This window comes from Homo sapiens, chromosome 15 (genome assembly GCF_000001405.40).
Source record: "Homo sapiens chromosome 15, GRCh38.p14 Primary Assembly".
NCBI classification, from domain to species: Eukaryota; Metazoa; Chordata; class Mammalia; order Primates; family Hominidae; genus Homo; species Homo sapiens.
In genome coordinates this window covers 32018861-32585785 of record NC_000015.10, presented here as the reverse complement: position 1 = coordinate 32585785, position 566925 = coordinate 32018861, and the positions used below count along the sequence as shown (strand labels likewise).

The 566925-nt window shown below is 42.6% G+C and overlaps 5 protein-coding genes, 8 long non-coding RNA genes, 1 other non-coding gene and 10 pseudogenes across 38 annotated transcripts, besides 13 other annotated features; 15 read left to right on the top strand and 9 right to left on the bottom strand.

Annotated features, from left to right (window-relative positions):
* Positions 1-5176: 5176 nt before the first annotated feature.
* Positions 5177-49027, bottom strand: LINC02256 (long intergenic non-protein coding RNA 2256). Its single transcript, NR_102756.1, has 3 exons — positions 48780-49027; positions 9786-9869; positions 5177-6078 (listed from the first exon to the last, which is right to left on the bottom strand). It is a non-coding gene; the product is annotated as a long intergenic non-protein coding RNA 2256 (long non-coding RNA).
* Positions 49028-52044: 3017 nt separating this feature from the next.
* Positions 52045-65938, top strand: WHAMMP1 (WHAMM pseudogene 1; annotated as a pseudogene). The gene is made up of 7 exons (NR_036650.1): positions 52045-52574; positions 55848-56003; positions 57085-57254; positions 58808-58973; positions 62573-62757; positions 63219-63244; positions 65605-65938. The product of NR_036650.1 is annotated as a WHAMM pseudogene 1 (transcript).
* Positions 65939-80697: 14759 nt separating this feature from the next.
* On the top strand, positions 80698-86612 carry MPHOSPH10P2 (MPHOSPH10 pseudogene 2; annotated as a pseudogene).
* Positions 86613-90840: 4228 nt separating this feature from the next.
* On the top strand, positions 90841-96586 carry LOC100653133 (golgin subfamily A member 6-like protein 1; the record flags this gene model as incomplete). Its single annotated transcript, XM_035861124.1, has 6 exons — positions 90841-90857; positions 91702-91768; positions 94201-94259; positions 94590-94731; positions 95057-95938; positions 96322-96586. Coding segments are annotated over 6 exons (1362 nt in total), but the record flags the coding sequence as incomplete, so codon positions are not given.
* A 15755-nt stretch (positions 96587-112341) lies between these two features.
* LOC105376710 (uncharacterized) lies at positions 112342-121021 on the top strand. The gene is made up of 3 exons (XR_932073.3): positions 112342-112384; positions 112633-112716; positions 116421-121021. It is a non-coding gene; the product is annotated as an uncharacterized LOC105376710 (long non-coding RNA).
* LOC124903456 (uncharacterized) lies at positions 117338-129262 on the bottom strand. Its single transcript, XR_007064570.1, has 2 exons — positions 125262-129262; positions 117338-118449 (listed from the first exon to the last, which is right to left on the bottom strand). It is a non-coding gene; the product is annotated as an uncharacterized LOC124903456 (long non-coding RNA).
* On the top strand, positions 123802-143872 carry GOLGA8O (golgin A8 family member O). Of its 5 annotated transcripts, none has more exons than XM_024450042.2 (19): positions 123802-124131; positions 131964-132083; positions 132974-133033; positions 133215-133295; positions 134147-134185; positions 134448-134495; positions 134584-134668; positions 134764-134873; positions 135928-136014; positions 136121-136228; positions 136424-136511; positions 136888-137144; positions 137400-137468; positions 138714-138789; positions 139221-139312; positions 139888-139988; positions 140071-140168; positions 140264-140419; positions 140505-143872. In XM_024450042.2, exons 7-19 carry the CDS (start codon positions 134641-134643, stop codon positions 140678-140680), a joined length of 1446 nt encoding a protein of 481 aa, XP_024305810.1. In that variant the 5' UTR covers positions 123802-124131; positions 131964-132083; positions 132974-133033; positions 133215-133295; positions 134147-134185; positions 134448-134495; positions 134584-134640; the 3' UTR covers positions 140681-143872. The 5 variants fall into 5 exon arrangements, with proteins under 5 accessions (XP_024305810.1, NP_001264237.1, XP_011520290.1 ...); NM_001277308.1 differs by lacking the exon at positions 123802-124131 and adding an exon at positions 130152-130297; XM_047433006.1 differs by lacking the exon at positions 123802-124131 and adding an exon at positions 130883-131052.
* LOC100289543 (uncharacterized) lies at positions 130349-130872 on the top strand (annotated as a pseudogene).
* Positions 138629-139130: an enhancer, noted in NCBI's record as "H3K4me1 hESC enhancer chr15:32738857-32739358 (GRCh37/hg19 assembly coordinates)". NCBI's record gives its function as "activates a minimal SCP1, AML or CMV promoter by ChIP-STARR-seq in naive H9 embryonic stem cells {active_cell/tissue: H9 hESC(naive)}" and the evidence as "EXISTENCE:reporter gene assay evidence [ECO:0000049][PMID:30033119]".
* On the top strand, positions 138822-139112 carry RN7SL539P (RNA, 7SL, cytoplasmic 539, pseudogene; annotated as a pseudogene).
* Positions 143994-175756: a non allelic homologous recombination region, noted in NCBI's record as "15q13.2-13.3 gamma inversion distal recombination region, recombines with the 15q13.2-13.3 gamma inversion proximal recombination region". NCBI's record gives the evidence for it as "EXISTENCE:nucleotide sequencing assay evidence [ECO:0000219][PMID:25326701]".
* On the bottom strand, positions 145843-149290 carry DNM1P32 (dynamin 1 pseudogene 32; annotated as a pseudogene).
* Positions 150737-179175, top strand: ULK4P1 (ULK4 pseudogene 1; annotated as a pseudogene). The gene is made up of 5 exons (NR_026858.1): positions 150737-150753; positions 151151-151198; positions 157471-157595; positions 175126-175204; positions 178569-179175. The product of NR_026858.1 is annotated as a ULK4 pseudogene 1 (transcript).
* LOC124900356 (U8 small nucleolar RNA) lies at positions 159366-159498 on the top strand. Its single transcript, XR_007064808.1, has one exon. It is a non-coding gene; the product is annotated as a U8 small nucleolar RNA (small nucleolar RNA).
* Positions 179176-182493: 3318 nt separating the features above from the next.
* On the top strand, positions 182494-196187 carry GOLGA8K (golgin A8 family member K). Its single transcript, NM_001282493.2, has 19 exons — positions 182494-182639; positions 184311-184430; positions 185325-185384; positions 185566-185646; positions 186500-186538; positions 186801-186848; positions 186937-187021; positions 187117-187226; positions 188283-188369; positions 188476-188583; positions 188779-188866; positions 189243-189499; positions 189755-189823; positions 191046-191121; positions 191553-191641; positions 192216-192313; positions 192396-192493; positions 192589-192744; positions 192829-196187. The coding sequence occupies exons 1-19, from the start codon at positions 182592-182594 to the stop codon at positions 193002-193004; spliced, it is 1893 nt and encodes a 630-aa protein (NP_001269422.1). The 5' UTR covers positions 182494-182591; the 3' UTR covers positions 193005-196187.
* LOC124903457 (uncharacterized) lies at positions 184826-189756 on the bottom strand. Its single transcript, XR_007064571.1, has 2 exons — positions 189660-189756; positions 184826-186794 (listed from the first exon to the last, which is right to left on the bottom strand). It is a non-coding gene; the product is annotated as an uncharacterized LOC124903457 (long non-coding RNA).
* On the bottom strand, positions 190358-192936 carry LOC107987221 (uncharacterized). Its single transcript, XR_001751471.2, has 3 exons — positions 192851-192936; positions 192137-192233; positions 190358-190386 (listed from the first exon to the last, which is right to left on the bottom strand). It is a non-coding gene; the product is annotated as an uncharacterized LOC107987221 (long non-coding RNA).
* RN7SL185P (RNA, 7SL, cytoplasmic 185, pseudogene) lies at positions 191173-191421 on the top strand (annotated as a pseudogene).
* DNM1P31 (dynamin 1 pseudogene 31) lies at positions 197754-198368 on the bottom strand (annotated as a pseudogene).
* Positions 198009-198508: an enhancer, noted in NCBI's record as "H3K4me1 hESC enhancer chr15:32679479-32679978 (GRCh37/hg19 assembly coordinates)". NCBI's record gives its function as "activates a minimal SCP1, AML or CMV promoter by ChIP-STARR-seq in primed H9 embryonic stem cells {active_cell/tissue: H9 hESC(primed)}" and the evidence as "EXISTENCE:reporter gene assay evidence [ECO:0000049][PMID:30033119]".
* LOC112268159 (uncharacterized) lies at positions 217418-227063 on the bottom strand. Its single transcript, XR_002957746.2, has 3 exons — positions 226128-227063; positions 218148-218211; positions 217418-218067 (listed from the first exon to the last, which is right to left on the bottom strand). It is a non-coding gene; the product is annotated as an uncharacterized LOC112268159 (long non-coding RNA).
* A 91-nt stretch (positions 227064-227154) lies between these two features.
* Positions 227155-229435, top strand: LOC105376709 (uncharacterized). 2 transcript variants are annotated; one of them, XR_007064572.1, is made up of 4 exons: positions 227155-227234; positions 227511-227588; positions 227708-228170; positions 229399-229435. It is a non-coding gene; the product is annotated as an uncharacterized LOC105376709 (long non-coding RNA). The 2 variants fall into 2 exon arrangements; XR_932069.4 differs by having other exon boundaries at positions 227708-229415.
* Positions 232204-232749: an enhancer, noted in NCBI's record as "H3K4me1 hESC enhancer chr15:32645238-32645783 (GRCh37/hg19 assembly coordinates)". NCBI's record gives its function as "activates a minimal SCP1, AML or CMV promoter by ChIP-STARR-seq in naive H9 embryonic stem cells {active_cell/tissue: H9 hESC(naive)}" and the evidence as "EXISTENCE:reporter gene assay evidence [ECO:0000049][PMID:30033119]".
* Positions 232750-233296: an enhancer, noted in NCBI's record as "H3K4me1 hESC enhancer chr15:32644691-32645237 (GRCh37/hg19 assembly coordinates)". NCBI's record gives its function as "activates a minimal SCP1, AML or CMV promoter by ChIP-STARR-seq in naive H9 embryonic stem cells {active_cell/tissue: H9 hESC(naive)}" and the evidence as "EXISTENCE:reporter gene assay evidence [ECO:0000049][PMID:30033119]".
* Positions 242719-429821, top strand: LOC102724078 (uncharacterized). 11 transcript variants are annotated; one of them, XR_007064568.1, is made up of 12 exons: positions 242719-243187; positions 246369-246425; positions 333756-333810; positions 377588-377794; positions 378448-379522; positions 403094-403179; positions 403738-405118; positions 418926-419029; positions 420540-420693; positions 420875-421026; positions 423961-424062; positions 428072-429821. It is a non-coding gene; the product is annotated as an uncharacterized LOC102724078 (long non-coding RNA). The 11 variants fall into 11 exon arrangements; XR_007064564.1 differs by lacking the exon at positions 333756-333810 and having other exon boundaries at positions 242798-243187; positions 378448-378533; positions 379380-379522; XR_007064565.1 differs by lacking the exon at positions 333756-333810 and having other exon boundaries at positions 242798-243187; positions 378448-378533; positions 379380-379522; positions 404991-405118; positions 418926-420693.
* On the top strand, positions 270166-273341 carry LOC644110 (hyperpolarization activated cyclic nucleotide gated potassium and sodium channel 2 pseudogene; annotated as a pseudogene).
* Positions 292517-293016: an enhancer, noted in NCBI's record as "H3K4me1 hESC enhancer chr15:32584971-32585470 (GRCh37/hg19 assembly coordinates)". NCBI's record gives its function as "activates a minimal SCP1, AML or CMV promoter by ChIP-STARR-seq in naive H9 embryonic stem cells {active_cell/tissue: H9 hESC(naive)}" and the evidence as "EXISTENCE:reporter gene assay evidence [ECO:0000049][PMID:30033119]".
* On the bottom strand, positions 301529-301634 carry RNU6-18P (RNA, U6 small nuclear 18, pseudogene; annotated as a pseudogene).
* Positions 308645-309145: an enhancer, noted in NCBI's record as "H3K4me1 hESC enhancer chr15:32568842-32569342 (GRCh37/hg19 assembly coordinates)". NCBI's record gives its function as "activates a minimal SCP1, AML or CMV promoter by ChIP-STARR-seq in naive H9 embryonic stem cells {active_cell/tissue: H9 hESC(naive)}" and the evidence as "EXISTENCE:reporter gene assay evidence [ECO:0000049][PMID:30033119]".
* Positions 319590-320129: an enhancer, noted in NCBI's record as "NANOG hESC enhancer chr15:32557858-32558397 (GRCh37/hg19 assembly coordinates)". NCBI's record gives its function as "activates a minimal SCP1, AML or CMV promoter by ChIP-STARR-seq in naive H9 embryonic stem cells {active_cell/tissue: H9 hESC(naive)}" and the evidence as "EXISTENCE:reporter gene assay evidence [ECO:0000049][PMID:30033119]".
* Positions 401915-402416: an enhancer, noted in NCBI's record as "H3K4me1 hESC enhancer chr15:32475571-32476072 (GRCh37/hg19 assembly coordinates)". NCBI's record gives its function as "activates a minimal SCP1, AML or CMV promoter by ChIP-STARR-seq in naive H9 embryonic stem cells {active_cell/tissue: H9 hESC(naive)}" and the evidence as "EXISTENCE:reporter gene assay evidence [ECO:0000049][PMID:30033119]".
* Positions 412768-555303, bottom strand: CHRNA7 (cholinergic receptor nicotinic alpha 7 subunit). 8 transcript variants are annotated; one of them, NM_001190455.3, is made up of 10 exons: positions 555050-555271; positions 554749-554888; positions 484439-484483; positions 473887-473996; positions 431800-431879; positions 428011-428178; positions 427180-427374; positions 426131-426217; positions 422451-422560; positions 412768-417846 (listed from the first exon to the last, which is right to left on the bottom strand). In NM_001190455.3, the coding sequence occupies exons 1-10, from the start codon at positions 555189-555191 to the stop codon at positions 417328-417330; spliced, it is 1596 nt and encodes a 531-aa protein (NP_001177384.1). In that variant the 5' UTR covers positions 555192-555271; the 3' UTR covers positions 412768-417327. The 8 variants fall into 8 exon arrangements, 7 of the variants coding, with proteins under 7 accessions (NP_001177384.1, NP_000737.1, XP_011519480.1 ...); NM_000746.6 differs by having other exon boundaries at positions 555137-555271; XM_011521178.4 differs by lacking the exon at positions 422451-422560 and having other exon boundaries at positions 555137-555271.
* Positions 432797-433296: an enhancer, noted in NCBI's record as "NANOG-H3K4me1 hESC enhancer chr15:32444691-32445190 (GRCh37/hg19 assembly coordinates)". NCBI's record gives its function as "activates a minimal SCP1, AML or CMV promoter by ChIP-STARR-seq in primed H9 embryonic stem cells {active_cell/tissue: H9 hESC(primed)}" and the evidence as "EXISTENCE:reporter gene assay evidence [ECO:0000049][PMID:30033119]".
* Positions 433297-433798: an enhancer, noted in NCBI's record as "NANOG-H3K4me1 hESC enhancer chr15:32444189-32444690 (GRCh37/hg19 assembly coordinates)". NCBI's record gives its function as "activates a minimal SCP1, AML or CMV promoter by ChIP-STARR-seq in primed H9 embryonic stem cells {active_cell/tissue: H9 hESC(primed)}" and the evidence as "EXISTENCE:reporter gene assay evidence [ECO:0000049][PMID:30033119]".
* Positions 453507-453707: a silencer, noted in NCBI's record as "peak2289 fragment used in MPRA reporter construct". NCBI's record gives its function as "represses an SCP1 promoter by STARR-seq MPRAs in K562 erythroleukemia cells {active_cell/tissue: K562}" and the evidence as "EXISTENCE:reporter gene assay evidence [ECO:0000049][PMID:32103011]".
* Positions 554647-555212: an enhancer, noted in NCBI's record as "H3K4me1 hESC enhancer chr15:32322777-32323342 (GRCh37/hg19 assembly coordinates)". NCBI's record gives its function as "activates a minimal SCP1, AML or CMV promoter by ChIP-STARR-seq in primed H9 embryonic stem cells {active_cell/tissue: H9 hESC(primed)}" and the evidence as "EXISTENCE:reporter gene assay evidence [ECO:0000049][PMID:30033119]".
* LOC124903441 (uncharacterized) lies at positions 555190-557252 on the top strand. The gene is made up of 3 exons (XM_047433397.1): positions 555190-555229; positions 555398-555929; positions 557179-557252. The coding sequence occupies exons 1-3, from the start codon at positions 555190-555192 to the stop codon at positions 557249-557251; spliced, it is 645 nt and encodes a 214-aa protein (XP_047289353.1). The 3' UTR covers position 557252.

Here is a 566925-nt window from a genome sequence, read left to right as displayed (position 1 = left end):
TCCCAGCATAGATGCAGCACCAAGTACAGTGTCATTTTACTGGTTTACCTTTTTCATTCTTGAAAGTAGGAGCTATGAAAAAAAACACTAAAATTTCTCTAAGAGAACCTTCTACTTTCTGTCTAACTTACATAATCAAAACACTGTATTGAGGGTGAAAATTGAATATTATAAGAAAATAATCACGTGTTTTGCGAGAAGTTGCAAATATAATGCTCCTCCACCCAATACCTACCTTAAAAAGAAAAAAGGAAACATACAAAATTATCTCGAGAATTATTCCTGCTTAAACAATGTCTACGTGCCATTACTAAGTATGCACACAGTAAAGATGAGAAGAGGACATGCAAGCGTGAACATACTTGTTAGGGATATAGGACTATGGGTAATTTAAACATTTTAATGGTATTACTCTCATGTAATTGCTCTGAAATTCTAGTCAGTTGTTTGAAATGGCTCTTAGAACAGAATACTTTGACATTTTTATGATGTCAAAAACTAAGAACTTAGCCCTAAATATTCCAAAGAATAGGTGCAGAAGAACCCGTTTCCTTAAACGGCATTTGAGTATTCTTCACAACTCAAACTTTCTCTCCCATCCTGTGATGGCCGAGAGTTTTTCCTCTGACGATGGCACTGACCTTACCCTATCCAAAATATGAACATCTGCATGGTTTCCTGGTTCAAATTGCTTTTATCCATTCTGTCGTGAGAATCAAATGGTTCAGACCATGCAGCACCTCTCTGGGACTTCTCAAGTCCTTTCTAGATCTGAAGACTATTCTCTGAACCAAAGACAACTTCTGGGGGTGTACCAAATCTCCCATTAGAAAATTATTAAGATCAAGATGTTTTAACCTTTTAACTCTTTCTCAAACAAAATAAATTCGTTTCTCCTTTACCGTTATTTTAAATTTCAAAATACACAGATAGTATGTCTAAAATAAAATCAAGAGAATGACAGTTTTAGAACACAAACTGTGGTAATTTTGAAAACACAAAAGCTGAGACCACTAATTAGGTCTATGTGGACACCAAGTCCACCACAACCTGTTCTGTCCTCCGGGGCTCTGCCCACGCCTTTCCCTTGCCTGAGATTCCTTCTGCTTCCTACCCTTCCAAATGCTGTATTTCCCCCTGGAAGACTTGCCAAGACCACTCTAACATGCACATCTCCCATTCCAGCTAACCAAAGGCATCCTTGGGTTGACTAAACCAAATTATTTTGCAGACAAGGCATCTAAACACTTCCACTGTAGACTATTCACCTTAATAATTGATATTGTGACATTATTCAATAATAAAATGAGGGAAAGAAGTCCTCTTCAATCCCTTATCCTGGAGAACCCAAGCAAGTGTCTTTCCCACTTGCTTTGCCCAAACCCTGGGACCTTTCTAAGTAAAAGTTTAATGGAAGGGAAAGAAAATCTAAAAGAAAAACTCTCCAAGAAATTAAACTCGGGCAAAGATTCATGGGATTAAAAATTTTTATTCTTTGTGTATCTGATTTCCGAAACACAGAAATCTCTCTCCCACTCCTTAAACCTACCACTGGGCTAAGAGAGTATTGTACAGAATATGCACTCACTGACTTAACAGAATTAGAACATCCAGGCACTCACTGAGATTTTGCTTCCACAACCGCTCAAAGTCTAGTCATTAGTTCATGAGTTAACACCACACTTGACCTTCAAATTTTGGAAATGCTGACGGTAGACAGGGACTTGTTTTGGGAAAGGAAGTACACAGTAGACATTGTTACCCATGACCCAACCACCACCACCTTTCCTTTAAAGAACCCCACTCTTCCTTTAAGGTTGCAGAGTCTCAGAAAGTGGGAAGAAAGGAAGTTTTTGCATTTTCAGGTCAAAACGAAGTACATTTGTGCAACCACATAATGCCCATGCAAAGGTTTCTTGAAATCTAAACACAAGACAGAAGTAGTTCTAGCACCTCCACAAAAAGTAAGGTAAGTAAACTTTTCCTTAATATACACTTTCAGCAGCATCAACACCTAAAAGTGGTTGACTTTACTACTGTACTAAATTAAATTACATTCATTTTGTCAATAGGTGTTCCAAATTCGTACTGATCTTTGTCTCCAAGGGGTTCCTGCTGAATATTGAGACAGTTGAAGATTACTAGGGGAAAAAATTCTTAATAATCGAAGTAAGGATCATCTAAGGATAATATGCCACATATACAGACACAGTCACATTTTCAGCTTTACAAAAGTTCAGTTATCAAAGTTGTACAGCAAACACTATCCTAAGCTTAGCGTCTTCAGGCATTTGATTTATAATCACTGTAAAGAAAAATCAGTCACAAAATGCCACTGTTGTATGATTCTATTTATATGAAATGCCCAGGATAGGCAAATCTACAGAGATAGAAGTTAGATCAGAGGTTGCCAGGATCAATGGTGGGGGAGAGAGGTACAGGGAGTGACTGCTAGTGGGTACGGGGTTCTTTTTGGGGAGATGAAAATGTTCTGAAATTAGGGAGTGGTAATGGCTGCATAACTCTGAATATACTAAAAACCACTGAACTGTACACTTGAAGGGTGAGGCTTATCATACAAAAACTGTATCACAATAAAGCTCTTAGTTTAAAAAATGTTTGTCTATGTCAAGAAACAAAGAAATAGGGTCATAGCTAGAAGATATGGGATATAAAATACTGGAACAAAACTGCTTAATAATATATCTAGAATCACACAATGCTTAGTCTTTACGCTGACTAAAATCACGAGATTTGTGTTTTATCGGTATTTCACGTTTTTTACTTCTTCTAAGTCAGCCAGTAATTCCTCCTTCTCACTTAATCGTTGACTACAAAGACCAAGCCATTTTGACTCTGCCACCGATGAGCTTTCACATTTCTTTCCTCCTTCCATTCCCATGACTACCAAACCAGTGCAGGTTCTCCTCACTTCACTCTAAGACAACAGCGTGGCCCTCAAATACTGTCACACTCTTCAAGGCTCTGTGAGCACAATCTGTCTCATATTCTCTTCTGCTGTCACCAGATTTATTCTAAGACCGTTTCTTCACTGTTACTCCCCTGTTTCTCAACCAGTTACACAGAAAGACGAATATCCAGGCATGGTGTCATGTGCCTGTAGTCCCAGCTACTCAGGAGGCTGAGGCGGCAGGATCGCTTGAGAATGTGAGATTCAGACTGCAGTGAGCCATGATCATGCCACCGCACTCCAGCCTGGGCAACAGAGTGAGATTGTCTCAATAAATAAATAAATAAATAAATAAATAAATAAATAAATAAATAAATGAATAAATGTGGTCTATCCATGCAACGGAATACTATAAAATTATCAGCCTTAAAAAAGAAAGAAGCCCTGTCACATGCTGCAATATAGATGAACCTTGAAAACATTACACTAATTGAAATCAGCCCATCACACAAAGACAAATGCTGTACAATTTCTCTTACATTAGGTTCGAAATTAGTCAAACTCATAGAAACAGAAAATAGAGCGGTTGTTTCCATAAGCCAGGGGATAGAGAAATGGGGAGTTGTTGTATAGTGGCTATAGTTTCAGTTCTCCAAGAGAAGCAAGTTCTAGAAACTTGTTACTCAACATGTATATTTTTAACACTACTGCACTGTATACTTACAAGTGGCTAATATGGTAAATTTTATGTTGTGCCTTATCACCATAATGTTTTTAAAAGAAGGGGTTTGTGTTTCCCTTCGTTGTGATCACCCATTTTTCACTTCAGCATTTTGAACTTGAGATTTCCTGTAGCGGTTTTACTGAGCCCTGCAGTTACCGGCTCAGAATGTCTCCACCGCCTTGTAACCTTGTAGGCAGACACTTTTCAGCATCTTATTGGGCTCCGTGTGCTTGATGCTTAAAGTGACATGGAGACATGCCACTTGCTGAGAAGCAAAGAAAGGCAAAAGGTGACTGACTGCTTTCCTGGCATCGATGAAGGCAGAGAGAAGGGATCTTGGAGGCACAGATATTAAGCCATAAGCAATAACATGGGTTGCCAAAAAGAGAACTAACCCCTCTCCTGGTAACATTTCCAGGTGTTTTTCACAGGGCCAGTGGATTTCACAATGTGAGTGCTGTCCAGCACCAAAGGGAATGGCCAACAGGCATGGAGCAGCCTACAGCGTCCAGCACCCAGTAGGATGGCCAGGAGGCACGGAGCAGCCTGCCTGTCCCAGGAAAGCAGGAGTCACAGGACACAACTGGACCCAGGTAGGCATGTATGTTACTTTCCTGTGGCTGTTAGAGCAAATTACCAAAAATGTGGTGACTTAAAACAACAGAAATTTATTTTCTCACAGTTTTGGATATCAGAAGTCCAAAATCAGTATCACTGGGCTGAAATCTAGGTCTCAGCAGAGCCAGTGCTCTCAGAGGCTGAGGGGAAAATCCATCCTTTGACTTGCGCAGCTTCTGATGGCTGCTGGCATTCATTGGCTTGCAGCTCCACCACTCCAGGCTCTGCCTTCTTGGTCACAGGGCCTCCTTCTCTTCTGTCTGAAGTTAAATCTCCTTTATCTCCCTCTTATAAGGATATATGTGCCAGGATTTAATGCCCACGGAGACAATCCAGGATAATCTCTCTTCAAGATCCTTAACTTAATCATACCTGAAAATCTGCTTTTTCCAAATGAGGTAACATCTACATGTTCTAGGAGTTCCAGACCAGCCTGGACGACATGGTGAAACACGGTCTTTTTTTTTTTTTTTTTTTTTTTTTTTTGAGTGGAGTTTCGCTCGTTTTCCAGGCTAGAGTGTTTTCCGGTCTCGACTCACCGCGGCCTCCACCTCCCGGTTAGGTGGTTCTCCTGCCTAAGCCTCCTGAGTGGCTGGGATTGCAGGCATGAGCCACCATGCCAGCTAATTTTGGTGTTTTTTTTTTGTACAGACGGGGTTTCTCCGTGTTGGTCGGGCTGATCTCAAGCTCCTGACCTCGGGTGATCCACCCGCCTCCGCCTCCCTGGGTGCTGGGATTGCAGGCGTGAGCCACCGTGCCCCCGGTCCAATTTAGTAACCAGAAAGGAATAGATCGGCCTGGCGTGGTAGCTCATGCTTGTGATCCCAGTACTGTGGACGGCCGAGCGCGGCGATCGATTGAGCCTAGGACTTCCAGACCGGCCTGGGCAACGTGGTGAAACACTGTCTTTTTTTTTTTTTTTTTTGAGTGGAGTTTCGCTCGTTTTGCAGGCTGGAGTGCAGTGGCGTGGTCTCGACTCACCGCGGCCTCCACCTCCCGGGTTTAGGTGGTTCTCCTGCCTCAGCCTCCTGAGTGTCTGGGATTGCAGGCATGAGCCACCATGCCAGCTAATTTTGGTTTTATTTTTTTGGTACAGACGGGGTTTCTCCGTGTTGGTCAGGCTGATCTCGAGCTCCTGACCTCGAGTGATACGCCCGCCTCCGCCTCCCTGGGTGCTGGGATTGCAGGCGTGAGCCACCGCGCCCCCGGTCCAATTTAGTAACCAGAAAGGAATAGATCTGCCTGGCGTGGTGCCTCCCCCTTGTGATCCCAGGACTTTGGAAGGCCGAGTGTGGCAGATCGCTTGAGCCTAGGAGTTCCAGACCGCCTGGGCAACATGGTGAAACCCGGTCTCTGTTTTGAGACGGAGTTTCACCCTTGTTGTCCAGGCTGGAGTGCAATGGTGTGATCTTTGCCCACCGCAACCTCGGCCTCCCGGATTTAGGTGATTCTCCTGCCTGGGCCTCCCTAGTAGCTGGGATTACAGGCATGAGCCACCATATCCGGCTAATTTTGTAGTTTTTTTCTTTTTTTTAGTAGAGACGGGATTTCTTCATGTTGGTCAGGCTGGTCTCCGACCTCGGGTGATCCGCCCACCTCTGCCTTCCAAAGTGCTGGGATTGCAGGCCTGAGCCACTGCGCCCGACGGAAACCCAGAACGGAAAACAAAAGAAAAACCACAAAGATTAGCCGGCTGTGGTGGGCCGCGCAGGTAGTCCCAGCTACTCTGAAGGCTGATGGAGGAGGATTGCTTCACCCCGGCTTCTAGGTGGCAGTGAGCTATGATGGCGCTGCTGCACTCCAGACTGGGCGACAGAGCGGGACTCTGTGGCAGGAAAAGGGAAAGGAAAAAAAAAAGAAAAAGAATGTAAATAAAATTGCTAACTCAAGGAACAGCTTGACAGTATATTATTGCGACAAATAGAGGCAAAGGTTAGCAGACACCAGTGTTCACTTAGTGGGACCTGCGGGTGTTCCCCCCATAGGAGGCTGCTACTTTCCCACAAGAAATCCATTACTGACTACCGATAAAAGAACACATCGTAGGTTTCTTACAATATACAAATAGCTAAACTTTATATAGCCACGACCATATTCTAGCACTGCTCTAAGCCATTTCCTACTCTGAAATAGCTACTATTGTTACCTCCATTGTAGAGAAAACAGGTGCCGGAGGCTGTTGTGGAAGGCCCAGGGAAACTGACTATGAAATTGACTTGTTGTAAGTTTCAGACTTAAAAGTTCTTCCTGCTCTGCGCCTTACATTGCTACATTTTAGTTAAGGTACCTCTTACAATACTGGTCCTTTCTGTATTTGGAGGGACTTCTCTTGCAAATTGAAGTTTTTTCTTGCGCTAAGCATTTGGTCATGAGATTATCTGCGTTTTACATCAGTTTAAATACCTCTTTAGACATTGTTCAGTTAGGAATGTAAATAGGAGCTAACATTGTGTGTAAAAGGAAAGAACATCTGATTACAACCACTTTTGTTTCATAATACAAATATAAATCAATATGTTATTGGAAATGCAGGCTGGGAGGGGAGGGAAAATATGCATAGAGAAAAGCCCCATCTCTGCTTGGAGTTCAGCACTGGGTCTCTTTTTCCTTTCCACCTTCCTTGTCAAGGCTGCCACAGTGACAAGCACACAGGGGTGCCTTTAGTGACACCTGCTGCGACAGACCTGGCAGAACGGATTGCAGATTTGCATGTTTCCTGGCTGCCTCTGCTAGCCTGAGTCAGCAGCCCACTCCAATTCATGCTGAGCTTAGACAGCTCAGGTTTGCAAAATTATCCCTTCCCTTGGAGCAACCGCTTTCCAGTCTCCTCATCATTCCTAAAGGAGAATGACACACATGCCAGCATGACAGAGGTCCAGAAATTTATAGAAGCTTCATTGTGAGCCTATATCCTTAACAGGGGTTCAAACTACCAACACCGAATGAAGAGAGAGGTTTTGCAGTAAAGCAGGAAGTCATTAAAATAATGAATCACCCAGCTAGGTTTTGAGCTCCTTTCCCACCAATTTAATGGAAAGTTTTATTGTCTTTACAATGTACACTTTCATAAATTTTGCATAAATTTATTATTCACATCTTAACATAGGTAACTCCTTAGTGTTTGATCACTGAGCAAATTATATACAGCAAAACAATCCGATATTTTGGTGAACTCATAGCTTAGAAAATACTAAAGACTCATTGTAAACTGAGGGCAGCATTAAGCAAATTATATTTACCTTTGTGACTGCAAAACTTAATGATTCAATGCTTTTCCCATGAAATTTATCTTCCAATACTGATAGTTTTTTAAACAAAAAATATGAATTAAATATCAATTAAAATTTTATCATTGTTTTCAGAAACTGTGACTTCACTAGTTATGAACAGACTTGAAATGTATAGTTTTTAAGTTTGGAAATTCTTTGTAGTCTCATTTACTTTTCCAGGAAGGAAGTGAGATATTTTTTGCCACTGTTGCCTGGTTTTTGTTTGTTTTTTGATCATAAACAAAACTTAATGGAGCCTCAAATCTACTAACTCGGTCCTCCTCTGGCAATATGCCTTTTTCTGATTTCTAGATATCACTTGATATTTTTTAACACACTAATTTTATTATTTAAAAATTTATAAAAGTACTCAGAAGTAAGAGGCAAATTAAATTTGAAACCTTAGTGGTAATACCATCATCCAAAGTCATCATCAATAATATTTTGGCATATTTTATTTTAAAATACATTTCAGCACAGTTTAGTTATATTTGTTATATCTGTATCAATAAACTGTTTTCATATGTCATTACTTTTATGGATATAATTTTTGACGTGCGACTAATACGAAATCTTATATACTTGCTATAATTGACCTTGTGAGACATTTAGATTTTCAACTGTTTAGTACTTTAATAACCAGTTTTTATTCTAATATCATTATTAGAATAATATTACTATAGTATTATTATTATTGTAGCAATAACTTGTTTTTAGAATAAATATCCTATTTCTCATTTAACTTGATTGGATCCGTGCATGGACAATTATGTTGGGAACATAGAATGTAACTGGCCCTGTTTCAACCCCTTAGATGTGGCCCTCAGTTCAGGGAAGGGAGGAGTTCTCTACTGGGCTGATAAAGCAGAATTCAGAAACATTGTTTTCTTCTCTACCTGGTGTCTTACAAAACCAGAAGATGTGAGTGTGACTCTTAAAGGCAAGAGCATGTATATTATGCAAAAGCAGCCTGAAATATTTTATTCACAGACAGACAGACAATGCTTGACTCCCTGCTAATCTGAAATACTTCGTGGGGAGGGCCAGGGAAATCAAAACAAAATTTCAGAAGTAGAATGAGCTATTTGGTGTATGTCTCCAAGGCCAATAAATAACAAGAAGGAAAAATAAATTTCTTTGCTAACAACAAGAAGGAGAAATAAACTTTTTTGCTCTAAAATATTTTCCAATTATCTCCACGACACTGGAGGGAAGGACTAACAAAAAAAAAAAAAAAAGAAAGAAAGAAAGAAAAAAAAAAAGAAAAGGAAAAAAAGGTGGGGCATGGTGGCTCATGCCTGTAATCCCAGCACTTTGGGAGGCCAAGGCGGGTGGATCACAAGGTCAGGAGATCGAGACCATCCTGGCCAACATGGTGAAACCTGGCTCTACTAAAAATACACAAAATTAGCCGCAGGCACCTGTACTCCCAGCTACTTGGGAGGCTGAGGCAGGAGAATGGCATGAACCCGGGAGGCAGAGCTTGCAGTGAGCCGAGATGGCGCCACTGCACTCCAGCCTGGGGGACAGAGCGAGACTCCATCTCAAAAAAAAAAAAAAAAAAAAAATTAACCATCACAGAGGAGCAGAGAAAAACCTTCTCAAAGACAGAAGTCATTGATTTATTTCCATCCCGGCACAAGCCCCTTAATTCTGTAACTTGTCCAGAATGGTTTCCTGTCACTGTAGATTCTGCATCAGAACATCCTCTTATGCAAAGCTAAAAAACTCCAAACCACCTCTGTTAACTGTGCAGTGCTCCATGGTTTCACACAGTCCAGAGCTGCTTGTGTTTATCAAAAATGAAGCAGAAAACAAAATTCTTCCTTCACACAACCACTACATTCCATTGCACATTTACCAAAGACATTTACCACGTTGGCATTATTTGTGCATCCATCAAGAAGTGCTGAAAAGCATTCCCCTCACACACTGCATGTGTCCTGTGAGTGGATCTTCCATTTTACTTGCCAGTTCTGGAAAACTTTGAATTTGTGTGTCGATGGAAAATTAAAGTTTAGTAGCATCTTTGCCCCACATTCACCCAACTTTTCTAGGAACTATTTCAATGCTACTTTTCACTAGTGTCACTTTTCAGTCTTAGCCTCCTGGAGTACAACTTTATTAGAAGCCCGCAAAGCACTAGTGTTAAAATGAGAAATAGTAAACATCTGATTCTGTTGTGTTTTAACTCCATGCTTTTCTCTAATGTTTCATTGTTTTGAATTTAATTCTTTGTGCTTCCCACGTGAATGCAACTTACAGTTTGAATGTCTTCTTTCTTCACTAGCCGATGCATCTGTGCCAGTAACACACGGTGATTCTGTCCTTTCACCTTCAGTTATGCCTGTAAAACCAAATTCAAGACAGATGATCCTCAACTCACAAAGGAGTTATAGCTCATCATCAGTTGAAAATATAAGCCGAAAATGCATTTAAGGCCGGGTGCAGTGGCTCAGCCTGTAATCCCAACTCTTTGGGAGGCTGAGGCGGGTGGATCACCTGAGGTCAGGAGTTAGAGACCAGCCTGGCCAACATGGTGAAACGCTGTCTCTACTAAAAATACAAAAATTAGCCAGGCATGTTGGTGCGCACCTGTAATCCCAGCTACTGCGAAGGCTGAGGCAAGAAAATCGCTTGAACCCAAGAGGCAGAGGTCGCAGTGAGCCGAGATCATGCCATTGCACTCCAGCCTGGGTGACAAGAACAAAACACACTGTCTCAAAACATAAAATTAAATTAAATTAAATTAAAATGCATTTAATACACCTAAGCTAACATCATAGCTTAGCCTAGCTTACCTTAAACATTCTCAGAAAATTTACATTCACCTTCCATTGGGCAAAAATTCTCTCTCACAAACCCACTTTAAAGTGTTGAATATCTCATGTAATTTATTGAATACTGAAGTATGGTTTCTGCTGAATGCGTATCACTTTCACACCATCATAAAGTCAAAAAATTATAAGTCAAACCATTGTATGTCAGGGATCATCTGTCCATTAGAAATAGTACTTCTGAGTAAAACGAGGACAAACTCCTTTGGTCTTCATGTCCTCAGAATCACTTTCATAATCATCTCTTGGTTTACAAGGTGCATCTTTTATTGGTTAAAAAAATTAATACAATTTATTTCACTCTCAAATTAGGTTTAATAATAAATAATACAACTTTCTTTTGTTTTCACTAATAATGCTAACATTGGCTTGATTTAAAATTAATATTGCAAAAATAAGACTTTATAGAATAGATGTTCCCATTTTTCAGATGTGTGAGATTATACTATAGTTGACAAACTAACCTTAAAGAACGCAGCTTGCAATGTGGTCCTTGTGTATGTGACTCGTTTGCAGCTCACAGCCTCTGCATCTTTCCATCGAGTCTGACAAAACCTGAGTTGGTCTGTAACTGCTCATTGAGACAAGTCCCCTGATGTCACATGCTGGGAGAATGTCAAGTTTCTATAGAAATTTCTAAACATTTACCCTGAATTTCTATGTTTCTATCATTACATAGAGATGACAGAGTGTTGACAGACTTTGAGTGGTCTTTAGTAACCAATTGTTGAAAGTCTGGTTTAGCTAAACTAGTTTGTAAGTACCTCGGCAGGTGCCTTTGCTGTAGGAATTCTCAGAGTCTCTATAAACTAATGAGCATTGGAAATCTGCAGGGGGGAAACAGAGTATGCAGTATCCCCCATGATGATTCAACCCCAGATTTTATTTTTCACTGAGCATCTCACACTTAGTAGTGTATCTTTTCTATGCATTGGGCACTGGGAGACGACGTGTTGTCATCTCAACAGAGACCTGGCCTTCAGACGCCACCACTCACTGCCGCTCTGTCCAGGCGAGCATCAACTTGCACTGTTTCAGAAGCAAAAGGAAAATGAACCGCAGCCACTGAAGTCCCTCAGAACTGAGGAAAAGTTACTGACTTTCCTGATTTGTGTTCAGTCTGGCTGGCCATGGGTACAGACACAGCTGGTTTCCCCATTTGTGAGCTGGACGGATTTAATTCCTGGCTGTTTGAATGATGTATCCCCTCATCAGTGAAACCAACAGAGTAGCTCAACTTAATTTTCTCTTTCTATGGCATGCCATTTATACCCATTCAATTATGCCTGTGTCAATTAAGTCAAACATTCTTACTGTCTCTATTTCTAATAAAAAGTGGTAAACACTCGAAAACCCCTTTCATAAATAGGCATGTATAAAAGCAATGTTCTTAATAAAAATGTTGGACTTAATAAAAGTATTTTAAAAAACAGTAGGAACCATAGTATAATAAAGGCCTTAGCCGGGCGTGGTGGCTCACACCTGTAATCCTAGGACTTTGGGAGGCTGAGGCGGGCAGATCACGAGATCAGGAGATCGAGACCATCCTGGCTAACACGGTGAAACCCCATCTCTACTAAAAACACAAAAAATTAGCTGGGCGTGGTGGCAGGTGCCTGTGGTCCCAGCTACTCGGGAGGCTGAGGCAGGAGAATGGTGTGAACCCAGGAGAGGGAGTTTGCAGTGAACAGAGATTGTACCACTGAACTTCAGCCTGGGTGACAGAGCGAGACTCCGTCTCAAAAAAAAAAAAAAAAAAAATATATATATATATATATATATAAAGGCCTCATTTTGCAGGTGAGGACACTGAAGATTATAGAAGAAAGAAGGGCTTCATGCAAAACCACGTTCCTGATTGTTGGCGGAACCAAGCCCACAACCTGGAACTCAAGTTTCTCTACTTATAGTAGACGCTCAAAGAATTATAATACTTTATAACAACGTCATAATCATTTGACATTTCTAAGCTGGTCATGTTTTCTTTCATGTGTACTTCTCCCCTCTCAACAATTACCGTGCCCTTGGCAATTTAATAAAGCAGGATAATATTCAACTCAGTGACCTACAGCTTGACAAGCATCTCCTGCTCCCAGAAAACAGAAGGTGTTGCTGTCAAACTAATACTAAATAATAATTTTCTGTAGTCCTAGAGCCTCTGGACTTCCCAATTACACGGCCAATAAACCCCCTCATTGTCTGAGCCAGTCTGAGCTGGGCAGCCTGACTGAAGTCTGGAACATCCTAACTGGCACAAAGGCCCTTAAGATGACCCCAAGCCACCTGTCTGGCTTTCTCTCTTGTCACTTCCTTCTACATCCTCTCTGCAACAACCAAATTAGATTACTCACCATTCCCCACACTGCCTTGTGATTTTCTTTCTTTCTTTTTTTTTTTTTTTGATGAAGTTTTATTCTTGTTGCCCAGGCTGGAGTGCAGTGGTGTGATCTCAGCTCACTGCAATCTCTGCCTCCTGGGTTCAAGTGATTCTCCTGCCTCAGCCTCCCGAGTAGCTGGAATTACAGGTGCCCAGCATCATGCCCAGCTAATTTCTGTATTTTTAGGAGAGACAGGGTTTCACCATGTGGGCCAGGCTAGTCTCCAACTCCTGACTTCCGGCGATCCACCTGCCTCGGCCTCCCAAAGTGGATTTTCTTTTTTTACCCATGCACTTGCCCAAGCTGACTTTCTGGCTCAAACCTTTCCCCTGGCCTTGCATCCTCTCTATCCATCTGCCCAAACCTCCCTCACTCTCCAAAGTCTCATTTCAAATGTTGCCTTTCCCTGAAGCTTCTCCCGGAATGACCCATCTCTCCCTCCTCATTCTGATCATTTCCTCTTTGAATTCCCGTAGTGTTAGGTATGCCCTCCTCTTCCAGCACTGAATCCAGCCTTGCCTCGCATTAGAGTCATTTGTACACCTGACCTTAATCCCCCTGAGGGCAGGGATAGTTTGTGTTTATCCCAAAGTCCTGAAACAACTAGTACAGAACCTGAGACACAGGAAGGCCCCAGAATTGCCTGCCGAATAGAACAGTGATAGTGCTGAATTTGGTTCCTCCTTTAACCTGTGTGACCCCAGACGTTTGTTTTCTATGAAGCCTCAAAACATGGTTATGTTTCCTAATTTACAACGAACACATGGAAACCCATGTTTTGAAAACGGGGGTGGGGAGGATGAACTGAAGGCAGCCTCTTCAGCCAAGTTCCAAAGGCCAGGTGGCCCACTGTGAACCTTGTTTAACCACACAGAACATATGAATAGCTACAACAAGGGATCTAACAGTTACCAGAATGTTTTCAGAAAGGTGACTTCAGAAGTGCCAAGCTTCAGGAAGACCTGGACTGAGAAGGGATCAGACAACTTTAGGAAAGCAGGTACCAAACAGCCCTTTTACAGTTTACACACAGGCCTTGGTGTCAGAAAAATACTGGTTTGAGTACTGGTTATGCATCAGAGATGCCACTCTGGACAAGCTCCTTATGCTCTCTGGGACTCTGCTTTCTCATCTAAAAAATGGGGATCACCTGAGGTCAGGAGTTTGAGACCAGCCTGGCCAACATGGCAAAACCCCATGCCTGCTAAAAATACAAAAATTAGATGGGTGTGGTGGCTCGCACCTGTACTTGCAGCTACTTGGGAAGCGGAGGCAGGAGAATTGCTTGAACCTGGGAGGCAGAGGTTGCAGTGAGCTGAGATCGCACCACTGCACTCCAGCCTGGGCAACAGAGTGAGACTCTGTCTCAAAAAACGGGGCGGGTGGTGGTGGATAATAATAGTGCCTACCTCAAGAGGTTGCTGTGAACACCAGAAGAAGCAATACACACCAAGTGCCTACAGATAGTAAGCACTTGGTAAAAATGTAACTGCCATTAACAATAAATATGATGCTCACAGGGTCAGTGGAAAAAGTAGTGGAAAGTAGGAGTGGTGGGAACAGAACAGGAAGGAACAAAGCACCTCTGAGTAGACCTTTCTGTATAGCTCCGACTCTCCGACTCTTATTATGTTTCACCCTAATAATTCATTAAAACTAGGATAGGAAGGCTGAGGGTGTTTTTGGAATACAAACACTAATGAACCAAACTGCATTATAAATAGTGGCCACACTGAAAGGGATGAAGAAGAAAGTAACTACTTTTTTTTTTTTTTTTTAGACAGAGTCTCCCTTTGTTGCCCAGGCTGGAGTGCAGCGGGGCTATCTCAGCTCACTGCAATCTCTGCCTCCTGGGTTCACGCCATTCTCCTGCCTCAGCCTCCCGCAGTAACTGGGACTACAGGCGCCCGCCACCACACCCAGCTAATTTTTTGTATTTTTAGTAGAGACGGGGTTTCACCATGTTAGCCAGGATGGTCTCGATTTCCTGACTTCGTGATCTGCCTGCTTCGGCCTCCCAAAGTGCTGGGATTACAGGCTTGAGCCACCGCGCCCGGCCCCCCCGCTCCATTTTTTTTTTTTTTTTTTTGAGACGGAGTCCCGCTCTGTTCCCCAGGCTGGAGTGCAGTGGCACAATCTCAGCTCACTGCAAGCTCCGCCTCCCTGGTTCAAGCCATTCTCCTGCCTCAGCCTCCCAAGTTGCTGGGACTACAGGCACCCGCCACCACGCCCTGCTAATATTTTTTGTATTTTTAGTAGAAACGGGGTTTCACCGTGTAAGCCAAGATGGTCTCGGTCTCCTGACCTTGTGATCCACCCACTTTGGCCTCCCAAAGTGCTGGGATTACAGGCGTGAGCCACCACGCCTGGCCTCCCCCTGCTTTACTTGTATTAACCAAATATTTATGAGTCTATCTATCAAGCGTTCAAATTATTTTACATGTAATCGCCAATCTCCAGAAAATAAATGGGACCACAACAAATTTACCCTAATTTCTGCAGCGAGCATAAATAATTGCTTTCAAGGGATGCTTGAATGAAATTACTATCCTGACTGTAGGGGCAGGGGCTTGGTGAAGATTTGTCCTTTGTGAGTAATGAGAAGAGTATACTTGGATATAAAAATAGTGAAGAGATAAGTAGTTTTAAAAAAAACGCTAAATTCCATGTTTAGCAAAGTTAATGAGCCCTAAATTCCTAAAGCTGAGTATTAGTGTGTAAATGAGTACTCCAAACCAACAGAGAATAACCTTGTAATTCATGGATATTTAGCTAAAACTTCATATGTTCTCATCATTCTGTGTCTCCTAGTTTTAGTTCAAACAGATGTTTTCACTCCTAAAAGACTCAAAATTTCTGACAATGCCCTTTATTAATGTTACTTTTTGAGAAATCACTTATTAAGTAAAAATTAAATTTACATTTTTCAAAATTGCATGTTGGGTTAATTTACCAAATCTTTTATCTGTTTTGTGTTTCCAGTTAGCCATTTTTGTTTCTGATTTGTAAATATTCAAAAATATTTGTTGAAATTACAAATTTTATTAATTGATTTTTGAGGGGAGTAGGGTGCGTTAGTTACTTTTCATTTAAATTCTGTGGTGTTTTTGCATATTCAAATTATTGTATTGTGAATAACCTGAAAGACAGTAGCTATATGATCGTTTGAGGTAATGGTAACAATACTCAAGGGTTGAAAAGATATGATTTTAAGTATGAGCTAAGGAGACTGCCCTTTATGTAACTACGGGATGATGTGAAAATCTGTTTTAACAGCATGATTAAATTTGGAATTCTTTTTTTTGAAGTTTTGTAAAAGGGAGGCAGAAGTTTAAGGGAAAAAGTTGGCCAGGTAAACTTGGATAGTTTTAGATCTATTAGTGACAGAATACTCAAGCTCTTGAAAATAGGAAAAGTTGTTCTTGCCATGTCAAAGGACAAGGGCTGCCATATGCTAATCACTGTATCTTTACTCAGATCCTATAAAATGATTTGTACAGAGAAGGGATTTAGTAAATCTTTACTAAATTAATGTTAGATGATGGAATGGATCATTGCGGCTGAAGGAGAGAGTAGTGAAAATGAGGATATTAGGAAAGGAAGTGGATGATTTGCTCAGATGTTGTTAAATTAGGTTTTGATAGAAAAAACCTGGAAAAAAAAAAAAAACGACAACAGCCTGCATGACTTCTTAAAGCCCCCACCTCTCAATACTGTTTCAATGGCAATTACATTTCACATGAGTTTGAAGGGGAACTTAAAACCATAGCAAAGAGCACATTATATTCGTTGTTTCTGTGTAGTGCTGCTCTTTACCAGGCTAATAAATCCTGGTAGACATGCAAGAGCTTGCTCTTAATCCAAAATAAACAAAATGTGTTTTACTGAGAAAATTGCAGACATATCAAAGGGTAGTTTGACAGCACGGGTACAGAATACTATCAAGACATTTTCTTCTGTTTTACATACATGGGTAATTCTTGCTTGAATGCAAGAGGGCTGAATACCAGCTTTATTTAATATATTTTGTGTCAACTTCTGTATACAGATTTTTTTTTCTTGAGGTGAGAGAAGAGGAAAGAGGAGAACGTTAATTCCAGATAGCTTTAAGCAAATGTTAGAAAGGCGAACATTTATAGGTTTCCAAATATCTTTTGGCTAGCTGACATTTACAAACACGGAGCTAGGTAAGCTTTTCCCCCTAGCAATATTAAGGCTCTGGCAGCAAGTAAAGGATATGTGAAGTGAAATATGCCATTCAAACATAGTAAAGAAGAAGACTGTTTGTAACCACCGTTGGTGAAAATCACGAGAACCAAGTCTTTCTTGTTATTTTAAACATCCTATAAAAGCATTGCAAAAGTTTATATTGCTGGTTAAAATATTTGGGACTATTTTGTCCATTTCCACACCTTACTTTAAGGTCCAGGCATTTGTTGAGAGGGAAATTGCCTATTTAACTGAAGGAACAATATGTTTTAAATTACTGAGAGTACTCTGTTGAAACTTAATGAGAACAGAAAGCAGCATTAATAAGAAAAATAGTATTTACAAAGATTGCTTAAGGATGCAAGCTGGGTACCAACTAATTGTAATTCTTTAATTTCGGTATGCGTGCAACATCCCATGTGTATGAAAACAAAATGTGTATTTCCAAGCAGTATGTTTTAGGATCAGAGAATTTCAACCAAATATTAAATTCTCAAATCGTATGCAAACAAGTGTCAATCATGGCTTTAACATGACAGCTGGAGGAAAAAATTCAAGCAACATGTGTAGATAATTGTGGTTAATGTTTATCTGTACATAGGAAGATACTTCAGATGTGTAAGTATGCAAATAACTCTCGGATTTCTAATTACTGTATTTATCAAGTTCTATATGCTGTCTAAATTCAGAAATGAAAGCAATTTTAAAATAGCATGCATATTATAATTACAATATTAAATTGAGCTCAACTTTCCTAGCTATTCTCTGCCTTTCTGTCTGCCTCTGCCTATGTCTCTATCTCACACATGTATGTGTGTATGTGTATATATACCCTCACTTGTGAACATATATTCATAACCACATGTATAAACACACAGTATAAAAGGATATTAGAAAAGGAAGTGGATGATTTGCTCAGATTTTGTTAAATTAGGTTTTGATAGAACAAACCTGAAAAAATACGTTAAAACATATGAGGACATATACCAAAATATTATCAGTAGTTAATTTTAAGACAAGCCTGATGGGTCATTTTAATTTTCTACTTTTTACCTGTCTGTTTTGATTGCAACTTTAAAAATAAGCCTGTGTTACTTTTTAAAGAGAAAGAGAGAGAGAGCAAGATTTGCCTGTTTTGGAAAATTGTTTTAAAGGAACACCACAGGAAATGAAGTCATTCTTAAGTGCCTGCCATTTATATCTAAAAATGGTTTTCAGTAATGGGATAGTTCTAGTATCAGTAGGGAGATCCATTATCACATGCAGATTTAACCTTGTTGTTGCAGGCCAGAAATATTTAAAACCATTTAACTGACTTGAAGAATTCTTCAATTTTTGAAAATATATTTCAAAAGAAAAACTTTCCAGTTAATTTATGAAGTTAACAAAATATTGATTCTAAATGGTATATTTATAAAATTTTATTCTGTAATTGGTTATTGGTAGTGTAAGGAAATAAAATAGACTTTTATGTGCTCATATTGTAACCAGTGATCCTGATAGCTATATTTAGTTATTCGTTCTAATATTTTATTTTAGATATTCTACATATACAATAATGTCCTTAGCAAATAATGACCTGTGTATTTCTTTCTTGCTAATTCTTACTTTTTTTTTCTTATTGAACTGAATAGGGAATTTTGTTTCTGATCCCATAAGGAAAGCTTTCCATATTTCCTTATTAATTATAATATTTTTGTAAGATTTTATGATTATCTTTCACCAGATTAAATACATTTCATTGTTGTTTGCATATTAAAAAATATATTCTGCATCTGTTGAGATGAGATTTTCTTCCATATTGTTAATATAGTGAATTACAATAATTGATTTTGTGATATTAAAATAATATTTTATTATTGAAACACAATTTGTTTTTAATTTACTGTACTTTTTAAAATTAAGATATAATTCATACACCATAATATTTGTCCTTAACAAGGATGCAACTCAGTGATTAGTATATTCAGAAGGTTATGGTATAATCACTGCAAATTCCAGAATAATTTCATCACTGAACAACAACAAAAAAATCCTGTGTCTCTTATTAGCCAGTCCTTGTTTGCTCTTCTCTCTAGCCCCTGGCAATCACTGATCTACCTTCTGTCTCTATAGATTTGCTTTTTCTGGGCATTTCATATAAGTAGAATTATAGAATATGTGACATTTTGTGTCTGGCATTTTTCACTTAATGTTTTCATGATTCATACATGTATCATGTATCAGTAGTTCATTCCTTTTATGGCTAAATTATATTCCATTGTATGGATATACCACTTTTTGATTATCCATTCATCAATTGATGGACATTTGCACTGTCTTTATGGCCATTACAAATAATGTTGCTATAAACATTTGTGTCCAGGTTCTTTGTAGACATGTTTTTCATTCTTTGGGAGATATTCCTAAGGAGTAGAATTGTCCAGTCATTTGATAACACTGTTTAACTTTTTTTTCTTTTCTTTCTTTCTTTTTCTTTTTTTTTCTGAGACAGAGTCTCACTCTGTCGCCCAGGCTGGAGTGCAGTGGCGTGGTCTCAGCTCACTGCAACCTCCGCCTCCTAGGTTCGAGCAATTCTCCTGCCTCAGCCTCATAAGTAGCTGGAATTACAGGTGCCTGCCACCACGCCCGGGTAATTTTTGTATTTTTAGTAGAGATGGGTTTTCACTGTGTTGGCCAGGCTGGACTCAAACTCCTGACCTCAGGTGATCCTCCCGCCTTGGCCTCCCAAAGTGCAACTGCAAAATTGTTCCTACCATGGCTGCATCGTTTTGCGTTCCCACCAGCGATTTATGTGGGATTGTTTCCACATTCTCAAACATACTTGTTATTTTCTTTTTGATCATAGTATGAAATGGTATCTCCTGGTGGTTTTGATTTGCATTTCTCAAATGACCAATAATGTTGAGTATCTTTTCATGTGCTTCTTGCCTATTGTGTATCTTTTTTGGAGAATTTTCTACTCAAATCATTTCTCCATTTTAAAAATAGGTTATATGTTTTTTTATTATTGAGTTGTAAGATACATATTCTGAATACAAGTCTTTTAGAAGATGTATGATTTGCAAAATTGTTCTCCCATTCTGTAGGTTGTCTTTTCCCTTCCTTGGCTTTTTCTTTTAAAGAAAAAATTTAGTTTTAATTAAGCATAATATAGCCCCCTTTTTTTTCTTTTGTTGCTTGTAATTTGGTGCTATATCTAAGAAACTATTGTTTAATCTAAGGTCATGAAGATTTTGCTTATGTTTTCTTCTATGAGTTTTTTACTTCTAGGTCTTACATTTAGGTTTTGATCAACTTTGTGTGTAAGGTAAGGTCAGAATCCAACTTCGTTTGTTTGCATGCATATGTACAGTTGTCCCAACACTATTTGTTGACAAGACTACTATTTCCCCTTTGAATTTTCTTGGCATCCTTTTAAAAATCAATTTCTCATAAATATAAGGTTTATTGATTAATGCTCAATATTATTTCATTAAATTTATATGTCTATCTTTATGCTAATGCAACACCGAATTAATATAGTTTGGTAGAAAATTTTCTGTTTCAAGACTGTTTAGACTGTTCTGGGTGCTTTGCTATAGTAGTTTCCTGTTCCTGATGTAACATCTTACTACAAAGTTATGCCTAAAAAATCACAGCTTTATCATCTTAATGTGTGCATGTGTGCGTGCGTGTGTGGATTCCTTAGGATTTCCTGTATGCATAAATATTTCTCCATATATATCTATATACAAATTCTTTATACCTCATGGCATCTCCATATAGAGATAGTTATATTTCTTTCTTTTTAATCTTCACCCCAGGCTACTATCCAATTGAATAAAAGGTGGTGCTACTATTGAACATGCGATAGAATATTAACTTTGTAAACTGACTTGAAGTCTCCCTGGGTGAATGCTAACCCTCTCATATATAATAATGGCTTCATTTACAAAATGTATAACATGATGACTACCAAATTATTTCTTCAGCCTTCACTTTTATCCAGAACTGCCAAATCTGAATCTAATTCCCATTTAGGATTGCCACAGGTATGTTCAAAATAGTACTTTCTTTTTCTCATAAGATTCTGCCTTATGTCTTGAATTTATACTCTAGGTAAATGTTGTAAGCAGAATAAAAACCCCCAAAGATGCTCACACTTTAATCCTTGAGACCTGAATATGCTGTATTACCTGACAAAAGAGACTTTGCAGTTAGAATTATGAATATTAAAATGAGGACCGTATATGAGTCCAATCTAATCACTATGAGCCCTTAAAAGCTGAGACCATGTGCAGTTGATTTCTGAGAGACGGGGCAGGAGGGAAAGGCAGAGATATTTGAAATGTTCGTGCTGCTGGAAAGGCCCATGAAAAAAGCATAAGGAACAGGGACAGTCTAGGAGGAAAGGCTGGTCCCAGCTGACGGCCAGCAAGGAAATGGGGACTGCAATAATACCTACTCAAGGAACTAAGTGTGGCTAACAATCTGAACAAACGTGGAAGCAGACCTTTCCTCAGAGCCTCCAATAAAAAATGCAAGAGTGTGGCTGGGCGCGGGGGCTCACACCTGTAATCCCAGCACTTTGGAAGGCCGAGGCGGGCAGATCACGAAGTCAGGAGATCAAGACCATCCTGGCTAACACGGTGAAACCCCGTCTCTACTAAGAAAAATACAAAAAAATTAGCCAGGCATGGTGGCGGGCGCCCGTAGTCCCAGCTACTCTGGAGGCTGAGGCAGGAGAATGGCGTGAACCCGGAAGGCGGAGCTTGCAGTGAGCCGAGATCGCGCCACTGCCCTCCAGCCTGGGCGACAGGGCGAGACTCCGCCTCAAAACAAACAAACAAAATGCAAGAGTGATGGAGTCAGTGCATTACTACCTGAATACAACACACTTTTCAAGCTACATAAACTTCATGCTTTCCTCGTTTTATAAAAGTCATCTCCTCTGCCTTGAAAACTCTCCCCATTGTTATTAATCTGCCTGAAAATTTATCTTCATCCTCAAGTGTCTACTCAAATGGTCTATTAAATGAGTTCTTCCCAGATGATCCCAGATAATGAGTACCACTTTTTAAAATTAGATTTCTAGATACTTTCATTATTGTAATCCACTTTTATAGGAAATTTTTGTTGTTGTGTATCTCCTTACTAAACGAACATTTTTTTGTTTTTGAATCTGCATCAATTGTTGAACACATATAGAATATATTAAATACATACAAGCTAATGAAGTAACACATGAATGCATCTCATACCACTTATCCTAAAACAACCATTTTTTTCTTTCATTCTGTCAAATACTTTTTCTCTAATATCCTATACTTTTGTTACTATTCATGGATTTTATCTATTTATAGTTATTTTCTTACTGATATGCAATTATTTTCTATGTATAGTGTATCACATATCTTGCAAAATTTTGTTTGGTTTGCATAATATCTTTTTATTTTATTGTGAATGATATTATAGAACTTTACAGATGAAATAAAATCTGTCGGCCGGCTGCGGTGGCTCGTGCCTGTAATCCCAGCACTTTGAGAGGCAGAGGCGGGCAGATGACGAAGTCAGATCAAGACCATCCTAGGCCAACATGGTGAAACCCTGTCTCTATTAAAAATACAAAAATTAGACGGGCGTAGTGGTGCGTGCCTGTAGTCCCAGCTACTTAGGAGGCTGAGGCAGGAGAATTGCTTGAACCCGGGAGGCGGAGGCTGCAGTGAGCCGAGATCGCGCCACTACACTCCAGCTTGGGCTACAGAGGCAGCCTCTGGAAAAAAAAAAAAAAATCTGGCTAGGCGCGGTGGCTCACGCCTGTAATCCCAGCAATTTTGGAGGCCGACGCGGGCGGATCACGAGGTCAGGAAATTGAGACCATCCTGGGTAACACTGTGAAATCCCATCTCTACTAAAAAAATACAAAAAATCAGCCGGTGGGCACCTGTAGTACCAGCCAGTCCGGAGGCTGAGGCAGAAGAATGAGGTGAACCCGGGAGGCGGAGCTTACAGTGAGCATAGATAGCACCTCTGCACCCCAGCCTGGGCGACAGAGCGAAGACTCCGTCTCAAAAAAAAAAAAAAAGGCATTTATATGTCCATTCTTCCACTTATGCAGCCCTACTTAATTATTGTCATTACAAAATGATGCTTATCCTTCTGCTAAATTTCTCTGAGTATTTCTAATATTTATGCTTACAGATAAAATTGAATTATTTTTAATCAAAGTCCAAAAATACATCATTAAATTTATTTTTTCAAAAGAAAAGACAAAAATTTTTTTAATTTATCCAATGCTCCTTTTAAATCCCTAATGGAAAAATACATTTTATTCATTCATTATATATAATGAATTCATTTTATTGAATTAATAAAATGATTTTATTAATGAATAAAATGTATATATAATGAATGAATAAAATGTATATATAAATATATTTATATTTATTTTTAATGAATTTTTGGCTAATTTTTTGCTAATTTTATTTTTATTATTATTATTTTTTTTGAGACGGGCTCTCTCTCTGTGCCCAGGCTAGAGTGCAGTGGTGCGATCTCGGCTCACTGCAACCTCCGTCTCCTGGGTTCGAGCGAGTCTTCTGCCTCAGTTTCCCAAGTAGCTGGGACTACAGGCATTTGCCACCATGCCCAGCTAATTTTTGTATTTTTAGTAGTGAGGGGGTTTCACCATATTGGCCAGGCTGGTCTTGAACTCCTGACCTTGTGATCCACCCATTTCAGCCTCCCAAAGTGCTGAGATTACAGGCGTGAGCCACCATGCCCGGCCACTAATTTTTTTTTTTTTTTTTGAGACAGAGTCTCCCCCTGTTGCCCAGACTGTGGTGATGTCATTGCAACCCCCACCTCCCACGCTCAAGTGATTCTTGTGCCTCAGCCTCCCGAGTAGTTGGGATTACAGGCATGTGCCACCACAGCCGACTAATTTTTTTTATTTTGCAGTAGACAGGGTTTCTCTATGTTGGCCAGGCTGGTCTTGAATTCCTGGCCTCAAGCGATCTGCCCACCTCGGCCTCCCAAAGTGCTGGGATTACAGGCATGAACCACCATGCCCAACCAAGAGTTAATGTTTCTTTTAAAATAAATCAAAAGAGCAAAACTTATCTGACAGCAATTGACAAAAGAAAACAGCAGTCTACTATTAAACATAATAAAATTTAAGGCAAAATTATTTTATTTGGGATTTTGGATTTCCTTGTGTTTTCTCATCTTACTTAAACCTGCTTCCTTTCTATGCCTGCACTTCTCACCATCACTTTTCCCACTACAAGCTTACTGCTCCAGTTTTTTAAAAAGTCATGGCTCTTCTGTCTTTTTTAGTGTAAAAAGGGGAAATTTTCTAATTTTCAGTTTCTTGTGTTACATTCTTTTCATAAGTACATTCTTTTTGAATCCTAAATATTTCGTTGTTAGATGATTGTTCAAAATCAGTTTGCTCATTCATGACTATAGAAAGATGTAGATTTAAGCCCTGGTTTTTGCAACAGAAAAGCCAGATGGCCCACAGCTTATCCCAGTTTCTACTTGAACACAATAAGCTTTCTTTTTCTCTCAACTTTATCCAGGAAGAACCATTTTATATACAGATTTCTGATCCAGTCTCCAGGGTTTCCAAGGCATTAATCAAGCATGGCTTTACTGGACAAATGTAGGGCCTTCTGTGTCTTTAATACTGGACTTTCTATGCCAGACAGTATCTTTGTTCTAGTTCTTCTTTGCACTGTTCATATCTCACTGGTTTAGATATAATTGCCTGCTGCAGCGTGATGACTTCCCTCCGTGAATCTTCCTCAGTTTCATTATTGATGGTATACCATGTACATGAGACAAAGATTTCTTTACTCTTCTTGAGGTCTCTCTATGCTGTTTGGTTCAGATAATATGGAGTTACCCATTGTAAACTCATTTACAGTGAAGTCAGTTGTAGCACTGATCTAGTTTGGCTGTGTCCCCACCCTAATCGCATCTTGAATTGTAGTTACCATAATCCCCATGTGTCGTGGGAGGGACCCAGTGGGAGGTAACTGAATCATGGGGGCTGTTACCCCCATGCTGCTGCTCTCGTGATAGTGAGTTCTCGTGAGATCTGATGGTTTTATATGGGTCTTTTCTCTCTTTGCTCTGTATTTCTCCTTCTGCCATCATGTGAAGAAGGATGTTGTTTGCTTCCCCTTCTGTTCCCCTTTTTTCCTTTATTTATTGATTCGAGTGTCATTCAGTTCAACATAAATTTTGTGAACAGCTGGTGTATGGTCAGCCCAAGGCTAAAACATTGTAAATGAATACATGGAGGACAGAAGTTTTGTGAACAGTGGGAGCAGAAGGCAAATCGCTGTAGACAGAGGAGAGAGCAAGAATGGACAACTTGCAAGAAGTTGAGCTATGTAGACAATGGGGTAAGAAAGCCAGGGGTGTTAGAGGAAGAGAAGTGCAAGTTGGATACCATAGCTTATAATGAGAATAGGAATTGGTAAAAATGTCAAGACAGGAGAAATCATATATGTTTAGAGGTTTAGTAGAGGAGCCATTTGACTTCTCTGTTCTTTTTGAGAAAGACGTGAATTGACAGAGATATAGGGAAAGTGTATTTGAAGTACAAGCAACAGCATGTATCTGGAAAACCAAAACACGGAGGGCATAAGTATGGGGGAACTGTGAATATTCCAACTTTGGCCACAACATTGGGTAGATACCATAGTTGCCCAGTAATGAAAACTTGTCTGAAAATGTATGTTTATGTCACACTGAGATAAAGAAGTATGTAATTAATTGGTTTATTTTAATCCCAATTATTGATTTTCCTGAATTATTGAGTATCATGAGACAATGGCCCATCTTAAGAAGTTCTAAGGAAGGTAGACTAATATGCAGGAAGGTATTTGTAACCCTCGAAACCCATTGGAGACACCTCACTAATGTATGGTAACCAGAATAATAGGAGGGTAGGAACTACGCCAATAATCAAAGTGATCCCTCCGCACGCCACTACCTAACTTCTTCAGCTTTGCTTAAACTTTGTCATCTGCTTGTGTGGCAGCAACTTCCTCCTAATAGTGTATGTTTACACTGAGTATTGGCACATAGTTTCTGCATCGTATAGAATTAAATTTCCTGTTTATTTTTAATTTTTGCTTTGTATTGTATTGTACTTTGGTTCACTTGTTTGTGTTTAGTCCAGATCATGATTCTAACCGGTTATAAAAATTTTGTGCATATGCTTCTTTTGAAATTTGTTTCTTGTTTGTATATCCACAGAATCCTTGAAAGATTCCTTTACCCAATGCCAAAAGAAATCCACTTAATACATTCCGCTGAGGCCTTTATATTAGTACACGTTAACTTTAAGTTGGAATATGCCACCGTGTGACATACTTTATGTGACAAGAAAAATGTTCTTAGAAAAGATTCTCATCTCAAGCAAGCTTTATACTGGAGACATTGTTTGCAATATCAGACTTCACTATTTTCAGCTCACAGTTTACTAAAGAGGATAATTGGAGAGGCATTCTAACATTAGTGGAGAAAAAGGCACTTGATGTTCATGACACTTGATAACAGAACCTCTGTATTTCTTAGTCTCTAGCACCATTTCATAGAATGAACTAAGTTATCAGAGGAGAGGAGATACACATTCGACCCAATTCTAAAAATTTAATATAATCAATATTTACTTATAAGGTACATTAATTATATTAATACATGGCAAGTCTCAAGATAAATTCTGAATAAAAATTTTTCAGTTAAATGTTGCAAATAATTTTTATCATTAAATTTTAAATACACAGATTATCTGTGTAACATATTAAAATGTATGTCATATAATGACAAAGGATTTCTCTATTGGAACATCTTTTATTTCACTGGCTTATTATTATTTCTGGTTGGTAAGTTTAAAAGACTACAATCTTTAATTTTATTTAGTTAAATGATTTGTTGTATTTTAAAATCAGTAGATAGTATATGTATCATCTTAGTCTTAATTTATAAATATATGACATTTCAATAAAATTCTTGAAGCCAATCAATAAAATTGATTAAGCTTTAAATTCTAGGCTGAGTCTAATTGATTATATTTCTTTATGATTCTTTAAGGGGAAAGCAGACACTTTCTTTTGTTTCAAGATGCCAATTTTCTTTTCCTCTTTTTTTTTTTTTTTTGAGACAGAATCTCGCTCTGTTGCCCAGGCTGAAGTGCAGTAGCACGATCTCCGCTCACTGCAAGCTCCGCCTCCTGGGTTCACGCCATTCTCCTGCCTCAGCCTCCCTAGTAGCTGGGACTACAGGCACCCACCGCCACGCCTGGCTCATTTTTTGTATTTTTAGTAGAGACGGGGTTTCAACGTGTTAGCCAGGAATGGTCTTGATCTCCTGATCTCGTGATCCGCCTGCCTCGGCCTCCCAGAGTGCTGGGATTACAGGCATGAGCCACTGTGCCCGGCCTCAAGATGCCAGTTTTCTAAAGTGAGAAAAATTAATTTTAAAAATTAAATTGTATGTTCAATATCTGTGTGAGATCAGGTAAACCATGTGTCTTAGAGAGGGAAAGGTTTGAAAGTATAACTTTTATAGTTTCTTATTTATCTATATTTTCCTATATGATTGTTGTTGAAATATCTTAAATTTATTTCACATTAAAATTGTCAAATATCTGAATTCATGAGCCACCTGTTGAAGACCACTGAAAGAATATAAATAAATAAAATTGGTAGCTCATTGTTTTTCAATAACTTGTGAAGACTAAGCTCTGATTTTTTTATTTTGCCCAAATTCTTATCTAAGGGGTCTGGGGAGTCATCCCCTACTAACCATAAATTCTCATCAGATGGATTTTATTTAACCCTATATATCATGGCTTACTTTGCAATCTGACTCTGGCATAACATTATGTGACAAAGAAGAAAGTAAAAAAAATTTTACCCCAAAAGCAAGTTTCTTTGTCATATTTTGAAATGGTCCTGCAAAGCTGCCCTTTGTTGGGGGACATATGCATCTGTAAAGAATCTCTATTGACATAACTAGATCTTTTTCTTCCAAGCCCTCCCAATCCTGAAGAAATTAGTAGAAGTCTAGCACCTTTTAAGGTCTGAATAGGAAATATTTGTCATCTATTATCTCTAAGGGCAGCCACTATAAGACTTCAGAAGAACCTTGGTATCCACAATCTTTTAGCTTAACCTGGACATATCCTTTCCTTTGATCCCAGGTTTTTAGACAAACTCAACCAATTATCAATTGGAAAATGTTTAAATTTACCTATAGCCTGAAAGCACCCCCCCACCCCTGCTTTGAATTGTCCCGCCTTTCTGAACCAAACCAATGTGTTTCTTAAATGTATTTGATTGATGTCTCATGTCTCCCTAAAATGTATAAAACTGACCTGCACCCTGACCACCTTGGGCACGTGTTCTCAGGATCTCCTTAGGGCTGTGTCATGTGCCATGGTCACTCATATTTGGCTCAGAATAAGTCTCTTAAAATATTTTACCGAGTTTGACTCTTCATCGACACTTGTTTTATTGAATGAACTGGATTTCCATTGTTAATATTACCCTAATGTAAAGAGCAGTGAAGTAACAGACTTTTTGTCAGCCTTTTACTTACAGAATAGATGACCCCATGATCTGAGCCCTAATTCCTAACAGGGGATGCTTTGGAATGAACAAATCAAGAGGTACCTTGAACTGGAGATTGGTCCTGCTTCATGGTAGCATTTTCCCAGAAAACATGTCTCCATAATAAAAAAGAGTGACTGAATAGCAGATGAAGATATCCAGTTATAAAGCCAAGAGATAAGCCACCCATTCCAGAATTGCTACTTCCTCCTTTATCTGCAATGATCAAGTGGCAACTGTGACAGTGTCAACAGGTTGTACAGTGCACAAAAGGGAGGTTCTGGCTGAGAACGGAAAGTCTGCAAATGATAAGAGAGCAAAAGGAAGAAGTCCTAAACTGAGGAGAAACTGTCCTTTAGGGACAGGAAAAGGAAAATGAGCAAGAAGAATAAAAGATTTTAAAAAGAAATGAAGCTGGAAATCTATCATCATAGCCTAATCCCTAAATACCCCGCAGATGTTAGAAGAATGCCAAGCATTCCTGAAGTTGATAGACACAGATATAGATAGGTAGGTAGATACATAGAGATAGATTAATAGATAGGCAGATACATACATACATACATGCATACATAGGTAGCTACATAGACACATAGATGTATTGAATTGTACACATACACATGTGTATATAACATATATACCTATGTATGAGAGAGACAAGTGAGATATTAAATTATAATTAGCTAAAGACCATTTACAATACCCTATACAAAGAGAAATATCTAAAGTGTTTTTGGATAATTAATTCCACATTCTTTAGCAACTCATCCAATTTCCCACTGGCAGAGATTCAGGGCAAAGACATTTCAAGCCATTTTACAATGAGTCTCAAAAAGCAGTAAAATACCTTTATTCTGAGCACCATTTTAAACTTTTTAGCAAGTTGATGCTACTGCGACTCTTATTCCTGTCACCAGAGAAGCAATTCAGAAGAATTGTTAATATTTCAGAAGTTGCTTAAACTTCCTGTAAAGTGATAGGCCTGACCTCCTGGGGTTAATGTGAGCATCATAACAGTTAATACACGTAAATGCTTGACATACGATAAATGCTATGTAAGTGTTAGCCATGATTAGTATTTTCATCACTCAAAAATGCCTCTTTTCTGTCTCACACCATATTTCCCTAAAGTGCTCTGCCATTTCTTTATCTTTAACCATACTTCCCACTCTTGCTCCAATATTTCTCTCTTTTATATTTTTATTCCTTCATATACTGCTTCCAATACCTTCCTACTCAAACAGAAAGCTGCCTCTGTCCTTTAAGAATACCTACTAGTAGTACCTGGAAAGATTATTTTTCAGACACTTACCGTAAGGTGGGGTGGGGTTAGCATTCACCTTTTTTCATGCTGCCATTTTTAAAACTACACTATCTCAGTCTCCTTATGTTCAGGATAACACCATTCATAATCTACCCCTTCTTCACTGGGCCTCATGCCATCATGTCCACATTTTTGAAATACACAAACACCTGTCATTTTCCTTGAGACCTCAGAGCCCTGTGCAGGTGTCATCCAGTTACCCAGCCTCACTCTTTCGTAACTGGTGCGTCAATGACTACCATCATCATTTATGTATTTCTCACCTTAATTAATGGGGAGGGGCCGGGTGCGGTGACTCATGCCTGTAATCCCAGCACTCTGGGAGGCCAAGGCGGGCGGATCACGAGGTCAGGAGATCGAGACCATCCTGGCTTACACGGTGAAACCCTGTCTCTACTAAAAATACAAAAAATTAGCCGGGCGTGGTGGCAGGAGCCTGTAGTCCCAGCTACTCAGGAGACTGAGGCAGGACAAAGGCGTGAACCCAGGTGGTGGAGCTTGCAGTGAGCCAGGGTGGTGCCACTGCACTCCAGCCTGGGCAACAGAGCAAGACTCTGTCTCAAAAAAAAAAAAAAAAAATTAAGGGGGAGCTTGCCTGAAGGAAATCATTTCCTAGTACTGAATTATGACATAAGTGCCTTTGCTGAGACATTTTATATATATGGGCCATTGAATTATGATACTCTTCAACAATATTTTTGTATTAGGCAACAAAATGGATTTCATATGACTATTTGTTGTATTGTTCTTTTATTAAAAGGAGTAGGTCATGGCCCCAAAACTTAATTCAAGGAAAGAAACTCTGTTGGAAACTAAGGCAATATAGTTCAACTTTGTAGCCTCCTGGTGATCTGATTTGACCGAGGCTAAAATTTATAATACCCAGAGGAGTGACAGCCTTCAAATGATTTTCTGTAAGTATTAAAGTTGAGGTGTTTATTAAATGTCCACTTCTGTTTGGTAACACTTTAAGATTTTCTAGTTATTTTGAAGACTCATAAAATTCTAAAAAAAAAAAAATCCTTAGTAAAAAATAGTTTCCTCAAAATAAATACATTGCTCACAATTTTAATGACTCAGCATTAAAGCTAACAAGGAAAGGGGTATTATCTGTCTTAAACTATTTGTAACTGATAAATAAGAGGTTAAATTTTTCCCTACAGAGTTTTACTATTGAGCCATTATTCAATTATGAGAAAGAGTAAACTGAAATATTTGCCAAGTACTTATGATATGACAGATATAGTGCCAGGTTGTTTTACATATTGTATATCACTAAATGTCAGAATTAAACTTCTGAAAATCAAAGCTGGCTAAAAGTGGGTATTTAACTTCTGTGGACTTGTTGAAACCCAATACAGAGATGTGTCTACTTGGGATCATGAAATCAAATATTCAGAAGAAATGTATTTTTCATGCATATTCTGAAATCAGTGGCTGAAACCACAAGAAATAAGTGAACAGAGCTTATAAATATTGATTTATTGAGTTTATTCCCTTAGGTTCATATCATGGAGATGCTTAAAATACTTAAGCTAGAGTTATATTTAAAGTACTGCTATGTACGGATGTAATACAACTTATTTTACAGAGCTTCCCTTTGGGGGGCAAGAATTATTAACGTATGTGGTTATCCTGAGCTCCCTCTTTCTGTTTGCTAATGGGGATTCTGGCTTTGTCTGCTCAATTTCTTCCCCATTGCTCTTCTCTGAAAAGGCACTGCTGGTGGCTGACAGTGATATTCTCTTTCGTTATCTCCACATCAGTACAATGATAAGAGGAAACTGGAACAAAAAGGCAGGAGGGGTGGTAGGTAAAGATTGAGAACATGCATTTGAGTAAGGCCTAGGTGAGCTTTCTTCCAGAAAAGAAAAAATAAATACATAGTCAGGAGGCAATGACAAATTTTAACCAGAAGGATTTAAAGAAAGAGAGATATGGATAAAACGATATAAAGATGTGTGCGTTATATTTTATGTCTTATTCAGATATTACCAAAATACAAATACACTCGAGGTATTTTTACATTATGTTTCATTATAATAGAATGATTTATATTCCTATGAGTATATACCCAGGAATGAGATTGCTGGGTGAAATGGCAATTCTGGTTCTAGGTCTTTTAGGAATTGCCACACTGTCTTCCACAATGGTTGAACTAATTTACATTCCCACCAACAGTGTAAAAGCATTCCTATCGCGTCTGTTTTTTGCTTCACTATTCACAATAGCACAGACAGGGAATCAACCCAAATGCCCATCAATGATAGACTAGAAAAAGAAAATGTGGTACCTATACACCATGGAATACTATGCGGTCATAGAAAGGAACAAGATCATGTCCTTTGCAGGGACATAGATGGAGCTGGAAGCCACTGTCCTTAGCAAACTAACACAGGAACAGAAAACCAAACACCGCATGTTCTCACTTCTAAGTGGAAGCTGAATAATGAGAACACAAGCACACAGGGAGGGGAACAAAACACACTGGGACCTACTGGGGGGTTGGGGGGAAGGAGAGCATCAGGATAAATAGCTAGTGCATGGGGGCCTTAAAACCTAGGTGATAGGTTGATAGGGGTAGCAAACCACCATGACACACGTTTACCTATGTAACAAACCTGCACGTCCTGCACATGTATCCCAGAACTTAAAATTTAAAAAAAAAAAAATTACATTTCACCTTTTTTAAAACAGAGTGTTGTCATGCTATATCATGTGGATCCCATCATTATAGGCATTATGTACTCTAATAAGATGGCAAGAGAAAAAATGTTTAAGCTGTTCAGGCTGGAGGTAAAATGGAAGAGTTGAGGCTGGCCTTGGCTGACAGTCAGTTGAGTCTGGACTCTGGCCCTACCTGGCCATGTCTATGGATAAGTTTCTGAACTTCTTTTCTTCAAAATATAACCAGGCTAAGAGCAGCCTGATGGGAGTCCGACTGAGCAGGGTTTGAATCCCAGCTTTGCCATTTAGCATGATGAGATGTGAGTTAAGTTACTTAATTCAAGCCCCACGTCCTCATCTTTAAATGCAGACAACAGTATCTACCTTCAGGTTGTTGTCAGGATTAATATAATTTATGTAAAGTATTTTACCCAACATTTGGCATATATTTGTATACAGTAATTGGCGTATCTTTGGTATAAAATAAATGTTACAAAACATGAGTATTTTCCTTGTTATTGGTGTGGTACCTTGCATTTTCAAGTTGTCTTAGTCCATTCACATTACTATAAAAAAACACCTTAGACAGGATAATTTAGACAACTATAAAACAGAAATTTATTGCTCATAGTTCTGGAGGGTGGGAGTTTAAGACTGAAGTGTCAGCAGATTTGGTGTCTGGCGAGAGCTTGCTCTCTACTTCATAGATGGTGACTTCTGTGCTTCCTTACTTGGTGGAAGGGGCTAGGGAGATTTTGGAGGCCTCTTTTATAAAGGCACCAATCCCATTCATGAGGGCTCTGCCAGTCACATTCTAAAGCCTTCATCTCTTAATACTATTGCATTGGAGATTAAGTTTCAACACATGAATTTTAGAGACACAAACATTTAGACCATAGCACAAGTCGACATGTTTCTCTTTTGTTTAGATTTGCTGAGAGAGAGAAATGGAGAGACAGATTGAGATTCAGTAAAGGGTAAAGTTACTGAAGTTGTAAAAGTATATTCAAGAGCATTATATGGGAAATGTATAGGGCATTGCAGCAAATAAAATATAATATGGATACTGTGAATGATTTCTAAAAATTCAAGTTTACAAAATACATATTTTGAAGACTTGAACTGTTTGAAACATTTAATCCTTGTAGATCATGAGTGGAAGAACAGATTCTCTAAGTAGTGAAGAGAAATAGAGCAGTGGTCCCCAACCTTTTTGGCATCAAGGACTGGTTTTGTGGAAGACAATTTTTTTCACAGACATGGTGGTGGTGGGGATGGTTTCAGAATGATTCAAGCCCATTACATTTATTGTGCACTTTATTTCTATTATTATTACTTTGTAACATATAATGAAATAGTTATACGACTGACCATAATGTAGAATCCCTGGGAGCCCTGAGCTTGTTTTCCTGCAACTAGATGTTCCCACCTGGGGGCAATGGGAGACAGTGACAGATCATCGGTCATTAGATTCTCATAAGGAGCACACAACCTAGATCCCTTGCATGCTTAGTTCACAATAGGGTTCATGCTCCTATGAGAATCTAATGCTGCTGCTGATCTGACAGGAGGAGGAGCTCAGGGGGTAACACGAGCCATGAGGAGCAGCTGTAAATACAGATGAAGCTTCGCTCACTCAGCCGCCACTCACCTCCTGCTGTGGAGCCCAGTTCCTAACAGCTATGGACTAGTATGGGTTTGGAGAGCCCTGAAATAGAGGATATCCAGCAAGCCTTTTAAAAGAGTGAATTATTCCATTCCAACCTCTGGAATATAAAAGATAAATAGTCTCTCAGGAATTCACACTGTGTGGCCTTTTGCATTAAAGCAATCACCTAAGTTATCTGGAGCTTCATGTACATGGGTCAGATGTTGCTGGCATTGTCCTAACTCTGCATGGCTGCTCTCAAATCAGTCCTTCATCACCTCCATGAGATTCATGCCGTGAGACCCTAATTTCCTTCATTTTTTCAAAGATGTCTATCTTCCAGGAGGACACATCTGCATTTTTAAGGAAAACTCTGGCTACAGGCCATCAGATGATTTTCCCCTTGCCAACACTCTGGGTAACGTTAGCGCATTTGTGCAAAATACATTCAACACCCTGGCCTTACACCTTTTGATCTCCTTATCTTCAATAACATGTATTTCTACTCTAATTTAGGCACCCACATTCATTGCCTCATCAGGAATGATGATATCTTCTGTAGTTATTCACATTGTATTTTTGAATTCCAGTGGCCCTCTCACCTTTGACTTCAATACCTGATTCTTTTAGTTCTTTAAAATTTTTATTTTCTCTTCACACATTATTTGATCTCCTGCAGAACACTATTTTCTTCCACCTTTGCCTCAGTTATTTACCAAATATCTCTCCTTCTTTTTTTATTTTTTTCTTTTGAGATAGAGTCTTGTTCTGTTCCCTAGGCTGGAATGCAGTGGTGCAATCTTGGCTCACTGCAACCTCTGCCTCCCAGGTTCAAGCAATTATCCCGCCTCAGCCTCCCGAGTAGCTGGGATTACAGGCACCTGCCAACACGCCCAGCTAAGTTGTGTATTTTTAGTAGAGACGGGGTTTCACCATGTTGGCCAGGCTGGTCTCGAACTCCTGACCTCAGGTGATCCAACCACCTTGGCCTTCTAAAGTGCTGGTATTACAGGTGTGAGCCACTGCACCCCGCCAACCAAATATCTCTTAAGCACCTCAAGTGCTTTACAACATGGAATGCCAGAATACACCAATTCCAAGCCAAATCTACACAGGAGTGAAAAATTCTGTTTAGATAAATGCAACTATTCAAACACATGCTTTCAAATAACACTTCCTCCTTAGTGCTGAGGGCCATCTTGATACTTTGTTAAAATGATTCAATCAAGAGACAGAATAGAGAGATTGAGGGAGAGTGTGATGCTTTCTTTAATGCCCTGATCCTGAGTTAGATGTATCAGCAGTGTGTCCTGGAGCTTTTTCTAAACCTCCTGTTTCCACATCTACCACCTTCTATCACACTGGATTCTTTACATAGTTTCCACCACGACACTGTAAATGTTAAGGATGTCAAATCAAGATTGAATCTTGGTTTTTCCATTGCCTTTATATTATAGCAAAGTACCTGGTACATAGTTTATAGTTAATAACTATCATCTAAGTGGATTAGTTACCCTACATTATCTTCCCAAATAAATGCCAATTTCAAATAAATACCAAATTTTGCCAACTCTCTATTCAAACCCACATCTTTCATTTTCAGGAAATGACATATTCTCTTTAATGAAAATAAGGACATAAAGTATCACCTACCATTATGTAGCCAGTCCCACCCTCCTATAAACTTACCTATAATTGGGTGATGAGTGATCCTTCCTCTTAATTAATGTAATTTTTCACTTGTAGAATTGATCTAGCTCATGCCTTCCATTATATCTTGTATCTTTCCCCATTTGTTATTGTGTCTCATATCTCTGCCTTCAGCCCTTCCCACTTCTCTATCTCTTATTTTGCCTGTAAACATGATTGAGGCAAAATGATTGAGGTAGAATGACATAACCAAAAAGAGGGTAATTTCAGAATTTCATTCCAATGTGAGAGAGCTCCAGTGGGCCCTTTTATCTTCTAAAATCACCCTCTTTTTTGTTATGCTATTCTCTAGCTTCCAACTACATTTTTTTTTTAAAGAGGTGGGGTCTCGCTACATTGACCAGGCTGGTCTTGAAATCCTGACCTCAAGTGATCCTCCCATCTTAGCCTCCCCAAGTGCTGGGATTACAGGCGTGATCCATCACAGCCAGGCCCCAACTACTATCTTGCTGACCCTTTTCTAATTCTCTTCTTTTGAAAGGAGTTTTCAATTTGCTACTTTACTTCCTAATATCCCATTCATGCATCAACCCAATGTAGAGTAGCTTCTATTCTAATTACTCTACCAAAGCTGTTCTTCCATACCGTTCACTCCTTTCACTCAAAGTACCCCATATTTTTGAAGAATGGTATCATTCATGATACAATGTTCTCTAGTAAGCAGATTTGGACATGGAGATATATACTAGGGAGTGCCCTTGGATTACTACCTGTGAAAAGGAGAAGAAGGAAGCTGGATTGAGGGAAAGGGAAAAAGCTGGGCTGAAAAGAAGTCCTGGACCACAGCTTTGGCTCATCTCACAGGGGACTTTGAAGTTAAAATGGCCCACTGGCATCCTTTCACATTGCAATGACATGACTGAGTCTTTATAGGCCCCAAGTCCCCTCCCCACCTCTTTCACCTGCCTCCTTGCCTCACCTCAATCAGTCGTTGCATATGCGCCACAACTGGGAACCTCAGGACCTTAGGCAGGGGGAAGCTCTGCAGCTGAGGTGACGTCTGAAGGGGCTCACAGCTGAGTCCTGTCTACTGACACAGCTCTCAGGGAGGACCTAGGTGATGCATCTCTGTGTGTATCATATATATGAGTAATGATATTAGAGGTTTTATAATTTAACCTTTTTTCTCCTTTTTATCTTTAATCTTCACTGTATTTCAGTCATGGTCTTCAGGTTTCAAAGTGACCTTTAAGATTCAGCAAAGAATATACAGCTTTTTAAACATGGGGAATAAAACAAGAACAATGTGATAGCATAGTGTAATGGTGCCATAGAAATAAACAATAAAAAAGAATTTAAAGAGAGAACCAGGAGTCAATTTCATAAATGCCACCATTACATTACTTAGGTTAAGCTTTTGAATTTATCTAGAGAAATGTCATTGGCCAAAACATTAACATTTATAGAGGAATGCAAAAGTGCAAAATTAAAGTTCCTAAGAATCAAGTCCAGAAAAATAGAAAATGTGTAAAGGCTATTGTTCTCAGTTTGGCAAATAAAATTAAAAAAATAAGCAAATCCAGAACTGGCTAATTTCAAATAACGTTTCTAGTATTTCCCACACATTTTTTTTACATATTTTAAAATCACTAATACAGCATTACATTTTTAAAAGGCATATTTCAATACCTTACCTTGAAATCATAAGATGCATTTGTTCAATGAAATCTTACAGTAAAGCAGCATAAAAAATATAAATTGTACAGTGTGATATAAATGCAAACTATTTGATGTTCAATTTAATCATTTTTTTCAGGAACCTAAATGTTAGTTATTTATTATTACTTTAACGACTTAATATTAATTACAATGAAAAGAATATTGCCTTTGAGATCTTCCATTAATGATTCAGTTCCCAGGCCCTGATTTCTTTATAAACTTCTAAATTCTTAAGAGAGAAATGTACTTGGCTCAAATTTAATCATGTTAGAATACAGGTTCTGTATCAACTTAGTTTTTGTAGACACTATATGATATAAGAAGACAATGTTTAATTTTATGTCAATTTCTTGCATAAACTTGTTCAATTAATTCATTCAATAAATAGTCATTGAGTTCATATCATGTCCCAGGTACTTTTTTTTTTTTTTTTTTTGAGATGGAGTCTCACTCTGTCGCCCTGGCTGGAGTGCAGTGGCACGATGTCCGCTCACTGCAAGCTCCGCCTCCCGGGTTCACGCCTTTCTCCGGCCTCAGCCTCCAGAGTAGCTGGGACTACAGGCGCCCGCCACAACGCCCGGCTAATTTTTTTGTTATTTTTAGTAGAGACGGAGTTTCACCGTATTAGCCAGGATGTTTTCGATCTCCTGACCTCAGGATCCTCCCTCCTCGGCCTTCCAAAGTGCTAGGATTACGGCGTAAGCCACTGCACCCAGCCATCCCAGGTACTATTAAAAGCACTGTTATTATATGGTGAAAAAGACGGACGGGGTCCCAGTACATACTTTATATGGAACATACTGATGTCTTTTCTAAAACCTCTAGTCTCTGATTTGCCTATATAAAGAGTGACAAGTTTTATTTTTACTTTCTGCAAAAATTCAGTTTCTTGTTGTTTTATCATCATACATACAACTTTTATTCAAATATTCATCTAAGGGCCAGGTGCGGTGATCTCTACTAAAAATACAAAAAATTTTAGCCGGGCGTAGTGGCGGGCGCCAGTAGTCCCAGCTACCCGGGAGGCTGAGGCAGGAGAATGGCGTGAACCCGGGAGGCAGAGCTTGCAGTGAGCGGACATCGTACCACTGCACTCCAGCCTGGGCGAGAAAGCGAGACTCTGTCTCAAAACAAAACAAAACAAAAATTAAAAAGAAAACTCGATATTAGGGATTTCACAGTGCTGTAGACTGAATGATAGTGCCCCCCAAAATTCAGCTGTTGAAATGTAACACCCATATGATGATATTTGCAGGTGGGACCTTAGAGGGAGGGGATTAGATCATGACGGTAGAGCCCTCATGAATGGGATTAGTGCACTTATAAAAGAGTCCCCGGAGAGACTCTTGCCCCTTTCACCAAGTGAGGATGCAGGGAAGAGATGGCAATTCATGAATCAAGAAGCAGGTCCTCACCAACTCTTACGGCACTTTGATCTAGGACTTCCTGCCCTCTAGAACTGTGAACAACAAATTTCTATTGCCTATAATCCACCAATTTATGGTATTTTGTTATAGCTGTTTAAATAGATTAAGACACCTAGGATGGGAAACCCATTAATACTGTAATAGAGAGATGAGCTTTCTCTTCCTCTAACTACTTTTAAAGTCTAAGATAATTAGGAAATGATGTTTTGTGTAGCTATATTTTGATTTAAAATTATCTGCCTCAATTAGTGATGAACTAACTTGATTTTGTGCCTGAGTTTTAATAACTGTGATATTTTGAATCAATGTGAGTTATTTGATCAGTTCAAAATATCCAAAAAAAATTTGTCTGGTTAAGATCATGTGCATCTCCATGATGGGATTAGTGTTCTTATAGGAAGAGAAAGTGAGACCATAGCTCTCTGTCTTTCTCTATTTTGTGCCATGTGAAGACATTGTCAGAAGGCAGGAGCCTGTAGTCTAGGAAGGGGGCTTTCACCAGGGACTGAATCTGCCCGAACCTTGTGGAGGATTTCCCAGCCTCCAAAACTGTGAGAAACAAATGTGTGTTGAAGACACCAGTCTCTGGTATTCTGTTATGGCAGCTTGAGCTGCCTAAGATACAATGATAATATAAAAATATTAACAAGATTAGCCTGGGCACCATAAGAAGACCCCAGCTTTAAAAGTAATACAAATAATAATAATAACAACAAACTAAAACATTTTGAAATTTTAAGTGATAATTTTTCATTAGATACAGAATCACCTACTTAGAAAAATACAGATCCCAGGGCAGGGCGCAGTGGCTCAGCCTGTAATCCCAGCACTCTGGGAGGCCGAGGCGGGCGGAACACGAGGTCAGGAGATCAAGACCATCCTGGCTAACACGGTGAAACCCCGTGTCTACTAAAAATACGAAAAATCAGCAGGGCGTGGTGGCGGGCGCCTGTAGTCCCAGCTACCCGGGAGGCTGAGGCAGGAGAATGGCATGAACCTGAGAGGCGAAGCGTGCAGTTGAGCTGACATCGTGCCACTGCACTCCAGCCTGGGCGACAGAGCGAGACTCCGTCTCAAAAAAAAAGAAAAAGAAAGAAAGAAAGATACAGATCCCAAACTCTATTATACTTAATATTTCTTCTAAAATGTTCATCATTTTGAGGATTAAGATTTCTTAATGCATCTGTACAAACACACATGCATATATTCACACAAATAACTATAGTCATTTTATCAACGTTTTGTTTTGACTTATTTATTTAAAAATATTAAATGTATTTTATAAATGAAGAATGCGTGTATTTATTTATTTATTTATTTATTTTTATTTTTATTTTGAGACGGAGTCTTGCTCTTTCGCCCAGGATGGAGTGCAGTGGCGTGATCTCCGCTCACTGCAGGCTCCGCTTCCGGGGTTCATGCCATTATCTGGCCTCCAAAAGTGCTGGGATTACAGGCGTGAGCCACTGCTCTGGGCCTCATTCAAGTATATTTATATAGGAATGTCTGAAATACTGCCACCTAATGTTTAGCAATTATTTTCATTTCTGAGCAGTAGAATTTGAGTGATTTTTATTACTTTTGATTCTGCAATGTGATGTATTCTTTTTTTCATAATGTCTTTCGTATTTATTAAAAGGTTAATTAAATCATCCTAAGAATATTTTATGCATATTTTTGTTAAAATAGGATGTTTAACAGTCAAAATTCTCCATTTACTAAATCTTTCTCAGTCAATGCTTCAGACTTACCTTTTCTACATTTACTAATAAAAAATTTAATTTCAATGTTATATAATAGAAGAACACAGAGTATCTATTTTAAATTTTACCTCCACAAACATCTTTAACCAGAAAATGAAATAAGCACTTAAAATATCAAATAAAATACTAGTTTTCAGGTCTGTTGCTTTGAAAATATGCTTCCTCGTTGAGCAATATCTGAATTTTTATTACTATACCAGGGTATAGATGAAATATCTAACTAGTATACTTTTAAATTAAAACTGCAAAAAATATAGAGAGAATTCAGTAGTGCTTATTCAGCATGTAAAACATTTTGCCTATTACATTCTTCATGTTGATGGTAGCTATGGCTAAAGTTTGTAGATACTTGGTTTCGTTAGCTTTTAGAGTTGCTTAGGTTAAATATGCTATAATATACCAGTCCCTGCTGGCTTTGAACTACTTCGAATTCTTAGAAGTGAAGTAACATAGTACAAACCTATAGAAAATATGATAAATGTACCACGAATGACACAAAATATTTTCTGCAGGTCACATAAGGAGTCATTCTCTATTTTGTCAATTTCCTTAGTTAATTCAAAAGCTCCCGGCCAGGCGCAGTGGCTCAGGCGGGTGCACACCTGCAATCCCAGCACTTTGGAAGGCCAAGGCAGGTGAATCACAGGGTCAGGAGGTCGAGACCATCCTGCCCATCCTGGCTAACACAGTGAAACCCCGTCTCTACTAAAAATACAAAAAATTTGCCAGGCGTGGTGGTGCCCGCCTGTAGTCCCAGCTACTTGGGAGGCTGAGGCAGGAGGATGGTGTGAACCCAGAAGGTGGAGTTTGCAGTGAGCCGAGATCCTGACACTGCACTCCAGCCTGGGCTACAGAGCGAGACTCCGTCTCAAAAAAAAAAAAAAAAAGTTCCCAATGCATGAATCAATCAAGAATTTCACCCCCAACAGTGAAAAAAAAATGTGAAAGCAGTCAGGTTTTAGTCACTGTAAATCACAATTTCAATTCCACCCCATCCAAAGAAAGCTATGTATGTCCTTCTCATTCCAAATACATACAGGCCATGAGTTAATAATCTTTCATTCTTCTAAAATACCAACAGATTTGCTTTTTTACTTTCATTTGTAGTTTATAGTACTCACAATTAAATTGACCCAAATGTTTTTGAGGTATGTATCTAAATATATATATATACATGGATCAAAGGTCAATGCTATTGTCTATGCATTAGCCACTCCCATTTATGAGAATTTTCTAAACTTGTTGCTTTATATCTCTTAAATGGTGTCAGTTGGCCACATTTATTTCCTGAGAAACAACTGAGCAGCTGACAATGAAAATGAAGCTCTCTGCATTCCTCTTAGGCATACTGCATACATCTTAGGCTCTCTGCATTCCTCTTAGGCATACTGCATACATCTTAGGCTCTCTGGATGCCTCTTAGGCACTTAACGCTTACATGTATTTGTATCTCATTACATAGTGATACAGTCCTAAAATAAAGTAAATAATGAGTTATTTTCTAGACTAATTTGATGAGGCTTTTATTTGATAACAAATTAAAATTATGCCACCAGATGCCTATACTTTGACTTATAAAATGTGTTGTGTTCTGCATGGGCAAACAGAAAGTGCAGAAATTGAACGGCTGCCTGGTAAAATTACCTAAATCCACAATGCCACTGGACAACATTGAACTAGATATTTAAATAAGTGAAAGTAATCAAGTAGTTGAGTTCACTGATAAAATTATACTTGGAATCTTACATCATTCCCAGATTAATATATACAATGTATATCAAATGTCATTGCTATGGGAATGGAAACTGTTACACATGAGGCTAAATTTTTATAAAGAATTTTTTTTTCCTCTAGAACTGACCTTGAGAAACTTGATATCCTCTGTTTATGGCAAGTCTTAAGAAAATGTCAACCCAATGTCAAAGGATAATTAATTTTTTTAAAGAAAAGAAAATTAATGGTTCTCATACAAATGTAAAATGAATATATGTTCATGATTTTATTTAACTGATTAATAAATAAGAGTACCACAGGATGTTCTGACTGGTTCAAAGGAGAATACAAAGAGCAGAGAATATACAGGCAGACATTCATGCTGAAATGAATTTGCTTAATAAAGGCAAAATTAGCCAATATCTATAGGGTGACAGTGAAATATATCTACACTGGATAATTTGTATTTTCATGGACAGGAATTATTTGCAATTTACACAGTTGTGAAATAGGTAAAACAAACAAAAAGTGAAAGGTTCAGAAACCCCATACAATCAGTTAAACTAACATTTAGTTTTCCACTGAAAATAGTAATTTTTTGAGACCATTTCAAAGTTTTTCTTAATTTTTCTCTGCTCTAAAAAAGTCTATAAATTATTTCCAATGAACATTAGAGCTTTTTCTTTGTTGAATTAGTATTTTTAAAAATTTATGGAAGGAGACAGAGCATAAAAGCAGTCGCCAAGTTTATCAATTAAGTCGGTACGATTACAAATCCCAATTGAGAAATATTTTTAAGTATATTTTTCTTTCCAAGACAAATAGACATTAAACAGTCCTAATGTTAATATCCTTTATGTTACATATATATGTATAGATGTATAAGTATATGTATATCCTCATGTATATAAAAAGTTACAAACACATAGTTATTTCAGAGAATTATTTATGCAAATGTGTTGGGTTTTCTTTTTGTGAAGCTATGTTATCAAGAAGTTATTCTTAGTTTTACAGAAAATAAAACAGCTCTAGCTCTTTGTATCATAAGATAAATATCTGTTTATAAATATCAGTATTTTCTAATACTTCTAATGTACTCTTTTGGAGGTAATGGTATATGAAACCCTATAAGAGCAATTCTACTTCATTAATTAATTCGGAAGAAACACAAGTTTTTAAGGCCCAGTGTATACCAACAATTGACAAAGTCATTAAGGTAGACAAAGATGGGCAGAGCCTGGGCTTTGGCTATGAATGTTAGAAAATGAATCACTGAAAGTAAAACATGTTTAAAAGATTAAAATAACAGAAAATGGTTTGAAATTAAATTCAGTTATTGGCCATCAATTGGTCAGAAAGAGTAATTAAGAATTAGTCAAAGCTTTTTTCTCTTCATTTAGGTCAAATATGTCATAAAAATAGTCAATTTTAGCTTATTATAAGTCGATTATGTCAAAATGGTTGAACGACATGTCATTGAAATTAATCTTTAGCTTGTAATGCTATCATTTCAGTTTTAATTAATATTGGGGCCAAAATGTTCATTAGATACTGTTTTTAATGATCAGTTTTTATGCAAATGATTTATATAAGTCAGAACTTCAATTCAATGTTTGGTAGCTGTTTGATTTTTAGGACATTATATATTGAAATGTACACTGATTATCCTAAAGTTGTAAATATTTAAGAAACTTTTCAGCAAAAAGTCTAAAATAAAGATATATTTATATTATTTCCAAAACAGAAAATTTAAATTGATTCCCTAGTCAAAGAAACTGTTTGTAAATAAAATGTAACAAGCTATATATTGCTTGGCCCCCAGACATTTTAAAGTCACTTTTCCTTTTTATATACATGTTCTAATATTATAAACAGTGAGCTCAGAAATATCCTAGTTTGTCTTTTGTGTATTTTCAGCAGATTGTGCTGTTTCAAATTCTATTATTTTACTCCAATTCTTTTGTTCACATATTGCTGTTTTGCTAGCGTTTTTCATATTTTAAAATACATTACTATATTGTATATAGTAATATTGTGTTTCTATTTCTCTTTCTTCATGTTTTATTTTGTTCCATAACCTTTGGCTTGTCCTTTTTATTCCATATTCCCATTTGTAGGTGTAGTTTTCAAAGGTGCTTTTCTTATTTACACAAACATAAGACTTTTGTGCCGGGCGTGGTGGCTCACGCCTGTAATCCCAGCACTGTGGGAGGCCGAGACGGGCGGATCACGAGATCAGGAGATTGAGACCATCCTAGCTAACACGGTGAAACCCCGTCTCTACTAAAAATACAAAAAAAAAAAAATTAGCCAGGCGTGGTGGCAGGGGCCTGTAGTCCCAGCTACTAGGGAGGCTGATGCAGGAGAATGGCGTGAACCCGGGAGGCGGAGCTTGCAGTGAGCCGAGATCGCGCCATTGCACTCCAACCTGGGCGACAAAGCGAGACTCCGTCTCAAAAAAAACAAAAAAAACAAAAAACTTTTGAACCAGAATATTCTGAATGAGATCAAAGTCAAAGCTCAAACATTTCTTAAAAATGAGGTTTTTCTGAGTTGGGAACCAGAGTCATCTTCTATTGCCTGATGCAATAGGCATTGAGAATAGAACTTGTGACAACTCTCTATGCATTAACAATAGAAAAAATGGGATAAGATAGAGGCAAGGAACATACATTCAGGGAGCAAGAAGAAACACTGAGGAACTAATAGAAATTGTGCTTATCAAAATAAACTTACCAAGGTATGGTACCAATTCTCCTTTTTTTGTTCAGTCCATAATAGAGTTCTTAATGCTTTCAATTTTTTTCTTATTAATAATTTTCCTAAATATATTTTATTTGTTTGTTTGTTTGTTTTTTACATGGTGTCTCGCTTCATCACCGAGGCTGGAGTGCAGTGGCGCGATCTCGGCTTACTGCACCCTCCGCCTTGTGGGTTCAAGCAATTCTCCTGTCTCACCCACCTGAGTAGCTGGGACTACAGGTGCCCGCCACCACACCTGGCTCATTTTCGTATTTTTAGTAGAGACAGTATTTCACCTTGTTGGTCAGGCTGGTCTGAACTCCTGACCTCAGGTGATCCACCCGCTTCGGCCTCCTAAAGTGATGGTATTACTTCTGTGAGCTACTGCGCCTGGCCCTAAATCTATTATTTAAAAATCCACCTGTACAATTGGTATTCACAGAAATCTCCCATATATGTTATTATTTTATTCTCATAACTCTCTATGCCAAGTATAGATACATTATTGATGTGGAAAATTAGATCACAGAGATAAAGTGACTTTCCCAAGGTCAGTGCAGAAAGGGAAAAGTGAAAATTTGAAATTGTACCTGAAGAGTAAGAGCAAAGGGGTTAAGGAGTTATTCATAGATCTTTGTGCCTCAGAGGTCCTTACTGAGAGTTTTAATCCAAATGGTTTGGTAAATTTGGGGCGACAGGTATAACATGGCTTATGTGATGCTTAGAGTGTTTTGGAACCATCAAGATCTTTGCAATGGCATCACAGATAACAACCCCATCATCTTGTAAAACATGGACATGTTGGGAAACAATGTTTTAGTTCAGTCATTGAACTGACCCAAACTTCTGTGTTCATATTGTTATAGACCTCATAATTGTTAAGGTATAAAGAAGCATCAGAAGTTTTGTTTTTGTTTTTAATTACAAAGGAGTTAGGATATTCCTAACATCCAAAGTGAATTAAAATAATTCACTTTGATGTGAGAAAGAGCTTCTTGTCTTAGGGACACTGGTGAGGTGAATTCACAACTATGGGTTGTTTTAATTGAATTACATCCTCAGAGCTTTAGTTTTGAGCTCTGAATCTACAATCTGCATTTTGCAAGTAATCAATGGTATTTATTTAAGTGCTCTTGGTAAAGATAATGTGAATAGAGAAATCTGCTTATTTCTAGCATAAAATTGCTTATTAAGCAAAATAATAGAGCACTGCAAATTAACTAGTAAAAAATTGAAATCTTTAACTTTCACACCTTCATTTGATATTTACTGAATACTTTGGGGACTAGATTATATGTAATTTAGTTCAACTTTTGTTTAAAATAGGAAAATGAACTTTGAAAATAAGTACTTTTAAAAATATTTTAGAATGCAAGATAGTTTTCATGGAAACTTTCATGGAATCATATTCTTTATATTTTAGAATCAAGGTATGTTCCTACTTGGTACTTGATCAAGGAAATACCTAAATCAAGAACCATTCCAAATGGCTGTTTATTAAGTGTGATGGTTTACTAATGTCAACAAAAGTGAAAAAAATTATATTGAAGTATAAACTATAAATAATCTTGTTTAACATATTTATAAATACATTTTTGCCCATATTTGTATTTTGTACCTATTTATATAAAAAAACAAATATTATCTTTTGTACAAATATTTTAAGATCTGGCACTTTTTTAGCACCCCAGAAAAATATTTTTCAGGCTCTTAGCTGATGCTGAGAAAAGTCAGTCAGTCTCACATGTTACCATAGATTAATATTGCCTATCTTTGTCTTCATATAAATGGAAGCATACGGTATTTATTTTTTTCTGGCTTATTTCACTCAAAATTGCATTTGTGAAATCTATTTATGTTATGGACCAGTGTTTCATTCCTTTTTGTTTTGTGTAGCACCCTGTTGAATGAATATGGAGCTTTCCAATCCATTCTATCCTGATGAACATCCAGGTGTCTCTGTTGAAACTGCTGGTCATAAATTATGTGTTTAAATTTAGTAGATAATGATAATTATTTTTCCAAAATAGTTGTATCAACTTAATAACTCATTCAAATATGTGAAGACCTCCTAACAATCTAAAAAGATGGACTTCCAATTTCAAATAATAAATACAAAGATTAAGTACTTGAACAGGCAGTATATGCACATTTTTAAACATAAAAGATTGAGTTAAATTTTGAAAAATGTAGGCCGGGCGTGGTGGCTCACGCCTGTAATCCTGGCACTTTGGGAGGCCCAGACGAGCGGATCACGAGGTCAGGAGATAGAGACCATCCTGGCTAACACTGTGAAACCCCGTCTCTACTAAAAATACAAAAAATTAGCCGGGCGTGGTGGCGGGCACCTGTAATCCCAGCTACTTGGGAGGCTGAGGCAGGAGAATGGCATGAACCCGGGAGGCAGAGCTTGCAGTAAGCCGAGATTGCGCCACTGCACTCCAGCCTAGGCAACAGAGCGAGACTACGTCTCAAAAAAAAAAAAAAGAAAAGAAAAGAAAAGAAAAAAAAGAAACATGTAACTAAGAATCTCATTTGAGCTACATGTGTGAAAATATTTCTTTTACATTATCATATAACACAGATTTTGGATATGACGAGTGCTGAACTGAGGCTTTTCACTTGATATGCATTACAAATTAGAATTTTTCACTCACAAAACATGCTTATGACAGTTTTATATATGAATAGAATTGTAAAAATTGCCTTAAGAGTTATTGAATAAAATGTTTAAAGTACCTCATAGGATGAGGAAAAAATGGAAGAGTTAACAAGGATACAGAGCATAAAAGAGAAGAATAAGAGTTCAAATAAAATCGAATGAAAAGACACCATCTTGTGTAACTCTGTAGTTAATTGTGCATGTGTGCTATTTTTCATGACTTGGAGCACGTTATTTTTGGCCAAGAGTTTCCATTCTATCTATGGATATGCCAGAAATTTCCTATTTTAGATCTTCTAGTCTCCAACTCTCAAGATAAAAAACAAAAATCATTAAAACCTCTGACTCTGATATTGAATGCCTGCATAAAAATCTCCTCCCATCACCTTGCAACAGATGACTTGCTCATACACCTTTTTGACTACCACTCCCCATCAAGGGTTCTCTCCTTCGAGACTACAGTAATTCTCTTTGTATTTCATATTATGTGCAAACTTTACTTTCAAAGAGTTGTTACCTATATTAATGTACTTACATCATTCACCGAATATATTTTCTCTATCAGCAAAATTGGTTTAGATATCTTGGATTAGGATAGAACACGTCACAACTTCTCCCCCCTTTATGATCAGTTTTTTTTTTTTTTTTAGTCGGACCGTTTTTCAGTTGGTGACTGTCAGAAATGAATTAAAGTTTTAAGAGAAGAATAGGTAAGGGTAAAGAGAAGGGTGTCCTTATGTATCAACTTTGCTTATTTAGTTTTTTCAAGTTCAACAAGACCCTCCTCTCCCTTCAAGGAAGATGATTCCTAGGCACGTTTGTTACTTCTATCAAAACAGCTGAGTTTTTTTTTTTTTTTTCATTCATGTTGTTAAAATACCAATAGTGGAGCGAAAAATGCTTCACCTGGGACTGTCCCCTGACAGGCAGTGCGACGAGGTCAGGCCCGCGCCCGCCGAGTCCTAGGGCCGCTGCCGCCGACGGCCATGGAGGACGAGCAGCTCGACAGCCTGGAGGGCTGGGCGCCGGTCCGGCAAGGCCTCTTCGCCGATGCCGAGAGGCACCGGCTGCGCTTCCTGGTGGCGTGGAATGGCGCGGAGGGCAAGTTAGCTGTGACTTGTCACGACCTCACCGCGCAGCAGCCGCAGCGGCGCGAGGGGGCCCGGCTGGGGCTGGAGCCCAAACCCAAGGCCGCTGTGTCCCCGCCCAGCTGCCGTGTCCCCGCCCAGCTGCCGTGTTCCCGCCCAACTGGGCCGGCCGGTTCTCGGCCGCGGGGTTCCGCGGCGCGCGCTGGCAGCTAGCGGCGCTGTGGCCGCCTCTGGAACGCTGCTCCCCGCAGCTGGACGTGGGCGGCGGCGGGGCCTGGAGTCTGGGGCTCGGGCTGTGGGCGCTGCTCTGGCAGGCGCGCGCGGGCCCCGGCGAGGTGGCGCTGCAGGAGCTATGCGGGCAGCTGGAGCGCTACCTGGGCGCGGCGGCCCACGGCTGCGGCGGCGCCACCGTGCGCCACGCTGTTTTCGCGGCTAAAGGCCGCGCGGCTGACTGCGAGAGCCCGCGCGAGTTTCGAGAGCGGGCCCTGCGCGCCTGATGGGTCGAGGCGGACGCGCGGCTGCGTCAGGTAAGCGAGGCCGGGCCGCCGGCGTTTGACCGCGCTTGGGTGGCCTGGGACCCTGTGGGAGGCTTCCCCGGCGCCGAGAGCCCTGGCTGACGGCTGATGGGGAGGAGCCGGCGGGCGGAGAAGGCCACGGGCTCCCCAGTACCCTCACCTGCGCGGGATCGCTGCGGGAAACCAGGGGGAGCTTCGGCAGGGCCTGCAGAGAGGACAAGCGAAGTTAAGAGCCTAGTGTACTTGCCGCTGGGAGCTGGGCTAGGCCCCCAACCTTTGCCCTGAAGATGCTGGCAGAGCAGGATGTTGTAACGGGAAATGTCAGAAATACTGCAAGCAAACTGAAAACAACCCATCCATGTAGGAAAGAATAACACGGACTACACGTAAGCAATTCCAAGTCTGTGTCTGCGGGGACGTCGCAAGTGGGATAAAATGGTTTAAAGGAAGAAATGGCTTTTAGGAGTTAGGGTGTTTTGTTTTAAGTAATACAGACTTGGTCAAATGGAAAGCCGGTAGAAAGTGAGCTTTATTCATCAGTTTAACCGCATTAGTGCTCTTTTAAGCTTGAAAGAGGTAGTTTGAGAGAGTAATTGAGTGGTAAACTTACTGAACTTAGGGGACGGGGAAGTACATGTTCATAGAAGGGTTTAGGAGAAAGTATGCCTTCTAAATCCACACCCACGGTTTACTAAGCAGAGCCAGGCTGGAGTCTCAGCTCACTGCTCTTATTAACCTGAATGATTTTTTTCTGTGCATTCTTTTGAGGAAGGGGAGGTGAAAAGAAGAATTCAGCCTAAGCTAAATATAGAATAAGCTTTCTAAATTAAAATGGTTTTATAAAAGGAGCTTGTTAGTGGGGTCATTTTTGTACTGTGAGCTTTATGTGTAAATGTCTACACACCCACTTAACATGTGTTGATTTCACTTTAGACTATGAGGAAACCACAGGGGAGTTTCAGGCCAGTCAGCTTTTGATCTTCAACTTTATAACTTTCACCTTAGGATATGACGAGCCCACCGGAGTTTCAAAAATGGTATCATTTTGTATCAGACTTGTTTTTTACACTCTTGGTTTCTCACAGAGATAGGTGGTTTCTCCTTAAAATCGAACATTTATATGATGCATTTTACTGTAGTTACTATCAGAAAAGTTAGTTTTCCCAAATTTAAGTTCACTCTGGGGTACTATAGCGTGAATGTAGTTCATTCTGTTGAGCTAGTTGTTCATGTTAGTGTAGTTCACATATTTATCTGGAACTCAAAAATGAGGGGTTGAGAGGGGAAGCTAAAATTCAAAACATGTCCAAATATATAATTTTAATATTTTACTTTATATTTAAAATAGAAAAGCAATTGATTCTAGAATTAGACTAATTGCTAGCATTGCTAGCATATATAAAATGAAGCTGAATGTTTTAACTCTGGAATTTTTCTGAATAGTCTAAGAAATAAGGCTGAAGTGTATCACTTGCCTTAAGTTTACTTTTGCGTGTGTGTTTTAATTTTGTTCAGTGGGGCTTTCACTTAAAAAAAAAACCATAATATTATTACCTGGATAAAAAATACAGCTGAAAGTAGATCACTTTATCTTTAAGCAGAAGGATGGAAATAGAAGAATTTTAAGAATGTATTGGTTGAAAAACATCTATATTATTTTATTTTTATTTCTCTTCTTGTGGGAGTAAAATAATTTCCAACCAAATCAGTCCACCTAGATTATACACTGTTCAGTTTGTTTTCTGCCCTGCAGCACAAGCAATAACCAGCAGAGACTGGAACCACAGCTGAGGCTCTGTAAATGAGTTGACTGCTAAGGACTTCATGGGGATATTAACCTGGGGCATTAAGAGAATCAACATGCTAAAGTACTTGGAGACAGCTCTGTAATGTTTTATGAGGTTTTTTGTTTTTTTTTTTTTGAGACAGAGTCTTGCACTGTCGCCCAGGCTGGAGTGCAGTGGCGCCATCTCGGCTCACTGCAAGCTCTGCCCCTCAGGTTCACCCCATTTTCCTGCCTCAGCCTCCCCAGTAGCTGGGACTGCAGGTGCCCTCCACCACGCCCAGCAAATTTTTTGTATTGTTAGTATACACAGGGTTTCACCGTGTTAGCCAGGATGGTCTCAATCTCCTGACCTCGTGATCTGCCTGCCGTGGCCTCCCAAAGTGCTGGGGTTACAGGTGTGAGCCACCATGCCTGGCCCTTAGGAGCTTTTAAAAAGGAATACAGCCTCACAAAACCTTCACAGTCAGAAAAGTCAAATGAAAAAATATCCACACCTCAAACCTTCTTTTGGGTCCTTTTCGCTGCATACTTAGTGCATAGTTGAGATTAAATTTTGTACTCTGCCTCTCCATTTAATTATAAAAGTCTCCTTTTTTTTTTTTTTGAAACAGAGTTTCGTTCTTGTTGCCCAGGCTGGAATGCAATGGCACTGTCTCGGCTCACCGCAACCTCCGCCTCCCGGGTTCAAGCTATTCTCCTGCCTCAGCCTCCCCAGTAGCTGGGATTACAGGCATGCGCCACCACGCCCAACAAATTTTGTATTTTTAGTACAGACAGGGTTTCTCCATGTTGGTCAGGCTGGTGTCGAAGTCCTGACCTCAAGTGATCCACCCGCCTCGGCCTCCCAAAGTGCTGGAATTACAGGCGTGAGCCACGGTGCCTGGCCAAAAGTCTCCATATTATTAAACAATCTTCAGAAGCACAGTGCTGAATGACTACAGTAATAATATTCTGCCATGGATATATCATAATTTACTTAACAATTCTTGTTTTATTGGGCATTTTTGATGGAGGATGATGACATTTTCATATTTAATCAATATTTTAAATTGATGTATTGAAAGTTGAGAACATGAAGGTTTCTTTTGTTTAGTTTTGTTTGTTGGGTATGTATTACACTGTCTGACTTGAGCTTTATTCACATTTGCTCTCTAGGTTATCCAAGGACATGGAAAAGCCAACACCATGGTAGCATTAATGAAAGTTTACCAAGAGGAAGATGAAGCCTACCAGGAATTAGTTACCATGGCAACCATGTTTTTCCAGTACTTACTGCAGCCATTTAGGGCTATGCGAGAAGTTGCAACTTTATGTAAGCTTGATATTTTGGTATTTTTTTTAATTTTTATTTTATCACATTTACTATTTGTCATATATTATTTCTTTATTTACACTTAATGTTCAATCTCTGCACTTTGTTTGGGTTTACTTTTATGTTTCTTTACTTATTTATTGATAGAGATGAGGTTTTGCCATGTTGCTCAAGCTGGTTTCTAACTCCTGAGCTCAAGCAGTCTGCCCACCTCGGCCTCCCAAAGCGTAGCATTACAGGCGTCAGCCACTATGCCTAGTTCACCCTCATGTTTAAATATTGAATTTATATTTAAAATTGATAGAAAATGAAGACATTTATGTTGGTCATCTTACTAGCTTAAGATTCCTGCAGATTTTAAAGAGTTAAGAGTTTTTTTGTATCGATGCCTTTTTTTTTTTTTTTTTTTTTTGAGATAGGGTCTCTCTTTGTCAGCCAGGCTAGAGTGCAGTGGCACAATCTTGACTCACTGCAACCTCCTCCAGGTTCAAGTGACTCTTCTGCCTCAGCCTCCTGAGTAGCTGGGATTACAGGTGTGCACTACCATGCCCAGCTAACTTTTTTTGTATTTTTAGTAGAGACGGGGTTTCACCATGTTGGCCAGGCTGGTCTCAAAACTCCTGACCTCAAGTGAGCCACGCGTCTCAGCCTCCCAAAGTGCTGGGATTACAAGCGTGAGCCACTGCGCCCAGCCTGATGAATTGTTTTTGATGTGATATTTATTTGCTTCAGTTTGTTTTCCTCTAAGGACTCATCCAAATTTCTTAAAATAGGATGAAAATTTAAATAGCAGGACCCTAGATTGTAATTCAGTAACTTAAATTTTAGTAAATGCTGTTATCGCTCTTGTTTCATTGAGCCATCAAACAACCGTGTGACCCCATTCAGAAAAGGCATTCTTATTCCAGTGTTACAAATGAATCTGGAGTCCAGAGTTGTTAAATATCTTACCTTGGGTCTCAACAACGGGAATCAGAAGACACCTAAGAGATCTCTTGATTTCTGCCCCCTGCACTGGGCCATCTTTCCACATATAATCTCATGCCCCCTGCCAGATGATTGTACTATAAAAATAGTATCACATTTAGATGAAACTCATGCCACTCTAACCTGTGGATAAAGTTGTTCTGTTCATTATTTTGAAAGTCTATTATTTGGAGAGTCTACTTCTTGCATATATTTTGCTTTCTTCTTCTGTTTTTTTTTTTTTTTTGAGATGGAGTTTCGCTCTTGTTGCCCAGGCTGGAGTGCAATGGCGTGATCTCAGCTCACTGCAACCTCCACCTCCTGGATTCAAGCGATTCTCCTGCCTCAGCCTTCCGAGTAGCTGGGATTACAGGCATGTGCCACCATGCCCGGCCTGGCTAATTTTGTATTTTTTTAGTAGAGATGGGGTTTCTTCACGTTGGTCAGGCTGGTCTTGAACTCCTGACCTCAGGTGATCTGCCCACCTCAGGCTCCGAAAGTGCTGGGATTACAGGCATGAGCCACCGCACCCGGTCTATATTTTTCCTTTCTTTAAGTAACAGCTGTTTTAAGATACCATTCACAGATTATATATATATATATATATGTATATATATATGAATATATGTATGTATATATATGTGTATATATGTGTATATATGTGTGTATATGTGTATATATGTGTATATGTATGTGTATGTGTATGTGTATGTGTATGTATATGTATGTGTATATATGTATATATAAAAGATGTACAATTCAGTGATTTTTAGTATATTGAAAGTTGCACAATGGTCATTACTATGTAATTTCAGGACATTTTCACCTCCAAAAGAAACCCTGTACCCATTAGTCACTCCCAACCCTGGGCAACCACCAATCTACTTTCTGTCTCTGTGGATTTCCCTACTCTGGACATAGCAACAGCATTATTGAATATGTGGTCCTTTCACTCAGCACAGTGTTTGCAAGACTAATCCATGTTGTAGCAAATACCAGGATTTCATTTCTTTTTATTGCTCAGTAATATTCATTGTATGGATATATTGCATTTTATTCATCAGTTGATGGACATTTGGGTTGTTTCCACTTTTTGGCTATCATGAATAATTCTGCTATGAATGTTTGTGTGTGAGTTTCTGTGTAGACATATCTTTTCATTGCTCTTGTGTACGTACTGAGGAGTAGGATTGCTGGGTCCTGTGATTACTCAGTGTTTAACCTTTTGAAAGACGCCAGATGGTTTTCCAAAGTGGGTGCCTCATTTATATTCCCAAAAGCAGTAAATGAGGGTTCCAATTTGTCCACATTATCACCAACACTTGTAATTGTGTGTCTCTTTGGTTACAGCCATCCTAGTGGGTGTGAAGTGGTATCTCGTTATGGTTTTGATTTGTAATTCCTTGTCGGCTAACTTGTACATATTTCTTATGCTTTGTAGAAGAAAAATTGCATATTGGATGACATAGCTGTACATGTCTTAGTTCAGGCTGTTATAACAAAGTACCGTAGATTAGTGGCTTATAAACAACAAAACTTTTTTTCTCACAGTTCTGGAGGCTGGGTAGTCTAAGATCAAGGTGCTGGCAGATCCAGTGTCTTGTGAGGGCCAGTTTCTTAATTTGTAGATGACTGTCTTGCTGTGTCTTCACATGGTGAAGAGCAGAGAGAGAGATCCTGTGTCTCCTCTTCTTTTTATAAGGGCATTAATCCCATTCTTGAGGGCTGCACCCTCATGACCTAATTACCTCCCAAAGGCCCCATCTTCAAATACCATCACACTGGGGATTTAGGCTTCAACATATGCATTTTGGGGGGACCCAAACATTCAGTCCAATACCAGTGCATGTTATAAGCATGAATATACAGATACTGTCTTTTAGGTGATTATATTACATATCCCTAAAAGAAACGATAACAACAGCTAACACTTAAGTGCTGTGTTCCAGGCCCTATGCTGAGTGCTTGACAACACAGATCACTCATTTAAACAATTGTGTATTATTATTAATAGAGAGAAGCATAAGTTGACAACATTCCTCTCTAGAAAAAGTTATTCTAGGCATGTGAAGTGAAAGTAGGTTTTTTTTTTCCCCTTTATGCCCCAGAGTGTCCTTTTGTCTTCCAGGTGGTGCTCAGCTTAGAGCCTTATTCATATGCAGTAAGGGACTGCTGAATGAATGAAAATTTAACTGACTGAGTAGTACTGTAGTTAAATTAATCCATGTGACCAATTTCCTTTCAATTTCCTAATGGGTCAACATAACTATTAGCTCTTAGTAAGATAATTTTCTCTTCTGTCTGTAGAATTCCTTGGATGAGGATGACGTAGGTCCTACGTCTCCAGGATAGTTGCCCTGGAGAAAGAAGCTGAAGAATGGACCAGACGGGCTGAAGAAGCTGTTGTCTCTATTCAAGATATCACAGTGAATTATTTTAATTAGACAGTAAAAGCATTAGCAGGTGATAATCTAAAAAATGCTTTACGCAGATACGTGTAATTGATTGTCATTTTATTCATATACCATTTGAGTCCCTCTTACGCACTAGGCACTGTGTTTTCTGGGTGGCAAGAATTCAGTGTCAAGCATCAAGAGACATTGTACAGTCTGGTGAAGGGAGAGAAATCTTAATTATCTATTCACTGAAGCACATGGAAAATGGCAGTGACAATAAATGGCACAAAGAAGAGAGACATCGGGCTCTCAGGGTCTGTGAGAGAGAAATTGGGCTTGATCAGGGTGGTCGCTGAAGGCCTCTGAGAAGTGGTGCTTGCCCCAATAGCTGAAGGGTAAACGGAAGTTGAGAGAATAGAAAAAGTGAGGAGTGTTCCGGGCAGAAGGAATAGCACTGGTAAAGGTCCCCTGGCTTGAGGGAAGTTGGCAAATAGGAGCTTACAGAAAACCTGCAGGGCTGGATCACACAGAATGCAGGACAGTGTGGCACGAGGGAGAATGCTGGCAAGACAGGCAGGGATCAGACCGTGCAGGGGCTTGCGGGCTGGGTGAAGGACTTTTTTTCAGTCTTAAATAATTGTTAATAAAAACACCAAATAGGAAACAACTTAATGTCTGTCAGTTTGTTAAGTTATGGTACATTCATAAAAGAGAAAACTACATAGCTATTAAGCATGATTCTTGATTTTTTTTATAAATGGCAAGAGTGTCTGATATATTGTGCAGAATCAACAAGATATAAAGCAGAATGGTAATCCTGGTTTTTTGGTCAAACTATCCATATGAGCCTGTCTGTCTAGCTAGACATAGAAACAATATGGAAGCAAGTGTGCCAAAATATAAGAAGCAGTTGCCTCAACTAGGTGAGATCATGACTTATTATTGTCCTTTTAAAAATTGAATACCTAAAATTGTATATTAATGACCATGTATTATTTTTATAATAATAAAAAAGTTAATAAAACAAAATTTCTTTTAAAAAAGATGTTCTGCAGGTAGTATGGAAGCAATAAAAAAAGAATTAGCTCATGATCAATGTTTCCCTTTTTAATGAGGTGTAATTATATTTTATTTTCATAATCCAACAGGAATGCAAAAAGAAATGGAACAGGATGTGAAGAGATTTGGCCAGGCTGCCTGGGCCACAGCAATTCCCAGGTTGGAAAAACTTAAGCTAATGCTAGCTCAAGAGACTCTGCAACTCATGAGAGCGAAAGAATTGTATTTAAATCGCAAAAGAGCTGAAATTCAGGGAAAGGTAAGACAAAGATAAACGTAACTTTGTTTTAAAACTACACTTTTATTTTATTTTATTTATTTTTTTATTTTTTTTGAGACGGAGTCTCGCTCCTTTGCCCAGGCTGTACCGCAGTGGTGCAGTCTCGGCTCACTGCAAGCTCCACCTCCCGGGTTCACACCATTCTCCTGCCTCAGCCTCCTGAATAGCTGGGACTACAGGCGCCCACCACCACGCCCAGCTAATTTTTTGTATTTTTAGTAGAGACGGGGTTACACTGTGTTAGCCAGGCTGGTCTCGATCTCCTGACCTCGTGATCCGCCCGCCTCGGCCTCCCAAAGTGCTGGGATTACAGGCGTGAGCCACCATGCCTGGCCCCACTTTTATTTTTTAAAAAGTTTGTGTAAATAAGGGATACAAGTACTGTTTTGTTCCATGGATATATTGTGTAGTGGTGAAGTTTGGGCTTTTAGTGTAATCTTCACCTGTATAATGTAATTGTACCCATTAAATATTTCTCATCCTCCCTCCCACCCTCTTACTCTTCTGAGTCTCCAGTGTCTATTATTCCACACTGTGTGTGTATACACACTACTTAGCTCCCACTTATAAGTGAGACCATGTGGTAAAGCACACTTTTATTTTTAGATAGCACTTTTCTTTCCAGGCATCGTTAAAGAGCTTCTTTTCTTCACTTATTCTAACACTATCTTCTATGGAAGGTTAGACATAAAGTTTTCCTTTAGTTAAGATGTTTCAAAATACCATATTATAGGATTTACTTTATAGTAACACCAAGCCCAGTATTGAAGTGGGTACTGTACTTGAATATCAATCCAGCAATGTTTTCAGTACAGCTTTAAAATAATCAAAGAGATACTTCACTGAAGGATCATAGACACTTAAGTTTTTTCCTATAATCTTATGACCTTAAAGCAGAAAACACTGTAACCACCTGTCTTAGTTGGCTAAGGCTGCTATAACAAGATTAAATATCACAGATTGGGTGGCTTCAACAACGGACATGTATTTCTCACAGTTCTGGAGGCTGGGAAGTCCAAGATGCCTGCAGATTCACTGTCCGGTGAGGATCCTCTTCCTGTCTGGTAGACAGCTGCCTTCTTAACTGAGTGCTCATATAGCCTTTCTTCTGTGTGTAAGTTTAGAGAGAAAGAAAGTGATCCCTGTCTTTCTCTTCTAATGGCACTAATCCCATGATGGGGGTGCTATCCTTTTGACATAATCTGAACCTAATTACTTCCAAAGGACCCACCTCCAAATAACATCACATTGGGAGTTAGAGTGTCAACATATGAATTTTGTGGGGACACCAATATGCAATACATAATAATACCTCATTGCCATTTATGTTTCTCAAAACCTAAATGTTTTTCTGTTTCAAGGATGAGATAAAATATTAGCATCACTAGATGAAATGAAAAAGTGTTTCTTTCCTATTTGCTTTTTTATATTTAGTATTGAACAAGGAATAGAAAATAGCTAGAATGCTTCTGAAGTTTGTTTTTAATATACTATTTATTTTAACTTATTTTTCTTTTTTCTATGAAAATAAGATGGAAGATCTTCCAGAACAAGAAAAAAATATAAATGTTGTAGATGAATTAGAAATGCAATTTTATGAAATTCAGTTAGAACTATATGAAGTTAAATTTGAGATATTAAAAAACGAAGAAATACTGCTTACTACACAGTTGGACTCTCTTAAAAGACTTATAAAAGGTAAAGTTTATATTTAAGTATATAGATAACAATGTTTATAAATTTAAGGAAATACAGACCATATTATCAATTACTTTTTGTAAACTGTAACATCTGAAAATTTCCTAAAGTTTTCCTTCAGTAGTTTATTATTCAAATAATATATTCATTGTTAGCACATAGCAAAACAAAGAAAGAAAAATGATTATTACTTCAATCCCATCATCTAGAGATGCTTAGTGTTTGGCTGGGCACAGTGGCTCACGCCTATAATCCCAGCACTTTGGGAGGCTGAGGCGGGCGGATCACTTGAGGTCAGGAGTTCCAGACCAGTCTGACCAACATGGTGAAACCCCATCTCTACTAAAAATACAAAAATACTAAACCCTGTCTCTACTAAAAATACAAAGTCCGATGTGGTGGCACGTGCCTGTAATCCCAGCTACTTGGGAGGCTGAGGCAGGAGAATGGCTTGAACCCGTGAGGTGGAAGTTTCAGTGAGCCAAGATCGTGCCACTGCACTCCAGCCTGGAAGACAGAGCGAGACTCCGTCTAAAAAAGAAAAAAAAAAAAAGAGATACTTAGTGGTAACAATTTGCTGTATAACTTTGTAGATTTTAAAATATGCTGATATATAAAAATATAAATTTTTAACCAAAACTACATAACCAGTTCAGTAACATCTTTTTAAAAATTTTTTAATTTTTATGGGTGCATAGTAGATATATATATTTATGGGTTACATAAGATATTTTGACACAGGCATACAATGCATAATAGTCTCTTTTTCATTTAATACATACTAATTGTCTATTTCAGAAATAATAAAAGTATCAAAATTTTAATGGCTGCATAGTATTCCATTATATGGATATACCGTGATTTCCAAATTTCCGCTGTTTTGAACAGTAGTGTAGTGAACTTTCCTTTACACATGTCTTTTTGAGTATAGGACAGATTATCTCCTTAGAATAAATATCTAAGGATGGAATTATTGGGTCAAGGACAATGTATATTTTACATTTTGCTACGTAATAATACAACAATCATCTGAGATACATTTTTCCTCACCTCCGTATTATTTTCTGATTTCTAAATTTCATACTATGTAGTGGCCCTCTAGATAGGTTGTACATTTAAAATGACGCTCCCAGGCTGGGCGTGGTGGCTCAACGCCTGTAATCTCAGCACTTTGGGAGGCTGAGGGGAGCAGATTACTTGAGGTCAGGAGTTCAAGACCAGCTTGGCCAACGTGGTGAAACTCTGTCTCTACTAAAAATACAAAAATTAGCTGGGCGTGGTGGTGGGTGCCTGTAATCCCAGCTACCTGGGAGGCTGAGGCAGGAGAATCGCTTGAACCTGGGAGGTCGAGATTGCAGTGAGCTGAGATGGCGCCACTGCACTCCAGCCTGGGCGACAGAGTAAGACTCTGTCTCAAAAAAAAAAAAAAAAAAAGACGCTCCCATCAGCAGAATATGAGTGTGTATGTTTCCCAGACTCATGCCATTTTTTTGCATTTTTGCTTGCTTGACAGAGAAAATGGCAGTCTTCCAATTTTCATTTATTTAATTATGAATGAATATTGAACAAAATTTTGTATGTTTACAAGCCATTTGTACTTATTTTATGAAATGCCTAGTCATAGTCTTTGTCCATTTTTCTTTGGAATATTTCCTTTCGACATTAAGAATAATATTCTCTATTGTCTGTCATATGTTGCAAATAATCTCTCCTTGTCATTTGCGTTTTCTTGCCTTTCAGAAATATTTAATTTTTATGAAGTCGTGTTTATTGATTTTTTCCCCTATGGCTTCTGCTTTTAGTATTATGTCTGGCAATAGGCTCCTATCCCAAAATTATGTCAATATATACTTATGTTTTCTTTCAGTATGTTTATGATGTTACTTTTTAAAACATTTAATTCTTTAGTCCAGGTGGAATTTATTTTGAATGTGGTAGGAATTGAACCTTTCCCTCAAATTGTTAAGCAGTCCCAATCACTGATTTTAAAAACATTTTCCCTAAATGTTTAACATTTCTCCAGTTAAGCATTAGATTGACTTTGGTCTGTTTCTGAGTTGTTCTCCTCCATTGGTTCGTGAGTGGCTTCTGCTGCTGGCTCCATACTGTTCCCACGACTGTCTTGGAGGCACATTTTAGGGTCTGGTAAGGCAAGTACCCCCCACATTACTTCACAAGTTTTCTGACTATTTTCACTCCTTTATTCTTCCAGATGAAATTTAGAATCAAGTTCAAAACAAAAAACTCTTTGGAATTTTGATTGTGATTTTGCTTAAAATTAGAGATTACTTTGGGGAGAATAGTGGTCTTTGCAATTTTGAATCTTCCTACCCAAGAACATGGTATGTCTCTCTCCATTTATTTAAATCTTTTTTCCTAAAGTTCCTCCAAGTTTAATAAATTTCTTCACATAGATCCTGAACTTTTAGTTTAATCCTGAGTATTCAGAATTTTTTTCAGTAGTTTCAGGTTATAAGCAGTTTACATATTTAGGAAAAAAATTACATTAAAAAAAGAAGTTAATCTGGAAGGATGCATGCCAAATTGTTCATAATGTTTTTCCTCTGAGAATGACTCAGAAGGTTTGGGGAATGAGCAATAGAATTTCACTGTTTATTTGATGTACTTCTGGAGGGTTTGAATTTGTTACAGTAAGCATGACTTTTAAAAAATCAATATGTAATCAAGATTAAATATCACTAAGGCATCTTAATAATATATTGCTGGTAGAATATAAGTTGCCTTTCTGGAGGGCAGTGTGGCAATGGGTATCAAGATCCTTAAACACTTATCTGCTAAGGAAGTGATAAAAAGTGTACACAAAGATTTATACAGAGATGTTTATCACAGTGAAATGAATAATAATGGAACATTGGAACAGCCTAACAACATGGATTGCTTAAATTAGAGAATACTATGCTGCCATTAAAATTTATCTTTTTAAATTTTTTTTTATTTTTGGAGATGGAGTCTTGCTCTGTTGCCCAGGCTGGAGTGCAGTGGCACGATCTCGGCTCACTGCAACTTCTGCCTCCCAGGTTCATGCTGTTCTCCTGCCTCAGCCTCCTGAGTAGCTGGGATTACAGGCACACGCCACTGTGCCCAACTAGTTTTGTATTTTTAGTAGAGATGGGGTTTTGCCATGTTGGCCAGGCTGGTCTTGAACTCCTGACCTCAGGTGTGCCGCCTGTCTTGGCCTCCCAAAGTGCTGGGATTACAGGCGTGAGCCACCGCACCTGGCCTAAAAATTTATTTCCATCCCATGGAAAATGTTCTTTTAGAACTCCATTGATAAGTGTAGCTATGTAAGTAGTATGTGTATGTGCGTGTGTATATATACGTATGTCTGTACAGGTATATATACGTGCATATACTACTTACATGTATATACACACATGCTACTTAATACATGTGTATAGTCATGTATATATACATGTGTATATGTATATTACATTTATACACATACATTTTTTATATGTTAATAGTGATTCTCAGTGGTGGGATTACAAGTGATCTTTATTTTCCTTACATTTAAAAAAATTGAGTGCATTTTTACAAATAATAAAATATGTTTTAAACAATCATTAATACCTTTTTAGAAAAACAGGATGAAGTTGTCTATTACGATCCATGTGAAAGTCCAGAGGAACTTAGTCATTGACTGTGGTGGGGCTGCAGGACGATAAGAATTCGGAAGTGAAAGAACTCAGAAGGCAGTGCCAGCAGCTGGAGTCTGTTAAACGGGGCAGTCTGTGTCAAAAGAGCTTCTCTCCAGAGTAGAAAGGTAGGTACGCTCAGAGCGGCTTTCTTTTCTTTTCTCTTCCAGAGATTTATTCTTGTATGAAGGATAAAGAGGTATTGAAATAAGGTTTTTACCAACACAGTGATTAATTTTTTGTGTGCTTATGTACTTATCCATGGCTATAGTTAAAATGATTTTTAATATTTTTCTTAAAAATATTATTTTTTTCTTTTGGGTTTTAAGCATTTAGCAAATCTCAAGGTTTTAATTTATTCATTTAACAACTATTTGTTGAATGCCCACTGCATACACAGGCACTTTTATTTTTATTTTTTTGAGACAGAGTCTTGCTCTGTCACCCAGGCTGGAGTGTGGAGGCAAGATCTTGGCTCACTACAACTTCCGCCTCCTAGGTTGAAGCAATTCTAGTGCCTTAGCCTGCCAAGTAGCTCGGTTTACAGGTACGCGCCACCACGCCCAGCTAATTTTTGTATATTTTGTAGAGACGGGGTTTCGCCATGTTGGCTAGGCTGGTCTTGAACTCCCGACCTCAAGTGATCCGCCCACCTTGGCCTCCCAAAGTCCTGGGATTACAGGTGTGAGCCACTGCCCCTGGACCACAGGTACTTTAAAAACCACAATAGGTAGAAACTCTATTTCTAATAACCAACTATAACAATTCTAAATATATTTTACTGTAAATTATTGAGTACACAAAACAATAACAGGTAACTATTCAGCTCACCTCAGATTTAATACTTAAACATTAAAGAATATCAACCTACTTGCAAGAAACTTAACAAAACCTAAGGAACATAATACAAATAAAACTTTACCTATGCAGATTATAAGCTGGATATTATAATATCCAGGAAAATATCCAGGATGTTAGAATGGCTTGAAACAGAATTGAAAATTTTTGAGCTATAAGACACATAGGAGAAATTTTAAGTTCATTTTTTTTGGGTGAGACATTTATTAGTCTCAACAAGACTGAATGATTTTCTTTTAAGGTCACACATTTAAATAGTTAACAGGAGAAATACCAACCAGAATCATAGTCAAATACCCACCTACTCCCTTTCCAAGACAACTAAGGTCTCAAATTGCGCCCATTTTTCTCAAATTATTTCTAGAATATTTAGCAAAAGAGGCTTTTAATTTGGCATGTCTTTGTCTACAATTTTGTAGTTTATGTAAAGAAAGGTAGACTAAGGGAATTTCATTTTAAAGGTGAGAATCAGAATGACATTTGTGAAGCTATGATGCCTGTGCCATCTGGCATACACGAGGGTGTTGTACTAAATGGGATCAGAATGAGCTCCTTTTGGAAGGAAACCTTTAATAGACTGGGAAACATTAAGGGAATCTTCCCTTTTTTATTTATTTTATTTTATTTTATTTTTTTTTAGATGGAGTCTCACTCTGTCGCCCAGGCTGGAGTGCAGTGGCGCAGTCTCGGCTCACTGCAAGCTCCGCCTCCTGGGTTCACGCCATTCTCCTGCCTCAGCCTCCTGAGTAGCTGGGACTACAGGTGCCCGCCACCACACCCGGCTAATTTTTTGTATTTTTAGTAGAGACGGGGTTTCACCGTGTTAGCCAGGATGGTCTCCATCTCCTGACCTTGTGATCCACCCGCCTCAGCCTCCCAAAGTGCTGGGATTACAGGCGTGAGCCACCGTGCCCAGCCTCTTATTTTTAATAGAGCATTGGAAAATGAATTCTGTATACCTGGCTAATGAAGGAAATCCAGATTCGTTGCCAAAACCAAGTTTTAAAGGAATTTGCAATCCTTCACAGTTCATTCAAGGAGGCAATGGAAATTTTGATGAAGAAATTTTTTAAAATCTTTCTTAAAAGGAGTCCTTACATTGGCATTGTATCATGACTAAAGTCTTCCTCCCTCTCTCCCTTCTATGCTTTTTGTTTCTGTTTTCTATCTTTCAATGACATCAGTTTCATGGATATAAATGGTTAAAAGACAATGATTACAACACACAGTTGAGTGACACAAATCTTGTTGTAGTGTTAGAAATACATCAATACATTGGGATCATAAAGAGAAATGGCAAGAAAAAAAATCTTAAGTTAATAACAGAAAATGCTGATTCCCACAGTCCGTGTAGAAAATAACACGTTTTTTTTTCTGTCAGTGGAGATAACTGAGACTAGTTAATATTGTCAATTCTGTTCCTTCTGACTGAGCCAGGTGAGGCAAAATTTAGCATATGAGTTGAGGGACAAAACTATTACCTTGGCAACATAAAAATTAATACTGTCTACATTGTTTACTAGGAAATGCATGCAAAATTAATACACTCTTGGTAGTACAGGTTCGTTTCACTTCTATAGTGTGTGGTTAATAGAAAGCTGATTCAACAGACGATAGATTCAACAGACGATGTAGAATTGTCTAAAATCCAGCCAGGCGCGGTGGTTCACGCCTGTACTCCCAGCACTTTGGGAGGCTGAGGCGGCAGATCACAATGTCAGGAGATCGAGACCATCCTGGCTAACATTGTGAAACCTCGTCTCTACTAAAAATACAAAAAAATTAGCCGGGAGTGGTGGTGGGCGCCTGTAGTCCCAGCTACTCGGGAGGCTGAGGCAGGAGAATAGCGTGAACCCAGGAGGCGGAGCTTGCAGTGAGCCGACATCGCGCCACTGCATTCCAGCCTGGGCGACAGAGCGAGACTCCATCTCAAAAAAAAAAAAAGAATTGTCTAAAATTCATCGTCGGTGAGTCCATGGCATGTTTTGGAATTTATTCACTTGTTTGCCTCAGGAACAGTAGCTGTTCAGATTTGTTCTGTCTTTGATTTTGGAAATGAGGTTACCGTGCTCTGTAGTGTGAGGAAGATGACATGGCATAATTAGGCAAACGGCTAGGCATTTTCTCAGCAGTAAATTACCAGTGCCCTTACTTGCCATGATACCCACAACAGGCAGAGGCAGTTTCCTGAGGCAATCCAGGCCACAAAGAACTGTACATTTGGGGAAAACATATCTTCAAATATATATGTTAAACTCTAAAAAATTGGTTAGTATGTATTACTTTTGTGGATACTTAAACATTCCCTATGCATAAAGACCTAGTTAAAGAGATGCAGGCTTTTGGCATGTTAAATAACTCCTTGATGAGAAATCACACTATGAATAATAAATATGACTTAATAAAAATGAAAAATAATGAGATTAGTTACTATTGAACTATTCTTGCTTAGAATGCCCCTGAATTTCAGTCATTGAAATTCACTTGTACCTGGGTAAGTTACAAGTTCTTATTTGTGCTGGTTTCTGTTCCATTGGCAATTAAAATTTTGGTAAGTTGAATAAAAGATCTTTCTAAAAAGGGAGTTTTTTTTTTTTTTTTCTTTTTTGAGGGGGACGGAGTCTCGCTCTGTCGCCCAGGCTGGAGTGCAGTGGCACGATCTCGGCTCACCGCAAGCTCCACCTCCGGGGTCCATGCCATTCTCCTGCCTCAGCCTCCTGAGTAGCTGGGACTACGGGCGCCCGCCACCACGCCCGGCTAATTTTTTTTGTGTTTTTAGTAGAGACGGGGTTTCACCGTGTTAGCCAGGATGGTCTCCATCTCCTGACCTCGTGATCCGCCCTCCTCAGCCTCCCAACGTGCTGGGATTACAGGTGTGAGCCATCGCGCCTGGCCAAAAGGGAGTTCTTATATTGGCAGTGTATCATGATTAAAGTTATCCTCCCTCTTTCTCTCCCTCCCACATATATATTTTCGTGTCAGTATATGTATATGTGATTTGTGCTATTTGTGTGTGTGTAGGTAAATGAAAGTGGCATCAAGAGAATCTCACATTAAAAAAAATTTGAGATAGTACAATTCTTATGCATCATATGTTGCATAACGTTTGACTATTAAGAAATTTGCATCACACGTCTACTTATTTCATTAAACATGTTACAGTCAATTAATTCACTTACACCCTCCATTTCCTTCTTCCCCCTCTCTCGTTCTCCTGCTGCAGGGTCATTATACGTTCCTACTCACAAAATGTCCTTGTTTTTTCCCTTACTCCTGTCATTGATCTTCTGAATCTTTCCGGCGAACTTAACATGGATGTTTTGATAGAAAGCTCTGGCATTAACTCTGGAGTTGTTTTGCAAGGAAGGTTGTTCGCTTTTTCACCATTTTTTTTTTTTCAGGTCCTTGAAGTGTTTTCACATAGATATTTCACAAGAGCCATTTCAGAATTGAGAACATTTGGCGTGCACTCTTCCTCTTTTGGTCCCACAGTTTTTATGTGTCCTACTTGAAATTATGTTTGCTCCCGTTTCAATTGTAATATTGCACTTACTCATTAGTTTTTAGTTTGAACTCTCCTGCGAGGTCTAATGTAGAGTTTGGACAAGAACACAGATTCATAATAAACCTACCCAGTCAATTTGGTATAAAGGCTTAGAAGGTGGAACTGGCCACATTTTGAATTGGAGGTAAGGATCAGGAATGCTAATGGAGAGACATAGGATTTTCTTATGGAAACAAGAAACAAATAACCTCTGGGCAGTATTAGAGCCCAGAGAGTGATAAGCCTCTTCTAACTTCAATATTCTATGTACAAATTCACAAGACTTTTTTTTTCTTTCTTTTTTTTGAGACGGAGTCTCACTCTGTAGCCCAGGCTGGAGTGCAATGGCGCGATCTTGGCTCACCGCAAGCTCCCCCTCCCGGGTTCACGCCATTCTCCTGCCTCTGCCTCGCGAGTAGCTGGAACTACTGGCGCCCACCACCACATCCAGCTAATTTTTTTGTATTTTTAGTGCAGACTGGGTTTCACCGTGTTAGCCAGGATGGTCTGGATCTCCTGACCTTGGGATCCGCCCGCCTCGGCCTCCGAAAGTGCTGGGATTACAGGCGTGAGCCACCGTGCCCGGCCGAGACTTTTAATTATGCAATGCCAGACTGCATTGCATAAACCAAAGGCCAACAGAGAGGTGACCTTTCAAATTACTGGCACAAGAAGAGCCGAGATCAGAAAGCTCCAACTTAATGCAAACATCGACAAGAAATCCGACAGAAATGACTTCTGTGTCTGGTCAACTTAACATAACATGACATATTGTCAAGCACATTTGGCTTTTTAGGTAGAATTGTCTATAAAGGTTTAACTGCTTTAGAAAATATAAATGTGAAGATTTGTGGTATTTGGGTTTATATATAAGATATTTCTACATTGAAAAGAGACAGTGGAAAAGCTTGGTATAAGATTTGTAAAATATGTTTGTAATAATGCTAATGGAAGAGGTGAGATTTGGGTGGGGTGGGGTGTAGATGGGAACATGGTTTGGGGATTGGGGAAAGGGAAGTCATGCTGTTAATAAAATAGTGAGGCATGTTGTATAAAGTGTGTTTTATGTCTCAATTGAAATGTTATAGAGATAAATTTAAAATAGATCATGATGGGTTTTGAATCTGATTTCTAATTTTAAAATGTTATGAGCTTTTGTTGCTTTCCTATTTCATACACATTTCTTTATGGGTTTCACTTAGACTGCATGAAATTGCAGATGCCAATTACCTTTTAACAAAATTAAATTCACATATATGTATAATTTACATGTATATATTCATGGAATTTTTTATTCTACACGATATATTATTTTAAAATGGTTTTTCAATGACAAAATAAAAAGTATTTTTCTATACTTTCAGTTTTCTGGTTTGAATTTTTTCTGGCAACACTAATTTTCACCTACCTATACTCATTGATAGTATAAAATTGTACAAGTGCATATTTTACCATGTTTACATTTGAATGGATGACTGGAGGTACATCTATGATGACTAATACTTTCTAAACACATATTTACCTCTCATATATCTGTGTAAATGATTGTAAGAGGAAGGGGAAAATAGAGATGTATCATTAGGTATACTGTCTTAAAGCACATTCAGCTGCTCTCATGTTTGGAGAATTTTGAATGTGATGAATGTTTCTCTTTCACCGCTAACAGGTTGTATGTGTGAGCCACATTTTATTGCAAGTGTTTGAAAGGCCATTGCAAATATGGGATATTGCCAGACAGTAAAAAGCAAATTGAGTCTATTGAGAAATTAATTCACCAGCTGAAGGAAGTACATTTGCCTTAGAGTCATCAGATATTCTACCCACCAGACTCATCTCCGAGATAGCATCCTAATGAGCTTCCTAAACCAACTAAACATGAGCAGGAAGCATCAGTCGTCAAAACTGACTCTTTTCAGCCAATCAGCTGACTGCACAAACTGTATGGCATTGAGGAAAGGAAGAACATTCTGAAAGTTTTTTTCTTTTTTCATTCTGTCCTCATTCTGTTGGTTTCTCAGTTTTACGGATGCAGGATCATGCACAGAACCCTGTAAATGAGCATAGTTCGTTTAAGTATATAAAGTGCTTTCGGTGGATAAAATGAATTTTAACAGGCTTAAGTGATGTGCCTAAATGCACACAATTAATGCATGGCTGGAATTCAAAATCATGTCTTTTCCTCTGTTCTGATTGTTTTATAAATATGGGTTGTTTTAATGTGTGGCTGGAATTCAAAATTGTGTCTTTTCCTCTGTTCTGATTGTTTTATAAATACAGGTGTAGTGATTGATTTTCTACCCACCATGACAGGGAATAGGTTCAAAACTTAAAACCCTGTTTGTTTTATAATTAGGTAGACTCAAATGACAGGTCAAGGCAGGGAGGGGAGCCAGTCATTTTTACTCCCATATGGGTTTGCTCCTTCAAAGACAGGATTGGGGTAGCAGTGTCAGTTCCTACAGGTTATAACGATCTTAATGATAAACTTAAATAACCGTAACTGAATACTTATAATGTGCTAGCACTTTTCATAATGTATCCCAATAATACTCACAAAACTTTCCAAATATTACCTTTTTGTTGTCTTTGTTTTATTTTGTTTTGTTTTGAGACAGGGTCTCACTCTGCTGCCCAGGCTTTAGTGCAGTGATGCAATCATGGTTCACTGCAGCGTCAAACTCCTGGGCTTAAGCAATCCTCCCACCTCAGCCTCCCAAGAAGCTGAGACTACAGGCATGCACCACCACTCCCAGCTCCAAATAAATATTCTTATCCCATTTTACTGATGCAGAAAAATGTATGGCCCAGAGAAGTAATGTTAAGTTTATTGGGGGATTTAAGTTGTAAAAAATTATTTTATCGAACCCTAATGTAAACTGTGGACTCTGGGTGATAGTGATGTGTCAGTGTAGGTTCATCGATTATAGCAAATGCATCATTCTGGTGCAGGATGTTGACAGTGGGGGAAGCTGTGTGTGTATGGGAGTAGGGAGTCTATGGGAACTCTTCTACTTTCCACTCAATTTTGCTGTGAGCCTAAAACTACTCTAAAAAATGAAGTTTATTAATCAAGAAAAAAATTCTTATGTTTTATGAATATATGGGACAGCTATTCATGTATGTGGTAAAAATGAAGAGATTTGTTACAGTACTCGGCAGGAGTGTGTCTAATCGACTGATATTCATGTGTCACTTATAAAAACTGGCTTCATTATCAATCTATAGATTCATTTCATTTGTGTATGTTCGCTTAAGGGCACACACATGGAAACCCTTTGGTGTTATTAGAGGTCTGTTGGGAGGGCTCCTCTTTGGTGGAAGCTATGTCTGTTTCTCAGAAGTGATTTAAGAGTAAGATGTGAAATAGCACTTGTCCCCGAGGATGGAGCCAACAGAGCACAGAGCATAGGGGAGTTATGTGATGCTGTCTCTGAGGGACTGGAGAGAGGAATATAAAGAGCTTATCCCTTAAGAAAGAATAGGGGAGGACTTCCTTGCCTGATATCTCAGATCATGAAGCTACAGTTCTCTCCCTGCTTTAGAGAAAAAAAAAAACAGACTTTTTGCAAAAATCAATTATTGAACATATTCCTATATTCTAGATTTATAATGAAGCATTTTTGTACATATTCATTAAAAAGAGCAATTAGAACATTTTTCTCTGGTTTATAGTAACTAGGATGGCAACACATATATATCTTGGAAGTATTTTGTGGTATGATTCTTCAACATAAAATTATTTTTCAAAACTTCTTAGAAGTCTCCAGGTACTCAGGAATAAGGTCATTTTAAATTATTCCTTATTGACTATAAGAAAAATAATTAGGCAAGATCACAAAATAAATGTTTAGACTGTTTCTCCTGTTTCCTGATTTTCAGGTTATTTTTTATCCCAATTTTATTTTGCTGTATAGTCATAAATTTCATCTTTGAAATAAAGCATATAATCACTTTTTTTGTTTGTTTTTTTGAGATGGAGTCTCGCTCTGTAGCCCAGGCTGGAGTGCAGTGGCGCAATCTCGGCTCACTGCAAGCTCTGCCTCCCGCGTTCACGCCATTCTCCTGCCTCAGCCTCCTGAGTAGCTGGGACTACAGGTGCCTGCCACCACGATCGGCTAATTTTTTTGTATTTTTTGTAGAAACGAGGTTTCACCATGTTAGCCAGGATGGTCTGGATCTCCTGACCTTGTGATCTGCCCACCTCGGCCTCCCAAAGTGCTGGGATTACAGGCGTGAGCCACAGCGCCTGGCCATGCTTTCTATTTTATATGCTGTTTTTGTTTCTTTTTCATCCCTGATCTTCAGTTAGCTGCTGGCATTTTACTTGTTCCCAACTAATTTTTCTTCTAATGACTTGAAAAGTATATGTTTAGTTCCTATATCTTTATATTTTTATACACATAGCTACACATATGATTGACATCCAGAGCTAATCGTATAGATAAAATGAGACTCCTAGCATGCTTTTACTTCTCTCTCCTTCCTCCTTTCCAGACTTCATAACTTTCCATCCCGAGTTATTTCAGATTTTAGTTTTTTATTATAGGTTTATTTTTATAATTTAGACTTAAAAGTAAACTTCACTGATTATCTTGCTCACCTGTGCTTCTTATATCCCTTTTTTTCTTCCCAGATTTATTTTCTTTTTGAATATATTTTCTACACCATGGTTTCTCAACCAGAGGTGATACAGCACTGTCTCCAAATGTGGGGCTGTTGTGTATTGTCACGGGGAGGAGAAATGCTACTGGCATTTAGTGGATGATGGTCAAGGACACTAAGCAACCTGCAATGTGTGGATCAATCTTACACAACGAAGGACTGTTCCACCCCAAATGCCAATGGTACCCTGTTGAGAAAGGTTAGTCTATGTGGACAGTGAATTATAAACTTTTTGAATCTGTTTTTGTGTCTTAAAATGTCTTTATGATGCCCTCACATTCACTTGCACTTTGGCTGGTTAAACAATATTAAAAGAAAACTTCAAATTAAATGGAATTTAATTGAGCAAGAAAAAAAAAACAATTCACAAGTTGGGCAGCCTCCAGAACCACAGCAGATTCAGAGAGACTTCAGGGATGCCTCATGGTCAGAACAAATGTATAGACAAGAAAAGGAAAGTGACACACAGAAATTGAAAGTGAGGTAAAGAAACAGCTGGATTGGTTACAGGTTGGCATTTGCCTTATTTGAACACAGTTTGAACCCTCAGCAGTGTATGAGTGATTGAAGTATAGTTGCTGGGATTGGCCAAGACTCAGCTGCTGTTACAGATGCATACTCCTAAGCTAGGTTTTCAATCTTGTCTATTAAGTTAGGTTATGGTTAGTCCACAAGGACTCAAATACAGAAGTACAGAGTCCTCAGGCCATATTTAGTTCGCTTTAACAAGAATCATAAGTTCACAAGTATTTTCACCAGAAAACTGTAAAGACATTATTCTGTTTTCTTACTTACCATGTTGCCAATGTGAAGTCTGGTATCGATCTTATTCCATCCCACACAATTGTTTTCACGCTGAAAACATTCAGTTTCCTCCTTATCCTTAGTATCCTGAAATTTTATCATGATTTACTTACATGTCAGTCTTTTTACATTCTTCCTGTAAATATTCACTGGTTCCTCTCAATATGAGTATTTCCAATTTCTAAGAAATTGTCTTAAATTTTTGCCTTGTTTTAGGCACTCTCCTTCCTTAATTTTCTTCTCTCCTGTAATTCATATTAAGCAGATAGTGGAACTTTTACAGCTGTCATTCATGTCTCATAACATTTTGTTCATTCTTTCCATCTATTGTTTTGCACTGCATTCTGGGAGAATTACTTAGCATGATATTCTGGTTCACTGATTTACTCTTCAATCCATTTTGCTATTCAACCCATCTATTGAGATTTTTATTTCAAGAATAAAATTTTTTAATTTCTAAAACCTTGATGCATTTTTAATTTTTTTTAAAAATGAAAGCAGTAAGCTCTGCCATTTGTCCAAGGTATATAATGATACTTATTCCATAGTCTGTTTCTTTTTTTTTTTTTTTTTTGCTCTGTCGCCCAGGCTGGAGTGCAGTGGTGCGATCTCGGCTCACTGCAAGCTCCACCTCCCGGGTTCACGCCATTCTCCTGCCTCAGCCTCCCAAGTAGCTGAGACTACAGGCGCCTGCCACCACACCTGGCTAATTTTGTTGTAGTTTTAGTAGAGACGGGTATTCACCATGTTAGCCAGGATGGTCTCAATCTCTTTACCTTGTGATCCACCCGCCTCGGCCTCCCAAAGTGCTGGGATTACAGGCGTGAGCCACCGTGCGCGGCCGCAAACTCGTTTCTTAACTGTACGTGGATTCTCCTTCATCATACAACATCTAGATCTGTGGAACTGAACCAAACCTAGAAAATGGGCAATAGGCTACCACTGTCAGATACGTATTTGCCAGATTCAGAGATTCTGTTTTTACTTCTAAAAATTTAAATAGACAAGACTTTGAGAGTTGACAGAATCACCTTGACTTGTCATTCTCTGCCCCTCCCTACTAAGTACAATTATAAACACTGAGAATAGTAAAAGGAACAGCTACAGGAGAATTCTGAAAGGTGGTAAGAGGAAGGTGAATTGGTCGGGGCCTCGATTCTGGAGGCACAAAATACAACCCCCATCCAACAAGAGAGGTGATCCAGGCTTGACAATTCCCACCTCCCAATGTAGTAACAGAAGGTAGCTCAAGTAGGCTCATTCTTCTGCAACAAATGAGAGTTCTGCCAGAAATAGCAGGCAAGCAGAGGAGAACCAACAATGGAGACGGGTTGATTAGAAGCCCTGTTAACGGTAAGCTGCCAGAAAACTCTACTTTTTCACCAAGTGTGAGACACCATTTTCTCTATGTCTCTACTCCTCTCCTTCCACCCCTGTTCCCAAGCCCTTGGTTGAGGGCACTAGCAACTGGAATTGCCAAAATCCAACTTTCCAATTCTTTCCCACAAAGGACGCAACTCACCTCCTTCACCAGAGACACTGCACAACCAAGGGCACAGGGAAGGGAATTCACACTGCAATGTGCACTTGGCCAGGGAAGCACTCTGCCCCTGTAGGACGGAGTCTCCATTCATTCACTTAGAGATACAGACAACTGATCCTGGGGAAGCTCCATCAGAAACCAGTAGGAGCCCCAGTGGAATGATATTTTTTTAAAAAGCAAACTAAAATAGCTCTGCAAAGACTGAAAATTAAATTGTCGTAGGAGTCAAATCCTTCAAATTAGGTCCAGACCGGCATGCTGAATCCAAAAAGGTGAATGCTTACTAAAATTAAACAAAATGTAAATAGAACCCAGATTTCCTAACATAATATAAAAAATGCGCAAGGCACAGGGAAATGGGAATTGAAATGACAAAAGGCAATCAATTGATGTTAACAGTGAAATAAACCACATGTTGGAATTATCTGACAACAATTTCAAAGCAACCAGCATAAAAATGGTTCAAGTAATAAAAAAATTATCTTAAATGAAAAAATGGAATATTCTAGCAAAGAAATAGGAGTTATAAAAAAGAAACAAGACATTCATGAAACAGATAAATGCAGTAACAGAAATTAAAAGCTTTCTAGGTGGGCTCAATAGTAGAGGGTGGAGGGCAGGAGATATGATCAGTGAACTTGAAAATGTGTAGAATTTCCCTAATCTGAACAATAGAGGAAATAGACTGAAAATAATGAACAGAACTTCACAGACCAATAACAAAAGATCCAACATTAATATTATCGGAGTTGGGGAAGAAGAGGAGAAAGTCAGTGGGGCTGAAAGAGTATTTGAAGACATAATGGGTAAACATTTCCCAAATTTGTTAAACGAAATACACTCAGATTCAAGAAGTTTAATATATCCCAAATAGTATGAACCCAAAGAAATATATACCAGGACACATCATACTAAACTTCTGAAAAGACAGAAAATATTGAAAGCAGGCACAGAAACATGACTTGTTATCCTTAGGGGCACATGAATTGGAATGACAGTGAATTTCTTATCTAAAGCCATGGGGGCAAGTAGGAAGTGGCACAATATTTTTCAAGTGCCAAAAGAAAAGAACTGTAACTGTTGATCTACACAAATGTTGATGAATTTAAAAGATGTTATGCTAGATTAAAGGATGTAATGTTTAAAGTTAAACATTAAGTTGACTTGGTAGATAGCTGGTAAAACATTTCTAAGTGTGTGAGGGTGTTTTTGGAAAATAGTATTTGTTTATATTTTTTGTTTTTGGAAGTGTGCAATTACTTTAGTTTTTTTCAGCTTTATTGAGGTATAGACAAAAGATTAGTATTTGATTCAATAGACAAACAAGATCTGCCCTCACAAATGTGGGCAGGCATCACCTAGTTCATTGAAGGCCTAGATAGAACAAGAAGGGCAGAGGAAGTGCAAATTATCTTTCTCCTTGAGCTGGGACATACTTTTCCTGCCCTTAGACATCATATCTCCTGGTACTCAGGTCTTTGGACTCAGACTGGTAGTTTCACCATTCACTCTGTTGGTTCTCAGGCCTTTGGACTCAGACTGAATTGTGCCACCAGTTTTCATAGGTCTGCAGGTTATAGGTGGCATATTGTGGGATTTCTTGGCCTTCATAATTATGTAAGCCAATTCTGATTATAGATCTCCTCTTATCTCTGCACCTATCCACAGAGATAGAGAATCTATTATCTATCTACAGGGATAAGAGTGATATGCACAGGCGACAGGGAAATACTGGGTAGAAGAGGCGGTTCCCTGTCAAAGGCCCCACCCTGAAGCCAGGAAACCTGCAGCCCTAAATGGGAACAGTCATTCCTGTTTTTGCACCCAGCTGTTGCCTTTTGGCCCACCATGCCCCCCTCTCCTGAACCCTTATAAACCCCAAGTCCCAGGCTTCACAAGCAGAAGAGCAGAGGGTTGGAAGAGCAGGGTGGCAGAGAAGGAGAGAAGAGAAGGAACGTCTGAACATCGAGAGGTGGTTGGCTGGGGATGGTTGGAGAACAGATTGGCCACGGGATGGCCAAACTCCAGAGGAAGATCATCTTCCTACTGCAACTCCTCTCCAGCTCCCCATCCACCCCGCTGAGAGCCACTTCCGTCTGGCAATAAAATCCCCCACATTTGTCATCCTTCAATTTTTCCATGTCACCTGATTCTTCCTGGATGCCAGGCAAGGACCTTGGTACCAAGAGGGCACTGAGCTGGTTAACACTTAAGTGGTCTGCAGATGGCAGAGCTAAAGAGTACTGTAATATGCCCACTGGAGCTTTGGGAGTTGCAGGCACCCACCCATATATGGTAACGTGGGGCCAGAGTCCAAAAGTGCTTGCCCCAGCTCCTACACCTCCCTGTCTGCGTGCTTCCCCTCCCATGAGGGGTTTGAGCAGGAGGCAGCAGAACAGATGAGCCACACCCACCAATCATCCTGTGTAGGGGATCAGGGAACTCTCCTGTTTCAAGAGGAGATATGAGATACAGATAGGTAGCTAGCTAGCTGTGTACCTATCTACCTATCTACCTATCTATATCAGATTGGTTCTATTTTTCTGGAGAAACCTGAATAATACAGATTTTTGCCCCAAGAGTGGATCTAGAGGAACAGAATTTTAAGGATAAATTCTGTGAATTGGTTTTGAGGTTTCTGGAATTGTTTCTCTAATATGATTAAACTTGAAAATACTAATGACTTTACTTTCAGTGGTAAGATATTACTGATAGTCCATGACGTGAATTTTTTATTGAGATACCCAAAATATCTGCATTGGATAGTCCTAGTCAACTAAAGTAATGCGATATATAATACTTTCAAAAGATTTTGGAAAACTAAGGAAAATAATGACAATAATTCCCAGCTCAAGCACCACACAAATGACCTAAGACCTTCTAGGTGCACCCTGAGGGAGAGTGTTAGGTCTTGTAGCTTCAGGGCTGAAATTGCTGAAAATCAAATGCAAGACTTTATCCTGTGATTGGCTGAATTACAAGGCAAATATAACTCCCAGCCTCACAGGGTGCCCACTGATAAAGTGAGGGCATTGACTGGGAAAAAAATGGGATCCTGTAAATTGGGATGGAAAGCCTTGGTAAAGCTGGGAACATTGAGCCCCTCTGATGAGCCTTTGTTGCCCATGTCAACTTAAGGAAAGAAAATGAGGCAAAATTAATATAAGTAGAGAGTTTATATGGGCCAAGATTAAGGACTGCAGCCTAGGAGTAATAGATTCAAGTTGCCCTACATATATACCCAGATTAGCAGCAGTTACAAGTGGGTGTTTAAGAGAAAAAATAAGCTGGGGGCAGTTTCTAAGTTGCTTATCAATAATCTACATAGGTTCATTAAAATAACACAACACAAACTATTTGTTGGCTATGCATTGTTTTTGTATCACAGATTCCAGGAACATGAAGATATTGGGTGAGGGCCACATTGTGCAACTTATGGTAATGTTTTAGGAAATTTATCCGCTAGTCTGGAAACTGCAGGAAAGGAAAGAAAGCCAAAGTGCCTTTAAACAATTATGCCCAGGCACGGGTGCCGGGACATGAGTGAAGCCTCGTGCTCATCTCTCAGGGCCCGATAAATTTTGCAGACCTCACATTTCTAAGACGACTCGGAGCCACTTTTCTTTCTCACCAGTGGAACAGGTCTCCCTACCACCAGCAGAAGTAGCCACCCCACCCCTGGCAAAAGTGAATTCCCCAACCCCAGAGGAAGTGCCTCCCCATCCCCAGTGGCATCAACCTTTCCACCTCTGTCTGAGGGGATAACCCTGCACTGCCTGAGGAAATGGGAATGGCCTCCCGTAAGGCAGCTGTGGAGCAAGACAATGCTGATTCTCCTTAGGAGCCACCCCACCACCCCTCTTTGCTTTTAGGCCAAGTTCATCCAACCTGTGGCCTGCAGGCCACATGTGGCCCAAGACAGCTTTGAATGCAGTCCCATACAAATTCGTTAACTTTCTTAAAACTATGAAATTTTTTGGCCAGGCGCGGTGGCTCACGCCTGTAATCCCAGCACTTTAGGAGGCCAAGGCAGGCAGATCACGAGGTCAGGAGATCGAGACCATCCTGGCTAACATGGTAAAACCCCATCTCTACTAAAAACACAAAAAATTAGCCGAGTGTGGTCTCCGGAGCCTGTAGTCCCAGCTACTTGGGAGGCTGAGGCAGGAGAATGGCGTGAGCCCAGGGGGAAGAGCTTGCAGTGAGCCGAGATTGCGCCACTGCACTCCAGCCTGGGCGACAGCGAGACTCTGTCTCAAAAAAAAAAAAATTATGAAATTTTTTTGCTATTTTCTTTTTTTAGCCCATCAGCTATCATTAGTGTTACTGTAGTTTATGTGTGGCCCAAGACAATTCTTCTTCTAATGTGGCCCAGGGAAGCCAAAAGATTGGACACCCATATTCTAGACCTATAAGTAGACTCCAGTCCCGCAATCCCCTAAGGTGAGTTACAGAGTATGATCTCTGAGGAGGCTGACTACATCCAGGAACAGGTAGGAAACTGGGGAACATGTGTGGGAATGGATATTAGGGGTGTGAAAGGAAAATAAATATTGGGATGCCAAACTCATTAAGCCGAAGGGAAAAGTTAAGCTGGTAACTGGGTCATGCAAACCTGCCTCCCCTTTTGCTTCCTAACTAAGATGGCTACAAGATGAAAATCTTCATGCCTCCCCCACATTTTGTCCATGAGGAAATTCCTAGTGAGCTCCAAGATCTTTACCCTAAGGTGTGTCTGTTAAAATTTCACCATGATAATGTCAATTGTCTTTACAGTGCAGTCACCCCCCTGCCCTCCAGACACAAATGCATATCTGATCGGTCCCCTGCCCCATTTTGTCTGTTATCTTATGTAAAAATGCAGATTCCAGCATTTTTCCTCTGCCCCATTTGTCTATGTCATCTTATGTAAAACAATGCAAATTCACTGAGCCAGACACATAAATGAATATTTTTCCCTACCCCACTCTCACATGAAAATTGTGTACCTCTCAATATCCTGCCCTTTCCTCTTTAAATTTGGAGCCCTCAAAATCATCTTTGAAGAAAGGCATAGACCTGTCTCCTGGGCATGCATCCTTAACTTTGGCAAATAAACCTCCTAAAATGATTGAGATTTGTCTCATCATTTTTCTCGATTGACAGGGGTATGAGACAATGGTGGAAGGAACATAAAGTTCCCCGTTTGTTGATACGGTCCCACAGAGCAGAGATTCTGCATTTAATGTTGTAGTTCAGGGAGTTACAAAAGGCTCTACCAGTTTGGTTTGTTGGCTGCAATCTGGATCAAAAGATGTCCCACTGTGAGTGAATTGGAAATGCCAGATATCCCTTGATTTAATGTAGAGGAAGGGATTCAAAGACTAAGGAAAATTAGAATGATGGAGTTAACTTATCATTTAGGAATTACTCATTCACACAGGGAAAGCCCAGAATACATACCTTTCGCCAATACTTAATGAAATGAATTTGTGACAAGAGACCTAGCTATTTTATGCTATGTTATGTTATGTTATGTTATGTTATGTTATGTTATGTTATGTTATGTTATGATGTAGCAGGATGAGCCGCAGACAAAACCTCTCAGACACCGAGTTGTAGAAGGAAGGGCTTTATTCAACTGGGAGCATCAGCAAGCTACTGCCTTAAAATCCGAGCTTCTTCGAGTGCACAATTTCCATCCCTTTTAAGGGCTCACAACACTAAAGATTTCATGTGAAAGGGTCGTGATTGATTGAGCAATCGAGGGGATACATGACAGGGGTTTCATGCACTGGTGGTCAGAGTGAAACAGAACAGAGCAGGGAGTTTCATAATATTCTTTTATACAATGCCTGAAATCTATGGGTAACATCGGGTTCTAAGTCATGAGTTGATTTTTAACTACTAGGTTTAGGCCGGGCAGGCCCAGGCCTGGTTTTGGGCCTGGTGCCAGGCTGCCTGTCTTTGATTTCACTTCCTTGTTTTTTTTCTTTTTTCTTTAAACAGGTACTGAGTATGAAACAATATAAAACAATATGAGAGGGTCTTTGTCTTCCCTCAATGAGATGGAGTCTCACTCTGTTGCCCAGGCTGGAGTGCAATGGCACAATCTCAGCTCACTGCAACCTCCACCTCTTGGGTTCAAGCGATTCTCTCACCTCAGCCTCCGGAGTAGCTGGGATTACAGATGCGTGCCAACATGCCCAGCTAATTTTTGTATTTTCTGTAGAAATGGGGTTTCACCCTGTTGGCCAGGCTGTTCTCAAACTCCTGACCTCAAGTGATCCACCCGCCTCGGCCTCCCAAAGTGCTGGGATTACAGGTGTGAGCTACCGCCCCCGGCCAAGCCTCTTTAATAATATATAATCCTTCTTTTCTTGGGAAGCCTGCGTACTACATAATGAAGTAGAAAGAAGTTGGGAGAATAGTAAGGAGGCATTTGTAAGAGTCCATGTGAGAAATCACAATAATTTGAATTACATAGAATAAGAAGAACTTTGGAAAGATGCTCTGAAAACAAGCAATAAGAAGATATTTCTGTAGAGAGGACCTGTGTGGCTTGAAGTCAATTGTGAGAGACAAGATGTTCACTGTACATAAGACGAACAGAGCGGTAAAGAGAGAGACTGGGCCCCTTCCAGCCTATGACTTAAGAGAGCTTCCATAAAGGTCTGCATGGTCTATGCTCATGACTTAAAACTAAGGGCCAGGAAAAGAGAGGAGAGGTAAAGACTCAAACTGAAGCAAAGGGCTCCTTGTTACAGTTTTGTGGGTGCAGTGACTCCCGAGGCAAAGTCCATATATAAGGATACAATGTGTTTGGGGGCATAGCCATTGGACCCTTTAAGTCATATTCTAGGCTACATAGCTTTTATGTCCAAAATGATCTGAGCTCCAGGACAGCTCTCTTATAGGAAACAATGCCAGATGAGGTCACTAGTGAAGGACTTGCTTTACCACAGGGAAATGGTACCATTTCTCTCAGGTCAATTAGGAGCTTTCAAAGAGAAATATAGATAGAGCTCCAATGTTTCAGGGCAGACAAAGTACAGTCAGGTGACATCTGCCATGCTGTGATGTAATACTGGCACTGTTGGTAAGATTATAATATTGACATCGAGAGCCAAATGTATTGTGAAATTCAGTTAAAAGTTTTCTGGCTCCCCCAGATATTAGTCATATAACAAGAATCGCAGTCAAAGAACAAGGGGTGGCTTGTTGCATAGTAATTAATTTGGCTGATCTTTTTCTCTGGGTCCTGAGAGGAGCCCTCTAAACCCTTGAAGTTTCCTATGATACAATTATATTTTGTTACTGATGGCGGGCCTGACAATATCTGAGCTTATGCTGTGGAGATGACACAGGATGGGGCCCATCACACCAGAAAGAACAACTGTGTGATTCAAGGGTTGGGCTTCGAAGCATGTGCTATCAGCCCAGCCTTCTGGGAGGAGAGAGAGGCTAGAGGCTGAGCTCAATAATGTGGCCAAAGATTCAATCCGTCATGTGTCCATAATGAAACCCTGATAAAAACTTTGGCCACGGAAGCTCAGGTGTGCTTTCCTGGGTAGTGATACACATCGATGCGCCAGGAGGGTGACTTGTCCTGAGGAAGCGGAAGTCATGTGTCTCAGGTCCTCCTAAACCTTACCCTAACGGTTTCTTTCTTTGGCTGGTCCTGATTTACATCCTTTATTATATAACTGTAATTATAACTACAGCTTTTTCCTGAGTAATGTGTTATTCTAGCAAAGTTGTGTATCCAATTTGAGTGGGTAGTGGGAATCTCCAGCTTTGTAGCCAGTTGGTCAGAAGTGTGTGTGTCCTGGAAGCCCCCTCCCCTGCTTGTAGCTGATGTCTGAAATGAGGGAGGCCCTTTTAAGGCCCTGTGCCCTTGACCTGTGAGGTTTGACCTAATTCTGTGTAGATAGCATGACAATTGCACTGCACAGGACAGATAACCACCCCAAAATCTAAAAAGAGAGGTACAAACAGACACTGCAACTGATAAAGCCTAGAGATGTGCTTCAGACAGCAGGAGCCTCTAGAGCTATTGGTCCAAACAATGAAATGACAATTTTAACAAACTGCTGGAGGAAGAGTTTCTTAGGAGGCTCCCTCCAGTAACCTCGCCATATTTTTATGGTAAGAATCCCCAAAAGATCCCTTCATGCCTTTGCAGAAGAAGGAAAGAGTGACCATTGTGAAATGTAACCAGAGCCTTCTCCAGGGGAAGGACTTTACCAGAGCTCCATTCTGATACTGTATCCAAGCTTGGGGAAAGGAATCCCCCCTCACTTCAGCTCTCTTTAGCCTTCTTTCATCACGTAGTGGCAGAAATAATCATCAACGGATAGAGTGCTTCATGGAGATATACTGGGAGCTCGGCAGCCAGGGAAAGGAGCTAGAAGGTGAACATGCTACTGGAGGAAAGGCAGACACAGCTGGGATAGCCACAGCCATGAGCTACTGGCTTAGGAAATGACCCACACTTCATTAGAAGGTTGGAGAATGCTTACTGTCTTCTATATCCTATCATCACTGTTATAAAGCTTGAGTTTAAAAGCAGTGACTACAGCTGTTTTCAGTGGAATGAACTGAAAGACACAGACTCACTATGAGGAGCAGTGCAGAGACAAGCTGTGAAGCCAGGCGAAGAGCCAAAACAAAGACACTAAAGGAATTTGGAACTTCTGATACTTATGGCTGCAACAAACATTAAACATAGCTTAACTCTTAACCAAATTAACATACATTCTCACATAAAGGCCTATGTACCTCAGTTGTTATTACCTAATGCAATATCTGTCTTTTAACAAAAAAATTACACAAGACACGTCAAAGGCAGGAAAAAACAGTCTGAAGAGAAAGCAATCATCAGAATCAAACTCAGATACGACACAGATGTTGGAGTACCAGAGACGGAATGTAAAAATAACTGTGATAAATATGTTAAGGGCTCTCATGAAAAAAGTAGACAATGTGCAAGAACAAATGGATAATATCAGCACTAAGATGGTAGCTTCTAAAAGCCCATGAGCCAAAGAAGAAATCTCAAAAAGTGTTTCAGAATAAATGAAAAGGAAAATATAACTCATCAAAACTTATGGGTTGTAGCTAAAGCAGTGCTTAGAAAATAATTTATAGCACTCAGTTTCTGTATGCATATATTACAAAGTAAGAATTAATAATATAAATAAATTACGCTTGCACCTTAGGAGCTTGAGAAAGAACAGCAATTTAAACCTGAAGAGAACACAGAAAAGAAATCCATGCAAATTAGAATATACATCAATAAAATTTTAAACAGGAAAACAATAGAAAAATTCAACAAAACCAAAAGCTAGGCTTTCACAAACGTAAATAAAATTGATAAACCTCTTCCCAGGCATGAGCGTACAAGATGAGAGAAAGAGAGAATACAAATTACCAATATCAGCAATGAAAGAAGAATCATTACTACTGATTATTGATACCGTGCACTTTTAAAAGATTCTAAGATTCTACAAGCAACTTTATCCTTGTAAATTTGATACCTTAAATAAAGTGGACCAATTCCTTAAAAGACACAAACTAATAAATTCATGCAAGGAAAAACAGACTAGCCCTATACATATTTTCTTTTTTTTTTTTTTTCTGAGATGGAGTCTTGCTCTTTCGCCCAGGCCAGAGTGCAGTGGCGCTACCTCGGCTCACTGCAAGCGTCACCTCCTGGGGTTCACGCCATTCTCCTGCCTCAGCCTCCCAAGTAGCTGGGACTACAGGCGCCTGCCACCGCGCCCGGCTAATTTTTTATATTTTTAGTAGAGACGGGGTTTCACCGTGTTAACCAGGATTGTCTTGATCTCCTGACCTTGTGATCCACCCACCTCGGCCTCCCAAAGTGCTGGGATTACAGGCATGAGCCACCGCGCCCGGCCGCCCTATACATATTTTCTAAAAATTAAATTAATAATAAAAACCTTCCAAAAAAGCAACAGGCTCAAGCTCAGATGATTACACTGGTGAATTATACCAGTGAAAAAATTATTCTCCATATTTTTTTTCCAGAAAAGAGAAGCAGAGGAAAAACCTCCCAACTCATTTTATGATATCATCATTACTCTAATCCCAAAACCAGATAAAGACATTACAACATTGAAAAGAAACTATAGATCAGTATCTCTTATGAACCTAGACACAAAAGCTTCCACCAAACATTAGCAAGTCAAATCCAGTAATGTAGAAAAAGGATAATACATCACAACAAAATGGAGTCCGTTTCTGAATATAAGGATTCAATATTTTAAAATACATCATTGTACTTTATCATATTAATATTAATAGACTAAGAAAAACAACACAATTGTATCAGTAGAAGCAGAAGAAGCATTAAACAGAATTCAAGACCTGTTCATGATAGAAACTCCACAAAGTAATGTGAACTATGGATTTTGAGTGATAATAATGTGTCAGTGTATGTTTATAGTTTATAACAAATGTACCACTCTGGTGTGGGGGGTTGACAGTGGACGGGACTGTGTGTGAGTAGGGTGTATAGGGGGACTTTGTGTGGGTAGGGTGTATATGGGGACTGTGTGTGGGTAGGGTGTATATGGGAACTGCGTGTACTTTCTGCTCAATTTTGCTGTGAACCTAAAACTGCTTTAAAAAAAAAAATAAAGCCAGCCAGCTGCGATGGCTTATGCCTGTAATCTCAGCACTTTGGGAGGCCGAGGTGAGCAGATCGTGAGGTTGGGAGATCGAGACCATCCTGGTTAACATGGTGAAACCCCATCTCTACTAAAAATACAAAAAATTAGCCAGGCGTGGTGGCACTCACCTGTAGTCCCAGCTACTTGGGAGGCTGAGGCAGGAAAATCATTTGAACCGGGGAGGCAGAGGTTGCAGTGAGCTCAGATCACGCCACTGCACTCCAGCCTGGGTGACAGAGCGAGACTCTATCTCAAAATAAATAAATAAACAAATAAATAAATAAAGCCTATTTTATAAAAAAGAAAAATTCAGCCGGGCACGGTGGCTCACGCCTGTAATCCCAGCACTTTTTTGGGAGGCCGAGGTGGGTGGATCATGAGGTCAGGAGATCCAGACCATCCTGACTAACATGAGTGAAAGAATGGAGTGGTATATAATGTAGCAGAGTTGATAATTTAAGGCTAATTCACTATATATCTCCAAGCAAATAGATTTGTAATGCTTTTCCTGCCTAAAATCTGTACAGCTGATTCACAAATACTTGGTTGACAGGTTTTATATATCAGTGTGGCTCATCAGCTTGTATGTTGTTGGGGCCAGAATCTATACTTACACTTCATTCAAATTTGATTTTACAGAAGAGTTGTGGTTTTTATTTTTCTTTTAATTAAGAGGGCTGTGAAATTATCAACTATAACTCTAAATCTCATTTAATTCCTCCCATTAGGATTCAAGATGGATTGGCATCAAAGTTCACTTCTTTAACAAAAGTGCTTTATGACCTTAATAAAATATTAGAGAATGGTAGGATCCATGGAAGCCCTTTACAAAAACTTGTGATAGAAAGTTTTGATGATAAGCAGACTTTGCAACAACTGGAATTGCAAAATGACCCAATTTTACAAAGCTTCCAGAATGCAGTTAGTGAAACAAAGATGAAGATATCAGTATCCCAGAGAGTGAAGAACAGGAGCATGAAGAGGATGGTTCAGAGACAGAGGCTGATGGCCAGGAGGACCTAGAAGATTTAGAGGAGGAGGAGGAAGTGTCAGATATGGGTGGTGACAATCCTGAAGTGAGTGAGAGAGCAAACTCAAGCAAATTCGATCCGACGAAAAGCCCAGTTCTCAGTGATGAGGATTCTGACCTTGACTTTCATATCAACAAATTGGAACAGCAGAGCAAGGTGCGAAACAAAGGACACGGGAAACCAAGAGAAAAGTCCATAGCAGACGAGAAATTCTTCCAACTCTCTGAAATGGAGGCCTATTTAGAAAACAGAAAAAGAAGAGGAACGAAAAGATGGTAATGATGATGACGTAGAAGATACTGATTTTTTTAAGATATTGATTCTGATGAAGATGAAGGGGCACTGTTTAGAAGTAAAAAAACTTAAGGTAAAATTTTGAGAGAGGAGAGAGCACTTTCCTCCTCCTCAAATTACCTTTTGTTCTGTTTTTCTAGGACAGATGTAATTGTAGTTAGAAGATTTGGATCTAAGAAATATTGTGCTCTATCTTATCAGTTATAAATGAATCTGTACTTCCATTCAGTTTCTGTTCCAGTTGTTCTTATAATAGTTTTATGGTAATGTTTTTAGTTGCTGATTTCACCTAATAACTATTTTTGGCTTGTAGTGTTATTAAGTTAGAAAGTAACGTAGACATACAGTATACACACAAATATATATGTGTGTGCTAACGATGTATTTTTCTCTTCCTAATTAATAGTTTTAAAAATCTTTTTATTTTAGTCAGGTAAAAGTTCCAGAAATGTGAAGGACAAAGACTTTTTTTGATCCAGTTGAAAGTGATGAAGACATAGCAAGTGATGATGATGATGATCTGGGTTCAAACAAGCTGATGAAATTGCTGAAGAAGCAGCAGAAGAACTAAGCATTTCTGAAATGTAAGTATTTGAACCATCCTTTATATTGTGAGCTGGAACTGTCCAATCATGTATTGGTACTTGTGGTTTTCACATATGTTTGTTTTAAGAAGTTAGATTCTCTCCTATCAGATATTCTCAAGATAGCCACAGGAAAGTCTGTGTATTTAAAGGGACATTAGAGATCATTTAATGAAGAAAAATATTACTGGCAATGGCAATCAAACCTTTCTGACCAGGAACTTTGATTTGGTTTTGTGCCCCAAAAATCCTGTTATTTCTGTGAGATTGAACAATTTATTTTCTATATATTGGACACTTTTTGTTCTGTTTCTTACATAGCATTTCACTTAAATGATACCTTCTGTTCCTTAATACCTGAATGATTTTGGAACTTCTGAGTATTTGGTTGCATTAGGCATATAAAAGAAGAACTTTATTAAGGGAAATATGTTTCCTTTTGTTTTTCTAATGGAAAGCAGTATATTTCTTTTTATAAGAATTTTGTAGTGTAGGGATGAAGATGATGACCTGGAAGAAAGTGAAGACAGTAAACAATGTAAAGAAAGCTTGAAAAGAGTGACCTTCACTTTGCCAGATGATGAGGCAATTGAAGATGCAGGTGTTTCACATGTAAAGAAAAATTCTGATGAAGTTAAATCCTCTTTTAAAAAAAGACAGGAAAAGGTAATTAGGAATTTAAGGAATTTTTAATATGCTTGACATGATTGTGGAACTCACAGACTACTAACAAATCTTCCCTATTTTTCTTTTTTTTTTCTTGAGATAGAGTCTTGCTCTGTCACCCAGGCTGGAGTGCAATGGCATGATCTCAGCTCACTGCAGCCTCCACCTCCCGGGTTCAAGTGATTCTGCCTCAGCCTCCTGAGTAGCTGAGATTAGAGGTGCATGACACCATGCCTGGCTAATTTTTGTATTTTTAGAAGACATGGGGTTTCACCGTGTTGGGCAGGCTGGTCTCGAACTCCTGACCTCAGGTGATCCTCCTGCCTCAGCCTCCCAAAGTGCTGAGGTTACAGGCATGAGCCACTGTGCCCCAGCCTTCCTATTTTTCTTGTTGTAACTATTAACCATCCTTTGCAAACAAATATCTTGGCCAGGTGCAGTGGCTTATGCCTGTAATCCTAAAACTTTGGTTGTCTGATGCAGGAGGATCGCTTGAGCTCAGGAGTTCAAGATCAGCCTGGGTGACATAGTGAGATCTTGTCTCTTCAAAAAATACAAAAATTAGTGGGGGCATAGTGGTGTATGCCTGTAGTCCAGCTACTCAGGTGGCTGAGGCAGGAGGATCACTTGAGCCCAGGAGGTTGATGTTGCAGTGAGCTATGATCACATCACTGCTCTCCAGCTTGGGCGGTGGAGCAAGATCCTGTCTTCAAACAAACAAACAAAACCAAAAATCTTGCTGCCACTCTCTAAAGCAAAAGCACACTATATGGAGATGCCATATGGAAAACATCTGATTTGCAAAAATCAGTGCCTGCATTACCCAGCCTATAGCTTTCAATTTGGGGCCTGTGTGTAAAATGGTTGTTTCTTTTCTGTCTCCCTTATGTCTTTATATGCATAGCATGTCTCTTCTGACAAAGCTGTCCCGACAGCCTCTTCTTGTAACTGTTTTGACTGCTCCGGAGGATGCCGCCTATGTCTTTAAGGTGCTCCACAGATTTTGGTGAGTGCCAAATAGCCGTAATTTTAATTAATACCATGACAAAGATATCTTCCAAAGTATGTCATGATTTCAGACAAGTGAAATTTCATTTAATTTTTGTAGATGTAGTCTGGCTCCAATAATTGGGCTATATTATTTATCCAATCTTAAAATTTTATTATAAAAATGAGAATAGTGCCAGGTACAGTAGCTCACACTTGTAATCCCAGCACTTTGGGAGGCTCAGAAGGGAGGATTGCTTGAGCCCAGGAGTTCGAGACCAGCCTGGGCAACATGTTGAAACCCCATCTCCACTAAAAATATAAAAAATTAGCTGGGTGTGGTAGCGTGAGCCTATAGTCTCTGCTACTCAAGAGGCTGATCGGGTATGATCGCTTGAGTCCAGGAGTTCAAGGCTGCAGTGAGCTATGATTGGACTATGGCACTCCAGCCTGGGCAACAGAGCTGCAGAATAGGTAAATAAATGATACCAAGAATATCAAAAGAATTATTTTTAAAATCTGTGAATCTAAATTAAATTCATCATTGTCAGATTGTCCCCAGAAGATAAATTCTAAAGGGAAAAAACAAAACATAAAATATCAACGAGTTAATGTCCTCCTGTCCCGCTCCTCCCACCCTCCCCCAACAAGAAAGAAAAAAAGGTTTGGTTTTGCTTTGAAATTATATCAGACCTTCAAGTAAAATTTTCAATAAATCACAAATAATTTATTGAAATTTCCACATATAAAGAATAAAGTAGAACTTTCAAACTTTTTTCTTTTGAAACTGTTCGAACATGAAAACCCAAACCTGACAAAGGTACCTGACAAAGGTAACATTAAAACACACACACTCTCTCATTCATGGCTAGTGATGCAAACATAGCACAGTGGGAAAATTATGCCGCACAATCACATGAAGCTCATTCCCTTGAATCACTACTAGAAGATCTGGTATGATTCCTGGTTGCAAGACATTAAGAAGAAAATACATGGTTCCCTCCATATATGTTAGAAAGACATTTGATAAAATTCAATATTTATTTCTAATTTTTTTTACTCCTAGTGGATTATAAATACATCTAGCCAAAAGCTGCCATCATGCATGATGAGTGAAACTGTAGAAACATCCCTTTAAGATCAGGAATAAGACAAAATGTCCAGTATTGCAGTTATCCCTGTTAATTAACACTAACAGTTAATAACCACATAAGCCAGTGCAACTACAAAAGATAAAGAGAAGGGATTAGGAAAACTGCCAGGAGCAGTGGTTCTCACCTGCAATCCCAGCACTTTGGGAGCTCAGGAGCTCTCAGCACTTGAGCTCAGGAGTTTGAGACCAGCCTGGGCAACGTAGTGAGACCTCATCTCTGCAAAAAATACAAAATTAGCTGGGTGTGGTTACATGCACCTGTGGTCCCAGCTACTTGGGAGACTGAGGTAAAAGGACTGCTTGAGCCTGGGAGTCGGAGGTTGCAATGAGCTGAGATCATGCAACTGTACTCCAGAGCAAGACTCTGTCTCAAAAGAAAAAAAAAAAAAAAAAAAGATTAGGGATACTAAAACGAAAACATTAGTGTTTGGAGAGAAAACCGAATGGATAAATGGAATCGATATTAGGAAAATAAGAGAATTCTGTAAGGTAGCTGAAAAAGCTGACATTTTATACATTGAAGTCATAATTGTTCATAACTTTTAGAAGTTAGAGATAATAAGAATTTGAGTTTAGAGTCAAAAGGGTCAGGCTCCATCAAATACTAATATCCTAATCAAAGAATTACTTGGCCAGGTGCGGCGGCTCATGCCTGTAATCCCAGCACTTTGGGAGGCCGAGGTGGACACATGACGAGGTCAGGAGATCGAGACCATCCTGGCTAACACAGTGAAACCCCGTCTCTTCTGAAAATAGAAAAAATTAGCCGGGCGAGGTGGCGGGTGCCTGTAGTCCCAGCTACTCGGGAGGCTGAGGCAGGAGAATGGTGTGAACCCAGGAGGTGGAGCTTTCAGTGAGCCGAAATCACGCCACTGCACTCCAGCCTGGGCAACAGAGCGAGAGACTTTGTCTCGAAAAGAAAAAAAAGAATTATTTAACTTAACTTTAGGGTGCTCTAATAATCAAAATTGATAGTGGCTTGTGAACAGATAGATCACTTGAATAGAATAGAGCCCAGAAATAAACCCAAATGCTTCTGGGGGAGTTTAGTATATTATAAACATGGCATTTCAAATCAATGAGGAAAAGAAATCATTTGCAGCTCACCCCACCATAGGCAGCAGGAATAGGAAGTCATTGGCAGAATAAAAAGATGGTAAGGACAGAATTGTAGAACAGTACATTTCTTGCTTCCCCACTTTTCAAAGTATTTTTTGCTTTTACACAAGTATAAGTGTAATTTTATTTTCTCAATGTATACTAATTCTTTTGTCTCTTTCTTAGATGAATGAAAAAAATTACACCTTTAGAAAAAGAGTTGTTATAAAAAAGCCTTGGTTGCGTCTGGGGGAAGTGACAGCACAGAAGAGACCAGAGAATAGCCTGCTGGAGGAGACCCTGCACTTTGACCATGCTGTCCGGATGGGTACGGTGCCCTCTTCTGCAAAGTTTTTCTATGGTTCCATTTTGTAGGAAGATTTGGGGTGATGTTTCTTTTCCCTCAACTTTTTATTTTAAAAACTTGCAAACACAGAAAAGTTGATAAAATAATACAGTGAACATCAGTATGCTATTCAACTGGATTCACCAATTAACATTTTATCATATTTGTTTTGTCTCCCCTGCATATGGAAGATTGTATATGTGCCCTTTTCCCCCCTGAATCATTTCAAAGTAAGTTGCCAGTATCAGCATTTCAGTGTTAAGTACTTTCGCAGATATCTTCTAGGAACCAGGACGTTCTCCTATATAATCACAATACCATTAATCCCACCCCAAAAATTTAACATCAATACACTAATGATACCTACTGTATAGATTATAATCAGCTTTCTTGCAGTAATCTGTTTAGAAGGCTTGCACCCTGTCACCATCCACTGATTAAATTTTGAACTCTAACTTGAAACCCTGCTCATCTCATTGCCTTCTTTCTTATACCCATTAAGTCAAAAAGAGCTCTCATTTTATTTCAACGGAAAAGAGAATGGAAAAGAGGGGAAGGTACCTGGGATAAAGTATGAGCACTTACTGCCATATGTATTCTAGTTCTGTAGTTTTCAAACTTCAGGGAGCATCTCAAGGCTTATTAAAGGACAGACAGCTGTCCCTCTTCCCCACTTTCTGATTCAGGAGGTGTGGGGCTGGCCCAGGAATTTGCATGTCTAACAAGTTCCCACGTGTTGCTGATGCTGAGGGTCTAAGGACTACAATGGGAGAATCCGTGGTTTAGTGGATATCCACCTAAAGAATACTTGTTGTATTTCCTTTAGTGCCTGTGATTACAGAGGAAATACCTTTCAACTGGAAGATATCATTAAACACAGGAAAAGAGATCAGGTCAGTAAGAATTAAATTTAACTTAATTGAAATGTCACTGAAATTTTTAGAAATAATATGACAGGCCAGGCACAGTGGCTCATGCCTGTAATCCCAGCACTTTGGGAGGCCAAGGCGGACAGATCTCTTGAGGTCAAGAGTTTGAGACCAGGCTGTCCAAGATGGTAAACCCCGCTCTCTACTAAAAATACAAAAATTAGCTGGGCATGGTAGTGCATGCCTGTAGTCCCAGCTACTTGGGAGGCTGAGGCAGGGGAATTGCTTGAACTCGGGAGATGGAGGTTGCAGTGAGCTGAGATGCGCCACTGCACTCTGAGACTCTATCTCAAAATAAATAAATAAATAAATAAATAAATAAATAAATAAATAAATAAATAAAAATAAAAAATAAAGGGAAGATGGGGCAGCTTTGTGTAGTGCACTTCCCGAAAATGGGCTGATTTCCCTCAAGAGGCAGGGATTGAAGCTCTCTAGCCTACATGGGATACATACAGGAGAAAAAAGAAGAAAAAGAAAAGAAATGTAAACATAAATAAATGAAAATAACACTTCTCCCTGATTATAAAGGAAATCACATTCTTTTTGTAATAATTTGGATGACAAAATATAAAGAAAAATCTTTAATTTTGCCACTCAAAACATTCTGGTTTGTTGCTTTTTACACTTTTTATGCATATAAACATATTTAAAAGTAGAATCTGCCATGTTGAGACTGTGAGGTTGAAGCCTTCGGGAAAGAACATCAAGATGAATGGAGTCTGAGTTCCTGACAACATGGAGCATCATGCCAGCCATGAACCACTTCTGAGACATCCCTATGAGACAAAAATAAACTTCCATGTTCTTTAATTTATCATTTTGGAGGGTTTTCTGTTATTGCCGCAAAACCTAATCTTAACTAATACAGACATTGTATCTGAAATTCCCAGGAAAATCCCTGTAAACGTGTTGCTTGCCACGAATAACTGGCCTCTACCAGTATCACATTCCAGATGAGCAGAACAGGGAAAGGATTGGAAGACAAGAGAGGGGAGGAACACACCTCGCTCTCTCCTGCTATTGGCTGTGCCTGGCTGCAAGCTAGAAATGCTGGGTCCATTGCAAATGGCCACACATCTAAGGCCCTACCACCATGGGAACAGCCACTGGGAGATAACTAGCAGCTTTTACCATTTGTCATTTAATTATTTTAAAGTTAGAAACTTTTTCTTTTTGAATGTCTGAAAGAGAATGGCCTGAGAAATATTTTGGAAAAGTTAAATAAAGCTGATTTGTGACTGTTAAAAAAAATAAAAGTACAATCATAGTAAATGGGCTTTTGTCACTTATTATATTTTAAACATGTTTCTAGGGCAGAAGTATATCCTGGCATCATCATTTTTAATAGCTGGATTATGTTAAGTGAATCATTGCCACCCCAGAGGTGAATTTCCTCTATATACATTTTAATGGACTCCAGTAAGGATTTTTGCACTGAATTCATAGAAGTAGAATTTCTAGAGGAAAATAATGTAAAACTGTTTTAGGATTTTTAAAAGAAATGTTCAAATTATCCTGTAGGAAAATTGGTTCAGTTTATGCTCCCACCAACAGGGACAGAGCTCCAGGTTCCCCCTTCCATTTGTCATCTTTGCTGGTCTTTAAGCAGAAAATCTCATTGTTTTCATTACATTTCTTTGATTTCTAGTGCTTTTGAATCTTTTTCGTTTGCTCATTGGCCATTTTTATTCTTGTGGGAAGTGCCGGTTTCTCCATTGCCCATTTTCTGCTGGAAATCATTCATTTTTTTAATGAGTAATTTTAAATTTTTCTTTTTAGGCTAAGGATAAGTCAGGATCAGTCAGTTCAAGACTAGACTGATCAACATGGAGAAACCCCGTCTCTACTAAAAAGACAAAATTAGCTGGGTGTGGTGGCACATGCCTATAATCCCAGCTACTCAGGACTCTGAGGCAGGAGAATTGCTTGAATCCAGGAGGTGGAGGTTGTGGTGAGCCGAGATTGCACCATTGCACTCCAGCCAGGGCAACAAGAGCCAAACTCTGCAAGAAAGAAAAAGCAAGAAAGCAAGAAAAGCAAGAAAGCAAGAAAGCAAGAAAGCATGAAAGCAAGAAAGCAAGGGAAGCACGGGAAGCAAGGGAGAAAGGAAATAAAGGGAAGAAAGAAAGGAAGAAGGAAGGAAGGAAGGAAGGAAGGACAGAAAGAAAGAAAGAAAGAAAGAAAGAAAGAAAGAAAGAAAGAAAGAAGAAAGAAAGAAAGAGAAAACAAAGAAAAAACAAATGAGACCATGGGCTTGGAAATGCCTTGAGAACATGTCAGGTGTGATTGAGAGTGAGGGAGTGTTACTGTGGAGTATCAGTGTAGCTGTTGTTCTGGTCGTCCAGCTACTCCTCTGCCTGCTCTATCCTGACTTAACCTTTCTCTATTTGCAGTACATCGAGAAATTAACAAAGGAGAGGGACGCTCCGAGTCTGGAACTGTACAGGAACACGTAGGATGGGGGAAGGTGGAATGGGAGGTCTGGGGGCCCTTAGAGTGGGTGGTGTGCTGGGAGGTGGGGGGTACAGGTGAGCATGGTGAGAGGCTTCTACAGGTTTTCATGTGTGCACAGGGAAGCTCTAGTGCCGGCGGTGCCACTGACTCATGGGGAAGCCTCAGGCAACTCATGTCTTCTCTCTGGCCTGCCACCTGTGACTTTTAATTCCTGGGGTCCTTTCCAATGCCACCGTTCTGTGGTTGTGTGGTGAAAGTAGAGGGTTGATCACCAAAGCGGTCCTTTCTATTCTTTGTTCATTCCTTTCTCTACTGCCTCTGGCCACAGCATAACCGATGAGGAGTTGAAGGAGAAAAATGCCGAACTACAAGAAAAACTTCGACTTGTAGAATCTGAAAAGTCTGAGATCCAGCTCAACGTAAAGGACCTTAAAAGGAAGCTGGAAAGGGCCCAGCTCCTGCTGCCACAGGCGAGCAGCTGCAGCCCCGGGGGTTGTGGGAGCCCCATCCGGCTGGGGCCATGGTCTAGGGATCATGTAGGGTGTGGGGAGGCTCCAGCCAAGAGCTGGAAAATTTGGGTCCTTGTTCTGGTCCCACCATAGAATCCTCTGGAGTGTGCTAAAAATATACAAATTGGGGCCCTGCCTGGGGAATCAGAATCTCAGAGTTTGGGCTTAAAAAAATATTTTTCAAAGGATCATAGATGAAAACCATTATTTTATAGATTACATTTATATGGCTAGCTCATGAGTCTGTTTCCTTCTGAGGTTTGAACCAACACTTTCACTATTCCAGCAGCAGCTGCAGGTGGAGGCTGACCGCCTGGGTAAGGAGCTACAGAGTGTGTCAGCAAAGCTCCAAGCCCAGGTGGAAGAGAACGAGTTGTGGAACCTCCTGAACCAGCAACAAGAGGAGAAGATGTGGAGGCAGGAGGAGAAGATACAGGAGCAGGAAGAGAAGATGTGTGAGCAGGAGCTGAAGATAAGGGAGCAGGAGGAGAAGATGTGGAGGCAGGAGGAGAAGATGCATGAGCAGGAAGAGAAGATACGGGAGCAGGAGGACAAGATGTGGAGGCAGGAGGAGAAGATACGGGAGCAGGAAGAGAAGATACGGGAGCAGGAGGAGAAGATGTGGAGGCAGGAGGAGAAGATACGGGAGCAGGATGAGAAGATACAGGAGCAGGAGGAGGAGATGTGGAGGCAGGAGGAGAAGATACGGGAGCAGGAGGAGAAGAGGCAGGAGAAGATGTGGAGGCAGGAGAAGAAGATGCGCGAGCAGGATGAGAAGATACGGGAGCAGGAGGAGGAGATGTGGAGGCAGGAGGAGAAGATACGGGAGCTGGAGGAGATGATGCAAGATCAGGAGGAGAAGCTGCGGGAGGTGGAGGAGAAAATGCAGGAGGAGGAGGAAAAGATGCAGGAGCAGGAGGAGAAGATACAGAGGCAGGAGGAGAAGATCCAGGAGCAGGAGGAGAAGACGTGGAGGCAGGAGAAGCTGCTCAAGCAGGAAGAGAAGATATGGGAGCAGGAGGAGAAGATGTGGAGGCAGGAGGAGAAGATGTGGGAACAGGAGGAGAAGATGCAGGAACAGGAGGAGAAGATGCAGAGGCAGGAGGAGAAGATGCGGGAGCAGGAAGTGAGGCTGTGGCAGCAGGAGGAGAAGATGCAGGAACAGGAGGTGAGGCTGCAGGAGCTGGAGGAGAGGCTGGGGAAGCTGGGGCAGAAGGCGGAGCTCTTGGGGGGAGCAGGCAGAGGTGTGTGCAAACCCTGGAGATCATACAGAACGACCTCACCACAACTTAGCAGATGGTGGTTGGCTCCCTCTGCTTTTCCACCAGTCTGCGGCCTACAGTTTAAGTGGTGGGAAGAAGGGTGTGAGATTTGAGGCTGGGGAGGGAGGCATGGGCCTCTAGGCAAGGGAGGCAGTCACTTAGGCCTGGAGGAAGGGGCCAGGGCCAGGGGCCTGAGCAGGCGACAGAGCCCCGCAGTGCCCTTGCCACCCTGTTTATGGGCCCAGAATCTGGAAGCCAGCGACTACCTACCCTGACGCCTATCCTGCAGGTGGAGCTGAAGAGCCAAGAGGCTCAGAGTCTGCAGCAGCAGCAAGACCACTACCGGGGTCACCTGCAGCAGTACGTGGCCGCCTATCAGCAGCTGGCCTCTGGGAAGGAGGCACTGCCCAGCTGCAGCAGCAGGAAGCTCAGGGCGAAGCGGTGGCTGAGATGGCCCACCAATAGTTGCAGGAGACCCAGCTGAGGGAGTTGATGAGGGTGGGGCCCTGAGGGGGACGACCTGGCAAACTCGGTGCCTTCTCACTCTCTTTCCTGGCCCCTTAGGAGCACCTGGAAGCTGCCATCTACCAAGCAGATGACAAGAACACAAATATAATAAACATGTAAAAGCCGGCAGCAAGGCCTGGAGAAGAGTAAGCTGCCATGTGACTGTTTAGAATAGAGTCTGAGCACAAACCTGAAAAAAAAAAAAAGAAAATTTATTTATTTTAAATTTTGGCAAAATACTGGCCAGGCACGGTGGCTCATGCCTGTAATCCCAGCAATTTGGGAGGCTGAGGTGAATGGATGACCTGAGGTCAGGAGTTCAAGGCCAGCCTGGCCAATACAAAAATTAGCCGGGCATGGTGGCACATGCCTGTAATCCCAACTACTTGGGAGGCTGAGGCAGGAGAATCGCTTGAACCTGGGAGGCAGAGGTTGCAGTGAGCTGAGATCGTGCCACTGCACTCAAGCCTGGGTGACAGAGTGAGACTCTGTCTCAAAAAAAAAAAAAAAGTTTCTTCCTTACATGTATGTTTCTATTAGTTTTTTTCTTGGTCTTTCTCATTTAGTCTGATGTTGTCTTATGGCATTCCTAGTAAAGTTTTATCTGCCTCCAGAGAGTATTGACTTTGACTTTATGGCACACAATTGGAGTAAGGGCAGATCGCCTTCATCTAGTTTGTGACTAAGCTAGTTCAAAGCAGGTTTTAGGTTTTGTGACGGCTGGTCTATATTTTATTCATTTGGACTCCTAGGGGTGGCCCTTCCAGGGTCCCCACCAATGTCCCATCTCCTTCCTGGGACCCAAATTCTCATTAGGTCATTTCAGCCCTGTGAGAGTGCCAACATTCAGCTAGGCTCTCCAGCCCCTTAACTACCACTTCATATTCAGTTTCTTAGCCTCTTAGCCCTCTACTGTTGACCGATCACCAAATGTGGGAAAAGCACTACAGACTGTCAGGATCACCTCCCAGGCCTGGTCACTCAAGTGCTGGCTGAGGTCTCCAATTACCTTCCAACAATTGTTTTTGGTGGTGGGGCACATTTTTGTCCAGTTTTTCTAACTGTTCCTATGGGGAGGCGAATCTGTAACAAGCTCCTCTGCCTTTAGTGAAAGTTGAAAACCTTCATCTGTCTCTCTCTCTTTTTTTTTTTTTTTTTTTGAGATGGAGTCTTGGTCTGTTGCCCAGGCTCTAGTGCAGTGGCATGATCTCTGCTCACTGTAACCTCTGCCTCCTGGGTTCAAGCAATTCTCCTGCCTCAGCTTCCCGAGTAGCTGGGATTACAGGCGTGTGCCACCATGCCTGGCTAATTTTTATTTTTTAAATAGAGACAGGATTTCACCACATTTTCCAGGCTGGTCTCGAGCTCCTGACTCAGGTGAGCTACCTGCCTCAGCCTCCCAAAGTGCTGGGATTACAGACGTGAGCCATTGCATCCGGCCCATCTGTCTTTTAAGAAATGTATTTAATTTGAGGTATAATTTATATTCAGTGAAATGCACAGATCTGGTTTCCATTTTGATCAGTTTCAACAAATGCATTACCCATGTAACCCACCTCCTTTGAAGATATAGAGTATTTCTATCATCCAGAAAGTTCTCCTACGCTTTCATCCTGTCTGGCACTCCCCCAGCAGCTGAAGAACGTGCTGAGGACATTGGTACAGGATTCTGGCCTCCCCAGAAGAGCTGCTTTGACAAGCCTTCTTGCCTTACCCAGCACTAAATCCCTGCCTACTCTCTCAAAATTTCCATCTTTTAACTGGTTGTACGTATAACCCTCCCTCATCAAGTCAATAGATAAACAAACCCTGAAAAATAAACACCCCTTCCTGGCCCAGCAGCCCACAGCCTAATATTTACTGTCTTCCCGGGCTTTCAGAAATGCAACTCGCCTGCCGGTTCACCCTAACTAGGGCGGCAGCTGCACGGGAGCTGCTGGGCTCACCCGTTAAGCAAGAAGCCAATAGCTGGACAGTGACACTCAGACCCCAGCCTGGGTGAGCCTGGTTGAAAGCCCCCTTCTTTCCCGTCCGACTGTGGAGAAAGGGGGCGGAGCACACACAACTCTACTGCCCTCCGCATCCTTCAGCTGTGCTTCCTCCTGGGAGAGGGAGCTACTCATTAATTCGGCCAAAACCTTCTTGAGGGCTGTAGGTTTCACAGGCTGGGTGTGTGGGGGCCACCATGCTAGAGAGAGAGGCTGGTGTGTCAGAAGGCAGCCACCTGGCCAGGGGAGGGTCAACCTGCTTGGTGACCTCCTTCCCCCGGCTGGACACAGCGCCCTGCACTCTCTACATGTGACTGTTCCCCTCAGAGCTGCTTCCAGAGGAGAGGTTCTAACCCTGTGGGTGGGGACATTGTGTTACTTTACAGTGGGCCATGGCTCCCTCTGACATCTCCAACTCAGAGGCAGTAGAGAGAAGATGAGAAACTCCATGCACCTCCTCGCTCAGCACCCCCACCTCTGCACACGTCCACATATGGAGACCCTGACGATGGGCCCTGGGAGTGCCGCCATCTGCGCCTCCTTTCCATGCCTGCAGCAGCCATGCCCACTCTCCAGACCCTCACCCGCCTCGCTCAGTAGACGCTGCACTGCCTGTGGTCCTGCCCCTACACCTGGGCCTCTGTACCCATCGGTTCTCGCAGTCTGGTTCTTATTCCTCGCAAAGAGTAGGGAGCCTGTAAGGTCACCTGTTGAGCAAGCTGGGGGAGAGAGTAGGGTGGGGCTGGGAGGATGAGGAGGAGAAGCTCATGGTCGTGCTGGAGACTCAGCTGAGCAGAGTCTCTGCAGGCCCATTGGCTGCCTAGCCAGTGGTGATCCTGCTCCCACCCTCATTTCTTCTTTGTTAACAAAACCATGACCTCATTAAATATTGGACACCTATAAACCTCATGGACCCTCCTCCAGCCTCCCCGCCATGTATTGGTGAGTCTAAGTCAACTCTAGTCATTTCATTCCTCTGGACATTGAGTGCTTTGGGCTTGGGCATGAGCTGCCTCTTCGCCTGAGCCTGAGCCACAGGTGCCCTCTGCACCTACCACACTGATGCACTGGGCCAGGGAGAGCTCCATCTCGATGGAGATGAGCTGTGAGGAGCTGGCGGCTGGGCGGATCAGGTTGTGGTAACGGGTTTTGTTCAGAAGGTCGTCCATCAGCTTCTGCTCGGCAGGGCCATGCGGCAGAACCCTGCGTAAACACACAGACCTGCTTGGTCCTTGTGCAGCTGTCCCCCACTGCAGCTGACAGCTATGAAGCAGGAGCTGAGAGGGCCAGGGAGCACAGACACCCTGAGAGCTGGCTGAAGCAGTGAAGGTGCTGGCCGGCCTGGCTTTCCCTGGGGACTTCAAATGACATTCATGACAGAGCTCAGCTACCTCCTCCCATGCCATACCTCTTCCTCCTCCTCCTCCCTCCGTCAATGAACAGCATCCCACGCTCTACACATCTGATACAAAACTGGGTGTCTCTTCCTGACTCCTCCCTTGGTTCATATAAGTGGCCACCAAGTCCTGTCTGTCCTCCCATCTCCACGGCTACAGCCATGTCCCTGCCTCCCCCGCCCTGCCCACCTTCTGTTCTCTCCACCTGCACTCTGCCCCTGCCATCCATGTGCCATACAGTGGCAGACTGGTCTTTCTACAGCAAACTGGACTTGGGCCCTTCCCTACCCACAGCTCTCAGAGCTGGAGGTGGAGTTGAAACTCATGTTTTGGCTTGGCATTCAGAGCTCTTTCCCCCTCAGCTCTGGCTTATCCAGAGTGCTCACAGTGCAGGGCAGGAGCCCCATCACTCAAGTGTGGGTTTGGTGCAGAACTGGGTCAGAGGTGGTGCTTTCCCTATGAAGAGACAGGGCTGAGATGGGATATTCGGGGTTCAGAGTCAGATCTATGGAGTGCAAGGTTTCTCTGAGGCACCAAATGGAGGGGTCCAGCTAGCAGCTGGCTCCTGGTCTGGAGCTTCAAGGAGAGGTCTCAGCTCAGAGCCACATTCAATAGCCAGCTTATATGCAGCCTCCTGCAGGGAGCCCCTGGAGCTTCCACAGCCTCCGATCTGCCCCTCTGCATACCCCAGATCTCCTGCTAAGTGGCGTTTGGGTCTTCATGTCATCTCCCTCCCATGTCTGGGAGTAAAGGTGAGGTGCAGGGACTTGCGCTTGTGTACTCTGGTGTCTTAAGGGAGAGTGTGTCAAGTAGAGTGGAGGCAGCTTGGAAAGAGGGAGACTCAGAGGAGAGTGAAGGACACATGACCAGGCGAGCCTGGGAGCAGGAAAAGAGTGAGCAGAGGAAACTGCTGGGTCAGGGGAGCGGATGGGAGGATCAGGGAATGCGGGGGGCTGGAGAGGTGGGTGTGGGGATGCTGGCAAGGGGCTGCCTGGCTCGCCAGGCTCAGGAGTTTTTACATCCTCCCACAATGGCCAGCTCACCTGGTCGCTCCAAAGCCCTCCCTCTGTGGGTGGGACCAGAGGGCCCAGAGCACGGATGACCCAGTTGAGCAGGACTGAGGTGGACTCAGGTGGGTGCTGGGCTGGACTCCTGGCCGTAGGGAGCAGCTGCCACCCTGCCTACTGCATCCACATTCCAACTCGCTGCCTATCTGAGCAGATGCAATATTGGGCACCTTGTGGAACATGCTCCTGGTGCACCTGCTGCCTCCTGCCCTTCCTGCAGAGTGCCCGGGCTCTCCAGAGGGGATTCCTGTGGAGGCTTGGCCTAGATTCTGAGTCCTGCCTCTCATACCCGGGGCTGCTACCCAAGAGGCCAGCTGCTTGAGTACCCTGGAAGCCAGTCTGTAGCCCCAGGCTACAGCTGGGTGCATCCCACAGCCCTTCTTTAGTTTACCTATTTGGACTGAGTGCTCATTTCATAGAGAGGGGTGTGTCTTTCCCCAGCCCATCTGGCATGTCTAAGGCAGCTGTGGGGTCAGAATCTGCAGCTCCCAGCCCCTAGCCCTGCAATAGTAGGAGAGGCTGGACCCCACATCTCTGAAGTCCCACTGGGCTGGTGCAAGTGGGCTCCCAAGTTCAGAGCTGCTGTGCAGGCTGTGGGGCTCATGCACCTGTTCTGAACCCACCTGATGTGCTCAGGTTACTCACCTTTGGGCCTGTCCTGCCTCTCTGGCATTCGGCTGACCCTGAGGGCCTCTCCCTCATCTTGACCACCAGCTATGGGCTCTGACTTAGGGGTTCCCAGAACCTTAGACCATTTGGCTGACCCCCCATTTCTCAGCTAAGGAAACAGGCCAAAAAGGGGAAGCAGCTTTCTCAAGGACCCCCAGCAAGTCAGAGGCAGAACCAGGTCTAGGAACCTCTTTTTGACAGAGGTTCTCCCTGTCCCCTGAGCCTTCTTTAGTGCCTCATTAACTTCCCTGTAAGGAGACTGCCCCGCTGAGGCTGGAAATGGTGCTGTCCAGGGTGGTGTGTGCCCGTGACTGTGCTTGTGTTTGTACTTGTGAGTGTGTATGGGGGTGGGGATGAGGGGTGGGAATAAACGGCAGGGATGCTGGGGGCTGGAATACACTCTGCCTCACCCCAAAAAGGGGCACAGCAGAGCCCAGCCAAGCACAGCACATGCTTCGACTTTCCAGTCCGCTGAATGAGTGTGAGGCCGGCTGGGCCCAGAAGACAAGGGACAGGCCTTTCCCCACAGACGGCAGGGGGGCCCAGGATGGGTGGAAGATTTTGCCACAGCTTTGGGGATCCCATCCCAGCCCATGGGCTGACTGTTAAGCAGAAAAGCCACCTCTAGGGGTCAGTCATGATCTAGTGATTCTGATGAGGAGGGGGCCCCACCAGCCTCTGTCCAGGGTCTTGTCTGGGAAAAACTGCTCCCTGGCAGAAACGGGCTAATAATTTGAGAGGAAGCCATAGCTGAAATCCTAAACTGTGTGAGTGTGTGTCCAGTTTGAAAAAGCATATTTGACCTAAACATTTATATTGAAAAAATGGAAAGATATTCCCCTTGTTTTGGAATACAAACTACAGAAAGTAACAGTTAACAGAATCCTATTGGAAAGGTCAGATTCTGCATCTGGAAAGGCACAGTGATTTTCAACTGGGGTGTGTGTCCTTAACTGAGGAAGGGAAGGTGAGATTTATGTTTAGTAAAAGGCAGCTATGAATTTACCTTTTATAAAGAGCTTGCCATATACTATTAGTGCTTTTTCAATCATGTCAGAATCTGCCGGATGCCTGTGGAAATGCAAATTCCCAGGCTTCATTCCCAGAGATTCTGGTCCTGTGAGCCTAGGGTGGGGCCCAGCAAACTCTATGGGGTGGTGCAGGCTGCCCCAGGACCACACCAAGAAACACTGCAACTGGCCCCCACACACATCCCAGTCCCCAAATATGTAGGCAGGCATCTTATCTCCATGGAACAGATAGGGAAACTGAGGTCAGAGTGGGGAAAGAAATGTCATGGGGTCACCCAGGAAGTAGTAGCATAGCCACGATACACCCACTGCCTGCAGACACCATCTCTGATGGCAGCTCCACCTCCCTACAGGAACCTTGCCTACCCCCACCCCTACCTCCTGTTGCCCCTATGCTGGGTCTCTGTCCAAGGAAGATGTAGCCCTGGTCCTCTAGGCTGACTGGGGCTTGGCCCAGAGTGTGGGAGTTAGAAGGGTCCTTGGAATTCAGGTGGGGAAACTGAGGCCCAAAGAAGGCAGCCCTCACATTTGAACTCTGTCTGGAGAAGGGCTAGGTCTTCTTCCTGAGTGGTAGTTTTGACTTCACCAGCCTGGCCCTCAGTCAAGCTGGCTGTCCAGGCCCGCCACACCTCGGGGTGGGTGACCAGAGGCGGTGGTGCCATAAAACACGTTTCCTGGGAGATCCACGCCCATAGCTCAAAACATTCCAGGTCTGGTGATTTGGGCAAGCCCCCTTCCCTCTCAGCCTTGTTTCCCCGTCTCTACAATAGCTGTGTTGCAGGAGACGTCTGTCTCGGACTGAGCTGCAGATTTTCTCCTGGCTGCCTTCACCGTCCAGGATGCTGGCTCCTCTGTGTCCACTCTTCAAGACAGTCACCTCTTAGGTGAGGAAGGAGCCTCGGCCCTATCGGGAGTGGGAGCCGGTGCACCCCCAGCCTCCCAGGCCGCTGGGGATGACTTAGGCTGCCTGCAAAGCCAGTGCCATTCGGCGCCGCTTCCCAGGCTGCAGACGACCTCCAGGGAAGGAGGCCCTGGCCCTCACAGCAGCTCTGAGAAGAGGTGGCCCCCACTCCAAACCTCGCCGAGCCACCCACACATTCCCTCAGCCCAAAGAGGCTTTTAGGAAAATGAATCATCTCAAGTTCATACCCATGGGGTTGCTGAAAGAAAGGACAGTGCAGGGTGAGCTGGCATGAGGGAGTGCTGCTCTCTGCAGACTTTGCTGGGATGGCTCTTAGGAAAAGGGCCTGGAATCTGGGATGGTGACTAGCTCAGGGTTAAAGGGAGGGGATGGAGCTGGAGTGAGCTGGCCTCATCGTCCCCCTTGGGCCTTCCAGCCTGGGCTCAGGTGATTCAAGGGAGCAAGCACCTCCTTCTCCTGGCCAGGGAGTTCTCGCCACGTTCTGGAATCAGTACCATTCCCTTGGGGGCTGGGGGACAGCAACCACCTCCGGACCTGGCTGGAACTGCTGCAATTCTGGATCCAAATGGCCCCTGGCAGCTTCTCCATCTCCCTCTCAGTCCAGCCCCCACCCCTTCCCCCATGAGGGCCCCAACAGCAAATCTGACAACTGGAGGAACAAGGCAGGAAGGGCAGAATCTGAGGGAGTGACCACCTTCAAAAGGCAGCTCTGTCACCTTCTCTCCAGGACTCTGAGGCTTGCTTTCATATTGCTTCCTCGACATCCTTTTGCTATAATCTGGCATGTTGACATATGGTCTTTAAAAACAAGAACACTGATGACGTGGAGCAGACTTCCCCTTTGGGATGGTGTGGAGAAGTTAGGGTTGAGGGCATCCTCTCTTCTGCAAACTGCAGCAGTAATAGGTGAGATATATAAAGTAAATAAAGGCCAGGTGCGGTGGCTTACGCCTGTTATCCCAGCACTTTGGGAGGCCGAGGTAGGCTGATCACCTGAGGTCAGGAGCTCAAGACCAGCCTGGCCAACATGGTGAAAACCGGTGTTTACTAAAAATACAAAAATTAGCCAGGCATAGTGGCACACACCTGTAGTCACACCTACTCAGGAGGCTGAGGCAGGGGAATCACTTGAACCCAAGAGGCAGAGGTTGCAGTGAACGGAGATCTCACCACTGCATTCCAGCCTGGATGACAGAGTGAGACTCCATCTCAAAAAATAAAAATAAAAAATTAAGTAAATAAAAAAGACACGCCCAGGCTGAAAAATAAGTTAATCACCTTCATGAATGAAAAGCAGTAAAGAAATGCAAAGTGGTTGGAGGCTGAAGAGCCTGGAGCCTGCTGGGCTTTGAAAACCAAAGACAGTGACAGGTCTTTTGGGATAAAGGGGTACCAAATGACTCCTAGCTAGAAGCTGAGAGCTTAGGTGTACCCCAGTACTTGAAAGCATGCTGGCCAGGTGCAGTGGCTCATGCCTTTAATCCCAGCACTTTGGGAGGCCGAGGTGGGCAGATCACGAGGTCAGGAGATCAAGACCATCCTGGCTAACACGGTGAAACGCCGTCTCTACTGAAAATACAAAAAAAAATTAGCCGGGTGTGGTGGCGGGCACCTGTAATCCCAGCTACTTGGGAGGCTGAGGCAGGAGAATCCCTTGAACCTGGGAGGCAGAGGTTGCGGTGAGCTGAGATCACACCACTACACTCCAGCCTGGGCGAAAAGAGCGAGACTTCATCTCAAAAAAACAGAACAAAATAAAACAAAACAAAAAACAACCAAGGGTGCTGGAGGGTGGGGGAGTCTGCTGCTGCTCTGTGGTCTGTATCCCTGGCTTTATGGGATGTATACCTTCCCAGTATCCCCAGGACAGGAGCTTGCACATGCTGTAAAACCTGTAGGCCACTGCAAAACTGTCAACGTCAGGCTAGCAAAGGTGATAGGATTAAATAGGTCTTTATAAAAGTTTGACAAGTTTTTTTAATAAAAGAAAAAGAGCTATTTAATTATCTATCAAGAATAATATAATCTTGGTACAAAGCTTGGCACAAAAGGATGTCCAAGGAAAGTTCACGATGGAACAGTCTGAATGACGAGTCTTTGTCACAGGGAGAGGGCACAGGGCAGTGCTTAGTGCTTGGCCTCTGGAGCCAGGAAATCCGGATTTGTATTCCTGCTGCCACTACTTATCCTCCCTGTGACCTTAGGGAAAATGGCTTGCCTTCACTGGGCCTTCACTTCCTCATTGATAAAGGGGGAAATAACCTTTACAATAAGCCTTCTAGGATGAAATGAAATAATTCAAGGAAAGTAACTTAACAAGACCCAGAACATAGAAAACCAAATAGATGTTAACTATTATTAACTTTTAGGAACATGAATTCCAAAACTTTAAGTAAAATAATACCAAGTTGAATACAGCAATGTACACACACACAAATAATGCATCATGGTGAATTAGGTTTTATTACAATAATGCAAGGGCAGAGTCAACATCAGATAATGCACTATTAGCAAGCTAGCTTCCTTTTTTTTTAAGACAAGGTCTCACTGTCACCCAGGCTGGGGTGTAGTGTCAACATCTTGGCTCACTGCAACCTCCACCTCCCCAGCTCAAGCAATCCTCCCCACAGCCTTCCAAAGTGCTGAGGTTACAGCTGTGCGCCACCACACCCGGCCCTATCTTCCTTAATGTAAAGCAATTATCATACTTAATAGTAAAATTTTAGAAGTGCTTTTCGTCAAAGTTAGGACATAGACAAGGGTACCTTCTATCGCTGTATCTACTGAACATGGCACTGGAGACCCTAGGTAATGTGTTAGGCTAATACATATGAAATTGCCATTTTTTTAAGGTTATGGAGTGCAGTGGAGTGCAGTGGCATAGCATCAGAAATGTATGTAATTCAACCTATAATAGAAATAAATCAGCTAGGTGAGATGGCTTATGCCTATAACCCCAGCACTTTGGGAGGCTGAGGCAGGAAGATCACCTGAGGTTAGGAGTTGGAGACGAGCCTGGCCAAAATGATGAAACCTCATCTGTACTAAAAAAAAAAACACACAAAAATTACCCAGGTGTGGTGGTGGGTGCCTGTAATCCCAGTTACTCAGGAGGCTGAGGCAGGAGAATCTCTAGAACTCGGGAGGTGGAGGTTGCAGTGAGCCAAAATTGTTTCACTGTACTCCAGCCTGCGCAACAGAGTGAGGCTCTGTCTCAAAAACAAACAAACAAACAAACAGAAAGAAAGAAAGTTTCAAGTTTTCTCTTTACACAATATGGATGTACTTCATAATGGACTTTCTCATCATGATTCATGAGTGAAGTGACATTCAAACTTGGTAGCTTTTCAGTAGAACTTCCTTTCCCAACATTTTTTTCTGTTCCTTTAATGATGGCAATATCTGAGAGCTCTGAACATAAGTCAAAGGTTTGATTATTTTTCATGTGGCTGGAAATTTTTGCCCTCTGTCAAACTTGGAAATTTTTTCCTCTGCCTGGAACTTTTTGCCCCGCATCTTCCGATCGCCCCGTGTCCTCTTGTTATGCCACTACCCTTTTTTGAGTGTGTCTATTTTCTGGCACTACAATACACTCTGGCACTACAAGGCTCATCTTGTGTTTTCTCTACCCTGACCCAGAATCAGCCATTACTTCAAGGAGCCCTGGTTCTGATATTGGAGAATGCTGTTAGAAACCAGGATGTGGTACTAGGCATGCCGATTTCTATTGGAGTGTCATATAAAAAATTTGTAAATTTTTTGTAGGTCCTCCCAGTGGATAGGATTAGGAAATAAAACATGCATACTAACCACACATATACACACATCTACATCTGTTTCTGTATCTGTCTGTATACATATTAAAATAAACATGAGTTGATAACGAATGTTTCCGCTTTAATCCAAGCACAGATTTCATCCTAGCCTCCCCCTCTTCCTTCTTTTTAGCCTTTTCAACAGTGGGAAGTGTGGCTCTTGTTATGTACACTTTATTCACTTATTTGTTTGACCCTAGTATCATAAAGTAGTTCCATATGCCTGTGACAGATTGATTAACTGGAGTCCATTGTTTGTGGAGAAATATTTTTGTCCTAAGCCTTACAGCAGGGGTGGCCAAACTTTTGGCTTCCCTGGGTCACACTGGAAAAAGAAGAATTGTCTTGGGCCACACATAAAAATACACTAACACTAACAATAGCTGATGAGCTAAAAAAAAAAATCACAAAAAAATTTCATAATGTTTTAAGAAAGTTTACTAATTGGTTTTGGGCCACATGCAAAGCCATCCTGGGCTGCAGGTTGGACAAGCTTGCCTTACAGTATCCAGTCAAAATACTGTTTTCCAAAATTAGTTATTTTCTTCTTCATCCCTTTCAGTGTGGCCACTATTTATAATGCAGTTTGGTTCATTAGTGTTTGTATTCCAAAAACACCCTCAGCCTTCCTATCCTAGTTTTAATGAATTATTACGGTGAAACATAATAAGAGTCGGAGCTATACAGAAAGGTCTACTCAGAGGTGCTTTGTTCCCTCCTATTCTGTTCCCACCACTCCTACTTTCCACTACTTTTTCCACTGACCCTGTGAGCATCATATTTATTGTTAATGGCAGTTACATTTTTACCAAGTGCTTACTATCTGTAGGCACTTGGTGTGTATTGCTTCTTCTGGTGTTCACAGCAACCTCTTGAGGTAGGCACTATTATTATCCACCCCCCCCCGCCCCGTTTTTTGAGACAGAGTCTCACTCTGTTGCCCAGGCTGGAGTGCAGTGGTGCGATCTCAGCTCACTGCAACCTCTGCCTCCCAAGTTCAAGCAATTCTCCTGCCTCTGCTTCCCAAGTAGCTGCAAGTACAGGTGCGAGCCACCACACCCATCTAATTTTTGTATTTTTAGCAGGCATGGGGTTTTGCCATGTTGGCCAGGCTGGTCTCAAACTCCTGACCTCAGGTGATCCCCATTTTTTAGATGAGAAAGCAGAGTCCCAGAGAGCATAAGGAGCTTGTCCAGAGTGGCATCTCTGATGCATAACCAGTACTCAAACCAGTATTTTTCTGACACCAAGGCCTGTGTGTAAACTGTAAAAGGGCTGTTTGGTACCTGCTTTCCTAAAGTTGTCTGATCCCTTCTCAGTCCAGGTCTTCCTGAAGCTTGGCACTTCTGAAGTCACCTTTCTGAAAACATTCTGGTAACTGTTAGATCCCTTGTTGTAGCTATTCATATGTTCTGTGTGGTTAAACAAGGTTCACAGTGGGCCACCTGGCCTTTGGAACTTGGCTGAAGAGGCTGCCTTCAGTTCATCCTCCCCACCCCCGTTTTCAAAACATGGGTTTCCATGTGTTCGTTGTAAATTAGGAAACATAACCATGTTTTGAGGCTTCATAGAAAACAAACGTCTGGGGTCACACAGGTTAAAGGAGGAACCAAATTCAGCACTATCACTGTTCTATTCGGCAGGCAATTCTGGGGCCTTCCTGTGTCTCAGGTTCTGTACTAGTTGTTTCAGGACTTTGGGATAAACACAAACTATCCCTGCCCTCAGGGGGATTAAGGTCAGGTGTACAAATGACTCTAATGCGAGGCAAGGCTGGATTCAGTGCTGGAAGAGGAGGGCATACCTAACACTACGGGAATTCAAAGAGGAAATGATCAGAATGAGGAGGGAGAGATGGGTCATTCCGGGAGAAGCTTCAGGGAAAGGCAACATTTGAAATGAGACTTTGGAGAGTGAGGGAGGTTTGGGCAGATGGATAGAGAGGATGCAAGGCCAGGGGAAAGGTTTGAGCCAGAAAGTCAGCTTGGGCAAGTGCATGGGTAAAAAAAGAAAATCCACTTTGGGAGGCCGAGGCAGGTGGATCGCCGGAAGTCAGGAGTTGGAGACTAGCCTGGCCCACATGGTGAAACCCTGTCTCTCCTAAAAATACAGAAATTAGCTGGGCATGATGCTGGGCACCTGTAATTCCAGCTACTTGGGAGGCTGAGGCAGGAGAATCACTTGAACCCAGGAGGCAGAGATTGCAGTGAGCTGAGATCACACCACTGCACTCCAGCCTGGGCAACAAGAATAAAACTTCATCAAAAAAAAAAAAAAAGAAAGAAAATCACAAGGCAGTGTGGAGAATGGTGAGTAATCTAATTTGGTTATTGCAGAGAGGATGTAGAAGGAAGTGACAAGAGAGAAAGCCAGACAGGTGGCTTGGGGTCATCTTAAGGGCCTTTGTGCCAGTTAGGATGTTCCAGACTTCAGTCAGGCTGCCCAGCTCAGACTGGCTCAGACAATGAGGGGGTTTATTGGCCGTGTAATTGGGAAGTCCAGAGGCTCCAGGACTACAGAAAATTATTATTTAGTATTAGTTTGACAGCAACACCTTCTGTTTTCTGGGAGCAGGAGATGCTTGTCAAGCTGTAGGTCACTGAGTTGAATATTATCCTGCTTTATTAAATTGCCAAGGGCACGGTAATTGTTGAGAGGGGAGAAGTACACATGAAAGAAAACATGACCAGCTTAGAAACGTCAAATCATTATGACGTTGTTATAAAGTATTATAATTCTTTGAGCGTCTACTATAAGTAGAGAAACTTGAGTTCCAGGTTGTCGGCTTGGTTCTGCCAACAATCAGGAACGTGGTTTTGCATGAAGCCCTTCTTTCTCCTATAATCTTCAGTGTCCTCACCTGCAAAATGAGGCCTTTATATATATATATATATATATATATATATATATATATATATTTTTTTTTTTTTTTTTTTTTTTTTTTTTTTTTTTTTTTTTTTTTTTGAGACGGAGTCTCGTTCTGTCGCCCAGGCTGAAGTTCAGTGGTACAATCTCTGTTCACTGCAAACTCCCCCTCCTGGGTTCACAGCATTGTCCTGCCTCAGCCTCCCGAGTAGCTGGGACCACAGGCACCTGCCACCACGCCCAGCTAATTTTTTGTGTTTTTAGTAGAGATGGGGTTTCACCGTGTTAGCCAGGATGGTCTCCATCTCCTGATCTCGTGATCTGCCCGCCTCAGCCTCCCAACGTGCTAGGATTACAGGTGTGAGCCACCACGCCCGGCCAAGGCCTTTATTATACTATGGTTCCTACTGTTTTTTAAAATACTTTTATTAAGTCCAACATTTTTATTAAGAACATTGCTTTTATACATGCCTATTTATGAAAGGGGTTTTCGAGTGTTTACCACTTTTTATTAGAAATAGAGACAGTAAGAATGTTTGACTTAATTGACACAGGCATAATTGAATGGGTATAAATGGCATGCCATAGAAAGAGAAAATTAAGTTGAGCTACTCTGTTGGTTTCACTGATGAGGGGATACATCATTCAAACAGCCAGGAATTAAATCCGTCCAGCTCACAAATGGGGAAACCAGCTGTGTCTGTACCCATGGCCAGCCAGATTGAACACAAATCAGGAAAGTCAATAACTTTTCCTCAGTTCTGAGGGACTTCAGTGGCTGCGGTTCATTTTCCTTTTGCTTCTGAAACAGTGCAAGTTGATGCTCGCCTGGACAGAGCGGCAGTGAGTGGTGGCGTCTGAAGGCCAGGTCTCTGTTGAGATGACTACACGTCGTCTCCCAGTGCCCAATGCATAGAAAAGATACACTACTAAGTGTGAGATGCTCAGTGAAAAATAAAATCTGGGGTTGAATCATCATGGGGGATACTGCATACTCTGTTTCCCCCCTGCAGATTTCCAATGCTCATTAGTTTATAGAGACTCTGAGAATTCCTACAGCAAAGGCACCTGCCAAGGTACTTACAAACTAGTTTAGCTAAACCAGACTTTCAACAATTGGTTACTAAAGACCACTCAAAGTCTGTCAACACTCTGTCATCTCTATGTAATGACAGAAACATAGAAATTCAGGGTAAATGTTTAGAAATTTCTATAGAAACTTGACATTCTCCCAGCATCTGTATGTGACATCAGGGGACTTGTCTCAATGAGCAGTTACAGACCAACTCAGGTTTTGTCAGACTCGATGGAAAGATGCAGAGGCTGTGAGCTGCAAACGAGTCACATACACAAGGACCACATTGCAAGCTGTGTTCTTTAAGGTTAGTTTGTCAACTATAGTATAATCTCACACATCTGAAAAATGGGAACATCTATTCTATAAAGTCTTATTTTTGCAATAATTTTAATTTTAAATCAAGCCAATGTTAGCATTATTAGTGAAAACAAAAGAAAGTTGTGTTATTTATTATTAAACCTAATTTGAGAGTGAAATAAATTGTATTAATTTTTTTAACCAATAAAAGATGCACCTTGTAAACCAAGAGATGATTATGAAAGTGATTCTGAGGACATGAAGACCAAAGGAGTTTGTCCTCGTTTTACTCAGAAGTACTATTTCTAATGGACAGATGATCCCTGACATACAATGGTTTGACTTATAATTTTTTGACTTTATGATGGTGTGAAAGTGATACGCATTCAGCAGAAACCATACTTCAGTATTCAATAAATTACATGAGATATTCAACACTTTAAAGTGGGTTTGTGAGAGAGAATTTTTGCCCAATGGAAGGTGAATGTAAATTTTCTGAGAATGTTTAAGGTAAGCTAGGCTAAGCTATGATGTTAGCTTAGGTGTATTAAATGCATTTTAATTTAATTTAATTTAATTTAATGTTTTGAGACAGTGTGTTTTGTTCTTGTCACCCAGGCTGGAGTGCAATGGCATGATCTCGGCTCACTGCGACCTCTGCCTCTTGGGTTCAAGCGATTTTCTTGCCTCAGCCTTCCCAGTAGCTGGGATTACAGGTGCGCACCAACATGCCTGGCTAATTTTTGTATTTTTAGTAGAGACAGGGTTTCCCCATGTTGGCCAGGCTGGTCTCTAACTCCCGACCTCAGGTGATCCACCTGCCTCAGCCTCCCAAAGAGTTGGGATTACAGGCTGAGCCACTGCACCCGGCCTTAAATGCATTTTCGGCTTATATTTTCAACTGATGATGAGCTATAACTCCTTTGTGAGTTGAGGATCATCTGTCTTGAATTTGGTTTTACAGGCATAACTGAAGGTGAAAGGACAGAATCACCATGTGTTACTGGCACAGATGCATCGGCTAGTGAAGAAAGAAGACATTCAAACTGTAAGTTGCATTCACGTGGGAAGCACAAAGAATTAAATTCAAAACAATGAAACATTAGAGAAAAGCATGGAGTTAAAACACAACAGAATCAGATGTTTACTATTTCTCATTTTAACACTAGTGCTTTGCGGGCTTCTAATAAAGTTGTACTCCAGGAGGCTAAGACTGAAAAGTGACACTAGTGAAAAGTAGCATTGAAATAGTTCCTTAGAAAAGTTGGGTGAATGTGGGGCAAAGATGCCACTAAACTTTAATTTTCCATCGACACACAAATTCAAAGTTTTCCAGAACTGGCAAGTAAAATGGAAGATCCACTCACAGGACACATGCAGTGTGTGAGGGGAATGCTTTTCAGCACTTCTTGATGGATGCACAAATAATGCCAATGTGGTAAATGTCTTTGGTAAATGTGCAATGGAATGTAGTGGTTGTGTGAAGGAAGAATTTTGTTTTCAGCTTCATTTTTGATAAACACAAGCAGCTCTGGACTGTGTGAAACCATGGAGCACCGCACAGTTAACAGAGGTGGTTTGGAGTTTTTTAGCTTTGCATAAGAGGATGTTCTGATGCAGAATCTACAGTGACAGGAAACCATTCTGGACAAGTTACAGAATTAAGGGGCTTGTGCCGGGATGGAAATAAATCAATGACTTCTGTCTTTGAGAAGGTTTTTCTCTGCTCCTCTGTGATGGTTAATTTTTTTTTTTTTTTTTTTTTTGAGATGGAGTCTCGCTCTGTCCCCCAGGCTGGAGTGCAGTGGCGCCATCTCGGCTCACTGCAAGCTCTGCCTCCCGGGTTCATGCCATTCTCCTGCCTCAGCCTCCCAAGTAGCTGGGAGTACAGGTGCCTGCGGCTAATTTTGTGTATTTTTAGTAGAGCCAGGTTTCACCATGTTGGCCAGGATGGTCTCGATCTCCTGACCTTGTGATCCACCCGCCTTGGCCTCCCAAAGTGCTGGGATTACAGGCATGAGCCACCATGCCCCACCTTTTTTTTCTTTTCTTTTTTTTTTTCTTTCTTTCTTTCTTTTTTTTTGTTAGTCCTTCCCTCCAGTGTCGTGGAGATAATTGGAAAATATTTTAGAGCAAAAAAGTTTATTTCTCCTTCTTGTTGTTAGCAAAGAAATTTATTTTTCCTTCTTGTTATTTATTGGCCTTGGAGACATACACCAAATAGCTCATTCTACTTCTGAAATTTTGTTTTGATTTCCCTGGCCCTCCCCACGAAGTATTTCAGATTAGCAGGGAGTCAAGCATTGTCTGTCTGTCTGTGAATAAAATATTTCAGGCTGCTTTTGCATAATATACATGCTCTTGCCTTTACGAGTCACACTCACATCTTCTGGTTTTGTAAGACACCAGGTAGAGAAGAAAACAATGTTTCTGAATTCTGCTTTATCAGCCCAGTAGAGAACTCCTCCCTTCCCTGAACTGAGGGCCACATCTAAGGGGTTGAAACAGGGCCAGTTACATTCTATGTTCCCAACATAATTGTCCATGCATGGATCCGATCAAGTTAAATGAGAAATAGGATATTTATTCTAAAAACAAGTTATTGCTACAATAATAATAATACTATAGTAATATTATTATTCTAATAATGATATTAGAATAAAAACTGGTTATTAAAGTACTAAACAGTTGAAAATCTAAATGTCTCACAAGGTCAACTATAGCAAGTATATAAGATTTCATATTAGTCGCACGTCAAAAATTATATCCATAAAAGTAATGACATATGAAAACAGTTTATTGATACAGATATAACAAATATAACTAAACTGTGCTGAAATGTATTTTAAAATAAAATATGCCAAAATATTATTGATGATGACTTTGGATGATGGTATTACCACTAAGGTTTCAAATTTAATTTGCCTCTTACTTCTGAGTACTTTTATAAATTTTTAAATAATAAAATTAGTGTGTTAAAAAATATCAAGTGATATCTAGAAATCAGAAAAAGGCATATTGCCAGAGGAGGACCGAGTTAGTAGATTTGAGGCTCCATTAAGTTTTGTTTATGATCAAAAAACAAACAAAAACCAGGCAACAGTGGCAAAAAATATCTCACTTCCTTCCTGGAAAAGTAAATGAGACTACAAAGAATTTCCAAACTTAAAAACTATACATTTCAAGTCTGTTCATAACTAGTGAAGTCACAGTTTCTGAAAACAATGATAAAATTTTAATTGATATTTAATTCATATTTTTTGTTTAAAAAACTATCAGTATTGGAAGATAAATTTCATGGGAAAAGCATTGAATCATTAAGTTTTGCAGTCACAAAGGTAAATATAATTTGCTTAATGCTGCCCTCAGTTTACAATGAGTCTTTAGTATTTTCTAAGCTATGAGTTCACCAAAATATAGGATTGTTTTGCTGCATATAATTTGCTCAGTGATCAAACACTAAGGAGTTACCTATGTTAAGATGTGAATAATAAATTTATGCAAAATTTATGAAAGTGTACATTGTAAAGACAATAAAACTTTCCATTAAATTGGTGGGAAAGGAGCTCAAAACCTAGCTGGGTGATTCATTATTTTAATGACTTCCTGCTTTACTGCAAAACCTCTCTCTTCATTCGGTGTTGGTAGTTTGAACCCCTGTTAAGGATATAGGCTCACAATGAAGCTTCTATAAATTTCTGGACCTCTGTCATGCTGGCATGTATGTCATTCTCCTTTAGGAATGATGAAGAGACTGGAAAGCGGTTGCTCCAAGGGAAGGGATAATTTTGCAAACCTGAGCTGTCTAAGCTCAGCATGAATTGGAGTGGGCTGCTGACTCAGGCTAGCAGAGGCAGCCAGGAAACATGCAAATCTGCAATCCGTTCTGCCAGGTCTGTCGCAGCAGGTGTCACTAAAGGCACCCCTGTGTGCTTGTCACTGTGGCAGCCTTGACAAGGAAGGTGGAAAGGAAAAAGAGACCCAGTGCTGAACTCCAAGCAGAGATGGGGCTTTTCTCTATGCATATTTTCCCTCCCCTCCCAGCCTGCATTTCCAATAACATATTGATTTATATTTGTATTATGAAACAAAAGTGGTTGTAATCAGATGTTCTTTCCTTTTACACACAATGTTAGCTCCTATTTACATTCCTAACTGAACAATGTCTAAAGAGGTATTTAAACTGATGTAAAACGCAGATAATCTCATGACCAAATGCTTAGCGCAAGAAAAAACTTCAATTTGCAAGAGAAGTCCCTCCAAATACAGAAAGGACCAGTATTGTAAGAGGTACCTTAACTAAAATGTAACAATGTAAGGCGCAGAGCAGGAAGAACTTTTAAGTCTGAAACTTACAACAAGTCAATTTCATAGTCAGTTTCCCTGGGCCTTCCACAACAGCCTCCGGCACCTGTTTTCTCTACAATGGAGGTAACAATAGTAGCTATTTCAGAGCAGGAAAAGGCTTAGAGCAGTGCTAGAAGAGGGTCGTGGCTATATAAAGTTTAGCTATTTGTATATTGTAAGAAACCAACGATGTGTTCTTTTATCGGTAGTCAGTAATGGATTTCTTGTGGGAAAGTAGCAGCCTCCTATGGGGGGAACACCCGCAGGTCCCACTAAGTGAACACTGGTGTCTGCTAACCTTTGCCTCTATTTGTCGCAATAATATACTGTCAAGCTGTTCCTTGAGTTAGCAATTTTATTTACATTCTTTTTCTTTTTTTTTTCCTTTCCCTTTTCCTGCCACAGAGTCCCGCTCTGTCGCCCAGTCTGGAGTGCAGCAGCGCCATCATAGCTCACTGCCACCTAGAAGCCGGGGTGAAGCAATCCTCCTCCATCAGCCTTCAGAGTAGCTGGGACTACCTGCGCGGCCCACCACACCCGGCTAATCTTTGTGGTTTTTGTTTTGTTTTCCGTTCTGGGTTTCCGTCGGGCGCAGTGGCTCAGGCCTGCAATCCCAGCACTTTGGAAGGCAGAGGTGGGCGGATCACCCGAGGTCGGAGACCAGCCTGACCAACATGAAGAAATCCCGTCTCTACTAAAAAAAAGAAAAAAACTACAAAATTAGCCGGATATGGTGGCTCATGCCTGTAATCCCAGCTACTAGGGAGGCCCAGGCAGGAGAATCACCTAAATCCGGGAGGCCGAGGTTGCGGTGGGCAAAGATCACACCATTGCACTCCAGCCTGGACAACAAGGGTGAAACTCCGTCTCAAAACAGAGACCGGGTTTCACCATGTTGCCCAGGCGGTCTGGAACTCCTAGGCTCAAGCGATCTGCCACACTCGGCCTTCCAAAGTCCTGGGATCACAAGGGGGAGGCACCACGCCAGGCAGATCTATTCCTTTCTGGTTACTAAATTGGACCGGGGGCGCGGTGGCTCACGCCTGCAATCCCAGCACCCAGGGAGGCGGAGGCGGGCGTATCACTCGAGGTCAGGAGCTCGAGATCAGCCTGACCAACACGGAGAAACCCCGTCTGTACCAAAAAAATAAAACCAAAATTAGCTGGCATGGTGGCTCATGCCTGCAATCCCAGACACTCAGGAGGCTGAGGCAGGAGAACCACCTAAACCCGGGAGGTGGAGGCCGCGGTGAGTCGAGACCACGCCACTGCACTCCAGCCTGCAAAACGAGCGAAACTCCACTCAAAAAAAAAAAAAAAAAAAAGACAGTGTTTCACCACGTTGCCCAGGCCGGTCTGGAAGTCCTAGGCTCAATCGATCGCCGCGCTCGGCCGTCCACAGTACTGGGATCACAAGCATGAGCTACCACGCCAGGCCGATCTATTCCTTTTTGGTTACTAAATTGGACCGGAGGCGCGGTGGCTCACGCCTGCAATCCCAGCACCCAGGGAGGCGGAGGCGGGTGGATCACCCGAGGTCAGGAGCTTGAGATCAGCCCGACCAACACGGAGAAACCCCGTCTGTACAAAAAAAAAAACACCAAAATTAGCTGGCATGGTGGCTCATGCCTGCAATCCCAGCCACTCAGGAGGCTTAGGCAGGAGAACCACCTAACCGGGAGGTGGAGGCCGCGGTGAGTCGAGACCGGAAAACACTCTAGCCTGGAAAACAAGAGCGAAACTCCGCTCAAAAAAAAAAAAAAAAAAAAAAAAAAAGACCGTGTTTCACCATGTCGTCCAGGCTGGTCTGGAACTCCTAGAACCTGTAGATGTTACCTCATTTGGAAAAAGCATATTTTCAGGTATGATTAAGTTAAGGATCTTGAGGAGAGATTATCCTGGATTGTCTCCGTGGGCATTAAATCCTGGCACATATATCCTTATAAGAGGGAGATAAAGGAGATTTAACTTCAGACAGAAGAGAAGGAGGCCCTGTGACCAAGAAGGCAGAGCCTGGAGTGGTGGAGCTGCAAGCCAATGAATGCCAGCAGCCATCAGAAGCTGCGCAAGTCAAAGGATGGATTTTCCCCTCAGCCTCTGAGAGCACTGGCTCTGCTGAGACCTAGATTTCAGCCCAGTGATACTGATTTTGGACTTCTGATATCCAAAACTGTGAGAAAATAAATTTCTGTTGTTTTAAGTCACCACATTTTTGGTAATTTGCTCTAACAGCCACAGGAAAGTAACATACATGCCTACCTGGGTCCAGTTGTGTCCTGTGACTCCTGCTTTCCTGGGACAGGCAGGCTGCTCCGTGCCTCCTGGCCATCCTACTGGGTGCTGGACGCTGTAGGCTACTCCATGCCTGTTGGCCATTCCCTTTGGTGCTGGACAGCACTCACATTGTGAAATCCACTGGCCCTGTGAAAAACACCTGGAAATGTTACCAGGAGAGGGGTTAGTTCTCTTTTTGGCAACCCATGTTATTGCTTATGGCTTAATATCTGTGCCTCCAAGATCCCTTCTCTCTGCCTTCATCGATGCCAGGAAAGCAGTCACCTTTTGCCTTTCTTTGCTTCTCAGCAAGTGGCATGTCTCCATGTCACTTTAAGCATCAAGCACACGGAGCCCAATAAGATGCTGAAAAGTGTCTGCCTACAAGGTTACAAGGCGGTGGAGACATTCTGAGCCGGTAACTGCAGGGCTCAGTAAAACCGCTACAGGAAATCTCAAGTTCAAAATGCTGAAGTGAAAAATGGGTGATCACAACGAAGGGAAACACAAACCCCTTCTTTTAAAAACATTATGGTGATAAGGCACAACATAAAATTTACCATATTAGCCACTTGTAAGTATACAGTGCAGTAGTGTTAAAAATATACATGTTGAGTAACGAGTTTCTAGAACTTGCTTCTCTTGGAGAACTGAAACTATAGCCACTATACAACAACTCCCCATTTCTCTATCCCCTGGCTTATGGAAACAACCGCTCTATTTTCTGTTTCTATGAGTTTGACTAATTTCGAACCTAATGTAAGAGAAATTGTACAGCATTTGTCTTTGTGTGATGGGCTGATTTCAATTAGTGTAATGTTTTCAAGGTTCATCTATATTGCAGCATGTGACAGGGCTTCTTTCTTTTTTAAGGCTGATAATTTTATAGTATTCCGTTGCATGGATAGACCACATTTATTTATTCATTTATTTATTTATTTATTTACTTATTTATTTATTGAGACAATCTCACTCTGTTGCCCAGGCTGGAGTGCGGTGGCATGATCATGGCTCACTGCAGTCTGAATCTCACATTCTCAAGCGATCCTGCCGCCTCAGCCTCCTGAGTAGCTGGGACTACAGGCACATGACACCATGCCTGGATATTCGTCTTTCTGTGTAACTGGTTGAGAAACAGGGGAGTAACAGTGAAGAAACGGTCTTAGAATAAATCTGGTGACAGCAGAAGAGAATATGAGACAGATTGTGCTCACAGAGCCTTGAAGAGTGTGACAGTATTTGAGGGCCACGCTGTTGTCTTAGAGTGAAGTGAGGAGAACCTGCACTGGTTTGGTAGTCATGGGAATGGAAGGAGGAAAGAAATGTGAAAGCTCATCGGTGGCAGAGTCAAAATGGCTTGGTCTTTGTAGTCAACGATTAAGTGAGAAGGAGGAATTACTGGCTGACTTAGAAGAAGTAAAAAATGTGAAATACCGATAAAACACAAATCTCGTGATTTTAGTCAGCGTAAAGACTAAGCATTGTGTGATTCTAGATATATTATTAAGCAGTTTTGTTCCAGTATTTTATATCCCATATCTTCTAGCTATGACCCTATTTCTTTGTTTCTTGACATAGACAAACATTTTTTAAACTAAGAGCTTTATTGTGATACAGTTTTTGTATGATAAGCCTCACCCTTCAAGTGTACAGTTCAGTGGTTTTTAGTATATTCAGAGTTATGCAGCCATTACCACTCCCTAATTTCAGAACATTTTCATCTCCCCAAAAAGAACCCCGTACCCACTAGCAGTCACTCCCTGTAGCTCTCTCCCCCACCATTGATCCTGGCAACCTCTGATCTAACTTCTATCTCTGTAGATTTGCCTATCCTGGGCATTTCATATAAATAGAATCATACAACAGTGGCATTTTGTGACTGATTTTTCTTTACAGTGATTATAAATCAAATGCCTGAAGACGCTAAGCTTAGGATAGTGTTTGCTGTACAACTTTGATAACTGAACTTTTGTAAAGCTGAAAATGTGACTGTGTCTGTATATGTGGCATATTATCCTTAGATGATCCTTACTTCGATTATTAAGAATTTTTTCCCCTAGTAATCTTCAACTGTCTCAATATTCAGCAGGAACCCCTTGGAGACAAAGATCAGTACGAATTTGGAACACCTATTGACAAAATGAATGTAATTTAATTTAGTACAGTAGTAAAGTCAACCACTTTTAGGTGTTGATGCTGCTGAAAGTGTATATTAAGGAAAAACTTACTTACCTTACTTTTTGTGGAGGTGCTAGAACTACTTCTGTCTTGTGTTTAGATTTCAAGAAACCTTTGCATGGGCATTATGTGGTTGCACAAATGTACTTCGTTTTGACCTGAAAATGCAAAAACTTCCTTTCTTCCCACTTTCTGAGACTCTGCAACCTTAAAGGAAGAGTGGGGTTCTTTAAAGGAAAGGTGGTGGTGGTTGGGTCATGGGTAACAATGTCTACTGTGTACTTCCTTTCCCAAAACAAGTCCCTGTCTACCGTCAGCATTTCCAAAACTTGAAGGTCAAGTGTGGTGTTAACTCATGAACTAATGACTAGACTTTGAGCGGTTGTGGAAGCAAAATCTCAGTGAGTGCCTGGATGTTCTAATTCTGTTAAGTCAGTGAGTGCATATTCTGTACAATACTCTCTTAGCCCAGTGGCAGGTTTAAGGAGTGGGAGAGAGATTTCTATGTTTCGGAAATCAAATACACAAAGAATAAAAATTTTTAATCCCATGAATCTTTGCCCGAGTTTAATTTCTTGGAGAGTTTTTCTTTTAGATTTTCTTTCCCTTCCATTAAACTTTTACTTAGAAAGGTCCCAGGGTTTGGGCAAAGCAAGTGGGAAAGACACTTGCTTGGGTTCTCCAGGATAAGGGATTGAAGAGGACTTCTTTCCCTCATTTTATTATTGAATAATGTCACAATAACAATTATTAAGGTGAATAGTCTACAGTGGAAGTGTTTAGATGCCTTGTCTGCAAAATAACTTGGTTTAGTCAACCCAAGGATGCCTTTGGTTAGCTGGAATGGGAGATGTGCAGGTTAGAGTGGTCTTGGCAAGTCTTCCAGGGGGAAATACAGCATTTGGAAGGGTAGGAAGCAGAAGGAATCTCAGGCAAGGGAAAGGCGTGGGCAGAGCCCCGGAGGACAGAACAGGTTGTGGTGGACTTGGTGTCCACATAGACCTAATTAGTGGTCTTAGCTTTTGTGTTTTCAAAATTACCACAGTTTGTGTTCTAAAACTGTCATTCTCTTGATTTTATTTTAGACATACTATCTGTGTATTTTGAAATTTAAAATAACAGTAAAGGAGAAACGAATTTATTTTGTTTGAGAAAGAGTTAAAAGGTTAAAACATCTTGATCTTAATAATTTTCTAATGGGAGATTTGGTACACCCCCAGAAGTTGTCTTTGGTTCAGAGAATAGTGTTCAGATCTAGAAAGGACTTGAGAAGTCCCAGAGAGGTGCTGCATGGTCTGAACCATTTGATTCTCACGACAGAATGGATAAAAACAATTTGAACCAGGAAACCATGCAGATGTTCATATTTTGGATAGGGTAAGGTCAGTGCCGTCGTCAGAGGAAAAACTCTTGGCCATCACAGGATGGGAGAGAAAGTTTGAGTTGTGAAGAATACTCAAATGCCGTTTAAGGAAACGGGTTCTTCTGCACCTATTCTTTGGAATATTTAGGGCTAAGTTCTTAGTTTTTGACATCATAAAAATGTCAAAGTATTCTGTTCTAAGAGCCATTTCAAACAACTGACTAGAATTTCAGAGCAATTACATGAGAGTAATACCATTAAAATGTTTAAATTACCCATAGTCCTATATCCCTAACAAGTATGTTCACGCTTGCATGTTCTCTTCTCATCTTTACTGTGTGCATACTTTCTTAGTAATGGCACGTAGACATTGTTTAAGCAGGAATAATTCTCGAGATAATTTTGTATGTTTCCTTTTTTCTTTTTAAGGTAGGTATTGGGTGGAGGAGCATTATATTTGCAACTTCTCGCAAAACACGTGATTATTTTCTTATAATATTCAATTTTCACCCTCAATAGAGTGTTTTGATTATGTAAGTTAGACAGAAAGTAGAAGGTTCTCTTAGGGAAATTTTAGTGTTTTTTTTTCATAGCTCCTACTTTCAAGAATGAAAAAGGTAAACCAGTAAAATGACACTGTACTTGGTGCTGCATCTATGCTGGGATAGGCATTAAGAGTGACCTTTATTTAAGGTTCTAATTTGCTCATGTTGGGCACTTAGAACGTCAGTTTGTTGCTTTTTGTGAGATTTTGGAAATGGTCCAATTTTACTTTTTCCCCTTGACTCCAGACTTTTTAACACTGATCTGCTGCTGTTGAGGCATATGCCGTTTTGTTAGGCCTCCTCAAGTGGGAGTCAGGAATGCTGCTGTGTTCCAGAGAGGTTTTGTTCTTCCTGTAGGGCTGAAGCAGTGCCTACTCAATAAAACCAGTCATCGTGCAAAGAAATGCCACCTGACTCAAAGGCAAAGCCAGAGTGCAGCTAGGAGCAAAGAAGGTATTTTATTAAGAATTTTACATAAACCATAAGATATATTTTATATTACTTTGCGAGCCTTCTTCCTGTCTTGACTTAATTCTTTTTGAGAGAATTCATTTCATTTTCATTTGGTTGGTTTTCTTCTTGTTACAAAGATGATCTATAGAAAATATAGAAGTATAAGAAAATTAAAGATACTGATAATTGCTTAATGATTTAGTATCTGCTTGTTTAGTCTTTGTTATATTTACAGTAGGCAAACATGTCTACCGTTGTGAATTTATTACTGGTATGTATACCCTAGTAAGTTAAAAGTTGTACGTACTTTGAAGTTTTGCAAAATTGAGTTCATATTATAGAATTAATTCCTGATGAACTTTTATGTGCTAGGCACTGGTCTTTTTATTTAATTATTTATTTTTACTTTTTTTTCCTCTGTGCCTATGCTTACCAAGTCTTTTTATTTTTTACTTTTTATTAACTCTTTTAATCCTCTGGATAAATTAAAAAGAGGGTATTATTAATATCTGCATTTTGTAGATGAGGTAACTGAAGGTAGGTAACTTGTCCAAGGTCACAGGTGGCAGAGCAAGGATTAAAACTAGACAGTCTGGCTGCCCAAGGCCCAACGAAGAGGAGCTGAGAGCAAGCCACCGGGCAGAAGGATGTTGGTCAGGCTGGTTTCCTGTTCAGTTAACAGGAAACGCAGGCTTAACCTTAATTCTAGGACGTTACCGAGAAAGCCTTCCAAAGCCATAGGTTTTTTACCATGACCATGACTTCTTTTTTTTTTTTTTTGAGACAGAGTCTCACTGTGTAGCCCAGGCTGGAGTGCAGTGGCGCTATCTCGGTTCACTGCAGCCTACCTCTCTTGACAGTCCACTGGTTAAAGTGATTCTCCTGCCTCAGCCTCCCGAGTAGCTGAAATTACAGGCGCCGGCCACCACGCCTGGCTAGCTTTTGTGTTTTTAGTAGAGACGGGGTTTCACCGTGTTGGCCAGGCTGGTCTTGAACTCCTGACCTCAAATGACCCACCTCTGCCTCCCAAAGTGCTGGGATTCCAGGCGTGAGCCACCGTGCCAGGACCCAAGGCCCTTAAGTTTTAACGTCTCATTCTTCAGTCAGGTTTTCCTTGTTCCTGCGTGTTCAGCCATTTGTTTTTAAGTTTGTGTTGAAGGAGAAACTAACAACGAAAATGGACTTGTTGACGGAAGAAAAGTAGGAATGCAGCCTCTGGTGCTGTTTGAGTGATCCCTCTGCCCCAGGCCTGGCTGCGCGCTGCTGTGTTCTGGAAAGGCGCATTGTGCCCTCGCTGTGGCAGGTAAGAGTCCTGTACAGGTGCTCTGCCCACTTTACCTTTCAGGCTTCTGTATCAGCTGTTTTTCCCTTGTAGAATGTGCCCCTGACCTGTGCCCCTGACTTCCACCCCTTAACCCTGCCCAATACATCTTTACATGTCTGACCATCAAGACTCTTCTGGGTCATATTCAGTTCATGCTGATATTTTCCCTTCCTCCCCTCTTTAGTCCTTACTATTTTTGCTTTGGTCATGTTATGCTATATTCTGTAAGCCTTTAAAAATTTTGTTGTATCATGGCAGGGGAGAATATTTTATAATTATGCTTTGTGCGTTTTATCTTCCACTCAATGAATGCTTGGTAAATATTTGTTTTATTGAGTATATGACCCTTTTCTAGCTATACCGTGAACAAAAATGTTAACTGCCTTGTACGTTAACTGCTAAGAATTTGTCAAAAGTGCAGAGATGACATCCAGAACTTGTCAGAATATTACAAAAAGGTCTCTAAGGGCATGATGGAGGTCTGTAAATTGACTTCATGTGAAAGAGTGTAAGAAGTGAAAATGTGAAGCATGACTGGAGAGCCGGAGTGATAAAGCAAGGGTCCCTTTCTCTAGATCCTTTGTAACAGTGTCATGTGACCTCTTCTAGATCATTCTGAAAGACAATGCCAGCTCGGAACCTAGGAAAGCATCCAGTGGGTTTCTGCATGTTAGGTGGTTCAAATCCTCATTAGCACCTTTGTTTTCTCTGCCTCAGTTTGCTTACAGTGATGTTCTCAGTAGCTGTAATTGCTGTCTGTCTTTGAATATTTAAGCATTTTTTTTTTTAGATCACAGGGTATATGTGCATTTTTATTTTACCAAGTGTTAGAATTTTTACTCTGCCTTTGTGGGCTCTGGGTTAGCTACTTGGCTGTTTCATCGTAAAATGATTAGCAGGAAAAACTGTGTGTGTGTGTGTGTGCGTGTGTGTGTGTGTGTGCGCGTGTGTATTTTAAGTTTCTTAATTGGGTTGGTACATGTAAACCATTTAGAACAGTGCCTGCTGCATATCACATCCCCATCAGTATTCACGTCTCTCATATTCTACCCTCACACTTGATTGATAGTTTGCTTGATTATGTATTTCTAGGTTGAGGATAATTTTACCTTAGAATTTCAAAGTCTGTGCTGTTGTCTTCTAACCAGTCGTGGTGGCGAAGCCTCATGCCATCCTGAGTTTCACTTGTTTATGCATGACTTTCTCCCTGGAAGCTTTTAGGAGTTTGTCTTTTCCTTGGTGAGCTGAAATAGCACAACAGTGTACTTAGTGTGGGTCTTTTTTCATTCATTATGCTGGGTACACCAAATGAACAGGCCTATGGATAGGCTCTTTCAAAGTTGGAGTCTTGAATCTTGTCATATTTTTGTTGTTAACTTTCTCTTTTCCATTTTATTTGTTCATTTGGAAGTGTCTGTTAATTGGATTTTAGACCTCTTGTCTTGAGTCTTATATCTCACGTTATTTCTAAATGTTTTTTAAATTTTCAGTTCTGGAATATTTTCTTATCTTTCGACTTTCAGGAAATTTTATTTGGACTGTCATAACTTTAAGTTTTGTTTCGGTTATTTATTGTTGCTTAACCAATTATCCCAAAACTTAATGGCCTAAAACTACACATCTGTCTATCTGTCACGACTGTATGGATTACCTGGGGCTAGCTGGACAGTTTTTCTGCTGGTCTCATTTGGCAGCTCTCACTGTGTGGTTAAACAGTGTCAGGGACTGGTCATCTGGATGCTCAGCTGCAGTGGAATGTCTGAGACGGCTTCTTTACCCACAGGTCTGCTGCCTTGGTAATTCTTGATGTGGCCTTTCTCTCTGCATAGCATCTCATCCTCTCGGATCTCTTCATGTGGCTTTCCTTTCTCCAAGAAGGTAGCCAATTCTTATTTTTGGCTTCCAGAAGCACAGAAATGGAGCTGCCAGGAGTTCTTAAGGCTTAGACCTGGAACAGGTCCAGTGTCATTTCTACCACATGCTATAGGTTAAAGTGAGTGTTGGGGCCAACCCAGATTGACTATGGGATGGGCCTGTCTGAGGACATGATGACAGGAGGTATGGCTCATTGGAGACCAACTCCCAAGATGGAGCATGAGTTCTAAGAACTTTTTCTTCTCTGATTATTTCTTATTCATATTGTTTTGTTTTATACATGTAATATATTCACAAGTGTCTTTATGAAGTGATTTTGATACTCTTTGTCTTCTCCCTGGCATCTCCTTGTTCTTTAATAATCTTTTTCTTAGTTTATTTTGGTCTTATTTTTCTTTTTAAAGCCTTTCCTTAAATATCTATTCTATGTTGCTTATCATTTGTAGTCTTTTTTTTTTTTTTTTTGAGACCCAGTTTCGCTCTTGTTGCCTAGGCTGGAGTACAATGATGTGATCTTGGCTCACCACAACCTCTGCCTCCAAGGTTCAAGCAGTTCTCCTGCCTCAGCCTCCCAAGTAGCTGGGATTACAGGCATGTGCTGCCACACCCAGCTAATTTGTGTATTTTTAGTAGAGATGGGATTTCTCCATGTTGGTCAGTCTGGTCTGGAACTCCCAACCTCAGGTGATCCACCCACCTCGGCCTCCCAAAGTGCGGGATTACAGACATGAGCCACCGTGCCTGACCTGTAGTCTTTTTTCCATTCCTTTATTTGTTCATTCATATTTGAGAGAGGTACTAAAAGACTGGGAGCCGAGGTGTGGTGGCTCACACCTATAATCTCAGTGCTTTGGGAGACCGAAGTGGGAGGATCACTTGAGCCCAGGAGCTCAAGACTAGTTTGGGCAACATAGTGAGACCCCATCTTTACAAAAAAAAAAAAAATAGCTAGGTGTGGTGACACCCATCTGCAGTCCCAGCTACGTGGGAGGCTGAGGCAGGAGGATTGCTTGAGCCCAGGAGGTTGAGGCTGCAGTGAGCTCTGATCATGCCACTGCATTCCTGCATTCCAACCTGGGCGAAAGAGCAAGACCCTGTCTCAAAATAAATAAATAAATAAATAAATAAAAATAAAAATAAATAAAAATTGATTGGGAGTTCTTTGTGGCCAAGACTTGTCAACTGATAGCTTTAAGGGGAATGTATGCTGATTCCTAATTGTTATCCTCCATCCCTCTATCTTGTCTCCTGTTGCAATCATAAATGATGGCTGGATGACTACTCCATTCCTCTGGATGTAAAATCTACATTCTCTTGCCTGAGGTGGATACGTTTGCTTGGGTTCTGTTTAAGGAGATGGGGCTAGCAGTGTGTTTCAGGGCCTGTGAAATGTGTTCTCTATCCGGGCTTTTGCTTAATCTCTGTTTTCAGTCTTGCCTATCAGTCCCACTGTCGGGGGTACCTCGTGTCTGAGTCTAGAACCTTTCCAGGTTGCTGTGGGACAGATTAGCCTCCTTGTTCTCAGTATCCCCCTGACCTCCACCTTTGTTGCTTTGCTCCATGAATTAACCATTTTCCATGTACTGTCATTGTCTAATGAAGATGAATTCTCTTCTGTTGGTAACCCCATTCCTTTTTTGTAATGGTGTGCTTATACAATGTTTATTCTTCACTGTATTTCTATTGGAGCCTCAGGACAAAGAGCAGATGGTGAGAATCTGTGTTCAGTGTTAAGTTTTCCTTCTGTAAGACATGTGCAACTTGTGTTTTTCACTGAATAGATCATGGACTTAATGCATATAGAGCTACTTTGTTTTTCATGATTGTGCCTTCAATTATATGTAGAAATATAATTTGTGAATTGCCTGATGAAATTTTCCTAATTTTGAATTATCTTTGCATTCCTATAATAAACACTGTTAGAATGGCTATGGTAATATTTTATTTTTGCATTTTTACTTCTGTATTAAATAAGATTATAGTTTTGTTTGTTTCCTTTAAGGCTGTTATTTCAGTATCAAGGGCATGCAGGGCTGAGTTGGGAAGCTTTACATCTTTTTTCTAAGATCTAGGATGTAGATCTGGTTTACACAGTAATTTTCAACTGCAGGAGTATTTTGCCTCCTATGGGACGTTTGGAAATATCTGGAGACATTTTTGTGGTCACAACTGGTCATGGTCGGGAGGTCTCATTGGCATTCTGTGGGTAGAGGGAATGTTACTAAATGCCCGACAACACACCAAGAGAACCCTCCACAAAGAATTATCTGGCCCAATATATCAATATTGCTGAGGATGACAAATTCTGGTTTAAATATCCAATTTGGAGGATGAGTCTTTGTCTTTTTCCTTCTTCTGCATATTGGTCTCCAGATTTCCCACTTCTTCAGTTACTTTTCGTAACTGTAGGTTCTTAAAAAAAAATGAACACTTTGGATGGGTGCGATGGCTCATGTCTGTAATCCCAGCACTTTGGGAGGCCGAGGCGGGTGGATCACGAGGTCAGGAGATAGAGACCATCCTGGCTAACATGGTGAAACCCTGTCTCTACTAAGCCAAAATACAAAAAATTAGCCAGGCGTGGTGGCGGGCGCTTGTAGTCCCAGCTACTCGGGAGGTTGAGGCAGGAGAATGTTGTGAACCCAGGAGGCGGAGCTTGCAGTGAGCCAAGATCACGCCACTGCACTCCAGCGTGGGTGACAGAGCGAGACTCCGTCTCAAAAAAAAAAAAAAAAAAAAATGAACATGTCATCCATACTTCTAAGGTGTTGTAAAGATGTGTAAAGTTTTCACTTTTTGCATCATATTCACATGTGGCTATATGCCCTTTTCTCTTCAAAGTTTTCTTTATCTTGATTACTTATCAGAGGCTTGACTGTTTTATTATCTCAGTCTTTTGAAAGAATCCTCCTTTAGTTTTATTTTTTAAATCTAGTGGTTTTTCTTTTTCCTTAGGTCTTAATTATTTCCCCCTTTTTGTTTGTTTTGCTTTTCCTAGTTTAGTGGATCAATGTAATTTAAATTGCTTTTTAAACAAACGTGTAAGGGTATACATTTTCGTTGGCTGCTGTTTGACTTCGTTGCACAAGTTTTAAAATCTATTTTTTAATAGTTTGTATTTTCTAAATTATTTTATTGCATCTTTTGTTCACATTGCTCTTACTATTAATTTTTTATTTTAATTAATTAATTAATTAATTAATTAATTGAGATGGAGTCTTGCTCTGTAGCCCAGGCTGGAGTGCAGTGGCATGATCTTGGCTCACTGCAAGCTCCACCTCGGGGGTTCATGTCATTCTCCTGCCTCAGCCTCCCAAGTAGCTGAGACTACAGCTGCCTGCCACCACATCCGGCCTTTTTTGTATTTTTAGTAGAGATGGGGTTTCACCGTGTTAGCCAGGATGGTCTCGATCTCCTGACCTCATGATCCACCCACCTTGGGCTCTCAAAGTCCTGGAATTACAGGCATGAGCCACTGCACCCAGCCCAAAAGCTTTGTGCTTTTACAGATATTAGACATGTTTCTTGTTTAAGAAAAAAAATCTTAACGAAAACGTAGGAGAATAAGAGAAACATTTTTCCAAAAAAGAGAAATCATTGTGATTATTTTATCTTATTAGAATGTTGGATAATATAGTCTGCTTCATTAATCATCAAGCATGCTATGCATTTTCCATTTTTATAGGATCTGTATCTCAGTTAAGGTAATACTGGTAATTTTTGTACTGTAATCAAAGATGAAAAATATAGGCCAAAATCATAGACCTTGCATAGAAGCTGGATAATGAAGACAGCTATGGAGAAAAACATAGATACACACACATGGACACACATATATATAAAGTATACACACATATATTTTTTAAAGTTTTAAAGCTTTTAAAGCAAAAGCCAGCCCCTCTTCTCTTCCAGAGTGGGAGGCCTCTCCCCTCTCTTAGAGTGGGTGGGGAGAGCGGTTGCCATGGGCAGCTTTCCTTGTGAGCCACAGGGCCCTCTGGACACGCTGCTGTCTGGCCACGCCCCCTTTCCCTTTCATCTTTCTCATTGACCAATGGGCTTGGAGCATTAAGGCCACGCCCCTATTCCGCATTCTACTGGGGCCCTGGTTACGCCTCCTCTGGCTCAGTCACACAGCTGCCTGGTAGGTGACTGGAGGCCTTGATCGGTTCTTATTGGGATTTTGCTGCTGTGGCCCCAACCCTTCCTCCCTCCCCACCCTGCAATGGCAGAAGAAACTCAACACAACAAATTGGCTGCAGCCAAGAAAAAGGTAAAAACGCACTAGGTCATAGCCCCTCAACCCAGCCACAGATCCCCTCTGATGACAAGACCCCTGCCAGAGTCTATATGACTCCTGAGGCACACTGGACTGGTCCCCCCAACCCCGGTGCCTTGGGCTACCCCCACCAAAGTTTTGTCAGTCAGCCCCACCCCTTCAGAAAGCAGCCCAGTCCTTGCCCTCGCCAATCACCCCAGGGTGACTTTGGGTGGGTGACTCCTGGGGCTTCCCGCTCCATTACTGGGCTGTCATCTCCTGCCGCCCCAAGCTTGATCTCCGTGGGCTCTTTGGGCTCTCATCTCCAAGGAGCCAGGCCCCACCCTCGCCAGTCATCCTTGGGTGACTTTGGGCTGGTGACTCCTGGGACTCCCTGCTGCAGACTGTGCCCTCCCCTCCTGCTGCCTCAAGGTCGACCTCCCTGGGTTCTTTGTGCTGGCGTCTCCAAGGAGCTGGGTCCCAACCCTGTGCTTCCCTCCCCCATCGTGGAGCAGCGACTTGGACATGGTGCTGACATGGTCCCTCCCCCCGACCAGGAGGAGTGGAATGTTGTGATGTCACAGTCCACCTAGTAACTGCCGTTACTGCAAGACTGGCCTTTGACCTTACGACCCAGTCCCCTAAGCGTTCTCACCCCGTTTCTGGTTCCTCTGGTCACAGCACAAATTTCCAGCTGGAAGGGGAATGGAGACTATGGGACCTAGGAGCAAGAGGTTCCAGGCTGCCTCACTCCCTTACAGATGTTGACGGTGGGAAAAGCCTACACTTCCCCCATGAACTCAAAACATTGACAGTATCTCTGGGTGGCAATGAGAGAATGGGTTTGATTTGGTTTTCTCCCAGGCTTCTACTTTCCAGAGAGATTTTAACATTTTTTTCTGAGTTCTCCACCTCATATTCTAATTCTCCATGGTTCTGGGACCAGACTCTCCTTCAGTCAGTGGTCTCTGAAGTGAGATTTGCTCATCTTCTGTGGAATAGAACTTGGGAAACTGAACTTGACACCTTGAATCTTCCTCATATTATCTCAACCTTGGGTACTTTGAGTGCCACAGGATAAATGTGGGACATCTTTCTGAAGCATCAGTTTCCCTTGATTCTCTTGAGATCAAGAGAAAAAACATGAATGTACTTAGGGAGGACAGTCACATAGGTTTCTAAGAGTATACCAGACCTCTCTCTGAAATGAGGCTTGGGTTGTCCTCTTTCTGATAAATTCTGATTTAAGAGAAAGGCTGCCTTCTGCCATGAGGACACATTGATATAAAAGTTTGAGAGGTACTGGTGCACTTCTTCACACTAACAGACGTGTGAGGATGTATGACTAAACCACATGGCATACAGTTCCTGCCTACTTAATGTTTACTTTTCTACCTCTGCCTCTGGTTTTGGTCCCTGGCAGCTGCTGATTCTTGGCAAAACCTCAGAGCTTGGAGTCAGAAGACTGAGTCTCAAAGTTCCAGTATTGCCTTTTTCTTTTTTTTTTCTAGCCATGATATCAATCCTTCTCAGTCACTAAATGAGTGTGACAACACCTTGTACAGTTGTTGGTGTCATTAAATCAGATGGTGTGTAAGTGTATTTTGTAAAAACTGTAAAGGAGGTTGTGGCTGTAGGGGCTGACGGTTCTCATGAATATTACTGCTCTTCTTTCCAACAGTTAAAAGAATATTGGCAGAAAAACAGACCTAGAGTTCCAGCAGGAGTGAACAGGAACAGGAAAACAAATGGCAGTATCCCTGAGACAGCCACTTCCGGTGGTTGCCAGCCACCTGGGGATGTGAGTCTTGGCTGACCAGGCTTCTGGGGACAGGGGGCCCAAGGGGCAATAGAGGGTAATTCTTAAGATTGTGGATGGACTGCTGGGTACTGGTTAAGAATTCTGGCTTTAGCCGGGTGTGGTGGCCCATGCCTGTAATCCTAGCACATTGGGAGGCCAAGACAGGCGGATCATGAGGTCAGGAGATCGAGACCATCCTGGTTAACACGGTGAAACCCTGTCTCTACTAAAAATACAAAAACATTAGCCACGCGTGGTGGCGTGTGCCTGTAGTCCCAGCTACTCAGAAGGCTGAGGCAAGAGAATGGTGTGAACCTGGGAGGTGGAGCTTGCAGTGGCCAAGATTATGCCACCGCACTCCAGCCTGGTGAAAGAGCAAGACTCTGTCTCAAAAAAAAAAAAAAAGGAATTCTGGGTTTGAATCCTGCCTCTCCATCTGCTCTGCTAGGGATATGATTTAGGGCAAGTTGCTAGACCTCATTGGGCCTCTCTTTTCACATCTGTATAATAGAGGTGTTATTGTTTCACTTCCATTTGTGAAGTTTAAATGAGATTTGTTATTGTTGTTTTTATGTTAATCCCTAGTACATGGCCTGCTGTAAACACTCAGGACACCCAGGATATGGTTTGATTTTCCTCATCCCCAGTCTCAAGGGGAAACCAGGACAAAGAGAACAGCCACTTGCCATCAGGAGTCACTGAAGGGGCCCCAGGATGGGATGGTGGGGAGATAAGAACCATGAGAGAAGTTGGCACAAAGGAGTTATGGGACAAAAGGTCCAAGATAGGCAGAAAAGAAAATGTTGCAGTTGATGGGGAAGAAAGGAAGTCAGAGGGCTCAGACACTGTGGGGGACAGAACATCTCCATGTGCACTCTCATCTCTTGTAGTCAGCAACAGGTTTCCACAGGGAAGGCCCTACATCATCTGCTACCCTGAAAGATCTGGAGGTAAGAGGCTCTGGGCGGAGGTGCAGTGACCCTTCGGGTCAACCCTCCAACCTCCTCCTCCAGGTGGGACTGGGTGCCCCTCTGCCAGCTGAGACAGCCCACACACCCCAGCCCTAACGATCATTCTCTCTACCTCTCCCCCCACTCCTGCTCCACCTCCTCCTCTCTGCATGCACCTCAGAGCCCGTGCCAAGAACGAGCAGTAGTCCTGGATTCAACGTCCGTAAAAATCAGTCGACTGAAGAACACCATCAAATCTTTGGTAAGAGTCCGGTGGGGTCCCCTGATTCCACGCTGCCAATCCTGGGCTCCAGTTTCCCCTTGGGGCCCTGAAGAAAGGGGCTGGGGGTCCCTGGTGCCCGGGACAAATAGGGAGCTTGGGTGCCCAGGCCTCACCTGGAGGGACCCCAGAGCATGCAGCATAGCTCTTCTTTTGCTGCCCTCTTTGCCGACTCTCTCCTCTCCAGACACCCCTGCTCGAGTCCTTGCTACACACGCCCTGGGGTTGTTGCCTCTTGGGGAAGTGCTAGCCTGACTGGTTGTCAAGGGCCCCGTATTTCTGCCATGACTCAGTCCCTAATTTGCTCTTTGATTCTGGACAAGCCACCTCTCCTTTTTGGGCTCGTGTTTCCAGAGGAGGTAGTGAGTATCAAAGGTCTCTGTTAGCTCTCGAGTCTGAGATTTAAAGGCCCCCGGGAATGGAAACCTCAGGGCTAAGGGCTCCTGTCTGTCCTTTTCCATCCTATATCTGCTGTGAAGAACCGTACCTGGCCCATACGTGCTCAGTAAGTGTTTATTGAATGAACCCACTTTTCTAAATCACAAGCTGCCAGAAGGAGGGGCCTTTCTGAAACTCCATCTCTAGAGGTTTATGTTGCTGTCCTCTCAAGAGATTCCAGATTCAGACTGAGTTCTGTGGCTGTGGGCAAAAGCCAACAAAGACCCAAATCCTCTGTCCTTGGGAGCTTGAGGAGAGTTTACCGGTTCGTGTTCCCATTATGTCTGAGAACTTTGCCTTTAAAATCCATTCCTGGCCCCTGCCTACCGCTTCCTGATCTGGGGAATAGAGTTGAGGGGGCCACCCTCCATCACCTTATTTGACTCTCCCCACAGAAACAACAGAAGAAACAAGTGGAACATCAGCTGGAAGAAGTAACGTGATTTCGTTTCCTCGCGACATGACTGCTGGGTTTGGGGGGCACTCAGACATACAGGCCCCAGTCTCGTCTCACCCACTCCCAGCTTGGGGAAGAAGGCTCACCCCTCAGATTCCACCCCATCCCCACAGGGCCCCTGATAACCTGGTCCCATGGGTGGGCCTGTCCTGGGGCATTGGTGGCATTCTGGGGGCATGTCTCTTGCTGTGCCATCTCTGCCTCCCCCTGGTAAGAGCTCTGTCTTCCTCTTCCTACAGGAAAAGAAAGCAAACAACGAGAGACAGAAAGCCGAAAGGGAGCTAGAGGTGAGTGGAGGGTGTGCAGTTTCCTCCTGTCCTCCGGAGAATGTTTCTTTCCTTCTCTTTCAGCACTTGCTTGGCTTTTCTCCCAAAGGTTCAAATCCAGACATTGATCATACAGAAAGAGGAACTAAATACGGACCTGTACCACATGGAACGTTCTCTCAGATACTTTGAAGGTGGGAATCTGGGCACCCTGTCATCCTTCAACCTGGCACTTTGACAGGTCTTCAGGAGGAGTCCTTTGGGCCCCATCTCAACTCTCTCATTACAGAAGAGTCCAAGGACCTGGCTGTCCGCCTGCAACATTCATTGCAGTGTAAAGGAGAGTTAGAGAGCGCTCTGTCTGCTGTCATCGCCACAGAGAAGAAGAAGGCAAACCAGGTGAGTCCAGCCACCTGCCCCATCCCCTGGGAGCCTGGTTTTGCAGATGGAGGAGTGAGCCTAAAGGTCCCTTCTGCAGGATGGCGTGTCCTGCCCAGAAGGCAGCATGGCCATTTCTTGCTACTTTTTTGTATGGTTTTTAGTGGCAGCCTGGGGCCGAGTCAGCTGCTGTGGGTGAGTTGGGGGGTACTGTGGGGAGTGAGCACTGGACGCAGAGCTTGGAGGCCAAGTGCCTGCCCCGCCCTTACCTGGCTGTGGTCTTGGGCAAGTCCTAGGTGGGGTATTGGGTACTTGTACTGTGAAGGTACAGAAGAGTACCTTTAGTATGTTACCATTTCTGTAGAAAGAGGAAACGCGTGCATGTGTGTGTGTGTGTGTGTGTGTGTGTGTGTGTACATACTGTGATAATATACATAAAACATGTCTGCAAGGGTTCATAAAAAATTCAGGAGAGAGAACAAGATGGCTGGGAGATACTTCCCTTCTGTACCTTCTGAGTTTTGGACTATGTGAATGTATCATCCTGTCAAAAAGTGAACAAAAGATTAATTTTCCCCTTCCTATCTGTGCCCCCATCCCCAGCAAGAAAAATGGGCTTAGAGAATTGGATAGACCTGGGTGTTTATATCCCAGCTCTGCCTAAGTGAACTTAGGCAAGCACTTAACCTCAAATACTCCATGTTTTTTCATCTCCACAATAGAGGGAATCATAGTAACTGTCTCCTATGGTGGTTGCGAGGATTAAATGGGATTGTTAGCACGGTACCTGGTGAAGCATTCCACAAAGGTTCAAACAGTGGTAATAATGACAATAATAACAATAGCAATATTATCTGATCTCTCTGGGCCTCTGTTAGCCAGCTATAAACTCAGTCTCATTCCCTGTCCGTTCCAACTTTACTGTGTTCTTTTAAAAACCAGACCACGGGCTTGGAAATGCCTTGATCTTTACTGACCGAGTTGTATATTGGGCCTAGCCCTAGCCCTGTTAAGGGGCACTGTGTGGAAATGCCCAGGCTCTCCAGATTGAAACTTCTCACTCTTCACCATCCAGTTGTCCAGCTGCAGCAAAGCACATACAGAGTGGGAGTTAGAGCAGTCCCTACAGGACCAGGCACTGCTGAAAGCGCAGCTGACACAGGTGAGGTTTTCCGAGGGAGGGATGTGGAAGGACGATGACCCCAGGTGGCCAGGAGCAGGTGAGGACCAGTGACAGCCCTTCCTAACTTCTGTGCCCATTCTTGCAGTTGAAGGAGTCATTTCAACAACTCCAATTAGAAAGAGATGAGTGTGCTGAACATATAGAAGGAGAGAGGGCCCGGTGGCATCAGAGGATGAGTAAAATGTCGCAGGAGGTGAGATCTGACCCTTCAGCCCCCCCACATTAGATAGGTCACTGGATCTTTCTGGGCATCTGTAAAATGGGAATAGTAGAGCCAGAGGTGGTCATGGGTCTGGGCTTTGTGGAGGTGGGGGCAGAGAGGGAGAGGGCAGCCTGTCCAGCCTCCAGCCCCTCTCTCCAAGGCCCTTTCCCCTTGTGCTTTGGGCAGATTTGCACATTAAAGAAAGAGAAGCAGCAAGATATGCGTCGGGTAGAGGAGCTGGAGAGGAGCTTGTCCAAACTCAAAAACCAGATGGGTAAGATGGGGCTGGCATGACCTGGGAGCAGGACTGGCATCAGAGGGCTGTGAGGGTGGCTTAGAGTGCCCCAGGGAGGTGGGTGGATGGAAGGGCTTTGAGGCAGAGGGAAAGAGATCTGTGCCAGGAGACGGCGAGTCTTGTCATCTCAATGAGTCTCAGTGTCTCAGTGTCCCCATCAGCAAAGAGGGCCCGTTGCCAGCCACCCACAGTGCTCTTTCTCTGAAAGTCCTTTGGAAGACTGGCTACCATCTGGGTGCGAGGAATCATTAGCAGTGAGGCCAAGTTTGAGGAGCCTGAGAGGAGCTGTGCGCCAAGAGGAGGGTTTTTCTTTTCCGAGAATCCAGAGGCCCTTATTATCTGCTTCCTTTGTCAGCTGAACCCTTGCCCCCGGAGCCCCCAGCAGTGCCCTCTGAGGTGGAGCTGCAGCACCTGAGGAAGGAACTAGAGAGAGTGGCAGGAGAGCTCCAGTCCCAGGTCAAAAACAATCAGCACATAAGTCTCCTGAACCGGCGACAAGAAGAGAGGATTCGGGAACAGGAAGAGAGGCTTCGGAAGCAGGAGGAGAGGCTTCAGGAGCAGCACGAGAAGCTTCGGCAGCTGGCCAAGCCACAGAGCGTCTTCGAGGAGCTGGTGCGTTGCCCCAACTGGGGAGCCTGCCCTCCTCCCTAGCCCTCCGGGCCTTTGTTTCCCCACCTCTAAAATGGGGCAGTGTAGCCCTCGCGTGAAAGGTTACTTCTAAAGGCACCTGTGAGCCAGGTGGCTGTGGGAGAGAGGGGGTGATTTTTCTAACCTGCCTCCAGCCTTCCCAGTGCCATGGGAGGCAGACACCAAGTTCTGGGGTCTCCAGCTGCAGTGGGTGGCTGCTGATTGCTTCTCTCTGTCCAGAACAATGAGAACAAGAGCACACTGCAGTTGGAGCAGCAAGTAAAGGAGCTACAGGAGAAGCTTGGCGAGGTGAAGGAGACGGAAACCTCCACCCCATCCAAGAAGGGCTGGGAGGCGGGCAGCAGCCTCTTGGGAGGGGAGGTGCCAGGTCAGAGGCAGCTTCCAGCCTGGGGGCTGGTGACCACAGCACCCCGCAGGGCAGTCCTGCGACTGTTTCTCGCTTCCTGCCTCTGACTTTTAAAGGTGGGTAGCCCTGGGCTCCTCTCAGGTCTGGACATCATCATCCCAGCTAGAGGCATGGAGCCCCCAATCACAGGGGAAGAGACAGTGCTATAACAGGCTCCTTATACCAGGTGCAGTGGCTCATGCCTATAATCCCAGCACTTTGGGAGGCTGAGGCAGAAGAATCACTTGAGGTCGGGAGTTTGAGATCAACCTGGCCAATGTGGTAAAACCTCATCTCTACTAAAATTAAAAAAAAAAAAAATTAGCAGGGCATTGTGGCGCATGCCTGTAATTCCACCTACTCGGGAGGCTGAGGCACGAGAATTGCTTCAACCCAGGAGGTGGAGGTTGCAGTGAGCTGAGATTGCACCACTGCACTCCAGCCTGGGCCACAGAGTGACACTCTTGTCTGAAAACAAAACAAAAAGACTCCTTAGATTGAAACTGGATTCCAGCCTCGGTTCCACTGGTCACCATTCAAGTACTTTGCATCTCTAAGTCTCTGTTTCTTTAACTTCAAAGGGAAGTTAGCATTTTCCTTACAGAGGTGCTGAGGATTAAATGAGAAGAGGGTATGAGATTTGAGGCTGGGGAAGGAGGCATGGGGTTCTAGGAAAGGGAGGCAGTCACTTAGGCCTGGAGTAAGGGGACAGGGGCCTGGGTAGCTGACAGAGCCCCACAGTGCCCTCGCTACCCTATTAATGGGCCCAGAATCTGGAAACCAGCCACCACGTGCCCTCACACCCAGGGTCTTCCTGCAGGTGGAGCTGAAGAGCCAAGAGGCTCAGAGTCTGCAGCAGCAGCCAGACCATTACCTGGGTCACCTGCAGCAGTACGTGGCCACCTATCAGCAGCAGGTGGCCGCCTATCAGCAGCTGACCTGTGAGAAGGAGGCGCTGTACAGGCAGTGACTGCAACAGACCCAGCTAATGAACCAGCTGCAGCAGTAGGAAGCTTGGGGCAAAGCAGTGGCCGAGATGGCCTGCCAAAAGTTGCAGGAGACCCAGGGGAGGGAGCTGCCGAGGATGGGGCTGTGAGGGGGACGACCTGGCAAACTCCATCCCTTCTCACTCTTTCCTGGCCCCTTAGGAGCACCTGGAAGCGGCCAGCCAGCAGAACCAGCAGCTAACGGCCCAGCTGAGCCTCATGGCTCTCCCTGGGGAAGGTACGGGAGACCGCTCAGAGGAAGAGGAGAGAGCCCCAGGAGGAAGGGGGGACTGCTAGCAGCATAGGATTGAGGAGTTGGAAGAGACCTTTAGAGCAGCTGGTCATTATGCCGACCGGGTGCCTGCACTAAGTTCGGCATCAGTGTGGTGACCTCCTGTGAGCGGGCGGTCACCAAGTTGCCTAAGGGTGGCTGAACTGGCCAAGGTCAGAAAGGGAGCAGGTCAGAACTCCCACATCGACCAGTAGTGGGAGTGTGCCTGGGCGGAATAGCAAGATCTTGATTCTTAAAAGTAAAAATAAAGAACAACAGCTCATTCCTCTCTGGGGAGGGGCTGGCTCAGGGTTACACAGTGAGGGTGGAGGTAGAGGTGGGCCCACAGTACCTCCCTTGTTGGGTTGTCTGAAGACCCCTCTGGCCACCCCCCACAGGACACGGAGGAGAACATCTGGACAGTGAGGGGGAGGAGGCACCTCGGCCCATGCCGAGTGTCCCAGAGGACCCGGAGAGCAGGGAGGCCATGGTGAGCCTGACTCCCCCCTGCACCCATTTTGCCACCTTTCTCTGTGGTCCCTCCAAGACCCCTTTATGCTCTTCGTTTCCCTGCCTTCTGATTTCTCTGGACCCTCACCCCTTCCGAGAGCCAGTGGTCAGACACCATTTCACCTGTGGCCAACAGGTGCACTCTCTGAGGCCCCAAGGGAAGGGGCTGCGCTCCACCTCTCTGCCCCATTTCTTCTGTGTATGCCCCTAGAAGAATGCTCACATCTTGCCCTCAGGTGGCATTTTTCAAGTCCGCTGGAGCTAGTGTCCAGGAGAAGCAGGCACAGTTACAAGAGCAGGTGAAAGAGCAGAGGGTGTGCTGCCAGCGCCTGGCTCACCCGGTGGCCTCGGCCCAGAAGGAGCCAGAGGCAGCCAGAGGCCCTGGAGCCCCAGGGCCTGGGGGCGAGTCTGTGAGTGGGGAGACCCACTGGGCCCTGCAGGAAGTCACGGAGAAGCTGGCCCATGCCAGGACTCACCTCCGCCTTCTCCATGACTTGAAAATGCCACCTGAGGGCAGGTCGCTGCCGAGATGTGACTGCAATATTTTGTCTCCAGAGCAGCTTTATGGACCACCTGAAGGAGAAGGCAGACCTGAGTGAGCTGGTGAAAAAACAAGAACTTCGCTTCATTCAATACTGGCAAGAGAGATGCCATCAGTGAGTGGGAGGCCAGGGCACGGCAGGGGGAGCTACAGAGCCATCAGAGGGGCCCCAGAATCTGAGCCCTGTCCTCCCGCAGGAAAATCCATCACCTTTTATCAGAACCAGGGGGCCGTGCCAAAGATGCAGCACTGGGAGGAGGACACCATCAGGCTGGAGCTCAGGGAGGAGATGAAGGTAGGGTGTGCAACATCTCTGTGGGGGTGGGGGTGGGGGTGGGTGTGAGGGTGGGCGCAGGCAGCGGCATGGCAGCTGAGCACCCCTCCCTCCAGGTGAAGCTGCTGGAGCTGCAGCAGATGGTATTGCGGCTTACAGCAACTACAACAATGGGCACAGAAAATTCCTGGCCGCTGCCCACAACTCTGCTGATGAGCCCGGTCCAGGAGCCCCAGCCCCCCAGGAGCTTGGGGCTGCAGACAAGCATGGTGGTGAGTAGAGCCCTCAGGTGGGGTGGGTAGGCAGGAAGAGGGGGGCTCCCACTGTGCTCAGATCCCCGCCTCCCTCTCTCCAAAGATCTTCGTGAGGTGACCCTCACCTCCTCTGCCCAAGGAGAGGCCAGGGAGGATCCTCTCCTTGACAAGCCTACTGCACAGCCGATCGTGCAGGACCACCAGGAGCACCCAGGCTTGGGCAGCAACTGCTGTGTGCCATTATTTTGTTGGGCTTGGCTGCCAAGAAGAAGGAGATAAACATCACCATCATCAAACAGCTGCTCAAGAAATTTTTAAATAAGAAACCAAGTTATGGGGTTAATCTCCTACACAATTCATTTACTTCCTTTGAATGTTAGACTCACTCATGATTATTTGTGTTTCTAATTTATAGTTTAAGTTTATTTGTAAAAAGTTAAAAGAGAGTGGGTGTCTGTGGCTCTCACTGATGTTCACTCTGGCATCCTTTAGCATTTTTCTTTTTTAATTTCATAATTGTAGGTCATTAGCGTGCATATCGAGTTTGCCCTTACGTGGTGGGAGTTCAAACACACAAAGACCCACTCTTTGCCCAAAACTGTTCTCTTTGGTTTGGAATAGGCTGCCATGCTTTTTTAATGTTATTGCAGCATGTATATTCACTACAGCATTCAGACAAAATTTGCCTATGTTCTGCTGTTGTTTGATGTAATCTTAATCACAGTGAGCTCTTCCTTAGCTCAATATGTAGTTTGCCCCCAAGTGTGCACTGTTTATTACTTTGTAATACGCCACTATGAGTACTGACATTTAGAGTTGTTTAAAGGCCAAGAATTGGAAACAGCCTTTCCTCCATTTTCTGTGTATTGGTGATGGGAGTGATAACCTTTTGGGGGAGCTTTTTAAATCTCACAGAAGAGGAAAGTGGCCTCCTCTGGCAGGTATGTGCAAGATAGAGTGTGTTTCATCTCTTCCGGTGCCAGGAATTAGCGGTGTATTATGGTGGTGCCCTTAGGATTTGTATGTGCTCTGGGCTCATGAAGATATTGCATCATGAGCTGCAGCAGTTGCACTCTTTTTCGATGACCTAAAAAGGGCTTATTTCTGAGGAATGAAAGGTTCCCATCGTTGACTGTGGATGTGGAAAACCTTTCCTAGCTTAGAGCATTTGTATCTACAATACATTTTAAAGTCAGAGTTCATGTTACCTGTTTTAATCACATGACTACATGCCCCAGTACACAAAAGGGCACTGGTTGGCATTCTTCTTAATGTATTTAGTGAAGATCATAAGAAATCCTTTACGAGTTCAAATGTCCCTGGAACAGGCATACAGGCTCTAGTCAAGAATGAATTAGAGTGAAGGAAAGCTGTGTGACTCCTGGCATTCCTCTCTGTTCACGGAGATTCTTTGAGGCTTGAAGATTGATTTTACCATCTAGACCTCTTTGGCTAATACCTATTCTTCAACCACCTTGGTTACTCTGACATAGGAATTTACTTCTTTTTCTTTGAATGGAAAACACTTTAAAAAAATAGAAACATTCTTATAAACTAATATATGTGAGATAGTTGAAACAAAAAGGAGTTTTAGTAGATGGTATTATACTATCTTTGAAAATCAAGGAGAAGTTTATGAAACTTAAAATGTGTACAAACTGCAGTGCAATCTACTGTTGTTCGTGAATGTCAATGTATTATCAGGAAACGTGTCTATACAACCACAGAGTTATATTTTCTCACAAACTTCTTTACAAAGTGAAATATGTTTTTGTACCTCTGGGTTTCTGTTCGGGACATATTTTGTGCAATATTTATGTGATTGTGCCTATGCATGATGAATGAATGCATTTCAGTTATGTATTGCCTAAATCGTAACTTGATGATGCTTGGGAAAGACTCAACAGTTAAAACTTCATGAAGTTCTAATGTCTGTGTTCCAAAACACATCACATTGTTAGGATGCAGGGAGATAGGTGTGTGTGCTCCCTGCGGTGGGGATTTCTAGTTACTAGATCATCTCCATTTTTAGCATTTGGCATCCTCATGATACTTCTATAAATATGACATTAACAGGAGAGCAACAATACGATTTTACCGATGGAATAACAGATTTGCTGGCATTCACTGAAAGAGTGCAAATATTCGGTCCTTGTGACTTCCACTGACTCTTCCAAATTTTATGAATGTATCAATGTATTAGATAAACCCAGTTTCAGAATGATAAAGAAAAAATCTTAGACCAAATAATGCGGCTAATTAACAGTGGTACGATTTGTAGCCCGTGGGTTTAAAATGCACTTAAAGTCCTGTTCTCGCCTTTTATTTTCTGAACTTGCCGCTTTTGCATTCTTTGAGTTCAGTTTAAAGACAGTTACTTTAAGAGCATTTTAAACCCTCGGGCTAGAAATCGGACCACTGTTAATCAGCCACATTATTTGGTCTAACGTTTTTTCTTTTATCATTCTGAAACTGGGTTTATCTAATACATTGATAAATTATTGCAAAGGTACTTTTATCGTTGAAATCACTTCACTTTTACCCTGATAAATATCAGTGACTAGGAATGACCTTCGGATAGCGTTTAGCATCTGTAACCAATCTGACAATAATGTGTTCATGAGGTGCCTATGGATTAAATCACACACTGGCATATTTAAGCTGAAGGTCAGTCTGGAAAATAAATTTACTATATTGACTGAAATACCACTCTTTGTGTAGGTATTTGTCATATATTTAAGAAAAAGCTAAAAAGAATGGAAATTGTATGACAATAACTCAAGTCTTTCTCCAAAGTGCATGCAGTCTTTTGCGATACCTCATTCAGCCGAGTATTTGTGCTCTTCCTCATTCAGTATAAGGCAGCTTTCAGTTTGCTTAGAAGGCAACATTGGAATGTTAGAGTTCATCAGAAACATAGAATTTTAAACTGTGAGTTCCACTGAATACATTTTGATTTCTGTAGGAAGAATCAAAATACCTATTTAAAGATGGCAATGTATAATAATCATTTTAAAAGTATTTGATTAAACCTGATAATTTTCCAGAAATGAAAAAAAAAATCAGCTCTAAAACCAAAGCTGATTTTAGAAAATTTGAAAATGTAAATCAGCCCTATCCATAATATAGTTTCTCTAAAACTTTATTTTAAAGAGTTATTTTAAAATAATATAACTATTAAAAAATGTAACTGCTATCTTAATGTTCTGAAATAATTTAAAACATTTTAAAATATGAATACTGTAGTATAAAAGAAAGAAATGGTGGGAACGAAAAGCAGAGAAAGAAATGCCAATTCCAGTCCAAAGTTTTATTTGCCAAGTTTTCTTAGAATGAATTTTACCAGTTTATGAATTATTGTAAAGAGAATGTGTCGTGGAAATACTGAAAGATTTTTCCCTAGAGTGGCCTTATTGACTGCTGGTGTGATGCCACTGTAATGTAATAAATTATTAAGTTGTTTCAATGTGTTGTTTTTGTCTTAAAATTTTATTTTGCGTTTCTTGAAAACTATAGTATTAAAGGTATTGATACTGTGCAAATGCTGGGCATGCTTGGCATGAGATAATGTGTTTCATTTTTACAAAGTTGTGATATAACTATGCAAGTGTTTCTTAAAAGAACACAAGATTTTAAAAGTTATGGGATTAAAAAAGTTATGGGTTGAAAAAGTTATGGGATAAAAAATGTAAAAACGTTGTGGCAAAAAAACTTGTGGGAACAAAGTAGAAAACAGTATTATGAAAAGTTACCAAAAAAGTTATGAAAAAGAAGTTACGGGATTCTTTTTTAAAAAGTCATGGAATAAAAATAAAAATTAAAAGCAGGCCCCTGTCAGCAAAGCCTGGAGAAGTGGGGCTGGGGTCTCCACCGCCACCATGTCCCTACCACCCCTTCCCAGGCAGCCCTTTACAATGAGGGTAGCAGGACAAGACCTCTGTCTAATGGGGAAAGACAAACAGACCCTTTGCCACCCTGACCAGGGCTGAGTCCCTACATTTCTGGATGATGATGATTGTTATTTAAGAGCCAGAGGCTGGTGGAGTTGGTTTGTTTGGAGGAGGCCTGATGCCCCCCTTACTCTCACCATAGCAACTTTTTCCTCAGGGGGGCTCCCACCTTCTTATTCAGAGAGGCAGGACAGTGGGGCTAACTGTGGACCAGGCGAGGGCACGGGCTGCTGGGGTGGCCCCCGTTCCCCGGTGTACACATTGTGTCTGTGTAAGGTTTTGTATATTCCAGAGGGTAGGGCCACCCCTGTGTCATACCTAGCTGAGGTTGGAGCCGGCACATGGGGAGGAGGTTGTAATAATTATTTGTGGCTGGGAAACTTATTTATTGCTAGCATAGGACAGAGGAAGGAGGCGGGGATGGGGTCATGGCTCCCTGGTGATGCGACTCCTGTTTATTTTGCTTTTTATTTTGGAATAAATGGATTTAGCCATACTGCTCGGCCTGGTGTGTTTCCGTTTCCCTCACTGGGTCCTGGAGTTTGTGCCACCAAACAAGGAGTCCCAGAGTGTCTTGAGCATGTCCAGCTAGGCTGTTGGGGACCTTCCAGGCGTGTTACCTGTATGCTGCCTGGTGGCGCCTGGGGGATTCCAAGGGGACTGCCATGTAGTCTATGGGGCGCAGTCTGGCCCTGACAGCCAACAGGCTCAGAAGCCTGATCTAGCGGTGGCCCGGAAGACAGGTACCAGCACCTAAGGGCACTGACTTCCACCCAGCCCCGGCATCTTCCGTTCTATCCCCTTGTCTCCCTCTCCTGTCTGCACCTGGTGGCCTGTTCTGTCTGTGCCTCCAGAGTGCCGGCTGCCCTGCAGGCTCCCTCTGGGCTGAGTTCATGGCCCTGCCCCCTGGTGGCCAGAGCCGGCTTCACAGGATAAGAGCCCGCTAAGCTCCAGGGGCTTTCCAGGAAAAGTGTCCCTTGGAAAGGGCATGGCCTTTTCACTGCTCCCAACAGCACCCTAGAAATGGCTTGGCCTTTCCCCTCCCCTGAGCTCCACAGAGAACACAGCCAGCAGAGGACACACTTCCCCGCCATCCAGAAGCGGGTTTGATTCTCAGCCAAGGGACAGCAGGACTGGTAGAGACTGTCAGGCCACTCAGCTGCCTGCACAGCACTCCCATGCTTGGTGGGGGGGTGGGGGGCGGGAGGGATGGCGGGGTGTGTCTCTCCATAGGCTGGGCGTGACAGGGAGGCTCACTGAAGGTAGCGCACTTTGGAGGGGCAATGTCAGGGGTTAGCTTTCTCTTGTTTGGCCACAAGACTCCAAAAGGACAGCACGGTGACTGATTCCCAGCGCTAGAGGCGAGGCGGTCGGCCACATGTAGGTGTATGTGTGTGTGTGTGTGTGTGTGTGTGTGTGTGTGTGTGTGTGTATGTATATGGGTATTTGTAGATATTTCTAGAACAGGGCAGGGGCATACCACAGAGGGGGGCACAAGTTTTCAGCAACGGTCACACCTGGATGTGTCAGCTCACCGCAACAATAGACTAAGTCACAGATGAAGGGGGGCTGGCTTTGGGGCTGGGGGAGCCACTGCCAAGTCACAGAACAGCCGCCCAGGCAGGCTTGGAAAGGGAAGTCTCTGAGAAGAGGAGGAATCTGTTTAGAGGTCAAAGGGGGGCCTGGGGCTCTCAGGATGGGATGGACTTGCCTGAGCCGATTGGCTGGCAGTTGGAGAGAAAGCAGAGAGAAGACAGGAGAGAGAAAAGCGAGCATATCATCTCACACCAGTTAGAATGGCAATCATTAAAAAGTCAGGAAACAACAGGTGCTGGAGAGGATGTGGAGAAATAGGAACACTTTTACACTGTTGGTGGGACTGTAAACTAGTTCAACCATTGTGGAAGTCAGTGTGGCGATTCCTCAGGGATCTAGAACTAGAAATACCATTTGACCCAGCCATCCCATTACTGGGTATGTACCCAAAGGACTATAAATCATGCTGCTATAAAGACACATGCACACGTATGTTTATTGCGGCATTATTCACAATAGCAAAGACTTGGAACCAACCCAAATGTCCAACAATGATAGACTGGATTAAGAAAATGTGGCACATATACACCATGGAATACTATGCAGCCATAAAAAATGATGAGTTCATGTCCTTTGCAGGGACATGGATGAAATTGGAAATCATCATTCTCAGTTAACTATCGCAAGAACAAAAAACCAAACACCGCATATTCTCACTCATAGGTGGGAATTGAACAATGAGAGCACATGGACACAGGAAGGGGAACATCACACTCTGGGGACTGTTGTGGGGTGGGGGGAGGGGGGAGGGATAGCATTGGGAGATATACCCAATGCTAGATGACGATTTAGTGGGTGCAGCGCACCAGCATGGCACATGTATACATATGTAACTAACCTGCACATTGTCACATGTACCCTAAAACTTAAAGTATAATAATAATAATAAAAAAAAAGCGAGCAGAGAGCTGGTGAGGCAAGTGCAGAGCACAGGTGTGCCACAGCAGCTGTGGGAGGGCCAAGGAGTAAAGGGTGCACGTGCGGGTGTGGCAAGGTTCCTGGAAAAGAGGGGCTGGAAGGGAAAGGGGAGGAAGACAGAGGGAGGAGCCGGAGTTTCACATGTAGTGCCTGGGGGCTGTGGCAGCCCTCCCCACCCCACACGTGCTGGCCTCTTCCACGGCACCCAGTGCACCCACTGTTAAGACTGATGCTCAGCCCCTTTGGGCTTCCCTCTTCTCTGGTCACCGTGTCTTCCAACCCACTTGTCCAGGGCCACCTCTCGCCTTGGGGAGCCCAAAACAACAGCCACCAGGCCTGATAGAGAAGAAACACTGCTTGAACCAGGATGATGAAGCTAAAAGGGATGGATGGGTGGAGTGATCGCCGGAGCCCCCTCTGGGGGGTCAGAAAGCCCAGGAACCCTTGAAGGGTCCCTGGGGGAGGAAAGGAGGGCATGCAGCTGGATGCCACTGGCTATAGACTTATAAGTCTAAGAGGGGAGCCTCAGCTTGTTGGGGGTTGCAGGTCGGATAGGTGAGGCTGGGCCCTTCCTGCTGGGAAAAGCAGAAGAGGGAGAGTCTATGGCAGGGGAGGTGGGTGGGCTTGTGGGGCGGAGGTCAGCTGGGCCAGCAGGCACTGTGGTCCCCTTGGCTGAATAGCAGAGGTGACCTCTAGGAGCAACACTCCAAGGTGCGTGAGCCTGCTGGCCAGCAATAGTGCTTCAGCGGGGGCCAGGGACCCTGCCTTCAGTCACACGCTAGCAGCTATGATGGTACCTGGGAGGGAGGGAAGGGGCCTGTGTTTCCTGCCTGGCCTGTGAGGTGTGTTGTGGGTTGACCGTGTGTATGGGACTCTCAAGGTTTTATCCTATCTCACCACTGCATTGCCGACAGATAGAGGAGGTGGGACTCTGACTATCACCCCTGCTCTGCAGTGGATTTGGCTCTCAGCACTCCCAGGCTGGGAGCTGGATGCCCTGCCCTGGCAGCATGACTCAGACTGCCCAACAGGTGCGGTGTGCACAGGAGGACTATCCTAGGACTCTGGCCGCCTCAGAGTACAGCCCCACACACCACCCCCTCTAAGCTCTCAGCCCTTACACCATAAACCATGAGCTCTGTGACGGCTCCAGGGAGCACCCATGTCTACCAGCGTGGGCACGGAGCCTGTTCCAAGAGTCCCCAGGCTCAGCCATGGGGGCTGGGGGGCTTTGGGGCCGTGGGAGCCAGCCTTGGTACCTGCATCCGGCAAGGACGCTCTGCACCTGCAGGCAGGAGTTGTCCACGGGCCCCCATGTGCGTGCTGATGGTGGTCGTGTTGATGTTGCCGATGATGCCGAGTGCCTCCTTCAGCACGTGGTACATGCGCAGCATCTCGTCGCGCCACTGTGCCTGCTCTGCCGACTCTTCCATCAGCGTTTTCTGGTCCCCACGTGAGTACAGGTTGGACAGCAGCTCCGAGAAGATGAACTCCTTGGTCTGAGAGCGGGCAAAGAGGGAAGGAGGTTGGGACCTGATGCCTTTGCTGCCCTGGCCTCCTGCCGGGCCCTGCTGGGACTGTGTGCTGGACTTGGAGCCCTGAGTATGGCTTTTCAGACGCGGCTTCTACACCGCTTAGACTCAAAGATCTGCCTCCCCACCACCCTTTTCTCACTCAGATAGGGACACTGAGGTCCAAAGGAAAAGTCACCTGTCCAAGGTCACACATCTGGGAGGGGACCCAGGACCTATCATGCCACCAGGACACCGGTCTACTCAGTTTCTTAAAAATGTTTTTTGGAGATAGGATCTTGCTCTGTCGCTAGGCTGGAGGACAGTGGGCGAGATCACCACTCACTGTAGCCTCAACTTCTTGGGCTCAAAGTGATCCTCCAATGTCAGCCTGTCGAGTAGCTAGGACTATAGGTACGTGCCACCACCAAGCCCAGCTATTTTTAAAATTTTAGTGTAGAGATCAGGTCTCACTATGTTGCCCAAGCTGGTCTCGAACTCCTGGGCTCAAGCTATCCTCTTGCCTTGGCCTCCCAAAGTGCTGGGATTACAGACATGGGCCACTGTCCCCAGTCCCACGTTATATTTCTATGAGACAGCTCTGGTCTGGACTGTGCCTCCCTCCCTGGACCTTGGTCCCATAGGGCTGGTCAGCATCTCCCCCAGGCCAACATGGCCACCTGCATCCCCAGTGCTACAGGAGCCCCCTGCCCCTATGAGGCGGTGCATGCACGTTGTTGATCATGACGTGCATGATGGTCTTGGGCATGACACCAACCATGAGGTCCCACACGGTCTTGTTGACAATGGCCATGTAGGAGTCCACAAGGTTCTGGGTGGTTTCCATTTGCCGCTCCAGCTATGGGTCCATGGAGTGCATGAAGCTGTCGGAGCCATTCTCCTCAGCCTTGCTGTCCTGTCATGGAGAACACAGTGGCATCAGGGTGGCCAGGCCATGCAGCCAGGCTCCAGGAATCCCTAGGATCTCAGCACCTCCAAGGGTACCTGGAACATTGAGGCACAGAGAAAAACAACTGGCGTGAACATGCACCGAGCTCCCCACACGCTCTAGACGGTTTCAGGTATCTGCCTCTCAGGACCCCAGACTCCCCTGATTCAGTCTCCTCTTAGTTCTGACTCTAGTGCCCAGAATCTGCCTCAAGTTACCAATCCAGAAATTGGAAAAAAACATCTCCAGGTCCCCTGTTGGAGACCTGGCCAGAGCTTGTGCCAGGCTGCAGACGCCTGGCAGGGGGCAAGAAAGGGGCATACTCACTTTCCCCTTGTCCTGGGAGGCCCATGCACCAACACTGCCACCGCCGCCGCCACCAGGGAACACGGCAAAGTAGACACACACACAGAGGAAAACGGGAAGGGTTGAGTGAACCTGGGACACTGCACCCCAACTTTAATGTGTTGTAGAATTCAGTTAGCTAATATTTTATTGAGGATTTTTGCATCAATATTCATCAGTGATATTGGCCTGTAGTTTTCTTTTTTGGTCTGTGTGTTTGATTTTGTTATCAGGGTAATGCTAGCCCTGTAGAATGAGTTTGCAAGTATTCCCTCCTTCTCTATTTTTGGAATCGTTTGGGTAAGGTTGGTATTAGTTCTTCTTTAAATGTTTGCTAGAATTCAGCAGTGAATCATCAGGTCCCAGGCTTTTCTTTGCTGGGAGACTTTTTATTACCACTTTGATCCCATTATTTGTTATTGGTTTGTTCAGGTTTTGGGTTTCATCATGGTTCAATCTTGGTAGGTTAGATGTGTCTGGAAATTTATCCATTTTTGGTAGGTTTTCCTATTTATTTGCACATAGTTGCTGACCACTAGTGATCCTTTGAGGTTTTTTTTCTTTTTTTTTTTTTATATGGAGTCTTGGTCTGTCGCCCAGGCTGGAGTGCAGTGGCGCGCTCTCAGCTCACTGCAAGCTCTGCCTCCCGGTTTCACGCCATTCTCCTCCCTCAGCCTCCCAAGTAGCTGGGACTACAGGCGTCCGCCACCACGCCCTGCTAATTTTTTGTATTTTTTTCGTAGAGACGGGGTTTTACCGTGTTAGCCAGGATAGTCTTATCTCCTGACCTCCTGATCCACCCGCCTTAGCCTCCCAAAGTGGTGGGATTACAGGCGTGAGCCACGCCCCCTTGGGACAGGGACACACACACACACACATAGACACACACACACACACACACACACACACACACACACACACAGAGTTGGTGGTTGTGCCGCCCAGTCGCGAGTGTGAGGAAGGGACCAGATCGGTCGGGCAGAAAGGTGCTGGGTCAAGAGAGGAGGGGGCAGCCGGTAGCGCGGGCACGCCGGGTGCGCGCGGGGCGCGCCGGGTTGAGGGGTGAGGGGTGAGGGGTAAGAGGTGAGGGGCGACGAGGACCGGGGCGGGGTAGGGGCAGCCCTTTCCCAGGCGGTAGCGGGGGCAGTGGTGCTGTTGCCCTTTTAAACTGCGGCTTGACGGGAGCCGCGCCTCCTGTCGGTGGAGTCGGTTATAAAGGGAGCAGCCCCGCAGGCCGCCACATAGCTCCCGCCAAGTCCTCGGTGCCCCTTGCCATTTTCCAGCCGCGCTCCCACGAGGGTCACGGCGGCGGGGAGAGGTGGAGCCGCGAGAGCTCGGCCGGGGGCCCCGCCTGGTGGTCGCGGCCATGACAGCGGCTCGGGACAGGCTCCTTTTCCGCGCCCCTCCCGCCGGAGGTGAGGGGAAGATGTCCATGTCCGGGTTCAAGGCCAAACCGAAGTTACTGGCCTCTATCTTCCAGGAGAACCAGGAGCCACAGCCGCGGCTCACGCCCCACCGCAACATTAAGGTGAGTCGCCGGGTGGCGGCCTGGCGGGGCAGGGCGAGGGCGGAAAGCGGGTGCCCAGAGTCCCAGGAGAAAGGGGAAGCTGCCCCAGAGAGGCCGCGGTTCCCCGCCCCTTTCTCCCGCAACTGGCCCGCCCGGCAAGGCAGAGGCTTGGGTGGGAGAAGGCGGAGGGCGCGTCTCTCCAACTCCTAGCGCGGGGCTGGCTTGGGGGCTGCTGGCCCCTCTCGGCCCCTGTCGCTGCGCCTCGAGGTGGGAGCCCGCGGCTGCGGGAGCCCTCTTGGGACCCATGGTCGCCCTCAGTCAGCCCACCTGCTCTAGGGACCGCGACAGGGCGGGGCAGGGCGGCTCCCGCGTTGTTGGAGCCCAGGCGGGGAAGGGGAAAGGCCTTTAAGATTTTCGGTTTTTTGGCCGGGCGTAGTGGCTCACGCCTGTAATCCCAGCATTTTGGGAGGCCAACCGGGCTGATCACTTGAGGTCAGGAGTTGGAGACCAGCCTGGCCAACATGGTGAAACCCGTCTCTACTAAAAAATAGAAAAATTAGCCGGTCGTGTTGGCAGGCGACTTAATCCCAGCTATTTGGGAGGCAGAGGCAGGAGAATCGTTTGAACCCGGGAGGCGGAGGTTACAGTGAGCTGAGATCGAGCCATTGCACTCAAACCTGGGGGAGAAGAGCGAGACTTCTCTCTCTCTCTCTCAAAAAAAAGTTTTCTTTCTTTTTTTCTTTTTGTTGAGACAGAGTCTCACTCACTCTGTCGCCCAGGCTGGAGTGCAGTGGCGCGATCTCGGCTTACTGCAGCCTACCTCTCTTGACAGTCCACTGGTTAAAGCGATTCTCCTGCGTCAGCCTCCCGAGTAGCTGAGATTACAGGCGCCCGCCACCACGCCTGGCTAACTTTTGTGTTTTTAGTAGAGACGGATTTTTTAGTAGAGACGCGGTTTCACCATGTTAGCCAGCATGGTCTTGATCTCCTGACCTCATGATCCACCCGCCTCAGCCTCCCAAAGTGCTGGGATTACAGGCGTCAGCCACCGCGCCCGGCCTCTGTTTTGTTTTATACATGTAATATATTCACAAGTATCTTTACGAAGTGATTTTGATACTCTTTTGTCTTCTGCCTAGAATCTCTTTGTTCTGTAATAATTTTTTCTTAGTTTATATTGATCTTATTTTCCTTTTTAAAGCCTTTCCTTACATATCTATTCTATGTTGCTTATCATTTGTAGTTTTTTTTATTATTTATTTATTTATTTATTTATTTATTTATTTTGAGAGGGAGTCTCGCTCTGTTACCCAGGCTGGAGTGCAGTGGTGCAATCTGGGCTCACTGCAAGCTCCGCCTCCCAGGTTCACGCCATTCTCCTGCCTCAGCCTCCTGAGTAGCTGGGACTACAGGCGCCAGCCACCACGCCCCAACAATTTTTTGTATTTTTTAGTAGAGACGGGGTTTCACCGTGTTAGCCAGGATGGTCTCGATCTCCTGACCTCATGATCTGGCCACCTTGGCCTCCCAAAGTGCTGGGATTACAGGCGTGAGCCACCGTGCCCAGCCCTGATTCTATATTATAGTGAGTTGTACAATTATTTCATTATATGTTACAATGTAATAATAATAGAAATAAAATGCACAATAAATGTAATGTCCTTGAATCATCCCAAAATCATCTCCCCCAACCTTGTCTGTGGAAAAATTGTCTTCTGCAAAACTGGCTCCTGATGCCAAAAAGTTTGGGGACTGCTGGCATAAGTGGTCTCATATAGTAGTTGTCCTTTTGTGCCTGGCTTATTTCACTTAGCATAATGTCTTTAACGTTCATCCATGTTGTAGCATGTGCCAGAATTTCATTTGTTTTTAAGGCTGAATAATATTCCCTTGTATGTATTTAATATGCCTTTTTATCTTTTCCTCTGTTGATGAATACTTGGGTTGCATCCACCTATTGGCTATTGTGAATAGTTTTGCATTGCCTGTCTTTCTCATGATCGCCATCCTATTTCACATCTAGCAGGTGTGAAATTCCATTGATTGAGTGATTGATTGAGACAGGGTCTGACTCTGTCGCCCAGTCTGGAGTGCAGTGGCATGATCTTGGCTCACTGCAACCTCCATCTCCCAGGCTCAAGCAATTCTTCTGCCTCAGCCTTCCGAGTAGCTGGGATTATAGGCATGCACCACTACCAGCTGGCTAATTTTTGTATTTTTAGTAGAGACGGGGTTTCACCATGTTGGCCAGGCTGGTCTCGAACTCCTGACCTGAAATGATCCACCTGTCTCCGCCTCCCAAAGTATTTGGATTACATGTGTGAGCCACTGCGCCCAGCTAGTAGGTGTGAATTTCTATGTCTTAGTGGTTTTGATTTGCATTTACCTGATGGCAAATGATGTTGAGTATCTTTTCATGTGTTTATTGGCCATTTGTCTGTTTTTTTTGGGGAAATACTTATTCCAAAATTTAACTTATTTTTAATTGGGTTATGTATCTCTTTATTATTTATCTGTAAGAATTTTTTACATATTCTAGATAGGAGTTATAACAACTTTCTTCCTTTTTCTGGATTGTCTTTTTTCTTTCTTGATGGTGTCCTTTGAAGCAGAAAGATTTTAAATTTTGATATAGTCCAATTTATCTTTTTTCATTTGTGTTTTTTTGCTCCTTGTGCTTTTGGTGTAATATCTAAAAAAACGTTGCTACTCCAAGGTCACAAAGGTTTCTGCCTATGTTTTTTTCTATGAGTTTTATAGTTTATCAATATCTCTTATATTGAGCTCTTTTATCCATTTGAATTAATTTTTGCATGCGGCATGAAGTAGGGGGGTATAGCTTCATTGTTTTGCACCTAGACATCCAGTTATCTCAGAACTATCTGTTGAAAAGCTTATTCTTTCCCCATTGAATTGTCTTGGAACGCTTATTGAAGATCAATTGACTGTATATGTGAAAGTTTATTTCTGGATTCTATTCTTTTCTCTGTTCATCTGTCCTTATACCAGTAGCACACTCTTGATTACTGTAGCTGTTTAGTAAGCTTTGAAATCAGAAAGTATGAATCCTCCAGAAAGTTTTTTAAGGTGGGTTTGGCTGTTCTGGGTCACTTGCATTTCCATATGAATTTTAAGATCAGCTTGTCAGTTTCTGCAAAGGAGCCAGCTGAGATTTTAATCACAGTCGCATTGAATATGTAGATCAACTTAGAAAGTACTGCCATTTTAACAATATTAAGTTTTCCTCCACGAACACAGGATGTATTTGTACTTATTTAGGTCTTCCTTTAATTTCTTTCAATCGTAGTTGTGTTGAATGCAGACCTACTTTGAATTAATTCTAAGTAATTTTTATGCTACTTATTGGTTGACAAATATAATTGCTTTTAGTTTTTAACTGTAGTTTTGATGTAATGTGAACTGTATTTGGACCTTGTGAAGCTTATTTCTGCTTTGAAATTTAGTATAAATTGGTTATAATAAAATCTGACTGTGCTAATTTTTTGGTTATGTGAAATAGAAAATCAATGTAAATTTAAAAATTTATTCTGGGCCGGGCGCAGTGGCTCACACCTGTAATCCAAGCACTGTGGGAGGCTGAGGAGGGCAGATCACAAGGTCAGGAGATCAAGACCATCTTGGCTAACACAGTGAAAGCCCATCTGTACTAAAAATACAAAAAATTAGCCGGGTGTGGTGGTGGGCACCTGTAGTCCCAGCTACTTGAGAGGCTGAGGCAGGAGAATGGTGTGAACCTGGGAGGCGGAGGTTGCGGTGAGCTGAGATCGCACCACTGCACTCCAGCCTGGGCGACAGAGTTAGACTCCGTCTCAAAAAAAAAAAAAAAAAAAATTCATTCTGAAATGCGATAGATGTTGAAGCTCTTCTGGCAGATGGTTATAAAGAGGAATATATAATCATTCTATTGAGAAAATATAATCAATAATGTGAATACCTAAGGTAGTTTATTTTACATATATATCTCGGTATTTATTTATTTTTGAGACAGAGCCTCACTCCTGTCACCCAGGGTGGAGTGGAGTGGCACGATCATGGCTCATTGCAGCCTCAACTTCTTGGGCTTAGGTGCTTATCTCATCTCATCGCAGCCACCTGAGTAGCTGCGACTACAGGTGTGCGCCACCATGCATGGCTAATTTTTTGTATTTTTAGTAGAGGTTTCCCCATGTTGTCCAGGCTGGTCTGAAACTCCTGGACTCAAGTGATCTGCCCGCCTCGGCCTCCCAAAGAGCTGGGATTACAGGTGTGAGCCACTGTGTTGGCCTTATGTTTTATAATTTTTAAATGATACTTTTTATTCTATTACAAAACATATATAATTGTAAAAAACTTGTAAAATATAAAAGAGGACAAAGACAATAGAAAAATTATTTACAATATAATTCCCAAGTAAACACTGATTACCTTTTTTTTTTTTTTAGAGCCTGTTGCTCAGGCTGGAGTGCAGTGGCACCATCATAGTTCACTGTAACCTCATACATCTCATACATTTTGATATTACTACTTCTGGTTTTATACATAATGTGTTCACTTTGAAGCAAGAGAGTATAATTTTATAACGATTATTTTCATTTAATGATCATGATCTCATTGCAATTATTGATCATTTAGTTTATTCCTGAACATTTTGTTTTATATATTTTTGCTATTGTGAGTGGGATATTTGTTATAACTTGGCATTTGTGCCTACACTCAATTTACCTATAGGAAACTAATTTTTGCATACAATTGTTTTAATTGGTGCAGTGGCACAATCTCAACTCACTGCAACCTCCGCCTCCCAGGTTCAGGTGATTCTCCTGCCTCAGCCTCCTGAGTAGCTGGGATTACAGGCACATGCCACCACACCCAGCTAATTTTTGTATTTTTAGTAGAGACAGTGTTTCACCATGTTGGTCAGGCTGGTCTTGAACTCCTGACCTCGTGATCCACCCGCCTCGGCCTCCCAAATTGCTGGGATTACAGGCTTGAGCCACCGTGCCCGGCCTCGGCCTCTTTGTGTGTTTTCGTATATCTTTCATCTGAGTTGCAAGGGGCACCTTGGGTTTCCAGGAATTTTCTTAGCTAACTCTGTTCCTTTATCTATGACCCTTCCTCACTAGTTTTGGATAATTTATTTTCCTTCTTCCTTACTTCACTGATTTACTTTTCTATTTTATTTAGTTTGCTAGTCATTGTTTCTTTTAAGGTTCTTAAGCATAAATCCTTTTTTTTTTTCTGATGGGAAATACTGGGGCATAGCACTAGGAATACAAATTATGTTTAAATAGAGCACAAAGAACCATCTCAAAGGAATAACTGATGGTGAATGTCTGGTGATTGATTTTATTATGTATCATCTCTAATGAGGCTTAATAAATAATTGAGGTTTAACACTTAGGTAACCGGTCTGTATTTAAGTCTGAAAATTTTTGTATGTTACAGTTTCAACTTCACATTGAATATTCTGTAAAGCAGAAATAAATTGATCAGCATTCTATGAATGAAAAATAAAGCCATGGGTCGGGTGCAGTGGCTCACACCTATAATCCCAGCACTTTGGGAGGCCGAGGCAGGTGGATCACCTGAGGCCAGGAGTTTGAGACCAGCCTGGCCAACATGGTGAAACCTTGTCCCAGCTACTGGAGAGGCTGAGGCAGGAGAATGACTTTAACCCAGGAGACAGAGGTTGTGGTGAGCTGAGATCGCGCCACTGCACTCTAGCCTGGTGACAGAGCAAGACTCTGTCTCAAAAAAAAAAAAAAAAAAAAAAAAAATTAGCTGGGCATGGTGGTGCACACCCGTAATTCCACTACTTGGGAGGCTGAGGCAGGAGAATCACTTGAACCCAGGAGGCAGAGGTTGCAGTGAGCCAGGGTTGCACCACTGCCCTCCAGCCTATGTGACAGACTGAGACTCCATCCCTAAAAAAAAAAAAAAAAACCAAAAAAAACCATGCTGGTAATCGAAAAAGCAGTTTGCCTCATCAGAGTTTAGAACGTTGAATTGTAAAGATCTTTTTTGTAGTCCTAGCCAGTTTTAATGGTAACATGAGCAATTCAGTTACTTTCTCAGAGTTTTATATTTTTATCTGTAAAATGGAAATTATGGTACCTACAGTTTAGGATTTTTGTGAAAATCAAGTGAGACTGCAAGTGTCTTGAATAGCAGTGGAAGTACATTGATATAGGTGATATTTTACAGTGGTGTCTTCCTCAGCATCATATTAGTTCAGTGTTTTAAAGCTCTATATTAGTCACAGAAACAAAGTCAAATTTTTGTTCTCATTTCAGATTACAAGTGGACACCTGAGTCAGCAGGACCTGGAATCCCAGATGAGAGAGCTTATCTACACGACTCAGATCTTGTTGTCACCCCCATTATTGACAATCCAAAGGTGCAGAAAGCACTCTGACAAGTGAGTTGTAGACTTTACTGAGATCTGAAATCTGCATAAGATTTTCATTCAGAATATTATTTACTGTCTAATCTTTCCTGTTTCTCTTGTCCGCTTCTCTTTCATTTGTGCTGCATGTCTGCATTTCCAGCTCCCGCTCTGTCTGCAACCCTTTCCTCTGCCTTCACTTCCGCTTCACTGGAGTTCTAAGTTTTCCCCCCTCTGTTTTGAATGAGTCAGCTCTGCTTCTCACTACTGCTTTCTTCCACATGCCACGGAGGGGTTGCCAGCCTCTTGACCTCAGACCTTAGCTCTCAGTCCCATCGTTTCTCCATCTGCACTAATGTGAATCACTCTAAGTATTCTAGTCTCTGATGTGTTTTGAAGGCAGAAGCAGTCAGAGGGCACTGCTCACCAGGCTGGGCTGGGCAGGCAGATCACACGGAAGCCCTGCCCTGTCACAGGTTGTTAATACTGCAGGGGAGATGGTGGGGAGACACTATGGGAACTTGAGGAGTCATGGTTCACAATGTACTTCTAAACCACTGTGAGTTTTTTTGCTTCTTGTCTTTTGGAATATAATACTTTATTGCTGGGGGATAATGAGTATTTACTTTAAAAAACAGATGCATTTCTAAGTCCCTCTGTTTTGTCTTGACTTCCAGCTCCCCAACATACTCACATTCCACTACTTATTCTCTATTTTAACTTTACTGCTTCTTTTACTTTTTTTTAGTTTTACTTTTATTTTTTATTTTTTTGAGACAGAGTCTTGCTCTGTCACACAGGCTGGAGTGCAATGACGCGATTTTGGCTCACTGCAAGCTCCGCCTCCCAGGTTCATGTCATTCTCCTGCCTCAGCCTCCCAAGTAGCTGGGACTACAGGTGCCCGCCACCACGCCCTGCTAATTTTTTGTATTTTTAGTAGAGACAGGGTTTCACCATGTAAGCCAGGATGGTCTCGATCTCCTGACCTTGTGATCCACCCACCTCGGCCTCTCAAAGTGCTGGGATTACAGGCATGAGCCACCACACCTGGCCTTCTTTTTCTTTTTTAAATATCTTTTTCTGTATTAATTCATGACTGTTTTTTTCTTGTCTCATTGGGAACATTAGTGTGGTTTAGAACAATGTAAGGGTTTTTGGATTCATGTTTATTTTCTAGATAGACAGCATTTTATATAGATGATTTAGCTGTTTTTCATAATGGAGCTAATTCTTTTTGTGAGTTCATATGTCTGGCAGTGTAACTTTATTATGCTAAGTTTGATGTGCATTGGCGCATTTTCAAAATGGGCTTTCTAGAACAATTTGTGATATCTTTCCCAGGGGTGTCCAGTCTTTTGGCTTCCCTGGGCCACACTGGAAGAAGAATTGTCTTGGGCAACACATAAAATACACTAACAATAGCTGATGAACTAAAAAACCAATAAAAAAAATTGCAAAAAAATTCTTACAATGTTTTAAGAGAGTTTATGAATTTGTGTTGGGCCATATTCAAAGCTGTCTTGGGCCGCATCCAGCCCACGGGCTGCGGGTTGGACAAGCTTGCTTTACACAATATTCTGTGTTTCGTTTTTTCCTCTTATAACCATATTTGATAGTTTATGGGAAGCCTTCATCAGTGGAAATTTTTGTGTTTAACTTTTAATTCTAAACTACTTTTAGAGAAAAGATTAAAAAATAGTTGAGAACTCCTGTATAGCTTTTGCCCAGCTGCTCTTAATGTTCACATCTTATAGGTCTATAGTATAGTTAGCAAAACCTGGGAATTAACATTGGTATAGTGTTAGTCAGGCGGGATAATCCTTACCTGTTCCTCCTTTTGGAGGGCAGTAGAATGTGGTAGTTGGAGTTGCATGATACTTGATTGATATCTCTGTGTAATGATGGCATGCAATACCCTGACTGCTCCTTTCGAATTCTTCCTGAAAAGGGAAAAATAAAACATGAGAATAGTGCTGTTAACTACCAAATGCATTTGAATTTTACCGGTTGCCTCTAATGTCCTCTTTTTTTTTGTTCCAGGATCCCACATTACAGTTAGTTGTTATGCCTCCTTAGTCTCATATAGTCTGTCCTAGTTTTTCACGGTTTTGTCAGAATTTCTCAGACTTTGCTTGTCTTTCATGATCTTGACAGTTTGTCTTTTATTTTGTTTTGTTTTGTTTTTTGTCACCCAGGCTGGAGTGTAGTGGCACGATCTCAGCTCACTGCAACCTCTGCCGACCGGGTTCAAGCTATTCTCCTGCCTCAGCCTCATGAGTAGCTAGGATTACAGGCACCTGCCACTGCACCTGGCTAAGTTTTGTAGTTTTAGTAGAGATGGGGTTTTACCATGTTGGCCAGGCTGGTCTTGAACTCCTGACCTCATGATCCACCTGCCTAGGCCTCCCAAAGTGCTGGGATTACAGGCGTGAGCCACGGCACCTGGCCTTTGTATGTTTTTGTAATACATGTTATAAAACGTATGACTCAAGTCCTTGACACTTTGAAGAGTAACTGGTTGGGTGTTTTGAAGAATGTCCCTTAATTTAGGTTTGTCTAAGGGTTTCTCATGACTCGAATGAGATTATGAATTTGGATTATGAGATTAGAATGAGAATATGCATTTTAGTAAGAATACTACAGTAAATACAGTAATGCTGGTTACTTAATTAGTAAAGGTTTTAAAAATATTACATATAGAAGTTTTGCAGAAGTTAGGTATAGAAATGATGGTTGAATTTTTAATTAAAAGTCTCAAGATGCAGTATCTGGCTGTCCTAAGCTCATGGATCCAACTACATGGTTTCTTCACATTTCTGAAATAAATTATGCACTTTCCAATTCATGCTATTATGGCTTCCTTGAATGGTGTCTTCTCTGATATAATCATAAAGTTCTAGCCATCCTTCAAGACCTCAACCCACCTTCTACCTCTTCCGTAAACCCGGTGTCAACTATATCAAGTAAAGTGCTTGCTGTATTCTCTAAACTACTATTTACAAAAAAAATTCTTTCTGTCCAGGGTTTTGTCTGTAGTTATGTCCTGCCTCTTTTGAATTGTGAAATATTTTCTTGTTTATCAAATGTTTGTCTCATCTTCCCAACCAGAAAGTCAGCTCGCTGAAAATAGGATTGTGTCTTTTATATCTTTGTATCCCCCTTAGCACTTGACATAGAGCCTTACCTTGGCAGGTAAGCAATAGATATTTGTTGAAAGACTGAATTTCTAATTAGAGGTAAATTACCTAAAAAGTAAGCCAGGATGGGGTGAATTTTTTCTTTGAAGCTTTATTTTATTACAGATATCAATTGAAATGATTTTAAAAAATAAATTATTATCTATATATGTATGTTTTAATCTGAAAAGGCATCGTTCTTTTTGTTTTTGGTAACAAATTTTACACATTCTTTTTCTGTCCTCATTGATTTATTATCTGATATAAGGGACATATAAGGAGACAGATATCCATCTTTAAAATTGCCTCAAAAGTTTTTTTTTTTTTTTTAACCACAGATAATGAAACAACCACCATCGGTTAAATTTGATGCAAAAATATTGCATCTACCAGCATTTTCAGGTAGGATCATAAAGGAGTTATCGAACATGTAGACTGTCTGTATACAGATACGAATATGAAATTTATTCACAAATGGAATATTTGTATGTGAACAACTAAATTTATTTTGTCTTGACAATTGGTTATATTCTTGGGTCAGTGTTATGTGAATTGTAAATAATCTGTAATTCATTTGTGCCAGCTGTTGACATTTCTCAGCTGAGTCTGGGCTGCCCTGTCCTCTTGTGAGTGGGGAGGTTCCTGTAGATCTGGGCAAGTTTTCCTGTAGAGTGCGTGGGGGGCCTCCTCCCTTCCGTTCATAGAGCTGGTTGAATTTCCACCATTTATGGCAGGTGTAGGTGCACAGGGTTGGGGACAACAAGGAAGGATTGGGATTCTATTGGCGGGACCAGGACATTTGAGAACGGGACTAGGTGGTTCATGACTGTGGAGATGGTGTGGGAGTGGAGATACTTAAGGGATAATTATTACATTTCTGTTGAGCTAATGAAAATCTTATTTACGGTGAAAGTCAGAAATTTTTACATACCTTAAACTTTTTTTTTTTAACAAATTATATTTTAAGCTGTTAAACTCAATTTGGGGAAAATTATTCATTGTGGCTAGAGTAGAATCTATGATTTGAAGTAAATTTAAAATATATTTAGGTTTAAATAAACCAGCTAAGGGTTTATATCAGTCAACTTAATTAGTGATAAAAACAACCAAAAAAACCTGTGTAGAAGGACGTTTTTGAAAGACCAAAGTGAAGCAAAATATTAATAGTGCTTTCAGTGCCAAGTAGGTCTATTTATGCAAACCTAGAGAATTATTATTGGGAAATACTATTTCCTTTTTCTTCTTTGAGTTACTTAGGAAATTATATTTACAATTTCTTTGTCTAAAGATTGAGATCAGCAAAAACATGTTAGCAAAAAATTTTAGGGAGTATCACATTTCCTAGATTTTGCCCTTTTTTTATAGGGATTTGGAGGTAGGAATTTCAGGTGATTTTAGCTATCATGTTATCCTCGTTATTTTTTTACAGTAATTTCATTGGAACTTTTTAATAACTGTGTGGTTTGTGCTTTTCTCAATATCTGAGAGTTGATTTATTTATACAAAGGCTTTTTTGTCTTTTACTCCAGTTGTATTGAACTTTGCATTTTGTTATAATCTAGGTTGTGAGACAATTCTGCTTTAGACATCTGCTTGGTTTGAAAGCATAGTTTTCCATTGAAGTGTTTAAAAAGTTTCCATGGATAGATAAAGAGATGAGGAATATAAAAGGACAAATAGAAGTAGTGTCATCTTTGGAGTATTTTTGGTGTTGACAGAGTAATGTTTTCTTTGTCCTCATCTTAGCTGTCGTAACTCTGTGTTTATTTCTCATGTAATGTTTCCAGCAGTTGTTTTTCTCATCATCATACTTTTGTTATTTTCTTTCCTTGGCAATGGATAAGTTATAATTTCTGAAAGACCAAGATTGGAATGACTTTTTGTAACAAGTGTGCTCGCAGATCGACTCCAGTGAGAAGAGCTCGGGGACCTCCTGAGCCAAGCTTAATCTCCTTTGCTGTTTGTGAGTGGTGGCTGGTCACCAGGAGGTGGCCACCAGGCTCCTCCTTTCCCCGCTGGTAGGCCTCTGTGACATGACTTATGCATTTAAATTTATGTTTTTTATAGAGGCTCAAACAAGTGCTAAAATAGCAATTTGATTTAACTACCATGAAAAAACTGATTTATCACGATTTTAGGTTTATGCAAATTATCCTCTGCTTAATCCTTACGTCTTAAAGTAGATAAGAGTAGACGGTGATTTTGAACTTTTTGTTGTTGTTGTTGTTTGTAATACTCAGGTTTCCATTTTATGTTAACTTGTAAGATTTTTAAAAAATATGTGAAATCAGGCCGGGCGTGATATCATAAGACAGACCTTTTACCTTCTCATCAGTGACTGGAATGAACGCCTGTAATCTCAGTACTTTGGGAGGCCGAGGCAGGTGGATCACCTGAGGTCAGCAGTTTGAAACCAGCCTGGCCAACATGGCGAAACCCCATCTCTACTAAAAATACAAAATTAGCAGGGCGTGGTGGTGCACTCCTGTAATCCTAGCTACTTGGGAGGCTGAGACAGGAGAATCACTTGAACCCAGGAGCCAGAAGTCGCAGTGAGCCGTGATCATGCCATTGCACCCCAGCCTGGGCAAAAAGAGCGAAACTCCATCTCAAAAAATAAAAACAAAAAACAAAAAAAAAATGTGATATCATAAGACAGACCTTTTCCCTTCTCATCAGTGACTGGAATTAACTGCCCATGTGGAATGGGTTGTGGGTGTTGGTTCCTTTACTGGGTCATCTGGTAAACTGCAAGGTTTCTGCTGTGACATTGAAGGCAGACATCAACCCTCTAAGACATTTTTTTCCTATCCTCTGGGAATATTACTTTTTGGACAATCTTGGTCCATTGGTAAGCTCATGGGAATTTGTCAGAGTTTTTTTGTTTCTTTTGGCTCATGTTTAGCATCGATTGGCAGAGTGTTTGGAGTCATCCTCAGAAAGGAATTACAGTGGTTCGGAGGTGTTTTCTGTAGTGGGCCCTCATTTGGGAATTGGCTTGAAAAAAATGTAAGTTCACTTGCTTCCAGGATGGTATTAAGATTGCTTTTTTTGATAGTTGGCGTGTGTCTATCAGGTAAGGGCTGTCATTTAGAGAATATAAAGTGGTAGGAGAAACTAAAAGTACTGTTCTTAGTTTTTATTTTAATCTTATTCATATACAAGTGCCTTTGTAATTTAGCAAATATCATTTTTGGTGTACAGTATAAATTTCCTTTTTATAAAGATCTGAGTTTTTAACTTTGCTGTCACTTTCTGTGTTTCATGACTTAAATATTTTAATTTTTTCTTTTTTTACATTTACATTTTTTATTCTAGTTCCAATTGCTAATCCAGCATTTGTGGATAGCTGCAAACTGCGATATGTAAGTAACATTTACATTTTAAAAATTATTTCTCATGGTTTTATTAAGTAGTTACAGCATACATATTTATCAAAAGCAGAGTCCTAAGTAATTATCATAAATTTTTCTGATGTAATGATGAATCTACTCATAGGCAATTTTTATGGGCATTCCAATTATAAACTTTAGAATATTTAAAAATAGCCCTTCTCCTAATATAGATACGATTCTGGGATTATCTAAGCTACTCCTGGAAACTTTATTAACTGTTGTTGTTTTTTTATTTTCGTAGAGACAAGGTCTCTCACTATGTTGCCCAGGCTGGTTTCCAACTCCTGGGCTCAAGTGATTCTCCCATCTCTGACTCCCAAAGTGTTAGGACTACAGACGTGAGCCACTGCGCCAGGCTAACTGTTACTGTTTTGAGTATTGGTTATAAAATACTTCAACCCTGATCCCTGTGTATTAATTTAGTTATACTTCCTCAAAGTTTCCCTTGGGCACCCTTATCTGTCCCTATGTAGCACATAGCTTCCCTATGATGTTATTTATAATCTGAGATTAATTATGATTTATAAACTCCCGATGGAAGGAAGTGTCCTTACTTTTTATAGAAGCAACATACCAGGTGGAAAGCACCGTAGATCAAGTGTTAGAAGGCTCTGGGTTCCTGTTGCCTATAAGACTTGGCCAAATGATTATCTTTTTCTCAATCTCTGTTTCCTGGGGAGTGTGGGTGGGACAAGGAAATGGCATAGGTTTAGGATTCAGACAGACCTGGGTGTGGATCAAAGATCTGCTTTCTGGGCCAATTACTTTAATTGCTGAGCCGCAGTTTCCTCATCTGTAAAATTGGGATGGGATAACTACTTCATAGATTTTTGGTAATTATTCAACTTTGAATGTGGTAAATATGTGAGATACCTGGTATAGTGCCTGTTTCTTTCTTTCTTTTTTTTTTTTTCTGAGTCGGCATCTCCCTCTGTCACCCAGGCTGGAGTGCAGTGGTGCGATCTCAGCTCACTGCAAGCTCCGCCTCCCGGGTTCACGCCGTTCTCCTGCCTCAGCCTCCTTAGTAGCTGGGACTACAGGCGCCCGCCACCGCGCCCGCCCGGCTAATTTTTTTCACCGTGGTCTCGATCTCCTGACCTCGTGATCTGCCCACCTCAGCCTCCCAAAGTGCTGGGATTACAGGCATGAGCCACCGTGCCTGGCCGTATAGTGCCTGATTCTTAGTGGGTATTTCATTGACAGTGGGGTTGGGGTTGTAGAAGTTGTAGTTATTATCACGAAGCTTGCTTATCTCATGATTGTTAGGACAGGCACATGAAAAAACGGAGGTGAAAGGATTTTGTGAATTGTGGCAGTGGTATAATAATTATTCTTCTATGCTGGTGAAATATGGGTGAAACAATAGGAGTTTAGAAAATGTTTAATAATAAGGGTAATTCTTATTATACGTCTTCTAATGTTACTCTCGCAAAGTAAAATCTGGTAATAGAAAGTAGGATTTTTAGGTAATGGTTGAGCATTTAATACTTTGAGAAGGCTTATGGTATGCTCATTAAAAATGAATCAATGAAATATGTATTTAAACACTTTTATTTAAAACGTGTTATATACCTGAATGGGGTGCTCCCTGCTGACATTTTCAGACAGACATTCCAAATCATTTCCGAGAACAGTCATCCCTCTGTATCAGCCAGGAGAATGGTTCTAGTATCCCCTTGGATACTAAAATTAACACATACTGTTTTTTCCCCCACTGTTAAAAATTGAGGTTTGATTGTAAAACAGTTTTAATTTGAATAAAATGATACTGAGGTAGACAAGTTCTCTGGTAGGAATCTTCTTTTATTCTCTTTCTCCATCCAAAGCCACTTCCAGCGAGGTTTTCTCTGACCTCAGGTTATATTACCTTGATAGCATATGATAAAGGGTCCTTAACTTAGTCTGGGAGATAATTATTATTGAAGTAGATACTTAGTTTTGTTTTGCTTATAAAAAATTAGAATCACATGATATAGTTTTTTATGTTTGTTTTCCCCCATAACATATATATTATGTATTTTAAATGTTATCAACATTTTAAAATAAAATACATAATACTTAAGGTAAACGTTTTATATGTTGTGAATATCTGATCATTTTGTTTACTATTTTTGGATAGTATTATAATGTTGTAAACAACATTTTGATGAACATTTTTGAGATTAAATCTTCGTGCCCGCTTTTTCTTTTTCCCTTTAGGAAAGATTCATAGAACTAGAACAAATGGGTAGAAGGCAGTAAATATCTTTGTGACTTCTGAAAAATTGCTGAAATACTCTTAAAAAAACATTGTATCAATAGATAATCCCAGTCAATGTGTTTAAAATGTCTTTTGTTAGAACTTCCAACGTTGAGTATTTATCAAATTGTATATCCTTTTATCCTTGCCAATCAACTTTATGAGGTATAATTCATATATAGTAATAGTGTAATACTGTAACTTTAAAATGTGTTACTTGTAAATTACACATAATTTAAAATGTTCCATTTTAGCTATTTTTATGTGTACAGTGACATTTAGTTCATTCCCATTGTTGTGTAACCATCACCACTATTCATTTCCAGAACTTTTTCGTCATCTTGAACAGAAGCTCTTTACCCGTTAAACATAACTTCCCCTTTCCTTTCCCTTCCCCAGTCCTGGTAACCTATACTCTACTTATTCTATCTTGGTAAATTTTCTTATGGTGAGTACCTCATATTGCTACTGAAACATCGAGGGGTTTGGTCTAGGTCCTGTTGCTCACAGCGCAGAAAGCCAATCACGGAGACGATGAGTGTTGCTAGGGAAGAAGGCTTCAATTGGGTGCTGCAGCTAAGGAGATGGGAGATCAATCTCAAATTTGTCTCCTCGACTGACTAAAACCACGGGTTTATTTAGCAGGGAAGAAATGTAACCACGTATGGGAAAACAGGAGTTAGGGAAGGGTGAGGGAGAGGAGTTGGTCGACAGGAAGCAGGTAGTTGGTTAGGCAATTGTGATGGGTGAGGTGGTCTGGTGTCTTATGGTCCAGATGTGGTGATCTGGTAAGTTTCAGTTCCTTGATAACTATCTGGGAGGCCTGATGGTTGGTTTCCCAAGAAAGGAACTCAGATAAGACAAATGTAACTTTCTCAAGTTTTAAGACTGGGAGGGTCAATTTCTATCTTTATTTTAAAAGACTGTAAACATCAGTTCTATAGGACAATTGGGCTGGTTTCATTTGCAAGGTTTATCCATGTTGTAACTAACATGTGTCAGCATTTCATTCCTTTTTAAGGCTGAATAATATCCCTTTGTATGTAATATACCACAGTTTATCTTTTCATTTGTTGTTGGGCACTGGCTTGTTTATATCTTTTGGCTATTGTGAACAATGCTGCTATGAACATTAGTGTTTTCACACCTGATGGGTGTGAAGTTAGTATCTCATGGGTTTGATTTGTATTTTGTGACTAGTGATGTTGAACATCTTTTTTTGTGATTGTTGGCTATTTGTATATCTTCCTTGGAGAAAGGTCTAGTCAAGTCATTTGCCAATTTTTTTTTTTTTTTTTGAGATTGAGTCTCGCTCTGTCACCCACGCTGGAGTGCAGTGGCGTGATCTCGGCTCACTGCAACCTCTGCCTCCCAGGTTCAAGCGATCATTCCATCTCAGCCTCCCAAGTAGCTGGGATTACAGGCACCTGCCATCATGCCCAGCAATTTTTGTATTTTTGTAGAGACGAGGTTTCACCGTGTTGGCCAGATGGTCTTGAACTCCTGACCTCAGGTGATCCACCCGCTTTGGCCCCCCAAAGTGCTGGGATTATAGGTGTGAGCCACCGCACCCAGCTGGTAGATTTTTTGTTTTGTTTTGTTTTCAAGAAGGCCTCTCAGTGGCTTACCTCTGTGCCATGCTTTGGAGTTTGAGCTGTCTTCTCTTTACTAACTGTAGCTCTGTAGGACTTGGGAGTCAACCTTACCTTCTTTTTTCCTCCCTATTTTGTAGGTCTTGTTTGAGTTAGCTTTTCTTTTTATTCCAGGCCTGTAAATTTTACTAGATTGTCTCTAGGAATTTCATTTTACTAATTTGCTTCAGCCTGCCTGCCTGCCATCTCTTTTTACTAATTTGCTTCTGCCTGCCTGCCTGCTTCCTTCCTTCCTTCTTTCCTTCCTTCCTTCCTTAATTCCTTCCTTCCTTCCTTCTTCCCTTCCTCTCTCTCTCCCTCCCTCCCGTCCCTTCCTTCCCCCCTCCCGTCCCTTCCTTCCCTTCTTTTCTTTCCATTTATTTTGAGATAGAGTCTTGCTCTGTTGCCCAGGCTGGAGTGCAGTGGCGCAATCTTGGCTCACTGCAACCTCCGCCTCCCGGGTTCAAGCAGTTCTCCTGCCTTAGCCTCATAAGTAGCTGGGATTACAGGTGTACGCCACCATGCCCAGCTTATTTTTGTATTTTTAGTTTAGAGATGGGTTTTCACCATGTTAGCCAGGCTGGTCTCGAACTCCTGACCTCATGTGATCCTCCCGCCTTGGCTTCCCAAAGTGCTGGGATTACAGGTGTGAGCCACAATGCCCAGCCTCCTCACCCCTCCTTTAGCTATTATATTACTTCCTAGATTTCTTCCTCTCTATTTCACCCTTTTTCTGTTCCTGAAACCCCTACAGGATGGGTGTGGGAGTTTGTGTCTCTTGACTCTTCTTTCAAATTTTCTTTTGCTTTCTCACTTGCTCTTGTTTATTGAGATATAATTCACATACCATAAAATTCACCATTTTAATGTGTACAGTTCAGTAGGTGTCAGTATATTGAAAACTGTTCAACCATCGCCACTATCTAATTTCAGAACAGTTTTCTCACCCAGTGAAACCCAGTACCCATTCTTCTCCAACCCCTGGCAACAACTAATCTACTTCTTGTCAGCTGATTTGCTATTCTTGATATTTCATATAAATGGAATCATACAGTGTGTGGCCTTTTGTGTCTAGCTTCTGTCATTTAGCATAATGTTTTCAAGGTTCCTCCGTATGGTGGAATGTGTGAGTACTTCATTCTTTTTCTAGCTGAATAATCTTTGTATGGCTATTCCACATTTTGCTTATGTGGTCTTGATGGACATTTGGGGTTGTTTCCACATTTGGCTATTATGAATAATGGTGCTCTGAACATTTGTCCACAGGGTTTTGTGTGAACATATACGTTTTTATTTCTCCTACAGTGGTGAGATTGCTGGATAAAATGGTAACTCTGTGTTGAACCTTTTGAAGAACTGCCAAAGTCTCTTTGTTAAACTTTTATTTTAGGTTCAGGGGTACACATGCAGGTTTGTTATATAGGTGAACTCATGTTATGGGGGTTTGTTGTATGAATTATTTGGTCACCCAGGCACTAAGCTTGGTAAGGACCAATTGTTATTTTTTCTGATCCTCTCCCTCCTCCCACCCTCCACCCTAAATAGGCCCCCGTGTCGATTGTTCCCTCTTTGTGTCCATGCAAACTTTCTTCTTTTATTGCTCTTCCTTGACTTTATCTTTGAGCTCTCAAACTTGATATTTATCCCCACTCATTTTATTATTTAGGATTTCCAGTTAATTTTTTAATTTCAACAATCATATTTGAAAGTTTTTGTTCATTTTCTTTTTCTCTGATTGGTCCTTTTTCCTAGCTGCCTATATTTGGTGTATAATATACTTTTGAATTTGAGGATAAATATTAGGATTATAAAAATCCTCGTCTTGGAGCAGAATTTAGAATTAAATATTGTTATTAATATTTAAGGCTAAACATTAGGATTATATAATATAAGCCTGGAACCTGGACTTTGAAAAAAAGGGAACAAAATTAGGATTATGAACATTGTATTCTTATCTCTTGAACTTGCAGGTCACTTCTTTTTCATCATGGTCCTGCTTTTTTTTTTTTTTTTTTTTTGAGACGGAGTCTCGCTCTGTCGCCCAGGCTGGAGTGCAGTGGCGGGATCTCGGCTCACTGCAAGCTCCGCCTCCCGGGTTCACGCCATTCTCCCGCCTCAGCCTCCCAAGTAGCTGGGACTACAGGCGCCCGCCACTACGCCCGGCTAATTTTTTGTATTTTTAGTAGAGACGGGGTTTCACCATTTTAGCCGGGATGGTCTCGATCTCCTGACCTCGTGATCCGCCCGCCTCGGCCTCCCAAAGTGCTGGGATTACAGGGTCCTGCTTTTTAATGCTGTTTATTTCTCAAATGCCTGGTGATCTCTGGTTCTTCATTTATATTATGAATAAATGATTAAATTGATTGGTATAGAAGTTGGCAATATGAGTTTCCTTTATTCTTGCCTAAGTCTCTTTCTCCAATAGCTTCTCCTTTAAAGAAAGGGCTGGTATGTGGGTAGGTGAGGCCTGTTGACTGGTTGACTTTAATTTGGGATTCCAGCTGGCTGAAGATCAGTAGGCAGGCTGGAGGCCTCTGCAATTGCCAGGGTGGGTTTTTCTTTGCAGTGGAACTGGCTTTCCTCATTTATTCCCTTCCCCGCTTCGGTATCTGGAGGACCACAGTTGCTGCTTCCCACATCCATCCATCCAGTGAGCAAGGTGGATTGCTCACTGTAGGAATGATTTTCCACATTTACCCAGGAGGCCAGGGCTGCAGGGTTTATTCTGTGTACCAGGGAAGGGAGACGGAAAAGAGACAGGACCTGATTGGCTCTGCTGTTCCTTGTACAAGGACACAATTTTTCCTTGTGCAGTTGTTTAATCTGATTATTGTCCTGTGGCTCATTCTTTCTTTTTGTCTTTGTTTATTCCAAGTCCCTGAGGCTTCCTTGGGAACGTCTGTCTACCTGTGGTTCTTAGACAGGGGATTCCTTTGTTGATTCTCTGTCAGTCTTAATTCTATTTGTGCATGTCATCTGAGATTTTCTCAAACTTTCTAGTCCACTTTTAGCCCTCCTTTTTGTTTCCAATTATCATTTAATAAGAAGAGCTTGTATTTTAGAGACTCTAGAGGGTTCAGAAAAGTGAGTGTCAAGTGTTCAGTGTGCAATCATTAAAGACAGAATATCTCATAAGTTTGCATCTGTGTTACTTACACGATTGTGATTTACGGATGCTTTATTTCTTTCCCTTTCCCTTTTATTTTTCCTTTTGTTTCTTTTATGTATTTTTTATTATTATTATTTTTAGAGACTCACTCTAAAAAAAATAGGGTCTCACTGTGTTCCCCAGACTGGAATGGGACTACAGGTACATGCCACCATGCCTGGCTAAATTAAATTTTTTTTTTTTTTTTTTTTTTTTAGAGACAGGGTCTCACTTTGTTGGCCAGGCTGGTCTTGAACTCCTGGCCTTAGTGATCCTTCCATCTTGTCCTCCTAAAGTGCTGGGGATTACAGGTGTGAACCACTGTACCCGGCCAAAGTTTTTATTTTTTAATATGATGTATAAGGTTTAGAAGTGCTTTATTTTATTTATTTATTTATTTTTGAGACGGAGTCTCGCTCTGTTGCCCAGGCTGGAGTGCAGTGGCACGATCTCGGCTCACTGAAACCTCCGCCTCCTGGGTTCAAGCGATTCTCCTGCCTCAGCCTCCCAAGTAGCTGGGATTACAGGCGCCCACCACCACGCCTGACTAATTTTTGTATTTTTTAGTAGAGATGGCATTTCACCATGTTGGCCAGGCTGGTTTTGAACTTCTGACCTCAAGTAATCAGCCTGCCCTGGCCTCCCAAAGTGCTGGGATTACAGGCGTGAGCCACCATGCCCAGGAGAAGTGCTTTTAACTCCACACGTGTTTAGGTTTTTTGGTTTGTATTTGTTATTTTTACTTTTTTCCTTTTGCTACATCAAAATGAGTCCTTTATAATTTCTGCCCTAGGGAATTCTAATAATTTATCTTTGTGGTCCAATATAAAATCATTTTTAATGTATGCCATGAATGTAGTCAACTATTGATAATAATGTAGTACTAGTAGTTTGCTCAGTCAGCACAAATTGTCAGGACACATTGGTAATTTCTGCATGTGGATTATCTCCTGATTCTTAGAACAACATGAAACCAGGCTCATGAAAGATGAGTAATTATCCCAGGGTACTGTCTCCCTCACCTCCAATGGTGGGCCAGAGCTAGGTCCAAGACTTTGAATTCTAGAGTGTTAGACACCATCCTATGCAGCCTCCCACTGAGTAAGGGTGGTCACTGTTTGTAGGGTGTAGAGTTTGATAGATACGTCTGTTACTTTGACTTCATTAGTTTTATTTAGGATGCTTGAATGTGTGAATGTATTGATTAATATATTCGTTATTGCCTTCTCTCTGTGCTTGGAAGAGAAGAAAATTGAAGTTTACCACTACCATGGGTTTACTTTGCGTGCTTTGTTATTTGGTGTATAAAGATTCACACCTTAGATCTTTTGTAGGTCATATGGTGTTTCGTTTAAAGGGAATCTTCTTCTGAAGAGTTTAGCCTTGAATTCTGCTGAGATTTACATTGGCAATCCTGTTTGCATTTTGTTTGCCTTGGACAGCCATACTTTTATGCACTCCTTTCCTACTAATGTGTTTATTTTGCTTTTGATGTTGATATATTTGTTCAACCAACATTTTTAGATGCCCGAGTGCGCTCCAAGCACTGTCTAGGTGTCACAGTGGCGATCGGGATACAGTCCTGCCTTCATGGATCTTCTGGGCTGGTCGAGGAGACAGACAATAAACCAGTCAATGAATGAATAAGTAACTGCAAAATTTTAGTTCTGCTCTAATGTGGTAGCCATTCACTTCATGGGGGTTATTTAAATTAGTTAAATTAATAGTAGCTTACTCATTCAGCATGTATTGTCGGACACAATGGTACTTTCTGCACATGGATTATCTCCTTTGATTCTTTTAACAACATGCGGTATGTATTGTTATCGGTCCTACTTACGAGGTAACCAGGACTAGGCACATGAAAGATGAGTAATTACCCCAGGGCACTGTCTCCCTCACCCTCAACTGTGGGGGTAATTTTTAAAATAAAAATTAAGGCCAAATACAGTGGCTCACGCCTATAATCCCAGCACTTTGGGAGGCTGAGGTGGGCAGATCAGTTGAGCTCAGGAGTTCAAGACCAGCCTGGACAACATGGTGAAACCCTGTTTTTACTAAAAATACAAAAATTAGCCAGGTGTGGTGACACACACCTACAGTCCCGGCTACTTGGGAGGCTGAATTGGGAGGATTACTTGAGCCCGGGAGGCATTGCAGTGAGCGGAGACTGCGCCACTGCTCTCTAGCTTGGATGACCCTGTCTCCCAAAAAAAAAAAAAAAAAATTAATTTGAATAAAATTTGTTGTTCCTCACTTGCATGTGTCATATATTATGTGCTTGATAGTCATGTGTCTAGTGGATACTGGATTGAACAGTGCAGATGTGGGACATTTGTCAGTGCACGAAGGTTTGGTAGACAGTGGTGCCTTAGATGCTGTCATGGAGATGGGTTGGTTCTGAGGTACAGTGTCAAGTCACTGGGGGCACCTGGAGTGGTGACCTGAGAAAACCTGAATTTTGAGAAGGAACCTGTACTGTGAGGGTGTTGTCTATGGGGCATGTGGTACTTGTATTTAGGATTTTGGTAAAAAGTGACTATTCATAAGCTATTTAAAGTTTCTATTTTAAAAGTATAGGGTTTTTAGGTAGTGTGTTTTCTTTTGTTCTAATAGGAATTGTTTTGGTCATATTAGGGAAAATAATTGGCTTGTTGATACATTTTTATTTCCATTGATTAAATCTGGTAGCCATTATTTACTTTTATAGATTGAAAAATGGTTCAGTGTTTCAAAAGTATTTTGAGCTTGTCTTTGAAAAGAGATAGACAGGCAGGTGCAGTGGCTCAGACCTGTAATCGCAGCAGTTTGGGAGGCTGAGATGGGAGGATTGTTTGTCAGGAGCTCAAGGCCAGCCTGGGCATCATAGCGAGACCCCATCTCTACAAAAAGTAAAAAAATTAGCTGAGCGTGGTGGTGCACGCCTGTAGTCCCAGCTACTTGGGGGGTTGTGGTGGGAGGATGGCTTTTCCAATTATCCTACAGATATTTTTCAAAATGATTACTTTTAAACTATAATCTTTTTATTCAGAGGTAGGATGCTAGTTCTACAATTGCCTAGGTCTTCTTTAATTTGTATATGTTAAGAAATTTTAATGGGCAATTTAATAAGTGTTGAAATTTCTAAGAATTATTTCTGTATGTTAGAGTTGTGATAACGCAGACATTTTCCCTGAAGTACTTCTCTGAGTCTGATTTGTTTTCCTCCATGGGTGCCACATAGGTTTATTTTAAGAAGGTAAAAAATAAAAGCTGACTAAGGTACATATTGATTATTCCAGACAACATGCAGACATCACTCAATGAGTGCAGTTCTCATCAACTCACCATTTGTTTCAATTAGAAAAAATTCTCATCAAAACTAATTTTTCTGCATGAAATACCTTTTCAAATCACACTGAATGTGATTTATTAATTGTGATTTATCAAATTCAGTTTTCTGCTGGATACTAAAGGCACACCTCATTAAGACTAGTGATTATGGAAATAGTACAATATTTTAGAAACTTTTGATTGTAAAAATTTCTTTTAAAATGAATACATACAGATATGTTATTGTTCAGATATTTAGCACTTACGTAGAAACTCACTGATCTACTAACAAGTAGAAAAGAGACCTTTAGCCAAATGCCTCTGTACTCAGCAATAAAATGATTAATTACGTGTTGCTCTTTTCTCTGGTTAAGGCTTTTAACAAATTTTGTTTTTCCTTTTACTATTACACCATAACTTGTTTAAATTTTGTTGCTGTTGCAGAATTACAGCAGACATTACAGTTCATGTCTCCCTGTGTATACGAGGGAGAGTTTCTCTGGGCTGTGTACATGGGGGAGTGTGGGCCTGACCTGTCACATTCAATTTTTATTTCACAGTCTTATATCTAATGCTCATCATTGCATAATGTAACTAGCTGGGGTTAGTTTCCTCAGTCCCTGACTCTTCTCTTCAGAGCCTGTTTTCTCTCCGTTTACAGATGGGCCAAGGTTGCTCGGGTGATTGGTTTACTGGCTTCGCACAAAACTGATCTCCAGGAAAATACACCTGTTGTTGAGGTAATGTCTTTTATGACTGAAATGTGATGAATGACAAGAAATACTGTTGTTGATTCTGTAATTTAGAACATGCGGCTTTCCTTGACCTTCACTTGACTTTTCTTTGTGGGATTGTGGAAATTGTTCAAAAACTTATCACCTCAACAGACCTTTAGGCTTAAACATAGCAGCTCATTTACAATGTAGTCCATCATTAAAATGGCACAGCAGAGTTAACAAGGCTCGTGAACCCTACTCATCATTATTTCATTTGTTTTTGAATAAGACTTGTTCATTTCCCGTTTTCTTGTAGTCTGTCCAACATTTTGTTACAGCTAATGTATTTCCTAATTAAATCATAGCTTATAATTCAAAATTCAAATTCTTCTGGCTTTTAGTGTTTTCGTATGAAAGATTACTTTCTACCTATTCTGTTAATGTATATTACACTTTATTGGTAATAGAGTGTTATACCTTGAACTGGGAGAGGCTCAAGAGTCAGTGTAGGTGAAAAGAACCAAGGCTTTTTAGGGGAAATAGCAAGAGGTCCTGAAGGAGGTTAAAAAGGGTAAGGGAGAGAGGATTTTGTAGAGCTGAAGCTGGTTGTGTGGTATTTGGGGCTTTAAGAGGAATTGGAAAACTTTCTATGTCTGTGTTGTCCACTATAGTAGCCAATTGGTATTTGGAGCCTCAAGAGGAATTGGAAACTTTTCTCTCTGTGCCATTCACTGCAGTAGCCAATTGCTGGGATAGTATACCAGCTGGCCTTACAGTGTCTGGGTGGAGATTAATATAATTTCACTGTATTTCCCTTGCTTACAATTACATCTCTATTTCCTGCAAACTGTTGGATCTCTGAGCTACTAGTAAAATGCCACTAAGTCTAATTTTTTCCTTTTTTGGGGGGCCTAAAATAAATGAATTGTGACCTGTGTGATTACTGATGGTACCCAACTTGGTTCTCAGAGATGTGTCGAGTAGATTTTTATCTAAAAGATTGAGCATATAGGGCAGTATTACCAGGAAGATGAGAAGGCTTAGGATCTTAAAAATGGGGGTTCCTTCTGATGGCTCAGAGCAAAAGGTCTCCAGTGAGATGGAGTAGCTGTAGAAGATGGGAGAGAACATAAAGTCCAAGACAAAGTCCCAAGATTTTAGAGGATATTCATGCATCGTCAGAGCAGGCATTTGTTGCTCAGAAGCTGTGAAGAAAGAGCCTCTGAATATGTAAAATATGACTGTTGAATTAAATGATTCAGTAGTTGCAGTAGATTATGGATACTTTAGGAAGCTGAGTTAGTGAATTTGAAGATCAGTTGGATGAATTCTCTTAGGATTCAGAAAGAAAGAGGATAAAGATTGTGAATTAAAAAGGCATGGATGATAGTTTCAGATGTGTTCCACTATCCAGTATAGTAGCCACCAGCCACTGTGGCTATTGAGTGCTTGAAGAACAGCTAGTCTGAATTGAGATGATCAACTTATAGAAAAGAATACTATGGGCACCCTGTAATTTCCAAACCCCTTGTTCTACTTGATCTTTTTCACAGCATATATCACCACCTGGCATTTTATGTATTTATTTCTCTTTCCATACTAGACTACAAGCTCCATTGGAACAGGGATTGTGAATTGTCTTGTTCAACACTCCACCCCCGTGCCTAGACAGTGTCTTGTGTATATCTAGATACTGACAAATATTTTGAAATAAGTGAATGAAAGTGTATCAGTATGCTTGGGACTCCCTGTAGCAGTGCCTGGAAGATGGTATGTTTTGCTGCTGCAGGAATTCTCAAGGGACTGGGCAGAGGGCATGTGAAGTAATCTGGGACCTGCTTGTCACCCTGGGTGATGTGCTGCCCTTGTTCTACTGGTACTTGCTGTTGCGGCTGCTGCACTCCCACTTGGAGAGTTTGGCCCAGCAGTTCCTGGACCATATTTGTTACTTGTGCTCACTCAGGTTGAGTTCTGTGGCCAGTTTGTATTCTCAAAGTATTTCTGCTACTCCAGTTATACTTTGTCAACGTTGTATTCCTGGTCCTGCCTCAACTGAGAGGAAAGGGTGGGTGTTAATTCCCGAGGTTCTTGTATCTTTGATTCCGGTACTGTTCTCTTCATGGGTGTTTGCTGATGCTTTATTAATTTGAAATGCAAGACCTTAGGGAAAATCATACTTATTTCATTTAAAAAATGGTGTGTACTGAACTATCTGGTGAACTGTTTTGAATTACACACACTGTATTGTGAACTACATTTGGTTGGATAGTAGGGAGCTTATATAATAACTTGAAATTGAGCCACGTGCTCCTTTGTGATGCCATCTTAATTTTATTATTTCTCCACACCTTTTAGTTCTTTAGTTCGTTACTTTTAATGGCAAAATCTGTGAATTTCTTTTACATCAACCTATTTCCTGCTGTGAGCAATTGGCTGTGATAATTTAAGGAGCCACTAGAGGTCATTCAAGCACTAGAAAAAAAGTTGTGCAAGTTTTAAGAATTTGTTTCAACTTCCGGAAGCAGGATCTGTAGAGGCTGAGCAGGTACATGGTACCATGTTTCATCTTTTTCCTGGTTTTTTAGAAGTTTCTGCTACAGGATGTGTGGCTCCATTCCATTGGTGATTTTTACCATTTGAGAGGAATCAGATGAATGAAAACCATTATAGCCTCTCCAGAAAAATGCAGTCAGCACCTAGCACATGATTTCAGGGGATCTGAAAACTCTGCAGAGTCCACTGGTGAATCTTTGGTTCATAACTCCTGAGACCAGGTTTCTGTAAAACTCACAATTGGGTGCTTGTAGATAATTTTTCAGTAATCAGTAACAAAATTTCAAGTGTAAGATAAATCCTGAATTCTCTATTAGATTTACTATCAGTGAACAAGAAAAATTGTGGTTGAAGTTCCTGTAAGCATTTTATTTTTTATTTTACTTATTTATTCATTTATTTTTTGAGACAGAGTCTCGCTCTGTTGCCCAGGCTGTAGTGCAGTGGTGTGATCTCGGCTCACTGCAACCTCTGTTTCCCAGGTTCAAGAGATTCTCAGCCTCAGCCCCAGCCCCACAAGTAGCTGGGACTGCAGGTTCATGCCACCATGCCCCGCTAACTTTTGTATTTTTAGTAGAGACAGGGTTTCACTATATTGGCCAGGCTGGTCTTGAACTCCTGGCTTCAAGTGATCCACTTGCCTTGGCCTCCCAAAGTGCTGGGATTACAGGTGTGAGCCACTGCACCAGCCTGGTACTTTCTAATATTTTGGATGCTTTCTTACTTGCTAAGCACTTTCTCTTACCTGGAATGTTTTTTACATTACCCCCTCCCCCAGTGATCTAATTTCTACTTTCTCTTTAAAGCCCAGCTAACATTCCATTTTCTCCATCAGGCCTTCCCTAACAGTCCCAGAACTCCTACATTGCCTGGTGTGCTGACCTAAAGCCCTCATTAAGACCAGTAACAAATCAAGCCTATCTTATCAACTGACAACACATTCTGGAACCATGGCGTGTCCATGGATAAGACATGAAGTCCTTCTTTCAAGACTTGGTTTTCTGGTACTGGAAAATACCAATATGGATAAAAGACCTTCAAAGCTGCTACGATGGGTAAGGAACAATGCACACAGTATACCATTAAGGCAAAGAAGATAGTCTTAATCCTGTATGAAATGCCAATGAAGATGTAATTAATGAATAGACATTTCATTGAAATGAAATCAAAAGACATTTTCCTTCTCTGACATAACAGAGTAGAACTCTCTAGTAAGAACACAAAACTGACCAGCCTGACCAATGTGATAAAACCCCCTGTCTCTACTAAAAAGACAAAAATTAGCCATGCATGGTAGCAGATGCTTGTAATCCCAGCTACTCAAGAGGCTCAGGCATGAGAATCTCTTGAACCCAAAAGGTGGAGGCTGCAGTGAGTCGAGATCGCACAACTGCACTTCACCCTGGGCGACAAAGCAAGACTTTGTTTTTTAAAAAAAAGAAGAAGAAGAGAAAAAGAAAAAGAACACAAAACTCTGGTTACTGCTCTATGAGAATTAAGTGAATGTGAAGGAGAAGTTGGAATAATATTACAAGTTGGTGAAATATTGGAATTCTGGTCTGTTGGTGATTGGTCTTCATCTTTTCTATAAGAGATAGCTCATTACACAATGTATTCTCATTTGTCTGAACGGGATTATTTCCCTTAAGGCGATGGCCTCTTCTGCATCTTTATGTCTCTAATGTCTAGCATGGGAACTACTCAATATATATTTCAGGTTGTTGACAATGATTGCTGCTGTCTATTCCATCTAGGTAAGGGTTTTTGCATTCAAAAGGCCCTTTGCCTTAAGACCTAAAGAGGTTTTGGAACATCAGCAAGCATCCATCTCGAGGTAAATAACTGGAATCCCAATGGGCTGTGTGTGTGTGTCTGTGTGTGTGTGTGTGCGTGCTAACTGGAATCCCAGTGGGGTTTGTGTGTGTGTGTGTGTGTGTGTGTGTGTGCTAAATGGAATCCCAATGGGGTTTTGTGTGTGTGTGTGTGTGCGCTCATGCCTGCATACACATGCGTGCACTTCTGGTACATTTTGAACAGGCATCAGATTACGTTCCCACAGCCCCTCTTCATCAAAATGAAGACCTTGTACGTCTGAAATACAGTTTGTGAAAGTCAAATTGTTATCCCTGTGACATAGAACAGCCGTTAAAAATGTATTTCACTGGAATGTCATTCTAAATGAATATTTTTAAATAGATATCCAAAAATAAGAAAATACAGTGATTTTAGTGTAATAAAACTGATTTCACAATTGTTTCAAGAAACTCAGAAAATAAAACTTCAAACTGGAAAAATGTGGCCATAAGAATGCATGGAGCCGGACGCGGTGGCTCATGCCTGTAATCCCAGCACTTTGGGAGGCCGAGGCGGACAGATCACGAGGTCAGGAGATCAAGACCATCTTGGCTAACACGAGGAAACCGCGTCTCTACTAAAAAATACAAAAAATTAGCCGGGCGTGGTGGTGGGCGCCTGTAGTCCCAGCTACTCGGGAGGCTGAGGCAGGAGAATGGCCTGAACCTGGGAGGCGGAGCTTGCAGTGAGCCGAGATTGAGCCACCGCACTCCAGCCTGGGCAAAAGAGGAAGACTCCGTCTCAAAAAAAAACAAAAACAAAAACAAAAAAAGAATGCATGGAGTTAGTTCATTCTTCTCGCCCCCTGGAACTTCTGATCAAAAGTCAATACCTTTGTGACCTACAAGTCTCTTTATTTGCCCTCCATTATAGACTGAGCTGTTAATAACATTTAATGAGCTCACATGGATTCACTGGCTAATAAAGAAGAATAGAGTTGAGGACAGTGCTGCCCTGTTTATGCCCAAAAATTACCCTAAACTGAAAGTTGCTTTGTGTTCCTTCACTCCCCTCTGCTGGTAAATTTTAATATAGTTCTTAATTTTTTTAAGTCAAATTGATAGAAATATCAATTGTGTTTTTAAAACTGTAAGAAAAAATAATGTTGAACATCACAAAAATGTACTCAATCTTTCCCAAAACCCATTTCTTTCCAGTTAGTTTTCATAACTGTAGGTTCTTAAAAAAAAAAAAAATGAACACTTTGGCCGGGTGCGATGGCTCATGCCTGTAATCCCAGCACTTTGGGAGGCCGAGGCGGGTGGATCACGAGGTCAGGAGATCGAGACCATCCTGACTAACATGGTGAAACCCCGTCTCTACTAAGCCAAAATACAAAAAATTAGCCAGGCGTGGTGGCGGGCGCCTGTAGTCCCAGCTACTCGGGAGGTTGAGGCAGGAGAATGTTGTGAACCCGGGAGGCGGAGCTTGCAGTGAGCCAAGATCACGCCACTGCACTCCAGCGTGGGTGACAGAGCAAGACTCCGTCTCAAAAAAAAAAAAAAAAAAAATGAACATGTCATCCATACTTCTAAGGTGTTGTAAAGATGTGTAAAGTTTTCACTTTTTGCATCATATTCACATGTGGCTATATGCCCTTTTCTCTTCAAAGTTTTCTTTATCTTGATTACTTATCAGAGGCTTGACTGTTTTATTATCTCAGTCTTTTGAAAGAATCCTCCTTCAGTTTTATTTTTTAAATCTAGTGGTTTTTCTTTTTCCTTTTTCCTTATGTCTTAATTATTTCCCCCTTTTTGTTTGTTTTGCTTTTCCCAGTTTAGTGGATCAATGTAATTTAAATTGCTTTTTAAACAAACATGTAAGGGTATACATTTTCGTTGGGTGCTGTTTGACTTTGTTGCACAAGTTTTAAAATCTATTTTTTAATAGTTTGTATTTTCTAAATTATTTTATTACAACTTTTGTTCACATTGCTCTTACTATTAATTTTTTATTTTTATTAATTAATTAATTAATTTATTTATTTATTGAGATGGAGTCTTGCTCTGTAGCCAGGCTGGAGTGCAGCGGCATGATCTTGGCTCACTGCAAGCTCCACCTCGGGGGTTCATGTCATTCTCCTGCCTCAGCCTCCCAAGTAGCTGAGACTACAGTTGCCTGCCACCACATCCGGCCTTTTTTGTATTTTTAGTAGAGATGGGATTTCACCGTGTTAGCCAGGATGGTCTCGATCTCCTGACCTCATGATCCACCCACCTTGGGCTCTCAAAGTCCTGGAATTACAGGCATGAGCCACTGCACCCGGCCCAAAAGCTTTGTGTTTTTACAGATATTAGACATGTTTCTTGTTTAAGAAAAAAAAATCTTAATGAAAACGTAGGAGAATAAAAGAAACATTTTTCCAAAAAAGAGAAATCATTGTGATTATTTTATCTTATTAGAATGTTGGATAATATAGTCTGCTTCATTAATCATCAAGCATGCTATGCATTTTCCATTTTTATAGGATCTGTATCTCAGTTAAGGTAATACTGGTAATTTTTGTACTGTAATCAAAGATGAAGAATATAGGCCAAAATCATAGACCTTGCATAGAAGCTGGATAATGAAGACAGCTATGGAGAAAAACATAGATACACACACACGGACACACATATATATAAAGTATACACACATATATTTTTTAAAGTTTTAAAGCTTTTAAAGCAAAAGCCGGCCCCTCTTCTCTTCCAGAGTGGGAGGCCTCTCCCCTCTCTTAGAGTGGGTGGGGAGAGCGGTTGCCATGGGCAGCTTTCCTTGTGAGCCACAGGTCCCTCTGGACACACTGCTTTCTGGCCACGCCCCCTTTCCTTTTCATCTTTCTCATTGACCAATGGGCTTGGAGCATTAAGGCCACGCCCCTATTCCGCATTCTACTGGGGCCCTGGTTACGCCTCCTCTGGCTCAGTCACACAGCTGCCTGGTAGGTGACTGGAGGCCTTGATCGGTTCTCATTGAGATTTTGCTGCTGTGACCCCAACCCTGCCTCCCTCCCCACCCTGCGATGGCAGAAGAAACTCAACACAACAAATTGGCTGCAGCCAAGAAAAAGGTAAAAACGCACTAGGTCATAGCCCCTCAACCCAGCCACAGATCCCCTCTGATGACAAGACCCCTGCCAGAGTCTATACGACTCCTGAGGCACACTGGACTCGTCCCCCCTACCCCGGTGCCTCTGGGCTACCCCCACCAAAGTTTTGTCAGTCAGCCCCACCCCTTCAGCAAGCAGCCCAGTCCTTGCCCTCGCCAATCACCCCAGGGTGACTTTGGGTGGGTGAGTCCTGGGGCTTCCCGCTCCATTACTGGGCCCTCATCTCCTGCCGCCCCAAGCTTGATCTCCCTGGGCTCTTTGGGCTCTCATCTCCAAGGAGCCAGGCCCCACCCTCGCCAGTCATCCCTGGGTGACTTTGGACTGGTGACTCCTGGGACTCCCTGCTGCAGACTGTGCCCTCCCCTCCTGCTGCCTCAAGGTCGACCTCCCTGGGTTCTTTGTGCTGGCGTCTCCAAGGAGCTGGGTCCCAACCCTGTGCTTCCCTCCCCCATCGTGGAGCAGCGACTTGGACATGGTGCTGACATGGTCCCTCCCCCCGACCAGGAGGAGTGGAATGTTGTGATGTCACAGTCCACCTAGTAACTGCCGTTACTGCAAGACTGGCCTTTGATCTTACGACCCAGTCCCCTAAGCGTTCTCACCCCGTTTCTGGTTCCTCTGGTCACAGCACAAATTTCCAGCTGGAAGGGGAATGGAGACTATGGGACCTAGGAGGAAGAGGTTCCAGGCTGCCTCACTCCCTTACAGATGTTGACGGTGGGAAAAGCCTACACTTCCCCCATGAACTCAAAACGTTGACAGTATCTCTGGGTGGCAATGAGAGAATGGGTTTGGTTTGGTTTTCTCCCAGGCTTCTACTTTCCAGAGAGATTTTAACATTTTTTTCTGAGTTCTCCACCTCATATTCTAATTCTCCATGGTTCTGGGACCAGACTCTCCTTCAGTCAGTGGTCTCTGAAGTGACATTTGCTCATCTTCTGTGGAATAGATCTTGGGAAACTGAACTTGACACCTTGAATCTTCCTCATATTATCTCAACCTTGGGTACTTTGAGTGCCACAGGATAAATGTGGGACATCTTTCTGAAGCATCAGTTTCCCTTGATTCTCTTGAGATCAAGAGAAAAAACATGAATGTACTTAGGGATGACAGTCACATAGGTTTCTAAGAGTATACCAGACCTCTCTCTGAAATGAGGCTTGGGTTATCCTCTTTCTGATAAATTCTGATTTAAGAGAAAGGCTGCCTTCTGCCATGAGGACACATTGATATAAGAGTTTGAGAGGTACTGGTGCACTTCTTCACACTAACAGACGTGTGAGGATGTATGACTCTAAACCACATGGCATACAGTTCCTGCCTACTTAATGTTTACTTTTCTACCTCTGCCTCTGGTTTTGGTCCCTGGCAGCTGCTGATTCTTGGCAAAACCTCAGAGCTTGGAGTCAGAAGACTGAGTTTCAAAGTTCCAGTATTGCCTTTTTCTTTTTTTTTTTTCTAGCCATGATATCAATCCTTCTCAGTCACTAAATGAGTGTGACAACACCTTGTACAGTTGTTGGTGTCATTAAATCAGATGGTGTGTAAGTGTATTTTGTAAAAACTGTAAAGGAGGATGTGGCTGTAGGGGCTGATGGTTCTCATGAGTATTACTGCTCTTCTTTCCAACAGTTAAAAGAATATTGGCAGAAAAACAGCCCTAGAGTTCCAGCAGGAGCGAACAGGAACAGGAAAACAAATGGCAGTATCCCTGAGAAAGCCACTTCTGGTGGTTGCCAGCCACCTAGGGATGTGAGTCTTGGCTGACCAGGCTTCTGGGGACAGGGGGCCCAAGGGGCAATAGAGGGTAATTCTTAAGATTGTGGATGGACTGCTGGGTACTGGTTAAGAATTCTGGCTTTAGCCGGGTGTGGTGGCCCACGCCTGTAATCCTAGCACTTTGGGAGGCCAAGGCAGGCGGATCATGAGGTCAGGAGATCGAGACCATCCTGGTTAACACGGTGAAACCCTGTCTCTACTAAAAATACAAAACATTAGCCAAGCGTGGTGGCGTGTGCCTGTAGTCCCAGCTACTCAGAAGGCTGAGGCAAGAGAATGGTGTGAACCTGGGAGGTGGAGCTTGCAGTAGCCAAGATTATGCCACTGCACTCCAGCCTGGTGACAGAGCAAGACTCTGTCTCAAAGAAAAAAAAAAAAAAAGGAATTCTGGGTTTGAATCCTGCCTCTCCATCTGCTCTGCTAGGGATATGATTTAGGGCAAGTTGCTAGACCTCATCGGGCCTCTCTTTTCACATCTGTATAATAGAGGTGTTATTGTTTCACTTCCATTTGTGAAGTTTAAATGAGATTTGTTATTGTTGTTTTTATGTTAATCCCTAGTACATGGCCTGCTGTAAACACTCAGGACACCCAGGATATGGTTTGATTTTCCTCATCCCCAGTCTCAGGGGGAAACCAGGACAATGAGAACAGCCACTTGCCATCAGGAGTCACTGAAGGGGCCCCAGGATGGGATGGTGGGGAGATAAGAACCATGAGAGAAGTTGGCACAAAGGAGTTATGGGACAAAAGGTCCAAGATAGGCAGAAAAGAAAATGTTGCCAGTTGATGGGGAAGAAAGGAAGTCAGAGGGCTCAGACACTGTGGGGGACAGAACATCTCCATGTGCACTCTCATCTCTTGTAGTCAGCAACAGGTTTCCACAGGGAAGGCCCTACATCATCTGCTACCCTGAAAGATCTGGAGGTAAGAGGCTCTGGGCGGAGGTGCAGTGACCCTTCGGGTCAACCCTCCAACCTCCTCCTCCAGGTGGGACTGGGTGCCCCTCTGCCAGCTGAGACAGCCTACACACCCCAGCCCTAATGATTGTTCTCTCTACCTCTCCCCCCACTCCTGCTCCACCTCCTCCTCTCTGCATGCACCTCAGAGCCCGTGCCAAGAACGAGCAGTAGTCCTGGATTCAAGGTCCGTAGAAATCAGTCAACTGAAGAACACCATCAAATCTCTGGTAAGAGTCCACTGGGGTCCCCTGATTCCACGCTGCCAATCCTGGGCTCCAGTTTCCCCTTGGGGCCCTGAAGAAAGGGGCTGGGGGTCCCTGGTGCCTGGGACAAATAGGGAGCTTGGGTGCCCAGGCCTCACCTGGAGGGACCCCAGAGCATGCAGCATGGCTCTTCTTTTGCTGCCCTCTTTGCCGACTCTCTCCTCTCCAGACACCCCTGCTCGAGTCCTTGCTACACACGCCCTGGGGTTGTTGCCTCTTGGGGAAGTGCTAGCCTGACTGGTTGTCAAGGGCCCCGTATTTCTGCCATGACTCAGTCCCTAATTTGCTCTTTGATTCTGGACAAGCCACCTCTCCTTTTTGGGCTCGTGTTTCCAGAGGAGGTAGTGAGTATCAAAGGTCTCTGTTAGCTCTCGAGTCTGAGATTTAAAGGCCCCCTAGAACGGAAACCTCAGGGCTAAGGGCTCCTGTCTGTCCTTTTCCATCCTATATCTGCTGTAAAGAACCGTACCTGGCCCATACATGCTCAGTAAATGTTTATTGAATGAACCCACTTCTCTAAATCACAAGCTGCCAGAAGGAGGGGCCTTTCTGAAACTCCATCTCTAGAGGTTTATATTGCTGTCCTCTCAAGAGATTCCAGATTCAGACTTTGAGTTCTGTGGCTGTGGGCAAAAGCCAACAAAGACCCAAATCCTCTGTCCTTGGGAGCTTGAGGAGAGTTTACCGGTTCGTGTTCCCATTATGTCTGAGAACTTTGCCTTTAAAATCCATTCCTGGCCCCTGCCTACCGCTTCCTGGTCTGGGGAATAGAGTTGAGGGGGCCACCCTCCATCACCTTATTTGACTCTCCCCACAGAAACAACAGAAGAAACAAGTGGAACATCAGCTGGAAGAAGTAACGTGATTTCGTTTCCTCGCAACATGACTGCTGGGTTTGGGGGGCACTCAGACATACAGGCCCCAGTCTCGTCTCACCCACTCCCAGCCTGGGGATGAAGGCTCACCCTTCAGATTCCACCCCATCCCCACAGGGCCCCTGATAACCTGGTCCCATGGGTGGGCCTGTCCTGGGGCATTGGTGGCATTCTGGGGGCATGTCTCTTGCTGTGCCATCTCTGCCTCCCCCTGGTAAGAGCTCTGTCTTCCTCTTCCTACAGGAAAAGAAAGCAAACAACAAGAAACAGAAAGCCAAAAGGGTGCTAGAGGTGAGTGGAGGGTGTGCAGTTTCCTCCTGTCCTCCGGAGAAGGTTTCTTTCCTTCTCTTTCAGCACTTCCTTGGCTTTTCTCCCAAAGGTTCAAATCCAGACATTGAACATACAGAAAGAGGAACTAAATACGGACCTGTACCACATGAAACGTTCTCTCAGATACTTTGAAGGTGGGAATCTGGGCACCCTGTCATCCTTCAACCTGGCACTTTGACAGGTCTTCAGGGGGAGTCCTTTGGGCCCCATCTCAACTCTCTCATTACAGAAAAGTCCAAGGATCTGGCTGTCCGCCTGCAACATTCATTGCAGCGTAAAGGAGAGTTAGAGAGTGTTCTCTCTAATGTCATGGCCACACAGAAGAAGAAGGCAAACCAGGTGAGTCCAACCACCTGCCCCATCCCCTGGGAGCCTGGCTTTGCAGATGGAGGAGTGAGCCTAAAGGTCCCTTCTGCAGGATGGAGTGTCCTGCCCAGAAGGCAGCATGGCCATTTCTTGCTACTTTTTTGTATGGTTTTTAGTGGCAGCCTGGGGCTGAGTCAGCTGCTGTGGGTGAGTTGGGGGTCACTGTGTGGAGTGAGCACTGGACGCAGAGCTTGGAGGCCAAGTGCCTGCCCCGCCCTTACCTGTCTGTGGTCTTGGGCAAGTCCTAGTCCTAGGTGGGGTATTGGGTACTTGTACTGTGAAGGTACAGAAGAGTACCTTTAGTATGTTACCATTTCTGTAGAAAGAGGAAACGCGTGCATGTGTGTGTGTGTGTGTGTGTGTGTGTGTACATACTGTGATAATATACATAAAACATGTCTGCAAGGGTTCATAAAAAATTCAGGAGAGAGAACAAGATGGCTGGGAGATACTTCCCTTCTGTACCTTCTGAGTTTTGGACTATGTGAATGTATCATCCTTTCAAAAAGTGAACAAAAGATTAATTTTCCCCTTCCTATCTGTGCCCCCATCCCCAGCAAGAAAAATGGGCTTAGAGAATTGGATAGACCTGGGTGTTTATATCCCAGCTCTGCCTAAGTGAACTTAGGCAAGCACTTAACCTCAAATACTCCATGTTTTTTCATCTCCACAATAGAGGGAATCATAGTAACTGTCTCCTATGGTGGTTGCGAGGATTAAATGGGATTGTTAGCACGGTACCTGGTGAAGCATTCCACAAAGGTTCAAACAGTGGTAATAATGACAATAATAACAACAGCAATATTATCTGATCTCTCTGGGCCTCTGTTAGCCAGCTATAAACTCAGTCTCATTCCCTGTCCGTTCCAACTTTACTGTGTTCTTTTAAAAACCAGACCACGGGCTGGGAAATGCCTTGATCTTTACTGACCGAGTTGTATATTGGGCCTAGCCCTAGCCCTGTTAAGGGGCACTGTGTGGAAATGCCCAGGCTCTCCAGATTGAAACTTCTCACTCTTCACCATCCAGTTGTCCAGCCGCAGCAAAGCACGTACGGAGTGGAAGTTAGAGCAGTCCATGCGGGAGGAGGCACTACTGAAAGTGCAGCTGACACAGGTGAGGTTTTCTGAGGGAGTTATGTGGAAGGAAGATGACCCCAGGTGGCCAGGAGCAGGTGAGGACCAGTGACAGCCCTTCCTAAGTTCTGTGCCCATTCTTGCAGTTGAAGGAGTCTTTTCAACAAGTCCAATTAGAAAGAGATGAGTATTCTGAACATCTAAAAGGAGAGAGGGCCCGGTGGCAGCAGAGGATGAGAAAAATGTCGCAGGAGGTGAGATCTGACCCTTCAGCCCCCCCACATTAGATAGGTCACTGGATCTTTCTGGTCATCTGTAAAATGGGAATAGTAGAGCCAGAGGTGGTCATGGGTCTGGGCTTTGTGGAGGTGGGGGCAGAGAGGGAGAGGGCAGCCTGTCCAGCCTCCAGCCCCTCTCTCCAAGGCCCTTTCCCCTTGTGCTTTGGGCAGATTTGCACATTAAAGAAAGAGAAGCAGCAAGATATGCGTCGGGTAGAGAAGCTGGAGAGGAGCTTGTCCAAACTCAAAAACCAGATGGGTAAGATGGGGCTGGCATGACCTGGGAGCAGGACTGGCATCAGAGGGCTGTGAGGGTGGCTTAGAGTGCCCCAGGGAGGTGAGTGGATGGAAGGGCTTTGAGGCAGAGGGAAAGAGATCTGTGCCAGGAGACGGCGAGTCTTGTCATCTCAATGAGTCTCAGTGTCTCAGTGTCCCCATCAGCAAAGAGGGCCCGTTGCCAGCCACCCGCAGTGCTCTTTCTCTGAAAGTGCTTTGGAAGACTGGCTACCATCTGGGTGCGAGGAATCATTAGCAGTGAGGCCAAGTTTGAGGAGCCTGAGAGGAGCTGTGCGCCAAGAGGAGGGTTTTTCTTTTCCGAGAATCCAGAGGCCCTTATTATCTGCTTCCTTTCTCAGCTGAACCCTTGCCCCCGGAGCCCCCAGCAGTGCCCTCTGAGGTGGAGCTGCAGCACCTGAGGAAGGAACTAGAGAGAGTGGCAGGAGAGCTCCAGGCCCAGGTCAAAAAGAATCAGCGCATAAGTCTCCTGAACCAGCGACAAGAAGAGAGGATTCAGGAGCAGGAAGAGAGGCTTCGGAAGCAGGAGGAGAGGATTCAGGAGCAGCACAAGAGCCTTCAGCAGCTGGCCAAGCCACAGAGCGTCTTCGAGGAGCCGGTGCGTTGCCCAAACTGGGGAGCTTGCCCTCCTCCCTAGCCCTCCGGGCCTTTGTTTCCCCACCTCTAAAATGGGGCAGTGTAGCCCTCACATGAAATGTTACTTCTAAAGGCACCTGTGAGCCAGGTGGCTGTGGGAGAGAGGGAGTGATTTTTCTAACCTGCCTCCAGCCTTCCCAGTGCCATGGGAGGCAGACACCAAGTTCTGGGGTCTCCAGCTGCAGTGGGTGGCTGCTGATTGCTTCTCTCTGTCCAGAACAATGAGAACAAGAACGCACTGCAGTTGGAGCAGCAAGTAAAGGAGCTACAGGAGAAGCTTGGCGAGGTGAAGGAGACGGAAACCTCCACCCCATCCAAGAAGGGCTGGGAGGCGGGCAGCAGCCTCTTGGGAGGGGAGGTGCCAGGTCAGAGGCAGCTTCCAGCCTGGGGGCTGGTGACCACAGCACCCCCCAGGGCAGTCCTGTTTCTTGCTTCCTGCCTCTGACTTTTAAAGGTGGGTAGCCCTGGGCTCCTCTCAGGTCTGGACATCATCATCCTAGCTAGAGGCATGGAGCCCCCAATCACAGGGGAAGAGACAGTGGTATAACAGGCTCCTTATGCCAGGTGCAGTGGCTCATGCCTATAATCCCAGCACTTTGGGAGGCTGAGGCAGGAGAATCACTTGAGGTCGGGAGTTTGGGATCAGCCTGGCCAATGTGGTAAAACCTCATCTCTACTAAAATTACAAAAAAAAAAAAAAAATTAGCAGGACATTGTGGCGCATGCCTGTAATTCCACCTACTCGGGAGGCTGAGGCACGAGAATTGCTTCAACCCAGGAGGTGGAGGTTGCAGTGAGCTGAGATTGCACCACTGCACTCCAGCCTGGGCCACAGAGTGACACTCTTGTCTGAAAACAAAACAAAAAGACTCCTTAGATTAAAACTGGATTCCAGCCTCGGTTCCACTGGTCACCATTCAAGTACTTTGCATCTCTAAGTCTCTGTTTCTTTAACTTCAAAGGGAAGTTAGCATTTTCCTTACAGAGGTGCTGAGGATTAAATGAGAAGAGGGTATGAGATTTGAGGCTGGGGAAGGAGGCATGGGGTTCTAGGAAAGGGAGGCAGTCACTTAGGCCTGGAGTAAGGGGACAGGGGCCTGGGCAGCTGACAGAGCCCCACAGTGCCCTCGCTACCCTATTAATGGGCCCAGAATCTGGAAACCAGCCACCACATGCCCTCACACCCAGGGTCTTCCTGCAGGTGGAGCTGAAGAGCCAAGAGGCTCAGAGTCTGCAGCAGCAGCCAGACCATTACCTGGGTCACCTGCAGCAGTACGTGGCCACCTATCAGCAGCTGACCTGTGAGAAGGAGGCGCTGTACAGGCAGTGACTGCAGCAGACCCAGCTAATGAACCAGCTGCAGCAGCAGGAAGCTTGGGGCAAAGCGGTGGCTGAGATGGCCTGCCAAAAGTTGCAGGAGACCCAGGGGAGGGAGCTGCCGAGGATGGGGCTGTGAGGGGGATGACCTGGCAAACTCCACCCCTTCTCACTCTGTCCTGGCCCCTCAGGAGCACCTGGAAGCGGCCAGCCAGCAGAACCAGCAGCTAACGGCCCAGCTGAGCCTCATGGCTCTCCCTGGGGAAGGTACGGGAGACTGCTCAGAGGAAGAGGAGAGAGCCCCAGGAGGAAGGGGGGACTGCTAGCAGCATAGGATTGAGGAGTTGGAAGAGACCTTTAGAACAGCTGGTCATTATGCCGACCGGGTGCCTGCACTAAGTTCGGCATCAGTGTGGTGACCTCCTGTGAGCGGGGGGTCACCAAGTTGCCTAAGGATGGCTGAACTGGCCAAGGTCAGAAAGGGAGCAGGTCAGAACTCCCACATCGACCAGTAGTGGGAGTGTGCCTGGGCGGAATAGCAAGCTCTTGATTCTTAAAAGTAAAAATAAAGAACAACAGCTCATTCCTCTCTGGGGAGGGGCTGGCTCAGGGTTACACAGTGAGGGTGGAGGTAGAGGTGGGCCCACAGTACCTCCCTTGTTGGGTTGTCTGAAGACCCCTCTGGCCACCCCCCACAGGACACGGAGAACATCTGGACAGTGAGGGGGAGGAGGCACCTCAGCCCATGCCGAGTGTCCCAGAGGACCTGGAGAGCAGGGAGGCCATGGTGAGCCTGACTCCCCCTGCACCCATTTTGCCACCTTTCTCTGTGGTCCCTCCAAGACCCCTTTATGCTCTTCGTTTCCCTGCCTTCTGATTTCTCTGGACCCTCACCCCTTCCGAGAGCCAGTGGTCAGACACCATTTCACCTGTGGCCAACAGGTGCACTCTCTGAGGCCCCAAGGGAAGGGGCTGCGCTCCACCTCTCTGCCCCATTTCTTCTGTGTATGCCCCTAGAAGAATGCTCACATCTTGCCCTCAGGTGGCATTTTTCAAGTCCGCTGGAGCTAGTGCCCAGGAGAAGCAGGCACAGTTACAAGAGCAGGTGAAAGAGCAGAGGGTGTGCTGCCAGCGCCTGGCTCACCCGGTGGCCTCGGCCCAGAAGGAGCCAGAGGCGGCCAGAGGCCCTGGAGCCCCAGGGCCTGGGGGCGAGTCTGTGAGTGGGGAGACCCACTGGGCCCTGCAGGAAGTCACGGAGAAGCTGGCCCATGCCAGGACTCACCTCCGCCTTCTCCATGACTTGAAAATGCCACCTGAGGGCAGGTCGCTGCCGAGATGTGACTGCAATATTTTGGCTCCAGAGCAGCTTTATGGACCACCTGAAGGAGAAGGCAGACCTGAGTGAGCTGGTGAAAAAAGAACTCTGCTTCATCCACCACTGGCGAGACAGACGCCATCAGTGAGTGGGAGGCCAGGGCACAGCAGGGGGAGCTACAGGGCCGTCGGAGGGGCCCCAGCGTCTGAGCCCTGTCCTCCCGCAGGAAAACCCATCACCTTTTATCAGAACCAGGGGGCTGTGCCAAAGATGCGGCACTGGGAGGAGGACACCATCAGGCTGGAGCTCAGGGAGGAGATGAAGGTAGGGTGTGCAACATCTCTGTGGGGGTGGGGGTGGGGGTGGGTGTGAGGGTGGGCGCAGGCAGCGGCATGGCAGCTGAGCACCCCTCCCTCCAGGTGAAGCTGCTGGAGCTGCAGCAGATGGTATTGCGGCTTACAGCAACTACAACAATGGGCACAGAAAATTCCTGGCCGCTGCCCACAACCCTGCTGATGAGCCCGGTCCAGGAGCCCCAGCTCCCCAGGAGCTTGGGGCTGCAGACAAGCATGGTGGTGAGTAGAGCCCTCAGGTGGGGTGGGCAGGCAGGAAGAGGGGGCTCCCACTGTGCTCAGATCCCTGCCTCCCTCTCTCCAAAGATCTTCGTGAGGTGAGCCTCACCTCCTCTGCCCAAGGAGAGGCCAGGGAGGATCCTCTCCTTGACAAGCCTACTGCACAGCCGATCGTGCAGGACCACAAGGAGCACCCAGGCTTGGGCAGCAACTGCTGTGTGCCATTATTTTGTTGGGCTTGGCTGCCAAGAAGAAGGAGATAAACATCACCATCATCAAACAGCTGCTCAAGAAATTTTTAAATAAGAAACCAAGTTATGGGGTTAATCTCCTACACAATTCATTTACTTCCTTTGAATGTTAGACTCACTCATGATTATTTGTGTTTCTAATTTATAGTTTAAGTTTATTTGTAAAAAGTTAAAAGAGAGTGGGTGTCTGTGGCTCTCACTGATGTTCACTCTGGCATCCTTTAGCATTTTTCTTTTTTAATTTCATAATTGTAGGTCATTAGCGTGCATATCGAGTTTGCCCTTACGTGGTGGGAGTTCAAACACACAAAGACCCACTCTTTGCCCAAAACTGTTCTCTTTGGTTTGGAATAGGCTGCCATGCTTTTTTAATGTTATTGCAGCATGTATATTCACTACAGAATTCAGACAAAATTTGCCTATGTTCTGCTGTTGTTTGATCTAATCTTAATCACAGTGAGCTCTTCCTTAGCTCAATATGTAGTTTGCCCCCAAGTGTGCACTGTTTATTACTTTGTAATACGCCACTATGAGTACTGACATTTAGAGTTGTTTAAAGGCCAAGAACTGGAAACAGCCTTTCCTCCATTTTCTGTGTATTGGTGATGGGAGTGATAACCTTTTGGGGGAGCTTTTTAAATCTCACAGAAGAGGAAAGTGGCCTCCTCTGGCAGGTATGTGCAGGATAGAGTGTGTTTCATCTGTTCCGGTGCCAGGAATTAGCGGTGTATTATGGTGGTTCCCTTAGGATTTGTATGTGCTCTGGGCTCATGAAGATATTGCATCATGAGCTGCAGCAGTTGTACTCTTTTTCGATGACCTAAAAAGGGCTTATTTCTGAGGAATGAAAGGTTCCCATCGTTGACTGTGGATGTGGAAAACCTTTCCTAGCTTAGAGCATTTGTATCTACAATACATTTTAAAGTCAGAGTTCATGTTACCTGTTTTAATCACATGACTACATGTCCCAGTACACAAAAGGGCACTGGTTGGCATTCTTCTTAATGTATTTAGTGAAGATCATAAGAAATCCTTTATGAGTTCAAACGTCCCTGGAACAGGCATACAGGCTCTAGTCAAGAATGAATTAGAGTGAAGGAAAGCTGTGTGACACCTGGCATTCCTCTCTGTTCACGGAGATTCTTTGAGGCTTGAAGATTGATTTTACCATCTAGACCTCTTTGGCTAATACCTATTCTTCAACCACCTTGGTTACTCTGACATAGGAATTTACTTCTTTTTCCTTGAATGGAAAACACTTTAAAAAATAATAGAAACATTATTATAAACTAATATATGTGAGATACTTAGTTGAAACAAAAAGGAGTTTTAGTAGACGGTATTGTACTCTCTTTGAAAATCAAGGAGAAGTTTATGAAACTTAAAATGTGTACAAACTGCAGTGCAATCTACTGTTCATGAATGTCAATGTATTATCAGGAAACGTGTCTATACAATCACAGAGTTATATTTTCTCACAGACTTCTTTACAAAGTGAAATATGTTTTTGTACCTCTGGGTTTCTGTTCGGGACATATTTTGTGCGATATTTATGTGATTGTGCCTATGCATGATGAATGAATACATTTCAGTTATATATTGCCTAAATCGTAACTTGATGATGCTTGGGAAAGACTCAACAGTTAAAACTTCATGAAGTTCTAATGTCTGTGTTCCAAAACACATCACATTGTTAGGATGCAGGGAGATAGGTGTGTGTGCTCCCTGCGGTGGGGATTTCTAGTTACTAGATCATCTCCATTTTTAGCATTTGGCATCCTCATGATACTTCTATAAATATGACATTAACAGGAGAGCAACAATACGATTTTACCGATGGAATAACAGATTTGCTGGCATTCACTGAAAGAGTGCAAATATTCGGTCCTTGTGACTTCCACTGACTCTTCCAAATTTTATGAATGTATCAATGTATTAGATAAACCCAGTTTCAGAATGATAAAGAAAAAATCTTAGACCAAATAATGCGGCTAATTAACAGTGGTACGATTTGTAGCCCGTGGGTTTAAAATGCACTTAAAGTCCTGTTCTCGCCTTTTATTTTCTGAACTTGCCGCTTTTGCATTCTTTGAGTTCAGTTTAAAGACAGTTACTTTAAGAGCATTTTAAACCCTCGGGCTAGAAATCGGACCACTGTTAATCAGCCACATTATTTGGTCTAACGTTTTTTCTTTTATCATTCTGAAACTGGGTTTATCTAATACATTGATAAATTATTGCAAAGGTACTTTTATCGTTGAAATCACTTCACTTTTACCCTGATAAATATCAGTGACTAGGAATGACCTTCGGATAGCGTTTAGCATCTGTAACCAATCTGACAATAATGTGTTCATGAGGTGCCTATGGATTAAATCACACACTGGCATATTTAAGCTGAAGGTCAGTCTGGAAAATAAATTTACTATATTGACTGAAATACCACTCTTTGTGTAGGCATTTGTCATATACTTAAGAAAACGCTAAAAAGAATGGAAATTGTATGACAATAACTTAAGTCTTTCTCCAAAGTGCATGCAGTCTTTTGTGATACCTCATTCAGCCGAGTATTTGTGCTCTTCCTCATTCAGTATAAGGCAGCTTTCAGTTTGCTTAGAAGGCAACATTGGAATGTTAGAGTTCATCAGAAACATAGAATTTTAAACTGTGAGTTCCACTGAATACATTTTAATGTCTGTAGGAAGAATCAAAACACCTATTTAAAGATGGCAATATATAATAATCATTTTAAAAGTATTTGATTCAACCTGATAATTTTCCAGAAATGAAAAAAAAAATCAGCTCTAAAACCAAAGCTGATTTTAGAAAATTTGAAAATGTAAATCAGCCCTATCCATAATATAGTTTCTCTAAAACTTTATCTTAGTCATTTTAAAATAATATAACTATTAAAAAATGTAACTGCTATCTTAATGTTCTGAAATAATTTAAAACATTTTAAAATATGAATACTGTAGTATAAAAGAAAGAAATGGTGGGAACGAAAAGCAGAGAAAGAAATGCCAATTCCAGTCCAAAGTTTTATTTGCCAAGTTTTCTTAGAATGAATTTTACCAGTTTATGAATTATTGTAAAGAGAATGTGTCGTGGAAATACTGAAAGATTTTTCCCTAGAGTGGCCTTATTGACTGCTGGTGTGATGCCACTGTAATGTAATAAATTATTAAGTTGTTTCAATGTGTTGTTTTTGTCTTAAAATTTTATTTTGCGTTTCTTGAAAACTATAGTATTAAAGGTATTGATACTGTGCAAATGCTGGGCATGCTTGGCATGAGATAATGTGTTTCATTTTTACAAAGTTGTGATATAACTATGCAAGTGTTTCTTAAAAGAACACAAGATTTTAAAAGTTATGGGATTAAAAAAGTTATGGGGTGAAAAAGTTATGGGATAAAAAATGTAAAAACGTTGTGGCAAAAAAACTTGTGGGAACAAAGTAGAAAACAGTATTATGAAAAGTTACCAAAAAAGTTATGAAAAAGAAGTTACGGGATTCTTTTTTAAAAAGTCATGGAATAAAAATAAAAATTAAAAGCAGGCCCCTGTCAGCAAAGCCTGGAGAAGTGGGGCCGGAGTCTCCACCGCCACCATGTCCCTACCACCCCTTCCCAGGCACCCCTTTACAATGAGGGTAGCAGGACAAGACCTCTGTCTAATGGGGAAAGACAAACAGACCCTTTGCCACCCTGACCAGGGCTGAGTCCCTAAATTTCTGGATGATGATGATTGTTATTTAAGAGCCAGAGGCTGGTGGAGTTGGTTTGTTTGGAGGAGGCCTGATGTCCCCCTTACTCTCACCATAGCAACTTTTCCCTCAGGGGGCTCCCTTCTTATTCAGAGAGGCAGGACAGTGCGGCTAACTGTGGACCAGGCGAGGGCACGGGCTGCTGGGGTGGCCCCCGTTCCCCGGTGTACACATTGTGTCTGTGTAAGGTTTTGTATATTCCAGAGGGTAGGGCCACCCCTGTGTCATACCTAGCTGAGGTTGAGGCCGGCACATGGGGAGGAGGTTGTAATAATTATTTGTGGCTGGGAAACTTATTTATTGCTAGCATAGGACAGAGGAAGGAGGCGGGGATGGGGTCGTGGCTCCCTGGTGATGCGACTCCTGTTTATTTTGCTTTTTATTTTGGAATAAATGGATTTAGCCATACTGCTCGGCCTGGTGTGTTCCCGTTTCCCTCACTGGGTCCTGGAGTTTGTGCCACCAAACGAGGAGCCCCAGAGTGTCTTGAGTGTGTCCAGCTAGGCTGTTAGGGACCTTCCAGGCGTGTTACCTGTATGCTGCCTAGTGGCGCCTGGGGGATTCCACGGGGACTGCCATGGTGCCTATGGGGCGCAGTCCAGCCCTGACAGCCAACAGGCTCAGAAGCCTGTTGTAGCGGTGGCCAGGAAGACAGGTACCAGCACCTAAGGGCACTGACTTCCACCCACCCCAGGCGTCTTCCCTTCCGTCACCTTGCCTCCCTCCCCTGTCTGCACCTGGTGGCCTGTTCTCTCTGTCCCTCCAGAGTGCCGGCTGCCCGGCAGGCTCCCTTCAGGCTGAGTTCGTGGCCCTGCCCCCTGGTGGCCAGAGCCGGCTTCACAGGACAAGAGCCAGCTAAGTTCCAGGGGCTTTCCAGGAAAAGTGTCCCTTGGAAAGGGTATGGCCTTTTCACCCCTCCAAACAGCACCCTAGAAATGGCTTGGCCTTTCCCCTCCCCTGAGCTCCACAGAGAACACAGCCAGCAGAGGACACACTTCCCCGTCATCCAGAAATGGGTTTGATTCTCAGCCAAGGGACAGCAGGACTGGTAGAGACTGTCAGGCCACTCAGCTGCCTGCACAGCACTCCCATGCTTGGTGGGGGGGCGGGAGGGATGGCGGGGGCTGACTCTCCATAGGCCAGGCGTGACAGGGAGACTCACCGGAGGTCTTGCACTTTGGAGGGGCAATGTCGGGACAGCTTTCTCTTGTTGGGCCACAAGACTCCAAGAGGACAGCACGGTGACTGATTCCCAGCACTAGAGGCGAGGCCGTTGGCCACATGTAGGTGTAGGGGTGTGTGTGTGTGTGTGTGTGTGTGTGTATGGGTATTTATAGATATTTATAGAACAATGCGAGGGCATACCACAGAGGGGGGCACAAGTTTCACAACAGTCACACCTGGACGTGTCAGCTCACCACTACAACAGACTAAGTCACAGATGAAGGGGGCTGGCTTTGGGGCTGGGGGAGCCACTGCCAAGTCACAGAACAGCCGCCCAGGCAGGCTTGGAAAGGGAGGCCTCCGAGAAGAGAAGGGATCTGTTTAGAGGTCGAAGGGGGGCGTGGGGCTCTCAGGATGGGATGGACTTGCGTGACCTGATCGGCTGGCAGTTGGAGAGAAAGCAGAGAGAAAAGAGGAGAGAGAAAAGGGAGCAGAGAGCTGGTGAGGCCAGTGCAGAGCACAGGTGTGCCACAGCAGCTGTGGGAGGGCCAGGGAGGGGAGGGCGCAGGTGCGGCTGTGGCAAGGTTCCTGGAAAAGAGGGGCTGGAAGGGAAAGGGGAGGAAGATGGAGGGAGGAGCCGGAGCTTCACAGGTAGTGCCTGGGGACTGTGGCGGCCCTCCCCACCCCACACATGCTGGCCTCTTCCATTGCACCCAGGCAGTGTACCCACAGGTCAGACCAACGCTCGGCCCCTTTGGGCTTCCCTCTTCTCTGGTCACCAACCAACTTGTCTTCCAAGTCGTCTTCCAACCTGTCTTCCAACCAACTGGTCTAGGGCCACCTCTCACCTTGGGGAGCCCAACATAACAGCCACCAGGCCTGACAGAAGGAAAATTGCTCGAACAAGGATGATGAAGCTAAATGGGATGGATGGTTGGAGTGATCGCCGGAGCCCCCTCTGGGTGGTCAGGAAGCTGAGGACCCTCTGAAGGGACCCTGGGGGAGGCAGGGTGGGCAGGCAGCCGGATGCCACTGGCTATAAACTTATAAGTCTAAGAGGGGAGCCTCAGCTTGTTGGAGATTGCAGGTCCCATAGGTGAGGCTGGGTCCTTCCTCCCAGGGAAAGGAGACGGAGACCATGGCAAGGGAGGTGGGTGGGCTTGCTGGGCAGAGCTCAGCTGGGCCAGCAGGCACTGGGCTCCCCTCGGCTGAATAGGAGGGCCAATCTCTAGGAGCAACAAGCCAAGGTGCGTGAGCCTGCTGGCTGGTGGTAGTGCTTCAGCGGGGCCCAGGGACCCTGCCTTCAGTCACATGCTAGCAGCTGTGATGGTACCTGGGAGGGAGGGAAGGGGGCTGTGTGCCCCTACCTGACCTGTGAGGTGTGTTTTGGGTTGACCATGTGTATGGGACTCTCGAGGTTTTATCCTAGATCACCACTGTTTTGCCAACAGATAGAGGAGGTGGGACCCTATCACCCCTGCTCTGCAGTGGATTTGGCCCTCAGCACTCCAAGGCATCCAGGCTGGGAGCTGGATGCCCCACCCTGGCAGCATGGCTCAGACAGCACAAAAGGCATGGCGTGCCCAGGATGACATTCCTGGGCCTCTGGCCACCTCAGAGTACAGCCCCACACACAACCCCCTCCAAGCTCTCAGCCCTTACACCATAAACCACGAGCTCCCTGATGGCTCCAGAGACCACCCACATCTGCCAGCTTGGGCACGGAGCCTGTTCCAAGAGCCCCCAGGCTCAGCCATGGGGGCTGGGGAGACTTGGGGCCATAGGGGCCAGCCCTGGTACCTGCGTCTGGCAAGGACGCTCTGCACCTGCAGCCAGGAGTTGTCCACGGGCCCCCATGTGCGTGCTGATGGTGGTTGTGTTGATGTCACCGATGATGCTGAGCACCTCCTTCAGCACGTGGTACATGCGCAGCATCTCATCTCGCCACTGTGCCTGCTCTGCCAACTCCTCCATCAGCGTGTTCTGGTTCCCATGCAAGTACAGGTTGGACAGCAACTCTGATAATATGAGCTCCTTGGTCTGAGAGGGGGCAAAGAGGGAAGGAGGTTGGGACCTGATGCATGTGCTGGCCTGATGCCTGTGCTGGGACAGTGTGCTGGACTTGGAGCCCTGAGTATGGCTTTGCACACGCGGCTTCTACACCGCTTAGACTCAAAGATCTGCCACCCCACCGCCCTTTTCTCACTCAGATAGGGACACTGAGGTCCAGAGGAAAAGTCACCTGTCCAAGGTCACACATCTGGGAGGGGACCCAGGACCTATCATGCCACCAGGACACCTGTCTACTCAGTTTCTTAAAAATGTTTTTTGGAGATAGGATCTCGCTCTGTTGCTGGGCTGGAGTACAGTGAGCAAGATCACCACTCACTGTAGCCTGAACCTCTTGGGCTCAAAGTGATCCTCCAATGTCAGCCTGTCGAATAGCTAAGACTATAGGCATGTGCCATCACTAAGCCTAGCTATTTTTAAAATTTTTGTGTAGAGACCAGGTCTCACTATGTTGCCCAAGCTGGTCTCGAACTCCTGGGCTCAAGCTATCCTCCTACCTTGGCCTCCCAAAGTTCTGGGATTACAGGCATGGACCACTGTCCCTAGTCCCACATTATAGTTCTATGAGACAGCTCTGGTCTGGACTGTGCCTCCCTCCCTGAACCTGGTCCCATAGGGCTGGTCGGCATCTCCCCCAGGCCAACATGGCCACCTGCATCCCCAGTGCCACAGGAGCCCCCTGCCCCTATGAGGTGGTGCATGCACGTTGTTGATCATGACGTGCATGACGGTCTTGGGCATGAAACCAACTATGAGGTCCCACACAGTCTTGTTGACAATGGCCTTGTAGGAGTCCACAAGGTTCTGGGTGGTTTCCATTTGCCGCTTCAGCTGTGGGTCCATGGAGTGGACTTAAGATTGAGTCTAGACCTAGACTGCTGCCGGGCTTTGCAAAACCCAACTGGAGTTGGGTCCTGGGCTGCTCTCTGTGGTTCTGAAGCACCATCTCCCACCAGTGTGGCTGGTCCCCCTTAATCTGCATCTCTGGTGTCTCCTATACAGCCTCTGCCAGAAATTCAAAAGCAGAGAGGGCTTTTATTTTCTATCTTCCAAAATAAATTTCAAAGTATTATTGGCAAACTTGAATAGTGACTTCTGTTTCATAATTTTTCATCGCCTTTTGGTTTCATCTTTAGAAAGTTTTTTAAGTTATGAGAATTTTTCTTTCCCTTAGAAATTGATGCACATAAATCCCCTTGTTTGCCACATTAATGGCAGACCTTACTTTCCCCTCCCCGATTCCTGCAGGGGCTCTCCAAAAATCTAAGCGTTAGGAAAGAGCCCAGCCAATCGCATCCCAGTGGTATCCCCACCCTTCTTCACCTCTCCCAGACTGTAGCCTTGCCCCACCCTCTCAGCCACCAGGGACACTCACAGGGAATCTTGTTAATCTCATTGAAGAACTTCTCCTTCAGTTTGGCAAACATGTCCTCCTGGCTCTCCCCAGCACTCCCACTCTCGGTGGAGTTGTCCACGGGTCCAATGGGCATCGTGACGTGGTGGTGGCAGGAGCCACAATAGGCTCTTGGTTCCTCTTGAAAATGTTCCTCATGGTGGCAGAGGGGACAGATGGGGATGAGAGGGGAAGAGGGCAGGGTGAGCATCCCAGAGGTCGTCTTCCCCTCAGAAAGCCATGCCCAAAGGACCAGGAGAAGCTCTTTATCGATCAAAGATATTTTGCATAATATTAACAACTGTAGTAAACCAATAATAATAGACATCATCCAATTAGTACACAGTCAGCCTGGGTAGCATAGCAAGACCCTATCTTTAGAAATTTTTTTTTTTTTAATTAGGCATGGTGGAGGCTGAAGTGACAGAGGATCACTTGAGTCCAGGAGTTTGAGGTTACATGAACTATGGGTGACTAAGTAAGGTTCTATCTCTTAAAAAAAATAGTAGTACATATATGTGCCAAGCACTATGCAAAGCACTTTCCATGCATTATTCATCTAATCCAAAAAATAACCTAATGGTTTTTATTGTTTCCATTTAACAGATGGGGAAACAGGTTCAGAGAGGTTAGAAAGTTTTTCCAAGGTCACTTAGCTGTAAGTTCTGAAACTGAGGTTTGAACTGGTCTGCCCAACTCCAGAGCTTGTATAGCTAATCACTCTCCTATATCTCATTTAAATCTAACCTCACCACTCTAGGAAGGAGACAAGGTTTTACACTGAGGGCTCCTCTTTCAACCTCTCTCCTTGACTTCCAAGGATTTCTAGATATTACTCTGCCTAGAATCTCTGCCCAGCTCCATGACACTTGAACTCTCCACATCCCTGACTCCAATTCCTCCTCCTGCCCTCCGAGACTCCTCAGCCCTCTGTAGTTTCTTCATGGGCTCCCTCAGTGCCCACTCAGGGTTTGTTTTGACCTCTCCTGTAGGAAGACGGCACCCACATCTCCATCTCTAGCCCTTCCTCCTGGGTCCACTCTGTAGCCCCTACTCCAAGTTCATCTCTAGCCCTGCCCCCACATGCAGCTGCACATTAGCCTTCCTGCATCAAAGATGTGATGTTTATTAATAACATAACACAGACTTACTGTAGAAAATTTGGGGAGAGAGAGAAATCCCCCCATAATTCTACCCTCCAAAGTCAACTAGCATTTGGGGCATTCTATGCTGGTATTTTTTCTGAGTATGTTTTACATGTTGAGGCCATGCTATGCATAGTTTTTTTGAAGATTTTTTACATAAAATTTCATCATAAGCCTTTTCCTTTATTGTTTTGTATTATTAAATAGCTACAGAATATCGTACTACATGGTAACACCATAATTTGTTTAGCCATTCCACTATTAGACATTTAGGCAGTTTTCAACTTTTTGCTAGTAAAACACTGAGCATATATATTGGTCTTCATTTAAGGCAATGTTCTTACGAGCTTCCAAACTCTGCCCCCCCATGATTCTGTCCTCTCCACTGAGCTCTTTTTGCTCCTCGGGGCTATGCACTCATTTCTCAACTGAAAGTCCTATGAGGGAAGATCCTGTGTTGGCAACAGCACCCCTCCTGCCAAGCACACAGTGGGCACTCAGGGTATTTGTTGATTGAGGTCCTCTGAGGCAACATAGCAGCATACACCCACAGGTATTCCAGGATGCAGGAATAAACAGCACAACTCCCTGAAGCATCCGTTTTACTGAATGGCAATTTACAGTATTTTTAAATTAAAACAAGCTGGAAATATAGAGTAGGATGCATACAGCACAAGAATTTAAAGAAAAAATGTGAGACTTTTCTTACTGCATGTTAGGGATGTGTTAACTCTCCTCTGGACTCAGGGTTCTTCTGAAGGAACATTTTAGAAGCTCTTAGGTTCTGTCCCTTCCTTTCAAAACCTGCTGAGATCCCCTCCCCAGCCCTGGAGACTGCTCCAGCCTTAAGTACTTTTGGTGACCTGTACATTGATGCAATGTAGGTTCATTCACCAAGCATTTATTAAACTCTTACTACCTGCCATGTTGAAATAGCCTTGACCCCAAAACTGGTCTTGAAGTGAAAAACCAAGGTCCACTGGACTTCACCTCTGGGGACAAAGAGATGGGTGCAGTTTGGCGGGAACTGCAAGTAGCCACACAAGGGGATAAATATATGTCCAGGGCCTTCCGCCATGTCCATCTCCCCTCACTTCTACAAAACTGTTAAGGGCTCTGTGACCTTTTTTTCAAAAAACAGCTTTATTGAGATGTAATTCATATATAAGTCACCCATTAAAGTATACAGTTCAGTGCATTTTATTGTATTCACAGAATTGTGGAACAATTTGCATAACCTAAGTAGAACATTTTTGCCACCTCAAAAAGAAACCCAGTCCCATTAGCAGTCACTCTTCGTTCCCATCCTCTTCCCAGCTCCAGCAACCACTAATCTACTTTCTGACTCTATAGATTTGTCTATCCTAAACATTTCCTATCAATGGAATTATAAAATATGTGGTCTTTGTGACTGGCTTCTTTCATTTAGTATGATGTTTTCAAGGTTCATCCATGTTGTAGCATGTATCAGTATCTCATTCCCTTTTTATTGCCACATAATATTCCATGGTGTAGGTAGAACACTTTTTTTTTTTTTTTGAGACAGGGTCTCACTCTGTCGCACAGCTGGAGTGCAGTGGTGCAACCATGGCTTACTATAGCCTCCACCTCCAGGGCTCAAGTGATCATCCCACCGCAGCTTCCTGAGTAGCTGGGACTACAGGTGCATGCCATCACACCAGGCTAATTTTTTAATTTTTTGTAGATATGGGGTCTCCCTATATTGCCCAGGCTGGTCTCAAGCTCCTGGCCTCAAGCAATCCTCCCACTTCAGCCTCCGAAATTTTGGCATTACAGGCATGAGCCACCGCACCTTGCCTAGAACACATTTTATATTTATCCGTTCATCAATTTATAAACATTTGGGTTATTTCCACTTTGGGCTATTTTATAACTAAATATGGCTAATAATATCCCACTTGTGGGATATTATGAATAATGCTGCTGTGAACATCCATGTATGTTTTTGCATGGACATACGTTTTCATTTCTCTTGGGTATATACGTAGGTATGGAATTGCTGGGTCATAACTATGTTTGACATTTTAAGGTGCCAGCACCAATTTATGTTCCCACCAGCCATGTATGAGGGTTCCAAGTTTTCCACATCCCAGACAACACTTCTTTTTTTTTTAAATTATACTTTAAGTTTTAGGGTACATGTGCACAACGTGCAGGTTAGTTACATATGTATACATGTGCCATGTTGGTGTGCTGCACCCATTAACTCATCATTTAACAGTAAGTATATCTCCTAATGCTATCCTTCCCCCCTCCCCCCACCCCACAACAGGCCCCAGTGTGTGATGTTCTCCTTCCTGTGTCCATGTGTTCTCATTGTTCAATTCCCACCTATGAGTGAGAACATGTGGTGCTTGGTTTTTTGTCCTTGCAATAGTTTGCTGAGAATGATGGTTTCCAGCTTCATCCATGTCCCTACAAAGAATATGAACTCATCATTTTTTATGGCTGCATAGTATTCCATGGTGTATATGTGCCACATTTTCTTAATCCAGTCTTATCATTGCTGGACATTTGGCTTGGTTCCAAGTCTTTGCTATTGTGAATAGTGCTGCAATAAATATACGTGTGCATGTTTCTTTATAGCAGCATGACTTATAATCCTTTGGGTATATACCCAGTAATGGGATGGCTGGGTCAAATGGTATTTCTAGTTCTAGATCCCTGAGGAATCGCCACACTGACTTCCACAATGGTTGAACTAGTTTACAGTCCCACCAACAGTACAAAAGTGTTCCTATTTCTCCACATCCTCTCCAGCACCTGTTGTTTCCTGACTTTTTAATGATTGACATTCTAACTGGTGTGAGATGGTATCTCATTGTGGTTTTGATTTGCATTTCTCTGATGGCCAGTGATGATGGCATTTTTTCATGTGTCTTTTGGCTGCATAAATGTCTTCTTTTGAGAAGTGTCTGTTCATATCCTTTGCCCACTTTTTGATGGGGTTGTTTGTTTTTCTCTTGTAAATTTGTTTGAGTTCATTGTAGATTCTGTATATGAGCCCTTTGTCAGATGAGTAGGTTGCAAAAATTTTCTCCCATCCTGTAGGTTGCCTGTTCAATCTGATGGTAGTTTGTTTTGCTCTGCAGAAGCTCTTTAGTTTAATTAGATCCCATTTGTCAATTTTGGCTTTTGTTGCCATTGCTTTTGGTGTTTTAGATATGAAGCCCTTGTCCATGCCTATGTCCCGAATGGTATTGCCTAGGCTTTCTTCTAGGGTTTTTATGGTTTTAGGTCTAACATTTAAGTCTTTAATCCATCTTGAATTAATTTTTGTATAAGGTGTAAGGAAGGGATCCAGTTTCAGCTTTCTACATATGGCTAGCCAGTTTTCCCAGCACCATTTATTAAATAGGGAATCGTTTCCCCATTTCTTGTTTTTGTCAGGTTTGTCAAAGATCAGATGGTTGTAGACATGTGGCATTATTTCTGAGGGCTCTGTTCTGTTCCAGTGGTCTATATGTCTGTTTTGGTACCAGTACCATGCTGTTTTGGTTACTGTAGCCTTGTAGTATTGTTTGAAGTCAGGTAGCATGATGCCTCCAGCTTTGCTATCTATGACAAACCCACAGCCAATATCATACTGAATGGGCAAAAACTGGAAGCATTCCCTTTGAAAACTGGCACAAGACAGGGATGCCCTCTCTCACCACTCCTATTCAACATAGGGTTGGAAGTTCTGGCCAGGGCAATCAGGCAGGAGAAGGAAATAAAGGGTATTCAATTCAGAAAAGAGGAAGTCAAATTGTCCCTGTTTGCAGATGACATGATTGTATATCCAGAAAACCCCATTGTCTTAGCCCAAAATCTCCTTAAGCTGATAGGCAACTTCAGCAAAGTCTCAGTATACAAAATCAATGTGCAAAAATCACAAGCATTCTTATACGCTAATAACAGACAGACAGAGAACCAAATCATGAGTGAACTCCCATTCACAATTGCTTCAAAGAGAATAAAATACCTAGGAATCCAACTTACATGGGACATGAAGGACCTCTTCAAGGAGAACTGCAAACCACTGCTCAATGAAATAAAAGAGGATACAAACAAATGGAAGAACATTCCACGCTCACGGGTAGGAAAAATCAATATCATGAAAATGGCCACACTGCCCAAGGTAATTTATAGATTCAATGCCATCCCCATCAAGCTACCAATGACTTTCTTCACAGAATTGGAAAAAACTACTTTAAAGTTCATATGGAACCAAAAAAGAGCCCACATTGCCAAGTCAATCCTAAGCCAAAAGGACATTTGCTATTATGTCTTTTTGTTTACAGTGATCCTGGTGGAGGTGAAGTGGCATTTCATTGTAGTTTTGATTTGCATTTCCCTGATGTCTAATGATGTTGCATATCTTTTCATGTGCTTAAGGGCCATTTGTGTGTCTTCCATAGAGAAATACCTATTCAAATCCTTTGGTCATCTTAAAATATTTTGTCTTTTTATTATTGAGTTGTAAGAATTTGTATATATTCTGCATACCAGTTCCTTGTTGAACATATAATTTGCAAATATTTTCTCCCATTCTAGGGTTATATTTTCATTTTGTGTGTGTGGTGTTTTTTTGTTATTTGTTTTTGAGATGGAGTTTCACTCTTGTTGCCCAGGCTGGAGTGCAATGGCACAATCTCAGTTCACTGCAACCTCTGCTTCCCAGGTTCAAGTGATTCTCCTGCCTCAGCCTCCCAAGTAGCTGGGATTATTATAGGCGCTCACCAACATGCCTGGCTAATTTTTGTATTTTTAGTAGAGACGGGGTTTCACCATGTTGGCCAGCCTGGTCCCAAACTCCTGACCTCAGTTGATCTGGCCTCCTTGGCCTCCCAGAGTGCTGGGATTACAGGCATGAGCCACTGTGCCCGGTCATATTTTCAGCTTTTAATGGTGTCCTTTGAAGCAAAAAAGTTTTCAATTTTGATGATGTCCAATTTAGCTATTTCTTTTGTTGCCATATTTTTGGTGCTATATCCAAGAAACCATCACTAAACCTAAGGGCACTAAGATTTACTCCTTTGTTTTCTTATGGGAGTTGTATAGTTTTCAGTCTCACATTCAAGTCTACAATCCACTTATTTTTTAAGACACGGTCTCACTCTGTCACCCAGGCTGAAGTGCGGTGGCACAATCATGGCTCACTGCAGCCATGGCCTCCTGAGCTCAAGTGATCCTCCAGCCTCAGCCTCCCGAGTAGCTAGACTACAGCTATGTGCCATTACACCTGGCTAATTTTTAATTTTCTTCTAGAAATTAGGTTTCACTATGTTTCTACAATCCACTTTGAGTATGGCATAAGGAAGGCGTTCACATTCATTCGTTTGTATGTGGATATCCATTTGGTGTATAACATTTGTTGAAAAGACTATTCTGTCCTCCATCCAATTGTCTTATTCCCTTGTAAAATAGCAACTGACCACAAATATGAGGGTTTATTTCTGGACTCTCAATTCTATCTGTATGTCTAACCTCATGGCAATACCACACTGGTTTTATTTTTTATTATTTTTTTAATAGCACCTGCCTACTATTGACCATACTGTCTTGATTACTGTAGCTTTGTAGTAAGTTTTGAAATCAGGCAGAATGGGTCTTCCAACTTTGTTTTTTGTTTGTCTGTTTTTGAGCCAAGGTCTCACTCTGTCACCCAGGCTGGAGTACATGGCGTGAACATGGCTCACTGCAGCCTTGACCTCCCGGGCTCAATTGATCCTCCAACCTCAGCCTTCTGAGTAGCTAGGACTACAGCCCCATGCCACCACAACTGGCTAATTTTTGTATTTTTGTAGAGAAGGGGTTTCACCATGCTGCCCAGGCTGGTCTTGAACTCCTGGGCTCATGCAATCCACCCGCCTTGGCCTCCCAAAATGCTGGTACTACAGGCATGAACCACTGCACCAGGCCTTTTCTTCTTTAATCAGGATGTTTTGGCTATTCTGGGTTCCTTGCATTTCCATATGAATTTTAGGACCAGCTTGTTAATTTCTACAAAATAGCTGGAATTTTGATAGGCATTGTGTTGAATCTGTAGATCAGCTCAGGGATCATATCAACAATGTTGAGTTTTCCACTATTTTCCCACTTATTTAGACCTTTAATTTCCTTCAAGATTGTTTTGTAGTTTTCAACTACAAATCTTGCACTTCTTTTGTTCCTAGGTATCTTACTCTTTTTGATGTCATTATAAGTGGAACTGTTTTCTTAATTTCACTTTCAGATTGTTCATTGCTAGTGTATAGAAATATAATAGATTTTTGTATCTCAGTCTTGTACCCGGCCACATTGCTGAACTCATTGGTTCTTTTTTTTTTTTTTTTTTTTTTTCAGACAGAGTCTCACTCTATCGCCCAGGCTGGAGAACAGTGGTGCAATCTCAGCTCACTGCAACCTCTGCCTCCTGGGCTCTAGCAATTCTCATGCCTCAGCCTCTCTAGTAGCTGGGATTATAGGCATGTGCCACCATGCAGGGCTAATTTTTGTATTTTTAGTAGAGATGGGGTTCCACCATATTGGCCAGGCTGGTCTTGAACTCCTGACCTCAGGTGATCCGCCTGCCTCCACCTCCCGAAGTGCTGGGATTATAGGTATGAGCCACTGCGTTCAGCCTGAAATCATTTGTTCTAATAATTTGTGTGTGTGTGCGTGTGTGTGTGTTGGTGGATTCCTTAGGATTTTCTAGATATAGAATCATGCAAATGAAGACAGTTTTCCATTTTCTTTTTCTTCCCTAATTGCCGTGACTAGAACTTCCAGTCCACTGTTGAACAGAAGTGGTGACATTGGGAATTCTTGTCTTTTTCCTGATCTTTGGGGGAAAATCTTTCAATCTTTCTTCACTTAACATAATGTTAGCTGTTAGCTGTGGGCTTTTTGTAGATGCCATTTATCAGGTTGAGCCTAGCTCCTCCATTCTACCCTTGCCCCTGGATTGGCAGTCCTCCTCCCCTTTCTGCAGACAGCTGCCCACAGCCGGTCCACGGTCCCTACAGCACCCCACCCTCTCACTCTCCACTGCAGGGTGGGCAGGAGGCAGCACGGGCTGCGGGAAGAGGCTGAATGTAGTCCCAAGAATGCCAACCACTTGTCATTTGACTCCAAACAAATCCCCTTGTGAAACTTGATTTCTTCAATATACAATTGTGGAAAATAATACCTACTTTTCAGAACTGCTGTGAAAAATTTAAAAATAAATTTGGTTGTGTCTGGCACATAGAGGGCATTCAATAAATGTGGGTTGGATGTGAATCTGAGAAGTGTTCATTGAACCTTATCTGAGGCACCTGGAAGTGGCCCTGGCACTGTAGAGGGACCCAAGGTTCATGGTGGATGCGGGCTTTCTCTCCAAGACTGACCATCCAGAAATGGTCCTGTAGCAAAGTAAAGCTGCTTGGAGTGAAATAAACCAGCCAGGAATGAAGATGTTTAATGCTCCAGAGGTTCAGGGAACCTGCAGGCCAGGAATGAAGGGGGAGAACTGCATTTCAGGAGTGTTGGAGTCCAAGAAAAGGAGATTAGACTTCCCTCTATATCTAGCAGGAACCACTGAAGGGTGCTGAGCAGTTATAAGTGGGGTTTGTGAAGTTAGCTCCATGGGGAGTGGAGCAGGGAGGCTGGTTCCACAGACCAGAAATGGTAAAGACCTGCACTAGGGTGGGAAGGTAAGGAATGGAGTAGAGAGAACAGATGTGAGAGACACATTCATTCATTCATTCATTCATTCACTCACTCAAGTATTTACTGAGCTCATATCCTGCTTCCCTCATGGAATTTACCATGCACTTCACATAAGTGCATATGAAATTGTAATTATGAGAAGTGCAAGAAAGGAGAGCCATCTGGTGGTGGTGAGCATTTATAAAGGGGCATACCTGAACTAATCTGGGAAAGCAAAAGTGCTTTCTTGAAAAATTGATGATTGAACTGAGACCCAAAGGGTGGGTATTTATCCAGGTAAAGAGGAGATGAAAGGGCAGCCTAGGCAGAGAGCACAGCCTATGCAAAGGCCCAGAGGTGGGATGCAGTGTGGTGAGTCCAAAGCCTGAGGGAAGGCCAGGGCAGCTGGAGTGGATGGAGCATGGTTCAGGGTGAGGCTGGCAGGCTGGGCAGGGCAGGATCAGGGGCATCATAGGCTGCGTCAAGGAGTTTTGTCCTTCGCAAAGAGGAATGAGAAGCTGTGGGAGGCCTTTTAGGGTGGGGGCAGGGGTAACATGTACAAATGCATATTTTGAAAGTTTCACTTTGGCTGTCATAAGTAAAAAGACTAGGATGGAGCATAACTCCAGAGGAAAGGGGGGAAAGAGTTGAAAACAGCCAATAACAAATGTCATCCCCGAGCTCTTATGAAAGACAGACAGTGTTCCCGGGGAACCTGCCAGAGGAAGATGACTTAGAGCTGCAGAGAGGGAATGTGGGGAGTCCATGAAGCAGCAGCAGCAGATTCGAGGCTTTTCCAGACTCCAAAAAAACCAGGAGGCTATAGCTGCCCAGACAGCAAGGGAATAAAAGATGCCTGAGAAGGAGGCTCTCGGTCAAAGGCAGGCATGGGCAGTGGGCCCAGAGAGTGGATGGGGTGGATTCAGGGCCCACCTCTCAGTTATGCACCCAGTACATGGCACCAGGTGCTGAGACCAGAAGCCTTGGGGTCATCCTTCCCATCCATGTGGGGTCACCCCCCACATCCCAGGTGTCTGCAAACTCATCAACAACCCACAGTGCCTTCCAAATCTGGCCGCTTTCCACCCTCCACCTGGAGTACCACAGTAGCCTCCAATCTGGAAGCTTCCACTCCCCTCCACTCAGCCTGATCTCCACACTGCAGCCAGACTGATCTATTTAAAACCCTCCTGTGGCATCTTGTCACATTTAGAATAAGATCCCTGCCTGGCCTGGCCCCTGGCTGGCTCCCACAGGCATCTCCTGTCCCTGCTCTCAGTCACTCAGTTCCTGCCATGCTGGCCTCTTGCTACCAGCCACAAACCCACCAAACAGACCCCCAGCCCACAGCCTCGGCACTTACTCTCCCTCAGCCTAGAATGCTCTTCCTGGAGAAATCTCCCTGACCTTCCCGGGCCACCATCAGCCCCTCTAGTCTTCTTTTCCCACCATGGTCTGTGGTGCCTACAACTTGTTCACAATTCCCTGCACTCCCTTGGCATTTTTGTGGTATTCACCTGGCAAAGCGCCAGCCCTGGAGAAATCCCACTGACAGCTTTCTCCTTCTCCATGGCTACCCCTGACTGCTGAGCCCCCTGGTGAGAGTCTCCCCACAGTACGAGGGCAGCCCGTGCCCCATCAGTCCCCAGGATCATCCAGGCCCTCTGCACTGCACAGAAACTGCAGGAAACGCCTCCCCACCAGCTTTGCCTCCTCCTCCAGTCTCCGCAGGCCTGTGGCTCCCTCACACCCCTCCTGTCTCTTTCCTGTTGTTTTAAAGAAAAATAAAGGTGAGAAATCTCTCAAAATGTCCCAGCCTCGGGTCAAACCACAGACCTTTCCTCCTGACCCCTTCTCAGTTGAGGGCTTTTCCTCTGGTTAAGCCAGTTCCCGCTCCTGCACAGGATCCCTCCTGACTTCTCAGGAAGTCTTTGCCATCCCTGCCCTTTCTTGTGCCTAACATTTCCCCCTTCCCTCGGCTGAGGCTGGACCAGTCCAGTTTATCACATCACCCACCAAAAATGAGCTCCACCTGCTGCCTTGTTCTCCCTTTCCCTTTGTGACCACACACACACACACACACTTGCGCACACACATACACACATGCACACACATACACACACGTGCACACACACACACATACACGCAACACATGGTCCCCATTTCATCACGTCCGCCTCACTCATCAGCCCCTCCGTTGTGGCTTCTGCCCCATCCCTCTGCTGAAGTAGTTCTTTGTAAAGTCATGGATGATGAACACAAGGTCACTAAACCCAGGCCACATTTTCATTTTCCTTGAGCTGGACCCCTGAGCTGTGGTCACCAGCTGGCCGCTGCCTGCTTTCATCATAACTGTGACTACTCCTCCTTCGGTTGCCTCAGGCTTGCCCTTGGGGTCCTTCCCTTCTCAGCCATGGTGTCTCCCTGAGTGGTTCCTTCCACACCCTGGCATCAGTGCCATCCTCTTCGGTCAGATTCAAGCCACTTCTGAGCTCCAGGCCCACAGGTCAACTGGCCCCCGACATAGCCGCCTGATCTGGGTCTCCTCTTGCTCACCTCCAGTCAGTTCCGTATTTGCCACCAAGGCAATCTTCATAAAATGCAAAGCCGGTCATGCCGCCGTAATGAAAAGCCATCCCAGGGAGACAGGCCAAAAGCCCTAGCGTCGCCTACAGCCCCTCATGCTCTCCATCCAGCAGCACCTCGGCTTTCCCTCCCTGGGTTGCTAACACCAGCCCATACTCCTTCTTTTGTTTCCCCTAATACACTGTATTACCCTCCTCGGGGCCTTTGCACATGCTGTGCCCCCTTCATGGAGCTAAAGCCTATGATACAGTTTGCATCTGTGTCCCTGCCCAAATCTCGTGTCAAATGGTAATCCCTGATGTTGGAGGTGAGGCCTCGTGGGAGGTGATTGGATCACAGGGTCAGATCTAGTGATAGTGAGTTCTCATGAGACTGGTCATTTAAAAGTGTGTAGCACCCTCCAACCCCCACTCCCCTGCCTCTTCCTCCTGCTCTGGCCATGTGAAGTGCTGGCTCCCTCTTCACCTTCCGCCATGATTGTAAGTTTCCTGAGGCCTCTCCAGAAGCCGAGCAGATGCCAGCATCATGCTTCCTGTACAGCCTGTGGAACTTCGAACCAACCAAACCTCCTTTCTTCATAAATTACCCAGTCTTAGGTGTTTCTTTATAGCAGTGCAAGATCAGACTAATACAGTCTACACATCTTTCTCAGCTCAAACAGCACTTCCAAGTGCGCCTTCCTCCACACACCCATGGCTCCCTCCTCCCCTACCCCGCATCAAGGCCCCAACCACCTACTTTCCCGGCTCTCCATTCTCATCCCCATGGTACTCATGCAGCTTGTGACTGTATAAGCAGCCACCTCATTTGTCTTGCTCACTGCTGCTGCTCTAGTGCAGGTGTTGGCCAACAGCAGTCCAGGGGCTAAATCCAGTCCCCCACCTAATTTTTGTAAGTAAAATTTTGTTGGGACGCTCACTTGTTTACACATTTGTTGTTGTTGTTGTTGAGACGGAGTCTCGCTGTCTGCCAGGCTGGAGTACAGTGGCATGATCTTGGCTCACTGCAACCTCTGTCTCCCGGGTTCAAGCGATTCTCCTGCCTCGGTCTCCCAAGTAGCTGGGATTACAGTTGCCCACCACCACGCCCAGCTAATTTGCTGTAGTTTTGTACAGAAGGGGTTTCACCATGTTGGCCAGGCTGGTCTCGAACTCCTGACCTCAGGTAATCTGCCCACATTCAATAAATATGTGGGTCTGTAAATGATCAAGCAGGAAAGACTTGAGATTGGGTCACATTATGTCATTTCACAGAAGACACTGAATTCTGTGGGGAAGTGGCCTTCCTAGGGTTCCCCCGTGCAGTACAGGCTGGCTCTGGGCCCGGGGCTCTTTCCACAAACCATGTTAAGACTCAGTCGTCATCAGGCTGTATCCAGGGGCACCCACTCAAGCATAGATTGGGAAGGAACCAAGGCCTGGTGTGAGAGTGTGTGTGTGTGTGTGTGTGTGTGTGTGTGTACAGTGAGACCCCAAAGCTGGCATGGGAGGTAGGGGAATTGCGCACAGCTTTGGGAACTGCCCACCCTTCCTCTCCTCTTGCAGCAGGCCTAGGACTATAGAGAGTCAGACATACCCCCTTATGAACCATTTCACCTCATGTGGTTTCTTTCACCTCTCTGAGTGTCAGACTTCTAAACTATTGGAATGCAGCTTTTATTCCTAAACCCTCGAGTTGAGGCTGGGATTAAATGAGACGTTGCATGGGTGGAGACCACATGTCCTTCCCACAGCCCACGTCTACCCAGCATGTAGAGAACCACTGCTTATTTTTCCCAGGCTGCCCTTGGGTTGCATTTCCATTTTCCCTGGGAGACATGCCAGTAGCTGAGAGACCAAGATTCCCTCGGCTGTCTCTCCTTCTGATGTGACCCCCTATCACCTGGCTCTGCTGTCCCTTCTAGAGTCAGAGAAAAAAAAATGTAGAAAGAAGGAAAACAGCAGGAGCCCTTTCATACCCCACATGCCACCCCCAAGACTCCTGGAGGCCCGGAGAAGTGAAGCCAGTTGTCCAGGGTCGCACAGGCATTTGGTGGAGGAAGAATCTAAATCCCTGGACCCCCAGTCCAGTGCTTCCTTCCACAGCCCAGCAGCCTCCTCCGCCTCCAGGACTATTTCCCCCACTCTAGGAGGCAGGGCTCCCATGGCTGTGGAGGAATGGCGGTGAGAACGGTGTGAGGGAGAGCCAAATTATCGGGAACTCACAGCTGCCTCGCCTCCCGCATGGCTGGGAGCTGCAGTCCCTGGGAGAGCAGCCAGCTGGAAGACTCAAGGACGATAAATGGATCTGGGTGCCAGGGCTCCCAGGACAGAGTGAACTCCTCTGTCTGGTCAGAATCACCCGAGCAGGAAAGCATGAAATGGCACCATTAGGTGAAGGCTGCAGCTGTCCGGGGAGGGAGGCTGGGGGTGTGGAGAGATGCCTGCTCCCAGCCTGCTGGGCCACAGGTCAAGGTCTGAAGAGGAAGGGGCCTGGGAGGCCCCAACAAGGGAGAAGACACACAAGGGAAGGGACTGAGGAAGGGTCTCTCAGGCTTGGCCTGCATCAAGCCCCCCTGGGGAGTTTGTTAAAATGTAGACCCTCTGCCATCGCACCTGTCTCCCAGAGCCTAACTCAGAAAACTCAGTGGACTGGAATGTGCCCAGGGATCTGCATGGTAACAAGCACCCCCATTTCCTCTCATGCAGGTGATCTGGGCACCACACTTTGAAAAAATGAGGTTCTAAGTAATTCAGAAATTCTTGCCAGAGAGGTCAAAGTCCAAGCCCAGTTGCTGGAAGTAAAATAAGCCTCAGAGGCACTGCGGACCTGGAGGGCATCAAGGCAGGGCAGGCAGGAGGACATTGGTGGCAACAACAGGTTCAATCACCATAACTCTGTTTGGTGAGCACACAGATGTTCTCATCTAACCCACCTGGGAGGAGGGCACAATTACCAGCATCATTTCAAAGACAAGGCAAATTCTGCTCAGACAGGTCGTAAGTGACCTGCCCAAGGTCACACAGTTGATCAGAATAAAGAACCGGGTCTAAATTTGACTGAGGCCAGGTCTCCTGCTCAGGAGCAAGGTAGGGGGCCCAGTCCTCAGGGAAAGCTCAGGAAGGGGGAGTCTCCAATAGTGGGAAATGATGCTGGAGAAGCAGGGGTGGACCAGAAGCAAGGTCACTAAACAGAATCCACGCAGGAATTCCCTTCTCTCCCTGGTCCACTGGCCACTGTCCTTCTGTCTGCCCAGGATGGCCACTTGGCCCCTGTGACAGTGTCAGTCCCAAGCACTCAGGCCTCTGCAAGTGGCCCCAAGGCTGGGAGCAATGGGTCCAGGAGGAACCATGCTTGGCATGCATATCCCAGCACAGACCCTAGAACATGCCTGGGTCTCGGAGTGCTAGTTAACTGCCTCTGGCCCCCTTTGCTGGGGAGAACAGCCACATTTGGCCTGGGTTGGGTGAGGAGTTGGGGAGCAGGTGACAACCTGGTTGGCTTATCCTTTATCTTATCCTTTTCTTTCTATCATGTAGAGAGCTGTCAGGGCAGAAAGCAGGACTTCAGGTGAGTATCAAAAAGAATGCTCTCAACAGAGAGCCTAGGGATACACCAGGATGGGGAGTGCAGGGGGAAGGGGCCACCATCTCTCCCCCTATTATGAGCCCTCTTATAACAAGCAGAAACAGCATGTCTAGAGGCTCTCTCTTTCCTTAACTCCAAATGCCCAGATGTGCTCAGAGCTCAGCCACAGTTCTTGTACCTAAACTAAAGAGAGACTTGATTGACAATCAAGTTGAGTAGGAGGGAAGGGGAGCTAGGCTGGAGGAGGAAGGTGGGGTGAGACGACCTCACACACTCACCCTCACACTCTCAGTAGTTCTGGGATGTTCTGCTTTGAGGGTCTTTACTCTGCCCATGGTCAGCCCACATGGGAGAATCACAGAAGACCCAGATGCCCTGGAGCTTTGCTCTGTGTGGGTGAACAGGGAATGATCTCCAAGGGAGATAGTGGAAGAATCAGTGTGCAGGGGAGTGAGCATGATACCTGTGTAAAAGGGTGGGGGAGAAGCATATGTATGCTTGTATGCTTCTATATTCACAGCACGGCTCTGGAAAAGTGCATAAGGAATCGATGACATTAGCTGTAGTTGCTTCTGGGGAGCAGAGTTGGGAAAGCAGGAGCTGGAAAATATTTCACTGGGTATCTTTCTGTATCTTTAAAATTTTGAAGCCCATGAAAATCTGCCTGTCTCTTCCACCCTCTGGTACTTCAGAACCCTGGAGCTGGATCCTCAGCCTTGAGAAGGAGAAAACAAATGAGGGGGGTTTGTGTGTTTTTAAATTTATTTAATTTTATTTTATTTTTTACAGACAGCGTCTCACTCCCTTGCTCAGGCTGGAATACAGAGGCGTGATCATAGCTCACTGCAGCCTTCAAACTCCTGGGCCCAAGCAATCCTCCCACCTCAGCCTCCCAAGGAGCTAGGACCACACACATGCATCACCATGCCTGGCTAGTTTTAAAATTTTTTGTAGAGACAGGGTACCACTATGTTGCTCAGGCTGGTCTTGAACTCCTGGCCTCATGCGATCTTGCCGCCTTGACCTCCCAAAGTGCTGGGATTATAGGCATGAGCCACTGCGCCCGGCCAAAAGAGAGAACAAATGAGTGGGTTTGTGTAGCTCACCCGGAAATCGCCTGACCTGCTCCAGGTGGGAGGCATGCTGCAGGGAGAATGCCACCAGGACCTGCCCCCCTCACCCTCAGAGGACACCTGGACTCTCACTTTGCCTCTTCTTCCCTACAAAAAGTCGGGAGACTAGAAGCCCTGTTGTCTCCTCTAGCAGGCTTCTGGGATTCCCTTGGTGTGCCCCCAAATGAGACTGCCTCCAAAATGGGATCCTGATGCCACATCAAAGATGAGTAAGTTCGATCCTCACCCTCACCAAAAGCATATGTGTGTGTGTGTGCACACATGTACACACACTCACCATCAACTGCCACCCCAAATCAATTAAATATGATCTGGGGACTAGGCACTTCTGTGGATTATCCCACTCAGTACTGGCCTCGATTAATGCAGATAATGGAGAGCTGACTGGATACAGCTTACAGTATTTAATCTTTCCCGGCATTGTATTTGCAGAAGCCAAAGTAATGAGATGGAAATAGGTTAACCAGCAAGACACCTGTCGCCGAAGCTCGTAGGCTAAAAAGATCAATACTTAAGGAGAAATGTTTGTCTTTATGTTTTGCACCAGTGCTTCAGTCCAACATTTGGTCCTGGGAGGCTGAGGATAAAGTGTTAATGAATTAATTTTCTAGCTCATTCTGAAAATAAATTACCCATTTCTTTGAGTTCCTTGTGTACCGAGGTCTGATGAGCCTTCTTGGTCAGTCCACGCACACCTCCACTTTGGAGCAAGGTTGTCATTCTGCACACATAGAAGCAGAGTCTGTTCTTGACTGGCCCTGGGGAAGCTAACAACTCCCAGGTTCCTGAGAGTTGGAACGTCCTTCTAGTGTCTAACTTCAATCTCTCCTGCTGCGGCAACACTCATTTTCCTTCTCTTGCATCTATGCTGAGATCAGCAATCCCAGGCCACCTGATGGGCACCTCAGAATCCAATGGCTGAGGATTGAGCCCTTCCTGCATCAATCTTGGGCTGGCCTGTTAGCCTCCCTGCGCTTGTGCAGCTGTGTGTGAGGGTTAAGCATCCCTGCCCTCCCTGCCTTAAGGACTGCTTCCATGATCAAAGGTGAAGTTTCCTGAGTAAGGCTCTGCAAATCTGCAGCACCTCACGCCTGCCTCGGATTATTTCTCTCTGAACCTAGACCCCAGGCATGGATACCCTTAAATCACAGACAAATATTAATAAAACCCAGCCTGTGAGGGCTGAAGGACTCTTACAGACAATGCAGTCCACAGCCTCTTTTCGAAAACAAAGAAATCGAGGCCCCAAAGGGAGGTGGCTTACCTCCATCACACAAACAACACCACTAAATGGTGGCAGAACTGCCTGAGTTGTCAATTCCTGGATTCCAGGCCTTTGTAGCTCCTCAGGCCACCCCACCAAGCCCTGGCTCCATTTGATCCTTGGCTAACTCTTGTAGGGTGTAGGGGTAGCGGTGGTGAGGGGGCAGAGGGATGCCCTGGCCAGGCAGGCCCCTCAGCACACCCTCCGCTCTGCCACCCCAGCCAGGATCAACTTGAAACAGCACAGAGGAGCCCGCCATCCCCGTGGGAGAGAAGCTGGAGTCCAGGCTCCCTGGAGAGGGAGTTAATACTGCAGCACGGCGCACTCTAGCCAAGGCGGAGAAGCTGCTGAGTCACAGTCCAGCTGCCTGGCCAGCCCTGAGCTGCCTGCTGGGGCCCCCAGCTGCTCTCAGCCCAGGGGGCTGCCTCTGGCCCCCAGACAGGCTGCCTTCCCACCTCCTTCTCCAGAGACTCAGCATCTTGGGCCTCCAGGGTTCCCCACTCCCCAGCACCCCACAACATCTCCCAAACCCACAGGCAGCTGTCCTGGGGCGGAGGAGAGGGTCTTCCATTGGTTGAGTGTCAAGATGCTTGGGAGCACGCCAGGAAGGGTGGGGGACCCCGAATGAGTGATTGAGTGGGGACAGATGGAGGCTTGGGGACCAGTGGGCCCTGGGCTGCCTGGTGTAGGATACGGAAAGTGTGTGTGTGTGGGGGTGCACCCGTGGGCCCCAGGAGGTCTGTTGTGCGCATGCTCTGAGTGTGAGGGAGGACGGGTAGGACCGTGGGGGTCTGCCCTGGTCGTGCTCCCAAGAGAGGCACTGCTTTCTGCAGAGCGCGTGGGCAACTGTCAGCTGGGGAAGCGCTCACCAGGGGAAAGGGGAGCTCTCTGTGGCTTAGCAGTGATTAACCCACACAATCAATGGATCCTCCAGCCACAGTGTGAGCAGCTCTGCCTCATGTGAGGCACACAGCACCTTCCAGCACAGTCCCGATATCTTTCATGCCAGATGCACATCTTCAATTTCAGCTACAAACCATTACAAATTGATGCATTTTCTTTCTGACTAAATGTTACAAGGTTTGAACATACTATCTCTGCCGATCACCGCCCCTCTAAGGGATGGGTTTAGAGGTTTGGCACGAAAGCAAAAGCCTTTTAATAGGAGTGCGTGAGTGTGGTGGTGTGTGTGTGATGTGAGTGTGCATATGTGGTGTGTGTACGTGTGTGGTGGGTAGGGGTATACGTGGTGGTGTGTGTGTGTAGGATGTGTGTGCTGTATGTGTAGTGTGTAATGTGGGCTCTAGGGTGTGGGGGACAGTGGGGTGTGTGTATATGGTGTGTGTGTGTGATGTAGGGGGTGGTGTGGGTTAGGGGTGGAGGCTCTAGTGGGGTGTCAGGGGGTATGTGGGTAGTGGTGGGTAGTGGCATATGTGTGGTGTGTACATATGTGTGGTATGGGGGTATAGTGAGTTTGTGTGGGATGTGTGTGTCAGTGCATCTGTGGTGTGTGTAATAAGTGTATGTGTTGTGTGTTGTGTGTAGTGAGGTATGTGTGCAGTGTGTAGTAGGGTGTGTGTGGTGTGTGTGTGGTGTGTGTTGTGTGGTGCATGTAGTGTGTAGTAGGGTGTGTATGTGTGTGGTATGTGTGTGGTGTGTGTCTGTGTGGTGTGTGTGGTGTGTAGTAGGGTGTGTGTGTGGCGTGGACTGGGGGTGTAAGGGGAGGGGGTGTTGCCAGTGTGCGGGGAGGGGGAAGGGAGCAGGGGCAGGAGCCCGGGCTGGGTGGCAGGTGCCCCCGCTCAAGCTGCGGGAGAGTAGCTGGAGAGACCGCAGCCTCCTCCCCAGCCTGGAGGCCCGGCTCCTCCCTTCCTGTGGCCCGGCCAGGAGACCTAGTGGTGCCCCCTGCTGTCCGTCCAGGAGCCTGCCGCCTGCCTCCAGCCCCATCTCCACCCAAGCCAGGCCCATGCCCTCCGCACACAGCCGCACCCCCGCCAGGCTCACTGCCTCCCAGGCCCCCAGTCAACGCTCACACCCTGGAAAGGAGGAGGTGGGCAACCGGTGGGAGGCCGGAGGCAGAAGGAGGCTCCATCAACCCAGTAATGGAGCAGAACATCAGCACTGTGGCATCTGCTAGCCGGCAGCACCGGGGTGGGGGTCCTGTCTCCATCTCTCAGGCCCAGCTGAAATGGGTGACAGCAGCCAGTGCAGGGACGTGGCAGAGAATGCCAGAAAGGCTGTGTATGTGTATGTGGGTGCACGTGAGCGCCATGTGTATGAACACCATGTATGAATGTATAAACATGCATGAACCGGCACTGTGAACATGCATACAAACATTGCGTGCAGGTGCATTACACTGCCACATGTAGAAATGTGAGAAGCCCCAGGGAAGGGAGGGCTGGGGGTCTGGGGCCACAGGACTTGTCCCGGAAGCTGGGGTGATAGCTACAGGCCCTGTACTTGGGTAATGGGAGGGGGTGGACTACGGTGCAGGTCACCTTACAGCCTCGGGGTTGGAAGAGACCACAGGGTCACCAGCCCCCACCCTCCCTCTGCAGCGGCAACTCTTGCCAGACCCTCTGTCTCCAAAGGTGGCAAGAGGTCTGGGACCTGAAAGAGGCATCAGGAGACCTGGTTTCTCTCCACTTCTTTCCATCCTTTGGAAAGTGGCTTTGCATCTCCCAAGATAGCCTCTCAGCTTTCATTTTTTTTTTTTTTTTTTTGAGACAGGGTCTCACTCTGTCACCCAGGCTGGAGAGCAGTGGCGCAATCACAGCTCACTGCAGCCTCGACCCCCACGAGTAGCTGGGACTACAGGCGCACCACCATGCCCGGCTCTTTTTTGTAGAGAAGGTGTCTCGCTATGTTGCCCAGGATGGTCTCAAACTCCTGGGCTCAAGCAATTCACCTGCCTCAGCCTCCCAAAGGGCTGAGATTACAGGCCTGAGCCACCGCATGCGGCCTAGATAGCCTCTCAGCTTTTAGAACCGAGCCTTCCGAGATGCTTGGAGAGTTCTACCTCTGAAGGCGAGCGGGCACAAAGAGTAGTGGGGTCATGAGAGAACTTGGGCTTTAGAACAGCCAGGGCTGCTTTCCAACCTGACACTTAGCAGCTCTGCAGCCCTGGGAGATGAGTTCATTTCCCTGGGATCATTTCTTAGCTACAAACCGAGGATCAGGTGCCTGTCTCACAGGGATGTTATGAGGATTGAAGAGGCCACATGTGCTGGCACAAAGTGGTCCCTAAATAAATACTCATTTCCTTTCCTCAGTTCTCCTCTCAGCGGGGCTAGGCCGAGTCCATGCTGACCATGGACTCAAGGACGGACCTTGTGTTACCCACAACGAGGGGTGCAGTGCTCGCCAAGTCAGGGACTCTGAGCCAGCCCAGGCTCTGTCCAGGAGGGCAAGGGTTGCTGCAGAGGTTGTGCGGCTGGGGAGCCTGAGGCCCAGAATTCTCTTCCCTGGCTCTGTGTGTTCCTCTTGCAGAGACTGCGTCACTTCTTCCTGGTGTCAAAGGTACTTGTATAAGCAGCTCAGCTCCTGGAGGATCACTAAGGCTGTGAGGTGGGAACGTGTCTTGTTCACGACTGCATTTCCTGCCAGCTCCCAGAGGAGCAGCCTGATTGCTGAGCCTGGTAGCAGGCAATGGAGGAGGTGGGGGATCTCAGCAGGCACTGCCCCCCCAACTCTGGCAACCTCTGTCCCATCAAGCTCCCTGCTAAAGGAGAGAAGAGAAACCCCAAAGCCGAAAGAGGCACCCTGTCTAGTTCAGACCCTGACACCCAGGGCCTGAGTGGTCATGGGTGGGGTGTGGACGGGCAGGCGCACTGCCTTGCGGTGCTCCACTATAGGTAGGCAGGCCTGTGGCTCCCCATGGGGAAAGAAGGTCCAGTGCAGCTCAGGTTCTCTGGAGAGTCATGCGCGAAGGAAGGGCATGAAGACCACTTCCCCAGTTAATGAGGGTTTGGCCAGGAGTTGTCTGCCTTACCCAACCTTGAAAATAACCCCTTAGCATGTTTAATTGCTTAAAAATCCACTCTTTCCTCTGATCTTCACTTTCGTTTTCTCCAAATCCTATGTCAGGCTCCGTGCTAAGTGCTGGGAATACAAGAAGAATAAAACCCAACCCCATCCTGAAGCAGCTCACGGGGAGACAACAGAGCTCAGGCCTTTGGGAGGTGCAGCAGATGTGGTTCTGCCCCTTGACAGAGGAGACAGCTAAGGCTCAGAGATCAGCTTGCCCAAGGCCTCCCGGTGCACTTGAACCCTGACTTCCTAGCACTCAGCCCAGGGCTCTTTCCTTCCCAACAAACAACCCCAGGGAGCTCCTGAAGCACACTGGGAAGGTGGGTCTAACGGGAAGACCACAAAGGCACCGGGCTCAGAGGTGGGTGCCGGGGGCAGGGAGGGAGACCTCCACTGTGCCCACTCCGTTCCAGCGGTGTATTTCATTTCATCCGGGCCCTGTGAGGTGGGGACTGTGATTCCCATTTTGTAATTGAGGAAACTGGGCCTCAGGCGGAGAGAAACAGGTCGCTCGCTCACAGCACCCTTTCCCAGAGGACGGAAACAGCTGTACTCCCAGGCAGCAGAGTAGCTCGCTTTGGGCCACACCGGGACCTGGGAGAGGTCATGAGACGTCTGGAGAGCCCAGCCTGCTCTCAGTGGGAGCTGGGAGCCAGCCAAGGAAGGTGCAGTCTGGTCCTCCCGTTTCCAAGAGCGCCTCCGTCCTTCCAGATGCTGGCCAGGCGCCAGGGACAGAGATGTACCCATCACTCTTCAGACAGAGATGCCCATTATCACCAACACCTATGACAGCTCGTGGTCTCCAGAAACTAAAGTGGAGCATGAAAGTCCCGGGGGCACAATTAGGTGCTCCAAAGAAGCCAGCTCTCTCCTGCCTGACCGGGAGCCGGGACAGACATGGGAGGTAGGGGCCAGGAGGGATGAACCATGGCCTCAAAACACCCATGGGCTGGAGGAGGGGAGCAATGAGGGGGAGAATTCCAAATTGGAAAGCCTCAACTTGGAATTCTATGTGGATCCAAACCTAGAAGACAGCTCTGCTGAGGAAGAGGAGCCAAGTGAAACACCAGGTGCAGCCAAGTGGGGTGAATTAGCACCTGGGCTCTGGACAGACTGACCTGGACTGGAGTCTCAGCTCTGTCACTTTTAGCCATGGGAACTTGAGCAGGTTGCTTAACCTCTCTTGGCCTCAGCACTCCATCTGCATAACGGGAATGATAATGGAAGCTGCTGCGCAGTGCTGCGAGGCTTAGGAGCACTGTATGTAAAGCATGGCATTATGTCCATGGCTGGTTCCTGAGCCAGGCTGGGCACAGGCCTGTCAGAAGCACACGGGGATGGCTCCAGTGGAGAGGTGGGGCAGCCTCTCTGCTAACCCCCTATTAAGGGCCAGATTAAGCCACCCCTTTTTAAAATTTCCTGGGATAATTCAGGCCTCTCTTAATCAATGGTCCTCCTTCTACCCATGCCTTTAGCTCCAGCCCAGACGGCCTTCTTGATGCCCACCTCTGGGCCAAGTCCTCTCTTCTGAGCCACTGCACTATCCCTGGCTTCTTTCCTGCCCCTGTGTCCAGATCCTGCCAAGCCTTTCCCCGTCCTCCAGCCCACCTTCCCCAATACTCAGGCCTCTCAGCAGCCATGGCTTCTCCAACCGTGGCTGCTGAGTCTCTATTTTGGTTGCTCTAATTTTCAAGTTCTCATTTGTGGGTATCTGACCACATCCTCCTCTCAGAAGTCAGCAGAGTCTAGCTGTTCTTCCTCTAGCTGCCACTCCCATCCTATAGATGACAACACTGGGATGTGAAGAGGTGAGGTTGCCCAGACTCCCCAAGGATGTCCCAGGCAAAACCTATCCCTAGTGTGGTGGCTCATGCCTGTAATCCCAGCACTTTGGGAGGTTGAGGCCAGCCTGGACAGCACAGTGAAACCCCATCTCTACAAAAAATTTTAAAATTAGCCAGGCATGGTAGTGCATGCCTGTCGTCCCAGCTACTCAGGAGGCTAAGGTGGGAGAATCACTGGAGCCCAGGAGTTTGACATTAGGTGAGACCTAGCCATGCCAGCAGACCAGCCAAGCGGCCATACCCAGCAGGCAGCTTGGAGGGGAGGGGCAGGTGTGTTGCTCAGAAGTGACTCTGGAAGTCACTAGCACAAAAGAATAATCCGCTGGGGAGAGTGTGGGCATAAGAAGAAATCCAGAGATGGGCTTCTAGAAATATCAGCATTTGGAGGATTTGTAGAGAAAGAGGAAAGCCAGGGAGATTGAGGAATGACCAGGAATCGGAGGAAAGCTCTGAAGAACAGAAAATGACTCCATGGCAATAGAGCGGTTACACCGGAGGGGCAGGCAGGGGCTGGGAGGGGACAGGGATCCTTCTGGGGAATTTCTTTGGTGATTATACTGGTGCATATATCCATAAGTTGTGCACTTTGCTGAATCTAAGTTATAACTTCATCAAAAAGAAAAACGAATGTGCAGAGCAGAAAGAGCTAGGGGTGGACCCCTGGCTCCCACACACTCTGGCTTGACCAGGTGCTGGAGGACACCATGGGTAGAGAGAGCATAGACCCTAATAGAGCGCCGTGCATCCCATCGCCAACCGGCTTTCCCATGATGCACAGGCGCTTCTGCTGAGAACCACAGGGCAAAGGCACCTAGAACCAGGGAGCCACTGAGGAAAGGCTTCCTGGAAAAGCAGCAGGGAGCCAAGGTTTAGGAGGAGATGGGGTGGGCTTGGAAGAGGCTGGCCAGTTTCCAGGCAAGAGACGTCCACCTGGGTGGGTGTCTGGCAACCACAGACCATGATGGGACCCCTCACAGCCACCACCCTGGAAAGCGCAGCGATGACAGCTGACTTGGGAAGGTGATGACACGGCAGAACACACCCCGGCTCCAGAGACGCCATCATCTGGGACCCTCTCCACAGAGCCTGACTTAGGGCAGGAGAGCCTCCCTGGTCCAGGACACCAGAGGCCTCAAGGTTTTCCCTCACAGGAGCCTCTTTCCACACCCCCGGCCCCAGCAAACATTTGAGAATGGGCCGTTGCCCTGCCTAGCAGTACACAGGGCTCTGGCCTCCCTGCTCTGGGCCAGAGGAGAGGGGAAATGGAAGTGGGCAGAGGACTGTCCCTTCATATGACCACTGGTGACAAACACTGTGTCCTGCAGAGCACGGCCCAGGATGAAGCACCTCCACCCACACACATGGCATTCGGCAGCTGCAGGGCCCAGCCCTGCACCATTTCTGAAGGTCCACACATAGCACATATCACAGCTGAGGAAACTGACAGCCAGAGAGAGGAAGGGACTTGTCCGAAGTGACAGAGTAAGAAGCCTGCCTTACTGTGCTCTTCCAAGCTGGCTTGGAATCCAGTGCTCTTCCAAGTGCTCTTCCAAGCTTGGAATCCAGTGCTCTTCCAAATCATCCAGTGCTCTTCCAAACTGGCAAAATCCTGAGCCTCGGAGAGGCTTACTGAGCTCCCTGCCTACCAAAGCCAGCATGGGTGAGCATCTGTGGCTCTCTGGAACCGCAGGGAGTTCCAGTCACCCTGCTGATGACCCCTGCTTGGAGCTATAACTATAAGTGGAATACCTGGGGTGGCTCCTATTAGACCCTGACTCCCTGGAGCTGGCAACAGAGAACCAGCATGTAACGGTCCCCACAGACGGAGCTAGCCTGCATCAGGGTTTCTAATGTTCTGCTGCAGGTTCACTTCGCACTTGAGAAGGAGGAACGACTTCAGTTTTTTTCTAGCAGCTTCTTGGCTCTTCCCAGTGGCCCCTCCCCCAAGCAAAGTCCCCTGAGAGGAAAAAATCACACCACATCTTTGTGGATCAGTGGTGCCTCTGCCCCCACCCAAGACACCGGGCATGTTTCCTCATGAAGAGTGACTTGCGGCTCCTTCGCAGCACTGAGGGCTGGAGCCAGAAGAAGGATGAACCCACTGCGGGGGTCTTCTCTCTTCATGTTGGAAAACAGATTTAGGCTCAAAATGAAGGAGGGTTTTTGCACAGTCAGCACCACCCATTGATGAGTTCGTGGTCCCAGGAGGTAATGAGTGCTCCATCATCGGGAGCATTCAAGCTGAGGTTAGCCCACTATTGGGAGGGATATTATAGACAGGACTCAGGTAAGGGGACACAGCATTGACCTAGATGAAATTTGAGGTCCCCCTTCCAACCCTGAGAGCCTCTAAATCTCTGACATCTCCATCCCAGCCCTTGCTGCCAATTGGCCTCATTTGCCTGGCCCTGCTGGTTTGCCAGGCAGTTTGTCCTCAGAGAGAAGTAGCTGCCAATTATGTGGGGACCACAAGAGTTTCCTTTATGACATCACCACTCTGCAGGAAGGGGCTGAGGTGGGGTAAGAGAGGAGAAACAAGACAGAAGGTGGTACCAGAGAAGGAGTCAGCTCCCCAGGGCCTGGAATCTGCAGTGTTGCCACCACTAGGTAATTTGTGGGGCACACTGCTGTGGGGGTCTCAGGAAGCCAAGTCTGGGCCCCGAAGGGAAATAGCCCAGTTCTGGCCTCCTGACTGGGGTGGGGGACTGTCAAGGGAAAAATAAGCCCAGGCTAGCTCTCTGAGGCTCATTAGAGAAAAAGGTAAATGTCGAAGACGTGTCATGGCAGGCAGCTCATTAAGCCCACGGAGCTTAAAAATAGTGAGACACACAGATATTGGGGGATGGGGAGCTGGGGATGAGACGCCGGCTCATCACACTGCAGGGAAGAACAGCAAACCTGGGAGAAAGTGACTCTATAACCAGTGGAAGAAAGGCTGTGTAGCCATCACCGGATCTCTGGGTAAGCTTGGCGCACAGGGCTGCTGGAAATGTCAGACCCTGTTCTGTCGATGAGAAGACTAAGCCCAGAGGAGGGTGTTCCCAGGCATTACCCAACAGGCTCGACTGTTCTCCATGCAGGGGAAGAGAGAAGACACAGAGACACAGACCTGCCCCGGAGGAATCCAGAGCCCACCTGCCCAGAGAGGCTCCACCTGATTTCCCTGGCTCTGGGCACCCCCTTAAAAGCCCTTTATGCCATCTTTCCTTTCAGTCGAGTGATGCAGGATTTGGGACCAGACAGCCTTTGCTCAAATCCTTCCACAGTTATCTACCAGCTTGGTGGCCTTGGAGAAGTTATTTCCCTGTTCTGGATGTGCTTCCTCTTCTATAAACTAGAGACACTACAAATTCCCACCACAGAGGGGTAAATGCAGCATCCTGTACGTTATGTGTTTGGCACAGGACCTGGGATGCAGGAGGCACTCTGACCGGTGGCATCCAGAAAGTAAGGAATATGGACTAAAGGGAGGGCCAAGGAAAAGTTTACAGGCTGTGGCTGTGCAGTTGGAAGATGCAGAAGCGCCTCGCTTGGTGCTGCCAGGTTAGGTTTGCAGAATGCAGTGAATGCTCTTGCTGACAAAGGATGGGGATAAGTGAACTGGGGAATCATGACCTAGGGGAAGCCACTAGCTCAAATACTGATCCCTATTTAAGTCACCAAAATATGCTGGGCACCCAGTGGGTGCCCAGCGCTTTCCCATAAGTGATCCCAAACCAGGAGCTAGTCCAAGCCTCCAAAAGTGGCTGGGTAGTTCATTGGAATGAGGGCTGCAGTGACTCCAGAGGGAGCAGGACTCCAGAGGAGCAGGACTCAAGAGAAGGGGAGCCAGGGAAGACTGAGGGGATGTGTAGGTGAGGTGGCTCTTTTCTGGCTGAGAGAAGAGAAGGTCCCCAGCCCACACCAAGGGCTCCATAATGGAAGGGAGGCCTAGGGTGGGTCCTCCCCCTCCCCATCTTCATCCCACTCAGCCCCTACCTGGCCTTTAACACACTGGGTGGGAGAAGTGTTGCTGAGCACAGCAGTGACCTGAGGCCCTGGGCACCCATCCCAGTTTAGCTCCACAGGGGACTCCAGTTGCTGAGGAAGAATATAGAACTTATATAGGATGGGGGAGCTGGAAGGAAACTTAGGATCAATTGTTCCAGCCTCTAATTGAATGGTGGGGAAACCCAGAGACAGAGAAAGGAAATTACTACCCCTTCCAAGCCAGTGAGAGAGCCAGATCTAGAATCCAGGGCTCTTTCCATGATATTGCACCTCCCATCTCAGTCCTGTCTTTATGAAATGCCATATTGAAGCTTTATGTATTGGGGAAATTTAACTGAGGCTCAAACGGACACAAATTCCCTAAAGCCACATGGTGAGTCAGACAGCGAAATGCAAGGTGTCTGGTCCTTTCCCAGCATCCAACGAACGTTTCTTGGGCACCTACTACAGTCAGGCTGGGAGCACTTTCAGACGTTCTCTCACTTAAATCTCACATGTAGGAGCAAGTTGCTGGAAGAGCGAAGGGCCAGAGGCCAGGGTCCAAATCCTGGCTCTCTTAGCTGAGTCTCCTTGGACAAATCCCTTGATGTCCCTCAAATGATGCCTCCATTTCTTCACTTTATAAGAAGTGGATTCATAATAGTACCTACCTTGTAGAGTATTATGATAATTAAAGGAGACTATCCATATGAAATACTTAGAACAGAGCCTAGTAATATAAATATACCATTTAAAAATAAGTATACTGGCTGAGTGTGGTGGGTCACACCTGTAATTCCAGCACTTTGGGAGGCCCAGGCGGATGGATCACCTGATGTCAGGAGTTCGAGACCAGACTGACCAACACGGAGAAACCCCGTCTCTACTAAAAATACAAAATTAGCTGGGTGTGGTGGTGCATGCCTGTAACCCCAGCTACTTGGGAGGCTGAGGCAGGAGAATCACTTGAACCCAGGAGGCAGAGGTTGCAGTGAGCCGAGATTGTGCCATTGCACTCCAGCCTGGGCAACAAGAGTGAAACTCCATCTCAAAAAAAAAAAAAAAAAAAGTATACCATTTGACAATCCTAGGCATATACCCAAGAGAAATGAAAACACGTATCCTTACGAAAACCCTTCCACAAATGTTGATAGCGGCATTATTCAGAGTAGCTGAAAAGTGGAATCAACCAAATGTCCATCAACTGATGAATGGAGAAATAAAACGCAGTATATCCACACAATGGAATGTTATTTGGCAATAAAAAGAAATAAAGTACCGATACATGCTTCAATGTGGCTAAACCTTGAAAGCATTATGTGAGTGAAGGAAGCCAGGCACCAAAGACCATGTGTTATATAATTCCATCTAAATAAAATATCCAGAAGGTGCAATTTCATAGAGACAGAAAGTAGATGATTAGTTGGCTAAGGCTGGGAGGAATGGAAGAATCGAGGGTGACTGTTAATATGTATGGAGTTCCTTTTTAGGGGTGAAAAAACGTTCTGAAATTAGATCGTGGTGATGGTTGTGCAATTCTGTGAATATATTAAAAGCTATTGAATCGTGCCCTTAAATGGGTGAATTGTATAGTATGTGAATTATAGCTCAATAAAGCTGTTTTCAAAAAGTAAATATATATTTATAAACTTCTATAAGATAGTAAATCATATCCATTCCAATTTAATGATAAGGCTCAGAGCCAGTCAGCAACTTGCCCAAAGTCCCATGCCTAGGAGGCCGCAGGACCTGATTTTGGACTTTGTGTTGTCGAACTCCTGAAGCTCCTAAGACCTGATCCAGTTCAGACTCATGGAGAGCAGGCCTGCCCTTATGTATCTTGGGGAAAGCCTCCATTCCCTGTCCCAATGAGGCCACTCAGGAAGTTCTCCCCGCTCTCTAATCCAAACCCATACAACTTACAAGGGATGATATTCAGGGGGATATGAGGTCAGGAGCAGGGTCACAGGAGACAGGCACCAGAAGGGAAAGCTACATTTCTAGGCAATGCTGGATATCTTCTTTAGGGAAGCCTGGGGAATGGGGCAGATGAAGTATAGTGGACTTCAAGACATGAGCTCACGGTTGATTTTGGGGGTGACCTTGGCCAAGAAACCTCATCTCTGGGGCTCTTGGTAAAATGATATTCAGGAAGAAGCTCTGAGGACAGCTCCAGAAGCAGACATTTCTAAGGCTATTTATAAAGTGGCCTTCCCTCTCCTTACACACAACTCACCCCAGATGATCAGGTGGGAAGTCTGTAGGGCAGTGGGCATCACTTGGTTGCTTGCTTGGGTATATACAACCTGGTCACCCCCATGGTTCTTGGCAGAAGATATTGGGGCCAAACCAAGAGGCCCTAACCTAACCATCACTCCAATACTGTGAGCAGGTCAGGTTGGCTCTCCCTCCCAGCCAGGAAGGAGGAAAGAGAAGGAAGCGACAAGGGCACTAACAACCAGGGTCCTTGTCTTACCTGGCAGGAAAGATGCTGAATGTGATATTGACTCAATGTGCTGCTTCTGATCAGCCCCCTGCCTGCCTCCCTGCACAGTGGATAGTCTGGCTGCAAGTGGTAGGGGGAAGGAGCTCCCACTTTTGACAACCCAGGAAAGGCATCACCTCAGTTTGTCTGGAGCTCATGGCCAGGGTGTCCCAGCTTGAAGGAGAGGTTCTCCTGCCCCCTTCTCTGCTTGTACAACTATACACTGCATTCAGAAACACTCCTTCTCCCTTGCTAAGGAGCATTAGGAGATACAAAACCACCATCCTTTTTCCAGGTGAAATAAGGAAGAACAGAAAATGAGGAGGGCCAGATTCAGCCCAGAGCCACCCAGAGTCCAAGTGGCCTCACTGGGAGAGCAGTACACTGGGTTTGGTGCCCTTGGTAGAAAGCCCAACATGCCAGGACCTCAGCCAGCAAGCCAGCATGTGCTCCAGAGCAGGGACAGGGAGAGGCCAACCTGTGCATCCGCTAGGCTCACTGGCTATTTCAGACCATCATCTGCCTCATTCGATCCCAGGACATCTTGGGAGAAGTGAGGAAGGCAGGCATCCCTCTCCACATTTTTTAATGGGGACCACTGAGGTCCAAGAGATAGGGAAAAACCGCTTGCCTGGGGCCATGTGCAGTAACTTAATAGTGGGTTCACTGGATTCTAGATTCTTCTCATCAAAGCCAATCATACCCCTGCCTCGCCCCACTCCCAGCTCTGCTGCTATGTTTCTTTACCTACAAAACGTCAGTCAGTTTTCAGAAACACCATAATAACACTCTTTATAGCACTTTATGGCAAAATCTTTATAGCACCGTGTGTCAGGCACTGCCTATTCTTAGAGCTATATGTAAATAGTCATACATCAAATCCTCATGCCAACCTGATGGCAAGCTATTTCATTTCCATTTTACAGATGAGGAAACTGAGGTAACAAGTGTTTAAGTAACTTAGCCAAAGTCCCACAGATAAAAAACTGGAGGAGCTGGCATTTGAATACAGGCAACCTAGCCCTAGCATCTGAGGTTTAACCACTGCACCACAGTGCCAAGCACATACAAGTACAAGGCTTCGCATATTCCAAGTCTCACTAAAACATGGACTAGGGGCTGGGCATGGTGGTTCACGCCTGTAATCCCAGCACTTTTTGAAGGCTGAGGTAGGAGGATTGCTTGAGCCCAGGAGTTCGAGCCCAGCCTGGGCAACATGGTGAAACCCTGTCTCTACCAAAACAACAACAACAACAAAACAAAAACAAAAACAAAGAAAAACCTTGCAAAACAAAAATTATCCAGGCACGGTGGTGCATACCTGTAGTCCCCGCTATGTGGGATGCTGAGGTGGGAGGATCACCTGAGCCTCGGGAGGTTGAGGCTGCAGTGAGCCGTGATCACACCACTGCACTTCAGCCTGGGTGACAGAGTGAGACCCTGTCTTAAAAAACCTGAAAACCAAAACCAAAACCATGGACTAGGGGCACACGACTAGGCTCAGGACGAAGTGTGTGTGCAGGAAGTCCACATAAGTCCAGAAGCTGGGCTGTGCTCTCACCCAGGTGCCATGTGCTGGGGGCGGGGATGGGGGACAGGCTGCAATTTGTCTCTGAGCAGCCAGCTGCCCTCAAGTCCCAGCCCAGCCGAGCAGTGGGGAGCAGGTTGAAGGCAGGCTTGGAGCTGGCAGGCTCCGTCTGCCCCACTGTGAGCAGCAGCTTTGAGACACTCTCCTGCCGGCTGCTGGTAGGTGCTGCAGTATCTCTCCTGGCTGCAGGGCTGGCTGGGCTGAGGCCAGGCCAAGGGCCTTCCTTCCCCCTTTCACCCTCTGCCCCTCCCTCAGTGCCCGGGGCCAAACGAAGGGCTTAGGAAGCTACTCTGGCTTTCTGGTCTCCAAGGACTGCCGGCCCTGATGATTAATTTGGTGGCTGTGGGACTAGGTTTAGTCTTGGGTGGCAGCACTGACCTCCAGGAATGTCACTGTGGCCCCTTCAGGGGCAGGTAACAAACCTGGCTCATTCCCAAGAGAGTAAGTGAGTCCGGTGGATCAACTCCCACGGTTTTCCACCTAGCATATTTGCCAACAGCGGGCAATTCCCAGGTAGGAAGTCCTTCCTTGTACCTCACATGAGCCCTTCCTGCTGCAGTATAGCCACATTACCTTCTACTAGAAACCCTTCTGCTTCCAAATGCACCCTTTGTTAAATTGCTAAGATGTGATTCCATGAGCAACACAGCAATCACAAAAGCCATTGAAGCAGACGGCAGCTGCTACAGGGTTCAAGCATTCCATTCCAGCTGGGGAAAGGCTGTGGGCTTTGCCCCTCCTTCCCCCCCAGCCCCTCCCCAATCTCAGGACACAGAGAAAAGAGGAGCAACATGCGGAGAAGAAAAATGGAAAGGTAACAAAGCAAAGGCAGAAAAAAAATTCACAGCCTCCCTTGACCTGCCAAGGACTTCTTCCACATCTTTCCCTAGGCTTGGGGGCCCAGATAAGGAACTGAGACTTTCTTTTTTTTTTTTTAAATTTTATTATTATACTTTAAGTTTTAGGGTACATGTGCACAATGTGCAGGTTTGTTACATATGTATACATGTGCCATGTTGGTGTGCTGCACCCATTAACTCATCATTTAGCATTAGGTATATCTCCTAATGCTATCCCTCCCCCTCCCCCCACCCCACAACAGTCCCCGGTGTGTGATGTTCCCCTTCCTGTGTCCATGTGTTCTCATTGTTCAATTCCCACCTATGAGTGAGAACATGCAGTGTTTGTTTTTTTGTCCTTGAGATAGTTTGCTGAGAATGATGGTTTCCAATTTCATCCATGTCCCTACAAAGGACATGAACTAATCACTTTTTATGGCTGCATAGTATTCCATGGTGTATATGTGCCACATTTTCTTCATCCAGTCTATCGTTGTTGGACATTTGGGTTGGTTCCAAGTCTTTGCTATTGTGAATATTGCCGCTATAAACATACGTGTGCATGTGTCTTTATAGCAGCATGATTTATAATCCTTTGGGTATATACACAGCCTTTCTTGCAGCTTCTGCAGCCTCTGCCTGAGAGATCCGCTCAATGGGCCATCTGCTCGGAGGCCTTTCTGCAAAAGCTTTAAGAGTTCCATTTCTCCAGGGAGCTGGAAGCTGGGGAGGTGTCAGCTCCAAACAATAAGGGAAGTTTATTAGGGATCAGGGTTTCCAGGAGGATGGTGCCTGCTAATGGGGCTGGATGCACTCTGAGGTACAAAGGGTTATTTAATGCGGAAAATCCAAAAGCTCCTTTAGAAGTCAAGTGCTCACACCCGAGGCCCTACACACTGCAGCCTTCCTTTTCACTCAAAAAACCTGAAAACCAAAACCAAAAACCATGGACTAGGGGCACACGAGTCAGCTCAGGACTGCCAACAGCGGGCAATTCCCTGGTAGGAAGTCCTTCCTTGCACCTCACATGAGCCCTTCCTGCTGCAGTATAGCCACATTACCATCTACTAGAAACCCTTCTGCTTCCAAATGCACCCTTTGTTAAATTGCTAAGTTGTGATTCCATGAGCAACACGGCAATGACAAAAGCCCCATCACCCTACCCTGTTTGCCCCTACCCCGCCCCATCCCAAGTCACACTTATTCCCTGTCCTTTGCTACTGGGCAAATATTGACTTTCTTTCACTCAGCCTTGTCAATGGAAGTGAGACCAATGGGGCTGGCTATTGTCTCCCTCCTCTCTCCTGTCAGAGGGCAAAGCAAGCTGTCAGCCTCAACAGCGGGAGCAGGGCCAACTGAGACAAGCTGAGAAAGAAAAGTGTGGTCTTGGAAGTAATATTTCTGTCTTTTGGTCTTTTGTCTTTCTGTCCTCCCTCCCTTCCCCAAGCCCATCTGGGTTTATTTTTTTCACATTTGGCTATCCTGCTGCCCTGTCTGGCTCAAGAGCAGCAGCGTGGCATAGCTGGCATAACTGAGAGAGCTCAGGCCTGGGAATTCAAGTGTCTGATACTGGGTCACCTTATGCTAGTTCTTTAATTTTCTTGGGCTTCCATGTTCTAGTCTGCAAAATGGGAAGGTTGGACCCCATGATCTCAGTATCTAGATCAGGAAGTTCCTTCCTATCAGGACCCATGTCCTTTCTGCTGCAGTCAAGGCATTTTACCTTGTGCTCTGATTTCAGAAAAAATGGAAAATAACTGCTTGGTGCTTAACAGGGAGGAAGGAAAGAGCGTTGCATTGAGGTTCTACAAGGGCTGGCAAGCTCCATCGCTGGTACTAACATGCTGTGTGATCCTGGGCAAGGAGCTCCCCCTCTCTAAGCCTCAGTTTCCCCATAATCAAAACAGAGGGCTGGATGAGATGATCCCACAGCCCCTTTCAGTGCCTCGTCCTGCCGTGGCACTCATCTAACACATCCCTGCGGAAGGCGATGTCCCCCGCTCCTTCAGCTTTTCTCCAAGGCAGCATCTCACAGCCTTTCCTCATGACTAACCTTGAATGGAGGGATGCCATGCCGCTGGCTCGTGTTCCTTCATCATCAGGAGCCTTTTGTCAGCCACACTCCTCTCAGACTCATGCTTGCTTGGCCTTTGGCCTTTGTGGCTGAGCTCTTCCTTTCTCCAGGTCCCATGATGAAGACCAGAGCATGCAAACTCCTGGAGCCTGCGGCCAGTGCACAGCAGGAGGACGACACAGGACATTGGGGCATTTTGGGGGATTGTGTGCATGGTGACAACTGCAGGACTGTGAACTGTATCCCTGCTCTTCCTCTAACTTGAGCCCTCTCTGTGATAACACAGAACCTCAAAAACCCATTCCTTGTGCATTAGTCAGTATCACACTATGGACTTCCTATTCCAGGTTGGCAATATTCCCTTTTCACAGATGAGACAATTGAGGCTCAGAGAGGTTGGTAATTTGCCTGAATTCACACAGATATTAAGGAGCGAGCCAAGATGGGAACCTAGATGTATCTATCTGCAAAGACTTTGCTCTTAACCATCAGCGCTCTTACTGAGAAGGGGAGGTCATCGCCTCTCCCCAAGCTGACTTACAGGACTGGAATCACAGGGCAGTGAACACCCAAAGCCTGAATGACTCCAACAAACCTCCCACCCCCTCCACCCCCACCCAGCCTCGGCAAAAGCAGAGCCAGCAGGGTCGTGGATCAACAAAGCCAGAAGGACTTTGGGTCATCTAAACCAAGCTTTCACTTCACATACAAGAAAACTGAGGTCCACAGTGGCGTGCGACTTGCCTAAGGTCACACAGCAAGTCTAGGGTAAACCTCGGTCCCGGCCATGGGGTCCTGGGAGTCCCCCTCCAGGTTGAGCCAGTCCCTTTGCCACTCCTTCCACCTGGGTGTAGACATGCCTTCAGCCACTCACTCCAGGGACATCTGGCCTTACCCCTCTCTGCTTCTCAGTTGGTCCCTTCCTAGAAGGTTCGGGGAATGGAGTAAAAGGCCCATTTTATCATAACCAGAGGTGTGGCAGAGAGTGGGGAAGGGAGAACCAAAGGAAAACAGGTGTGAGATTATTGGAAAGTCAAGCAGTCTCTCTGTTTCCCATGAAGTTTCTAATGCAGAATGGTCCTAATGATCAGAGAGAGAGAGAGAGAGAGACAGAGAGATAGTGCTGATGTTCCCATTTTGTAGGGAAGCTTTGAAGATGGTAGGGGAAGATCACACTGCAAATCTACAATCTTTCCCTGCTCCCCATGGCCACTGCTCACAGCTGCCCTGCCACCTGCTTGCTACACAGCTTGTATTATTATTGACAATAGCTACCACTCACTAAGGACTTAGCTCAGTACTGGACCAAGTATTTACATATGCTTCTTGTTTAATCCTCATAAAAACCCTAAAATACCACCACTATTCTCATTTTGTTTTGACTACTTAGTAACTGAAGCTCTAAGATATAAAGTAATTTGCTCAAGGTCACACAGCTAATAACCAGTAGAGCCAAGGTCTCCTGGGGACTCCCTCCAGGGGTGTGCTGGGCTTTGAAATTCATATACTGTATTTGTCTCAAGTTGTCTTGACTCTGGTGACAGAAGTGGGAGGGCAATGCATTGGGAATTCCTGGAGACCACCTGCTCCCATCACCCAGCCAAGCCCACTTCCTGCTACTCAGACACCAGCCCAGAACTGCAGCCACAGAATTGTGGGGTTGCAAGGGCCTGAGAAGTTAACTAGTTCTACCTTCTCAATGTACAGGGGAGGAAAGCAAGAAAGGGCCTTGCCCAAGGTCACACAAGGTCACAAAATTGGAGGCAGAGCCTGTAAATTAAACTCAGCTCTCTTGTCTCAAACTCGGACTCGTCCGCAACACCCTAATGCCCAGTATGAAGTTACTGTCTCATCTCAACTGAAGACAGAACCAGAGTTCATCCCAAAAAGGAGTTAGATTAGACTTTCCTATGGCAAGGACTGTCACATTGCACAGTGGGGTGCTCTAGGCTATTGTAGTGGAGATCTTTCTAAAACGAGACAATTCCTTCAGATCTTCCTTATCTGAGATGAATGCAGCCCTGTCTGGAGGTAGAGAGCAGACAGCATGACCTTGTGAGGTCCTTGACATCACCCTTTAACCTATGGTCATCTGTCTGTCACAGCGAACCTTTCCCTAGGAAAGAATCTGCCCTCTGCAAAGAGGATGTGTAATGCTGGAAAGCCCGCCTTTCTCCCCATCAGCTGGATTCTGAGAGTTGGGAGAGATGACCAATGAACAGGCTGAGGGTGTCACAGCCCTGCTACTTTGGGATGGGGGGTGCAGTAGGGGAGCTACAGTCTTCCCAGAGGCCAGGTCATTCTACCCAGCTGCACCCCATCCCCAACCTTTCAGTGGGCGACACCTGCAGGGTGTTGGGACTGGGAGAAACCTCAGATACCTTAAATTCCAAACCCCATTTTCCAGATGAAGATACTGAGGCCCAGAGTGGGTCAGTGAGTTGCCCAAGGTCATAGGACAGGTCAGAATGGAAGCTTTCCGACTCTCCCCGGGGCGCTGGGTTCACAGCTCCACCTTGCCACCCCCTGCCCCGGAAGTGAGCACTGAAGTCACTTAAGAGAGGCCAGTGACCAAAGGCAGCGATTCCCAGGTGCAGAGGCTGGGGCAGACGTGCCCATGAGCTTGTTCCCCCGCGCACCCTCCCCCACCTCGTCCCCATTCCTGTCTTGGTTACCATGTGCCTCCATCATCCTGAGATTCAGAGAGGTGCAGCGGCTTGTCGAAGGTCACACAGCACACTGAGTAGGGCCCTCGTTTCCACTGCCCAGCTGCCCCCTCCCATTGCCCACCCGGGCCTCTGCAAGCTTGCCAGGATCCACGGGAGCCTGCTTCCTCCAATGCACAGAGCCGTGGCGCGTGTCAAAGTGTGGGAAAGTTCCTGGGAGAGGGAAGGGGTAGAAAATACAGCCGCTCATCTCAACCTTGGACGGCTGCGGCAAGGCAGGGGCGCTCAGAAAGGCAGCCAGTCCTGCGCACCGCCGGTGCCTCCGGCACACCCCACTCTGCGCCAGGGGCTCCCCAGGGTCGCGCGAGCATGTTCTTCCAGCTCCTCCTCAGCGAAGCAGGCGCGGCGGGGTCCCACGCGCCCAGCACCCACTTCTCTCCGCACGCCCACTTCATGCACCTCCCCGCGCCCTTCCCACGGCTTCTCTGCGGCGAGTCGCCTTTGCTTCCCCGCAGGTCCCCGGTCCCAGCGCTAAGGCACCGCGGCTTCTCTCGCCTTCTCTCCGCGTTGAACCCGGGCTCTCCGCGGGGAGAAATAGGTTGGGGGCGAGGGGTTCCCGAGATAATTCAGGACACCTCCCCGGGGTCTAGCCAGGTAATTCCGACGCCCATGGATTTCCGGATTACAGTTCCCACCGCGGGCTCAGTCCTACTCTTTAGTTTATCCCGCGGTGAGCGCCAAGCCCCAAAAGTCGGAGTGTCACCGTTTGGTGACCCCGCGTCCGCCCGCGCCTCAGGCCCTGGAGGTGGCCACTGTCGGTCCAGGCACGGCTTCGCTCGGGACTACTGGCTGCCCTCGTGGGGTGCCCCGCCTGGGGTTCCCTCTTACCCTGGGACGTTCCAGGCGCGTTCAGCCTGAGCTGGTGGAGAGGGCGGGGGCGGGGGCGGCTGGGGTCCCGAAGTCCAGGTCCCTCTTCCCACTTCCCCGCCGGCCCTGCCGCTGCGGCCCTCGCTCCGGCGCTCGCTCGCTCTCGAGTCTCTCCCTCTCTCTCTTCTCTTCCTCTCTCTCTCTCTGCAGTAGTAACAACCTGATCCCGCTTCCCCCACCCGCCTCTTGAGATGCTCCTCACATCCGCCTGCACACAGCGCGTGCGGCCCCTCCGAAGGCGATCCCCGCAAACCGCGACGCAGGTCCTCCGCCCCAGGCAATCCCCGCTGCGGGAGAGGCCGCCTCCTGGCGCCCACGCCCCCCTTCTGCAGTCCGTACTGCCGGCCGAGGGGGAAATGGGCGACAGGGGAAGGGGAGGTGTGTGCGGGACGGACTAGGCTGGGGCAGAGGGGTTTAAACTGGCGCGGTCCTACAGAAGTTTGAGGAGGGCGGGGCCGGCTCCGAGCCCCCGGAGCCCTACGGGACTCCCCCGATTCTACTGAGGAGTCCCCGCCAGCTCCATGCACTCCTGCAACACTCCCCACCCCACCCGCCAGCTCCGAGTTTACAGCCTCTCGGGTCCGGGGATTGGCTGGGGGAGGGGACGGGGGGGAGGGGACCCCCTGGCTGTAGGGAACGGCGTGCGGGCGGGGGTGGGAGGGAAACGATTTGCTTCAGGAGATAGGGATGAAGGTTTTCCTGAGTCAAGGGAGGGAGAAGAGAGGTGGAACAAAAGGCAGATGCTGGAGGGGAAGGGGAGCTGGGGAGCTCGCCCCGAGGGCTCCGGCAGCCCGCGGTCCCCTGCCTCAGTCTGTCCCAGAGGGTGAGGTCAAGGCTGGTGCCAGGGCTCTTCACCGGCCACCTGGAGAGGGGAGAAAGAGGGATGCAGGGGTACGGGGTTGGGGCAGAGGAGGAAGAGCGTCTGCTGGCACAGGACCCTCTGCCTGCTCTCAGATAGGAACCCAGCAGAAGGGCTCTGCCATGGACCCAACACCTCCCACCTCCGCAGATCTGCTTTCTCCCACTTGGGAAAAGCGAGGCTGACACCCACTATGAGCACCAGGAGGGGCAGGAAGAACCGAGAGCCTGGGCAGCACTCCTGTGCCTCAGTCTCATCCTTGGGCCTCACCCTCAACCCCCAACCTCACCCGATAAGACCTCGGGGCCCCAGCTCGCCAGGTGGAATTTCTGCTGCTGTCTGGCCATTAACTGCCCCTGACCTTCCCAGCTCCACCTCACCCTCGCCCTCTCCCCTCAGCCTCTCCTTCACCCTCCATGCAGCTGCTTTCTGTTTGCCTTCTGCTCTGCACACTCAGGACCAGGACTCGAGTTTGGTGTTTGACCCAGGAAGTGACATTCCTCACCCCCCAACCCACACACACAAAAATCCTGTGTGCATGTGTGTTGGGGGGGAGGGGCAGTCATTCAGGGCTTTCCAGGGCTTCTCATCCCCACAGAGTCTGGGGAACTGGGAAATTCCCAATACCCGCAGTGAATCCCCCTTCCTCCCCTCCTCCAGGCATCCCCCGCCCCAAGACAGAGACCTTACTCCAGAAGCCGGGGACTGCAGTGCTGCAGCAGCCGCGGCTCCTGGCCGGCATGGAGCCTCTCTTCAGAAGGGCAGCAGCTCGCTTGTCACAGACCCTGGACGGCAGAAAAGCTGATTCAGGGATTTCCGGGCGGCTCCTCCTGTGGGGGAGTGTGCATCTGCATACCTGGGTGTTGGGAAGGGTGTGTGCGTGTGTTCATGTGTGGGCTGGGGGAGAGGACCCATGCCTGAGACCCTCTAGTCAGGTCTGCTGATCCCTCACTGTTCTTCAGATGGAAAGGGGGAGCTGGGGTAAAGGGCTCAAGGTCAGATGCTCAGCAGGAGGGCACCAGGGGTTTCCCCCCACTCTGCTACACTCCGGTAACCTACCCCCACCACGTCGCCCCACACTGAGGAGGGGACCTGTCACCTGAGATGGGTGTGTGGGCTGAAGAGCAGTACCTGCTGCTCCTCTTCGGTTTCTCCCTGGGGAGAGAAGTGCTTCTGTTTTGAAATCTCCCCCAAACCTTCTTTTGCTAGAAGGAGGGAGGATGGGACTGAAATTTCATTCAGCAGGCTGGATTCAGGTTTGACTTTGGGGTTTCCTGATGCTAAGGGTCTGGGGCAGCATCCTGCTTGACAGGGAAAGCTTATGCCTTCACGATTGGAATGTAGTGCTGCTTAGATGAAAAGGGATGGATGAAATGACCCCCATGGTTCCTTCTGATAAAATGGACCAAGAGACGCCTGAACCTTATACAAAGCTGCCTCCAGTAAAACAAAATCTAGTTACAGAAAATAAAGCACTTCTGTAAGGTTATGTCTGCTCCTTCTGAAAATACCGTGTTTAATGTCTGTGCTGCCTCCAATGTGTCCTTTCCCCTCTTGGGTGGAAGTGGAATTCTGATGGCCTGTGGAAGGATTGGGTGACACTTGCACAGGCAGTGGCTGGGCCAAAATGGGGGAGGATGGGAACACGGTGGGTCCCTAGAGAAAACACAGCTGTGCTTCACCCAAAGCCCCTTCAGGCCCCAGAGGACCCTTCCCCTGATAGGGATGACAATGACAGCCTGACAGTCTTAATTTCACTTGATTCTTATCAACTTTCCCAGGAGGCAGCAAGGCGAGGAAGGGATAATTCTTCACTCCACTGAGGCACAGGGAGCCCCCAAAGGGTGGATGACTCACCCAAGGTTCTCAGGTAGGTTCCTACCTTACCCTGGGGTTTTATGTTTCTATTCTCAACACTAACGTTTCTCATTCCTCCACAAGTTAAATTGCTCACTCCAGCCAACTGAAGCATGCTTTTCTTGACACAGTTAGCTCGAGGCACACGGTTGGTGTTTAAAAAAAAAAAAAAAAGAGCGTTATGTCAATTTCATTGATCAACAAAAGTGATGGCTCCACTGCAAATTCAAGTTGATAGTGCCTGGGCCTCTTGAGTTCAAGAGCCTTCTAGACAAAGGGCTCTGAGCTGAAACATGAGCATGCACACATATGCCTGTCGCTGGGTCTGATGAGATAATTTGCATACTTGGTTGTTATCCCTGAGCATTTTCCTGCCTCAATGCACGTGTAGCCAACACAATAATAATCATAGCTGATAAAGGCTAAAGCTGAGGACTTTCCTGAGCCAGGCAGTGGCTTTAAAACCTTTAAAGTGGCTTTTAAAACTTTAACAGCTAAAGCTGAGGACTTTCCTGAGCCAGGCAGTGGCTTTAAAAACTTTAAAGTTTTCACATAGACTCTCACTAAATAATTTCTGTTTTTCAGATCAACAAACTGAGACTATCACATTTGGGATTAAGTTAAAAAAAGAAAGAAAGAAAGAAACTGAGGCTTAAATACTTGCTTAAAGCAAGTATTTCACAGCCAGCAAGTGGCTAAGTTGGAACTTGAGCCCAGGCAGTCTAGCCCCGGGATCCTGTGCCCGGCAGAAAGGTGCTGGGTCAAGGGAGGAGGGGGCAGTCGGGAGCGCGCGCACGCTCTGGACTTGTGCACCCGCGGAAAAGGGTGCGCCGAGGGGGTAGGGGCGACGGGGACGGAGGCGGGGTAGGGGCAGCCTTTTCCCAGGCGGTAGCGGGGGCGGTGGTTCTGTTGTCCTGTTGCCCTTTTAAGCTGCGGCTTGACAGGGGCCGCGCCTCCTGTCGGTGGAGTCGGCTACAAAGGGAGCAGCCCCCCAGGCCGCCACACAGCTCCCGCCAAGACCTGGTGCCCCTTGCCATTTTCCAGCCGCGCTCCCAGGAGAGTGGAGGCTGCAGGAAGAGGCGGGTCTTTAGGCTCACAAGAGCTCGGCCAGGCGGCCCCGCGGGGTGGTCGTGGCCATGACAGCGGCTCCAGACGGCTCCCCTTCCACGCCCTTCCCGCCGGAGATGAGGGGAAGATGTCTGTGTCAAGATTCAAGGCCAAACTGAAGTTGCTGGCGTCTATCTTCCACGAGAACCAGGAGGCTCAGCTGCGGCTCACGCTCCACTGCAACATGAGGTGAGGCGCCCGGCGGCGGCCTCGCGGGGCAGGAGGAGGGCGGAGAGGGGGTGCCCGGAGTCCCGGGACAAAGGGGAACCTGCCCCGGCGAGGCTCCCCCCCCCTTTCTCCCGCAACTGGCCCGGCCCGCCCCGGGACTGCGCGAGGCTTGGGTGGGAGGAGGCGGCGGGCGCGTCTGTCTCTCCGGCTCCTCGCATGGGGCTGTCTTGGGGGCCACTGGCCCCTCTCAGCCCCCGTCGCCGCCCCCCGAGGTGGGAGCCCGTGGTGGCGGGAGCCCTCTCGGGACCCATGGTCGCCCTCAGTCAGCCGGCCTGCTCCGGGGACCGCGACAGGGCGGGGAATGGCGGCTTTTGAGCCCAGGCGGGGAAAGGCAAAGGCCTTTAAGATTTTCGGTGTTCGAAACCAGCCTGGCTAACATGGTGAAACCCTATCTCTACTAAAAAATACAAAAATTAGCCCGGCGTGGTGGCAGGCTACTTAATCCCAGCTACTTGGGAGGCAGAGGCAGGAGAATCGTTTGAACCCGGGAGGCGGAGGTTGCAGTGAGCCGAGATCGAGCCATTGCACTCAAACCTGGGGGATAAGAGCGAGACTTCTCTCAAAAAACAAAAACAAAAACAAAACAAAACAAAAAAAAACAACTTTTTTTTTTTTTTTTTTTAGACAAAGCCTCACTCTGTCGCCCAGGCTGGAATGCAGTGGCGCAATCTCGGCTCACTGCAGCCTACGTCTCTTGACAGTCCACGGGTTAAAGCTATTCTCCTGCCTCAGCCTCCGGAGTAGCTGGGATTACAGGCGCCCGCCACCACGCCTGGCTAACTTCTGTGTCTTTAGTAAAGACGGGGTTTCACCATGTTGGCCAGGCTGGTCTCAAACTCCTGACCTCAAATGACCCACCTCTGCCTCCCGAAGTGCTGGGAAGTGCTGGGATTCCTTCAATCCAATCAAGTTGACTCTGAGTATTAACCATCACAAGTGTCTTCAGAATTGTCATTCTTTTCTGCTGTGGCCTCCCTCTCCTGGTTTGCAGACCCATGCTCCGCCTGTGACACTAGGATGGGGAGGTGCTGGCAGGAGAGCTTTCTAGCTCCTGAGTTAAAAGGCAGAGATGGAGTCTGTTTTAAGATTTTGCTGCTGTGTTGAGTTATATTAAAAAACATTTTGTCTTTTCCCTCTGGTTTTCACACTCATAGTAAGAGGCCATCAAGATAGGCTTCTTATATGGGAGGGTGATTCTTACCAACTGTAGTTGGGACAAGTACGGTAAAGAATGTTAGATTCTTCTGGAAAAAAGTGGTCCCTCCATTATTTGGATTGGGTTTGTGGCCTTCTCAAGCCCAGCAGTCTAATTCCATCTGCTTTGTGTCTTCCGGCATGTCCCTGTAGTTTTGGTTCACTAAGGGTATTCTCCTTGTATCTGTTATTTTTCTGCTGCTGTGTCAGACTTATTCTGTTTAGTAAAATACTGTCATTTTGGTGGGATTTTGGAAAGAGGACCAGGCCACATCTTGAAATGAAATTCATCTTAGGATTTTACAACCCTAACTCACTTTTTGTTTTGATTAAATTACCCTTTTTGAGGGGTGGGGGCTCAGCTTTATCATTTGCAAAATGAAGGATAGTAACTGGGCTGATGGTTACAGATGTGGATGCGTGTCAGAATCACCTCAGAGAGCTTTTTAAAAACACATTCTCCCCAGCACTTTGGGAGGCCGAGGTGGGCGGATCATGAGGTCAAGAGATCGAGACCATCCTGGTCAACATGGTGAAACCCCGTCTCTACTAAAACTACAAAAATTAGCTGGGCATCGTGGCACGCGCCTGTAGTCCCAGCTACTTGGGAGGCTGAGGCAGGAGAATCGCTTGCACCCAGGAGGCGGAGGTGGCAGTGAGCCGAGATGGTGCCACTGCACTCCAGCCTGGCAACAGAGCAAGACTCCGTCTCAAAAAAAAACAAAACCAAAAACAGATTCTCTGGGTATGCTTTGAAATGAGCATTTCAAAAATGCTCTTTCAATCACTGATGCAACCAAAGTCTTTGGGACTTTTAGGCTAAGAATATATTCTTTAGATACCCAGAATAGTTTAATTTGGAGTATAACAATTTAGGGAAATGAAGAAGGGGTGAATTACATTTTGGAAGCTGCTGCTTGCTTCCTTTTTCCATTTAGTTTTTAGAAGACAAAGAATGTCTAAAGAGATACAGATTTAAAGCAAATATAAGTTAATTCTTCATGGGTATGTTTATCTACATGGCTTTCTCCAGCTGACTGATCCAGAAGAGTTCTAATACCCTCTGTGATCATGGGTTTGTTTTTCTTAAGAATTACTCCATCAGAGTATCTAAGAACAGATGCTTAGATACTGCTGAGACCTTTGTTGGTCTTACTTGATCTCTGAATCCTAGTTTTTTGATCTTCTACATATTCTGGGTTTTAACCTGTACTGGCCTTCATGGTTAAAGAAGCATTTATATACTGTGCCCAGGCCAGGAAGCTTATCTTTTGAACTTTGCCCAAACTGTGTATGAAGGCCCTTCTTAAAACCCCATTAAATTCATTTCTAAACTTGATCATTGTAAATTGTGTCAGTTGGTAAATTCTGTCTTGTAGGGAGGTACTTTGTAGTAAATAACATGTTTTTAAAACTAAAATTTGCCTTTTAGTAAGGTGGTAATCATTTCATAATTCTTAGTTTTGTCAAGTGTCTATAAATAACACATCTGATCTTTTAAAATGTAAGGCAATTGAATATATGTAATGATTCAGGCTTTTCAAAGTTAAAAAGGTAGTTATTTTAAGGAATGGATAGTTTGTGATATTTATTTTAAACAAAATAAGCCATTGATCTTATACACATAGCCATGTAAGTAAAATGTTTTCTTATTTTAAATTAGATTACATTTTAACATTTTTTTCGGTTTTGCTTTGTATTTGACTGATTGCTTTTCTTTATTCCTAATTCTTTTATTCTTTGTTCCGTTTTTAAAAGCTGATAACTGTTGTTTGTCAAATCAAAGTTGGATTTAAAAATAAACATTTAATTTTAATAAGCTCTCTGCTAGTGGCACTGCAGTGACAGATGGCTGAGAGTTTGTCCCTAAAGCTATGGCACCGGTCTTCTAATTGACTCACCCTGTATTCAGCCTGTGTAGCCCTGGCAGATTCTTTCTCTGTTTCAGAATGGGACAACAGAAGAAGTGACTTCAGAGGAAGAGGAAGAAGAGGAGATGGCTGAAGTAGGTATTTTATATAAGAATGACATTTCATAAATGTCGTCATTTTTGATTTGAGGAATTCTCTAAATCTCCTTTGTAAACTACTATTAATGTGGAATAATTGAAAGCACATTGTATTTGGAATGGAATATAATTTCTCACCTCTGGCTTTACCTCTAACTGATGATACATCTTTGAGAAAATTGCTTTATCTGAATTCTTTGGATTTGATTTTCTGGAAAACAAAAGCTCTTAACTTTTAGCACCAAAGTTGTACTTATATTTAATACTAATCAGTCCTTAACCTGTATTTGGTTATTTTTAGGAAAAGGAACTACTAAGTTTAAAAAATGTTATGTTTGCATAAAAGGAGAATTTGAGAACATGTTAGGGACTACTCACCAGAAGTAGTGACACTGTCTCTTGTTGAAAAATCATCAAGGAATTTTCTCTTAGTCTGTTTTATGCTGCTATAACAGAATACCAGAGACTGGGTAATTTATAAAGAACAGACATTTATTTTCTGACAGTTCTGGAGACTGGGAAGTCCAAGATGAAAATACCAACATTTGGTGTCTGAGGGCCTTCTTGTTGCCACCTCACATGGTAGAAGGCAGAAGGCAGAAGGGCAGGAGAGCAAGCTAGTCCAATGTGTGAAGCCTCATTCATCAGGGCCTTAATCCCATTAAGGAGGAAGGAGCCCTCTTGGCCTAATCACCTCCTAAAGGTCCTACCTCTTAATATCATCACATTGGCAACACCTGAATTTTGGAGGGAACACATTCAAATGGTAGCAAATTTAGTAGAGCACATTCCAAAGACATTGAGCCTAGGCCAGTTGTCAGTCATGGGTCTAATTTTAGACATTTTCAGGCTCTGAAGCTTTGCATTTAAATTCAAACTCCGGAACAAAGATCTGTGTCTCTGCATTGACCAAATAGAAGGTATGTGAATTTTATGGTCTTGATCGTTTTACAAGATTTTTTCTGTTTGGGGTCTTATAATTAATATAGGCTTTCATTTTCTTGGTTTGGAAATTATTAATCTAAAATATACTTTACAGTGCTTCAGAACTAAAGAAGTAGTGTTGTGGGCTTGTTTTTGTTTGTTTTTTTTAAGATAGGGTCTCCTGTCACCCAGGCTGGAGTGGAGTAGCATGGTCACGGCTCACTGCAACCTTGAACTCCCAGGTTCAAGCAATCCTCCTGAGTAGCTGGAACTACAGGCAGGTGCCCCACGTCCAGCTAATTTTTTAAATTTTCTGTAGAGTTTGAGTCTCGCTCTGTTGCCCAGGCTGGTCTTGAGCTCCTGGCCTCAAGTGATCCACCACCTCGGCCTCCCAAAGTGCTGGGATTACATGCGTGCACCACTGTGCCTGGCTGTAGGCTTGTTTTATAAGTCTGGGAGTAAAATACTTCTTAAAATTGTCCAATTAGAATGAGAGTTTAGGCTGGGCATGGTGGCTCATGCCTGTAATCCCAGCACTTTGGGAGGCCGAGGCAGGTGGATCATGAGGTCAGGAGATCGAGACCATCCTGGCTAACAAGGTGAAACCCTGTCTCTACTGAAAATACAAAAAATTAGTCAGGTGTGGTGGTGGGCGCCTGTAGTCCCAGCTACTTGGGAGGCTGAGGCAGGAGAATGGCCTGAACCCAGGAGGCAGAGCTTGCAGTGAGCTGAGATCACGCCACTGCACTACAGCCTGGATGACAGAGCAAGACTCTGTCTCAAAAAAAAAAAAAAAAAAAAAAAAGAATGAGAGTTTAATGTTTTTATGCAGTTTAGCTCAGGTAGAATAAAGTGCAAGAAAACATTGAACCTTTTCTGTGGGTCAGGAAGCCATTGTACTAAAGATCATGAACCCTTTCATCTTCCCCTCACAAAATAATAAACAAGGGACTGCAACTTTGAGGGAAATCTAGAAAGGTAGGAGACTGGACTTTGGAGATGTCAGATTAGGACTGGTGAAAAGCAGATATTCTAGGCTCCTAAAATAACGTGGGAACAAGCCCAGAACAACCTTGGACATGGTGTGTTTGTGCATGGGATGCTTTTCTTTTGAGACGGAAGGTTGATGTGTTGAAGTCATGGAAAGTGTTCAAAATATTGTGAGAATTACCGAAATGTGACACAGAAACATGAAGTGAGCACATGCTGTTGGAAAAAAATGGTGCTGATCTACTTGCTTAATGCAGAGGTGCCAAAAACCTTCAGTTGTAAAACAAAAAACAAAACAAAAAAAACAAAAAACAATAATAAAAAAAAGGAAAACTGCAATATCTACAGAGTACAATAAAGTGAAGCAGAATAAAATGCAGTATGCCCGTATGAAAGATTATGATGTCAGTGAACAAACAGTTGTATGCCTTCCTTTCCAATGTGTATGCCTTTTATTGATCCTTGTTGCTTAATCACTTTGGCTAGGACTTCTAGTACTATGTGGGAAAAAAGGGACGAGTATGAGCATCCTTGCCTTGTTCTTCATATGAGGGGGAAAGCTTTTTACCATTAAATATGTTGGTGTCGGGTTGTCATAAATGGCCATTGTTAAGTTGAAATATGTTCTTATTTGTTTGTTTATTTTAACTAGAGATAGGGTTTCACTATGTTGCCCAGGCTGGTCTTGAACTCCTGGGCTCAAGCGATCTTCCTGCCTCAGCCTCTCAAAGTGCTGGGATTACAGGCGTGAGCCTTTCTGAGCGTTTTTTCATCATGGAAAGGATGTCAAATTTTGTCAAATGCTTTTTGTGCATTTATTGAGATGATGATATGTTGTTTATCTTTTATGCTGTTAATGTGACATATCACAATTACTGATTTTTGTATGTTGAATCATTCTTGCATCCCAGGGATAAATCTCCTTAATCATGGTGGTATGATATGGATTTGGTTTATTTGGCCCCACTAAATTTTATGTTGAAATTTGATTCCCAATTTGGTAGTATTGGGAAGTAGGGCCTCATGGCAGGTGTTTGGGGTCTCATGAATGGCTTGGTGCCATCTTGCAATAGTGAGTTCTCATCTTGCAAGACTGGATTGGTTTTTGGGGTAATAAATTAGTTCCCCTTGGAGTAGGTTGTTACAAATCCAGGATACCCCTTGGGTTTGTTCTCATTTCACATATGCCCGCCTCACCTTTTACCTTCTTCACCATGTTTTGACACAGCACAAAAGCCCTCAGGAGAAGCAGATGCTGGCATCATGCTTCTTGTACAGCCTGCAGAACTGTGGCCATTTTAATGCGGTATTGAATTTGGTTTTCTAGTCTTTTATGGAAGATATTTGGATCTGTTTTCATCAGGGTTACTGGTCTGTGATTTTCTCTTTTTTGTAGTGTTCTGGTTTGGCTTTGATATCAGGGTAATGCTGGCATAGTAAAATGAGTTTGGAAGTGGTCCATCATCTTCAGTTTTTTTGAAGCAATTGGGATATAGTGACATTAATTCTTCTTTAAATGCTTGATAGAATTCAGTAGTGAAGCCATATGATTCTTGTGCCTCAGCCTCCTGAGTAGCTGGGATTACAGGTGTGCACCACCGCACCTGGCTAATTTTTGTATTTTTAGTAGAGTCGGGGTTTCACCATGTTGGCCAGGCTGGTCTTGAACTCCTGACCTCAAGTGATCCACTCTCTTCGGCCTCCCAAAGTGCTGGGATTACAGGCATGAACCACTGTTCCTGGCCCATAGACTTCTTTTTGATGGAGATTTTAAACAACCAAATTGATATCCTTAATCATTACTGGTATGTTTAGTTTCTCCATTTCTTCATGCTTTGGACTTGGTAAGATATGGTTTCTAGGAATTTACCTACTTTTTTAGGTTATCTTTTTTATGGCATATAATTGTTCATCATAGACCCTTATGGTCCTTCTTATTTCTGTGGTATTAGTTTTCAAGTCTCCACTTTGATTTATGATTTTGTTTATTTGAGTCCTGTCACATTTTATCTTAGTCCAGCAAAAGGTGAATTTTGTATGTCTTTTAAGAAACAACTCAGTTTACTTTTCTGTTGTTTTTCTAGTCCCTACTTCATGTTTTTCAGCTCTGATCTTTAAGATTTCCTTCTTCTTTCTAACATTGGAGTTTGTTCTTCTTTTTCTAGTGTTTGAGGTATAAGGTTATCTTACTTATTTAATATCTTTCTTTTTTCTTCACGTAAGATTTTATCACTAAAAGTTTCTCTCTTAGAATTGCTTTTGCTGTAGCCCATAATTTATTATTTATTTATTTATTTATTTATTTATTTTTGGGATGGTGTCTCACTCTGTTGCTCAGGCTGGAGTGCAGTGGCATGATCTCTGCTCACTGCAACCTTCGCCTCCTGGGTTCAAGTGATTCTCCTGTCTCAGCCTCCCAAGTAAATGGGATTACAGGCACATGCCACCATGCCCAGCTAATTTTTGTATTTTTAGTAGAGACAAGATTTCACCATGTTGGCCAGGCTGGTCTCGAACTCTTGACCTCAGGTGATTTGCCCACCTTGGCCTCCCACAGTACTGGGATTAAAGGCATGAGTCACTACACCCGGCCTAGCCCATAAGTTTTTGTATGCTGTGTTTCCATTTTGATTTGTATCAAGATCTTTTTAAATTTCCCTCTTGGAAAATTTACCACTTACCCTTTGGTTGCTCAGAAGAATGTTGTTTAATTTGCATATATTTGTGAGTTTTCCAGTTTTTCTTTTTATTGATTTCTAGTTTCATACCATTGTAATCAGAAGATATTCTTGATGCAGTTTCAATCGTCTTAAATTTGTTAAAACGTGTTTTGTGGCCTAATACTTAAAGTAATTTGGAAATAATTTTATATGTACAAGAAAAAAAGTCTTCTGTTGCCTTTTGACAGAATGCATTGTATATGTCTGTTAGGCCCTCTTTTTGTCTAAAATGCAGTTCAATTACAATATTTTCTCATTGACTTTCTATCTGAACAATTTGTCCATTGTTGAAAGTGAGGTATTAAAGTTTTCTACTATTATTGTATCCAGTCTGTCTCTTCCTTCAGATTTATTAATATTTGCTTTATATAATTTAAGTGCTGTAATGTTAGGTGCATATATATTTGAAATTGTTATATCCCCTGATGAATTGACCTGTTTATCATTATATGATGATCTTCTTTGTATCTTACGAGAGTTTTTGACTTAAAGTTTATTTTGTATAAATTTAGCTATTCCTACTCTCTTTTGGTTTCCATTTGCATAGAATATAACCTTCCTTATTTACATTGACTCTAAGTGTGTTCTTAAAGCTTAAGTGAATCCGTTGTAGGTACCATATTGTGTGTGTGTGTGTGTGTGTGTGTGTGTTCAATCCATTGAGCAGTCTATCTTTAGAGTATTTAAGCAATTTATATTTAAAGTAATTATTGATAGGTAAGCAATTACTATTGCCATTTTGTTAATTGGTTTCTAGTTGCCTTGTAGATTCTTTGTTTGTTTCATCCTCTCTTGCTATCTTCCTTTGTGAACTGATGATTTTTTTGTAATGAGTGGTATGCTTTGATTCCTTTCTCTTTTTCTTCTATATATCAACTAGAGGTTTTTGGTTTATGGTTACCGTGAGGCTTACAGGAAATACCTTTTAGTTATAAAAGTCTATTTTAAGCTTATAACAAATTTTCTTTGATCACATACAAAATCTCTATACTTTTACACCCCTTATTTTTTGTTTATGATGTCAAAATTTATATCTTTTTAATATTATGTATCCACAGACTATTGTATTTACAGTTTTGTTAATACTTTTGTTTTTAAACTTTAAGTGATTTACACACCATTACAGTATTAGAATATTCTGAATTTATTAGAGTATTAGAATATTATTAGAGTATTCTGATAAACTTCCATTTGTCAGTTTTATACTTTCATATGTTTTCATGTCATTAATTAGCCTTGTTTCATTTTATCTTGAAGAACTCTCTAGCATTTCTTATAAAGCAGGTCTAAAGTGGTGAACTCCTCAGCTTTTGTTTGTTTAGAAGGCTTTAGATCTCCATTTTTGAAGAACAACTTTTTTAGGTAAAATATTCTTGGTTAGCAGTATCTTTCTTTCTTTTACCAGTTTGAATATATCTATATAATTCTACTATCTTCTGGCTGTAAGGCTTCTGCTGAGAAATCTGCTAATAGTCTTATCAGAGTTTGCTTGTATGTGCCAAGCCTCTTTTCTTGTTGCTTTCAAATTTCTGTGTCTTCAATTTTTGACAATTCGTTATGCAGGTGAAGGATCCCTTATCTGTAGTGCATAGAATCGAAGTGTTTCAGATTTCAGATTGTTTTAGATTTTGAAATATTTGCATTATACTTACCAGTTGAGCATCCCTAATTTGAAAATCTGAAATCTGAAATGTTCCAATGAGCATTTCCTTTAAGCGTCATTTTAGTTCTCAAAAAGTTTCAGATTTTGAAGCATTTCAGATTTCAGGTTTTTAGATTAGAGATGCTCAACCTGTAATGTGACTTGTGAGGCCTTCTTTGGATTGAACCTTATTACAGATTGCAAGCTTTGTATACCTGAATGTCCAGGTTTCTCCCCAGACTTTGGAAGTTTTCAGCCATAATTTTTTTAAATAAGCTTTCTCCCCTTTCTGTCTTTGTTCTTCTTCTAGAACATCCATAATGCAAATGTTAGCTGTCTTGATGGTGTTCCACTAATCTCATCGGTTTTCTTCATTCCTTTTCATTCTTTTTTAAAAAAATTTTCCTTTTCTAACTGGATATTTTCAAATGACTTTTCTTCAAGTTCACAGATTCTTTTTTCTGCTTGATCAAGTCTGTTGGTGTTTTTATTGCATTTTTTGAATTCCATTCACTGTGTTCTTCAGCTCTAGGATTTCTGTTCAGTTTCCTTTTCATGATTTCTATCTATTCATTGGAATTCTTTTGTTGATTCCTATTTTCTGTTTTATTTAGTTGTCTACCTATGTTTTCTTGTAGCTCACTGAGCTTCATTAAAATAGTTATTTTGAATTCTTTGTCAGGCAATTTGTAGATCTCAATTTCTTTGGGAAAAATCAAGTTTTCTTGATTTTTCATGTTTCTTGAAGTCTTCTGCTGCTGTCTTTCCATTTGAAGAAGGAGTAACTTCCTTCAGTTTTTACTTACTATAAATACCTTCACCAACCAGATTGGTTAGTGATTATGAGGCTCTCTCAGACTTTTTCTGTGGATTCACCCACTCCACACTTCTTATCCATTTTGGGGGAGGGAAATGCTTAAGATTATACACTTTCTTTCAATCTTGCAAAGCTAGGCCAGGGCTGAGAGCTTCCTGTTTTGATTTTCTAGAGTGGTGCACTGAAATGCTCAAGTTTGTGTGTCTTCCTCCAACCCTGCATAGTTGATACAGATACCTGCATGAAATGCTTGCATTTGCTGTTCACGCAGGTGCATTTAGGGAACCAATCTTGGGAGCGAGTTGTGCCGAACATTTTGAGTGCCCATGCACCAGTTCAGGGGGTCCAAACACAATGTGTTCCAAGTGCCTTATAGATGCACTTCCTGATGGAATCACAGAGCAGTAAATTAGATCCCCACCTCTCTTCCCTGTCACTGTTCTCTTCCAACCACTAAACCATACCAATCACCATTGTAGTTTGGATAAGATGAGAAAGTGGGTGTCTTGTTCAGTATCCTACAAAGCTGGGGGAGCTGGGCACTCATGAACCATGCTTGCACTCTCCCCACCCACCAGGAGAAATCATGGACTGCAATGATCTCTCTTGGCATTGAGCTATGATGCCTTGGAGGAAAGGTAATGCAGGTAAAGTGAAACTGTTTTTCTTATCTTTTTCAGTGCATCTATTCTCAGATTTTTGTTCTGATGGCGTGCTAAAACTTTATCTGCTGGATTCTTGGACCCCACAAAAGTGCTCTTATAGATAATTGTCAAGTTTGATGCTTCTGCTAGGGGATAATGGTAGAACGCTCTTATTCCACCACCGCGTGAACATCACTCTGCTTTCTCTCTTAATTCTGCCTTATTCTGCACATTAGCCTCATTTTCCTCCTTGGAGCTTGTGAAGGAATTGAAGATGCCAGAGGCATCAGTCTTATTTTATGTAAGGATGCTCCTAAACCACTAATGATAGGACCTAAAATCTATTGTTGAAGATTCTGAGATATACTCTCCGTCTTTTAGCTGATGACCTCATTCAGGGCCATCACAGCTTACAGGCCAAACTGTCTACTAAAAACATTAGGAAGTGTTAATCACATAGACCTCTTCTAGAGCTGTGCAGTGTGTGACCGGCACAGCCATATGCATTAGCCATGATACCCCCTACTTCATCAAGATACAGCAGTAATGATATTTAGTGTCTCTTATCTTTTCTACAATACCCTTGAATACCTGCCATCCTACATATATTTTATGAAATGGGAGACTGAAAGAATGTATTTTCAAAGTAATACACTTTATGTAATATGTGGTTTTTACATAAACTTATTTATGGAAAATTAATGAATTCAGTAGTAGGTTTTGACATTTTATTATTTTATCTGGTAGGAAAAAGTCCTTCTTTCTTAAATAAGGACTTAATTAGTCCTTATTTCTTAAGGCCTGGATTTGCAAGATTGCTTTCAAAATTGCTTCATGCATATTTTTATATTTTCAATTCCATATGAATTTTAAAATCAGCTTTCAATTTTATTGTGCTTGTATGAAAGTTTTGGGTTAACTTCAAGACAGCTGACTTTTAACAGTTAAAACTTTCCAACTAAAAATGTGGCTTTTCTCTCAAATGACAAGCTTTGTATAATTTCTTATAGCTTCCCTTCTTGTTTTCTCTTCAAAAGATTTTTAGAATATTTTTGTTATGATATTATCTTTAGATGAAGGTCAATTTGTATCTTCTTCTTTTATATTTTTAGCTTGGTGGGCCTTTTCTTGAAGACACTTGTCTTTCTTTAACATTGAAATACATTTATCCATTGTTTTAGGCAATTTGTACCTCTCCATTTTCTTTGTTCTCTCTTTTGGGAACTCGTTTTAGTCAAACTTTGGGCTTCCTGCTTTGATCTTCATTAATCCTTTAGTCTTTGTTCTAGTGTTTTTAGTGTCTGAAGTACTTTTTAAGGTTATCCATCTGGGTATGCTAGAGAATGCTGGTCTGGGTATATGTTTTACATGGGCATATGACAGAATCAGCATTACCTCAAATGGTCAAGCTGCCTTTCCTGTGATGAGGACACAGAGTTTTTACCTGGAAAAAGTATGGAGACAGAGGAGCAAGAGGAGCCTGTGCTGAGCACTTTCTGTTTGCCCCTCCAGACTTACAGTTGACCTTTCTCAATTCACATCTGCCCTTTGGGAGGCTGACCATATCTGTGGGCTCCTTCATCTTTGGGCTTTCTGTGGTGCCCTGGAAGAAGGTAAGAGTGTGGGGCCGTAACATTGGTTCCTCCCACTCTCTCTCCACGTGGACAGCCCAACTGCCTCCTCTCAGGCCTCCCTCTCTGCCAGACCTCTGGCGCTGGCTTTCTGCAGTTGCTCCTTCCCTTGCCCTTTTGGACCCAGAGGTTGTAATTATAACCCCAGCGTCACCTCTCAGGATACTGTATTATCCATCCCTGTGATTTTCCCACCCTGGCCCATACTTGCGTAAAAGTCCTTTTATTATTCTCAAATAATTTAAATTGCATGTTCCATGTATTTCCTACAGGTACTCTGAAAAATATAAATGCCCGTAATCCCAGCACTTTGGGAGGCCAAGGCGGGCGGATCACAAGGTCAAGAGATTGAGACCATCCTGGCCTACATGGTGAAACCCTGTCTCTACTAAAAATACAAAAATTAGCTGGGCACTGGGCTGGGTGTGGTGGCTCGCGCCTGTAGTCCCAGCACTTTGGGAAGCCGAGGCGGGTGGATCATGAGGTCAGGAGTTCCAAGACCAGCCTGGCCAAGATGGTGAAACCCCATTTCTACTAAAAATACAAAAAATTAGCCGGGTGTGGTGGTAGGCACCTGTAATCCCAGCAACTCAGGAGGCTGAGGCAGAGAATTGCTTGAACCTGGGAGGCAGAGGTTGCAGTGAGCTGAGATGGCGCCACTACACTCCAGCCTGGGTGACAGAGTGAGACTCCATCTCAGAAAAAAAAAAAAAAAAAAAAGGGTGGCATCTGCTTGTAGTCCCAACTACTCGGGAGGCTGAGGCAGGAGAATCACTTGAACCCAGGAGGCAGAGGTTGCATTGAGCTGAGATCGCCCACCACACTCCAGCCTGGCAACAGAGCGAGACTGTGTCTCAAAAATTAATTAATTAATTAATTAATTAATTAATTAACATAAACAACATGTAATAGAGAGGTTCAATAAGGCCAAAAGTGGTTCCTTTCAAAATTTGAATGTAACATACCAACACTGACCTAAGACATATTAGACATTAATAATCCAATGGCTAATAAGAAAATACATTTTTTTTTTTTAGATGGAGTCTCGCTTTGTGGCCCAGGCTGGAGTGTGCAGTGGCGCAATCTCGGCTCACTGCAACCTCCACCTTCCAGGTTCAGCCAGTCCTCCCCTCTCAGCCTCCCAAGTAGCTAGGATTACAGGCATGCACCACCATCCCTGACAAATTTGTTTTTGTATTTTTAGTAGAGACGGGGTTTCATCATGTTGGCCAGGCTGGTCTTGAACCCCTGACCTCAGGTGATCCACCCTCCTTGGCCTCCGAAAGTGCTCGGATTACAGGTGTGAGCCACCATGCCAGGCCTAGAAAATACATTTTTAAATTAAAAATATTACTTCTGCAATATCTCCAGACCTAGAGGCTTCACCAGTAAATTTTGCTAAATATATAAGAAAGAATAATACCAATCTTATTACTCATGAAATTGATAAATACCAGTGAGCTTGACTGAGGAAAAAGGGGCAAGGACACAACCAATGACAGAAATAATACATGGAATTCAGTATAGTCTTCTAAAACATTACATAATGGTAAGACGATGTTATATACAATTTTGTATCTTGCATTTGAAAATGTATATGAAAAAGACATGTTCCTAGAAAAATAAAGCTCATTAGAACTCACACTTTATCTTCCTCTTCTCTCTCTGTTTCTTTGTTTTGTTTTCTTTTGTTTTGTCTTCTTTCACTCAGACATATAGGAGGTCCAGGCAGCATGAACAGCTCCCTGGTCAGAGACACATGGATTTGCTCACTGGTTACTCAAAGCTGATTCAAAGCCGATTAAAGCTGCTGCTTCATCTGGGGTCCTAACCTCCAGTGGGAAAAACATTCTTCTTTTCCTGCTGGTGTCACCCACTGTTCCACGGATCCAAAACAACACCCAATGTTTGGTACAAATTTAGTGAAACAGCTCTTTCCATTCTTAACTCATGCCAAGCATCTCAGCTTGGGGTCAGGAAAATGCCAGGGGACATGAGCTCTTCTCCTAGAGTTAGAGAATTCTCTGCCTTAGTTGCAATAAAGGAAAAGATACACATTCTTCCTACAAATGCCAAAGTAGGCTCAAAACTTGGTTCCTAGAGTAGAGTATTGAAGTCGTGGCAAAGATCTTTCCAGTGATCAAAGCAGTGGCTCGTTATGTTCCCTCAGACTGAAGCTACAGTCTCATCTTCACTTTCTGTTAGCTCCCTCCATCCTCTGCGTAGGCCCACACCTGCTTCTTACAGTTGTGTGGATTATAGCACCTCCTCTCCAGCCTCAGGACCTTTGTGAGTGCTGCTCCTTCTTCCTTGACTGCTCTTCACCAGGGATCCTCAGGGCACAGCCCTTACCTCCTGCAAGTCTTGACTTAAATGTCACTTTCTCAGGGAGGCCCACACTCATCACCATTTCACACCCACCTCCCACATGACCTTATTTTACCTGTTCTCTCTTCTCCTCTTTTTTTTAGAGTACTTATGATCTCATGTGGTACATTTTGGGGTTTTTGGTTCTTCTGTATCCGCCACTGCCATGATCAGTTAGAATGTTGGAAATCAAGGAAACTTGGTTTTTTGGCCTGTGATGAAAACTATGGGGTCTAATAGTATCTGATAAAGTGGCAGACCCTCAATTATTATTTGCTGAGTAAATGAATGAAGGTGTGTAGACAACTAGCTCTAGAAGCTTAAATGAGTGATACCATGTTTTATAATATTGGAAGAGGCCGGGAATGGTGGCTCACGCCTGTAATCTCAGCATTTTGGGAGGCCAAGGTGGATGGATCTCTTGAGGTCAGGAGTTTGAGACCAGCCTGGCCAACATGGTGAAACCTTGTCTCTACTAAAAATGCAAAAATTAGCTGGACGTGGTGGCACACGCCTGTAATCCCAGCTACTCTGGAGGCTGAGGCACAGCATCACTTGAACCCAGGAGGCAGAGGTTGCAGTGAGCTGAGATGGTGCCACTGCACTCCAGCCTGGGCAACAGAGTGAGACTCTGTCTCCAAAAACAGAAAAAAGAAAGGGGGGGAAGAAAAGAAGAAGAAGGAAGAGGAAAGGGAGGAGGAGGATTTATCATTCACTTACACTAGAAACAGTGAAAATAGATAATAGCTATAATTTACTCACATCTTATCTAAAACACAAATTCAGGGTAATTTATGAGCAAGTCATTTTCCAGTGGGCTTTCGATAGTGTGTGAATTTGGAATGAATGCTGGTACTTCCAGCTCCCTTCCACCTGCAGCACCAGGAAGCCATTGTTGTGGGGAGGCCACCAACTTGGCTGGCATGTTGCTTCTGCCTCAGTTAGTGATGATGGTGATTTGGAGAGAAAGGACACTCTGCTAGGCTCCAAATCCAAAGGATCAAGTGGATAAATGAAATGAATATCTAAATAAATATCAATTAGGTCAAAAGTTTGTTTTCATCTAAATGAAATCTGAACACTACTTAGGGCTATGAAACATAGCCAGAGGACATGGCCAGCTCTGGAGTGGGGCCTGGACTTGCTCTCCCCTGCTGGAAGTGCTTTTCCTCCCAGAGCTCAGAGCACCATGTGCGTGTGACCCCTGCCTTTTCACAGGCCATTGCCACAGGGCATCTCCCTGGTCCACCCGCCCCAAGATGAGCCAGCCTCCCACTCAGGAATTGGGTGGGGAAGGGAAAGAAAGACAGAGGAGAGAGAGACAGTCACACACAGGCAGTGGAGCTCCCCTGCACCCACCAGGGAGCTTGAGCAGCTCATCTGCAGAGCAGGGAAACATTTTTACTACCATTGGGAAGACGCTGAGCAGAGAGGTGAGGGGACAGCATTTCTTGATTTCTTGTCTCCCTGTGGCTTGTTCCACTCACAGTTCAGTTTCTCCTGTTCTTGGGGAAAAGGAGGGAAACTGTATTAGTCAGGGTTCTACAGAGAAACAGACCCAATAAGATGTGTGCATGTGTGTGTGTGTTTATATATGTTCACAGAATGTATATATGTGTATATATATGTATATGGATAACTGCATATATATATTATTTATAGAGAGAGAGAAGAGCAGGAGACAGAGATAAAGAGAGATTCATATAAAGAATTATATTCATAATTTATATAATAATTTGTTCCTTTAATCATAAAGTCTGGCAAGTCCAAAATCTGCAGGGCAGGCCAGAAGCCTGGGCACCCCGGAAAGAGTTGCATCTAGACTCTGAAGACGGTCTGGAGGCAGAATTCCCTCTTTCCCAGGGAATTCCAGTCTGTTTTCTCTGAAGGCCTTTACTGACTAGATGAGGCCCCCACACACATGGAAAGCAATCTGCCCTACTGAAAGTCTACTGACTTAGAGGTTTAGCTCATCTAAAAAATACCTTCATAGCAATTTCGAGACTGGTATTTGACCAAATAGCTGAGTAGGTTGGCCTAGCCAATCTGACACATAAAATTAACTATCACAGAAACAAAATAATCAATATAGGTAATAACTGTGCCAGAATGCTGTGATGTTTCAGGATGACCTTGTTTACATTTACATTTATTGTCAAAACTTACCTTCTCTTTTTATATGGGCAATTAAATCTGCTACTGAGGGTATCAAGTACTGATTTAATTTACGATCTTAATAGATAAGATAGGTTCCTATTTTCTCCTCTCCATAAAAGTAATAAGTTTGGAGAAACCAGGTCGGAAATACCTCTCCAGATTTTAAAGCATAACCTCTTGTTTGGAATAATAAGTATGTAAATAAGCACCATAAAATATGAAACCAAACATTTCATCATTCTTTTATATACATTATCCCTTGCATTTTTAAAAAATAAGGAACACCTTATTAGCCATATTTTCAAATGGTGAAACCAACACCCCCAGCTCAGACTCTGCCGTGGTAGGCTCCAGGGTCACTGATACCAGATCCCATGGTATTTTCACTATATCCCACTCTTTCTTTGCATGTGGCTCTTTTTTAGCTGCATTGCGGGTAAACAGGTGTGGCTCTTTTCAAACCAATTCCATGCATATGTGAAGAAAATTGATCCTGAAGTTCCTTTTGCCAAAGATGCTTATGGAGAAGTGTCTGTGTCTGGACAGACAAAAGTGTCCATTTTTGCCTCGAAGCTTGGCAAAATTGAAATTGATGATGGGGAAGCTAGAAATACTTCAGTCTACATTTCGAATCCCAGCTGCGGGGAGGCTGGTTGAGGATTGCCCATCCCTCAGTCTGGGCTGGATTCTCCCTCCAGTCTCTGGGGTTCTCTTTTCTATTCACAAGAGGGTGCTAATGAGATGGTTTAATCTCTATACCCTGTGGTCCACAAATACAAGATGCCAGCGTGGCCAATGGGGCTTCCATAAGAGTGGCAATCAGGGGTCTCAAGCTTACCATGACGTTTTGGGCCCTGGAATCAGATCATAGTTCTACAGTTGTCCTGGCACTAGAACTCATGACAAGGTTGTGACTAGACAGAAGGAGAGAAGGCTGGAGGCTGACAGGAAGCAATGTGAACAAATGCCTTCGCAGGATGCATGGGTTTGGGCAACAGATGGTCAGGGGAGGTGCTGGTGCAGACGGGCTCAGTAGCAAAGCAATAACTGTGGATGGCCATTTTATGGCTGCAGATCACAGCACATTTATAAAAGATGTGTGTTTCATGAAAATGTGCATTTCATCGTGGAAATACTGTGGTTGGAGGAGATTTCTCAAAGCTGATAAATAAGTGTAGGTGACTTAACTTGCAAAAGATGATCATATGTGAGAAAGGATGTCTCAAATTAGGAAATAACTTGTTAAGTAAAAAAGCCTCATGTGTTGATTTGAAGAAAAAGATATTTTGGTGCTCATCAAAATAAAAGTATAATAAGCTGAAGGGCTGCTTTTTTCTGTAAACATAATTTTGTATCACCAGTTTTATTTTCAACGAGGACTTGAAATTCAGAAAAAAAATTAAAGCAGAGAAATGGGAAAAGGGCAAAAAAAAAAGGACAGGAAAATAAAGCCAGAAAAAGGCAAATGAGTACAGAAAAAAATAAAGTATCCACTCAGGTTCTGGACACTTTGTTAGAACTGAGAACACACAGATCCAGAACTTCCTAGCAGTTAGTGTAAGTAGGAAATATCACTGTTCATATAATTCAAAGGGTTTTTAAGACCCAAAGAAGCATAGATATCTAACTCTGAGATCTCACAGTTCTCTGATGGTTCTAATAAGGAGGACATGGTATGAACAAATTATGCCTTACTGTTCGCTGAGGTTATATCAATGCCCGAACATTTCATCCAGCAAAGCAGTCACAACTAAAAACAGGTACATGATGGTTGCAGACAGCTTCTCAGTAGCCCAGAGAGTGAGAGCTCACCAGGGCAGAAGGTCCCTGAACCAGAGGCTGGCAGTGCACATGTGCTTTGGTCAGAGGAGAAGGACAACCATGCCCCACGGGGCTGAGGACCCAGTGGCTGGAACAAAGACATGATCCCAATTTTTTTGATACCTACTTTCTCACTTTGCCTGTGGGCCTCCACGGAGCTCCTGTGCAGCTGGCTGGACCATGGCCTATATACAATGGCTGAGTCTACACACAATCAGAGCCTGAAACTCTGTGGACTGTGTCTGCTTTATTCTCAGTAGGATTAATGACCCTCATTGAATTCCCATCGCCTCAAAGCTTGGCAAAATTGAAATTGATTATGGGGAAGCTAGAAATACTTCAGTCTACATTTCAAATCCCAACATAACCTGAGTAAGGGAATTGCATGCTTTTCTCATCGAAAGCTCAAATAACTTAGTAATGGTTCAAAATTGTCTCCTACTGGCTTCTCAATTTAGCACACTAAATGGTCTTAGAGATCATTGCTCATCTTTGGACTAAGGCAGGCACAGTAATACATGTTCATTCTTTTGGCCTGAGCTATTACAGTAGCCTCCTAATAACTTATCTTCATCATCCTCTTTTCACTCATTCTATACTGGGCACCATGTCTGATCATTTTTTTTTCTGATATTTGGATCAGTTCTATTAAACTGATAACCCTGTGATGTCTTTTTTTCCCTTCAATAGATCTTTAAATTCCAATCCTCACCCTAATCTACTCTTTCCCAATATAGCACCGTTATTCACACTGCTCCCAAAATCTATTCCATCCTCTGACTTCTCACAATTTTTTTTTGTCCTAAGACTCCATGATAATAGAGAAAAGAATTTTGGTCTTCACAGAATGTATTGACTTAATGATATTCCAAATTTCTCTTGGGTGTCAAATATATTCCTCACCAAATATGACTGAAAGAAAACTCTATTCACCATGAATTTAAGGATCTCAAAATTATAATATCTTCTCCACTCTCATAATTCCACAGCCCCTGCTGTTACTATAATGACCTATATTGCAAAAGAGTGAATTCAATTAGAGTCCAAGAGGAAAACTGCTGGTATTTTTTTCATCTTTTGCCATCCCATACTTTATAAAGTGCAGTTAGACCCCCTGTTTGCCTCCCAGCATACCAAAGTTATGTAGATTATTTTAAATAAAATCTACTGAAAGCATGCATTTTTAAGTACCCCTTTTGTGTCCCCTAAATTACAGAGGATAAAACCAGCCATAGAGGCAAATTCCTTTAGACCTTCTCCTAGAAACAAACACTATCCATTACATAAAACCTTCAATTGCAAGGACAGTTCTGTAAACCATGATATTTGATCCTGGAAGCTTCCTAGATTGAACACAAAGAAGAGGGTACAGTATTTACATACCTCCAGCTTTAAGCTGTGTGCCTGGTGTTTTTCACTCCAAGGTGGTTGAGCATCTCCCTCTACACTGCCATCTACCCCATTCCTCATCACAAATGTCAACTCTGTCTGAGCTGCCTTCCAAAGTAAGCAGAGAACTCAGGACTGGGAAACCAGATGGGGCTGGCTTGGGAAGTGTGGCCTACCTGTTCCCTCCATGACCAAGCACAACACTGTATGTGGGGAATGAAATGGGACCAGGTCCCAGAGTACTGGGGAAACAGAACCTCATATCCAATGAGGAGTTCGGGCAGGCAGGTCAAAGATGGACCTGAGACCAACTCACTGTGATGGGTGTCAACAGAAAAGAAGACATGGCCTCAGAAGAGATGCTCCCTGAGAAGCTGGGCCACTTTCTCATGTGACTGCAGAGTAATCCATCCCTGCGTGGAGCTGACAAGGCACCAAGCTGCTGGGCATGAGACCCTTCACATATCCTCTCTGATCTTCTCGATTAGCTCTGAAGTCTCTCTGGTTTGAAACCTCATGTCACTTTTTTGGTATGTCTCTGTGGCATTGGACATCTTCTGCCTCATATTAGATGCATTGTGTAGTGTTTACTTATCCCTAATTTGCAGCCACTTATCTGAGCATAGACACTAGACCACTCCATCTTTGCCTCTATAAATATCAGGTGTAGGACCTCGTACTTGACAGGTGCTCATAAGATATCTTTCTCTCCCTTTTTTTTTTTTTTTTACTTGAGTTCAAGTGATGAGGGTCTAGTAATAGGTATTGCTAAGCAGAGCAAATTCAAATAATTGTTTAGAAAAGTATTGATGACTGTATCTGATTAAAAGTATAAAAAATGGGGGAGGAGCTATGCTGAGCCCCCAATTTTAAGTTAGAGACAGGAGAATTCTGATGCCTGCCACAATTGATATCTTATAATGCTGCATTTGCAAGCTTAACATTCAATCGTTTTTCATTTAGAGTCCAAAGCAATCATTGACCATGGTGCCTGGGTGTTGGCTGTGAAGCCTGAATTCTAAAACACAATTGTAAACGTATTTTGCCTTATATTGAGATAAGCACATACAATACTTAAGACATGCAATATTTTAAAGAAATACAAAAAAATTGCTAACTGGCCACATCAGTTCTTAACTTTTTTATTAACCAGAACTGGTTTCCTCTTGCTGTTAGTTCCAGAAGAAAAGATTAAATCAGAATAGTTCTATATGTTTTACCTTGTGTATTAGGTATCAATTGTTGCACAACAAATCATCCCCAAACATACAGGCTTAAAACCACCATTAGTTCACAGTTTCTGTGGGCCAGGAAACTGGATATGGCTTGGATGCATCTTCAGCTCTGAATCTCTCACAAGGTCACCATCCAGCTGTCAGCTCAGACTGTAATCTTGTCTAAAGGTTTAATTGAGCAAGGAGCCACTCAAACTTAACTCTTGTAGAGTTGGCAGGATTCAGCCCCTTTCAGGTTATTGGACAGAGGGCTCAGCTCCTTGCTGGTTATTAGCTGAGGCCACCTCAGTTCTTGACTCTGTGGGTCTCTCCATTAGGAAGCTCACAGCATAGCAGCTGGTTTCCCTCAGACTGAGCAGAGAGCAAGAGAGAGTGCTCAAGGCAAAAGACACTGCCTTTTTGTAACTTAATCTCAGAAGTGACATCTGCTGTGTTCTGTATGTTAGAAGTGAGTCACTAAGTCCAGCTGAAACTCAGGGGAGGGCTTGCCTACCAGGAGGCAGGAATCACCAGGACCCATCAGAGACACCGTCTACCCCAGTCTGTGCTCGGGTCCTTCATGTCTCTCCCTCCTGAAATTTGATAGATTCTGCAAAAGAAAAAGCCTTGATCCACGCTGCTTTCTAGAATGTTGTAGTGAAAAGCAAGTCAGTGTGGTACATTCAGAGTAATTTTATAATTTTATAATTTAAAAATAATTGACATTACTCCCAGCATTACCAAAGTTGCCAAGATCAGCTTTTAAATGCTCACTTAGGTCATTTGTGTTTAATGCATTGAGTGTGTGCTCAATCTTCATCCCAAGACAGAGGGATTCAGATAACTGGCAAATGATATGAAGGAAAACCTTTCTGGAGTAGTCCATCTGGAGGCCACGTCAGGACTAGCCTCACAGGTAGAGTACAGGCATTCTGACTTTGGGAGCATTAAAAAGAGCATCAAACCAAATTATCTGATTCAGCCCTATATAATAGCCTACATAAGCCCCAAAGATCTCTATTTTAAATTAGAAATAAAGTTAATGTTTCACTTGAACATTCTGCAGGAAAGTGGTATGAGATCAAGGTATTATTAACTATTAACAACTGGCTGGGCACAGTGGCTCACGCCTGTAATCCCAGCATTCTGGGAGGCTGAAGCAGGTGAATCACCTGAGGTCAGGAGTTCAAAACCAGCCTGGCCAACATGGCGAAACCCTGGCTGTACTAAAAAATATAAAAATTAGCTGGTCATGGTAGTGTGCACCTGTAATCCCAGCTACTCGGGAGGCTGAGGCAGGATAATCATTTGAACCCAGGAGGCGGAGGTTGCGGTGAATCAAGGTTGTGCTGTTGCACTCCAGCCTGGGAGACGAGTGAAACTCCATCTAAAAAAAAAAAAAACCGAAAAACTATTAGCAACTTAGCATGAAGCACTCTGTCACCTGATAAGAACTGAGAAAGTGTAGCACAGGACAGATCAGGTTTGTCTTGATGGAAGAAAGGAAAGAGGAAATTACTGATGGTAATCTTGAGCCGAGCACAGAGAAAGGCAAGAAGGGATGGCTCTGGTTTCAAAGAATCCATGTCTGATTCCTCCCAAGCCCATTCTTTGTTATCTATTGTAATGTCAATACTCATATTAGGTAGGGAGTTCCCTTTAATGACCTCTAAGGATTCTTTCAGCTGGAAGAGTTGTATCCATTCATCTGCTAATCTTCTTCATCAAAGGACAGTTGGAAAGGATGCGGCATTACTCCTTACAAGAAGGTGGAAGTCTAATTTTTAAACTATGAGCTTTTACCTTAATGTGAGCCATTTCTTTTTAAGCTAGGCATTTACATGTACTCCAATATAATTCCTTAGTAGAATACATTTATTTTTGGTGCAAAACAAAATTATTTAGTCCAGAGACACCCTTCACTGGCAAAGAAAGACATTCATTGTGCAGTGCAGTAATTCAGAGAAATATTACTTCCAAGTCTTTTTAAAGTTAAAGAAGAATGTTTTAGGGCCCATTTGAAAAGTGCTATTCATATGAACTTGAAGGTCATTACTCACAGATAATATTCAGGAGAACTCCTGTCTAGGCTGAGAGCAGCCACTTCTGTGCTGTTTCAAGTTTTCAGAAACCATGGTACTGTTACTCCTCTATAAGGTAGAAAAACCATATCTAACATATTTGATTTATTCCAAAAACTCAGCAAAATCGATTTCTTTTTCACTCTTTGGAAGAAAGTACAGAATGAGGAAAATCACTTCTTAAAAAATTCATCAAAATAACTATGTTAAGCCCTTATGATTTCCAGGCCCTGAGCCCGGTTCTGGAGTCATAGAGTTTAGAAGAAAAAGATGGAAATATGCAATCCAGTGGGACTTCCTTTATCAAATGAACGCAAGGGCCTGATTTCTTTGGTAGATAATGCGTTCAACTAAACGGATCTCTTTGAGATGAGGATATTAGCTGCGCTGCACTGTCTGTACAATTGTGTCTGTACCTGGAGGAGTTTCCACAGCAGCAGAGCCTGAGATTCTATGCATTTTAGATTTAGAAACCTCATTATACCAGTTCCTACAAGAATAGGTCTCTGAAAGGACGAATCTCACAAATCAAGCTCATAAAAAATGCATAAACAATGCTTACATCATTTATAATGAGAAGATGTTCATTCCCAGCAATAGGGCAGAGCAGATAATTGAGTATCTCCCTAGTGCAGAACATTCAGAAGTACTGGATACTGTAGCAAACAGTTTCAAATGGGGAGCTGAAATTCCAACAAAGTCCCAAGACCACATTTTAAGACGAATCTGCAAACCAGAACTGTAAAGCACATGAGTGGACCTCACTGACATCTTTGTTTTATAGTAGGAGGTGGTGCTCTGGGCTGCATCAGGTAGAAATTAGACCTAGATCCACAGTAAGCCTGTCCTATATGCTGACACTGCCCCTCCCTCCCAGTAAGCCAGAGACTAGAAAAACATTCAACCTCCTGTGGGTTCAGAGAAACAACAGAGAGCCTGTTTGACTGATCGCAGGTTCTAGGTGGTAAAGTCTCCCCTAAGAATTTATAGGCAAAGGCTGATGCCTCCAGTGTATTCACGTGTGAATTCATGCTCTCCTTGTGGCTTGGGAGTGGACAAAGTAAGACACTGATAGGAATTGTTTCCTGGATGGTAATACCACTGTGACATTGTTGTGGGAAGCAAGCTCTGAGACAGAGACTGACATGCAGGAGAGGGATGAGGGAATGCTCTTGGAATCTCCACCTGGAAGTGAGGAGTAGAAAGCAGGACTGGGACTGGGCCGAGGAAGAGGGCAAGACTCAGCCAGCCTTGCAGGGAGTTCTAAAGATTACGTGGCTCTTAAGAATTATCTGGAGTAGGGCGAGAGGCGAGGCCCTTAGTGCTCCAAGTGAATCAGTCTCGGGATGCTCTGGGAGGGGGCCATGACCTTGGGTGGTGGGGCCATGTCGGAAGGGCTGGCACCTGACTGCACTGTCAGATGGGGCAGGCAGTAAGTCCTTACTCCTGAAAGGACTGTCTGTCCAGGGCTTCTGCTGGCAGCACTGTCAGTCTTGGGGCAATAAGCCCTTTACTCCTGAAGGGATATCAGGGTGGCCATCACTGTGTCACCACAGGGTTCTAGCAGAAGCAAACACAAGGCAGCTGTGAAGGGCAGGCCCTCCACCTAGGATTCCAGTTGACCCATCTAGCAGGATAAAGATAGAAAATGATGGCAGTTCTCGTAACTACAGCATAATTAATTTCAGATTTAAAAAACCAGGTGAAGCTAAAATACCAGATTTTAAATAATGGAACTTGAAAGGGAGCTGATTAGAATTCATGAATCCTAAGGTCTTTGAATTATCCTGGTTAACTGGTGGAATTAAAACTGTATAGTTAACTATATGTATTAAAATATGAAAGGGAATCTTCAAAAATAGGGAAATAAAATGTATAGCTCTCCAGCAAGATACTAAAAAGCAAAAACAGAAAAATGAGCATAATACATAGCATATAATAAAAAGAATGGAATACATCTAAATGTATTGGTAAAATAATAAATATAAACGATCAAAAGATGTTTCTTCTAAGGCACAAAATTAACATTATCTGCCACTTTATACGTAGAATCTGGAGGACCTTGAATAGCCTAACTATAATACCCCTACCCACCCTGCTCCAGTGGCAGGTCCACTAGACAACCTTCCTTATCATGGGTGGCAGAGCCCGGAAGCAAGTGTCACTCCACCCTCTTGTTACTACAAAGCCTGACTCCCTCAGCTCCTGCTTGTTCACTCTGTTTCCAAGCGCAGCCCTCATGTGGCCCCACATCATGTGGTTCCATCCTCCCCTGGGCTGTGTGTGCCTGTGACTAATAAGCTGGTGTGAACTCAACTGTCTAGTGTTGGGTGTCATGTGTCCAGTCATTTCCATAACCCCAGTGTGGGAATCTCTCCTCCACAAATGGGATGGAGACGAGATGAATACATGCCAATAAAAAGACATAGATATTCGTATTGAAATATTTTATAACAGAAAAATGTTGAGAGTAAACATGTGTATAGTATAGGGAAATAGACATATTAATATAAAAGGAAGGAAAATATATAGCAGACATTTTCTAATCAGAAGAAAGCCACCATGGTATTATTACCATCCAGAAAAATAAACCATACAGTAAAATGTATCATTAGGAATAAATACATTCAGTACATGAGGGTCAAGTATACAACTCCTCAGAAATAGACAACAGTTTTTGTCTAAACCTAAGAACATAATATCAACTATGCACAGTCAGAACTTCATGAAGAAATTGGTAAGTAAAGTGATCACATATTTGTCAAGTGTGTCAATATTTAACTGCAACAAATAATTAGAAAGTACATATTCTCATTCACTCATGGAACATTTATAAAAATGGGCTATGTGCCATAAATACAAGAAAATTTTCAATAAAGATATGCAGACGTTATCCAATTGTTCTTCAGTCGTAAGGCAATGCAATTAGAAATCAAAATAAAAAATAACAAAAAAGATTGTATGTTAATATTTTAAAATCCTCATAAGTCAGTCAAATAACAATTTTTATTTGTAATCATAAGAAAACATTTGTATTAGTAATATATTGTTGCATAACAGGTCGCCCCCCTACTTAGTGATTTCAAAAACAATAATCTTTGATGATCTCTCATTTGTGGGTGGGTCATGTACTTAGGAGCAGCTCAAATATATATTTCTGGTTTGGGAGCTCTCAGGAGGCTTCAGGCAGATGTCTGGGGTAACGGCCATGTAAAGACTTGAACTGGTCGGGGGCTCCGCTCCGCACTGCCGGGCGCCGCCTCGCCATGGACGCGCGCGGGGGCGGCGGGCGGCCCGGGGAGAGCCCCGCCGCCGCCGCGCCCCCCCAACAGCAGCCGCCCCGGGCCGAGGCGTTGCCCCCGGAGGCGGCGGAGGAGGGCGGCCCGCGGGGCCAGCGCCGCAGCCGCGACAGCTAGTGCGGCAGCCCCGGCATCCCGGGCACGGCGAGCACGGCCAAGGGCAGCCGGAACGGCCGAGTGCGGGCGCGGCTAGCCGCAGTGCAGCCCCGCGGGGCCCGAGGGCCCGGCGCGGGGGCCCAAGGTGTAGTTCTTGTGCCCCGGGGCGGCCTCGGGGCCGCGCCGGGGCCGGGGCCGGGGCCGGCGGAGGAGGCCGGCAGCGAGGTGGCGGCCCGGCGGCGGAGCCGCGCCGCAGCCGGGCCAGCTTCATGCAGCGCCACTTCGGCGCGCTCCTGCAGCTGGGCGTCAACAAGTTCTCGCTGCGGATGTTCGGCAGCCAGAAGGCCGTGGAGCGCGAGCAGGAGCGCGTCCAGTCAGCGGGGTCCTGGATCATCCACCCGTACAGCGACTTCAGGTTCTACTGGGACTTCACCATGCTGCTGTTCATGGTGGGAAACCTCATCATCATCCCAGTGGGCATCACCTTCTTCAAGGACGAGACCACCGCCCTGTGGATCGTGTTCAACGTGGTCTCGGACACCTTCTTCCTCATGGACCTGGTGTTGAACTTCCGCACCGGCATTGTGATCGAGGACAACACGGAGATCATCCTGGACCAAGAGAAGATCAAGAAGTACGTGCGCACGTGGTTCATGGTGGACTTCGTGTCCTCCATCCCCGTGGACTACATCTTCCTCATCGTGGAGAAGGGCATCGACTCCGAGGTCTACAAGACGGCGTGCGCCCTGCGGATCGTGCGCTTCACCAAGATCCTCAGCCTCCTGCGGCTGCTGCGCCTCTCGCGCCTGATCCGCTACATCCACCAGTGGGAGGAGATCTTCCACATGACCTATGACCTGGCCAGCGCGGTGATGCGGTTCTGCAACCTCATCAGTATGATGCTGCTGCTCTGCCACTGGGATGGCTGCCTGCAGTTCCTGGTGGCCATGCTGCAGGACTTCCCGTGCAACTGCTGGGTGTCCATCAATGGCATGGTGAACCACTGGTGGAGCGAACTGTATTCCTTCGCACTCTTCAAGGCCATGAGCCACATGCTGTGCATTGGGTATGGCCGGCAGGCGCCCGAGAGCATGACGGACATCTGGCTGACCATGCTCAGCATGATTGTGAGTGCCACCTGCTACGCCATGTTCATCGGCCACGCCACTGCCCTCATCCAGTCGCTGGACTCCTCGCGGCGCCAGTACTAGACGTACAAGCAGGTGGAGCAGTACATGTCCTTCCACAAGCTGCCGGCCGACTTCCGCCAGAAGATCCACGACTACTACGAGCACCGTTACCAGGGCAAGATGTTCGACGAGGACAGCATCCTGGGCGAGCTCAACGGGCCCCTGCGGGAGGAGATTGTCAACTTCAACTGCCGGAAGCTGGTGACCTCCATGCCGCTGTTCGCCAATGCTGACCCCAACTTCGTCACGGCCATGCTGACCAAGCTCAAGTTCGAGGTCTTCCAGCCGGGTGACTACCTCATCCGCGAAGGCACCATCGGGAAGATGTACTTCATCCAGCACGGCGTGGTCAGCGTGCTCGCTAAGGGCAACAAGGAGATGAAGCTGTTCGATGGCTCCTACTTCGGGGAGATCTGCCTGCTCACCCGGGGCCACCGCATGGCGAGCGTGCGGGCCAACACCTATTGCCGCCTCCTTTCGCTGAGCGTGGACAACTTCAACGAGGTGCTGGAGGAGTACCCCATGATGCGGCGCGCCTTCGAGACGGTGGCCATCGACCGCCTGGACCGCATCGGCAAGAAGAATTCCATCCTCCTGCACAAGGTGCAGCATGACCTTAACTCGGGCGTATTCAACAACCAGTAGAACGCCATCATCCAGGAGATCGTCAAGTACGACGGCGAGATGGTGCAGCAGGCCGAGCTGGGTCGGCGCCTGGGCCTCTTCCCGCCGCCGCCGCCGCCGCAGGTCACCTCGGCCATCGCCACGCTGCAGCAGGCCGTGGTCATGAGCTTCTGCCCGCAGGTGGCGCGGCCGCTCGTGGGGCCGCTGGCGCTCGGCTCGCTGCGCCTCGTGCGCCGCCCGCCCCCGGGGCCCGCACCTGCCGCCGCCTCACCCGGGCCCCCGCCCCCCGCCAGCCCCCTGGGCGCGCCCGCCAGCCCCCGGGCACCGCGGACTTCGCCCTACGGCAGCTTGCCCGCCGCCCCCCTTGCTGGGACCGCCCTGCCCTCGCGCCGCCTGAGCCGCGCGTTGCGCCCACTGTCCGCCTCGCAGCCCTCGCTGCCCCACGGAACGCCCGTCCCAGCGGCCTCCACACGCCCGGCCAGCAGCTCCACACCGCGCCTGGGACCCACGCCCGCTGCCCGGGCCGCCGCGCCCAGCCCGGATCGCAGGGACTCCGCCTCACCCGGCGCCGCCAGCGGCCTGGACCCCCAGGACTCCGCGCGCTCGCGCCTCTCGTCCAACTTGTGACCCTCGCCAACCGCCCTGCGGGCCCAGGAGGGCCGGAGGCGGGGCCGTCATCCAGACCAAAGCCATGCCATTGCGCTGCCCCGGCCGCCAGCCCGCCCAGAAGCCACAGACAAGACATAGGTAGCCGTAGTTGGACTGACGGGCAGGGCCGGCGGGGCAGCCCCCTCCGCGTCCCCGGCCGTCCCCCCTCATCGCCCTGCGCCCACTCCCATCGCCCCTGCCCCCGGCGGCGGCCTCGCGTGCGAGGGGGCTCCCTTCACCTCAGTGCCTCAGTTCCCCTAGGTGTAAAACAGGGACGGGGCGGCCCAGTGGCTGAGAGGAGCCGGCTGTGGAGCCCCGCCCGCCCCCCGCCCTCTAGGTGGCCCGCCGTCCGATGAGGATCGTTTTTTAAGTGCAATACTTGGCCCACCGGCTTCCCGCTGCCCCCATCGCGCTCATGCAATAACCGACCCGGCCCCGGTCCACGCGCGTCCCGCGGTGACCTTGGGGAGCAGCACCCCAGCTCCCTCCAGCACTGGCACCGAGGGGCGGGCCTGGTTGCGCCGGGCGCGGGGGCGAGGCTGGGGTCCCGCCACCGTGATGAATGTACTGACCAGCTGAGGCAGCAGTGCCCCCACCGTGGCCCCTACGCCCAATTAACCCCCACACCCCCATTCCGCGCAATGAACGACAGCATCGGCAAAAAAAAAAAAAAAAAAAAAAGACTTGAACTGGAGAACCTACTTCCAAGGCAGCTAACTCACATTTCTGGGAAGTAGGTTCTGAGAAGTCCATTCCTTCCCACACAACCTCCTGCCCCAGGGCTGCTTGAGTGTCCTCTCAGGGTGGTGGCTGACTTCTTCCAGAAATGAAGAGATGTAAGAGCCAGGGAGAGCCAGGCAGAAGTTACAGGTCCACTAGACAACCTACAGTATGGCAAATTACAGTTGCCTGTTTCCTAGAAAAATTTATACCAGCTGAAGTAATTACAGGAGATAGAAAACTTTAATGGTCCTACATGAATTAAATGAATTACATCAACTCTTGAAAATTAACTTTGACAAAGTACCAAAGATGTGTTGCTAATAAATTCTATTCAAGGTACAGATACTTCTAGTCTTATATCATCTGTACTAGAGAATAGAAAAAGAAACAGAAATAAATATATAAAAATATGTGAGAATAAAGCATTATAGTCCAAGCTCGTTTATGGAGAGAGATGCAAATATCCTGAATTTAAAAAAATAAAGTATATACTTTACTCACAGAAAGCAATATACCTAAAATTAAATCTAACATAGATATGCAAAACATTTATGCAGAAGTAAATGTAGCATTGTCTTTCAACACAGAAAATAAACTAAAAATGAATGAGTAGATAGGCAAAGTTTTTGTATCAGAGGCCTAAATATTATGAAGATATTTAATAATTAAATGCAATTCAAATATAAATACCAGCAGGGTATTTCATTGAAAAAAGTTAAATATAAAATTTATATGAAAGTGTATAGGGCCAAGAAAAAAAAATTTTGGAAAAGAAGAACTGTGCAGTAAAGTGTTAACTCAGCAGGCCTGGGCTGCCCAAACCCTGCATATTCCGAAGGGCTTCAGGACAGTCCCTGACAGGCTCCTGGAGATAACCTCTGAGCCTTTGTAATATTCTGTGTGATTTGAGTGACTTTGTAAACCTGAAGCTTTGGGTCACACCACATGCTATCAACATGCTTTATAGTGAACACCTGTTTATGTATGCCTGGGCCTTGGGTCACATTGTGTCACTTTGACCTCTGGGGGTGGCAGACAGCTGACTGGAGACTGAGTGGTTGAGGTCAGTCATGTGGAGCACAACTGGAAGCCCATGCCTCCTCCTTAGTGCTGGACTCTGCTGTGTGCACCTTTTTCCTTGCTGCTTCTAATCTATATCCTTTCACTGTAATTAACAATAGCTGTGAGTCTAACAGCTGTCTGTGTCCTGTGAGTCTTTCTAGCAAATCGTGCACTGGAACCAAAGTGGGTGGGCACTCACCAACTAAAACTATCAAACCTACTAGGAATCTATGAAAATTAAACAACGTGGCAGTACATAGACATAGCCAATAGGCAAAAGAGAATCAAACCTTAAGTGCAAAGAAATGCATTGCAGATCAGCAAGTAAGAGGTAAATTATGGGATAAAGTGATCCAAACACTGTTTATTCAGGAAAAATGTAGATTTTTATCAGACACCGTTTATAAAAATGTTTCAGATAGATTAAAACCTAATAGTGAGCAGCGAAATTAAGCATGTCTTTGGAAGAATAAGGATCATGTTCTTGTTCTCAGGATGGGGACAGATTTACTAATGTAGACAATCATAAGAAAATAGGTATTATAATAATTTGACAACATTAAAGTTAAACATACCTGTATGCAAAAAGACACCATAAGCCAGCAAGGATTAGGTATCATGTATCTCTAACCATGTGATATAGCTGACAGGGGCTTAGTATATTCAGATTATACATCAATCAAGTTAATTAATCCATTCAAACAAATCCTTATTGAATGTCTATGTGCCAGGCCCTGTTCTAGTCACCAGGGTAACTGTAGGAAACAAAACTAATATCCTCCCCTCATAGGAGAGGCAGACACTAATAAATACGTCATTACATATGTTGATAAACCTCAGATTTCAGAAAGTACCAAGGAGAGAACTAAAGCAGGTGGGAGAATAGAGCTTCGTGAGAGATGGGAGATGCTATTTTAGATTGGCTGTTCATAAAAAGAATAATTTTGAACCCAATGGGTTATGTAAAAATCAGTATAGAATAGAAAAATGACCCAATAGAAAAAGACAATTTTCAGCCGGGTGCGGTGGCTCACACCTGTAATCCCAGCACTTTGGGAGGCTGAGACAGGTGGATCAGTTGAGGTCAGGAGTTCGAGATCAGCCTGGCCAACATGGTGAAACCCCGCCTCTAGTAAAAATACAAAATTTAGCCAGGTGTGGTGGCACACACCTATAGTCCCTGCTACTTGGGAGGCTAATGCACAAGAATCGCTTGAACCTGGGAGGCGGAGGTTGCAGTAAGCTGTGATCTTGCCACTACGCTCCAGCCTGGGCGACAAAGCAAGACTGTCTCAAAATTTAAAAAAAAAAAAAAGAAAAAGACAATTCTTGATTGAATGAACTGAATGCCCAATAAACATTTGAAAAGATCTCTGTAATGTATTTAACATAATTTTACATCTCTGTTCATATTAGAGAATTTATGGGGTTTTTAATAAAACACTTGGCCCTGAGTTGATAATTTTTGAAGCTGGGTGATAGGTTAATGGTGGTTGATTATATTATTCTCACTCTCTGTCTCACTCATTACACACACACACACATGAAATCATACATGATGATTTATACAGTTACTTATAGTTTACATAATTTATATATTTAACATAAATATAAGTATAAAAATAATTATTATAAATATAAATTATATGAAAATAATTTATAATGAATTCTAAGGTAATTAAGACACAAATAACAAATTTTAGGACTGAAACAGAGATATGGCCACAGATCATACAGGTATTAAAAAATAACTAGTAAATCTATGAAAATCTTTATACAAAATTATCTTTATACTATGAAAATCTTTATACAAAAATTGCTGAAAAACAGACAACTTCCTCCAAGCATATGATTTATTAAAGTGCATTCAAAAATATAAAGTCTTCACAACCCTATAATTATAAAATTGAATCTGTAATTAAACAATTTGTCATCAAGAAATGCCAAGTCCCAAAGGATTTACTGATGATTTTTACCACCAAACATTTGAGGAAGAAATAAGAAGTCATATTACACAAATCATTCTAGAGAATAGAAGAAGAGAAAATACTTTCCAATGAGGGAAAGATAATCTTGGTCACAACCAAAACCAAAATAAGAGTATCGGAAAAAATAAAATTGCTCTTGAATTCTTAATAAGTTACTCTAAACTCTTGAAAGACAATTTCTCTCTTGAATATGACTTAAAAATAAATCCAAGCCAGGCGCAGTGGCTCATGCCGGTAATCCCAGCACTTTGGGAGGCCAAGGCAGGCGGATCACTTGAGTCCAGGAGTTCGAGACCAGCCTGGCCAACATGGTGAAACCCCATGTCTACTAAAAATACAAAAAAATTAGCCAGGCGTGGTGGCGGGTGCCTGTAATCCCAGCTACTTGGGAGGGTGAGGCAGGAGGACCCCTTCAACCTGGGAGGCAGAGGTTGCAGTGAGCCAAGATTGTGCACCACTGCACTCCAGCCTTGGCAACAAAGTGAGACTGTGTCTCAAAACATAAAACTACAAAATAAATCCAAATAAAAACATTAGCAAACTGAGTCTAGTGACATATACATAAAGGAAAATACATCATGGTCATGTTGGGGGCCAGGGATACAAGATTAGTTTAACATATGAAAATCAATCAACATAATTCTCCATGAAAAAAAACATTTTAAAAAATTGAACTGTCTAGTTATGATTGTTAAAAAAGAAACTATCACTATATTAGAAATAGGAATACACTTTCTAAATGTGAGAAAGGTGTTTTTATATTGAATGAAAAAATGTTGTAAGAGCATTCTCAGAGATTAGAAATTAAAACAACAGGATGTCTGCTCTTACCATTGTTATTCAACATGATACTGGAGGTGCTAGTCTGTGCACTGAGGCAAGAGATAGCCAGAAAAGCGTGTATCATTTTCAAGTGCCAGAATAATGAAAATGCTCAAAAAAGCAAAAAGGATGGGGCATATCAGAGAGATATAAAAGTGACCCTGATATAAAATAAATAACATGGTATTGGCTTACAACCCAAAGTATAAAATCAATATACATGAGGTTACACTGATATAAATAAATGATTAAATGAACAAGTAAATACAAAAGAAAGAAGAAGGACAACTCTTTGTAGAAGAATTCCAGATAATATGAATAGATACTGTCTCTTCCAGGAATTGGACCTTAGTGTCTACCTCCCAGGCCACCTTGTGCCTGGCCTGGACTTAGTGATTCACATGCAAGACTAGAGTATTGAAAGCCGGGAAAGAGTATCTGTGTGGTAGAGAAACCTAGCAAACGCCTCCTTGACCACATGATCAAGGTGAACATCACCAGTAATGAGGCATGTTGATATCACATCCCCTTGATATGAAGTGATGAGAAGGAAGCTTAACCTCTGCAGAATTTTTTCCAAAAGCTCATAATTCCAGCCTAATCAGGAAAAAAATAATCAGACAAACACAAATTAAAGAGCATTCTAAGGACCTGACCAGTAATCTTCAAACTGTCGATACACAGTAACAAGGAGAGGCTAAGAGTTGGCCACGGGCCAGAGGAACCCAAGGAAACGTAATGATTAAGTGCCAGATAGTATCCTGAACTGGATACTGGGAACAGAAAAAGAACGTTGGTGTAAAAACTTAGTGGAATGCAAATACATTACTGTTAATGAAAATTCAGAATTTAATATTGGTTTCTTAGTTTTGGCAAACGTAGCATGGTTGTGTAACATGTTAACTTTAAGGGAAGCTGGATAAGATAACTCTCTTTACTTTTTTTGCAGCTTTTCTGTAGATCTAAAATTATTCCAAAAGTAAAAAGTTTATTACATAAAAGAAAGAAGTCACAAAACTCTTATTTTAAGACTTACATGGCAAATTAAGTGGCCATGATTAAACAAGTCATATTTTTTCTATGTATGTATGTATTTATTTTTAAAATTGGTTAATTTATACATATATATTTTTAAATTTTACTTCAAGTTCTGGGATACACGTGCAGAATGTGCAGGTTTGTTACATAGGTATAGAAGTGTCATGGTGGTTTGCTGTGCCTATCAACCTGTCATCTAGGTTTTAAGCGCCGCATACATTAGGTATTTGTCCTAATGCTCTCCCTCCCCTTGCCCCCCACTTCCCTACAGGCCCCAGTGTGTGATGTTCCCCTCCCTGTGTCCATGTGTTCTCATTGTTTAACTCCCACTTATGAGTGAGAACATGCAGTGTTTGGTTTTCTGTTCCTGTGTTAGTTTGCTGAGAATGATGGCTTCTAGCTTCATCCATGTCCCTGCAAAGGACATGAACTATATTTACTTTTTTTTTTTTTTTTTTTTTTTTTTTGAGACGGAGTTTCACTCTTGTTGCCCAGGCTGGGCAATGGTGCAATCTTAGCTCACCACAACCTCTGCCTCCTGCTTCAAGTGATTCTCCTCCTTCAGCCTCCCGAGTAGCTGGGATTACAGGTATGTGCCACCACGCCTGGCTAATTTTTAGTAGAGACGAGGTTTCTCCATATTGGTCAGGCTGGTCTTGAACTCCCAGCCTCAGGTGATCCACCTGCCTTGGCCTCCCAAAGTGCTGGGATTACAGGCGTGAGCTACCATGCCTGGCCTATATTTAATTTTAATTGACAAAAAAATTGTATGTTAAAGGTATACAAAATGATGTTTTGATATATGTGTACAATGTAGAATGTTTAAATGGAGCTAATTAATATATGCGCCACCTCACATACTTATTATTGTCTTGTGATGAGAACTTTTAATATTTACTCCCTTAGTGATTTTTAAGTATACAATACATTGTTGTTAAGTACAGTCACCATGTTGTACAATAGAGCTCTTTCAGTCATTCCTCCTGTCTGGCTGAAAATTTGTGTCCTCTGACCATTATCTCCCCATTTCCTCTTCTCCCTAGCCCGTGGAACCACCATTCTGAGCTCTACTCTTAGAAGGTTTTTAGATTTCATATGTATGTGAGATCACGTGATATCTTCCTTCCTCCCTCCCTTCTTCCTTCCTTCCTCTCTTTCTCTCTTTTCTTTTCTTTCTTTCTTTCTCTTTCTTTCATCTCTCTTTCCTTCCTTCCTTCCTTCCTTCCTTTCTCTTTCATCTCTCCTTCCTTCCTTTCTTCCTTCCTTTCTCCCTCTTTCTTTCCTTTCTTTCTTTCTTTCTTTCTTTCTTTCTTTCTTTCTTTCTTTCTTTCTTTCTGTCTTCCTCCTTCCTTCCTTCCTTCCTTCTTTCAGACAAGGTCTCACTCTGTCATTCAGGCTGGAGTGCAGTAGTGTGATCATAGCTCACTGCAGCCTTGAACTCCTGGGTTCAAGCGATCTTTCTGCCTCAGCACCCTCCAAGTAGCTGGGACCACAGGCTATATCACCATGCCTGACTAATTTTTTAAATTCTTTTTTTTTTTTTGTAGAGACAGGGTCTCCCTATGTTGCCCAAGCTGGTCTCAAACTACTGGGCTCAAATGATCCTTCCTCCTTGGCCTCCCAAAATGTTGGATTGCAGGTGTGAGCCACTGCACCTGGTTCATTATTTGTCTTTCTGTGCTTAGCTTATTTCGTAAAGAAGTCAATATTAAATATTAAAAGTTATTATAAAGATATATTAGCAAGACAGTATGGTAGGGACATAAATATAAACACACATACCAACAGAACATGACAAAAGAACAAAACCAGCCGCATGCATACTCGATGGAGACAAAGGTAACACTGCAGAATGGTGAAGGAAGAACAGTCATTTTAATGACAGTGTTGGCTTAATTGAGTATTCATGTTCAAAAAAGAAATTTGAGCCTTATTTCACATCTCATAGACACACACTATAACTTCCTTGTGGAGTTTAAATCTAAATGCAATAAGTGAGCAATAAAAATTTTAGAATATATTCTAACAGATTATATTAATGATCTTGGTGTAGGAACAGATTTTTTAAAACACTATATAGGAAACTTTAAACATAAAAAAGATTGATAAGTTAGACTACACTAAAATATTGAATATATCTTCAATGAAATACAATGTTTAAATAATGAAAACATAAATCACAGAGTAGGAGAGAATATTTTAAGTATGGCAGCGAAGGTCCTATGCCTAGATGATATAAAGTGCTTCTAAAAGCCAGTAAGAAAAAGACTCAATTAAAACATTGGGAAAACGTTTGGATAGGCACTTCATAATAAAAGAGTATTCAAATGATCAATGCTCACATTAAAAGTGGTTCAACATCGTTAATCATCAGGAAACTGCAAAGTAAACCAACCAAGAGATAACACTGTATACTCATCAAGAGGCCTACATTTTTTATTTTATTTGCTTACATTTTTACTTTAGATTCAGGGGGTACATATACAGGTTTGTTACAGGGGTATATTGCATGATGCTGAGGTTTGGGCTTCTATTGATCCCGTCATCCATGTAGTGAACATACTGCACGATAGGAAGTTTTTAGCCCTTCTCCCCTCTTTTTCCTCTTTTGGAGTCCCCAGTGTCTATTGTTCCCATCTTTATGCTCACATATACCCACAATATAGCTCCCACTTATAAGAGAACACGTGACTTTTGGTTTTCTGTTGATGCATTAATTCACTTAGGATGGTGGCCTCCGACTGCATCCATGTTGCTGCAAGGGATATTATTTTATTCTTTTCTATGGCTGCATAGTATTCCGTGGTGTATAGGTACCACATTTTCTTTATCCGATCCAGAGTTGACGGGCACCTGGATTCCATGTCGTTGCTATTATGAATAGCACTGCAATGAACATATAAGCTCATGTGTCTTTTCAGTAAAATGGCTTATTTTCCTTTGGGCATACACCCAGTAATAAAATTGCTGGATCAAATGGTACCTCAAATCTTAGTTCTTTGAGAAATCTCCAAACTGCTCTCCATAGTAGCTGGAGTAATTTACATTCCCACCAACAATGTATAAAATTTCCCCTTTCTTTACAACCTCACCAACATCTGTTATTTTTTGACTTTTAATATTGGCCATTCTGACTGATGTGAGATGATATCTCATTGTGGTTTTGATTTGCATTTCTCTAGTGATTAATGATGTTGAACTTTTTTTTTCATCTGTTTGCTGGCCACTTATATGTCTTCTTTTGAGAAGTATCTGTTCACGTCCTTTGCCCACTTTTTAATGGGGTTATTTGTTTTTTGCTTGTTGATTTGTTTAAGTTGCTTATAGATGCTGCTTTGTTGGATGTACAGTTTGCAAATATTTTCTCTCATTCTGTAGGTTGTCTGTTTACTGTGTTGATTTTTTTTGTTGTTGTGCAAAATCTCTTTAGTTTAATTAAATCCTACTCACCAATTTTTGTTTCTGTAACAGTTGCTTTTGGGGACTTGGCCAAAAATTCTTTGCCAAGGCCATGCTAAAGAAAGGTATTTTCTATGTTTTATTCTAGCATTTTTACAGTTTCAGGTCTTACAATTAAGTCTTTAATCCCCCTGAGTTAATTTTTGTATATGGGCTAAGTGTCCAGTTTCATTCTTCTGCATATTATTAGGCAGTTTTCCCTGCACCATTTGTTGAATATGGAGTCTTTTCCCCATTACTTGTTTCTGTTGACTTTGTCAAAGATCAGTTGGTTGTAAGCGTGTGACCTTATTTCTGGGTTCTCTATACTGTCTCATTGGTCTATGTGTCTCTTTTTGTACCAGTACCATGCTGTTTTGGTTACTGTAGCCTTGTGGAATAGTTTAAAGACTTTACCAAAAAACTCCTAGACCTGGTAAATGACTTCAGTAAAGCTTCAGGATACAAAATCAGCATACACAAATCAGTAGCATTTCTATATACCAATAGTTTTTAAGCTGAGAGCCAAATCAAGAGTGAAATCCCATTCAAAATAGCACCACCCCCCAACAAATTAAAATACTTAGGAATACATCTAACCAAGGAGGTGAAAAATCTCTACAAGGAGAACTACAAAACACTACTCAAAGAAATCATAGATGACACAGACCAATGGAAAAACATTCCATGCTGGTGTGTTGAAAGAATCAATATTGTTAAAATGTCCATACTATAGATTCAGCATTATTTCTATCAAATTACCAATGCAATTTTTCACAGAATTAGAAAAACTGTTCTAATATTCATATGGAACCCAAAAAGAGCCAAAGTCATTCTAAGAAAAATAAAACCAGAGGCATCACATTACTTAACTTCATGATGGCTAAAATTTAAGGATTGACAGAAACACATTATATTACTGGTGTAGGTATAAATTATTACCATTAATTTGGAAAACTATTGACAGTATGTCAGTTTTGAACAAAATCATACCCTATGAGTTAGCAACTCCACTTTTGGGTACACACCCAGAACATGATTATCAAAAGGCATCCAAGTTTTATTTCATAAGCACCTAAGGATGTGGATCAAAATGCAAATCTGCTACACAAAATTAGTAGCCAGAGGGTTCTTGGTGAGTCTGGAAGCAAAGCACAGCATTGCTTTTTATTACTCAGCCGTCATGGCCCAGTTGCCTTTGGCAGGTGAGGCCAGCTGGCCAGTAGCTCAGATGGAGCAGGTATGAGGGGGTAAGAGCAGTGGTCCATCTGTCACTGGAGAAGCCTAGTCACCTGGGCAGAATATCTTGAACCTAGGATAAGTTCATCCATGGTAGACCAACTCTGTGATGGAGTTATGAGATGGGGAAGGAGGGTCTGGCACCATGCAACAGGATTTCCCCCAAAGCTCAGCACTCCAAGGAGCACATCAGCATCAGGAATGTCTGCTGGAAGCCAGCGGCTGTGGAGGAGGGGCAGTAGCCACTGAGCCTAGGTTCAGACCTTCAATCCCCTTCAGTCCTCTTGACTGGCAAGAGAACAGCAGAGTCTATTAGAGAGGAATTACCATTCCAAGCAAGAATTTAGGCCACATCTTTCAGAATGAGACCATTGAGTTGAGGTCCACTTAGCAGGGAAAGTGGCTTCAGGTTGTGGTTGACTGTTTAATTACACCCTGCTGTTCACTCTCTTCACCATTGTATGCAAAGTACAGCATCTCTGACAAGCAAGGAACACTGGCTTGCCCCACAGTGGCTGGCTGGGGTTGATGAAATGAGCAGCGAAGTAGCAGTGTGCCCAGTCCAAGCAGAGACTACCTCTAGCAGGGGCATGACATTCCCCAAGAGAGGGCATCTCCTTTAGCCTGGACCTTGGAGCAAAAGCAACCCATGGATCAGACCAATAGACAACATGCAGCCCTCATCTAACCCAAGTGGAATATAGCTGTTGGTATAAGCCCCCGAGATTTTGAGGTTGTCCCCACAGGAAAGCAAACTAGCATAACACTGAATTGCTGAGCAAGTGGGTGGTTAATTAATAGCTCTCTTTCCCAACTAGAGCTTCCCTGAAAGTCCGAGGAGGCCTGGAGCATGCAGGGAGAGGACAAGCAGCCTCGGAGAGAAAGAGGGGAGGTACAAGTGACCTGGATGCAACACGGCCTGGCCCAGGAGGAATTGGATACTCTTAAGGGATATTTCACACAAGTCATATGAATCTGGAAGACTACCCCAGATCCATATAGGTATATAGGACAAGGCCAGACTACTCTCTATCCCCAACATGTCTCTCAACTGGAGAGTACTAATAAATACTGCCAATTCTTACTACCCAATTCCTGTTTTAATCAGTTATAAAATACAATTTAGTATATTGCCGTGGATTTTTATATTGGTAATATTTTCCTAAGGTGGCTTGCCAATTATCCCAGCCCCATTTGTTGAATAGGGTGTCCTTTCCCCACTTTATGTTTTTGTTTGCTTTGTTGAAGATCAGTTGGCTGTAAGTATTTGGCTTTATTTCTGGGTTCTCTATTCTGTTCCATTGGTCTATATGCCTGTTTTTATACCAGTACCATGCTGTTTTGGTGACTATGGCCTTAGGGTATATCAGTTGATACCTCCAGATTTGTTCTTTTTGCTTAGTCTTTCTTTGGCTACGTGGGCTCTTTTTTGGTTCCATATGAATTTTAGGATTGTTTTTTCTAGTTCTGTGAAGAACGATGGTATGTTTTGATGGGAATTGCATTGAATTTGTAGATTGCTTTTGGCAATACGGTCATTTTCACAACATTGATTCTACCCATCCACGAGCGTGGGATGTGTTTTCATTTGTTTGTGTCATCTGTGATTTCTTTCAGCAGTGTTTTGTAGCTTTTCTTGTAGAGGTCTTTTACCTCCTTGGTTAGGTATATTCCTAAGTTTTTTTTTTTGTTTTGTTTTCAGCTATTGTAAAAGGGGATGAGTTCTTGATTTGATTCTCAGGTTGGTTGCTGTTGGTGTATAGTAGAGCTACCGATTTGTGTACAATAAATTTGTATCCTAAAACTTTGCTCAATTCATTTATCAGTTCTAGGAGCTTTTTGGAGAAGTCTTTGGGGTTTTCTAGGTATATAATCATATCATCAGCAAACAACAACAGTTTGACTTCCTCTTTAGCCATTTGGATGCCCTTTATTTCCTTCTCTTGTCTGATTACTTTGGCTAGGACTTTCAGTACTGTGGTGAATGGAAGTGGTGAAAGTGGGCATCCTTGTCTTGTTCCAGTTCTCAGGAGGAATGCTTTCAGCTCATCCCCCTTCAGTATTATGTTGGCTGTGGGTTTGTTGTAGATGGCTTTTGTTACCTTGTGTCCCTTCTATGCTGATTTTGCTGAGGGCTTTAATCATTAAGGGATGCTTAATGTCAAATGCTTTTTCTGCGTCTATCGAGATAATCATGTAATTTTTGTTTTTAATCCTGTTTATGTGGTGTATTGCATTTATTGACTTGCATAGTGTTAGTGGCTCTTTCTGCATACTTGAGAATATCTAGTTTTATGTCTCGTTTGAATCTGGGTAGGTTACTTAACCATGATGACAGTTCATTATTATATTTTATTTTAAAAATGTATTTTTTAAATTTTAAAATATTTAATTGACAAAGATTGAATATTTTTGGTGTGCAACATGATGATTTGACATATGTATGCATTGTGTAGTGATTACCAAAATCAAATTAATTAACACATCCATCACCACCCATGCTGTATATGAGAACCCCAGAACTGATTCGTCTTGTAACTGAAAGCTTGTATTCTTTGTCCAGTCTCTCACCCAGTTTCCCCTCTCCCCCACCCCTGGCATCACCATTTAACTCTCTGCTTCTATGAGTTTGACACTTTTATTTATTTATTTATTTTTGAGACAGATTTTTGCTCTTGTCGCCCAGGCTAGAGTGCAATGGCACAGTCTGAGCTCACTGTAACCTCTGCCTCCCGGGTTCAAGTGATTCTCCTGCCTCAACCTCCCGAGTAGCTGGGATTACAGGCATGGCATGTGCCACCACACCCAGCTAATTTTGTAATTTTAGTAGGGATGGGGTTTCACCATGTTGGTCAGGCTCCTCTTGAACTCCTGACCTCAGGTGATCCACCTGCCTCGGCCTCCCAAAGTGCTGGGATTACAGGTGTGAGCCACCATGCCCTGCCCAGTTTGACACTTTTAGATTCCACACATAAGTGAGATCATGCAGTATTTGTCTGTCTGTGTCTTTCTATGCTTATTTTATGTAACATGTCCTCCAGGTTCATCTGTGTTGTTGCAAATGGCAGGATTTTCTTTTTATGGCTGAATAATAGTCCACTTTATACTTCAAATTCTTCCTATCTTTCAGAACCAGATCCAATGCCATCTCTTCCGCAAAGCCTTCTTTGATCTTGAAGTTTGGCAGAGGAAGTTCTCCCCACTGTGAGGTTTAATTATATTGATTTCCTCCTGGCCATGGGTCTGTTTGTAATAGGGATTTATGCAGGAGATAGATAAGGTTTCTCATGCAGCTTGTCAGCTGGTATCATAGAGTGTTTTCTGTAGTTATTATTCTATAACTATTTATTTATGTTTTATAAGTCCTATGAAATATCACTTAAAGGAAAATTCTCTCAGCCTTGTTCCCAAATTCTGTGTGATCACAAAGACACTATTGCTTTCTAGGCCTTGCTTTCATGGAACTGAACCTAAATAGTGTACCTTTTTTAGGTATCTCCAGGGTCTTTCTTTAACTATTTTTGCTCAAGTAAAAGTGAATAGCAAAAATGGAGTATTTTAAACCTGAAAAAAAAAAAAAAAACAGAAAGGAAGTGAGGTGGCTTGACTTCCTCCTAAGTTTATAGTAAGTATATTTTCTCATGGGAAGAAAAAAACACACTGATGATTAGAAACACTTTGCTTTTTGTTCAGCCACAACCTAGCTATTTCCCACAAAATTAATCCACTGTTACCAGAATAGGGAAGCATCTGTACACATAGAGAGAAATGGAACCTAAATATTTCTGGAAACCTCAAGTCACTTACACATTCCACAAGTTGCCTCATATCGAGAAACACAGAATTTGTTCAAACATTTCAATACTTCACCAGATTGAGTTTGCAAACAAAAACATTTTGGAATTGTGGCAAAGGGAGTGGCTGTCATGGCAGAGGTGAGCTCAGACATGTGGATTAGTATTCAGACGATAATTTGGCTCCAGAAATCATCACCACGGGGCACACAACCCTGTAGTCAGAAAGGACCTCATGAATCACCCCATAGATTACCCTAAAATTTAAAGATTTTCTCCAGAATGAACCTAGTAAAGAAGACTATTCTAAGAGGCAGCTTATCTCATTCTGAAAACATCTTTGTTGTTTCTTTCTTTCTTTTCTTTTCTTTTTTTTTTTTTTTTTTGAGATGGAGTCTAGCTCTGTCCCCCAGGCTGGAGTGCAGTGGCGCAATCTCGGCTCACTGCAAGCTCTGCCTCCTGGGTTCACGCCATTCTCCTGCCTCAGCATCCCGAGTAGCTGGGACTACAGGCGCCCGCCACCACGACTGGTTAATTTTTTGTAGTTTTAGCAGAGACGGGGTTTCACCGTGTTAGCCAGGATGGTCTTGATCTCCTGACCTTGTGATCCTCCTGCCTTGGCCTCCCAAAGTGCCGGGATTACAGGCATCAGCCACTGCGCCTGGCCTGTTTATCTTTATTTCTTTTTTTTTTTCTTTTATTATTATACTTTAAGTTTTAGGGTACATGTGCACATTGTGCAGGTTATTTACATATGTATACATGTGCCATGCTGGTGCGCTGCACACACTAACTTGTCATCTAGCATTAGGTATATCTCCCAATGCTATCCCTCCCCCCTCCTCCCACCCCACAACAGTCCCCAGAGTGTGATGTTCCCCTTCCTGTGTCCATGTGATCTCATTGTTCAATTCCCACCTATAAGTGAGAATATGCGGTGTTTGGTTTTTTGTTCTTGCGATAGTTTACTGAGAATGATGATTTCCAGTTTCATCCATGTCCCTGCAAAGGACATGAACTCATCATTTTTTATGGCTGCATAGTATTCCATGGTGTATATGTGCCACATTTTCTTAATCCAGTCTATCATTGTTGGACATTTGGCTTGGTTCCAAGTCTTTGCTATTGTGAATAATGCCGCAATAAACATACGTGTGCATGTGTCTTTATAGCAGCATGATTTATAGTCCTTTGGGTATATACCCAGTAATGGGATAGCTGGGTCAAATGGTATTTCTAGTTCTAGATCCCTGAGGAATCGCCACACTGACTTCCACAATGGTTGAACTGGTTTACAGTCCCACCAACAGTGTAAAAGTGTTCCTATTTCTCCACATCCTCTCCAGCACCTGTTGTTTCCTGACTTTTTAATGATTGCCATTTTAACTGGTGTGAGATGGTATCTCATTGTGGTTTTGATTTGCATTTCTCTGATGGCCAGTGATGATGAGCATTTTTTCATGTGTTTTTTGGCTGCATAAATGTCTTCTTTTGAGAACTGTCTGTTCATGTCCTTTGCCCACTTTTTGATGGGGTTGTTTGTTTTTTTCTTGTAAATTTGTTTGAGTTCATTGTAGATTCTGGATATTAGCCCTTTGTCAGATGAGTAGCTTGCGAAAATTTTCTCTCATTTTGTAGGTTGCCTGTTCACTCTAATGGTAGTTTGTTTTGCTGTGCAGAAGCTCTTTAGTTTAATTAGATCCCATTTGTCAATTTTGGCTTTTGTTGCCATTGCTTTTGGTGTTTTAGACATGAAGTCCTTGCCCATGCCTATGTCCTGAATGGTAATGCCTAGGTTTTCTTCTAGGGCTTTTATGGTTTTAGGTCTAACATTTAAGTCTTTAATCCATCTTGAATTGATTTTTGTATAAGGTGTAAGGAAGGGATCCAGTTTCAGCTTTCTACATATGGCTAGCCAATTTTCCCAGCACCATTCATTAAATAGGGAATCCTTTCCCCATTGCTTGTTTTTCTCAGGTTTGTCAAAGATCAGATAGTTTTAGATATGCGGCGTTATTTCTGAGGGCTGTGTTCTGTTCCATTGATCTATATCTCTGTTTTGGTACCAGTACCATGCTGTTTTGGTTACTGTAGCCTTGTAGTATAGTTTGAAGTCAGGTAGCGTGACGCCTCCAGCTTTGTTCTTTTGGCTTAGGATTGACTTGGTGATGCAGGCTCTTTTTTGGTTCCATATGAACTTTAAAGTAGTTTTTTCCAATTCTGTGAAGAAAGTCATTGATAGCCTGATGGGGATGGCATTGAATCTGTAAATTACCTTGGGTAGTATGGCCATTTTCACGATATTGATTCTTCCTACCCATAAGCATGGAATGTTCTTCCATTTGTTTGTATCCTCTTTTATTTCCTTGAGCAGTGGTTTGTAGTTCTCCTTGAAGAGGTCCTTCACATCCCTTGTAAGGTGGATTCCTAGGTATTTTATTCTCTTTGAAGCAATTGTGAATGGGAGTTCACTCATGATTTGGCTCTCTGTTTGTCTGTTGTTGCTGTATAAGAATGCTTGTGATTTTTGTACATTGATTTTGTATCCTGAGACTTTGCTGAAGTTGCTTATCAGCTTAAGGAGATTTTGGGCTGAGACAGTGGGGTTTTCTAGATATACAATCATGTCATCTGCAAACAGGGACAATTTGACTTCCTCTTTTCCTAATTGAATACCCTTTCTTTCTTTCTCCTGCCTAATTGCCCTGGCCAGAACTTCCAACACTATGTTGAATAGGAGTGGTGAGAGAGGGCATCCCTGTCTTGTGCCAGTTTTCAAAGGGAATGCTTCCAGTTTTTGCCCATTCAGTATGATATTGGCTGTGGGTTTGTCATAGATAGCTCTTATTATTTTGAAATATACGTCCCATCAATACCTAATTTATTGAGAGTTTTTAGCATGAAGGGTTGTTGAATTTTGTCAAAGGCCTTTTCTGCATCTATTGAGATAATCATGTGGTTTTTGTCTTTGGCTCTGTTTATATGCTGGATTACATTTATTGATTTGCGTATATTGAACCAGCCTTGCATCCCAGGGATGAAGCCCACTTGATCATGGTGGATAAGCTTTTTGATGTGCTGCTGGATTCGGTCTGCCAGTATTTTATAGAGGATTTTTGCATCAATGTTCATCAAGGATATTGGTCTAAAATTCTCTTTTTTGGTTGTGTCTCTGCCTGGCTTTGGTATCAGAATGATGCTGGCCTCATAAAATGAGTTAGGGAGGATTCCCTCTTTTTCTATTGATTGGAATAGTTTCAGAAGGAATGGTACCAGTTCCTCCTTGTACCTCTGGTAGAATTCGCCTGTGAATCCGTCTGGTCCTGGACTCTTTTTGGTTGGTAAGCTATTGATTATTGCCACAATTTCAGCTCCTGTTATTGTCTATTCAGAGATTCAACTTCTTCCTGGTTTAGTCTTGGGAGAGTGTATGTGTCGAGGAATGTATCCATTTCTTCTAGATTTTCTAGTTTATTTGCGTAGAGGTGTTTGTAGTATTCTCTGATGGTAGTTTGTATTTCTGTGGGATCGGTGGTGAGATCCCCTTTATCATTTTTTATTGCATCTATTTGATTCTTCTCTCTTTTTTTCTTTATTAGTCTTGCTAGCGGTCTATCAATTTTGTTGATCTTTTCAAAAAACTAGCTCCTGGATTCATTAATTCTTTGAAGGGTTTTTTGTGTCTCTATTTCCTTCAGTTCTGCTCTGATTTTAGTTATTTCTTGCCTTCTGCTAGCTTTTGAATGTGTTTGCTCTTGCTTTTCTAGTTCTTTTAATTGCGATGTTAGGGTGTCAATTTTGGATCTTTCCTGCTTTCTCTTGTGGGCATTTAGTGCTATAAATTTCCCTGTACACACTGCTTTGAATGCGTCGCAGAGATTCTGGTATGTTGTGTCTTTGTTCTCGTTGGTTTCAAAGAACATCTTTATTTCTGCCTTCATTTCGTTATGTACCCAGTAGTCATTCAGGAGCAGGTTGTTCAGTTTCCATGTAGTTGAGCGGTTTTGAGTGAGATTCTTAATCATGAGTTCTAGTTTGATTGCACTGTGGTCTGAGAGACAGTTTGTTATAATTTCTGTTCTTTTACATTTGCTGAGGAGAGCTTTACTTCCAAGTATGTGGTCAATTTTGGAATAGGTGTGGTGTGGTGCTGAAAAAAATGTATATTCTGTTGATTTGGGGTGGAGAGTTCTGTAGATGTCTATTAGGTCTGCTTGGTGCAGAGCTGAGTTGAATTCCTGGGTATCCTTGTTGACTTTCTGTCTCGTTGATCTGTCTAATGTTGACAGTGGGGTGTTAAAGTCTCCCATTATTAATGTGTGGGAGTCTAAGTCTCTTTGTAGGTCACTCAGGACTTGCTTTATGAATCTGGGTGCTCCTGTGTTGGGTGCATATATATTTAGGATAGTTAGCTCTTCTTGTTGAATTGATCCCTTTACCATTATGTAATGGCCTTCTTTGTCTCTTTTGATCTTTGTTGGTTTAAAGTCTGTTTTATCAGAGACTAGGATTGCAACCCCTGCCTTTTTTTGTTTTCCATTTGCTTGGTAGATTTTCCTCCATCCTTTTATTTTGAGCCTATGTGTGTCTCTGCACGTGAGATGGGTTTGCTGAATACAGCACACTGATGGATCTTGACTCTTTATCCAATTTGCCAGTCTGCATCTTTTAATTGGAGCATTTAGTCCATTTACATTTAAAGTTAATATTGTTATGTGTGAATTTGATCCTGTCATTATGATGTTAGCTGGTTATTTTGCTCGTTAGTTGATGCAGTTTCTTCCTAGTCTCGATGGTCTTTACATTTTGGCATGATTTTGCAGCGGCTGGTACCGGTTGTTCCTTTCCATATTTAGCGCTTCCTTCAGGAGCTCTTTTAGGGCAGGCCTGGTGGTGACAAAATCTCTCAGCATTTGCTTGTCTGTAAAGTATTTTATTTCTCCTTCACTTATGAAGCTTAGTTTGGCTGGATATGAAATTCTGGGTTGAAAATTCTTTTCTTTAAGAATGTTGAATATTGGCCCCCACTCTCTTCTGGCTTGTAGGGTTTCTGCCGAGAGATCCGCTGTTAGTCTGATGGGCTTCCCTTTGAGGGTAACCCGACCTTTCTCTCTGGCTGCCCTTAACATTTTTTCCTTCATTTCAACTTTGGTGAATCTGAGAATTATGTGTCTTGGAGTTGCTCTTCTCGAGGAATATCTTTGTGGCGTTCTCTGTATTTCCTGAATCTGAACGTTGGCCTGCCTTGCTAGATTGGGGAAGTTCTCCTGGATAATATCCTGCAGAGTGTTTTCCAACTTGGTTCCATTCTCCCCATCACTTTCAGGTACACCAATCAGATGTAGATTTGGTCTTTTCACATAGTCCCATATTTCTTGGAGGCTTTGTTCATTTCTTTTTATTCTTTTTTCTCTAAACTTCCCTTCTCACTTCATTTCATTCATTTCATCTTCCATTGCTGATACCCTTTCTTCCAGTTGATCGCGTTGGCTCCTGAGGCTTCTGCATTCTTCACGTAGTTCTCGAGCCTTGGTTTTCAGCTCCATCAGCTCCTTTAAGCACTTCTCTGTATTGGTTATTCTAGTTATACATTCTTCTAAATTTTTTTCAAAGTTTTCAACTTCTTTGCCTTTGGTTTGAATGTCCTCCTGTAGCTCAGAGTAATTTGATCGTCTGAAGCCTTCTTCTCTCAGCTCGTCAAAGTCATTCTCCGTCCAGCTTTGTTCCATTGCTGGTGAGGAACTGCGTTCCTTTGGAGGAGGAGAGGCGCTCTGCTTTTTAGAGTTTCCAGTTTTTCTGTTCTGTTTTTTCCCCATCTTTGTGGTTTTATCTACTTTTGGTCTTTGACAATGGCGATGTACAGATGGGTTTTTGGTGTGGATGTCCTTTCTGTTTGTTAGTTTTCCTTCTAACAAACAGGACCCTCAGCTGCAGGTCTGTTGGAGTACCCTGCAGTGTGAGGTGTCAGTGTGCCCCTGCTGGGGGGTGCCTCCCAGTTAGGCTGCTCGGGGGTCAGGGGTCAGGGACGCACTTGAGGAGGCAGTCTGCCCGTTCTTAGATCTCCAGCTGCGTGCTGGGAGAACGACTGCTCTCTTCAAAGCTGTCAGACAGGGACATTTAAGTCTGCAGAGGTTACTGCTGTCTTTTTGTTTGTCTGTGCCCTGCCCCCAGAGGTGTAGCCTACAGAGGCAGGCAGGCAGGCCTCCTTGAGCTGTGGTGGGCTCCACCCAGTTCGAGCTTCCCAGCTGCTTTGTTTACCTAATCAAGCCTGGGCAATGGCGGGCGCCCCTCCCCCAGCCTCGCTGCCGCCTTGCAGTTTGATCTCAGACTGCTGTGCTAGCAATCAGCGAGACTCCGTGGTGGTCCTAGGACCCTCCGAGCCAGGTGCAGGATATAATCTCCTGGTGCGCCGTTTTTTAAGCCCGTAGGAAAAGCGCAGTATTCGGGTGGGAGTGGCCTGATTTTCCAGGTGCTGTCCGTCACCCCTTTCTTTGACTAGGAAAGGGAACTCCCTGACCCCTTGCGCTTCCCGAGTGAGGCAGTGCCTCGCCCTGCTTCGGCTGGCGCACGGTGCACGCACCCACTGACCTGCGCCCACTGTCTGGCACTCCCTAGTGAGATGAACCCGGTACCTCAGATGGAAATGCAGAAATCACCTGTCTTCTGCGTTGCTCATGCTGGGAGCTGTAGACCGGAGCTGTTCCTATTCGGCCATCTTGGCTCCTCTCTCTATCTTTATTTCTTATAACTTGTTTTAATCATCCTGTTTGGGACTCGTAGCTCTGACATTTGGTGATATTAAGAACACAGGGATTACTTATTCACAGGCTGTGATATCACATAGTGGAAAACCTTTATTATTTATGACTCCTGGGATAAATATTCCAGGTTTCTACACACAAGATGATTTTCATGTTTTCTGCCATCTGTATTATACCCTCTTTGTCAATATCATCCTTAAAATGAGCTGCCCTGCTCCCAGCAAAATGACTCATCTAGCAATGCTTATATGAGATTCCTGAATGCATTACTATGACAGGGTCACATCTCAATTTCATTTTTCTCTTTATAAAAGGAATTTATAATCTTTCCCAGATTATAAATTGTCAATTAACAGAACTAATAAAAATTATTTTAAAAGTATGTATATAAGTAACTGCTACAAGCATTTTCAACAATGATGAACATGAGAAAAGCTATCCTATTCTCTGGAGTTAAATATTTATTTTGAAATATTAAGATATTTCTAATTTTTCAAATCCATTGATAATATATCATTATCTGATGGGAAAATTTTCAATAGATATAAATGTATTTAGAATGTAAAAATGAATTCAGAATGGAATAATAATTCTACTTATAGTAGTATTCACAGAGAAAGTAGAACTATTGCCACCTTTTAATTGGGTGGTAGATTTCAATTGTTCTCACTGTTTTGGCAGCCTTGTCACAGGATTCCTTATGTGAGGTTTTATTTGCCTAAATCTCATTCCTTCCTCACATGAGTCATCACCAAGCCAGGAATCTTTTGTACCTTGCAAGCGACTTTCTGGAATACAGGCTATCACACTTTTTCCTAATAAATTTTATTTCATTTTTCTGTAGCTCCTCATTCTTATCTGTCAATGTCATTTTACAAGTCTTGAAGCTGTCTTCTACAGCAGAGCTGCAAATCTGTTTCCACTTGAGCTTCTGATAAACATACTAAACAATATATGCTGATGACCCAACATTCAGAATCACCTTTCAATTTGACACAGACCTGGTAGTAATACTCTTTAGAGATCTAGTTTAGGATCTCTAAACCCAGGAAATCACTTGGGTTGATCGCTAAACCCAGGCAAATTCTCTTTACCCAGGAAATTCACTAATCTATCAAGATACAGACACAGTGTCAAGTACTCGGCTGAAGTAGAGATACATACCACACTCTGTTCTAAAGGGCAATAACAGGTTTTTTTCCCCATTAGAACGGACTTACTCCTGGTAAACCTGGAGCTGTAAAGCTGATACGTAGGAATCATTCAACAAAGTGTACGCATTAGTATTATTGTTATCAGTTTGTATTAATCAATACACTATCCTCTAAATGCTCCCAAATTCATTGTTTAAAAACTAGATAAGGGGTTGGGTTAAGATAATAAGTCCTTATTTTCTGAAACGAGGAAACTAGTTAAGGTTAACTTCAGTTTGGTCATCTGGTACCACAGAAAAATCTAACACCACAGAGACACTGGGTCATATGCAGAGATTTATTCTTAATATTTCCTAACTGAAAAACAGCTCATTAGGCACATCTGGAGACCTTGGAGCTGTCCTAGGTACAAGGGTGGGGTGGCAGAGAAAAGCTTAATGTAGACTCTCTACTCTCAAACGACTCATTCTGGTGAATAGACACTAGTTAACTATGCAGGTAAAGTTTTCTTCATTCTTGTATCTCAACATCTGACACAGACCCTGGCTTGGTAACGGGAACTCACATGTGTGTGATGAAGGTAAGGAGCACTCCGAAGAGAGCCTGGTGATGCAGAACTAGCAGGCATGTGGTGCATCCCAATTCCCCTAGTGCTTCAAAGCCCTTACAAAGCAGAACCGTGGCCCCGATGTGAGGCACACAGGCTGGGGACACAATTCCTTTTCAAAGAGAAGCAACTGAATGCTCAGAAGTAGAGTGACTTGTGAAGGGTCACTGGGAAGAACGTGGCAAAGCTGAAATGAACACTCAGATCTGCAGACTATAAGTCATTTGCAGGGCCAGGCATGGTGGCTCATGTCTATTATCCCAGTGCTTTGGGAGGCCAAAGCAGGAGGATCTCTTGTGGCCAGGAGTTTGAGACTGGCCTGGGAAACATAGCAAGACCTGTCTCTACAAAAAATATAATAGAAAATTCACCAGGCATTGTGCTGTGTGCCTATAGTCCTAGCCACTGAGGAAGCTCAGGCTGGAGGATTGCTTGAGCCCAGAAGTTTGAGGCTGAACTGAGCTATGATCATGGCACTGCACTCCAGCCTGGGTGACAGAGTGAAATCCCACCTCTAAAAAGAGGGGAAAAAATAGCTTTTTTTTTTTTTTTTTTTTTTTTTCCTGAGATGGAGTTTTGCTCTGTCGCCCAGGCTGGAGTGCAACGGCACGATCTTGGCTCACTGAAACTTTTGCCTCCCGGGTTCAAGGAATTCTCCTGCCTCAGCCTTTCGAGTAGCTGAGATTACAGGCACCCACCAGCACACCAGGTTAATTTTTTTTTTTTGATAGAGACGGGGTTTCACCATGTTGTTCAGGCTGGTCTTGAACTCCTGACCTCAGGTCATCCGCCTGCCTTGGCCTCCCAAAGTGCTGGGATTACAGGAGTGAGCCACTGCACCTGGCTGGAAAAAATAGTCTTAACTATAGTCCCAGCTACTTGGGAGGCAGAGGTGGTAGGATCGCTTGAGCCCGGGAGGTCGAGGATGAAGTGAGCTGAGATCGCACCACTGCACTCCAGCCTGGGAGGCAAAGTGAAAACCTATTTAAAAAAAAAGTGGTGACTTCAAATCACTCTCTTTCAGCATTAGAGTAAGGTAGGAAGTCTGCATATTTTTAGATTCTCATGATTTTTCTCATGGAAGGGGTGATCATTTCTGATCACTGCCATTGCATCATGACAACAAAGCTGCTTCTGTGTGTCCTAGAATACAAAATGCAAATGGAATCCAGCCTGGTAAAAATGTGGAAGGAGAGCAAGAAGCCCTTTGGTGAGCATAGCCAGGCCACCCATTTAGGTTGTGTTGGTGCACATCCTTGCAGGCCCCATGCACATCACAACTTCCACAGACTCACATGTGCTTTACAACAGTTCTCTAGAAGATGGTAGTAGGAGATCTTATTCTAACAAAACAGTGTAATATGACAGCATCCCAAGAGATAGAAGTAACATGTCTTGAGAAAGAAGTGCCTCTTTTCTAATCTTCATGGAGACAGCTCATGGACTGTGATTGCTTTGCATCCAGTCTCTCCAGATGACCTACTGCTCTCAAATATCACTAATGACTGACTACAAGCCAACAAGAGAGAGGGTTGAGTTTCATGTATCTTGTGCAGAGTAGGTGCTGAGTTAATATTTCTCGAATTCAGAGTTGTGCTAGGTCTCCCAAGAATTTCATAATGTAATGCTGAAGAGCATGGGCTTTGGGGTCAGGCAAGCTAAGGTTCAAACTTTGACTACTGCTTAGGATACTAGAATAAGTTCTACATCTTCATTGTCCTCATGGAAAGATTCATGGTCCTCACGGGTAAAATGTGATGAATAAAATCTGCAGGACTGGGAGGAGTAAAGGATATAAATAATATTGCATTCCATGCCTGGTACGTAGTTGGTGCTGTCGACAGTAGCTAGAGAGAGAGAAATGAATGATGGTAAAGAGTGCAGGCTACTCTACCTGTACCCATGTTCATCATAGCACTATCCACAACAGCCAGAATATGGAATCAACCTCCGTGTCCATCGACAGGTGAAGAAAATGTGTTATAAATACACGGTTGAGTACTATTCAGCCTTAAGAAACAAGGAAATCCTGTCATTTGCAACACCATAGATGAACCTGGAGGACATTATGCTAAGCGAAATAAGCTGGGTGCCAAAAGACAGCTACTTTATGATCTCACTTATATACAGAGGCTAAAAATGTCAAACTCACAGAGGCAGAGAGTGGGATGGTGCTTACCAGAGGCTGGGGCAGGGGAAGGACTGAGAAGAGGTTGGCCAGGGATACACAATTTCAGTTAGGAGGAGAAACTTCAAGAAATCTGTTGCACAGCATGGTGACCACAGCTAAACACAGTGTCTTGTATTCTTGAGCACTTCTAAGAGAGTAGTTTTAAGTGTTCTTACCACAAATAACTGGCAAGTAGGTGAGGCAATGCATATGTTACTTAGTTCAGTTTAGCCATTCCATAGTGTACGCATACTGTATATCAAAACACTATGTTCTTCTTAGGACAGGCGATGAGGACAAAAAAAGAAAAAACATTATGTCATATACCATAAATATATACAGTTCGTGTCCGTCAATTAAAAAAAAAAATTATGGCTGGGTGCAGTGGCTCACGCCTGTAATCCCAGCACTTCAGGAGGCCGAGATGGGCGAATCACCTGAGGTTGCGAGTTTGAGACCAGCCTGACCAACATGGAGAAACCCCGTCTCTACTAAAAATACAAAATTAGCCGGGCGTGGTGGTGCACAACTATAATCCCAGCTACTTGGGAGGCTGAGGCAGGAGAATCACTTGAACCTGGGAGGCGGAGGTGGGGTGAGCCGAGATCGCACTATTGCACTCCAGCCTGGGCGACAGAGCGAGACTCCTTCTCAATAAATAAATAAATAAATAAGTAAAAATTTACAAACAGAGCACAGACTGTGGAGTCCAGCTGCCTGGAGTCAAGGCCAAGCTTGTCTCTACTTAGCTGTGTGGCATTTACACAGGTCCCTGAAGCTCTCCATGCCGCATTTTCTCTTCTGTAAAAGTCTTTTGGGGAGGTAAATGACAGAACACATGTATGGGGGTCGTTGCTGCTGGCACCTAATATTTCTGATCCTTAGGCACAGCCTGCTCCCCTTCAAATCAGGCCTGGCCTTGGGATTGTGCTTTGGCTTGTGGTATCTGTTTGTTCACTTCTGGCTGGAGCTTCAGGAGACAGCGTGTGATTTGATATTTCTCTTTATCTGCCAGGTAGTGCAAAATGACATACAGCACAGCCTGGCCAGTCCAAAACTGACACATAGTACCATAAAATCTTCTGGGACTTTGTCGGTTTAGGTCCCAGAAAATATTGATGATATTTTATTATTGCAATATGGCCTCCCCCATCTTTTTTTTTTTGTGACAGAGTCTCACTCTGTCACCCAGGCTAGAGTGCAGTGGCGTGATCTTGGCTCACTGCAAGCTCCGCCTCCCGGGTTCAAGTGATTCTCCCGCTTTAGACTCCAGAGTAGCTGGGATTACAGGAGCACACTGCCACACCTGGCTAATTTTTTAGTGTTTTTATTAGAGATGGGGTTTCACCATGTTGGCCAGACTGGTCTCGAACTCCTGACCTCAGGCAATCCACCTGCCTCGGCCTCCCAAAGTGCTGGGATTACAGAAGTGAGCCAGCACGCCCGGCCAGCCTCCCCCATCTTAAGGAAAACAGAATCTAAAGTGCCCAAACTCGTGTCTGGCCCATAGTTGGTACTCAGCAAATGTTTATTATTGTTATAATAATAATGATTATTCCTGTCATCATTCCTAATGATGTTCATATTTGAACAGCCCCAGCTCTGCCTAGCTACACCTTGGCCATTGTTGGACTTCATGATTTTAAGATCTCTCTTCTCTAGAAGAAACAGTTTAGTATTTGGCACAAGAGAAACACAGAAAACTACTTCAAACATCTATTGACTGACTGTGGATGCATCTGAAAGTGATTCATCTCTGAGTCTTTATTTCATTATCTGTACAATGGAGATGAATCCTAATGACTGAGAAGTTTGGTCACAAGCAAACTTCTTTTGGCTGCAGTGCCTGGGACAAGGTCAGCACTAGCCACTCCTGTCCGTGCTATCTCCTTTGCAGCACCAATCCCAGCTCCTCCAGCCTTCACATCCTAGTCTCTCACCAGCTATAAGACTTTTCTTTCTCCTAATTGTTGGCTGTTCCACAGGGAGATGGAGAGGAGCTTGCTCACTTGTTAATTTTGCTATTGATAGCTTGAGGAAAAAATTACATCTAGTAGGAGACTCTAATCAGAATATCTGTGGAATTTAGGTAGCTCCATCATTTCTAGTCCACAAATGTAGCTATGAAACATTGGAATCCTTTATGGTTTTAGAACGACCTAATGCATTTGGTGTCTGTGGCTATGTGTAGCTCAACAATGTTGTAGCCTGTACTCACACTTAGCTATACCAGGTGATCATTTTCCCACTGTCTTGGCTTTTCTGGGAAGACCTGCTCAATGCTGCTACGGGCACACGCAGGTGGACAGGTCACGACCTAGGAGTCACTGCTCTCAGCCAAATGTCACATGTAATTGTGTTCCAACATCCTCCTGAAAGGAGCCTTTCAAATAACTGAAAAAAACTAATTAAATACGTATAGCATGAATCATTTCTGGAAGATAACTAAACCCAAGCAGTTACGCCAGTTGGTCTTCATCATAGTTCCTTAATTTAATAGTAATCTTCATAGGAAATTGTGGTATCACGTGAGGTGGATCTGGCAAGCTTTTTCATCCGGTTCCAGATGGGGAACTTAATTGATCTCAAATTTGCTCACTGAGCTTTAAAGTATGGAAAAAGACCCAGAGCCCTGACTTTCCAGCCAACTCTCAGGTCCCCACCACTGGGCCACATACCCTTCCCAGGGGCCAGCAGAGGAAATAGAACTCAATTTGTGTTAAAGGTTTACAAACCTGTTAATGCTTTTTGTTCAGTATTTCAAAATTTAGAGAACATGGTGCTGCACATTTTAAGGAATATTACTTTTCTTCCTTCCCTCCTGCATCCTGTTTTCTCTCGGTGCTATTATGGTTCACATTGGTTGGCAATACATTGCAGCAAGAAAGGTATTAAAAGCTTGAGGTGGTAAAACTATAAAGTTACCACCTTTCCATGCTAATTCGTGTGAAAACATGATGCGCTCCACATCTTTCATGGTGCAATAACATAGGTGAGTCAACATCAGGCACGTGAGTTTGTTCAAGCAAGTCATTTGAAGTCAGAATGGTAACTTGTGGAGGCGGATCTGTGACATGCTGGGAAGAAGTCAGGTTTAGTATACCATATTGCAGTTTATTATCCATGAAGTAGATTACCCAAAAAACTTAGCCATTTTGCAGTACGTATAAAACGTGCCTTTATTCAGCAATTCAGTTTCTAAGAATTCCTTCTAAATAAATAAGGATGTGTACAGATATATAGATGTAAAGATGGTTATTGTAATTTCTTTAGGATAATCAAATCATGGTACATCTGAACTGAATCATCCTGCATTCATTAAAACAGCAGTGCTGGGATTTCATCATTTATATAAATATGGAAAATTCATTTAAGTACTAAGCAGGTTGCAGAGCAGCAAAGATGTCATTATTTTTACTTTTGAGCAAGTGAAGATGGAGAGACAGACCCACAGTCAGAAGCACATATTTCCAGGTATCCGTAATTTTGTAATTTTCATTTTCCTTTTACCTATATTTCATAATTATTCTGTATGTAACGTGGGTTATTTGCATCATCAAAATGCCTTTCAAAATAATGTGTAAAAACAGTATTAATTGCCTTTTTAAAAAATTATTATTATACTTTAAGTTTTAGGGTACATGTGCACAATGTGCAGGTTAGTTACATATGTATACATGTGCCATGCTGGTGTGCTGCACCCATTAACTCGTCATTTAGCATTAGGTATATCTCCTAATGCTATCCCTCCCCCCTCCCCCGACCCCACAACAGTCCCCAGAGTGTGATGTTCCCCTTCCTGTGTCCATGTGTTCTCATTGTTCAATTCCCATCTATGAGTGAGAACATGTGGTGTTTGTTTTTTTGTCCTTGCGATAGTTTACTGAGAATGATGATTTCCAGTTTCATCCATGTCCCTACAAGGGACAAGAACTTATCATTTTTTATGGCTGCATAGTATTCCATGGTGTATATGTGCCACATTTTCTTAATCCAGTCTATCATTGTTGGACATTTGGGTTGGTTCCAAGTCTTTGCTATTGTGAATAAAAAATATGGAACGCTTCACGAATTTGCGTGTCATCCTTGCTCAGGGGCCATGCTAATCTTCTCTGTATCGTTCCAATTTTAGTATATGTGCTGCCGAAGCGAGCACTAATTGCCTTTTTTTTCTTGGACTGAGTTTGCTAACATCTGTGACATAAGGTTAAAGATGCACCATTTAGTGTCATTTTGCCCCCAACTCACTCTGTGACAACTTTTGGTGCCATGAATTTCCAGAGGGTGGGATGCACGTCTTGCTAACTGCAGCATCACCCCAACAGAGCAGCTCATGGTTATTGGCCTGAAATGGGAATTTTGATTAGGAACTAAGGAAAGGGCATCTCATTTCCTAGCTGTGAGCTTCTGGACAGTGGGGCTGTGTCTTTTGTCATCTTTGGGCTCCTGTTCTCCTTTCCACTGAAACATGGGCCAGTGGCTACCTGGTAGCAGTCACTCAGAAGTGTGATCCAGATCTCATTGTGGGTGGGGAGATCGAGGCACATAAAGATGAAGTGGCCTGTCCCCAGGCGCATAGCACCTGCCCCTGCTCCACTCACAGATACTGGGCGTTCTGTGCTAACAGGGGCACCTTCTGGGCAAGAGGATGAGGGGAGCACTGAACACCTCTCTCGAGAAATTTTTTTTCTTCTGTCACACATGCATACAAACAACAACCGATGAGCTTGTGGTTTGTCTTCAAGGTTCAGGAAGACTCAACTTTTCCAGCAGAAAGGACAATGATGCCTCAACAGAGCCGGATGACTCTCGATGGCCATGCCACTTAACAAAGCGTGGCCACCCACTTGTTCACCTGCAGCCTGAGGAAAGGAACAGCTGCAACACCTGCCAGGGACTTAGGGGATGAAGCCCTGGAGGCTGATCAGATATCCTCCTCTGGAGGTGGAGCCACATGGCTAATACGCCACTGGACACAGATGTGTGCAGTTTTGTGTTTGCTGTGGGCTGTGATGCAAATCGCATTTTGTAGTCCCCATCTTTGGAGATGCTCCAGACAGTCCCTCGGAGAAAGACAGAAATGGATCCCTTTGTTCTTTCTGTTCTTTCCAGGCAACCTGCCTCTGAGGGGAAGAGGGCCCAGACATAGGATGCTGGTAAGCAACTACTGTAATTGTCAGCGTAAGGGGCTGGAACTCAGGTTCCATCCTGCACACTTGCACAAGCCCACCAGTGGGATCAAAGATGAAGGGTGGCAGCGATTGGAGAGGTCAGGATAAGAAGATTCAAGATGCCAGAAATCTGCAACATGAGATACAGCCCAGGCTCTGGGCTCGTTCCTCCAGGGCTGCGTCGCTGCGTAGCTGATGTGGCCTGTGAGCTGGGCCTCAAAGGACATTGCATTTAAAGCAGAGGAGAGGAGGAAATTTTTGGGAGATAAGATGGGATTTACAGAGACACCAAAAGAGCAAAAGAAAATAATTCCTGATGGTCTGAGCACATAGAGAGTCACCGTGGAGGAGACTGGACATTGGTACATATCCTACAATGCCTGCCCCATGGCTCTGGCCTCATGCCATGCCATGCAACATGGCACCTGGCATCTCAGTCAACAGATGTCCCAGATCTCAGTCGTTGGCATTTATTACCAAATTATTCTGCCATCTTATATTCAAGTCCTTCCAAAGCCTTTCTTGTTGTGGGAGGGGGAGAATCTTATTTTTTAAATTTTATTTTAGTTATTTTATGTATATAAGTTGTACATCATGATGGATTTTTTAAATACATTTAATTGTGTATGTTTAAGGTAAGCATCATGATGTTTATATATATATATATATGTGTGTATATATATATATATATATATATATATATATATAGTAAATTGGTTAATATAGTGAAGCAAATTAATGTACCCATGTTTTGTGTGTGGGGCTGAAGTATCTACAATCAACTCATTTAGCAAAAATCCTGAATACAAGACACTGTTAGTATTGGCGGTCCTCATGCTTTACATTAGATCTCTAGACTTGTCCACCCTCCTTATCTGCGACTTTGTAACCCTTGACCTACTTCTCTGCAATTCCTTCCTGCCACACTGCCCCTGGTAACCACGGTGTAATTCTCTATTTCTGTATATTTGAATTTGTTTAAAAGATTTTACATATGAGTGAGATTATGCAATATTTTTCCTTCTGCATCTGACATATTTACTTAGCATAATGTCTTGCAATTCCATCCATGTTGTGGCAAATGGCAGGATCTCCTTTTTTGAGGCTGAAGGATATTCCTTTGTACATATATATCACAGTTTCTTTACCCATTTGCCTGCCAATGAACATTTAGGTTGTTTCTTATCTTAGATATTGAGAATAATGCTGGAATGGACATGACAGTGAAGATATCTCCCTGAGTGCTGATTTCCTTTCCTTTGGATGCATACCCAGAGGAGGAATTGCTACATCTTATGGTACTTCTAACTTTAATTTCTTTAGGAAGCTCCACTTGCTGGTGTCAGGTGATAACGCATAATGGTTTTGATTTGCATTTCCCTGAGGATTAGTGACATTGAGCATCTTTTCATTAACCTGTGGGTCATTTTGATGTCTTCTTTGGATAAATAACTATTCAGATAATTTGCCCATTTTTTAATTGGGTTATATGTTTTTTGCTATTGAGCTGTGTGAACATTTTATAAATTTTGGATATTAAACCTTATCAAATATATGTTTTGCAATTATTTTTCCAATCTATAGGTTACTTTTTCATTTTGTTGATTGTTTTCTTTGCTGTGCAGAAGCTTTTCAGTTTGACATATTCCCATTTATTTATTTTTGCTTTTGTAGCCTTTTGGTGTGATATTCAAAAATTATTGCCAAGGGCAATGTCAAGGACCTGTTCTCCTATGTTTTCTCCTTGGAGTTTTATGGTTTCAGATTTTACATTTAGGTCTTGTATCCATTTTGAGTTGATTTTTGTGTATGGTACAAGGGCCCAGTTTTATTCTTTTGCGCATGCAAATCCAGTTTCCCCAGCATCATTTATTGAAGAGATTATCCTTTTCCCATTTTGTCTTCTTGGTGCCTTTGTCAAAAATTAGTTTACTGTATATATATATATAGATTTATTTTGGGGCTCTCTCTTTTGTTCCACTGGTCTGTGGTCTGATTTTATGCCAGTATCATAGTGTTTTGATTGTTATAGCTTTGCAATCTAATTTAACTCAGGAAGTGTGATAACTCCAATGTCATTTTCTCTTCTCAAAATTACTTTTATTATTTAGTTTTTTTATGGTTCCATACAAATTTCAGGATTTTTTAAATTTCTGTGAAGAATGCCATCGGGATTTTGATAAGGATGCCATTGAATCTGCATATTCCTTTGGGTAATATGGACATTTTAACAACATCAAGTTTTCAGATCCATGAATATGGGTTATCTTTCCACGTATTTGTGTCTTCTATTAATTTTATCAATGGTTTATAATTTTCAGTGTACATGTCTTTTACTTCCATGGTTAAACTTATTCCTAACTGTATTTTTGATGCTTTCATAAATACAATCGTTTCCTTGATTTCTTTTTCACGTAGGTTGTTATTTGTGCACATAAATGCAACTGATTTTGTATCCTTTAACTTTACGAAGTTTGTTTTTTAGTTCTAACATTTTTTTTTTTTTGGTGGAGTCTTTGGGGTTTACTAAATATGGGATCATGCCATCCATAGAGATAATCTGAGTTTTTTCTTTCTGATTTAAATGCCTTTTATTTCTTTTTCTTGTCTAATTGCTCTTGCTAGTATTTCCAGTACCACGCTGAATAGAAGCAGCAAGAGTGGGCATCCTTGCCTTGTACCAGATCTTAGCGGAAAAGCTTTAATTTTTTTCCCATTGACTATGATGTTAACTGTGGCTTTTTCATAGCCTTTTTTATGATGACAAACTTTCCATTTATACCTAAACTGTTGAGAGTTTAAATCAAGAAACAATGTTGAACTTCGTTGAATGCTTTTTCTGCATCAATTGAGATGATCATGTGATTTTTATCTTTCAGTCTGTTAATGTATCACATTGATTAATTAGTATATGTTAAATGAGGGTCCATGTCAGTGATAAATTTCACTTGATCATGATGTATAATATTGTGATGTGTTGTTGAATTTGGTTTGCTAATATTTTATTGTGTTTTTTTCATCAATATTTTCAGCGATATTGGCCTGTAGTTTTCTTTTCTTACAGTATCTGTCTGGCTTAGGTATCAGGGTGATCCTGCACTCATAGAATGTGTTAGGAAGTATTCCCTCTAGGTCTATTTTTTGGAAGAATTTAGGAAATGTTGGTATTAATTTGTCATTGAATGTTTGAAGGAATTTAGTTGCAAAACCATTTGATTCTGGGCTTTTTGTTGTTGTCGTACTTGTTATGAAATTTTTAATTACTACTCTGATCTTTTTATTTGTTATTGATCTGTGTAGGCTTTTTATTTCTTCCTGATTCAATTTTGGTAGGTTAAATTTTTCTTGGAGTTTGTCTGTTTCCCTTAGGGTATCCAATTTGTTGGCATAATATTGTTCACAATAGTCCTTTATGATCCTTTTTATTTCTGAGGCATCTGTTGTAATGTCCTTCCTTTTATTTCTGGTTTTATTTATTTGAGGCTTTTCTCTTTTTTTTTTTTTTTAAGTTTACCTCCGGGTCTGTCGATTTTGTTTGTTTGTTTTTAAACTAACTCTTAGTTTTATTGATTTCTTCTATGGTTTTTTATTCTATTTTGATTTATTTCTGTTCTGATATTTGTTATTCCCTTCCTTCTTGTAACTTTGGGCTTGCTTTGTTCATTTTTTAGCTCCTTGAGGTGTAATGTTAGGCTATTTATTTGGGGCCATCTTCTCTTTTAATGTAGGTATCTATTGATCAGTACTCTTAAGAATCTTAACTTTGGTGGTGCATACATGAACTTAACATGGGTGGTAAATTTATCTAGAACTAAACGCGCCTAAATACATACACAGACACACAGATAAGTATAAGTAACACTGGAGAAATCTGAACAAAATCAGTGAATTGTATCCATGTCAATATTCTGGTGTGATATACTAAAATGGTTATTGCTGGGGGAAGGTGAGTTAAATGTACCTAGGATTTCCCTGTATTATTGTTTGCAACTGCATATAAATCAACAGTTATCTCAATAATAAGTTCAATTAAAAAACCAAAATTTTATGCATATATCAATATGACATGCTTAAAAGAAGACTTGTAAATTTGCCTTTGCAGAAGGAGGGAAAGGTCGTGAGTGATTCCCACTTCTCTTGGAAAGGCCCATAGTTAGCCCATATTCTCTGAGCCCACATGCAGTGTGCTATTCACATCCCAATAATGCCGATTGATAAATGACACACAGTTTTTATACTTTTTACTCGAGACTTTTACAAGGATAAGCTTAGCTGAATTGTACAATAACATTGTAAATTAAGCTATTTGAACTTTATTTTACAAGAAAGCAAAAGTGTTGCAAAATGCCTTGCTAAATGCCCACAGATGGTGAATGATAAGGAGTTAAACATAGCTGTTTGCTCCAAGTCCAGAGCTCCAAGCTGCTTGTACTGTCTCAGCCCCATTCTTTTTTTTTTTTTTTTTTTTTTTTTTTGAGACAGAGTCTTGCTCTGTCACCCAGGCTGGGGTACAGTGGTGCAATCTTGGCTCACTGCAACCTCCATCTCCCGGGTTCGAAAAATTCTCCTGTCTCAGCCTCCTGAGTAGCTGGGATTACAGGCATGTCCACCATGCCTGGCTAATTTTTGTATTTTTAGTAGAGAGAGGGTTTCACCATGTTGGGCAGGCTGGTCTCAAACTCCTGACCTCATGATCTGTCCTCCTTGGCCTCACAAAGTGCTGGGCCACACCCAGCCCAGCCCCATTCTTAACAAGAGATCCTATTGCCCAGATTCAAAGGCTCTGTGGGAAACAAGGATACCATTTACAGTACTGGTGAGAATACAGAACGTTTCTCTTTCTTAAGCCTTGTATAGTCACCACCCCCACATTCATGCCTGCCGCCAGCCTTGGTTGTTGATAATGCCATGAACACTAGGCTCAGGCCATAGAGCTGTGCGGGCTCTAAGCAATGCCCACTCCTGAGATGGGGCTTATCAGCTGCAGAGACCTCCTTGTCCGGGTTTGGAAAATTCCAAGGGTCAGAGTGCAACTGAACTTTTTCTTTTGCAATTTGCACCTGTGGGTCCTAGTGCTACCTCTGGAGTTAGCACTTCTTTCGTATGCCAGTTCTCCCAGGGTCTGCTGGCAGTGTGCTGGAAGTGGCTGGTGCTGCGGGGCAGCTGTGGGCAGAGGACCAGGGGAGCCACTCCTCCTGGTACACTGGGAGATGGAGGTGACAGCCTGAGCTATATGGGTTCCCTTAGCAGCTGACACATTCTCATCTCAACCCAACAAGGATGAAAGATCTACCTTTGGGGAAAGGTGATGGAATCATAGCAATGATGTTCTAGGAATCCAGTTTCTTCATATTTGAGAAAATGACTTACATGTGCAAAAATGTCTATGCTGGAAATAATACAGCTTTATACAATATAGCACTCTGATTTGAAGAACCTTGCCCTGCATTCTCTTGTGTGAACCTGCCCACAGCCATGTGACACGAGCCAGGCAGCACTCTTGCATTTAGAACTTGGCAGAGATAAAAATGAGGCTCCACACCTAATGCTTTCCTTCAGTACTGGATTCAGCCGCTTCACTTATTTTTTTCTGCCAAAACACCACTGTATTTTCAGCCTCCCAGGTACGGGGACGAATTTAAGGCTGCCTGCCCAGTAGACAGTTTAGTGTGGGGTAAATAGCACCATTCTAGCTTCATGGCTTCCCCAAGCCCATCCTGCTCTGCCCCCGGCTGGCCGCCTGTCGTTCCAGCCTCGCCCTGTTTCCCTCCGTCCCCTCTTTAGCACTTGTTCTCTTGGTCCTCATCTTTCTTCCAGGAGGGCATGTCCTGGGTCCCTGTGCCTAGGATCTGTTTCCCTTTCCTGCACTGCCCTTTCTCCTGGCTCTTCTTTTCCGTCGCCCTCCCCCTCCTACCAGCTTGCTCCTTGCCTTAGACACAGACATTGACAGGTCCAGCGAAGAGCGCCTTTGCTGCAGCCCAGTGTGTCCAGATCTTCCCGCACCTGTGCCGCCTGGCGCTGCTGAGGCAGGGACTCCCGTCTCCCCAGGAGCTACCTGGAGGAGGCTCAGAATCCATCCTAAGGACTTTGATGACATATGTGCCAGATCGTGTAGAGGTGTCCAGGTATGCCCCACCATGTGGACCGTAACACAGACACGCGGGATGGATGGACGCGTCCCCCCTTGGAAGTGTCCAGAGAGTGCCAAGGGCAGGCTCTCCATCCTCGCTGGGAGCATAGCCAGCGCCACACACAGAGGCCAGGTCTCAGCTCAGCTTGGGAGCGCCCGGTTCTTTTTACTACTCTGTCTGCCTCCCTTTCTGAGTGTAACAGTTCCTCTCCTTCCTTCTTCACCTCTTCCAATCTGTCCCAAACACCAACTTCCCCAGGGATTCACGTCCCAAATCCTTAACCACCACATGGGACAAGCATCAACCCCGACACGAATCAAGCAGAATCCGTACCAACCAGGACCCCAGAGGTCCCTTCAGGACCTCAGGGAGTAGGGCTGGGTCGGGGGTGTCTTGAGGAAAGCCAGGGTGACCCGAGGCCCTGGGGGAATCTCAGTCTTGTAAAAAAGCGGCTTGGCCACAGCTGTGGTTACCACTCATCTCTCATGAGCGCTCTCATCATGCCTCCCTACTTTCCTCCTTCCGCGAGTCTGCAGGAAGGGTTTTCTAGGCCCCTTTGCCCATTTCCCATCCACTCGGCCTCAGCACAGCCCGTAGCGGCCACCAGAGGGCGCCCCTCTCCTGCAGCTCCGCATCCCCGCACAGCTGAAGTCCAGCCAAGCCCTGGCCTTGGAAGACCCTTCTGCTTTCTAACCTGACAGAGGCGCGTGGAGGTGGGGGGGCCCTCAGAGCTGCAGAATGGACAAAAACTCAAAAAGGGTGTGAATTTCGCCATGAGGTCCGGGTTCCTGGGGCTTCGCTGTTGTTCTGTTTATTTTACCCGAACCCTCCTATACCATCTGTATGAGAAAATATTCTCAAATATTGAATCATGTAGGACTTTTTTTTTCTTTTAAAGGATTTGATATGTTAATGGGTTAATTTGGGCAGAGATACCTCCATCTCCAATCCCCTTCTGTCAATAACAGCTCTAGTTACCATGAGAACTTTTGGGCTTTTCTTAAACAGCCCATTCTCCTGTTCAATCTTTTTGGTAATCAGAATAGCCTCCAAAGGGCATTCTTTTAAAATCCCATAAGATCCTTCATCACTTTTGTCACCATAGAAATAATAAACACATAAATAACCCTCCAAAGGCAAAAAATTTATCAAAAATGAGATATCAGAAATATAAAAATTCAGTGGCTCTTGGTCAGCTGGTGCTGGAAGACCCGTGGCTTACAGAAGAGAGAAGGGACCTCTGAAGTTCTGCACAGTTGTTGAAAAGCCAGATGCAAAATCTGTACCTAAGACTGGTGCGTGAGAGACTCACGTTCCTCCATTTCGAATCTGGTTAACTTGCTATGATTGAGAAGCTCGCTCACAAATCCTCACCCTCTCATTCCTATCCTTTCTGGATTGAGTGAAAGATTTTCAGGTTGTGAAGGCTGAAGAAAATGGCTGCTGACTTCACAACCTGTTTCAGCCAAATTGCAAAGCCCCAAAGGGTCAGTAAAATTCTTGCTGGGCTTCATCAGACATTACATTTCATAGGGGCACGGGAGGAGTGTGCTCTTCTGTCTAATGAAATGTGGGCCTTCAGCCTCACTTCCACTGTGATTCTTGAAAAACATTTATTTCCTCACTAACGGTTCAGTGTTCAGCAACCTGGGAGGTTTGCCCTAGTACTATTCTACAAGGTCACAGGTATACTTTGCAAGGTTCTGCCTCTCTTTCTCTCGGAGAGCTTATTCTCTCTTGTGGCCTAAACCTCACCTCTGTCTGCACATGACACTCAAATCAGTTTTTTTCTGCTTTATGCTTGTGTCTCCAGAGCTGTTTCAATGACTGTATTCGGAGTCTCTGCTTGCAGCGTGCTCTGCATGAGAACAGGCACCAAGCCTGCCTGTAATTGGAAGATCTGCCTGAATTTCCATAGTGAAGGTCTACACTGCCTCCCAGCCCATTCATTCCCTTCATCATTTCATTCCAGTAGTTTTCTAAAGTGTGGCCACTATGTTGTTGATTATGGCAACCCAGCATCCACACAGGACAACAGGGGGCCCAGGGCCAGTCCTGGCTGCTGCTTATATTTTGGCCCCAGGGATCCATCTGATTTTGTCATTGAAGTGCTGGCACATCCATCCCCACTGATGTTTGTCAAATGATTTCCCAGCTCAGATTGGAATCTCAAAGGTAATTTTCACAAAATTGGAAATAGCTCCTCTGATATGTCCCTGAAAACAGTTTTTGTTGCCCATATGGAGGATGTGACAGGACATCACTAGGAAGATGGACAGACTCAGCCTGCAACATCCCCTTTCCACTGCCAAAGTTGTTAGCAATCCAGACAGACTGTCACCTTGAGGCTCAAAGATCATCTTACCCCCAAACACTCTGACGACCTCTCTCCCTGTGTGCCTTGATGCAGGTACTGAGTCTTGCAGCAGAGCAGTGCCAGGCCCTGTGCTGAGGCCTGCCTGCCAGCAGGATTCGCTCCTTCCAGTAACAGGCACTGATTGAGTCCTCCCTGTATCACAGGCATCGGGGAGGAGTGGCAGGTCCAGCTGTCTGTGAGCCAGACACCGTCTCTCTGTCTTCAGCCCAGCTGGATATGGAGAACATTCAACAAATAATTGCACATGTAGTTAATAATTACATTTGTGATAAATACCAGCAAGGAGAAGGATGTGTTGTCATAGAATATGCAACAAGATGGTCTCTGGGACTGGATGGGGGTGGAGAATCAAGAAGTGTATCTTGATGGATGGGCTCAGAGGGGCTTGCAGAAGAGGGACACCAGTGTTCAGGGTCATTTGGTGGCAACGCAGGATTGGCTGGAGCTGCGGTGCTCGTGTTCACCTTGCCAGCTACCATTTCACATCCTGCAGAGGAGGCAGGAGGCAGCCGTGGAGATGGTTTTTCACAAGACAGCAAGGAGATTAAGATGGTGGAGAGGAGGACTAGCTTAATGCTCCCACTTGGACGGACAGAGCAGTGTGTGGAGACTCACATTGTGAACTTCTGCTCCAAGAAGTACCACAGGAATCTACCAAGAAAGTCAAGAGAATCCACAGACCCTTTGAAGGAACTGGATCCCTGCTACAGGCTCCCTGAGATGCCAAAAAACTATGAGTCTGCTTATTTTCTCAGTGGGGAGGCTGGTGGTCTGGGGCAAGTTCTCAGCCCTGGTCACCAGCTGCCTGGAAGTAGACTCAGTGCTGTTGCCGGGGCACAGTGGAAGTAATACTGGCCTCTAGGACTGCCGGCTGCATGGGAGTGGGGTGAGGCCTATGATTGCCGGTTTTCCCCCACTTCCCTGGCAACCTGTGTAATGCAGCAGAGACAGCCATAATCTCCCTGGAAATATAACTCCGTTGGCCTGGGGGCCACACCCCCACAGCAGCCACAGCAAGCCCTGCCCCAGGAAAGTCTGAGCTCAGACATGCCTATCCCTGTCCCCACCTGGTAGTCTTTCTCTACCCTCCCTGGTAGCTGAAGAAAAAGGCCATAGTCTCTTGGGAGCTCTGTGGCCCTGCCCAACACCTGAGAAACCTGAATGCTTAACCAGGTGACCCTAGGCCAAGTTTGCATCCTCCCTCATGCACCTCATGCACCTCATGCACTCTTGAAAGCACCACCTCCTGGCTGGAGGCCAACCAACACAAAATCAGCACAAAGCCAGCACACTAAACAAAAATACAACTAAGGACCCTCACAGAGTCCACGTCACTCCCCTGTTGCCTCCACCAGAGCAGGTGTTGGTATCCACAGCTGAAGACCTGAAGACAGATCACATCATAGGACTCTTTGCAGACACTCTCCAGTACCAGCCTGAGCCTGGTAGCTCTGCTGAGTGGCAAAAAATAATCACAGCGGTTTGGCTCTCAGGAAGTCCCATCCCTACGGGAAGGAGGAGAAAACCACATAAAGGGAGCACCCTGTGGGAAAAAAGAATCTGAACAGCAGCCCTTGAGTCCCAGATCTTCCCTCTGACATAGTCTACCCAAATGAGAAGGAACCAGGAAAACAATTCGGGTAATATGACAAAACAGGCTTCTCTAACACCCCCAAAAAATCACACCAGTTTAACAGCAATGGATATAAACCAAGATGAAATCACTGAATTGGCAGACAAAGAATCAGAAAGTTGATTATTAAACTATCAAGGAGACACCAGAGAAAGGTGAAGTCCAACTTAAAGAAATCAAAAACATGATATAGGACATAAAGGGAAAAATCTTCAGTGAAATAGATAGCATAAATAAAAAACAATCACAACTTCTGGAAATCAAGGACACACTTATAGAAATGCAAAATCCACTGGAAAGTCTCAGCAATAGAACTGAACAAGCAGAAGAAAGAACTTCAGAGCTCGAAGACGAGGTTTTCGAATTAACCCCATCCACCAAAGACAAAGAATAAAGAATTTTAAAAAATGAACAAAGCTGCCAGGAAGTTTGGGACTATGTTAAGTGTCCAAACCTAAGAATAATTGGTGTACCCGAGGAAGAAGAGAAATCTAAAAGTCTGTAAAATATATTTGAGGGAATAATTGAGAAAAACTTTCATGGCCTTGCTAGAGATCTAGACATCCAAATACAAGAAGCTCAAAGAACACCTGGGCAATTCATCACAAAAATATCATCACCTAGACGCATAGTCATCAGGTTATCAAAAGTCAAGATAAAGGAAAGAATCTCAAGAGCTGTGAGGCAAAAGCATTAGGTAACCTATAAAGGAAAACCTATCAGATTAACAGCAGATTTCTCAGCAAAAACCCTGCAAGCTAGAAGGGATAGGAGTCCTATTTTTAGCCTCCTTGAACAAAACAATTATCAGCCAAGAATTTTGTATCCGGCGAAACTAAGCTTCAGAAATGAAGAAAAGATAAAGTCTTTTTCAGACGAACAAATGCTGAGAGAATCTACCACTACCAAGCTGGCACTACAAGAACTGCTAAAAGGAGCTCTAAATCTTGAAACACATCCTCAAAATACACCAAAATAGAACCCCCTTAAAGCATAAATTTCACAGGACCTGTATATCAATAGCACAATGAAAAAAACAACAAAGTATTCAAGTAACAAATAGCGTGATGAATAGAATACTACCTTACTTCTCAATACTAACGTTGAATGTAAATGGCCTAAATGCTCCACTTAAAAGATACAGAATGGGGCCGGGTGCGGTGGCTCATGCCTGTAATCCCAGCACTTTAGGAGGCCGAGGCGGGCGGATCATGAGGTCAGGAGATCGAGACCATCCTGGCTAACACGGTGAAACCCCATCTCTACTAAAAATACAAAAAAATAGAAAAAAATTAGCCGGGCGTGTTGTTGGGCGCCCTCAGCCTGTGAGAGGCTGAGGCAGGAGAACGGTGTGAACCCAGGAGGCGGAGGTTGCACTGAGCCGAGATCATGCCACTGCACTCCAGCTTGGGCGACAGAGCGAGACTCTGTCTCAAAAAAAAAAAAAAAAAAAAGATACAGAATGGGCCCAGTGCAGTGGCTCATGCCTGTAATCCCAGCACTTTGGGAGGCCAAGACAGGTGTATCACCTGAGGTCAGGAGTTCGAGAACAGCCTGGCCAACATGGTGAAAACCCAAATACAAAAAAATTAGCTGGTCATGTGGGTGCATGCCTGTAATCTCAGCTACTCAGGAGACTGAGGTGGGAGAATTACTGGAACCCAGGATGGAGATTACAGTGAGCTGAGATCATGCCACTGCACCCCAGCCTGGGTGACAGAGTGAGACACCATCTCAAAACAAACAAACAAACAAAAAGGAATGGCAGAATGGATACAAATTTACCAACCAAGTTTCTGCTGTCTTCAGGAGACTCAGCTAACACATAAGCACTCACATAAACTTAAGGTAAAGGGGTGGAAAAAGATATTCCGTGCAAATAGAGACCAAAAGTGAGTAGGAGTAACTATTTTTATATCAGACAAAACAAACATTAAAGCAACAGCAGTTAAAAAAGACAGAAGGCAGTTTGTGGGGAAGAGGGGGCTTAGGGAGCACATAGCACTGGGCAGACCTGGTGGGGGCAGGAGGGCTGGAGAGTGAGGCTTGGAAGTTTCCTAATTCCATGGGCCAGGGTCCTGCCAGTGTTTATCTCTACCTTTCAAAATCTGTACTATCATTGGAGTCAAATGTACATTTGCACACAAAAACTAAACAAAGAAATGAAAACAAAAGTCTGCCCCATGTCAAACCAACATCTGGGATGCCTGCTCAAAGCCAGCTCTTGTTTCTGTTTCTTCTTCTGTTCCTCTGGAGGATCTTCTATCCCTCATTTCTTGATTTAGATACTTTCTATTATTCCTTGCCTCTTCTCTCTTTCCACTCCCTCTCAATTTTTCTTAGTTATGGTCTGATTTTTACTTCTTTTGCCTTTAAAACTTTTTATGAGTTGTGTGAGCATATTTTTCTGGTTGCACCAATTTGACAGTCTCTCTTGTCTCCCTTTTATCTGAGATGAGGAAATATTTTTCCCTGTGCTTCCCTTCTGCTAGTTTCCGGAGCTGTACCTGACTTTCACATTTATGACGTTTTAACTCTTACACTCCTATTCCTTAATCCCAAGTCTCCTGGGCTTGCTCTAGATGTTGACTGAAAACTAAGAAGCAGCCTTCACAATATTAGGAGGATTGTCACTGCAAACAGGAGTGTAGTGCACTTGGCTGCAGATAGAAGGACCTGGGATTCCCAGACTGATACATCTAAGAAGCACATACTAAAATTCAAAGTCAAGTCAAATGAAGTCTCAAACACTTTTGTAGCCTATCTAAAGGTATAAAGCAGGGATTCGCAAATATTTTCTGTACAGAATCAAATAGCAGATATTTAGGCTTTGGGGCCATAGGGTGTCTGTCACAGCCACTACCCTCTGCTGTTGCAGAGTGGAAGCAGCCATAGAAACTGCAGGATAAAATAAGTGTCATGAGTTCCAACAAAACTGATTTACAAAAAGAGGCCACTGCCAAACCCTGGTCCAATGCAGAGGATCAAAAACCCCTGGAGGGCTTGCTGAAGGCAGATTGCTGGGTGCCATCCACAGTTCCTGATTCAGCAGGTCTGGGGTGGCCTAAGGATGTGTATTTCTAACAAGTTTCCAGGAGGTGTCCATGCTGCTAGCCCATGGCATGTGCTTGTTGCTTGGCACTAAAGCATGACTCTCTTCTACATATTTGTGAGTTTCCTAGAATTCCCAACATTTTCCCTTTGTTTTAAACTTGTCCTCTGACTTATCACCAAGATTTTCCACCATCGTGATGCTTTTGCTTTCACAAGTCTGCTTTCTTCTTAAACGTTTCTCCCTAGCAACATTTGCACCTGCACTCCCCTGACCTTGCACTGTGGTAGACCAGTTGCTCTCTAAGTCTGCTGCTCAGTTGTCATCTGAGATAGTCCTTTATTGTCTTGAGGATGGGGCTATGTCTCCTTTTGTCTAGGATTTTTATTGGTTTTACTGCAGAATATCATCAAGGATTTATCTTTTTCACTGAAGATGCATAAAGGGTAAACATTCTGAGGCCTAGGATGACTGAAAATGTGTTTATTTGGCATCGACACTCAGTATAATTTTTTTTTACCAGGTGTAGAATTCTAAGTTGAAAATAATTTCCTCTGTGGACTTTGAAGTTACTGCCTCATTGTATTCCAGTGTTACTAATGAGAAATCTGATGCGAGTTTGACTGTGATTTCTTTACAGATGCCCTGTTTTGTTCCTTCTCTTCTGAAACATCACAATGATGCATTTAGGGGTGGGTGATTTTTTTATATCTCCTGATCAACCGTCGGTGACTTTTTAAGTCGAGATGCACGCAGCACCTCCTCATAGCTCTGGAAAATGTTCTCCTAATAGGCTATTCTTTGATCATTTCATTTTTATCAGTTTCTGTATTTTCTCTTTATGTAACTCTTTGGACTTCCTGGATTTAAATGCTCTTATTAAACTTTTTTTCTCATATCTCTCTTCATGTTTTCTCTTTTTATGTACATGCTGACAGTTGTCCTTCAAGTTTTCTTTCAGACATCGTATCTTTATTGTAATGATTATATTTCTAATATTTAAGAATATTTTATTTTCTGATTTCCTCTTTTTCATTGACATATGCCCTTGTTTAATGGGTGCAATATTGTCCAGCTTCTCTTTAAGATACAAGTTAGAATATTTTAAAAGTGTACTACATTTGATGAATTTTTGAATTTTTGCCATCTTTCTCCTGAGTCAATTATTCTGTTTATGCATCTTGGCCTATTATGAATAGAATGTTTGTGTCTCCCCCAGATCCACAGGTTTAAGCCATAATGCCCGGTGTGGCTATATTTGGAGGTGGGGGAGGGGGTCTATAAAGAACTAAAGTTAATAAGATCTTAAGGGTGGGGCTTTGATCCGAAGGGATTTGTGTTCTTATAAGAAGATACACCCCAGTGCTCTCTCACAGCATCTCTCTGTCTCTTTTCATGCAAGCCCCAAGGAAAGACCATGTGAAGACACATGGAGAAGGTGGCTGTCTGCAAGCCAGGAAAAGAGCCCTCACCAGGAACATGTTGAGAGAAGCAGTCACACAAACGTAGTCTTTTGACCTCTGTACAGTTGCATAGGAGTGTGCCTTGGGTTAGGAACATTTTCTTACAAAGAGATAAAGAGCTTTCACAGCCTGCGCTGTCCATTACCCTTTATGGGGAACCTCTTTCTCTGTTCTGGACTGGAGGCGTACTTCTTCGTTCTACTAAAGCATGTGCATCATATGGCACCTGAACGACCCCACTGCTGGGAACAGGGGCCTTTGTCTATAGCATGAGTGTGTGGAACATCTCCCTGTGCTGGCTGTGGGGTGAGACCCACTGGCCATGAGGGATCAACAGTCGAAACTGAAGCTGCTCTTGCTCTGTGTCTTCTCTATGTGCATAAAGCGTTGTTCCATCCAGTGCCTGCATGAGTCGTGCCTGAAAATCATGTGGTGGGTTGACGTCTTGGGATTACTGCTCCTGGAGGCAGGCATTGTTATGCTTTCTGTTCTCCACTGTTTAGTGGGACTCTGCTGCTGGAGGTGGTCACAGGTGTCACTTGCTTGACTTGGACTTCCAGCCTCCAGAAACTTAATCTTGAACTTGCATCCTCCATCACTGTGAGAAAAAATTTCTGTTGTTTGAAGCACTCAATCTATGACATTTTGTGATGTCAACCTGAGCAGACTAAGACATGACCCCTCTTTTGTATGTAATTAGGTTTATTTAATATTGAATGGACTTTGTTGATCCTCAGGTTTATTCCCCTACCCCTGGATGACAGACTGCAGACTGCTGCCCCCATACAAACATGAGGGTAGCTTTATTTGTAAGAGCTGACATCCACATAGGGAGCCCTAACACTCCCTCTGCAGTCCAGTGACAATTATGTTGACTGTCAGTGAATGTCCAAGTCAGTGTGTGTTCAAGGGGCAGCCAGCTGACATTTGCCTGCAATGTGGATGTGGCAGCACATCCTGCCAGTGTGGCAGAGGGGGGACCCTGGCCTCAGCATGGGAATGTTCCCTGGAAGGCTCAGTCCTTTCATCATTCAGGTTATCATGGCGTCATCATTCGTGTAATGTACTGTGAGGCCATGTGGCCCTCACTCATATATACCTGACATGTGACACAAATTCACTGTTTGTTTTATTATAGAATTTTTTTCACTTAATACAAAGTGGAAAACTTATAGAAAGCACAAGCATATTTCTGTGTGTTCTCAGTGTCTTTGGGCCATAGTTTCTGCAGAATATCTTGGAATTGGTTCACTTGGAGCATAATGCCAGAGCAGCATTTTCCTAACAGATATCTCAGGGTTGGTGAGGCACCTCCCCTTGTCAGAGAAAGAGCACTGGACACTGTTAGAGGCAGCAAGACAGATTTCACTCAGACTACTGCAGTAGGGCAGAGAGGCTCCAGTATGAATCAGTTTAATTCCAAATAAGACAAAGGTGACTGGGGTTTTCAAAGGGAGATCTGATAGGGCACACAACGAGATTATGGGAAGTAAAAAAAGGGGGACCAGAAAAGAGACTGGGGGCTATAAGTAGGAAGCTACAGAGTGGAGTTGCAGAGGATTACTGAAAATGGTTTGGCCTTGTGGGTTGGGACAATTTACATCTGGCAGTTCAGGAGCATTGCATTTTCTTGAGCAGAGACTCACACAAGAGCTGTGTCACTTTTAGGCACATGACTAGTGCAGGTAGAAGCCAGGCTGAAGTGTGGCCAAGGATCTCAGCACTGCATGTGGGCAAGTCCTTTGGGTCATTGGGAAGTTCACAGTTCACACCCCAACCCAAATAAAACATTTGGAAACAAAAACATTTGGAAATCACGCAAGGTCTATCTTCCCACTTTCCCACCTGTGGACATATAGGAAGTTTTGCATGAAAGAAACTTTGTTTTCTGTCATGCAACATTTCTCAAACATTCTTGGTATCCTACACGAAATCTATTTATATCCAACATAACTAATGTTCTGAGGAACCCACTTTATGAAACAGGATTTTGTACTGCTATTAGTGGTGAGTCACAATAAGAAGGGAAAGATACCCAAGCTCGCATTGTGAGAGGTCATACAGAGATGGGTCCAAATGGAATCAGGAGTTGAAAGGCATAGAGATGTCCCTAGAAACTGGAGGAGACCACCAAGTTGTTCTAAAGCCAGGAGAAGAATCTAACATTGGCCTGAAAGCTAAAGCCTACCTGTGGGTACAAATTGGACAAAGGATACTTTGCTGGACAGTCAGAAATTCAGCTGTGGAGCACCAGGCTGGCAGTGAGCTCTGCCCTCAGGCACGCCACATAGGCAGCACCAGGACTGAGGACATCTGAGGCTGAGAACGGATGTAAGAACCATCTTGGGTGTTGTAAGATGAATTGCATCCCCCCCAAATTCAGATGTTGAAGTTCTAACCACCCCTTTGGTGCCTCAAAATTCAGAACGTGACTGGATTTGGAGCTAGAGTGTTTAAAAAGGCAATTAAGGTTAAACGAGGTCATATGCCTGGGTCCTAATTCAATATGACTTCCGTCCTTAAGAGGAGATTAGGATGCAGTCCTGCACAAAGGGAAGAACAGGCAGAGACAAAGGAAGATAGCAGCCATCTACACATCAAAGAGACAGGCCTCAGGAGAAAGCAACTCTGCTGACACCTCGATCTTAGACTTCTAGCTTCTAGAATTGCGAGAAAATAAACTTCTGTCACTTAAACCACTCTGTCTGTGGTATTTTGTTATGGCAGCCCTAATAAACTAATACACTAGGGGCACAGAGCAGGTGGGGAAGCCAGATGCAATCGGTCAAAAGAAAAAAAAACTATTTAGTAGCCAAAGAAGACAGGTGCAAATAAGCAAGCCACGGTTAGAGTCTACAACAGTTAGCTTAACTCTGAGCCTAACCCTAGCTGGCCAAGAGACACAGACCATCATGACAAGGGACTGGGGGACTGGACTTTCCAGGAGGACTGGAACACAGGACAAAGCAGTGGGCAGGACCCAGCTCCCCTATCAGACAGGGAAGAATCAGAGACTTGTAGCCACAGGGAGCTCTTCAAAATTCATGCTGGAGCTGGAACCAATCTCAAGATATGAATTGAGTTGAGAGATGTGAGATATTTAAGATGCTGATCATAAAGTTATCATGTCTGAGCCTGGAGCAGAGAGTACCGGTGACATGAAGCAATCCCAATTGTTTTAGATGATTTAAATCTATGACAATTAGCCTTATCTCTGTGTTCATCACAACATTTGGACATGACCATGGCGAAGAAATTACTGCCAGTTGTACTTAATGGGCTCAAATTCAAGCTGAAGTTTTAAAACATGAAAATAAGAAGATTTTATTAATATATAAATTGTAATGTTTTCAAGGGAGAGTTAGCATCACAGTCCCTTTGCAAAATGTTGTCTAGGGAAGCTCAATTTAAGTGTTTCTCATTGGGCCAATGGAGACTTAACAGAAAACACATCTTGACAATAGATTTGGTCTGTTGAAATGATGACGTTTGTTGGCCAAGGACTGAGGATTCATGCTGTGCACTGCCAAGTCCTATGCTCTTCTTCAACTCTGCTACTGCCTGCTTTTCATTGTCGTCATTGGTTCTTCTTCCAGAGTACAAAGAAGAAAAGAACATAGGGCAAAAAGTGCTATTTGTGACTTTTTAGCACACATAAAGTAATTATAAGTAGGCATGAAAGCAAGGCATCCCAGAGTTTGGAAAGTTTAATAAACACACTTTAGTTAAAGTGTAGGTAAGTGGGTAAGTATGCAAAGTTAGACTTAAAAAAACAGACCGTGCAAAAACAAGACAAAATTGCATTTTAATTGATGATATTGATCTACCTGAAGAAGTAATGTGTCACTTAGAAGAAAAGAGTCCAGCGTGGATTACAAGAAGACATAATCAGAGATGCAAGTTGAAGGTCATTTAAGAAAACATGTCAGTGAAGTTCCTTCCAGGCCTGTGCTTGGGGGCCATACACATTCACTGAGTGAACTTACATATAAGACCTCTAACTAATTCCCATTGCTGTGAATCTATATGCACCACAAAACTTTCGGATTCTCATTTGACTTCCCTTAAGTCAGAATAAACTTTCAGTTTTGTGGTAGATAATTTTATTATAAAATAAAGAATTATTTTGCTTCATATATTGGTTTCCTGTCTGCTTGTTATTGTGGATTTTCTTCAGTGATGGCCCTCAGCCTCTACTGAGGCACAAACAAAACCAAGTTTTGCTATGGCAAAGGAGGTGGCGACTGTGAAATGCTCTAGTGCATGCAACTCAGGACTGCTGGGGAGGCACCGGTTTGGAGCAGGCATGCAGGCATCCCTCTGCTGGTACCCTCTCACCTGACCTAGGCCTGCAATCCAGAACAACGCTTTTGGGAAGAAAAACTGATGTCTGGAACTGATAGGGAACCTGAAGAATTTATGTGGTTTATTATTGTGTCTGTGCCTTGAACTCTTTTTAGCAAATAAAATCTAATTGAGTTTAATTGAATTGAACATGGATACATTACATAGATAACATTTTCTAAGGCTACAGCTGCCATAGATAGTGATCGCTTTGATGTATCCAGGCAAAGTAAATAAAAAGCCTTTTGGAAAGGACTCACCATTCTAGACGCCACAAAGAACATGTGTAATTCATGGGAGGAGGTCAAAATATCAACATTAACAGGAGATTGGAAGAAGTGTATTCCAACCCTAAGGATGATTTTGAGGGGTTCAAGGCTTCAGTGGGAGAAGTAACTGCAGTTGTGGTGAAAATAGCAAGAAAACTAGAATTAGAAGTGGAGAATTGCTGCATCTCTTGATAAACTTGAATGGATGAGGAGTTTCTTCTTATGAGTTACCAAAGAAAGTGATTAGTTAAGATGGAATCTACTCATGGTGAAGATACCATGAACACCATTGAAATGACTACAAAGGATTTAAAATATTACATAAATTTAGTTAGTAAAGAAGTGGCAGGGTTTGAGAGGATTGACTTCAATTCTGATTGAAGTTCTACAGTGGATAAAATGCTATTAAAGGAAACTTGCTTAAGGAAAGAGCCCAGGGAGGGATAACTTAAGCCAGCATTTGAGTTGAGGAGACAGAATTGGGACAGAGTTGGCTCAGGGGAACCAACGTAGCTAGAGTTCATGGGACAGAGTACGAGGGAAGAGACAACGAGAGAGAGAGAGGAAGAAGAAGAGGCAGAGCAAAAGGAAGAGGAAGAGAAGAGAGGAAGAGAGGAAAGAAGAGAGAGACATTGAACTCCAGATATCTGCAAAGATGTCACTTGAGTCTCCAGGTTAGTATTGATAAGTGCATGTGTATGAAAATATCCAAGACCAAAGTACAGTCTAATGAAGTAGGCATAATAATTTCCAGGGATCACATGGAACTAGGGATATTTTGTTTCTATCAGCCAGAAAGGCAAACTGTTAAAATGCATGACACATTGGGTACAGTAATCGGAAATATATTGGCTCAGTAACAGAAAAAAAAAATAGCCCTTGATTAAAGGTTTGATCTATCCCACGTAAGAAAGATTAAAAGCAAAGCTAGAAAAGATCAGATTTGTTTCTAAATAACTTATCTGCGTCCTAAAACAAAACTAAAAAATTTTTTTAAATACAGTAATGTATTAACACATACTGAAACTCAATACATACAGAGAAACGAAGATAAGAATAAGAAGTCCAAGTGCAGCGGCTCATACCTGTAATCCAAGCACTTGGGGAGGCCAAGGCAGGGGATCACTTGAGGCCACGAATTTGGGACCAGCGTGGGCAACACAGCAGAACCCTGTCTTTACAAAAAAAAAAATAATAATTTTTTTCCTTTTTGGTAGAGACAGGGTTTTACTGTGTTTTTTCGGGGGGAAGAAAAACTGATGTCTGGAACTGGCAGGGAACCTGAAGAGTTTATGTGGTTTACCATTGTGTCTGTGCCTTGGACTCTTTTTAGCAAGTAAAATCTAATTGAGTTTAATTGAATGTGTTCCCAAATAAAAGGCAGAGATTTTCAGATTGGGCAGAGAAAGTAAAACCAACATCAAAAAATTAACCTTCAGTCCCAGCTTACTCGGGAGGCTAAGGTGGGAGGATCACTTGAGCCCAGAAGTTCAAGGTTACAGTGAGCTATAATTGCACCACTGCACTGTAGCTTGGGTGACAGAGCAAGACCCCATCTCTAAAAAAAGAAAAAAGAAAAAGAAATCAGCTGGACATGGTGGCTCATGCCTGTAATCCCAACCCTTTGGGAAGCCAAGGCATGCGGATCACCTGAGGTCGGGAGTTCAAGACCAGCCTGACCAACATGGAGAAACCCCGTCTGTACTAAAAATACAAAACTAGGTGGGTGTGGTGGCGCATGCCTTTAATCCCAGCTACTTGGGAGGCTGAGGCAGGAGAATCACTTGAACCTGGGAGGCAGGCAGATGTTGCGGTGAGCTGAGATTGCGCCATTGCACTCCAGCCTGGGCAACAAAAGCGAAACTCCATCTCAAAAAAAAAAAAAAAAAAAAAAAAAGAAAGAAAAAGAAAAACAACAGTGAAATAGTGGAAACAATAAGCCAGAAGATAGTGGAAAAACATCTTTCAAGTACTGAAGGAAAATCTGGCAACCTAGAATTCTGCAACCAACAAAAATAGAAAAACCAGAAATTGACTTTCTCCATAAAAGCAGATAGGAATGTGCATCTACCTAAATGAATGAAGAACACTGGAAATGGAAATGTGTGTGTTAATATTTGGGTGAATACAATGACATTTTTATATTTTGAAATCACTCTGAAAATAGATGATTAAAGCAAAGTAACCATGTATTTTAATTTTAAAACAAATTCAGAAGTAAAATGTGACAACAATCATGCAATAATGGGAGAGGAAAATGTAAGTATACAGTTGTAAAGCTCTTATACGAGATTTGAAGTGGTAATATTATTTGAAATCAGACTTTCATAAGTCAAGATGCACATTATAAACTAAGAGCAAATAGCCATGAGTGAAAAAATAACTAAGAAGATAAATTAAAAGTATGAAAGGTGCTCAGTTGACCCAAGTGAAGGCAGAAAAATATAAGAAAGGAGAACAAAGAACAGATGGGAAACTATATTAATATCAAGGTATATTTCAGGACAAGGGATGGTGCCAAGAAAAAAGAGGGTCTTTCATAATGATTACAGGAGCAATTCATCAAAACAATATAATAACCCTAAATGTTATGCTCCTAATAACATAACTTCAAAATACATGAAGGAAAAAAATCTGAGAATTACAAGAAGAAACAAATTCACATTTATAGTTGGAGATCTCAACATCCCACTGACAATAATCAGTGAGAAGTAGATAGAAAATCAGTAAAAATATAGCCAACTTAAGCAACATTACCATAATCCTGACCTAATAGACATTTATAGAATACTCCATCATACATATTCCTTTCAAGTGAACATGCACTATTTACCAAAATAGACTATATCATAAACCATAGAAAAATTCTCAATAAAAAAGGACTGAAATCATCCACAATTCTTCTGACAACAATTATATTAAATTAGAAATGAGTAACATGAAAATCTGAAAAATCTTCAAATATTTGCAAATAATAAACATGACAGCAGAAATCAATGAAATAGAATAACAATCAGAAATAAAACTAAAATCCACTTTTTAAAAAGCAGTAATAAAATTAGTTCATTATTATCAGGAATTAAAAAGGGACATCACTACAAATCCTACAACTATTAAAAAGATGATTTTTAAAGTATTATAAACACCTCATTACGGTAAGTGTGGTAACTTAGATAAAGTGGACATATTTCTTGGAATATCCAAATTATCGAAGCTCTGAGTAGCTCTGTATCTATTTTTAAAATTGCATTCATAGTTAAAATATTCGCACAATAAAAATTTCAGACGTACCTGGCTCCACTGATTATTTCTACATTCAAGGAAGAAACAATAACAATTCTCAAAGTTTAGATAAAGAAAAAGGGATCAAATCATTAGTCTGGGTTCCTACCTCAAGAAACTGAAAAAAGGAGAGCAAAATACATTCAAGGTAAGCAAAAGAAAGGAAATAATAAAGATAAAAGCAGGAATTTATAACACTAAAAATATAAAAACAATGGAAGAAAACCAATAAATCAAAAGCAGCTTTTTTGAAAAGAAAATAAAAAATGATAAACATCTAGCAAGTTGACAAAGATATAAAAGAGAGAGACGTGTCACCAGTATGAGGAAGGAAACAGGAGTTATTACTGCAGATCATGTAGCCATTAAAAGAATAAGGGAATATTATGAACAACTTCACACTCATAAATTCAACAACTGAGAAGAAATGGATCAATTTCTCAAAAGTCACAAGCTATGAAACTCAATCAAGAAGAAATAGAAAATCTGATTAGTCTTACAATCATTAAATTAATTGAATACATAATAAAAATCTCCCGCAATGAGATGTTCAGGCCCTGATGGTTTTACTAGAGAATTCCACCAAACATTTAGGAGAGAATTGACACAAATTTTATGCAATCACTTCCAGAAAATAGAAGAGAAGGAAACACTAACTCATTTATGAAGTTAGTATTACCCTAATACAAAATTAAACAAAGAGTACAAAAAACCCCCAAACTATGGACCAATATCTCCCATAAACTTGGATGCAAAAATCCTCAAAAGTATTAGCAAATCAAATCCAAATGCATAGAAAGAATTACACGTTTGACCAAGTGGGATATATTCCAGAGATATATATCTGGTTCAATATCTGAAAATCAATTAATATAATAATTATATCAATAGGCTAAAGAAAAATCATATAATCATATAGATATCCTCAGAAAAATATGACACAATCCAACACTCATTCAAAAGACACGCCTATCACTCGGGAAATTGCAGTTCTGTGCCAGGAACCAGGGACAAAAACCAAATATATTTCATCTTGTGTATCCATAGGTTCTGCATCTGTGGATCCAACCTATCATGAATCAAAAATATTTTAAAAAAATGGAGTTCGTATTGAACATATACAGACTTTTATCATTATTGCAAATAATACTGTATAAGTATAATAATTATTTACATAGTGTTTACATGGTACTAGGCAATATAACTAATAATAGAGATGATTTAAAGTATATGGGAGGAGGCGCATAAGTTATATGCTAATACTATGCCATTTTATATCAGAGACTTGAACACCTGGGGATTCTGATTGTCAGTGGGAGGTTCTGGAACTCTGCCCCATTGATATCGAGGGATAACTGTACATGAAGTTGACGCTTGAACAATGTGAGCATCAGGAGCTCCCCTCCCCGACATATATGTGGATTTTTGTGCAGTCAAAAATCCACATATGACTTTTGACTCCCCAAAGCTTAACTACTAATACCCTGTTGAGTGGAAGACCTACTGATCACACAAACAGGTGAGTGAAAAAATCTTTGTATGTTATATGTATTATGTACTGTATTCTTACAATAAAATAAGCTAGAGAAAAGAAAATGTTATTAGGAAAATCGTAAGGAAGATAAAATATATTTACTATTCATTAAGTGGAAGTGAGTCATCATAAAGGCCTTCATTCTCATTGTCTCCATGTTGAGTGAGCTGAGGAGGAAGAGGAAGGGAAGGGTTTGGTCTTGCTGTCTCGGGGTGGCAGAAGAAAATCCACATATAAATAGATTTGCACAGTTCAAACCCATGTTGTTCAAGGGTCAATTGTATGCATATTTTATTAGATACACAATAAGGGATATTATGTAGCTACAATAATCAAGACAATGTTTATTAGCAAATAATAGATACACAGATAGATGGAACAGGATAAAGAACCCAAAAATAAACCCACACAAATAAGCCCAACTGACTAATAAAGGAATTCATTTCAACAGAGATGATAAAGCAATTTAATGGAGGAAGGATCGTCTTTTTAACAAGTGACGCTGGAACAATTTGGCATTCATAAGCCAAAAAACGAACATTGTCCTAAACATCACAGCCTACACAAAAGACTAACTCAAAGTGCATCACACACACAAATGCAAAACATAAATTAGAAAACCTTTTTAAAAAGACAAATGAAAATCTTCCACGATATATGGCTAGGCAAAAACTTCTTAGACTTGGCACAGAAATCATGATCTAGAAAGGGGAAGAAAAAATTGATAATAGGACTTCACCAAAACTTTTGCTCTGTGAAAGCCTATGTGAAAAGAATAAAAACCTGGGAGAAAATATTTATAAACCACGTATCTAAACAATGACTTGTATCTATAATGTATATAGAACACTTAACACTCAACAGTTAAAAATCAATCCAATGAGAAATTAGCAAAATATATTTCACTAAGTAGGACAGACAGATGATGAACATATGAAAAGACATGCAATATCATTAGCCGTTAGAGAAATGCACATTAAAATCCCAGTGAAATATCACTATACACCTGTCAAAATGGCTAAAACAAACAGGCAAACTAACAGTGATGACACCAAATCCTGGCAAAAATGCCACATAACTGGATAACTCATAGATTTTTGGTGGAAATATAAAATGGGACAATAGTATGTACAGCCTCTCTGGGAAAGGTTCAGCAGAAACACTTCTTACAAAACACTTACAGTATACTTATTATACAACCCAGGAATTACACTCTTGGGCATTTATCCCAGAGAAATGAAAACTTATGTTCACAAAAAACCAGTATGTGAATATTCACAGCAGTTTTGTTTATAATAATTGAAAACTGGAAACAGCTCAAATGTCCCTCAGTGGGCAAATGGTACAACTGTGGTACATGCATATGGAACACTCAGAAATAAAAAGGAACAAACTATTAATATGCTTAACAACTTTGGTGAACTCCAGGAATTTGTGCCCACCAAAAAAAAGAAAAATAAAGCCAATCGTAAGAAGTTACATGTGATATGATTCCATTAATATAGCACTCTCAAAATGACAAAATTATAGAGTTGGAAGACAGATTAATGATTGCCAAGGGCTCAAGATACAGGGAGAGGCTGTGACTATGAAGGTTAGTAAAGAATTGTTGATGGGTCTGTTTGTATCTTGACTGTGGCGGTGGTCACACAAATCTATAAGTAAGGTAAAATTTCATAGAAATAAATATCCACACACAGACAAATGAGTGCATGTAAAGCAGGTGAAATTTGAATAGAGGCAATGGATTGCATCAATGCCAGTGTCCCACTTTTGATACTGTACTCTTGTCATGCAATATGTTACCACTGAGTGAAATTGGGGGAAGAGTTTATGGGATGTGATTATTTCTTAGAACTGCATGTGAATCTATAATTATCGTAAAATAAAGAGTAAAAAATGTATAAATACCTCATATACTGGTGCTTAGTCTACCACTAAAATTTGGAGATGACTCAGAAGTTGTCTCCAGAACCTGAACTGAGCAGCCTAGCTGGGGTCTCAGGTGAAGGAGCCCTGCTCAAGGGGCTGGATTACCCCCATAAACTCAGGCTTAAGGTACAGCAAAGCCAGCCTTGGTGGAGAAGTGTGGGGTTGAAATATTTTGATAATTGATATTTTAATAGAAGCATTTCAGTAGTCATTATGAGGGGGGAAAGAGGAAAATCAGTAAATAAATGTAGAAGGAATGAACAAAATAGAAAAATCACCATAGTGTAAACTAGTAAAATAAGGGATTCAGATAAGGATCATCAAGAGATGCTGAAAAGCAGTAAAGGCAGGGTAATAAGGAACACGATATTCCTGCAGTCTCATAACATCACCCCATGGAGTGCTTGCGGACTGGAAAGGGTAAACATACCTTAGATAACGGAGCACCGTTACACATTTAGCTATGCAATACAATTAACATCACTAACAGAAACTTCCTAATATTATGTGCCTCTTGGTGCAAGGTGGTATGAAATACACAGAAGCCGTATTCTTGCCAAAAATATTTAGTACAAATCTAAACAAGCTTTTAAATCTAGTTTCTCAGTTGTATGAAATATGGAAAATAGAAGATTCAACCATGAATCCAGAATACAAAATATTCCACAAGCTCAGTTCCCTCAATAAATCAATACCACGACAAAAGAAAAAAGGAGAGGGCTTTCTTTATTGAAGAGACGCAATAACAAAATGTAATATGCGAATGTAGACTGTATTCTTGTTTTAATAAAATTATAAAAGTCATTTTTGAAGCACTTGGAGAAATTTGAATATGGACTGTGTACGAGATGATAGTGGGGATTAGTTTAATTTTCTTCGCTTTGATTATGGGGGTGTCATTTTATAGCAGGATATTTCCATTTTAAGGAGATATATAATGGACATTTTTTAGTGGTGAAATGTCATATTGACAGTATCTTCCTTCTGAAAGAAAAAGTATGGAAGAGACAAAAATAGATCAGAAAGAGCTTTTCCCCAGTGTCTCAGAGACGTTTTCTACCTGGACTGGATGTTGTGTACTGGATGCGCTCCGAATGTGACTTCAAAGGGAACGTAGTTGGGTGCTTACTAAGTGCCAGTCTTCTTACACAGCAGGCTTTTAGGGATTATCTCGTTTAGTCCGCACAGCAATCCTCTCAGTTGAAATGCAATAGATTGTCTATTAAGATTATCTGAAATAAGAATCTTCTCGGGCAGATGAATTGGTTCTGAGAGTCAGGAGAGTGCATCAGGAAGTGAGATCATGGAAAAGTGGCTTTCTTAAGAAGGGAGTGAAGCTTCAAACATGGATTCACTTTTGGACATGTAGCGAATCGAAGATTTGGATTCCTTAACCGAGAATGCTTTTAAGAAATTGAACTTCCTGGCCGGGCGCCGTGGCTCACGCCTGTAATCCCAGCACTTTGGGAGGCCGAGGCGGGCAGATCACGAGGTCAGGAGATCGAGACCATCCTGGCGAACACGGTGAAACCCCGTCTCTACTGAAAAATACAACAAATTAGCCGGGCGTGGTGGCAGGCGCCTGTAGTCCCAGCTACTTGGGAGGCTGAGGCAGGAGAATGGCGTGAACCCGGGAGGCGGAGCTTGCAGTGAGCCGAGATGGCGCCACTGCACTCCGGCCTGGGTGAAAGAGCGGGACTCCGTCTCAAAAAAAAAAAAAAAAAAAAAAAAAAGAAAGAAAGAAAAGAAATTGAACTTTCTTCCCGAGGACCAAATAGATTCATTTTGCCTTAACGAGATGTTAATACTTTGTGACTCAAGTGAGTTTATAAGTATTATATGTATTTCTACACAAAATGCAAATTTGAATAATAAAAATTTAGGAAATTTTTCCTGTATTCACTTTACATCCCTTAACTTCACATTCAGTTTTGAATGAGTAACAATAATGTGTGCAGAGCCTACCAAAGATGCAGAAAGGGAAAGCTCAGAACAAGCAGAAATAAAAGCTGTAACTTCTGAAAAAACTGAATTAATAGGCTGGGCGCGGTGGCTCACGCCTGTAATCCCAGCACTTTGGGAGGCTGAGGCGGGCAGATCACAAGGTCAGGAGATCGAGACCATCCTGGCTAACACGGTGAAACCCCGTTTCTACTAAAAGTACAAAAAATTAGCCAGGCGTGGTGGCGGGCGCCTGTAGTCCCAGCTACTCGGGAGGCTAAGGCTGGAGAATGGCATGAACCCAGGAGGTGGAGCTTGCAGTGAGCCGAGATCGGGCCGTTGCACTCCAGCCTGGGGGACAGAGGGAGACTCTGCCTCAAACAAACAAACAAATAAAAACAACAACAAAAAAACTGAATTAATAGCAAGTGTATTTCCTGATGCTGTTGTAGACCCAAAGAATACTAACGAACTGCTCCCTAATAGTTAGGCAGAACTTTTAGGCTTACATAGCATCAAGTAGTCTTTTCTAGGTATCTAAACGCTACAACCCCTAAAGACATGAATGGAATGGAGAAGAACCCAGTAGCTCCAGACATTGGACACAGTATACATTCTTCTTTGAATCTGTGTGATATTTTGAACTCTGTGTTGAGCTCTTCACATCTTGAATTAAATGAGGAAATTAATTGTGTTGATATACCTAATGCTAAATGACGAGTTAATGGGTGCAGCACACCAGCATGGCACATGTATACATATGTAACTAACCTGCACATTGTGCACATGTACCCTAAAATTTAAAGTATAATAAAAAAAGAAAGAAAAAAATGAAAGATTTCCAAAGGATTATGTGAAATTTTATTTTATTGTTTAAATTATTTTATTTTATTGTTTAAATTATTTTATTTTATTTTATTGTTTAAATTATTTTATTTTATTTTATTTTATTTTATTTATTTTATTTATTTTATGTTATTTGAGACTGAGTCTCTGTTGCCCAGGCTGGAGTGCAGTAGCACGATCACGCCTCACTGCAACCTCTGCCTTCTGGGTTCAAGCGATTCTCCTTCCTCAGCCTCCCAAGTAGCTGGGACTACAGGCATGCACCACCAAGCCCGGCTAATTTTTATATTTTTAGTAGAGACAGGGTTTCACCATGTTGGGCAGGCTGGTCTCGAACTCCTGACCTCAGGTGATTCGTATGCCTCGGCCTCCCAAAGTGCTGGGATTACAGGTATGAGCCACTGCGCCGGGCCAGATTATGTGAAATTTTAGATAAACACAGAAGAATTTATGAATGACGATGAACAGGAAATGGAGAAAATTCTAATATCATGCGGTACTTTGTCAGCCAGAGTCAGTGACAATTATTAGGCTGATATGTTGACTGCCATGCCAGGGATGATCAAATCTCTTACCATCCACTGTCTGGAGGTGCCAACACCTGCTGAACTGGCTTTCCAGATCAATGAATTACAGTCAGACACTGTGTAATAATGTTTCAGTCAGTGACAAACCGCGTATACGACAGTGATCCCATGGATTATAACAGAGCTGAAAAATTCCTATAGCCTCTTGAAGTTGTAGCCATCGTAACATAGTGCAGTGTTTTCCTCCCATGTTTGCGGTGATGCTGTGAAAATAAACCTATTGCACTACCAGTCTTATAAAACGGTAGCACGTAGAATTATGTACAGTATTAATGCTTGATAATGGCAATAACTATGTTGCTGGTTTATGTATTTACTATACCGTAGGTTTTATTTTTATTTTAGAATGTATGTTTCTACTTATAAAAAAGGTTAACTGTAAAACAGCCTCAGGCAGGTTGTCAGGAGTTATTCCAGAAGAAGGCACTGTTATCTTAGGAAGTGACAGCTCCATGCGTGTTACTGCCCCTGAAGACCTTCCAGTGGGACAAGTTGTGGAGGTGGAAGACAGTGACACTGATGCTCCTGACCCTGGGTAGGCCTCGGCTAATGTGTGGGCTCATGTTTTAATTTTTAACAAAAAAGTTTAAAAAGTCGAAAGAGTAAAAATTAAATTAAAAAAGCTTATAGGATAAGAATATAAAGAAAGAATTTTTTTTATAGCTGGACAATCTGTGTTTTAAACTAAGTATTATTACACAGTAGTCAAAAAGTAAAAAACAAAAACAAAAAAATACTAAAACGCTCATAGGGTAAAAAAGTTACAATAAGCCAAGGTTAATTTATTACTGAGGAAAAATATATTTTCTTATAAATTTAGTGTTGCCTAAGTGCACAGTATTTATAAAGTCTACGGTAGTGTACCGTAATGTCCTAGCCTTCACATTCACTCACCACTCACTCACTGACTCACCCAACGCCACCTCCAGTCCTGCAAGCTCCATTAGTGGTACCTGCCCTAAACAGGTGTACCATGTGTGTCTTTTATACTGTATTTTTTACTGCACTCTTTGTATGTTTAGACATGTTTAGATACAAACATACTTACCGTTGTGTTACAGTTGCCTACAGTATTCAGTACAGTTACATGCTGTGCAGGTTTGTAGCCCAGGAGCAGTAGGCTGTACCACAGAGCCCAGGCGTGTAGTAGGTTATGCCATCTAGGTTTGTGTAAGTGTACTTAGTGATGTTCGCACAGTGATGAAATTACCTAACAATGCATTTTTCAGAACATATTCCTATCATTAAGAAACACATGATATTTGGCCATGTTGGAATGGATTTTAGGGTCTCTAACAGTTGAGGATAGTCTAGTTCATGTAGATTTGAACCTGACAAAAGTGACTTATGAGAAATTGCAAGAATTCTTGGCAGGTTTCTTTTTATGAAGAACTCCCTTTGTGCTCATTTTGTCACCTTTACTTTTGTCACCTTTACTTTCTATAACAAAATAAACCATGTTACATGAAATAATTCTATTGAATTTTGATTTTGAGAGAGAACTTTCACCAGTTAACACGTTGCTGATTTTGTTTTCCTCTAAGTTTTTAGATTAATATCAGATTAGGCAAATTATACCATTAGTGATGAAACTTAATGTGAATGATTGTTTCTGAGGGGAAAAACCTCGAAACAGTGAGATTTTTACTCTCTCAGTTAAATAATGCAATGCTGATTGATTGAGTTTTAAAAACAGTTTTTATTTTTTAAAGCAGCAGCCGAATTCTCTTAAGTGGAGGGATCGCATAGGTGTCCTGGAGCTCCACCATGGTGAGTGGAGTCACACTTTACAATTTTATTTATCCAGCTTTATTTGTTGACTTACATTTAATAAGAATGATTTTGTCACAATTCTAAAAGGCGAAATGATTTCTAGAAAAAATAATATAAATATATTTACTAATATACCCGTCCTTTGCCAATCTCTTGTCCTGCACATGTGTTTAGAAGTAACAAAAACAAGCTGTGTCCTATGGCAAGCTTACGGGAGGCCCTCCCCTGGTTGGGCATGTTGGACTTGATCATACTGAACAAAATTCATCTCAGAGAACAAGAAATTACTGCAGACTTTAGCAGCACCCGAAGTGTTACTCTGTCTAATTGGATCATCGGAATAGTCAAGTTTTTAAAATTGTCACTCAGGCCGGGCGCGGTGGCTCACGCCTGTAATCCCAGCACTTTGGGAGGCTGAGGCGGGCGGATCACAAGGTCAGGAGATCGAGACCATCCTGGCTAACACGGTGAAACCCCGTCTCTACTAAAAATACAAAAAAGTAGCTGGGCATGGTGGCGGGCGCCTGTAGTCCCAGCTACTCGGGAGGCTGAGGCAGGAGAATGGTGTGAACGCGGGAGGCGGAGCTTGCAGTGAGCCGAGATCGCACCACACCACTCCAGCCTGAGCGATAGAGTGAGACTCCGCCTCAAAAAAAAAAAAAAAAAGTGTCACTCACAGAAATAGCTAACAGAAGAAATTGCCTTACAGGAAAAATCACGACTTAAGAAGGAAGTCACTTATCTTTGTAATAGAATGTGTCATCAGACTGAAGAAGCAGCAGCTCTCCAAGTTACTCCTCGCCATTAACCAAAATTTGGAGGTGTACACTTTCAAGGACCACAGTTATTTCTTAGAACATACAGTGCAATTTTAAAACTGTGTTCTTGAAAGGAATCGTTTACAAAAAGTTATAGCACAGGAGTTTTTCATGAAAATGCAAATGTCACTTCTGCTGAATGGAAGGCTAAAGAGAAAAGGCAAAGAAAGAGACTCAAGACATACGAAGTGGGCCCGGTCGTGGTGGCTCATGCCTGTAATCCCAGCACTTTGGGAGGCCGAAGCAGGCGGATCACCTGAGGTCAGGAGTTTGCGATTAGCCTGGCCAACATAGTGAAACCCTGTCTCCACTAAAAATACAAAAATTAGTGGGGCGTGGTGGTGGGCACCTGTAGTCCCAGCTACTTAGGAGGCTGAGGCAGGAGAATCGCCTGAACCTAGGGACAGAGGTTGCAGTGAGCCAAGATTGCACCACTGCCCTCTAGCCTTGGCAACAGAGCGAGACTCTGTCTTAAAAAAAAAAAAAAAAAAGTGGACCATTTCTAGGCATTGGATGGTTGCAGAGGAGATGCCCTCATGCACCTACAGAAGTGGAGGGCATGCCCACCAGGTCAGTCCCCATAAGTAGACGTGCAAAGCTCATCACGCCTCCCTGTTGTCACCAAATGTCTCAGACCTCCATGGGCTGCATGTGGACAAAGCTAGAGAATATTTTATGACAATGCTACAGCAAAAACCTGAAGATTTAAGCAAAATGCCTCTCTGTGATTATGGGGGTTGAAAAGCATAGCCAGGGAGCAGCCACTGTCATCAGACCAGCTGCTGCCATAAAATGCCTCACAGCCACAACTTCTGGATCTCTGAAGTTAAACCAGACTTTAGCTCTGAAGTCGGGCTAAAGTAAAAGACACTTCCTTAACTTAGAACTGTGAAGAATTTAATAGAGAAACAAGGCTGAACACATCTGAATTTTGAAGAGCTATTTATGACTTCATGTCGTATATGACAAATTTTATTATCGTTCTCTTTAAAATCGAGCAATTGATTCTCATCATCCAAAGGGTGAACCTGTTTTTAATAAATGAATTAACTATGAGACTGCTCATTAAAATGTAATATTGCAACTATCTATGGAAGAATAGATTATACAATTTTCAGCCAGCATAAGAAAAACAAAAAGATTTTATTTGAACTATTAAAAAAAGTAATTTTCCTGTCAACTCTGTACTTTTTTATATACATTTTTATAACTTTGCTTTAAAAATTTCTTGTGAAACGATTTGCAAATTACATATAGTATAATAGTAAAATAAAATACTTTGGCCAAAAAAAGGATATTTACTAATATGCAATGTAGCCACACTTTAGAAGCTTATACAGACTTTATAATTGTCCTTGAAGGCCAGAAGTTTGTTTTGTCAGTCACTCTGCTTCCTTGGGTTCCACTGGCTTGGAGGGGCTCTCACCAGCATCTTCCATTGTCCCTGAAAGGGTTGTAGAGGTGTGCATTAGTTTCCTGGGGCTGTCATAACAAAATACTGTATAGTGAGTGTGGCTTGACCAACAGAAATGTATGGTCTCACAGTTCTGGAAGCAGGAAGTCCAAAATCAAGGTGGTGGCAGGGTTGGTTCTTCTGAGGGCTGTGAGGGAAAGATCTGTTCCTGGCCTCTCTCCTTGGCTTGTAGATGGCTGAGCTATAGTTTTGTTATTTTTTCCCTCCAAATCCCATGTTGAAATGTGATCCCCAATGTTGGAGGTGGGGCCTGGAGGGAGGTGTTTGGGTCATGGGGGCGGATCCCTCATGGAATGGCTTGGTGCCCTCCCTGTGGTGATGAGTGAGTTCTTTCTCTGTGAGTTCATGCAGGAGCTGGTTGTTTAAAGGAGCCTGGTGCCTCCTCCCTCTCTCTCTTACTCTTTCACTCACCATGTGACATGCCTGCTCCCCCTTCACCTTCCACCATGAGTAAAAGCTTCCTGAGGGCTCACCAGAGGCAGATGCCAGCACTATGTTTCTTGTACAGTGTGCAGAACAATGAGCCAAAATAAACCTCTTTTATTTGTAAATTACCTAGTCTCAGGTATTCCTTTATAGCAACACAAAACAGACTAGTACAGCTGCCTTCTCCCTCTGTCTCTTCAGATCATCTTCCCTGTATGTATGTGCATCTCTGTGTCCAAATTTCCCCTTTTTATAAGGACACCAGGTCATATTGGATTAAGGCCCACCCTAATGACCTTATTAATTTCCCTTTTTATAAGGACACCAGTCATTGGGTTAGGGTCCATCCTAATGACCTCACTTGAAATCCTGCCTCCAGATGAGATCATGCTCTGAGGTATTAGGGATTAGGATTTAACATGAAAGTGAGGGGGATGCAATTCAGCCCATCACAGGGTGGATTCCCCTTCTGGGGCTGTGTTACTCAAACCATCCCAGGAAGGGTAACAGGGCCAGAGGAGCTGAAGAATTGTGAGCCCTTGTTTACCAGGCTTGGGGGGTTCTGTCTTGCACTACTACCCTGAAAACCCTACTGGTTGCCAATTGAATTTATCAGGGAACTCCAGTGCCCAGTGACAAAGGCTGGAAATCTTTTCTCCTAAAGATCTTTAAGGGTGCACCTGCCCTCACAGTCCCTCTGGCTCTGAGCTTGTGGCTCTATCTGTTCCCTATGCCCACATGAATGAGTTCTGCCTCAATCCCTGCTCCCCACTGTGGGGAACCAAGTACCAACCTCAACTTGCTGGGCAGATGCTACGTGACAGTCTAAGTGCTAAGCTCTTTACAGACATGGTCTCATTTTATCTTCCTCATAAGCCAAAGAGGTAAAGAATGACATTACTGTTTTACAGATGAGAAGGCCACATTGTGAAGAAATTAAGTGATTTGCCCGAGGTTTGTGTTGATCATTTCATTAAATGAAGTATCATATCTATCATACTTTTTCATTTATTAGAAACAAAATACCACTCATGGTAAGAACAAAGATGTGGAGGAGCAGTAGAAGAACAGAGAAGTAGGAGTGGAATTTCATGAGTCCCCAAACCGAAGACCAATACCTATGATTAGAAATACAGGGGACTCCATGTTCATAGTGGCGTTATTCACAATAGCCAAAAAGTGAAGTCACCCAGGTGTCCTTGTGTGGATGAATGGATAAGCAAAATGTGGTCCATGTGTATAATGAAACATTACCCAACCTCGGAAAGGAAGGACATCTTCTATACGCCAGAACATGGATGAACCTCGAGGACATTATGCTGAGTGAAATAAGCCAGGCACAAAAGAACAGACACTGTGTGATTCCACTTACATGAGGTGTCTGGAGTGCTCAGTCTCATGGAGACAGAAAATAGAATGGTGGTTGCCAGGGGATAAGGAGTTGGGGATAGCATGTTTGCATTTAATAGGTACAAAATTTCATTTTAAGAAGATGAAAGTTTTATAGATGGTTGGTGGTGATAGTTGCACAAAAAGGTGAATGCATTTAATGCCACTGGACTATATACTTAGAAATGACTAAGATGATGAGTTTTTATGTGTATTCACAACTTAAAAATAATTTTTAAAAAAGAAAGGAAAGGCACTGACCCCAACCCACACACTCAACAGTTTTTGAATCCAGATTTTCTGGCAATGATATAAAATGTCTTTTGATCCAATCACTCAGGAAGGTCAAGAGAAAACCCTGCATTTTTATTGGGAAGAATAGCCTCGAAGCAGGAGCATCGTTTAGAACCTGTCTGTGTGCATCTTCAGTAAACATTCGAGTAATAAATCACTGTTGCACTTGAAGGAAGGTCTCCAGGTTCTGGTGGTAGGTGTGGGGTTGGCAAGAGTGCAGCTTTAAGGTGTGAGCTCCGGGATTTCTCACTGAGGATAAGTTCATCTTTCTACCAGTTCTGCACAGTTGAGTCTAAGCACAGGTGGTGGTGGGGAGGTAAACATGGAGATGACCAAGGAAACACACTCTGACCCATCCCTGATTGCAAAATGAAAGGGTGTTGGATCCAGAATGTGGTTGGTACTTGATAGGTGCACTGTCCCTGACAAAAACGGGGCAGAAGGGTGACCTACACACTCCTATTTCTCATCTCCAGTTTGTTCCTTATCAACTACCACTTTCTCTTCCTGCCTCTCCTGAGTCTTGAAGTTTGTAAAGTCTGGTCTGGCTTACTCCTCATAGGTATCCAGCATTTAGTTTTGAAACATATCAACACTTGTACAAATGGCAGTTAGGGTGACTGTTATGAAAAGGAAATCTAATACACTATTCCTCCACTTGAAATCCTCCATGTCTCCCCATTCCCTGAGGCACATGATTGAAGCCCGAAGAACGCATGCCCCACCTGCTCCCTGCCCATTGGTCCAGCTGCCACCCAGACAAGGTCTGGCACCAGATCCATAGTCAGCAGTGCTGGCCCTGCAGCCTCTGCTAACGGGGCTCACCAGCCTGCAGCCTCGGCTCCTCCATACTCACCTGCCCACCACTACTAGCTCAGCCTACAACCTTAGCCAACTCCTTAGCCTCCAGGAAGACCTCCAGGTGGTTCCTCAACTTAGGTGTCTCTTCTAGCCTTAATCCTGGAAGTTGACTTGCTGGTTGCATTATGATTCCTAAGCCCCAGCTGTGGAGGGAGAGTCCCTGGAAGATGGGACAATGTCTTTGCCCCTGAACTTCCATCCCTGGCATAGTGCCAGCTTTTTCATGGAGGGTATTCAGTAAGCACTGCATGTGAAATGCATTGTGCCAAGTTATTTTGCCTCGTTTAACTCTTGAAAAGCAGGCTTCTGTGCAGACCAGGCTCAAATCCATGCTTCCAGGTGCCCTGTGCGGTGCCACCACAGTGTAGCACACAGACCTGCACGTGCCTACATGGCATTGATTCCAGGCCTTGGTTTCCTCTTTGGGAAGATAAAGTAACTGTACTAAATGCAGAGAGAAATTAGTTAACTTTATCACTTGCTTTTAGAATGATTCTTGAAATATGAATAAAAAATATAAATTTCTGGCTTATTTTGGCTTTTCTTTTCCTAGAGTAACTGAATTTTTAAAAATCAAGCAATGCAGGAAGGAATAAAAACAAATTCAGGTTTACATATATGAGACTGGCAGCACAATACAACTAACCTCTGCTAGTTGGTGACTAACAGTTGGAAATCCATCCTGGAAGTTCCCAAGCACATCAGTGTTGCAGAGGACCTTGAAAGCACAGCAAATGGGTGAGCACACATTATTAAACTTTTATTAGGTTGTCAGCCTTGTGTATCTCTTTCAAAAACGTGTAGCTCATAAAAACATTCTTCACTTATCTTCAGCTGATTTGATGCAATTTTCTTCAATGGTGCTTAGTTATATTTAATCCCTGTGCCATACTTATGTCCAAAAAAATGGGAAATAATGCAAAGCAGGCCATATTCTAAAATGAAAAGCATTAAATTAAGGTTCTAGGTTCCCTCAAAAAGAGCAAAGCAGAGTGGACCTCACCTTATATAGCATCTATCTCTAAACTTTGCATTTTATTTTGAAACTCTGCAAAGCAATAAAAAACTCATTAACTTTTATAGCCAGTCAGAAAGGTAGTAATAGCATCTGTAGCAATGGAGATGTAATTAGGCTTTTATTTAAATGTGGCAGGGAGTTTGTTCTCATTATACGAAATAAATGAACAACCACAAATCACCAGTGGATTCATGCTCCCTATGGTGCTGGTGCAAGTGGTCCAGGAACTTGCCCAGTGCTGCTTCCTTATGTGGCAACAGAGCCTGTGAGCCCCAGAGCCAGGGCTGGATGGAAACCAGCTTTCTGAAGGTTGAATAGTCACAGCAATTATATTAACGATTATAATCATGACAGAAAAGATTCTCCGTCCACATTGTTGTGTTAAAACAGAAAAAGAAAAAAAAAGTGTTGCAGATCATCAATGCAATTCTTAACTTGGTCATAGAAAAACACCGAATTTGATCATCCTCTTGTCTCTGCTGTAGCTAAGCTCCTTTCCTGGCCTCCAATTCCTGTTTCCTTCCCAATACAGCAACTTCCTTCTATCTGTATTATCTCCTTGCCCATTTAGATAGCCTCAGAAAAACATGGGGAAGAACCAATTTGAAAGGTCTCAGTGGGTTTCATCAGGTTCCTAACAGATAATAAATGCTGAGCTAAGGACCCTAGGTTCTTCCAAAAAATGATGATATTAAAGCTCTACATCCTCTTTTTGAAAGTATGTAAAACTACTTTAGTGGTTTTGATTCATTTTAATCTTATGTCAGCTACATTATTATGTAAGGGAAATTCAAAGATGAGGATAGAAATTTACTCAGAAAAAGTATAAATTGATTTCTGTTTAAAGATGATTTTCCGGCCGGGCGCGGTGGCTCACGCCTGTAATCCCAGCACTTTGGGAGGCCGAGGCGGGCGGATCACGAGGTCAGGAGATCGAGACCATCCTGGCTAACACGGTGAAACCCCGTCTCTACTAAAAATACAAAAAATTAGCCGGGCGAGGTGGCGGGCGCCTGTAGTCCCAGCTACTTGGGAGGCTGAGGCAGGAGAATGGCGTGAACCCCAGGGGGCGGAGACTGCAGTGAGCCGAGATTGCGCCACTGCACTCCAGCCTGGGCGACAGCGAGACTCTGTCTCAAAAAAAAAAAAAAAAAAAAAAAAAAGATGATTTTCCTTAATCTCATCTCTCAAAACCCACAAATATATATGTATTACTAGGTATGTGTGTGTATATATATATATATATATAAAATATATATATATGCACACATGTGCATATATATTTTTTGTTGTTGATTTGTTTGTGTATATGTATATGAATGTATACACATATGTGTATATACACATATTTATACACTCATGTATATGCACACAAATCAACAATAAAAAATAGAGGGCAAAAAATCCAATTTATATATAACAAGAAAATGGCTACATTCTCAAAACATCTTGACTGGAGCTCGAGAGCCAATAAAAAGTTGATCTCTGCCACCTGAGACCTTGGGCCAGGATACACGTGCTCTTAAAAGGGCAGGTTCCGTGTTCACTTGTATGTTCCGGCCCCAGCTGCTTTCCCTGATGGAAGAGGGCCAGAGGCACACAGCGGGAAAGTGGAGAAGCTGGAAGGGCTTAAGAGTCTAAGTCTGGGGAAGGTGAAGGAGTGTCCCCAGGGCGAAGAAAGAGCAGGTTTGTTGGAGGGCACTCAAGAACACACCCACGTGAAAGCCGTAGATAGGCTTTCCCTATCCCGCATCCCGCCACACTCCCATCCCACCCCTCGGCAGTACTAGCTCAGCCAATGGGGCTACTGACTGTCCCTTCTCCAAGATGAGTCATATTGAGAAGAACGGCCTGGGCCCATGGAGAACAACTGCCATCAAACAATCAATTGGCAGCATCCATCAAATACCTGATGGAGGGAAAAAAGGAAAGACAGAGGCACATCGGGGCAGATATCACGAAAGACAGTTTTCAAGGACACAGAGAGGGATTCTCACCAACAGTGCTTCATTCTGCACAAAGATTCTATGCAGCAGGCAGCATTTTCTGCACCTGAAACGAGAACTGTCACGGAAGAGTCAGGATATTCAAGTAAGAGGCCGTGTGACAGTGGGAGAGGATGTGAACAGAGCTGTCAGAGTCCATTAGGACATGGAAAGGAGGAAGAACACTGCAGAAATAAAAAATCCATATGAAGCGACAACAAAGGAAAAACAAGACAGATGATATCATGAGGTCTTGACAAATAGACCTGGGAAAATCTCATAAACTACGTATTAAAGAGAACCAGGGAACTTAAAAATGCTTTTAGCAAAACAATGGCCAGGAGAGGGCAAGATAGACAAGGACAGCTCGGCTCTCAGCAGGCGCTTCTAACCCTCTCACTGTCCCCGCCGCCAGCCCTGGGGGAAGAACACTGTGTTTTTGTTTTTGTTTTTACTACAGATTCTTAAATATTTTAAATTTTGAACCATAGATATATGTTTCCATTTTAGCATTAATCAATAAAATGGCTGTTGGAAACTCAGTGAAGAACAATACAAGAAATGTGATAAACCCCACAACGGGTATATGACCATCTTTGATCAATTTTACAACTGCTACTGCTCACCCCTCAATGCCCATCAGTCTCTCACAGGAATGCACCAAGAGAAGAGAATCTCCAGCAGGAGGCCCAGAGGTGGAAGAGGCAGGGATGCGAAGAAGCAGAGGAGGCTGGAAGGAACCGGGCGAGAAGTGGGGACAGCGGGAGTGTAAGTGAGAGCCAGTGAGGCCGCTCACGCAGGGCACCCGGCCAGGTGAAAACTTTTAGAATTTGCTTCAAAAGTCAGTGAAGTGCTCTAAGCAGCACAGTGTCAAAATCAGATTTAAAGTTGTCAAAGGGCATTTTTAATGCAAAAAGCAACAGACTGGGCAAAAGTGTTTTTAATATGTGTAACCAAAAAAAGAGAGTTAAAAACTAGTATTTTTTTTCAAAATGTTCCCAGAAATAACATAAATAAAATTAGTTAGAAAACAAAGCAGACAATTAAAAGAAAAAGAGATACAATTAGTCGATAAATCTATGAAAAAATGGTCACTGTATCGTAAGGCCTGAAATTTCATTTCCCACCTTAACGCCTTCGACCCTCACAAGGCCCCAAGGGTCTAATCCTAAGTCCTTATGCTCACACCAGACGTGTACCCCCGCCAGTGGGAAAGGCTCCTTGCCTGGCCAGTTCCCCATTAGCTGGACTAGCTTCACTTAACCTGATCCTCACTCTAATGGGCTTCGCTTCCCTGCCAGCTCATGAAATTATTCAAAAAAGCTAGTCACATCCTCACATGGGGCCTGGAGGCACCTCAGCATCTTGTTAGTTCAAAGCCTGCCTCCTTTTCACTAGAGTCCCTGCAGGCTCTCTGTGTTCCCATGTGCAAGTCCCTTATGGCCCTGTGTAAAATGCAATGTCCTCCTCCCCGAGGCCTTGAGCATATGTAAGCAACAAACCGCTATGAGCTTATCTGTCCAGTCCCGCAGGGTGGATGCAAGTGGTCAGAACAGTCACCTCATTTGTAATCAGAGAAACATTAACTGAAGCAGCAATGATACGGAATATTTTTACCCAATGGATTCATAAAATTATGAACCAGTATTAACTACCTGTGTTGGCAGTGGTTTGCATGGGAATATATATTGATGGTTTTTCAGGGGATATCTATTAAAATATACAAATCCTGTGACCTCTGATTTACCTTCTAGAAACATTTACTTAGATGCACTGTTGGTAACAGAGAAAAAATTGGATAGAGCTTAAATAGCTACTAAAAGACAATGGTTAAATGAGTTTTGATATGACAACTGATAGGCAATTTTGTGGACTGGCTCATTTCCAATCTTCTTCCCTTGTGTCTCCCTGGACTGCAGAGACCAGAAAGCCAGAAACTACATTTGCTAAGCTCCCTGGATTACAGGCATGACTTAGCTCTGCCAATGAGATGTACTTATGTGTGATTTGACTTTGGATCTGTTTTAGGTGAGATAGAAATAGCATAAAGCAGTGTTTTAAAAAATACTTTATTGTTTAGAATGGTGTTAAATTTACAGAAAAATTGCGAAGCTACAGAGATCTTGCATATGCCAGCATAACCTTTTCCCCCTATTATTAACATCTTACATTCTTAAAGTTAATGGATCAATAGTGATATATGATTGTTATTAAGTGAATACCACAGTTTATTCAGATTTCCATTTATTTATTTAGAGACAAAGTTTCGCTCTTGTTGCCCAGGCTGGAGTGCAATGGCACGATCTTGGCTCACTGCAACCTCTGCCTCCCGGGTTCAAGCAATTCTCCTGCCTCAGCCTTCTGAGTAGCTGGGATTACAGGCATGCGCCACCACGCCCGGCTAATTTTGTATTTTTAGTAGAGACGGAGTTTCTCCAGGTTGGTCAGGCTGGTCTCGAACTCCCAACCTCAGATGATCTGCCCGCCTCGACCTCCCAAAGTGCTGGGATTACAGGCGTGAGCCACAGCCCCTGGCCCAGATTTCCTTATTTTTTGTAGAACTTCTTTTTCTGTTCCAGGTGTCTGTTCATAACTCCACACTGCACTTACCTCTCATGGCTCCTTAGGCTCTCTTGGTGGTGACAGATTCTCTGAGTTTTCTTGTTTTTGATGACACTGATAAATTTGAGGAGTAACGGTCATACTTGGTAAGATGTCCCTCGAATGGAATTGATGTGAATTCTTTCTCTGATTAGGCAGGTGCCAGCATGGCCCACCACTGCTGATGTGGACCTTGGTCACCTGGCTCAGGGAGTCTTTGTCAGGCTTCTTCACGTAAAGTTGCTCTTTTTTTCCCACTTTCCACACCGTACTCTTTGGAACGAAGCACCTCGTGCTTAAGGAGTGGGGATTTAAGCCCACTAGGATAGTTTCAGCACTCAAAAAACGTATGCTTTCAGAAAGACAAGCATCACATGTTTTCACTTATTTGTGGGATCTAAAAATCAAAACACATGGAGATAGAGAGTAGAAGGATGGTTACCAGAGGCTGGGAAGGGGAGTGGGGTGGGGGGTGGAGGGGATGTGGTGAAAGTTAATGGGTACAAAAAATAGAATAAATGAATAAAGCCTAGCATCCGATGGCACAACAGGGTGACTATAATCAATAATTCAATTGTATATTTTAAAATAACTAAAATAGTATAATTGGATTGTGTGTAACACAAAGGATAAATGCTTGAGGGGATGGATACCCCATTCCCCATGATGCAATTGTTATTTATTGCATGCCTGTATCAAAACATCTCATACGCCTCATAAATATATATACCTACTATGTACCAACAAAAATAAAAAATAGAAATCCTGCGCTTTACCTATTTACCCCTCCCATCCCCTCTGGCAACAACTATTTTTACTGACTCCATAGTTTTGCATTTCTTTGAACCTCATATAGCTGGAATCATATGCTATGTAGCCTTTTCAAATTGGCTTCTTTCACTTAGTAATATGCATTTAAAATTTAACCATGTCTTTTCATGGCTTGATAGCTCATTTCTTTTTATGGCTGAGTAACAGTCACTTGTGTGGATGCTCTCTACTTTGTTTACCTCGGTTGCTTTCAGTTTTGGAGTTTATGAATGAAGCTGCTAAAACACACTTTCATGCAGCTTTTGGTGTGAATATAAGTTTTCAAATCAATTCTTACTAGGAACTTGATTGCTAAATCACATAGTAAGACTATGTTTAGCTTTGCAAGAAACTGCCTAACTATCTTCCAATGACTGCACCATTTTTCATTCACACCAGCAGCAAAAGAGAGTTCCTCCATACTGAATCCTCTCCAGCATGCGGTGGTGCAATTTTTGCAGATTTTATCTACTCTAATGCATGTCTACCTGTATGTGGTTTCAATTTGCAATTCCCAATTGGGAAATGATTTCAAAAATTATTTTAGGTTGCCATTTGTATATTTTCTTTGCTGAGTTTTCTGTTCAGATCTTTTAACTTCATTTTAATTGAGTTGTTTGCTTTCTTATTAACTGTAAAAGTTCTTTGTAAGCTTCAGATATAAGTTCTTTATCAGACATATGTTTTGCAAATATTTTCTCCAAGTCTGAGGCTTATTTTTTTATTATCTTGCAATGTCTTTGGCAGAGCATAAGCTTTTAATTTTAATACAGTTTAACTTACCTATTTTTCTTTCATCCACCATGTTTTTGATGTTGTGTTGAAAAACTCATTGCCAAACCCAAGGTTACCTACATTTTCTCTATTTTCCTCTAAAAGTTTCAAAGTGTTGCTATTTACATTTAGGTTTATGATTCATTTTGAGTTACTTTTTTTCTTTCTTTCAGCTATATTGAACTATAACTGACAAATAAAAATAATATACATTCAAGATGTACAATGTGATGTGCATATACTATACACGTTCATTGTGTAATGGTTACCACCATCAAATTAATCAACCTATCCATCACCACAGAGTTACCCTTTGTGTGTGTGTGTGTTGTGATAACACTTAAGATACTTTTTCTTAGCAAATTTCTAGTAAATAATATTATTAACTATAATTATCATGTGGTACATTAGATACTCAGCAATTATTTATCTTATAACTGAAAGTGTGTACCCTTAAATCAACATCTCCCCATTTTTCCCACCCCTCAGACACTGGCATGCACTGTTCCACTCCTTGCTTCTATGAGTTGCACTTTTTAGATTCATATATGTCAGATCATACAGTATTTGCCTTTCTGTATCTGGCTTATTCCACATAGCATAATGTCTTCCAGATTCACTTATGTTGTCACAAATGGCAGGATTTTCTTCTTTTATTATGGCTGGATAATATTTCATTGTATATATGTGTGTATATATGCATCATATATATGTATATACATGCATCATATATATGTATATACATACATCATATATATGTGTATATATACATCATATATATGTATATATACACATTGTATATATGTGTGTATATATACATCATATATATATGTATATATACACATCATATATATGTGTATATAGACAATAGTTTCTTGATCCACTCATCTGTCAATGGACACAGGTTATTCCATGTCTTCCCTATTGTAAATAATGCTGCAATAAACATGAGGGTGTAGATAGCACTTCAAGATATTTTATTTCCTTTCACTATCCTTTTCCTTTTCTTTGGATATGTACCTAGGTATAGGATTGTTGGATTATATAGTAGTTCTATTTTTAATAGTTTGCAGAACTCACAATGTTTTCTATATAAATTGACTATATCAATTTATATACCCACTGACAGTGTACAAGGATTCTCTTTTCTCCACATCCGCACCAACACCTGTTAGTTCTTGTCGTTTGGATAATAGCCATCCTTACAGGTGTGAGGTGATGTCTCAGTCTCACTGTGGTTCTGATTTGCATTTCCCTGATGATTCATGATGTTGAGCAGCTTTTCATACACCCGTTGGACAGTTGTATGTCTTCTTTGAAAAAATGTCTGTTCAGGGCATTTGCCCATTTTTCAATACGTTACTATCATCATCATCATTATTATTATTAATTTGCTATTGAGTTGTATGTGTATTCAGTATTTTGAATATTAACCCATTATCAGATATATAGTTTTTAAATATGTGCTCCCATTCTGTAGCTTGGCTTTTTGTTTTGTTGATTGTTTTCTTTGCTGTGCACAAGATTTTTAGTGTGATGTATTCCCATTTATTTATTTTTGCTTTCATGCTATGTGCTTTTGGTGTTATATCCAAAAAATATTGCCAAGGCCAATGTACAGAAACTTTTTCTCTCTTTTTTCTTCTAGGAATTTCATGGTTTCAAGTCTTACATGTAAGTTTTCTTTTTTTTTTTTTGAGATGAAGTTTCCCTCTTGTTGCCCAGGCTGGAGTGCCATGGTGTGATCTCAGCTCACCACAACCTCTGCCTCCTAGGTTCAAGTGATTCTCCTGCCTTAGCCTCCTGAGTAGCTGGGATTACAGGCATTACAGGCATGCACCACCACGCCTGGCTAATTTTTTTTTTTCTTTTAGTAGAGATGGGGTTTCACCATGTTGGTCAGGCTAGTCTCGAACTCCCAACCTCAGGTTATCCACCTGCCTCGGCCTCCCAAGATGCTGGGATTACAGGCATGAGCCACTGCGCCTGGCCCATATAAGTTGTTAATCCTATTTCAAGTTAACTTTTGCATTTGGTATAAAATAATGGTTCAATTTTATTCTTTTGCATGTGGTTATGGAGTTTTCCCATCATTTATTAAAGAGAGTATCCTTTACCCATCGTGTATTCTTAGGACTCTTCTCAAAGGCATTTAATTTGGGGCTCTCTATTCTGTTCTAAGAGCCTGTTTTTATGCTAGTATCATACTGTTTTTATTTACTGTACCTTGGCAATATAGTTTGAAATCAGGAAGTATAATTCTTAACAGCTTTGTTGCTCTTTCTCAAAATTGCTTTGCCTATTCAGAGTCTTTTGTGATTCTGTACAAATTTTAAGATTGTTTCTTCTATTTCTGTGAAAAATGTCATTGGATTTTTGATAGGGATTACATCAAATCTGTATATCACTTTGGGTAGTATGGATCTATTTGCGATATTAATTCTTTCAATTAGTGAACATGAGCTATCTTTCCAGTTATGTGTGTCTCCTTTAATTTCTTTCATCAGTGTTTTATACATTTCAGCATACATATCTAGATATTTCACATGCATGATTAAATGCATTTCTAACTATTTTATCATTTTTGATGCTATTGTAAATGGGACTGTTTTCTTAATTTTTTGGATAGTTGGTTGTTGATGTATAGAAAACCCACTGACTTTTGTATGTTGATTTTGTATCCTGAAACTTTACTGAATTTAGTTATTAGTTCTAACAGTTTTTTCATGGAGTCTTTAGAGTTTTCAATATTTAAGATCATGTCATCTTCAAACCGAGATAATTTAATGTCTTTCTTTCCAATTTGGGTTCCTTTTACTTACTTTTCTCTCTTAATTGCTGTGGCTAAGACTTCCAGTACTATGTTGAACAGAAGTGGCAAGAGTGGGCATCTTTTTCTTGTACCTGAGTTTAAAAGAAAAGCTTTCAGCTATCATCACTGAGTATGATGTTAGCTGTGGGATGGTCATATACGGCCTTTCTTGTATTGAGGCACAGTTCTTCCATATGTAATTTGTGAAGTTTGTATCATGAATTTATGTTGAATTTTGTAAAATGCTTTTATTGAATCTATGGAGGTGATCATATGATTGTTATCCTTTATTCTGTTAATGTGGTATATCGCAATTATTGTTTTGCACATTATGAAACATCCTTGCATCCCAGGATAAATCCTACTTGATTATAGTGTATGATCCTTTAAATGTGTTGTTGAATTTGGTTTGCTAACATTTTGTTGAGGAGTTTTGCATCTATGTTCATCAGTGATTTTGTCCTGTAATGTTCTTTTCTTGTAGTGTTCTTAGTTAGCTTTGGTATAAAGATAATGCTGGCCTGATAAAATTAGTTTGGAAGTCCTTCCCACTCTTCAACTTTTTGGAAGACTTTGAGGAGAATTGCCATGAATTCTTCTTCAAATATTTGATAGAATTCACCTTGAAGCCATCTAGTCCTGAGATTTTCTTTTCTTTGAGGTTTTAGATTACAGGTTTAATCTCCTTTCTCATTATTGTTCTGTTCATATTTTCTCTTTCTTCATGATTAACTTTTTGCAGGTTGTACATTTCTAGGAATTTATTCATTTCTTCTAGGTTATTCAATTTGTTGGTGTATAGTTGTTCATAGTGGTCTCTTATGATCCTTTGTATTTCTGTGGTATCAGTGGTAATGCCTCCTCTTTCGTTACGTTTTCTTTATTGTGAGCCATTTTTTTTGTTCTTGGTTACTCTAACTACAGTTTTCTCAACTTTGCTTATCTTTTCAAAAATGCGACTTTAGTTTTGTTGATATTTCCTATTGTGTTTCTAGTCTCTATTTTATTTCTTTTTATTCTAATATATATTTTTTAATTTTCTGACTTTGGACTGAGTTTGTGCTGCTTTTCTGGTTTTTTTTGGGCTAAGTAGCTTGTATATTTGAGATTATTCTTATTTCTTAATATAGGCATTTATTGCTATAACGTTTGTTCTTAAAACTGTGTTTCCTGCATCCCATACGTTTTGGTATGTTGTGTTTCTATTTTTACTTGTCTCAAGATACTTTAAAATTTCTCTTTTGATTTCTTATTTGAGCCATTGATTTCAGGAGTATGCTGTTTAATTTGTACATATTTGTGAATTTCCCAAAATCTTTTGTGTTATTGATTTCTAATTTCATACAACTGTGGTCAGAAAAGATACTTGATATGATTTCAACACTCTTAAATTTGCTAAGAATTGTCTTATATCCCAGCATATGATCTATCTTAAAGAATGTTCCATGTGCTCTGGAGAAGAGTAAGTATGCTACTGCTGTTAGACAGAAGGTCAAGACCTTCTGTTGGGTCCCTAGGCTAATGGGATTACTTCTGAGATTGCAGTCAAGTGGAGTCAGAGCTGAGTTACAACTGCTGCTGGGCCCACAGTGGGGACCATGTTTAGTGGGCCTCTTCCCAGGTGCTCAAGCTGGCATGGATTATACCTCCATGACTTTGGTCAGTAGGGCTGGTGATGGGACAAGTGTCTGTCTACTCAGGGTCCATAGTTGGTTGTTACCAGGTGTGTATACCGGTGCGGATCCTTCTAGGTCCTTGGGATAGCTCCTCCTGGGTCACTGGGTAAGTCCCTGGGCAGGCATGACTGCACAGGTAAGAGTGACTGGAGAAGAGTTACAGGGCCATTTTGGAGTCTACTGTGGTATCAAGGTAAACAAGCCTGCCTCCCTGGGTGTGAAAGATTGAGCATGCCTCCTGGGGGGTCTTTGAGTGGGAAAAACTGCTCTCAGCTCACAGATGAGAAGGCCTAGAGCCAAGTTACAAAACTATTACAGGACCTTCTGTGGGTCTGAGATTGGTAGACCTTCTCTGAATGCACAGATAGATGTATCTCCTGGCAAGACTGTGCTTGGGCAAGAATGCTCTCAAAACACAATTGAGAGGGTCTATGGCTGAGTTACAGGACTGCTTCAGAGTTCACTGCCCAGGCTGAGGTCAGCGAGCCCATCACCAGAGGGAGCAGTGCCCGTGACTCCACCCCAGTCCTTTGGCAGATGACTGTGGTAGCAGGATCAAGGCCAAACAGGCTTATAGCCGAGCCCACAAGGAGATGAGGCTGATTCCAGACCTATTGCCTGCACCAACAGTCAGCAAGCCTGCCACCTAGATGCAGGCCTCCCCTTTCCTCAACCTCCTAGGTTTTAAGCCAGACCAGGGTTTCACAACCTCCCACCTGGATCCCAAAGGCTCTTTTGTCTAAATAAATCTCTCAATGTATTTAAATATTCTTTGATTCCTGTCATCAGAGTTTAGTAGTTTCCTGCATATAGATTTTGTACATATTATGTTAGCTGTTTACCTAAGAATGTCATTTTTGGTGCCATTGTAAATGTTTTTGTGAGTATAATTTTGAATTTCAAATGTCCATAGTTGGTGTATGGAAAACAAATGACTGTTGAATATTGGCCTTTTATCCTGTGATCTTGCTGTAATCACATCAATACCAGGACTTTGTTTTGACCATTTCTTAGGATTTTATACATAAATAATCATGTCATCTGTGTATGCAATAGACTGAATAATAATTACCAAAGCTAACCAAGTCCTAATATTTGGAACCAGTGAATATTATGTTACGTGGCAAAAGGGATATTGCACATGTGGTTAAAAGATGGGGAGATTGTCTGAGATTGTCCAGAGTGCCTGAAATATAATTGCAAGTGTCCTTATAAAAGGGATGCAGAAGTAGCTTTGATTATGGGTAGGAGAAGGCAATGTGATGAGAGAAATGGTGATTGGAGTGATGCGGCCACACTTCAGGGGATGCAAGCAGCCACCAGAAGCAGAAAGAAGCAAGGAACAGACTCCACTCTGCAAGTGACCAACCCCAATAACACCTTGATTTTAGTCCTATGTCTTAGTCTGTTTTGGGTTGCTATAACAAAATACCACAAACTGAGTAATTTATAAAGAAAAGAAATTATATTTCTCACAGTTCTGGAGACTTGGAAGTACAATATCAAGGTGACAGTATCTGGTAAGGGCCTTCTGGCTATGTCACCCATGGCAGAAGGCAAAAGGTGAGAGATGGTGAGAGAGCTAAGAGGGAAGCCAAACTCATCATTTCATCAGGAACCCACTCCCACAATAACTAACCCACTGCCACAATAATGGCACTAATTCATTCATAAGGGAAGAACCCTCATGACCTAATCACCTCCTAAAGTTCCCACCTCAGCATTGTTGCATTGGGGAATAAGTTTCCAACACATGAACTTTGGGGTACACATTCAAGTCATGACACCCTATATGACTAATTTTGGACTTTTAGCCTCCAGAAATGTAATAGAATAAGGATGTATCATTTTAAACCATGGACTTTGTCATAATTTGCTACATCAGCAATAAGAAACTAACACAATCAATAAAGACAGATTTATTTCTTCCCTCTGTACCTACACAATTTTTACTTCCTTTCTTGTCTTATTGTATTAGCTATGACTTATAGTATAATGTTAAATGGGAGTGGAGGGAAAAGATCTCCCTGCCTTGTCCCTGAACTTAGGGGGAAAGCTTCCAGTTTCTTACCACGAAGTAGTATGATGTTAGCTGTAGGTTTTTTGCAGATGTTCCTTGTCAAGTTGAAGCTGTTATCCTCTATTCCTATTTGCTGAAAGTTTATATCAAGGATGGGTACTGGACTTTGTCTAGTGCTTTTTCTGCATCAATAGATATTGTATTAGTTCATTCACACACTGCTATAAAGAACTACCTTAGACTGGGTAATTTATGAAGAAAAGAGATTTCGTTGACTCACAGTTCTGCAGACCTAACAGAAAGCATGGCTGGGAGGCCTCAGGAAACTTAAAAACATGGCAGAAGGAGAAGGGGAAGCAGGCACGTCTTACCAGGGCGACCCCATGATCCCATCACCATCAGGCCCCTCCTCCAATTCGACATGAGATTTGGGCAGGGACACAAATCCAAACCCTATTATTCTGCCCCTGGCCCCTCCCAAATCTCATGTCCTTTTCACATTTCAAAATACAATTATCCCTTCTCAACAGTCCCCCAGTATTAACTCATTTCAACATTAACTCAAAAGTCCAAAGTCCAAAGTCTCATCTGAGACAAGGTAAGTCCTTTCCACCTATGAGCCTGTAAAAATAAAATAAAATAATTAGTTACTTCCAAGATACAATGAGGGTACAGGCATTGGGTAAATGCTCCCATTCCAAATGGGAGATATTGGCCAAAACAAAGGGGCTACAGGCCTTATGCAAGTCCAAAACCCAGCAGGGCAGTCATTAAATCTTGAAACTCCAAAATAATCTCCTTGGACTCCATGTCTCACATCCAGGGTACACTGACGTAAGGGGTGGGTTCTCCAAGCCTTGGGCAGTTCCACCCCTGGGGAGGAGCTGTGCAGGGTACAGCCTCTGTGGCTGCTTTCATGGGCTGGTGTTGAGGGCCTTTGGTTTTTATAGGTGCACAGTGCAAGCTGTTGGTAGAGCTATCATTCTGGGATCTGGAGGATGGTGGCCCTATTCTCACAACTCCACTAGGCAGTGCCTCAGTGGGGACTTTGTGTAAGGGCTCCAACCCCACATTTCCCCTCTGCACTGCCCCAGTGGAGATTCTCCATGAGGGCTCCACCCCTGCAGCAGAATTCTGCCTGCACACCAGGTGTTTCCATACGTCCTCTGAAATCGAGGCAGATGTTCTCAGACCTCAATTCTTGTCTTTGGCACACATGCAGGCTCAACACCATATGGAAGCTGCCAAGGCTTGGGGTTTGCACCTTCTGAAGCCACTGCCTGAGTTGCGCCTTGGCCCCTTTTAGGCATGGCTGGTGCTGGAGTGGCTGGGATGCAGGGTTCCATGTCCCAAGGCTGCACAGAGAAGCTAGGCTCTGGGCCTGGCCCACTACATCATTTTTCCCTTCTAGGCCTCCAGGCCTGTGATGGGAGGGGGTGCTGTAAAGGTCTCTGAAATGCCTTGGAGACTCCATTCTTGGCTATTAACATTTGGCTCCTCTTTACATATGCAAATTTCTGCAGCAGGCTTGAATTTCTCCCCAGAAAATGGGTTTTTCTTTTCTATCACATGGTCAGTCTGCAAATTTTACAAACTTTTGTGCTGTTTCCCTTTTAAATGTAAGTTCCAGTTTCAAATAATCTCTTTGTTCATGCATATGACTGTACATGTTTAGAAACAGCCAGGTCACCTCTTGAATGCTTTGCTGCTTAGAAATTTCTTCCACCAGATACCCTAAATCATCTCTCTCAAGTTCAAAGTTCCACAGGTCTCTAGGGAAGGGGCAAAATACCACCAGTCTCTTTGCTAAAGCATAGCAACAGTGACCTTTACTCCAATTCCCAACAAGTTCTTCATCTCCATGTGAGACCACCTCCACCTGGACTTCGTTGTTCATATCATTATCAGCATTTTGGTCAAAACCATTCAACAAGTCTCTAGGAAGTTCCAAACCTTCCCACGTCTTCCTTTCTTCTTCTGAGCCCTTCAAACTGTTCCAACCTCTGCTCTTTACCCAGTTCCAAAGCCGCTTCCACATTTTCAGGTATCTTTATAGCAATGCCCCACTCCCGTACCAATTTTCTGTATTAGTCTGTTCTCACACTGCTATAAAGAACTACCTGAGACTGGGTAATTTATGAAGAAAAGAAGTTTAATTGACTCACAGTTCTGCAGGCTTAACAGGAAGCATGGTAGGGAGGCCTCAGGAAACTTATAATCATAGCAGAAGGCAAAGGGGAAGAAAGCACATCTTACTGTGGTGACGGGAGAGAGAGAGCAAAGGGGAAAGTGCCACATACCCGTAGACCATCAGATCTCATGAGAACTCACTCTGACAACAAAAAAAGCATGGGGGAAATCTTCCCCCATGATCCAATCACCTCCCACCAGGCCCCTCCTCAAATTTGACATGTGATTTGAGTAGGGACACAAATCCAAACCATATCAGATATGGTCATATAAATTTTATTTTTTTACCTGTTGATGTGGTAGATAGCATTGTTTTCCAGTGTTGAACCAGCTTTGCATATCTGAAATAAATTGGTTGTGGAATACAATTCTTTTATACCTTGTTGGATTCAAGTTACAAATATTTTTTGAGGATTTGTGTATTTGTCCCTGAGAGATATTAGTCTATAGTTTTTCTTACTCTTACTAATAATGATTTATCTGATTTTAGTATCAGAGAAGTGCTGGCCTCATAGAATGCATTAGAAAGTGTTCCCTCTGCTTCTATTTTCCAGAAGAGATTGTAGAGAATTATTGTATTTTCTGTCTTAAATGTGTGATACAATGCACCAGTGAAACTATCTGATCCTTCTGCTGACATTCTTGGAAGGTTATTAACTCCTGATTTATTTTTTATACATATTGACTTGTAATGATTATCTATTTCGTCTTTGATGAGTTTGGTAGTTTGCATTTTGCAAGTAATTGGCCCATTTCATATAAGTTATCAAATTCGGGGTCACGGAGTTATTCATCATATTATTTTACTATCTTTTCACATTGAAGGGATTCCTGCTGATGACATATCTTAAATTTCTGATATTAATAATTTTGGTCTTCTCTGTATTTTTCTCAGTCTGACTAGAAGTTTATCAATTATATTGATCTCTTTAAAGAACTAGCTTCTGATTTTATTTTCTCTTATTTTCCATTTTTTATGTTCATCAACTTCTGCTCTAATTTTGCTTATTTGTTTGCTTTAGGCTTAAATTTTTTTTTCTATTCATAATTCCCAAATGTGGAAGCTTAGATTATTGATTTTAAATCTTCTTCCTTTGTAATATATGCATTTAATGCTATAAATTTTTCTCTAAGTATTATTTTCATTGCATTCTACATATTTTGATAATTTGAATTCTCATTTTCAGTTAGGTCAAAATATTTTGTAAAAATTTTTCTTGAGGCTCCTTCTTGACCCATGTGTTATTTGAGGTTAATTTATAAGCATTTTAGGATTTTTGTGGTATATTTCTGTTGTTAATTTCTATTTTAATTCTATTGTCATCTGAGTTTATATTTTATATTTAATTTTTATTTAAACAAATACGTTAAATATGTTAAGGTGTGTTTTATGGCCAAACATGTGGCCTTTGTGAGTGTTTCAATGTGAGCTTGAGAAGAATGTATATTCTGCTGTCGTTCAATGAATTATTCTATAAAAGTTAATTAGATTCAGTTGATTGATGTTTCAGTTCAGTTCAACTTACATCTTGTTGGAGAATTAGCCTCATCAATCTTTGTGTAAGTCTCTGCTTTATCCCTGCTATTTTTTTTTCTTTGGAAGCCTGCTTTGTCTTAAGTTAATAGCTGCCCTGAGAGCATCCTGAAAGTTGGAATGGGTATGTGGGGCAAGACTCTGATGAAGCTGGGATCGTTAAGCCCCTACATTCTGATGAATCTTCTTTGCCAGTAGAAACAACTCTCCAGCCCAGTAGGAATGGCTGCTCTGAACCTATTTGGGGCAATTAACACTGTATAGCCTGAGGTGACTGCAATGGGCCCCCTGAGGTAGTTGCCATGCAAAACACAGCTGATTTTTTTCAGGACCCACCCCATAACTACACTCACATCACAACAGGACTCTAAAGGCGAGGTAGAAAGTGTGACCCATGAAGAGGCGTGACACACTCCAAGGGAATTAGTTGTGTTTTCTTATTTATACAGACAAAAATCCAGGCTATATGTGCAGAAATGAATAGTAAGTGTGTGGGCTAATGAGAGAAAGTTAGATCAGGGTAAGTTTATTGATATGGGCCCACTAAGCAGAGACTCTGCATTTAATATTGTAGCTTGGGGAGTCAGAAAGGACTCTAACAGTTTGGTTGGTGGACCCAAAAAGGGATCAAAAGGTGGCCCACAGCAAGGGAGTTCAAATATAAATGCCAGGTGTGCCTTGGTTTAATGCCGAAGAAGGGATTAAAGGCTTAAAGACATTGGGATGTTAGAGTGGATTTTCCATTTAAGACCTACTTATATGCCCTGGGAGGCTTCAAAAGACATACCTTTCACCAAAATGGTGAGAAATAAATTTTTGAGGAGAGCCTCAGCATCCTTGATGTGTTTGTTCTCTATAGGCAAGATTTTTAGTGGAAACTAGAGTCACTGAATTGGGAAAACTAAATGTAATGGGAGTAACTGGATCCCAGGTTGGCAGGAGCCAAGTACCGGCATTCAGCCACCAAAATCCAGGTGGGCCTAGCTGACACAGTGGACAGCAATGTCACAGCAGCCACTAGAATAGTCTCACTCGTGGAGACCTATGGCATTGGCTAGTTGATCATGGTGCTCCTAGAAGTGAAATAGATAGGAAGCCAACTAAATTCTTACTTGATCTGTATAAGCAGAAAAAGTTGTAGGTCAAGTGAATAAAAGTCTAACTCTAATACTGAAAAACAGAGAATCATGATCCCTCAATCAATTATCAGAGGCAAAGTAAGGCCTTTATTCTTCCTGTAAGGGATAAAAGCCAAGTCCCCTTGAGGAAGAAACCCATGACACTGCCAAAAATTTATAATGTTAATCTCTTTCTCAGCCTTCCCCAGAGGAGCTTATGGCCTTTTAACAAGATGACTAAGCATTAGGGAAAAGTAAATAATCAGACATTTTGGTGACTGCTGGACACTGGCTCTGAATTGACACTAATTCCTGGTGGCACTGAACACCACTGTGACTCAACAGTCAGAGTAGGGGTTATGCAGATCAGGTGATCAGTGGAGTTTTAGCTCATCTTATAGTAGATTCAGGTAATCTCTGAACCCATCCTGTGGTTATTTCCCAGTTCCAGAGTGCATAATTGGAATGGACATATTCAGCAACTATCAGAATCCCCACATTGGTTCTCTGACCTGTGGAGTGAGGGCCGTTATCATAGGAACTGCCTGTACCTAAACAATGTAAACCAAAAGCCATACTGCATTCTTGGAGAGATTACAGAGATTAGTGCTACTCTCAAGGACTTTGAAAGATGCAGGCGTGGCAGTTGCTACCATATCCACATTCAATTGTGCTATTTGGACTGTGCAGAAGACAGATGGACCTTAGAGAATGACAGTGGATTCATGAGCTTAATCAAGTATTAACTTTAATTGTAGCTGCTTTAGCAGATGTGGTTTCATTACTTAAGCAAATTAACACATCCCCTGGTACCTGGTATCTGAGATCTGGCAAATGCCTTTTTTTTTCTGTATCTGTTTCGAAAGGCCATTAGAAGCAGTTTGCTTTCAACCTGCAAGGCCAACAATACAAATTGAGTGTCCTATCCCAAGGGTATATCAGCTCTCCAGCCCTGTGTCATAAATTCAGTTCATACAGAACTTGAGGCCTTTTCCTTCCACCAGATACCACGCTGGTCCATTATCTTAATGACATTATACTGATTTAACCTAGTGAGTGTGAAGTAGCAACCACTCTGAACTTATTGGTAAGACATTTGCATGTCAGAGGGTAGGAAATAAATCCAACTAAAATGCAAGGGCATTCTACCTCAGTGAAGTTTCTAGGGGCCTAGTGCTGTGGGGTGTGTCAAAATATCCCTTGTAAGGTGAAAGAGAGTTGCAACATCCCGTCCCTCCTATAACCAAGAAAGAGGCTCAAGGCCTAGAGGCCTCTTAGTATTTTGGAGGCAACGTATTCCTCATTCAGGTCCAACCCATTTACAAAGTGAACTAAAAAGCTGCGAGTTTTGAGTGGAGCCTAGAAAAGAGAAGGTTCTGCAAAAGGCCTACATTACTGTGCAGCTGCTGTGCCCCTTGAGCCACATGAGCCATCAGATCCAATGGTACTTGAAGTGTCAGTGGCAGGGAGAAGTGCTGTGTGGAGCCTTTGGCAGGCCCTTTTAAGTGAATCGCAGTGCAGACATAGGACTCTGGAGAAAGGATCTGCCATCCCCTGTGAATAACTACTGTCTTTCTGAGGAACAGCTTTTGGCCTATTCCTGGGCCCTTTTAGAGCCTGAACACCTAATCCTGGTCCATCAAATTACCATGCAAGCTGAGTTGGCCATTATGAGCTGGGTATTTTCTTACCCACCAACTCAAGAGGTAGATGTGCACAGTAACAATCTATCATCAAATGGAAGTAGTATATGTAAGATTGAGCTTGAGCAGGCCCTAATGGCACAGTTAAGTTACATGAAGAAATGACACAAATGTCCATGCCTTCCGTAGAAGCCTGAACCTATGGCCTCATGGAGAGTTCCCTATGATCAATTGTAGAGGAAAAGAATCTCAAGCCTGGTTTACAGATAGTTCTGCAGCATATGCAGACACTACCGAAAAGTGGACAGCTGCAGCACTGCGACCCTCTCTGGATCATTCCTGAAGAACACTGATAAAGAAAAAATCCTCTCCATGGGCAAAACTTCAAGCAGCACACCTGGTTGTTCACTTTATTTACAATGAGAAATGGCCAGCAATGAGATTCTATACTGATTTATGAGCTGTGGCAAATGGTTTGGCTTAATGGTCATGTCCTTAGAAGGAACAATATAGGAGTATTGGTGAAAACGAAGTATGGAGAAGAGGTATGAGAGTAGACCTCTTTGAATGGGAGAAAAACATGAAGATATCTGTGTCCCATGTGAATGCTTACCAAGATTTTAGTAATAAAATGGATAGAATGACTCATTCTGTGGATACAGTCAGTTTCTTTCCCCATCCACATTTGTCATAGTCCAATGGGCTCTTTGCCATTGTGGCAAAGATGGGGATTATGCATGGGCTTAGCAACACGGACTTCCACTCACCAAGGTTGACCTGACTATGGCCACTGTTGAATGCTCAATCAGTCAGCAGAAGAAACAGCACTGATTACTTGATACAGGATCATTCTTCGAGATGATCAGTCAGTAACCTGGGGCGGGTTGATTACATTCTATTGCTTCCATTATGGGAAAAGCAGGGTTTTGTTTCTACTAGACAAGGCACTTACCCTGAATATGTATTTTCCTTCCTTGCATGCAATGCTTCTACTAAGACTACAATCTGTGGACTTACAGAATGCATTAGTCACTGTTATGTTATTCCACACAGCATTGTTGCTGATCAAGGAACTCACTTCACAACAAACAAAGTGCAGCAACGGGCTCATGCTCATGGAATTCATTGGCCTTTCTATGTTCCCCACCATGCTACAAAAGCAGGCTTGGTAAGATAGTGGAATGGCTCTTTGAAGACTCAGTCACAGAGTCAGCTAGATGGCAATACCTTGCATGGCTGGGACAAAGTTCTCCAAAAGGCTGAATATGCTTTAAATCAGTGTCTAATATATGGTTCTGTTTCTCCCATGGCCAAATGCATAGGTCCAAGAATCAAGGGGTAGATATGGGAGTGACACAACTCACCATTACCCCTGGTGACCACTAGCGGAATGTTTGCTTCCTGTTCCCATGACTTTATACTCTGCTGGGCTAGGGGTCTTAGTTCCAAAGGGAGGAATACTTCCACCAGGAAACAAAATGATTCCATTGAACCTGAAGTTAAGAGTGCCACCCAGTCATCTGGGGCTCCTCATGCCTCTAAATTAACTGCCAAAGAAAGTTATCATGCTGGCTGGAATGATTGATACTGGTCTGGCTGGATTATCAAGGAGAAATTAGACTGCTACTCCACAATGGAGGTAAGGAAAAGTATATCTAGAATTCAGAAGATCCCTTAGGGAATCTCTTAGTATTACCATGCCCTGTGATTAAAATCAGAAGAAAACTACAACCCAATCTAATGTTTCAGATGACTCTCCAGGAATGAATGTTTGAGTCATCCCCCCCAAAAAAGAGCTACAACCAGTTGAGGTGCTTGCTGAAGGCAAAGTAATACAGAATGGGTAGTGGAGGAAGGTAGCTATAAACACCAGCTACGACCACATGACCAGTTATAGAAACAAGGACTGTAAGGACTGTAATTGTCATGAGTATTTCTTTTCTTCTTCTTTCTTTCTTTTTTTTTTTTTTTTGAGACAGAGTCCCGCTCTGTAGCTCAGGCTGGAGTGCAGTGGCACGATCTAGGCTCACTGCAACATCTGCCTCCCAGGTTCAAGCAGTTCTCCTGCCTCAGCCTCCTGAGTAGCTGGGATTACAGGTGTGCACTGCCATGCCCGGCTAATTTTTGTACTTTTAGTAGAGAGGGAGTTCCACCATGTTGGCCAGGCTGGTCTTGAACTCCTGACGTCAGGTGATCCACCCGCCTGGGTCTTCCAAAGTGCTGGGATTACAGGCATAAACCACCATGCCTGACTGAGTATTTCTTTCTTAATTTGTTATTTATATGTCTGTGTGTGTCTCTGTGTGTAAGTGTATATATATCTTTTGTTCTCTCTCTTATTCCCTTATTATGTAACATAACAAGTATTGACTTTTTTTTTTTTTTTTTTGAGATGGAGTCTTGCTCTGTCACCCAGGCTGGAGTGCAGTGGTGTGATCTCCGTTCACTGCAAGCTCCGCCTCCTGGGTTCATGGCATTCTCCTGCCTCGGCCTCCCGAGTAGCTGGGACTACAGGCACCCACCACCACGCCCGGCTAATTTTTTGTATTTTTAGTAGAGATGGGGTTTCACCATGTTAGCCAGGATGGTCTCGATCTCCTGACCTCGTGATCTGCCTGCCTCAGCCTCCCAAGGTGCTGGGATTACAAGCATGAACCACCACGCCTGGCTGACTTTCTTTCATAGTAGTTAAATATTGTCATTTTACAACATGATATTTAAGTTTTGGGATATAAACGAAAAATATAAACATCATCCAATTATTTTGCTTATTTTTCTGGGGAAATATTTCATGTGTTTTTGGTTGTACACAGGATGTTTGCACCATGTTAGGCAGAAGAATGACCTTGTTATTATCTCTTCAAGATGTGCATGGTTGTCAGGTTGACAAGGGATGCTTATGATGATTAATTTTGTATCAACTTAACTGGGCCATAGGGTGCCCAGATATTTGGTTAAACATTATTCTGGGTGTTTCTATGAGGGTGTTTGGAGATGACACTTAACATTTCAATTGGTAAAGTGTATTGCCCTCCATAATGTAGTTGGGCCTCATCGAATCATTTGAATTCCTGAACAGAACAAAAGGCAAACCATACCTTGAGTAATGGAAAATTTTCCAAAAGAGTGCTTTTGGGCTTCATCTGTACCATCCGTTCTCCTGGATCTTACTTCAGATTTGAACTTTGAACTTGCCAGTTTCCAAAATTGTGCAAGCCAAATCCTTATTACATATAACATATGTAATATATTGTATATTATATACACACACACACATATATGTGTGTGTATTTTATGTGTATTTCTCTCTCTCTCTCTATATATATATATAGCAAACAACAACAAACATCGAAAGGCATACAAAGGAGGAAAGTATGGGCTATTCACACACAGAAAAGAAAAAACAGAAACCATCAAATATATATATATATATATATATATATATACAGAAAGAGAGGGAGAGAGAAAGAGAGAGAAAGACAGAGAGACAGAGAGAGCGACAGAGAGACAGAGAGATGTGTGTAATACTCTCAGGAGAACTGTGACTAATACAAGTGGCCTAATGCTAAGTCCAAAGAAGCAACTCTCCTGGGCTTTTAGTGGTGCAGGCTGTCTTTGGGTGTCATTTCTAGACATTAAATCCAGCTGTCTCACTCCTGTCATGGATTAAGCAATTTAATGCCTTGTGCAAAGTCCTTCTCTGCTTAAATTAGTTAGTCAGGAGCCTTTTATCTGTGAATACATTTTCACTGACACACAGAGGGATTATCATGAAGTCATTACAAATATTGTGATTGGTTCATGTCCTTCAACACATAGTAAGTGGCAAAAAATGGGCTGCAAAAACATTACATATACAATGATAAGAATAAAGGGAAAAATAAAATTAAAATTACATATTATAAGAATGTGTTTGTGTATGTGTGTGTATATATCTCTCTCTATATATCTATATATATCTCCAATCCTCCCTCTGACCTATGTACTATTTTTATACACTACAATTTTACATATGCTTTAGACACAAAATCTGTTATTATTTTTGCTTTAAATAGTAAGACTTTAGAGAAATCAAAAATGAGAAAGCCAGTAAATTTTATGTTACCTTTGTTCATTTCTACTGCTCTTCATTTTAAAAGATTAGGAGTGTGGTTACATGATAGGACTAGTTAAGTAGGGAGCTCCAAGAATTGGTTCCTCCACTGAAGCCACCATTAATCTTAGAAAAACTGGCAGAATCCACTTTTACTAAAACTCTGCAATCTAATTCAACACTTACAATAATCAGAGAATATCTATTGAAAAAAGAGAAAGCTGAATTTTAGTAAGAAAAAACTGTGGCTTTTTTCTGACCCACAGACAATTCTTGATTCCCTAGATCACCAGTGGTCCTGGGAATCACAACATGAATTTATGATGTGGCTTGCTGGTGCCACTGCCTGGGTGGTAGGTGGCAGAATATAGACCTTGTTCTGAAAATAAATTGTATTTGTAGGTTTTGACTTATGTGGCAGTTCCCTGAGAGACCAGCACAGAGGCTGACCATTGTTTCATCTCTTTCTGCTGGAGGAGCCTTTTAGGTATCATCTCATGAAAGTGTTTGGAGTGCTACCCATAGCCACCTAAGACAAGTGATGGAGGACGGAGCAGATACCAGATGGTCCTAAAGGTCTGGGAATGAGGTGGCTACTGAGGTAGACTCTTGAGGAAGTAAAGGCACTGCACATAATGAGTAATCTGGAGTGTAAAGTCTACACCCAAAGATAAATACATTCTCATAAAAAGAACTGACAGTGCCCTAGACTTGCAACTCTGGGTATCTTTGGGCATGGAGCTTCATGAAAGCTAAGGCTGAGTTATAGGTGGGCTGTCTAAACAATAAAGTATTGTACCAGCTCAGGGCCAATATGAAAAGACCAAAATCTTTTTTTTGTTGTTTTTTGTTTTGGCTCCAGGCATTTAAGGAAATCTCTATCAGGTCACAGGTCAAATGAGGAAATAATGAAACAGATTGCAAGACTATGTACAATAAAGAATGCGGTCTTCATAAAAATACTTTGCAAAAATAAAAAAACAGAATGCAGTTCTTTACTATCACCATCAACAAACCGTGGGGAGGGGGAAGGATCTGATTATCATAGTTACAATATTATAATATTCACAGCGTCAAGTTTTCAACATCAACAACAAACATCAAAGGCATACAAAAGAGGAAAGTATGGCCTATTCACACACAACAAAGAAAAAACAGACAGAAACCGTCAATGATAAAGCCCTAACATCGGATTCATTAAACAAAGAAATTAAATTAACTATCTAAAATATGCTCAAAGAGCTAAAGTAAATCGTGAACAAAGGAAACTGTGAACAGGAGAATTACATATGAAAAAATAGAGAATAGCAACAAAGCAATAGATATTATAAAAAATGAATGAAGTAGACATTCTGAGCCTGAAAAGCATGATAACTGAAACAAATAATTAACCTAGAGAGGTTCACTAGTAGATTTGAGCAGGCATGAGAGAATCAGTGAATTTGAAGCTAGGACAATTGAAATTATCCAGTCTGGAGAGCAGAAAGAAAAAATAATAAAGAAAAATTTATAGAACCTAAGGGATAAGAAATTGTGGGGGGCAAAATGCAGTGGGATGACATATTTAAAGAGCTTAAAATAAAATAAAACTGTCAACCAAGAATTCTATGTCCAGCAAGCTATCATTCTCAATGAAATGAGAAATTAATACTTTCCCACATAAACAAAAGCTGAGGAAGTGTATCACTAGGAGGCCTGACCTCTAAGAAATGCTGAATAGAATCCTTCAGGCTGAAATAAAAGGAAACTAGACAGGAATTTGAACACATATGAAGAAATAAGAGCTCTGGTAAAGGTAACTATACAGGTAAATACATAAGCCAGTATTATTAAATTTTTGATGTATAACTCCTCTTTTTATATCCTATTTTATTTTAAAAACAAATGCATAAATAGTACTTTTAACTTTGTGTTAATAATCATGCAATGTATAAAAATGTTATTTGTGACAACATAAAGGGGGATACTGAACTGTACAAGAACAGAGTTTTTATATGCTCTTGAAGCTAATTTGATATCAATTCACACTAGATTATTTTAAATTTCAGATTTAAATGTAATCCCCATGGTAAGCACTAAGAAAATATCTAAAAATATACATAAAAGGAAATGAGGTGGGAATTAAAATGACAAACTAGAAAAAAAATCAATCTAACACAAAAGAAAGCAGTATTGGAGGTTATCAGTGAGCAAAGAGATAAAAGACATGCAAGAACTAAATTAAAAAATCACCAGTAGTCACTTTAAAGGCAAACGATTGAACTCACTAGTTAAAAGACAGAGACTGGCAGAATAGATTTTGTTTAAATGGTCCAACTATATGCTGTCTAAAAGAGACTCATTTTAAAGCCAAAGACACAAATATTATAGGTTGAAAATGAAAGGATATAAGAAGATAGTCCATGCAAATAGAGCTAGAGTGGCTACACTAATATTTGATAAAATAGACTTTGATTCAAAAATTGTTGCAAGAGACAAAAAAGGTATTAAATATTGATTTAAAAGATCAATTCACCAAGGAGATATAACAATTGTAAATACATATGTACCAAACAATAGAGCCCCAAAAGATATGAAACAAATATTGACAGAATTAAGGGAAGAAATAGATAGTTCTACTACAAAAATGGTTGGAGACTTTGTACTAGTTTTCTAGGGCTGCTATGACAAGCTGTCTTGAATTGAGTGGCTTAAAACAAAATAAATTTATTATCTCTGAGTTCTAAAGATGAGAAGTCTGAAATCAAATTGTTGGCAGGTCCATGCTCCCTCTGAAGTTCCTAGGGAAGAATTATTTCTTGCCTCCTCCAATTCTTGATGGTTGAAAGCCATCCTTAACATTCCCTGCTTTGTAGCACCATGACTCCAATCTGCCTCCATGTTTACATGGCCTTCTTTCCTGTTTATGTCTTCAGATTTCTCTCATCTTATAAGAACAAAAGTTTTTGGATTTAGGGATTTAGGATTTAGATTTTAATACAATAAAAACTCATCTTAGTTTAATTATATCGAGTTATGGCTTCAACATATTTTTGGCGGGACACAATTCAACCAACAACTGTGGTAATAGACATGTAAAATATGGTGAATGCATGATACTGACAAGGTGTGCACACAGCAACAAGGATATCTTAAAAACACTTATCTGAGGGAAAAAGGAAGAAGCAAAATTGCATTTACGTAATTTAAAATGTATGCATACAAAACAGGTCTACACATTTTATGATGTCATCTACAAGGAAAGAATGCATGCCAACTATTACATTAAATTAAATTAAAATGAAACCTGTGCTCAGGGGTAGAATGAAGCAGGAGATGGGGACTGATAAGGTTTGGATCTGTGTCTCTGCCCAAACCTCATGTCGAACTGTAATTCCCAATGTTGGAGGTGAGGCCTGCGGGAACGTGATTGGATCATGGGGGTGGTTGCTCATGAATGGTTTAGCACTCTCCCCTTGGTGCTGTCCCTATGACAGTGAGTGAGTACTTGCAAGATCTGGTTGTTGAAAAGTGTATGGCACCTCCCCCTTCACTCTCTCTCTCTTCTTCCTGCTCTGGTCATGTGATGTGCCTGCTCCCCCTTCTCCTCCTGCCATGATTTTAAGTTGTCTTAGGCTCCCCTGGAAGCTGAGCAGATGCTCAGCTATGTACTCAGCATCATGCCTTCTGCACAGCCTGCAGAACGGTGAGCCAATTAAACCACTTTTCTTTGTAAATTACCCAGCCTCAGGTATTTCTTCATAGCAATGGGAGAACAGAATAATACAGGAACAAAACATAAAATGAAAGAGAGGCTGTTCTCAAGTTAATAAGGAGCCTTGATCTGAGTGGTATGCTTGATGTCCTGTGCACCTGAGGTCCAAAAAAGAATTGATAATAAAATAAACACATAGAAATAATTGTCAACACTTATTTAGCACTTACCATGTGTCAGGTACTGTGCTAGCTCTTACAGACATACAAAGTAGGTGCTAGAAATACCTCCAGTTTACAAATGAGGAAACTGAGGCTCAAAATGGGAAGGCAAGTCATCCTAGGCAAGGCCACACAGCTGGTGGAGCCAGGAATTGAATTTAAAAATCTGGCTCCAGAGCCCTGTTCTCAGCCATGCATGAGAAAGTTGTCACGCATGCTATATGTCTGTATGTTTATATACAGTCCTGCATTATTTAATGATGAGGAGACATTCTGATAAATGCAACGTTAGGCAATTTTGTCATTGTGTGAATGTCATAGAGTGTACTTACACAAACCTAGATGATGTATATGCATATTATTATATGTATATTATATATATTTATAATATTATATACTTATATATTTATAATATTATATACTTATTTTATATATATTTTTTACATGGAAAACCAAATGTCCCAGCATCATTACTAAATATCAGTCATTTCCCCTACTTGATCTGCAATGCCAATAACAAGTGCCATAAGTTAGGTTTCTATATATGCTCCATTATAATATTATGGGACCACCATCATATATGTGGTCCATTGTTGGTTGAAATGTTGTTATGTGGTACATGACTATATATTCTACCTGTCTATCTATCTTATCAATGTCTAACTAACACAGTAAAAGTATTCTTAACAACTTTATTTCTTGTTTGAGCTCTTAAATGGCATTTTGAAATGTTGTAATATCAATCAATATAAACTTATAGAAATATTAATCATTGAGATTAAACCAAACCAAATCTCTAGGCCAAATCCCTATCAATCTCTTTAAGAAGAGTATCGGATGGTAGTTTGTTCTGTATTTGTGATTATCTTAAAATAGTATGTAATGTAATATAGGAGAGAAAAATCATGAGTATTGAGTTTTCCTTTTGTTTGGAAAATGGCTAAATTGTATCTTATTGAAACTTGATACTATAGATTGATTCCCTTTTCAAATTCCCTTGGATATGGATTTTGTTTGATCTTGATTCCACATTCTCAATACTGAAAGTTTTCTTTGATGCCAGACATCTGGGGGTCACTTAACAAATGAAACAGCAGGGACTCATTTAAGTACCCAAATCTACCTTAGGTCCTAGAGATTGCAGCTGCCCCAGATGTGTACAAATCTGAAGTCACAGAATAAGGACTACAAGATTATCAACAAAAGAATTAAAGTAGGTATGGATTTTACTCACTGCCATTTGACTTCCTTAGAGAGAGATGGCTTGTAGAAGATGTGGCATTTTCTATCTCTCCCCAGAGACACAGTGGGGACTCTGTTTAGTCCTCGAAGGGCACTGTTTATAATATGAAAATGTGCTTCTGGGAAGATTTCCTATGGCTACCACTTTCTCAGATGACCTGGTGCCATATTAATAAAATGTTAAACCCACAAACTCCTGATGAGTCAATAAATAATGTAGGCTGAAATCACTAAATATTATGCCTCTGGGGGCTGTTCCATCGAAATGTACTGATTCAACACTTTTCCGAGAAAGTTCTGCCTCATTCAGCATTCCTGCTGTGGAGTTTGCCAATCTGAATACCAAGGCCCTGGAAGGCTGCTGTCACCTTTCTCAGCACACAAATGATGGGGATGTAAGGCTGGTGCTCATGGAATTGCAATTGCCTCTTGTCTTTAAAGGCAGTTAATTTCTACCCAGTTTCTGAGACTGTGGAAGGAAAGCAGACAAGGTCTCTGCTTGACTAGTAGATTTTGCTCTTCCCCACCCTCACCATAAAGTTCAAAGGCACAAACTGAAAAGATTTTGAAAGCTGGCTCAAAGCCTTTTTCTTCTGTTAACAAAAAGTTAGAGTATTTTGCTTGGGAGGATCAGTTTCATAATTGTATCAGTGCTCCTATTCTAGAATTTCTAGAGCCAATTCTTCAGTAATGGGCATCTCAAGCAAGCACATGCAAGTTGTATGTTTATTAACAATTTTTTTTTAAACTGGCAACGCTTCTCATGTTCCCTTACAGAGGGAGGAAGACATATCTGGAGAGACTGTGGAAAGAGCAGAAGAAAACATAAACTGATTACACCCACAGAACAATTGCTGATGGAACATGAAGGATGCTTTAGGGAAAGCACCCTGATGTTTCACATTCAAATTGCCTCATCATGTGTTTTTAAGGTGCTGCCTGTCTCCAGGCACAGAGGTGCCTGGAACTAAAACCTCAGTGTTTGTCCTCTCTGTATTATCCTTGGCTCCAGAGCAAGGAGAGAGTTCCAGGACAGGTGTGTACAGTGTTTGCAGGTGAATCTGCATGTTGGTCTGTGCACTCGTTTCTCCTTTCCACCCCAGCAGTCAGTGGTGATTTATAAGCATCCTTCTGCATGCCCTTGTGATGTGAGGGAAAGAGCAGAAACATTTGGTTTAGAAAATAAATGGAGTCTAAGTAAGACCTTGAGCCTTTAGTGGGTTAGTTGTCAGCTTTTGGACAGATCCCTTTACCTTCTTACCCTTAGCTTTCTCCCCTATGAAACGGGGCCATGATCTTGTAAAAGGATGAAAATGACATGAGTAATTGCAAATAATTATAAACATCAGGGAAAATTCAATCTACATCTACTACGCCTTCCATTCCTTTTCAACTATGTTATACATTTCTTTTAACTTTAGCTATTCATGGTGCAAGGGATCTTCCAGATCTCTAGAAAGCTAATTCAAAGACTGACATTAGAAAACTTTACAGAAAAAAAAAGATTAAAGAGTTGCAGGCATGGGTGCAAAGAGCAACATAGCTGCTAAAGGAAGCTTGAAATCTTTGTCTAGTCCTGGGGACCCAGCTGGAGTTGTCAGGAATCAGCAGAGCAGGTGTTCAGCTGAGGTTTGGAAGAATTCTTAGCCCATTGAAATACTTTATGGGCCGGGCATGATGGCTCACACCTGTAATCCCAGCACTTTGGGAGGCCAAGGTGGGTGGATCACGAGGTCAGGATGTTGAGACCATCCTGGCTAACACGATGAAACCCTGTCGCTACTAAAAAATACAAAAAAATTAGCTGGGCATGGTGGCAGGCACCTGCAGTCCCAGCTACTTGGAAGGCTGAGGCAGGAGAATGGCGTGAACCTGGGAGGCAGAGCTTGCCATGAGCCGAGATCGTGCCACTGCACTCCAGCCTGGGTGACAGAGCGAGAGTCCGTCTCAAAAAAACAAAACAAAACAAAAAAACTTTATAAAGTCCTGATGCGGTGGCTTATGCCTGTAATCCCAGCATTTTGGGAGGCCGAGGTGGGCAGATCACTTGAGGTCAGGAGTTCAAGACCAGCCTGGCCAACATGGCAAGACCCTGTCTCTACTAAAAATACAAAAGTTAGCCGGGCGTGGTGGTGGGCACCTGTAATCCCAGCTACTTGGGAAGCTGAGGCAGGAGAATCGGGTGAGCCTGGGAGGTGAAGGTGGCAGTGAGCTGAGATCACACCACTGCCCTCCAGCCTGAGCAATAAAGTGAAACTCTGTCTCGAAAAAAAAAAAAAAAAAAAAAAAAACTTCATAAAAATGCTAAAATATTTATCCAGAATGCTCATTTATTTCTAGGATGAGGTTTATGCATTTCATCATGCAAAAAGTTCTGTTCAGGTCAGGACTAGAACAAATATTAATATATATTTACAAATGTTTGCAATGTACAAAAGGCTCTGTTAGTGATCTGCTGTAAAGAAAAAGAAAGGCTGCATCAGCCTTTGAAGTTTTGTTTGCCTTTGAAGCTGGAGGAAGTCATATTGCCTGAGTGCTGCTCTTCACATTAAGAAGGTAGGGCCACTTGAGGGACACCATCTGACAGGCTGCAATCTAGGAGAGACCTACAGGGTTCCAAAGGCTCAGTGTGCTAATTTCTGAAACAGGATAGAACCTCCCATCACCTCAGAGCGATGGGACGGCAGGCAGGCCTTGGCGAGCCTCACTTCATCTCCACCCTCTTCATGAAGCCCCTGACTTTTAGTTCTCTGCCTAACAGTCCAGAAGGGACTGGCCATTTCCAGCTAAAGGTCAGGCTGTCTTAGGCATAGTTGAAGTAACAGAATCATCCTTATTGCTGGTTGCTTTTTTCACTTTTATTTCTTTATTTCCTCTTCTCTTGAGGCTTTCAGAGGCACATTTTGGTGAGAGAAAATAAGTCTAAACATTTATGAATTAGAAATATTGGCTTCTGGCATCCTTGTGCCAGTTGTGTGGGAATCTATTTCTTAATAAGATCATAATTAAGAGCACGGTTGCAGATTGTGACTGTGTTTACAGGGGCCACTGAACTTGGCCTGTAAATAACAAACAAAGTCATAAAAACTATCCAGAGAATAAAAGGTGCGTCCTACAGTGAAGCCCTAAGAGACGGTAGTCCCCAGGCTGGCTGGAGAGCAGCACAGTAGCCACTCTGCTGCAGCGGGAAGGGATTGAGGAGATGTCACGGAGTCTGAGTGGCAGAGCCAGGGCCAGATCCAGCCCATGAGGTCACAGGCTGAGGAGTTTCTGAGTTTCAGAGCCACAGGCACAGCCCAACCCCAGGACTGAAAGATGCCAGTTACTCATCCAGTCCCCAAGGAGTTCCTGCCGCTGACCTTTGAGAGAGAAGACCCCAGGGAACAAGCCTTTCACCAGAAGGGGGAAACTGGAGCTTGAGTAGCTGACATTAAATACTCATGTTGTCTTTGGTTATAGATTTAATCTCCCTGACTCTGTTTATTTTTCGTTTTTGTCTTTCATCATGAGTATGTGGTCCTAAAGCAGTGAATCTCAAACTATGTTTCTAAAGCATCTGAACCTGCTGGGAAATGAAAAGTTACCCACTATTTAATATAAATATACATGCATATACACATACACATACAAATGCATATACAAATACATATGCAAATACATGCACAAGTGCATATACATGAGCATGTATCCACGCATATCATATACATGTACACATACACATACATACATATACACATATAGACATATGCATATACATAGACAAAAGTATAGCTGTTTTGGCTGAAGCTCCGGTCTCACTCACTCAACTCACACTCACCCTCTCCCTCGTCTGGCCTTCATAGTGACACCTAAGCACCCTCACAAAAAGCCTAGGCTCTGCCCAACTCCACTTTAAAACCACTGAGCTTTGATTCAGTCAAAAGCTTGTCCTCACCAACCAGCTTGCCAGTGAATCTGAAAATGTGGACCTTTGCGTGAGTCAGTGCTTTCTGACATCAAAATCTCTTGAAGGAAAGAGGATCGTTCCCCTATTTTAAAGATTGAATTTGGCAAAAAATTTAAAAAAAAGAAGTAAGAATTTCAAGCCAGATGGAAAAAATCTTTAGGGCTAAACAAAATCTCATAAAATGAATGAGGAGGAACTAAGCATAAACTATGTGATATTAATGGGTTAGAGATGTGCAGAAGTTTAGGGAAGATATTATACATGAGCAGAGCATTTAGAGATTGATGGGTTTCTGGATAAGTGGAGGGAAGCAGTGTAGGAGGAAAAAGCCATGGGTAAAATAAAAGTTCCTGATGATCACAGATGTCACAGGACTGGAGGAGTTTGTGCTATAAAAGGGAGAGGGATCGTAGTTGAGATAATGAGAAGATGAGAGAGACTCGTAGGAGCCTCATTATGGAATCTACGGAGGGCTGATAAGGGCAGGGCTGATCCTGTCACTCAGATAGGATGTAGAACGCTATCTCTGAGTGGGACAAGAACTCTGCCAGGCTGGTTCAGGACCGGGCGAGTGAGGGTGAGGTCTTGCTCAGCATTTTCAATGAGTGGGCCAATCAGTGGCTCTATGAAAATGGCAGAGATTCCTTCCTTGGTCCCTGTTGGATAGTCACCTCGTAAAATTGATCCTAATTTCTGACAACTACTCATGAAATATGCCTGCATTTTCCCATGCCAAACATTTGCAAACCATCTATTTGAAAAATTTAAATGGATATTGTTAACTGAAAAAAAAAAATCCACAATTTTTAAATTTAGAAACGGAAAGGAGACTTTTTTCTTATAAAGGGCTACATCCTGCAAGGTGGCCAACCTGCAGGCTGGGAAGCATGCCTCTGGCTGAAGCCCGGAGACAGGCACTTTGAAGGAGAAGGGGTTGAGTTGTAGAAGCTTCATTCTGAATAGGTTGACTAAACACACATATTCAACAAGTTACAGGAGGAGCTGTGAATATTCATGAAGGTGGTCCTGACACATGCCTAGTGAACAAACATGCATGTAACATACAACCCATATTCACCTTGGGGTGGAGAGTTACCATTTAAATTTGTTACAGTTTAGCCCTATATGTCAACAGGTTTTATCAGGAGACAAAGGCACTTAAGTGTGCAACCTCTGTAAACCAGCCAGAACCAGTCCATGATTGGTGGGCTCTTATCAGGAGAAAGTTACTGAAATCAGTCTCTTGTCTGATCGAAGCTGTAACTATGGCTGGCGGAACAGGAGTTTAGTGAGTGAGTGTCTGTCTGTGAGCTGGATGGATTGTGATTGTTTTAATATTGCTTACGTTGAGGCTGGGGCTTGTTTAGCTGCTAGAGAAAAAGAAAAAGCTGTGAGAACATAGTTTATCCTTTCAGTGTAGGGGTGTGTGACTTACCTCTTGCTTGGCATGGTAGGTCCTGTTTATAATTTGGTATCTTATGGCCACAAAGAGTCTGTTCTGTCATTCTTACAGTCTCTATTTTAACATTAATGCTGGCTGTTGTGACTAAACCATAAAAGGGAAGGGGCATAACAAGGCATGTCTGATGTCCCATCCTGTCATGGCCAGGAACTCAGTTTTCAGGTTTCTCTGGGCTCTCCTTGGCCACAATGGGGTCTGTTCAATAGGTGGGAGAGTCTGGATTTTATATTTGTTTATTTAGACAGAGTTTCGCTCTGTCACCTAGGCTGGAGTGCAGTGGCATGATCTCGGCTCACTGCAACCTTCACCTCCCCAGTTCAAGCAATCCTCATGCCTCAGCCTCCCAAGTTGCTGGGACTACAGGTGTGAGCCACAACACCTAGCTTTTTTTTTTTTTTTTTTTTTTTTTTTTTTTTTTTTTTTTTAGTACTTTTTAGTATTTTTAGTAGAAATGAGATTTCCCCATGTTGGTTAGGCTGGTCTCAAACTCCTGACCTCAGGTGATCCACCTGCCTCGGCCTCCCAAAGTGTTGGGATTACAGGTGCGAGCCACTGTGCCCAGCTTGGATTTTATTTTTAGTTTACAACATGCATGCCCACACTTGCACATATATGCACACATGTGTGCACACACATATTTATAAGAAGAAAATATGGACAGCTGCTACAGTCTTCATTTCTGGCCACAGTATCGTAGCTAATATTTAACTCAACTAGTTGGGGATCCTTTTTCTTGTCGGGTGACCCAAACCTTAATTCCCAAAGGGTGTGAGTCCTTAGCAGTCCTGCCTTTGTGAGGTTGCTATTATTGTCCATTTCTATTTCCAAAGGCTGACAAAATAAATTACCACAAACTGAGTGGTGGCTCAAAAAACAAATTGATTTTGTCACAGTTCTAGAGGCTGGAAGTCCAAAATCAAGATGTCAGCAGAATGCATTCCTTCTGGAGGTTCTGAAAGAAAAGCCTCCCTAGGCCCCTCTCCTAGCTCTGATGCTGCTGGCACGTCCTGGTAATTTTTTGGCTTGTTGCTTCATCATTCCAGTATCTGCCTCCATTGTCACATGGCACTCTTTCTGTGTGTGTCTGTGTCTCTTCTCTGTTTCCTTTTTTTTTTTTTTTTTTTAAGACGGAGTCTCACTGTCTCCCAGGGTGGAGTGCAGTGGTGCGATCTTGGCTCACTTCAAGCTCTGCCTCCTGGGTCCACACCATTCTTCTGCCTCAGCCTCCCGAGTAGCTGGGACTACAGGTGCCCGCCACCATGCCTGGCTAATTTTTTGTATTTTTAATAGAGACGGGGTTTCACCGTGTTAGCCAGGATGGTCTCGATCTCCTGACCTCGTGATCCGCCCGCCTCGGTATCCCAAAGTGCTGGGATTACAGGCGTGAGCCACCGCGCCCGGCCTTCTCTGTTTCTTATAAGGACGATAGTCACATGGACTAGAGCCCACCCTTATCCAGCTCATCTACCCTTGATATCATTTGCAAAGACTGTACTCCCAAATAACATCACGTTCACAGGTATTGGGGGTTAGGATTTTAGCATAGCTTTTTCGGGGGACACAATCTAGCCCACAAAATTGTCCACTAACATTTTCTATTATGTGTGGCAGAGCCAAGAAGCACTCAAGAGCATCCCCTGGGTTTTTAGGGGGACATGGTTCTTCCTACCTCCCTTGTGAGCAGAAACCCAATTTCTGCTTAGGGATCAGCCAGGACAGTTACTCTATTCTTTATAGTGGAATAAGAAGCCTCAAATGACAGAATAAAGCCTCAGTATCCCATTCAACAGATACAGCCTTATTTTCTCCAGCAGAAGCACTTCTGTCTTAGGAACTAGAATCTCCAAACCAGCAAAGCACAAGATTCTGGAGGGAGAAGCAAAAATCCTGCAGAAGAAATATGAGAAGAGCCATTTCCAATTATGCCTCTTTGATTTCCAGACTCCTGTATTCTGTTGATTGATTGCTGCTTCAAAGCATATACTACTTCCAGAATGCTGTCACTTTATGGGCGCTGTAACTGAGTATTCTCAGGCCATTGTGCCATTATATCAGGACAAGGCAGAAATTGGTGGAGGTCAGTGTTACAATCTGCTTGCCCTATCATGTGGCTGAGTGGTTCCCCCGGGAAGTTAATGCTGCTGAACCCTTGAGTGGCTTCTATCACCACTTCCTTAGCCACTTTATACCCAGACCCATTGAGCAAACACCCCGGAGCCTTCCAGCACACCCACTGAATGTGTCATCACATCCCCCTGATTCCTGAAAGTCTCCTGTGTAGCAGATGACCTTCAGGGAACATTCACGTGGGACACAGGTATGCCCCACCCTGTGTCCCTTCTGAGAAGTCCATTTACACATCTCTTCTTCAGTCTGTCACTAGTTATCCAATGCCATTCTTTCCCAGTCTCTGACCATCTACTCAGAGAACCACACATGAATTTGTGTAGATCTGTACTTCTGGCCATCTGTTACGCAGATAAAATGAAAAACTAAATTTTACTGCTACAAGTTTTGTCCACTGGGAAGCTATCCTTTTCCCTTTGTTCTTCAGCACTATCCTTGAGTGAGACAGTAGCATTGGCAGCGATCCACTTATGGCTGGTGCCAGCATAACAGAACCATCTGCAAACCAGCTGCCGTAGGCAACTCCCAATGAGGTCCTAAGTGTAAATTATGGGAAGAAAAGATGGAGAAGAAGGAAAAGATGGAATCGGAGTCCTTAGCAGTCACCTGCTCATGAAACCTGTTTCTGGACTTGCCGAATCTTATTCTCCTCCCACCTTATGGCCTAGTGTGTCGGTGCATAGCCAATTCATGATGAACAGTGGTCATGAAGTTCTCATTTTGTCTTGACAAAGCTCAATAGCATAGCAAGATAAGAGTTGATTCTTAAAATAATAATTATATGCAGAGTAGAACATGGCTTTTCTCCAAAGCCCTATATATTTGCATTGCGATTCTCATTTGGGCTTGCCAGAAGCTCCTGAAAACAGATATTCAATTATGCTTTTATTTATTTATTTATTTATTTATTTATTTATTTATTTTGAGACGGAGTCTCGCTCTGTCACCCAAGCTGGAATGCAGTGGTGAGATCTCAGCTCACTGCAACCTCTGCCTCTTGTGTTCAAGCAATTCTCCTGCCTCAGCCTCCCGAGTAGCTGGGACTACAGGTGCCCGCCATCAGGCCCGATTAATTTGTGTATTTTTACTAGAGATGGGGTTTCACTATATTGGCCAGACTGGTCTCGAACTCCTGACCTTGTGATCCGCCTGCCTCGGCCTCCCAAAGTGCTGGGATTACAGTTGTAAGCCACCACACCTGGCCTTCAATTATACTTTTATGTGTGTCCATATGGCCCCAGTCACTTACCTTGGAGCTTTGTTGGTTACTCAATAAATGGGTTGGGACAGCACTCTCAAATGTGGTATTTGTTGCCTCCAAAGACATTTTCTCAACACCGTGCCCATTTTTTAGGGGTAGGTAATAGATGAAATAACAACTTCTGTTTCACTTTGGAAGAAATGCCCAAACATGCTTCAGACCACAGGGCCATGAGAAACCTCCCCAAGGCATGGGCCTCGAGATTTCATGGGGTTTATTGTTCACTCTTTGCCACACATGTGTCTCATTAAGACATTTAGGGTTCTTGCTGTGCTTGCTCACCAGATTCAACCAAGATGGTGTCCTGGGTATGGTGGAAGAAGATGTTCTCTGGGATGCAGACATTTCCCTGAACAAGTCCATCACAGAGAGCAGGAGAGTCTGGCCTCTTCAGATGTGAGCCATCATTAAGTTCAAATTCACTCCACCATCCATGCAAACTGTGAGAGCTGCTCCATGGTGCCCAAATCAGCACATTCAGCTAGAATCTCTGTAAGTGCTCTCACATGGATGGGGTCAGCCTTATTCAGTGTTGAATTCTGTGCTCTGTGGTGTAATGTTCTTAGGATTCATGCACTACATTTACCCATGTTTCTGGTACTTTGAATTGGTGAGTATTGCCCTTTTTATCATTTTTCTTCCCTCTCTCTTTTTTTTCTCTCTCTCCTATAAACCATGTCCTTCTGGATTGGACTTTGCTTTTCTCCCTGTGGAACATACTTGACATTTGTGACCCTAATTATGGGTCTCATGCACTAATGGGTGATGGGAGTGAGCCCTGAGAGTTTTAGATATCACCTTACCAGGGAGCTCAAGCATGTGAAGTTATTAAAAGGTCTTCAAATAAGGGAAGATTCTACAGGCAGGGAGAGGAGGCTGCTTCCTTCAGCAAGGATGGCTTAGAGAGACTTGGGGTGTAAATTTCCCAGCTTTTCTTGAATCCACACAGATAACCCAATTCCAAGTCTTGGAGAGCCCCCTGCTACAATCAAAGCCTAACTTTTACACAAATGTATTGGCGAGTCTGAGGATTGAACTTACGCTGTAATTTTGTACCTACTCCATTAAATTCTGCATCTATTTTATACAGCTCTATCTGCCTTGCTGCTTGTAAGTAAAACAAAGATGTTTTGTTTTGGTTTTAGTGTCACTGGAGAAGCTGTCTGATTCTCTGAACATGACGCAAGCCTTGCTGTCACCACCACCGTGAAGGTCAGATACAGCACCCAAGGTACTTGCTGCAATAGGCCTTTCTTCCCCTGCAACTGAGGTGATAATTGAATCATAATACCACTGCACGCCTTGGGTTATAGGAATCCCGTTTCCCACTCAGCATTGCATTCAAGACAAAGGACATACCAAGTCAACCCTAACATCTCACATCAGATGTTCATAAACGGCTCACATTTTCTGTACTTTATGCATATTTTTTTACTCATAAAAGAGTCAAGGGGAAACAGCTTTGAAGAAGGAGCCCAAATGATATTAGCGTTCATACTTATTTTTAGACTTCAAAAAGATAGGTATCTAAACACTACTTACTGGATAAATGTAAGGGTGTATTTTAGCCATTGTAGATTTCCTAACAGTAATTATTAACTATACAACCATACGAACTCATTATTAAGTACTTAGTGTGCTTTTGACATCAGCTCCATCTCGATTTCTTTGAATTGCATGAGCTGTTTTGTAGGACAGTACACATCTGTCCTGGAAGTGTCCCAGAGAGCCAGCAAACCCCTCACCTGCTGGACTGTGGCTGTGTTGGGAACCTGTCTACGTTTAAAACTCCAATGCTTTGACTGAGTGGTATTGGCTGGATAAAATCTGTGGTCTTTGTGAGCTCTACAAGGGCAAAGCTGGTTAACTTGTTCATTTCAAAGGAGTAATCTTAATATTGTTAATGTGGCTTGTGGCATCAAGGTTATTAGAATTTAAGGACTTAATAGATTTCTCCATCTACTACATCAATGGTAATTGTAGAAATTAGCTAAAATGCACTACTGCTTAAATGCAATGGAAAAATATTTCTTTCTTCCTTTCAAGACTTTAAGAGGTCTGAAATGTTTCTGTCCAGGCCCTTGCGCCTCTGCCACCGCTGTGAGAAGTACATATCCTGGCCAGCCTGCTGACTCAGGAGGTTGAGAATCAGGTGCAGCAGACCAGAGCACTGCTTCAGTGTCAGGGTAGAGCTGCTCCATGACCCAGAGATTCATACGAGTAAGTTATTTTCCTCAAGACCAGTGAGTTTGTTACACAACAGAATTGTGGCCATACCCAACCAATACAGCATGAATCTTTTCCATTACGTTACTATACAATTACACAATTGATCGTTCTATATGCATTGTTTTGTTAAACTGCATGTCTTAGGGATCCTCCAAGGTTAGTACCTATAAGCCAAACTTATTCTTTTTAATGGCTGCAGAGTATTCTGCAGTATGGTTATAGCAAAACTTATTTATTCATTCCCCTGTCGATGAATATCTAACTTCCCAATCTCTCCTTAAATCAACAATGCTGAAATGAACATTTTTATGTATATATGCCTTTTCACACTTGGGCATCATATTTAAGATAGATTCCTGCTGTAAAGTTTATGAATCAAAATATGTACATATTTAAATTTTGAGAATTACTGCCACTTTTTCTGAAAGGCTACACATTTGCACTCCCACCAATGATGAATGAGAACATTGATTACCCTGCCTCTTCTAAATTAATCCCAGCCTAATAGATGAGGAAAAAGTCTCATGGTTGTAACATACTATTTCTTGATTTTTGAGTAAGTTTAACACATTTTCATATGCTTACTATGTTTGACTCTTCCGAGAGAGTATGTTCATGGTCTAAATTTTTCTATTAAAATGTTTTTCTTTCTTATCAATTTTAGGATCTCTTTATATATTCTTGATATTCATCCGTATTGATTAAATATGTTACAAATATTATCTACCAATCTACCACTTGCCCATTGACTTTACAGTGTTTTGCTTTTTCACTAAAGAAGATTTTAGGTTTTTATGAAGACAAACGTTTCATTAGATTTATGTAGGACTTTTGATTTTTGCACATTGCCTAGAAATACTTGTACTTCACTTCAATATAATGAAACCACTCCGTATATTTTCTTTTACTAAATTTACAATCTTAACTTTTATCTGGCATTTATACCATTGCACTATTATGAAAACACTCTATAATGTTTTCTCCTAATAAGTTTACAGTACCATTTTATATCTGAACATTTTTTATAATGTAAGAAAAAATTTTTCCTATAGATATCTAATTATCTCCAAATTATTTATTGAATGAGCTATTCATTTACTATTGACTTTAAACACCATTATCTTTGTCATAAGCTACTATCTCATTAACAGAAGAGTATATTAATTTTTAAAGAGTTTTAAAAATTTTATAGCAAAAACACATAAAAATTTACATCTTAATTGTTTTTAATGTACCGTTTAGTAGTATTAAGTACATTCACATTGTTGTGCAATCGTGACCACCATCTATCTCTAGAAATTCTTTAATTTGCAAAACTGAACATGTACCCATTAAAAAATAACTCATCATTTCACCCTCAAAAGGGTGAAAATCCTGGAAAGCCTGGAAACTGCCAGTGTACTTTCTGTCTCCATGAATTTGACTACTCTATGTATCTCATATAAGTAAAATCATGCAGCATTCTTTTTATGACCAGCTCTTTCACTTAGCCTAGTGGCTTCAAGATTCATCCATGTTGTAGCACGTGACAGGATTTCCTTCCTTTTTTAAGGATGAGTAATATTAAGGATATATTTCTAAAACCTCGAGCCTGTTTATCTGTTTTATTTTTCTACTTTGGTACAATACTACAATGTTTTAAATACAACAGATCAATAGTGATAAGAAAAAGCTGGTATAGTTGGATATTTGTCCCCTCCAGATCTCACGCTGAATTTGATCTCCAGCGTTGGAGGTGGAGGCTAGTGGAAGGTGCTTGGGTCACGAGGGCAGATCCCTCGTAAATGGCTTGGTGATATCTGCTTGGCAGTGAGTGAGATCTTTTTCTAATAGTTCATGAGAGAGTTGGTTGATTAAAAGAGCCTGAGCTCCCCTTCCCTCTCTCACCCTCTCTCTCGCCCTCTCTCTCACCCTCTCTCTCGCTCTCTCTCTCACCCTCTCTCGCTCTCTCTCTCACCACAACATAAACCTGCTCCCCTTCACCTTCCACTGGTGGTGGAAGCAGCCTGAAGCCCTCACCAGAAGCAAATGCTGACACCATGCTTCTTGTACAGCCTACAGAACCATGAGCCAAAGAAACTGCTTTTCTTTATAAATTACCCAGCCCTAGGTATTCCTTTATGGGAACACAAAATGGAATGAAATACAAGTAAATTTGCCATCTTATCGTTCTCTTTGTAAAAATGAATTAGACATTCTCCACTGCTGTGGTCTGAATATGTCCCCCAAAATTCATATGTTGTAAACGTAATGCCCAATACAACAGTGTTGGGACATGGGGCATTTTGAGAGATGTTTAGGTTTCTTCAAATTGATATCATTATAAAAGGGCTTGAAGGAGAAAGTCTGGCCCCATTTCACCCTTCCTTCCTGATATGGTTTGGCTGTGTCCCCACCTGAATCTCATCTCGAATTCCCATATATTGTGAAAGGGAACCGGTGGAGGTAATTGACTCATGGAGGCAGATCTTTTCCGTGCTGTTCTCGTGATAGTGAATAAGTCTCACGAGATCTGATGGTTTTAAAAATGGGAGTCTCCCTGCAAAAGCTCTCTTCTCTTGTCTGCTGCCATGTGAGACATGCATTTCACTTTCTGCTGTAATTGTGAGGCCTCCCCAGCCATGTGAAACTGTAAGTCGAATAACCCCCTTTCTTTTGTAAATTGCCCAGTCTCGGATATGCCTTTGTCAGCAGCATGAAAACGGACTAATAATACACTTTTCTTCTGCTATGTGAGGACACAGCATTTGTCCCTTCTGGAAGATGCAGCATCCAAGGCACCACCTTGGAAGCAGAGAATAGCCGTTACCCGATAGTTAAGCCAGCCAGCACCTCAGTTGGACTTAGGCTGTAGAACGGTCAGAGATAAATTTCTGTTCTGCATTAATTACCTAGTCTCAGATATTCAGTTATAGCAGCACAAAACTGACTAAAACATCTGCCATATGAATTTTAAAAACCTTTTATCAAGTTCATAAAACTTTCAGTTAAATTGAAAATTTTCTTTTTTTGGGGGGGTTTATTATTATTTTTATTTTTTATTATACTTTACGTTTTAGGGTACATGTGTACAATGTGCAGGTTAGTTACACATGTATACATGTGCCATGTTGGTGTGCTGCACCCAGTAACTCGTCATTTAACATTAGGTATACCTCCAAATGCTATCCCTCCCCCCTACCCCTACCCCACAACAGGCCCCGGTGTGTGATGTTCCCCTTCCTGTGTCCATGTGTTCTCATTGTTCAATTCCCACCTGTGAGTGAGAACATGTGGTGTTTGGTTTTTTGTCCTTGTAATAGTTTGCTGAGAATGATAGTTTCCAGCTTCATCCATGTCCCTACAAAGGACATGAAATCATCATTTTTTATGGCTGCGTAGTATTCCCTGGTGTATATGTGCCACATTTTCTTAATCCAGTCTATCATTGTTGGACATTTGGATTGGTTCCAAGTCTTTGCTATTGTGAATAGTGCTGCAATAAACATATGTGTGCATGTGTCTTTATAGCAGCATGATTTATAATCCTTTGGGTATATACCCAGTAATGGGATGGCTGGGTCAAATGGTATTTCTAGTTCTAGATCTCTGAGGAATCGCCACACTGACTTCCACAATGGTTGAACTGGTTTACAGTCCCACCAACAGTGTAAAAGTGTTCCTATTTCTCCACAGCCTCTCCAGCCCTGTTGTTTCCTGACTTTTTAATGATCGCCATTCTAACTGGTGTGAGATGGTACCTCATTGTGGTTTTGATTTGCATTTCTCTGATGGCCAGTGATGGTGAGCATTTTTTCATGTGTCTTTTGGCTGCATAAATGTCTTCTTTTGAGAAGTGTCTGTTCATATCCTTTGCCCACTTTTTGATGGGGTGGTTTGTTTGTTTTTTTTTTGTAAATTTGTTGGAGTTCATTGTAGATTCTGGATATTAGCCCTTTGTCAGATGAGGAGATTGCAAAAATTTTCTCCCATTCTGTAGGTTGCGTATTCGCTCTGACGGTACTTTCTTTCGCTGTGCAGAAGCTCTTTAGTTTAATTAGATCCCATTTGTCAATTTTGGCTTTTGTTGCCATTGCTTTTGGTGTTTTAGACATGAAGTCCTTGCCCATGCCTATGTCCTGAATGGTATTGCCTAGGTTTTCTTCTAGGGTTTTTATGGTTTTAGGTCTGACATTTAAGTCTTTAATCCATCTTGAATTAATTTTTGTATAAGGGGTAAGGAAGGGATCCAGTTTTTCATGAGATGTATAGATTAACCTGGAGATAATTTACATTTTCCATGACTGTATCTTTCAGTGTAGGTATAGGGTATGTCTCCTCTTATTTTTTTTTTTTTAACATTCTTCAACAAAGTTTACAATTTTATTCACATCAGACTTGTATACTCTTTGTCAGGTTTATGGTAGAATTTGCTGGCAACTCTTCAAAATTTAATCAACCCTTTTCTTTGTGCAAGCAGTTAGATTCCCTTCCCAGCTTCCCTTGCAATTAGTTGGGGTCATATGACTGAGGTTGTAGTTAGTGGAATTTGAGCAGAAGTGATGGATGTTACTTCCAAGCCAGGACCTTAAAACCATCCCACACTTTCTCTAAGCTCTCTTTCCTTCCTGCCTTGGATGACAACTCCCAGGGTGATCTTGGGAGAAACCTGTGGAAGGTGACAGAACCCCTGTGTCCCTGAATGATGCAGTGGAGCAGAGTCCCAACCTCCCCCTCTGGACTGCTGCCCTGGGCTTTTGGATGAGTGAAACATGAACTGCTCTTGGATGGAGTTGTTACACGTTTGAGTCTGTTACTACAGCTGATTCTACCCTAATCAGTATCAAACCAGTGACCTTAAGAAGGTGTGATGCCACAGATGAGCCCTGAAATACATGAATGCCACTTCCAGGCCACCCCATAACAACCTTACATACACACTCTTCCATGCTTTCCTCCTCTCTGGCTAACCAGGATTGCAACTCCATGATAGCCTTGGAAGCAGGGTATAAAAGATGGCAGAGTCGCTGCTCACCTGTGCACCCAGAGCCTCCACACCTGCCTGGAACCACCTGGAACGTCACGTTGCTAAGGGAGTTGTTAGATATTGGGGTCTCTGTAATGCTAGAAGAGGTTCCATTTAGATAATAAAAGTTCTTCTTTGGGGTTTTGTGTGCATTTAAACAATTGGTAATGGCATTTGTTTCTTTCTATCATGTTTTCTAATTGGTTATTGTTAGTAAGTATTTTTAAATGTTTATTTTATATCAGACCACCTTACTAGTTAATATAGTTTATCAGTTAATTCTGTGAAATTTTGGGGTAGATTATCAGATAAAACTTTTTAAAATGGCAGTTTTGTCTTTTCTTCATGCTGTCTGTACAATGTTTCTGTATTTACTGCTAAGATTTCTTATTCACTGTTTGCATAAAAGTGGTGCTAGTAGGTGTCCTTTTCTTGTGTATAATTTTAACATGAATATTTATGATATTTTGCCATTAGCTATTATGTTTGCTCCAGTTTTCTAGATCTCTCTTATACAAAATTAAGAAAGTTTTCTTTTATTTCTAACTTCACTGTTTTGCTTTGTTTACATTTTTATCAGAAATGTAATCAGGATGTTGGTTTTAGCAAATGCTTTCTTGATATTGATTGAGATGATCTTGTTTTCCTCTTTTAATCTGAAGACATACAGAATTGAATTAATAGATTTTGAAACTATTGAATCATGTTTGCATATCTAAGTCTTGATTTTACAAGACACACACATTTTTAAAAATCATTATTCTGTGAAATTCGCTAAGATTTTTTGGGGTTTAATTTCTGCAGCTCTCTGTGTTAGTGAGATTGGCTGATCTCATTTAGTTTTGTGTCAGCTTTGTCTAGTTGTGGTGTTAGTTTTATACTAGCCTCACAGAATAAGGTAGCAGCCTTCCCATATTGTTTGATGCTACAGCAAAGTCTGTATCACACAGGGATAATCTAATCTATGAGCTAAAGTTTCATAAAATTTATTAACTCAAGAAAATCCCTGAACTTGGTTTCATTATTATGGATAGATTTTTTTCTTTTTATTATCTTTTAAATTTGGTTTAGATGCTTTTGACTGTTTGAATTTTGTTTCTTATTAAGTTAAAAATGATAATTTATAGTGTTCTCAAAAACTGTCCATTTAATCTAGACATTGAAATATATTAATTTAATATCTTATATTTTAAATATATTTATATATTTATACCAGCTTGCTTTTAAAATTATATTTGTATTTATATTATATTACAAAATATTTTTAAATGCTCTTTTCATTGCAAAGAACTGTCTTTTTATTTTAGTGATGAAATCTGTGAATTTTAGCTGCTAAATCATTTTGTTTAAATCTTATTATATTGCTTCTACTTTCTTTAGGTTGTTTTTTCTTTGATTTGATTACATTTTTCAATTATGGAAAATTTTCAGCTGTTAGCTCCAAATACCTCCTCTCCATTCTTTCTCTCCTAGAACTCTTACAGATTGTGCATTCTATCATTAATTCCTCCTAAATGATCATTCCCAGTCGCCATTTTTTATATATCTGCTGTAATCTGAGTGATTTCTCAGTGCTAATGTCTACCTCACTGATTCTCTCTGTTGCTATTTCTATGTAATCTGTTGAAAACTGCATCTATTGATAAATTATTTTCTTTTTTGCTATCCTTTCATTCTTTATTTTTAGTTTATTTGTTTTATGGAAGGAAATATGGCTTGTATCATTTTTGCTTTTAGGAATGTGCATAGCTTTTCTTTGCAGCCAGACACATCATCTATTTTTGTGCCTATCTGGGTAGGGAGGATTTCAAAAACACCTGGAGGCAAGAATAGGGAACATTAACTGCCTTAAAACCAGGATCAGTCCTGGCTCCCCAGGGGCTCAGCTCATTGGCTCCAGACAAGAGTTCTGATCTGAACATCTGAGTTAAGAAAAAAGACCTCATGTGTCTTCCTGTGCCATCCTGCTGGAGCAAGAGCCAGGAGACCTACAGGAGCGCTGCTTCCTCCTCCCTTTTATGCGCTTGTCTCAAGTCTGTTTTGGAGGCCATTGCAAAGGTGCTGCCTGCAGGAGCCAGCCCTCTGGGCGTGTGGAGGGAAGGGCACACTGACTAAGCTGCCCACAGGAGGGAAGCGGGACCAAGGACGTGGGAGGAAGCTCACATGGTAACTATGGGGCATAAGGCATTTTGAGAAAAGCAAGACTTTGAGGAGGAATTTTTAGGACTAAAGAATAGCATGAGTGTCTGGAAATCCTAGGGTAAAGAGCAACTCATAAGGAGAAAGAGAAAGGTGGGAGAGCTCAGAGGCAAAAGTCTATTCTTACCTGTGCCCTGGACTGGCCCTTCCCTACCCCATTTCCTAGACACCGAGATAGAATTTCATGCTGCTCACAGTGTCCGGACTGCAACACACCATTTCTGTGTTTCCTGTAGTTAGGTGGAGTTGATAATTTAAGTAACAGACAAAACTAAGAGACCCCTTGGCCAGTCTCAGGCAGCAAGCACAGTGTGTGCCCTTTATTATTTTATTTTATTTATTTATATTTTTTGAGACAGAGTCTCACTGTGTCGCCCAGGCTGGAGTGCGATGGCGGGATCTCGGCTCACTGCAAGCTCTGCCTCCCGGGTTCACGCCATTCTCCTGCCTCAGCCTCTTGAGTAGCTAGGACTACAGGCGCCTGCCACCATGCCGGGCTAATTTTTTTTTTTTTTTTTTTTTTTTTTTTTTTTTTAGTAGAGACAGAGTTTCACCGTGTTAGCCAGGATGGTCTCGATCTCCTGATCCCCCCTCCTCAGCCTCCAAAAGTGCTGGGATTACAGGCGTGAGCCACCACGCCTGGCCGTGTGTGCCCTTTATACTAGTAATAGGCACATGTGAATTTTGTCCACACTTATGCAGAAATGGAGAAAGAAGCACTGCAGTAAACACCTAAGAAACAGCAATCAGAAAGGTTGTGGGCAAAGCTCGATATTCAGATGTGTCCTGGACTCCCCTCCAGTATCATTTTAATTACAAATCATCCATATGGAAACCTGGAGACTGTTTTAACTTTCCTTTTCAGTTTTTAGTTATATCTTACATCTTATATCACTTTCTAAAATTGAATAACCTGGAGATTAATTTATTTGCTTGTCACTTTTCCATTAGAAGCTTGAATTCATTTCTGTTTTCATTACCAGTACACAGTGGCTTGTCCCAAATTATCTTCACCCAAATCCTACCTGGATGAACTTACAGCATTTTAATAAAAATGGTTATTTGCTCTGGGAGAAAATTGTAATGGGCAAAATAAATCTCCTTATCTTTGAAGTAGTTTGAATGTGAGATCACAGTATGTCCTTTCTGTTAATACTTGGCTGCAGGATAATCCATGATTCCTTCTTTAAAAAAGTTCAGTACTAAAGTTGTTATGCAACATTTTATTAGAAGATAAAGTGCTCCCATTCTTCATATATACTCCATAAACTGCTGAGATGTCAAAGTGCTCCATAAATAATACAAGCTTCTTGCCCATCATTAACAAAAGACGCTGCTAAGTGGACAGAAAATTCAGTAATTCCCTTTTATGGAGATCACAGTACATACACTTAGTCCAATTTGCTGACCCTGCCATCAAAAATTACTGTCTGCAGAAACCCTGGCCTGGATTTTTTCACACTGAAAAATGGAGAGCTGGGGATTTTAATGGAAGACGCTGAACACTGGTTAAAATTCTGCCTTCACTTGAGAACTGGTCCACTGAGAAAAAATTATAACTATTGCTTCCCTTCCATTGAGAACACACTCTTCTATCAAAGGCATTCTGAGCCAGGAATCTGAGCTCTTTCAAGAAATCAGCTTATAGTAAGGCCAAATGAACTGCTAAGTCAGATCCCAGTGTGATGATATGCATATTCCCATTTATGATATGTCATCAATCATGGCTCATGCCTCTTGATTGCACTATGATAAATATGCCACTCAAGCAGGTTCATCGTACATCAGAGCCAGGGAAGGCAGCTTGGGAAATGCACAGGGTAATGGGCAACTTGGAAAGTGTGCAAATCCAGACAAGGCAGGTGCCTGCAGGACAAATCAGCCAAAGCCAACCAGATGTCTGGGCACCTGGTGTGGACATGCTTTCCCTCAGCCCAGATTTAGTTTCAGTGCATCACGTCTCTGTGTTCCAAGCAGCAGTTAACCTCAAGGCCGCACTAACATCTCTGGTGAGTTTACGGCCTCTGGTTCCTATCTACTCTCTGATTTAGGATATTCTTCAGCAGCAGATTGATCCTACATTCTGGCAAGTGCAGTTACATGGATCGTAATGTGCAAGTTCCCATGACCCCTCAGTCTTTCTTTCCAGCTGATGCACAAGTTAGACTCTAGTCCTCTCCAGATGTTTCATCTCACAATGTGAAATCCACCTTTCACTGGTATCTCTCACACAAATCAGAGCCAGATTGCCAAACTTCTTCACCTGACCTAATCGGCCAAAAACCAGAAAGCAGTATTTGCTGTTTTCCAATGATGTGGCCCACCGTGATTAACTTCCATAACACACAAACATGTTCCTCAAAAAGAAAGGCTAATGCTACATTCTAGAGAAAATGTATTACCCCTTGATATGGTTTGACTCTGTGTCCTCACCCAAATCTCATCTCAAATCGTAATCCCCACGTGTCGAGGGAGGGAGGTGATTGGATCACTTCCAATGCTGTTCTTGTGATAGTGAGTGAGTTCTCATGAGATCTGATTTTAAAAATGGCAGTTTCCCCTGTGCTCTCTCTCTCTTGCTGCCTTGTGAAGAAGGTGCTTACTTCCCCTTTGCCTTCTGCATAATTGTAAGTTTCCTGAGGCCTCCCCAGCCATGTGGAACGGTGAGTCAATTAAACCCCTTTCGTTTATAAATTACCCAGTCTCAGGTAATATGTTTACAGCAGTGTGAGAAAGGACAAATGCACCCCTCTCACCCTTTCTTTCCTGTTAAATTGTTTCAAAACTAGCTTTGGGGCATGTTAAAAATGTAGATGCGCCAGGCGGATAACTCATACCTGTAATCCCAGCACTTTGGGAGGGTGAATCACGAGGTCAGGAGATCGAGACCATCCTGGCTAACACAGTGAAACCCCGTCTGTATTAAAAATACAAAAAGTTAGCCGGGTATGGTAGCATGCACCTGTACAGTCCCAGCTACTCGGGGGGCTGAGGTGGGAGAATCACTTGAACCTAGAGGCAGAGGTTTCAGTGAGCTGAGATCGCACCACTGTACTCCAGCCTGGGCAATGGAGCAAGATTCCATCTCAAAAAAAAAAAAACAAAAAACAAAAAACAAACAAACAAACAAACAAAAAAAACCTGCCTGGGCCTCAAGTGCAGACCTATTAAATTAAAATTTCTGGGAATGGGGCTTACAGACTCTTGTTTTTTTATAAGCAGCCAGATAGTTCTGTGCATTGAAGTTTGAGAAGTTATTTGGGGTAGGTTTTCTCTGAGATGCCTTTCTGCCCTGATATTTTGTGGTTCTAGAAGCATTCAAAGAAAACTGTCAATGCACACCCCAAAGGCACACCCATGGGTCTCCTGCAGCACTGGCCACCATTCTCAGACCATTGCAGGACTGTGCAGAGGGAGTGATGGACAGGGGAAAATGGGACAGGGAAGAGCTAAGGGGTGGAAATCACAGGTCTGCTTTAAACTTCAGTGCCTTTACTTCTGGCTCTGCTGTCTTAGAGCAATTACATGACCTCACTAATTTCAGGTTTTCTAATTTCCAAGACCTGCAGTGTTAGATCAGTTACATGACCTCACTATTTCAGGTTTTCTACTTTCAAAATAGGAGTAAAAACAGATACTTCCCAGATGGCAGGAGGGTCAAATGAAGCAATAATGGGGCTGTATATAGCAGTGTTTAACTAAAATTTGAATTATTTAACTCTGTAAATGTTAGTTTTCTTCCCAGTTTCCCATTTGTAAATGATCCCTGGTTCGTGGGTTATTTTGAAGATCACCTTAGATGTATATGAGAGAGACTCTCTATGGATGACGTCGTGAAGAGCAGAGACCCTGAATCCCTTTACCTGTCGGGGAAGAGGGACAGACAAGGCCACCAGTTCAATCTGAGAAAAGGGCAGTGTGGTCCACTGAATAGTGTCCCCCCAGGACCTCCACCATCTGGTCCCTGGAACCTGTGATATGGTGACTTGGAAGGCAAAAGGGATTCTGCAGATGTGATTAAGAACTTTGAGTTGGGGAGATTATCTTGGGCCATCCAGGCGGGCCCTAAATGTAATCATAAATTTTCCTATAAGAGAAAGGCACAGGGGACTTGATGACAGTAGGGAAAGGCAGTGTGATGACACAGTCGGGGGGAAGGTGATGTGATGCAAGGAAGGGGCCAGGAGCCACGGGACGCAGGCGGCTCTGGAAGCTGAAAAGGCAAGGAAGCGATTCTCCCTAGAGCCTCAGTTAGAACCAGCCCTGCCCTGCAGACACCTCGGTTTTGTTCCCATAAGACTCAGTTTAGACTTCTGACCACCAGAACTATACATTCCCACTGTTTGAAGCCACCGAGTTCGTGGTAACTTTTACAGTAGCCACAGGAGAGGAATGCACGTATATGTAAAAGCAACACTATTGCTAAGAAAGTAAGGAGCACGTTTTCATAATTTACAGATGACAAGTATCTGAAATTTCAAGGGTAGTTTGAACTCACATATTTCCCCCACCAGCACTTTCAGGGCACTCACTCAGTGCCTGGCCTTGTGCAGCTCCGTATCACTCTGACAACCTAAAGTTTAGGCTGCTGCAGCCACTTTGCCCCACCTGAAGCATCTCAGGGGTGGGGGCTTGGGATGCTAAATTCTTCTCCATGCTGCAGGCCCAGGGTGCACTCAAGCTGGCACCGTGTTCCCCAGAGCTGGTCTCAGTATCTCCAGAGTGGGCGTCCTGGAATCCTCTCAGCCTGGGAGGTTCTCAGGGTGGCTCGAGCAGCCCTGTCCTCCCAGAGCCTGCTCAGGTCAGGAGACCCATGGAGGGAAGGGTAGGGACTTTCCTCCCAATCCCTAGAAGTCACTCCACCCACTATCCCAACCTTGCTTCCTTTTGGCCCCATTTGTCCTCTTGTCCTCACTTTGTCTGCCAGAATCATACTTCCGACCTATTGTAAAGGGTGGTTTTGCAGTAAAAATGAAGCTGATGCAACCAGTTCAATGCACAGAGGCCCCTGAGCTAAGAATAGGATGAGTGTGTAATTTCTCATCCACACCAGGACACTGCTGGGCTTGGCAAGCTCCCACTAAAGACAGCACAGTCACGAACCACAGGACTCAGGCCAGGGCAGGGAAAGTAAGAGGAGGCAGGCCCCTCTGTCAACCTCCATCTTCCCTTATCCGCAACTGGTGCTGCAGGCCTGCAGCTGCAGTAGGCTTCCAGGAGAGCCCTTCAGAAGACCTAAGGGCTGAGCAGAGTCCTCCGGGTGGAGAAGCAGGACACAGGCCTTTTATTTCCCTTTTCTTCCAGAACACCACCTGGATTAGAGAGAGCCACCTTTCCCAGGTGGGGCATTTGCCTCCTTTGACTGGCCCAGACTCATGATTATTCAAGGCTCTTGCCTGTAACTAGATCTTCCTAAGGAATCAGTGACTCTCTAGAACCCATCAGCAGAGGATCTTCTGCCATGTACACTGTTATCATGTCTCTTTTAGCCATCCATGAAGTTTCTATTTTCCAAGAGAGATGCCCAAAGCCTCCAAGCCACTTGCAGGGCAGTCAGGAATCACACACTTTGGATCCTATTACAGAGCAAGCCTTCCTTAATGCAGAACACCCCTTTCCCCTGCCCAGCTTTTCGGGTTCTTTTGTGATGACCTTCCCACTCTACCTCCTCTCAGGTGGGCAGATAACACTGGATACGCAGTGACAATTTTGAATTTCAAATAAACAACTTAAGTTTTTTAGTTTCTTTCTTTTTAAAAAATACCTATTGCCCTACCTTTTCCCAAGCCCCTCCACCAAATCTGAAGAACACAGTTTCCAGAACCCTATCACAATTTTATCATATCAAAAATACACACTTAAAGGCTTTTTAAATTTATTGACGTGTGAAGTAGTTAAAGTGGCAATTATATAATTACACAATAATTTGGTGGAGATGATATTTCAAATTATAAGATGCATAAAGGAAAGGTAATAAAAGGGTCTTAGGCTAAAGGCCTTCAAATTTGTGATATACAAAGAGCACAGACCACAACCATGAAGTCCAGGAGGGCCGGGTCTTGCACTTGTAGAAAGTGCACAATCAGGCTGGGCGTGGTGGCTCACACCTTTGGGAGACTGAGGTGGGCAGATCACCTGAGGTCAGGAGTTTGAGACCAGCCTGGCCAACATGGTGAAACCCCATCTGTACTAAAAGTACAAAAAATTTGCTGGGCGTGGTGGTGGGCACCTGAAATCCCAGCTACTCAGGAGGCTGAGGCAGGAGAATCATTTGAACCTGGGAGGCAGAGGTTGCAGTGAGCCGAGATCACGCCACTATGCTCCAGCCTGGGTGACAGAGTGAGACTCTGTCTCAAAAAGAAAGAAAGAAAGGAAGTGCACGTTCAGATGATGTCTCCTCCCGGCCTCACACTCTCAGGAAGGAAAAACAGAACAGCTGCGTAGATCCCACGGTCTCTTCCTGAAGCTTCCCTAACTCTAGCACCAGTTCCAGATGGGACAGCCCGTAGGCTGCTCAGGCAGTGTGTCAAAGGCTCACCTGATGTGCCAAGGCTTTCTGGCTTGGAAGCCCCTTTCCGTGCCATTTTGTTAAAAATCTGTAAACAGAAATTTAAAGTAAATTTTACCTATTTATTATTTTGTTTTATGCTAATATGCATGTGAAGTTAACAATTTTGGGGCCGTTCTATGAACATACCAGTGGTAAATACCCATTATAATGTCTCTTTCTGTTTTCTGAAAAATGTTCTTTCAATGCAGATAAATAGTCATTGAAAATCAGTAGAATGTGTGTCTTTTGGTCAAACAGCAGGAGAGCTGGGAAGGGAAGTTGAAAGGCCTGGGTAATTTTCATTTGTCAGTAGTGAAATCATCAGATTAATGAATGAAGAATGCATGATTTCCACCTTCATGAAGTCACTGCTAGTCTTAACCAGACACCATAAAAAAATGCAAGGATGTCCTGAGCTGGAAAGTTAAAATCCTGAGTGTTCCAGAATCATAGACTTTAAATCCTAAGGTTTAATCCTGACATTATGCCATCAGGAGCCTGGTGGCCAGGTAAGGTGGAAAATGTAAACTATTTTACCAATTTCAAAAGAGCTCTGGAAATTAGCCTATGAATCCTATAAGTGAAAACGTCCTCCAGCCAAAGACCTCAGGATCAGGCCTATAGTTGAACGAGTTGGATTTACTATTTGTTGGAGGGAGAGAGACTACACGCAGGGCACACCAGCGGGAACTGTGGGGTGTCTCAGGCAGAGGGGGTTTGCCAGGACTCATTACAGAACTGGGGCATGTTGGGTGATCTGGGGAGAGCGTTCAAGGAAGTGGGGCTTTGCTCCAGATTTGGTTGGTGTTTGGAAGAAGGGGATGCTATGCGATGCGTGGGTTAATCTTACCTGGAAGAAGGCAGACCAGAGCCAGGCAGCAGGCTTTTAACTATAAAGCAGCAGCACTCACTAGCATGAGCTGGGAGAGGGGGATATTAAGTCACTTTTATGGTTTGAACCATGTTCTTGCCTTGTCTGTGTTCAGACCTAATGACATAATGGTCTTGTTCTTTTTTTTTTTTTTTTTTTTGAGACAGAGTCTCGCTCTGTCACCCAAGCTGGAGTGCAGTAGCATGATCTCGGCTCACTGCAAGCTCCACCTCCCAGGTTCACGCCATTCTCCTGCCTCAGCCTCCCAAGTAGCTGGGACTACAGGCACCCGCCACCGCGCCCGACTAATTTTTTTGTAATTTTAGTAGAGACGGGGTTTCACCATGTTAGCTAGGATGGTCTCGATCGCCTGACCTTGTGATCCACCCGCCTCGGCCTCCCAAAGTGCTGGGATTACAGGTGTGAACCATCGCGCCTGGCCAGTCTTGTTCTTGTCTTATTCCGTCACACTCACCAAGTGGCTTCCCTGACCGTTCCTGTTCAGTGAACTGTTTATGTTCATCAGGAGAGACCAAGGCCCAGCTGTGGGCACCGGGCCAGCTCCTGCATATTAGGGGCCACCTTTGTCTTCTTAGAGCAATAATAACTGATGAACACCAGGACTAAGTTAGCACTGTGTGTTCTTGTTTACTGTGGGATTTTACTGAATAATATTTCATTACATTTCTTTCTCCAGAAATGCTGGGAAGGAATAATTTGGTGGAGACAATAGTTCAAATTATAGGATGCATAAAGGAAAGGTAATAAAAGGGTCTTGGGCTAAAGGCATTCAGGTCTCGCCGTATTCAAGTGTGCAATGATGTGTTGTAGCCACTGAGCCAAATCCTGGGAGACCACAAGAGGCTGATTGTGTCTGTCCCCATCAGTATCCAGGAAACTCACTTTCCCCAAACACACCTACAGCGAGGTAGTTCCCTAAGTTAGGCAGCCTCTATCCACAAGCCGCACCTGCATCTCTCCAGTACCTGAACACTTCCTTCATTCCACAAGCATTTCCAGACAGCCCACCTTCCCCTCACACTGCATCCTTCTCCTCAGGGACACAGAAACCCCCTCTCACTGCTGGTCCCAATTAGATGGGCAGGCCCCTCCCTGCTGCTCAAAGCACAACCAGAAACCAGGCTCAGAGGCAACCAGAACTCCGAAAGGTGTTCAGAGGAAGGCGGGCTGGTTTTGGGACCCCAGGGGGAGAAGGAAGGCACAGCAACAGGGTGCTTTATGGCCCCAAGACCAACAGAAGGTGACCCCAGCCTAGCACCCATGGCAGCCAGCTAGGCTTGCTCCCGCTCTGATGGAACAGGGCCCTCTGGCAATACCAGGCCAGCCTGACGCCACCTGACGGAGGAGGGACCTGAAGCCCTGTCCGCATAAGTGGCCCCAGGGTGGCTCCCCTCCTTGTGTACTGACAGCCCCTCCTCCCCACCCAGAAATATCTGGTTGGTGGGCACCTGCAGGGGATCCAAGCCTCTTCTTCAGACAGCCTGAGCCTTGGGCCCCACTGGGAGACACTCAGGGCAGAGCCTGGGGAAACTCCGTCTGCCCCTCAGCCTGCATCAGGAGGGATCCTGAGAGCCACAAGGACCCCCGAGAAACCAAGCAGGAGAGAACAACACAGCAGCGACTCTGGAAATTAGATGCCAGTAGAACCACAGCCTGCAAGATGGGCCAGGACCCATGTGCCAAACCTAAACAGGTCACTGCCTTCTAAAGCAAAAGAGTCACAGGGGACCCAGGTCACCTAACATGACAGGCAGAACGTCCACCAAACAACTGAAAACTCACCATCCTTCCAAGAGTGCAGAGATCACCACCAGCATGAGCACCACGATCAGCTGCTGCCAAGACCCAACTATCAGATGTTGGAATTATCTGACAAGGGCTCTAAAGTATCTGCCATTAAAAATGCTTCAGCAATGACAGGTTCTCTCGAAATAAATCAAACAATGGAAAATCTCAGCCCTTTCCTCACTGCCCCAGGGCTGGCAATCACTTGACATGGTTGCCTGTTACACCTGATAGCCCTCTTTGACTTCTTTTTTTTTTTTTTTTTATACTTTAAGTTTTAGGGTACATGTGACAATGTGCAGGTTAGTTACATATGTATACACGTGACATGCTGGTGCGCTGCACCCACTAACTCGTCATCTAGCATTAGGTATATCTCCCAATGCTATCCCTCCCCCCCTTCCCCCACCCCACAACAGTCCCCAGAGTGTGATGTTCCCCTTCCTGTGTCCATGTGTTCTCATTGTTCAATTCCCACCTATGAGTGAGAATACGCAGTGTTTGGTTTTTTGTTCTTGTGATAGTTTACTGAGAATGATGATTTCCAGTTTCATCCATGTCTCTACAAAGGACGTGAACTCATCATTTTTTATGGCTGCATAGTATTCCATGGTGTATATGTGCCACATTTTCTTAATCCAGTCTATCATTGTTGGACATTTGGCTTGGTTCCAAGTCTTTGCTATTGTGAATAGTGCCACAATAAACATATGTGTGCGAGTGTCTTTATAGCAGCATGATTTATAGTCCTTTGGGTATATACCCAGTAATGGGATTGCTGGGTCAAATGGTATTTCTAGTTCTAGATCTCTGAGGAATCACCACACTGACTTCCACAATGGCTGAACTGGTTTACAGTCCCACCAACAGTGTAAAAGTGTTCCTATTTCTCCACATCCTCTCCAGCACCTGTTGTTTCCTGACTTTTTAATGATTGCCATTCTAACTGGTGTGAGATGGTATCTCATTGTGGTTTTGATTTGCATTTCTCTGATGGCCAGTGATGGTGAGCATTTTTTCATGTGTTTTTTGGCTGCATAAATGTCTTCTTTTGAGACTGTCTGTTCATGTCCTTTGCCCACTTTTTGATGGGGTTGTTTTTTTCTTGTAAATTTGTTGGAGTTCATTGTAGATTCTGGATATTAGCCCTTTGTCAGATGAGTAGGTTGCGAAAATTTTCTCCCATATTGTGGGTTGCCTGTTCACTCTGATGGTAGTTTCTTTTGCTGTGCAGAAGCTCTTTAGTTTAATTAGATCCCATTTGTCTATTTTGGCTTTTGTTGCCATTGCTTTTGGTGTTTTAGACATGAAGTCCTTGCCCGTGCCTATGTCCTGAATGGTAATGCCTAGGTTTTCTTCTAGGGTTTTTATGGTTTTAGGTCTAACGTTTAAGTCTTTAATGCATCTTGAATTGATTTTTGTATAAGGTGTAAGGAAGGGATCTAGTTTCAGCTTTCTACATATAGCTAGCCAGTTTTCCCAGCACCATTTATTAAATAGGGAATCCTTTCCCCATTGCTTGTTTTTCTCAGGTTTGTCAAAGATCAGATAGTTGTAGATATGCGGCGTTATTTCTGAGGGCTCTGTTCTGTTCCATTGATCTATATCTCTGTTTTGGTACCAGTACCATGCTGTTTTGGTTACTGTAGCCTTGTAGTATAGTTTGAAGTCAGGTAGCGTGATGCCTCCAGCTTTGTTCTTTTGGCTTAGGATTGACTTGGCGATGCAGGCTCTTTTTTGGTTCCATATGAACTTTAAAGTAGTTTTTTCCAATTCTCTGAAGAAAGTCATTGGTAGCTTGATGGGGATGGCATTGAATCTATAAATTACCTTGGGCAGTGTGGCCATTTTCACGATATTGATTCTTCCTACCCAGGAGCATGGAATGTTCTTCCATTTGTTTGTATCCTCTTTCATTTCATTGAGCAGTGGTTTGTAGTTCTCCTTGAAGAGGTCCTTCACGTCCCTTGTAAGGTGGATTCCTAGGTATTTTATTCTGTTTGAAGCAATTGCGAATGGGAGTTCACTCATGATTTGGCTCTCTGTTTGTCTGTTATTGGTGTATAAGAATGCTTGTGATTTTTGTACATTGATTTTGTATCCTGAGACTTTGTTGAAGTTGCTTATCAGCTTAAGGAGATTTTTGGCTGAGACAATGGGGTTATCTAGATATACAATCATGTCGTCTGCAAACAGGGACAATTTGACTTCCTCTTTTCCTAATTGAATACCCTTTATTTCCTTCTCCTGCCTAACTGCCCTGGCCAGAACTTCCAACACTATGTTGAATAGGAGTGGTGAGAGAGGGCATCCCTGTCTTGTGCCAGTTTTCAAAGGGAATGCTTCCAGTTTTTGCCCATTCAGTATGATATTGGCTGTGGGTTTGTCATAGATAGCTCTTATTATTTTGAGATATGTCCCATCAATACCTAATTTATTGAGAGTTTTTAGCATGAAGGGTTGTTGAATTTTGTCAAAGGCCTTTTCTGCATCTATTGAGATAATCTTGTGGTTTTTGTCTTTGGTTCTGTTTATATGCTGGATTACATTTATTGATTTGTGTATATTGAACCAGCCTTGCATCCCAGGGATGAAGCCCACTTGATCATGGTGGATAAGCTTTTTGATGTGCTGCTGGATTCCGTTTGCCAGTATTTTATTGAGGATTTTTGCATCGATGTTCATCAGGGATATTGGTCTAAAATTCTCTTTTTTGGTTGTGTCTCTGCCCGGCTTTGGTATCAGGATGATGCTGGCCTCATAAAATGAGTTAGGGAGGATTCCCTCTTTTTCTATTGATTGGAATAGTTTCAGAAGGAATGGTATCAGTTCATCCTTGTACCTCTGGTAGAATTCGGCTGTGAATCCATCTGGTCCTGGACTCTTTTTGGTTGGTAAGCTATTGATTATTGCCACAATTTCAGCTCCTGTTATTGGTCTATTCAGAGATTCAACTTCTTCCTGGTTTAGTCTTGGGAGAGTGTATGTGTCGAGGAATTTATCCATTTCTTCTAGATTTTCTAGTTTAATTGCGTAGAGGTGCTTGTAGTATTCTCTGATGGTAGTTTGTATTTCTGTGGGATCGGTGGTGATATCCCCTTTATCATTTTTTATTGCGTCTATTTGATTCTCTCTTTTTTTCTTTATTAGTCTTGCTAGCGGTCTATCAATTTTGTTGATTCTTTCAAAAAACCAGCTCCTGGATTCATTAATGTTTTGAAGGGTTTTTTGTGTCTCTATTTCCTTCAGTTCTGCTCTGATTTTAGTTATTTCTTGCCTTCTGCTAGCTTTTGAATGTGTTTGCTCTTGCTTATCTAGTTCTTTTAATTGTGATGTTAGGGTGTCCATTTTGGATCTTTCCTGCTTTCTCTTGTGGGCATTTAGTGCTATAAATTTCCCTGTACATACTGCTTTGAATGCATCCCAGAGATTCTGGTATGTTGTGTCTTTGTTCTCGTTGGTTTCAAAGAACATCTTTATTTCTGCCTTCATTTCGTTATGTACCCAGTAGTCATTCAGGAGCAGGTTGTTCAGTTTCCATGTAGTTGAGCGGTTTTGAGTGAGATTCTTAATCCTGAGTTCTAGTTTGATTGCACTGTGGTCTGAGAGACAGTTTGTTATAATTTCTGTTCTTTTACATTTGCTGAAGAGAGCTTTACTTCCAAATATGTGGTCAATTTTGGAATAGGTGTGGTGTGGTGCTGAAAAAAATGTATATTCTGTTGATTTGGGGTGGAGAGTTTTGTAGATGTCTATTAGGTCTGCTTGGTGGAGAGCTGAGTTCAATTCCTGGGTATCCTTGTTGACTTTCTGTCTCGTTGATCTGTCTAATGTTGACAGTGGGGTGTTAAAGTCTCCCATTATTAATGTGTGGGAGTCTAAGTCTCTTTGTACGTCACTCAGGACTTGCTTTATGAATCTGGGTGCTCCTGTATTGGGTGCATATATATTTAGGATAGTTAGCTCTTCTTGTTGAATTGATCCCTTTACCATTGTGTAATGGCCTTCTTTGTCTCTTTTGATCTTTGTTGGTTTAAAGTCTGTTTTATCAGAGACTAGGATTGCAACCCCTGCCTTTTTTTGTTTTCCACTTGCTTGGTAGATCTTCCTCCATCCTTTTATTTTGAGCCTATGTGTGTCTCTGCATGTGAGGTGGGTTTCCTGAATACAACACACTGATGGATCTTGACTCTTTATCCAATTTGCCAGTCTGTGTCTTTTAATTGGAGCATTTAGTCCATTTACATTTAAAGTTAATATTGTTATGTGTGAATTTGATCCTCTCATTATGATGTTAGCTGGTTATTTTGCTCGTTAGTTGATGCAGTTTCTTCCTAGTCTGGATGGTCTTTACATTTTGGCATGATTTTGCAGCGGCTGGTAACAGTTGTTCCTTTCCATGTTTAGTGCTTCCTTCAGGAGCTCTTTTAGGGCAGGCCTGGTGGTGACAAAATCTCTCAGCATTTGCTTGTCTGTAAAGTATTTTATTTCTCCTTCACTTATGAAGCTTAGTTTGGCTGGATATGAAATTCTGGGTTGAAAATTCTTTTCTTTGAGAATGTTGAATATTGGCCCGCACTCTCTTCTGGCTTGCAGTTTCTGCCGAGAGATCCGCTGTTAGTCTGATGGGCTTCGCTTTGTGGGTAACCCGACCTTTCTCTCTGGCTGCCCTTAACATTTTTTCCTTCATTTCAACTTTGGTGAATCTGACAATTATGTGTCTTGGAGGTGCTCTTCTCGAGGAGTATCTTTGTGGTGTTCTCTGTATTTCCTGAATCTGAACGTTGGCCTGCCTTGCTAGATTGGGGAAGTTCTCCTGGATAATATCCTGCAGAGTGTTTTCCAACTTGGTTCCATTCTCCCCGTCACTTTCAGGTACACCAATCAGACGTAGATTTGGTCTTTTCACATAGTCCCATATTTCTTGGAGGCTTTGTTCATTTCTTTTTATTCTTTTTTCTCTAAACTTCCCTTCTCGCTTCATTTCATTCATTTCATCTTCCATCGCTGATACCCTTTCTTCCAGTTGATTGCATCGGCTCCTGAGGCTTCTGCATTCTTCACGTAATTCTCGAGTCTTGGCTTTCAGCTCCATCTGCTCCTTTAAGCACTTGTCTGTATTGGTTATTCTAGTTATACATTCGTCTAAATTTTTTTCAAAGTTTTTAACTTCTTTGCCTTCGGTTTGAATTTCCTCCTGTAGCTCGTAGTTTGATCGTCTGAAGCTTTCTTCTCTCAACTCGTCAAAGTCATTCTCTGTCCAGCTTTGTTCCATTGCTGGTGAGGAACTGCGATCCTTTGGAGGAGGAGAGGTGCTCTGCTTTTTAGAGTTTCCCGTTTTTCTGCTCTGTTTTTTCCCCATCTTTGTGGTTTTATCTACTTTTGGTCTTTGATGATGGTGATGTACAGATGGGTTTTGGTGTGGATGTCCTTTCTGTTTGTTAGCTTTCCTTCTAACAGACAGGACCCTCAGCTGCAGGTCTGTTGGAGTTTGCTAGAGGTCCACTCCAGACCCTGTTTGCCTGGGTATCAGCAGCGGTGTCTGCAGAACAGTGGTTTTCGTGAACCGCGAATGCTGCTGTCTGATCGTTCCTCTGGAAGTTTTGTCTCAGAGGAGTACCCGGCCGTGTGAGGTGTCAGTCTGCCCCTGCTGGGGGGTGCCTCCCAGTTAGGCTGCTCGGGGGTCAGGGGTCAGGGACCCACTTGAGGAGGCAGTCTGCCCGTTCTCAGATCTCCAGCTGTGTGCTGGGAGAACCACTGCTGTCCTCAAAGCTGTCAGACAGGGACATTTAAGTCTGCAGAGGTTACTGCTGTCTTTTTGTTTGTCTGTGCCCTGCCCCCAGAGGTGTAGCCTACAGAGGCAGGCAGGCAGGCCTCCTTGAGCTGTGGTGGGCTCCACCCAATTGGAGCTTCCTGGCTGCTTTGTTTACCTAAGCGAGCCTGGGCAATGGCGGGCGCCCCTCCCCTAGCCTCACTGCCGCCTTGCAGTTTGATCTCAGACTGCTGTGCTAGCAATCAGCGAGACTCTGTGGGCGTAGGACCCTCCAAGCCAGGTGCAGGATATAATCTCCTGGTGCGCCGTTTTTTAAGCCCGTCGGAAAAGCGCAGTATTTGGGTGGGAGTGACCCGATATTCCAGGTGCTGTCTGTCACCCCTTTCTTTGACTAGGAAAGGGAACTCCTTGACCCCTTGTGCTTCCTGAGTGAGGCAATGCCTCGCCCTGCTTCGGCTCGCGCACGGCGCACTGCACCCACTGTCCTGCGCCCACTGTCTGGCACTCCCTAGTGAGATGAACCCGGTACCTCAGATGGAAATGCAGAAATCACCTGTCTTCTGCGTCGCTCACGCTGGGAGCTGTAGACCGGAGCTGTTCCTATTCGGCCATCTTGGTTCCAGACAAAAAGTCTTTGACTTCTTTTAGGGGCGGGTGCCTTTGCCTGTGTAACCACTGTTCATAGGAAAGTGTCCCCATTCACATGACTCCAGTGGTTTCTGCCACCCGTCTGCACCGATTGAGTGACTGAGGGGCTCTGCAGCGCTAGCAAACATTCACCTGGGGAGATAGAGAAGATGCTTTAGATCATACTCTCCTGGAAAATGCCTTGAAACCCTCTTTCAACATTTCTTCCTCCTAGTCCTTCTGTCCCAGGCTTTGAGCAGGTTATTCCCTCATCAGCCACGTCCTGTCGGCTGCCATTTTCCATCTCATATCTGACCTATAAATCACATCCTACATCTCACCTTAAGACTGGAGGGAGATCCAGCTCCCACTGCCACACCTGGTCAGCCTCCCAGCATATGGGACTCAACAAAGTTTAGGGCAGAAGTGGAAAGAATATGCTGTAGCTCCCAGTTCTTTTTCCAGAATCTAAAAACAACTGAATTATACCACTCTCTGGCCCAGAGCCTTCAGTCGCCCCTACTGCTCTTAGGGAAAGCACTAGGGAATCCCGAAGACCCCCATCTCCCATCCCAGACAGTGCCTTCTCCCACCCTCACTCCTCCTGCCCACCGCCACCCTGCCCACCCTGGCCCTCTCTGGTGTTCCTCTCATGCATACCTCTCAAGGTGCACCAGGCGGCTGCCTCTGGGTACTTGCCCAGCCCTGTCCCCTCTGCTCCCCTCTCGCAGGCCATCCCACCACACTCGTCCCACCTGGCTTGTGTCAATGTTCCATTACTGTTCACCGGCTGCCCACGCACCTCCAGCTCCACATCGTGAGTATTTCTCCCCCTTCTCATCTCATGTCCTAAAAGCATTCAACAAATATGTACTCAGTAAACGGTCTCTGCTGCTTTCCATGTGTAATGACCCCTCCCTAATGACCTCACCAGATGCCTCCTGGACCCACTGCCAAAGCCCCTGTATTTATTTATTTATTTTTTGAGACATGGTCTCGCTCTGTTGCCCAGGCTGGAGTGCAATGGCACAATCTTGGCTCACAGCAACCTCCGCCTCTTGGGTTCAAGTGATTCTCCTGCCTCAGCCTCCCAAGTAGCTGGGATTACAGGGATGCACCACAATGCCTGGCTAATTTTTGTATTTTTAGTAGAGATGGGGTTTTTCTGTGTTGTCCAGGCTGGTCTCGGACTCCTGACCTCAGGTGATCTGCCCGCCTCAGCCTCCCAAAGTGATGGGATTACAGGCGTGAGCCACTGTGCCCGGCCTAGCCCCTGTGTTTCTGAGCTGTGCTTTTTGGTATTTGGGTCCTGGTAAATATCACTTAGGAAGAGACAACTGACAATGTCTTTCTAAACTTTCCTTTTTCTCACCAGAGAATGTGTTGCTAGACGTCATTGTCATGGTGGCAGGAGGAATTTGTTAAACTTCAAAGGAATGCCTGTTTGTCATAAAGCCTTTAAAACAAGAAGATGGCATCTCCTATGTGGGAGGAGTGAGGTTTGATCCTGCGGAAAATAAACTTAGCTGACATTTTCGAGTGCGTCTTGTGTTCTGGGCTGTCCTTGCGACAGTGTCTTGGCAGGTAGTACTATAGTCACTCCTTTAACGTGGGGACACCCGAGTTTGGATAACGTGAGCAGTGTGCTGGAGGTCAGTCGGCAGGGGGCAGAGTTGGATTTGAAGGTGAGGTCGTGTTTGTGGGGCCACTGTTTTTAATCACGGTACTAGAGGCACCACAGAGAGTGTAGAGAAAACAGAACCGCAAGGCCTGAGTGCCTTAAAGAGAGGTTTTCAGAATCAGGACCCAGCATGCTTATTCTTGCTGCAGTGCCTTAACACGCTAAACAGCGCTTAACCGCGCTAAAACATCCCATGGGAAACTGTGACTGCAAGGCCCGGGGGATGTTCCTTCTCAGCCCATGCCCTGCCCATGCCCCAAGTAAAAGCAGTTTTAGGGACCACTAGTGTCCCAGGAATCATGGTATTAAAGAGTTGTTGGGTGTGGTGGCTCATGCCTGTAATCCCAGCTGCTTTGGAGGCTGAGGCAGGAGAATCGCTGGAACCCAGGAGGCAGAGGCTGCAGTGAGCCGAGATCGCGCCATTGCACTCCAGCCTGGACAACAAGAGCCAAACTCCAATTCAAAAAAAAAAAAAGTTAACCTTTCAAAGCAAGATGGTTTTAGCCATAAATTTTCATAGCAACAGAGGACAGCACATACCAGTGACGGAACCGATACTTTGAATCAAGCCAGCCAGAGGGGTCTACACCCCCTTCCACTGCAGACACCAAAACACAGGGTGCCATTCTCCATTCCCTGCCATTTACAAAGAAGAATGGACAAAGTAAGTTTGAGGTTAACGAAAGCAGCCTCAGGATGTTGAGTTCCTAGTCTCAGTTCAAACAGCTATTTGTGTGAGGCTGGGCAAGTCGCTGGGGTGGGCCTCAATCCCCTCATCTGATTTTACCTGAGGCGCCACCAACTCTAGGAAGTCTCCCATGATTGTCTAAGGCTGGGATCCCTCCCTGTGTGGCCCTTACTCTCTTTTTACCTAATTCCCTTCCTAAGAACGAGCTCCTTCCAGCTAAGATAAGCTTTCTCATGACTGCACCCCCTGTGTCTGGCAGAGGGGACAGCACCTGACAGATGCCTGCCTTGGAGGCTGGGGCTGCCACAACAAAGAACCACAGCCTGGGGGCTTAAACACAGACGTGCATTTCCTCACAGTGCTGGAGGCTGGAAGTCCAAGATCAAGGTGGGCAAGGCTGGCTTCTCCTGCAGCCTCTCTCTTCGGCTTGTAGATGGCTGTCTTCCCTGTGCCTCAGACGATCACCCCTCTGACTGTGTCTGTATCCTAACCTCATCTTCTTATAAGGACACCAGTCAGAATGGATTAAGGTTCACCCTCATGGCCTGATTTTAACTCAATTACCTCTTTAAAGGCCCTCTCCAAATAAGATCACAGTCTGAGGTACGGTGGTTGGGCTTCAACATATAAATTTGAAGAATCTTAATTCAGACCACAACGGGGTCTCACATGTCTCAGGTGAATGGACTGAATCTCAGCCTGCAGTTCAATGGGATCACATCCATGTGAATCTGAATTGCAGCTGTGGGTTGACCTCAGCCAGTTGGCTTTGGCTCTCCTCTGCCCAGTTATTTCCAGGAGTCTGGAAGAATCTCAGGAGAGCTCAGGGAACCTGGAACAAACACCTACTGCTGGCCCCCACTGCTGCCACTCCTGCTCCCTCCTGATGGCAGGGTCCCTGTCTCCCCCAGTCACAGACACGCGGATGAGCCCCCATCTGCCTGGCTGACCCACTGCCTCCTGAGCCCAAGTCTCTTTGGCTGAGGCCCCAGTACACACCAACACCATTTTCAAAATGACTCCTTCACAATTTCTCTTTAAGGCCAGACACCAAAGTCCCCCAGACCTGTCTCTGGAACAAATACTCTTATCTTTTGTACTTGAACTAACCTTTAAAAAAAAAAAAGCTTGGAACCTGATGCCATAGACGAGCTCTGAGCTTCTGTATATTTGGAAATTCTGAATCTAATTGAATAGCATGAACTTGTCTTTTCCACAAAGGATTTGAGGCACTGTGTTTTTAAGTGACTAAGCCCACGTCCCTCTCCAGACACCACCTGGGGCTTGGCAATGAGGATGCTGGCGGGGGTTTAATATGGTCACACGGGAGCCAGAGAACCAACAAGGTTGACCAGGGCACAGGGGGCATGCTGAAGTATGGCTGGGACTGCAGCAAATTCTAATTCCAAGTGGATGGTAATTTCTTGAGCATTATGATGTTTGAAAAGTACAACAGAAGTCTATATTGTAATGTAGTGCCTTCTTATCCACAGGGATATGTTCCAAGACCCACAGTAGATGCTTGAAACCTTGGGTAGTAGTGAACCCTACATATGTTTTTTCTCTGATATATACATACCTATGATAAAATTTAATGTATAAATTAGGCACAGTAAGAAACTAACAGCACTTACTAGCAATAAAATAGGACAATCATAACCATATGCTGTAATGAAAGTTATGTGAATGTGGTCTCTGTCACAAAACATCTTATTGTCTTCGCCTATTTTCTGACTGTGGTTGACCACAGATAACTGAAGCCACAGAAAGAAACACCACAGGACATGTGTGGTGGCTCACGCCTGTAATCCCAGCACTTTGGGAGGCTGAGCTGGGCAGATCATCTGAGGTCAGGAGTTCGAGACCAGCCTGGCCAACATGGTGAAACCCCAGCTCTACTAAAAATATAAAAATTAGCTGGGCGTGGTAGCAGGCGCCTGTAGTCCCAGCTACTTGGGAGGCTGAGGCAGGAGAATGGCGTGAACTTGGGAGGCAGAGCTTGCAGTGAGCCGAGATCGCGCCACTGCACTCCAGCCTGGGTGACGGAGCAAGACTCTGTCTAAAAAAAAAGAAAAGAAAGTAACGCCACAGATGGGGGTGACTGTATGGTAATTACCAAAATGTGTAGGAGAAAAACATACTCACTTTAACCCTGACATATTGATTTCACCAAGACTATCTTTATCTTAAATGACAGCTTAAAATAATGTGTTTGAAAAACAATTACACTATTCATATTAATACAAAGATACTAAATGGCGAATTCTTGGCCGTTTTCATTTACCACAGAAAGAAAAGGGGGCAAATATAGTTGGAAAAAGATTAAACTCTGTAGCTTCATAAGGTCCTTCAATGTAAAGATGAATAGCTTCAACATGAAGTGAAAAGCATCTGCCACAATCTTCTAAAATTACTGGGAATATAATTTACCAGCAGCCTTGGTGCTGAGACATAACACACTCTCTCTCCATTGTTACCCATTGCCCTGAATATGTGGTCAGTGACTATCAACGCGTTGCGAGTGGAGGAAGGCAGGATCAGAGATATCGCTGCCCAAAAAAGCAACAATAGCAAACAGCAGCAGCAACACAGAATGATGGAGCCTCCTGCCACACTCTTCAAAGCGCTGCAGCCAGGAGGACACAGAGAAGAAGGTGGTGTGGGCCTGCAAAGGACAGACTCTGAATCAGTGCGACCCACCCCGCGTGTCCCTCCAACCCAAATAGCGGATCCCTCTCCCCACCCTACGCTGCCAGTCTCGAGTGAGGCTCATTGAGAAGGGAAGTTGTAAGTTGGAGGGAAAAAGTTTTAAGAGAGCCCATGAGTGCAGAAGTCCCGCCTCCCACCAAGGATCTCAGCAGATGCAGGAAAGTCACAGGCAGGAGGTCTTCAGGTGTCTTCCCTATGGGCAGGAAGGAAAGGGGATGTGACTATAACCAAATTCCTGCTCCCACCAGCCCTCCAACTACCAGCCCTAACAGCCAAATCCATGGACATTTTATCTGTCCTGACTGGAGGTTGAAGGGTGTAAGGAGAGAGGTTGGGAAATTTCACCGGGAGTACGCGGCTAACTGAGAAAGCTGAATAAGAGTTCACTCACCCCAAAGACCCAGAATTTCATGAATTAGAGCAATAAATAATGATATAGATCTCCTTCCAGGGTAATGCCTAAGATGTATTGGAGCACCAACAGACCAACATCAACAGCAACAAAGTAAAGACAAAAACGCCCAGGCTGTCCATCCTAGGGGCTGGCCTTCCTCTCAGAACCCCAGGCCAGGAAAGCAGGAAGAAGGGGGAGCACAGAGTCTGAAAGGGGCTGAGACCTGCTTTTTCAGAGGAATTTAAAGATCCACATGGAGCTGCCCAAATTAAGCAAAAGTAAGAGTGAAATAAATGGCAAGGCATTCCTGCAAATGCACTGCAGGGGAACAGTGAACACAGGGTGGACCATGGTCTGTAAAGAAAGACAAAGATTTCATTCTGCAGCAAAATATATAACTGAATCCATGCAAGAAAGTTCTCCAAAATGTTGTGTAAGAAGTTAGTAAGAAATCGATTTCAATAAAAAAGAGCTAAAAGATAGAAAAGCAAAATGAAAGGTAAATTGCAGAGTTTTGGAAACAAATTGAAGAGCAAAAACTCATTTCAGAACGGGAAGAAAAAAAAAAAAACCTACCCGAACTGTAAATAGCAGGAAACAGAATAGACAATGCCAAAAATAACAAAGCTACCATCATAGAGGAAGAATTTCAGATCTCCAAAGGGAATAAGAGGAATAAAACACATCATTGCATATTCAAGCCAAAATGAGGAAAAAGAAGGAAAATTCATTTTGCATAAATAAATATACCATGTATGTGATGGTAGGAAATTAATTTCAGAAAGTAAATGTTATAACTCATGAATTTGTAAAAATAACAAAGATAATTGCACTATGAAAATTAGGTAAAAGGGAAGATTACCACAAAATGAATGAATTGCCCATCCTATTAAACATCTTTCAATTTTCTCTCAATAGTAGTCAACAGATACTCTTCTGAATTGATAAATATTAAAGCATATCACAGAGTGTTGTATAAGGAACCTGCAGAAAACCTAAAAACAAAAAGATAACTAATAATATATTGGGGTTTGAAGTGAGAAGTGGAGAATTAATAGAAACTGTCAGGTTGATAAATCATGAACTATAGGTTGAATTATGTAAAATTATATAGGTAACCACTTAAACACATAAAAGCAATAAATCTTTCATTTTAACAAAAGGATTGCACATAATCAGAAGGAGGGGGAAATAAAAAAATCCAAAAGGGAATGCAAAAGAAATATTAATTACAGATATTGAAAAAAATATTAAACCAAATATATCAGCAATATGTATTAAAAATATAAGTGCAGATCCAAGATAAATAAACCTAAAACAAAGTGCCTCAAAAAGGTTAAACATAAAATTGAGTATAAAATAATAAGAAATACATATTGGTCTGTGTCTCCAGTTTCTGACACAGAGCTCCTAATACCCTTGTAATTTCCTGAGTGATGGGGGTACTGGGAGCATCTTTTGTTCTAATATTGGTTGGGAGCATCTTTGACTGGGTTCCTGGTACAGAGCTTCCAATCCCTTGGAATTTCCTGGGTGATAGGAGCATCTTTTGTTCTAATGAACGACTCTTGGTGGAATCCTAGATGAGGGCTGGTCACCAGAAAGACCAAGCCATGGTTAGAAGCTTGGAACTTTCAGCCCCACACCCCATCCTCTAGGGAGGAAAGAGGAGTTGGAGATTGAATCAATAATCAATCATGCCTACATGATGAAGCCTCCTTAAAAATTCCTAAGTACAGGTGCGGGAGCTTCAGGGTTGGGGAACACGTGGTGGTGCTCCTGGAGAGGCCATGGCAGCTCCATACCCACCCCCACCATATCTTTTCCTGTATTTCTCTCCCATTTGGCTGTATTCTTTATAATAAGTGGATAAACATAGTAGTGTTGCCCTGGGTTCTCTGCGCTGTTCCACCAAATGACTGGACCTAAGAAGGGGGGCGTGGGAACCTCCGATTTATAGCCAAGTTGGACAGAAGCTGTGGGTGACCTGCAGACCCACCACTTACAACTGGCATCTGGAGCAGGGCAGTCCTGGGAATTGAGCCCCTCCCCTGTGGGGCTGGCTCTAACTCCAGTTAGTGTCAGAGTTGAGCTGAACGGTAGGACACCCAGCTGGTGCTGGAGAATGGGTGGGATTTTTCCCCACACATGTGGAGACGGGAGGTGTTGTGTGAGTGTAAGAATGAACGAGAGAGGCATCTCAGCATAAGAAATCAGTGGGGCTGATTTTAAAAGCAGACAAATGTGAATTCAAGGTTAAGTATTGAAAATAGAATGAAAATCCGGTAAATCGTTAAACATCCTGTGGTAAATGGAAGGATGATTGAAAGAGGAATGCTGCTGACAGGGAGCGTGGCCCCAGCCAGGCCAGTGAGCAAAGCCAGGGGTGGAACTCCCACAGACCCGCCCAGGTCATTCTCAGAGAGGGACCCATTCACAGGCACTGATCATACAAACCCCTCAGAAACACCTCAGCACATTATAAATATTAGAAATAGAACAAAAGGCATTTTGCTTAAAGCATAAGGTAATGTAACTAGAAATTAATTTTTAAGTTAAAAAATGTGGAAATTTTAAAACACTCAACAAAGCTCAGTTCGGGCTGGTCTGAGTGCAGTGGGGTGTACAAGGAATTGATTACAAGCAGTTACAGGTTTCTTTGCTCCTTTTCCATTTCCACTGCTGCTTCACTTCACTAGCCTTTATTTAAAAAGTCAGCTTGAAGAAGGTACAACAATTCAACTTATAGAATATCCAGAAAATACAAATGAAAACATTGCATATTAAGACGTATGGACTGCTGTTAAAGCTTTGATCAGAATAAAATGCAGAGCCAAAAATACTTATCTGATTAAATAAGAATAATTGGAAACACATGAATTAGGCATCTATTGAATAACTTAGAACAACAACAACAAAATAAAAGTAGAAGAGAACTGGCTGGGCGCGGTGGCTCACGCTGGTAGTCCCAGCACTTTGGGAGGCTGAGGCGGGTAGATCAACTGAGGTCAGGAGTTTGAGACCAGCCTGGCCAACATGGTGCAACCTCTACTAAAAATACAAAAAAAAAAAAAAAAAAAAAAAAATTAACCGGGAGTGGTAGTGGGTGCCTGTAATCCCAGCTACTCAGGAGGCTAAGGCAGGAGAATTGCTTGAACTCGGGAGGTGGAGGTTGCAGTGAGCCAAGATGACGCCATTGCACTCCAGCCTGGGCGACAGTGCGAGACTTCCTCTCAAAAAAAAAAAAAAAAAAAAAAAGTAAAAGGATCATGGCTGAATCCTGAGGATATCTTATTTCATGTAATGTGAAATAAGTCAGTCACAAAAGGACAAATACTATATGAATCCACTTGTATCAGGTACCTAGCCAAATTTATAAAGACCAAAAGGAGGCCAGGTGTGGTGGCTCACGCCTGTAATTCCAGCACTTTGGGAGGAGGAGGCAGGCAGATCACTTGAGGCCAGGAGTTCGAGACCAGCCTGGCCAACATGGTGAAACCCCATCTCTACTAAAAATATAAAAAATTAGCTGGGATTGGTGGTGTGCTCTGGTAATCCCAGCAACTCTGGAGGCCGAGGCATGAGAATCGCTTGAACCCAGGAGGCAGAGGTTGCAGTGAGCAGAGATTGCACCACTGCACTCTAGCCTGGGTGATAAAATGAGACTCTGTCTCAAAAAAAGAAAAAAAAAAAAAAAGGACCAAAACAAGAGTGGTTGATGTTTGATAGAGACAGGGTTTCAATTTGGGAAGATGAAAAGAGTTCTGGGAATATGTGGTTGTGAAGACTGTACAACAATGTGACTGTATTTAATGACACTGAATGGTACACTTAAAACTGGTTAAAATGATAAATTTTATGTTATGTATATTTTACGAAAATTTAAAAATATACAATAATTTTTAAAAAGTAAAATAGAATGAAAATATTAAAGATAAAAGCAGAAAACTAAAAATTAGAAAACATACCTGCAGAATTTGTTGATGGGAAGTATTTATCAAAGGTGAACACACAGAACTCTAACACAGCAGCAGAGGAAATGGTAGGAAGGCCATTGGCAGAAAAAAAGGAAATTTAGAAAGCAGTGCAAAATGTTACACGTGACGGTGGAGAGAAGACAAGAAAGAGTGTGGAACTGCAGCGCTGCAGAAAGGTGGCATTCCCGAAGCGGGCTGTGTGCAAACACAGGGGGCGTCTCGTCACAAAGAGTTTGAGAAAGATAGAATCTGTGGGCCGCATCCCCAGGGGCCATAACTTTGAGACCCCTTCCCCAACTCAGGACAAGCTATGGCATTAGAAGGTCAAACGCATATGAAGTAAACAGTAATTACAAAAGGAGCTATCCATGGTGAGGTCAGAAACACTGATAGACGGAAGGTCTAGGGAGGTTGGGAAGGGTTTGTACCACATAAAAAATGAAGGAATGAGAAAAAGTTAAATTATGTAAGAGTTCCTTCCTGAGGCGTACACCTCCAGGGGGCTCTGCTTAAAGCTTCTGTCAGTCTTTTCTCCAACTCACTGGGGTCCCCGTGAGTGCAATGACCAGCTACATCTAACCCACCATGCTGCCCCGACTAGTTTGTCCCACAGGCTCCCAGGGCCCAGAGGAAGGGCTGAACCGTGTGTTGGGCCCAGCACTGGCTGGAGAAGCACCTGCAACAACTGTGGCTTCTGCTGTGCTGGCCCACTGCTGTCACCTGGGAGGGCTGGGTCAACGCAGGGACCCCCAAGACCCTGCAGACAGGTCCTCGGACTGCAAAGTCTAAGGGTCCGATGTCTTAAAAATATAAACCGGTAAAACTCATGGCAAGCTAAATCAATAGGCACGGGAGAAAGGAGAAATGCACACAATTACAAACGGAAAAAGGAGAAAAAGCCACAAATACAGAGGAAAGAAAACACCTGAAGTGCATATATTACAAAACTACGCAACTATGTTGAAAAGTGGATGGAATTAATTTTATTTTTAAAAGTGTCATTAAAATGGACTCTAGAAGGGCTCGAGGACCTAACTTGCCTGATGAGCAAAATCCAGAAATATACCACGGCAGGCCCAGACAGCCCCAGCTAGTTCTTCTACACTTAAGCAGAAAATAATCCAAAACCAATAGATGATTGTAGAATATAGAGGTTTTTGTTTTATAATATTTCTTCCTTTAAGTCAGCATAAAGTTAAATCTGGACAAAAAACACATAAAAGCAAGATGTAGAATGATGAATCTTAATTATAAATATTGATAACCAAAGTCATGATACTAATAAGTAAAGAACATCTCAGGAATACACTAATGATTTGGTCTTAAGTATTCTATTAATATAATTAAACATACTACTAGAGCAAAGGAAAAGACCTTCTGATAATCCCTCTGGACACTGAGAAGGCTTTGACAAAAATCTAACATCTACATTTTCCCCAGAGAGTCTTAATAGTTTGAGAACACACAGATACTTTTTTATTATGGCAAGGAAAATACATGTCTTCATACAAGTTAAACGCTGAGACATTAAAACGTCCCACTGATGTCACGAACAAGATAAGCATGCCACCTGAATCACTGTGACTCAACACTGATCTCAAATCAACTAGATACAAGAAAGAAATAAGAGACACATTGGAAAGGAGAAGTCAAAAGTATACCTTAGAAACAAGTAGGAATCACAATTTGTGGTTGATTATAACATTCATACATAAAAACCAACTACTTTCTTATACAATGGGATAAAATAGAAAATAAAGTGGAATAAATCATTCTATTGAAAATGATAGCCAAATGATAAAACATCTAGAAATAAACTATAAATTCAAAGCACCTTAGTGAACAAAATCATAAAACACTACTAAGTTACATAAAATTAGACTTAAACACAAGATTTCATGCTTTTGAATAGGAAGACTCAATCTGTAAATTCATTGTGACTCTAATTGAAAAAAGATTCATATGAGAGAGAGATTCAGAGTTGATGGGAGTGTTGACTTGAAAATACTGATATTAGTATGAATAATGCTTTAGAAATGAAAGGCATTCATAGAGATAAATAGAACAGAAACAGAACCAAACACTTAAAGAAATTTAGTTTACAAATAAGGCTGCATTTTGAACAACTGGGGAAAACACTATGACTGTATTTTAGAAATGCATTATTACATATTTATTGATACTGCTGACCACCATTTCGAGGAAAAAGTATGGATTTTTCCCTCATGTCCTGCAACAAATGAATTCCAGGGAGTCTGAAGATGTGAAGGTAAACCAATAAAACCATAAAGTTTCAGAAGAAAATGCGAGTAAGTCTATTTATAATCTCAGAATGAGGAAGGCTTTTAAAAACTGGAAACAAATCCCACGATCGACAAAGAAAAATACTCACAAATTGACAACATAAAAATTTAAACTCTATGCCAATAAATAAGGAAATCAATAAATAACATCGAAAGACAAATGATAAAAATATTTTAAAGACATAAGACAAAAATGTCCCAAAGTGCATGAGCAAATTAAGAAAAAGCCAAATAACCCAATTAGGAACTGGGTAAAATATATAAATGTATCAAAATTAAAACTACAAAAAAATTTTAAAAGATGTCCCATTTTATACACAAAATAAACCAAAATCAGAATAATATTCGTAAATATCATGTTTCACCAATTATATTGGGAAAAACATTAAGTTTGAAAATACCCAGTGCTATTATAGAAAGCTGAGAAATTGGGCCTTTTATTGTACTCTTGATGGAGTTACATCCTTCGATCAGTTTCTAGAAGATAATCTGGCAATAGCTATCAAAATTTTAAATACATGTAGCCTTAAACCCAGCAATTCCATTTCTAAGTTGGAATTTATACCGTTTTAGTCACAAAACTATGTCAAGATGTATGTACAAGTATGCCAATTATAGATTTGTATATAAAAATAAAAACTGGAAGTATCCATATGTTCACCAATAAAAGGCTATTCAAATAAATGATAGTCCGCTGAGATAATGGAATGCTAAGCAGCTACTAGGAGGAATGAGGTAGATCTTTATATGTTATTATGGGACGACCTCTAAGACAAAACACCACATGAAGAATGCAAGGTGCAGCGCCCTTCACAGAGCGTTAGTGCTGGAAAGGGAAGGTCTCTCTCCATAACCCCCGTCCCTCCTTCTTTGGCCTCTTATCTTCTTTTCTTCCTTTCTAGAAATGCCCTTAGAAGCTCATTAGTGGTCCCCTCTGAGAGAGAAAACAGGCAGTATGGGAGACTGTTGTTTTTAACCACTCATACTTTTCTAACTATGTGCACATCTATTCCTTATTATTACTTTATTAAAGGACAGAGAAGTTATTTGAGAGTCCAAAATATGCACAACTTGTTTGCATTTTGTGTTCCTGTATAAAATACAAAACCAAAAAGGTTTCTTTTTAAAGCAAAAATGTGGGAGGGATCAATTTTGGGATAATGATAAGAAATGAAGCATTCCTTTTATATATCAAAACACTTCTACTTGTTTCTAAAGACACTGTAACAGAAAAAAAAAAAAAAACCGAAAATCTTGTGCATGGTTCATCCATAGCATGTGGAAGGAATGCCTGCTGAGGAATGATCCTGCTCCAAGCCGCCTGAGGCTGGAATGTCCTGATCCACCAACTTTCTCGTAAGTGAGGTCTCTTGTCACACACAAGGTACCTCACACTTACACACACACACACACCGCACACACGCAAGCTTCCATCTTCCTCCAGTGCAAACAAAGTCATGTGCATTACCCAGAAATGAGTGAGCCAGATGGCTGGAAAAGCACATACAATTTATTTAACTCTGAAAATCAAATCTTCCCTCATGATGTTCCCACCTCAGGGATTAGAAGCAAATTAAAAATCTCTAGGGGCTCAGAAGCCTTCTATAATTTTGAGCTCTGAGCAGTTGTTGGATGACACAATGGAACAGGAGAGGTCTTTCTTGGTGAATTACCCTCTGATCTCATTAAAGAATAAGAATGAGACCATCCTGGCTAACATGATGAAACCCTATCTCTACTAAAAATACAAAAAATTAGCCAGGCATGGTGGCGGGCGCCTGTATTCCCAGTTACTCGGGGGGAGGCTGAGGCAGGAGAATGGCATGAACCCAGGAGGTGGAGCTTGCAGTGAGCTGAGATCATGCCACTGCACTCCAGCCTGGGCGATAATCTAAGGGAAGAGCTGTATCATCACTTAGGTTTAAAAATTAAAGTTTCTCTTGTTTTAAGTTGCCCATCTCCAGTGAATCCACCCAAGGACTTTGAGCCAGCTTTTGGGGCTGCAGCTGGGGTGGACTGGCTTGGAGCAGGCAGACTCCCAAAGGCCAGAACTCAGAATTGCTGGCTTGTCAGTCACTGAGGGTCGGCCAGCTCCTCCCTGCTGCCTGCCACTGGCCAGGTATCCAGAGAAGGGATGGGCCACACCATCCCCTCCCTGGCGCCTGCCATACTGGGGACCAGAAGAGTTCCCAGCCTCTACTTCCTGGCCCTGACACAGGCAGAAAGGGCCTAGGAATATGTTCACTTTATGTTGTGCATTTGTATGGATGCACACATTTCTAAGACTAATTAACTCCAGTGCATGTGAATCAGCTAACACATTATTTTTTTAAAGCCCACGTAAGTGGCTTCACTTAGCTGTAGCTATTCTTTTGGGCTGTTAATTCTAGTAGAACTCTTATTTGTCCTGTGGGTTCTGCAGAATAGAACAGATTTGCTCAACTCCTCAGTGTCTGAGAGCAGCACCTAGGAGTTATCTGGGATCCACCAAAGACACTCCGCGGGGCCTGGCCCTTGTTCAGAATAAACAGAAACCTGCGTCCCTTTGATCTCCTTGACAGGGTAGGTTTGCAGAAGTCAGGCAGGCTGGTAAAAACATCCTTAGTAAGACCAACAGTCTGTCTTTTTTTTTTTTTTTTAATGTAGAAACAGCATCAAGCTGTTTCTCTCTACCGTCTTTGATAGAAATAAAAATAAAAATAAAAAGTTGAATTGCAGAAAAGCTAAGAGGTTTTTAGTTTTTGTTTTTTGTTTTCCTTCCACCAGTCAATTATTGGAAAGGATTTAGTGAGTCTGGTTTATTTTAGCTTCAATCTGGGTTTGTACACAAGCAAAAAGCAAATGTTGAATTTTCAGGTAGACCTTCATGCAGACATGCAAAACCAACTGTCTCGGTGGTGAGGAGCCATGGGGAGCTCTCCGAAGGGCTTTCCAGGCAGTGGGCTAATGGGCAAAATGACTACTCAGTGGCCCTGCTGACCGATGGTACGGATGTGCCAAGGATATCTATCAGCCCATCTGAGAATATGAAACAAAGTGCTGAGATTCTACTACCTAAAGTAACAAAGAAACCGTAAGCAACACGACTGACAGCCAGAAGGGAACACTGGAGTTGTGGCGTGTAATGCTGTCCTGGATTAGCACCCCCAAATCTCGCCAAGCCAAAGGCCTTGCCCATCTGTGAGTTTTCCACATGTACAGAACCAGGCGTGGTTACGCAAAGTCTTTGGACACGGCCTCCACGAAGTTGGGAGCCGACATCAGGATGCCGATGGTGCAGATGATGGTGAAGACCGAGAAGGCCATGAGGCACAGGCGGTCCACCACACAGGCGGCGAACTTCCACTCGCTGCAGACCGCCTCGCTTTCGTCCTGGCAGCGGAAGCGGTTGGCAATGTAGCGGACCTCCTCCAGGATCTTGGCCAAGTCCGGGTCCCCCTCGGGGGGTTGCCCGCCGTGCAGGAGGTGCTCATCGTGCGTGGGGGAGCAGGCCATGCGGCCACACACTACCCCAGAGTCGGGGGTCGGGACACAGTGCACGCCGTCCAGGCCGCGGAAGCCGATGTACAGCAGGTTCCCGTTGCTGGCGGGCGGCGGCGCCACGGCGCTCATCTCCACACTGGCCAGGCTGCAGCGCCGCTGCTTGTGCTGGCAGGCCGGGCGCACCTTGTCCTCCCCGGGCCTCTTCATTCGCAGGAACCACGCGCACCAGTTCAGAAGGATGACTCTGGTCTGGGGAGACAACAGAACGTTAAGAGCAGCCCTGAGGCGGACACGGGCTGATCCCAACAGCAGTAAGATCCTACAATACAAGCCCTGCTTCATTGGTCCTGGGGGTAGCAGCCTCCACTGCCTCCCAGATGATTTTAGCAGGCAAGCAGTGCTTGCGTATGACAAGCAGTCGAGTTCAACGTGAGGCAAGACTAAAACTGATGCACCCTGGGAACAAGCTAAATTGTTCTCCGGGGCAGGCACACTGCAATCTCAGGGAGGACAGCTTCGTGGAAGGGGAAGGCTATCTGAGCTGTGTAAAGAGGGAAAGTCAATTTCCCTCTCTGATCCTTCCTCATCTGTAACCCGGGGACCTTCAGATCTAACTCTGGCTCCCACACTACCTGTTAGGTGCCCTGGAAGGCCACTGCAAATTCGCAAAGAGTGCCTGGGGGAGGTTGTACATTTTCAAATGCAATCCCAGGATATCCATGAGACACCAGGTAAACTTGAAGCTTGAAGCACTTCAGGCTTCCAACATCAGATTACCACATCTCTTGTGATGACGTGACCACTTTGCAAAGCTGTTTTTCAAAGTACCCTGATAAAAAGCAAACACCAAGGAACTTCATGTGAAACAGAAACTAGGTTAGTGGTCTCCAATCTGATCCCAAGATTTGAGAGGCGGTGCCGTGCCCCATAGGTGCTACATTGTTAAGGCATAAATACTTATTAAAGTGTTTTGATCTATTTAAAAAGAGAGCCTTGGGTATTATTTCTTTTGGCCAGGGGCTCTGTGAAAAATTTCCTGAGATACTAACGTGCTGTGAACCAAGGCAGTTTCGGAACCTCTAACCTAACTCAGTAGGCTTCAATGAAGACCGAATAAGATGATGTCTGGGAGAGTACTTTGAAAAGTTGAAGGCAGAAGTTGGCAAACTTTCTGTAAAGGGCCAGGCAACTACTCACTTCTGCTGATGTAGCACACATTGAAGGCGTCAAATGGATGGGCATGTTTTCTAAAATAACTTATTTACAAAAACACTTGGTGGACTGGATTTGGCCACCTAGGCCATAATTTGCTAACTTCTGGTCTAAAGTGTGTCCTAGAGTGCATGAAAGAAGCTGGAGAAAAATCACCATGGAGTTTATCCTGGTTTTGCCTCTCATGGAAAGAAGAGAGACAACTGAAGCCTCAATCCAGGTAAAGAAGCATTCTTGCAAGCCCATCCATGTAAAGTGTATGAAAAGTGGGCCTTTTCCCTGAAATTATCCAGATCCTGATTTCATTTACATTTTGTTTTATGATTTTGGGGAAATTCCATCAGTAACCTAACAGGTTTATTTCCTATCTTTAGGAAATAAATATACAGATAGTAAATTGTGCAGTTCGTATCTGCAGAGCTTTCATTCTTGGTCATCTTTTTATAACATCTTATCAAAGATAACTGCAACAAACAGGTCTGGGGACAAGAACAGGGAAGCACAAGACCAGTTTCATTGCAGCTATAAAAATAACCCTTTGTTTCCCATTGTACTTTACAAGCAGGCGGCACTCTGCGTGTCCTGGAAAGGTTGGGTCTGCTGACCTTGGAGGGTTTTTTATGATCAGTAAGGAGCAGGGACATATGGCCCCAGGTGAAACCTTGGGTGAGTTGGGCCGTCCATACAAGGCTCATGAGACAAGTCATCTCACTTGGGCCTTTCAGGGTCCGGTGAAATGAGTATAATCCCCTCACTTTACAGACCAACAAACTGAGGTTCAAAGAGGCTAATAAACTGGCCCAACGATGTACAATGAGTAAGTAAGTGGTTATGTCACTTCACATGTTTAGCCTTTCCCAGTCTCATCTGTCAAAGGGTCTGTAAGATTCTCTTCAAAACTCGCACAACCCCACCCCTCTGGGAAGGCACCAGAAAGCCTGAGCCAGCTCTCCTGGGAGGCTGCAGGGCAGTGAGTGTGCCTGCATCCAGTGGCAGCAGTGCACACAGGGAGCGAGCAGCACCAGGCACTTCTCCCTCCATGGCAGGGTCTACACGTCCCCCAGTGCACATCTCAAGCTCATACGATACACTCTGCCAAGTCCATTTTGAATTCCATGGCCTGAATCATTAACTTTCAAAGCCAAAGCATTTAAAAGATAAAATTATCCTCTTGGCACTCCTCAAACTGTGCTCTTGACCTCTTCTGTTAGGCTACAGTTTTGTTTCTGGCTGTGCAAATGTCACATAATGCCACTGCACCCGGCAGTATCTTCTTCATAGCAACAGATCATAATAAAAGTCCCTCGGAGGCTGTTTGTGTTTCACATACACATGGAATGAAAGAAAAATGCAGTGTGCTATATAAAGCGAGAGAAATGCATAAGCTTCATCTTTCATTTGCAGCCAATTGGTTTTAATAAGCTTTTATGCTGAGAGGTGAATAATTAGCATATGTTCTTAATTAAGATTGTTCTAGAGCAGTAGAGTGCTCCAGGTCGTTAAAAATGGTTTTGTGTCTCAATGTCTTAATTCTCTTATCTTCTCATCAGTCAAAATACTTACAAGAAATGAGAATGTTTAGATTTTTGTATTTGCATAAATAAATACTAGAAGGAAAAATAAGGAATTCATTAAAACGGTTATCAGTATTGACGGTAGATGCAGGGTAAAGGGGAAGGAATGGGAGCAGGATTTCCTTATGTATAATTTTAATTTTATTTTGACTTTAGAAACAGGTAAATGTATTACCTGCTTCAAACTGATGGATGGACAGACAGAAAGAGCAGCAAACCAACAAGCCTCCAGCTCTCAGGCCTCTCACCTCTGGCCTTGCATTTTCTTAAGTGTGGGTCAGCGTTATAAGGAAATCAGACAAAAATACAGGTGAATGTGTGCAAATGTACCCCAGTGTTTTAAGGGGGGGCCTTCACAAAACAAGCCTCAGGGAATGTAGTGATGTGGTCTGTGTGTGAGACATCACCATGTAGGCTGAGCTCACATTACTGCTTGTGTAATGAGCTACAAGTCAGTCTTTTTTTTTTTTTTTTTTTTTTTTTTTTTTTAGGAGATGGAGTTTTGCTCTGTCACCCAGGCTGGAGGGCAATGACACCACCATAGCTCACTGGAGCCTGGAGCTCCTGGGCTCACATGATCCTCCCACCTCAGCCTCCCAGGTAGCTGGGACTACAGCCACACACCACTGTGGTGGGCTCACAGGTAAGTCTTTACTAAATAGTGTATAAGGGGAATGGGCCATGTGGGTGAAACTCTGAGAAGAAACAGTAATTTTGTAAAGCATTTCTTAAGAAGCAGTCTTTGCTAAGTGAGCATTCAGGTAACAACTCCACAATGACTGTTTCAGGAGGCCCAGCAATCCCCTATTCCTGGAGGGTGCCTGACAGCATCTCACCCCCTACAGCTGCATTTAGCTTGTTGGTGATTCCTAGATTCCCTTCTGAACTGGGACACAAGTGCTCTCCAAAGACAGACAACTTTTGGAATGTGAGGGCCTTTTTAGCTCCCCAAATCCTTAGGCCAGGCTCTCTAGACAGGAGGACGGGGAAGCTTTACAAAGCTCACATGAAGAGGGGAAGAAGCTCAGGCCCTCCCTAGGCCCTCATCAAGGTTTCCTGACTGCCAGGCAAGGGTGGATGCAGAGCTCTGGACACCGTGCAGGAGAGGATCCCTGGGTGGGTGAGCATCCGCAGATGTGGCCGGGCACGGTGCCAGCAGCTGGGGCAGGAGTGGTATGGCCCAGGCTAAGCTGACAGGCTGTGGGATGCCATCCTTTCTGTTTTCATCCGTTTCCTTTTATCCCTTCCCCCTTCTGCACTGGTGACAATTAGTCTTTGTTTCATAGACTTCTGGTTGGATGATATCCCTAGATGTACTGAACGTACATATTTGTACACAGCTCATTCCGTTTCTTACTCTTTGCTCCTCATTCTGTTGTGAAGCCTCAACCATGTTGCTACGCATCTGTCTCATCTGTTGCTTCCAACTGCAGCACAGTGCTTCACGGCATGCATCAAAAAACAAACTAGCTTCTCAAAACACCGTGCTGATTGATAGAACACACAGGGCAGCCAGTTTGAGAGCCTTACTCTACTCTGCAGTTAGATTAGACAGCAGTGCCACGGGGCATCCGGGAACACGTGCACCATGACTGCACACTACACAAAGACACGTCAATAGGTGACGAAATACAGAAACAAAGCTATTTCTGGCTGGGAACAATGGCTCACACCTGTAATCCCAGCACTTTGGGAGGCTGAGGTGGGCAGATCACGAGGTCAGGAGTTCGACATCAGCCTGGCCAACATAGTGAAACCCCATCTCTACTAAAAATACAAAAAAAAATTGGCCAGGTGTGGTGGCAGGCACCTGTAGTCCCAGCTACTTAGGAGGCTGAGGCAGGAGAATTGCTTGAATCCAGGAGGTGGAGGTTGCAGTGAGCCAAGATTACACCACTGCACTCCAGCCTGGGTGACATAGTGAGACTCCGTCTCAAAAAAACAAACAAAAAACCCAAAGCTATTTCTTTAGGAATGCCCATTTTTTGTGTGATTTTAAAAATAAACCCTAGGAGGAGCCTCCTTTACAGGGGGGCTCCGACTCCATCGGGGGTGGGAGGAACGTACCCACTTGGGCATCTTGCCCCCGTCGGGGTCGTGGTGGTGGTACTGCAGCACGATCACTGTCACCACCACCGAGAGGCCCACGATGATCATGGTGCTGGCGAAGTACTGGGCTGTGGAGAGAACAGATGCAGGGTGAGACCCGGGGATCCTGTGGCACTGCACGTCACAGGACAGGCACACCCTGATCAGGTTCTCTGACCGTCAGGGCCTCAGGGTGCAGTGATGCCCATGTGTCCAGGCCTGCAGCCCACATTCTGGGTGGGCAAAACCAGCCAGTGTGGTCTGACTTCCCGCCCACGGAGTGACCTTCCCTCACTTCATTGCACTTCCATGCACTCTGGCCGACTTGTCAGTCAATAAGAGCTAGCATCGCCTGGCAGGATGGTGATAAGCTTGTTCCTGTGGGTAAATACTGGATGTGAGGGCATGGGAACCATCCAGTGTTCATGATGCAGGCCTCTACTGTGCTCCAGGGGCACAATGAGGGCAAACCTGCACACCACCTGGCTGCCAGCTGTCCAGCCTGAGGAAGGGGTCAGTGGCAGGGACTTTTCAGGACGAGAACTTCAGTCTCAGCTTTGGTTCTAATGGGTCATGGGTGTCCTTCCACCTGGGCCCAGGTGAGGGGCAGCATGGAGCATCTGAGTGCTTCCATCCTGGTCCACTAGCTACTGGCTGTGAGTTTGGAGTGGATGCTCAGCCTCTTCGGGCCTCAGCTCTCCAATGGGGGTGGTACAAAGGATGACGTTTGTGTCCCCACGAAGTTCATGGGTTAAAACCCTAGTCCTAACTGGGATGGTATCTGGAGGTGGGGCTTTGGGAGGTATGAGATTGTGATTTATAATAAGAAATATGTATTTAGTCTTCCTCCCATTTCCTGGCACACAGCTCCTAAAACCTTTGAATCTCTGAAGTCATCAGTGTCTTTTTATATGCTAATGAAATGATTTATGGCTGAGGTTCCTGGATACCCTCAGGATGGGGTTTGGTTGCCAGGGGAACCAGCCAAGTAATTAGAGAGTTGGAACCTTCAAGCTCTGTCCCCTCTCCCAACCCTTGACCCCTGGGGAGGAAAGAGGTACTGACGGTTGAGTGGATCGCCAGTGGCCAATGATGTAATCAATCATGCCTATGTAGTGAAGCCTCCATAAAAACCCAAAAGGATGGAGTTCTGTGGAGACCTTCCCAGTGCTGAACACGGGGAGGTGTTTGGAGGGCAGAGAGGGCATGGCAGTTCCATGCCCCTTCCCAAATACCTTGCCCTATGCATTTCTTTCATCTGACTATTCATCTGTGCTTTATAATTAATGAATAAATATCAGTAAAATGTTTCCCTGAGTTTACTAGAGTGAGTCACTCTAGTAAATGGCTGAACTCAAAGATGTGCTTTTGGGAACTCCCCGATTTATAGACACTTGGTCAGAAGCATGGGAAGCCGGAACTTCTAACTGGCATCTCAAGTAGAAATGGTCTTGTGAGCCTTAATCTGTGAGTGCTGTGCTAACTCCAGGTGGTGTCAGGACTGAAGTGAACTCACTGTAGGACGCCCAGCTGGTTTCCAAGAATTGGTCGATGTGGGAGAAACGCCCCGCTTTGGTGTCAGAAGTGTTGTGTAAGTAGAGAAATGGTGAGTGATTTTCTCAGGGGCCTTCAACAGGTCCTGAGGGTGCAGCCCTCATGAATGGGATTAGAGTCCTTCATAAAAAGAGGCTAAAGAGCTAATTCACTCTCTTTTTGCCACGTGAGGCCACAGCGAGAAGAGGGCCAGCTGTAAACCAGGGAGTGGCCCCTCACCAGAGCCCTGCTGCCACCCTTATCGAGGACGTGCAGCCTTGCAGAACTCTGAGAAATAAATGTCTGTTGCTTAGGCCCCCAGACTACAGCAATTTGTTACGGTAGCCTCCATTAAAATAGGAACTTCTTCCTTGCAGGATTTGTGCAATGATGAGCAATTACACAGGCCAAGATGTCTAGGAGAAAGGAGGGGGCATTCTTTAGTGGGCAGCTCTAATTATTAAACCTTTGGTGTGGCTGTCCACTCAAGGGGCTGAACTCTAAGCGGAAAGCATCAGGGTACAGGGCGCTAAGCATTCAGCTAGCCCTCACAGGCCCTCACGCCAGGAAGGAACTCACTGCCTTCCTACAAAGACCAAGAGGTACCTGGGAGGAGCTCTGCCAGAGCTGGAAGTTTGAGACCTAAAGTTAGCATCAGGGCCCCTGAGAAAAGGAAGGAGACTGGAGCAAACCGTGACCCTTATGAGCTGAATTATGCTTCCCCCTAGAATTCATATGTTGAAGCCCCAACCCCTAGTACCCTAGAATGTGACTGTACTTGGAGATAGGGTCTTTAAGGAGGTAATTAAGTACAATTAGGTCATCAGGGTAAGCCCTAATCCAATCTGACTGGTGTTCTTTTAATGAAGAAGAGAAAATTTGGACACACAGAGAGACACCAGGGATGCAGGTGCACAGAGGAACTACCAGGGGAGGACAAAGCATTGTGAAAGTGGTTGTCTGCAAGCCAGGGGGAGAGGTCTCAGGTTAAACCATCCCTAATGGCCCCTTGGTCTTGGACTTTCAGCAGTGCAACTGTGAGAAAATAAATTTCTGTTAGTTATTTAAGCCCCTAAGTCCATAGTATTTTGTCACGGCAGCCTGAGCAGACCAACCACCTCTGGAGAGATGGGGGTCAAAGGATTGCCCAGACTGAATTTCCATCAACAGAGGGCAGCAAAGCTGATGTCCCTGGGGCCATCAACATCCCATCCTTCGAGATGTGGGCTATGCACCAACCAAGCCTTTCCCAGCGGGTCATCAGTCCAGAGAGAGAAGGCCTGACAACTGCCCCCGGAAGGGAGGCTGCAAATCTCTACTGAAAGCAGTGTGCTGGAAGGTAGAAAGAATGGAGTCAGAATCAGGTGGAAAGGTGGTTCTTCCCTGTCTGGATGGTACCAAGAGAAAAATGATACCCACAAAGGCTTTTCATACCAACAGTTTCTCTGGCCAAAATACTGCACATACAGGGAGTTCCACAAAGAAGGGCCTTTGCTGCTTGGTTCCTAAAGCCTGGGGGTATCCAGGTAGGGCTCTCCCTCTAGCCCACCCCCAGGTAGACACAGCATAGGTCCTCAAACAGCAGGGGCCAGCAGGTGTAATGACAGTCTGTATACCTCCTTCCAACCTTCCCTGCCCAGTGGGAGTGGAGACTTGTTTTTGTTGTCCCTCCCTGGGTAGAGGATCATGCCTTATACCTGTGCAAAATATATTTTTCTCATTCATATTTCCCTAGAAACTTTTATACAGAGACATTGAGTTATCTCAGGACACAGTAACTGTGTGCTTCTCCCATTTTAACAAAGGCTTTGTGGGAAAACAACATCTTAAGCTAAAATGATGCATCTCTAACGATGAAATATCTGGCTTCAAAGCAAGCATGAGGAGGAGAATTATGAGGGGAAGGGGGGCATTTCTGTGAGATAAAAGTCAAACCTCAAAGCTGAATATCCCCTTCCCCTTACTTGGGCCTGGGTGACTCTGAATAGTTACAGCAAATCATCACCTTCCAGAGAAAATGGGGGCAGTGCAGCCCTATTTCTTCTAGTTTCATCTGCTGGGAAATCCTGGGCACACTCTAACCCTAACCCCATATCTCTAAGAGAGGAGCCCAACTCTTGCCTTACCTATCAATGGTACCGAATCGGATGTTGCGGGCATGATCTCAGCCACGAGCAGCATGAAGACGGTAAGAGAGAGTAAGACTGTTATCCCTAAAACATAAACACACAGCGGTTCCTCAGACAAAAACAGACAAGAAGGCCTCAATTCTGTCTAACGAGGGCTCCTAACCTGACACTCAAAAGAAAGGGAGGCGCTGGGGGGAATGTCGTGGAATGCACGTTTTCCCTATGTATGGGCGTGTGCATTTTCCAGGGGACATTCCATGCCACTTACCAGAGTCCCAAAGGAGTCTCTTATGGAGACAAGTTTAGGACCCAGAATTTTAAAAGCATCAACACAAACTGAAAAATTTAACTTGGCACAATTATCTCTCATATTCTCTGTAAAATATTATTGAGAAGTAGTTTCACGTAGCAGGAAAAAGAAAATATGCAGTCAGGAGACCTGATTTCAGGTCTTACGTTTGCTACTCAACTAGCTATGTGACCTTAGATACAACATTCAACCTTTCTGAACCTCATACTCAGAAGATATGGGTTTGGGAATGATTTCTACCATATGCTACATCTGATGTTTAGCAACTCTTTAAGACATTGGGAAACTCATTCCACCATTCAAAATCTTGGTTTCCTTAGCTTCGTATGGGAGTGATCGTAAGAATTACACTGGGTACTGTAACATACAAATGCAAGCTGATACTAAGCTAAATTGTTCCCTCGATGACCAGTCGCCATTGAGGAACAGGTGGGGTGGCAGGAGGGAAGAAAGCACAGGCCTCTCAAGGCAGAATGGAGCTGGCCCCCTCCCTGTGCATCCCCCATCCTCTGAGGGTCCTCCAGTATTCTCAGGATTACACAGCCGTCCAGCACGGAGCCCGAATCAGGGACCTCTGGTGTCCTGGAGCCACCGTGGGCTCGGAGGTCCATGGGATGAGCCAGGGAATCCCCAGGAACCCTGATGGAGTCCTGCGCTGTCTGCTGTGAGCCCTCCAGAGCTGATCTCAGCAGAAGGTCTCCAGTCTCAGACTCCCGCCAGACACTGGGGCGCTTACCCAGGGAAATCTTCTCCCCGGAATCTGCAGGAAGCAGGAACACCAGCAGGGCGAGGGCGGAGATGAGCACACAGGGGATCAGCAGGTTGAGGCCATAGTAGAGCGTCCTGCGGCGCATGGTCACTGTGAAGGTGACATCGGGGTAGGGCTCTTTGCAGCACTCATAGAACCTTTCACTCCTCTTGCCGGGGATTCCTCCATAGGGAGGAGGAGAGAAGGAGCCATTGTTAGAATACAATAAATTACCCTGTTTATTTCAATGTGTATACCACACACAAGCACAGTCCTAAAGTTTGCAAAGTGCTAAAAAAAAAAAAGGGGGGGGTTGTAATTAGCTTGAATAAAACCTTGTTGATTTACTATAGAGTTAAGAGTATTTTAGTGATAGTTGGCCAAATTGGTACATATTCTTTTGGTGGATTGGAAACACATGATTATAATAATTATAAATAATACATTACCAATTTTACACTGTTATAAATGTAATCACTGTTTTCCTATTTTAAAATAATCAAATATAGGTTCCCATCAACTGAAATTTGCTGTTCAACTTGCTTTTAGAAATGGAGTGGATCTGCATAACGTAGAGAGATCTATCCTCACACTGGTTTGTTTAAATGCATCCTCACTGCAGTTGCCAGTTCCTCTTGGAAAGCATGGCATATCCTAACTGTTTTCTGTTTCTCCTCCTGTAGCTCTCAGTAAATTATGGAGACTACTGCAAAATTCAATAAATGCTCGCACCGGAAAGGACAGTGGAAAATCCCAAACTTTTAAAGCTTGCCCAGGAATAGGAAAGCTTTCTTCCAGGCGGTTAGTCCCATGGCTTACCCACTAGGTCCCATTCTCCATTGGGGATATAGCCACTGATATCTGCCTCCTGCATCTGCAGATCCAAGGACCAGCCTCCGTAAGACCAGGACCCAAACTTCAGTTTGCAGTGCTGCACATCAAAGGGAAACCAGCGTACATCGATGTAGCAGGAACTCTTGAATATGCCTGTGTGGGTGATGGAAACAGAAGACTGAAACGGAAGCTGACTGAGATGTGCTGAAAATACACAGCAGTTCCTTCAGCCGGTTCCGCCCTCCGCACTGCAGCTAACACAGTCCAGAGCAAATGGAATCTGTCTTTTTATTTATTCGCAAAATCTGTAAAACAGAATCTCAGCTAAGCTTCACTGTCTTTTAAAATCCAAACGTAACACTGACATGCTCTCTCAAAGACTGTTTTGTGGGCTTTTTGTGCAAAAAGTTAGCTCTATAATCTGCATTTACCATGAGCATCTTCAGACTCTAAATAATAAAAGTAAAGAATGCAAAATATCTCAGAGAAGTTGATAACCCTGATGATGAAGTTAGAAATAGAATCTAAAAGGTGTGTGTGTGTGTGTGTGTGTGTGTGTCTGTTTGGTGCGGGGTGAGGTAGGCATTTTCTTTAGGTTAAAAATGGGAAGAACACATGATTATCGAGAAATACAATCTAGAATTCTGGTTAAAGCTAGAATTTTAACTAATTTAAATTCTAGATGAAGAACAGAACAAGCTGGGCACAGTGTCTCATGCCCGTAATCCCAGTGACTCTAAGACATTGACGTGGGAGGGTCACTTGAGACTAGGAGTTTGAGACCGGACTGGGCAACATAGTGAGACATCTCTAATAAAAAAAATTAGCTGGGTGAGGTGATGCATGCCTGTAGTCCCAGCTACTCAGAAGGCTAAGGCAGGAGCATTGCTTGAGCCCAGGAGTTTGAGGCTAAAGTGAAGTGAGCTATGATCGAGCCCCTGCACTCCAGCCTGGGGAACACACCTAGAATCTGTCTGTAAGAAAAAAAGTTAAAACAAACAAACAAACAAACAAACAAACAAAAACAAGAACAGATAGATAGGTTTAAGCTGAAGAGATGGTGCTTGAAGGAAGAGTTTCCGCTGAAAAGAGCTATTCCAGGCTAGGACAGGTTGGAAGTGGATTTCCCAGAGGGCCAAGGGGAGGAAACCAGATAGAGGCCACTCCAGTTATTTACACTCATGTGCTCTTCCCTGCCCAGAGGAAGGCTGCATGGCACAAGAAGACAGGCACAGACTCGGTGTCCAGGTGTTCCTGGGGCAGGGCTGGCACTCTGCAAACTTCTGTTACTGAGTTACAGAAAGAGTGCACGCAGGAAGGGCCTCCACAGCCTTGCACACAAGGACCCCACCCCACAACCGAGTTGGGAAAAGATACACATTTTGTCCCCTGAAGTTCCTTTAAGTATGCTTTGCGTCCTTACATGAAATGTTTATAGGAATCTGGAATCATCACAGACAATCCCCCTCCATTAATAGTTGGATCCCCCCAAAACCCACCTTGTCTGCCAGTTAGTTGGAAAGCTTTGTAACTTCATGAGCCCATTTCTACGAAATAATGGCCCGAGACAGACAGAGAATTTCTAGAGACAGAAAGCAGATCAGTGGTTGCTGGGAGTAGGAATGGGAATTAACTGCAAACAAGCAAAAGGGATCTTTGTGGGGTGATGGGAATGTTCTAAAACTAGACTGTGGTAATGGTTGCATAAGTCTGTAAATATACTAAAAGTTGTTGAATCATGTACTTAAAATGCATGATATGTAAATTCTCTCTCAATAAAGCTGTTAAAAAATAAACACATGAAATGGGGGGGAAAGTCATGTTATGGTCAAGTCTCTATTTCAAAGCTTGAACTCAAAACATTCTTTCCTATCCATGCCCCTCTAACTACAGACAGGGCAGCATCCTGGGACTCGTTCTACACTCCCAGGGAGCAGGCAGGGGTTTCCCAATCCAGGCGGCCCTGGGCCTTTCCTGCCAGCGTAAGGAAGCCCCTCATGGTCACAAGACAACGTGTCCTGTCCTGACCGGAATCCAGGGCCACTGCAGTGGGGACACAGGCCTGGAGCTCCAGAGGGGGCTGCTGCACTCAGGCAGCTCGAGGCTTGCAGTGCTGGTCCTGCAGCTGAAAATAGCCTCAGCCTTCCAAACAACCTGCAGCAGCATATTCTACACTGGTGACTACCGGAGGCTGTTTTCTAAAATAGCCCTCATAACAGAAGCTGCAACACGCAGGCCTGGCGAGAAAGACCTCGGGAGTGATGGAAGGCTCCCCCCACTACCCCTGTTTGCAAGGGTCCTGCTGGTAGGAGGAAATGCCAGGGCTAGCAGGAAAGCGGATGCTTCGAGAAGCCTGAACAGCTGGACTTCTTCAATCTCTTCCAATATTATTGGGAGGTGTCTACCATTGACAGGTTCACTCGCTCCTTTGTTCATTCAGGGATAAATGCTAAGGTGAGCAAAGGCTGACTGTGCCCCCAGATGCTTGTCACCTGCTGACAGGGAAGGCACTCAGACAGCAACCGAGAAGGCACAGCCAGTATGTGTGGTATGTGAGTGGTGTGAATAGTGTATCTGGTTTGAGAGTGCATGCCTGCATGTGTGTAAGTGGTGTGTGTGAGGGTTGTGAGTCGTGTGTGAGTGGTGTGTATGGTGTGTGAGAGTGGTGTGTAAGTGGTGTGTGTGAGGGGTGTGTGTGTGTCTGGTGTGTGTGTGTTGGTGGTTTGAGTGGTTTGTGTGAGTGGTATGTGTGGAGTGGTGAGTGGTGTGTGGGTGGTATATTTGTGTGAGTGGTGTGTGAGTGTTGAGTCGTGTGGGTGGTATGTGAGTGGTTGTGTGAGTGGTGTGTGAGTGTTGAGTCGTGTGGGTGGTATGTGAGTGATGTGTGTGAGTGGTGTGTGTGAGGGGTGAGTGGTGTGTGGTATGTGTGAGTGGCTGTGTGTGAGTGGTTGTGAGTGGTGTGTGTGTGAGTCGTATGTGTGAGTGGTAGTTAGGTGTGGAGGTAATTGCAGGTTGCCTCTGAGCAGAAAGTTAAACAGCTGCAGTGTGGGAGATCACCCTGGAATAAACACATTAAAAATCTTCTAAAAGATCAAAAACCCCAGCTGTTCCTATCAATATGCTAGTGCGCACTCTGCATGCACCTTTAGGCCATAAACCCATTTCCCTTGCCCTGTGAATCGACTGAAAAGATGGACTGGTGGGAAAGAACCAATCCAGGGAGCACTTAGCCTTGGAGGTGAGACACTGTTGGGAAGAAGTCAGCCGCTAGAGAGCTCTCCCTTGAAACCACCAGACCTTGCCTGTAACCTGCGTGTGCTCTTTAGCGCACGCACTCAGGATCCTGGAACTGTCATATCTCACCCCCGGCAGCTGGAGCGCTGCACCTGCCAAGACACTGAGTCCCGCAGGGAGGAGGATGGCAAGCTGGAACTGAGAAGCAGAGCCTGGAGAGGTGGCTTGCCAGGCTGGAAGGTGAGGTGGCCACTGCCCGGCAAAGGAGACTCGCTGTATTTGTACATTGGCTTTAAGGCACACATGGCAGAAAATAAGGACATAGTGGCAAAGACGGCTTGATTGAGACAAAAGAGGAGGATGGACTTCTGGGGGTAGAAAGCACACAGAAGCACAGAAGAGAAGAGAGAGGAAGAGGTGGGAGTGAGCAAAGGCGAAGCAAAGAGCTGGTCCACCACACGGGGGCACCGGCCAGACTGACTGACACCCAAACTCGCTTCAGTTTTCTAACTGGAAGAGGACAAAGGAGGTGCAGCTTACCTGGAGGCAGGTACTGGCAATGCCCAGAAGAATTCACCAACACGTTAGTGTGGAATGTGGCGTCAAAGCGCTCATCAGCACTAGAAACAGGAAAAGGACTGCATGAGCCAGTGCCACCAGGCTGTGGATTTCCCGAAGCCCTGGGGTCTGTCTTTGATGGAGCAGCAAAGACCTTGAGAGGGGCCCCTGTCTGTCCTCACAACCCCACACGCTGCCTGAGAGCACCACTGGGACTGGCCTGGGAGGTCTTCCCCGGGCACAGCTTGGAAGGGCCAGTGTCTACCCCCATTTCAATTTTCACACCGAACTGGTGATTTTTCTCACAATGTATATAAAACCAAGCTCTTAACCAAATGAAACCTGTAAACAACTCTGGAGGACATCGGCAGATGTGACATTTTCATGGTGTCTAGAAGAACAGAGGGTGGGTGAGGCACGCTGCCACCCTGTGAGCCTCATGGGGCAGGGTTTTCACTCGCTGTGTCCAAAGCTCTAGTTCCAGCCTCTTGAAGCGGACCCACACTTGGTTTGTGCTTCACATATATATCTTTTTTTTTTTTTTTTTGAGACAGAGTCTTGCTGTGTTGCCCAGGCTAGAGTGCAGTGGCATGATCTCGGCTCACTGCAAGCTCCACCTCCTGGGTTCATGTCATCCTCCTGCCTCAGCTTCCCGAGTAGCTGGGACTACAGGTGCACACCACCACACCTGGTTAATTTTTTTGTATTTTTAGTAGAGACGGGGGTTTCACTATGTTAGCCGGGATGGTCTCGATCTCCTGACCTTGTGATCCACCCGCCTCAGCCTCCCAAAGTGCTGGGATTATAGGCGTGAGCCACCGTGCCCGGCCCACATATATATCTTGAATGACTGAACTGCAGGTGCAGGAGGGAGCTGGACACCACAACCCCAGAGGGCTTCCAGCTCCACAGTTAGCGATGAAAAGAAGGAGAGTGAGGGAAGACAACAGAAGTAAGTGCGAGTTTTAGACGGATGCACCACTGCCCCTCTCCGTCCCCTGTTCCAGCCTCCTGCAGCCAGGAGTTAACAACTGGGATAAAGGACACACACCCACACACACACAGCCCCAACAGCAATTACACCAACAGCCTGTACTAGCCTTGTCTTTTATTTTCTGGATTCTGATGTGTTGACATCTGGGGCTTTGCTGACTCTGGAGGCCCCTTGGAGAGATAGTAAACAACTCTGGCCTTTCAAACACAAATCAATCAATCCAGAACCCATACCCCCACCCAAACACATCCTTTATCAGGCTGTCACACTGGGGTTGACACCAGTCCTGCTCTCATCACTGCAGGACCAGGTAAAAGTCAACCAGGAAGAGTCCCTATGCCCCAGGGCCTACTGCAATTATTCTAAGGAGCTAATCCTAAACCTAAGCCTGCGTGCCCTGCTCCTCCCTTCCTTCCTGCAGAAGCCACAATGAAGGACGGCCCTTGCTCAGGTTTCCCGCACTCTCTCGGCCTCCCGCGTGGCCCTGGTGCCTCCCTGTGTCCCTGCATGTGCTACGCTTCCCTTTTTTTTTGAAATGGAGTCTAGCTCTGTTGCCCAGGCTGGAGTGCAGGGGCACGATCTCGGCTCACTGCAACCTCTGCCTCCTGGATTCAAGCAATTCTCCTGCCTCAGCCTCCTGAGTAGCTGGGATTACAGGTGCGTGCCACCACTCCCGGCTAATTGTTATATTTTTAGTAGAGATGGGGTTTCACCATGTTGGTTAGGCTGGTCTTGAACTCCTGGCCTCGTGATCCACCCCCACTTAGCCTCTCAAAGTGCTAGGATTACAGGCTGAGCCACCGCGCCTAGCCTGTCCTTCTGCTTCTAAGAACAGTGAGTAAAACTGCTTTCCTTCAGGACAGTCACTTCTGTGTCTAAGTGTCTCACCATGCCTGATTAAAACCAACCCTGGGTACCCTTAAAACACAGCCCTACTGGTAAAGAAAAATAAACCACCTCAAAAAAACACAGGCAGCCAGTCAAAGTACCAGCACCCCAGAGTAAAGCTCCCCTCATTTTGGCCACTATGGCCCCTGCAGGAGCTGCCCATGACTACAGAGCCTCAGGCAGCCTCTCCCATGTCTGAGATTTCTCAAGGGGAAACTTAGAATCACAGATACCGGAGGACAGTCTTCAGCATGCGACACACAGTGGAGGATACACACCAAAAAAGATCCAAAAAGAATGAGTCAATGAAAAGAAGGAAAAATCACTTCTTAAAAAAGTAATGTCCTCACAACATTCAAGAGGATATAGCAATTAGAAAAAAGAGAGAAAAATGGAAATTAAAGGTATGATTTATGAAATAACTTTTTATGAGTAGGTGGGAGGTTTGGCTGATAGAAATCACAGAGATCAAACGTAACACAGAAAGAAGACAGCGTAGAGGACAAGGCTGGGGGAACTCGCCTCACTCACAGAAGCTCCATCAGGGAGAGTGGGAGGGAAAAAATTAAGAAATAACACGAAGACACTTCTCACAGCAGAAAAACCACCCAAGCATGAAGGCAAAAAAAAAGGGGTTTTCAAGAACATTAAAGCCTTGAAGAGCTTGTTCCCAACATATATTTCCTTGGTCAGCTTTGGAACAATGAGAGTGAAACCTGAGAAAGAATACACTTTTAGATTAAACCTGGAGATCGATAAAAGAGATTTAGAGGATGACTTGAGCAGGAGGCCTAGAAAAAGGTGGGTCCAAATCCCAGCAAGATGTTAAAGTACTGAGGACAGAACCAAATGGGTTCAGAGCAAGAAAGAGGAGATATAATGAGCTGAAAAACATCATGGACTTGATTAAGGACACAGTTTTAAACATTCTTATAATAAGAAAAGGCAACCAGAAACTCTAGGAAAAAAGTAGTAATTGTATGAGAAAGCCGTGATTTGAATATGAAACAAGCAAAAACGTGATGAAGTTTAAGGGAAGGAAGAAAGGGGGATAAGGGGGAAAAAGGGGGAGACTGAGAGAAAGGAGAGAGGGAGAGAAGGCGAGAGCCAAGTTGTCATGAAAGGACACATCCCCCCCCCTTACTTCCAAAAACACATAGGGAAAGAGAGAGGAGGAGGTAGGATCAAGATGTAAATATTCTTTGCTTGACCGTAGTCTGTATCTGACTGTTAATGAGTCACATTATAAATGGTGATTGGGCACAAAATAGCTGAAAATGTGGACCTGCACAAGCTCACTCTGGATAGTATCATGATCTTCAAGCTAGGTTCTCTGGAGCCCTGAGACCCTATGGAGGCGCCTCAAGGTTTCTGGAAATATTTACCTCCAATATTTTAGTTCCTTTGAATTTGAAAATGGTAATAAAAGTCACACACTCAAATGACTATTAACAAAATTTTAACTCTTAGAGACTACCGTTGTGTTAATTTATGTGTCCTGTTTAACTCCTTTTTGCATGGAAGTTAAACTAAAGCCTCTCTGGCCATGAATTTGCACGCATTTGAATCTCTTATAAAGGAGTCACCAAATGAGATTTCAGCTTTGCATTGCTTTTAAAAAATTAAAGTCTGTCCCTCCAATTACATGGCATCTAACCCGCACCAGACGTGGGATGCGTTCCCCCATCAATCACCCTCAGTAGCAGCAACATAGAAAGCATGGTCTATAGTCTGGGCACAGTGGCCCACACCTATAATATTAGCACTTTGGGAGGCCCAGAGGGGAGGATCATTTGAAGCCAGAAGTTTGAGACCAGACTGGGCAACAAAGCAAGACCCCATCTCTACAAAAACAAAACACTGACAAAATTAATCAGTGCAGTGACATAAGCTTATGTTTCCAGCTACTCAGGAGGCTGAGGCAGGAGGATTAGTTGAGCCCAGGAGTTTGAGGCTGCAGTGAGCTATGTTTGCACCACTGTCCTCCAGCCTAGGAGACAGAGCGAGACCCTGTCTCTAATAAAATAAAATAAAAACATAAATATTTTTGAAATAAAAATAAATTAAAAATTAAGAATAGTGTGGTTTGATGCATGTTATGGGGAACAAAGTTTTGCTTATTTTAAGCTTGGGTTTCTTCCTGTCTGATTTTCATATTTATAATCAAGACTGAGCATCTGTTAGATCAGTGATTCAACTCTGAAAAAAAAAAAGTTCCTACAAGCCTTTCTTTCAAGCATTTGGATCAATTTAATTGAAGAGACTCTTGAGATCACAAGGCAAACAGGTAAAAACAAGATAAAAAAACTGTTGCTATTAGCAACAGCTTACCTGTGACTCAGTGATTTGTGACTCAGTGATTTCTGAATGTTTTTCATCCAAACAGAATATTGAGCTACATGAAATTGTAACACATAAATGTTATCAAAATCCAAATCTTAATACCCATGATGGTAGTTTTACGCTTCTTTCCCATAGGCAAATTGATTTTATAAGTACATAGTATAAAAGTAAACTCTTGTAATGGATTTGTGCTAATACTACTTTATCTGTTTTGAGCATTAGGGGTGGAGATAAGATGAGTTTGAAGAAAGGCCCTGTTGCTGAAAACTGAGTTTGAAAACAGTGATCTGAGGTGGGAAATGAAGAACCTCGGAAATGTGAGTGGCCAGAACCCCTATGAGGACCTCAGTGGCCACAGCACCGGCGCAGCTTCCCCGGGGATGCCCGACAGATGCCAGCCAACAGTGACCCCCTCACCAGTGCTGGGCAGCCCTGTGCTGGCAAACACCCATAACCGTGGAAACAGGGGTAGGGCTGCAGGGATTCATTCTCCTCCTCACTCCTCTTCTGTGTGTAAACTGTTCTGTATTAAATAGTCTGAAAATGGCCAAATATATTCTTTATTTTGACTACTGGAAGACACAGTACATCCACAGTTTGTGAAGATGCCGGCCTGTGGCCTCTCCGTCCTTGCAGGAGCTGCCTTTATCTGGCTGCCTTTGTCCTCCCCCAGCCAGCAATGACTGGGGCCCACTCTTGGTGTGAGGAGAGCTCTGAGCCCTACCCTCACCACGGAGGGGGTGACTGGGGCAAATGTAACTCAAACATGTAGGACGCAAGCTACGTGTCCTTAGCGGGGGTAGGAGGAGGAGAGGTGTCTGCATAGGCTTTAAAGGATAGCCAGAGCTCCCAAAGACGGAAACGGATGTGGACAGGCCCCTGGCGGAGGGCATGGTGGGATCACACACTTGGAGATAAGCCAGAACGAAGGAGGCTCCAGGAAGGTCTGGCTTGCCTGGATCATGGTGTTTGCTTACACCATGTTGCCCTAAGCAGTGAGGCTGAAAGAGGGCTTGGGAGCAAACCACTGCTTGGCCCCCCAGGCAGGATTCAGAAGCCCAATCCTTATGGGATTACAAGCTGTGCTTTCAGACGTCAATGGCAGTATAGGCAGGGGGAGCCCATGGGGCACAGGTGGACCCTGTGGGTGGGTCTGAGATCACACCTTTCCTTCCTCCACATCCCCTAGGATCCTCACACAATGGTGCCTGGTCTCATTCCTGCAGAGCTGCTGGCCCTGGAACAAGAGCCCTCTGATCCTAGGCTCAGCCTTGCCTCCTGCCTCAGTCAGCTCTGTAGCATTGACCTCTACGGCTGAGCACGGGAGGCCTCAACACTGAGCCAGAAAAGAAGAGAGTGATTGTGCCTCCACAGAGAAAGCATCATCTGACCCAGAAGCCCGGCTCTTATAACCTTGAGAGAAAAAGCCAGGGGTCCAGCCATCAAAGAAGTCCAGCAAGACCAACTCCCAATAGGGCACGTGTTCACCAGAATGAGCCTCTGCATTCAGGTAAAGATGAATAATAATAAAATAACAATAAGAAGAAGAAATCCAGGCACTCTGTCCTGCTGCAAAGAAAATGCTTCGCATGGGTTCAGGATGACCCTAAATAGTAAGGTCTCATGTGAAATCAATCCCATTCCCTCTGAGCTCTCAGCAACCTTGAAAGACTGAGAGAGAGAAGGGCAAGAGAGATGAAGATGAAATCTATCCAAAAAGGAAGGGAGGAGGAAGGATGATGCTCATCTATCTGATCTAAGGTGTCATTTACTTTAAATCTCTGAAGAAAGGGGAAAAAAAGCTGCCAATTCCCCAATTCCATGTGAAGACACCACTGACGGAAGCAATGCCCAGATTGCAGAGGGAAAGCAAGGCTGTTGAGAATGGGTAAATTTTCTGAACAGAAGACAGAGGGAGAGACACACCCTGTCATAAATCTTTTTAGTTCTATATTTTATTCTAAAATGTTGAGGGTCTGCAATCAGCAATGTGGCTTGTCATAGTCCATGACCAAAAAAGTCTTGAGTAGAATCAAACTTTTATGGTCATTTCTACCTGCCAGAGATTCCAGGAAGCAGAATTCTGAGGTACCAGGAGGAGGCTTCCAGAAAAATGCATTCAAGAATATTTCCTTTTTTTAAAAAAAGAAAATATTTACTTATTTATATTATTTGTTTATTTATTTATTTTGAGACAGGGTCATGCTTTGTCACCCAGGCTGGAGTGCAGTGGTGCGATCGTGGCTCACTGGAGCCTCAAACTCTTGGGCTCAAGCCATCCGCCTTCCTCAGCCTCCTGGCAGCTAGGACTGCAGGCACGTGCTATCTGTTCATATTTTGATTTTTATTTTAGATTCAGGACATACATGTGCATGTTTGTCACATGGGTATATCGCATGCGATGCAGAAGTTTAGGGTATAATTGATTCCATCACCCAGGCAGTGAGCAGAGTATCCAGTAGTTTTTCAATCCTGGCCCCCTTCTCCTTTCCCCCTACAGTAGTCTCCAGTGTCTGTTGTTGCCATCTTTATGTCCATGAGTACCCAGTGTTTAGCTCCCACTCAGAAATCTTTTCTTTAGCCACTAGTTGGCATATTAAATTGAATGTAACATGGGATATTATAACAACTGGATATGGCATAGGACGGATTACAGCAAAGCTATAAGTAACATGGGAGAAGATTAACACAGCAGATATCCAGTTTCTGGACTCCCTATTTTTGTTCCTTGTGTTACATGTCTATCCCTGACCCAGCAAAACATCATCTTAATCCTTACAGCATTATGAAAGTGTTGCATTTGGCACAGAAAGTCCCCCAACTTGGTTCTTTTTCTTTAAAATTGTCTTGTTTTACTATTCTTGCTCATTACTGATCCTTTGCTCATCATTGTAAATTTTAAATTTACTTGTACAGTCTCATGAAGTCCCTGTTAAGACTTTAGTTGGAATCACATTAAATTTAGTTGGAATCACATTAATCACACTCAATTTATTTTGGAAAAATTTGGCATCTGGTATTGAGTTTTCCCAGGCATAAACGTGATACAACTCAACATTTATGTTGTTCTTTCTTAAATTTATTTTTTGGTACTCAACACCTGCAGATATTGAAAATAAAATTTGTGAAATTACATTTTCTAACTGTCTGTTGTAAGAATATAGAAACACATTTGATACTTCGATAGATCTTGTTTTGTATCAGATATATTTTTTCTAGACAGTCTCTAGGGATTTTCTATGTAAAAAACAGATATGGCCTATAAAGATGATAACAGGTTTATTCCTTATTCATAAACATTTTATTATTTTACTTGTATTACTACTGAAATTCATATAGTCACTAAGATATTTTTAAAAAGTGATGACACTGATATTCTTATTTTATTCTACGTTTAGAAACTTCTAATGTTTCAGCATTAAGTGAGACCCCTATGTCAGGTTAGGTGAAACTTCTTCCAATTACAAATGGGTTTTAAATAACATCAACTGATTTTTCTCCAGCTACCAGAATGATCATTTATTTTTTTCTGCCTCAATCTTTTAATAGAATGAATTATATTAATGGACTTTTTTGAAAGTTAAACAAACTGTGCATTCCTAATAGAAGCCTAAACTTGTTAGGATTTATTTTTAACTTATTGCTAGACTTTGTTATGCTGATATTTTAGTTAAGACTTATACATAGGAGTTGCTTCCAAGATGGCCGAATAAGAACAGCTCTGGTCTGCAGCTCCAAACGAGATCAACGCAGAAGATGGGTGATTTCTCCAACTGAGGTACCTGGTTCATCTCATTGGGACTGGTTGGACAGTGGGTGCAACCCACGGAGGGCAAGCCAAAGCAGGGTGGGGCGTCGCCTCACCCAGGAAGTGCAAGGGGTTGGGGGATTTCCCTTTCCTAGCCAAGGGAAGCTGTGACAGACTGTACCTGGAAAAACAGTACACTCCCGCCCAAATACTGCACTTTTCAACGGTCTTAGCGATCAGCAGACCAGGAGATTCCCTCCTGTGCCTGGCCCAGTGGGACCCACACCCACGGAGCCTTGCTCACTGCTAGCACAGCAGTCTGTGATCGATCTGTGAGGCTACAGCCTGGTGGTGGGGAGGGGTGTCCGCCACTGCTGAGGCTTGAGTAGGTAAACAAAGCGGCCAGGAAGCTCGAACTGAGTGGAGCCCACCACAGCTCAGCAAGGCCTACTGCCTCTATAGACTCCACTTCTGTGGGCAGGGCATAGCTGAACAAAAGGCAGCAGACAACTTCTGCAGACTTAAACATCTCTGTCTGACACCTCTGAAGAGAGCACTGGTTCTCCCAGCACGGCGTTCAAGCTCTGAGAATGGATAGACTGCCTCCTCAAGTGGGTCCCTGACCCCCGTGTAGCCTGACTGGGAGACATCTCCCAGTAGGGGCCAACAGACACCTCATACAGGTGGGTGCTCCTCTGGGACAAAGCTTCAAGAAGAAGGATCAGGCAGCAATGTTTGCTGTTCTGCAGCCTCTGCTGGTGATACTCAGGCAAACAGGGTCTGGAGTGGACCTCCAGCAAACTCCAACAGACCTGCAGCTGAGGGGCCTTACTGTTAAAAGGAAAACTAACAAACAGAAAGGAATAGCATCAACATCAACAAAAGGGACATCCACACCAAAACCCCATCTGTAGGTCACCAACATCAAAGACCAAAGGTAGATAAAACCACAAAGATGAGGAGAAGAGCAGAAAAACTGAAAATTCCAAAAACCAGAGCACCCCTTCTTCTCCAAAGGATCGCAGCTCCTTGCCAGCAATGGAACAAAACTGGATGGAGAATGACTTTGACGAGTTGACAGAAGTAGGTTTCAGAAGGTCGGCAATAAGAAACTTCTCCAAGCTAAAGGAGCATGTTCGAACCCATTGCAAGGAAGCTAAGAACCTTGAAAAAAGGTTAGATGAATGGCTAACTAGAATGAATAGTATAGAGAAGACCTGAAATGACCTGATGGAGCTGAAAACCACAGCATGAGAACTTCATGACACATGCACAAGCTTCAATAGCCGATTCGATCAAGTGGAAGAAAGGATATCAGTGTTTGAAGATCAAATTAATGAAATGAAGTGAGAAGACAAGATTAGAGAAAAAACAGTAAAACGAAACAAACAAAGCCTCCAAGAAATATGGGACTATGTGACAAGACCAAATCTATGTTTGATTGGTGTACCTGAAAGTGATGAGCAGAATGGAACCAAGTTGGAAAACACCCTTCAGGATATTATCCAGGAGAACTTCCCCAACCTAGCAAGGCAGGCCAACATTCAAATTCAGGAAATACAGAGAACACCACAAAGCTACTCTTCAAAAAGAGCAACCCCAAGACACATAATTTTCAGATTCACCAAGGTTGAAATGAAGGGAAAAAATGTTAACAGCAGCCAGAGGGAAAAGTCGGGTTACCCACAAAGGGAAGCCCATCAGACTAACAGTGGATCTCTCGGCAGAAACCCTACAAGCCAGAAGAGAGTGGGGGCCAATATTCAACATTCTTAAAGAATTTTCAACCCAGAATTTCATATCCAGCCAAACCAAGCTTCATAAGTGAAGGAGAAATAAAATCCTTTACAGACAAGCAAATGCTGAGAGATTTTGTCACCACCAGGCCTGCCTTACAAGAGCTCCTGAAGGAAGCACTTAACATGGAAAGGAACAACTGGTACCAGCCTCTGCAAAAACACGCCAAATGGTAAAGACCATCGATGCTATGAAGAAACCACATCAATTAACAGGCAAAATAATCAGCTAGCATCATAATGACAGGATCAAGTTCACACATAACAATATTAACCTTAAATGCAAATGGGCTAAATGCCCCAATTAAAAGACACAGACTAGAATATTGGATAAAGAGTCAAGACCCATCAGTGTGCTGTATTCAGGAGACCCATCTCACATGCAGAGACACACATAGGCTCAAAATGAAGGGATGGAGGAAGATCTACCAAGCAAATGGAATGCAAAAAAAAAGCAGGGGTTGCAATCCTAGTCTCTGATAAAACAGACTTTCAACCAACAAAGATAAAAAGAGACAAAGAAGGCCATTATATAATGGTAAAGGGATTAATTCAACAAGAAGAGCTAACTATCCTAAATATATATGCACCTAATACAGGAGCACCAAGATTCATAAAGCAAGTCCTTAGAGACCTACAAAGAGACTTAGACTCCCACAAAATAATAATGGGAGACTTTAACAGCCCACTGTCAATATTAGATCAACGAGACAGAAGGTTAACAAGAATACCCAGGATTTGAACTTAGCTCTGCCCCAAGTGAACCTAATAGATATCTACAGAACTCTCCACCCCAAATCAACAGGATATGCATTCTTCTCAGCACCACATTGCACTTATTCTAAAATTGACCAAATAATTGGAAGTAAAACACTCCTCGGCAAATGTAAAAGAACAGAAATCACAAGAAACTGTCTCTCAGACCACAGTGCAATCAAATTAGAACTCAAGATTAAGAAACTCACTCAAAACTGCACAACTACATGGAAACTGAACAACGGGCTCCTGAATGACTACTGGGTAAATAACGAAATGAAGGCAGAAATAAAGATATTCTTTGAAACCAATGAGAACAAAGACACACAACGTACCAGAATCTCTGGGACACATTCAAAGTAGTGTGTAGAGGGAAATTTATAGCACTAAATGCCCACAAGAGAAAGCAAGAAAGATCTAAAATTGACATCCTAACATCGCAATGAAAAGAACTAGAGAAGCAAAAGCAAATAAATTCAAAAGCTAGCTGAAGGAAAGAAATAATTAAGATCAGAGCAGAACTGAAGGAGATAGAGACACAAAAAAACCTTCAAAAAATCAATGAATCCAGGAACGGGTTTTTTGAAAAGATCAACAAAATAGACAGACCGCTAGCAAGACTAATAAAGAAGAAAACAGAGAAAAATCAAATAGACGCAATAAAAAATGATAAAGGGGATATCACCACCGATCTCACAGAAATACAAAATACTGTCAGAGAATACTATAAACACCTCTATACAAATAAACTAGAAAATCTAGAAGAAATGGATAAATTCCTGGACTCATGCACCCTCCCAAGACTAAACTAGGAAGAAGTTGAATCTCTGAATAGACTAACAACAGGTTCTGAAATTGAGGCAATAATTAATAGCCTACCAACCCAAAAAAGTCCAGGACCAGACAAATTCACAGCCGAATTCTGCCAGAGGTACAGAGGAGCCGGTACCATTTCTTCGGAAACTATTCCAATCAATAGAAAAAGAGGGAATCCTCCCTAACTCATTTTATTAGGCCAGCATCATCCTGATACCAAAGCTGGGCAGAGACACAACCAAAAAAGAGAATTTTAGACCAATATCCCTGAGGAGCATTGATGCAAAAATCCTCAATAAAATACTGGCAAACAGAATCCAACAGCACATCAAAAAGCTTATCCATCATGATCAAGTTGGCTTCATCCCTGGGATGCAAGGCTGGTTCAATATATGCAAATCAATACATGTAATCCATCACATAAACAGAACCAATGACAAAAACCACATGATTATCTCAATAGATGCAGAAAAGGCCTTCGACAAAATTCAACAGCCCTTCATGCTAAAAACTCTCAATAAACTAGGTATTGATGGAACGTATCTCAAAATAATAAGAGCTATTTATGGCAAACCCCCAGCCAATATCATACTGAATAGTCCAAAACTGGAATCATTCCCTTTGAAAACTGGCACAAGACAAGGATGCCCTCTTCACCACTCCTATTCAACATAGTGTTGGAAGTTCTGGCCAAGGCAATCAGGCAAGAGAAAGAAATAAAGGGTATTCAAATAGGAAAAGAGGAAGTCAAATTGTCCCTGTTTGCAGACGACATGATTGTATATTTAGAAAACCCCATTGTCTCAGCCAAAAATCTCAAGCTGATTAAGCAACTTCAGCAAAGTCTCAGGATACAAAATCAATGTGCAAAAATCACAAGCATTCCTATACACCAATAACAGACAAACAGAGAACCAAATCATGAATGAACTCCCATTCACAATTGCTACAAAGAGAATAAAATACCTAGGAATCCAATTTACAAGGGATGTGAAGGACCTCTTCAAGGAGAACTACAAACCACTGCTCAATGAAATAAAAGAGGACACAAACAAATGGAAGAGCATTCCATGCTCATGGATAGGAAGAATCAATATCGTGAAAATGGCCATACTGCTCAAGGTAATTTACAGATTCAATGCCATCCCCATCAAGCTACCAATGACTTTCTTCACAGAATTGGAAAAAACTACTTTAAAGTTCATATGGAAACAAAAAAGAGCCCACATAGCCAAGACAATCCTAAGCAAAAACAACAAAGCTGGAGGCATCACATTACCTGACTTCAAACTACACTACAAGGCTACAGTAACCAAAACAGCATGGTACTGGTACCAAAACAGAGATATAGACCAATGGAAGAGAACAGAGGCCTCAGAAATAACACCACACATCTACAACCATCTGATCTTTGACAAACCTGACAAAAACAAGAAATGGGGAAAGGATTTCCTGTTTAATAAATAGTACTGGGAAAACTGGCTAGCCATATGTATAAAGCTGAAACTGGATCCCTTCCTTACACCTTATACAAAAATTAACTCAAGATGGATTAAAGACTTAAACCTAAGACATAAAACCATAAAAACCCTAGAAGAAAACCTAGGCAATACCATTCAGGACATAGGCATGGGCAAAGACTTCATGACTAAAACACCAAAAGCAATGGCAACAAAAGCCAAAATATACAAATAGGATTTAATTAAACTAAAGAGCTTCTGCACAGCAAAAGAAACCATCATCAGAGTGAACAGGCAACCTAGAGAATGGGAGAAAATTTTTGCAATCTACCCATCTGACAAAGGGCTAATATCCAGAATCTACAAATAACTTAAACAAATTTACAAGAAAAAAACAACCCCATCAAAAAGTGGGCAAAGGATATGAAGAGACACTTCTCAAAAGAAGACATTTATGCAGACAACAGACACATGAAAAAATGCTCATCATCACTGGCCATCAGAGAAATGCAAATCCAAACCACAATGAGATACCATCTCTCTCACACCAGTTAGAATGGCAATCATTAAAAAGTCAGGAAACAACAGATGCTAGAGAGGATGTGGAGAAATAGGAATGCTTTTACACTGCTGGTGGGAGTGTAAACTAGTTCAACCATTGTGGAAGACAGTGGAAGATTTCTCAAGGATCTAGAACTAGAAATACCATTTGACCCAGCAATCCCATTACTGGGTATATACCCAAAGGATTATACATCATGCTACTATAAAGACATATGCACACGTATATTTATTGCGGCACTATTCACAATAGCAAAGACTTGGAACCAACCCAAATGTCCATCAATGACAGATTGGATTAAGAAAATGTGGCACACATACACCATGAGTACTATGCAGCCATAAAAAAGGATGAGTTCATGTCCTTTGCAGGCACATGGATGAAGCTGGAAACCATCATTCTCAGCAAACTATCACAAGGACAGAAAACCAAACACCACATGTTCTCATTCATAGACGGGAACTGAACAATGAGAACACATGGACACAGGGCAGGGAACATCACACACCGGGGCCTCTCGGGGGGTGGGGGGCTGGGGGTGGGATAGCATTAGGAGAAATATCTAATGTAAATGACCAGTTAATGGATGCAGCAAGCCAACATGGCACATGTACACCTAATGTAACAAACCTGCACATTGTGCACAGGTACCCTATAACTTAAAGTATAATAATAAAAAAGGCTTATACATTTATGTTCATAATGATATTTTATGCTGGGTGGAACTTGCCTGTAAACCTACCTTTTTGAATTTCTTTTTTAAAAATATACTGATCAAAAGAATGAAAAGATGACCTCCAGATTGGGAGAAAATATTTGCAAAAGACACATCTAATAATGAACTGTAATCCAAAATATACAAAGAACTCTTAAAACTCAGCAATAAGAAAACAAACAATCCAATTAAAATAATGGGCCAAAGACCTTAACAGACACCTGAGCAAAGACAATATAGAGATGGCAAAGAAGCACATAGAAATATGTTCCACATTGTCATATTTAATACAAATTAAAAAAAAAAAAACTGAGACACCACTACGCATCTATTAGAATGACCAAAATCCAGAACACTGACAACACCAAATGCTGGCAAGGATGCAGAGCAACAGGAACTCTCATACACTGCTGGTGGGCATGAGAAATGGTGCAGTCACTTTGGAAGGCAGTTTGGCAGTTTCCTACAAAACGAAGCATACTCTTTCCATGTGATCCAACAATTGCCTTCCCTTGTATTTATCCAAAGGAGCAGAAAACGTGTGTTCACACAGAAACCTACATACATATGTTGATAGCAGCTTTATTCATAATTGCTAAAACTTGGAAGCAACCTTCAGTAGGTGAAATGGATAAACTAACTGTGCTATATCCAAACAATGGATTATTATTCAGTGCTAAAAAGAAATGGGCTATCAAGCCATGAAAAAAACATGGAGGAACCTTAAATGCATATTACCAAATGAAATAAGTCAATCTGAAAAGATTACAGACTGTAAGATTCCAATTATATGATATTCTAGGAAAAGTAAAGCAATGGAGACAGCAAAACAGATCAGGCCGGGCGCAGTGGCTCACGCCTGTAATCCCAGCACTTTGGGAGGCTAAGGCAGGTGGATCACCCGAGGTCAGGAGTTTGAGACCAGCTTGGCCAACATGACGAAACCCTGTCTCTACTAAAAATACAAAAATTAGCCAGGCGTGGTGGCGTGCACCTGTAGTCCCAGCCACTCAGGAGGCTGAGGTGGGAGAATCGCTTGAACCCGGGACGTGGAGGTTGCAGTGAGCCGAGATCGCACCACTGCACTCCAGCCTGGGCGACAGAGCGATACACCATCTCAAACAAAACAAAACAAAACAAAACAAAACAAAACAAAACATAACAGGTCAATGGCTGCCATGGATTGCAGAGAGAGGGCGGGATGAATAGGTGGAGCACCGAGGATTTTTAGGGCAGTGAAGCTATTCTGAATGATACTATAATGGTCGATACAGGTCATTATACATCTGTGCAAACCCACAGAACCCATACGCCACCAAGAGAGAACCCTGATGTAAACTATGGACTCTGGGTGGTAATGATGTGTCTGCATCAGTTCATCTATTTCAATTGTACGGCCCTGGTGGGGGATGTTGATGATGGGGGAGGCTGTGCTTGGGTGGGGGTTGGGAGGGGACATGGGAACTTGTACCTTCCACACAGTTATGCTATGAACCTCAAACTGCTTTAAAAAACAAAGTCTGTTTTTTTGCTAGTCTATTCCCTTTTTGGTCTATTTTTCTAGAAAATATTAAATCTATCTAAGTTTCCAAAATTTTGGCATAAAATTGTGTCACAATATTCTATTTTTAAGTATTTTTCTGTAGTTGAAAACCCCTTTTATATCCAGTAAATGTTTGTTTGTGCCTTCTTTGTTTTCTTGGTAATTATTTCCTGAGGTATGTTGATTTTATTAGTTCTTTTTTAAAACCAATTTGTCCTTCGTTGATCTCTATTTTAGTTTTCTTATTTAATACATTTCTAGGTTTATCTTTATTCCTCCTTCTTTTTTTCATTGGAGTTAATGTTATATTTTATAACTTCTTGAGTTTGGTAATTATCTCACACATTTTCCCAAAAAAGATATTAAAAGCCTTTAGGGTTTCCTAAAAAAGATGTCTATGCTGCTATCAACATATGTGTGTAGGTTTCTGTGTGAACACAGGTTTTCAGCTCCTTTGGGTAAATACTGAGGAGGACAATTGTTGGATCATATGGTAAAGATGCTTAGACAAGTATCTTTTCTAACATAAGCATTTAAAGGCTATGTATGTCTGCCTGCATTCCTATACATATGTGAGTGCATGTGTGCACACACACGTACACACACAAACTCACACCACACATGCTAAATGTTTTTATTCACATTTAGATATCCAGTTTTCCATATATTTATTTTCTAGTGGAATGAGGATGCATTTTTTCTATATCTGTATCTATATCTATATATTGGGTAAGACTTGTTAACTGTGTTGTTCAAAACTCCTACATACTTACATTTTTTTTCCCCTTGTTACACTATCAATTACTAAAAGAGGTACATTAAAATCTTCTACTGTAATTGTGGACTTATCCAGTAAACTTTAAATTCTACCAATTTTTCTTCAAAGCAATTTTATTAGATATATACATGTAAGATTTGTTATATATCCTTAGTTTTAAAAAATCACTATCACCTGACCTTATTTAACCTTAATTATACTTGTTTTTCTTACTGTGTTTGTGTGGGGGGGGGGTGTTGTAAACATAGCCACTCACATTTTATTTTTGTTCCTGTTTTTGTTTTTCCTTTTTTGCGTTCATCCTTTACGTATATATGGTTTAGTTTCATCTAAACAGTCTATCGTTCGATTTAAATGCATAGAGATATATTGGGGAGATCTGTGTTTTAACCAGCTGGCCATCCCATTTACTTTTATCTTGTCTACTGTAATATTTGTTTTCATTTCTACCATCTAATGTTATGCTTTTGACTTCTTCCTCCTTGGATTGCATTTAGGTTTCTCCTGTTTTCTTTTTTTTTTCTTTTTTTTTTTTTTTGAGACGGAGTCTCGCTCTGTCGCCCAGGCTGGAGTGCAGTGGCGGGATCTCGGCTCACTGCAAGCTCCGCCTCCCGGGTTCACGCCATTCTCCTGCCTCAGCCTCCCAAGTAGCTGGGACTACAGGCGCCCGCCACCACGCCCGGCTAATTTTTTTGTATTTTTAGTAGAGACGGGGTTTCACCGTGTTAGCCGGGATGGTCTCGATCTCCTGACCTCGTGATCCGCCCGCCCCGGCCTCCCACAGTGCCGGGATTACAGGCGTCAGCCACCGCGCCGGCCTTCTCCTGTTTTCTTCATCCCTTCCCCATTCGACCCCTACTTGTTTGGAAGTTAAATATAGTATTCTTAATGTGTCTGGTCTGGTGGTTATTCTCACACTTTAACCTTGTATATTTCACTTAAAGCTGACGTCTCCATGGCCTTCCAGAGTCATATAAGTACACCTGAGGGTTTTACCTCCAAGCACTGTCCAAGTTACTATTTCATGCTATATTTTCCAGTATTTTAATTCCATCTTTTTTTTTTTTTTTTTGAGATGGAGTCTTGCTCTGTCACTCAGGTTCCAGGTTGGAGTGCAGTGGTGCTATCTCAGCTCACTGCAACCTCTGCCTCCTGGGTTCAAGCGATCCTCCTGCCTCACCCTCCCAAGTAGCTGGGACTACAGGCACATGCCACCACGCCCGGCTAATTTTTGTATTTTTAGTAGAGATGGGGTTTCACCATGTTGGCCAGGCTGGTCTCGAACTCCTGACCTCAGGTGATCTACTTGCCTTGGCCTCCCAAAGTGCTGGGACTACAGGCATGAGCCCCTGCGCCCTGTCCCACTTTGTTTTTAATACTCTCAAATTCATCATTATTATTTTATATAACCAAATCTGTTTACATGTACCTGAATCTTTGCCAATTGCTTCGCTCACTGCTTCTCATGCCTAGTTCCTAAACGTCTTCTGGTAGTTTTTTAAAATAGTAGCACAGCCCCTGCACGGTAAACTCCTTTAGTATATGTTTTCCCGAGAATGTCTTGATTTTGCCCATCAGGTAAAGAATGGTTTAGCTCAGGATAAAACTCTAGGTTGACAATTATTTCCTTTCATACTTAAAAGACGTTATTTTCGTTTATTTTTCTGGCTTCTACTGTTGCCTTTAAAAGGTCTGCAGTCAGTCTAATTGCCATCTCTTTGTTAGCAAGCTATCTATTTTTCTCTCATCGCTTCTAGGATCTTTTTTTGGCTTTGGACATTCCTGCAGCTTTTTTGCACAATATGTCTTGGGCTCATTTCCTATCACATATCTTTCCTCAGACTTTTATCTCCTGAAGCTGAGGATGTATGTTTTTCATCAATATTATTACATCCTCAGCTGTTCTTTTGGGACATGGCTTCTGTTGAAAAAAATCATTGTATTTCAATGGAAAACGATGTGTCCCCTACAGCACATAGATCTCACTTAGCAAGTCTCGCCCTGTTCACTGTCTGAGCTGCTTTGCCACTGTGCGCGGACCGTAAGCAGCTGATAGATGCGGAAGTTCTCAGTCGCCCAGTAGTGATTTAATTGGTAGTGCCTTGACTTCCTGCCCCTTTAGATAAACAAGTTCTGTGTCCATTTAGAATTCATCTCGAAATTCCTTTACTCTATATAAATTTGTACTAGTTTGACTTTCCCATTGAACTGAGAACATCTGCTTTGTTTCCTCATGTGATATGAGTCAAATAGATTCTTCAACATGCTCATTTTTATATCTGTATGTGAGCCATAACTTTACCTGTTTTCTGAAAATAATCTTTTAATATTTCTCCCACATGCAATTTATTATTGCCTTCTACTATTCTAGCCAGTGTGTATGGGAGCACCTATCCCCGGCATGAGAGGAAGCAGCCCTCCTTGTCAGGCACAGCCTCTCCTGGGGGGTGCAGGCTTCCAGACCTGCTTTCTGCATGACCTTGGCCACAGTGTGCTCCAGCTGTCATATCTGAAAATAATCACAGCGCTTTCCTCAGAAGGTTGTTAATATATGTAAAGCATTTGAAACAGGACCTGGTGCACAGAAGCACTACAGAAGTGTTGGATATTATTGCACGACCGTAAATCATTCTTTCCTACTTTCCATCTATTTAGCTTTCTATGATTCACGCAGGAAACTGCCTCTGCTCCTTCAACTGTGTCTCATCTGACATTCTATGCCTCCACTGTCTTTAATTTTGATGGCTATATTATTTCTCATCTCTCTTAATTTTACTTGATTCTTTTCAAAGTTGCTTTTTAAAGGGTTTCTCTCATTTGTGTTTTTAATTCTTACTTGAGTGTAATTATTTTCAAATCATTTGTCAGTTTCTATTGTCTTAAGTGTTTAAGAGTCCAAACCTGCCTTTTGCTATGTTTGTGAATGCTTGCTCAAAGTGAGATGTTTCTGTATGTGTTTTAATTTGAAGTTCATTTTTAGCTGATTTTTAAAAATTGAGTTTCCATATTATTTCTTATAGTGTTTCATTCCTCATACAGTTTTCATCTGTAATGTTTTCTTAAAAAAATTAATGAAGGCTAAATGGCACAAGAGCTTAAAAATATAGATGCAGGCCAGGTGTGGTGGCTCACGCCTGAATCCCAGGAGTTTGGGAGGCCGAGGAGGGCGGATCACCTGAGGTCAGGAGTTCAAGACCAGCCTGGCTAACATGGTGAAACCCCATCTCTACTAAAAACACAAAAATTAGCCGGGAATGGTGGTGGGCACCTGTAATCCCAGCTACTCAGGAGGTTAAGGCACAAGAATTGTTTGAACTTGGGAAGTGAAGGTTGCAGTGAGCCGAGATCCCGCCACTGTACTCTAGCCTGGGAGACAGAGCCAGACTCAGTCTCAGAAAAAAAAAAAACACACAAAAAAACCCACATGTAGTCACAGGGGTGGGACAGGATGGATGTGGAGGGAGGAGGACGCAGGAGAGAAAGGGGCAGAGCCCTTGGCTGCCCTCTCACAGCATTGCCTGCACACCTGGCCTCACACCTGGACACTTATCAGAGCATGGAATATTTGTCAGGCTGCAGAAAACCCATGTCTCAAACCCCAATCACCATCTGCAGAGCATGTTCATGGCACATGAACCTTGCTGACTGGACATACTGGAATGAATCCCCAACCTGTGTTGCTACCGTGTCTATGGAGATCCTGTGGACCTGGCCGGAGGGGGACTTCTCTCCAGGTGCCCTGCACTCCATTCTGCCAGGTGCCCAGAGCCTCACAGATCAGACCACTTTGCATGCCACTACAATTGGTGCTGGAATTTCCTGGGTTCTGCTGGACATATCAAACCAGCACCAGGAGGCACCCCTTCCCTCATCTGTTGTGAATTCCCATGGAAGACTCTGAGCCCTGACTGAGCACAGCCTAAAACAGTCATGCTTCTTTTTCATCGTCTTGCACTGGATGGTAGATTTTATTTTTTTCAATTCCAACTTCTCAGGGAGAATGCAGCATTTTGAAGGTCCTGGCCTTCTCAGTTCCAACCCACCTCGTACAGGGCAAGAGGGCAGAAGCACGAGTTTTACTCCCGCCTTCTTGGGTAATGACTTTTGCGACCCAGGATGGTTGACTGAACTCCCAGGGCCTCGTGTGGGAGAGAGCTGGGCTCCACGGGCCCCACCCTCCTGCCTGCTTATAGCTTGTAGCCTGGGCATTCCTTCTAACAGTTTTACGTAGCCTAGATAAATGGACGTGAAGGAGCTCATGAAATTTTTTAAAAAGTATGTCCATTTCTAAACTATGTGACCTGTTATGCCTTTTCTGGCTCCAGATGTATGAAACAAAAGAAAAAGGAAGCTAATTATCCCCAGCAGTGGAAGGAGAAGATGTTCTGACACTGGGATTACTATGCACACAAGGACTATTCATCATGGGTGGAAATTCATCCCTATGAGGAAAGGGTCACTTGGAGACACAAAGGTGAAGGGAACAACATTGCACCCTGCCAGCTCGTCCCCCAGTGACAATGCTGACTGGGCAAACAGCCAGCCTTGAGAGCCTCCTACACAATCGGATGCCCAAAGTCCACACCAGAGGTTCATTGAAAAATGATCAGGCTGATTTTTTAAAGAGCTTTTCCTTCAGATTGAGTGAAGAAATTGACCAACCTTAATCTGAATAAATATAAAGTCTAAATAAACTAAGCATATGCTTTCAGAAAAATGCCACTTGCTATGACAGCATAAATACAAGAAAAACGATAAGGAGGTAATACGGCTAAAAACGATAAGCAAGAGCTGACCAGGGTTAAATCAGGTCACAGGGGTAGAGCCCTATTCTGATAGGACTGGTGGCCTTATAGGAAGAGGGAAGCCAGCACGTGCCCCTCTCTCTCCCTCTCCCACTCCCTCTCTCTTTCTCTCTGCCATGTAAGGACACAATGAGAAGGAAGCCATAAACCAGAGAGAGTTCTCTTCAGGGAACCAAATCCAGACCCTTGATCTTGAACTTCTCAGCTCCCAGAATTGTGTGAAAATAAATTTCTATTATTTAAAGCCTCCCAGTCTATGGTATTTTGTTATGACAGGCTGACCTGAGTAATCATTATTACTCTTGCTAAATATGACTAAGAAGTCTTCACATAATCCATAAATAAACATAAGAAGGCTGTCAACAGTTCAGAGAAGAAGGCAGAAGGGATCACACCTTTGTGACAGGCAGAACGGCATGGTGCTGACATCCCTAGGTTTACTATTTATCTTACCTATTCCAAACTGGGTTCTGGAGAAGAATGCACCAAAAAAACCCCAACAGGTACAGACCAAAGAAGTCCTGAGGAAAGCTTGCCCTCTCTCGCCAAATGGTCAGGAGAGAAGCAGCCTGACAGCTGGACCGTGTCTAGCCAAGAGCGCTGCCCCAGGGAAACACCAAAGGAAAAAGCTGGACTCCACCAGCAGCCTCATCAGCAAAGGCCCAGGGAGCACTCTAGATTCAAACATCCCCAGGCAAAAGGGAGACACTCCTCCCCATACTTGCAAGAGGTGATGTCAGAGAAGGCCAAGCAGTGACCTCATCTTGACCCAGCCGCCTCCTGCTGTTTCAGTGGAGAACACTTGGGGAGCCTGGACTTCCACTCCCACCTAGCAGTACCAAGGTCCCCATCCCTCCCAGGTGTCAACAGAGGCTGAGTGGGGGGCCTGAACCACACGACAGCAGGGGTGGTGTCCTCCCTCCTCTGCTAGCACAGTGTCAGAGGAGGTCTAGTGAAAAGGAACACTGAAATAAGACTTGGAGTCTCAAACAATAATACCCAAAATGTCCAGGATATAATTTTAAAAATCACCTGTAATACCAAAATCAAGAAAAAAACCTCAACTTTAATGAGAAGAGAAAATTAGCAGATGCCAAAACAGATAATTCAGAAAGTTGGAATTCTCTGGATTTTAAAACCTCAATCATAATAATGCTTTGGTAGGCAATTAAGAACATGTTTGAAACCAGTGAAAAAATAGAAAGTCTCAACAAATAAATAGAAGATATAAAGAAAAACTAAATGAAAATTTAGAACTGAAAAATACAGTAACTGGGATTACCAACATGTAGGCTGGGCTCAATAGTAGAGTGGAGATAGCAAAGGAAAGAATCTGACTTGAAGACAGAATAGAAATTATGCAATCGGAGCAACAAAGGTAAAATAGACCAAAAAAAAGAAAAAAAATCGACACAGCCTGCAGGGGTGTGAAGCCATAACAAAATCTGATATTTGTGTCATGAGAGTCTCAGAAAAAGAAGAGAAAGAAAATGAGAATGAAAAATGTTTGAAGAAATTATTAAAAATTTTCCAAATTTAGCAAAAGATATACATCTACAGATTCAAGAAGCTGAGTAAAACCCAAACCAGATAAATACAAAAAAATTAATGCCAAGAATCATCATAATCAAACATCTAAAAATTAAACACAAAGAGAAAATCTTGAAAGCAGCCAGAGAAAAATGATCCGTAAGGGGGAAAAACAAAACTAAACAACAACAACAAATTTAAATGACAGCAGAATTTTCAACAGTAACCACGGAGACCAGCAGGAGGTGGTATGACAGTTTCCGAATGCTGAAATAACTTACTGTACACTCAAAATTCTAAATCCAGTTAAAATATCTTTCAGGAATAATGAAGAAATGTCAAGACATTTTCAGATGAAGAAAAAACTAAGAGAAATAGTGACCAGCAGAATCACCCAAGAAGTATGGCTCAAGGAAGTTCTTGAAAGAGAGAAAAAAACAATAAAAGAAGGAAGAGAAAATTTATCTACTTTACTTGAACCAGTAAGATGTTTATATCAGTAGTCAGTAACGTAATAAGTTACATACATAAAATGTAATATCAAGAGCAACCATGAAATAGGTGTACAAAGAGACATACTCAAAAACACTATAAATAAAAAAGATTCTAAAAATTCTAAAAAAGAAATTCTAAAAAAAAGTTAAGTACATCATAGGCAGGAAAGAAAAAACGAAGAATATATATATATAATATATATATATCACAGACACACATACCCTGCAAACATTACTCAAAAAACACAAGAGTAACTATATTATTATCAGATAAAGCAGATCTTAGAGAAAAGAAAATTATGAAAGATAGATATAAATTTACATAATGATAAAAGCTCAGTCTACCAAGAAGATGCAGCAATCATAAATCCTTTCTCAAACAAGAAAGCTTCAAAATACATGACCCCAGAACTGATGGAAATTTTCAAAAGATATAGACAAGTTCACAACTATATTTGGAGGTTTCAACACTCCTCTCTCAATAATTCATGACAGGGCAACTAGACAGAAAATCAGCAAGGATATAAAAGAACTTACACCATCAAACAACAGGACTTAATTGGCATTTAGGAAACTGTCTACCAACAAGTACTCATGGAGCATATACCAAGATAGACCATATCCTGAGCCTAAGAAAAACCTCAATACATTTAAAAGAAGTGAAACCACACAAAGTGTGATATTTGCCCACAATGGAATCAAACTAGACATGAATAGCATTAAGATGACAAGAAAATCTCCAAACACTTGGAAACTGAATGCCAAATTGCTAAATAATCCATGAGTCAAAGAGAAAGTCTCAAGGAAATGGAAAAAAATACACTGAACTGAATAAAAATGCAATGTATCAATATGTATGACATGCTGGTAGTGCTAAGAATAAATTTATAGTACTGCTTATTTTAAGAAAGAGAAAAAGATTCAAGTCTATATCTATGCTCACTCGGTAAGAAACTAGAAAAGAGAAGACAAGCCCCACAAGTAGAAGGAAGTAAATAATAAATATAAAAGTATAAAATCACTGACACGGAGAAGAGAAAAAAAAGAAAAAAAAATCAATGAAATGAAAATCTTCTTTGAAAATATCAATAAAATTGACAAACTAATACCACGAATGTATTCTATGTGTCACTACACAGACATTGTAGACATCAAAAGAATGATGAGGAAAGCTATGAACAACTCTTTACATAGAAATTAACACATACATTTAGCAACTTAAATGAAATGCACCAATTCCTTGAAAAGTACAAACTACCACAACTCAACCAATAGGCTATAAATAAGCTGAAGATCCCTAAAACAATTAAACACATTGAGTTCATAATTTTAAATGTTTTTTAAAAAGGTATCTCCACATCCTGAATGGCTTCGCTGGGGAATTTTAACAAACATTTAAGGAAGAATTAATATCAATTCTATAACTGTCTCCCAGTAAATAAAAAAGGATAAAACACAGAGGCTTTTATTAACCTCATAACCAAAACTAGACAAAGACAGTAGAAAAAATTTATAAAATGCAAAACAAAAACTACAGACCACATTCTCTCATAAATATACATAAACCACCCTTAATAAAATATTGGCAATACAACTTAGCAGTATATATAAGGAATTACACACATGACCAAGTAGAGTTTGTTCCATGAGTGTAAAGCTAGTTCAATAATTGAAAACTGATCAATGTAATCTACCATATTAAGATGCCAAGGAAGAAAAATCACCTGATTATATCAATTGATGCAGAAAAAGCAAGTAATAACACTCAACACTCATCCATATTAAAAAGTCTCAGAAAACTGGAATAGAGGGAAACTTCCTCATCCTGATAAAAGCAATTCCACAAAAAACCTACAGCTAGCATCATACTTAATAGTGAAAGACTGGATGCTTTCGCCATAAGATCAGAAACAAGATAAAGTTGTTCACTTTTAACATTCTAATTCAGCATAATACTAGAAATCCTAGCCAGGAAAGTAAAGGAAGTAAGAGGCCTAGAAATCAGAAAGAAATTTAAAAAGTTACTATTTTCAGGTGACATGATGGTCTATGTGGAAAATCCAAAGGAATCTCAAAACAAAAACAATTAAAAAAAAAACTGCTAAACCTAATGAGTAAGTTCAGCAAGGTCAGAAATACAAGATCAACATAAAATAATTGCTATACTAACAGTAAACATGTGGTTACTGAAAATGCAGTATCATTTACAACTGGTCAAAAATGAAACAAATATAAATTTAACAAAACAAGCATAAATCTCACATGTTGAAAACTACAAAATACTGATGGAAAAATCATAGAAGATTGAAATAAGAGGGACATACCATGATCATGGATTGGAAGATTCAACATAATTGTCCCTACGAGAACCTGTAGGCTTAACACAATTCCCATTAAAAACCCAGCAAGAGTTTTGTACATATGGATACACAAAGTCAGTCTGAAATTTATATAAACAAAGAAACTAAAATAGCTAAAACAATTTTGAAAAGGAACAATAAAATGGGAAGAAACACTCTACTCAATGTTAAGCGTTACTATACGATGAAAGCAAAAGACTATAATAGAGGAAGAGATATCTAGATTAATAAAACAGAATTGAGAACCCAATAGTAGACCCACACAAATATACCCAACTGATTTTTTCAAAGCAATTCAGAAGAGGAATATAGTCTTCTCAATGAGTGGACCTGGAATAACTGAAAATCCACAGGCAAAAGGATAAACTTTGATGTAAATCTCAGATATCATACCAAAAATTGACATCAACTTAAAGAACAGACTTAAATGTAAGACTTAAAAATGTGAAACTTTTAGAACAAAACATAGGAGGAAATCTTCAGCACTCTAGGCTATGAGTTCCAAGACTTGACATCAAAAACACAATCCATCAAAGTAAAATTTGATAAAAAACTTCACTGTAATTTTTAAAAAGAACATGTTTACTCTGTGAAAGACCCTGTAAAGAAGATGAAGAGATAAACTACAGAAAGACAAACTATATTTTCAAAACACATATCTGACAAAAGGCATATCTAGCATAAAGAACTCTTAAATCTCAAGAGTAAAAATAAAACAAACAAAACCCCACACAATCTAACTAGAAAACGGGCAAACAGACATGAACATATATTTCAATGAAGAGGATATACAGGTGACGAACCACCACATAGTAAGATGTTCAACAGCATTAGCCACCAGGAGAATGTAAATTAAAAACACAATGGGTTATCACTACACACCTACTAGCGTGGCTAAAATAAAAAAAATAGTGATAACACCAAATTCTGGGGAGGATGCGGAATTACTTGATCACTTAGGTGGGAACGGCCACTCTGGAAAAGAGTATGGCAGTTTCTTATAAAATGAAGCATCTGCTTATTATACAACCTAACAATTGCGTGCTTATGTAATTTATACCAGACGAATGGAAACATCTTCAAAAACAAACAAACATGGACATGGATGTTATAGAAGCTATGATTGCAATAGCGAAAAACTGAAAACATCTCAAATATCTGTTAATGGATTAATAGTTACACAAATTGTGGCACATCCATACCACAGACCACTACTCAGCCACCCTCAAAAGGTTACAAACTATATTAGTCTACACATAAAATATTCTTGAAATGCCACAATGACAGAGATGGATTAGTGTTTGCCAGTAGTTAGGGACAAGCGGGATGTGGCTATAAGGGTATAGTGCAAGAGATCTTTACAGTCGTGGAACAGTTCTTTATCTTAATTTGTTGGTGGCTACATGAATCAATACATGTGATGAATTTGCTTAGAATTATATATACTACACAAAAATGCATGAATGTAAAACTGGTGAAATCTGAATAAACTTTGTGGAATATACCAATGTTAATTTCTTGGCTTTGATATTACACTAGAGTTATTTAAGGTGTTACTGCTGGGGAATATTAGGAGGAATATGAAAATGTACCTCCCTATAATTTTTTTTCCATTTCTTATGACCTATAATTATTAATCTGTTAGAAACATACTAAATCCAACAATGGTGAACTAGAAAGTATCATCTCTATGAATTATGTCACTATTAAAATGATGATGAGAAAAACCCATGGAAAACAGGATGAGTGAAAAATGCAGTCCGTCTAACCACATAAAATATATTAAGTAGATGGACTGAAGGAAGATATATAAAATGAAATTTAGCAGTTTAGGGAGCGAGGAACAGAAATTAACCAATTTGACTGTGTCGTGGCTACCCATCTTGTTCTTTTGAAATACGAAGGCTTCTTTCTTTGCCTTGCCCTCAACCTGAAGTCAGCTTTCATAATAAATGAGGCAGAGTTCAACAAAGCCAAGATAAAGAGATTGTGTCAATGTAGACTTAAAAGTCAGAAATAAATGCAAACTACAAACTCAGATGCTACCTACCACAGGTCTTTATGAAGCCATGAACCCACTGGTAGGGACAAAACATTTAACTAGCTCATAGTCATAACCTTTAGAGGCACCATCTGGAAGTCAATAAAGTAGAATCCATACTACGTTCTGCTTACTAAGAACATCAAAGGAGCTATGTTACAGGCACAACATATTTTGCCTATTAACTACAAAATGCATAAGTAATTCTGTAGTGATTCACTAAAGTTCTCTAGCATTAATGCATCCCTGGGAAAATGAGAAGCACAAACTAGGTATCAGGGAGAAGCATTCATTTGTCAAAATGAAGTTCTGGATCATTTTTTTTTTTTGCTATCAGCTACCAATGGTGAGAGCACTATTCATCATTCAGTTGGTTTTCTCTGGACAGCAGGAGGGAGACAAGCATGTAATTGAAGGAAGTGTATGGGCTGAAATTCATGACTTCCAGCCACCAAATACCTCCTAGTTTCCATCTAATTAAAGGAATGCAAGCTGGCATTCATGCCCAGCAGGACAGAGTCTTTCACAAGTGATCCAGGGGGACCATGTATGACCGATTCCTGAGCTGTACTCCACACCTGCTGTATCAGACCCTGAGGAGGTAAAGATGCAGTTTCCATTGTTAACAATCACTCGGCAGCTTCTTAGCCAGAGCAGATATTGGAACATCGAATCAGAAGAGCAAACCAGGCAAGCAGGATCTAGATCCTGCACATGGAGCCCAAAGCACTATCTAAGAACTCCCTGAGCAGCCTGAGAGTTTTTAAAGCTCTTTCCGATTGTCCCCTCTTGACCCCAGAAGACTGCAGCGGAGCGTCTCTAGAGTCTACTAGGCAGCCCGGGCACAGCAGTTCTAAGTCCTTGACTCTGGGACCCCAGGCAGTAACCCTGCTGCTACTCCAGGCTTCCAACACATGGCCCAGCTGCAGGGGAAGGAGAGCTGGCAGACCCCACATGCTGCTTCCTGACTCTTTTACTCTTTCAGGTGCTTTGGTGAATTTTTATCGTTTTCCTCAGAAGGGTTTGGTGCATGGGCACCAGGTTGATTCTTTGGTATTTTATGGTTATCATCATGAGTGTAAATGAGGTCTGTTCTTTCCATTTCACTTCACTGTTCTTCACTCACACCTAGCTCAGCTATTGTCTTCTTTCTTAAATCTTTTATTAGTTCAAAGTTTGTCAGCTGCGTCTGCCTTTAGGTGACTAACCAACTGGAAGTAATGATAGTGTTTTTTCTTTCTCGTAATATTTAGATATCTTTCTTTAACTTGCTGTCATAGGGCTCCGGCTAGGGCATCCACCCGGCAGTTGAAAGCAGTGATAGCTGTTGTCTTAGTCAGTTCTGGCATTTATCTTCCACAGTTCTGGAGCCTGTAAGTCCAAGATCAAAGCACCCACGGATCTGATGTCTGGGGAGGGCAACTGTCCTGGTTTGCAGATACACATCTCCTCCTTGTGTCCTCAGATGGCCAAATAAGCAGAGACAGGAAGAAAGCCCTTGTGTCTCTTCTTATAAGGACACTAATCCCATTCATGAAACTCCACCTTTATGACCCAATCCCCTCCTAGAGGCCCCACCTTCTAATTCCATCACCTTGGGGGTTAGGATTTCAACATACTAATTCTCGAGGGGACACAATCATTCAGTCCCTAACATTTCTCATCTTTGCCTTATCTCTGACTTTGAGGTGGATTCACCTGACTTTTCAACAGTCAGCTTTGTTTGCCAGTTTTCTTCTGAGTAATATTTATCTGCTTATGAATTTTCTTCCAGTCTTAGTTTATTTTTTGTGAATATTACTACTTTTGGGAAATATTTGTTAGATACAAATCTTTCTATATATCTTCTGGGTTAGTTTTAACCACTGTTTTATTTCATTCCATGTAAGCATACTTACCCTTTCTTGAGATCCTGGTTTTTGTTAATTTCTCCTTTGACTTTCATCAGCATTGACTGTATTTTTTGCAGTCACACTGCAACATAATTATTCATGAGCACTTTGTTTTCTCAATAAATTTTCCTTTAATCAATATAAAATATTCATTTTGTCCCTTTTTACGTATTTTGTCTTTCATCTATATTTGTGAAATAAGAACAATGCTAAATCTGTTTCTTCTTATGGCATTTGGCAGACATGGTTTTTCGATCCTTTTCATTTCAACCTTTTGGATTATTTGATTAAAATCTACCTTCTGTATATACAATATAGTTGGATTTTGATTTTTTGAAACCCATCTAGGAGTCTGTTTTGGTTTGAGAACTGTTATGGGATTTAAATCCATTTGAATTTTTGTGATTAGTGATTGTTTTAACTCGTTTCTGCTAGTAGGTTTGTTTTCTGGTTTTTTGTAGGCTGTTTTTTTTTTTTTTTTTTGGCCAGATTTTCTCATGTTAGAGAAGAAATGCTCTTCCTCTACCCTTATAGATTCTTTTGGCGGGGGGGAGCTTAGGAATTAAACTGACAAAAGACAGATGAGCAAGAGAAAACTGACTTTTATGCCTACATGGGCACAGGGGCACAAAGAAAAATGCAACTCTTCAAACAGCTAAAGGTGAGATTATATACTGCACAGCGGAGAGAGAGGGGAGAGGAAGGGCTTCTATGAAAAGAACAAATCGGTTTCTAGGGGAGCAAATGGGAGATAAGAAGGTCTGTGGGAAAGTTTTGTTTATGCAGGTGCAACTGGTCTTTTCCATCTTCTTTCCAGCCAGTAAAGACTCCCCTAGAAAGGAGATTTATGCCAGGCTCGCTCCCAGAAGTTTTTGCTGTAGTCTGATAAGTAAGCTCTGAAAAAGCTTCTTTCCCTATCTGTTTAATCTCAAATGTCTTCAGTTTAAAATAATGTTCATACCCATGCCAGGGATCCATGAGAGACCTCATACTTACACTGTTTCTCAGTTTTCTGTTCTTGCATTAGAGGTATCGACTTCAGGTTTTGGTCCCTTATTTTATCTCTAGTGGTCTGGAAGTTATGACACTATTTCTGTTACTCTGATAGCTATTCAAATATTTAACATACATATTTACTTGTACTTTTTTTCATTTTGTGCATTTAACGAGGTTTATCTTTATCATGCATGAACCAAAGAAGGCCGACACCAAACGTCTGCTGTTACTTCTTCTACTTCTTAGTCCCCTGCCAACAAAAACCATTTAACAACATCATCAAATAATTAGACTGAACTATGCCTTTTAGTGATTCCATCACTCACGAGTGCTGATTATATTCCAGGTTTGCCTCTTTCTTGGTTTCTTCTCATTTTGCTGGAATACAATTCTGAGTAATTCTTTCAGACTTGAGTCTTTACATATTTAAAACTGCTTTCATTTTTGCCCAGAAAGTTCAGTTCAACAAAATATTTTATTTTAAAAATAATTGCCCTTCAATATTTGAAAGTAGTCCTCTACTAGGCTACTGTTTCTTGCTATTGTGATTTTTTTTTTTTTTTTGCTTTGAGAGCTTATAAGGGTTTTGCCTTTATCATGAGTGTTTTAAAATCGCAGCAAGATATTCAAGACATATGTCTCTTTTTATTCACCCTGCTTAGCTCTCAGTATGGTATTGGCACATGCATAAATGAATATAACCATCCCACTTCAATGCCATGGGGAGAAAGATGTATTGCTCAATAAGTGCTGTTAGAATTATTTTCTATCCCTTAAAGAAAAGTAAAGTTAGACCCTTACCTCATAGCATACACAAACATTTTAGGGAAAAAAAACCATACACAATAAAAAACAAACTATTTAGTAGAATAAATGGATAGTCTCCTGGTCTGGGACCCCAAAGCCATAAAGGATCCATAAAGGAAACAACACAAAAATGTGATTAGCTAAGGATGTAAAATTTATATTAAAAAAAGACCACAAATAATGTGAAAAGATGACTAGAGTAATTTCAAATGCATAATCCTTCAAGATAGATTGGTATGGGTAGTGGAGGAGAAAGGAGAATCATTTCTAGACTAATTTGCTTCTCGGGATAGGACCCATACCCTACATCCCTGCCCCACACAATCAGAACTTACTTATTTTTAATCTAAGGGTGCTAGAAGATGGCTCTCTTGATCCAGACAGCCTGAGTTCCAAGGTTCTGCCCAGGTTCTGGCCTCCAGCAACTCCCTCCTGGAACAGGGTAGTGGCCCCACTAGTCCCTCACCCACTGCGATGTGCTGCTTGCCATGTGCTACTTGTCACACTAACTTGGGGGGATTACAAAATGTGAATAGAACTTGGTTGCTCCCAAGGAGCTCACTGGACAGTGGGGAAAAACAAGAGTATCAAACTCACATCCGCAGCATCGTGTGATGTTTACAAAGAGTCCTCCAAGGTACACAGCAGCCCAGAGTAGGCGACTGTGGCCAGGCGTCAGGGACAGATTTCCAGAGAAGTCCAGTTGGACTGGTGGCAATTCCTTAGATTATAGCTAGTCCCTGACCTGATTATTCTGTTCTTTTCCCTCTCCCTTTCATTCCAAGCATATGCATTGAGGATCCTGCCACATTTAGTCCCTTCCAAGGTGATCTCTCCCCCTCCCCGCTAAGGGCCCTGTGCCATATGACCTAACTTACATATCTTTCCATGAAATGCCCCATCTTAAAAGTGAAAAAAGGCACCATTAACAGCAGTGCCAGGACCTCAGGCACAAACCCGGGCTGTCCCAGACAGACCAAGACGTATGGCCACCCTGCCGTGAACAGTTGCCCACACCCTCCCACTGGATGAGGCTCTCTCTCTTCCAGATCTTTCTAAGATGTTATGTCCCTGACATACGTCATCTTCTGCTCTGCAAGATGCACTTTGTGCCCTTGTCTTACAGCCACAAAGAGCCTGTCAAGGACTGGGAAAGGCACGAGGATGTGGAGTCAAGGCCTCAGAACTGCGTCAACAAGCCATTTAATTTCAGGAACCATTTCCTCAATTGTGAAGCAGAGTAATTTTAGATGACTTCACTGAAGGACACAAAAATACGTCAGATGAGACCACCCACGGTAAACTGATTTGCTACTGATTACACATGCCTCGAGGGCAGTGAATGTGCGTCTTCCTAGAAGCACAGTGTCTTACACAGAGTAGGTCCCCAGAAAATACCACCCGGCCGACTGACAGCATCAGCTCCACCGACCATGTGGCCCTGGCCCACAAGGAAAGCTCTGTTTCTCCAGGTTTTGATACAAGCAATGGGGCACATCCAGCTCGGGCCCCACACCCTGCACTGCTGAGGTCTTAGCATGCTGGGGAGGCCCAGCTGCCTTCTGATGCCTCACACACAACTTCCTAAGTCTCCTCCTGTGCAGACAGCTGAAGAGCGCATCTCTAGTGGGCAGTGGACACGCGCAGGGACCCCACAGCAGGCTCGGGAAGGGGCGGGGTGGCGGCGGACCCTGGCCCTCACCTGGCTGCCCGCACTGCTCCCTCAGGCAGCTCATGATGAAGACTGAACCGCCCATTGAGTTCCTGTCTCATGTATTTATCACACAGCCCTTACAACCGTGCTGGCTCTGTGTTCCACATCACAAAGATCAATAAGCTCATCTCCAAAAGCCGTGCTCTTGGGCACGATTAGCTTCAGGGCCCTTGGGGGTGCAGGGGGTTGGGGAGCTGCTCCGTGGACTGGCCCGTTGCCACATGCCAGAAGACAGCCTCACCCAGGCCACCTCAATGCAACACCATCCCCACAAAATTCTATTCACCGCAGCACCTGTCCTCTGCTTGAAATTCTGCTCAAACTCTTGCACAGACAGCAGTTGGGTTCTGTCATTCCACGCTCTGCTGTGGCACTGCCCTGTGGCCCACACTGGCTGGCAGGGGATTTGGTCAAAGAAAAGAAAATGTCAGATGCTGAGTGAAATCAGTCAAGAGGCGACAGTAAACCCCACAGCAGCTTCAGAAAAAGAAAAGAAAAGAAAAGAAAAGAAAACCCCACAGCAGCTTCAGAGAAAACAAACTCACTCTTTTTAGGAAGTGGAAGGCTGAGCCTGGCAGAGCAGCCCAGAGCAGGTGCGAAAGTGGAGCCAGCTCAGAGGGAGGGAAAGGGGATCTCTCTGCTTTTTAACTTTAGAAAATAAAGCACAAGAGACCGAGCTCTTTCCTGATGTGTCGAGAGACTGGCCAGTAATGAGTCAGACTATGGAGTCAGGCAGACCCAGCTGAGTGACCTCGGGCAAGTGGCTGAACCTCTCTGAGCACCAGCTTCCCGCCCTGAGATTTGTGGACACTCAAACAGACTTCATAAAGTCCAGAAAGAAGGCATAAAGCCACAATTTCCTGGCTATCATCTGCTGGCACTGGGCGAGTGCCCAGTAAAGGGGGCTTGGCTCCAGGGTGCTGAAGACCAGGAGCTGCGGGCAAGTAGGCTGAACGCAGTGCATGGGACCTTCAGTAAGCACCGGATGAGGCAGACAGCATTAACAGTCAGCCAGCGACAGTCCACTCACTCTGGTGCAGACAGGTGGGCTCCGAGTTAGCCCGAGGCAAACAGCTGGGCCATCAGAGGCTGATTAAGGACACACACGCACTTGCCCTTCCTCCCTTCCTCTTGCTGAGATGTCAGAAGAAACAACAAAAGCAAAACCTGCCCACTGCCACAGGCTGGGAGGAGTGTACAAGCAGAAAAGAACAGATAATAACTTCTGGACAAAATCACCTGATGGGAATCAATTGCTAACAAGTCAAGAGGAGAATATGAATAAATATTTTTTTTTAAAATGTTCAAAGCAAAAAGGAACTGAAACAAAAATTCTGTCAAAGGTATCAGGGCCTCTCCTGTCTCACAGTCAAAGCCAAGGCCTCCACGACTTGGTCCCCAGCTCCTCCCATCATGTCTCTGACCCTCTCTCTGAACCCTGGCTTCCCCATCCACCAATTCTCTCCAGCCACAGCAGCTGAATTTGCTCCTAGGACAGACCTGGATAGCATGTTCCCGCCTCAGGGCAATTGATGGATTTTTTAAAAGATAAAATCATGACACTTGCACAAATATAAAGTGATCGTGTGTCAAAGACTACTTAAGTCATTAATGAAGGAAGGAACCAGGAAAATGTTAAAACCAATTCTGCAGAGCATCCTAAAAGCAGACACATACAAAGACAACCAGGCACACTGATCTGAATCTGTCAACAGGGGAATTGGTCCACCAGCAAAACACATTTGCTTCTCCGTGGACTAGAATCATTGGTTTTGCCATCAGTTTTCTAGAAGTTAGAGTTGAAAACTAGTTTGAAGACCATGACAGGCACAGTCCACTACAGACTCAGATGACCAGGAAGGTGCCTGTGACCATGCCTAGTATTCTGTAGGAACCGAGGTGTCTTTTTTTCTCTTCCCTCACTATTTTTTTTTTTTTTTTGCATTTCGAAGTCTTTCACAAGCCTTCTTGACAGGGCCCCTGCACTGGCTGTTCCTTCTGTCAGGAACACTCTCTCCACTTGATATCACAGGGCCTGTTCCTTTGCAGCCCTCTAGTCTGTCTCCTGGTCTCTCCCTGACCTCTGGCTCAGCCCTCACTATTCCCTTTCCTGCTTCATTTTTCTGGGATCACCTACAATCTGGCCCATGCCTCCCTCCTCTCTTCCCCATCTCTGTTTCTCTGGTGGGTTTGGGTCTGGCTGGATCACTGCTGAATCCTTAGTTCCCAGAACAGTGTGTGATTATGCTGAGGGAGCCTTCACTAAATATTGGTTGAGTGAATGAACAAATTAAAAACAAACAGCAAGAGCGACCATGATGAGACCTGGGAGAGTGAGATGGACAGTTCGGAGGATGACTTTGAAGATGCAAACATAGGTTGGCTGGCTCCACTCACTGCTTTAAAACAAGCTGCTGCTCCCCCTCTTCCCACAACACATGATTTAGAAACAGCCTCCCTCCAGCTCAGGTGTGAATATCTGATTAATACAGAAGCTGTAACAGCACATCCTCAAAACTCCTTCTCTGAGATCTCCAGCAGCAAAATTACCTCTGCTCACCTGGAACTACTACTGTCTTAGTTTGTTTTCTGTTGCTTATAACAGGATGCCTGAAACTGGGTAATTTATAAAGAAAAGAATTCATTTCTTACAGTATGGATGCTGGGAGTCCGAGGTCAAGGAGCTGCATCTGGTGAGGGCTTCTTGCTGGTGGGGACTCTCTGTAGTGCCAAGGTGGTACCAGGCATCGCATGGGGAGGGGCCTGAAGGTGCTGGCTCAGGCCTCTCTTCCTCTTCTTATCAAGTTATCAGTCCCATTCCCATGATATCCTATTGATCCATTAATCCATGAATAGATTAAAGCATTCATGAGGGCAGAGCCCTCATGACCCAGTTGGCCTTCAAAGGTCCCACCTCTCAATACTGTCATATTAGGGGTTAAATTTTAACACAAATTCTGGAGAAGACAGATATTCAAATATTTGTAAAGGACAAATATTCAAACTATAGCAACCACATCACCTTCCAGTGATGCCCTTGGGCCCTCCAAGAGCCTGGCCATGACTGCATTATGAGCCTTTGAGCACCAGCAGGCCAATCTCGGTTAGGCTGAGGGATACCACAATTTCAGGAGCTATTAACCATGACAACACTACATCTCACAGATTCACTCCCTAAGATGCCATTCCATGTGTGCACTGCCATGACTCCATAATAGATACATCGCAGCCCACGTAGAATAGGCACCCCTTGCTGGGATGCAGGCTTGGGCTCTTCTTTAGTCCAGTGAAATTTGCCACCTGCCTGCCTCCTCTGCTCTGGCTGAGAACACCCTCACCCCTAGGACCCTCAAGTCCTAGGACTCTCTCCCTTCCACCCATATTGTTGCTATGCTCCCTACCAGAAGCTGAGATTGGATCTACAATCAAAGCAGGGTGAAAGCAACTAGAACTTGAGTGGATGGCTCATCTGCGCTGTAGCAGACCATGTCGACAATCATCCTCCTGTGCCCAAGGCCCTGACAGCTGCCTACTGCAAGCATCTGCAGCTCTGCACTTGATCCACACATGGGGCAGGCAAGCCAGAGGTGCCAGGGAGCTGACACCCCTGGAAGCAGCTCTCAGCCTATGATGGAAGGCAGCTGGCAGATAAGCATCCCAGTTTCCTCAGAACAAGGCTGAGATGTGCTATACACAGTCTCCCAGAGCTCCCCAGTAGGAATGGGCTCTGTTTGCCCGCAGTATGATTTGCTTTTCAATGCTCACTCCAACGGCTTGCCTGCCCTCCCTATCTCACTCCCCCTCCCCTCATCCTGCTTCCCAGGATCCCTTCCCAAATAAGCTACATGCTCAGGAATCCTTGTCCTGGGTTGGCTCCCCCAGGTTCCCTAAGACGCTTGGCAACAATGATGAGCACAATTATGAGTGCTTACAGGCTTGGCCACACTGCTCTCAAGTGTGTCCTGCATAGAGGTCCCCTCTCCAGCCTCTGCTATCAGCCACAGGGTCAGGAAAATGAGTGAAAGACACAACCCTGCAGATGACAAATGCAGCTTTGCACACTCAATGAAAATGGATGGCTGAAACCCCATGCTGTTCTAAACTTTCAGAGCCAACAAAAACATCTTTAAATATCTTCATCAAAAAAGATTTCCATTATTGCAATAGAATTTTCTGACCGAGCAACTCAGAAACAGAGAAGCCCAGAGAGGGTGAGGCAGTTGCCTGTCTCTGCACGGTGTAGGGGCATCCGCAGAGTTGCGGGATTCAGACTGTCCTTCTGCAAGCGGACTGCTGATCCCAGCAAGGCCTTTAATTCCATCCAAAGGGGAAAATCACGGCAAGCCATCCATAATTGCTACCCACTTTAGGCAAGATGGTGTTCAGAAAACTCCTTGAGCCGCAGGCTTAAAGTAAAGCAAAATAAAGCAACAAAGAAATGACTGGGATCAGCACCAGACAGAGACGCTTTTATTCGTGCCCATCCTCTCCTCAGAGCGACCTGGCCAGCTGGCTGGCAGCAGCATGACTTGTTACCCACCCATCAAGGAAATACAGCAGCCCATTCCACAAATGATGCAGAGATGGCTGTTTTGCAGTGACCCAGCCACTTTAAAGCATGGAAAATGCATTATATCTCAAAAAGCAATAGTGACTCACGTGGGGACTCCAATATCAAACGAGAATAGAGTGAGAAATAGGACAGACATGTTTGGGAGGCTTCAGCTGAGCTACATCAACACTGCTTTCAAAACTGGGGCTTACACAGGATGCATTTAACCCCCTCCTTTAGGAAAAGCCCCTCGACTCCATTCAGACCATAATGAACTAACAGATGAGTCTACTAAGCAGAACATATTATTTTCCACGCCTAGAAGCTGGCAGAAAGCATTAAATTCGGTATCTCTCAAAATCCCCAATAACAGAATATCAGAGGGTTAGGATATTAGTAGTGAAGACTATTTTTGCTATTTCCTGTGTGAATTTTTGGACTCAGTCTCAGTTGAATGTTTTCTAGGTTGCCTACATGATTTCTTTCCTTTGCTTTCTTTCTTCTCTGGCTGTTCTTAGCCGCACTGTATTACACTGATCCATCTTCTTCGCTCCTCCTCCTAATAATTCCTGCACCCTCCCTTCCTCTCTCCATCTTGTCTTTGCATAAATGTGTATCAAGTGCCCTGCTAGGTGCCCCTAAGAGGTAGCAGACCCTAAGTGCCATCGTGGACAGGAATCCTTTTCTACGTGACAGAGAAATGTGTTCTAGACTTGGCAGGGGTGAGGGTGTCAGGGAGGTTTCCCTTGCTAACTGGGAGTTAAGGGGTGGGCATTCCTCGCCCCGCAAGACGCTCATATAAACACTCTGCCTGGAAGCATTGGTGCATCAATGAGCCAAAGGACAAGCAGTAGGGCTGGAGAGTGGACGAGGCTACAGGGTAGGGATAGGCTGGTCAGCACATACCTGGGGGCTGCACAGTGTGTCCAGGCAGGAAGGGGAAGCCAGCCAGCAAGGGGGGGCAGAGATGACAAGATCTGTCTTGTTTAGAAGCTCTCTCCTCCTGCCTGCTTCTCCTCCCACATTGCCAATTTCAGCAGGCACATGGCGGAGCGTGCCTTCCCCTTCACAATGCACGCCTCTTCTGGTCTTTCGGTTTCCTGGGGCTTTACTTTGACCCTTGCAGTTCCACCGCTTTCCTTCCTTAGCTGTGATCACTAGTGTCCCCAGAGCACCCTGTGGCCTCCCTCTTGCCCTAGATAGGGGTGCTGATTTCCCCTTTCTTGACTCCAAGCTGGGCTCCTGCCTACTCTGACCAACAGAATGTGGAGAAGGGCTGTTGCGGGACCCTCACGCTCAGTCCTTAAGAGTCCCAGCAGCCTCTCCTTCCTTCCTGTCAGAGCACTGCTGGCCACCAAGCTGGGGGACACCGAGCCTTGTGGAAAAGGCCCAGAAGGGGTGGGTGCACAGTCCCCAGCTGAATGGCTGAGCTTCCTGCCAGGGCCGGCGTCCCCACCAGCTCAGCCCAGACCTGCCCCGCTGTGGAAGTGTACCCCTCAGCACATCGGCCCAGTGGAGCCCCAGCCCATGGCTGTGCCCAATGCCACGTGAAAGAGACAACCAGCCACATGGGCCTGGACAGCCCACGGCATCATGAGGAATAATCTGAGTTGTTTGCTTTAAGTCACTCAGTTCTGAGGAGTTTGTTCTGTAGCAATAGATAAGTGTCTATGAGTGGTTTAAATATTCTCTGAAATCTATTCATTCCACGTTGGGTTCATGTGGACCTGCGGGCCATATATTTAGCAGTTACTTCAAAATATATTTAGTAGTTACTTCAAAAAGAAAGTCCTACATTCCATGTCTCAGGAAAACAAAAGCAGAAATTGAAGCAGCCTCTACATCCTCCATGATGAAGCCTGGCGGACGTGGTCTATGTCCACCATGGGAAAGAGGAACGAGCAGGATCCTTCAGTAGAGCTCAACAGATGTGTGAGCGATGGGGTTCTGCACCGGCAGCTGGGTCAGGCATGTGGAGGTGGGGATCATTTCTAAGGGCCTGGACCCTGGTAACATTTGTCAGGTAGAGACTGCTCTATCTTTGCTCCTTGAAATTCAATTACAACTTGGAAATTCCTCATTAGCCAGAGCATTTGGAATCATCAAACATTTTACATTTTGGAGTTAAAGATCCTACACATAGGCCATATAAACTGCCTCTTGTAACCGTGTTAATAAGATTCCACCAACATGTTATACATATAATATGGTGGGGTGCTCTCTCTCTCTCTCTCTGTGTGTGTGTGTGTATGTATATGTATGTATGTGTGTGTGTATATGTGTGTGTGTATGTATGTATGTGTATATATATATATATGTATATATATATATATACATATATATATATATATATATATATTTGGAGATAGCATCTCACTCTGTCACCCAGGATGGCAAGCAGTGATATAATCAAAGCTCACTGCTGGGCTCAAGGGATCCTTCTACCTCAGCCTCCTGAGTAGCTGGCACTACAGGTGCAGGTCACCATGCCCAGCTAATTTTGTTGTTGTTGTCGTTATTGTTGTTAGAGATGGGGGTCTCGTACATTGCTCAGGCTGAATGTTATAAAATTTATTCTTGATTTCAAACTTAAAAAATCCGAATTGGAAAATGAAAAACATTGATTATTTTTTTCTAAATTGTTAAATTACCATCTTGTTCTAAAAGCAGGAATCCTCATCATTCTGCCTGTAAACACACAACTGCCTTTACGGAATGTGTGCTCTTTTCCAAGTGCCAGACTAAGTGTGCTACACACATCCACAGAGCGATCCTCCGAACTCTGTGAAGCCGGCACTTTCCCCGTTTTTCAAAGGAGAAATCTGAGACTCAAAGGTTATACAGACTGTAAATATTACAGCTAAAATTAACACGGAGACTTCTTCAACCCTGACCCTTTGCCCTCAAAAAGTCAGATACAATGCCCTCATTATGGACTGAGTTGCATCTCCCTCAAACTCACATGTTGAAATCCTAATACCTGGTGCCTCAGAGTGTGGCTCTATTTGAAGACAGAACCTTTAAAAAGGTAATTAAAGTAAAAGAGGGTCATGAGCATGGGGCCCTACTCTAATTTGACTGCAGTGCTTACAGGAAGAGGAGACTAGGGCACGGACAGAGACAAGCGAAGGTCACGTGAACCCAGTGAGATGGCAGCCATCTACCAGCCAAGGAGAGAGGCTCAGAAGAAGCCAGTCCTGACAACACCTTCATTCAGACTTCTGGCCTCCACAATTGTGACAGGGTAACTTCTATTGTTTAAGGCTCTGAGTCTGTAGCACTTTGTTACAGCAGCCTTGGCAAACTAATACAGCCCCCCAAGAAACAGAAGACCCAAAGTCCAGGCATGGAAAGGCACATGTTTGATCCATTCAACAGGGGACCACTTACTCCTATTTTAGACGTTTTTCAAAGCTCAGTTGTCTGAACTAATTTGAGAAGCAGAAAAGTGGCAGCAAATGAGAAGAGGATACTCTTCTAGAAACGGGCCCAATGATTCAAGTGAAATGTGGCCGGCCCCCAGATGCAAAGACAGAGGCAGAATGAAAAGTCCATACAAGAAATAGCATCGCCCAGCCTTCTGGAAGTAGCCATGTAGGACAACACATTGCTTGTCCAGCGGGATCACCGAGTGACCATGGAGGGCAATTTGGTCACACTGTTCCCTGCATCAGGAAAGCCTGGGCTTCCTTCTTCATGACCAAAGGTAGCGGTCATGATTAGGAAATAACTTTCTTTTCATGATGTTATTTATGAGGTCTGACACCTTATTAGTCAGAAATGTTCTGGGATCCCTTATTTGACTATGCAGTTTAACGAGAAATTTTACTGCTTCTAGAAACTTACCCTGCCTGAATAATTGCCTTTTAGGCATCTGGTCTGCAAGTCAGACTGTCTTGGTTTACCGACGTGTCCCTTATTTCCTGACCTCAGGAGAAAGACTATTAGAAATCAGGTATATACCCTGCAGGGGAAGTTTCTGCATGCAGCTAGAGATGACAGTCCTCACGCTCACCTGCAGCCATCTCTGCCACAGAACTCTCCAATGCACAACAGGGAACATAGACGAGGATGTGGGTCCAAACTGTGGGCTCCAGCAGTGCATCCCATAGGCCAGCACTTCCTGCTGTTGGTCATAACTGCTGCCATTCAGAGAACAAAGGTACTGCCTTATGCAAGAATACTCCATGTGCCAATATGCACAGAAACAACACTAGGCCCCGAGAACATACAACTTCATGGGCGTCTTAAGTAGCAGGCTAGCCAGCGTGTGCACGTGTGCATGCCAAACCAGGGAATGCTGGCTTACAGGGACAGAGCTGCTTCTCAAAGGCCTGGCCGCTCGGAAAGCCGTGTAGGGAGCAGTGGCCCCAGATCATAGATAACATATCCAGCATCTCTGTGAAATATTCAAATATACGTGATAGCTACATGTATGCAAGCATAAAATCATTTTTTTCCTTTGTTCAATATGCTTACCTGTTATAGAGAAGAATGTCTGGTTTCCAAATCTGGCCATCTGGGAAACGAACAGTCTTCACCCCTGGATATTCTGACACATTCCACTGTAAATAGTGATCTGTCCAAGACTGACACACACAATGACATTAGCAGCACTTCACTTCCTTGGCTACTAATATTTCTCATAAGCGATTATTAGGTAAGTGCAAAACCAAAGAGAATTCCAGACATTTATTATAACTGAATTGCTATTTATAAAATATAATGAAAATGGGAATTCAAAAATCCTTTCCAAAATGACTGTGAAGAGCATAAAACTCACATTTAAGGTTCTGCTGTCACCATGAACACATTCAGATGGTATCATTAAAGTTAATTCCAACCCTCTGCATGTCCCCGAGCCTTCTCCTCCTGCAGTAGATGGGTTACTTCTAGCCAAATGAATAACTGTTTTGCCTTAGAAGTTTTCACTGTAAGAATACTTCGAAAAAAGGAATTCACTTATTTCCACTGGACTAAGAACCAGGCTGGAGAAATGTGGAATATTTATTTCCATAAAGCAATACTGTGCAGCTGCATGGGAACCTCTCAGAATTTCTAAAGGAATGTTTTCAGATTTGAATTTTTATTTTGTCACAGGGATAGTGCTTCCGACACCCGACAATGCAAATCCTGAGCCCTGATGGTGAAACGCAGAGTCAGGACGAAAGGAGGCAGGTGAAGACTCAGGAAGCACTCACACAAGCTCACGGCCAGGCCTTAATTGAGGTTATCGAGTGACTTTTGCCAGAGGAATACCCACGTCTGGGGTCATCCCTCCGAGGATCAGGTGCTAAACAGCCCTTCCTGGAGCCCACAAGCTCTGCAGAGGATGCTCGGGTGGGATCCCACCTGCAGCTGCCACATAACCAGCACCACCCCACAGGAGGCTCAGGGCTGACAAGTATGAGCCCAGAAGCTCCTATAATTGCACCATTATCCTGTATTCTGTCCCCCTGGTACCACCCATGCTCTGAAGCTCAGGCTTTCCAAGATCCAGAAAGGTATGTGATGCACCACCCCAACCTGGGACCAGGGTGGCTCCTCACAATCAAATACATGGTAATTTCTGCAGCAAAACATGCCTATTTGCACTAAGTGAGACAAATAAATGCCTCAATTCACATAGATTTCAATTTGATTTTAGACCAAAATAATTTGACGCAAAGTTACGAAAACAACATCAAAGGAGGGGGAAAAATTTTCAGAGCTGCTGAGATTTGGGAATTGCAGATGAGGGGCTGTGGGCCTAGAGCTATTGATACAACAAGGGAAGCAAAGGGCATGTCCCAGACCAACCATTCTCTGAGGAGGGCAGGCAGCATCCAGAAAGATGGTCCCAAGTCTGGAAGGATCTAATCTGACATCAAAGGAGAGGAACTATCCAGGTGAGTGACATCATTTTGCAGCCAGGGACCTCCAGGAATGAGGATGTGTTAATGGGTGATGTGCAGAAGTATCCTCTGGGGCATTCAGGATCGACAGCTGCCTGCTGGGGTCTCTAATGAGATGGAAGTGGTTGGGGAGGGGACAGGAGGGGCACACCCAGGAATGGTGGGTCTTGTCCTAGTTGTCTTCCAGGAATGCCTGGGCACCAACCAAGCCATGCTTCCTGCAGCTTGCTCCAACTTGGCACCTCTGCCCTGTGCTTCCCTTCATTTCTCTCCCTTGCCCTGGGCACAAGGCCCTGCCACAGCCAACACCTGTGCTTTCTGTGCCACAGTCTTGCATCTCACCCTGGGATGCTTCTCTGTGTCGGTCACTAATTATCACAGAGCCAGTCACGTTCACCATTATTACCACACAGGTCAGGGCCCCAAGATTCCACGAACTGCCCTGGAAAGTGGGCATGGTAGGCCAAGGCACTTCTCTCCTTCTCCTCTGCCTGCTGAATGATGGCCAGAGAGGGAGGGGAGACAGGAACTGGGAATGGGAATGGGAGTGCTTGGATGGTCAAACCCAGACCTCGTCCAAGGCACAGCCAGAGCTGTACGCTGCCTCCCCACACCCCGCACACCCCACTGCGTAAACCACGGGCTCATCCCCTCCCCGGCCAGATCACAGCCTTTATGCTAGTCCAGTGTCCTGTGTATGTCCAGACTCACCATAGCAGACTCACCATAGTTCGGGGGGGTCAGTGATATGACTGCTTCCATTTACAAGAGGACGCCAGGGTTCAGAAAGCTAGGATGTTTTAGTCAGTCACTGGGTCAGGGCTTACCTGTGTTATTTGACTTTAAGCAAACTGATCTTTGGGTTCTACCAGAGCTGGTTCTTCTGGCTCAATCTCCCTGATGCTGCTGCCCATCTGCTGTTTTCCCTTGCCCCAAACCAGGCTGACCATTGTGTCAGAGGCATTTAAACCAGGGAAACTCCATCTTAAATAGGAGCTGGGTAAAGCAGGGCTGAAACCTCCTACTGGGCTGCATTCCCAGATGGTTAGGCATTCTAAGTCACAGGATGAGACAGGAAGTTGGCACAAGATACAGGCCATAAAGACCTTGCTGATAAAACAGGTTGCAGTAAAGAAGCCGGCTGAATCCCACCAAAACCAAGATGGCCACGAGAGTGACCTCTGGTCATCCTCATGGCTACACTCCCACCAGCTCCATGACAGTTTAGAAATGCCAAGGCAACATCAGGAAGTTACCTTACATGGTCTAAAAAAGAGAGGCATGAATAATCCACCCCTTGTTCAGCCTATCAAGAAATAACCATAAAAATGGGCAACCAGCAGCCTTCGGGGCTGCTCTCTCTATGGAGTAGCCATTCTTTTATTCCTCTACTTTCCTAATAAACTTACTTTCACGCCCTGAATTCTTTCTCACACTAGATCCAAGAACCCTCTCTTGGGGTCTGGATCGGAACCCTTTTCAGGTAACCGTAGTGGCAGAAAAGGTAGGGGGAGCTGCCAAAAGCATCCGCATCAGACAGACCTGGGTTTGCACCAAGGGTCTGGCAGAGACTAGCGGCGTGAGCTTGTTCAGGTAAATCATTGTCTCTGAACTGCAGTTTCCTTACATGTACCCTGCCTCACAGGATGAGATGAGATAATGTGTGCAGCAGCAGATTAAAGTCATATGGCCCTGGCAGGCAAGTGATGAATGGTGGCTTAAAAAAAGAGAGAGAGATTTCCCCATTTTACAAAATCCTGCTGGACTTGGGAGCTGTAGTAACAGTCATAACATAGCTGCAGCCAAGGGTGGGGAAGACTGAGTGCCAACATGCAGTGGGAACCTCATGCTGTGTGCCCTGGAGCCCAGGTCCACAATCCTGAGCCCGGGGGCCCCACCAGCAACCCCCACAGGCTCCCATGACGGTTTCCCAAGAATGGATATGGAATAAGGCCCTACAAACAACAAACTTCTAGAAAAAAGGTTGTTCTCTGAAAGCACTTGGTTCCTAGGTCCCTCGGGAACAGGGGGCATCAGACAAAATCTTTGTAGACAGCACCTGACACGTTTTCCACAGAGTGGGGATCTGAAAAGAAGCGTCAATGAACCTAGACTCCCAGACAATCACATTTAGAGGAGTGTGTGCTCTTCCTTCTCTCCCTCCTTTTGTGAGATTCCTTCTCATTAAATCTTCAAAAGAAGAGTGTGTGGAGTTGTGAGGGGACACTGAAGGGAAGGGAGGAAGGGGCCATTGATCTAAAAGGCACTGGGGGAATCCCAATTCTTCCATGGCTCTGGCACCTGGGCCCTATTTGTGCTGCTTCGAGCCCACAGGAAACTCTAAATGTGTGTGGATGCTAGTGGCATGGAAGCATTGAGGGAGGGCGGAGGAGGGGAAAGGGATGAGAGAGGGGAAGGGAGGGAGGAAAAAGGAAAGTTATCTTTCATTAAAAAAATACATTATGGTATAATAAGAAAATAGATTTGGTTTTCCTGGCACAGAGCTTCCAAAGCCCTGGGAATTTCCTGAGTGAGAGGAGTGTCTTTTGTGATTCATACAGAGCCCCTTCTGACCATGCCTGAGGCCTGAGTTTACGCTGATGAGGTGACTTAGGGTTGGGCACCTAGATAGCTTTCATGGGGGCTGGTCACCTAGTGACTGGAGTAAAGAGCTTTCTGCCCATTGCACTCACAGCTCTGGGGAGGGGTGAGAAAGGGGCTCGAGACGGGGTTATAAACACTCTTGGTCAGCACATCCACTTGCAGGGAAGGTGGCCACTGGCGAGAAGTTACGACAACAGCTCCGCGCACCCTTGCGGCCACGACGCCCTGTCCGCTGCGTCCTTCCACTTGGTTCCTGAGCTGCATCCTTTAGAATAAGCCAATAAACCTAAGTCATGGGTTTTTCTCTTCCCGAGTTTCATGTTGCTGAATTCCTGTTCTGAAACTCTGAATCCATGTAATCTTTTCTCCAGGGTATTTTATATAAGTAGATATTAAATATTTATTTAATAAATATATTTTATTTATAAATATATTAAATAAGTTTGTATATTATTTAAAATTTTATTAAGTAAGCAAAGTATTTTCCTGAGCTCTGTCAGTCATCTTAGAAAGTTATTGAACCTGGGGGAGAAGGGTATGGGAACCCTCGAATTTTCAGTCACCTGCTAGACATGTGGGTAGCCTGGGTACACCATTTGCAGCTGGTATCTGAAGTGAGACTGAGCCCTTTAACCTGTGGGATCTGATGCAACTCCAGGTAGATAATGTGAGAAATGAATTGAATTGGTGGACCCCCAGTTGCTGGTGGAAAATTGGTTGTTGGTGCTAGAAAAGTCATCACACGTTTGATGTCAGAAAACACTTATCTTTTCAAAATTATTCCCGTCCATTATTTTGTTAGTGGAGGAAAGCAGCCTTTCCACCCCACTGACCCTGACGCTTTCTTCTCTTGGTGAGACATAATGATTGACACATCGCTCTTCACCTTGAGATGCCATCACAGCCCTAAGCAAGCCACTAGCCGGCTTGTCTGTAAACAGGAAGCGTGGCATTTCCATGTGTCAGAGATCAAGTGATGATGAATGCAGAAATTAAAAAGGTAAATATTTTAGAAAAAATAACAGCTTAAAATCTTATCATCTATGGTGTGAATGCTATTAGTACCATAATTAGAATTAGGAGGTTAAAGTTAGAGAAGGACCCAGGAAGGCTGGGACATCAAATGCCAGGAGAATGGTCACAATTGCAAAATGACAGAAGACAGGTGTTTTAAAAGCAAATGTAAGTCTCTGGATGGTTCAAATGTCTCTTCAGAAACTGAAATGGCTTCTGTCATTTTTTTCTCATAGATTAAATCAGATTATGTCTGACAACCCTCTCAAAATGATAAAAACTAATCTGCAGAGAAAACTGGCTGCAGAGGAACCGGCTGCAGAGGAACCAGCTGCTTCCTCCTCGGAACATGAAGAGGTGAACAGAGAGATGAAGCCTCTTTCTCCTCCCTCACGTTTCTGAATGATCAAAATCAAGGGCAACTGGGAGAAAGAATAACAAAACCAACAAACTGGAGGTCAAGGAGAGTTTTTTTCTTTTTTTTACCTTTCTGCCTTTTCCATTTTTAATAAACAGAAAATGTATCATTTGCAGAGTTTAAATACCCTAGAGAAAAGATTATGTGGATTCAGATTTTCTGGACAGGAATTCAGCAACATGAAACTCGGGAGGAGAAAAACCCATTGCTAGAGCCGTTTTTATGGCTCTCTGCCCCCGGCCCACATTTGCACCCCCCTCAGAACCCTGGCCCTGAGAGCCTTCAGTACCCAGCTTCACTTGTGCATGTCCATTATCGTGCTGGGTCAAGCCAGGCTGGTCCCCAGCCAGGGAACACAAGAACAGCAATCAATGGAAGGTTGCTTAGAAGTGGCCTCTGGGCAGCATCCAAGCTTGCTCTGGTGACTCCTGAGTTCCTCATGTCCATGCTGTGGACATGAATAGAAATGCCAGGGCTTCCAGACTGAAACACTGGGTGGGGGCGGGGAGCAGAGAGACACAGGCACTGGCTAGATGACTGTTAAGGTTTGTTTTAAACCCAGGATTCTTGTGAGCCCTTAAAAATTCAGTTGGGAGACAGTGTTACAACTGCTAGATCATCTACAGGTGCCGCTTTCCAGATAAATGTTATCACCCAGCTTTATGAGGGCACACCTTCTAAGGGAATCCAGCATGTTTCTCAATCGGTAGGCACCTAAAAGTAAACATTAATGACAAAATACTCAGAAATGCCAGTGCTCCCAGATCTTCACGTTTAGGAGAATTTGTGCCTCTCCTTCTCTCCCATTTCTTTAAAGCAGAGATTTCTCCCACGTCTGGCCTCTACTATCTGACCACCAGCTGTCATCTGTAATATCCCTGGGGAGATACTTGTTCTTGCTATTTTAATTTCCTCCTCCTCCTCTTTTCCTCCTCCTCCTCCTCCTTTCCTCCTCTCCTCCTCCTTTCCTCCTCTCCTCCTCTTCCTCCTCCTCTTCCTCCTTCTCCTCCGCCTCTTTTCCTTCTCCTCCTCCACCTCCTCCAACTCCTCCTCCATTTTTCCTCCTTTTTTCCTCCTCCTCCTTCTCCTCCTCTTTTCCTTCTTCTTCTCCTCCGCCTCCTTCTTCTAAACGTGTTAATTACACAGCCTGATCATAAATGGCTTAAAGGTAGAAACTGGGTTATGTATTTCTGGGTCCCCTCACCTGGCCCAGTTTAATACCTTCCACAGAGTAGGTTGCTCCAAGAGGAGGTGAGTTAAAAGGTGAGTTTTCAAACAAATGAAGCTGCAGATGCTTCTGCAAATGTAAGCCTTAATTAAAATTAGCTGTGCTTGAAATAAATTTAGAGGTCTCTGGTGACACCCTCTGAAGCAAGGATGTTTATTTGTGGAGCATCTGAATTCCATACTGGAAGTAATAATCCAGTTACATTTTTCTTGGAAACCACCATCCTTTAAATAAAATTGCCAAATCATATACATTGCTGAAGACCAGTCACTTACTGAGGGCTAAGGAAGATAGGCACCAGGGAGAGAGACCTCTCCATAACATGCATTTCTCTCTGTAAGAAAAATGTCAACAGCAGCGTTGTTCCTTAGAGGGCATGGCAAACGTCCAACTTTAATTAAAAAGGGAAGCACTTGCCTCATTCTCCGGAGCCTGGCCTTATACACACAGTACGAAAGTGCTGCACGGCCATTCAGGAGATGGCTTTATGTTGTGTCACGCTACCCAAGCACCTCAAGGTTCACCTTGAGTTTTTGCTTCATTCTCTCATTCGGCAAAAGTTCTTTGGTGCCCGCTACAGGTGAGACAGTGAACTAGGGGCTGTGGGTACGGCAGTGACCGAATGCACCTGGAGCCCTGTCCCCCACACTGTGCACACATTCTAAGGGTGATGAAGACTCAGAACCAATGAACAGATAGACGAGTGAACACAAAGCGGGTTACATGGTGAGAAGCCTTTGGGAGAAAAATGAAACAGGATAAAGAGAACAGAGTGGGCTGGAGGTGGAGGGGAGGGTTTGGGACAGTACATCGGAGCTCAAAGAAGACTCAATGAAGAGTTGACCTTTAGGAAGAGATCAGTGAGAAGTAAGGGGGAAATCAAGTGGTTCTTAGGGACGAGTCTTCCTGGCAGGGAGAGCAGCCAGTGCAAAGGCCCTGAGGGGGGGGCACGGGCTCGGGTGACGTGTGTGTCACCCAACAAGTGGACAGTGAGTGCAGCCAGGAAACAAAGAACAGAGGGGAGGGGAGAGGAAAAAGGAGCCAGGCAAGGAGGGAATTGAATCCAAGGCCACTTCGAGGACTTCAGTTCCTATGCTGTCCAGGGAGACAGGAGCCCCTGGAGGGATCTGTGCCAAGAAGGTATATGCTGGCTGCTATGTTGAGGACAAGACACCACCAGAAGAGGCAACACTGAAGCAGGAAGGCTGGATGGGGACTCCTAATAATGGAGGTGAGAGATGACACCCATGTAGACCAGGGTGAAAGCATCATGGTTGATGCCCAGTAGTTAGATCCTGGATCGGTTTTGCAGGTCAAGCTGCCAGGATTTGTTGATGTATCAGAGGTGAGGTGTGCGAGACAAGAGTTAAGGGTGACTTCAAGGTTTTTGGTTTGAGCCAATGGATCCATGGCTTTAACATTTATCCAAATGAAAAGTCTGTGGGAGAGACAAGAGTGAGAATGACCCACGGACACTATTTTGATGCTACTGGCAGCGAGGACAATCATTAATGCCAGGCTCTCAGCAGGGGCCAGGAGATGAGTCTGTCCATGGGAAGAAGGCCTGGGCCTTCCAGGAGAGCACAGATCATGTGTCCTGGGCAAAAGGAGGGAAGCTAGAGTAGGTGGCAAGGGATATGCTCACTGAAGTATGCTGCTTTAAATCCTGCAAGGGAATATCTCAAGGGCTCTCACCTGACTAATGTTAGGTTCTGCAGGAGTCTCACATGTAGCTATGGGTGCACCTTGGAGACCTAGCAATGGCTTTAAGCACATCCATTTTCTTTTTCTTTCTTTTTTTTTTTTTTCTTGAGATTGAGTCTTGCTCTGTTCCCCAGGCTGTAGTGCAGTGGTGCAATCTCAGCTCACTGCAACCTCTGCCTCCCAGGTTCAAGTGATTCTCCTGGCTCAGCCTCCTGAGTAGCTGGGATTACAGGTGTGCACCACCACACCCAGCTAAGTTTTGTATTTTTAGTAGAGACAGGGTTGCACCATGTTGGCCAGGCTGGATGCAGATCCATTTTCTATCCCTCAACTCCACGTGTATTCGCAGGATAACTCAACTGCCCAAGAACCACATGGGACTATCCTTTGCCTCCATTTTCACTTCTCCCATTCAACTTTATAAAGAAGGGCACATTTCTCTTATCTTACCTCAACTCCCATCTTGGGACACTGACTCAAGAACCAAACAAATGGTCAATTCAAGTATCAGCGTTTGTGTCTGTGTGAATTACCTTACAAATTGGGTGGCAAATACTTTCAAAGGTCAGGTGGGTTTAAATTCTTTTCTTTGTTTTCAACAAAATTGAAGGAGAAACTAATCAAGCTGTCAGCTGATACATTTGATAAAAACTACATTATTTTTGGCATATAACCTAGAAGAAGTTCAAAGATTGAGTAACATTGCTTTAACAAAGTGGCTTTCATGTCCAACTACTCATGTTACTACACCTAGTTAAAAAACAGCAACAGAATTGAAGTGAAAACTATCATTCTCTCCATTCAAGTAATAAAAAGTCATCTGTGGATACATGAACTAATTTAAAACAAACTCATCTTGGGCAGAGATATAAATTGCCAATAAAAATTTATGTTTTATAATTACTTAAAAATTTTAATTTATGTCACCTTGATGAATTATAATACCAATAACAATAGCAAACTTAAATCAATCCAAAAGAAACAAAATTTAATACTTACGGTGTAAAGGAATAATTCTTGTGTAAATATTTACATTTGAAAAAACCAAGGCACGATTAATAAAAGACTTTCGGCCCTGCACGGTGGCTCATGCCTGTAATCCCAGCACTTTGGGAGGCCGAGGTGGGTGGATCACCTGAAGTCAGGAGTTCAAGACCAGCCTGGCCAACATGAAGAAACCCTGTCTCTACTAAAAAATACAAAAACTAGCCGGGTGTGGTGGTGCCTGCCTGTAATTCCAGCTGTTCGGGAGTCTGAGGCAGGAGAATCACTTGAACCTGGAAGGCGGAGGTTGCAGTAAGCCAAGATTGCGCCACTGCACTGCACTCCAGCCTGGATGACAGAACAAGGCTCTGTCTCAAACAAACAAACGAACAAACAAACAAACAAACAAAAAAGAGACTTTCAAACATAAAATTATATTACATTAGGATAAAATTCCGTATAGAAACTAGAATAGAAATGCATGTGCAAAGAGAAAAAAGGGACTACGTTAAATATCTGACAGTTTAAAAAAAGGCTTGTTCATATGGTGTTTGAATGAGATGGGCACCAAATTATTATGGTATTTTGAATTCCATTTAAAATAGAGACTGACTGTTTCATTTTTCAGTGTTAATATTTACAATTGGATGTTAAGTGGCATCATTTGCAATTAATCAAATTTAGATTAGTATTGCAGATGTCAAGTTAAAAATCTACAAATGATAGGTAGCATTTCAAGATTCTTATAAGCATTGCTAGAGCACAAAGTACGAGGGCCTCTGGTTTCGGAACACTCCACCTGATTCAAACATGCAGCTCCGGAGGCCACAGAGGGCAGGGATGGAGCTTCTGAGTCCTGGGGACTGGCTGTGGTGCAGGTTGTGGACATCTACACACAGCCCTGTATCTTCTTGTCTTGCCTGAAGTGCTTCTGAAGTGTCCCCACATTACCTTGTCCTATGTGTTGATCTTGTGCATGTGTTGAGCACTGCAGACTGTAGTGTCATACAGCCAGCATTCATTGTTGGCAGGTGTGGAGTTGGTGTGACAGCCATGGCCTTTTGTTTTTTTGGTTTTTTTTCCTAAACAGGACCTCTCAGAAGCAAGCATCTCAGGTATCAGAACAAGAATCTTGGGTGCAAGATCTTGCAGCCCATGGGAGAGATTGTCATTCTCTTAACTTACCATTTGCAGCCAAATGTTGGTGGTTAAAACTTGGTTCTTCTCATCCTTCAAAAAAAAAAAAAAAGCAGCAGCATAAATAATATGGTTTACAAAAGAAAGAATGAGACAATTATTCACATGGGGATCTGACTGTCGAGAGCGTTGTTGTGTGTGGAAATTAGAATGCACCAAGCACTTCCAATATATGCAAGCAGCATTTCCCTAGAGTTAAGCTTTTCTATTTATTCCAAAGTAAGACACATTTATTATACAGCACTTAAAAAAGATGGAAAAGTATAAAGAAGAAAATTAAAACTCTGCAACCTTACCATCCAGAAATGATGCCTGCTAATGATTTAGCTATTTATCTTTGTATTTTTAAATAATTCATATGCTTAAAAAAAAACATAAAAGTAGGTGAAAATACAAGTTTTTAAAGTCAGGTTTGTTTCCAAAATATATATGCTTTTAAACAAATACAAGTATGTTATGCCTCCCTCCCCCAGGAAAGGGGCCATGGCCCTGTGTGGAGCTGCTGCACCCTGTGTGAGTGGTGCCATGAGGGCCATGACTCTGCCTTGTCCCTGCAGATCTGGGCTTTTCTCTCAACCTCTAACTTCTAGGAGGCACATCGGGCTCTTGAAATACACCTGAAGGTAAAGCCTACCCAGGTGATAAACTAAAGGTGAGAAAGATGAGGTGACTTTAGAAGCAGCCATTCAAACTTGGATCTTTCTGACTCCAGAGCTTATTTTCCTACATTTCCAAAACACCTCCCTGAGTTCTGCCTCCAGCTAAGCCTATGCACTAATCAGGGAGCTTGGCTAGTGTACCAGCTGTGACTTTGCTCCAGCACAGGACGTACAGAGAAGAGACCCGTCAAGACTGGCCTTTCCAAATGGGAGGCAACTTGCGTTTTAGTACGGCTGACCAAGCCCAGTGAAAGGAGGCAAATGAGTGAATTCTGTACAATAGTCATACTGAGAATGTTGTGATTCAGCATGAAATAATCAACTCCAACGTAAAGGACTCTGTGAATTAGCAATTGACACCCTCTCCAGGGAAAATATTAATTAATGCCCCTGTGAAGATGTTCCCAGAAGCTGAAACCTCAAGCTCCCGCAATAGAATCTACTTGGCCTGGTTCACCGATGGGAAGTTTCAAAAAAAAAAAGACCCAAAGGCAGAAAGAACGTGGCATCTGCTGGGGCATGTCAGTGAGCAGGGATGCAAATGAAAAACGAATGCTGCCTCTCATTAAAATGAAAATGCGTTCAGCATGTAAGCAGTTGACAGGGACATCAGTGCCCCAGCCCAGTTGCTCACATGTTGGGCACCTCTGGGGTGAGATGGGCCAGGTGGGGCAAATCCCACAGAGAGGAGAGGGCTGCCTGGGGAGGGACATGGGATGATGTCTCAGGGGACCCCAGGCCAGAGGCAATGTCCACAAGATGCTGAACATTTATTCAGTTACAGGAAAAAATATATCCCATTTTCCTAATAAAATGTGCCAGGAGTTTTTGGTGGGAAAAGCTGTAGAGCTAACATGTCTCTGTACTCTGCACTGAGCAAATGATCCCCAACAGAGCTATCCATTTAAGTGGCTGGAGCACTCCAGTTCCAGTTCAAGCTCCAATATTATTGGGAAGCACTGTTAAAACTCTTCAGAACGTGTATCTGTTGCCTCAACTTATTAAGGAGTTGTTGTTTTTAATGGACTTAAAATTAGCAAGGGTTCCATTTAGGTGCCTTTCCTTCTTTTAATTGCATTTGTGTCTTCATCTGCTGAGAGAAAGGCTTCTGTGGTTTGGGAGCTCAATTACTACGAATCTAATTAAAAGGCTTTCTTCTTTCCAACATTCTAACAGAAACCCCATTAGAGAACACTGAATTTCAGTGGTGTGTGGCAACTTGGGACCAAGTGCAGCTTTTCAAACTGTAATCAACAAGCAGCAGCCACCACCACCTGAGCATGCAGGGATACCCGTTAGGGGAACCCCCCACAAAGACTCAAGAGGGAGAGAGGAGGGCATGAGGAACCATGCTCCCAGAACAATCTCCCTCCTCTTGGCACCTGTCCGGGCCACACACGGTCTGAGTCTCTTGGCTCTCTGTTTGCAGTGACAAGGTCCCTCACCTCCTTCCCATTCCCACTGTGCAGCCTGCTGCCCCTATGCACACGCAGGTGCACACACACAGAGGCTGTCCTCTACTCATCTTCACACCGGACTTTCTGACCATCCATATGATCAGATCACCCTCCTCCAACTGCACTGCCCAAAGGATCAAGTCAAGAATCTTGAGTGAAGTGCACAAGCCATTGCTACAAGCCATGGTCCAGCCGAGTTTTCATTCATTCGTTCATGCAACATTTATGGAACACCTCCTGTCCCCAGCATTATGCTTGCCTGATGTGTGCAGTGGAAATTAATATTGCTCCTGAGCTCCTAGAATAAAAAGTGTGTGTGTGTGTGTGTGTGTGTGTGTGTGTGTGTGTTGGTGGGGGGGGATGAGGTAGGATTCTACAACACAATAATGATACACTTATAACAACATATAACAACAAATGGTAACAAGGATCACGGAGGGAGGGAAAACAGGGTCCCTACAAGGAGGAAGACAAGGACATGGACTTCACCCAGAGTGACAAGGGGTGGCGTCCTGGGGCTGAGCCTCTGCTTTAACCACCTGTGATCCTGCAATACCACAGTATGTGGATCCCCTCACATCCACCATGTGCACCCAGTCCTGAGCCTTTATCCCTCGGTTCCCACCACCAGCTCTGCTTTCCAAGGCTCTATCCAGGCATTACTGTCTCCAGGCCCCCACGCCTGTGACCACAGATGAGAGGCAGTTGCTGCAGGACTCAGTCTCCTCATTTGCAAAATGGCTCTTGACTGACCCCTTTCCCCCTTCTCAAAGAGGTTCTGTGGGACTCTGGCAGCAATAGGTCTGCAGGTGCCGTGTCTTCTCCTATAAGACCTTGACCGGCTGGCAAGAAAAGCCCTCCCTCCCCAGAGGCTGCTCCAAAAGCAGGTTCAGAGTCCATCTGTCCCCTCCCCTTTCCCCACAGCCTTTTCCTTCCTCGATCCTTGGCAAGCACGTCCCGACCCTGCTGCACTAAAGCTGAGCTCAGCCCCCTGCTTCCTGACAGGCTTCTGCACAGAGGACCTGGGGGAGGACTTCAGCTCTGCACTCAACTTCCTTGCCTCGGGATTTGTACTTGGCCACACAGGCTGCAGGTGAACTGGGAGACCTGGGGATGGTGGCCACACCTCTGAGTGTGGAAAGTCCCCAGATGGAATTATAGTTCCCACATGGCCCTCTGGCCCCCGGCAGAAGGACATTCAGGGCAGGTATGCAGGGGCTCCACTCCCACTGCCCAGAATTTACCTAGGGACAAAATCCAGTTCCTCACCCCAGGAGGGAAGTTTCCTTCTCTTTCACCCAAATATCCTTCACTGCTGCCAGAGCCCCCAGCCTGCCATGCAGCACTTGAGCCTGAAACCATGAATCAGCAGGCAGAGCTGCCTACAGCAGTCACTCCCTCCCAAGTTGGAGGCCACCCGAGTCAAACAAGGGGGTTCCTGCAAGAGAGGGGACAGAAACATCCAACCCTGGCCCAGAGGCCTGTGAATAAATATGCACATTTAGTCTCCCGAAGAACAGTATTCCACAGGAACCTAGGGGCCTGCAATTAAGTAGCACAGACTCTATGTTTAATTCCATTTGGACGCTTATAACAAAATATCATACACTGGGTAGCTTATAAAAAATAGAAGTTTGTTTCTCACAGTTCTGGCGGCTGGAAGTCCATGATTAACCTGCCACTATGGTTGAACCCTGGTGTCTGGTGGGGGCTGGCTTCCCGGATCATAGGCAGCCACCTTTCACTGTGTCCTCGCATGGTGGAAGGGGCGCGGGAGGTCTCTGGGGCCTTGTATATATGGGGACCATCCATCATGACTGCACCGTCATGGACTAATCACCTCCTAATACCATCGCCTTGGGGATTCAGATCTCAACATATGCATTTAGTGGGGGAAAAAAACATTCAGACCATTGCACTGTGAAAGTGGGTTTCAGCAATTCCAGATCCTCAAGCTGCCCCCCTGGCTATTCCTGCCCTCCCCAACTGGGCAGGAGGGCATGGAGGAGCAGAGTCCACACAGGCAAAAGACCCTGGGGGCTCCCGACTCAGCAGGCAATTGGCTTCTGTGCATTTCAATGTTCTCTCCTCCGAAACAGGGATGCAAACAGCTGCCCTGTCTGCTACAGCAGGTGGGAAGAGGAGGAGCATGCTGCAATCTGTGCGATGTCACTCAGTGCCAATGGCTGTCACCACGTGGCTACTCACACACACGGCTCTCCTGCAAGATCTACACTCCCCTCTCCCTCTGGGATGAAGACAGGAGGAGGCAGGGTCCCCAGCCCGCCACAGAATCCCAGAAGGCCGGTGTGGCAAGGCACCCTCGAGTCAACGCGCCTAACTCCCTTCATTCTTTTTCCATCTGAGCTCTTCAGTTGAGAGCATGCTTTGATTTAAGTGATCGTGCTTTTTAAAATCAATCTCTCTGAATAATCGTCTATCTGGTTTAGAGTACAACTGTCGTGGTAATGCGTAATGTGCTATCTTGCATTTCTGCAGCAATTATTCTTTCGTGAATTACTGGGTAACATCATTCCATGTGATTTTACAGAGCTCCCATCACATTATTTCTTTTTCCTTTGTGTAGATGCTGAGAAAAAAAAAAAAGCAAAAACATAACAATAGACCTAACCACCACCATTTCTAAATTCTTGTTTGCAGAGAAAATAGCTGGATAATATAAATTCATATTTGTGTAGCAGTCTAAAGTTTATAAACGGTGACTTCTTTTATCTAATTTAATCTTTACACCAACCATATTTTTTTCTTAGTTTTACAGCATAACAAACTGAGGTTTTCCCTGAGTCAGCAAGATAGTAGGTCTGACAAAAGACTCATATCCAGAATAAGAAATAAACTCCAAAAAATCAATCAGAAAAGGGCAGGCAATCCAATAGAAAAATGGGCAAAAGATGAACAAGTACTTTACCAAGAGGATATCAATAAATATCAGGTATCAGGTATTGACGATACCTGAAAATAACAAAGCTAACCCTTAAACAGAGTTTGCATTTCTAAATGTCACATGCACACGCAAACAACGCATTTTGGCTTCACGACAATAATCCAGCAAAATAAATACTATTATTTTTCTCATTTAATAATGGAGATTATGGGAGACCCCCCAAATTTAATTTTATATGTCTCTTTTCTGTTTGAATGCTTTGCTATGAGCAGGTATTACCTTTATAATCAAAGGAGAAGAGGAATGCATAAATATATCAATTATGAAACAAACAAGCTCCTGGCCCTAGGTCACACAGCTAAGTACAGAAACCTGTTTAAGAGGTTAGGGGGTTGGATTTCAGTTTCATAAAGTTTAGTTTTCAACACTTGTGTTTTGAACCATGATGTGATTCTGTCCTCCTTGTTGTAACAGCAAACACTGTGATTACGATCACGGAAAATAATTCCCTTTGGTAATTGTACAAGACAGAAGTTTTCAAAGTATGGGCTTGGAACCCCTGGGTTTCTGAAATGCTTTCAGAGGACCAGTGAGTCAAATCTTTTTTTCATAATGGTTAGACGTTATTTCCCTCTTTCATCCCCCTTTTCCCTTGAGTCTTCCATAGAGGTTTGCGGAGGCTACAGGACATAGGGACCAGCAGCAGACTGAATGCAGAAGCTGGTCAGAGAGTCCAGATGTCTTCTATTACATGAGGCATTAAGGAGATTTGCAACAATAAAAAGCAACGCCACCCTTCCCACTGATTTCTTGGGTGAAGATATGGTTATTTTCCATAAAATGCTATTTATGTTAACATCTTGCTATTTATGGAATGGCCTTATTATATTAAGTGAATTACTGAACTTTAAAATGCTTCTTAGTTTTATCTCCAATGTGTTAAATATTGATAGATATAATCACATAAACAAAACTTAGAGGATCTTCAATAACGTTAAGGAGAGCAACGGAGTCCTGAAGCCTGGATGTCTGAGAGCTGCTGATGGGGAGCTTGGCATTTCTAGGACCATCCTGGTCCTCGTACCACAGGGCCTGGCCCTCTCGGGATACAGAGCTCGGCTCTACCTCTGCTCACATTTTGGGATTGCTCAGGGTCTGTTTGTTGGGGACACAATGTGAAAACTATAGATATCACAGGCTCTGGGCTCTGCTATTCACTAGCCATGTGGGCTAGGGGTAGTCCCATCCCCTGAACTTTTCTGAGACTCAGTTCCCTTATTTGTAAAAACAAGGGTAATGGCTATCAATTGCTCTCTCTGCAGCATGCTGCAAGGACTGAATAGGTAGCAGGAAGAAAAGTGCCTAAGAGCTGGGTGCGGTGGCTCACGCCTGTAATTCCAGCACTTTGGGAGGCCGAGGCAGGCAGATCACGAGGCCAGGAGATCAAGACCATGGTGAAACCCCGTCTCTAATAAAAATACAAAAAATTAGCCAGGCGCGGTGGCAGGCACCTGCAGTCCCAGCTACTTGGGAGGCTGAGGCAGGAGAATGGCACGAACCTGGGAGGCGGAGCTTGCAGTGAGCTGAGATCGTGCCACTGCACTCCAGCCTGGGCGACAGAGTAAGACTCTGTCTCAAAAAAAAAAAAGAAAAAGAAAAAGAAAAGTGCCTAAAATATAGCAAAATTCTCCACTGTTAAATTATCGGAAAAAAGTTCCTTTGATAGAAAGGTACTGAAAAGGCTAAGAGAATTGGCCCGAACTGGCAATATCTCCTCACTATCTGCGGCTGCCTATTTTTAGGGGTGGCACATAATTACTGGTTGGTTTTCTGTTTCTAATTTAACTGTGTAATAATTTGTTTTGATTCTCAGTTTATTCATTTAGCTCTGCAATGTTCCTTTTATTCTGTTATTTTATTGGCTCATCTTTGAAACCTGGTTGGTTTGGTTCCCACTGAAAATTAAGGCTTAGGAATTAAGTGTCTAGAGGTCAGCATTTAATATTCCCAGTGGGTTCATGGTTATTCTGCGATGCATCAATGTGCAGATGAGAATCTTTTCAAAAAGTGTGTGCAACCTGACTTCCTTCAAGCCTTGGATCCTGGCCTCATCCACCAGCTAGCCACCTTGGCAAAGGGTTAAGCTAAGGAACTTCACTATTTCTAGGATTCTGGAGCTCCTTAATCACAGCCGAACTGTTTACAGATATATGCTTATTTCTGACGGTACCGTTAAACCTGACAAACAGAGGAAATGCATTATGCTTTAAAACACAGCACCCCGAAGATCCTGAGATTGGAGATGTTGCTCCAAAGAGCCACTGAGGCAGAGACTGCAGTCTTTGGAAAAACTTCTGCCTCTAGAACTCCCCCAGCAGAGTGATTCTGAACTCTTTGATTCTATTTTTAACTACCAAAGTTAATCCTGCACAGTTCGAGAACACTGATTTCAAGAACAATGCAACGTATAAGGCTTAAGGGATTTAAAAAATCAGACCACAGTGTAATACGTGTATATTTATATACATATTTTTTTTCCTCCCAACAGGTCAGCATGTGATTCCTTGAGACATAATCCCAGGAAAGACCCATGATGACAAGATGGAAAACTGGCTGATCAGCCTGGCTCCTTTAGGGAGAATAAATGCCAGGTGAACAGAGGCAGGTGGGTTTCCTGAGCTTAGGACCTGGATCCGGGCAACACCACTGATTTTTGTTTCCCCTGTGAAATCCAGATCCAATTTGCCCAATGCCAGATTGAAGGGAGCAAGGCAGACCAAGGTGTTCAGCTGCCTGTGTGTGCAGGAATAAGAGAGCTTGCCCGGGGGAGGTGAGCCCCACCCAACCTGATGTCCACTTGGTTCTCGCTGGGTGGACTCCCATGCCCAGAGCTGCCCCATCCTTCTCAGGGAGGGAGGAAGAGTTCAAGCATGCACTTTTCACTGCAACTGAAAGGTTTCCTTTCCTTCTATGAGAAAGGGCCCCCTATCTCCCTCAAAGGACCTACCTCTTGGGGAATGAAGCCTGGAAGGTGGATCATGAGAGCAGACCCTAACAGAGAAGGAATCGATCTTGAATTAGCAGAGCTGACAATGGGTAGTGATAGGAAGATTGTGGAGTAGAGGAGAAAGAGGAAGAGAGATGCTGGGTTTCCGGCATACTGAGTGGAGCAGGAATCAAACTTCATCTGAACTACCCTTGAACAGAAAGGATAAATCTCCCTTTAAGTTTAAGCCATCATCCCAACTGAATCAGTTTTCAGGAATTTCCTTGAGTGTTTACAAGTTGTATCTCTCTGGACTAAAAGCAAACACCTATACACACAGCCAGACTCCCACAAATGCCTTGGTTACAAAATTTCTGTAATTTCAATATCAGGCTTTTTCAATGAATTGTCAAAAAGCTAGCTGCAACAAATCTCATCACAATTGGGGTCCTCTAAGGAACTGAGTTAGAGATAAGGAGACCCCAACAGAGCCCTTGGTATGGAACCGGTGCAAAGTGGGTTCCAAAGGCCAATAGAAAGGGAAGGGGATAAGATGAATGAATGGAAGTTAGGAGCAGGATTTAGAAGCAGTCATTTATTTTTCTTGGTTTTGTTTTTGTTATTTGATATTTCTAATACTTCTATAAATAATATAGGTTAATTGGCTTAAGAAACAAAGACAAAAATAAATCAGGCCACGAATCAGGAAAGTATAACATAAAAATAATGCATCTCTACTACATCACAGAAAATACGAATGAGGCATGGGCCAGATGAAAACAAATTGGAATGACAGCCACAAGAAGGAAGTATGAGTATGAATGAATGAATGATTAAATATATACATAAATAAAAATTTTAAAATAACAAGCACAAAGAAGAAAGGCAGCCAGGCATACACACACAACTAATATACAAAGTAGCCTGGAAAAAAGCCCAAATAAGAAGGGCATGCTTCTCATGAGTTCTTTATATTATACTATATAAGTCTTGGATCAAATTAAGCATGATTTCAAAGATGAGCTAATAAAATAACAGAATAAAAGGAACATTGCAGAGCTAAACAAATAAACTGAGAACCAAAACAAATTATTACGTAGTTAGATGAGAAACAGAAAGGAACAAAACAGACACAGCTAAAAAATTAAGTTACTGGCATGAAGGCAGGACCTGAGATAACCACGGTGTAAGATAATCACAGTGTCTGCAGAGCAAACACACCAAGAGATTACATCCATTACAGAAGTTGGAAATGGAAGTGAAACAAAGAAGCCATAGCTAGAGCTGAAATGGTGACTACAACACAGAGAAACTAGTTAAGTATGCCAGGATAATACATGGGGGCCCTGCTTCTGGTCCTAGAAAACAGGAGACTCTATAATGTTAATACTATCCTGCTACAAACACCTGGAAATTCTGGAGAAAATCAAACAAATGTCTTTTTAAATGCTGATTTTGGCTCACAAGAAAGCACAAGAAATCCTTCAAAACAACAACAACAACAAAATCCAAGAGGAAATTGAAAAGAACATTGTAAGTACGTGAGCTGACACCATAGCAGAGTGCAGGAGTATGGAGACCAGTGGCCAGTGTTATTCACAGAGAGCCTAAACAATGCCTAAGTGGGACTATAGAAAAGATTCTCTTTCGTAGGTGGAGAGCTGAACCAAACCCCCCACCTACTTCTACCAGCATGGTCCAGGAAATTTGAAGAGACCATTGGCCAAGAAAGAAGCAAGTTAGTCTGTGTCATTCTGGGCTGAAAGTGGAGAACCAGGTCAGGGTACACTCTATTTCCTGAAAATGTATCAGCCTTCTTTCTGATGGAGAATTCAAATGTAACCAATTCACAAAGCCTAGGAACTTTGCAAGTCATGGCATTAGCTTAGAAGTTGTTCTAGACCAGTAAAACTTGAGGACCCAGACAGACGCAATGAGAACAAACAAATTAGCAAACCACAAAAAAGACAAAAGAAAGAAAATAATAATAAAAAATTGTTGCATAGAAAACACAATGATTATACCCTCCTGATCAAAAATACAAAATACATAAAGTATAACATTTTCCATGAGTGAAAGAGAGAAAACCAAGTCAGGAGGAATAAGCCCCCAAAAATACAGACAAGAGAAATATCAGAGGGATAATACTGAATAAATATGTTTAACGTGATTAAATGCACTACAGAAATCAAAAACATAGTAAAAGAATAAGATATTCTAGGGGTAAAAACGCAGATTTGGAAGAAAACAAAAGTAAGAGCTTTACAAAATGAAAAATTTAGTAACTGAAATAAAAGCTCAATGGGTGGGTTAAACAATGAATTGGAAAGAACAGAAATGATAATTAGTAAGCTGAAGACAGACTCAACAAAATGACCTAAAATGTAACTCAGAAAGATAAAGAGATGGAAAATGCGAATGCTTGAAAGACTTGAAGGACACAATGAAAAGATTCAATGTGTGTATAAAATAGTTTCATAAAAGAAAGGTTAAAGAAATAATGGCTGAGAAATTTCCAGAATTGGCCAACTTTTCCTCAGATTAAGGAAGTATGAGTTCCTCAAAAATATAAGTATAAATCAAAGACTAATTCAAACCTCCATCATTTTTTAGCTCTGGCATGTAAATAGCTTAGAATTAATCACTCTCATAACAACAGAAAAAAAAAAATGAATGAAATGAAAAATCAATGACATTTATTGGACTCAGGAGGGACTGCTGCTGCAGGGTAAGTACCACACTGAAATATGGAGAGACATGAAATTCAGGGCACAGCCAAAATCTGCTCACTCAAAGCAGAAGCCACTGGAGCTATGAACTTGTGGTAATGCTTAAATGGTAATTTCAGTGAATCTCTGGTTGCTGAGTGTGAACCAGCAATGAATGAGAGTGAGAAGCCCCCAGACAGCCACAGTCTTGCTGAGGTCTCTACAATTTCATGGGTTTTATGTCTAGAAACTCCACCAGGTTCTCATAGTAAATGTGCAAGGAAGATCTCCTTGTGGCTCCAGCAAGAGAAGGGGAGAAGTAATCACTGGGAAACAGGTCACCCAGAGCCTTCTCCACAAAAAAGCCTACTCTCCAGGGTTTCTCAGAGCTTATCCCTGCTAGGGAAATTACACTGGTCCCACTCCAGCAGCCTGTAGCCTTTCTGTCTTACCTAAGAAGGGAAAAAGCTATACCACTGCTATACCACTAGAGAAACACTTGTGAAGGTCAGAGCCCAGACACACAGGCCTACTACAATGCTACCATGTAACATAGGATTACAGAACACTTCTTCCCCTCATCCCCACCTACCACCCCACCAACAGGGGTCCAGTATAACTACTGTGAACTACAGTCCAAAAAGCTGTAGATTCTCTGAGAAAGAGTACTTAATTAAGGAAGACAGACATCAAGAGGGAAGACAAAAACAGGAACACTAGAAGAACCTGAAGGCTCTGGCAGTTAAAGCTATAGCAAACATCAAATAAAGCCCAACTACTACCTGTCACATGAATTCGCACACTAAAAAGCTACTTATCTAAATTCATAATGTCATGACCATTTCTGCTTTATTACAGAAAAATTACAAGGCAATTAAAAGACAAGAAAAAACAGTCTGCAGAGACAAAGCAAACATCAGAACAGGACTTAGATATGATACAAATGTTGAAATTATCACATAAGAAATTTAAAATAATGTGATAAATATGCTAAAGGTGCTAAAGGAAAAATAAACAACATGCAAAAGCAGTTGGGTAACATCAGCAGAAACTCTCAGAAAGAATTGCAAGGAAATACTAGAAATCAAAACCAGTGTAACAGAAATAAAGAATGCCTGTATGCAATTTGAACATGTTGTGTCAAAAATGTAAGTTAAATGAAATTTAAGCCTTGTAAAGTTTCAAAAGAAAAAAGAAAGAAAGCGTTTGATGGCCTCATGAGGAGCCTGGACACAGCCAAGCAAGGAATCAGTGAGCTGGATAATGTGTCAACAGAAACTTCCAAAACTGAATTGCAAAAAGAAAAAAAAAACAGATTATCCAAAAATTGTGGAACAATTTTGAAAGGTATAACACATATATAGTTGAATCACCAAAAGCGAGAGCAGAGCAGAAAGAATAGTTGAAAGAATAATGGCTGAGAACTTCCCAACACCATTGACAGACACAAATCATAGATCCAAGAAGCTCAGTAGACACCAAGTAAAATAAATGTCTAAAAAATTCAACATAGATCTTATTCTTATCACAGAAATTAAATCAAAATGGATCATAAGCCTAGATGTAAAATATAAAATTCTAATACTAGAAGAAAAGACAGGATTAAATATACGTGACTTTGGGTTTGGTGATTATGGTTTTTCATACAACAGCAAAGGCATGATGATCCATGCAAAGAAAAAATTAGTAAGTTGGACTTTATTAAAATTAAAAACTGCTCTATGGAAGATACTGTTACAAGAATGAAAAGAAAAACTACAGACTGGGATACAATTTTACAAAATACATCTCTGATAAAGAACTTATATTCAAAATATAGGAAAGAAACCAGCAATACATTAACAAACAACCTAACTAAAAAATGGCCAAATGATATGAACAGGCAACTCACCAAAGAAGATGTACAGATAACAAATAAACATATTAAAAGATGCTTCACATCATGTTATCATGGACATGTAAATTATAACAATGCAATACCACCATATACCTATCGGATAGGCTAAAATCTGAAAAGTTCACATTACCAATTGCTGGGAGGATGGGGAGCAACAGGAAGGCTCGTTCATTGCTGGTAAGAATGCAAAATGGTACCACCACTTTGGAAGACGATTTGGCGGTTTCTTACAAAACTAAACCTAGTGTTACCATACGATACAACAACTATATTCCTAGATATTTACCCAATGATTCAAAAACACATATCTACAGAAAACCTGCACATGTTTATAGCAGCCTAATGCATAATCACAAAAACTGGATGCAATCAGGATGTCTTATAACAGGTGAATGGAAAAACAAACCATGGCACATCCACACAATGGAATATTATTCAAGTATAAAATGAAATGAGCTATCAAGCCATGAAAGATATAGGTGATTCTTAAATACACAGTGCTAAGTGAAAGAAGCCAGGCCGAAAAGGCTACATATTGTATCATTCCAATAAAAAGACATTCTACAAAAGGCAAAACTTTAGAGACTGTAAATTTATCAGTGGTTGCCAGTGGTGGGGGTTAGGAGTAGACAAATGGAGCACAGAGTACTTCTAGGGCAGAGAATTCTGTATCATATTGTAATGGTGAATACAAGACATTAAGCATTGTCAAAACTCATAGAACTTTATAATACAAAGAGTAACCCAAAATGAATGCAAAATACAAAACAAATACTTAGGAGATTCGGTGATCCAGAATGGAATACAAAATGTAACAAAAGGATTCAAATGCATTACAAAAGTATAAAACGACCTTACTGACGTGACTGGGAGAAAAAGGTGCTGGTCTAAGTAACTTTGAAACTGGGTGTATTCTGCAAGGAACTGTGTATCAGCATTGCACTCTACTTGATGAAGTTGCTCCTCACAGAGTTGTAAGTTACCAATTCTGAAACTACTGTACATGTATATTGCAATCGAACAGTTAAGTAAATGGATGCCATGTGTAGAAATCAGTTTTCTCACTTTAGAGTGAGAGTTGGAGACTTAAGCATGAATTCACGTTTAGCTTAATAAGGATACATACGGTTACATACAGAAATACTTACAGATATTTCTGTATATATGAACTACTATATACACATATAACTCTTTGCTCTGTCAGAAAGGGCCTAGAAATGATGACGCCCCAATGGCAATGAACCCACCTAGCACCCAAACCTTGCTTTCTAATCATTCACCAATACAAGGAACCAGGATTTCTGGAGAAAGGGCTGATTCTAGGTGTTGGGCAGGAAATATACCAGATGAACCTGGAACATACTGTAGAGCCAGAAAGAAGGAAAATGAGTGAAAAAAATAAAATAACACCAGTGCTGTTAAGCCAGAGGGATACTGCAGCAAATTTAACAAGTACCTAGTGGTAAAAAACAGTAAACAATTTGAACAACAAAATAAGGTAATACTGGATTACACTCCAAAATATAAAATAAATACTGCTGAGTCCACACTAACATAAATAAATGATTAAATAAATAAATGGGGTGAAGGAGGCAAACTCTCCATGAAGAAGAATTTCAATTTATGTAGACACTTTGCCTTCATGGAGGTGAAACACTACTTTCCACTCCCTAATTTGGGCTGTGCATAGTGACTTCCTGGGCTGTGCATAGTGACTTCCTTCCAAAGAGTACAGTATATAAATAGGGGAAAAAGAGTAACTTTGCAGTCGAGGGACCTGACGAATACCATTTTAAGCCATTTGATTAAGGCCCACAGCAACAGTAAGTCATATTGATATTATGCACCCTGGATATGATATGATAACATATAATACTCTGCTGTCTGTCTACCCCAAAACACATTACTCCATTCTAACTTGGATAAAAACATCCAACAAATCCCAATGAAGAGACATGTTACAAAATATCTGACCAGTGCCCTACTCAAAACTGTCGAGATCATCAGAAACAAGGAAAGGCTGAAAAACTGTTACAATGAAGAGGAGCCTAAAAAGACACAAGGACTAAATGCTACATGGACTCCTGGATGGGATCGTGGAACAGAAACAGGAAATGGGATTTAAAAAGCCAATAAAATGTGAATAAAGTACGGACCTCAGTTTAAAATATCTATGAATATCCAATTACTAATTGTAACAAACAGCATCATACTGATGCAAGAGGATACTCACAGGGGAAACTGTGTGGCCTCCAGGGAAACTCCCTGCAGTACCTTCAAGTTTTCTTTAAAGATAGCTGTTAAAGTAAACTTGAAAAATAAAAGTGTTTATCTTTTTTTTTTTTTTTTTTTTTTTGAGATGGAGTCTCGCTCTGTCACCCAGGCTGAGTGCAGTGGTGCAATCTTGGCTCACTGCAACCTCCGCCTCCAGGGTTCACGCCATTCTCCTGCTTCAGCCTCCCGAGTAGCTGGGACTACAGGCGCCTGCCACCAGGCCCAGCTAATTTTTTGTATTTTTAGTAGAGACGGGGTTTCACCATGTTAGCCAGGATGGTCCCGATCTCCTGACCTCATGATCTGCCCGCCTCAGCCTCCCAAAGTGCTGGGATTACAGGCGTGAGCCACCGTGCCTGGCCAAAAGTGTTTATCTTTAAAGAAAACTTGAAGATATTACAAGGGAGTTTATTTATAATATGTTTATTTATAATTTTAAAATTAACTAAGTCACATTGTAGTAAAACGATAGAATATGAAAAAGAATATCTTAAAAGTACAGAATCAAACAGTTTATCCACAGGGTAACAACGACTGGCCAGGGAGCAGATGGCAAGCCACAATAAGAGCAGCCAGGAATCAATGAAGTAACATGTTCAAATTATGGAAAGTAATTATGGACTTCAACTTTGGAATCTAAGACCAGCTACACTGCCGTCCAAGAGTAAAGTTAAAAGAAAAACGTTTTTCAGATAAACAAAGACAATGTCATTACTGACACTACTTCATTGGAGTAATTACTATCAGGTGTCCTCCTGGAAGGAGAAACTGAATTCAGAAGAATGGGATACAAAAATTGGAGTCAGCATAATTGAAACTCTGAAAATACTTTTAAATACAAACTCTTTTCAGGTTATTTTTAACATACACTCAAGGGATAATTCCAATTCCACTGTTAATCCTCTAAGCATTTATTCTAGTTTCACATGTCATCAAATCTAAGATGCTATTCAACTGTAAGACATGCCCGATTTTAAATAAAAAAGTTAAAATGTGAAACTAATGTGCATCTTAGAATGAATGGAATATGGTGCTAAGTTTCTTTGTATGCATAAGGATAAAGATACAGAAAATATATAAAGTAGCAGAGACGGCTAATGATCTATCACAATGTCAGGCACTCTAATGTTTGAAAAACATTAATTGGGATAAAGGGCCTACATGGGGGGTTTCTGCCAGAATCAACATTGATATTTTTATAAATTATCTCAAAGGCAGGAAACTTTCTAAGTTTGCAGATGCTCCTAAGCTTATTTAAATAGCAAAGACTACTAGAAGTGACCTACAGGGACATGTTGCTGAAATATAAGAATTAGGGGGAGGCCGGGTGCAGTGGCTCCCACCTGTAATCCCAGCACTTTGGGAGGCTAAGGCAGGTGGATCACCTGAGGTCAGGAGTTCGAGGCCTGGCCAACATGCTGAGACCCTAGCTCTACTAAAAATACAAAAATTCACTGAGCGTGGTGGTGGGTGCCTGTAATCCCAGCTACTCAGGAGGCTGAGGCAGGAGAATTACTTGAACCCAGGACGCGGAGGTTGCAGTGAGCTGTGATCGTGCCGTTACACTCCAGCCTGGGCCACAAGAGCAGAATTCCGTCTCAAAAAAAAAAAAAAAAGAGTCAGAGGTCAGCCGATGAGCATAGGTATGAGTGCAGGCCGTGCAGGCAGCGCCAGCCTGTCCTCGTGGCCACCTTCTAATGCACTAGCATGAGCAGTCAGCGAGGCTGCACTCGAGTAAAGTAGCCTGAGGAGTTTCCCAGGGCAGCTGGTCCAAACTGTCTTCCTCTTCAGGACAATTCTTGGACAAAATGTCCACCACTGGTGATTCACATTTATTAAAGACTTGCACATTTATTAAAAATATCTGATGGAGAGGAAGGAACATTGAACATGATATGCCAAAGCTTCAGTCCTCTACTGGAGCCACCACGGTAAATCCAACCCTGACCTAAAGGGGCTCTGCTCTTTGCCCAAAGTGCATGTTCTGAGACTGTATGTGCTCATGCACATTGCCGCCCAGTCAGTCCCCAGTGCTGAACTCCAAACGAGGAACACACTGGTGAGAGAGAATTCAATGGAAGTCCTACCTTGTGAAACCAGGCTGGGGTCACCCTAAATCTATGGTCTAAGAGAGCCCTATGTAAATTACAGACATTAAACAGAAAGAACTATAACCCCTCCTACCAATTCTTAGTTCATATTGCTGTCACAAGGATTCTAAGAAGTCCTGTAGAATCTGATTAAACTTGCAGTTTTCCAACATGTTTGTTTTTCTGTAAAATTTATAAATAGCGAGTTCCATACAGACTTTTAGGCTCTAATCCTTCTCTTATAGACTTGTAGGAAGATAATAAATTACTGGTGTCCAGAAACACCTTGGCAGTTCATTCTAATTAATCAAACAGAGTTTTAACACAAGGAAAACTATACCTCTCCCTTCTTCAGCCCAAAATTCCATTGCCCATCTAATCTAGGGCTTATACTGATGAATAGTGAGGTGCTAAAAAATCAAATACAGACCATTCATAAACCCTTTTCTTCTTCTGAAAAGGAGAATGAAGTGACTCCTGACATGAGGCCACTACACCAATTACCAAGAAAAATGTTCCTATCACAAAATCAGGAACCAAATTGCGTTGGAACTTTTTCATAATTTAAGTGATTAAATAGTTTGCATAAATTTCCAAAGTAATTCCTTCCTTCATAAATGACCTTTTGTTATATATGAGCCACTTAATATGTCAGGGAAATATTTTTTCATTATAAACCCTGAACTGGCTAGGAATAAATTGCTATGTGTAGATGACGTCCAAGTTTGAATCTATATAATAGTTAACAGTTGAATTTCTGTCCCACACCATCCACCCTCCTTATCTCATCCCTTCACATGTAGCCCAAAATAAATTTGCACTAGTTTTTACATTTATTATAACCTAGAACAACAATGTTTCTTTGCAATTTGATAAAGTGTCTTGGTCTGTTTTGTGTTGCTGTAACAGAATATCATGAAGGGAGTAATTTATAAAGAAATTTATTTCTCACAGTTCTGGAGGCTGGGAAGTCCAATTTCAAAGTGCTGGCATCTGGCAATGGGGCTTCTTGCTACAACATCCCATGATGGAAGACAGAAGGGCTAGAGAGTACTCGAGAGAGAGCAAGAGGGGACCAAACTCACTTTTTTAACACATCCACTCTTGAGATAATTTATCTCCCCCTCTCACAATACTCACTCCTACAATAACAATATTAATCATTATTAGCTAATCACCTCCTATTAGGCCCACTTCCCAGTACTGTTGCATTAGGAATTAAGATCCCAACATATGAACTTTGGGGGACACATTTAAACCATAGCACCAAGGAATACATTTGTCCTAATTTATATTTTATAGAAAGTCAGGTTATCATGAAAGATTCTCCCAAGTAGCTGGGACTACAGGTGTGCACCACCACACGAGGCTGATTTTTGTATTTTTAGTAGGAGACAGTGTTTCATCATGTTGGCCAGGCTGGTCTTGAACTCCTGACCACGAGTGATCCACCTGTCTCGGCCTCCCAAAGTGTTGGTATTACAGGCATGAGCCATCATGCCCAGCCTGAGCTACTAATTTCACATTTAAGAAATTATACTAAAAAACAGTGATCATTAACAAAAATAGAAACCCAAAGATGTTCATTATAATGTTATTTATAGGGCTTGCAATATTATCAACAAAGTTAACTGCCCAGCAATACATCATTGCTTATACATAAAATGGAATATTATATAATTAGTATGTTTTTTCAAAATAATCATATTAAAAATAAGATATACAGTGGAAAGAAGACATTGCATAAAGTTGTACTAATTGCATTATCCAACTGTTGAAAGAACTGTTAAGTTCTATTCTATGATCCCCATATTTTACATCCTGTATTGCCACAAATATGATCTGATTATTTTCATGCTGAGTTGTTCTCTAAAACATTCTCATCTTACATATAACCTGCTTTACTAAGAATTACAGGTGGAGATTGTGAACACAAAGATAGAATAGAAATTACTCAATTTGAAAAACAAAGGTAAAATAAACTGAAAAAAAAGTCAGACTTATGGGACTACAAAAAAAATCTAATAATCATATAATTGGAGTCCTAGATAAAAGAAGAAGGTGGAGTTGAAAAAGTACATGAATAATGACCAACACTTCACAAATTTGATAAAAGACACAGATCTATAGATTAAAGAAATGAACAAACCCCAAACAAGATAAATCCAAAGAAATCTCCACCACGACACATCACAGTCAAATTTCTAAAAATTAAGGACCACACAAACACCTTAAAAACAGAGAAAGAAAAATGACACATTACCTATACTGCAAAAACAATTCAAATGACAAAGTATTATTCATTGGAAACCACAGAGTTCAGAATGAAGAAAAACAACCTTTTCAAATGCTGAAAAAAAGATCACCTCAGAATCCTATATACAGTGAAATATATTGGTCAAAAATGAAAGAAAAATGAAGAAATTCTCAGACTGAGGCAACTAAAAGATTGTGTTGCCACCACATCTACCTTCAGAAGAATAGCTAAAGTTCAATAGATTGAAAGGAAACATTAAAAGAAGGAAGAGTGGAGAGAAAGCAGGGAAAAATATGGCAAGTAAAAATATGGGTAAATATAATGGAACTTTTTTTCTCTTGTTGAGTATTCTAAGTTATGTTTGTTGGTTGAAGGAAAAAGTATAAAACTGTCTGAGATGGTTTTAATGTATGTGGAGAAAATAGTAAAGGTAACTACAGGAGAGGATAAAGGGAGGTAAAGTTTCTATGCTGCATGCAAACTGGTAAAATAACATTAGTAGACAGGAATAAGCTATTCATAAATAATATAATACCTAGAAAAACGACTAATATTCAAACAATAGAGTATTACTCATTGGAATAATTTATATATACACAAAGAGTTCCACTGGGACACACTATGAATAAATCAAATGGAATTCTTAAAAATGTTCAAATAGCCTATAGGAAAGCAGGTAAAATATAAAAAAGATAAACAAAATACAGAAATAAAATGGCACACATAAGCCCCTAACATACCAATAATTACATTAAATGTAAATACTCTAAGTACAGTAATTTATTTATTTTTATTTTTCAAATTTAATTTTATATTTTAAGTTTCGGGATACATGTGCAGGTTTGTTACACAGGTAAACATGTGCCATGGTGGTTTGCTGCACCTATCAACCCATCACCTAGGTATTAATCCCAGCATGCATTTGCTATTTTTCCTGATGCTCTCCCACTGCCAGGACCCCACCCGACAGGCCCTGGTGTGTGTTGTTCCCTGCTTTACCCCATGTCCATGTGTTCTCATTGTTCAGCTCCCACTTATGAGAATATGCAGTGTTTGCTTTTCTGTTCCTGCATTAGTTTGCTGAGAATAATGGCTTCCAGCTTCATCCATGTACCTGTAGAGGACATGATCTCATTTCTTTTTATGGCTCTGTAGTATTCCATGGTGTATATGTACCACATTTCTTTAGTCTATCATTGATGAGAATTTGGGTTGATTCCATGTCTTTGCTATTGTGAATAGTGCTACAATGAACATACACATGCATGTATCTTTGTAATAGAATGATTTATATTCCTTTGGATATATACCCAGTAATGGGACGGCTGAGTCAAATGGTATTTCTGGTTCTAGGTCTTTGAGGAATTGCCACACTGTCTTCCACAATGGTTGAACTAATTTACATTCCCACCAACAGAATACAAGCATTCCTATTTCTCCACAGCCCTGCCAGCATCTGTTGTTTCTTGACTTTTTAATAATCGCCATTCTGACTGGCATGAGTTGGTATCTCATTGTGGTTTTGACTTGCATTTCTCTAATGATTCGTGATGTGGAGCTTTTTTTTCATATGTTTGTTGCCCACATAAATGTCTTCTTTTGAGAAGTGTCTGTTCTTGCCTTTCGCCCATTTTTTTAATGGGGTTGTGTTTTTCTTGTAAATTTGTTTAGTTCATTGTAGATTCTGGATATTAGACCTTTGTCAGATGGACAGATTGTAAAAATTTTCTCACATTCTATAGGCTGTCTGTTCACTGTGATGACAGTTTCTTTTGCTGTGCAGAAGCTCTTTAGTTAGATCCCATTTGTTAATTTTTGTTTTTGTTGCAATTGATTTTGACGTTTTCAACATGAAATCTTTGCCCATGCCTACGTCCTGAATGATAGTGCCTACATTTTCTTCTAGGTTTTTATATTTTAGGGTTTTACATTTAAGTCTTTAATCCACCCTGAGTTAATATTTGTATATGGTGTAAGGAAGGGATCCAGTTTCAATTTTCTGCATATGGCTAGCCAGTTCTCCTAGCACCATTTATTAAATAGGAAATCCTTTCCCCATTGCTTGTTTTTGTCAGGTATGTAGAAGATCAGATGGTTTTAGATGTGTGGTCTTATTTCTGAATTCTCTATTCTGTTCCATTGGTCTATGTGTCTGTTTTTGTGCCAGTACCATCCTGTTTTGGTTACTGTAGCACTGTAGTATAGTTTGAAGTTGGGTAGAGTGATGCTGCTCCAGCTTTGTTCTTTTTTGCTTGGAATTGCCTTGGCTGTAAGGGCCCTTTTTTGGTTCAATATGAATTTTAAAGTAGTTTTTTTTTTTCTAATTTTGTGAAGAATGTCAATGGTAATTTAATGGGAATAGCATTAAATCTGTCTACTTTGGGCAGTATGGCCATTTTCATGATATTGATTTTTCCTATCCATGAGCATAGAATGCTTTTCCATTTGTTTGTATCCTCTCTGATTTCCTTGAGCAGTGGTTTGTAGTTCTCCTTGAAGAGGTCCTTCACTTCCCTTGTTAGCTGTATTCCTAGGTATTTTATTTGCTTTGTAGCAATTGTGAATGGGAGTTCATTCATGATTTGGCTCTCTGTCTGTTGTTATATAGAAATGTTTGTGACTCTTGCATATTGATTTCCTGTCCTGAGATTTTGCTGAAGTTTCTTATCAGCTTAAGGAGATTTGAAGCTGAGACAACGGGGTTTTCTAGATATAGGATCATATCATCTGCAAACAGAGACAATTTGACTTCCTCTCTTCCTATTTGAATACCCTCTACTTCTTTCTCTTGCCTGATTTCCCTGGCCAGAATTTCCAATACTATGTTGAATGGGAGTGGTGGGAGAGGGCATTCTTGTCTTGTGCTGGTTTTCATGGGGAATGTTTCCAGCTTTTGCCCATTCAGTATGATATTGGCTGTGGGTCTGCCATAAATGGCTCTTATTATTTTGAGGTATGTCCCATCAATACCTAGTTTATTGAGAGTTTTTAACATGAAGGGATGTTTAATTTTATCAAAGTCCTTTTCTGCATTTATCGAGATAATGAAGTGGCTTTTGTCTTTAGTTCTGTGTATGTGACGAACTACATTTATTGATTTTCCTATGTTGAACCAACCTTGCATCCCAGGGATGAATCTGACTTGATCATGGTGGATAAGCTTTGTGATGTGCTGCTGGATTTGGTTTGCCAGTATTTTATTGAGGGTTTTTGCATCGAAGTTCATCAGGGATATTGGCCTGAAGTTTTCTTTTTTTGTTGTATCTCTGACAGGTTTTGGTATCAGGATGATGCTGGCCTCATGAAATGAGTTAGGGTGGAGTCCCTCCTTTTTAATTGTTTGGAATAGTTTCAGAAGAAATGGTACCAGGTCCTCTTTGTACCTCTGGTAGAATTAAGCTATAAATCCATCTGGTCCTGGGCTTTTTTTTTTTTTTTTTGGTTGGTAGGCTTTTATTACTGCCTCAATTTCAGAACTTGTCATTGGTCTATTCAGGGATTTGACTGTATCCAGGTTCAGTCTTGGGAGGGTGTATGTGTTCAGGAATGTAACCATTTCTTCTAGGTTTTCTAGTTTTAAATAAAGTAATTTAATACACGTTGGCAGAGACTAGAAAAACAGGTCCCAATAGTCTTTAAAAGACATGATGCTGAAATAACTCACATCCACATACGAAAAAATAAATGTAGATACAACCTTACATCCTTCACAAAAATTAACTCAAAATGGATCACAGACCTAAATGTAAAATGCAAAACTATAAAACTAGAAGATAACACAAGAGAAAACCTACATGACTTTGGTATGGTGATGACTTTTTAGAAGTAACACCAAAGGATGATCTACGAAAGAAAGAATTGATAGACTGGACTTCATTAAAATTAAAAACTTCTCCTCTGCAAAAGAAAATTTCAAGATAATGAGAAGCCAAGTCACAGAATGGGAGAAAGTAATTGAAAGAGACAAATCAGATAAAGGACTGTTATACAAAAACATCAAACAGTGCTTAAAATTCAACAAAAAGAAAACAAGCAACCCAATTTAAAAATAGGCCAAAGACCTTGCTATAGTTTGTCTGATCCCTCCAAATCTCATATGGAAAATTGATCCCCAACACTGGAGGTGGCACCTAAGGGGAAGTGTTTGGGTCACGGGGCAAATCCCTCATGAATGGCTTGGTACTATCCTCCTGGTAATGAGTTACCACTGTTTTAGTTCCCATAAGAGCAGTGAGTGCTAGTTGTTAAAAAGAGCCTGTCACCTCTTTCTCTTTCTCTCTTGCTTCCTCTCTTATCATGTGATCTCTACACATGCTCCTCCTCCTTCACCTTCTGCTATGAGTAGAAGCAGACTGAAGCCCTCATCAGAAGCAGATGATGGTGCCATACTTCCACAGCCTGTAGAACTGTAAGCCAAATAAAACTCATTGCTTTATAAATTACCCAGCCTCAGGTATTCCTTTATAGGAACACTAAATGAACTAAGACAGATCTTAACTGATACTTCACCAAAGAAGACATACAGATCAACATATGAAAATATGTTCCACATCATATGTCATCAGGGAAATGCAGAGTAAAACAACAATGAGATACCACTACACATTTATTGAAATGGCCACAATCCAGAACACTGGCAACACCAAATGCTGGCAAGGACAAACAGAAACAGGAATTCTCATTTATTGCTGGTGAGAACAGAAAATGGTACAGGCACTTGGAATGACAGTCTAGGATTTTCTTACAAAACTAAACATACTCTTACCATTTAATCCAGCAATTGCCCTCTTTGGTATTTACCCAAAGGATTTGAAAACATATGTCCACACAATACCTATACACAGATGTTTATAGAAGCTTTATTCATAATTGCCCAAAACTGGAAGCAACCAAAATGTCATTCAGTAGGTAAATGGGTAATCTGTGGTACATCTGGACAATGGATTATTATTCAACACTAAAAAAAAAAAGAGCTATCAAGCCATAAAAAGACATGGAGGAACTTTAAATGCATATTACTATGTGAAAGAAGTCAAATCTGAAAAGGCTACATTCTGTATGCTCCCAACTGTGGGACCATACATTCCCAGAGCTGACATTCTGGAAAAGGTAAAATTATAGATACTATAAAAAGACCAAGGGTTTTCAAGAGTTGGGTGGAGCAAGGGATGACTAGGTGGAGCAGAGAAGACTTGGGGGGCAGTGAAACTATTCTGAATGATATTATAATGGTAGATACAGGTCATTATACATTTACCCTAACCTACAGAATGTACAACACCAAGAACAAACACTAATGTAAACTATGAATTTTGGGTGACAATGATGTGTCAGTGTAGGTTTGTCAATCGTAACAATGTACCACTCTGGTCAGGGATGTTAATAATGAGAGAGATTATGCATGTGGGGTGACACAGGATATGTGGGAAATCTTTGTACTTTTGTTCAATTTTGTTGTAAACCTAAAACTGCTCTAAAAATAAAATCTACTAAAAACAGCAACAAAAAAGCATGACCAAACTATAAGCTGTCTACAAGAAACTTATATCAAATAAAACAATACACACGATTTGAAAATAAAACAATAGAACAAAATACAGCATGTAAACCTTAATCTAAATAAATCTGTTGTGGCCTGATATAATATCAAATAAAGCATTCAGAGCAAAGAAAATTACCATAGATAGGGAGAGACAATATCTGACGATAAACAGGCCAATCTGCCAAGAAAACACAGCAATCTTAATTGTGTGTCATCAAACTTCAAAACACATAGATGACAAAACTTACAAAATTGAAAGGAGAAACAGAAGCATCCACAATTATAGCTGGAGATGTTTATACTTTGTCTCTCCACAATTTAAAAGAGAAAGAGACAGAAAATCAGCAAGGATACAGACAAACTTAACAATATCAACCAACAAGATATAACTAAAATTTACACAACACCCCAATGAACAAAAGCAGAAAATACTCTTTTCACGTGGCCATGGAGTACATACCAAAATGTGCCATACTCTGGACCATAAAACTCAAAAATGTAGAATAACTGAAATAACACAAAGTATAATTTGGAATCAAATTAACAATGGAAGAATAATAGGAAAATATCCAAAGGCTAAAATATTGAAAAAACACACATTCTAAGTAATCTGTAGGTCAAAAAGAAAGAATCAAGATAATTTTTAAAAATATATTTTGAATATGAAAATACAACATATTAAAATTTGTGAGATAGAAAGCAAGCAATGCTGAAGGAAATTTACAATAATAAATGCATATATGAGAAAAAAGGAAAAGACTCAAAAAATAATATAAGCTCCTATCTGAAGAACCTACAAAAAGAGAAAAAAAAATTTCCCAGAGAGCAAGAAGGATGAAGGAAAAAATAGAGGTAAGAGCAGAAATCAATGATATTGAAAGCAAGCAATAGAGAAAATCAATGATACAAAGAGCTGGTTCTCTAAAAAGAACAGTAACATTGAAAAACCTTTAGCGAGACTAATAAAGAAAAAAGAGAGAAGATTCAAATAAGCAGCATGAGGACTAAAATAGAGGATATGAATGCAGATCCTGCAGATATCAAAGGATAATAAGAAAGTACTATGAAGAATTTTACACTCATAAATTGGACGATTTAGACGAAATGAATAAATCCCTCAAAAAAGACAAATGATTACAACTCACCTAATACAAAATAAATAATTTTAAAAGTCCTATAACATTAAAGATGCTGAAATTGTAATTTTAAAACTCTTAAAAATAAAGTCTCTAAGCCCAGACGATTTCACTGTATCAAATGTTTAAAGAATAATTTTAACACCAATTCTACACCATTGCTTCCACAATTTGAAAGAGGAAACACTTCTCAATTCATTTATTAAGCCAGTATTACCCTGCTTACAGAAACAAAGAAAGTATAAAAAAGAAAATATAGATGAATATCTCTCATAGACACAAAAATCCATAATAAGTGTTAGCACATTGAATTCAGCAATATATACAAAAAAATTATGTTCCATGACCAAACCAGGGTTTATTCCAGGGATTTAAGGCTGGTTTAATATTTGAAAATCAATCAATATAAAACTTAAATAGAAAAGGCAAAAGAAGAAAAACTACACAAAAAAATTCATATCAAATAATGTGATTCTGGCCAGCCGCGGTGGCACATGCCTGTAATCCTAGCACTTTGGGAGGCCGAGGTGGGTGGATCACCTGAGGTCAGGAGTTCAAGACTAGGCTGGCCGACATGGTGAAACCTCATCTCTAATGAAACTACAAAAAATTAGCTGGGCGTGGTGGCGGATGCCTGTAATCCCAACTACTCGGGAGCCTGAGAATCACTTGAACCCAGGAGGCGGAGGTTGCAGTGAGCCGAGATCATGCCACTGCACTCCAGCCTGGGCAACAAGAGGGAGACTCTGTCTCAAAAATAATAATAATAATAATAATAATAATAATATTAATAATGTGATTCATATCAAGAGCCGCAGAAAAAACCATCTGACGAAATTCAAGACCTATTCATTATAAAACTCAAAAAAGTCGGAATAAAGGCAAACTTCCTCAACTTGATAAACAGCATTTACAAAACAGTTATAGCTACAGTTATATTTAGTAGTAAAATAATCAATAATTTCTTCTTAAAATAGGAAACAAGGCAAAGACGTTTGCTCTCTCTACTTTTATTCTATTTTCTTGAACTTATTGCACTGGCTAAAACTTCTAACACTATGTTATGTTATGTTATACTGTTAGAAGTTTTAGCCAGTGCAGTAAGTTCAAGAAAAGGCAATGAAACACATACAGATGGAAAGGAAAGAAATAACACTGGCTGTTTGCAGAAGACATAATTGTCTGCATAGAAAATCCCGAAGAATCCACAAAAACAAAACAAAAACAGAATAAGTGAGTTTAGCAAAGCTGCAGGATACAAAATTAACATACCAAAAATCAACTTGATTTATATACACCAGCAATGAGCATATGGACATCAAAATTAAATATACATTAACATTTACAATTTTTAACAATAAGAAGGAAGGAAAGAAGGAAGGGAGAAAATGGGAACAGGAAGAAGGAGGACAATGAAGGAAGGGAGAAAATGGGAACAGGAAGAAGGAAAACAATGAAGGAAGACCAATGTATTAGTCCCTTTTGCATTGGTAAAAAGGAATACCTGAGACTGGGTAATTTATAAAGGAAAGAGATTTATTTGGTTTCTGGTTCTGCAGGTTGCCCAAGAAGCATGGTGCCAGCATCTGCTTCTGGTGAAGCCTCAGGAAGCTTAAAATCATTGTGGAAGGCAAAAGGGGAGCAGGTGTGTCATATGGCAAAAGAGGGAGCAAGATAGAGGGCAAGTGGTGCTAGCCTCTTTTAAACACCCAGTTCTTGCATGAACTTATTACAGTGGGGAGAGCAGCAAGCCATTCATGAGGGATCCATCCCCACGACCCAAACACCTTCCACCAGCCCCTGCCTCCAATATTGAGGATCACATTTCAACATGAGATTTAGAAGGAACAAATACCCAAACCATATCATTCTGCACTTGGTCCCCTAAATCTCTTGTCCTTCTCCTATTACAAAATATAATCATCCCTTCCAAATAGTCCCCAAATGTCTTAACTTATTCCAGCATTAACTCAATCAAAAGTCCAAAGTTTCATCTAAGGCTCAAGGCAAATTTCTTTGACCTATGAGCCTGTTAGATCACAAACAAGTTATTTGCTTTCAAGAAACAATGGTGGTACAGGCATTTGGTAAACATTCCCATTCCTAAAGGGAGAAATCAGCCAAAAGAAAGGGGCAATAGGCCACACACAAGTCTGAAACCCAGCAGGGCCAACATTAAACCTTCAAGCTCCAATATAACCTCCTTTGACTCCATGTCCCGCATCCTGGGTACACTGTTGTGAGAGGTGAGCTCCCAAGGCCTTGGAAAGCTCTGACCCTGTGGCTTTGGAGAGTGTGCCCTCTCTGTGGCTGCTCACACAAGTTGGAGTTGACTGCCTGCAGCTTTGCTGGGCTCAGGGTGCAAGCTGACAGTGGCTCTACCATTCATGGGTCTGGCGGATGGTTGCCCCCTTCCTACAGCTCCAGTAGGCAGTGACCTGGTGGGGACTCCATGTGAGGGCTCCAACCCCATCTTTCCCCTCAGCACTACCCTATTAGACGCCCTCCATGGTAGCTCCACCCCTGCAATAGGCTTCCACCTGGGCACCCAGTGTTTTCCATACATCCTCTGAAAGCTAGGTAAAAGCTGCCAAGCTTCCTTCAATTTTGCATTCTGTGCACCTGCAGACTTAGTACCACATGGTACCACCAAAGCTTACGGCTTATGTTCTCTGAAGCAGTGGCTCAAGCTGTACCTGGAGCCCTCTGTGCCATGACTGGAGCCAGAGCTTCCAGGATCACGGATGCAGTGTCCTAAGGCTGTGCAGGGCAGCAGTGCCTCAGCTCTGGCCTCAGAAACCAGTCTTTCCTCCCAGGCCTCTGGACCTGTGATGGGAACTTCTGTCCCAAAGATTTCTGAGACCCCTTCAAGGCCTTTTCCCCATTGTCTTGGCTATTAGTGCTTGCCTCCCTTTTAGTCATGCAAATCTCTTTTGGGAGAAGTTGCTCCACTAGTGCTTGTAGTCCTCTCCTGACACAATCTGCTTATTGTCCTCTCCTGAAAATGCTTTTTCTTTCACACAGCCAGGCTGCAAATTTTCTAACTTTTACACTCTGCTCCCCTTTTAAATGTAACTTCAAACTCTGAGTCATTTCTTCGCTCCTGCATCTGACAGTAGGCTGTTAGAAGCAGCCATGTCACCTCTTAAATGCTTTGCTGCTTAGAAATGTCCTTTGCCAGATGCCCTAGGTTATCACTCTTAAGTTCAACTTTCCATAAATCCCTAGAACATGAATACAATGCAGCCTAGTTATCTGCTAGGGTGTAACAGGAGTGCCCTTACTCGTTTTTAATAAATTCCTCATTTCTATCTGAGACTTCATCAGCCTGGTTTTCACTGTCCATATTGCCATCAGCATTCTGGTCACAACCATTTAACCAGTCTCTAAGAAGTTCCAAACTTTCCCTAATCTTCCTGTCTTCTAAGTCCTCCAAACTCTTCCAACCTCTGCCCATACCCAGTTCCAAAATTAATTCCTCATTTTCAAGTATCTTTTATAGCAACACCCCACTCCTCAGTACCAATTTACTGTTAGTCCATTTTGTGCTGCTATAAAGGAATACCTGAGACTGACTTATTGAGAAAAAAAAAAAAAGAGGCTTATTTGGCTCACAGTTCTGCAGGCTGTACGAGAAGCATAGTGCCAGCATCTGTTTCTGGTGAAGCCTCAGGAAGCTTATAATCATGGTGGAAGGTGAAGGGGAGCAGGTGTGTCACGTGGTGAAAGAGGGAGCAAGAGAGAGAGGAGGAGGTGCCAGGCTCTTTTGAACAACCAGCTCTTGTATAAACTCATTATACTGGGGAGGGTAGCAAGCCATTCATGAGGGATCTGCTCCAATCATCCAAACACCTCCCACCAGGCCCCACCTCCAATACTGGGGATCACATTTCAACATGAGATCTGGAGGGGACAATCCATATCAAATGGCTTAGGTGTAAATCTAACGAAGTGTGTACTTGACTTGTATATTGAAAATTACAAACACCAATGACAGGAATCAAAGAAGAAATAAACAGACATATTCACAAACTGAAATAATATAATAAATATGCTAACATTCCTCAAATTGGTATCGAGGTTTAATGTAATCATATCAAAATCCCTGTAATATATTTGTTGATATACATACGATAGTTCTAAAATGTATATGGAAAGACAAAAGGAAAAGAGTAGCTGAAACAACTTTGAAAGAGAAGGAATATAAGCAATCATCCCACCAGATTTGAAGATTTACAGTGATCTAGGCTGTGTGGTATTAGTTGAGGGATTAATACATAGATAAATGAAACAGAATAAAGACTCTAGAAATAGACCTCCTGAAGTGGAGCCTAATAATTATGACAGATGTGCAAAAGCAATTCAATGGATAATAAAGGGCAATCTTTTCAACAAATGGGGCTGCAGCAATCGGACATCGATATAAAAAAAGGAACTAGGCCAGGCACGGTGGCTCATGCCTGTAATCCCAGCACTTTGGGAGGCTGAGATGGGCGGATCATGAAGTCAGGAGATCAAGACCATCCTGGCTAACACGGTGAAACCCTATCTCTACTAAAAATACAACAAAATTAGCTGGGCATGGTAGTGGGTGCCTGTAGTCCCAGCTACTCGGGAGGCTGAGGCAGGAGAATGGCGTGAATCCGCGAGGCAGAGTTTGCAGTGAGCCAAGATCGTGCCACTGCACTCCAGCCTGGGCGACAGAGCAAGACTCCGTCTCAAAAAAAAAAAAAAAAAAAAAAAAAAAAAAAAAAAGGAACTAAACCTCACATGTTCACACACACAAAAAAAACTCAAAATAGATTGCAGACTTAAATGTGAATGTTAAACTATAAACCTTTTTAAGAAAACATAGGAAAAAATCTTCAGGGTCCTGGGCTTAGTGAAATGTTCTTGGACATGACACTAAAAACATGAGCTGTAGAAGAAAAATAAAATTAGACTGTATGAAAATTAAAAACTTTTTTTTTGCTGGAAAATACCTTGTTAAGAGTATTGGAAACCACTCTTACATTTAGAGTCCACATATCTGACAAAGTACTTTTATCTCTGGAATATATAAAGAACTCTCAAAATTCAACATTTAAAAAATCCAATTAAATAGTGAGCAAAATAATCCATAGTGACAAATCAGATTAGTGGTTGCCTGGAGGTTAGAGGAAGCTGAGGTGTAAGGGAGGAACTGCAGAGGGGCAAAAAACAAAACAAAACAAAACGCAGCCTATTACAAATGATGGAAATGTTCTTTATATTGTCGGAATGGTTTCATGAGTGTACAAACTTGTCTCAACCTATCAACCTGTATACTTAAACTATATAGTTTTTGTATGTCAATTACAGCTTCAATAAAGCTGGCTTATTTTTTAAAAAGGTTTATAATTCTTCTAAATAGACATCTATTAAGAAGCCACAATAAATGCTTCATCAATTGAGATAAATCTAGTGGGCGGGGGGAAAATCAGATAAAAAATAATTATAAAAATAGCATATGTAGTACTTTCAAGTTAAGTGCCCAGAGTGCGTTTCAAGTTCTGGTGTTTCGCTGATTTTCAAAATCTATGTTTGCTAACACAATATTCACAACAGACAATTCAGGAAGCTTTGTTTTAAAAAAAAAGCAACCTAGATCTCTTTTCACACTGAACAATTCAAGATATAAGAAGGTTTGGACACAAGCATTTATACTTAAAAAATGAGCCATAATTAATGTATGATAAAATTATCTTTTTAAAGTACAGAATTCAGTGGAGTTTTCTTAGTTTTTTGTTTTTGTTTTCTGAGATGGGGTTTTGGTCCATCACCCAGGCTGGAGTGCAGTGGTATAATCATAGCTCACTGCAGCCTCGACCTCCTGTGCTCAAGTGATCCTCCTGCCTCAGCCTCCTGAGGAGTTGGGACTACAGCCATTCACTACTGCACCCAGCTAATTTTTAAATTTTTTTGTAGCAATTGGGTCTTGATGGGTTGCCCAGGCTGGTCTCCAACTCCTGGCCTCAAGTGATCCTCCTGCCTCAGCCTCCCAAAATGCTGGGACTACAGGTTTCGGCCATCAGGCCCAGCCTCAGTGGCTTTGACTATTGCACTGAATAAATGTCTACTCATTTAGTATTTCATTGGATAAATATCCTTTGATCTTTCTTAAATTAGGTTGTATTTTTGTTGAGTTGTAAGAGTTTCTTTAACATATGCTGGATACTTGACCCTTAGGAAATATATTATTTCATATATTATCTCACATTCTGTGAGTTGTCTTTTCATTTTCTGTGGAGTGTCCTATAGATGTGTCTATTAGGTCTAATTTAAGCCTAATGGTTATTAACTCTATTATTAAGTCTAATGTCAGTCAGATTTTAATTATTGCTTTATGTAGTTGTTTTAAAATTATACACAAGAAACAAGGGTATCACAAAAAAGGTGTCCATTAGCTAGCAGACGAAAGCCATTCAAGTCTTCCATTTATTTTTTAACTGTCTAGTGTTTCTATCATTATTGAAAGAGGGGTACCGAAGTCTTCAACTATTTTTGTTGAATTGTCTATTACTCCCCTTTAATTCTGTCTCTTTTTGCTTCATGTATTTGAGGGCCCCATTGATACGTCATATGTATTTATAATTGTGATATATTCCTGACCAGTTTACTTTTTATTACAATGAAATGCTCTTTTTAGTCTGTAGTAACACTTTTTTCTTTTTTTTTTTCCCCGAGATGGAGTCTTGCTCTGCCACCCAGGCTGGAGTGCAGTGGTGCGATCTCGGCTCACTGCAACCTCTGCCTCCTGGGTTCAAGCAATTCTCCTGCCTCAGCCTCCCGAATAGCTGGGATTACAGGCGCCCACCACCATGTAGAGATGTAGTAATGCTTTGAAGTCTATTTTGTCTGATATTGGTATAGCCACTGTAGCTCTAGCTTCACTACTGTTTGCATGGTATTATCTTTTTGCATCTATTTATTTTCAACCTATTTGTGCCTTTGAATCTAAAATGTGTCTCTTGCATATACAGCCAAATTATTAATTTATTCTGTCAATCTCTGTATTTTCATTGGAGTGTCTAATCCACCTACTTCCATGTGCAATCTGATAAAGTAGAATTTACAGCTAACAGGTTGCTCCTTCCTTCCTCAGGGTCTCACTCTGTTACCCAGGCTAGAGTGCAGTGTAATCACAGTTCACTGTAGCCTCAAACTCATGCACTCAAGCAATCCTCCCACCTCAACCTCCTGAGTAGCTAGGACTACAGGTGTGAGTCACCATGCCTACCTAATTTTTCTTTTTTTTGTAGAGATAGGGCCTCACTCTGTAACCCAGGCTAGCCTCCAACGATAGGCCTCAAGCAATCCTCCTGTCTCAGCCTCCCAAAGGGCTTAAAATACAGGTGTGAACCACTGTGCCCAGTTTGCTATTTTCTATATGTCTTAGGTGCTTTTTATGATTTTCTACATGCCTTGTGTGCTTCCCCCAATCCTTCCCTACTGCCTTCTAATTTGTTAAGCAGATGTTCTCCACTGTACCATTTTCATTTCCTTGTCACTTCACTTACTTCTTGTAAAGCTGTTTTTCCCGGGAATTACAATTAACATCTTGACTTCTAACAATCTTGTCTGGATTGATACTAACTTAAAGCAATAGTGTACAAAAACTTTCCCCCTGTATAACTTTGCTTTCTCCTCCTCTGTGTTGTTGTTGCATTAAAAATTACATTTATATACACTGTATGCATATCAACACATACTTATAATTATTGCTTTATGCAGTTGCATCTCAAATCAGAGAGGAGAAAAAAAGAGTTATGAACACAAAATATATTTACAGTGTCTTTTATGTTTACCTAGGTAGTTACTTACTGATATTCTTTATCTCTTTATAGATCCCAATTACCCTCCTTTCATTTCACCTAAAGTACTCTTCAGTATTTTCTTGCAGGGAAAATTTTCCAGCAGTGGATTGTCTCAGCTTCTCTAAAATTGGAAAATGCATTAATTGCTCCTTCATTTTGAAAGATATTTTTACTGGGTATAGAATTCTTAAAGTCTTTTCTTCCAGCACTTTGAAAATATCCTTTTCCACTGCTTTCTATCTTCCATGGTTTCTGTTGAGAAATCAGCTGTTCATCTGATTAAGGCTACTTTGCATGTGATGAGTTGGTTCTCTCCTGCTGCTTTCAAGATTCCCTCTTTGTCTTTCAACAGTTTGATTATGATGTATCTAGGTGTGGATCTTTGGTTTTATCCTTCCTGTAGTTTGTTAAGCTTTACGGATGTGTACATCAATGTTTTTCACCCAATTTGGGAAGCTTTTACTCCCTTTGGCTTCAAGTATTCTTTCTGCCCCTTTCTTTCCTCTTTCCTTCTAGGATAACTCTTTTGCGTATGTTGCTATGATTGTTTTCTCACAGGTTTCTGATGCTTAGTTCATTTTTCCCCATTTTTTTTCTCAGTTATTCAGATGGGATAAACTCAGTTGATCCGTCTTTAAGTTCCTTCTTTCTTCCACCTGTTCGAATCCTTTATTGAAACTCATTAGTTAATATTTCATTTTCATTATTGGAATTTTTAACTCCAGAATCAAATTTTTTATGTCTATGCATCTTTACTGGCATTATTTATTTGGTGAGATATTCTTATACTTTCCTTTAGTGTTTTAGACAGTGTTTACTGCATTGAACATATATAAAATAACTGGTTTAAAGTGTTTTGCTAGTAAACTCAACATCTGGGCTTTCTTAGGACAATTCCTATTGACTCTGTTTTGTTTTTCCCTCTGTATATGCCATCTGCTTTTTAAATTTTCACTGCATGTCTCATACATATATTTTTTGAAAATTGGACATTTTAAATACTACAATGTGGCTGGGCATGGTGGCTCATGCCTGTAATCCCAGTACTTTGGGAGGCCGAGGCAGGCATATCATGAGGTCAAGAGATCGAGACCATCCTGGCCAACATGGTGAAACCCTGTCTCTACTAAAAATACAAAAATTAGCTGGGCGTGGTGGCACATGCCTGTAATCCCAGCTACTTGGGAGGCTGAGGCAGAAGAATGGCTTGAACCCAGGAGGTGGAGGTTGCAGTGAGTGGACATCGCGCCACCGCACTCCAGCCTGGGCGACAGAGTGAGACTCCATCTCAAAAAAAAAAAAAAATACTATAATGTGAAAAATCTGGAAAGTATATCCTCCAACCCTAGGTTTGTTGTTGCTGCTATTTGTTTATTCAGTAACTTTTCTCAACTAATTCTGTAAAGTCTGTATCTTTTGTTGTGTATACTCACTAAAGTCTTTCCTTTGTTATATGAGTTGCCAGCTATTTAGGAAACTGAGATTTCCTTCAATGCTTGGCATCCATGAATCCCCAGTGTTGGCAGTGGGCTGCATCTGTGTGCTGGAGCACATCTTCGGCACAGCCAGGCAGCTGACAGCTCTGTCCCCAGTGTTTGCAGTGGGCTATGTTGTGTGCCGGGGCACACCTTCCACACACAGCCAGGCAGCTGACAGCTCTGCCCCCAGTGTTCGCAGTGGGCTGTGTTGTGTGCTGGGGCACACCTTCCACACACAGCCAGGCAACTGACAGCTCTGTCCCCAGTGTTTGCAGTGGGCTATGTCTGTGTGCTGTGACACACCTTCCACACACAGCCAGGCAGCTGACAGCTCTGCCCCCAGTGTTTGCAGTGGGCTGTGTTGTGTGCTGGGGCACACCTTCCGCACACAGCCAGGCAGCTGACAGCCCTGCTTTAGCCTTCACTTCCTGCCTGTGCACAGTCTCAAGGTCAGTCAGAGGTGAGAGTCTAAGGCCTTCTCAGATTTTTCCTGAGCATGTGCACAGCCTTACATGTGTTTTTTGGAGCTTTTCAAAGAACTTGTGGACATCGAATTCCCCAGCCTTTCCTTTTCATCTTTTTATAGCTTATTATCTTCCTCAGTTGATATCCACTGCCTCAGGCAGCCCCAAGGTTAAGCAATTACTTCTAAATTTTCAACCCAACAACCCAGGGAAAAGGCTTTCTAGACTGGGAAAGCTCTGCATTTGGTCAAGTAAAAATAGTCTTGCAAGTGGGGTCTTCTACTGAACCACCAGACAGACCAAATACTGACAATTCTCCAACAGTGAGACTCTGAGGAGCTTTAACTCTGTTCTCTCCACTTTGGTGACAGAAAGGCTGATGGTTTCATCATGATTGCAGCCTGAATTGCAGATTCAAGGCTACCAGGGAGCTGGAGATGGGAGAAGGAAATAGGGCAGGTTAAAATGTCACAAAAGTCACTGTTCTTACCAAGATTCGGCCTATTTTTATAAAAAATAAATGCTCCCCAGATTGCTGCTAGCTTTTGGTCTCCTCTTAGTTTATTTCTAAAGTTTTGAAAAACTTACTTTTGGCAAATGTTGGCAGTTTCCTTCTTCTTTCTGATTTTATGGAGGAAATAATTTTTGAGGCCATTATTCTGCTATTTTCACATACATACCTCAACACTCATATTTTAAAAGTTCTTCATAGGCTCTGTTGCATATTCATTTTAAGAACCACAATGCACAAGTGGCAACTGCCTCTCTTGGCCATGGCATAATATTAGCATTTTATTCTCAGAAGAGGAAATATGAGGAGGACTCTGTATGATGAGCATAGGTAAAGCAAGAGCACAGATGCATACTGACAACAGAGGTGGGTTAAGAATGCATGACCCCCAGCCCCTCCCTTGTTTTGGTTTCCAGAGCTCTGACTGCCAGGCACATACTGCCCAGGTAGCATACTAGAAAAATTTTCTCTGGGAAATGTGATCCAATGAAGAGAAAAGACCTAATCATATTAAGGTCCCCAAAATACGTTCCCATCCAAATCATGCTATGATGAAGCCCACTTCTCCAACATCACCACCACTACCATACAGACATATGGGAACCCCCTGCCTGCACACACCACACACACACATACACACACATACACACACACTACACACACACAGCTTCTACCAAAGATCACCTATCATCATGAGAAAGGCTCTAATATGACAAATAGAGACCAAAATAAACAACAGATAAGGGACTTTGAGGATGCAGACAATACAGGAAGTAGAAGAAAAATTCCATAAAAAGCAAAAGCAAGAAGTAGAAGGATCAAGGAGCAGGAAGAAAATGAAGCAGCAGCAGAAGCAGAAGAAAGAAAGAAGAAGGGGAAGGGAAAGGGGCACGGGGAGGAAGAAAGAAGAAGAAGGAGGAAGACGAGGACAACTTCAGTACTATAACAGAGCAACGGCATTGCTTTAAAAATACTAACAAAAATCAGATACTTCCAACAAGAAACATTCAGAGAGCAAAACAAAGCTATTGGGAACTGGAACATTGGAATAAGAAAAGAAACAACAAAATTCTAAGAAAAAGTATTCAACTTATTCCTAGCCACACTATTCATCAAGTGTAAGGGTAAAAATAAGGTCTTCAAAATCCTGCTATGCTCCCTTTCCCAAACTGTAATAAAGGACACCATCCATCAACTGAGAAGATAAACCAGGAAAGAGGATCTGGATCCACAAATGGAGAATGGCAAGGGAAATTCTCTAGTTGATAGCTATTGAAATAATACAAAGTAGCTATTTGGTCTTTGTCCATGGTTCCTGACATAGAGCTTCAAAAACTCTTAGTGACAGAAATCAGAAATTCCTTGTTATGCTAATGAAGTGGCTCATGGAAGGGGTCCCTCAAGTGGTTTCAGGATGGAGGCTGGTTGCCAGAGAAACCAACCAAGTGATTGGAGAACTGGAACTTGAGGCTTAACCTCCAAGAAGGGGAGGGATGCTGAAAATTTAGCTCAATCATGTGGTCAAAAGTTTAATCAATCATGCATACAAAATGAAACTCCATCAATAACTCCAGACGGCAAGGCTTGGGGAAACTACCTGGTTGGTGAACACATCAATGTATGAAGAGGATGGCACTGCTGGTCTCCACAGAGACAGAAGACCCTGTGCTTAGGACTTCCTAGACTTTGTCCTATGTAACTTTTCACCTGGAAGCTCATTTGCATTTTTATAATAAAACAATAATCACAAGGACAATTATGTGTCACATAATGACATTTCAGGGAACTATGGACAGCGTATCTGAAAGTGGTCCCATAGGATTATAATGGCTAAAAAATTCCTATTGCCTAGTGATGTCATAGCTGTCATAACATCACAGTGCAATTACTTTTTTTTTTTAATTTAGTGTAGTCTAAGTGTACAGTGTTTACGAAGTCTACAGTAGCACACAGTAATGTCCCAGGCCGTCACATTTACTCACTACTCACTCACTGACTCACCAGAGCAACTTCCAGTCCTGCAAGCTGCACTCACGGTAACTACCCTGTATATGTATATCATTCTTTTATCTTTTATTCTGTATTTTTACTACACCTTTTCTATGTTTAGATACACAAATACTTACAATTGCATTACAATTGCCTACACTATTCAGTAAAGCACCATGCTGTACAGGTTTATAGCCTAGGAACAATAGGCTCTACCATATAGCCTAAGTGTGTAGTATGCTATAACACCTAGGTCTGTGTAAGTAGACTCTGATGTTTGTACAAGAACGAAATCGCCTAATAATGCATTTCTCAGAACGCATCCTCATCATCAAATGACTATTTAGCACCAAGTTCTGGGAGTTGTTATAGCAAATTAACAAATGTGAGGAAGTTGTAGGAAGCCCCAAATGTGTAGATGGCCAGGCAGAAGTGCAAGGTAGTGTCTGAATCGAACTGGGTCATAGAATACTCAGTTGATGTCAGAAAGCTGTTGACAAAAGGCAATCATAAAAGAAAATATCAGTCTGACAGCTGCAGAACAGAGCTAGGAAACAATCAATTTACATTCAAGCAGGAGGATAAAATGCTTCAAAAGATGTCTCTAACAACATGGAAGACACAGATCCACGTGTCTGAACATGGGGAGAGAAAATTACAGGTCTACTGGAGAGTTTGGGGATAGAATAGTGATCATTACATGAAAAATTCAACAACCGGCCAAAGATAATAGTATTAACTCTAAGGAAAAGGAATATAGCCTATTGCATGGCTCTCAGCTGTGAATCATGAGTTTACAGATTTTAATATAAACATTATATATTAATTTAAACAAAAATGATTATGTAATTTCATTAGGTAAATGTGATAAATGAAGGGAAGTGTGTTAATTATGCGTGGTAGTGGAGGTAGAGAGTGAACAGAGAACTAAGTCCTCACCTTCAGTATTGTGAGGTTCTCCATTGTTCAACAGAACTAAAGCAAAAAGTGGTAATATAAGCATTTTATTTCAAGATATGCACGTAAATCTCAAAGAAACAGCTAAAAGAGTTAGAATTGGTTGTCTATGAGAAATGTAAATGGAAGCAGAGAACAATAATCCTCACAGAATTATCTCAGCTTTTAAACTATGGGCAAGAGTTATATTACCAAAATGTTAATTTTAAAAAGTATCACCAATCATGAGTATTGTGACAATATCACAGGAATTATTATTACTTTAAAGAACAGAATGTAAGAGGTGTGGTAGCTTTCCCAAGCTCACATAATTACTGAGGGTCTCATCTTATTTGTTTTGTTTTGTTGTTTTTTTGGTGTTTTTTGTTGTTGCTGTTGTTTTTTAGATGAAGTCTCACTCTGTCACCCAGGCTGAAGGGCAGTGATGCAATCTCAGCTCACTGCAACCTCCGCCTCCCGGGTTCAAGCAATTCTCCTGCCTCAGCATCCCCAGTAGCTGGGACTACAGGCACCTGCCACCACGCCCGGCTAATCTCTATATTTTTAGTAGAGATGGGGTTTCATCATGTTGGCCAGGCTGGTCTCAAATTCCTTACCTCAAGTGATTCACCCCCCTCGGCCTCCCAAAGGGCTGGAATTGCAGACGTGAGCCACCGTACCTGGCCTTATCTCATTTTTAAATGTTGTTCTTGTGAATTCAAACATTTTGTCTCTCTCTGAATTGTCCTAATAGCCACATATAAATAAGTAAAGTATTTCGGTATTGTGGGAGTGCAAAAGGTTAATTCTGATGGGAAGGGATCTGGAAGTCTCTTTATGGACACCTCCATTTGAACCAGACCTTGAGCAATCTTAGGCTGTTCTTTCCACGCAGGAAACGTGCCTGGATGACTTTCCTTCCTCCTCTTCTGTTGCCACTACCTGGCTTCCTCCCAGGTCCGGGCTGGGTGAGGCTGGCACTTAAGTGAAGGGGTTTCCTGAGCCTCCACTGTTTGGCAGCTGTCTAGTCCCGCTGAGCATGGTGGTTCCACTCCTACAAGCACCATGAATCTGGCCAGCATTGGTATCCAATCAACAACATCGGGAGAATGACAGTACATCCAATGGGCTTGCCACAAGGACTGAGTGAGATAACATGCTTATTGTGAAACAGGGCTGCCATGCATCTCTTGCTCTTGTGATGAATCCAAAGCTCTCCTGGCCCACAATGCTCCTCGGGTAGGCAGCTCTGCATATCAGCCCTTGGTGGGTGTGCTCATCCTGTGGCTACGTGCTCTGTCCTCCTCTCGGACTCTGATGCCTGCTTCAGCAGCCAACAATGCCATCGCACCTCAGTGAAGACACGCCCTCCCGCCGCAGATGGTTTTCCTCAATTAGCCCCCATTACAGCAAGATACAGTTCTGTAACCACTGTTAATATCTGCTTGCTGCAGCTTTTCCCCATCTCCATTTGCCTATCTGCCTATTTACTTATTTTTGTCTGAGAATTTGTGATTTAAGTCTATCTCTTGAAAGTGGCCATAGCTGGAACATTTTCAACTGAAAATGTCCAATTCACAACATGGTGATTACGGATAAGATTGGGTTTCTGTTGTCATAATATGTTGCCTGTTTACCAGACTTTTCTTGTGTTTTCTTAAAGCATTTCTTAGTTTTATTGGATTGTTCAGTTTTCTTTGTTCCATTATTGCCCTTCAAGGTTTGAAAACTTTATATCCTATTTCTATTCTTACAGTGGTTATTTACAAGTTTATGTGAAAGTTATGTGAAAATGCATAATTTATTTTTTCTATATATGCCTTCATAAATCAGTCCATATGCGTGCGTGTGTGCGCGTGCACACACACACACAGGTATGTATATACAGGTATACATATAAATAGATGATATAGATATAGAAAAGTATCTTAGAATGCATTTCTTCTCTGCTTTTTCTACCTCTGAAATACACTACCCTCACTCCTCCAGGACCGTTTGTAGAGTGAATTCTGAAGTTTCAGTTATAGATTGCTGTTGATGTTTCATGGGATGTTTGACAACTGACAATTAGGCTTAATGCCAAATTTTCTGGACTCTAACTGCTTGGATTTATTATATCTCACTTATTCTGCTTAGAGTTTGATTTTGGTTTTGCATAACTGGATTACATTATTCCAGCAATTCTTTCAGATAATTTGTGGGTGGTAAACTTTGAATCCTTGCATACATGAAAACACTTTTTTTTTTTTTTTTTTTTTTTTTTTTTTGCTTTTCTACTTGGCGTTTCAGAGATCTTAGGATACTAATCAGTTTCTCATCGGAGCTTGGGCGTTATAGCCCTCTGTAATGTCCTAAATAGCCTTTTTTTCCTTACACCTGATGTACTGGAATTGAAGGATGAAGTGGGTCTGCTGCTTCTAAGTATGTGTTTGTGTTTTCCCTCAAATCTAGAAGCTTTTAGAAAACAAACAAAACAAAAAAAAATCATTTCTCTATATCTGTACTTCCCATTCGCTCAGTTGTCTCTTTCTGAGATATCTGTTAGACTCAAGTTGGAATTTCTTCCAATACCTCCTGTCAGTCTGTGGCTTCTAAATTTAATTTCCCACTGTAATGCTCCTTAGCAAAGGCAGATTCCAGTCTGTGGTGGGAGGTACACACAGTGAGCCCAGGACACCTTATTTTATTTTCTGCCAGGAAATAGAAGAAATGATTAAGGATCACAGTGACCAAAGCAAAACAATGCAGGAGCCAATCTGACAGTTCAAGCATCAGAAAGAATAACTGCAATGGAGTAAAACATATCAAATGCCAAAAAAATCAATAGTTCAAACTGAAAATAAAATCTCACTGGTCACCTATTTCAATTATCTTGGCTACTGCATAATCCATTCATTTAATGAGCAAATAAACAGAAATATCCTGAAAACAAAAAAATACAGCACTTCAGAAGGCCAAGGCGGGCACATCACCTGACGTCAGGAGTTCGAGACCAGCCTGGCCAACACGGTAAAACCCTATCTCTACTAATAATACAAAAATGTGCTGGGCATGGTGGTGTGCACCTGTAGTCTCAGCCACTCGGGAGACTGAGGCATGAGAATTGCTTGAACCCAGGAGGCGGAGGTTGCAGTGAGCCAAGATTATGCCACTGCACTCCAGCCTGGGCAACAGAGTAAGACTCTGTCCCAAAAAGAAAAAAAAAAATACAAAGAAGACCTGGGTTCAGGTCCCAAAATGTTCTCTGCCTAGACAGGTACAGTCATTAAGAACACCATTTCACATGATCATCAAAGAGACAAACATCAGTGAAAGTGCTTTAAAAATGTTAAAGTTCTTTAAAGTTATATACATATAGATGATGTTACTTTAGGGCTTTTTTCAAATATACACAGTGATATATGCATCCAAAGTCACACAACCAAAGCCACCTATTAGGAGGCCCTGAATACCAGCCCACTCTAGTTCTGCCCCCACAGCCCTTTCCAGATTTCCCAGATTTAACAATAAAGTAAGGAGGAAACTAATTTTCCTCCAAAAGAGTGGCATTTCTGAAATAAGTACAGCATTCCCAATCCAAACAATGCCACATTATGTATCCTACTCTGTGTTCATTTCCTCTATTTGAGACTAAGTTTCGAGCACTCTAACACTAAGTTTCAAGCACTAATTCAGTACACTTTCCAAGTGACACCTGGAAAAATCCAGGAAGCCAGTGGAAATCCAGGAAGCTGCCTTGTGCCGACACATCAATGACCAGCTGCTTCCCGCTGTTGCAAAACACCCCCGGAAAGGGAAAATTTCCTGTCATGAATATTCCTTTTCAGTTTTTACTTTAATCCAATGCCCATAACTGTCCCTGTCAGAAACAATGAAGGTACCATCTGTACACTGCTGTTTTAATGCATGACTGATGGTTACTGTCAAAGGATTGTCTTGGACCACGGAATTTGCATTAACTGCTTTGTGCATGGAAGAGGATGGAGGGTCCGAACAACCCTGCATGTTTCAGAGGGAAAGGAGGCAAGGAGGTGCACCCTGCAGCCACACATCATCTTCAACAGCATGATAGTCAATCCTAGAGTGCAGGAAGCAGAATTAAAAGCCTACTGCTCCTAGGACCACTAGTCAGTGTAAATCACTCCCTGGCCTAAATCACTAAGACAAAGGCCTCTGATACAGTTTCTGTTTAGTCTGAAGTTGTAAAATGCAAGACCGGTAATATAAAGAACAGGGAAGCCTCCAGGACAGATCTGGAGACATCTTCCTGCTTGAAACATTACAGGCTGTCTGAAATTTACCTGACTTACATGTATATCCTGATTTCTAGTTGTTTATAGGATGTGGCCCTGAAGAGTAACTACAAACACCTGAATGTCTGCAAGTATCAGGATTCTATGGACGTTGTCCATTTTTATCAACATATCTGTTATCCTTTCACTTTTAATCAAGAAATTTTCTTGATCTTTAACCTACAGATATTTTAGGCAAATTTAAAATATTGTCCTAAATGATTCAGTCACAAAGTTGAGGAGTGTCAACATTTGATCAAAGGCTTAAAAAGTAGCACTTTTTATTTTTAAAGGAAAACTCTGCAAGAAAGTTTTTAAATGTTGTTTTTAAAAAGAATGTTTTTAAAGCTTTTGGCCAATTGATTTTCAAAACCCGAAATATATTTCAGTGAATATATTAGCTATGGCTATAAAGTTGGGGTTTTCCAAGTTAACACACCAAAATGTTCATTACCTAATTACAGCCTATCCTTAAAATCAGTCAGTGTAGAAGGCTTTTGATTTGCTAAGAAACTTAGGGAAATTTTTTTCTTTTCCTTCAGAGTCAGATAGGCATCCAAACAAAAACAAACAAAAAAACCCATCTCTATCTCAATCATTAGCCAACAACCTTCATCATCAGATCCTGATTTGAGGGACACACTGCCATTCCTAATAAACAAACTGCTAAATGAAATAAGCAGAAGGCCACTGGCTGGAGACTATCTCCCATCTTTGAGTTCCTACTTAACAAAGGCAACCTAATTTATTAAGCAAACAAACCAAAACCTAACTTAGGACTATAACAGCAGAGTTTCAGCTAACCATGAACAGCTAGATTTCAGCCAATCACAGGCAGCCAATTCATCACCCCATGCCAAGTAAGACAAGTGCCTAGTGGTAGCCAATCAGATTATCTAATTTGCTTCTGTGTTCAGCCTATAAAAGCTGGTTGCTCACACTACTGAGTCAAGCTCTCTGAACCTCTTCTGGTCCTGAGTGCTGCTTGATTCATGAATTGTTCTTTGCTCATATAACGTCTGCTAAATTGAATTTGCCTAATGTTTTCTTTGTTAACAAAATCCCTCCTAAAAATAAGAACATCCATACTGAAGATATTTAATTAAAGGCATTTTAATTTCAGTAAAGGTCCAGAGAATTTGATATTTTAATCAATCAAGAAATAGAAACATAAGCAGAATGTTAAAATATTAGTGATGACCTGAAACAGAGCCTGTTAAAAGTACCTGTCTTAGGATGGTGATGGGAAACCTGGGGCCAGGGGCTAGGGCTTCTCATAAGCCCTTCTTTACTACTGACTTTGTAAATAATGTGTGTGATGTCAACATTTTTAAATATTAAAAATTTCCATTACCCATACATTATTTTCATATCATACACACATTAAATAATTAAAATGTCCATTAGGGCACAGGCATAGTGGACAATACAATGTCCAAATGTGATACAGTTAAACAATCATGCATTAATTCCACTAACAACCCTTTCACAACTCTTGAAAAACAAAATAAATTAGTCACCAGTCCAATTTCCATAAAACTGCTTAAAAGTGATACACTTTATACACAAAAATCAATTCTAGGTGGGTTATAAACAAACATGAGAGGTAAAACAGTAACAAAAATTCACTAAAACAACAATGGAAAGCTTCTAAAAAATACAGAAAAATATCTTCATGAACTTGGGGAAGGGAAAGACTTTTAAAATATGACACTGTAAGCACTAAATGTAGAAGAAAGGATTTCTAAACTAGGCCACACTAAAATTAAGAATTTCTGTTCACCAAAAGACACCATTAATCTGTAAGCATGTCATACTTCAATTGAAAGTTTACAAAAGGAGAAAAGAAAGAATGTCAAAAAGTAAAACAATAAGCCAAAGAGTCTAAGATACCTGCAAAACATATAACTGCAATGGTTTTGTTTTTTGGTTTTTTTTTTTGATACAGAGTCTCGCTCTGTCACCCAGGCTGGAGTGCAGCGGCATGATCTCAGCTCACTGCAAGCTCCGCCTCCCGGGTTCACGCCATTCTCCTGCCTCAGCCTCCTGAGCAGCTGGGACTACAGGCGCCTGCTACCACGCCCGGCTAATTTTTTGTATTTTTAGTAGAGACAGGGTTTCACTGTGTTAGCCAGGATGGTCTCGATCTCCTGACCTCGTGATCCGCCCGCCTCGGCCTCCCAAAGTGCTGGGATTACAGGCATGAGCCACCACGCCTGGCCAACTGCAATGGTTTGAATGTTTGACCCCTCCAAAACTCATGCTGAAATTTAATTTCCACTAGGATGGTATTGGGAGACAGAACCTATAAGAGATGCTTAGGTCATGAAGGCCCCACCCTCCTGAATGGACTAATGCAGTTACCTTGGGAGTGGGTTCATTATGAAGGGAGCAGGTTTAGCCCTCTTGCTCTCTCTCTCTCACACCCACTCTTTGCCCTTCTGCCATGTGATGCCTTCCACCACGTTGTGAAGCAGCAAGATATGCCAGATACTGGCACCTTGATATCAGACTTTACCATCCCCAGAACTATGAGAAATAAATTTCTATTTTTAATAAATTACCCAGTCTCCAGTCTGTTATAACAGCACAAAACAAAGACAATGACTACGGGTTTATATCTGTAATACAGAAAAACTCATACAAATCAATAAAGAAAAAAACAAACCAACACAAAACAAAAAAAAAAGAGAGAGAGAAATAGTAAAGAGACACGATTAGACACTTCTCAAAATAATATATCAAAATGGAAAATAAAAAAATGAAAATCTCCTCAACCTTAGCTGTAATCAGGGAAATGCTAATTAAAATCACAAGAAAATGTCACTCCACACCCACTAGAATGGTAAATTTAATAGACTAAAAATGCCAAGCGTTGGTGAGTATGTAGAGCAACAAGAATTTTCATACACTGCTGGTGGGAATGCTAATTGGTATAACCATTTTGAAAATTGTTTAGCATCATCCAGAAAAGTTAAAAACACGCTGCCCTATGGCCCCGCCAATCTACTTTTACGTCTGTATCAGAGAGAAATGCATACTCCTGTCCGTCAGAAGACATGTAACACATTCCTTGAAGTGTTCTTGAAAGCAGACAAAATCTAGAAGAAATCTAAATAGCCATCAATATAATAATACATGTTGTTATATTCATACAATAGAAATGAAGAAAGAAGAGCTACAGACAACAACTTGGGTGGCTCACAAAAATAAAAATGAACCAAAAAAGCCAGATCCCAAAGAACGCATGCTGTGTGCTTGGGTGATTCCTCTTATACAGAGTTCCAGAGAAGGGCAAAACTAGACTTTGGTGTTTGAAGTAAGGCAAACAGTTTAGCTCTGGAGGAGCGAAGGTCTGTATTGGGTGGTGACAGCTTAACGGGGTTCACTTTGTGGTAACCCACTGAATTGGTTTTGATATCGTGCCACATTAGTGTATATCTACTCTACTACAATTTAAAGTTTTAGAATAGGGTTAAAGAATAACTTCCAAAATAAGATGTGTGTCTCTCTACGAGAGACCTTTAACACAGTGTGTTAAAGGTTACTTCAAATGACAATAAAACTTCTTAATGGAGAACTTAAACAAACTGTTTCCTGACTAGTGATTTCAATTGTAAATTTCATCCATTTGCACTTAATGAAATATACTTTGGCAATCAGTGAGCAGCCTTACCCTAATTTGCTTAATCTAAATCTCTGATCATAATATCTTCTCTGTGTGGACTTCTTAAAATAGATACTTTAGATTATAAACTCATTTAACAATCCTGAAATTTGAAACCAACTAAAGAGTTAGCCTAACACGTGCCTTCTCTCCACAAAATAAAGTAAATAAGTTCTCCTCCCTCTCTAAGTCCTCTCCCCAGAGTATAGACACCATGGCTCTTTTATCCAAGACAGGAATATTTACAGACAATTCACTTCCAATGATGCAAGAGTAAATTTCCCATGCTGAGAATCTCTCACAGGTGGCATTCATTAACCATGACAACTGCAATTTCCTACTCCTCGTCCACTGCCACCTACAGCTTAGACAGGTCAGCTCCTACACCTACGAGCTGACGCAGAGCCAGTAGTCAGCCACACATCCAGGCCTTTCCCACAGCCCATTCTTCTGCACTAATTTTTAACCCGTAATACAAGATTTTGTATAATTCATTGCTTAATTTCTTATTAGTTTCAGTCCATTGTTTTGGCTACCTGGGAGCTGTGACTCCAAGGCCTCTGCGGTATCTTCAAGCTTTAGATCTTGGAAACTTAATTAGCATAGTACATGATACCTTGTCTTGAGATATCAAAAATAAAATCAACAAGGAGAGCTAAGGATAACAGGGGTGTGTGTGACTGAGTGTGCATTTACACACACATAAATATGCCCAAGTACATACTATTTTACAATACTTTTTGAATTTCTTTGGCTATAATGGTTTATAACTGATGTTAACTGAATAAGGAAATCACTGAAATTAAGAGCATGGGAACTGCAAGTAGAAGATGCCAAATGACTTCCCTCTTCTTTGAGGAGGAGTAAAACACTACCTAATCCTGATTTTAAAAATAAATCAATAAGGCAGCAGAGATTTTCGTTGGCCTTCCTCCATGACAAGACTATTTCTCTTCCTTTAACAGCATGTCAAAGATGAAACGAGAAGCTCTGAGAGAGCTGAACCCTTCAGGGAATATCTTCAGTGGTAGCCTTGAAAGGCAACATTTACAAGAAAGATTCCTTTAGTAAAAGTGCTTACAATTCTCAGTCTATACAGATTAAAAGAATTTTGTGGGTTTATCTCCCACAGCCCTCTTCAGGGCTCTGTCTCCTAAACCTCTTCAGGTTTTAGGAGACAAAATTTCAACCATAATAAATTGGTATCAATTATAAAGGTGCATTACAGATTTTTTTATTTATATCTAATAGCTGTACATATTTTGGAGGTACATGTGATATTTTGATACCCACAGACAATGTGTAATGATGAAATCAGTATCATCGGGGTATCTACCACCTCAAACATTTATCTTTTATGTTGGGAAAATTACAAGTCTGCTCTTCTAGTTATTTTGAAATGTACAATAAATTATTGTTAACTATAATTTCTCTACTATACTATTAAATACTAGAACTTATTCCTTCTATCTAACTATATCTTTCATCTAACTTTTTTATTTAATTGTATTTATTTATTTATTTTGAGATGGAGTCTCGCTCTGTCACCAGGCTGGAGTGCAGTGGCGCGATCTCGGCTCACTGCAACCTCTGCCTCCCGGGTTCAAGCGATTCTCCTGCCTCAGCCTCCCGAGTAGCTGGGACTACAGGCATGCGCCATCACCCCCAGCTAATTTTTGTATTTTTAGTAGAAATGGGGTTTCACCATGTTGGCCAAGATGGTCTCAATCTCTTGACCTTGTGATCTACCCTCTTTGGCCTCCCAAACTGCTGGGATTACAAGTGTGAGCCAACGCACCTGGCCTCTTCCATCTAACTTACTCCCTTTAACCAACTTCTCCTCTCCCCACTGTCTTCCCAGTCACTGGTAACCACCACTACACTCCCTACTTCCGTGAGATCCACTTTCTTAGCTTCCACAAATTAGAGAGCACATATGATATTTATTTCCACTTAGAATTTCTGTTCTGCTATCAGTGATGATCAACTAGGTGGTTCTCATCAACTCTCCAGTGAGAACAATTAGAAGAGCTTGGGGAAAAAAAAAAAAAAAAATCATGCTTAAGGGCACCAGAATACTAATAGAGCAGTGAGGAATTGCAGGGACAAGATCCAGGAAGAGAGGGGAGCCCTGAGAGAATACCAAGATTTGAGGCCACCTTTCCAGAGCCTGTGGTGATTATTTAATAATGCTTAAGAGGCTAAAATTTTAAGCAAACCTTGACAAACTTAAGAGAAAAGTGGAAAATTTTGAGCTCAAGACTTACTGAAGAGAGGGCCAGGTGCAGTGGCTCATGCCTGCAATCCCAGCACTTTGGGAGGCCAAGGCGGGCAGATCACTTCAGGTCAGGAGTTCAAGACCAGCCTGGGGAACGTCTTGAAACCCCGTCTCTACTAAAAATACAAAAATCAGCCAGGCATGGTGGTGCATGCCTGTAATACCAGCTACTTGGGGAGGAGCCAAGATGGCCAAATAGGAACAGCTCCGGTCTACAGCTCCCAGCCTGAGCAATGCAGAAGACGGGTGATTCCTGCATTTCTATCTGAGCTACCAGGTTCATCTCACTAGGGAGTGCCAGACAGTGGGCGCAGCACAGTCGGTGCAGCGCACCATGCACCAGCCGAAGCAGGGCGAGGCATTGCCTCACTCGGGAAGTGCAAGGGGTCAGGGAGTTCCCTTTCCTGGTCAAGGAAAGGGGTGACAGACGGCACCTGGAAAATCGGGCCACTCCCACCCCAATACTGCGCTTTTCTGACGGGCTTCGGAAACGGCACACCAGGAGATTATATCCCGCACATGGCTCGGAGGGTCCTACGCCCATGGAGTCTCACTGATTGCTAGCACAGCAGTCTGAGATCAAACTGCAAGGCTTCAGCAAGGCTGGGGGAGGGGCGCCCGCCATTGCCTAGGCTCGCTTAGGTAAACAAAGCAGCCAGGAAGCTCCAACTGGGTGGAGCCCACCACAGCTCAAGGAGGCCTGCCTGCCTCCGTAGGCTCCACCTCTGGGGGCAGGGCACAGACAAACAAAAAGAGAGCAGTAACCTCTGCAGACTTAAATGTCCCTGTCTGACAGCTTTAAGGAGAGCAGTGGTTCTCCCAGCACGCAGCTGGAGATCTGAGAACGGGCAGACTGCCTCCTCAAGTGGGTCCCTGACCCCTGACCCCCGAGCAGCCTAACTGGGAGGCACCCCCAAGTAGGGGCAGACTGACACCTCACACGGCCGGGTACTCCTCTGAGACAAAACTTCCAGAGGAACGATCAGACAGCAGCATTCGCGGATCATGAAAATCCGCGGTTCTGCAGACACCGCTGCTGATACCCAGGCAAACAGGGTCTGGAGTGGACCTCTAGCAAACTCCAACAGACCTGCAGCTGAGGGTCCTGTCTGTTAGAAGGAAAACTAACAAACAGACAGGACATCCACACCAAAAACCCATCTGTGCATCACCATCATCAAAGACCAAAAGTAAATAAAACCACAAAGATGGGGAAAAAACAGAACAGAAAAACTGGAAACTCTAAAAAGCAGAGTGACTCTCCTCCTACAAAGGAAGGCAGTTCCTCACCAACAACGGAACAAAGCTGGATGGAGAATGACTTTGACGAGTTGAGAGAAGAAGGCTTCAGACGACCAAACTACTCCGAGCTACAGGAGGAAATTCAAACCAAAGGCAAAGAAGTTGAAAACTTTGAAAAAAATTTAGACGAATGTATAACTAGAATAACCAATACAGAGAAGTTCTTAAAGGAGCTGATGGAGCTGAAAGCCAAGGCTCGAGAACTACATGAAGAATGCAGAAGCCTCAGGAGCCGATGCGATCAACTGGAAGAATGGGTATCAGCGATGGAAGATGAAATGAATGAAATGAAGTGAGAAGGGAAGTTTAGAGAAAAAAGAATAAAAAGAAACGAACAAAGCCTCCAAGAAATATGGGACTATGTGAAAAGACCAAATCTGCATCTGATTGGTGTACCTGAAAATGACGGGGAGAATGGAACCAAGTTGGAAAACACTCTGCAGGATATCATCCATGAGAACTTCCCCAATCTAGCAAGGCAGGCCAACATTCACATTCAGGAAATACAGAGAACACCACAAAGATACTCATCGAGAAGAGCAACTCCAAGACACATAATTGTCAGATTCACCAAAGTGGAAATGAAAGAAAAAACGTTAAGGGCAGCCAGAGAGAAAGGTCGGGTTACCCACAAAGGGAAACCCATCAGACTAACAGCGGATCTCTCGGCAGAAACTCTACAAGCCAGAAGAGAGTGGGGGCCAATATTCAACATTCTCAAAGAAAAGAATTTTCACCTAGAATTTCATATCCAGCCAAACTAAGCTTCATAAGTGAAGGAGAAATAAAATACTTTACAGACAAGCAAATGCTGAGAGATTTTGTCACCACCAGGCCTGCCCTAAAAGAGCTCCTGAAGGAAGCACTAAACATGGAAAGGCACAACCGGTACTAGCTGCTGCAAAATCATGCCAAAATGTAAAGACCATGGAGACTAGGAAGAAACTGCATCAACTAACAAGCAAAATAACCAGCTAACATCATAATGACAGGATCAAATTCACACATAACAATATTAACTTCAAATGTAAATGGACTAAATGCTCCAATTAAAAGACACAGACTGGCAAATTGGATAAAGAGTCAAGACCCATCAGTGTGCTGTATTCAGGAAACCCATCTCACGTGCAGAGACACACATAGCCTCAAAATTAAAGGATGGAGGAAGATCTACCAAGCAAATGGAAAACAAAAAAGGGCAGGGGTTGCAATCCTAGTCTCTGATAAAACAGACTTTAAACCAACAAAGATCAAAAGAGACAAAGAAGGCCATTACATAATGGTAAAGGGATCAATTCAACAAGAAGAGCTAACTTTCCTAAATATATATGCACCCAATACAGGAGCACCCAGATTCATAAAGCAAGTCCTGAGTGACCTACAAAGAGACTTAGACTGCCACACAATAATAATGGGAGACTTTAACACCCCACTGTCAACATTAGACAGATCAACGAGACAGAAAGTTAACAAGGATACCCAGGAACTGAACTCAGCTCTGCACCAAGCAGACCTAATAGACATCTACAGAACTCTCCACCCCAAATCAACAGAATATACATTTTTTTCAGCACCACACCACACCTATCCCAAAATTGACCACATACCTGGAAGTAAAGCTCTCCTCAGCAAATGTAAAAGAACAGACCACAGTGCAATCAAACTAGAACTCAGGATTAAGAAACTCACTCAAAACCGCTCAACTACGTGGAAACTGAACAACCTGCTCCTGAATGACTACTGGGTACATAACGAAATGAAGGCAGAAATAAAGATGTTCTTTGAAACCAACGAGAACAAAGACACAACATACCAGAATCTCTGGGATGCATTCAAAGCAGTGTCTACAGGGAAATTTATAGCACTAAATGCCCACAAGAGAAAGCAGGAAAGCTCCAAAATTGACACCCTAACAGCACAATTAAAAGAACTAGAAAAGCAAGAGCAAACACATTCAAAAGCTAGCAGAAGGCAAGAAATAACTAAAATCAGAGCAGAACTGAAGGAAATAGAGACACAAAAAACCCTTCAAAAAATTAATGAATCCAGGAGCTGGTTTTTTGAAAGGATCAACAAAATTGATAGACCGCTAGCAAGACTAATAAAGAAAAAAAGAGAGAAGAATCAAATAGACGCAATAAAAAATGATAAAGGGGATATGACCACCAATCCCACAGAAATACAAACTATCATCAGAGAATACTACAAACATCTCCACGCAAATAAACTAGAAAATCTAGAAGAAATGGTAAATTCCTCGACACATACACTCTCCCAAAACTAAACCAGGAAGAAGTTGAATCTCTGAATAGACCAGTAACAGGAGCTGAAATTGTGGCAATAATCAATAGCTTACCAACCAGAAAGAGTCCAGGACCAGATGGATTCACAGCCGAATTCTACCAGAGGTACAAGGAGGAACTGGTACCGTTCCTTCTGAAACTATTCCAATCAACAGAAAAAGAGGGAATCTCCCTAACTCATTTCATGAGGCCAGCATCATTCTGATACCAAAGCTGAGCAGAGACACAACCAAAAAAGAGAATTTTAGACCAATATCCCTGATGAACATTGATGCAAAAATCCTCAATAAAATACTGGCAAACGGAATCCAGCAGCACATCAAAAAGCTTATCCACCATGATCAAGTGGGCTTCATCCCTGGGATGCAAGACTGGTTCAATATACGCAAATCAATAAATGTAATCCAGCATATAAACAGAACCAAAGACAAAAACCACATGATTATCTCAATAGATGCAGAAAAGGCCTTTGACAAAATTCAACAACCCTTCATGCTAAAAACTCTCAATAAATTAGGTATTGATGGGATGTATCTCAAAATAATAAGAGCTATCTATGACAAACCCACAGTCAATATCATGCTGAATGGGCAAAAACTGGAAGCATTCCCTTTGAAAACTGGCACAGACAGGGATGCCCTCTCTCACCACTCCTATTCAACATAGTGTTGGAAGTTCTGGCCGGAGCAATCAGGCAGGAGAAGGAAATAAAGGGTATTCAATTAGGAAAAGAGGAAGTCAAATTGTCCCTGTTTGCAGATGACATGATTGTATATCTAGAAAACCCCATTGTCTCAGCCCAAAATCTCCTGAAGCTGATAAGCAACTTCAGCAAAGTCTCAAGATACAAAATCAATGTACAAAAATCACAAGCATTCTTATACACCAATAACAGACAAACAGAGAGCCAAATCATGAGTGAACTCCCATTCGCAATTGCTTCAAAGAGAATAAAATACTTAGGAATCCACCTTACAAGGGATGTGAAGGACCTCTTCAAGGAGAACTACAAACCACTGCTCAATGAAATAAAAGAGGATACAAACAAATGGAAGAACATTCTATGCTCATGGGTAGGAGGAATCAATATCGTGAAAATGGCCATACTGCCCAAGGTAATTTATAGATTCAATGCCATCCCCATCAAGCTACCAATGACTTTCTTCACAGAATTGGAAAAAACTACTTTAAAGTTCATATGGAACCAAAAAAGAGCCCGCATCACCAAGTCAATCCTAAGCCAAAAGAACAAAGCTGGAGGCATCACGCTACCTGACTTCAAACTATATACTACAAGGCTACAGTAACCAAACAGCATGGTACTGGTACCAAAACAGAGATATAGACCAATGGAACAGAACAGAGCCCTCAGAAATAACGCCGCATATCTACAACTATCTGATCTTTGACAAACCTGACAAAAACAAGCAATGGGGAAAGGATTCCCTATTTAATAAATGGTGCTGGGAAAACTGGCTAGCCATGTGTAGAAAGCTGAAACTGGATCCCTTCCTTACACCTTATACAAAAATTAATTCAAGATGGATTAAAGACTTAAACGTTAGACCTAAAACCATAAAAACCCTAGAAGAAAACCTAGGCATTACCATTTAGGACATAGGCATGGGCAAGGACTTCATGTCTAAAACACCAAAAGCAATGGCAACAAAAGCCAAAATTGACAAATGGAATCTAATTAAACTAAAGAGCTTCTGCACAGCAAAAGAAACTACCATCAGAGTGAACAGGCAACCCACAAAATGGGAGAAACTTTTCGCGACCTACTCATCTGACAAAGGGCTAATATCCAGAATCTACAATGAACTCAAACAAATTTACAAGAAAAAAACAAACAACCCCATCAAAAAGTGGGCAAAGGATATGAACAGAAACTTCTCAAAAGAAGACATTTATGCAGCCAAAAGACACATGAAAAAAGGCTCATCATCACTGGCCATCAGAGAAATGCAAATCAAAACCACAGTGAGATACCATCTCACACCAGTTAGAATGCCAATCATTAAAAAGTCAGGAAACAACAGGTGCTGGAGAGCATGTGGAGAAATAGGAACACTTTTACACTGCTGGTGGGACTGTAAACTAGTTCAACCATTGTGGAAGTCAGTGTGGCGATTCCTCAGGGATCTAGAACTAGAAATACCATTTGACCCAGCCATCCCATTACTGGGTATATACCCAAAGGACTATAAATCATGCTGCTATAAAGACACACACACACGTATGTTTATTGTGGCCCTATTCACAATAGCAAAGACTTGGAACCAAGCCAAATGTCCAACAATGATAGACTGGATTAAGAAAATGTGGCACATATACACCATGGAATACTATGCAGCCATAAAAAATGATGAGTTCATGTCCTTTGTAGGGACATGGATGAAATTGGAAATCATCATTCTCAGTAAACTATCCCAAGGACAAAAAACCAAACACCACATGTTCTCACTCATAGATGGGAATTGAACAATGAGAACACATGGTCACAGGAAGGGGAACATCACACTCTGGGGACTGTTGTGGGGTGGGGGGAGGGGGGAGGGATAGCATTAGGAGATATACCTAATGCTAAATGACGAGTTAATGGGTGCAGCACACCAGCATGGCACATGTATACATATGTAACAAACCTGCACGTTGTGCACATGTACCCTAAAACTTAAAATATTAAAAAAAAATACCAGCTACTTGGAAGGCTGAAGCAGGAGAATCACTGGAACCCGGGAGAGAGAGGTTGCAGTGAGCCGAGACTGTGCCACCATATGCCAGCCTGGGTGACAAAGTGAGACTCTGTCTCAAAAAAAAAAAAACTTATTGAAGAGAGAGAAGACTCTAGTAAATTCTCTGTATTTATGCCCTAGAATGTATATGCAAGAACCAGAAACAAACCAGCGCTTAAAGGGACTGAAGCCCATCTTCGTATCTTCTCAATCCCTAATCTAATTAAGGTTATGTGTGGTTGCTGGTACCCATGGGGTGGCTGTTGTCAGAAGCAAATATTAACAGGAGTAAAAGTGTTCTCCGTTCTCTCATCTCTACCATTTTTCCCATACATTGTCTGGGACAAACTACAAACACAACCAGGCTCAGAAGGAGCACAGACCATGTAACAGAAAAGCAAAAAGAGCCATCACTAATAAAAACAGAGGCACAAAGTGTCTTAAGAATGGAATTATCAGACAGGGACTATAAAAAAAAGTCTTATTAATATATTTGAAGAAAATCAGAACAAGCTTGAGAGCTAGAAAACATCGTAAGAACCAAAAGGAAACTCTTAACACTAAAGCATGCAATATCTGAAACTTTAAAAAGGAGTCAATAAATGGGACTAACAACAGATAGACACAATGAGAGAATTCAAGGACTGAATATTGAATATATGTCAACAGAAAACGGACCGGATGAAGCATGGAGAGACAAAGTAATGGGAATTGCCGCAAAGAATAGGAGGCATATGGAATAAATTAGTCTTCTCCATCTCAGCACTGTTGAAATTGGGGGCCAGATAATTCTTTTTCTTGAGGAGTCACCCTATGCACTATAGGTCATTTAGTAGCATCCCTAGCCTCTTCCCTGTAAGTGTCAGTAGCATCTTTCTCCCCAGTTGGGGCAACTGAAATTTTTTCAAGATAATGCCAAATATTCCCTGGGGAGAGACACTGCCCCTGGTTGAGAATCACTGAGATAAAGTGAAAGCTGTGGTGAACATGTAATCATTGTCCCAAAAAGGGAAGGCAGAAAAAATAGAGCAGAAGCCATATCTAAAGAAATATCTAGGCCGGGCACAGTGGCTCACGCCTGTAATCCCAGCACTTTGGGAGGCTGAGGCAGGCGGATCATGAGGTCAGGAGTTGGAGACCAGCCTGGCCAATATGGTGAAAACCTGTCTCTACTAAAAATACAAAAATTAGCCAGGCGTGGTGGTGCACACCTGTAGTTCCAGCTACTCGGGAGGCTGAGGCAGAAGAATTGCTTGAATCCAGGTGGCAGAGGTTGTAGTGAGCCAAGATCGTGCCATTGCACTCCAACCTGGGCAACACAGCGAGACTCCATCCCCAAAAAAAGAAGGAAGGAAGGAAGGAAGGAAGGAAGGAAGGAGGAAAAGATCGATCGATCTGGCAACAATTGTCCAAAACTTGTGAATGAAACCAAGGAACAGATTCAATAAGTCATTCTGAATCCCAAGCAGGTAAAACAAAAGAGCAGAAACATATTCTTATCATAGCAAAACTGTTAAAAATCAAAGACAAAGAATAAAATTTAAAAGTGACCAAAGAAAACAAGAACAGAGAAGCAACAGTAAGGCATACAGCTGACCTCTTAAGAGAAGTACTGAAGTCAGAAAACACTAGGGTAATCGACTATAGACACTATGCTGTATATAAAAGTGCTGTAACTAACCGGCAACACAAAGTCTGTATTTCTGAATTATCACACAAAAATTAGGCAATATAAATAAGTTTTGAAACAAACATGGAGAAATTGTGCTACTTCCAGACTCTCAAGAAAGAGAAGTCTAAAGGGCAGAAGGAAAATTATCTCAGATGAAAGTTAGAAGATACAGGGAGGAATTAAAGTAACAAAAAAGGTAAATATACGAGTAAATCTAAAAGAATACTGACTGTAAAAGACAATTATAATCTTATAAGGTTTAAATATATTTATAGAAATAAAATATATGACAATAACAGTAGATAAATTGGAATTATGGAATTAAAGTGTTGTAAAGTCCTCACATTGTACAGAAAGGTTGACGACTTTCACTAGACTTTACTTAGTCATGGATTCCTATTGTAATCTCCAGATCAACCACTGTAAGACAAAAAGAAAGAAATATGACTAACAAACTAATAGAAGAGAAAATTAGAATAATATAAAATGAGCAATTAATCCAGAAAAGTGTAAGAAAAAAGAGGAAAAAAAGAACATAGAAGAGACAAGGGTAAGTGGAAGTAAACAGTGAAGGATAGATTTAAAACCAAATAGATCAGTAACCACATGAAGGATAACTAAAATACAAAGATTATCAAATTCAATTTTTTTAAAAACCCAACTATGTGTTACTTATAAGTATCATCATAAATCATTTAAACACATTTTTAAAATGGTTTTTAAATTACAAAAGGAATATAGATTGAATATGCAGTGATGGTAAGAGTTAATGAAGAAAACATATAAATGTATTTTAAAATCTGTATTTGTTTACTAATGGGCCTAAGTGTACCACTTTAAAATCAATGCCTGTTAATACTGCTTAAGGCACCATACATCATGTTTATACCTTTTAACTTTTAAATATTTAAATATTTCTCTACACATCTATAAACATAAAGAAAAGATAGCATGAACTCTGCCAGAATGCCTTGTGTGTGCTGATTTTTACCCCCTTGATTTTCAACTTCTTGATTCTTTTTTTGGTTTGTTTAATTTAGCTCCTGTACAAACACATATTACTTTTGTCATTTTAAGAAATGTATCTTATAAAAACATTATTAGATCCAGTTCCTGGTTCCTGATGCAAGAAGCTCAGAATGAACTTTGTCCTAACAAGTAAAAAGGTGAACACACTAGAAAAACAACAGCTCTTCTTGGAGCCCAACTAAGAGGGGAACACACAGGATGAACTTCTGCTCTCAAGATTAGGGGGACAAACAGGGACATACAGAGAGCCAGGACTTTCCAGAGCAGAGACTAATCAGCAAAACCACCACAGGAACCAGCAGCAGAGTAAGAAAACCTGAAACTGGAATTGGCAAATTCCTGGAGGCTCAGTGTGTACAACTTTGAAAGTTAAAAATTCCAAAAGGATTCAATCATAGGGGGTTCCCAAATATCATGAGATTTACCTCCAGAAGCTCTACCAGGTTCCCACAGGAAATACTGAAGAAATGTTCCCTCATCCTTCCACCAGAGGGAAGTGAAAGAAACCACTTGGAAATGTGCCAGAATTTTCTGTTGTTTTTAATAAGGCCTGCCATCAGGAGAAATGAATTAACCAGAGTCTAACCCTCCGGGGTATTATGAGAGCTTACCTGACACAAGGGAAGGGAAATACTGAACTCCACCCACTCTAGCCATCCTATCGCACTCAAGTGGGGAGAAACAAACTGAGAAACACCTATGAAGTTCGTGTCCAGAGGGAAAGGCTCACTAAAAAACTGAGACCTAATCATAGGAGTATAGAATGCTTCCCCTCCCTCCACACCTTAACACTACATTAGTAACTTATTAATTTACAGCAGTTCCTTTTACCTGGTACATCACAGCCACCAATCAAGAAAAAATTACAAAGCATACTAAAAGGCAAAAAACAAACAAAAAACACAATTTGAAGAGACAGAACATGCATTAGTACCAGACATAGCAGCAGTATTGGAATTATCAGATCAGAATTTACAACAACTATGATTAATAAGCTAAAGGCTCTAATGGAAAAAGCAGACATCATGCAAGAACAGTTAAACAATGTAAGCACAGAGATGGAACTCCTAAGACATAACCAAAAAGAAATTCCAGCAATCAAAAATAATGTAACAAAAATAAAGAATATATTTGATAGGCTTACTAGTAGGTTGGATACAGCTGAGGAAAGAATCCCTAGTATGAGGAATATCAATCGAAATTTTGAAAACTGAAAAGCAAAGAGAACAAAGACTGAAAACAACAGAATAGAATATCCAAGGATTGTGGGACAATTACAAATGGTGTAACATATGTGTGATGGGAATGCGAGAAGGAGAAGAAGTAGAGCAGGGTTCCCCAACCCCCAGGCCACAGGCCAGTACCTGTCACCTGGACTGTTAGGAACTGGGCCACACACCAGGAGGTGAGGGGCAGGTCAGGGAGCATTACTGCCTGAGCTCCGCCTCCGGTCAGATCAGCGGCAGCGTGACATTCTTACAGGAACACAAACCCTATTGTGAATTTCACATGCAAGGGATCTAGGTTGCACGCTCCTTATGAGAATCTAATGAATGCCTGACAATCTGAGGTGGAACAGTTTCATCCCAAAACCATGGCCCCCGACAGTCTATGGAAAAATTGTCTTCCACAAAACAGGTCCCTGGTGTCAAAAAGGTTGGGGACTGTTGAAGTAGAGAAAGGAACAGAAGTATTTGAAACAATGATTGAGAATTTCCCCAAATTAGTGTCAAACACCAAACCACACATCCAGGAATCTCAGAAAACAGCAAGCTGATACATGTGGGGGAAAAAAAATCCAACATCTAAGTATATCATTTCAAACTATAAACAAAGATAAAGATAAAATCCTGAAGGAAGCCAAAGGCAGACAAAAAACCCTTCCCTTTAGAGGACCAAAAAGGTAAGAATTACATCTGACTTACATGAAATCATGCAAGCAAAAAGAGTAGAGTAAAATAATTAGTGTTGAGAGAGAAAGTCACAAATCTAGAATTATTGAAATCATCCTTCAAAAGATAAGGAAAAAAAATACATTCTCAGGCAAAAATTGAAGAAATTTGTTTCAAGCAGACCTGCCTTGAAAAAATGTTAAAAGAAGTTCTTTAAAAAAAGGGAAACGATACAGGTTGAAAGTCATATCTAAATTAAAGAAAGAACCACTGAAGAAGGAAAAAGTGAAGGCAAAATAAAAACTTTTGTTTTTCTTATTAATTTATCTAACAGATAACAGTTTGTTCAAAGTAACAATAGCAAAAATGTATTTTATTATACTTTGTGTATATATAATATATACATATATAATACATATACACACACACACATACACACATATACACACACACACACGCACCTTATAAGAAATAAATGGTACAAGGGACAGGAGGAAGAAATTCATGTTATTTTGCATTATAAAGTGCTCTCATTATGCATGAAGTGGTATAATGTAACATGAAAGGTGACTTGGGTTAGTTGTAAATGTATATTGCAAACTCTAGGGCAACCACTAAAAAAGTAAAAAAAGAACTATAACTGATACACCAAGAAAGGAGGGAAAACATAACCATATAAAATGTCCAACTAAACCATAAAAGTCAGAGTGGAAAACAAAAACTGAAATAAGGAACAAGGACAACAAAAAAATCAGTAACAAATATGATAGTTATTGATCCAACTATATCGACAATCACTCTGAGTGGTCTAAATGCATCAATTTAAAGAGACTGTAAGAGTAGAACAAAAAACAAGACCCAACTGTATGTGCCTACAAAAAACCCACTCTAAATATAAAGACACATATAAATTAACAGTGTCTTATGGATGGAGAAAAATATACCATGCTAACACTAATCCAAGAAAGCAGGAATAGCTATGTAAATTTCAGATAGAGCGTACTTCAAAGCAAGGAAAGTTTCCAGGGATAAAAAAGGATATTACTTAATGATAAAAAGACCAGTTCTACAAAAAGACATAACAGTCCTTAATGTGTATATGCCCAAAAACACAGCATCAAACTAATGAGGCAAAAACTATTAGACCTACAAGGATAAATAGGTAAATCCATTTTCACAGTTGGAAACTTTAACACCCCTCTACCAGAAATTTGAAGAACCAGCAAGCAGAAAACCAGTATAAACATGATTGAACTCAAAACATTGTCCATCAATTGGATATAAGCAACATCTATAGACTATTTTATCCAACAACAGCAGAATACACATTCTTCTCAAGTTCACATGGAATATTCCCCATAATTGTGCCACAGAAAGAGCCTTAACAAATTTAAAAGAATAGAAATTACACATTGCCTGCTATCAGAATACAAAGAAATTATACTAGAAATCAGTAACAGAAAGATTACTGAAAAATCCAAAAATACGTGGAGATTAGACAATATGCCTTTAAATAATATATGCCTCAAAGAAGAATTCTCAAGAGACATTGAAATATTTTAACTGAAATGAAAATGAAAACACAACTTATCAAAATTTGTGGGATGCAGCAAAAGAAGTCCTTAAGCGAAAATCTATAGCCCTGAATACAGTATTGAAATGTACAGAAATGAAAGATCTAAAAATCAGTATTCTAAGCTTCTACTTTAGGAAACTAGAAAAAAGAGCAAATTAAGTCCAAAATAAGCAGAGAAATACTAAAAATTAGAGTAGAAATCAACAAAATTGTAAACAGGAAATCAATAGAGGAAATGAACAAAAACAAAATCTGTTTTTTGAAAAATGATCAATAAAATCAATAAGCATCTAGCCAGGCTAAATAAGAAAAAAATGAGAAAGGACAAAAATAACTAATATCAGAAGTAGAAGACATCATTACACAGCCCATGGGCATTAAAAGGATAACAAATAAATACTATGAACAATTCTATGCTCACAAATTTTATAACCTAGATAAAATGGACTACTCCTTGAAAGACAAAATTTCTCAAAACTCAAACAAGAAGAAATAAACAATTTGAATGGGCCTATATCTATCAGAGCAATTGAATCAAATAATAATAACCTTCCAAAACAGAAAGCAACAGGCCCAGAAGGGCTCACTGGTGAAGTCTACAAATTTAAAAAAGAAATTATACCAATTATCTACAGTCTCTTTCAGAGTACACAAGCAGAGGAAATACTTCCTAAAACATTCTATGAGGCCTGCATTACCCTAATACAAATGGCAGATAAAGACATTCTAAGAAAAGATAACCACAAACCAGTATCACTGATGAACACAGATTCAAAAATGCTCAACAAAATATTAGCACGTTGTGGTGGCTCACGCCTCCAATCCTAGCACTTTAGGAGGCTGAGACAGGCAGATCAACTGAGCTCAGGAGTCCAAGACCAGCCTGAGCAACATAGTGAAACCCCGTCTCAACCAAAAATTTAAAAATTAGCAAATTTATCTCAACAATGTACAAAAAGAATTATACACCATGGTCAAGTGAGATTCATTCCAGATATTCAAGGCTGGCTCAACATTAAAAAATTAATATAATCCATTACATCAACAGGCTACAAAAGAAAAATCATATGATTATATCAATAGATGAAAACAATTTTGACATAATCCAACTCCTATTCATCACAAAAACTTTCAGTAAACGGAATAGGGGAGAACTTCCTCAACTTGATAAATATATATATCATTAAGTATGATGTTAGCTGTAGGTTTTTTGTATATGTGTGTATATACATATTTTTCATATGTATATATAAAATATGTATATTATATATACAAAATATGTTTATATAAATGTAAATAAATATACAAAATGTATGTACATATTTATACATAAATGTAAACATGTACACATATTTTACATATACACAAAATGTATGTACATATGTATATTTATATATATATATATACATATCCAAAAAACCTATAGCTAACATCATACCTAATGATAAGAAAACTGAAGCTTTCCCACTAAGATTAGGAACAAGTCAAGGTTGTCCCCTCTCCCACTCCTTTCAATAGCACACTGGAAGTACTAGCTAATACAAAAGGACAAGAAAAAGGAAATAAAAAGTATATAGACTGGGAAAAAAGAAATAAAGCTGTCTTTGATCGCAGATGACATGATCGTTCATGTAGAAAACCCAAAATAACTGACCAAAAAAAAAATCTCCAGGAGCTAATAAACAATTACAGCAACTTTGCAGAAGACAAGGTTAACATGTAAAAGTAAATCGCTTTCCTATATTTCGGCAATTAACAAGTAGAATTTGACATTGAAATCATAATACCATTTAACCCCTCAAAAATTAAGCACTTAGGTAAAAATCAAGTAAAGTATTTACAAGATCTATATGAGTAAAACTACAAAATTCTTACAAACAAAATAAAGGAAGAACTAACTAAAGAGCTGTTCTATGTTCATGAATAGAAAAATTCAGTATTGTCAATATGTCAGTTCTTCCCAACTTGATCTACAGATTCAATCAAATCCCAGAAGGTTATTTTGTGGGTATCGATAAAGCAATTATAAAGTTTATAGAGAGACGCAAAAGACCCAGAATAGCCAACACAATGTTGAGGAACGACAAAGTTGGAGGACTGATACTACCAAACTTCAAGACTTAGGATAAAGCTATAGTAATCAAGACTGTGTTATTGATGAAAGAATAGACAAAGAGATCGACAAAACACAACAGAGAACCCAGAAATAAGACTCACATGAATATAATCAGCTGATCTTTGACAAAGATGCAAAGGCAATAAAATGGAGCAAAGATCATCTTTTCAACAAATGGTGCTACAACAACTGGACAATCACATGCAAAAAGATAAATGTAGACACGGACCTTACACCCTTCATAAAAATTAACTCAAAGTGGACCACAGACCTAAATGTAAAGTGCAAAACTATAAAACTCCTAGAAGATAATAGAGGAAAACCTGTATGACCTTGGATATTGCAGTAACTTTTTAGATACAATACCAGAGGCACAATCCATAAAAGAAAGAATTGAAAAGATGGGTTTCACTAAAGTTAAAAATGTATGTTCTGTGAAATACAATGTAAAGAGAATGAGAAAACAAGGTACTGACTGGGAAAAATATTTGCAAAAGACATACCTGATAAAGGACTGTCATCAAAAATATACAAAAACTCTTAAATTCAGAAATAAGAAAAAAAAAAAAAAACCCACTGAAAACTTGGCCAAAGACCTTAACAGACACCTTACCAAAGAAGACCTACAGATGGCAATAAGCTTCTGAAAAAATGCTCCACATCATATGTCATCAGGGAAATGCAAATATAAAACAATGAGATTCCACTACACACCTATTGGAATGCTTAAAACTTAGAACACTGACAACACCAAATGCTGACATGGATAAAGGGCAACAGGGGCTCTCATTCATTGCTGGTGAGAATGTAAAATGGTACATCCACTTTGGGAGATAGTCTGTGATTTCCTTAGAAAATTAAACATACTCTTAGCATACGAACCAGCAAGTGCCCTCGTTGGTATTTACACAAGTGATTGAAACCTTATGTTCACGTAAAAATCTGCACAAGATGCTTACAGCAGCTTTACTCATAATTGCCAAAACTTGGAGGCAACCAAGATGTTCTTCCGGAGGTGAATGGATAAATGAACTGTGCTACATCCAGACCACTGGCATATTATTCAGTGCTAAAAAGGAGTGAGCTATCAAGCCATGAAAGAGTATGGAGAGAGCATAAATGCATATTACTAAGTGAAATAAGTCCATCTGAAAAGGCTACAGACTGTATGATTCCAACCATACGACATTGTGGAAAGGGTTCAACTATGGAGACAACAAAAGGTCAGCGGCTGCCAAGAGCTGTGGTGAAGGTAGTGATAAGCAGGGAGAGCACAAAGAAATTTCAGGAGAGTAAAAATACTCTGTATGATACCATAATGAGGGTATTACACATTATGCCATTATACATTTGCCCAAACCCATAGATTATACAAAACCAAGAGGGAACCTTCTTATAAACTATGCATTTGGGGTGATGATGATGTGTCAATGTAAGTTCATCAGTCGTAACAAATATACTACTCTAGTGGGGAATGTTGATAATTGAGGAAGCTGTGGGAAATCTCTGTACCTTCTTCTTCATTTTGCTGTGAAGCTAAAACTGCTCAAAAAAGTAAAGATTTTTTTAAATGATAAAGATCAATACCTGATTATACCTTCAGCATTTCTTTTTACAATATATTCTAGGTATGTGGGTTTTATAATATTTGACAGTATTTTGTTGGAGTTGTAGCATTTTAAATAGTGGCTAATGAATGTAAAATCATACATATTGCAAACCTACACAGAGGGCCCCCCAAAGGAATTCAGATAACACATAAGCCCTTAGGATACTGGGCTCCACAGCCCTGCCTGCCATCTTCAGTGCCAAAACGTAAGTGCATGACCACTTAGTTCTACGGTCTTGTGACTAAAGCTTCCAAAAAGCTGAGTCTGCATTTCAAATCAATAAAATACCAAAATAGTCAATCTTGTATAATTATGTGTTTTACATTTGTATATAATTACATGTTGGTTCATATTATTAACAAACTTGACTTCTGGACATGCTTCATAACCAATGCATATTTATTTTATGCAAATCACTTAGAATGGCCTTCAGATGCATGTGCTCAGGTGACTGACTAAACAGCACAAATAAAGGAGAAAGAAACATTATGGAAACTTGGCAGATTAGAACCTCACACATGCATCACTTCAAAATGATTTCTTATGTATTATCTCATTCCCAGCCCAGTTACAAGCCCAGGAAGTAAATTAATAATCACCAGAAGTCAGTGTGTGCATATAAGAATAATTTAGGCACTTTCACTTAGCAAATTTATTGATGTATATTCATGATGTTTATACACACAGTTATAGATCATAGACAATATATCCAAAACATCTCTTAAATCTGCCCCCTTCTCCACATTCCCACAGTGGCCATCCTAGTTTCAACCTCCTTGTCCGTTACCTTTCTCTCCTCTCTGACCCGTCTCACACTCACTGCTCTCAGCATCTTCTGCTTAAGCAGAGATTCGGTTACTTCCCTCCCCTGTTTAACGACCCACCATATCTTCCCCCTCTGCCTAGTGCTTCATGAAGGAGCCTGTTGAATAACAGCAGGTCAAGCAATTCCTTTGAGGACTCATGTTGTACCTCTAAAATGTATGCAAAGTTTTTTCACTCCAATCTATAATTTATACTTGAATTTAATACAAATATCATGGTTTGGACTATTTCCTTTTCTAGGAAAATATGCTATGGCAGGCTGGTCTTACAGCTTCACAAAACCCCTGGCACACTGCCTCCTCATGCCCTCAGAGATGCCTAGACTAGGGCCAGGTGAAATGCAAACTTGCAGAGGAACTCAGGACGCCTCACACACTGCAACCTTACTGTCCCCACACTCATCTAGCACCTCCTACCAAAGAAAAATCATAGCCTCCCCCTTGTAAGGTGTGCTTCTAGAGCATATAATTCTTACAAAAGGGTCTATAAAACTATCAGTAGTTTGGTCAGTACTATATTGGTCTTTTAGAATGTCTCAAAAAACATAGCATAAATTTTCTGAGAAGTCTTGCAGCAAAACCTGTAGTAAAGATCAACAGGTTGCCAGTGTCCCATAAAACACACCTTGTTGAAAGTGAGCTGTCCTCCACTGCACTTTCAGTCTTTCCTCAACCTGGAAAAGATTTCCTACTTTCAGTGGCAAACTCCTTCTCATCTTTAGAACTCTAACCACCATCTCTTTGAAGCCACTCTCAGCTGCTCTAGTTGAACACAATGTTTTCTAGCACTTTGTATAGATATTTATGTTAAATTTCATCACATGTAATTTTGGATTTACTTTTTAATCTCCCTAGCCAGCTCATGAGATCTCTGAAAGGAAAAATAATCCCTCATCTTTCTGTTAATTCTCAGAATTTGTCAAAGTCTACAACAGGAGCTCAATAGCATGTGTGGAATAAATTGATTAAAGAGTAAATGATCTTTCACAAAAATCAAATATGTAACATCATATGGTGTCTTCCTATCACTCCAGTCAGGAATCTCTGCTGACAAACAAAAGCAATCAATAACAATATTTGGGAGTAGGAAAACCAACTACTATGGTCTCTAGAACAGTCCAGTTAAAATGGGCAACAAATGTGTAAAGAGAATCTATACCAGCCAAGATTTTGCCACACGAAGCCTTTATGAGAACCATTGTGTCTCTGTCCAGAGCGCTGAGATTTCAGCTGGAGAGACCTGGCTCTGCTTCAAAAACCAGGCAGAGCCAAGTAAGGCTGGAATACAAATGTTTGCATATTTTGTTATGTCTGATAGAGACTTCGGCTTCATCCAGGATCTCAGGAAAGTCACATTAAATTAGTTACAATTCACCCAGTTTAAATAAATTAAATGACTTTGTTCTGCCGAAGTTACCAAGTCTAAAGGAAGCAGCAGATGAAAGACAAAGGACTTGTCCGATGTTGGTTTTCCTCATAGCCCTACCTCTAATCACAGAGTGACCTTGGGCATGTGACCACACCCTTCTAGGCATGGACTTCTTGACCTCTGAGTTGAGTAGTTACATAATTAAGATGGAGCAGACCTTCAGTGAATCACCAGTGTGGGCAAGCACTTTCTCTCATTTAATCCTCTCAAAACCCTCTGAAGCAGGTATTATTATTCTCATTTAACACATGAGAAAACAGAGCTTAGAAAGGTAAGTGAGTTTGTTCAAGGCCACTCCATGAACATAGCATTGCCTGGCTGGGAAGTTCAATGTGTTCACAGCCAATACCACGGCTAAGGTGAGAGATAAACTTTCTCCCGCCCCCTTCCCATGACCTCTGGCTGCTGACAGCCTTCTTCACATGCATTTCCTAAGGACACTGGAATGTCATTGACACAAAGTGCCAATGTGCTATTTTTGTAATTTTCTAACATGACAAAAGTTATTTTAAATGTTCATGTAGTATAACACTAACTTATGCCTAAACTTCTCCTAAGACTCAGAGCTCCTCATAATAACTTGGTTTCTTAAGAGTCTCTTAAAGAAGAAGTTCCCAGAAGAAAGCCTGCAGCTTCTCCGCGAGTGGTCTCTTCTCCAAAAGGTGCTGCCGCAGCCTTTGCAACCTCAGGAGCCTGTTCTACTGACTTCCTCCTGTTCCTCTACTGAGGGGCTACTACACCATCACCCCCATCCAGGCAATACAGGGTCACCCACTCCAAGAGAGACAGCTGTGGAGCAGACACAAACAGTGTGACAGCCTGGCTGGAGTTGACCCTGGACAAATGGGGGAAGAGGGGGCTACTGTCCCTTTCTCACCCTGTCACACACCACTTGCGGGGTGTGTTAGCTCTGCTGCCTGGTCCTTTTTCATGTGGTTTCTGCATGAAAATGACCATAATCACATATCTAGCTTTAAGGTCTCTTCAAGTTGTTTCCATATTCTTTAGTTGATCACAATGACTGACAGTGTGCATTTTATTAGCCGGAAAGCCAAGGCTCAAGATGCTTAAGAAACTTACCTAACAGCAGCCATCCAGAAACCAACACAGACAGAACCCACCGAAGATCCCAAGTACAAATCCTGAGCTCTTTAAAGCAACTGAGGAACTGCTCCATAAACAGCAACTTTTGCTGCTCTGCAACACATGAGACTGAACCTGCCTTCCCCTACAGCTCTTCTCATGATAACTTTTCCACATCATCACATATACATTCAATATTTTAAAGCATGATTCTGTCTGTAGGAGGAAGAACACATTTGAGGCGAGTGTAGCGTTGGAAAGGAGGCAATGTATGATGGCAATTTTAACTAGGTTAAGTGATATACCATTCATCAACATGATAGTGCGGGTAACTGTTTATTTGTAGGATTATGAAATATCACCTCTTACCTTTTTCCACTTTGCCAGGTAGCTCTTAGCACTATTTCTTTTTTAACCAGTAATTGTGGCTATTCTCTCACCTCTTTCCCATCATGCTCTCCCTCCCAATGAACATTATTATCCCTGTGCCCCACCCTGCCACACTCCAGGGTGCTCCACAATAGAATCCGATACTCCGTATAGACAAGACACCAAACCCACTTATAATGAATTAAACACTTGTGTGAAGTATTTGTATTGTATGGAGAATATACCATGAATATTGAATATCCAAAGCAGCATAGAGGAACAATAGGCAAGTTTACACAGATTGGCTAACTGAAGTGGGCACTAGCAAGGCTGCAAGGCAAGAGACCCACGGAACTGATGGCAGCTGCCTGGAGGGACAGACACATGTATTCCTGACGGGGAACCCTGAGTCCTCGGAGCAGGACTCCCAGTACCTGTCCTCACCAGGAAGGCAAAGCATGCCCATTCCTAAGATGGGGTCACAGTGAAAGTTCACAGCTGGCCCTCTTGCCCTCTGCCTGGATAGATTCGCCAGCTGCAAAGCTCAGGGCCAGGCCCCCACCAAAGAAGTTACATACCATAGGCGGCAGAAAAGTCTAGAAGTGGCTAAATTGACAATGCTGGAATGCAAGTCAACACTTACACCATAAGGGAGATTAAAAAGTGAACTTCACCTGTTCTTGCTACTGAGTCCCAGCTCAGGATGCTTGAGTTTCTAACCTGAGAGAAAGGTGGGACCCAAGTAACCATGCACAGGTGGCCAGGGTGATGGAATAAGCTTTACCAGGTCCCTCCTTGGCTGGAGGGGAAACCGAGAAATGAGACACTCAGGAGAGGGCAGGCTGGGGACAGACTCAGAGCATGGCCCTGCCTAGCTTGGGGCCAACTAGAGTGCCCCAGCCGAGCTCCACCGCCTGGCCGCCCGACGCTGTCTAAAAAGCCCCTCGGAGCCCAGGAAGGGGAGAGGGCAGCCCTGTAGCCAGGCGGGACTCACCACGTCCATGATCTGCAGGAGGCTCAGGGAGAAGTAGACGGTGAGTGGTTGCGAGTCATTGGCCACGGGCCTCTCCAAGGGATTGTAGTTCTTGACCAGCTCCTTGTAAAGCTTCCTCTGGAACTCGCCTTGCAGGGACACTTAAGGAGAGAAGACCCGGGCAGGGGGCTCAGGGCAGGCCGGCGGGGGTACCCCCGACTCCCTCCTGCCGGCGTCCCCCGCCGCCCACCCGGTGCAGCCCAGACAAGCAGCCCCCGCAGCGCCCCCGCTGCCCCTCCCCGGCGGCGGGGAGATCCCAAACCTGGCCCAGGCGCGGGGCGCACAGAGGCGCCCGGGATGTGCCCGGGATCCCACGGAGGAGTGGAGGGCGGGGAGGCAGTGGCTTTACCGTGCAGGAGCGACGCGGCCAGCGCCAGCCAGACGCCTCCCGGCGAGCAGCGCATGTTGAGTCCCGGAGCTGCAGCGAGCCGGCGCGCTCCACGTCTCGGCTGTCGCCCGGGCCTGCGCCTGCGGCCACAGAGGCACCTCGCCGCTCGGCTCGCGCGCCTTTAAGGAGCCGGGCGCGCGCCCCCGCCCCGCCCGCCCCCGCGCGCCTCTCCACGTGACGAGCCCCGCCCCCGCCCCCGTCCCCGCCCCCCCATCCCTCCAGCCCGGGCCAGCGTCTCGGCGGCCACCCAGGGAACTGCAGCCCGAGGTGTGAGCGGGAGGTACTCCCGGCGCTGGGTACGCTCCGGGCACCTCCACCCCCAGTCTCCACCGAGCGGGCTCTCGGCCTCGCGCCTCTGGCCAGGCCAGGGGCTGCCCAAGGCCAGGCTCTACCTCTCCCTTGCGTTCTTTGTCCCCACTCAGCCCGCTCCCGCTCTCAGCCAGAAGCTGCGCTGGGCACTCGGGAGAAAGCCGGGACAATTCTGGGGTCCAGTCTTCCCGGACTCCCTCCTCCACGCCAGCGACCGGGTGGCAGCTATAGGGAACCAGGCTTCGGAAGTCTTGCCAACCAGACAAAACAGACCCGAGGAAGCCCCCCTCCTCCCGCTTTCCGCGAGCCCCGGTTTGCTTTCCGCACCGTTTGCTGGGCGCCAGCAGCCAGACTCTCGGCTGGGATCTGAAGTGCTGGAGGCACCCTGTCGGGGAGGAGAGATGCCGCCAATGTGTGTGATGGGATTCCCAGTGGTTACCCTAATGTATGGCTCATTCTTTTTTAAAGGAGATTAAAAAAGATTGAAAAGTTAACTCCTAACTCTTTGCTGGAAGGACAGCCAGAACTTGGTGTTCTTATCTAGGCTCTTTTGAGCCAGCGCATTGGAAAGAGTAAATGAGGAGAGGCTCTGAGAGGTCCAGGGAGTGCGGAGAGTTCTTGATGTTGAAGAGGGGGCTTGATTTTGGAAAGAGGAAGGGAGGGAGGAAGGCGCCAAGGGGCGGCTTCCAGGGTGGCTGAAGCTCCATCCCATTTGCTCCCTTCTGCTGAGCACAGCAGCGCCCTGCGTCCGCGTAGGGGGCGCTGCCACCTTCTTTCCTGCAGCCCCCGGGCATCCGAGCTCCACCAGAGCAACTCCCGTGGACCACGCAGCGGCAATGCCTGGGTTTCTGAACTGCCGAAAACCACGGGATTCTTTTAAGACTCCAAGAACTAGGGAAAGGCTCACCAAAAGGTGACTGAGCTTGACTGTACCCCAGTAGCAGGAATGGGGGACTGAGCCCAACTATTTGATTTGGAAGAATAACGCAGTATATTGCCCTTGCCATGAAGTGTCTTAAATGTATTACTGTTAATGTACACATGTTTAAACAAAGGGTCAGCATAGGCTTTCATAACTGCGGTAAGAGCCTAGAAGAAGGATTAGCTGTTTTTGGAGAGTGGTTAATAGAAGAGGTGACAGCTGAACTGGATTCACCTCAAAGGATAGCAGTCATTCTGCCAGGAGAAAGGGACGCCAGGGGTCCCTGGAGAGCAGACAGGCGTGCCCTTAGCTTCATCTGGCTCTTGAGTCCCCCTACCACTTCTAGCAGTCCGGACATCACAGAGCAGGCACTTGATGAATTAATTATCTACAGGGGATTAGTTGTTGGTAAAGGGAGAATTAGAAGAAGGGAAATAAAACCCAGTAGCAGAATAGAGAAAGCCCATGAAGCATCAGTGAAAAGATTCTCAGTGGCACATCCCCTGCACTGGTCATGGGACTGTAACAACACTCTTCTACGAGCGCTGAAAGTACCTAAGAGCCCTGTCTTCCCTTCTAGAAGAGCATGAGCCCATGGGGCCAAGGGAATTTATTGATTTTTTCTGGAGTATGGCTATCAGGATCACATTCCTGAAACCAGAACTGCTTCTTTACCGCCATTGCACCCCATAATATCAGAAACCTAGAAATAAACCATTTTCAGGTGAGACAAGCAATTCGTAAATATTTATTTGTCCTCTGTTCTCGCTAGGCACCTGGAGGACCTGCAAGCGCAGTCCACTCACTCAGCTTACAATGTAGGACTGCTGGAAGTTGGAAAATAAACTTCAGTCTCCCCTGTGCCATAGGTAGGTCTGTGAGTTTGGCTGTATTGACTCCCATCTATGGGACTCAGGTTTTTCATTTGTGAAACGAAGAAAAGAGCAGAACATTCTTGGAATAGAGCTGACGGGACTGTATAGGTTCTACACTCACTCCCGTTCCCAAAGCAAAAAAAAAAAAAACAAAAAAAAACAAAAAAAAAACAGCAAATAAAACATAGCAGGATGTGAATACATGCCTGGGCATACCAAAAATATAGATTCTATGGGTAAGAGGGAAATTTTAACACACTCTCAGGAGGTAAGGTGACCTTGGGCTTGGGGCCTATGAGAGGTGGGGAACTGGAACTGAGATATTCACATAAATCCAGAAATTGGTGTAATCTCCTTTCCAGTGTAAAAAAGACCAGGAAACCTCAACCATTAGCCAGGGAAGTGGAAGGAAGCATGTTTTCTGCTTGGGCTCCGGATAGGGGGAAAAAGATAATTACACATTTAAAAACCAAAAAGTGCATTAGGCTTAGGTGTGGAGTCCAAATGTGTATTATATGGTTTAGAATTCAAGAATTCCTCCGGAGGAAGATTTAGTAACTTTACACACATGGGACTCCAAAAAATGCCCCCAAATCGCAATATCCATGAAAATCAGTTCAAAATAAAAAATATAAACCATTCAAGGAAACAAACTCTACATCATCCTAGGCCATCGTCAATTAGGGAAAGTCAGTAGGCAGAGTAAACAGGAAAATGTGTGCCTCACAATTTGAGATAATAGGACACTGAAAAATAAACTATAAAATTTGTGGCCGGGTGCAGTGGCTCACACCTGTAATCCCACCACTTTGGGAGGCTGAGGCAGGTGGATCACCTGAGGTCACGAGTTCGAGACCAACCTGGCCAACGTGGCCAAACCCCGTCTCTACTGAAAATACAAATATTAATCGGGCATGGTGGCAGGCACTTGTAATCCCAGCTACTCGGGAGGCTGAGGCAGGAGAATCGCTTGAACCCGGGAGGCAGAGGTTGTGGTGAGCCCAGATCATGCCATTGCACACTAGCAGGGCAACAGAGCGAGACTCCATCTCAAAATAAATAAATAAATAAAAATAATAAAAATAAATAAAATTTGTACGTTTAAAATGGTAAAGCTAGTTATCATAGTGGGTGATGTCCATTGCAGTGATAATCCTCAATTCTCATTGGCTTACCACAATGAAAGTTTCTTTCTCCCTCACACCACAATCAAAAAGTTCAGATGACTTTGCTGGGTGGCTACCTTCCTCCCCAGGTCTTTCAGATATAAAAGATCCTTTCATTAAATGGAGAGTCAATGTAAGACAAAAGCACTATTCAAAGAATAAATTCTGAGAACTTTTCAATATTTACAAAAGACATCAAACCACAAATTCACTTGGTCATGGATTTGATTACTGCTGAATTTAATTTGTTAGTAGATTTTAAAAGAATTTTCTATGTATATCCATGAAGGATATTGCTCCATCATTTTCATTTCTTGTAATTTTATCATCTAATTTTGGTAGAAGATCTTATGCTTCCTCCTCCTCTACTTTCTGAAATAGTTTGTGCAAGATATAATTTGTTTCTTAAATGTTTGATGAAACTAACTAGTGGAACTATCTGTGTCTGGAGTTTTTGTGGAAAGATTATTTTCTTAACGTTAACCCAATTTTTAATAGATATGTAGTACAATTCAGTTTCTATTTCTTCTTGGGAAAAGCTTACTAAATTGTATTTTTTTTTACAAATGTGTTTATTTCATTTAAGTTATTGCATTTATTGACATAAAGTTGTTTATTATGTGCCTTTATTACCTTATGTATATATATAGGCTATGTGGTGATACCTCCTCTTCATTACTGTTTCAAGGAATTTGTGTTTTCTCCTGTTTGTTCTTGATTACACTTACTAAGGTTTAACGATATTACTAATCTTTTCATGGTACAACTTTTTGCTTTTTCTCAATTTTTTTTTTGAAATTTCAGTGATTTCTATTCTTGTGTTTCTTATTACCTTCTACTTATTTGGGGTTTAATTTGCTCATTTTTTACAAACTTCTTGAAGTGTAAACTGAGGTTGCTGATTTTAGATTCATTTCAAATGTAAGCATTTAAATATGCAAATTTCCATCTAAACACTACTTTAGTTGCCTCCTCCTAATTTTGATATGTTCTATATTCATAACCTCCAGTTCAAAATATTTTCTAACTTCTTTGTGATTTCTTCTTTGACCGATGATTTACTTCAAATTGTGCTTTTCTGTTTCCAAAACAGCACAGTTTTTTCTAGATATATACTATTCTTAGATATTGTCAGTCTCTCAAAATATTTGTTCTAATTACACTCCCAGCACAATGTATGAGTGATCTAGTTGCCTCACATAATTCATCCACTTGTCTTTGACTTAATTTCAGATTTTTTTGGCTTATGGGTAATTTGATCTCAATGTGGCTTTTAATTTGCATTTCCCTGATGACTAAAGAAGTGGAGCAGCTTTTCATGTGTTTATTGTTATTTTGGATATCCTTTGTGAACTGATTTTTCAGGGTTTTTTGTCCATTTTTCTATTGTGTTGTCTGCCTTTTTCTTATTTATTTGTAGGAATTAATTCTTCATTCAGAAGGAGTCCTTTGTCAGACATTGATATTGAACATAATTTTTAGAACTCTGGCTTCATTTAACTTTCTTAATGGTATCTTTTGGTGAATAGATATTCTTAATCTCAGTGTAGTCCAATTTATCAACGCTTCCAATCACAGTTTGCATTTTTTGTGTTGTGCTTTAGATCTCTTTGTCTACCCCAAGGTCGTGAAGGTAACATCCTATGTCTTCCTAGAGTTTTATGGTCTTACCTTTCATGTTGATATTTGTCACCCATCTAGAATTAAATTTTGTGTATGCTATGAAGTATGGTAGGAATAGGGATTCATTGTCTTATATGAATATTAAATTGACTCTATACCACTTAATGAAAAAGTAATCTTTCTTCCTGCATTGCCATGTCACCTTTGTGCATCACATAACAGTGTATATATGTGGGTCCAGTCTATTTGCTTAGACTTGCACCAATATCACACTCTTTTAATGACTATAGCATTATAGTAGCTCTTTATACATGGTAGTGTTAATTTTCCTCCTTTTTAGTATTTCTTCAAGATTGTCTTGAATATTCTTGACCCTTTTCATTTTAATAGAATAAAATAATTTATTTTATATTAACTTTACTGGGATTCTATAGAATTTTTAGATCAACTTGGGAAGGATTGATGTCTTTACTGAGTCCTGTAATATACAAACGTGATGTTTTCTTCCACTTATTTAGATCTTGTTTAATTTCTCACAATAATATTTTGTAGTCTTCAACACAGGTATTTTGGCACACTTTCATAAGAATTATTCATAGACATTGGTGTCTTTTGATGCTATTAAAATGACAGATTTTTTACATTTAATTTTAAAACTGTTGCATGTATAGAAATATACATGATATTTGCATATTGGTCTTTTATCCAGTGAAGTTCTAAACTCTCCTATTGATTATAATGGTTTTTCTGTAGATTATCCGTCCCAATCCTTATTCATCTATTTCTTTTTCTTGGCCTGTTTCACTCACTATGACACTAGCTGGGACCATCAAATTCAATACTGAGTAGAAGTCATAGCATACTGCTTTGTCTCATTTCTGGTCTCAGGCAGAAGGCCTTCAATAATTCACCACTATATTCGTTTCCTAGCACTTCCATAACAAAGTACTGAAAACTCGGTGGCTTAAAACATATAAATGTATTGTCTTACAGTTCTGGAGGCTAGGAGTCTGAAATCATGATGTCAGCATGCCCCTGCTGAGACTCTGGGGAGAACTTTCCTCGTCTCTTCACAGTTTCTGGTGGTGGTTGGCCATCATGGATGTTTGTTGGCTGGCAGCTATGTCTCTCCCATCTCTGCCTTCATCTTCCATTGTTGTTCTCCCTGTGTGTCTGTGTTCAAATTTCCCTCTTCTTATAAGGACACCAGTCATATTGGATTAGGCCCCAACTTAATGTCCTCATCTTAATTTGATTGCATCTGCAAAGACCCTATTTCTAAATAAAGTCACATTCATAGGTATTAGGGGCTAGGATTTCAACATATCTTTTGTTGGAGACATAATTCAACCCACAACAGCCACTAAGTAAAATGTTAGCTATAGTTTTTTGTTGTTCTGTTTTGTTATTTTATTTTTTAGATAAACCTTTTCACAAGGAGGAAATTCCCTTCTATTCCTACTCAGATAACAATCCTTAAAAATCACAAATGAGGGTAGAGTTACATCTTTGTAAAGTGTCTATTAAGATGAGATTGTTTTTATCCTTTTTTCATTAGTATTTTGAATTGCAATGACTTTTTATTGTTGAGTTAACCCTACACACAATACAAAGATCTACATTATTGATCAGATTTATATGAAATTCAAGTCTTGTTCAGCACCAAGCTTTACTAATGATTAGTAAAAGATGCAAGCAAGAGCAGCAACATGCACCACTTCAATATCTGGGAGACCCTGAGCTCTTCACACTCAGCTCTCTGTGTCTCCTTTTTCTACTCAGAGTGAATTTTGCCTTCAGAGTGAGGAGTGCAAACTGCATAGAGGACAAGTTAGTGCAAGAAAGCAACTGGGTTTAGTTATCACTCAGCTTTTATATCCTCCAAGGCAGGCAGCCCTGTACTGGCTACATGACTAACTTCTATTGTCCAATGCAGAACTGCAGCTCGTAAATTGCAGATCTATTTATAACAAATATTATAGACAAGCTAGGTGTTTTGTCCTGAAAGTGCTCCTGGATCCATAGTCTGTACCTAGCAACCCTTGCTGAAGTTTCACTTACGGTGTAGCTGGTGTGTTTCATCAGCCGTCCTTTGCTAGGAGTTTGGGTCACAATTAAAACTGTCTCAGAGGCTGGAGGAATGAGTTACAGACACACTGTTTACCCATTCCTTCCCATTTTGCAATTCTGAAAAGTAACACATTTGGTTATTATTTTTAAAAGTATTGTTGAATTTGTTTCACAATTATCTCCTTAGAACTTTACATTTATCTTTATCAAAGGAAACATGCCTCATATTTTCTTATTTTAATAATAAGCTTGTAAGATTTTGGTACCAAGATTATGCTGGCCTCATAAAATGAGTTGGGAATTATTCCCCATTTTTTATATTCTGAAAGTGTGTAAGCTTTGTGTTATGTATATATTTTCTCCAAAAGTTATTAGAAAAATTAACCAGGGAAGTCATCTAACTTGATATTTCCCTGTCAGAAGGCTTCATTTTGTAATTTTTTCCATGGAAACATATGAACAGAAAAATCAAGTCATAAGTTTCAGAAGTTTGCTTATCTGAGCACTTTTTAATACCACTTTGAAGATGTGTTAGATAATGCCAACATCTCATCATTGATGTCTGTTGCTTGTCTTTTCTAATGAAAGTTGAAGGTTTTTTTGTTTTATTCTTCAAATGCAATATAATTTTGGATTTTATACTGCACATTTTGAATATTATGTTGTGAGCCCCTTCTTGTTTAAATTTTGTTCAAATCCTATAAAAAGTGTTACTATTTATGTTTTAGCCTTCTGTAGGCTGTGGTTCCCATATCAGGCCAGTTTTCGAAGCCTTTCAGTAATATTCACATTTGTCCTAGACCTGTACCACTTACTTAGTGGTCAGTTAGGAAAATGAGCAAAGGTCTACTGGCTATCTCAGTTCTCAGAGTCTTTAGTGTGCTGATTATGATCAGGACCGTGAATGTACAGGTCAGAGGTGAGTCCTTGAGCTGATAAACAGTGTTATGGGGTCACTTTCCCAAGCTTGCGCTCTGCTATCTCTCCAGTACTTTCTGGTTTCCTGACCTTCTCTTTTTCAGTCCTCTGACCAAAAACTGCTCTGTTCCATAATTACAGTCTATACCGGGCCCATACAGTGCAGAACAGAAAGAAAAATGGAAACACCTGGGATTGACTCTACCCTCTTGGAACTATAGCCACACCAAATGCTAGAGGGAGATTCCCTCTCTCAGATACTTAACTCCTTCAGTTTTTCCATTGCTGGCTGTCTTTGCTCTTCCTGCTACCCACATTATACAATTGCCTGGGGCTAGGGTGCAAGAACTGAGGAAATGGGGAGAAAAAATGGGGGATTTCTCTCTCTTTCTCTACATTTCCCTTTTCTGGTCTTTGAGCCTGAGCTAGAGAGTTTCTGTTGTTTCTATTTCCGCACCTCAGTGCTTAGTTCTGGTTTTCTAACTGCGTTGAATTCAGACTGGGAAATAACGCAAGGAAAAAAAGATTAAACTCGCCAGCAGTTCATGTGTATTTTGATGGTATTCTGATGGTTTCTTCCTTTGATCTGCCTACTGATGTTTATTTTGCAGAGTTCCCAAATTGCTGCCTATGCATTCTGTTCAGGTTTTATAGGTTGTATTCAGTAGGAAAGGGTGTGTTTACCCCATCTTCCCTGGAACTAGATCTGGAAAGTTACTTTTCCGTTTTTTTTTTTTTTTTTGAGATGGAGTCTCACTCTGTCACCCGGGCTAAAATGCAGTGGCGTGATCTCGGCTCACTTAAACCTCCACCTCCCAGGTTCTAGCATTTCTCCTGCCTTAGCCTCCCGAGTACCTGGGATTACAGGTGCACGCCAAGGTGCCGGCTAATTTTTTGTATTTTACTAGAGGCGGGTTTCACCGTGTTGCCCAGGCTGGTTTCAAACTCCTGAGCTCAGGCCATCCACCCACCTTGGCCTCCCAAAGTGTTAGGATTACAGGTGTGAGGCACCGCACCCAGCTGGAAAGTTACTTTTTATATCTGCTATTTACTTAAGATTACCAGTATAATTTATATAGGCATAGTTAATTAATTTTATCAACATATGGTTTCTTAATTCACTCTCTTTCCCCCTACGTTTACTCTTTCTATAAACATATATCTTTACTTTTTAGTGAGTCTCTTTATATGGTAAGTTCTCTGCCATCGTATGTCTATAAATGTCTTTATTTTCCATTTGAATTGTGTATTTTTTGTCAGAATAAAGGAAAACGGAAAGCAGTTTAGACCAAGTGTACCACTTGATGAGTTATTACAAAATAAATGTCCCTTTAACTCCACCCATAAATTAGAGAGAACTTGGCAGCAACCACAGAAGGTTCAGGCCACCTTCCCAAGACAAGCACCATCCTCCCCTAACAAGACTAACTCCTGCTCTAGCTTTTCTGGAAATACCCTTATTACTCTTTATTATTATTTCATTATCTAGTTGAGGAGCCCTAAACAGTGAGTTTAGGTTAGCCTGATTTTTAAAAATTTCTCTCTGTATCTTCCTAAACTGAAAGATTTTTTTTTCATTTTAGAAACCAATCCTGTAGAGTCAAGATTCTGCTGATTCTGCTGATTGCATTCCCATGGTAGAGTTTAATGTTTCATTTATCCTCTAGATTTCCTGCAGATTAGTAGTTGAATCTATAAACTTAATCTGATTCAGATTTCACTTTGGGGAGGAAGATTACACCATCGGTGCTGTTGTGTTCATTGTGTTCATTGTCAAGAGGCACACAATATATACTTATCTTTCTTTCTTTCTTTTTTTTGAGACGGAGTTTCGCTCTCGTTGCCCAGGCTGGAGTGCAATGGCACGATCTTGGCTCACTGCAGCCTCCGCCTCCTGGGTTCAAGTGATTCTCCTGCCTCAGCCTCCCAAGTAACTGGGATTATGGGCACCCGTCACCATCCCCGGCTAATTTTTGTATTTTTGGTAGAGATGAGGTTTCACCATGTTGGCCAGGCAATCTCAAACTCCTGATCTCAGGTGATCTGCCCACCTTGGCCTCCCAAAGTGCTAGGATTACAGGCATGAGCCACTATGCCTGGCCTTATCTTTCTTTTTTTGTAATTAGTAGCAATAGATTCTTAGAAGCTAGTACTTAGATTTGTTTGATTTGTAGGTGTTGCAAAGTGGCAATGCTCCAGTTCTATCATTCCCTCTTCCTTTAAAGATATCCGCACATCTGCCATTAGCTTCTGAGTGGTAGTTTGCACAGGAAAGGAAGTATACATGTTCCCTTTATTTATGAGATTTTAACACAGATACCTGGTCCCTTAGTGTCCTATAAAGTTAACTAATCAGGTAGGGGTGTGTGTGTGTGTGTCCAGGTGTCCATGCCAACTGCCAACTTCAGATAGCATAATTCAACAAGAGTCGCAGCTATGGAGCTACAAAGTCCATCCCAGTATTTGTGATAGGCCATGTCTCACAACATCCTGCTTCTTGTTCCCAGGAAAACTGTTCCTAAGAGATGCTGAACTCTGCTGACAACCAACTTGGGCTCAAGGGCTCTCAATGCTCCTGCTGAACCTTTCTTCCTGGCAGTCCAAGACTCTTCAATGCCATGTTTCCTCCCTCCCTCCTTCACTTGGGATCAGATACACATTGCAGTCTGATAGATCTCCAGACTTCTCTAGCATGCGCCCTACTTTTTTCCCACAGGGTCTTTTCCTCCAATAAAATCCTTTCACATTTAATTCTATATTGGTGGATCTGGACTAATACAGTGTATCATTATGAGCTCACAGAGAACCCTGTTTGGTGTGTTTTGATTACGGTCGTTATCCTTACTGATCCTCAAGTTGCCCCATGGTTTGGTGAGTGCCTGTTCTACAGGTTGACTCCCAAGTTCCTTTAGCGCAATCCTGCTGGTCTTGGCTGGTGCCCTTGCTCTCTGTGGTACGATGATATTCTGAGCTCCTCTGTTTATTTTCTATATTTCCCACCCCAGACCTAGAATTAGCTATTTCAACTATTTCTCTAAGAAACTCTGGTACCTTTTAGTTGCAAATGTTATTTTTGGGCCTCGTCAGTGGACAGATTTAGGATACCTATCTATCTATGAAAAATATCCTATGAGTTCAAATTTAGGATTTCAGAGTGCTTACTTAATCTTTTCTATTTCACACTTGCAGCTTCTAAAAGTCTTGGTTCTGAAGGGCCCTGGGGATTCAAATAACACATGTATTGCTTATTTTCTTCATCTCACATTTCAAGCAAAACATAAGGAGAGTAGCAATAGCAACATTGTCACCAACATGATTATAGAGAAGCATTTAAAAATTGTTTTGCATATGCTTTTTCCATTTTCTCTTTCCCTTTTTAGAAAATTCTGCTTTCCACCCATTGTCAAAGTATATAACTATTACATGCTCTACTCTCCCTCATATCGCAGATTTCGTCTTAGCTCTCCATGGAAATATATATTTAATGCTCAGCCAGTCTTTATGCCACTGTCTCTCCAGTAATGTTCATTATTTAAACCTCATTCTCAGTACATTATGAAGAAAGGGCCCATGGAAAATATTCTGTATGTTATTCCATATGGATGACAGTTTGCTCCCTTTATACTTGAAAGTCAGTTTGTTAGGATATAAAATCCTCAGCTCATTTTTTAAAAAGTTGAGTATCTTTATAATGTTCCTTTTATTCTGGCACAAAATGCTGCTCTTGAAAGTCTGATAAGCTAATTTTCTCTTTGTTTTACATCACTTTTTTCCTTTTTTTCCCCTAAATATTTAAAAAGAAAGAGAAAGGACATTTTCTTTTTAACTGTGTTTTGGTGTTGGTTGTTCTGAGTTGACTTTCCCAGG

What these genes read in the sequence shown, in the direction of transcription:
- CHRNA7 (NM_001190455.3), bottom strand. Translation starts at nt 555,191, where the DNA reads ATGCGCTGCTCGCCGGGAGGCGTCTGGCTGGCGCTGGCCGCGTCGCTC. An exon ending in TCCTGCAGATCATGGACGTG is followed by an intron (nt 484,484 to 554,748) that starts GTGAGTCCCGCC and finishes TTTTTTTTGAAG; the next exon opens with GATGAGAAGAACCAAGTTTT. An exon ending in GGGGCAAGATGCCCAAGTGG is followed by an intron (nt 417,847 to 422,450) that starts GTACGTTCCTCC and finishes TTGTCTCCCCAG; the next exon opens with ACCAGAGTCATCCTTCTGAA.
- GOLGA8K (NM_001282493.2), top strand. Translation starts at nt 182,592, where the DNA reads ATGGCAGAAGAAACTCAACACAACAAATTGGCTGCAGCCAAGAAAAAG. An exon ending in GTTGCCAGCCACCTAGGGAT is followed by an intron (nt 184,431 to 185,324) that starts GTGAGTCTTGGC and finishes CATCTCTTGTAG; the next exon opens with TCAGCAACAGGTTTCCACAG. An exon ending in TACAGGAGAAGCTTGGCGAG is followed by an intron (nt 189,824 to 191,045) that starts GTGAAGGAGACG and finishes CTGGCCCCTCAG; the next exon opens with GAGCACCTGGAAGCGGCCAG.
- GOLGA8O (NM_001277308.1), top strand. Translation starts at nt 130,250, where the DNA reads ATGGCAGAAGAAACTCAACACAACAAATTGGCTGCAGCCAAGAAAAAG. An exon ending in GTTGCCAGCCACCTGGGGAT is followed by an intron (nt 132,084 to 132,973) that starts GTGAGTCTTGGC and finishes CATCTCTTGTAG; the next exon opens with TCAGCAACAGGTTTCCACAG. An exon ending in TGAGTAAAATGTCGCAGGAG is followed by an intron (nt 136,229 to 136,423) that starts GTGAGATCTGAC and finishes TGCTTTGGGCAG; the next exon opens with ATTTGCACATTAAAGAAAGA.
- LOC124903441 (XM_047433397.1), top strand. Translation starts at nt 555,190, where the DNA reads ATGTTGAGTCCCGGAGCTGCAGCGAGCCGGCGCGCTCCAC. An exon ending in AGCGAGCCGGCGCGCTCCAC is followed by an intron (nt 555,230 to 555,397) that starts GTCTCGGCTGTC and finishes CCATCCCTCCAG; the next exon opens with CCCGGGCCAGCGTCTCGGCG. An exon ending in TTCCCAGTGGTTACCCTAAT is followed by an intron (nt 555,930 to 557,178) that starts GTATGGCTCATT and finishes TGTTCTCGCTAG; the next exon opens with GCACCTGGAGGACCTGCAAG.